A 556,921-nucleotide genomic window follows, 5' to 3' on the forward strand; every position below is an offset into this window, starting at 1 on the left:
TGAGGGCATTATCATGCCATTTTCCCAAGGTGAGCCGATGTATTGCAAAAGCCATAAAACTAGAACAATACAGTAAAAATGAACACACAAAATGTGTTTACAGGACAGTACAACTACATAAACTATAATCACTAATGCTGTTTAAAAGCAATTTGAATAATGTGTCATTGAACTGACCATTTGTACTGCATCATCTGAAGATAAACAGTTGAACATGTGCACAGTCTAGTTTGTAACAATTACATGGGTTCCTCTCTCTTCCTTTAGCTTTCAGTTTAAGTTCTCTCTTAGAGAGACCCAACTTATATATCCAAGTGAAAATAGGTTCCCTTAGTTAAACTTGATCACTGTATCTCTTTCCATAATATCTACCAGATGAAACCTTTTTCTCTTCCAGAACAACTTCTAACACACATTTGTGAAGCAGAAATTCAATATATCAAAAGTTAGTTCAGGATATTCATTAAATAACTCAACAAATACTTATTTGAAGGCCTATTATCAACTAGATATTGTTATAGGCATGAGGAAATAGTAATGAATATGGACACTAAGTCTCTGTGCACATAGAGCTTCATTCTAGAGGGAAATAAAGTGAGTCAATATAACATTGCAATATAAATGAGTATAACACAATATAAATTAGTATGCTGTAATAATATGTAACAAAAGCATATAAAATTGGTATAATATAATATATAACAATACCTATTATGCCATACATGTACTATAATACATTATAACTGAAAGAAGAACCACTGGCAGTGAAGAAGTAGCACAATTTGTGGAGATTGCTCATACCCCAGAAACCAGACTTGAGAAAACTTGTAGTATATACATTTGAGTACTCAAATGAGTATATTTCCTCATTAGTGGACCCAAATTATCCTAAAAATAAATGTTGCTCTAGTTGCACCTAACCAAGATTAAAGGTAATATTTTAAAGAATCAAAATGTTTCCAAGTAATTAAACCACATCTCTGACAAAAGCACAAAAATATATAAAGACATACAAAAAAATAACCACCATGAACTTCATAAAACTAACAATGCTTGTATCAAATAAAATGTTACCAGGCATGTAAAGTAGCATAAAGATGTCACCCATAATAAGAAAAAAAATAAATGAATAGAAACAGACTCAGAAATCAGAAATGACAGAGATAATACAATCAGGAACAAGATTATAAACAAATATTACAAATATGTTTCCTATGTTTAAAAAGAGGAAAGCATGAGTATACTAAGAAGATTGATTAAAAAATAACTGAGGTATACACGAATGGGATGAGCAGCAGATTAGTACTGCAGAAGAAAAGATTAGATGTTGAAGATATAAAATAGAAAACATCCACTAAAGATACAGAGAAAGAAGAATGAAAAAAAAAAACAACCATAGTAGAATGAGCTCTGAAATAATATTGAGTGTACTGCTGTATGTGTAACTCAAAAAGTAATGGTTGAAATTTTTCCAAATTCAATGAATAACAAACCCACAGATCCTAGAAGCTGTACAAACATCAAGGACAAAAACATATTTTTTAAATATAAAGCATATTATTATCAAATAGCTTAAATTAGTCATAAAGAGAAAACCTTGAAAGGAGTTATGGGGATGGGGATGGAGGAGAAAGATCATCAGAAATGTAACTATGTGAGCAATTATAAAATATTTGTTCTCATATGTGTAAAACTTTTTTCATATGTGTAAAACTCTTTAAAATGATTTATTATTTGAAACAAAAATATTAGCAATGTATTGTATCATTGAGTTAACGACATATAAAGAAGTAAAATGTATGACAACAGTAGCATACAAGGCATAAGTGAAATCGAAACAATATTGTTAGCTTTCTATACTATTGTGAAGTGGTATAATAGTATAATATTCCTTTAAATTACACTGTGATTAGAGGTGTATTATATAAACATTAAAGCAATCACACACACAAAAACATAGCTAACAAACCAATATAATAGATAAAATGGATCATAAAAATACCTAATTAGCTCAAAAGAGAGTAAAATAAGGAGGAAAAAATGAGAAAAGAATAGATACACCAAATAGAAAACAAATAGCAAAATGGAAGATTTATACGCAACTATATCAATAATCATATTAAGTATAAATGGTCTAAACCCCTCAATTAAAAAGCAGAGATCACCAGGTTACATTATTAAAAAGTCAGTGCCTATAAGAAACCACTTTAAATATAAAGCCACAAAAAAACATACATAGAGAGATACAACTAAGGAAAAAGTAAAAGAATGCAAATGCAAAACATGAAAAAATGGATGTCACCCAGAATTTGGTGAATCTCAAAATTGCAAACACCAAAATAGAAAGCCAAATGGCTAAGAATATCTAAGATAAGACTTCTATAGCATGTCTACAAAGCAATCAGTTCAAATTATAAGAGGAAACCAGAGAGCTTTGAGAAGACTTCCATTTTGAAGAAGATAGACTCTAAAGAATATATAGAATGAGAAAATATGCTAGAAGCTATAGTATTAGCTATATAATAGTGAAAACAAATGTAATTTCTCCTCTCAGTAAGGGAAAACACAAAGCATCAATAAAATATAAAATCTGTTCAAGAAAGGATTATTTAAACAGAAAAAATAAAATAAAGTATAACATGAGTTTGAGTTTATGTATAAGAAAACAAAACCTAATTAGGAACTTCTCTTTCCACTGGCCTATGGACTAGGACCCTGGAATGGTAGGCAAGGTAATATAATACTAGCACAATTCCAACTTCATCCATGGTGAATATTTGCATGGTGATAATTTAAATTCCACAAATTGGTTTTCAAGCTTTAGATTGTACATTAAATTCCACAAATTGGTTTTCAAACTTTAGATTGTACACGATATTCAGCAGGAGAAAGATCCAAATTTGGTTAAAGAATAGAATATAATGTTTTTAATCTTCATAATGTTGGAAGGAATAGAATAGATAGAATAAAGTACAAAGAAAAATAAAGATGTTAGTAGTAGGAAATCAAGAAATAGAATTCTAGACATTTATAATAATAGAAGTAAATAATAAATTAAATTAACAATGTACATGTAATTAATTGGGAGAGTAATCATGTTAAGTAAAATATACATGTTTGTAGCAGCATGCAGTCAATAGACATTATCACTGATAAAGCTGTCAATAAATCTATAATCACATACAAAGTTATGGAGGTAATATAAAAAGACCTAAAAACCAAAAGAGTAAAAAAGAAGCTTCTGAGGAGTAGAAGTGGAGGAAGATGGTGGAAGAAATGAACACTGAGAGTTTGTCAACAGAAGCTCTTCTGTATTATTATATTTCCCAAAAATGCCTAAATGTTACTTTTATTTACTTTGGCTAACAAAAAAATTAGCAAAATATCTTCCAATATGTCCACTCTATCCCTACACAATGTCTTTTTTTTTTTGGTTTCTATATCTTCATGTAAAGAGTCTGTACCTTTCAAGACAATGAAATATAATATTAATTTTTCTATTCTTACAAACTCCTACAAATAATTGGTTATAAAATAAAATAGATTCTTTCCTTCTGACAATTTTTATTATGGATGTTGCATTTTAAAAAGTGCTTAGCATAAAGAGGAAGAAAAAAGTTGTTTTCAGAATTCAAGGGCCTTTCCATTATGACCCCACTGAATTTTCAACTTTATCTTCCTCTGCATTCCTACATGAACCAATTTTCACTGCCATACTGAAGCCACATACATCGCTCCATCATACACACACACATTGAAAGTATACTGAGAACCTGCCATGTGCCAGTCTCTGCAGGCCATTGGTTATAAGAATATGTAAAACAGAGTCAATCATAGGGCTTACAATAAAGAAGATTCAATATTCAAGAAGGATAACTCATTCAAGGTCCTCTTGATTTCTAAATTGACAAATGCCACCATAGAGAATGAAAAGCTAAAATAAAATGAAGATGGATGTTGGGGTCATTTCAGCTAATCTCTTTCCCTACATCAACTTTAAAATCTACACAATAGAATCTTTCCTCTGCAAAAGTACAAATTCTCATAAAGGAGTCTTTGGGGAGTTGTCCAAAATGAGTAGAAACTGAAAATGTTAAAACAATGAATTTCAAGGGTATACTTCAAGCAGAGCTCTCTTCTTAAATTTCTTTTTCCTGACAACTCCTGCCTGATAGCAATCTCTTTTCAATTCATGAATATTTACTCATATTGCTCATTTAAGTCATACTACCTCCTAGAAGTACCTGTTAATCTCTTCTCTTGTTATTCAGCCTTTCACGTGTGTATGCTCTGTATTTTCAATATGCAGATAGCATTGTGTGTTCTTTGTACCCCATAAAGTGTCCAGAGAAGCAAATCTGTCCACAGAATCAAAGATGAATAGCTAGGTATAAAGGTACTAAATTTATATTAATGACAACAAATTGTTGAAAATGAATAATTAAATAGATTAATTGTTTAATTACTTATTTGAAGCCGTAATGAAAACTGCTAATTGAAGCTTTCAAAATTACTGGCTAGTTACTTGATGCCATATAAACAGTTACCAAACACTTACAGAAATCTTACCTTTTCATTGAATTAATTTTAACAAACAATGAAATTTAAAAAGAGCCTAATAGATATTTTTGCCAATCATATGAGATCTTCTTAATGTTTGATAAGTTATTATATCCATGATATGGATTTAGAAATTATAATCCTAAAAACAGTTATTCTTATGAGGCATAATTTGTATTCTCAGAGATAGGATTTTCTTCACTTTATGAACCTAATACTTGAAAGATGGATGGTAATATTTTATTTCATAAGGCAAATGTTAATATCATCCTTCATTCCTCGCCAATCTTTTTAAGAAAGTAAGTGCCAAGAGCCTCAGGGCATCATGTTGCATCTAATTACAATATTGGAATCCCTACATCAGAGATTTAAACATTAAATATCCACATCTATTATATGCATTATTTGCAATGCTAAAATGGAAAAAGTTATGACTAAATAATCTCTACCTCTTAGAAGCTGTGAATTTAAACCAGGCAGTATTTAAGTTGCCAAATACAAGAGAACACACACTATAAAGAGCATAAAGACACTGAAAGAATGCACATTTCCTTAAGCACAGAACTGGAGGTGCATCTCAGAGAGATGATTAGTGCTTGTAAAGGAGGCAAGGATGTTCAAAGAAAGCACCACTCTGATTCCCAAATCACCCTACAAGAATAATATAATAGTACTTTAAGCAGTTTTAATAGTAATTCAATCAGTTAAATAACAAATGAAAGATTTATTTATTAATACACAACACGGTGGTAGCACAAGGAGAAAAGATATTCTAATAGAAATATGTCCACAACAGCTAAGCCTTTAAGAAGAGGGCTTACAATCTACTGAAAAAAATAACTTAAATCAACTATCAGTTACTATACACCTAGAACCTGGGGGCAACTTAAAGGAAGGTGAAGGAGGTAAAAAAGGTATTGTTCTTGACCTGAAGTGGAAACAGGAATTTGAGGAAATAGGAATAATCCCCAAGGAATCACCAGAATACTACATAAAGGAACTTAAATGGGATATATAGCATTGTTTTAAGTCTATGGGGAAATTCAAAATGACAGAAGATCAATGTAGAAAGGAATTTGCCACAGCAAGTCTCAGGGATCAGATGACTTTTCAGCCATGTGTTAATCATATGCACTTCCCACAACATAGTGAGCAGCTACACTTGGACTTGGTGAGTATCCAAGTTAAGAAGAGCAAGGATAAAGACAGGAAATGAGTCTGTAAGTAGAGAACAGAAAAAGGACAAAAATTTGGATAAATTGGTGAGAAGGCTCAGAAGGACAGTCAGAAAACCATGCTGCTGTCCTTGAAGGACCAAGGAGGTGAGGCAGGACTTAAAGGCAAAATGAAATTGATAAGATGGAAACCCAAAAACAAATAATCCAACAAAGATGTGTGGGGTAAAATCTAATCCACAGAAACTTTCAGCAGAAAAGAGACTATTTATATCATCTTAGCATCTAGGGATAAAAATAAAGACAATTAGGGTCCTAACAAATGAACAGAAGAATCATCCCATTGTGGGGCATTTTCCTACACAACAATCTCCCCACTTTGTAGATCATCCAGTTTCTACCTATATCAGGAAACAGCAACTTGAAGGTCTTATAACCAATGCCCAATGACAACACGTCATTTGAAAAAATTCTCCACACACAGGCTAGATTAGGCAACTGAGCTTTCTGGGAGTCCAGGCAGCATGGTGCAGACACTACTTTTCCCACCGCAGAAAGAGATTAAGGTCACTCATTGTGCCATTTCTCAAAGGAGAGTTTGACAGCATCAAGACACAGGGCATGGGAGAATGTAAATATTCAGTTACCAAGGTAAAGAGCTGTGAGTTGAAAATGAAAGCAGTAGACCTGCTGTGTTTTGTTTAGTCACCCAGAGAAGACCTGCATAAAACACTTATTTATATTTGTTTCCATTGTTAACCCAGGTTAACCAAATCGACAGGTTTTTTAAAAACGTAGACTATTACCTTTATCATTGTTTTACCTTTGTTATTATTTATGTGATTAGTTTTATTATTGGAAATGGATGAAATTAACAAAAATAACCTGACAGTTAAATTCCCCAAGCCATATTTGACTACAGTTATAAAGTTGGTTCCTACTCAGTAACTTAGGAAATTAAAAACACTAAATCTAGGATTTTCTCCACTGGGACCTAATCCAGTCCAATTTAGAAGTTGAGGATTTATAAAGGCTTTTCTGAAAGAAATGGGAAAATGTCAGCTACAATTTCTTGCTAGACTTGAACTGAATCTATTAACCTTGCCCAGAGAATATAATGTTACAGTTATCTCATTTACAATGTTATTGTATATGATTTATGGCCATGGTATCAAGCCTCAAACTAGGTTTCGTAGTTTTAAGTTAAATTTACATGTCTGTAATACAAATGATTTTTTTCTTGTTCAGATAAAAAGATATTAAAAAGTGATTTATAATATTTCAGTTGGATGGAAAATATACAGTATGCCTTAGTCTACTGAAGGGAAAAAAACATTAGTTAGACAGCTATTATGAATATGCACATTCACACTGCTTAATGCTTCCCATCTTTTAATGTATGCCTGGTTATCAACCACTAGACATCTTTTGAATTACATTATATTTAGAATACAATGAGACACAAATCTATATGAAAATCAGATTAAAAAGAATAACCAAAAGGATAAGGAAAAAAATGTATCCATCTATGCAGTTCACCAAAGATCATGAATGCTAAAACTAACTTAGGTACCACTATTTTTGCAGATGTCCTCTACTTACCACCATTGTAATATAATGCTCTTTAAATATGTGACACATTAGCCTCTCTAACATTATCATCATTATTGAAGCTCAAGAGAATTTGTGTTACCATAAACTGTAAGAGTTTGAGATCTGATTTGGGGAGTATTGTATTTTATTGGAAGTGGCTGATGTAATACCATTTGAAAGATATCATGACCTACAACTATAAAGTCAGTACCAGTTACAGACTAAAGATTTAATAACACCTTTACTAGCAAACAACACCCAGTGTCCTGTAAACTTAAATTAAAATTAAAAATCTCTTATGTGTTCTCTATATAGGTCATAAATCATTCACAAATATTTCAAAATTATACAATGATAGATAAATTTCATAATTTAAGAGTACAATTAAAAATAAAAGCCCTGCTGCTCAAGCTCAGTTCATTGACAGTACATAAACATTTATTCCTGCAGAGTGAAACATGTATATAATCAATTTTATTCAAAATCTCTATATAGGGACCCCTGGGTGGCACAGCGGTTTAGCGCCTGCCTTTGGCCCAGGGCGCGATCCTGCGGATCCAGGATCAAATCCCACGTCGGGCTTCCAGTACATGGAGCCTGCTTCTCCCTCTGCCTGTGTCTCTGCCTCTCTCTCTCTCTCTCTGTGACTATCATAAATAAATAAAAGTTTAAAAAAAATCTCTATATAATTACTTAATTGGTGTGTTTGATCAAAGGTGTTTATGTTTGAGAGAACTTTTAAAATCTCCCAATACAGTTGTATTTTTATCAAGTTTCTGTTTTGTATCAGTTAAAATTATATTAAGCTTCTAATAACAGAGAGCTAAAATAACAGAGTTTTGAAAAAGATTGGATTTTCTTTTCCACAAACTTGCTAAGATAGGCAAAATAGTTACAGATATCACTGGGAAACCTAGTACCTTCTATCCTTCTATTCTGCAACCTTTAGTAGATGGCTTTCATCCCCTGAATCACCACATACTCAAAGCTAGCTTGTCATTCTCAGGGTCAGCTCGGAGCCACCTCATTTTCACAAGATAGGTCCTAGAATTCTAGTCATCACATCATCATTCCAGTCAGGAAGAAGGACTAAAGAAATGGGTTTACAGGGTACATGCAATCTAAGTAAGCCCACTCTTAAGAATTTTCCCTGAAACTCTACTTGAGTATCTCCGTTTACATCTGACCAATGCCTTCAAGGGAAATTAGAAAATACAGTTGGTTCAATAGAAGCAATGATCCTGGCAAAACTCCAGGGTGGTTAAAATTTTATGTGTTTAATTGCTTTGTTAGTGGTTATACACAGATTTATGAATGCTACATCCCTTTCAGAAAACATCTTTATCTTATTTAATGCTTTTAAAGTATACCTGACCCGATATTAATATTAATCAATCTGCCTTCTTGGCGTTTTGTTTTCTGAGTTTCTCTTACCCAGTCCTGTATTTTTAACCTTTAAAACTAGTGGCTGGAATTTACATATTTTTATTTTTGGACCCCAAAATGTCAACACAAGGAGTTGGTTTTCCGCTGGATTTTTATTTTCTTTAGAGAAAAATTTCCAGTATCTTGCTCAATAGATAGAAGCCAAAGTGTTGTCCACTCGTAGGACAGAGATGGGTGGCTGGAATTTTATTGCAGTGTCTATAAACTTGCAGTTACTTCCTCTTTTTATCCCTGTGCCTGACCCACACTTCTTGCCGTGACTACCGCCTCTGAGCTCCAATCCTCTTCTTTTTAAATTCTCCAGAGGAGAGTTCTGTATCATCCACAAATCTTCATTTTCCTTATTTGAATTAAGGCAAGAAGTAGCTAGTAGCAAACTTCTCCAGGAATAAGGAACTACTGAATTCACCTCAAGTTATTAAAAATTATGTATTATTACTTACTGCTCTTTAGCAAAAATCTCTTGTATTACTTTGGAAAATAATGTTACATTATTCAAAGTGTACATATATAGGACTATCATTAACTTTATGCAATGGTGTAATTGGGCTGTAAAGTTGCATTGTATCACAAAAATAAGTCAAAATTTGACTAATTGTATAATTTCTTTCCAAAGATAATTTTCATCATTAATGAAAATTTGGATGAATCAAGTATGAAAACTCAGTTTTCCTGGATTACCTTTAACTCTTTTTAAGTGTTTCTTTATGCCTACTTCTAGTAACACAACGGAAACAGTTCTTTGACTTGAACTGGGAAGATAATATTTACATGGATTCTTAGTACTTAAAAAAAAAAGTGTTTGTATGTCAATGCTCATAGCTGGAAAAGTCAACCACTTCCAATTTCATGGTCAAATAGACAAAAGGGTGAGCAGAGATCAATGTCATTTGAAGCTCTGAGTTTGCTAGCTGCCTCTGATTTACCACAATCAATTTTAGTGACTAGGATTTATCCTACCTTGACTAGACAAGTATCCATTTAATCAAAAGGTCATCAAGCTCCAAAAAGGGGGAAGAAAAAGACAACGAATAAGGCTAGGATTACATGTTAATATTTTAATTGTTTTATGAAGCATAGTTCCCTATTACCTTAAAAAATAGGTATTTTTATGTCTTTTTCTCTCTAAATGATTTAAGATGAAGCATCATGCTACAATGTAATGTTTTTTAATTATTAGTATATTTGAATACCAATGATCTTACTATATTTAAATGATAAACCAGTACATGGCTAATAAAAGATAAAGTTCTGTTTTGGATCTAAATGTCCTCTATTCTTTGTGTGCCTCCTAATTGGACAAGCCATTTTAGAGCTTCTTAGGAGAGCTTAGTGCAACTATTCTCCTTCATCCTGCCTAAACCAAATCTGAAGTCAAACTACTTGACATGTTGTCATGTTTACTCTAAGGAAGCATACATGAAAAATGAAAATTGGGGGCAGAAAAGGAAATTGAATCGAGGGAACTACTTTTTAAAACCCTTACTGTTAGGAAAGTGGTTGTGTTATCCCAACTACTGATGTTAGTGAAGTAGTTAGAAATAATATTTAGAAGAATCCCTTTAAAAATTCACTGGACCAAAAAAAGACATACACCATCAAATACAATGGTGAAAATTCCAAAATATATTTTTTAAGATTTTATTTATTTATTCATGAGAGACACACAAAAAGAAGCAGAGACACAGGCAGAGGAAGAAGCAAACTCCATGCAGGGATCCCAATGTGGGACTCGATCCCAGGGCTCTGGGATCATGCCCTGAGCCAAAGGCAGATGCCCAACTGCTGAGCCACCCAGGCGTCCCCCAAAATATTTTTTGTAATTTTTCTACTTATATTTAAGCAAAGAACTATTTTATGATTGCATTTGCTTCCAAATACAAAACTATATTATTATAAAGTTGAAATTTCATGTGGATGACTGAAACAGAGTAATCCCACTAAAGCACAGCCTAATAATTGATACTGAAGATATTAGAGTATAACTTAGCATAATGATTTGCTTCAGATCAATCATTTCTTTGAATCAAATAGAATCATATACTTTTAGGTCAGAAATGTGAATTAAGCTTAGAAATAACAGCAATATTAAAATACTTTCTATGACCAGTGTATTGTGTTAAATAAAACTAACCTCTGCTTCTTAGGAGAAAATGTTTACAAGAAAAGATTAGAGAGGTATAGGAGAAATGATAAATATATAAAGATTTACACTCTGCCAAACACTGTGCTTATGTTATACTGGTTAATACTAACAAGTAATATAAGAAACCCTTTTTGATAAATGGGAATATTGAGGTTTATAAAGTCTATCCAAAAAACAACTAATAATTGGTCGAACCAAGATTAAATAACAGGTTTATCTGATTCCAAAATCCTAGTAAATTTCCCTAGGCATGGAAATGTAACCAGCGAACAGTAAACACAATGTAAAGAGAAAAAAGAAATTCAGGTTATGATTTCAATTCCATTTGGCTGCTTTCTTTGCTATGATTCTTACAAAAGCAGTATCTATATGAAATTCATGCTGTGAATTATCTGAAAAAAAGATCATATAACTGATTGTGATAACTGCATGGGGAACTTTGTGGCAGATCCTGATCAACTACTATAAACTAAGTATTTGCAGTCCTATTTACAATTACCATTTCCTTACATAACTTTAAACCACATCTTTCCTCGTTTTTTAACATGAACAGATTTTTTTTTTTAAATAAATCTTAAGTGCTCATACGGTAAAGGAACAATGTTAAGCACTACCCTTCATACCTCAAGTCCCACTTTCTAAAAATCAATACTTTAACATGTTCAGAATTTTAACTGCTCTTGAATACATTTCTGCAAGTGTTGCTTTGATGTTACCACCTGACATAAAAATTTAGAAATTATAAACTGAATCTCTGCATTGAAAGATGAGTATAAGACTACCAACATCTCCTGTTTCTTTATGCCAATTTTGGTGAGTTGTTATTTGTTTGCCCAATGATTGATATATATAAATAAGTTAATCTCAGTTTATCACTGCATTAACTTTTGAAAGCTGTCTTAAGTATTCCTTAATCCTTATTATATCATATAAAGATATCAAACTTTTTTTTTTTTTTTGAGCATGAGTTAAAGAGAGAGTAGGGGTGGGGGAGGCAGGAGCAGAGGAAGACAGACTCCCAACCAAACTTCGCATTAAGTGCAGAGCCAACGTAGGGTTCAATCTCATGATGACCCTCAGATTACCACCTGAGCCCAATCAAGAGTTGGTCATTCAACTGACTGTGCCATCCAGGCACCCCCTAAAGAAACAAACATTCCCATCTTGCCTCCCACCTCTCCCTTCCTCTTTCTTGTTGCATCTTTTTTCAGGTATACTTCTATTAATACATTGCAAAAGTTAAGAGCATCTTATTCATAACCACGAATTAAAATTTCACTATAAAAAGTTCTAGTTTGATTTTAAAAGTTTAAAACACCCAGTGTTTATGTTTATATAAACATCATATGCAAAAAAAATCAGTTAATAAGCTAGGAAGTAATTTGTCTGTAGGTTGAATATCACAAGTGTTCTATTCAAATGAAAACACTCCTAGTACACAGTTAAAATGTTTTCAACATTACTTATGTTCCATAAATTTTTCAAAATGAAACCATATTTTGAGGAACTTCATATAAAAACAAGATTATATGAGGTTTTTTCCATGAATTTTATGATTGCCTTTCTTTTTTCTTGTAAAGAAAAGAAAAAAAAAAATCCAATCCCCTTTTTCTTTATCATTAACATCATTCAGCATCCTAATTTTATGGAAACCTTTCCATTCAACTACAAGGTAATCTATTTGAAGCCAACTGATTTCTTCTTCAGATTACTTGAATGTCCTTTTATAGGTGTTTATTTTTGTAATATGAAGATATTATGTTTCTACAGAACCTCCATGTCTTCGCTCCTCCCATTCTATCTTCTAATTTATGTTGATTGTATCATTAGTTTTATTTATCCAAGGCTGAATACACTTGTCTTCATTCAGTGATAATGAAAGAATAACATACTTATAACATTTGGAGCTTTATGCTTCAGAATCTGTAATTAACAAAAATATTTGAGTTTTCAGTAGGCCTTTTCCTTGAGGTTAGACAAAATATCCAGGAGGACAAGGTGTTAAATCTCAAGTACTACTTCCAGTACGGCTGTATTTCTACCTAACTTATTCTCAAAGAGATAGCCATTGTAAATTCTAGAAAACATCAAAAAACAGCCACCTGAAGCACTAGAGAGTGGAAAACAAAATCAGACAAATTCTAGAGGGAAGTCAAAACTTGGAAAAAGGTCCATCACGATATGAATACTCTGTTTTTAAGACTTTTAGACTAAAGGCAGGGTATAATTGATGCTATGAATGGGACGTAAAATCCCAATAGAAAACATACAGTCTTTCAGAGAACACAGTGTACGTCAACTGCAGTCCCCGGAATGTGAGGGGGAGGATCTCATAGAAAAAGAGAGTCAAAGAGGGGGAGCCCTAAATTGTTTTGTATAAACTCTGCCCAAATCTCTAACTGATCCTTGATATACACTATGTGTGGCAGACACAAAATGATGCAGCTAAAGCTAAAATAAGTGAACTGATATTTCAGCTGCAGCCCAAGAGAAACAATTTACAGTTTTTGTCTAACCAAGATAATTGCCTCCTAAAACAAACTAGCAAAAAAAAAAACCAACACCCTTCAGAGGGATATAAAAGAATGCAGAATTTCTACAACAAAACATTTAAAATATCCATTAAAATTATTCAAAAACTAATTACACAAAGAAACAGCAACACTGGACCAATTCTTAATAAAAGGATAATCATTTAAAACCCCTCCAAAGATGACCAAGATATTAGAAGGAGCAGACAAGGATTTAAACCAGCTATTTGCAACTTGCTCAATGATGTAAAGAAAATATGTTCGCAATTAATAAAAGATAGGAAATTATAGCAGAGAAATAAAAACTACATAATAAGGGACGCCTGGGTAGCTCAGCTGTGGAGAATCTGCCTTCAGCTCAGGGAGTGATCCCAGGGACCAGCATCGAGCCCCACATCGGGCCTGCTTCTCCCTCTACCTGTGTCTCTGCCTCTCTCTCTCTCTGTGACTCTCATGAATAAATAAATAAAATATATTTTTAAAATAAATAAATAACTATATAATAAGATCTACATGAAAATTCTGTAACTGAAAAATACTATAAAAAGTTTTTTGAACACCTGTTGGGTAAATTTTTCCCCAATTTGGAGAAAGATGTACATTATACAAATGCAAGATGTTCAACAAACTTCATGCAGAATAAATGGCGCATCACATTTAAACTGCTGAAAACAAAGATAAGGTAAAATCTTGTAAGCAATCAAAGAGAAACAACACATTACATACTGGGAACAATGATTAAAAAACACTGACCTCATTAGAAGCAGGTAAGGACAAATGATAGTGGAAAATCATCTATAAAATGCTAAAAGGCAGAACGATCAATCTAGAATTCTATTTCAAGTGAAACCAATTTTTTTAAGAGTAAAGGGCAAATAAAGACATTTCAGAATTAAGAAAACTAAGTGAATTTGTTTGTCAGAAGACTTGTACTATATGAAATACTAAAGGAAGTTATTCATGTGGAAGTAAAATTATACCAGAGGGAAACTCAGATCATAAGGAAGGGATGAACAGCATCAGAAATTTAAATATTCAAATAAATATAAAATGTTCTTCTTATATTTTTTTAAATGCATGAGAGAGGAGGGCTAAAACTGTAACATTGTCTTATGGGTTTTACAGGTATGTAGATATATATAATGTTTGCAGAATAAGTATACGAAATAGGTGCCAAGTGTCTACATTTTATGTCAAGTGGTAGGATGACGACTTTCAGTAGAATGAAAAGTTAAGGATTTATATGGTAATTTCTAGAGAAAGCACTAAAACACTAGTAGAGATAAGTGAAGCTGAAAATCCAATACCAAGAGTAAGATATGCATCATGTAAATATTCAAATAATCCAAATAAAGGCAGAAAAGGAAGAACAGAGGAATGACAACAACAAAACAACAGCAATAAAAAATAGAGGTGACAAAAAACAGTAGAAACCTATATATAATTATATCAGTAATTTTACTAATTGTTCATTTAATAAGTGTATTAATGTATTCAACACTCGAAGTAAGGGGCAAAAGTCTGTTAGAATGAATAAAAGAGCAAAACCAAATTTAAAAAAAATTTTGGCCTGTAAATATAAAGACATAGATAGGCTGAAAGCAAATGGATGAAGAAAAAAATCATATAGAGAGTAGGCATAAGAAGCCTGGGGGAGCTATTTTAACCTCAAGAAAAAAAAGTATTTTAACCTCAAGAAAAAGAAAAAGAAAAAAAGTATTTTAACCTCAAGAAAAAAAAGTATTACTCTAAATAATAGGGGACAATTAATAAAATGATAATAAAATAATAAATGATCAATACAGCAGAAATATAGAACAATCATAAAAGTACTTTAAAATAGAGCTTCAGAATTGGAGACAGAATTAAAGATGAAATAGATAAAATTACATTTTAATATATCTTTTATCAGAACAAAAGATTAGTAAAGACATAGATGATGTAAAAAAAAAACATACTATCAACCATCTTGACCTGACATTTAGAGAATAATACACCCAATTACTTCAGAATACACATTCATTTTTTTAAAGATTTTATTTATTCATGAGAGACACAGAGAGAAAGGCAGAGACACAGGCAGAGGGAGAAGCAGGCTCCATGCAGGGAGCCCAACGTGGGACTCCATCCCAGGACCCCAGAATCACAAACTGAACAAAATGCAGACACTCAACCACTGAGCCACCCAGGTGGCTCCACATTCATTTTATTATACATAGTACATTGTCTAGAAAATAACATATTCTGGGTTCTAAAGTAAGGATCAATTGTTATATAATTTAACATATTATAAATAAATCATCATTGAGTATACAGGAAAGAGGGGAGGGAAGGAGGGAGAGAGCAAAGAAAAAAAGAAGGAAGGAAAGAGATGATTATACATAGATCACTTCTGAGTAGTTTCCCCCACCCCTTTTTTTCATTCTAGCCTTTTCCAATCACTCCACCCTTGTTTTTATTCTGAAATTAATTGTTGAAAACCGCAGACAGCATGATGAGCACTGGGGGGATGTGTGGAATTATTGATTCACTATATTTACAACTGAAACGAATATAACGCTGTATGTATGTTAACTAACCAGAATTTAAATAAAAACTTGGGAAAAAAAGCAGCAGACTGCTTTGTCTTCCTCATTCTAGTTGCTTTTTCTAGAAATAAAGACTCAAGGTTTCTAAATTTTGCACATATAACACCAGACCCCAACCAAGCCATAATGTGTGTTTGCCATATCATTCATATCATTTTTAAGGATATCCAACTCTTCTATGGAGTAAAAAATAAATAAATAACATGGATGAAATGTAGAAGTTCTGCTAAGAATAGTTACAAAATTGCTAACCCATAAAGACAGTTGAACATAGAATAAATATAGTCCATGTATGCTGCACACAGATAAAAATTATGAAACAAATGAGAGCTAATGTGTACATATGCTGAGATGAGAAGACTGCTTAAACCTTAAATATTCATAAATCATGGAACATATTGCTCCCAGTTGCCAGTAATGTGATCCCTACTGTGACACTGTCACCCACTGGTGACACCCATTTTGGTCCCAAGTGACCTCTGCCAGAGACACACAGATAAAATCCATGGCTGCTCAGCAAGTCGTCAGTGATCTACAGCTATTGGCCGGGCATACTTGCCCCTGTGTCTCTCTAATCGAACAAGCAAGTGATAGGTCAGAGGACCTTCTATCTGCTGAGTGCCCTTGCTCAACCTCGACTTTGCTTCTTGTAACTACACTGTCAGAGAGCAGGCTGACGACACAGGAGAGAAAGAGATGAGCATGTGAACATTGTATAACAAAGGACCAGGCAGTGTGTTCTTTGCATTCCAGAGGCATCCCCCTCTTTTTTTAAAAAAAAGTATTTTATATATTTAATTCAGAGAGAGAGAGACGGAGCACAAGCAGGGGGAGGGCCAGAGAGAGAGAGGGAGAAGCGGACTCCCTGTTGACCAGGGAGCCCAATGCAGGACTGGATTCCAGGACCCTGAGATCATGACCTGGGCCGAAGGCAGACACTTAACCAACTGAGCCACCCAGGTGCCCTGCATCTCACTATTTTTAGAATATAAACCAACACCAACATTCTGCTTCTTGCTGCATTTTGGCAATTGATTAAATAAATTTGATTTGATTTTAGCTTTTAATTTAGTATGTGGGTCTCTCTGTTCTGTAAGCTCTGGGACAGCATCTATAAATGCTACTGTTGCCACAGATGATTTTCCACTGCGGCAGGCAGTATGCTCAGGTGACCAATTGTCTAAGAAAGTTAACAGACTCAGACTGTGGTTAAATAGGTGACTGGCAGCTGCTAATTAGACTTAGACTGAAAGGTTGAATTTACTTTAAGCCCTGAGTCCTTAAAAATAAAATATATATTCTCAGTGAAATCTGGGGGTGGGGGGAATCAAAGTTTAGTGACTTAAGCACATTGTGTCCATTTTAAAAAGAGAGCTCAGAATTTCTTAAAGGTTGAATGATTTTAAGTCATCTCAAATAAACTAACAGCAAAAGAAACACACACACCAGCAACAACATCAAAAGATGTTTTCTTTATGCAAAAACAAGTACTGGACAAAGCACTAAACTTGGAGACAGAAAACCCTCAAGTCTGTGATTGACTGATTTCAAATAATTAACTTGACCTGTCTGTTGTTCTGATGATCTCTCTTCTGCACAGAACTGCAGTAGAACTTAAACACTGGAAGCTTCTCAGATCAGAATGATTCAAAGATCCAAAAATATCAGGACATGTTACATTTTTTAAATGAATACATTTTTCCTCAAATATAAACTATTAATCTAAAGTCGGTCAGGTGGTTGGGTTTTTTTGTTTTGTTTGGTTTGGTTAAAATATCTTTGATTTGTCCCATAAAATTTTGTAAGTCAACCATTCTTTCTCTTGACTGCATCAGAACCATATGGGAAGATTTCCCATAAAAGATAAATGAATTTCATGCTAGAGTTTTAAAGTTTTTTTCAATTAAAATGGCCAGGGTTGTGATTCCATATACATATAGAATAAAGTTCTGATAGCCTGAGTTTCCAAATTGGTATAAAATTTGATAGAAAATGCCATCTGGCATTATTAGAATAATACAATAAATGTCAATGGAAATAGTCCATTTGAGGGATTTTTTTAAACATTTTTATTTATTCATGAGAGACACAGAGAGAGGCAGAGACATAGGCAGAGGGAGAAGCAGGCCCCATGCAGGGAGCCCGATGTGTGATTTGGTCCCAGGACCCAGGATCACGATTTGAGCCAAAGGCAGATGCTCAACCACTGAGCCACCCAGGTGCTCCTGAGGGATTTTAAATAGTATTTTAAATACCAGGTACATGAGGAAATTTTAACAAACTTGACTGAAGAACAAACCAGGCTAGCTAACACTGAGTACACAGAATAACTAAAACACAGTCTAGCCAAATGTTGCCAGGTGAAATTCCTTGACACAAAGTAATGAAATGAGTTGATAAATATGATTAATGCTCATAAGCTGGTAATGATAAGATAGCTTATGAAACACCCAAGTTTCTAGAAGGCAGAAACTTGAGTTTCCACTAAGTAGGAATAATTTCAAGTATGTCTCTTAACCTGTCACTGGAGTGCTATTTTCTTTTCTTTTTTTTTTTTTTTTTTTGTCTAAATGTTTTTATTTGAAACAAATAGTTGCACCGAGCAAGAGCTTACTTTCCCCACTCCAAATCAAAACAGAGTGTAATAGGGGCAAACGTCAGGATAGTTCCAGTACGTGAACATCCTTCTACTCACTGTGGCTGGGGCAACTTTATTCATCAGCAGTCATTCTTACACAAAATATTAACCCCAAAGTACTAATGTCACACAAAAGGAAGTGGTCTTAGTTTCATGTGTGGGGCTGTATGTTCTATAAATGCCAAAAGGTAGGAGAAGCACAAACACAACCCACTCTTTAAAAAAAACTAAATAGTTCAAAGAATTTTCCATCCCCCCCTTATTCCCATAATAAAAAGTAGTGCTGGGTTCTGACACCCAGATTTGGTTTTTATCCTGGCCATTTACAAAGTATTTCCCCATCTGACTTGCATCATTAGGGTTATCGATAAAAGTTCATTCACTTTGAAGAGAGGTGCATCTACTCCTTCCTCCTCTTCTTGCCTTCATGCTCATGTTCCTTGGGGCGGCTGCTGTCTGAGGGTCTTTTAGAGCCACCGTGCTGTTTGGCCTCTTCCAAAAACTTGTCCAAACCAAAAGGATCTTCCTCAAACTGAACTGGTCCTTCTCGGCCTCTTTGCCTACGGTCTGAACCAGAAAACTCCTTATCGGGAACAAATCTGTTGGTCTTTATTCTGGCTTCTAGGTCATCACCATACATGTCCTTGTCCAGATTTTTACTGGGCCTGTAAATATTCTGGGCCATATCTTTACCACCTCTCCAGGCTTGATCATAAACGTTGTAAATTTCATCTTCTCCACCTGCAAAACCACTGTCCATTCCCTTCGACTGGTTGAAGAGGCTTTGGTCATACTGAACTTCATTGGACGTCCGCGGATTGGGCACACCAAGAGCAATGACTTCACTGATATCTCGATTTTCATTTCTCTGTAGTTTTGACCGCTTATCAGGAGCTGCCCTGGAAAGATTCCGGTCGTGTTGTCTCTCTTTTCGCCTGTCATGCCGGATTTCATCCCTCTCACGTGCCTCCCCATCCTCTTTTTCCACATGAGTTTTAATCCCAGCTCTTCTCTCTCTAGCTTTCTGGGCCATTTCTCTAAGTTTCTCTTCATGTTTCTCCTTTTCTTTTTGTGCCATCTTTCTCTCTACTTGAGCACGCATTTCTACAGCTTCACGAGCCTTCCGATCAGCAATATAGAGGGCTTCGGCCAGCTTAGCAAAATTCTCATTGATGTGAACTGTCTGCAGGCCTCTTCCATCAGCAGCCAGACGTTTGTCTAATGGAATTGTATACCCCTTTGCATTTTTCCAGTTTGAAATACAAGGAGGAATCTTCCATTCTTGTTGCTCCTTCACAGTCATCTTTCGGCTAGGAGAATGCATGACAGGTGCAGGAGGAGAAGGTGGTCCTTGGGGAATTTTCTTATTAATCTTGAATCTTGGAGGCTCCATTGGATCTTTCTGCATTTCTACCATCCGAATAACTCTCTGTTTAGCTCCAGAGTTGAAAGCCACTCCTTGCTGAGATGGTGTGTATCGAATATACTGAGCAGGAGCCAGTTTATCAGCAGCTCGAACTGGCATGGCTGCAGCAACCTTCTGTGATACAGATTTTTCTAAGGCTACTCTTGTCTTTTCTGTTATCTCTTTAATGGCTTCTTCATCAGGTCTTTGCAGATCTGGATCATCTGCATTCATGACTTCCTTGGGAACCAGGTCAGTATACTTGCTATAAATGACCTTGTCTTTTGACTGTCCTTGCCGAGCAATTGCATCATATTTAATTTTTCCTTCAGCATCCACCTGAATGGCCAGTGCATTTGACATTTTTTTCTTTCGTCCCATATCCAGTGGATACTGGGCCACATGGATCTCTGGAAAAGCACCTCCATCTCCAAAATCCTCTAATAATCGAGGTATCCAGCCTTTCCTGTACCCATATGGGGGAGGTTCTCTTCGGGATGAGACCAGTGAGGTCTGTCTTGATCTCTGGGATCTTGCTTTTTCTTCAGCCTCAAGTTGGTCCTGAGATAGCTGAGTAGGTGCAGGTAAAAAGCTGGTGAGCGCCATCTTCTTCCCTGGAGTGCTATTTTCTGAAGATCTTTCTGGCTAGTAGAATCTTCTGTTACAGTCACTCATTAATAATCATAAACCACCCTGCTGCTCTCTCCTTTTCCTCTTTGTCCCATGGCTCCCCTAAATCCAAAACTGGCAGCATGACAGGAGTCTTTATTGAAACAATTTGGAGCTTTCAGAAAAATCTGTGGGTTTTGAATGGAAAAAGAAAACAACTGTAAAGCAAGAATAGCTTAAGGCAAAATGATGTATCAGTGGACTCCCAGGGAAGATGGGCTGATGCCTCTGTCCTAAAATCTCTACTTGCATCTGTGTGAAATGGTCTTTTCATCCTGCTTTCTGAAATTTCATCTTTTGAAGATTCTCAATTTCACTCTGGGCCAACATTAACCTCATTGTTAGTCACTAACTTGGAATCCTAACGGAGCCTAAATAGGCATTGCCATTGCAATTCCAGACTCAATATCAAAAGGTTTGGCAAATGTGAGACAGATCATGTATGCTTTCCCCACACCGTTTTTTTGCTTCTTCCCAATACCACAATATACAGGTAAATGAGAATTTGCTGAAGAGACAGAATTAAAGTGAAATATAAATGTAGTCCATTGAAAAATAACCTCCATTAGTGAAGAAAAAAAGCATTAAAATGTGAAATCTCTCACAGAAGTTCCCCCTGCATGTACACACATCATAGATTTGTGTCCTTGTCTCAGTCTTGTTCTCATCTCAACAATTCCTCCTTCAAATATCCATCGCATAAAATACATTCCACCTAGGGGACACTACCCATTCATAATAATCCCCCACTCATGGAAGTGCCATCCTTCCCCTTGCAACAACCACACTCCCAGCAATCCACAACACACAATGATCTCAAATAATTCATATCTAATCAGAAAATCAGTCTCTAGTAACATCACTAAGAGGAATGAGGGGCCCACTTGAAAGTAGGACTATCTTCCAGTGAGTAACATCTGTCTCAGTAAACCAATCACTCCTTCTCTCCTGAGTCCTCTGTCTTTCCCTACAACCTCAAGGAAGTATACCTTTTTCCTCTAAGAAACAGTGCAAAAAGAGCAATCACTCACTGCCTGCATTCATTACGGAGAACAGAAGTTTCTTTTTGTTCACTTTCAACAATTCTACATCAAGAGTTGGGAGTGGGGATTCACTTCACTGTTTCCAGTTATGCATATTGTATTTGTATGATTCCAAAATAATAGCATTTTCCAGGATAAACAAAACCACCACATTAAATATACACATTAATAATAAAATGCATTAAAATCCCAAAGGTTAAAATGTGAAACAAATGTGCATTTTAGAATAGAGTTTTTCAAGTATTACACATATAGATATGTATTTGCTAGAAATTCTTAGGCAATCAAATTTTATACACCTTGCCCCAGAATTTGTCTTTTTTTATCCTCAGAAGACACTCAAGGGAATCTTGGAAGTGCATTGCACATAATTATCTAAGCCTCCTAGCTTTCCAAGCACCTGGAGAATGTCACTGAAGATAAAGACTAGCTTTATCAAAACCTCATGTTAACACATCCAACATGGGAAATTTACTTTAATTTTCCATAGACTCAGACCTTATATACCTATCATTGAAGTGCTATTTCAAACATCAGAGCAAGTAAGAAAGTTGCCCCCATACCATGTAAATGTAACTTCAGTCCCTGCCAATTTCAAGAAATCCTGCAACCATGAGTGCTGCTGACAGACTGTACTGTTCCACCCCATGATTCCCAGCTTGCTAGATGCATACCAACTTCATCATAGAGATGGCAGCTTGATTTGTTTGAATGTTGTTCTCTATACTGTCTTCAGATTATTCTTCTTTCATAAGGCTTTTTACTCTTCCCCTCTTTCCAAGTTGTTGGTTTTGGTTTCAGTTTGTTTTTTCACTTTGGGGCAACCTTGAATTACTCCAGCCATCCCACATTGAGAGCCCTCACCCTGTAGTCCATGCCTTTACCAATACAATCATTGTAGAATCTTAGCTACTGCCTCCTATTCAACAATGATTTATAAAGCACCCAAGAGGGGCACCTGGGTGGCCTAGTGGGTTGAGCACTGACTCTTGTTTTTGGCTGGGTCATGATCTCAGGGTCATGGAATCTGGCTCCAAGTTGAGCTTCACTCTCAATGTGGAGTCTGCTGGAGATTCTCCCTCTCCCTCCCCACTGCTCCCTCCAGCCCTGCTCCTGTGCACACTTTCACACACTCTAGATAGATAGATAGATAGATAGATAGATAGATAGATAGATAGATAGAATCTTATAAAGCATCCAAGAACCACTGGAAGTGCTGTTCAGTTATCTATTTGATTTCATATCATAGTTCCAATGCTTCTTTTGTTCTGTCTCTGTCTCTCTCTCCGTGTGTATGTATTTTTGTGTTTAAAAGAATCTCACTGCCACCCTTACCAAGAAGTCCTCACAACGCTCATATCTTTCAAACCCTCTGAAAACAAATTAAGAAAATAATCAAGGCCAAGTAAGGCAATGTTAGCACTTGGGGACTCAGAATCTGAAGGAAGATAAAAGTCAAGAGTTTACAATTAAAAGTGGAAGTGGTTCCCTTACCTGCCAAGTAAAACCAAAAGTGACAAGTCTAGATTTTATTAGCCATTTCAGTAATCTATAGGAGTACAACCACTCTCCCTCCAAAAATGTTTTCTTCTGGGGATCCCTGGGTGGCGCAGCGGTTTGGCGCCTGCCTTTGGCCCAGGGCACGATCCTGGAGACCCAGGATCGAATCCCACGTCGGGCTCCCGGTGCATGGAGCCTGCTTCTCCTTCTGCCTGGGCCTCTGCCTCTCTCACTCTCTCTCTCTCTCTCTCTGTGACTATCATAAATAAATAAAAAATTTTTTTAAAATGTTTTCTTCTGAATTGAAAAAAAGAAGGAAAGGTACTTTCTATTATATTGATTGAGCCTTCCATTCAGGGAAGGGCTCATCATCACCTGTTGCTCAGCATTTAGCACTCTTACACTGGCATGACAGCTAACATCATGATCATGATCTCTTTCACACCATACAGGAAAGTATTCCAATTCCTGCTTGTTCTTTCAGATTTCTTTGACATGGACTACTATTCATGAATATTTGGTTTCCTTTTTTCTGGTTTTGTGTGTACTCTCTCTCTCTCTCTTCCTCTCTTTTTTGTGAAATTTGCTTATTTGAGAGAAAGAACACACAGGAGGGCAGGGAAAAGGGAAAAGGAGAGAGAGAATCTCAAGCAGACTATTGCCTGAGCAGAGCCAGAAATGGGGCTCAGTCTCACAACCCTGAGATCACAACCTGACCCCAAATCAAGAGTTAGACACTCAATCAACTGGGCCATACAGGCGCCCCTCCTCTTTTTAAAGCATATTTCCTAATTCTTTTGAGGGTTCATCTTTACTGATACAACCATGCCAGCATGAGAAAGTTTTTAGTGTTAAGCTTTTACTTATTGCCATATTCAAATATATGGCATCTACATAGCAAGAGTGAATTTATAATCATTTGAATTTCCCATTTTTATCCAGATACTTAGAAACTGTATAGATATAATTTTTACTCCTTGAAGAGGCTACTTAAGAATAATGTTTATGAACGCATATGGAATTTAAGGTAAATATCATGTTGGGGGAGATCTGTTTCTGTCATAACATGACATTTATCTATAAACTAGGTAGCAAAAGATATATTGATCCTCTTTGCATAAAAATATTTCATCAGTAAATATATAAAATTTCTATCTGTATGTGATATACATAGCATACCCTTTATTCACAATGAGAAACTGATTTTCAAATGGTAAATGAGCTTTGTCCAAATAATTTTAACCCTTTAAATTCACTGAACACTAATAATTCAAAAATTGTGATCTGATTTCAGCAAACACTTCTCTTATTCCTGAGAAGTTGGTCAGAAGTTTGCTATTTCTATGCGACTTAGAACAGAGTGAATCTTTTGCATTTCAGTACACTCAATGATGGAGACCAAGCCAAAATTCATAAATGACACTGAATAAGCCAATACCTACAGTTAAGCTTTTGACTATAGTTATTTTTTAGATAAATATATTGATACAATGGAAATTAATAGCTATGCTGGATAAATATGCAATGGAAACACAATAAACAACAATAAGAACATGCTGAACTTTTTCTCTACCAAAGACTGAAGCTGCTTAATTTTGCACAATGGAAAAGTGGTACTGATGCATACTATAAAAATATTCAGAAAAAAAGTCACCAACATCAAATTAACTCTATCTTAATAAAATATTAGGTGATCAGAAGAATTCTTTAATCTGATTAATTGATGTACAACTTCTTAAATAAGACAAATTTCATAAGAAAAATTATTTGTTTATGTTAAGTGACACAGTTGGTAACTCAAGGTTATTTTAGCTGTAAAGGTATTTGTGAAGATTTGACCAAGAAATTTAATTTCATGTTTTGATTTCTATTAAGATATATTCAAACTCAGAAAAATTTATTAACTTATCTAAAAAAAAACAAATTTTATCTTCTATATACTCCTTAGAAGTTTTAAATATTTAAGTTAATCCTCTCTTAGCATCTCCAGTTAAATGCACAAGTACATATTATCTTAAATGTAACCTGGGGACACCTAGGTAGCCCAGTGGTTGAGCATCTACCTTTCACTCAGTTCATAATTCTGGGATTGAGTCCCACATCAGACTCCCCATGGGGAGCCTTCTTCTCTCTCTGCCTATGTTTCTGCCTCTCTCATGAATAAATAAATTGAAATATTTTTAAAAATAGGACAAAAAAGGGTCAACTTATGGCTGTTGAGGTAAAGAAATTATGTTTGGGAAAATGTTGCACAAATAGATGCTAAATTGGTGACAGGAAGAATTACTGAGAATCACTCTTCTGAGTCCTGGACGCTTGGGTGGCTCAGTGGTTGATTGTCCACCTTTGGCTCTGGGCATGATCCCAGGGTCCTGGGATCGAGTCCCACATCAGGCTCTCCACAGGGAGTCTGCTTCTCCCTCTGCCTAGGTCTCTGCCTCTCTCTCTCTCTCTGTCTCTATGAATAAATAAATAAAAAGTGTTTTATTTATTTATTCATGAGAGACACACACAGAAAGAGAGGCAGAGACACAGGCAGAGGGAGAAGCAGGCTCCATGCAGAGAGCCTGAGGTGGGACTCGATCCAGATTCTTCAGGATCACTTCCTGGGCTGCAGGCGGCGCCACCGGGGCTGCCCCTAAATAAAATATTTTTTAAAATTCTAGAAAAAGGGACACTTGAGTGGTTCAATCTGTTGATTGAAATTAATTGAAATATGTATCATTCATATTTAAAAGTTCTTACTATATACCAAGTAGGTACTGTGGTAAATGTGAAGAACATACATCGTTAATTCATTGATGGAACTATAACAACAGAGTTGCAAAACACATGAAGCAAAATCTGACAGAACTGAGAAGAGAAACAGTTAAATCCACAAACATATTCAGACACCTCAACACTCCTCTCTTAGCACTAAATACAGTTAGTAAACAGAAAATCAACACTAATATAGAAGAACTGAGAAAATATCAGGGTGCCTGGTGGCTCAGTAAGTTAAGCTTCCAACTCTTGGTTTCAGCTCAGGTCATGATCTCAGTCTCATGAGATAGAGCCCCATCTCAGGCTCCATGCTGGTCATGCAGCCTGCTTAAATTTCTCTCTCTCTTTCTCCCTCTGTTGCCCATTCCTTGTTGGGTGCGTGCTTGTATGAGCACCCTCACTCAAAAAAAAAAAGAAGAAGAAGAAAGAAGAAAGAAGGAAGAAGGAAGAAGAAGAAGAAGAAATACCATCCACCAACAATATCTAATTGACATTCATAGAACACGACACCCAACTAAAGCAGAAAACACATTCCTTTCAAGTACATCATCAAGATAAATTATGAAACAAACCTTTGGTTTCTTGTTCTAAGTTATAAAACAAACCTTATAAATTTAAAGGAATTAAAATCATGCGAAGTATGTTCCTTTACTCTAATAAAATTAAACTAGACATAACAGAAAAAAAACAGGAAAATACTCAAACACCTAAAAATTAAATATTTTTAAATAATACATGGTCAAAGAAGATGTCTCAAAATAAGTCACAAACTATTTTGAACTGAAATAAATGAAAGTACAACATAACAAAATTTGTGACATACAGCTAATACAGTATTTATGGGAAATTTATAACATTTAATGCTAATATTAGAATGGATTAAAGGTCTTAATTCAAAATTCAAGCTTCTCTTTTCAGAAACCAGAAAACAAATCAAAATAAGCCCAAACCAAGAAGAAGACAAGAAATAATAAAAAGGATCCATCAATAAATTTGAAAAGGAATGAAAATGAAATAAAAAATCTGGTGTTTTGAAAAGATCAATAAAACTGGTAAATCTCTAGAAGGACATAAAAAAGAGAGAGAGAAGACAAAAATTAATTATGAAGAAAGCAAAAGAGATTATTACTATAGAATTCACAGATATTAAGGGGATATTAAGAAAATCTTAGCCACAACTAACCCTATGCACATAAATCTGGCCATTAAGACAATAGTCAAATTCTTCAAACACCATAAGCTATTATTAATATTCACCTATGATGAAGTAGATAAGCTATGTAGTCTTATAACTATTAAAGAAATTTAAGTCATAGCTTAAAACCTTCTAAAAGAGACATTTTCAGACCCAGATTGTTTTACTGGCAAATTCTACAAAATATTTAAGAAGAAATAATATTAATTCTATAGCAAAAATCTCCAGAAAAAAAAAAATCTATGTTTTTCTAAGATTCTTTGGAAGTGATTTCCGCGTGATCACATCAAATGTCAAGATCTCAAAATTACATGAAAACCACACATTCTCATATATAAATGTTGAAACACAGAGAGGACAGGATCATAATGCAGCTGAGTTTTATTTATGAAATATATAAAATGAATTTGAAAACTATTTTCAAATTCAAAGTTGAAATCTTGCTGTGTTGGAATTGATACATAAAATAATTCATAAATTTATTTCAGTAAATCATCCTACATTGCACTGTATGTGCATTTTTTTATGCATCCTGGAGAAGGGGAGGACAAAAACACAATCAATGAGACATACACACAGAAAAAACAGTGTATTTGATTCCTAACCATTCCACTCATTGACACATGCCCAGGAGTGAATATTAGATAGGAAACCTGACTGCTGTTTCTTCAGTTGGCCTCAGTCTTGGGTGTATCCCATAAAGTGAGTAATTCTTTTTATATATGTACTGAATATAATATGTATATTGTCTATGCATATTAAATATGTATATGTAGGGCACCTCTGTGACTCCGTCAGCTAAGTGTCTGCCTTCAGCTCAAGTCATGATCCCAGGATACTGGGATCAAGCCCTGAATTGGGCTCCCTGCTCAGTGGAGAGTCTGCCTCTCTCTCTGCCCCTCACCTCTGCTTGTGATCTCTTTCTCTCTCATGCTCTCTCTCTCTCAAATAAAAAAATTTTTTAAACTATGCATATGTAACAAATACATGCACATACACATATATGTATATAAAATAAACATTTAAGCCAATTAAACTCAATGGATAAATTAACCTGAAGAAACAATAATCTACTCCAAACACACACCAAGTATACTGTATTTTGTGGGTGATTTTAGAAAATTTTCAGAAATAATTTTTATTATAGATGATTTTTTTCTTATGTGTCAACTTAATATCTAACCTGAGCAAAGATTTAACTCTATTTAACATGATTCTGAGAAGTTACACTATCCAAGAAACACTACACACGGGCAGCCCTGGTGGCTCAGCGGTTTAGCGCCTGTCTTCAGCCTGGAGCGTGATCCTCAAGACCTGGGATCGAGTCCCGCGTCAGGCTCCCTGCATGGAGCCTGCTTCTCCCTCTGCTTGTGTCTCTGCCTCTCTCTCCTCTCTCCCTGTATCTCTCATGAATAAATAAGTAAAAATCTAAAAAAAAAAAGAAAGAAAAAAGAAACACTACCCACTTATTTGACTATATAGTCAGAGATAGACACATCTTTAGGAAGTGAAAAATGGCAACATAATGTCTAAGAACTATGAGAAACAGGAGAAATACTAATATGACATTAAAGAATGATTAAGTATACTAGTTATATGATAAGGAATATGGGCTGAGAACACTGAAGAATAAGAAAGGCTTTGGGAAAGAAAACTAAATAGAGTAAGCTGTGTGGAAATAGAAAAGGTGCATACAAGGCAACCCACTGGTGATATGCAACCATGCTGAATGAAAACAAAAAATATTCTCATGATGAAAATTTCAATTCACCCACTATATGAGATTGCTTGTGTATTATACAAACTATCTCAGCAAAGTATGAGAGTGTATGATATTTCCACCAATGGATGTTCTGATTAAATCACTGTTTAAAGTATGTACTACAGCATGTTTCTAAGAGTTCAAAAGTTATACTGATTACTGATTAATCATATAAACATTTTAATCAAGATTTTGTTTACTAAAGGTGCCCAGGTTACAATTTTTGAAGCTATTGCTGTAGGGATTTCACAAAATTGAAGATCACATAGAGGTCCTGAGAATTTTCTTGCCTAATCATACTCTGTTCATTTATTTCCCTTGAAAAACCAATTTGATGTAGTGCATTACTTCTTTCCCCTTGAAAACTCTCCTTTTCATTTACATAAGACTTCAAATTAAATAACATATTGAAAAGTATATTTTTCATCCTAGGGATATTCATAAGCCATAAGTACACAGATTTGAATCAAAAGTACCCTCCAGTTAATGACATAATATTAGTAGAACAGATATGATTCAAAAATTTTTGTGTGCATTTCTTTTATTTTCCCCACTCCCATCCCTATACTTACAAAAGATATTTAATGCCATAAATTAAAGTATACCCTTTTAAACTTCCTTTCATTGTTATATTCTTATATACCTACCAATACATTAAAAATTATATTTGGGGAAAGACTTTGTTCCCAGTTGAGAAAACAAATTATTATGCAAGCTATTATTTCCAAATAAGATCTGAGTTCATAAAGAGGTAGAAAACTTAGTAGATTGAGTAGTAGTATGTATGTAGTTAGCTTACGGGCTTTTTTCTTTGTTCATCTGTCTCTCTGTCAAGCATGGTTTTAGCTCCTGCAACCGGGAGAAATGACTCAATGTAGGATTTTATTTACGTTAAACAACCATTCTATTCCTTTCTTAAACATTAATCTGTATATAAAAACATATCTAATTACTTGCACATGCATGAAAAATATATAAATCCATGCATTTCACAGGATTTTCTCATTGTTTTTAGAAGATTTTATTTTTGTTTATTTATTCATAAGAGACACACACAGAGAGAAGCAGAGACACAGGCAGAGGGAGAAGCAGGCTCCATGGAGGGAGCCTGATGTGGGACTCGATCCCGGGACTCCAGGATCATGCCCTGGGCCAAAGGCAGGCAACTAAATCGCTGAGCCACCCAAGGATCCCCAGGACTTGCTCATTTTATTCAATGTTGTATTTTGGAAGTCCTATCCATGTGGTTAAATGTAGATCTGTTTAATTCTACATATACTCTGTGAAGTACTCTATCATATGACCATCTATTTTGTCTATTCAATAACTGATCATTCTTTAAGAGATGTTGGACTCTTACTATTATGAGTAATGTTTCAATGACATTCAATATACATGGTGCTTTTATAATTCTCAATTTGTCTTATAAGTCAAATACTGAGCTTACCTCTCCTGGTTTCTTGCTTTTCTAATGTCTCATTCCTTTAATTTTTCACTGCTTTATAGCTCTCTGCTGCCTTGAAGGCAATACTGTTTAAGATTTTGTCAAAAACTTTCAGTTACTGTCAATGAAATCAATGTGGCTACCTTCACACTGCTACCTAAAAACCCCTTTATTCATCACACTACCAATTCTTCCCCCTACCTTGTGTTTTATTGTTTAACTGTCTTGCTCCCTCTCAATTTTTCAAGTGCAGACTGAAAATATTAGACATTATATGTGAGGAAACGTGATTCACAAAGCCCTCATTTATTTGCCCTGAGCAAGTCATGAAAAGTATGGCAAAACTTCAGTAGACAACAAGCTCTTAAGTAGTCAGACTTGCTACGGACCCTTTTACCTATAATCCAGACTACAATCCATGATGATCTCTTCTTTCTTTGCCAAATACTGCCCCAGTCTTCTTCCCAAGTGAAACCATCCATACCACAGTTGCTCATCTCATGATAAAATCACTCATTTCATTTGCTCATGTTATTCTGTTTCTCTGCAGTATCTTGCCAACCTGTGCACATTCTCCTGAATTTACTGTAGTTATTACTTTTCTCACAACTTAAACTGACACATTTTCCTCTCTTAATACAACAGATTTCTAATCTCCACTCCCCAGTATTTCACCATTTTCCCATAATTCCTATTTGTCTGCTTTCTACAGCTATCAAAACTTACAGTGGCATTTTGTTTTATTATTTATCTATCTTCCCTACTAGAATGTAAATTCCATGAAGTCAGGAATCATGTCTGCCCAGAGATACCTTTGTATTTCTAGCATTTAAAAAATTATCTGATGACTCTCAGTATTTCCTAAATTATTAAATAACTAGGTTGTTTTCATGTGCCAGTGCTATGGATTACAATGTAAATTTTAAGGTCAATGAAAAAAATAAAACTATACTTATAATAGCCAAGATACAGAAGCAGCCCAAGTGTCCATTAAGTGATAAGTGGATAAAGATGATGGTTTTATGTAATGGAATATTATTCAGCCATAAAAAAGAATGAAATCTTGCCATTTGCAAAGACATGTATAGAGTATAATGCTAAGCAAAGTAAGTCAGTCCGAGAAAGATAAGTACCATATGATTCTATTCATATGTGGAATATTAAAAACAATGCAAATGAGCAAAGAGAAAAAATATGAGAGAGAGAGACAAATTAAGACAGAGACTCTTAATTATAGAGAATAAAGTGATGGTTACCAGAGGGGATAAGGGGATGAGGGGATGGGTGAAATAGGGGGTGAGGATAAAGGAGTATACTAGTTGTTATGAACACAGAGGGATGTATGGAAGTGTTGAACTACTACATTGTACACCTGAAACTAATGTAACACTGTATATTATCTAACTGGAATTAAAATAAAAACTTAAAAACATAAAAAAATTAAAACAAAGCTGAAGAGCCTTTTGATAATATCTCCTATGTAGCAAATACTTAAGGTGTTTTATTAATTTATAGCAAAATCACATAATCTTATGGTATCATGATTCCTGTTTTATAGATGAAGAAATTAAGATGCAGTGAAATTAAAGTAAACTTCCTAAAGTTACGTTACTAATAGCAGAGCTCAATTTTAATCCCATTCCCATCTGATTCTGAATTCAGACCTTTCTACTGTACTACACTGCCTTATAGTAAGCACTTTTCAGATAGCTTCAGATAATCTTCATAAACCCTACAATTAAAATTCTTTGAACTCTAATGTGTTTCCCTGCCTCTTTTCTCCATGTAGTGGAACACACATTCAGGAAACAACCAATTCCTGTCGAATGTACTGCGTTCATATTATTTGTTTCAATTTCCTTGTCACAAAACTGTCTGGAATTACAATTATATATCATTACCCTTAAAGACATCTCATCTCCATTAATCTTAAGCCTGATTATTGGGGTACAACCAGTCGCCAGATGTCACCTTCCATACATATAAAATTAATGTTTTCCTGGATTACTTAGTCATTGAAACTGAGCAGAATATTGCTTCCTAATGTCTGGGGCAAGAACATATGACAAACAGAAAAGCATAACCATGGCATATAATAACAGATGGGACCTACTCTGGTGGAGGGCCAACATGTTTAACAGTCAGAGGTAGGACCTAAGGTCCAAAGAGGTTAAATAATTGGTACAATGCTAAGCAGCTTGCTCATGGCATAGCTGGCAGCATGCTAATCACTTTATAACATACATATTACTTATGAGTTACTGTGCTTGCTAGTGGCATAGCTAGCGGCATGCTAATCACTTTATAACATACATACCATTTATTAGTTACTGTTTCCCAGATGAACAACTCATAAATAATAAATTGTAATGTTTCATCCTAAGAGTTTTATGACCTCTTTGTTCCTGACTTTGTCTAATTCTCTCTTTCCTTAGTTTCAATGCCCATATTCTCATTAGGTGTTTGGTTTTGTAACCCTTTTGCTTTCACTACAACTTTTACTGGTTACACTAATTGGACAATAAATTACCACTCTACAAGGAGCAAATTCTTTCTCATTTCTGTAGCTCTGAAAATGGAAACCCCAAATAAATTTACTGGGTTTTTTATGATAAAATTTGGATTACACAGTTCAGGAATCTTAAGAACACTGATATTTGGTGGTCTCAAATTTACCCCAGCATTTTTGCATGGATTCAACAAAACATTTATCAAGCATCAACCATGCTAACAAGAATTTGTTCATATGAAGATGATTAGTTTACATTCCTTGCCCACAACAAGTTCACTCACAGGTTAGTGGAGTAAACATACACCAAGACCAACCATTAAAATATTACATAATAATATATATATTGTAAGACCTTTGGGCAAAAGTATACAGCCCAAATGATGTGCAGAATTTCTTTTTTTCAGCATTATTGTTATAGACAAAGAAAAATTGTATATATTTAAGGTATACAACTTGATGTTTTGATATAGGTATATGTTAGGAAATAATCACCACAATCAAACTATTTTGAAGAGATAGTTCCTTCCCCACTGTATATTCTTGGCACTCTTGTCAAAGCTCAATTGATCATAAAGTAGTAGACTTATTTCTGGACTCTCTGTTTTGTTCCACTGGTCTACATACATGTCTGTTTTTATACTAGGGCCAGTCTGTTTTGATTACTAAAGCTTTGCAGTACAGTTTGAAATCAGAAAGCATGATGCCTACAGCCCTGTTCTTTTTGCTCAAAATTGCTTTGACTATTTGGAATCTTGTGTTTCTATTTGAATTTTAAGATTTTTTTTTCAAGACACTTAATACGTTTTTTATTGAGCCTTTTAGTTTACAACATGAGGTAAAAGGAAAGTCATTTCACCTTAACTAATATTTTACATAGCTGTAGTAAAATATCTCAAACTTTAAGGAATTATGATGGATTACATATATTAAAAGTTGGGGATTGGGTAAACAATATCTGAGTTCTTGAATTTTCCAGTTGACTCTCCCCTTACAAGAGTAACCAGCTCTAGTTACATAAGTTTTTTCAAGGCCATGTTTTATTGTTGCTAATGTCTTTATATCTGAAGCATTGCTATTTCAATCAATATCCACTAATTCCACTTCAAAAATGAGTTTTGCATTTGGTGGAATTTTGGCATCAGGCTGTCCTTTCTTTCCATAAGCCCATTCTGGTTCAATCTCTAGTCGAGCCTTTTCTCCTTTACTCATAGTTAAGAGTGCTTCATCCCATCCTCGGATAACTTTGCCTATTTCAACCTTAAAACTTAAAGGCTTGGCATTTTTCTTCTTCTTTGAGATGGTTTGAATATTAGTATCAAAAACAGGGATCCCTGGGTGGCGCAGCGGTTTGGCGCCTGCCTTTGGCCCAGGGTGTGATCCTGGAGACCCGGGATGAGTCCCACATCGGGCTCCCAGTGCATGGAGCCTGCTTCTCCCTCTGCCTGTGTCTCTGCCTCTGTCTCTCTCTCTCTCTCTGTGTGACTATCATAAGTAAATAAAAATTAAAAAAAAAAAAAAAACAGTCCCATCTGTAGTGTTCCTGTATACCAGCAGTGAACAACATCTCCCTTTTTGGGAAAGTTGGTTTTATCTCCCTTTTTAAGGACAGATTTTGTATATTTTGGTGGACCCTCATCCAGAGTCTCTTCACACTTGGTTTCTTTGGGTTTATCTTCATTAAGCTTCACGTTTTTCACCTGCTCAGACACTTTACTTATACTTTCAGTACCTTTGAAACGCTTACTTTCAAAAAGATGGTTGTAGGCTGTAACCAAATGGTCCTTGTTAGCTGTCTTGGCCACATTTTTAATGTTTCCTAATAACTTACATTCTGCAAGAAACGAATCTGAACCATGGTCCTGTAGAAACTTGATAATGTCCTTCTTGGGTAGTTGCTCACTGTGCAGCTGCTCCATGGTCCAGGCCTGCTGTGGAACGGCCGCCACCATCTTCCCCCGCTGCCTCTGCTGTACTCTGAATTTTAAGATTTTTTTATATTTATGAAAAGAATGCCTCTGGAATTTTGATAGAGATTGCAATGAACCTACAGATTACATTGGGTAGTAAGGACACTTTAACAATATTAATTCTTCCAATCCATGAACTCAGAGTGTTTTTCCATTTATTCCCATCTTCTTTCATTTCCTTCACTAAACTAATGCTTTATAATTTTCAGTGCACAAGTATTTCACCAATTTGGTTAAGTTTATTCCTTGTTTCAGATATTTGCATCTACCTTCATTATTGAACTTGGCTTTTAATTACCTTTCTCATGTAGGTATTCTTTCATTTGATCAGAGTATACTCATACTGGTCCCATAACAGAATTTTTTTTCTATGTGTATACTCTTGAAGATTTTCAGCAATATTGATAATCATGTTTTTTGGATGGTTGGTAGAAGGCACGTGAAAAACTAGCTTTAATATTTGTTGTAAAACTTCACCCTTTGGGTTACATATCCCTAACAGTTACAGGTTTACTCTTGCTGACTATTTCTCCTTGACTCAATCTTGATACAGCATTTTCCTAAACTTTCATTATTGTTTCAAATTTAATGAAATAGAGTTACTTGTAAAGTTCTCTACATTTTTACTATTTATTTGAATCTCTACTTCCTTTTTCATTCTCGCTTATTGGTGCCATTGTTCTTGGTTTGTTTACTTTAAGTTGATTGATATTGTCAGAGACTTACCACTTTAATGCACTTTTCAACAAGTCACTTATACCCTTTTTGATCCTCTTCATTAGAACTGTTTTCTATTTTATTGATATTTGATCTTTTTCTCCATTACCTTTTCCATTTCCTCTGAATTCATTCCTTCTCATTTTCTGAACTCTTAAGTGCTTACCTCATTAATTTTTAGCCTTTCTTCTCTCTTCCAATGTAAACACTTCAGGATATAAATTGTTCTCAAATAGCATTTTAGTTGTACCCTGCAAGTTTTATATGCAGCATTTCTCATTCAGTTTTATGTATTTTTTACTTCCATTATGATTATTTGACCAATGGATTATTCTTTTTTTTAATTTCAAAATGGATTTTCTTTTTCTTTTTAGTAATGACTATATTGTCAATTCTTATATGCTTTCGAATTTTTATTGGTCTACCACTTCCTGACACTGAGTTCTTCTTCACTGGTCTCTCTGTTTATCTTTTGATTAAGAACTCACAGCAACAACAAAATAAAATCTTTCTTAAGGGTTTCCAAAAGATTGACAACCGAAGGGTAGAAAAGATCCTCAGGAAAAGCTGAGCTTTACAAACAGAAAAACGTGGTTTCACTGCTACTTCATGATGGGAAGAGACAGGAGAAGTATTTACAGATAAGTGCCCCCCACACACAGGAAAAACAGAAATAATTCTCTATAAATACCCAATGAGAGAGTCCCTCCATTGTGTGTATCACAATATTCCTTAAAGAATGGCCTATGGTTGACAATTAGAATGAAGGTCTATAAAACACAATGAGTTTCAGGAATACCATTTTTTATTTTGCATAATCACTACGATAGCTGAGGAATGGTGTGTTGTAAATTTTATGAATGTGATGCTAGTCATAAGATATTATGTATCTTCCTACATTTTGGAACTTTAGAAACACTGGATTAATAGATGCATGAGTACAATTTGGGAGATCATGAAGGATCCACACTAGATCCAGTGGACAGAGGACAGCTCAAACTATAGCTTGCTGAAGAAGGAATTTGGTCATGAATTAGGTACATGGGTGAGTATCCTCTGGGACTACACAAAAGAGAAAAACCAGATAAGGAATATTTTCAGACTTGAACTTTAGTAAACATTTAATTTCTACAAGATGAGTGATTCCATTCGTGGGCTTTAATTTCTTTATGGAAAATTAATAACAGAAAATACTGTATTCATCTTTTTTGAATTGGGGCCTTTTTGAATTGATGGTAACAGGTAAGTAATGTAACACTGTGAACTGCCCACTATGTATCGTGTTCAAATGTGCTAGTTTAGACAGCATAGTTAAGTGTAAAACAGAATGGGAAAGGAAAGGAATATTCAATCAATATATGACGTAACTTTGCAATTAACTTAATGGATATCTTAATAGGACCCATTTTAGAGATTTTATTGTATGACAGCAGACAAGCATCCCTGGTAAGCCTGAACTTCCCAGTTTTTCACCAATCCCTGACAAGTGTGTAAGAGCCACATAACCTAGAAAGCAATTACATATGGGGGGGGGGGGGGAGGAGTCTGATGCTAGGCTCTATCCCAGGACCTGGAGATCATGTCCTGAGCTAAAGCAGATACTTAACTGAGTCACCCAGGTGCCACAAGGGAGGTGAAACACTCTCTGATGCCCTACTGGCCCCCTGCAAAGAGGGACTGGCCTTATCTCTAGTTTCCAACAGGTGTAGCTTTTGGCCTAATTGCTTAAAAGATAAAAAATTACATACACATACCTACATTATCTATCTATCTATTCTCTCTATCTACCTATCTATCATCTATCGACACTTTGGGGAGACAAGTGGGAAAATTCTTCTAAACATCTGTGACATTATAATTTACAATAAAGAATATATGTATTTGATCTTTGTTCCTATCCATTCCTGGTACAGAGTTTCTAAGAACCCTTGGAATTTCCAAAGTGAGGAGAGAGATAAAACTATATTTTGTTATGTTAATAAAATGGTTTTTGGAATGTGACAGTGGAGGCAACCTGGAGATTAAAGGATTGGAACTTTCATTCACCCCAGACCTCCAGGGAAGGGAATGGCTTGAGGTTGAATCAATTGTCAATGGCCAATGAGTTATATCAAACATGTACATACATAAAAAAAAAATGCAAAAGGACAGGATTTGGAGAGCCTCCTGTTTAGTGACCATATGGAGATGTGTGGAGAGTGGTACTCAGAGAGAGGATAGGAGCTCCATAACCCTTCCCAAATACCTTGCACTATGCATCTCTTCCATTTGGCAATCTTGAGTTATATCCTTTTATAATAAACCAGTAATCTGTTAGGTAAAATGTTTCTCTGAGCTCTGTGAGCCATTCCAACAAATTAATTTAACCCAAAGAGAGTGTCCTTGGACTCTCCAACCTATAGCCAGTGAGGAGAAGCATGGGGTATAGCATGTGGCTAGCATGTGAACTGGGGGTGGGAGAGGGCACTCTTGTAGGACTGAACCCTTAAACTGTGGGATCTGACACTATCTCCAAAGAGACAAGGTCTGAGAATTACTTATTGCTCAGAGAAAAAAAAAAATCACCTACATTAGAACTGATACCAAAATTGTGCCACTCTAATTTAACTGTTCCCAAGGGGTGCTACCAATCTAACGAGATCAATTCCCTATCACAAAAAGAACTACACTTAACAAATGGATAGGTTTATAGTCAAAGAAAAAGACAAGTGATAAGTACATGGCTTTCTCTAGCACTTTCTTCTCAGAACATAAGAAAAAAATAAGAGTCAGGTCCTGCCTCATCTGGGTGAGCTCCAGATGATCTCTCTTCCTTCATCTGTCTTCTACGGTAATTTTCTGTCAACTTGGCTAAACTACAGCCCCCTATTATTCAATCAAACATTAAACTACATGTTGCTATGAAGATATTTTAATTAAAGAGCAACATCAGTTTACTTTAAGTAAAGGAAATCATCCCAGATTATCTGGGTAGGCCTCAATCAGTTAAAGGCCTTAACAGTAGAGTCGAGGCTTCTGTAAAGTAAATTCTGCTCATGGGCAGCAGCTGCAGCCCACACCAAAAGTTTCCAGCCTGCCCTTCCTGATAGCCCTGAAGGACTTTAGACTTGCCTTGCCAGCTCTCACAATCATATCAACCTATTCTTTGCAATGAATCTCTTTTCATATATAGGGACTACATATATGGACTATAATCATCCTCATTCACCCATAATCATTCTTTTAAGCCCTATGACTAAAAAGTAGTAAAACTTTAAAATAAGGTTAGAAAGAGGCCCCACTTAGGTTCTAAACTAAACTCATGAGCTCAAGCCCAACTTTCCTGAGAGTTCTGCACTGGGGTAATAGGCTTCTATATAACAAAACAATATTGTATTTCTTGTTTATAACCCTCCTTTATGTTTACATCTCTTTCGGGATGTCCTATGAAGAGGATACACTGGCCAAGGCAGAAAACTGGCATTTCTGGACATATTCCCTATTCCATATATCTTAATATATGAGGTCACCAAAGCCTTACTGAAATCTGAAAATACACACACACACACACACACACACACACACTCATATGCACACATTCCTTCAGCCTACCTCAAGAGTTTACCTGCAGCAACATGGCACAGTTCCCAGCACACACAGCCTTCCCACTGAAAAACTATCTCTGAGATTCTCTGTCTGCAAGCTTCATTCATTGTCACAGGCGCTTGCTCAGCCCTGAACTAGGCATCCTGGAGTGCAATGAGGATTTAATGACCTTAGCATCCTTCAAACAATGGTGGATAGAAGTCGGAGAATAGGCATCCCAGATTTCGCATTACACACTGAAAAAATTCTCCAGAGTTTTCTACATGGTTCCTCACAGGGGTGCAGTCAGGAACAGTTCTCTGACTTGAATTTACTCTGTGGGTAAAGCAAGGTCCCATGCCTTTAGGAATCTGTTTTGTTATCATAAATATTTTTCTTGGAAAAAATGTATTTAAGTAGTATCTGTTAGAGGCCATAGGAAGTCTTTTCATCTCATGGCAAAAAAGCATAGTAAGATTCAGGATGGATAAGAATTGCCTCTCTTTTGTCAAGCAGGGAAAAAGCCCATTGTGGAAAGAGATGGGGAAAAAAAGAACACTCAAAATTTCAGGATTTTCAGGCAATTGAGAAGGAACTATAAGAAAGCCAAGATTTCAACAGAAGAAAAATAGCATTAATAGGCTTGTAAAGAACAAATTCGTCTCCCATTATTCCAGGGCTGGAATTATAAAACCATGTTTAAATATTAGATTCACCACTCACTAGATATTTGATATTAATAAAATGACAAGATATTTCTGAGCCTCACGTTTTCATCTATAAAATGGGAATAATCAATTGCAGTAATGACTAAAAGAAATTATGTAAAATGCCATGAACTTTAAAAATTTATGCAAATGTTTTAGAAATTATTATAAAAGATCTAGCTTTAGACATGCAAGAAAATAATTTGTTTTAAAAATTACAATAATACAAAAAGACTAAATAAGGTCCTAAATCCCCATGTTTAATTAACCCAACATTTCTAAGAAGACAGGATGCTACACCATTGTTAGCAGCAAGTCTGCTCTACAAATCCCATTGTTTGGTTATAAGTTTGCCTATTCAACTTGGCATCACACTTTTATAATCATATAATACATATCAAAGACTTGTTTGTGTTAGCTAAGAGGTCATAGAGAGCACATTCAACAGAAAGATAAAAGCAAAGAAGGAACTGAGCATGAAACAAAATAATTTCTTTGAACAAAGAAACAATAATATTTGCCCTTTATCTGGAAATGATTTCATGTCCAAAGGGTCTTTTTCCTTAAATAAAATGCAGGTGCATTTTATGTTTTTTTTTTTTTATTGGACATTATATACCAGTAAACAAATAAAACAAAGAAATGATGGAGGATTGCAGTGGGGGGTGGAAGGTAGGCACTAAAATAAAAACAAAACAAAAAAAAACAAAACAAAACAATAACAAACCAAGTAGGTTGATTTTCCCTTTTTAGGGGCCTAAAAACATTTACTGTTTGCCCAGAGAGAATCCTCCTCACTTCCTGATCAAAGGCATTAAGAATACGTTGGCTAGCAATCTTGTCTGATTTTAAAACTATTGTATCAAATGAAATTAATAACTACCAATATAACACAGCATGAAAACGAAGGTCAAATGCTATAGTTTGAATGTTAAGTAAGGTTCAGAATATAAGCAGCTTTTAACAGGGCAAATTTTGCTTATTTGAAAGAAATTTACTCTAAAAATATGCTCCTAAACCACATGACAGCTGGCATGTTCTCTCCCACTGTTCAGTAAAAGCGGTTTTCCTGTCATCATCCTGTTTCTTTTCTCCTAGCTGACAATGCTATGGGGTTCAGTACATTGTACTCTATCGTTATGAAATCAATCCTGCAATGACTGCCTTCTCAGCTTCATCCCCCAAAATCCAGCAATGACTTGTTCGCAAGAGGCCAAAATCTTTACCAATGATAAAATTTTCTAGTGCTGGTTCTATGCATGCACCATCAAAGAACCTAGAGTTTTCCTACTAAAAGGTCCCATTCCAAAAGACGACACCTGTGAGATCATTTCTGAATGTTATTCATGTTATAGCGTACTTACTGGGCTCTGTTACAGTTCTACTTCTTAGCTTCATTCTAATTGTGAGAAAGACTGCTGACCTGTGACCCCAAGTACTTTTCCTCATCAACCATCTGGGATTTATAATTCTATCATCAGGGATAATAACGTGTCTGTGCATTGTGGTGGTGGATGACCCTGATTTGAAAGTAAACAGGACAGAATGGCAAAAAAGTCAATCCCTGTTTGCTGTTAACACCTTGTGCTAACACTTGTAAGCTACTTCATCAGATTAGGGAGTAGCGCCTCACTCAACTAGGACATCTTGATTTTGATGGAAGAAGCAGATGAGCTAGGATCTGGAAGAAAAGGCTAGTTCTAGAGGACACAGTTGTGAAGTCTGAGTGGTCAAAAGGCTTTGGACAGATAAGAAATTATCCTTTCCAAATTGCAAAAAGGAAGCGAGAAAAAAAAAAAAACACCACCTTTTAGCTAGGTTCCAGATCATCCCTGAATCTAAGTGTACCCCCGCCCCAACACACACACCTCTGTCTGATACAAGCAGCCTCCTCAGAGCTCAAATATCCCTGCATATTGACACTGCATGGGATCTTAGCAACTGTAACTAAACACTTCTCCCTTGGAGAAGTTGTAAAACCGCCTCATCAAAAGTGTTGAGAAGGAATGGTTCCCACTCTCATAGGATGGAGGGAGGAATGAAAGCCATGTGATACACCCATGCAGGGATCCATGTGTCCAACTCACAAGAGAAGCTAGCCTTTGCTCAAGTAACCTTCCTCTTTTATAGATGAGCCAGATTCATAAAAAGGATAAACAGCAAGCCCAGGATCCTGCTTCTAAAATCTGAGGCCAGTGTCTTTCTCAGGCACCACGCTACCCTCACAGGTTTAGATACTCATCCCAACCTCTTTTCCCTACAAATCCCAACTTAGGCGGAAATGGGAAAACGAGAATTCTGTCAAATGACTTCTACATGCATGACAATGCCTATGTGACTTAAAAGAAATTACTGTCTCTCCAGCCATTTCTAAATATCACGGTGTGCTTCAGATTTACAATACCGAAATAAAAATAGTTGTAATAGCTTGGTGAGTCCTAATACCACCTGCCTCATAAATCAGTATAATAAGGGGAACCTGGGTTAAACCATCATTGTAAGAATGCTTACATTCCTTTGTAGTGTATTTACTCTTTTAGAAAAGGTCACAGCCTTGATGAAAAATAGAATTATACAGCCAGAAGAAACCACAATAAGGCCCTTAATTTACCCCCCCACACACACTCCAATAGACTTCATCCTAGATGTTTTATCTACTGCCTATCATCCATGTCTTTAAAAAAGAAAAAAAAAAAAAAACATCCTCATAAAATTGGCTCCAAAAAAAATTCTTTTATATGACAGCATTTTAAAAAGTATTAAGGCATTGTACGGATGTAAGGGATTATCATTCTTTATGTCAAGGATCAAGAGAGTTCAAAATCTCCATCAGGAAAGACTACAATGTTTCTTTCAGCTTTTTTTTTTTTTTTTTTTTTTTTTTTCACGCAGTCGTTTCTCGTGACCACTCGGAACCGCTCCTGATTCTAGTTACTCCATCTTCCCCCTTCTCGGCATATTTAAATAGACATTGAAAATAGAATGATAGGATCTTAGGTTTGAAAAATACATCTCCCAGCTTATCTTCCGGGTTTCACTAACGAAGGTACTATGAACAGTTGTGGACATAAACATAAATATTGCCTATGTTACTGGACAGTAACACAAATAAGGGAACCCGCTGAGTAAGAAACGTTTCCTGGGCCTCAACAGACAAGCCAGGCAGACAGCATGGTAACTAGGGCAGGCGCAGGCGCAGTGGGAGAGGCGGCCGCGGGGGTGGGGGGTGGGGGAGGCCGGCGGCGCCCAGGACCCGCGGGCCGCCCGAGGCGCAGCAAGTCTCCACCCGCAGTCGCCTGGAAACGCGGTGTGTCGCAAGTCGGCTTACCAAACACCTGAACACCGTATCTTTCCAGGAAAACCTCCTGGCTTTAGAATTGCTGTATTAATTTTTTTTAACTGAAAAACACACGAACAAATAAGTAAGATCAGACACCTACAAGCCTATCCCGAACTTTCCCTGGATGGTCCATGACTCCTCTCAGTGGCCTGATTTTGAATCGAGTCTCAGGCTCGTGGTCGGTTGAGGAGCCTGTAGAGGAGCAGCCTGAGACCACCCCGCCGTCATTCCTCTCCCCCCTCCGCCGCGGGCGGCCTGAGCGGCGGGCGCTCCGTCCTGGCCTCAGGGGCGGCCCGGGGTCGGGCCTCACCGCGGAGCGCTGGGCAGGTGCAGAGGCACCCCGTCTTCACACCTCGGGCGGGGGGGGGCGCCGAGTTGGGGAGCCGGCGCAGTCCCTGCGCCCTGAAGTTCCTCAGGGTCACAGCCTTTTCAAAAGCGACCCGTCTTCCTTCTCAACCTCTCCAGCATCTGCACAGGGGAGGGATCACGTGCCGCGGCCGCCCGGAAGTGGTGCCGCGGCCGCCCGGAAGTGGTGCCGCGGCCGCCCGGAAGTGGTGCCGCGGCCGCCCGGAAGGAAGCCCGCCCGCAAGCCCGCCCGGAAGCCAGCCGGCCGAGCTCCTCTGCGAGCTCCCCTGCGGCTCGGTGCCCTGCCCTGTCGGCGAGCTCCCAGGCGAGTGTGTGTTCCACCGAGCCGTGGTGGCTGGCTTCACGGAAGAGGACTCTGCGAGAGGCTGGTGGTCTGCCCTGGGATCAGGAACCACCGGAGTCGTAGCTCCTGCAAGGCTCCGGAATGAAGCGGCCAATAATAATCATGGCTCTGGTGGCCGCAGCCAATTTCAGCAGAGCTCCCTGGCCGGTTTTCCTGGAGGATATGGCACTGACGTGGCCATCAGCCAGGCTTTGGATGGCAACAATGTCAAAAATCACTGAAAGAGCTCCTCCTCCCGGGGCTTCTGAAGCCTTAGATGTAGATGCCTTGGACCGTTCATTGGGAAGTCAAGATTGGTGCCACCCACCCACCTGGGTTTCTTAAGATTTTTTATTATTTATTCATGATAGTCCGAGAGAGAGGCAGAGACACAGGCAGAGGGAGAAGCAGGCTCCATGCACCGGGAGCCCGACGCGGGACTCGAACCCGGGACTCCAGGATCGCGCCCTGGGCCAAAGGCAGGCGCTAAACCATTGAGCCACCCGGGGATCCCTCCACCTGGGTTTCTGCTGCACGGTGCTCAGGGATGTCGTTCTCCTTCCTCTGCAGGGCATCATGGGCTCTGGGTATTGAAAATCTCCCTTTAAATTACAGTGGAAATTGAGGACAGTCCGGGTGGACCCTGGCACAGAAAGGCTGCCACCTTGTGAAATGAATTCTGTCCTTGGTGTTCACAATATGACCAATCTGTACGTACACTTGGACATTTGGTTTTTTGTCTTATGGAAACTGACTGTAATGTTCCCCTCCACCATCATGCTCCTCTAAACTTCCCCTGGAGTTGAAGGTGGGAGGTTTCTCTTTGGAGGTCTGGGATTAAGGGTACAGATTGGGACAACACAACAGCAGGAAAGAGACTCAAGAGGCAACGGTGTCTGTGATGCTGATTTCTCTAAGACCATACATATCAGAAACATTTAAGATTTTTCACACAAGCGGGTCAGCTTTTAAATCACCTGTCAGATCTCTCTTTTCTAGGCAGAGTACACCAATTAGCCTCCCTTCCCTTATTTGTTTCTGTTTTTCCACCTTTCTGTCGTTTGGTTTATTCTCCTCTGAGTCCTTTCAAGCTTGTTAAATTTGTCAAAACCCGTACTTGACAAAATGCTAGGCTACTGCTAACTCCACAGAATGACTACCAAGCACCTTTTCCTCCTGGAAGGAAATGATATGCTTGCTTAAATATTGATTAAAACAACAACAACAACAACAGTATACTGTGAGCCCTGGCACAGGATTAGGATAGAATGTGGCCTTTAATGGACTTTGATTCTTTGTTCCCTACAAATGGAATGTGCTTCCACTCTCAGAAAACAGAAACTGGGGGAGAAACACACTATCTGCATAGAAATAAAAACAACGCTCTAATATTAAAGAGAAAACACAATGATAGAAAGAGTCAGGAAGCAGCTCCGCGAAGCCATTACCATGCTTATTGCCATTTGAAGGCAGAATGATTGAAGTTATTGTCTTAATGTAAGATTACTAAATAATGCATCCCATAAAGGAAAGACATTGTATTGGCCATAAAACGTGTGTAACTGCAACAGAATTCATACTTATTTAATGACACTTTAGAATCAGATGGTAATTAAAATGAAGTAGGAATTTTTAAAAGGCAAGAGAAATTCAAACACACCAGTACATAAATTGAAACATTCTCTTTGTTTTGCAAGCACATAAAGAAGTAAGTTTCACATGGGTTTTTTGTTTCTTTTTTTTTTTTTTTTTTTTCTTTTTTGGCCCACTGGGAACAACACAATTTTGACTCCTCAGTATTTCCACTTCTAATTGCTAGGAGGGTTCATTATCAGCTGTCTAAAGTGCAATACATCAACCTTGCAAAGCTGAGTTACAAAAGACGTTCACACATTTGATGGGCTGCTGTGCTAAATACATCTTAATTTGTGCTGCATCTGCTGTTTTCTCATTTGTTTGTCACGCTGTGAATGCTGCAGACTTTGTTAGAGCAGCTCCCGGATTTTTTTCTTTAAAAATGCATCAATTCTTCATTAAAAAAAAAAAAATGGCTCTCTTCCATCATTGTTCATCTGTGTCTTGGAATGCCATAAACTCAATTCTGTTATGCACATATATGTATGAAAAAATCCTGAGCCTTTGACTATGTCTATGTATTATATTAGAATAAATGCACATATTTTTGCATGTGCATCAAGCAAAACATTCAGTTTAATCACATAAAGCAAAACAAACTTTCTTCAGCCAGCACTGAATGCACAAGGTGACAAACACTCCAGTCTCATAACTCTGGCAGGGATAAAAGTGCTTCAAGTCACCCAAGTCTAGTTTAGGTTTCCCTGCCATGCAAAAGATGTGCATTAGGGTGATGCTCTCAATTCCTACCAACTAGGCAGCAGCTCAAGTGGTAAACATGAATATGCAATCCAGCACAATCCAGAATAAACCAGTCTCATGTTAGGGAAGTTTCAATTCTATTCGGGAAGGGAAACAAATGCCACCACCTTAGTCTTCACAGGACACAGTGTCCAAGGTAGAGACAGGACCTACTTCCTGGCACACAATAATGCTGGCACACAAAGCCTCATGCTAACAAGAGCCAGGCTAGGTTTGATGATCTGCTGGCACCATTTAGAAGTTTTTAGTGATTAATAAATAAGGGGCCCTGCATCTTCATTGTGTACTAGGCCCACGAATCATGTAACTGGTCTTGGGTGCCGAATGCATTTAAGGAATGCTGGTGGAACAGCTGATGGATTAACTCAGTAGCATTTCAAGCTGTCAGTTCTCTTATCCTTAAGATCACAAAAATGTACCCCTTGAAATGATGAATAAAGGAAGGGCAGAAGGAAAAAAGTGGAGAGAGAAGGAAGAGTGAAAGGAAGGAAAATCAAATAGTATTTACTTTGTATTCATATAGTTTGATGGGCCGTGAGGGATGGAAAGCAGCCATTTCTACGTGATATTTATTCTGAGCACAGAGATTCTTTGAATGAAACTGGTTAAAGGAATAGGCCTTTTGTCATAGGTTTTGGGATCACTAGCCAAAGTAGGCAGTCGAAGTCAGTCTATAACGTGTTTTAAAAAATAAGCTAAATACAATTCTGGTTTTTGGTTTTTGTTTTTTTGACAATTTCCCACCACTCCTCCCTTTACATATTCATACACAAAATCCAAATTGTTTCAGGAAACCCAAAATAAAAGCCAGGGAATACAGGAGAGTTGGAAACCTCAGAGGAAAGCCTGCAGCTCTTTTCATCCTATAGGCCATTTATTTGGAGCAAGGGAGTGGACTGACGGGCAGTGAGAGGCTGGCATCCTTTGTGTCTGTGCTTGGAGATGGGGACGCAGGGAGGCAGGTCTGCGCCCTCTCTTCTCCGGCTGTACACCTCTCCTTCTCCAAGAGGGTGACAAGGACTCCATTTACATAATGCCAATCAGTCTGCCGTGTCAAGTTTTCCCAAGAACACGCAGAAGCGATTACCAAGGCAGGCGTTATGACTGGTGGAGTCCCAGACAAATCAGGGCCTCCATAAAGGAGTATGTTGAATCAATAAGGCGTACTGTTCAACCAGGGCTGAGAAAAACACCTCATAAAGTAACAGCATTTGTAAAGGTTAATCAATTCAGCTAATTGTAAATGCTCTCAATTGTCAGTCCCTAAGCAGTCCCTTCTCTTTGTAGCTAGTAATTCACTGTGGGATGCAGCAGCTCTAAAGCAGGAAGCAGAGAAAGAGGGGAAAGCAGTCAAATTTCTCATTACTTTCTCCATGTTGTGCTCTGTCGGTGTCTGTAAATGTCAATACATTTACCACAGGGAGATCGCCTTTTTTCCCTACTAGCACTACGTTGCCTCCTTCATTATATACAAAACAAAGTAAAGAGCCTAATTATCTTGGTCTAGGCAGATGGAAAGGAAATCAGGGTATTGATCTTTGGGGCAATATCTTAAGGCAATGCATACGACTAATAAGCTGGGCAGTTAAAGGGATGGTTTCTTATTGACGTTGGTAAGAAAAACACATCTTATTCACTGCCCAGAATTGACTCAGGGAAAAAAAAGAAAAAAAAGAAAAAACAAAACACCTCCTTCTGTTTTTTTCCTACCCACTGCCTCCATTTCCCCAGTAAGAACAAAATCAGTGGGGAGGGTTTTTAAATAAGTGTCTGGGAAGATGTGAGAAGTAGAAATGAATCATGTCAGATAGCAAATGATGAGATAATTCTACCCTCAAATTATAACCAATCTCTGGCAGTGAACGCAAACCAAGGACTTTCATGGAAGTAGACAACTCTTGTCTTTCTACAAGGTATCGTGATCAGAGTAGCCACTTCCAGGCCACTAATGGTTGTCCTAGTGGGGACATAGAGTGCAATTTGTTTTAGTAATGCTGCAAGAGTCTTAGAAAATGGTGATATGGGATGAATGATAAATTATCTCAAGGAAAGTCACTTTCTGTTTTCAAGCTTTCAGATACATTCTTTCTGCCCATTACCCTGTATATGTGTATCACATTACATTTCAGAAAGTCTTGTTTCATAGCGGTTAGAGAACTTAATCTCCTATATTTAGAAAATAGAGGAAGATAGCTATTTTCAAGGAATATTTATATAGGCCAAAACTGGAGAAGAGAACTATTTCAAATGTTTTGGTGCATGGTAATATTTATAGCAATGTGTGTAATAATAACTAACACTCACCCATTTATTATACCCTAGAAGCCAATGATGTATATAATTTCCCTTATTGAAACATGAAGTACTAAAGCACGCAGTCAATTTCCTTTTATTTCATCTGCAACTTAGTAAAATGCAAATGTCTTTTCCTTAAAAGTGAGGCTGTGGGGTTTTGCAAAGTTTGGGAGCACACTAAGAATCACAATAAATCTTAAGCCTTTAACAATTTGACAAAAGCAACATCCTCATCTTTTACATATCTCACTTTAATGTTATTAATCAAAGACATCGTATACAAACATAGCTAAACATATGAAAAGCCTCATGTCCCTGTCAAATAGTTTGGTATTTCAGATTGTGTAATGCAGTCGGACAAACCAAGTGACACAGTCAACACGTACCACCATGTTGACCGGAACAGCATTGAACGTAAGCTGGGGAAGACACAGAAGGCAGAGTGTGGGCAGCTGGCACATCACAAGATCTTTTATCCCCCAAACACATGGGATAATGCTAGATCTGTGTAGGAAGGGAGCATGTTTAAAGTCAAATTAAGTGGTGCATTATAATAATAATGGAGGATAGTCAGAAAACAAGATCCAAGTGCTTCTCTAAAGTGAACAGAACCATTGGTTTACAGAAAGAATTCTGTCCTTAATAAAAACAATTCCATTTATGCATGAGTACAATTTAAAATATGCTATGTTTTCCTTTGAAAAATGAGAAATTTACTAGTCAGTAATGTCCCAAAGCTATCCTACCCACAAGTGAGGGGAGACTCTTCCAGTCTCGCACCTGCCCCTCCCCTCCCCTGGCCTCGCCTTCTCTTCTCTTCCCTCTCTCCTCCTCCTCCCTCATTTTCTAAGATATACTTCTTTCATCTCGCAATGCCATTTTCCCACAATTTCAGGAGAAATTTCCTTGACATCCTTGAAAATGCCGAAAATGGAAAGTGAAGTCCTCTAAATGCGATTTTTCACCTTAAAGGAATTGAAATACCTGTTAGAGTTTCAAGAACTATAGCCCCAGGCCAGCAGTGAGCAAAATTAACAAAACAACCCCCTCCCCACCTCAGGACCCTATTATCTCATTTCATTTACTTATTGTTCCTGAGCATTTGGTACCTTCATCCTCATATATATTCATTTGAAGCCTCACCCTTTTATACATAATGTAATTTTCTTTCCAGAGGATAAATTTTTATATCAGTTTAATAATTTCTTGAAGTTATACTGGAGTATCGCTCAACTCGGTTCTAAATTAAAGCACTTATTAAAAAACTTTGAAGCACTCTCACAATTTTAAATCACTGTGCACATAGCAATTTAAAATTATGGGAGCAGTTTTATAAGCACTTGAATTTGGAGGTGATCAGAGACCTGAAAATGTGCAATATAGAGTAATTTAAAATTATTAGAGTACTTCACATTTTTTTATAAGCTCTTCAGCTGGGAAGTGATCGGGTTCTAACATCTCAGCCTATGCAGCGCAAAGTGAAGTACTCCTCAGCCTGAGAAGATTCACTCTATTAAATCAAACTACTTTAATAATTTTAAAGTAATGTACAGTGAGCATGCTCAGATCTCTAAATTCACTTTTAAATTAAAAATATTTTTCACTTCCAACCTACGAAAGACACTTACACGACAAAGCAGCAATTTACCCTTTCAATTTTAGACATCAAACTGCCCTCTCACTTCTACAATAGTCTTCCCTTGGGAAAAACAAACACCAAAATATCAAAAAATATTTGTTCCTTTTCATTTGGGGGGAAAAAACGGAAAGCATCATGCTATGAAAATTCAACAACCTAATTGTATTTGAAAATATTTCCATTTCAAAGTAAACTTTAGTGTACTGTGTTTTGGGATATAACACTTTCCCAGCCAAAAAAATGACAAACTAGTATCTCCATAGGGTTTTTAAAGTTAAACAAATAGCTCATTGTCTTATGGAGGTATGACATCTATCCCACTGAGACATATGGGTGTTTTTTCACAATACGGCAGCTGTCTTGCAACCTGAGAAGATGTATATGGGCCCTACCATGTCTTCTGAAAAAATTGCTGACAAAAGCACATGGTTCCATGACATTCCCCCAATCTACTCTTGAGTTCAAAGAAAGGACAACATAACAGAAGTTTGATATGTACCACACTAAATGTACATTTGGCAAACATGCTTTTCAGGTCATTCAAATCTGTTTATGTGATTGTTTTGTTCTTGTGAATTCTTATATTTTTTATAGCCAAGTTAGATGGCAGAATTTTGGTCTGGATTATTTCTATTAATAAACAAGATTATTAGCCTGTTGAAAGGAATTCTAATCTCATAGCCTAATGATTTAATTTCCATTATTTTATTGAGGTGTAATTAACCTACAGAGTTATATTAGTTTCAGGTGTACAATATAATGATTCAACAATTCTATACATTGCTCAGTGTTCATCAAGATAAATGTACTCATAATCTAATTGATCTATTTCACCCATCCCCCCCACCCACCTCCTCCTCTGGCAACCACCAGTTCATTCTCTGTATTTAAGAGTCTTTTTTTGTTTGTTTCTGTTTTTCTTTCCTTTGTTTGCTTGTTTCTTAAATTCCACATATGAGTAAATGCCTATGGTATTTGACTTTCTCTAACTAATTTATTTCACTTAGCATTACGCCCTCTAGATCTATTTTTGTTGTTGCAAATAGCAAGATTTCATTCCTTTTTATGGCTGAGTAATATCCCATATTCATTATTCATTCTCAGTGGATGGACACTTGGGTTGTTTCTACATCTCGGCTATTGTAAATAATTGCATATTTCTTTTTGAGTTAACGTTTTTATTTTCTTTGAGTAATAAATACCCTGTAGTGGAATGATTGAATCATATGCTAACTCCATTTTTTATTTTTTGAGCAACCTCCATACTTGTGTTCCACAGTGGCTGCACCAGTTTGCATACCCCCTACAGCAGGGCACAAGGGTTGTTTTTTTCTCCACATCCTCACCAATACTTATTCTTACTGGTGTTTTTTATTTTAGCCATTCTGACAGTGGTGAGGTGACACCTCATTGTAGTTCTGCTTTGCTTCTCCCCAATGATGAATGATGTTGAGCATCTTTTCATGTGTCTATCTGGATGTCTTTGCAAAATTGCCAATTCAGATTCTCTGTACTTTCTGGGGCTTTAAATGCAGTTGCTGAGAGACCATTGATATTGGCATCAGGAATGAAAGGGTTGAAAACTTATTATGGCAGTTTACTCACTCCATTTAAAGATAATGACAATTCAAATAAGTAGGCAGACATTTATAAAACCATTTTTGAAAGCTAAAAATTTTTTTTTCCTATTAACTATCAAGTAAGCACTGGCAGGTTACCTTGCCCCCCCCTTTCCCTTCCCTTGCCTCTCCCCCCCCCAACCTCTCCTTTCATCTCTCCCCCTCCTTTTTCTTATTCTCTCTCCTACCTTCTCAAAGGTCCTATTCATATGAATTTTAAGTGTAGTCACATTGCATCTACTAGAAGGTAACCCTTGTTCTTTGATAATTCTTTGAATTGTAACCTATAGGAAAATTGATCCTAACTAATGTGTTTAAAACCCACAAGTGAACTAGAGTGGTTCCCAATAACAATTTGCCACAAGTGGAGAGTATGCTTTAACTGTTTGTTATGGCTCATCGGGGAATAAGGCTACAATATATACAAGTACTGCTCTATTTAAATGTCCTTCTGGCTTGTCACACAAACTTCCAGAGCCACTTCATCTCACTCTTCTGATGCTGCCTGAAAATTAAAGTCTCCTGGAAAGGAGGAGTATTGGGGGGTAAGTAATGTCTTTAAAAGTGCTTTCTCTTGGAGCAGGCTCTTTCATTGAGAGATATGCCAAGGACATCCTTAAGTCAAAGAAGTAGACTTATTTTGAGGGTTGTTGCAATAAGTTTTTAAACTTCATTTCAAAGGCCAGGCACTGAACACTAATTGGGAAATATGGCTCTATAGCCCTTTATAGGAAGAAAATGAGATTCTGGATTTTGGCTTATAACCCAATTATAGAACTCATTGAAGGCAGGGTACACATATTACCCAAACTCTCTAAATCTCCCCACAAAGAAATACATGGATGCAACAAGCATCCAATATTTCAGTGGTGATGACAATAATGAACTCTGGATTTTTCATTTTAAAGCATTCGTGTGTATACTGAAATCAGAAATATTATCTCTATGAAAATATTTCTGAGATTAACCTATGAAATCTTTCTAACTAGTGTATTGAAAACTTCCAGAAGTTATACAATACTTGCTTCCACACAAAAGCATTTTGAATTCTAAGGGATTTTCATTTGCCTTTATATGATACTCAAATTGCCTTGGTTTTCATGTTACATCCAAGAAAAACTATTCTGGAAGAAGACCAAAAGAAAGTTGTCCTTGAAATAGAAATTTCTAGTATTTAGATGGTTTGTAGATACTCAATGGGTTTAAGATACTCAGTTCTTTGTCTATAATGTCCTAAGAGCAAATAACCACCCAAGAATTTAGTAGTAATAACACAAAATCCTTTATCTATTCTTGCCTCAAACTAAAATTGTCTTTCAAGAAGCTAAAGAATCTAAATAAACTATAATTAACCAGAAGTTAGAAAGAGATGATGAATTAATCTAAATAAATTATAATTAACCAGAAGGTAGAAAGAGATGGTGAATTCAGGTATCCCTGAATTGAGGGATAAATTTGAGCATACATGCTAGAAAAAAAATCATAAGAGCACATCTATGGATTCTTGTATGTTGGAAACAGAGAAGATAGCTAAAGGAAGCCCTAAGAATTTTTTTTCTCTTATATATGGGTTAACAGGAAGCCTCTAAATAAAATTTTTACTACAATGAGTAAGTAAAAAGTAAGTCAGGCAATTATGATACAAAGAATTTGAAAATCTATGTGGATATTTCAAAAGCAGTAGCTATTAGAAAGCAAAAATGTACCTGTACATCTAACATAAAACAGGGATTTAGATGAAAATATAATACTAATACACACTTGGACTATGCAAACATAATGAAACATGACATACCTGGAACATTTATCAATGGTTGTGCTTGGGATCTGTCATTACATCTCACTGTAATCACTGCCGCCTAGAATCCTTTTATAAAAGGTGAGAGAAGAAATATTGGATGATGCCAATCTATGAGTCTCTGCTGTGTGCAATATTGACTTTAGGACCAAAACCAGGGAGATAATACTCAAAACCCTTTGTATATACATCGTAAAGATGGATGTCTACTTTTATGATATAACTTTTTAATTCCTTTGCATTTTCCTACAGCAGTACCCTATGTCCACTGATATGAGTGTATTTAGTGTTATTTTCTCAGAAAGCATTGCTAAATACACACAAATTTCTTTAAAACTGTGGCAATTTTAAGTAAATCTTTGCCTAATGATACGCCCTTTAATTCCTAGCGCTGACTGCATGAGTTAATCCATTTAAGTGAGAAAACATGTTTCGTCAGATTGTGTGAGTCTGACAATTTTTTGAACCAAACTAAAGCCTTTTGAGAATTGAATTCCATTTGCTTCAGGGGGAAAAAAGTGACTTTTTGGTTCAAAGGAAAAATGCTTAGAAGCCATATTTGAAAGGCTCATAAGGGGTCTTACACATCAAATAGCTTTTAGAAAACAACATTCTGATGAGTTAAGTGTAAATTAATTAGAAACATACAGATTGCTTTTCCCTGGCTATACACATGGGTTTCAAAGTTGAAGAAAGAGTGTTTGACGAAGAATGTTTGGAGTTTTCATGACCCAAAAAGCATAATAAAGTAGTTCAAGATGTGTCCATGAAACAAAGATCCTTGTTTTCTCACAGTGATCTTTACAAACAAATATCTAATGAGCTCTTATTTAAAAACATTCAGACGCATGCAGGTACTCCATTTTGTGTTCATCAAATATATCTAAAAGAGGATTTTTTATTTTTCCTTGCTAAGAAGCTTATTAAGTCATTATAAATGAATTCCAGCCTTGCAGTGCTTCTGAAAGGGGAAACCTAAGTGAAATAAGCCTGAAGACAGGCTCACTGCAAATCTATTCTGCACTAAGAGTTGTAGTGGGAGACCCTTTATTCGTGGAATCTCTGAGGTGCTCAGACTGCAGACCCAGGAATAGCATTTCCAAGAAGTTCCTCTGCTATCAGATTATGAGAATTTGGTCCAGGAAGTCTGACTATATGTCCAGCTAGTACCTGCATCCAATTAACAGGGAGACTACAACTTGTCAAAGATATTAAAGCAAATGAACAATCATGGAAATGTTTGCAGACAGTAGTTCCCTAGTACCATCGCTAGAAAAAGTACTTTAAAATGTTATCATTAGCAAATATGTATTGTACATCAGTTATGGTGCTGAAACTTAATGCCATGAGAATGCCCAGAATACATATCTTCAAATCCACCACTAAGAAAAAAATAATAATAATAATGGAAAAGAAAGGGGAGAAAAGAGAGACATAAAGTATATAAAACACTACCTTACATGTTTCGGTAAGTGACTTATTTTCTCTTAATACTGTTCCCAATTAGCTAAAATAAAATTAGGATATCCCTTTTAAAGTTGAACACATAAAAAACACCAAGGCCATCCAGGAAGAAGTAACAAACCTCAATTTCTCCAAACCCCTTAAATCTTGCCCTACAATAGGATTAATTAGTTCATATTTTCAATTTACTATAAGTGCTTCTTAAATTATTTTCCCCCAGGATCCTTAGAAACTTAGAAATTTCCCCAATTATAACAAACTTTTGAAGAATTCTGAAGTTAGATTGTATATGAAAGTTATGGTATTACGGGGCTCCTGGGTGGCTTAGTTGGTTGAGCATCCACCTCCTGATTTCTGCTCAGGTCATGATCTCAGAGTCATGTTCTCATTGGGACTCTGCTTGAGATTCTCTCTCTCTCTCCCTCTCCCTCTCTCTCTCTCTCTCCTTCCCCCTCTGGCATGCCCCCACTCTCTAAGTAAATAAATAGATAGATAGATAGATAGATAGATAGATAGATAGATAGATAGATAAATAAAAGATAGATAGATAGACATCTTCTAAAAATGAGGCTATCAAAATTTCAAATAATTGATAGAGCTGCTCAAAAAAAGTCACCACTAAGATAGGTAAACTATTTTGTATAAGTTCTCTGGAGACCCTTGAATAGAAAAGCCTCCAAAAGAGGTTTTATTTAGGTCTAAATTTAAAGCTTATTTTGGAGTGCCATTTCTTTGGTTAACATGTTGGCATACTATGTTTCAGGGGAGACATGGCAGCTCAGATATATTTAAGATGTAATATCAGTTCCATAACCAGGCAACATTTCCACACATCCATTTGCTTGGCATTTAATTGCTCTAAAGTTCCACTTTTGGTTGTGGGAGATTTCAAGAGAGACTAACAATGGACGTTTGCTTTTCTGGGCCCTAGGGGCTATATGTGCTCAAGTGTATATAGTCCATCATACAGCTTTGCCTCAGAAAAATAAATTCAGTGTTTCACAGCCAGATATTTTTTCCAAAAAAATATTTTTTGATGATGATTGCCCCTCTGCAGGACATATATAGGGAGGCTTGCCAGTCGTAATCCAAATTCATTAATGCATTGAATTAGAAAGGTTCCTATGCTTTCATTTTTCTTTTCATCTTACTCCATCCCTTCCTTTGGCTAAAATATTTCTTTGTTCTCAAACATATTTCAAACATACTGATTCTCCAAATCTTGAGTTAAAAAATTAGTACCACCAATTCCCAATTTGCTGGTTAGTTATCTTTTAAGCATTTAATATTAAGGAGATAAATTTGCAGTTTAGAACAAGTTCTCCTCCAACAGTACACAAAATGCATCATACATTTGTGGTGAATTAGTAATGATACTAATTCAGTTGGGCATAGCCATGTGGATAACATAGCTTCTGTCAGAAAATCTATTCTGTCTTCCAGATAAGGGCACAAGATCAACCTCTGCTTAGTGGCACCTAGAATAAGTGGCATGGGAAGAAGAAAGCAAGGTGGGCACTCGTGGACATTAGAAGCATGGTAATCCTCTATAACTACTTAAGAGATGAATATTTCTCTTGGTTTGTATTTTCCAGATATTGTCTTGCCATAACAGAAGCATCCTAGGACTCATTCAAATATGTTATTTCATAAAAGTTTTCTATGGATAATGAACTTGAAGAAATGTTGGACTAAATATAATTAAACAGGTTTCTATCCTCTGGGATTTTCAGGATTTTTAATGGGAGACATCCTCTAGAAATTGCCAAGTTGGGGCTCAACTGTGCAGGATGCCTTTGATTTATGAGATTTTGGAACTTCTGAACAAGGATCTAGGTCTCCCTGAAGCTTTGGTTATTCTTTAAGTATCCTCCACTGGAGGGAGGGGGCAGTTGCCAAGAGGAACTCCCTCCATAGAGAGGAACTCCTCCATAGAGACCTAGTACAGTGACTCCCAACTGGAAGCTCTCCTATCTTTTTATATACCTAAATAATTCATAAACTGTAGACTGACAAGATCCTCTTTTATTAGGCAAAATAATTTATAAAAATATGTCAGCACCTCCTAATGTGGAAACCTATAAGGTAATGCCAAAACAAAACAAAACAAAACTGAAAAGGAAATTACTATTACACAATCTGGCCAATACAGTTCTGTTGGCTTAAAAATAGGGTTAAATCCATTACAGAGAATATTGCCAGCTGTACTGATATCTAGTGCATTAATATTATTCCAAATATATATGACTAGAGACTTGACTAACACATACCAAAGCAATATGCCTTTGAAGACTAACACTGTTGAAAAAAAAAGAAAAATAGTTGAATGGGAAGGGAAAATAAGAAAAACCTGGTTTAGAATATATCTCTGTGTTTATAAGGTGCTTTACACATTTTGTACTAACTTTATAGAGTAGACCATGCAGCGTGGTCACAGGGTACAATGCCAAGGCTCTGGATTGCAGCAACCAGGTATGTGTTAGCAACTTATATATAAGAAGGCTATAGAGTCAATTATTTCTGCAGAGCAGTGCCATTACTGCAGTTCATATATCCCTGGAAGTGATTTCCTTTCTGCCAAAAAGTCAATATTATAAAATCCATCCATTGCTTCCATGCATCTCTTTAGGAGGCAGCAGGAGTTGAGTGAGTTGCATCACAGAGCACATGGAAAGGAGGCAAGTTTGGGCATTTTGCAGATTACACAAATGAAAGGAATGCACTTCATCACCTGAGAAAATAGGGTTTAGATAGATAGAGGAGCTGAACTATTTTTGTATTCACTGTAACATTTCTGTTATGAAGGAGCAACTCTTCCAACACAGATCAAAATGATTCATAAGGAACCTAGAGAGAAGGTGGAAGAAAGACTGACAATGATGCCTTAGAGCCAGCAAAAAAAAAATACAGAAAAACCAAGTCTGACAGTTCTTTAATGAAGAGAGAATCTGAGTATCATTTAAATCAGAGGTTCTCAAACTTTTTAATTTCTTTTTGTATTTCATTTTTTAAAAGATTTTATTTTTAAGTAATCTCTATGCTCAGTGTGGAGCTTGAACTCACAAACCCCAATGTCAAGAGTCACATGCTCTACCAACTGAGCCAGGAGGCACCCTACTTCTCAAACTTTTTAATCTCGGGAATACATCCCCTCTTAAAAATGATTGAAGATCTAAAAAAAAATCTTCATGTGGCTTGTATTTCCTGACATTTACCGTATTAGAAATTAAAAGTAAAATATTTTTTATATGTGTATATATTTAGTGACAAGAATGATATTGTTTTACATTTTTCAACTCCTGATGCTTAGTAAAAGATAGCTAGATCCTCTTATCTGCGTCACCATCCAATCCTCTTTGATGTCATGTGGTCTCTAGAAAATGCTTCTGTACTCACAGAAAATGAATGACAAAGTAAATCAGGTCTTCATACCACTATAAGAGAAGCTCAATCTTATAGACACGTGAAAGATGGACAGGAACCCAGAAGAGCACCCAAATTGTATTTTGCAAACCAATGAGCTAAAAGCATTGTGCGTCCAGCATACTTACAGATATTGACACATAAGGATCTACCGCATATAGAATAAAATTCTCAGGTTAACCACTCACTAACCTGTAGGTAGGTGAATTCATAATGTAAATTCAAACATCCTTAATGTTCATTTCTTCCAATGGTCTAAAGCCTGCAATACACATTGCAATAAAGATAAAATGGCAATAAAGATAAAAAAAAGGATCTCACACCAAACAGAAGCCTAACAAGATGCATTCCTATCAGTGCCAAATATCCTATTTTCACATGTGGTATTATTGTGTCCTAATAATGAGGTAGATGGAATGAGCATTATTCTATTTTATAGATGACAAAAGTGCACAGAGAGGGGGTAAGTGACTTATCCAAGCACCATAACTAATCCGTGACAGAGCTGGGAATGGATCCAGCCCAGGGCTGTTTTGGGCTTATTGCTAGGCCAACACACAATGCCAAAACACATGTTTGGAAGTGAAAATTATTGCTGGGGTGTTGTGTTGCCTGATTTGTTTCTTTATAATTCTTCACTTACTTGGCCAAATAACTGTTCCAGTAGATATGTAGTTGGTGCTTTGGTATTATTTTGCTAAATGTTCCATTTTAATATTTTGAAAATGTATAATTATTTCCTCTGGCCTTAATTTTCCTTACATGTAAAATTTGGACCAAAATACTGCAAAGCCTCCAGCAACAATGACATCTTAATAACTAATAATACAAGGCAGATCAGAATCTACAATTAATTTAAACAAAACAAAACAAAGCAGGCCCCTCAAATTGGGAAAATATGCAAAGACACTTTTGGTTTGCTCTAGGAGAGTGGATGGTATCAGAATTTTTTGGAAGCCAGGCATCAGGGATGCTTGACATCCTGTAATGCTGCAGCGAATACTGCACAATACTTCTTGTCTCACATTCCCACATGAATTTGAAAGGTCCTGTAGACAGCCACATAGGTGATAATGTTGTTTGTAATTTTCTGACCCTGGGTATTAGCTTGTCAATACAAAGTATTTCTGTAGGGTTTTTTTTTTTTAAGTTTTTTAAATTTACTTGAGAGAGAGAGAGCACACAGAGGAGAGGGAGAGAGAGAAGCAGACTCCTCGCTGAGCAGGGAGCATGACACAGGGCTCGATTCCATGACCTAAGCCGAAGGCAGACCCTTAACCAACTGACACTCAGGTGCCCCTATTTCTGAGGAATTTTAATATGCATTGATTTTTCCAAAACTAAAGCTACCATCTAAAGTGAAAGAAGATTGTATTTTGTTTTGTCTGAAAATTTACCAGAAATGGTCCATTGATTCAGAAAAGCATGTTCTGGCACTGATGTCATCACAGGTGCTCAAATTCAGCGTTGTGATACTCACAGTGATCCTACACACTGGTCTGAGCATCTGACTACAAAAACAGATCTACTATAGAGTGACATAAGCAAATACAAACAGACATATTTGACTGTAAGTCACTTTCCAATATTCCTCCTTTATATTAGAATTAAGATGTTTCATCAATATTTTAATTAGGTATATATAGGTAGGTTATATTATTTGTGCTTTTCATTGTTGGATAATAAAGAAGCACTTCCTTTTTTTAAGATTTTATTTATTTATTCATGAGAGACAGAGATAGATAGAGAGGCAGAGACACAGGCAGAGGGAGAAGCAGGCTCCATGCAGGGAGCCCAACGTGGGACTCAATCCCGAGTCTCCAGGATCAGGCCCTGGGCCAAAGGCGGCGCTGAACTGCTGAGCCACCTGGGCTGCCCCACTTCCTTTTTTTAAATAAAATGTTGTCCCTGATAAGATCAAGAATCACTGGATGCATTTTTTTTAATTAATACCATTTTTTTCTGGTCAAAAATTTAGTTTTAGATTCAGTATTAACTTCTCAAATTTTAATCCTTTTTGAAAAAACATTTATGGTTACTCCCTTTGTCTTAATAAAATGGTGTGAAAATAGCTTGCAGTATATCTGGCTAAAGGATTTTGGGGGAGAAAAAGATGATGTTTTGGATTGACTTCACAAGAAGCACTTAAAGGTATATTTGGTTACCTAATTTATGCAAGCTTCTCTACATCCAAAACCCACAACTGCCTCCACAACCACCACCACCAACACCAACACCAAAGACATACATACTTGAGAGAAGACAATGTTCTCTCTGCTTTACCTAGTAACACAGAGAAAAGATGTAGTTCAGAACATTATTGATTAAATTAGGAAGCTACAGGTACTACTTATACTCAAACATTATCCTGAAAAAAATTCCTTGCAATATATATCATAGGTTCAAAGTGAGTCTTCTTTTCAGACATGAATGATCTTCATTTATAATTAAATATTGAAAATCATTTTAGTGACAAATGAATACAATTTACCAAAATTAGAGGATAGTCATTGCAAGTTTCAAAATCCCAATGAAGTTTTGATCAATACATTCTACACAACAAATAATTGTGATATTTATTTTGCTACCTGTACACAAAGTTTTTCCTTGACTGCTTTTCTGAACCACACAATTATGTTAAGATATATTTTCCACGCTTTCTACAGTCTGAGATACATTTTTTGAAAATTGAAAATGAAATGACTTCTTAATCACATCATTTTTCCTCTCTGGAAGACACTGCCTTTTGTACTTACTGTTTTAAAAACTGCCCAAATCAATACAACTTTCATGGTTGGATACTAGCCTACTTGATTATGTTAGGAAAATATGTACAGTGCTGGGAATAGCATTTACTTCTTTGACTCTATTAGTTTTGTAGCAATGGTTCATTAACAGCATACACCATCAATTTAGAATAAGCCCTACACTAATAATGACAATTGATTTCTTTGTTTAATTTCTCTACTACCAACTGATATACTTTCCAATGAACCCCAATTTAAAGTCCTTTGGGAATTTGGATTACATGACATGTTTTAAAAAGTTTATGTTTGGTGACCTAACCCACCTGGTATTTTTCCTCTTTGCAACATTTAAAATATAAAAGTACATTGAATTGAAATAGTTATAATTTGAGTTAACTTTTAGTAAAAAATTAATAAGCATTTCCAAAAAGAAAACTTCTCCACATAAATTTCCCTTTCAATTTGTGCTAACAGCCATTTTATAGTGAACTACAATGTATAGCATATTTCCAGGTTTAAAGACATTATCTCCATCATTCTCTATGACCTAAAAATCAACAGTTTAAGGTGCCAACAACCACAACCTCTCTCTCACTACACTGACCTCGAGCCAGTCAGACATTCTTTTCTGCTTTATTTTCTCAGCTTAGAAACAGATTGACAGTATTTCAAAATACATGTTTTACATACAAACAAGTGTAAGACTTAATTGTCAACCAATCCACCTGACTACTATTGTCACTATTCTATTAAAAAAAAAAAAGCCTTGTTGTCATGAGATGAATCCTGAGTGCAGAATCCCTGAATTCAAGACCTGACTTTGTTGCTTATAAATTAGATCGTGTTAGTCATGTCATTTCAGATTCCTGAAGATCTATTTCTGCACACCTCAGAAGTGATTAATGATACATATTCTAGTTCACTCACAGGGCATTTATGAGCATCAAATAAGAAAACTCATATGATTTTCATATCACAATGATAAGATGATGAATAGAAGGAACAAATACATTTCAAAGACCATGATTTATTTTCTCTTTCTGGAAGCATGTATTTCTAAATAGCCAAAATAGTGTAACCGGAATGGAACGTTACGAACTAAACAAAGTCATATCTATATGACGACTACATTCAAAACAAGGATAAGCTGCATGGTCTAACTAACTATGGTTAAGCCCCAAATTCAATTTCATTCCATTACCCATAAATAAAGCAAGAACCTACCACAATAGGTTTATCACTTAAAATCTAATATTCCGTTGAACTTAGTTTCTTATTTTTAATGCCTAGAATAATCTGTTGGGGAATGGAGGCAAAGGTAGGCCCTGTACCTATGAACATGATATAAACATTAGTCAGAATCATGGTTTGAGTTTTAGGCTATTGGCCAGTCTCCAACATGGGTTTCTAGTCCCGACTTTTACCCAGAGTTACAAATAAACATTGTTTTTCCCTGTGTGCTATGCATCTCAAACTGAACATCCCAAATCAAAGACTTCCATTTTGCATTTAAATGCATTGGTTAGAAACTTTTTGCTTACTTTTTCTGTATACTTCTTAAATAGTTTGTGCAAATACTCTGGAAGCATATATAACAGCAAAAGTGAAATAAAATAATAAATTGATATGTTTCACTAATTCTTAGTAAATGGATGCAGGCATAGAGATGAACTCATACCAAAACTTTCCCTATCTCCTAAACGTCAAGCCTTGACAAGGAAGATATAATTGTAAGGGAATATACTAACACCAGTTCCTCACAAATTGTACACTGAATACAACCCTCATAATCTGAGACAAAGAAAATAAAATGAAATCTACTTTCTAATGACTCCACTCAAATCAGCTTCACCCCCCCACTGAGAAGCCCACTGAGAAATAGTTACACAGCATATTTGCAAAGTCCAAATAGTACTGCAAAGAGATATTGGTCACAAAATGTTTTAATAGTGTGATGTGAATAATTAACAGATGAGAACACTTTTATTCCCTTCTAAGGACAGCAGGAGATTAAGTTAACAGTACACAATGGCATGACTGATTAGCTCCTTTTCCGTATAAAAATGAGCTGCTTAAAATCTAATCCTCACACCAACAGGTAACACGTATAGCTCCCTGAGAAAAGAAGCAACATGTTCATGACAAGTGGCAAAAACAATTAGATTGGCAGCAGTCTCTGATGCCAGCTGTGAAGACTGTCAAGAAAGAGAACAGAATCCAACTCTGACAAGAGTCCAAGTCCTGAGCCACAACGGAGTCAAATTTCATATTATTTTTTCTGACTTACATATTCTCTAACTTTAGAATTATTTAGATGAGATGTTTCTATGAGAACAAAAATGAAAGGGATAAGAAAATCAACAAACTTGGGCATCTGGGTGGCTCAGCAGTTGAGCATCTGCCTTCAGCTCAGGTCCGCAATCCCAGGGTCCTGGGATAGAGTCCCGCATCAGGGTCCCCGCAGGGAGCTGCTTCTCCCTCTGCCTGTGTCTCTGCCTCTCTCTGTGTGTCTCTCATGAAGAAATAAAATCTTAAAAAAAAAAAAGAAAATCAACAAACTTATATTGACTTTGTATGTCTTTGAAAACAAAAATGAAATGACAACTTTTCAATTTTACTTCAGAAAGGAGGACATGATACTGCTTTACAACTCTTAAAACCTTTAGAATGTATTCTCAAAAAGGCACACATGAGTGTTAGACCATAACACGGGATGGCTAAAACTATTTGGGAATCTATGAAAAAAATATATAATGTATTACAATATAAAGGCCATAAACCATATTTTATTTCTTTCAAAAAATAAAATAAGATGTTACAAGCTAAGGGATGCCTTGGTGACTCAGTTGATTAACAGATCAACTCTTGGCTTTGGCTCAGGTCATGATCTCATGGTCATGAGATTGAGCTTCCTGCTCAGCACAGAATCTGCTTGAGATTCCCTCTGCCCCTCCCTACTCATGCTTGCTCTCTAAAATAAAAATAAACAAAAAATTATTTTTAAAAAATTGTTACAAGCTGAAAAATCAACAAATCTCTAGTTATTGTTAATCTTTGGCTATGTCTGCCCTATCTGAAAATACACTGCAGCCAGTCCATCAAGGTGCTAGAAGCATTTGTCAAGCAAGCCTTTTGGTATCATGCAGATAAGATAATCATGCAGATCAAATAGTGAATTTATATATTTCACTAATTCTTAGCCAATGGCCTGGAGGGCAGTTATGACAATGAACTCATGCTGAAATGTATCGATTTCATAAAAAAGGAAAAAAAAAAGTCTTGACAAAAACAAAAGAATTCTTAAAAAATGACTAATACCAGCTTATAGCAAACACCAGGATGCATATCCAGTATAACTCTTTCATTTGAAACAGTTTAATGAATAAAATCTAACTTACTAGTGGTTACTGTGACTTACTTAAATCACCATACACTAAGGGAAAGCCAACTATTGTGTTATGCCATCTACATAGCAACTCACTTCTCTTTCCTTCAAATGCACATCTCAAGATGCTACTTCAGACATACTCCTGGTAGATAAATCTGGTCCTGATCTACATTCTTAGGTCGTGGAGCATGAAATTTCAGTGTCCTCCAATGTGTGTATAAATATGCAAAGGGGGGACACCTGGGTGGCTCAGCGGTTGAGCCTTTGGCTCAGGGCATGATCCCGGGGTCCTGGGATGGAGTCCCACATTGTGCTTCCTGCATGGAGCCAGCTTCCCCCTCTTCCTGTGTCTCTGCCTCTCTTTGTGTGTCTCTCATGAATAAATAATAAAATTTTTAAAATATATATGTGTGTGTATGTATATATATATATATATATATATATATATATATGAAAAGGGAAATAAATATATTCACCTGTATAGGGACAAGAGAGAGTATTTATTGCATTAAAGAGCACAAAAAAGGGGAGGAGGGGGCACCTGAATGGTTCAATCAGTTAAGCATTTGATTTTTAGTTTTGTCTCAGGTCGTTATCCCAGAGCTGTGAGATCCATCCCCATGTCAGGCTCTGTACTCAGTGAAAAGTCTGCTTGGGATGCTTCCTCTATCTCTGCCCCTCCCACTTGTGTGTGCTCTCTCTTTCTGAAAATAAATAAACCTCTTAAAAAGAAAAAAAATAGTGTGCATATTATAAAGTTCTGTGAAACCAATGAATGTCCAAAATTCATTGATATATAGTTGCAAATGTAGGAATGAAGATATGGCATCTAATATTGTGTCCAATAATGAAGCACAGTGGGTTATATATAAGAGTTGGTAATACAGGTTTTAAAAATCACAGTCTATAAATATTCTTTTCTAACCTACACTGAAAGATGTGTGAAGGAAACAAGAGTGTTAACACACAAAAAAAATCATTTGAATTAAAAAACTGTGGCAGCAGCTGAAATTTAATGAGTAACTTATTTCCTTTTGGACCATGAGTCCACCATCCTATGTTAATTGGATTATCTGGCAGTCATAGCCACCAGATGGAAAAAAAACAACATTGTGCGGAAGAGCTACAGACCCTGGCTGTTCGTGGATCATGCAATGTTACTCACTTTGAATATTTTAGGACATGATTGCCCCATGGATTCTCATCGTCTTTTTCATTCCTCTGTCTTATATCTTTAATTACAGAATCACAGATTTTGAGATGTTACAAGGCTCTAGATGAGTCAGCAAAATACACGTTTGCTTATTATGAAGTTCCTGTTTTCAGTAAAATTTCTTGGAAGAAAAAAGTATGAAAATTCCATGTCAAATAAAAAGAATTTTGACTCTGAAAACATATTTTAGAAAATTAGAAATATAGTTAAGAGAAATATAAGAGTAGGTCAGTGTTTTTCTTTGTGAAAGAGCTCATCAGCCTGGGGAAGTCAGGGACTGTCCAGTTAGGCCCTGTCAACTAAAAATATCAGTCTGGTGTGATAAATTTCCATATTCCAGCCAGGCTCAATTACTTTTATTGTAAGGTATTATATTTGTGAAGTGACAATAGCTACTATAACGGATAAACCCTAAAATCTCAGTAGCTTAACACAAATCTCAATGGCTTAACTTAAGTTTATTTTTCACTGATGCAGATTCCAAACACTTTTCTTGTTCAGGGTTGTCTCTCCACCAGAGGTAATTCAACAATTCTCACCATGGAAGAAGAGCATGAATTTTGGCAGACAGCTAGCTATCTCTTCCACAGAAATTGTGTTTTTAGGAAACCTCAATTATCAGGAAAGTCATGAGTCCCTGTCCCCTGACTTGAGAAGTCTCTTTCTTCTCGGTTGTGAGATAGCCACAAAGTAGAATTATAATAAATCATAGAAGAGTTTGAAAAGATTGTCATTCTATAGTCAATGGAGCACCCCAGAAGAGAAGTACCTATGGCATACACAGAATGATAAATGTTAGACACACACCAAAAGCAATTCTGATGGTTTTAGTAATAGAGGTTAGGTAAATTATTCTACAAATGTGTTAATACATGAAACTTATTCTATGATGACCCTAAAGGATCATCTACATACATTTTGCTTATGTTTTCATTTTAACACATGAGAATGAAAAGTTCAACTGTGTATAGTGAAGGACGGCTTCAACAGAACCAAGGACGTTTTTCTGGGTTCTTTATGAAAGTGGCAGCAAAGGTCTGATGCTGAAGCTTCTGCCCTGACTATATCTCTCTACTTGCTCTCACAGATTAGACAATGTGCTGTCTAGTTTATATTTGTTATCCTCTATCCTTTAGATACATACTGGGCTATTGGTCATCGCATATCCTTTTGCCATAAAACATTTCACTATGACTCTAACTGTTAGGTCAAATCTACATAATTCAGGTAGATGGGTGATATATTGACTCTAACACATTTGGTACTGTCATTGCCACAATGTGGTATTAAACCATAAGATTCTAATGCTGATAGGGCAGAGGACTTTGCACAGAAGACTACAGACCTCTGAGGATGAACATCTCTATATTAGGAACAGAAATCACAGTGGTAGGCTGACTCCCCAGTGGTATCATGGCTACTGGATGCTGGCTTTGAGAAATAATGGTGGCAAAGCATTCAAAAGGTTCTCCTCTGAGGAAGGGGTTTCATTCATCTGTAAAAGAATTCCCATGAGAGGCGAATATCAAAAATCTTCAAATTATACCATGAGATCAATCTCTGTCTTCATTATATCTTTCCAGGATGCCAGGTTATCACGAATTTTAAAAAGAAATGTTGGTATATATGTGTGAAACAATACCTTTCTAGTCAGTGCTGCGAAAACAAAAAGGGCTGACTCTCATCCTGATTCTTCCATTTAAACTTACTGCAATTATTCACCATTCCATTTAATCAAAAACTATTTAATTCAGTGTCAACCATGAGCTACATACTGCTCGTTTCTACAGAGATGATATTTAAAAACACACAAAAACTCTAAAATAATGTTTCCTCCTTTATGGAACTTTATGGATCATCTGGCAGAAAGGACAGATAAACAAATATTCCCATAAATATAGAAAGCAAGCCAATAAAAGGCCTAGAAAGAAAATGCATGCAGCTATGAAAACACATCATACTCTAGGGCCAGGGAAGAATCCCTGGAGGTGGTTGGTTTCTTTTTATTTTTTTTTATTTAAATTCAATGAATTAACATGTAATGTATTATTGGTTTCAGAGGCAGAAGTCAGTGATTCATCAGTCTTATATAACACCCAGTGCTCATCATATCACATGTCCTCCTTATTGTCCATCATCCAGTGACTCTAACCCCCCAGGCTCCTCCCCTCCAGCCACCCTATGATTTGTTTCCTATGATTAAGAGTCTTATGGTTTGTCTCCCTCTCAGATTTTGTCTTGTTTTATTTTTCCCTCCCTTCCCTCATGATCCTGTTTTGTTTCTTAAATTCCATATATGAGTGAGATCCTATGATAATTGTCTTTCTCTGAGTGACTTATCTCTCTTAGCATAATATCCTCTAATTGAGTCCACATTGCTGCAACTGACAAGGTGTCAGGTTTTTTGATGGCTGAGTAGTATTCCATTGTATACATATCCCACATCTTCTTTATCTATTCATCTGTCAATGTACATCTGGGCTGTTTCCATAGTTTGGCTATTGTGGACATTGCTGCAGAGATAATTGGTTTCAATATGAGATGGAAGGATACGTCAGAGTGACTTACGCAGTGGCATCTGGAAGTGGAAAGCTGGTGTAGAAAGCAAGACATAAAAAGATGTCAAATTGAATAAAATTATATTATCTGACAGAAGGCTGATCACACAAGGGCTTATAAACCACTTCAGGTATTCCCATCTTTGCACTAAGCCAGCAATGGGAGGACAGAGACTTCTTCGGACTTGTATTTTACCAAGATCACCCTTGACTCCAGGGGATGTAGAAAAACCATATGGGAAGCTATCTCCTTCCATCTAGCAGGTTCCCCTAATTTTCAAGCCAGCTCAACTTAATTATGCAGTGAAAAAAAATTATTTTTTTTAAAAAAGAGTTGAATTGAGGCAGCTGGGTAGCTCAGTGGTTGGTCCTGGTCCTGGGATCAAGTCCTGCATCAAGGTCCCCTCAGGAAGCCTGCTTCTCCCTCTGCCTACGTCTCTACGTCTCTCTCTGTCTCTCATGAATAAATAACATTTTTTAAAAAGTTGAATTTCACATGCCACAAATTTTGCTGATGTTATTAGGCAGCATTACATTACAAACACGGCTTGTACTTTTTTTAAAAAAAAATGTTGATATTCCTCTCTATGTTAAATATCTCATGTACCCAGAATATATCCACAGTCTCTTGGCTGGATGTGCTTCAGGTTAAAGAAAATAAGTCCTCTGTTCCACAGCTTCCCTGTCATTTCTGCTTATTCCCAAGATCAAATTGTCATAAAAAATTCTGTACCACTAATTTTCATCTTCTCTTCCCTTAACTTTGAAATCCTTCTAGCAAGTAAGCATTTGAAATTCGTCATGACAAAGTACATGGTATCACACCCATGAGGGGGAACCCTCAACAATTTTTGAGCCAGAAACTTTCTCTCCATAGGCAAATTACCTCTTATATGAACACTTTATGCATTTTATAAATATTTTAGGAAATATTGACCAGCACTTAGTCTGTCCACTTTTGTAGATTACTTTAATTTCAGAAATTAAAAGAATTCTATCATTATAAGTTCCGACGGTATCAGCAATGTTACAATGCCCGATCCTCTGTTAAACATTTGTGTGAAAATTAAACATGATTTAAATTCTAGCTTCTACAATTTATTTCTCCCTGCTACTATTATACAAAACCACTATTAATATACTGTGAAATGAGACATCTACAGCATCGCTAGTAAAAGCCTTTAAGTGGTAATCCTTCTGAATCCTTTCTTGTAATAGCCGAACATTTGCTGTACAAAACCAATGAAATTCACACATGCTGCTATGGAGTAGTGGAGCGATTATTACAGTATTTTTTTTCCCAAAGTACCTTAGGCTTTAGATGATTAGAGAATAGTCTTATGTTTTAAACTTCCTGCCAACAATGTGGCTTTTAGTTGCATTGGATTGAGGACAAATTGTAGTATAATGTATGTTGACAGTTTAATAACACGGGTTACTATCCTTGGTGTACTTTATGATGTAATACATCCTTATAGGTGTCTCCAGAGAATTGTGCTATGATTTTCAAGGCACAGAAAATTCAATAAACTAAAACAGTCTGAGTAAGATTTCTGACTCTGTATACTTTGGACATTTTCCTAAAAAATAAATAGGTGCTACCCTCCTAAAATATTTTTCTGACATGCCTTTTTTGTTTTTCTTCTCAAGCTGTAGATTTTAAGATTGGAATGGTACAATTCTTATTAAATTATATGTTAAAAATATAAAAGTCTCTTTCTTTATATAATAAACAGTCTTTTCCAGGTCTCAGAGGTAAAGTTCCTTTTCTATAAAAAGCCGTAATTGTGGTTTTCAAAAATCTCATTAAATATTTAGATCCTTTAGAGCACAAGTGTTTTCTGTTGAAGTTTAAACACATTTAAGCTAATTATTTCTAATGTTTTGACCATTGTACAAATACTTAAGAGTATTAAATAGCTAATAGTATAAAACAAAATAGCAAGTCTTACGTGCAGAATTCATATAATTCCTCCTGGATTTTCTTTTCATCAAGATACTTCTGGGTGAAACAAAAATGGCAATACAATGTATTTTTAAAGTGATATGAAACATGAGTATTAAATGAATGCAAGCCTAAATACAGATGTGACTTTATGCAGCCTTATTTCCTCTTTCTTTGCATTTACACAACCATAAACACACAAAAAATATTCAAGCTCTTAAGCACGCTAAACCTACTATGATTTCACAATGGACAGTTGTCTGGTATTTCAGTGATTTGCAGAAAAGAAAACACACTACAATATTCTAAAAGAAATATTCTCCCAATACTACTTCATTAAAAAAAATAAAGAGTAATGTTATGACCTGCCTGTAAGGTGAAGTTACATAAAATGACTATAAATCACTATTTTCCACAACTACCATCCTTTTTATAGTCCTCTGTTTTAAAAAAAAAAAAAAACTAGACAATATGGGAAAACAGAAGAACATAAGGCACATTTCCCATCCTAAAGGTAATATAGTTGTTTTTTAGGAAGTGTTCTCTCTGTGGCAGATAAGGTATAAAATATTTGACATAGATTATTTCCTCTACTGCTCCAAGCTACCCCAGAGGACAGGTTCCTTATTATCTTCATTTTACAGATAAGGAAAGAGCATTCAGAAAGGTCAATAGTCCCAAGATTTTAGAGCACATATATGGTAGAATTAGGATTTTAAGCCAAATATTCAGAATTCAGACCCCGGAACAAATGTCTTCCTCACTGGCCAGGCAATGGATTAAGATTTTTTTTAAAAAAGGCACGTTTGGGTATTTTAAATAAAAACAACACAAGTCAATATGAAGAATACTAAATGGATATAGATAATGGTTTTTGTGTAAGGACTAAGAGACTGAACCGTTTGGGAAATCTGTTCTGAGATCCCTTCATTTCAGAGTGTTCACCCAACAATATTATTGCTCTTGAAACTCATGCTACTTAAATTATCTCACTGTGACTCTTATTATTGCATTTTCTAGTGGCAACTCAGAACCAAACTATCTATGGGTTCAAAGCAAACATATACAAAATAATCGAGGTTTTAGTGAAGCTCCTGAGATGTCACTCAGGTGATGTCAAAAACAAATTGCAGTAGAGTATGAGGCTCAAAGCAGAAAAAAAAAAAAATCATGCCCTTGAATTCTAGCCTACAATGAACTTTTTCAGTTCCAATGTCTTTGTTGCTTTTTCTAATTTTTCTGGCCCAGAGTCTGTGCGCTTTCCTCCTCCCAGGGGTTCCACCAGGCAGGCCTAGTTGGAAGAGGTCCCAGCAGAGAGCAGAGGTCTGAGGATTATTGAAGTGGTTTTCTTTTTAATCACTTATAAAAACAGAGACAAAGCCAATCACCAGCCATATGATTTGCTCCAAGTCTTTGGGTCTCTAAATTCCCTGAAGAAAGCTAGAATCAGCACTTTTCCAGCAGCGTGGTATTTTGAGCTTCCCTCAAGTTTGAGTACCATACTGCTCTGGGAAGGGGGAGGGAGGCAAAGAAAAAAATATTACTTGAACACATTAATAAAATGGAGAACGTAATTAAACCACCATGCCTGAGCACAGAGTGTGTGCCCATGTGTCTCTACTCTTTCCTAGCACTTTGAAAATTTATTCTCGCTTTATTTCCTGGTTGATGAAGCTTAACACAATCTCTATCCCTTCCTCTCATAGCCTCTGATTTTTCTTCCGTGGGGCTTGCAATCAGAAAGTACTCCTTAAAAGCTAAATTAGGAATAGAAGATGAAGAGACTAAGATAAATCTGATTGCATTGGTCCTCACTAAAATGTAATTAACTAGCATTTAAATAAACACTCCCTAGGCAATTGCAGAGAAAGGGGCAGAGCACCAAAAGAAGAGTCACAAATTTAACACCCTGGTGGCCAGGCATTCTTGGGAATGGTCAGCGATTTCACATGAAATCCCCACCACCACCCCCAAACAACAACAACAACAACAACAACAACAACAAACAACAACAATAACAAAGATCCTAAGGATGAGCACAAAGGATTAATTTTATTTTATTGCGTATTTGCAATTTTCAAGACTTTAACCCAGGTGACAGCATTCATTCCCACCCACCTCAACTATCCCACCCCCACTTTAGAAAAGAAGGCAATCTGTAAACTCAAACCAAATGTTTTCCATTTCTTTGCCTCTCTCAGAAACATCAGCAGACTTAGTCAAGCACAGGCAAAGTGCCAGCTGCAGCAAGATTACGCTAACCCTGAGATGTGGGAGTTGGCTGTGTTCCTCTGAGGCTTGCACAGAATGGTATTAAAAGTAATGAACACACAGAGAGACCCTGTAGGGCATGACGTGGTTTGTGTTTATGCCTCATTGGAACACTGTGGGTACTAGCAATTCTTCCAAATCTACATGTGTATGTTGTCCTCTGGTTTTGCACATGTACTGACTCACTTCTCAACATAGTTAGGCTTCTTTCCCTTTCAAGTGCCCACTCCTCACACTCCAAGACTGCATCTGTTCTCCCCCCCTCACATCTCCCACAAACTATACTGTAACCAATTTGCTGGAAGCTTTCTGGCCCCTTTCTAAACATGGTCCCTGTTTCCTTGGAGTAGGTGACGGCTGGAGTTACATTCAGAGGTGATATGGACAACTTGAGAAATTTCAAATTCTGTTGCATATTTAAATTATAGTTATATGTAGGATCTAAAGGTTTATTGTATAAAATGCAGCTTAATGTTGCAAATAATAAGTACCTAATATTTTGGTTGGAATATTTGCAGCTGTTAAGGACATCAAATAAATATTGCATATGTAGTTTTATGCTCAAAAATATATGAATGGGATAGGTTTACTAAGAAAATTTGAAACTAGAGAGAATCAAGAGTCCAACATTTACTATTCACTGAAATTTATGATTTTTATCCAATAATGAAACTGATGTGACTGGTAACTTTATGAGGAAAAGAAACAAAATTAAAATGGCACTGTGGTAATTCACTTGGTCTCTCATCTAGTGCTGTTTTAATTGTACTTCCATTCCGTAGGAGGCCCAGGAAACGCATTATTTTAAATAGCTTGGAAAACAACAAGACAATACAATAACAAGTGTATTAACAGTAAAATGAAAATACAATCCAGAAATCAAGAGCAACACGACACAACTTTCCCTGACACCTGACTCAAATCAACTGAGGGGACCTTCCGAACAAAACTATAATACATGTGCATCTACCAAAGCTTGGCCCATGGCTGAATGCTTTCCAAGTGGAACACAATCTGTTACTGGAAGGAGTCACTAGCAAATCCATGGTCATTACATGGTTAATATTAGTCACCTACTAGCAAGGTTACTTCCCATGGAGTCCAGACTCGATCTCTTTACATATGATAGCGGCATACCAAATAAGGAACTGATTAGATTACAATTAGAAGAGCTATTGCAAAGCCCTAAATATATAATTGGCAGGGTTCCCCCAGGTTGAAAGTGCTGATATCCAATACACATCAACTCTGGCTCGGCTTGTCTTGTTAGGTAAACAAAATGTGTCTTGCCTGTCATTGTCATAAAATATTAATGCACTGGAAGTCTCTAAACCTTGCTAAGCATAAGGCCTATTATCACACTTAAGAGCAAAGCAATCTAATAAATCGCTGGCTGTATAAAAACGAAGTCAGCTGGCAGAGACAGTAATCCCCCTAAGGGATAGTAAGAGCCTCATCTTCAACTACAGCAGCTGCAGTTCCAGAGAAATTATGTTTCTTCTGCTTAGTAAAAATACATTTGTGCTGAATTCTGTTATTTAAACTCTAATGGAATCATTAGGAATATCCATACATTATGAGTAATAGAAAATTAACTAAGAAAATCATCTCCAATGCTGTCATTTAATAGGCATGGTATTTTTATTAGGCTTGAATTTTTAGGCAGCTAAATCTAATGTAAAATCAAGCTGCTTATTTCTAATACCCATTTGCAAAGAGCAGGAACCACCCCCCACACACACACTCATACATAAATAATCATGTGTAAACATGGAGCACTGAACTACTATCTCTAATTGAAAGCAGCTCACTTGTTTTGTCCTGGTAGGAGGCCGTTGGGGCAGTATGTAAACATAAATGCAATATTGTTGCTATATGCTTTAAAAATAGTTATAAAATTGCAGGTACATTGCTATTTTGTGCTACACCTAACCAATCTCTGAAAACTGTAAGAAAGATATCTTTCAGAATTGACCATACCTTTACTTCCCTCTCTCCCATACACACACATACCACAAATTAGTCAGGTCAACATATTTCCAGTAAGAAATAAAAGATAATCCCATAGATTTTTTAAATAGTAATGACAAGTAATAATAAGTGCTTGCACACATATTATTTCATTTTAACTTCATAATACCCAGTAAGGTAAGCACAATCCATCATCATATCCGTGTCAAAAATAAAGAAATGGATCATTGGCCACTAGTCAACTGGTTCACAAGAGACACCATTAGTTCTTAAATGCTACTCAACTGACTTTGAATGCCACACCTCTAAAGGCAGCCCAGTTTTTGTTGTTGCTGTCATTTTATTTTCCACTTACAACTTCATCTTGACAAAGACAGTGCTTCAAATTTTGAAAATCATTTAGCATACGAATATGTAATCTCTACCAAGAGATGATAATCAGAGGTTTCATGATTAATGGATGATGTACATCTTTCCTAGGACATTCAGTAGTAAAATGCTGATGACCTACATGTGTGGAAAAAACGAACTTAAAAACCCCTGCCATACTGACAAGTAATATTAGGAGATGAAAATATGTTTAAATCAAAAGGAAATATACCCTTTATTACATGGTGCAGGGATCACATGCTTCAAACTTACATGGAGACTAATGTGGGCACTTCACAAGCATCCCTTGCTTGTAGGATGTTGGTGCTTCTGGAAAGGAACACAGTCCTCCCCAGCATATTGTTTATGGTGTTAACATTCTCAATAAGGCCATGCCATTTCCTCTAAGTTGACAGTAACCTTTGTGTCAGAGAAAGTAAAGGAAATTATCATTAGAATAAAGTGTGTGTTATTCCCTCACTTAGGAAAATCTAAATCACAATCAATTTGAAGCATAAGTATAGGGCTGTGAAAAGTGGGTCTGAGAGTTACACATTTACTGAATAAATGTTGATAAGGTCACTGGCAGACAGTGAGATCACCTCTCTGAATTCCTCACCCTTATGTCATTTGTTCAGTCAGCCCATAACTGGTGATAACCTATTCTGTGTGTAGCATAATGTGAGCTGCTGAAGTCACAGAGGTGATTAAGATTCAATGGCTGTCCTCAAGGTGTTTCTTTGTTAAGAAAAATTAAATTATGCACTCAGATATGTTAATAATAGGGACCAAAAAAGTGCTCAGTGACACACAAGATGCAAAAAAAATTCTATTTCTTAATTTTCTGAGATCAAATCTAATCTGGACTCCAAGACTTTATTTGCCACTGGTGGCAAGAAGGGCAATAGCAGCCACATTGGCTTCTTTCTTCTTTGCTTTATTTGGTCTCAGGAAAATGGCAGATCACCTTGAGCCTTAGCATATGGTGGCCATTCTCCATGTCATAGTTCATTCTGGGCAATAGGCTGATCAAGCACTGCTCCTTAGAGCTGAGTCTTCTCAGCTCTCCCTCTTCAGATCTCTGTCAAAGTTTCCAGGGAACAACTAACTACCACTTAGTGGCCAGTTTTGAGCACTCTCCACAATGTCTTGTGTTAAGGCATAATACCCAAATGACTTTCCATTTTCTTCCTCCCCCAAACCTGAGACATGATTTATTTGCCTCTCTCCTTTTCTTTATTGAGAATTATCTTCTCACTGGCACTACCTGCTTGACCTTACTGTGTAAAAGATCTGATAGTTCTCCCTTGATTGCTTCCTATAACAGTTGAGTAAAACAGTACAGAGAAGGGCTAAATGACTCATTGTGTCAGTCTCCATACCCTGAAATCAGAAAATACCTGCTTACCTATTCTGAGGCAAAAAGAAAACATAAAAGTCAACTTAAAAAAAAATGTAGTACTACTGTCCTCTTCCCCCAAGGATGAAGCCCATTCCTTTATAGGCGGCAGAAAATAAATAACATGGTTGATTTGGTGCATCCTGCGATTTTAAGCTCTCAGCATATTACCCTGTTACATCTTGACCACAAGCACTCAAAAAGCATATAGATGAATTTTTATCTAAGTTCTTCAACTACACCATGTTCTTTTACAATCCCAATTCCATATTTGTACATGATATTTTCTCCCCTGGAATAAAATGCTGAATTTTCAAAGCTCAGTTCATAAGTCAACATTTCTATTAGTTAATTACTATCTTCTTTAGGCAAAGAGACAATCTCTTCACTCCCATAGCCTTTTAATATTACTACTATAAAATACTTGAGATTATATTATAATTATCTGCTTACTTGACTGTCCCTACCCCCAGATTATTATCTCCTAGAGGATATTCACTATTTCTAGTTAACAAATAATAACTAGAGTCAGAAGCACAAGAGCTCAATTTTGGAACACCTAGGATGACAATAACAGGATGGCAAAGAGAGGATGTGAAGGCAAAAAATAGCCAAGATCAGGACAATAGCTGGGGCCAATATCCCTAAATATTGACTAATTATTTGAGTAATCTATTTTAGTAGAGTGCGTGTTCTCAACAGGAATCACTTGGCGGTAGTGAAACTTGACATTAGGCTAATGGCAGTATTTGGATCTAAAGGGTTCTCATGCATTGAATCTAGACACCAGCTGCTGGCTTATAGTTCAGGGATTGATGTGTAGTGAGGGCAATTAGAGCTCCAGCCAAGTAAACCAGAGGACAGAGTAAGAGAAAAGCTAAAAAAAGAGCTCAGCTCTAGGGCCAAAAGAGTTTTTCCTTTGCATCCCTTTATAACAATAATCATCAGTCATGGTGGTAATGGTAATTAACAATTATAAGTATTATTGCTAATACCAGCAGTAGTAAAAAAATATCTATATCTTTCAAAGTCCCCAACATACTTCCCTTATATCCTATTAGCCAGAATTAGCTAATGAAATAATGTACTCAAATACGTTGACATTGGAAATGAAATGCTCCATGACTCACAAAATGTAAAAGTATTATATTTCTTAATTTTTCTAAAAACATCTAATCTGAACTCCAAGATTCTATTTATCAATGGAGTCATGTTGGCTCCTTCTTTCTTGTTTCCTTTGGTCCCAGGAAAATGGCGGCTTTAATAATTAAGCCTAAGCCTAATGCATGATACTCATTCCCTGAGTCATCTAATCACTCCTAGATGCCCATTGTCAACTGGGCTTTCTGGATTACCTCAAATCAATAATGATACAATCCCTGGGTCTGAGTACACTGTAATACAAACAAGGTTGGCAAGAAAGTAGTGGAAATGGCTGATGGGTAGACCACAAACAGTACTACCATAATCATGACCTAAACGAAACCAATAGTGGGACACTCACTGACTGAGCTACCCAGGTACCCCTAGCACAAGTCCTGATACAAGATAATCACTTTTGAGACCAGCAGAAGAAAATTCACCATATTCAGTGGAAATTAGAAAAATAGGCGAAGTAAGGTGGAGGGGAGGATAAAAAATTTTTTATAAACTGAAAAAACAAAATACATGTCAGAAGTGCCAATACAATAGTAATTAAATGGAAATGACTATGACCACAAATCAAAAATCTCTGGTGGATTTTTTTAAAGATTCATAAATATTAAAGTGCAAAATAAGTTTGCACTTAAGTTTGCAAAACAAGGGAGAGAAAAACTGACTGCAAACAAACATGGACCAAAAGAAAGTCAGAATCAGACAAAATAATTTAAAAATGATCATGAGAAGGGGTTCCTGGGTGGCTCAGTTGGTTAAGCATTCTCTTAGTTTTGGCTCAGATCATGATCTCAGGGTCTTGAGATCAAGTCCTGCATCAGGTTCTACACTTGGCAGGGGGTCTACTTGGGATTCTCTCTCTCCCTCTACCGCTCCCTCTGCTCTCCCTCTCTCTTCTCTCTCTCTAAATAAAATAAATAAATAAAATCTTTTTAAAAACGATCATGAGGGGAAAAATAGAGATATATACTGGCTATGTATAATCATCATGAATCTATTTTCATATAACAGTACAGTTACGGGGTGTCTGGGTGGTTCCATCAATTAAGCATCTGCCTTTGGCTCAGGTCATGATCTCAGGGTCCTGGGATCAAGAACCACATCAGGCTCCCTCTGCTCCCCACCCTGCTTGTGCTCTCTTGTTCTCACTCTCACTCTTGCTTTCTCTCTCAAATAAATAAATAAAATCCTTTAAAAAAAGAAAAAAAAAGTACAGTCGAAAATACTTTATAACAACTTTGATAGACCGAGAGGAGGAAATAAATAAACAATTACAATTGGACATCATTAACTAATTATTGCCAATAAATCAAACAGGCCAAGAAAAAGCAAATATGTTCCTCACTGATTAAAAAAAAGCACTGATTAATAAACTTTACATTAACAGAGACTACACATTTACTTCAAGCAAAATTTAAAAATTTAGAAAACCTAACCTTGTACAAAGACACAAAGTCTTAAAAAATTCCTCCCGGGGATCCCTGGGTGGCGCAGCGGTTTGGCGCCTGCCTTTGGCCCAGGGCACGATCCTGGAGACCCGGGATCGAATCCCACATCAGGCTCCTGGTGCATGGAGCCTGCTTCTCCCTCTGCCTGTGTCTCTGCCTCTCTCTCTCTCTGTGACTATCATAAATAAATAAAAATTAAAAAAAACAAATTCCTCCCAATTGTTATATAGACTTTATGTATAAGGCAATAAAATTATAAATCAGTAGTTAAATTAATGTCTAGAAGAAAATATTTCTCAATAACTCTTGGATTCAAGAAGGGAAATTACGGAAGTCTTAGAGTAGAAAGATAGCGGTAGTACCATTTTTCAAAATTTGACCATCCATATAAAACAGATTTAAAGCTATGTTGGGATTTTAACTGACCATAAACTCAATATGGACCAACAGCTGAAAAAAAAATTGAACAAACAGCAAATGAGATCTAACACTTGTTTTATTGCAAGTACAGAATACAAAACACAAAAAGTCAGAATTCATCCTAAATGTTGTATTCTGTATGAAATGCCACAATATAAGAATTATGAGGAAAAACAGGAAAAACAGGTGTGGGGAGAAGGCGCAGCACCAGGGTGGAAAGATACCTGGGCTCAACACTTTATTCAGATGGTTGGGACTTTAGAATAGTTAAGTAGCACAAACACATTAATCCTCAATACATCAGGAGTTGCCATCTGTATGGTGGTGGAGTGGGTAGATAGATGGTCCATGTTATTCAAAAGGATAAAAGTGACACCAACATCTGGGAATTCCAGTAGGCAGAAATTGAAAGAAGGTAAAAAAAAGAAATTTCTAATAGTAAGAGTTAATTAAAAACAATTGTTCAAAACAACAACTTATGACAAAAGAATATTCAAGTGGAGGTGACTTCCGATGCAGTAAAAGGAAGTCCTACAAAGAACAGGTTATTGGAGAGCAGTACATCTATGTCTCTTGGGACTCAAAAATGTCTGAAGCTCTTTATTTTCACAATAAAAATATCAACTCTTTGAAAAGGAATAAATTCTCTAAATGATATTTGAGTGTGTACGTGCAGAAAGTGATTTCTAATGAAGCACTTTCCTCGTCAAATTTCCTTGTCATGTTCCTCATCAAATTTCCATTAGTACACAGCATTAATGATGTAAAGTAATTTTGTCTAGAATTTACTTCATTTTTTTAGTCCTGATTTACCCGTCTGTATTACAAAAAGAGTGCTGAGAACCCGTGTGTATTGAAAGTTCTATAGGGTTTACCACAACTTTTCATTTGATTAATAATCACATTGGCAAGTATTTCCTTCACAAGAATTAAAGACTTTGAATTTTTGTTTCTATTATAAGCATGGACTACTTATTACCAAATATTAAGAAGAAGAGTTTTTTAAGTTTGCAAAGATGAGGTCAGGTGTCTTTTATTATATTGTCAGAAATACGAGTTTGAGCAGCAAAGGACAATGTATCCCCAACTGAAAAATGGAAGAGAAATTTCCAGTGTTAGTCTTGTAGGATGGCCAAACAGAGGACAATATTTTCATTAATCTGTTAACCAGTTCATTTATTCATGTACTATGTGAGTTACTCTCTGTGTCTCAGTGAAGAGCCTGGGCACTGGAGCCAGGCTACATGGATTCAATTCCTTATGTTCACCAAATGACAAGTATGAAACTCTCAGCAAGTAGCCTGATTTTCTTGTACTTCAATTGCTGCATTTGTAAAGGATGATAACAATGCCTCTTTCCTAGGTGGTTGTGAGAATCAAATGATGATAAGGATGATAGATAGATGAAAGATGGATAGATGGATGGATAAGTAGTTAAGATGGATGGTTGATTCAATGTATGGATGTATGGATGGAAGCTAGAGAGACAGAGGGATGGATGAATGGATGGATGGATGGATGGATAAAGATGGATGGATAAAGATAGATGGATGGATACATAAGAAGATAATAGAGATCGATAATTATAGATGGCAACACACAGGTATATAGCACCTCGAGCAAAGACTGGCCTTTGTGCCATCTAAGTGTTACTATCGCTACTATGTTCCTGGTTCTGGACTGCATGCTGGGGATACAACAGTGAGAAAATGAAAGGTACTTTATATACCTTGTATATAATACAAGATATGATAGGTCAAATTACAGAATTTTACTTAATCCTAAAAATACAGGGAAGTTGTTGAAGGATTTGAAATGGGCAGGCTAAGGTCAGTTTTGCTTGTTTTAAAGATTATTTTGGCTTCACTGAGATGAATGGATTGACCAAGGAAGAAGGGAAGGTTTCCAAAGAATGGACACATGGAAACGAATGAAATGTTATTAAATGCCAAAAGGAAGTGCAAAGGAAGGCTGAAATTTTCTAGTTTTCTTTTCTGAAAATGGGGTGTGCTTGCATTCTTGCGTGCATGTGTATGTCTTCTGGGGGAGGTGAGGCAGTGGTGTGTATGTGCGGTGTGACTAATCATCGGTGAAAGCCACTCTGTCTTTGGAATGGCAGTTAGTAATACTCTGTCACTTACAAAGTTTCTAAACCTCTCTAAGACTTAATTTCCTCTTTCGTAAAACATGGATGCACACAGCATTTTGGAGAGAACTGAATAAGAAACGGTGTGTGAAAGGAATTCTTAACCATAAGGCACAATATAGATGTTGCAGTTGTAATTACTTTGGGGATATGGAGAGAGGAACTAAATCTCAAGGTCTCTTCTAGGATGTTTATTTTACCAAAGGAGAGGCATAAAGATGGAAATGCAGTATCACAAGGCAAGAAAAAGTGGTGATTAATATCTGTGGTTACAAATCAGGATTTCCATATAACAATGTCCCTCCTCTAGAAAGATGTTTCAAGGGGCCTCATCTCTAACCAACTATTCCTAAATGTAACTTCCTGCCTCAGGGTTTTGATTTCCATAATGTTTCCTCCCACTGGCACAGCGATCAGAACATTTTTTGGCTTTCCCTCACTATCTTCATATACTCACTTCCCTTATTAACCCAGCTTAAATTCCATGTTCAATCAATATATCATTCCTGCACACCATACCCACCATACACGCAATGCACCCCTCCTTCATTACTCCCTGGAAAAATCCCAACCGCAGTTAAATTCAATTATACACGTGGGCTACTTCTGCCCCTGGGAGGTGAATACATCAAGGAAAACAAAACCATACCGACCAGACTCATTTTATAGTCATGACCACTAACTATAGTCCTACTACACTTCTCTCATTCTTCTAGACTACTGACCAATGCTCTCCATTTTGCTAAATCCAGTAACCACTTTGCATATTACTTAACTATATAAGCAGCATTTTCCATTTTTATATTTAGCAATCTACTCACCTAGAAAGTTTAGGCTCAGCCCTTTGGGATTTCTTCTCTTACAGTCACCTTGTCATACTGTTCACCCATGAGAAGCAATGACCTCCTTCCAACAGAAACACATACACACGGAGGCACATGGATCCACACAATTGTGCACACATGGACTCATATGGGAGATCTGATCTCCCCTATCCTACTTGATTGTTTTTCTCCATAGCGTATACCATCATTTGTCATAATATATATTTAATCGTTTGTTGATATACATCTAGTACCATTCAAATATAAGTTTCACAAGGACAGGGACTTTGTTTTATTCATCATGAAATCCCCAGAGCTTACAACAGCGTCCAACATTTAGTAGATATTCAACAAGTTTTATTTGGATGAATGAATAAATAAAAGAATGAATATTTAATATTTAAATTATATTCAATATTTAAATTTAGGAAATTTCCTAGAAGATAAAAATAGTTTTTTAATTAGCAATGATAAATCAAACATGTTAACAAGCTATGATATAAATATTCCATATATGTATTTATTAATTATTCAGTAGCATTTATGACTTGCTTGTTCCCAAAGATGATCTGAGGTGACTGATATGTATATAGTATTGCTATTTATAAACTGAGTACAGAATACTGTATCTCTTCTGAAGGAAAAAAATATGGTTTAATCACTTTTATAAAATATGAGTAAACCTTCATTAAAAGGGGAAAGGGAACAGAGTAATAAGGCTTTCTCCCAATAGTAACTAATAGTAATTTGTTTGATTTCTTATATAATTTAAAAAAATAAAAGTGGGCAATGTCAAAGTTATGGGGTATTTGAGTTAATAGAAATGGAGAGGACTTTTTATTTATTTCAAGAGTAAAGATGTCAACCAAGCCTCTTATTTATTTCAAGAGTAAAGATGTCAACCAAGCCTCTACTCTCTTCTTTGATATACCTATGCTTCTTTCCAGTTTTATTACTAACTCAAAAGACAATTCCTCATATGCCAAATATACTATCGAGATTTGCATCCTATTAAAAAAAAAGTCATTTTCAAATATTTACTATTACCATTTGGCCTAAAAACAGGTTTTCCCCAATTGTACAATGTTCAAATTGGTTAAGACATCTTAAACCTCTCTACCTACCTCTAAATGTGTAATATAAGTTTTTACCCCCCCTAAAAAAGGCGTATTTTCATTTCTGTTAAGAAAGTAATTTTCATGATGAAATTGGATAGAGTTTGGAACGAGTTTTCCATAGAAGTGGAGAAGGCTTCGAGGCCATTAAAATAAAACCATACAAAACAGTGGGGAATGTACTATACTAGGAGGGAAAATGCTGTCCAGATCCCTGGAGGCTGCTGCCGAGAGCTGAATAGGCCTTTTCAATCTCCAGCCTTTATGATTCTAGGTAACTATTCTGAGGCTAGATGAAAGGAGTGGGGTTTTTTTTCTATCCATGTTGAGCTCCTATTAGCCTCTTGAGGAAATAGGGGTTTTGCAGAAAGTGTGAGTTTTCTAAGTATTACTAAAATGTCTTTGTTTAATTTCCTTATGAAAAGGTGATCTAATAATAGCTATATCTTCTAAGATTAACAAAGCTGCAAAGTTACACAAGTCAGAATAATTTTCCTCTGCTTGGATGGCAAAATCCTTCAATGTCCTTGTCTCTCTTTTCCCAATGTGCCACCCCCTTTATAGTCTATGTTTGCTCTTTAATATTTTATTTCACATTTGATTCCAGTCATCCTGATACAGCACTGCGGTGGGAAGTGGGCAGATTCAAAGGGGACAGAAGATATGGCTGCCACCCTACCATGAGCAAGTCCACTGAACTGTAAATCTACCCTGCATTTAATTACTCAACTAGACGGTGCACGGATAAGGTCTCCTGAGTGTTGGCTCTCAGGAGTGATTGAGTCAGCTCACAGTAATAAGCTTTGCTACAGCTAAAGCCAAAGGTTAAAATTATACATAGAACTTCAAGGCAAGGATTGTTTTTAAATAGCTGCAAAACTAAAAGAATAACAGAACCTTCTTTTGCATGAATTGCTGTTTCAAAAGCTTAAACTGAAATCGAGGAGTTCTGTGGAAAGGACTGTGTCCCCTCAAGCAAAGTTACAAGTATTTGGGTCAGTAGAGGGAGCGGAGAGCCCACACTCCCCATGCCAAATTTTACCACGTGCGTGGATCATTAGCTCGTGTTCAAATAATGAATAGCAAAGATAATTGCGCTTGTGAGATGAATCAGCAATTCCCCATTAGAGCAGCAAAATCACACTGTTTTCTTTCTGAATCATTGTGGAAGGCAAATGGAAAAGTGACAAATAGACTTTGTTCTCCATCAGTGATGGAAGGGGAATTCGTGTTGGGAGCCAGATTTCCAAAGTAAGGCATACAGGGCTTGCCAGCAAAACTGTTCACACCCCCACAGAGACCACAAACCCTGCAGCTGTAATTTCAGAAACACACGTGTGTATAAATCAAGTAATTGCACACCTAACTATCCACTTGAGCCTGTGTGCCTGGGTTTTTTGCAGGTGCCCGGGGCACTTGTGCTATTTGGCTTTGAAAACAAGGTTTAGTTTAATTGACAGGATATTATCAAATTCAAGCAGACTTGTATGGGCAAATCTCAAAATATGAGGGTGGCGTGCGGAATCCAGCAGCACCTCTGAACGTTGTATATGGGTGTTCTACAATGTCCTTGCAGCTGACTGAATTCTAAACAACAGAAAGAGACAAAATGAAAATGTCAATTTAGTTCTAATTCATGAAAGGATGTTTTCCGAGCATTCAATGAAGCAACATCAATTTGAAATATTCTTGCCATTTACAGAAAGAGAAGGAGAGGAAACATTGGGCAAGTATTACTCTGCTTTATATAATGATGTTTTAAAAGGAGATGAGGGGATGATTTGGGTCTATTGGCCAGAAGAGCAAGCAGATCCATGTTTCCATCTTCCAGCTGGCAGAAACCCGAGCAGACAACCGTGGAGCAGGTTGCTGGATGCCCAGGAAAGCTAAACTCACTGAAACATGGAATCTGCCTGCAGGCTGAGCTTGTGCTCTAATTTTTCCAGGAAAAAATCAGGTTTTTGGGACTTCAGAACAGGTGTAGTTACTACTAGTCCTCTGCAACTGCTTTATGTGTTCCAGTAAAGTAAGATTAACGGGGACCAGTTCATCCAAAAATTCAGCTGCAATGCAACAAAAGGGATTTCTACAATTTTCACCTTGAGAGAAAGAAAACCATGGCATTTATTTCACAAAGATACTCAAACCACCAACTTCTCATTGACCACCCCGCACCAGAAGTTTGCAGATTTACCTTTATTGAGTACACACATATACACATGAGCATGCAACACACACACACACACACACACACACACACACATCATACAACCAGCAAATTCCTAATGGAACAATGCCAAAACTCATGAGCAAATACTAAGATGCTGCAAGATGCTGCAAACAGTGTCTCCCATGATTTAGGCTATTTCTATCTAAAGCACCTAGTGCTACTACTGTCACAACAGGGAATAACGGAGGTTTTTGATGGAGCATGAGAAACTCCATCTCCACATTCTTTGCATCTAGTTCATATTTTACTATTTAAAATAAAGAAACAGAATTGGAGGTAATATGGTAACTACAGGTAAAATCAATCTTATGATAGAATGTCCCATAAGGATGCTCTTTCTTGAGACAAAGTCGGTAGTCAGCCAGAGGAAAGAAAAGAGAACTCTATATAAGAGTTTTTCCCCAAAATGTGTGCAAAGTCCCACTGGTGCATTTGAGCAAAATTTCCAGTAAGTCCTGTTTTCGTATAGTAATTATTAAAGAAACCCATTATATTTGCATGTAACATTAGCCAAGAATAATATTTCAATATGACAACAACAAAATTTAACCCTTTTTTTTAATGACTTACAGATTTTTTTTATTAACACTTTATCAAAGGCCTAGTTTTGAGACTTTTAGAACTGGCATGCTCCTTTTGCTAGTTATCAGGGAACTTGAAAATGTATAAGGTGTTTATGGCCTATTAAAGAACCATTAGGCCATAAAAATAATCTGCCTGTAAAAACAGTGAGGGAAGGTAAAATGTGCAATGTATAAACTACAATCTGATCACTGTATAAAGACTGAGTAGGAAAAGCTATTGATTTCTTTCCCATTGAACAAACACAATAGATTTCAGATGTATTAATAAGCTAAAAATAAACTTCAGCCTTATACAAAGGAAGTAGGAGAAACAATATAAGAAAAAGAATGTCAACAACCTGCTCAACATTTGAAATGATGTCCGTGTATTGTGGCAGGGAGGAGTGTAGGATTACGATCAGCAAACTCTTTGTTTACTTAGAGTCAGCTATTTTCATGAGGACATCTTTTGGATAGCATAAGGATTCATAAGTCAGATTTTTCAAATTCCAACAAACTATTTAGCATTTGTACACCACAAAGTATAATTTCTGAAATTGTAGTTTCTGAGCACCCCATGGGAGAGAGTTTGGAAACAACAGGATACTACACTGAGAATAAGGAGAGGACATGAGATGGGGGTGCTGAGCCTTGGGCAGAGACTCACTACACAGTACTAACCACCTGTGTGATACCCAGGAAGATTCTCACCTGTTCTTTTTCTAAGTCTCCACATCTTCAGAGTGGAGGAGTGTATTAAACTATCAAAATATAAGTATTAAATAAAATAATACATCTAAATACATCTGCTGACACGAAGAAAGTACTTGACATATTTTCTCAATTTTCACTTTACAGTTGCCTGGGTCCTCACAACTGTGATCTTGGGCATGTCCCTTTGCCTCTCTGGCGTGTTTCTTCTGTAATGTTGGGACTGCACTATGACTTTTCCCAATCTTAACCAACTCTAACTGTATAAAATCCTATGCCCTAAGCTGGATCAGACCTTGAAGTTTTTGAGGACCAAATGCCATTCCAATCCCCTATTTCCACTGAGGGCTAATACCTTGTCTGTGTGGGGATGACAGATCCATCCCTGGGAAGGCCTGTAGGTAGGACTATTCACTGTTCAACCATAGTACATCTCCAAAAGTAGTAATTCCCAACTCTGGCATACAAGCTGTGGTCTATTGTCAAGATATGAAGAGAATAACACATTTTTGCACACTAGCAGTTAAATGAAATTAATAATTGCAGTTAAATAATTGTTAATCATAATTGTATTTATCATAATGTAACTATATTGTTACACAATATTATAAACTAGTTTAGTGATGATTACATACTATAGATTTAGAACTTGAAATTAACTTGTTTTAGTTTTTTTTTAAGATTTTATTTATTTATTCATGAAAGACACAGAAAGAAAGGCAGAGACATAGGCAGAGGGAGAAACAGGCTTCTTTCAGACACAGGACTCGATACCAGGACACCAGTATCATGCCTTGAGCTGAAGACAGACACTCAACCACCGAGCCACCCAGGTGTCCCTGACTTGCTTTAAAATAGATACATTGGAGCAGAATCAAGTTTACTCCTATAATAATGTCACTTTATTTAATTTGTATTCTTATAACTTTCTCATGAGAATCTTGGAAAAACCATGAATACTTCGCTCATGTTAATGTATGTATTAAATGTTTTGTGTCAAGGAAACAGGTAGTTCCCAAGAGGAAACGTATGACATTATTTTAATAATTTTAAAGGGCAAATGAATCAATGAGTAGACCTAATAAAATATTGATAGAGTCCATTCAATATGACTGAAAGTTAACTGAAAATGTTTGTCTGCCAAACTGAAGTCATAGAGACAAAATGGAGACATGTTCTAAATTCCTCCAATGTCTCTGCATTCCACGTCCACTAAAACATTCTATTAATATGTTTTATCAATTTTATATTTCAAGATTCTTCTTTAAAAGCCATGGTTTATTTGTAATAAGATTCTAACCCTATTACTCTTCAACTATTTTTCCTGCAAATAATTCACAAGAGTTTCCTAAGTGTCCTTAAAGAACATGTAAAATTATTACCTACCAGAAAATTGTGCCTAGGGAAATAGAAAAGAATTCATGAATGCCCTACACAGTGAGATAAATTTAGAGATAAGCATCCTAATCTCATTATTACTAATTTGCTTTACTCATATTATTCTTTTTATTGTCTAGGCCAGTTCTCTAAGAAAGTCCTGGGAATACCCATCAGCAGTACATTGGGACTTGTTAGAAACACAGTCTTGTGAGGTCCAGAAATCTGTAATTTAACAAGCCTTCCAAGAGCCTTGGATAAATGTTGGCTTGAAAACCACAAGTGAAGACCACAAATTAAATCATAGTATCTTGAAATATTGAACAAAGTAACTCACTAGAATTTAAATTAAAATCAGGAGTAAAATTTTTTTAAATATATTGAACAAAACAGGCAAAAATAATTTTGTAACCTAACTATTTTATCTCTATTGTAAGAAGTTTTTTTAAAGAAGTTTTGATTATTAGTTGTTATACATTATAGTAGCAAAAACAGTGAAGAGCAATGTCATCCCATGTTGTTCAGATTTAAAAAAACAGGCACTCATGTATTTCTGAAGTATGTGTGAAAAGCTTAAAACAATTTTGTAAAGTAGTTTGGAAATCCCACTTTAAACTGTAGTGAAATCAGGGATGTTTGTATACTCAGTGACCTTGACATCATACACGTATAAATCTAAATCTACAGGTAAAGCCTGCTGTAACACGTAAATCCTTTGACCCAGGCATCTCATTTTGGTAAAATCACACTACAAAAATAAGTGTCCGTATGTAAAGCTGTCTGTGTAAACGTATTTATGGCAACATGGTTTGCAGAGGCAAAACCATACTAGGGCAAAAATCATAGCAATCTGAAATCCTAGCAGTAAGGAAATGGTGAAGTAAGTCATGATACAGTCATACTATAGAATATGATTCACTTTCAGAGAAGATGGATAAGCCCTAGCAATACAATTAAGTAAAAAAGAAGAAGAAAGAAAGAAAGAAAGAAAGAAAGAAAGAAAGAAAGAAAGAAAGAAGAAGAAGAAGAAGAAGAAGAAAGAAAGAAAGAAAGAAAGAAAGAAAGAAAGAAAGAAAGAAAGAAAGAAAGAAAGAAAGAAAGAAAGAAAGAGAAGAAATTCACAGAATAATATGTCTAGAGGAACACAGCAAAGGCTTGTTATCTTTCTCACACAAAACCCATGCTGACAAGAGGCCTCCTCCATCTCAACATTATGGCACTCAGAACCTGAAGCCTCTAAGACTGCCACAGCAGGACCTCAGTCCCAAAGTGATACATCTCTTCCCGTTGAACTTCATTGGCCAGCTTATCACATGAACCTGGCTGATGGAAAGGGAGAGGTTGGCAAGTGTAGAGGATATTCAATGAATACTGATTGTCTCTTCCACCGGATGTATTTGCATAGCTTAGTATGAACACATCAAATTGTTAAAATAGTTGCTATTGAAGAGCGATAAAAGAGAGGTAGGAAGATAAAGATTATGAACATTTCCTTATATAATATTTAACTTGTAACAATAAGCTTGTACCACTTTAACCTGTATTGAAATCAGGGATGTTTGTATACTCAATGACCTTGACATCACACACATATAAATCTACAGGTAAAGCCTGCTATAGGACCTTTGAAGAGGGAGAGTTTGAATGTAAGAGCAAGAAAAGGAAAAGTCAGCCACTGTGTTTCAGGTTCCTGGGAGGGTAAGAGGGGATAGGACATAATATACAAACTGAAGAACTGATCTTAATAAAAGAAAAGAAAACTCTTTAATGGTAATAAGAGGAAATAAATATACAAGGGCTACAGTTAGAAGTGAGCTTGCATCTTTGATGTCTATAACATGAGAAGTATCTTTCTCATTGTTCCTGTAGTCTCTGTAAAAGAGAAGCCAAGGTTTTCTGTTGAGTGTTAAGGAATAAAAATGGCTTGTGGGTGAATTATACAGAGTCTGAAATAATGATTGTAGAGGATGGAAATTGAGTTGGTTAGAGAAGCATATTAGTGATATTAATGTAACAAATGTACCTCCCCAAATTTCAACAGCTTTCTTCTTTCAGAACTTACCACTTGCCTCCAAGACAGAGCATCTGAGCTGGCTGTAGCTCACATTGAAACCCAAGGTCAACTCCATAGTTGGTACACCTCATATATTATGTAGTCCATGTGCTTACCCTTCATTTTCTAGATTTGGGTTAAAATAATATACTGCAAGGGTAGGATCTGGCTTCCAGAGCATCCGCCAAGGAATCAGGTGGATAAGCCAAAGTTCAAGTTAATGATCTCTTAAAATGTAAAACCTGACCAATGTGAAACAAGAGATGGGATGGGGTCAGGCAGATGAATCCCACTTCTTTTTTTCTTCCATTTATCATGTGTGGTTCCTATGTGAAGCACATATTAAGAAAACGCCCCTGCTGAGTGTCTCTTTCAAAACATATCAAGTGGAACCCAGTGTGATGGTACCATCACATTTTACTGCTCTGTAGGTATTTCCTTTATTGGCTTTTCTTTTTATTGACCCTTTTATTACCTCAGCTTGACTAGCACACAAAAAATCTGCCTCTTTACCTTTACTTAGGCTCAGCTTTTTATTAAGCCCCAGACTAAAACAATTGGTAGACGTGGCTCCATAAAAGGGATGCTCAGGATGGGAACTTGGTGTTGAACTGTTCATTTGGTAAAACCAACATAGACCCTATTGGTGGGAACTTGGGTGGAACTGAAGCTTTCGTCTGTGATTAATAGGAATGAAGTGTGTAAAAAAGCAAGGTATTGGGAAACCAGAGGCCCATTGCACTGATTCAGTATGGAAAATATGCTAATACAAAAATGTGCATTACAATAACAACCCTAGAGACTGTGCAGGAAGAAATGGTAGGTGTAGTGCTATCCCACCTACTCCTCTCCAAAAAGGAGCATGGTTTAAAAGCCAAATTACCTGAATGGTAGCTGTAAAGGAGACCCTTATCTCTGTATCTGCAGCAGATGGTACTGAGAATTGGTCCCAGGATCTGGTTAAGGGGCGACAGAACTGCAATGGATACTAAATGCACAGCCTTCCGATGCCTTATGTTATAGTCAAGGTAGCACAGAAGAAAGAGTGGGACATTGAGACCTGCAATGGGAAGATTTTGGTGAGTGGATCCAATAATCTCAAAAGTCCAAATAATACTGAATCATCTTTGCTAGAAAAAGGAGCCCCTTCCCTAGAAACTGAATAATGACCTCGCCTGAAGAAGGTGTGTTACATAATGAGGAAGTATATCTCTGAGCACAGACCCAGCATCCCTTTTTGCCAACTCCAAGGACTAGTGCTTTTTTCACTGACCCTCTTTGCTTCATCAACCAGGACATGAAGATGAAACACCGCCTTGGAAATGTCTCTACAGCTGATTGGACTTTTTCATAGAGAAGCCAGGGCATCTCCAGTCTTACACATAAAATATAAGAAACCTGGATTTAATAGAGGATCTAAGAAGTTCATGGTGGTACAAGGGGTAGACGATAGTGTCAAAAAACCTTGTTCCCTTCTGCATCAGTCAGGAGTTCATCAGAAAATAACTGTGAGGTAGTATTTGACATCATGCAATTACGGACAATGGTAAAACACTCTGTAAAACTGTCATCTTCGTGTCTGATGTTGGAACTTGAGGGCAGGCAGTAGAGAAGGAAGATGGATGCAAAGATGGAGAGAGCAGGAAGTGTCTGAAACCCATGAGGACAATCTAAGCCCTAACCTTGATGAAGTAAGTGTCCTTAAGATGTAGCCAGAGCCTTTCATCATGGAACCGAACACACACGTGGCCAGAAGTGAAAGTGAAGGAAAATCCATAGGACACTGGAACTCTTGCAGGCAGTGAGTTGAGCCAGCAGATAAGCAACAACATATGTGAGCTATAAAAGCTCCTGCTCTGACCTTCTGAGTGTAAAATATAAAATGGCTGGCACTTTACTTCTGTCTTTTATATCTCATGTGAAAATATCCTTTGTGGCCCACCTAAAAGGAAATCTAAAGGAAAAGGAATTCTGGGAAATGTATTCAGACGAGCAAAGCTGACACTTTACAATGCCACCATACCCTCCTTAAATTCCTTTAATTATTACTTTTTCAAGAAAGAACTACTTCCCTCCTGTACCATGCCATACCCACCACTGTTGCCTTTGGCGGTTTTCCCAGGGTAAATTCTGAGTACTAGGCCTGTGTGGTTCCCCAACCCACACACTGAGCTATCCATTCTTTATTTTTTTTTTAACATTTTATTTTTTAAAGATTTTATTTATTTATTCATGAGAGACACAGAGAGAGAGAGGCAGAGACACAGGCAGAGGGCAAAGCAAGCTCCATGCAGAGAGCCTGACGTGGGACTCGATCCTGGGTCTCCAGGATCACACTCTGGGCTGAAGGCAGCACTAAACCGTTGAGCCACCCAGGCTGCCCTGAGCTATCCATTCTAAGCCACCTTTCTGCTTCTTGCCTTGAGTCAAATGCCACACCTTAGGGCTTCCTGAACATCCACTGAAGGGCAAGCAAATGCATCTCACAGACTACTCTGAGATACAGATCTTTCGAACCCAACCATGGAAGTTCTCTGCCTGCTGAGTGACAAAACTGTGTCACTACACAGCCTATATGAAGCAGGCCAGCAGCATGATAACTCATCACGTTGTGTTGTTTTACATTTATTTGTGTCTCAACTTCCCAGCTTTTAAATCCTCACCATCCCCCTTAAGAACAGTATATTAATCTTTGAGTCCTAGCTCTGTGCTCTAGAGAATCTCAAAAACAAACAAACAAACAAAACCCAAAAAAACAAACAGGAAATTTGAAGACCCATTTGAGGCTCTGGGTAATGAGTAAAAAACCCTCTACTTTACTTTGGTAATTCCTAAGTTCCACCTTTTTGTGCAAGTATAAACACAGAAAAGAAAAAAAAAATGGTTCATCCAGAGCTGGGTTTTGTCCAACGCCTTGATGAACAGACAAATATGCCACATCTCATACTTGTTATCGGTGAATGATATTTTAGAAAGAATTTTTTTTCTTACCTCCTCTCCAAATGTTCTGTCAGTAAAAACAAGTTTTGATGGAGGAAGAAGAGAAGGATAGTCTAGATTTTCATCAGAATCTAGGGAGCAACACGGACATAATGGACCCTTAGTAAAGAGAAGGAAGCACTATTTGACAGGGTTCTGATGCTGAAATGAAAGGTTATTTTTATTTTTTTAAATTTTTTTTATTTTTTTCTTTATTTATTTATGATAGTCACACAGAGAGAGAGAGAGAGGCAGAGACACAGGCAGAGGGAGAAGCAGGCTCCATGCACCGGGAGCCGATGTGGGATTCGATCCTGGGTCTCCAGGATCGCGCCCTGGGCCAAAGGCAGGCGCCAAACCGCTGCACCACCCAGGGATCCCCTGAAAGGTTATTTTTAAAAAAACTTTCTGCTTCCTCATTGTTTGGCCCAAGGTAGATCTGCATGTTAGCACCAGCATATTATGGACTTTTATTGTTTTCTTAACACTTAACCTACCTTCTGATTATAAACAAAACACTTCTGGAAGATTCATTATGGTATTCAGATCTAAAAATGCCATTGCAATATATAACCGCTATATGAGACAAAGAGGACCTATATACAGACAACAGGAAAAATAGCAAAAGCACTTTTCTCTACATTTTAATTAAACCAACATTTATTGAGCATTCCTTATAGGCACATATAACAGATAGCTCTGTGTATATAAAAAAGGAATTAGGACTGTAATTTCAATACAATGTGATGATGAGGGCTGTGAAAGAGGAGAACATGAAGGGTTATGACATGAAAAGCATCTATTCCTAGGACATCGAGAGGACTTCCAGAAGAAATGACAACTACCTGAGATTTGAAGGGTAATTAGGGGTTACTCGGGCAAAGGAAGGGAGAGGAGTGTTTCACAATGACCTTTGATGTGTAGGGCAGCCCAAGTGGCCCAGGGGTTTAGCACTGCCTTTAGCCCCGGGCATCATCCTGGAGACCCGGGATTGAGTCCACGTCAGGCTCCCTGCATAGAGCCTGCTTCTCTCTCTGCCTGTGTCTCTGCCTGTCTCTCTCTCTCTCTCTCTCTCTCTCTCTCTCTCTCTGTGCCTCTCATGAATAAATAAATAAAATCTTAAAAAAAAATAAAACCTTTGATGTGTGGTTATCATATCACTTACTAAGGAGTTAAATACGCTCTAAGAAAAAGTCTTACGCATCATCTCTCACACCTCATTTCTTTACCTGCTCTACTCCTCAAAACAAAGAGACCAAAGAGAAAAATTCCTTCCTTTGACTTGAGCATAAAGACACTATCGCAAGAGCAAAAAGTAACCAAACTTGAAGCTTTTCAAAACCTGGAATGGATTTTAAATTTAAATAAATGTATTTATATTCTAGTGGGAGCTGCTTTTCTCAGATATAGAGGGTATTTTTTTTTTCAAGTACACTTATTTGTAGCCCAAGTAATTTCGGTAGCTAAATGTGCATCTGGAACATCATGAGGTGGTGTGAAAGACAGAGAGAAACAGTGACAAAGAGTGAATGATTTTCACTTATTTACATATTGAAAAGAGCTTGCTTCAGGATTCCCAGTATATTATCAGCACTAAGTTCTTTTTTTTCCTCTCTCTCAGAAGACTGAGGTCTCCTTCTGAGTCAGACAATAACATCAGCCAGGCTGTTGTTCAAGACAACAAGGCACTTCCCAGAATGCAACTGGGATATTACCTGCTCTGGTACTTCTGTATGGTTAATGACAGAAGACACAAAGAAAGCCAGCCATGTGCTATCATCTGTTCCTGAAAGCTGATTAATATAAGTTATATAAAACCAACTTGGTGAGATATGTCTTTTGTCTATTATTTTTGTCCATTTTCATTTTATTTTCATGTCTTCATTTGAGTCTTGAAGATGAACTATTAACAAACCACATTTTCTAGTCAATTTTGCAATATTTTTTCTAATTCCTACCTAAGCATCTACACAGGCAATTAAATGAATACCTGTTAGCCTTTTTTGAAGTACATCTGAATTATGCAGAAATGTAAAAACAAAACAAAACATAAAACCAAAAAAACAAAAACAAAACCCCAAAACTTTAAACCATAGCAGGTTAAAACCTCAGGGCAAGTCCTTGACCCAGGAAATATTATTTTCATTTCTTTTTTGTGTGATCCACACAGTAGATCATTCCTCTTCCTGCATCTTTCTCCTTATGTTTGGTATATTTTTCCAGTGACTCTTTGAAGCATCTAGTCTAGGAAAAGATGGTAATGGTTACTAGATGCAGGCTACTCTTAGCAGGGCAAGAGGGTAGATAGAGAGTGTGCACTGCATCTTCTCAGATTCCACATCTTTGTGATCAGAAAGCTTTGGGACAGTCCTACCAAACTCCTTCCACACCTCTATACCAAATCCTTTCCACCTTTATACTCATTAGACACTTTAATATTGTTCACATCAAAAATAAGCAACAGCAGCTTAAAACCTATCCCATTAGACTCTCCACTGCCCTTCATTCTTCTGATAACCCCAAGGTCACTCTTCCCATTATCTAAAGATTTTATGTACTGCTCACTGGCACTCTCTGTTATTACCTCATAAGCCACTATGGTCCCAATTTCATTCATTGTCCTCTAGTAATATTTAATAGACCCACATTTCGTTCTTAAAAGTGTTTCCATTTGATCAATAAATTATATAGTCACCTTGGTCATAATTATTGGTGTTTGTGACAGGCAAATAGATGATTCTTTTTTTTAAATATTTTATTTATTTATTCCTGAGAGACACCGAGAGAAAGAGAGAAAGAGGCAGAGACACAGGCAGAGGGAGAAGCAGGCCCCATGCAGGAAGCCCGATGTGGGACTGGATCCTGGGACTCCAGGATCACACCCTGGGCCGAAGGCAGGTGCTAAACCACTGAGCCACCCAGGCATCCCCTAGATGATTCTTTCAATCTCCAAACTCTTTATTTCTTGTTTCTTCTCATTTGATAATTTTGTCCTACAGCCCACCTTGATTATTCATCCCCATGATCCTACCCTAAATCTTGTCATTACCAAACACTAAATCCTCTCCTCCCAAATCTTAATTTCAGTCTTCCCAATCTCTTTCCCAACCTTTCCTATCTTTTCAAGTCACACACATTATTACACCAGCTACAATTCTTTCTCCCCATCATTGCTCACAATTCTTTGCTTCTATGAACTTTTCCTTTTCCCCTCACTCCTGCATGCTCTCATTTCTCAACCTATGCTGCTCACCCTAGTAGGTCCTTAAAAACCCCTCCACTACACGTGCCCTCAGTTCTCTGTTTCACTCATCCTTTATCTCATTCCCTTGGCTAAACCAAAACCTCAGTTTAATCTTAGTTAAATTAAACTTAACCTTAGTTAAGTTCCATTTTCTACCTACTTTACCCTTGTACTGGAGTAGGTAAGTGAGATAAGAAGTTGAGAACAGACACGCACATACATACACATGCCCATACACCTTCACACTTCACTACTATAACCATGATGACTGTACTTCCTTTAATTTGTCATCACTTAAAATGGGCCCCTAGTGCTGTCTGGCAATTATACTCCATTTCTCCAGACTATTCACTCTCTGGCTCACCTATATGATTTCATGCGGTCTCCTCTGCACTCAAATTTTGAAATTCTCCCTTATTCTCTCTCTCAGCTGATGAACTTGCTTCCTATTTCAATGAGAGAAAAGAAGCAATCAGAAATGAACTTCCACAAGTTGTATAGACTCCCTGCATTTGTGTCCAAATGTGATACATTCTCTCTGTCTCTGTCTTTTTTAAATTTTACAAACTCTAGAAAAAGCCAACACTTTCAATTATCTGTTAGATCTCACTCAATGACCAGTAATACCAGACCTCACCTTTTCTCCTAACTAGAGATAAGACAGAGGGGAAAAAAATAACATTTTAAGAAATACAGGGTACACTGAGAGAATGTGACAGAAGTCACAAAAAGCATCTGCGACAGTAGTGATTCCAGCTTTGTCCTCAAAAACTAGAGGATTACACACAAGATGAGTTTGGAATCCAACTGGATCTCCTGTAGGTAGAATCAATCCAAAATAGTAGACTATGGTGGCTACGCTATTGTTTTTTAGTTTGTATTTGTCTAGCTTTCCCATGATCAATTAAGTACTACTAAAGATTCATGTGGTTTAGATTATTTAGTTTACCAGATTGGTTTTGCTCTCTATTATGGTAACTAGCTCTCTTTGCTTTTAATAGTTGAGCTATTAATTTAGCTATTAACTAAATTGCTTCTTGGCCTCTGCCTTCCCCTGGGCATTTCCTTTCCATCAAAATCAGAGAGCCCATTTTAATTGTAATGTTCTCACCAGCATCCCCTAGTAGACAGAAGAGCCAACACAGCTCTTTGTAAAGATATTGGTGCTCTCATTATCTACATACATATCAAGGCTCTTATGCTTGAAATGTTGCAAGACCTACTCAGCAATGAGCAATGATAAATCCACACCAGTAATTCTTTCTTCCACAATATATCAAAGTAGAAGAACAAAGTTTTATGTGGTGTTATAAAGCTAAACTATTAGTCATGTACCAGTTTTATTTTCAAAAATAAAAGTATGCATTATCAGTATATACTAGTTCAATTAATTATCATAGGTCGGGGAGGTCATATTTTGCTGGTTAATTTTCACAAAGTTAATGAGCAAATTTAATCTACATTAGCAGAGGAGTGAAAAAAACATAATTCTTTACAATACATATTTTAACAAATGTAGTTTTTATAAAAATTGAAGTTATTCATAAATTAATAAGTTAGCAGTCCTTGGAAAGTAACCACTAAATCAGTTTCCAAATATTATAGAAAAATTATTTTGCTCTTTTTAGTAAACACGTATAGAAATTCAACTTCATGTCGACTAGAAACAGAATAAGTGTGAATTTAACTCAAGCTTTATAATGAATGGTTGGTAAATAATCTCTAAATTTCTCCCTCACCAAAAGTAATGACTTTTCCATTCTCAAAAGCACTTGTGTCAATTACTTCACTAAATGTTTTTCAGTAAGTATCCTTGAAAAGTGTGAAGTTTTCAATGAGAATTTTAACCACAGCTAAATAAAATGATCTATGGTTTTTAATATTTTATTTTACAAAAATTAATTCCCAACAATTTCCTCTAGTGCAGGGCGCCAGTGTTCCATCAGCCAGCAGAGCAAATGGCTCCTTGAGCTACGTGTTGAGTCACAACTGTGGTATGTGTATACATTGCTAAATTCAACCTGAGCTAAAATGTTTCTTTCTTTGCTGTGAAACTTCAGAATTCAATTTCCCACATATTCCTTAGATTTTTGTTCCTATTCATTACCAGAGCTGTACAATTATTAGTTTCTCACTTCTCCCCAGATTTGGTTTTAGAGTTGGCCCGGTAGGTCCCGTTGGGATCTGACTGTACCTATATATCTGGTTGTTTGGAGGGAAGGAGGCATAAGGAGAACTGAACTGTATTCCTTTTGCAAGGCAACTCCCATAGATGATGGAAGTATAATATCTTCAAGCAAGAGAGGATATCCTTCATCAAACAAGGGGAGAGACGTGCTGAAGTGATCAGCAAAGGCTCAGTGGGGGATGAGAGTCCTTCAATTACTCTAATTGGTCCCCATCTTAATTACTGAGGACTATTCTTACCTAATGAATACTCTAACACTCACATAAGTGACCTGGTGAAGCTGTGCTTCAAATAACAATGTATTTTCAGCAATATGCTGCATAACATTTTTAGCTTGAATTTAGTTACCTTAGCTCTGTAACAGATAAGAAGTTCCTGTTGACAGAGTCATGGTTAATCTCCTTTTTTCAGTGTATCCCTGTGACAAGAACTTGTGGATGCGAGTTTGGTTATTCTAACTGCAGCATTATTGAAAGTAGCTATTGCTGTTTATAATGTAATATGGCAAAATTACCACGACCCCTCCAAACCTTGACCTCAGTAAGCACTCTGCTCAAGGTGACTGCTGATGATAATTTAATTAACTTTTTGGCCGCTGTTGAGAGTGAGCTTCCAGAGTATCACCACTGGATGTTAACAGGATTTTCATGATCTTTACCAAATCCAGAATACATGGCCCATCCTAGATTCCCTCTAGCTTCATTTTCCTGAGGGAATTTCAGCAGAAACCCAATCTTTTATGGCAAAATGTATCCATTCCATGTTCTTGAGTGCAAGGAGAACAACAAACTCTAGTGAATTTAAATAGAAAAGGAATTTGTTATAAGAGGAACAGGTAGGTCATGGGATCAGTGAGATGCCTGGATAGTACAGGCTTAGATGTTGGGCAGTGCAGTGTCTAAGGAAGGCTAGACGGTGGGACAGCCAAGGTGACATACAGAAGAATCACAGCTATGCTTCTGGCAAAACCACGACTTGACACACATCACCATAGTTGCTTGGACTTTGTGCTCAATTCTTTTTTCAGCAAAATTACTAAATATACCATAGGACATGTTTGATGACATTGAACAGTACTAGATAAGCTATTGAGTGAATAAAGCAAACTGCAAAAGAATACATATAGTATAAAATATTGATACTAAAACCATATATAACACAAAAACCATATTTCTGTGTATTCCTTCGTGTAAGATTTTGAGAAACTATTTATTGAATTGATAGAATAAATGCTTCTAAAGAGGACAATGGAACTATATATGATAGTTAAGGGGTACTTCCAATTTATTTCTGATGTTTGAACATTCTTAAAATGTTTATTTATTTATTACCTATAGAATTAAAAATAATACTTAATTTTAAGAGTTCCCCTGCTGGTTTAATTGCAGAAAAATAACAAAATTTATTAATATAATTATACTACAGTCACCAAGTACATCTGCTTTTATACACATAAAGAAATGAGCCATGTATACAAGACTAATTTTCCCAATGAAGCTAAGTAAACTTTTCCCTAATAGTTGAGGGAAAGATTCTCACTTGAAATATGGGATGTGATAATATTTCTTCATTTAATTGATAATGTCAATTGGAGACCATTTCTATCATGCTAAGCAGTTAACTCAAGCAGCAGATATCAACCATCTTTCAGGACAAAAATTCATAATACTTAATATTCATGATAAGATGTCAGATTTTTTTTTTACCAAGACCAAACAAGGCTGCAAATGGCTTCATCTCCCCAAAACCTGCCTTTTCCCATTTAATTATTTTTCTTTATTCATTCAGAAATAAATTTATGATAAATTTTGGACCAAATTTTTTAAATCATATCCAAATTATAACATGGGATGTGCTGAAATACAATGCAGAGTTGAATGCAACCAAAGGTGAGAATAGGTGTCCACCTACTAGGTTTCCACAGAGAAAGATTTGCTGGGGGAGCACTCAGAAGAACTGTGAAGGTATTTTCCAGTAAGAAGTTGCTTTATCATTCCTGTGTTCACATTTGATCCAAATATTCGTAAGCATCTGCTATAACTATCAAACATTTGTTACCATTTCAACGCCCTTCTTTCCATTAAGCTTTCTCAATTTAGCAGAAAGAAAAAGTTAATAAACACCATCCTCATGTGGAATGTGACCTGGAATTTAAGCTCACTATCATCAAGTCCAATAGACAAACTGTGATAAAAAGTTTGGAATACATTATCTCTCTAAATCTGGGGTTGGAAAGTATTTTCTCTTTTCTTTTTAAATTTTTATTTACTATTATTATTTATTTATTTATTCATGAGAGGCACAGAGAGAGAGAGGCAGAGACAAAGGCAGAGGGAGACGAAGGCCCCCTGCGGGGAGCACGATGTGGGATTCAATCCCCAGACAGAGGATCACACCCTGAGCCAAAGGGAGATGCTCAACCTCTGAGCCACCCAGGTATCTCTCCATCATATTGTATTGGCTAAAGTGACGATGGGCCAGTTAAGGTTTTTGTGTCATTGTAGCACAGAAACAGCATTCAGCAGCAACACCTAAATAAATGTGTGTAGCTGTGTTTCAATAATACTTTATTAATGGGCACCAAAATTTGAATTTCCAATAATTTTCATGGGTCATGGAGTAGTACTTGTACTTTTTTGCAGCCATTTAAAAATGTAAAAGGCATTCTCAGCTCTCTTAGCTTGCAGGTCATGTAAAAAAGCAGGTGGCAGGTGGTATTTGGCCTTGGGCCATAGTTTGAGCACCCTTCCCCTAAACTGCAGAAAATGATCACTAAAGTTTAAACCATGATTTACTTCTGTATATTACATTATGACAATAATTTTTAAATTTGTCTAAAATTAGTGGTTCCCGTGTGGGTCAATTAATATATTGCCAGTAAAACACAAAAACAAATGCTGCTTGAATTGTCTGACCTTGGGTGAGTTTAGCTGTAAAAATAGGATAATCACAGTATTTCTCTTCACAGACCTTTATGATGAAGAAATAAGCCAGAGCATTGAAATCACCTAGGACAGGGAGCTGGTACATAGTAAGAGTTCAATAAATGATAGGTTATTAATAGGCTGCATGCAAGTCTCTGACTCCATGAGCAGGCACATCCTTAATGTGAAAACAGACGCAGGTAGTGATAACCAGCAGATTCCTACTATTCCCATTCCATTGGCAAGATCATCCCAATGGTGAGAAGGATGCAATTAAACATTCAATTCATCCAACTCTCCCCCCCCCCGCCGATTCTCATTCGCTACTCATGAGAAAACCTCCTGTAACAATGATGTTAGATGTTCATGTAGTCAATTTTCAGATAATCTCAGGCTCTGCAGTACTATGATAGTATTGCAAATACTCACTTTTGCAACAAGTTATTAGCCTAGTTCATGAAAGAGGATCCCAAAGGTTGAATTCAACCATGGTATTCTAAAAATGAGGTTTCTGTGGTTGAAAGCTGAGGGGCAGCCCCTGAAACTTGGTAAATTCACCAAGGTAATGAGAGACAGTCATGAAGACCTCTTATCATTATCCTAGCATCACCTTCCCCAAGTAGATGCTGAATAAGCTCTTCTGGCTGTATCATCTCCTTCTGGATCTGGGCTCCTTCTGCACTCCAGGTCCTTTGCCTGGGTACTAGAAGTTCCCATGTTAGTGTCTGCAAAAGGTTAGGTGATGAGATATGGAGTGTCTTTTGGTAATCACATATTTTAGGTATTTGGTAGCTAAAACAATATTTTAACTGGAAAGAATGAATTTTTAAAGGGACGATAAAAGAAAATAAGTAGAAGAGAGAGGTATTATCTTTACACCTACATTATGAATTCTGCTTTGGTCAGAAATATTTACTAATATTTACTAAAACACCATTAAACTCCTGCTATTTGAGATTTTTAAAAATACACATTGTATCCCTGTAGATAACAGCAAACTGTTCTGGTGTGTTATTGGTTGGTGGTTGTCAACATGAACCTCAGCTGTCTTTTGGGGGATCATTCTAGACTGTGGGAAATTGTGCTGCACTGACTAATGACCAATTTGTGGTAGTACATGGAAGGCTGTGTCTGCCTCACAGAAATTCTCATTAATGCCTTAATCTTTCTCCTGCAACCTGATTGCATCTGTAAGCCTTCTCATCTAATATACTTCTAACCTAATGAGTGGGCAGTGATAATTTTTGGTTAGGTTTTCATGATAAATGTGTTTCTAATTTATATATATATATAGTTTTTTTTCTTTTTCTATGCAAGACAAATGCATTTAGCTCGCAAAGAGAGCTAAACACTCTCAGGGTAACTGACTCATTTAGCGGTGCTTGGCTTCCTGTGCTTGTCAGCGGCAGGTGACATTTAGCACAGGCTTTATCTCAGTTGTGGTAATTACTGAGCTGACATGAGCTCTCATACACAGCACAGATTGTTTTCAGCAGATGTAACCAAGCAACTCTGCTTTCTCTGGAGCAGTTATCTGGCTTTTAAATTGTGGCATTCCACACAGACACAGACACACACACACACATACATACACACACGCAAATAGTTTAATGTCATTTTTATGGAAATACTCACTCTTTGTTGCTCTGACTATACTGATTTATGCCATGAGGTGGTGGAATGGGATATCCTCATTGTATGCAACTTCTGCATTACACGCTGGCAGCGAATCCTATTAACAGAAAGGTTATTGTTATTGTAATGTATCTCAGCAGTGTACCAAATGCTACTTTAATGATGTAATTAATATGCTTGGATTTACCATTTGATGTTCTTAGGCACCAATTGTGTTACTGATGGGATAGCAATGATTATGTTTTAAAAAAAAATTGGTGCGAACAGCATGTTTTTTCCTTAGAGAAGTTGGAATGGAAAAAAATATTTTAATAAAGGAAATCACGTTCCCTAACCACCCTTAATTATTTGCGTCAGACATAGCTTAATGATGCAGCAAACTTCAAGATAATCCTTAAATTCAAACAACTTAACATTATTTATATTCAATCAAATCACTTATCCTGAGAACCCAGAGAAGAGAAAAATAATAGTCTGGCCTTTTAATATTTTCAGTTTAAATTGATATTCTCATATTACCAGACTCTAAGATTTCTCTGGCCAGTTAGCAATTATATTTTAAAAAAATACATAATTGTCCAGAACCATAACTCAAAACATGTCAGTTACATTAGCTTTGCTATAAACTCTAACTATATAAATGTTCAAACTTTCATTTAGCCGAATTGCGTGACCAGACATCATGCTGTTTAATGGATTGAGACAAGAAGTAGAATTACTAATAATAAATTACTACATTGCAGATCATGAAATATATGCAGGCTTCAGCCCAAGAATTCTGAGCAAAGTGATACAGTGATGGCAGTTATATTTGAAAGAGGCTCAGGTCAGGTCGGGGCTGAGGAGAAATGATGAATGAGAACCTAGCTAGTCAGAGGAGAGTTACCCAGTGCTGCTGTGACAGAGAGAGGGAAAAAGAGAGAGAGAGAGAAAGAGAGAACTTGGGTATATGACTTGTGAAAATTGTTCCTTTTGTTAAAAAAAGAAAAAAGAGGAAAAAACATCTCAGAGGTATTTCTGAGACCTTTAAATGTTATAATAAATGTTGGATGATTTGAGGTTGAGCCAGATTGTAATTATGCAAAATAAAGCTTTCTGTTAAGTAGAATTTCCATAAGAAATTTTAACCTCTGGCATTTAAGCAGGAAGGCAAGGGATGAAGTGCCATCATGAATAAATGTTAAACCTGAGCAAGATACGGACTTATCAAAAAAAAATTGAAAAGAACTTTCTAGCCTGCCCTCCAATTCCATCAAGGGATTAAATGTATTGTATAAAAGTACCTGCCATTTAGTATGCTGATCAGGGATGTGAAGTAAAAATACTGACAGTTAACCTCATAGAGTACTTTTAGTTCATTAAGAGGGAAGCTGTCTTTTGATGGAATTTGCCTACGTTGTACAAGTCACTTTAAATGGCAGCTGTCTTTTAAGTTTGCATTTGCTCATAATATCATTTTTCAAACAAATGAATGTTGATTGGAATTAAAATTCCATTCACTTGATGTGGACTCCGCATCCATGTGTCCAGTAGCAGATTATTTCAAATTCTTGTGTCAGATGATAATTGACCTCATGATTATAAGTGATGCCCTAAGCCTCCCATTTCTATCTCAATGCACATATTCACAATGCACAGAGAGGGAAAACTTTTGTACTCTTTCTGTCAGTATTTCCTCTGCCCACAAAGAAAGGAAATCACAGGGCCAGACAATAAAGAGAGAAAGATTTTGAGTAATAAGAAAACCTAAATTCAGATATTGGCTGGCAGTCTACCACCTTCCCAGATGTGGGCTCCTTCATTCTAGAAAGTCATTGATATTTGCCATTTCCCTCCCCTGCAGAGTGGTTAGCAAATAATCATGCTGATGTGTCTGAAATCTTTACAGGGAAGCCTTGATATTACTATAAAGAGTTATCACTGAAGCTGAATCTCAGCAAATCTCCTAACAACCATTCCCCTTATAAAACATCTACCCTCTTTGAAAAGTGAATTTCAAGCTTAAGCAAAAACCACCATTAAGAACAGGGCTGAAAACTGAATCCTTCCACTTCCTTATAGACCACAAGAGAGAGGCAAACCATGCTGTAAGTATCCTCCCAGTGAGATGAAAGAGAACAGACCCGTTACACAGCATACACCAGGCCACCAACCCATGCGATCAATGCACAGCTGTGGGCTGGCTTTGGAGAGAGACCCTGTCTCACCGCCTGTCACTTAGAGGTCATAATATTTTAGTGGCTCTTCTCTCTGAATAGAATAAAATGTGCAGATAGTTAAAGAGAATGAAAGTTCAGTTTAAAGCAATGGAGTGGAAGGAAGGGTAAAAGGGAGTTGATGAGAACCAAATGTCTCCCATATGGTTCTGCATAGAGCTGCTGGAGGGCCATATAAAAAATTAATCCAACTCATATAATTTTGCTAAAAGCCAAGTATGTACACGTAATGAAAATGCAACTCAAACATGACACATCTGGGTTTTTTGACAACATTGTGGGATGCAGCGTTACTCTGCCTTAATAATTGATTCTTTGGCTTACAATTTATTGTGTTTTATTCCCTTCCATTTTAGGACCTGACATAGTTGGGAATAGAAGAAATGTCTCTTCCTATCTTGGGAAATAAAAGGATTATGAAAATTTACCATCCCTCCAAGTGATATCACTTTCTTATATATGTGTACTCAGTGATGACTACTTTTGCATGTTAAGAGATAAAATGAATTCTTCTAAGAGGTAACAAAGCCTTGTAATCTATTGATGGAACATTCTGGGAAGTTCAAGCTCTGTTTTCTGCCCTTCCTCTTCACCTAAATAGTCGAGATGGCAACATTTTAGAGAGATGCTCTTACAGATAATTTTAGTAAAAACAAATAATGGAGAGCATGGGCTTGAATAATATCAGATGTGGAAGCAGGACCATTCTTAATTGCACACTGATTCCAATTCCATTCGTCTTTCTCTGGAAAACAGACAGAAAGAAATTAATCAAGTTGTAGCATGAACTAAGAGAAAAACTCAAGGCATACATGCCAAACTAGAAGCAACACATAGGCACACACAAAGACACTGATTGGTTTAACAGTAAGGTTTGTGCCAATCAGTTCTACAGATTGGTTTTATTCATCTTTACTTCCTCCCAATGCAGGACAATGTTTAAGACATCGTGGCACTTGATGAGTTAATCCTCCATTTCATGTGCCTACCATTTCAAACTTAGCTCCTAGATATTGGAGATTCAGAAGTGATGAGACCCAAACCCCACCTTATGAGAGCTCAAGTTCAGAGGGGGCATGTCTGGGCCGACAAGCAATTGTAGAACACCAGGTCAGTCCATTTCAAAGGTTCCCATAGGGAACAGGTGTCCAGGCAACAGGGGACATTTGGGACATCTTCTGTTCCTAACTCTCAATAAGCTGATGATAAGTGGATCCCATGACTGAGGTGAGGTAAAAAGAAGCCTTTATTTGGCTCTGTGCTCTGACAAAGCTAGCCCTCTCAAAAGGGCTCAGCAGTGCTACAAGAATTCATGGAACCCTTGAAGAGCTTTACTTCAGAATCAAATTAATTAATAAACAACAAATAAAAAGTGCAGGGGCCTGGGAATGAGAAAAAAAATAGGGAGGAGCATAATCTAGAGATGAGGCTGAGAACACAGTTTCTAAAGGACCCATGAGAGAAGCCCAGGAAGATACAGACCTCATGAGGTAGGGGTATTATAGATGGGGAAACTAAAACAAATTCTCACTGTGGTCTGTAAGCAATGATTACCAGGAAGATGTAAAGTCAAAAAAAAAAAATACAAATAGTTCTAATCAGTCACAGGCTAAGTGGTGAAGATGAGCAAGCAACTTCATGCAGCAGCTTTTGGGTCCCTGCAGACAGCCCCTCATTCACATCCTGCAGAGCTGCATCCTGCCTGAGCCCAGACCTACAGGCAGAGTTCATTCACCCTATTATATAAGCTCTGGTTTGTGATCCTCAGGTATATTTCGGTCTATGTATTGCCATCTATGGAGACTTTTAAAACAATTCTTTTACATGTGTTCTATTCCTGAGGCACAGCCCCTGACATGGGGACAATGAAGAGGATGTATAGACAAGGAGGGCACTGTAGGCTTTGCTGGTGTTGCAATTAGCAGGGCTAGAGAGAGTTCGTTGGTGGAGAGAAGTCAGGGGCAAAGTTGAGGGTGTTTCCATCCTAAGAATGTGTGAGATCTGAGCGGTGACAGGATAGCCAATGGGTCTGTGAGTTCCTATGAGGCAACTGTGGGTGCCCAGAAATAGTTTAGGTACTTTCCAGGGACATGAAATTTGCATTAACCATATACAACAAGAACAGAGTTCCTCATGCCACCGTGGCTTCAGTTTTATAGGAGACTGGCTGATAAGAACTGGTGACATTTGGGTACATTGTAATATCACCAATAATACCTTTATCTGCGGTCATGCTTCTTCATTCCCCTAGAATCTGATTTCCTTCCTTCCTCTCTGACTCTCATTTCCTCCCCCAAAGGTCTTGGGATTTTCATCTATTCTTCGGCTGGTGGGAATTTCACTCCGGTGGATCTATACATTCTGACACACATTTTATTTTAGTCAGATCTCAACTCATTTTTTTCTTTTTAAAACATTTTCATTGTCTTGATTTTTTTTAAATTATCCGATGGATATACACTTATTGTAATGAGTCAAATAATATACTAAAAGATGTAAAAAGTTGGGGATCCCTGGGTGGCTCAGCGGTTTAGCACCTGCCTTCAGCCTGGGGTGTGGTCCTGGAGTCCTGGGATCGAGTCCCGCATCGGGCTCCCTGCATGGAGCCCGCTTCTCCCTCTGCCTGTGTCTCTGCCTCTCTTTTTCTGTGTCTCTCATGAATAAATAAAATCTTCTAAAAAAAAGTTGTAAAACGGTAATGCTAATCATCTTTCTGCTACCCAGGCTCCAAACTTCTAATTCCACTCCATTAACATATATGTACCTTGCAACTTGCTTCCTTCACCTAGCAATGTAATTCGTATACCCTTAAAAATTAGCAGTTATAAATCGCAAATTATTTCTTTAATCTAATCATGCTCCAGAAAGTACATTTTCTATAAATTGCTTCACACCATTTATGGAGAATTTAGAACTATTTTATTGAATATGTATTCAGACAAGCGTTGTTTACCTTTATACGTATTTTCCTCTAATGTATTTTTCTCATAATGAACATATCTATTTCATGTTCACCTACATGAAAAACAGAATACAAATAGCACCCTTAGAAGTTCCTTGCCCCCTCACAATCACTACCCTCCCATCCAATATTTACCAACCTGACTTCTAATGTCACAGCTTTCCTTTTTTTAAAATTTATATAAATGGGGATGACTGTGTGCTCAGGGGTTGAGTATCTGCCTTCAGCTCAGGTCATATACTGGGGTTCTGAGATCAAGTCCCACATCGGTCTCCCCACAAGGAACCTGCTTCTCCCTCTGCCTGTGCCTCTGTCTCTCTTGTGTCTCTCATGGTTAAAAAAATAAAATCTTTTTAAAAAATTATATAAGGAAATCATCAGTATGTATGCTACTGTGTCTGAATTCTTTCATCCAACAGTATGATTGCGAGTCTTGTCCATATTTTTGCATATAATGTGTGTCCATTTTCCTTACTGTAAAGGAGGCTAGTAAACAAATATGACACAATTTGGTTTGTGTTCAGTTTGGGAACTAATATTAATAAGGCTGCTATGGACCTCAAAATAAGGAAGCCTCCCGAAAACTAGTCTCTTATATATCAAAAAAACAAACAAAAGCCTCTCTTTTAAAGTTCTTGTTTCTGCCACTAGTATCAAGAGTGTGATTTGAAATCCGAAGGTGAAGTTTAATTAACTTATTTTTCTCAGCATTTCTGAAATACCAAGGACAGTGTGTGCAGAATATTCTAGCCACCTGACTGAGAGCTAGAGCCTCATATTTCAAGGAAGTGCAAGTGTAGCCAAGTTGAAGCCAATGGAAGACAGTACCAAAACTACCAAGAGCATTCTACAGCAATAATGTCTCAGCAATGAAGAATAACTATTGCTCTGTGTATCAGGATCCAATCTAGAGGCCAGGAAGCCAGTAGAGGTGATAGCCAGAAAGACCTAGAAAGAATTAATGAAGAATTTCAATTTGTTCCATAAAAGATTAAAAAAAAAAAAAAGAATACACAGAGTTGGTAGGAGAGGAAGACAAAGTGTAAGAAGGAAGAATGGAGCAGATAACAAGGGGAGGAAAGATGAAAGGAATGAAATGGTTAACAGATTTTTCAAAAACAGGAATGGATATAGGTGAAGGTGGCCAAAAGGTACAAACCTCCAGTGATAAGTAAATCCTAGGGGTATAATGTACAGCATGCTGACTCCAGTTAACAAGACTGTTGTATATTTGAAAGTTACTAAGAGTAGATCTTACAAGTTTTCATCATAAGAAAAAAAATTTAACTACCTGAGGGGATAGATATTAATTAAACTTCTGGCAATTATTTCATAATACGTACATATATCAAATAATGATGCTGTATGTTTAAAATTCACACAATATGTTAAAAAATAGGAATGCATAAATTGAACTTTAAGTGGTTCCCATTGCTTTGATTATGCTATTTTTCATATCGCTGAATTCAGTTGATCTCTGTAATTCAGAGATTCCATATGTGCCAGTCCCCTACTTGCTAGAACAGATTTGTAACCCCAAAGTGAGCAATGGAGGTGATTTTGCAGTCATTGGTCAACATTCGTGCAGTAATGAAAACCTTGACTAGCATGAAGCACACATTTCCCGGCTGAGGTTGAATGAGGCAATGGCAGTTTTATGTCAGCTCTCATTGTAAACAAGTGTCCTTTCCACCCACTATTTAGTGTCACATTTTCTCATTTTTGTGCCTTTTGCTGAGTCTACTGTTTAAAATGCCTCCCAAGCATAGTGTTCAAGTGCTGTCTAGTGTCCCTAAGCACGCAAAGGCTGTGAAGTGCCTTACAGAGGGAAATGCTGTGTTCGATAAGCTTCATTCGGGCATGAGTTACAGTTCTGTTGGCCATGTTAATGGATCAAAATAGATATTAAATAATATATTTTATGTGTTTTATATAGAGAATATAATATGTATATTATAACATTGTTATATATTAAACAACACATGTGTGTTTCCTTAAACAGAAACTCATATAAAACAAGGTTATGCATTGTCTGTTGGTGAAAATATTACAATCAATCAAAGGCTTACAGGAACCTAACCCTATTATTTCTCCGAGAAGCCATAATTCAGTTTTTGTTAATCCAGGGTTCACAGTGACTGTATACAACTACTGAAAAAAAAAAGAAGGAACAATTGGCTGGATTTCATATTATCTGTTCCATGCAAGGGTCTTAGCAGAGAAATTCTAGACATCTCTGAAGAGAGAAACAGGTATAAATTAGGAAGAGATGGGGTTCTGCATCTAGATCAAACAGGTGCAGCCAGGGATTGCACTCTTTGGCGGCGTGATGCTTCAACATCAGTTCTGTATGTATAGGAAAGCAGAACTTGATACTGACAAGCACTTAAAACATGCTTTTGTGTGCTCAAATAACCTCTTCAGTACGATAACATCTTTATCTAGAAGATGAATGGTGTGCCAGCTATCAATCTTGAAGGAATGTTATCAGCATAAGAGTGACAATATCTAGAAAGTGTTAAGACTGTTTTTTAAAGAATTGTATTTTCATGGACCTGTTCATTATCACCAAATAGAATGCAATAAAATAATATTCAATTAAAGTTAGAACATACCATGTTATATATATATATATGTATATATATGTATATATATATATCCCATCTTTGAAACCAGTTATGTGATTTACATCCATCCATACCCAAGCAATACATAATTAAGAAAAAATGCTTATCTTTTTTACTTTTAAAATGCATAACTGGAAACACAAATAGCCAAGCACACAAAGAGTAGCATTATTTATATCAAGTTCTGCAGAAGCACAGATTCTAGTGATTGTGCCACGAGTTTTATGGCGTCATCAAATATAAAATGAAGGTCAAAAGTGAAATGAAAAGAATGTAATGTATAAATGAAACTTCAGCATATGACCAGTTCTGCCTCTGAAGAACTCATTATATTAGTATGCTCTGATTTTTTTTTGCTTATTTTTGCATTAAAATTGGACTCTAAAAGACACCCACAAAATAATATGCTAAGATACTATTCAAAGGATGACATTGCCCATTGAATACCATTTAGTGCGAATCAGTGGTAGTACTATTAATTTCTCCCATTTTAATGCACACTTTAGCTAGCACATGACCCATACCATGAACATCAGTTACACCCCAGGGACCAGACATTAACAGCATGTGCTACGAGTGGTTTATTTTACAATTGCTGTGAAATAAAAGCTGATGGAAATGAGCCACTGGTGAATTACTTGCTAGCAAAAACAACAATATTTGTATCACTACTGAAAAACTCCCTCTGAAAAGGGGGGCAGGATAGGCAGAGGTTTTATTGTATTGTTCACACAGAAACATAAAGATAGAGGAGTCAGGGGAAGTAAACAGTTAAGAGTCTGAAATTATTTATCTGCAGTTAAACAGAATACATTTTAGTAGCTGAGATCCAGTTAATTAAAGCACAATTTGGACACACAGACACAGAGACAGACAGACATACATAATCACGCAAATAAAGTAATAAAATAATAATTTCCAAATAAACTGTAGTTGGTAAGGTCTTTCCTCTCATAAAAGAAACATTAATAGGACTTCAATCTTTTGATGTAGGTAGGTGATCTTTCCAGAGCTATATGGGGAAAGAAAATTAAAATCTCACAGCAGGTTTTTCACAGAACTAATTTATCCCTGGTTGTGTTGTTGTTGTTGTTGTTGTTGTTGTTGTTGTTTAATTTAAGAACATTGCTTCTTCTTGCATATCATTTTTCTATAAAACTCAGTCAATATCAGAAATATTTATGTTCTCATAGAAGATATGCAAATAGACTCAGACATTTTATTATACTTATAAAATATATAATTCTAACTCGATGTAATCCATACACAAAGACCTTGTCTGCACCGAAAAGATGCACTTGATTTATTTAAATACAATGCTCAAATATAATATCAATTACTCCCAGCTCCTCATTCTAAATTGGATTTAATCTGTTAACCTCTCACCTTCCTTTAAAGAGAGTCAGAATGAAGGATCGACATGAAAGAAGATGGAGTTTGCAAGAATAAAACGGCACAACGGAATACACTAAACACAAGTCGACCTGTTAATTATCCTGCTTACAGGTTTACACACACACACACTTTTGTCTATGATTAACTGGATTGTACAGCTGTTGTTCCTTTTGCTGAAAGCTTTGACCTTTTGCTTAAGTCCAATCTAGCACAAGGAAATCATTATTCATTTCTCTCCCACTCAAAGTCTGGATGCAGATTTGAAAATGTTATTTATTGTCTGCCTGTTAGTCTTTAGCGCGCAGCCGTTATTACTAAACGAGACAGCTGGCTGCATCGACCTATCCTTTACTGCCCCCAAGGCCACGCATCCCTAATTCAAGGATATCAGATAATGGTATGTGGCATGATTTACATGTAGAGAATTCCAAATTCATTGTGAGCCTATTTATAACTACAGCACCTTCGATAGGGAAGATGATTTAATAGAGGTTGTAAGGGTTTTCTGACAAGAGACATTAATATTAGAACCTTTTCCCAAGCACTGCAAACAGTGGTGCGGGGACTGAGCTTGCCTGAGTTATTTTTCATGGGAGACCCTTTTTCTGTTCATTAGCACTTACATTCCTGGGGTTGGAAAGCCACTGTTTAAACTCTAATTTGTATGTAATGAGCATATTCAATGCAAGGAGACTCTCCTTCATTAACAAAGCTGAAAAAAGGCTGGTAACTCTGATGAAAAAGGACATCTAATCTCATGGAAATTTAACCAGTCCAGTTTTGCGGATGGTGTTTGGAAAACCAAGGGTCTGCTCTCTAGAGATGGTCAAGGTGGATGGTAAAGATTCTGTAATGTCTTTTCAAAAGAGTTAGAAACAGGCTGATGTCTTAGCGAATACGCCTCCCTTCAATAAAACTAACTCTAATGGATGAGGCTGCCTCTGGGTATTGCTAAGAACATACAGGCAAGTCTATTTGCTTACACAGACGCTGCACTGCCAATGATTTTAGAAGGCATTTTGCAATGGTTCAAGCATCAAAAACAACAACAAAAACACAAAACAAACATGATGCCCTTTACCTAGAAGTCTTAAGAATTAACCACACATTTGAAAATGCAGTTTAAAGGAGCATGTTATCAAAGAAGTCTTCTTTATTAATAAGACTTCTGGTTCACAATAGATGAAACAAATCAGCACCCTTGGTGGTGTATTATATTTTTAATCTGAAATGTAAAACCAGTGTTCTATTTCAAACAGCAATTTTCACATAAAATATATCTCTAAAGACTGGAATCAGTTGGCATTTACTTTGAAAACCCTATATGCTATTGCTTTAAGGGGCAAGTTTCATTTGGGGATAAAATATTTCCTCTAGATTACTATCAATTCAAATTCAATCTTTAGAAATCTCTAGATGACATAATGAATGGCTTTTATGTACCAGGTTGGATTTTTATTATCTGTTTATTACATTAAAAAAAAAGATCCTGACGCCCAAATTGGAATCAACACCTTATTTTTATTTAGTTTCTCAGATTAATCATTCTAACCTGTCTAGAATTAATTTTATTAATTCATTCATCATTTATAATAAAAATAACATCTTCCAAGAAGTCCCATAATAAAAATAAAAGTAATCAGTGGAAAAATAATATCCCTAGTACACTCATGACTCAAAATCCAAGAACATCCAGCATCATCTCTGTTCATCGTTTGTTTCTTGTTGTTATTGCACTTAATACATATTTGAGGATCCTCATTCAGTTGCCTGGAATTATAATAGTGCAGATAAAGCACAGAACTCAGATTATGCAAACCCTGTTCTCTATGATTTGAAGGGAAATAAGACACTCCCATTTCATTTGGCTCCTAAGAATCGGTGACAATATGCTCTTACTGAAAAACAAGGCTTGGATCTAACTCATGATGTTTTATAAAGTATCCTTTCAGTTGCATGTTTTTTTGAAGTGGCTAGCACGCAAACACAACAAAGACTATCAAAACTAAGGCAGATGGTATGATCCTGTATTCTTGGACTTAGGATAAACCAAATGAAATCAGAATTAAGTTACTTTGAAGGATACAAATCCTATGGTGCAGACGAGTGAGTAGTTTCCTGTTTCCTCTGATTAGCTTGCCATTAATCAAGTTATACTCCATACTCAGGACAGTGCATTCTTTTTTCAAGTTCTGTGGGTGGGGAGAGGATTTGTAATGAACTTAAAAGAGAATTGTCGAAGTGTGCTGAAATTTGTGATGAACATGTCATGAACTGAAAATAGCAACTACTGGGGATCCCTGGGTGGCACAGCGGTTTAGCGCCTGCCTTTGGCCCAGGGCGTGATCCTGGAGACCCGGGATCGAGTCCCACGTCGGGCTCCCGGTACATGGAGTCTGCTTCTCCCTCTGCCTATGTCTCTGCCTCTCTCTCTCTCTCTCACTCTCTCTCTCTCTATGTGACTATCATAAATAAATAAAAATTTTAAAAAAAGAAAATAGCAACTACTGACAGAAATGTAAAGATAAATAACATTGTAACTAAGGGTTTATTTTCATTAGAGGAGAGAAATTTGGAGCATTTTCCTTGATGATTTAAATAAGGTAGCTAGCTAATTAATATTTACTGAGCAACTCTCCTGTGTTCCATGCACGTCCTACACTCATCTCAAATGATATACATGAAGTAATTTAGAAAAACCACATACTACTTTGGAAATATGACACTATTACACTATAGCCTTTTACACAGGTATAGCCATACACCGTAACCTAGGAAGTACTGATTACATTTTTTCCAAATTTAACAAAGAAATGCACCAATCCAAATTACTATTATGGGGGGGGGGGCTGAAATATATACATCCTGAGGCCTAATATAGGGACCAAGGAATAACCCTCTCTGAGCCTCAGAAGGTACATGTTTTCCAAGTAAAATAAGAAGGCAAGCACTCTTCTTGAATGAAGACTTGAAAATATTATTTTCATGATGTTTAGAAAAATGTTTTATGCTTCACATTACAAGAGCCATATTTTTCAATTCTCCAAAAAGATGACAAGTGGGTTTATTCTCCTCAAAGCTTGGCACACTAGTTTGATATGTGCTGTCAAGGAAAAGAATTATTTTCAAAATTTTATTATTTTGTATTTGAAAGACCCAATAGCTATTCAAGGACCAAATATTTAGGAGAGTGGCTATTTCTATTAAAGGATGAAATTACACATGGAGAGAAGCCACTACACTGTTTCTCCAGGCATTAAGATGTATTGGGTGTTGGGGTGCCTGGGCGACTCAGTTGGTTAAGCTTCTGACCCTTGGTTTCGGCTCAGGTTGTGATTACATGGGTCACAATCTCATGGATCATGAGATCCAACCCCATGTGGTCTCCATGCTCAACAGGAAGTCTGCGGGAAGATTCTTTCCCTCTGCCCCACCCCTCACACCCTCTCTTTCTCTCAAATAAATAAAATAAATCTTTATAAAAGCAAGACTTCATATACACAATCTTAGAGCTTCACATATGTCAGGACCCAATAAATGATTATTGACTCTAATCCAGTAGTTCTCATGTGGGGAAAAAGGAGAGGTGCAGGGCAGAAATTTTGCTCCCGATGGACATGTGCCAATATCTGGAGACACTTCTGGTTGTCACAACTTGGGGAGAGGACTTCTACCAGTTGTCACAACTGGGAGTGGTTTCTGCTACCATCTAGAGAGTAGAATCTAGGGGGTAGGGGGTAGGAATTATAAGTATCCAGTAGTCCCAGGGCAGCCTGGGACTGAAAGATCTATTCAGAAAGATCTATTCAGATCTATTCAGACCCTAAATGTCAATAGGGTCAAGATTGAGAAACTCTCCCATAATTGCTTGTACTACACCAAAAATTAAACTTCTAACCTTAACTTTTAATTAACTCTTATAAAATGTAAGCATATATCCCTAAAAATTAATATGTCCCATTTGAGAAAAAAATAGCAACATGAAAATATTTACACTCACCTTTTGAGCAGACACTCCTTTAGGGAATTTTAATAGAAGTGACACTGGCCAGTGCTCACTAGCACTGAGGAAAATGCTATCACTGATGGAGGGAGATACTGGGTAGGCTGGATGAGTAAATGGCAAAGATCTTGAGCCATCACTACTGTATTTAAATTTGAGGTTATAATCAAGTTTAGAGTGGTTAATACATACATGAAGTAAAAACTTCAAAAAATACAAGAGAGTATTCAGTAAAAGCGAATACTCTGTCCCACAGTCATCTTTTCCTTTCTAGAAAAAAACTTCTTAGGTTCTTTTCCCAGCATGTTCTACAATTTATTTGAGGTGCTTCCAGAGTTATTACTCTGCATGTAAGCAGTGAGTACACATAGATCTATAGATACATATCAAAGACAATAGATCATGCACACTGTTCTGAATCATATTTTGCCTTCCAATAAAATATCTTACAGGTCTATTATGCATGCCTTATTTTTTAAATTGCTACATAACATGAATCATGAATAAAAATGATATTAAAATGAAATGGAATATAAAATAAATGGAAATAACCATATGAAAATAACTATTTTAACCAGTTTCCTGTTAAATGCATTTAAATTGTTTTCAATCTTTTGTTATTATCAATATTACTACAATATTGGCACTGTACATAGGTCATCTTTGCTTTTGTGATTATAACCATTATTTCTTTTTTTAAGATTTATTTATTTATTTTAGAGAGAGAGAACCAGGGGAGGGGCAGAGGGAGAGGAAGACAATCCTTAAGCAGACTCCCCACTGAGCATGAAGCCCAATGTGGGGCTTGATGCAGAGTTCAATCCCAGGACCCCAAGATCATGACCTGAGCCAAAATCAAGAGTTGGACACCCAACCGACTGAGCCACCCAGGTGCCTCTAATCATGTTCATTTCCATACAGAAGTAGCCTGGCTTGTTAAAAGGACATATGCATTTTCTATCTTAATAGATACTATCAAATTGCTGATCATATATATATATACATATATAGATGTGGGTGTGTGTGTATATATACACACACACACACACACACACATATATATGAGCCTATTTCTTTACATTCATGTCAATACCGTTTGCTGACAAGCCCTTTGCAAATCTACTAAATAAAAAAAAAATGTAGTTTTATTTGAGGATGTAGGGAAAAGGGAACCTTTGAACACTGATGGTGGGAATGTAAATTGGTGCAGCCACTGTGGAAAACAGTATGGAGTTTCCTAAAAAAATTAAAAATAGAATTACCATACAATCTAATAATTCCTTGACTAGATATTTTTTCAAAGAAAAGAAAAACACTAATTCAAAAAGATATATGCACCCTTATGCTTATTACAACAATATTTACAATAGCCAAGATACAAAAGCAGCCCAAGTATCCATTGATAGATAAATGAATAAAGAAGATGTGGTGTACACACACAGACACACACACACACACACACACACACAGAGAGAGAGAGAGAGAGAGAGAGAAATATTACTCAGCCATAAAAAAGAATGAGATTGTGCATTTGCAACAACACGGATCGACCTAGAGACTATTATGTTAAGTAAAATAAGTCAGACTAAGAAAAATAGATACTATATGATTTCATTTGGATGTGGAATCTAAAAAAATGAATAAACAAATAAACAAAAAAGCAGATTCATACCTACAAATACAGAGAAAAAAACTGATGGTTGCCACAGGGGAAAGAGGTGGAGAGATTGGGCAAAATGGATGATGGGAAGTGGGAGGTACTGACTTCCAGTTATAAAATGAATAAGTCATGGGAATAAAAGACCTAATAGCATAGGAAATACAGCCACTAGTACTGTAATTGCATTGTATCATGAGAGATGGTAGCTACACCTGTGGGGAGCATCGCATAACATATAGAGTTGTTGAATCACTACTTTGTATGCATGAAACTAATGCAACATTGTGTGTCAACTATACTCAAAAAAATGTACTTTTTGTTTTCTTTTATTATGAGGGCAGTTTTATATATTTACATGGTTTAAATATATTTATACTTTTATACCTGATGATAATCTTTGCCCATGTTTCAATTAGGTTATTGGGGTTTTTTTCTGTTAGATGTTGACAAATCTATAAACATTAACAAAACTGTCATTTTCTCTGTAATATGAATTGCAAATTTTCTCCACTTTTCTCTTTGACCATGTTTGTTTTTGATGTAGAGCATTTCTTCAGAATTTGTTTTAACTTATATCAATCTTTTATTTTATGGCTTCAGGATTTAATTTAGAATTAAAATTTTAAAACATGTCATGTTTTCTATTTTGTGATTTTCTGTTTGTTTTTAACCTTTGATCCATTTGAATTTATCCTAGCTTAAAAAGACTAGCTTTATTTTTCTTTAAGATATCTACCCTGTTATGCTAACAATATCCATGTTTTTATCCACAATAATTTAAAATTACATTTCATTTTTGTATTACTTGGTCCTATTGCTGGATTTTTATTTTGTTTCATAGAACTCTTTGTCTAGTCTTAGGCCAACATTACATTGTTTAAATTATTGTAGTATAAAATGTTTTAATATTCAGCAGGAAGCAAACACATTCTTTCAGGACATTTTTTGCCCTTAGATAATTAATACAGGGAAGCTAAGCTAATACATGTGTGTGAGAGATGAGTATGACTGCAAACAGCCTTTCTCCCTTAGGTTAAGAGATTATATTCCCTCTGGAGTTTCTCACTGAAAACTGGGCAACCAGCATATCAAACCTATAAATTTTCACTCCAAAGGAATGCTCTCTCTTTCTACTTTTGTCCTTCAAAGTCAACTTCAAGAATGAACGTGAAGATAAAAGCTAGATAAGAAAATACTTGGCAAAGAATGGAAACCTATTTTCCTCCTCTGTCACATGAATGGGTTGACTTTTCAAAGTCATTCACAGGACTTACTTGCTTATCAGGATGGAGGACGTTGTTGGAAGCAGAAATGGTTGACAATCAAATGTGCTCTTGACGTATGCACATCAGACTCGTGCATTGAGTGAAGTCTTTCCCATCTATGAAGGCAGACACTTGACCCAATCACTGCTTTCTTTGCTGTTGCGTGTGCAAAGAATAAAATCAGTTTAAATCTGCACTTTGTGAACTTATCCACCAATACTCTTTTATGTCAATGGAATGAAAGCATTTGAAAATCAACACAAGAATGTATACCAAAATAATTGCTTAAGTGGCCAAATTCGATTAGACTCAACCTTGTGCTTTGTATTATGTTGTCTGAAACATTTACGACATACTGCCCCGAAGCTTAAAATAATGGAACTTCTGTTATCTTACTATTATTTTTTTAATCTAACTCATAAGGTTTGTAAATATCCCTGATGACCAGATTGACTAAATTTAATTAAATGTAAGCATTTAACTCAACAGGTCACCAGTGCAATGTGGTTCAGGACCCCTTCCTTCAAGTATTCCTAGGGCTTCCACAGGGGGATTTCTCATGTGCTCAAAAACAATCCCCCATCCCCACGCAGCCACACCACCTTACTCAGCACAGCAGTCCCTTGCCTATGGCCACAGTTGGTCCATTGGGCAAAGAGGACAGATTCCCATCTCCATTGTCTTTTCTAGGCCCCTGGATGTATTCCTTTTTATTCCAGTGGGCTCTACAGCCTCCTGCCCCTGTCTCAGCAACTGCTGCTTCTCCTACAGCTCCTCTGGGCACACTCCTCTCTAGTGTCTGGTCTGAGCCCTTAGAATGCAAGGGCCATAGGAAAGTCTGAGACAAAAGAAGAAAGTATATCTCTTGGTCTTGACATTTTACCCTATTTGTGGGCCTGCAGAGGACAACTTGGTCTTCCATATGTTTCGTAGTTCCTTAAAATGCTCTTCTTTTTTACTTTACTCTTACAGTTTTTATTCTTCACTTTAACCTGTTTCTCTCCTCAGAACCTAACCATACTTCTACACAGTTGGCCAGGAGATAGATTAATGTAATAGAACAATGCTGTATCATGGTCTGTACTTGCCTCCAGGAAAGAAAGGATGAGGCACCAAGTCAAGTTCATGTGGCTATATCTTTCTTACATCAGGGTATGTCCTCACCTGGGAATCTCTTCACCTCCCCCTTCAAACATACTTTTGTCAGGTCACCCAATAACTCATCAGTTTTGCCCAGAGTTCTACATTCCAGCATCAGACATGGTGCATTGTCTTTTCTAAAAGGAGGCTTTGCAGCTGACACAAAAAAAGAATCTCCTGAGATTGACTAGTGAGCTGTGGTGTGAAAGATAAGATCAGCTGAAGGTAAGGCTCATCTTTAAGCTTAGGCTCTGAGATGGGTGGTAAGGTCATAAATGTGATAGGAAATTCAATGCAAGTATAAGGATGGAAATAAAGGGGCATTTGTTTGGCATGGTTGTTTGAGCATCAAACCCTTGCTTTTGGCTCAGGTCATGATCTCAGGGTCATGAGATCCAGCCCCACAACAGGCTCCATGCTCAATGTGGAATCTGCCTGAGATTCTCCCTCTCTTTCTCTGAAATAAATAAGCAAATCTTTTTTTTTAAAGATGGAGATAAAAAATTTAAAAAGCATGTTATCTGCATGACATGAACATAAAAAGATTTACTTTCTTCTGAGACAGAAGGGTAGGATTGCTAGATAAAATACAAGATACACAGCTAAAATTGAATTTCAGATAAACAATAAATAACTGTTTAGTGTAAATAGGCTCCCTGCAATGTTTGGGGCATACATAAACTAAAAAATTCCTTGCTGTTTTCCTGAAATTCAGACTTAACTGGGCACTCTGTATTTTTTGCCTGCTAAATCTGCCAATGTCACTCAAGAGAGGGGGCAAAGATTAAAGATGTGTTATTCAAGTATATTTTAAAATTTATATGGAAAGGCAAAGGAACTAGAACAGCTAAACACTACTGAACAAAAAGGATAAAGTGGAAAGAATCACACCACTCAGTTTTAAGACTTACCCTATAGCTACAGTAATCAAGACCATGTGGTATTGGCAGAGAAACAGACACAAGTAGATCGATGGAGCAAAATAGAGAATTCAGAATAGACCCACACAAATGTGTCCAATTGATGTCTGACAAGAATAAAAAAAGCAACCCAGTGGATGAAGGATTGTCTTTTCAACAAATGGTGCTAGCACTATTGAACATCAATAGCCCCCTCCCAAATAAACAACATATCTTTGACTAAAACTTTATACCTTATACAAAAATTAACTTGAAATTGGTCATAGATATAAATGCAGGAAGTAAAACTACAAAACTTTTAGAAGAAAATACAGGAGGAGATCTTTGCAATGGGGTTAGGCAACAAGCTCTTAGATATGACACCATAAGGACTATCCATAAAAAGAAATATTGACAAATTGCATTTCATCAAAATTAAAAGAAAAGACAAAACATTTACTCCTAAAAGACTGTGTCAAGAAATTGAAAAGGTAAGTCACCAACTGGGAGAAAATATTTGCAAGCTGCATACCCATCAGAGGACTCATGTACAGAATATACAAAATAAGAATCCAACGTAAGAAAATAAGCATTCAGTTAGAATATGGACAAGTAAGTTGAACAGTTCACCAAAACAAATATATGAGTGGCAAATAACACATGGAAAACTCTTCAATATTACTAGTCATTAAGGAAAAGTCAGTTTAAAATACGGTATACCACAGCACGTCTATAACATGATAATTAAAATAGTGATCCCAGCAAATGCTAGTGAAGATGTATAGAACTGAATCACTGACATTGCTGATAGGATCTAGCAATAGCACTTCTGGGCATTTATCCTAGAGAAGTGAAAACTTCTATTCACACTAAGCCGATGTATGAATGATCACAGCAGCTTTATTTGTAGTAGCTAAAATCTACCAAATGTCCTTCAACAGGTAAATGATTAAGCAACCTGTGGTACATTCTTATAGTGGACTACTACTCATCAATATAAAAGAAAAAATAAAACTACTGACACACAGGGCAACTTGGGCGGATCTCGAGGACATTCACTGAGTGCAAAATCCAGCAGAAGAAAAAGTTGCATACTTTATAATTCCACTTATATGGAATTTGTGAAATACCAAAATTACACCAATAGAGAGCAGATTTGTAATTACCAAAGGTTAGAGAAGAGGAGGGAGAGCAAGAGTTTAAAGAGGTAGTGGAAGGGAGTTCTTTGCAATGAAGAAATAGTTCTATGTCTTGATTATAATGGCAGTCATATGAATCCGTATGTGGGATAAAGTATGATAAAATTATACACAAAGACATGCAAAAAATAAGCACATGAGAAAAGTGGAATAGTCTCAGTAAGAGCTATAGTCTAATTAATTGTGTTGTGCCATTCGTTTTCCTGGTTTTGATTATGTACGATGCAACCAATGGAGAAGCCGGGTGATGGATACAAGGATTTTCTCTTTAAAATCTTTTTTAAAAAGATTTTTTTTTAAATTATGTTAGTGAGAACATAAGAGTGGATTACTTTATTCCAGGGGGTAGCATTTATGATGAGAAGAGTTCTAAGAGCAGACTCCTGGCAGACATTACACAGAGCCAGCAAAGACATCACAGAGGAAGAAGTCCCATCACAGGAGAGTGGCATGAAAGCCAAAGGAAAGTAGATTTTCACACACACGCACAAGTGTATGCCCACACACACAGGGGCAATCGACAGTGTCAACCGCTGAAGGTGGAGGTATAGGAACCTGGGATGGCAAATCAACACTGAACTAGTACAGGTCCAAAAGGCATTGGAAGTAGCTCATGAACTCTTCCAGGAAATTAAAAGGCAGGAGAAAGAAAAAGTCCCACCAACAGATGAAGGGGACATGAAAAAAGATTAACCTTGACTTAGGGCAAAGAAATACAGAGTACTTCAAAATGAGGAAAAGAGTTTACCTCTTTAAGAAGCGAAGAAAAGCAAATGACACCTAAGAGTACACCTAAAAAGGGCTCAGGAGTTGGGACCAAGTGCTCAGACTGAAGGGTCAGCCTTCTGGAAACAAAGTCTAGTTCTAGTTCACAGGGACATAAGACTAAAGGAAACCAAGGCAGAGACACAAATATTTGAATTTTGAGAAGCATCACAGTATGAATCATTGCTAGTGGGTTTTGTGGGTTTTGTGATTAATAACATACTTTACAAAACAACACAAACCTAGATTTAATGAATCAAAACTAAAACTGGCCATAAGAATTAGGTTTCACCTGAAGGCATGTAATTCTTATTTAGGAATCTGGTGAAGGCAAAGCTCTCCAGGCCATGATGCCACAGGCTTGTTGAACATGTGCTGACTTAAAACCCTAAAGTGAAAGAATGCTATGAAAAATTTTGATTTTCTCTATGTGCTTCATTAGTCTGAAGTTTTTGAATACTTCTATACATAAGAATGTTATGGTAAAACTAATTTTATATGTAAATCACATTAAAAATAAATAGATTATGTATTAGAGTCTCACAAAATTCAGAATCAATTTTTTCTAAGGGAGATACTTCACACTAAGACTTGTTCAATAATTAAGTGACAATAAATTGCACTTATGTACTATGGCAAGCTTGTTGACATTAACCTTGTTTGAAATCCTACATTGGTCACCTACGCTTCTGACATGCCTTAGAGACCAGTGACAATGATGAAACAAAATAGTCTCTAGGGACCAGCAACTGCGTTGTTAGTTGAAGCATCTGAAAGCCATCAAAGTACTCTAAAGCAGTTAACAATATTTTACTGATGAAAGAAAGGGAAGACAAGAAACATGAATAATTGTGGGAGGGGAGGCTTTCTTATTTTTATTTGTTTGGATCATAGCTTTGAACCACATTTTCTCCGAGTGCATCTGGTACCAAAGATACCAGGATCAAGTGGGATATGGTAACAAATACACAGACATGAAAGTTCTAGAGGAGACCCACTAGACTATTGACCATGTTTATCTCTGAGAAAAGATATACATCTTTCTTTTTTTAGAGAGAAAGAAAGAGTGCAGGAGTGGGCATGGGGAGGGGTATAAGGAGGGGTAGAGGGGGAGAGTGATAGAGAGAATCTTTAGTGGGCTCCATGCCCATTGTGCAGTCCAACCTGGGGCTGGATCTCACCACCCTGATATCATAGCCTGAGTCGATCAAGAGTCAGATGCTTAACACACTGAGCCACCCAGGCACCCCAAGATATAAATTTCTATATCAGTTTAGCTTTTTCTCTACTAAGCATGTGTTCATGTTTACTTGTATAATTAAATACAGTTGACCCTTGAGCAATACAGGTTTAAATTACACAGGTCACTTATATGTGGATTTTTTGGACAAATACAGTATAATTCCATAAATGTATTTTCTCTTCCTTATGATTTTCTTAATAATGTTTTCTTTTCCCAAGCTTACTTTGTTGTAAGAATACAGTAAATAAAACACATATGACATACAAAATATATGTTAGTCAACTGTTTATGCTATCAGTAAGGCTTCTAGTCAACAGTTACGCTACTTAGTACTTAAGTTTTTGGGGCATCAAAAGTTATAGGTGAATTTTTGACTGTGTGAAGGTCACCACTCCTAACTCCTCCTGCATTGTTCAAGGGTCAATGATAAATAGATGTATAAAATAAAACTCTAACAAAAACATTTCATGTATTCATAGGTCCTCATCTCAGCATTATAATTACAACTAAGTGAGGTATTATACAATGTAAGTACTCAATGCAAGTTAGCTATTGTTATTGTTTTGCCAAGATACTACAAATGATTTTCTGAAAGGACTATAGCAAATAAAAAAGATGGTTGCAAACTGACACTCTTCTCACTGAGACGTAGAGCTAGTTTCCACTCTTGTTGAAGCTGAACTGGCCCATGGCCACTTTAACCAATAAAATATGATGAAGGGACACCTGAATGGCTCAGTGGTTGAGCATCTGCCTTTGGCTTGGGTCGTGATCCCAGGGCCCTGGGACTGAGTCTCGCATCAGGCTCCCTGCAGGGAGCCTGCTTCTTCCTCTGCCTGTATCTCTGCCTTTCTCTCTGTGTGTCTCCCATAAATAAATAAATAAAATCTTAAAAAAAAAAAATAGGGACGGGCTCAGTGGTTGAGCATTTGCCTTTGACTCAGGGCATGATCCTGGAGTCTTAGGATGGAGTCCTACATAGGACTCCCTGCAGGGAGCCTGCTTCTTCCTCTGCCTATATCTCTGCCTCTCTCCACGTGTCTATTATGAACAAATAAAATATTTAAATAAATAAGAAAATAAATAAATAAATAATGACGAAAGCAGTACCATTCTGGTTCTCAGACCAAACTTTAAGAGAATCTGCAGCCTTTTTTGCAATCTCATGAGCCCTGAGTCACTGAGTAAGAAGATTGCCTCCTTAGGCCACCATATTGTGAGGAACACCAGAGGATAAGACACTGTGGTGAGAAAAACACAGCAAGTCTCACCAGGTATGTGAATGAGGATGCCATCTTGAAAATAATAGCTCATAAAATGGATACAGAGTATTCAACTAAAACATTATCAGACCAACAAAATTGTGAGTAAAACTAAAACGGTTTTTAAACCTCTTAGATTTGAGGTGGTTTGTTACACAGCTACAGATAACCAAAAGAGCATCTCTAATGGGGACTCTACCTGTCTTCCTGTGTGCATTTTCCAATTTTCTAAAGAAATCACGAAATTCCTTGGCTTACAAATAAATTTTAAACTGTAGAAATTCTTTTAGTTTAAATGAAAAGTCAGAGAGAAGATGGAGTAGTTTCCAATGGAAAAGCCCTCTACAAAAACAACTAATAAGGCTGGATCTATCTATATATGTTAAATGACCCCTCGAGTCACTGTGGAAGCAATGAGATTCAGAGAGCTGAAATTTCATTCAGGGGGGAAACTCTCGGTGTTGAGCTAATGAGCTGCAACTGTTTGTCCTGAGGAAATTGTTGACATTCAGCATATGCTAGAGGCTGGCAATCTAGGTTTGGCCCAGATAGAGTGTCACTGCTTGGGGACAGTGAAACCATTAGAGCTTTTGGTGGTACTACGGGAAAGCAATAGTAAAACTACAGGCTTTGAAGGAACTCAACACACAGCAATGTTCCCCCTCAAGCCATTTGCCAAATGTTGAAGCAGATAGAGTAGAGTTGGTTCCTTTGTAGCTATGCTGAAAACGTTTGAATAACAGGAAAATTTTAAGCACTCTGTATACCAAGAGGTATGCAGAAGTAAAAAGCTCACCAAGGTGACAGAGCACAGATACACACCAGTTGAAAACCCTTGGGGAGACAGTGAACAGACTATCTGTAGCTACATTTTCCCTGGAGGTCTTTAGCAATTCTGTGCATAGGACAGAATCTGAGGCTCGAAAACAGAGAAATGGTGGTGGTCTCAATAAAGCTAAAGTAAAAAAAAAAAAAAAAAAAAAAAAAGGAAGACCAGATAACTCCAAGTAAAAGACTAAATTTATCAGGGTGGATAAAAATAAAAAGCAAGCCACCTGCTGCTTATAAGAAAAGTGCCTCACTGAGGGGGACACTTGACAGGATGAGCACTGGGTGTTATTCTGTATGTTGGCAAATTGAACACCAATAAAAATTATTTATTAAAAAAAAAGAAAAGAAAAGTGCCTCAAATATGAGGACAACAAAATGGTAGACCTAAAATGGAAAAATATATCAAGCATGTGCTAAGCAGAAGAAAGCTGGAGCAACCATATCGATGCAGACAGAGTTAACTTCAGCAAAGAAGAATGACTAGAGATACAGAATATTTCACCACAATAATGTGGCCAGCACAACAGTAAGATAATAATTCAAAGTCTGTTGAAAAGTCTGTTGAAAAGCTATTATAAAATAGCTTCAAATATATACAGGGCTGCCTGGGTAGCTCAGGATTTTGGTTCAGGTCATGATCTCATGGGTAATGAGACTGAGTATGGTGTTGGGCTCCCTGCTCAGCAGGGAGTCTGCTTGAGATTCTCTCTGTCCTTCTGCCCCTCCCACTACTCACACTTACTCACTCTTGCTCTGTCTCTCTAAAATAAATAAATATGGCTGTATGGCTCAGTCAGTTAAGCATCTGCCTTCAGCTAGGGTCATGATATTGGGGTCCTGAGATCGAGCTACGTCAGGCTCCTCCTGTTCAAAGGGGAGTCTGCTTCTCCCTCTTCCTCTGCTCTTCCCCCACTGATCATGCTTCTCCTCTCCCTCAAACAAATATATAAAAAATGTTTGAAATAAAAAAGATTTTCTCTCTCTCTCCCTCTACCCCTCCCCACTCACGCACCCTCTCTCTTAAATAAATGAAATCTTTTTAAAAAATAAAAAAGTAAAATAAATCTTTCATATTATATATATATATATATATATATATATATATATATAGGCAAAAACTGACAATATTAAAAAGAGAAATGGGCACATTCACAGCCTGGAGAAGTTAACATACTTCTTGCAAAAGTTGACAGGAAAGGCAAACAAAACAACTCATGGGGACATATGAGTTAGCATTAATGATAATTAACAAAATTGACTTATATATATAACTATAAATAAATAGTGCAGTGAAGTAAAACAAAAGCCAATGGTTATGTGGAAAAGAGGAAAAGAATGGCATTCTAAGTTGTTGGAAAGATAGTACCATGATGGAAATCTTAGACTTCAGTGTTCAGTCCTCATTCTTATCATGGTAATTATGAGCTATAACATCACCAGAAGGAATGGAGTGTTTCTTAATAAACCAATGTCATTCTGCTGGCCTAAAGCTTTCTCCAAAGATACGACTCCTGTACTTCATTCTTCTGGGTAAAACCTATTAATTCTGTTCAGATTCCCCTCTCAGAACCAAACAAACTCAGCGACAACAACAAAAAGTCACGTCTTCTCTTTCTTCCAAAGAAAGGCCCAATCAAATTTGAAGTATAAATTCCGCACCAAAATCCATCCAGTTTTCGTCCTTGCAATACACCCTGACTTCCTCACTTTGATTTATGGGCACATTGGTTTCTCTCAAGAATCTTTAAGGGACAGTTAGTTGGCCCAAAGTCAAATCAGTCACACTGCTTGCCAAATAAAAACAGTCTCCAGTGTGTCTTTTCATGTTTTGATGCATATCTTCTTTTGAATACCTTATAAAATGTATGATTCTTCAAGTCCTGGAAAAATGCCCACCCCTTGCTGCACTGTCCACTTACTCTTCCTCTCTAAAAGATCCTTGGCTTGCCAATTACATCAGTTCATTTCTAAGCCAATTAAATTATATCAATCTGTCAGGGTTTTTTAAAATTAATTAAATTGATTGTTGGGTATCATGTAGGATTGACATAAAATAGGATAAACCCCAAATTATAGGCTCATAAGTAGAAAGTAGCTGATGTAATCAATCATCAGTATGTATCTTCTTATAAAACAATAAAATGCTATGAAGAAGGACTAAATCAGAGACAACTGGTGCTTTTCCCTCAATATCTGGTGCCTCTCCCCATTCTAGATATCTGGATTATACAAAATACTTAGGTATAAACAGTAATTCCTAAAGGAATGATAGCATATTCCCTTTTATAAATTCCCCCACATAAAAACACTAAACAAGCTGCCTATAAAGTGAACTGAGAAACTTATCAATCACAAAGCCACAGTCATTCATCAACATTTTTAAAGGATTTTGTAGCAATAGATAATTCTCAGACTTAGGAGGCTCTCATGTTTTCTCAGAGAAAACTTTAGAATTCTCTTTGCATCAGTGTTTAATAATATGGCTCCCTAAACTGGAGAGTCTAGTTGTAGTACCTGAAATGAAATTAAACATTAACAACTTTCTTTTATTTAAAATGTGTTTCTATTCTAAATAATTAGTCCATATTTGCAAAAAAAAGAGAAGGGAGAAAACAATAGTAAGTCTCTCTGAGTAAGATCCCTATTAATATTTCAACTATAACCTATTTGAAGTCTGAGGCTTTTGTTTCCATTTATTCATTTCATGGTCAAATCAAATAACCATAAGAGTTTTATTTACTCATCGTTGTACAATGCAACTAATTATTAAACTAGAGAACAAAAAGGAACAGATTTTTGACCAACAAAAACCATTATACTAAGGCTTCAGTTAATCATAACCTTGACAGACTCCTTCTCTTCCCCTCCTCCCCCACCACCCAAACCATTCTACATACTGTGCTGGCTCGAGAAAACAACTGGATAAAAAAGCCCTTTCTGTCAGGACGTGAGATAACTTATGACTCACAGTGATCGGTGATAATATATCGCCTTGAATGTTAAGGGAGGCACATGACAGAAATGAAGCAAACAATGTATTTCATAAAACTGCAAAGGCGTAAATTAAGACTTCAGGTAATAGGGACAATAAAAAGTCATCATGCAGGTCTGAAATGTAAGTGTTATGGTTCTTACAAAATGTGCTGTAATATCCAGCAGGGTAGTGACAGATGATGCACTGCACAGTGTCTAGCATGACAGCAATGGGACACCTAGCACACCACACTCCCTGCTACAGCTAGGTAAAAGGCATGTGCCTAACACATCCAGTAAATTAGTGTAATAGACTATGGTCTGCAGTGTCCTTGCTGGAGGGGTCTAGGAAACATGGTGTAGAGCTACTCACCGGTTTGCTGAACTGTTACTGATCTAGGGTAAATGTTCACTTGCTTATGTGTGAGGTGAAGTGCAAACCTTTGTTCAATTCTGAGCATATTTTTCTCAGATATTTCAACTCATTACTCCAAATTCTCCAGCTACAAAAGGCAGGGAGAAAATCAGGATTTGCAGGGCTGTCTTCCCATGCTGCTGAAAGGAAAGATGTGTGGATCACCTTTCTCTGACAGACCTAGAATCTGTGCTGTTTCATTCTCAGAGACACAGAAAATGAAAACTTGGAACACGAGCTTCTCCTATTCTCATTTGCTGCTTATGGTATTGGCAAGTACTCAGATGTCTTATTTGTCCCTCAGAGACACTTTTCAGAGACAAACAAAATACACATAGACATGATAGATAGATAGATAGATAGATAGATAGATAGATAGATAGACCCCTATAGAGAGATAGATTATAGATATAGAGATATATCTGCAGATCTAGATTTCTATATAGCTACAAAATTACTCTCACTATTGCTTTATAATCAGAACCCTAAACTATATCTAACTTAATTCATCCACCAAGTTACCATCTACATTTTTTAAAATTATTCACAACAATCCTCAGTTTCTTCTGATTTGATCTTAAGACTAGAAGGGTCCTAAAAATGATATGGTGTCAGGGACACAGAGGAAGTGCTCGCCTCACTCCTTCCAAAATTCCTCCAGCCAAATGACTGTTCCTTGAAATGCCACGATTAGTAATAACTGCTTCATTTAATGTTTATTTCTCTGTAGTATGTAAGTTGCAAAATAAATAACAGTTAAGCCTTACCAGTCATTTTCAACCTAAGATAAACAGGGTGATAAAAATGTATTCTTAAGCACAGATAAAAAGGAGGGCATAGAAAGGCTACGTGTAACACACTGCTTGGAGGGCACTAGCTTTGAGGAGGAGCAGAGACACCTAAAGGACAGTGTATTTACGTAGGTGGAAGAAATAATGGTAGAGGAATGTGCACCTCATCGATTCTGAACACGGTTTGTCTATGATCCCAAATTCCCTTCTGCAGATCCAATCATTTGTTTCCTGGTTGGAATGCTATGTATTAAGGGCATATGTGATAATTCTGGCAGGCTTCACAAGTGCCTAAAAGAACTAACTTGAGGAACGAGTTTGCCCTTCCAGCAAGACAATACCCAAAGCTAGAGCTCAACAGGAGGAATTTTGTATGTATGTATGTAAACATACATCCATAGGCATAGGTATATGTAAACATATATATTATATAAAATATGTAACACTATGTATTATAATAAAACGTATAACATTATATATTATATATCTATAAAATAACATACAAATATAGTATAATGTTATATATAATGAAGGAGCATATTTCTATTTCGACATAATAACACTAATAGATGAAATCTATAAGGTACACATCCACAGTTCTTCCTCCCAAATCCTCAAATACAGAAGTGTTTGAGCATTATGAATTATTTGGGGATTTTGAAAACATGATATGGCATAGATACCTGATATGCATCCCACCAACAACAACAGGGTGGCTATTCATTACCAAACAGTATAATTTCTACCATGCAACATAGAAATATTCACACAAATTTGGTCTACAAACAAACAAACAAAAGATTATAAATATCCTTACAAGAATTCAGGTCTGATTTTCACCACCAAAGAAGTTTGTCATAATTCTATGAAAAAAAAATTGTTGTTTTTTAGGCCTTTTTTGGCTTAGCAATCAAGGATAATTGATAAACGTTTCTCTCAACAGTTTTGGACTGAGATGATCAAGAATTGCTTCTATAGCATTTTTTGGTAGCACAGCCCCTAGTTTATAATGCATATGTCAAAAGTACCCATGAAGGGAGGAGGTAGTGTGAATGGATGATGTTCAAGGAACTACGGTAAGCCTCATTCAAAGTCTTGTAGCCAAGTGCTCACAAAGCCAGAGTAAAGGAGGCTGGGAAGACAGCTTTTCTTCTACTGCTCTTTTCTGATCAGTATCTCTGCCAGAGTAGCACTGCCCCTAAGTTAAGATACCATCATCATTCAAGTGTGGTCGAGTGAGGAGGCTTGAGAAGGAATGATGGACAGCACCAGCTTGCCACCTTCTGTCTCCACGCTAATTGCCTTCAGGATCCTGCCTTTTTTATGTCCAGATATAATTTTCTTCTTCCCTGCTGTGCACAGACATCATCATCTTTTAAGTCCCTGGGCACGGGAGCTTATGAAGAGAGTAAGAGATCTGCCCACATTCCTTCCCTTCCAGCCTTTTGTTCAGATATCTATTCCCATTTCATTTGACTAGTGATGGAGTTACTGTTTGCACACATCCCACACATCTCTAGCCACACATCCTTAATTTCCTTCTTGATGTTTCTCCTTGGGTAATGCACCCTCATTTCAAACTGCAGCTGAGCTAATAATATTCCCCCTAAAATACACTGCCCTCTGGGCTTCTCTCTCCCACAGCCAACCGGGCTTGAAACCCTGGAGACATTAATGACTCCTACTTTGTCTCCCAAACAGGCGGCAATGAGCAAGGCCAGTCAGTTCTGCATTTGGACAACACCTCCTTGCTTTACCTGCCAATTCGTATCCTTCTCTATCTGTGCCTGATCTATTGCACTCCATTCTATCTTGACCAGGCCAAATAACACATCAGAGTCAAATGAATCTTACTAAAGTAATTGTCCGTTTACCTTTGATGCATTTAAAATATTACAGAATTTCATATACATATGTGTGTATTTATGTATTCAGATATATAGATGATAGATAGATCCTCTTTAATCTGCTTTCAGAGCCCTCTATCATATAAACCCAATCTGCTTTTCCACTTTCATCTTTCAACCCTCTGCTAAAACTTTTCAACAGATACACTAGCCCTGACATATCACATAAACCTGTCAACACCTTTCCCACCCCAACCCTCCAACACATTTTCATGCTGTTCCCGTGATACAACCCTGATTCCACTCACTCATCAAAGCTCAAGCTTTATATGTCCATGAAGGGTTCTTTTACCATCTAGGGCCATAATAATTATGAAACAGACTACTGATCATTCTCCAATATCCATTCTCTCTTTCTTTCACATGACAACAGAACTTCCAGTATTTAACTGAGCACACAAATGCCCAGGTGAAAGACTACATTGCCCAAACTCCCTTGCAGGTAGGTGTGATGTGGGACTAAGATGTGACAGGTGGAATGAGAACAAAAATGATGTATTTAACTTCTGGGTTACATACTTTAGAGAAGGGGCATACCCTTTTGGACCATATGGATGACAGTAAAACCATTAAAATGGCAGAACACAAAAAGAGATGCCTGGACACCTGATGACTTTACAGAGTACAGCTGCCATAGGAGCTTATATAAAAGATTTAAATTTCATCTAGCCCACATGACTATTGTTTTAGACTTCAGTGACAGTAACCAAATCTGTCTACCAACTAATCTTACATCACTTATTATTTTTATGGCTCAACTGCTTATTCCTATGGCCATCCTAAAATTATTAGTTACTTTTGCCTTTACATATATCTCCTTTGCCCACTGCGAAGAGGGACCAGGAGCTTTTCTGCATATAGCTACCTCCAATACAGCACTTTCTCTTCACATCCTGGTCACAGCACACTAAGAATTTAATGAACACAATCATACTCTATCCATGATCAATGGAAAATGAACTTTTGTGTGAGCATATTCACAAAATAAAATAAAAATATACTTTGAACCTCAAAATTATTTAAAAGACCTTCTCTTGCATAAAACATCTAAAAATGTATTTCACTCTTTGCTGGCATATTACACAGAAGGTAATAAGAGTAACTCTATTGATGCTTTATGTCTCAAGATCATAATTATCAGCATTCATCTTGTATTATTCTCTATATATCTCAATAACAACTAAAGGATATATTCCTAAAGATAAACTACCAGGCAGCCTGGATGGCTCAGCGGTTTAGTGCCGCCTTTGGCTCAGGGCCTGATCCTGGGGACCCGGGATCGAGTCCCACATCAGGCTCCCTGCATGGAGCCTGCTTCTCCCTCTGCCTGTCTCTGCATCTCTCTCTCTTTCTCTCTCTGTGTGTGTGTGTGTGTGTGTGTGTGTGTGTCTCATGAATAAATAAATAAAAATTTAAAAAAAAAATAAATAAATAAAGATAAAGTACCTGGGAAGACTTTGGAGAAAACTTTTATAATATCTTTTTTATGGATATAAAAGTAATACCTATTATTGCAGAACATTTAGAAAACTGAGAAAATTCTAAACAGTCTAAATTCTTATGTTGTATTAGCAATATTTTTCTTGTTTATCACCAAAAGAGTATCAATCACTTTTCTCCATTTCCTTCATGCCATTAGTGTGTTGCTATTTCTAATATTCTATGAACTAGAATATCAGATGTTCAAGTGTCCTGGAATTATGTAAAGATCTGTGGGAGAACTAAAATGCTCTGCCCTATGCAAAAAGAACACATTTCTGGTATGAACCTAATACTTCACCCCTGATTTTGGCGTGATAGATATTAAGCCAGTCTTACAATTTTTTCTGGGGATGAAACCTTGAGTTGGGAAAGAGTTGGGTATTTTAAGATTGCTAAACTCTGGGTTCCTTCATACTCCTTGGGTACTAAGAATTCTAAAACAGCCAAGCTAATAGTGAGATGTGCTGCTTACACTCACAGCACTTGGGTCATGCTTAAGTATATATTTTCGACATGGAGATTTTATAAAACATACATTGGTGCAGTGTAGATGACTGGTCACCCTAGTGACCTGCCAGCTTCTTGAGTATCTATGTTAGTGTTTCCTGCTGGCATAGGGGCACAAAGGTAAGAACACCCAAATGTTAAACCATTGCATATCCACTATGAAAAAATAAGTTTGGAAATTACAGTGGGTTATTGTGTAACCTTTATCTGCTAAAATCAAGATGCGACCTGTTTACTAAATCAAAGGAGCACATGCCCTGGAACATGGCAGATAGTTACTGATTTAGAGGGGATGTTGATAAGGGGAGAATAGTACGTGATTATGGCCTTACATCAGGGCTGATCAATTCTCTGGCTTTATGTCATAATTCAGTTGGGAAAAATTCCAACCACCTCACTTTTCAGTGAATATTATATCACTCCACTGTATGGATAGCATCACATTGATAGGACTTGGAGCAATAAGCACTCCAGATATCTTGGATTGACACTTATATTCTGGAATCCAAGGGGTAATTTTAAAGAAAAGTCAAGACCTGCTATCCCTGAAGCTCCTATGTATCCAGAAGTGGTATAGTTTACTAAGTGGCAGAAAATTGAAGGCCCCCTTTGGGTTTTAGAAACAATATATGCCAGATTCAAGTATGCTGTTTGACACTGTTTTCTGAGTAACTCAGAACTGTTAACATGGAGAATATCCTATACTAAGAGAAATCTATCTAGTGCACATAGGTTTGTCAGTTGTTCCTTATGACCATGGAGCACCACTGCTGGCTGCTAATTGTTCTACTGCAGAATGAACACATGCCCACAGGACATGAGCAAGCGGTAGCTTATGATCTGCACTACTCATAATGAACTTGGTACAGTCTGATGCTTCAACCCACAATACTTGGAATGCCCAGCAGTTTCTCATTACCAAGTAGAAGTAACAGACAAGAGATGGGGCTTGAGAAGGTCATGAAGCGATAAATATTTTGCATAACAGATGGATCCATTTCCCATTGTGCCTGTCACACAGCCATCTTTCCCCAAATCCACACACAGGGCCTTGGGGGAAACTCTATGACTAGGGAAGAAAATCATTCAAGCCTTGTTTGCAGATGGCACTTTATTAAGTGTTGGCATCAGCTGGAAATACATTCTTACAATAATTACAGCCCCACTCATGGATAGTCTCAAATGATAGGGAAAAAGGGAAAAACCCCAGTGGATGGAATCCATTTTTAAGTCAACCTTATTAAGGTAGAATTCACAGGCAATGAACTACACAGATTTTAAGTATACAGGTTGATGAGTTTTGATAAATGTCCATGTCACCAACATCTCAATCAAGATACATACCATGCCTATATTCCGAAGAAGTTCTTCATACTTCTTTGTAGCCCATCTCTGCAAAAATCATTCCCCATCACAGAGAACCACTACCATGACTTCTATCACTTTATATTAGTTTGACTTGTTCTAGCACTTCATATAAACAAAATCATACAGTAGAAATTCTTTTCTGTCTGGTTTTATCCCAACATGATGCCTGTGTGGTTCATTCATGTTGCTGTGTGAATCAGCAGTTCTTTCATGTGTGTTACTCGGTAGTATTTCATAGCATGCATTTATCATAATTTGTTTATGTATTCCCTACCAATGCGCAGTGGGTTGTTTCCAGTTTCAGGCTGTTATGAATAAAGTTACTCAAAATACTCATGCACAAATCAGTGTACTGTCACGTGCTCCCATATGTCTTGGGTAGATACTTAGGAGTGGAATTATTAGACCATGTTGTAAGCATATGTTTAACATAGTGAGAAATGAGGGGGCTGGTCTTTGAGCAGTTTTTGGTTGACTTTGCCTGAAAGGAGATGTGGCCTGAAGCAGAAATCTATAGCAACACCTAGAGATACAGTGGCTAACATGTAATGACCAATAGACAGCCTATAAAGAGCCAAAGACTTAGCAAAAACAAAATAGAAAATGGATTAAAGAAGATCTGGAGAAGTATATAGAAGAACCTATAGTACTAGATTACTGATGTTTGCATGTTAATCACTCTTCACTTCCCTCACGAAACAAGATTCCCCTAAGAAACAGGTAGATATGGGCTGACCTTTGTATGGATAGGCCAGAGCTTGCTAAATGTGTTACAAAGTAGCCACGTTGGCAAGTCAGAGTTGGTGTTTGGGATTAGCATCAGAATTTACCCTCATAAAACTAGACCTAGCTAATGTATGTCTCCCTGCCAGTAACAGAAAACAACTGAGCCATAGGCAGCTGCCAGAGGACATACATGGCCAGACGATTACACTGAACCATTTCTGTTATGAAGAGGTAGCAATTTTCCCTATTGGGAATGATTCCTGTTCTGAAATGTGAACAGTAACAGCATTCATGAACTTACCAAATGGTATTTCAAAAACCATTTTTCTTTTGAGCAAAGAACCACTTACTCATTTTACACTGGAAAAAATAAGGGGATCAGTAGACACTCATGAAATCCACTGATCTTTCCATGTTCAACATCACCCACAAGCAAGGAGATAGTATCTTATAAATTTGGGGTGCTAAATATGCTCTGAATTATGTGAAATGCATATTCTACATATATCCATAAACACATGACCATGACTGCTGTTGGCTGAATTTTGTCCACCAAAGTTCCTATATTGAAGCTCTAACCCCCTCTACCTCAGAATGTGACTATTTTTGGAGATAGGATCTTAATGAAGTAATTAAGGTAAAATGTAATTATATGGATGGGCTGTAATCCACTACGGCCAGCATCCTTATAAGAAAAGGTGATTTGTACAGAGATACACACAGAGGGAAGACCATGCAAAGACATAGGGCAATGGTCATCTACCAGCCAAGGAAAGAGGCCTCAGAAGAAAACAATCCCAGTGACGTCTTCATCTTGGACTTCAACCTCCAAAACTGTGAGGAAATAAATTTCTGTTGTTGTTGTTTTTATTTTTTTAAAGATTTTGTTTATTCATTCATGAGAGACACCGAAAGACAGAGGTGGAGACATGAGCAGAAGGAGAAGCAGGCTCCCTATGGGGACCGTGATGGGGACTCGATACCAGGACCCTGGGGTAATGTTCTGAGCCAAAGGCAAACAGTCAACCACTGAGCCACCTAGGCATCCCTAAATTTCTCTTGTTTAAGCCCCCAAGTCTATGGTACTTTGCTATGGAAGCCCTAGTAGACTAAAAATCATGACTTACATGATACGTCACATATCTCTATTGCATTTAATGACTTACAAAAATGTTCTGTCTCCATGACTATTAGCTTTGCTAGTTTTTTTAACTTGAGTACCCAAGGGGTGTTAAAAACCAGGATTCAGGCAATCTCAGGCTCCTGTCCTTCCATAATATGGCATAAATTCCACCTTCTCCCATTGGGGCATCTTGCAGAAGTGTTTGAGAAGGACAAAAGACAGAGAAATCGGAGATACTGGCTGAGATTGATTAAACTATTAGATTCAAACTTAATAATAGATTCCAAATTGTTACATTTATTTTCCTGCTCACCAGCAGGTAGAGGCTGATGAGAAAGATTATTCATTAATACATAAAATAAAAGTTTATATTATCTCTGTGTATATAACTTGTAGCCGGAGTCATTTGCAACTATAATACTATTCATCGGAGCGCACTTAGGAGTGGTGACTTCTGCTTGGGAAGAGTCCATTGCTAACAAAGCAAGTAGAAGAACCTCTGAAAAGATACATGGACCTCTTTTTAAAGAAATCTCTATGCCTAATGGCGGGCTTAAACTCAAAATCCTGAGATCAAGAGTCACATGTTCTACTGACTGAGCCAGCCAGGCCACACCAAATATACATAAATTTTTAACTCAAAATTAACCAATGATTGAACACAATAATACATCATAGGTTCAATGACTGTATATACAACCTTAAAAATTAATCAGAGGGACACCTGGCTGGCTCATGATCTAAGTGTCTGACTCTTGATTTTGGCTCAGGTCATGATCTCAGGGTTGTGAGATTTAGCCCCAAGTGGGGCTTTGCAATGGGCATGGAACTTGCTTAAGATTTTCTTTCTTCCTTTCCCTCCGCCCCTCCCCCTCCTTTCTCTCTCTCTCCCCTCTAAAAAAAAATCAGAGAACTAGAAAAAATTAAAAAGTAATAAAAAAACACTCCTGGTTTTATTTACTATGCCATATTATACCACATATAGTATTATCACTTTTGTGAATGTTACACAACTTGATCAATTCTCTATTATTTTTTTTAATTATAAGTAATATTACCTTATGTTCTCATGCATGATTATTTTTCATATTTCTGGTTGTTTTCTTAGGCTAAATCCTAGAAGTCTGAATATTTCTTCAGGCTTTTGGTATTTCTGGCCTGTCTTCAAAACTACTGTATTAATGTGTACTTCCACCTGGAATATATAGCAGTGTCTATTTAAACCCTAACATATGTTGGATTTTATATTTTTCATCTTAATAATTTGGTATTAAAAAGCTATATTGATATTTCAATTTATTTTATTTTTGTGATTATATAAGTAAAATGGCTTCCATATGAAGGTTGAGCATTCTCACTTTGGTGATTTCAAACACTAGACTTTAATTGAACTGGGCCAAGTCTAGTTTCAGTGACAAAGTCAACATAGATATGCATACTAATGATGAATATCATCCCTTTTAAGTAATTAGATTGAAATATGAGTGAAATTTGCCAAAAATTAATTAATACATAATTAATGTACTGATACATGTGGATTCAGGGCAGATTATCTGCATGACAAACAAACATACACACACACACACACACACACACACTACAACAACAACAACAACAACATCAACAGAGGGGATCCCTGGGTGGCTCAGCAGTTTAGTCCTTGCCTTCGGCCCAGGGCGTGATCCGGGAGTCCCGGGATCGAGTCTCGCATCAGGCTCCCTGCAGGGAGACTGCTTCTCCCTCTGCCTGTGTCTCTGCCTCTCTCAGTCTGTGTCTTTCATGAATAAATAAATAAAATCTTAAAAAAAAAAAAGCACTAAAGTGCCACCCTGACACTTAAATATAATTAAGTTTTGTTTTTTATTGTTTAATTTTTTAACAGCTAAGCCTGACATTCTCTTTGAAATGGAAAATCACATGTTCTCTTAGTCCTTGTTGGGATATTTTTAATATTAGTTAAACATAATCTTCAAAACACTACCATTTTTTTCAGATAAAAAGCAAATGAGTAGCTTGGGAAGAAGACTACAATTTAATTTTCAAAAAAAAAATTTAAAAATTTTCTTGTAATTTTTCTAAGGTTTTCTTTAAATCCCCAAAGGTTAACAATCTGAGATATAGATAAGATTTGCTTCCCATGTCAAAAGCAATTAAAAAGGAAAAACAAGTATTCTTTCCATTTCTTTCTGTAATATGGACCACCTTTTCAATAGTTTAACTACTTTCCTGACTCTGATTCAGCCTTTGGTCACATTCAAGCCTACAGAATCATTATTTAGCATGAATTGTATTCAAATATTACAGAGCTAATCACCAAGCACTTTATTCTAAAGCAGAAGTCATCAAATATATTTGTAGTATTTGACATAGCTGTGTTTGTTTTGCAACCCAGTCTTTGTTTTGACCAAATACGATTTGGGGCAAGTAGGCTCTCAACTACCAAGGTAACGTGTACAAGGTCATATACAGGAATTCATCATAGTCTGCAGAAAAACTCATTAAGCTGTAACTCTACAGGAATTCTGAAACATTGTATCACAATTAGAAACTTTTTATTGATAGAGGATCCATAAGAGCCTTGCTGGGTGTAGCTACACATTTATAAGACTTATCGATACCACAAATAGATATCAGTTTGAAATGTAGACAGGATGGAGTTTAGAGGCCAACTTTAATATTAAATATCCCAGTAAACTCTCACCGAGAAAATCACAGTGCAAATAGCACAAACAGCAATAAGTGCCCAAGGAATTGAATCTTGCTAATTCTACTGCAGAAAAAAAAATTGCCAATGAGTTTAACTTGAGAAACATAATCAACAGGAAGCCTTGGGGCTCTTACGCAAACAAGAAGTCAAAGCAAAAAGAGGTAGGGTTGAGGTTGAGAAAATAATTGGTTTAGGTTCATCAAAATAGATTGCTGCAATACATTGAGGTGAAGTGGACATCTGAAATTGTGAACTCTGGTAGGTAGAGCTAGTAAGTACAAAAGAAGTAAATAAATTTAGCCTTTTGATTGTTTAGTTGGAGATTAAGAACTCTCTGATTTTTGTCTTGGATAGTCATTTGTTGATTTGTCATTCAACAAAATAAGGAATACAGGAAGAGGCACCAGTTTCATAAAGCAGATGAATGGAGATGGAGCTGAGAAATGAGAATCTGTTTCAATCAACCAATGAGACGTGTATGTTGTAAAGCCCCGCAGGCAGGGAGATACAGGGACCTTAAATTCTAAAGTCAATCTCTGGTTAGCAGCAGGCTTTGGTTGCTAACAGAAATCATGTGACAGCTGAAGCTATGGGAACAAGTAAATACATTCAGGAACAGTTTGAAAAATAAGGACATGTGCAGGATAGTGAAAATGCTTGACAAATAACAGTATTACAGACATGGTCCAAGAAAACGTTGTCAATAAAAGATTAAAATGTAACCACAAGAGGACAGGAAGTTAAACAGATAGAAGAGTTGTTACAGAAGCCAAAAGAACAGAAAGAGTTAAAAAGATAAGGGTAATCAGAAGTCCCAGATGTCATTAAGAAGGAAATAAGATAAGCACTAAAATTGCCCAGGGACTTGGTAATAGGAAGCCATTAAACTTGACTGGGGGAAAGGAGAATGCCAGGGAGTGGTAGAGGCAGAAGCCTCAGTGGCACACTGACTGGATCAGTAAACAGAAGCAGAAAAGGAAACAGAACTACATATGTCCTGGTTTCCCTCACCTCCTCAAAAATTCTGTTTCCATAGGTTTTAGCAATGAGAAAATTCACCCATATTTCTCAGGGATGTGCGAAAGGTATCCTTAGAAAACAGTCACAAATAAAACATCTGGGATCACTGCCCACTCGGCTCAGACAACCCTTTTAAAGGGTATTTAGGATGGAGTAGGATTTACTGATAAATCCTACTCCTTTTGTAAACATTTCCAGTGTATTGGACACGTTCCTAAACTCTTTTGATAAATTATCTCACTTAATCCACAACAGCACCTCTAGGTTGGATAACTGTACTTGAAATTCACAAGTCAGGGTTAAGGCTCTTAAATATTAAGTTCTGGAAGTCCACAAAGAGGCAAAGGATGCCTGGGTGGCTCAGTGGTTGAGCATCTGCCTTCGGCTCAGGGCGTGATCCTGGGGTCCTGGGATCAAGTCCCACATTGGACTCCCCGCAAGGAGCCTGCTTCTCCCTTTGCCTGTGTCTCTGCCTCTCTCTGTGTCTCTCATGAATCAATAAATAAAATCTTCAAAAAAAAAAAAAAAAAGAGGCGAAGTGTAAGAGCTGGTCCCAAAGCCTATATACATTAGCCACCATGAACTGCTTCTCAATTTCCACTGAGTCTTTCTGCTATTGCCCAGTGTGCCCACAAATTCACACACTGGCCCTGAGCTGATGTTTTCATATTTTATAAAGGCCATCCTCCCAAAGCTGTCTTTAGGGAAGAACCTCAAATTCCCCTCCTTGAAAAGACTGCATGCAGGTTCTAGAGGATTGGCCAATATTATTTTCCCATTTCCCTTTCCCAAAATTCAGAGGTAAAAATATATCAAATGAGTCATAGGAACACGAAGTAACCTCACAGTTGCAAAAATTACAGCATGCACTCAAATATGGGCACCTGGGTGGCTCCGTGGTTGAGTGTCTGCCTTTGGCTCAGGTCATGATCCCAGGGTCCCAGGATCAAGTCCTATGTTGGGTTCCTCCCAGGGAGTCTGTTTCTCCCTCTGCCTGTGTCTCTGCCTCTCTTTCTGTGTGTCTCATAAATAAATAAATAAATAAATAAATAAATAAATAAATAAATAAATAAAATCTTAAAAAAAATTAATCATTTTTATAGTGGTTTTTACTTGTATTATTAACTTTCTTGTTGCTAAGAATATAGACTTTACATAATGTAACTGCTCACTTTTTATGATCGGCAAATTATATGATCAATGTGGGAAATAGGAAAAGTCTAGTAGAATTCTCTTAATTGACGCCCACTTGACAGACTTGCTAAAGTATTCAACATTCTCCATTTTCTCTTTAAAAAATACTGCCCAGGCCATACCTAATTTGCTTGTGGCTAGTGGGTCTCTGATACACTTGTAACGTCTCCCCTCATGGGCTGATTTGTGTGCTTGCCAGAATAAGATTATTTATTCACAAATTCATTTACACCAGTTGTACCTATTAATGTGTTTATGAAGCATAATTAAATGTCACATAAACCAAGAAAATCTGAGTATGAAAAGAGAGCTATTGAGTCTATAAAAATAATTTGAATTCTTAGGAAAGACTTGATAAAGATAAGTAATTAAAATCTGCTGTTGAATTAAGTGTGGGTATAATAACTTTTTTTAATCATAATAATCTGCACTCAGATTGTTCCCAAAAGCTCTTTAAGTCCTTACTAAAGAAGCCAAAGTGAGGCTGGTTTTATAAAGGGGAAAAAAAAATGTGACATCCAATTAGCAAAACCTTACAAAAAAAACAAAAAACAAAACAAAACAAAAAAACAAAACCCAGTATCCTTCAAGAAAAATCCAGGAAATAAATACTCATTGCTTGAAAGTCTAAATAAAATATTTATGGTATGTATGTATTTTTCTTCTGATTCTCTGCTTCAACAGAGTTTAAATTAACTGATCAACTACTTGTCACAATGATGCTTAGTAACAATCATCCATAACCCTGCCAGCAACAATGTTAATCATGATTATTAACAGTGCAGCAAATTTCCTCTAGACTCATTCCTTCTATCCATTTTACATAGATTAGGGTTAGATCATACCCTCCACAAAAATTTATAGCTCTCTTATTTATTGATATTATATAGCAAGCATTTCCCCATACATAAATCATTTTTCTTTTCCAAATCCACTTTATTTTAGTTTATTGTGCCCTATTATTCTAATGGACTATTTCCTATACAATAAAAATGCACAGCTCAATGACCTTTGCTATTTTTATATACTCATATACTGAAAGTGTAAATCAAAATATAAAATATAACCTTCATCACCCTCAGAAAGTTCCCTTATGCCTGCTTCCACTCAACTACCTCCATCACCACCTCAGAAGTATCAACTTTCCGATTTTTATGACTACAGAACTCTTTTGCCTGAACGTGGATTTTACATAAGTAGAATCTTACAACATGCATTCTTTTGAGTCTAGCTTCCTTAGTTCTATCTAATGTTTTAAAGATTCATTCATGTTGTTGAATATCATAGTTTTTTTCCTTTTATTAATAAAGGCTATTCCCTTGTACTTTCTCCTATTGGTGAATAGGTGGCTGTTTCCAATTTTAAAGATGCTATGAACATTTTTTTAGATTTATTTATTTATTTTAGAGACAAAGAGAGAGCATGCTTGTGTGTTGTGGGGATGGGTAGGGGTAAGGGAGAGGAAGAATCCCAAGCAGGCTCCCTGCAAACCCGGAGCCTGGTGCAGGGCTTGATCCAACAACCCCAAGATCATGACCTGACCTATAACCAAGAGTTGGAAGCTCAACAGACTGAGCCACCCCAGGCTCTGTAGATGCTATGAATATTTTTGTACAAATCTTATTGTGAACATATTTTTTTATTTCTGAATCATTGGGTAAGTGTACATTTAGCTTTACAACAATCTGCCAGTTCTTCAAAGTGCTAATAGCACTCTACAATCCCACCAACAAAAAGCAAGAATTCCAGTTATTTCAGGTCCTCAGTGATATTAGGTATTCTCAACATTTTTTATTTTATCATTCTTTTAGATGTGAAATGGTATCTCGTTATAGTTTGGATTAGTATTTCACTGAAGAGTAATAATGTTATGCCTCTTTTAATGTTCCATAAACATCCTTCCCGTAGCTGAGTTTATTCTATGCTGTAGGTACACAGTTTTCAACTTCTCAGTTAGGTCCTTCCTGCTTATCCTTTCTCCAGAACAGTAACTCTGTGTTATCTTAAATGATATCGTATCTATCTATTTACTTACATGCTTTCATGTTGTTTATAGATTTGTTAGTATGTAAATGCCACAAGATTAGGAATTGAGCCTATCTTATTTACCACTATATATCCCCAGTGCCAAGATCAGTTCTTGACACATAAGCTCAGCACAGGATTTGTTGAATGAATTCTTTAAGCAATAAAATATTATCTGATATTTCCCCTGACATTTCCTGTTGCCTCTTTACACACTTATTCCCATTCTGAATCTTCCTTCCCACATCAATTGGGCCAAATAAACTGCAGCATTTAGTTCCTAGGAAATGAAAGACAAAGCAGAAATGCTGATGAAAATCCTCCTGGCTTTCAGGTTTCAAGCAGGCTTCAAAGTAGATTTTTTTTTTTTTTTAACCTTTGGCAGAGGAAATAGGTTTGAGAGTTTGTCTCTTCATTAGTGTTTTCTTACTGGTATTTATCAAGGACACTTGAAAAACACACAAACATGTATGACTGGCTCCCCAGAAGCAGAGCCAGTGGGCATATTTCTTTGCTGAAATACCAAATTACAATGCTGTCTGTGAATTGCTCTAGGTTATCTGGACCATCTGGGGCTTAGCAGCACAATAGGACTAGAGAGAAGGTCAGAAATAGCAGTGGAGTCAAGCAAGGAACCAGAACAATGAACACAAACAGTGAGTAGAAACCTGATCAGACCTATAAGTATGAATTTCCTGAAATTCCAATTATTTCAGATACCACAGGACTCACAAATACTAGATACCCAGTACTTTCTAACTGTAGCCACCTGAAATTGATACAAACCTAGTCAAACTCCCAAGAAGTGACTCATCAAATTGTTCACTTTCTTTTTATTTTTTAAAGATTTTAATTATTTATTTTAGAGAGAGAGCAAGAACACCAGTGGGGGAAGGGGCAAAGGGAGATGGAGAAGCAGACTCCCCACTGAGCAGAGAGCCCCAATAAAGGTTCCATCCCAGGACCCTGGAATCATGACCTGAGCTGAAGGCAGACACTTAACCGCTAAGCCACCAAGCACCCCAATTGTTTACTTTCTGTTTCTATAAACAGATAATCTTCTGGGTTTTTTTTTTTCATTTTTTCATTTATATCATCATTTGCTCCTCAAATATGTATACCTTAGTCAATTTTATCCATTTCTACTGTTGCCATCAGCCTTTACCACATCTTCTCTTACCCAAACCACCATAATAACCTCGTATTGTGTCTCTCTACTTCTTCTATTACCCCAGTACAATCTGTCCTGCACACACCTGCACCAACGAGTGCAAGATGTCATTCAGATCATGGCACTCCCCTGCTTAAAATCTTTCCAGGGTTTCCCACTGCACTTAGAACAAACTTCAAATTCCTTACTCTCACAGCTCAAGTGTGGACATCAAAAAGACCGACCACCCCTATGAGAAAAATAGGGCTACTTATTCTGGGCTTGCAAGGGAGTCAGTCACCATCACTTGTATTTTGGTAGAGACTCAAACTGGCAGAGGAGTGGGAAAGCTTTATAATGGAAAAAGCCTTATTGCAGACTGTGGGCATGGGGGCACCACAGGCAATCTAACTAGAAGGGAGGCATCTTGTTTAATTGGTTTGGGGTACATGTTTGGCTTTCTCTGGTTCATCCTAAATTGGAAGTAAGAACAAAAATTAGGTAAGCTGCCAGGTATTAATCAAGTCCTGGCCATGTGGGGCAAATTCTTACAGAAGTTATCATTTAGCTTCTGGGATTGTCTCTAGAGATACCAATCTGGCTTTCTGCAAGTCTGATTTGTAGAAGGCTGGCTTCCTGGGGTATTTATTGTAGATAAGGGATTGGTTGTAGAGTCGAGGTTCTATTTTTATATATGATCTGGCCATTGTCCACTTGTATATTCAGCCTCTCAAAATCCTGTGTCATGTATTCCCTACCCTCTACTGTGATCTTATCCTGTTCTTTAATCCCTCTTTGCCTATGTGTACTAGCCAAAACAGCTTCTGAGAAGTCCACTAAATTTTCAAACTCAGCCCTGCCTCCTCCTCACCTTTACATTTGCCTCTCACCTAGCTAACTACTTCCCAATCTTCATATCTCAACTTCAATCAATTTCTTTACAGTCTCTTGCAGATCACTCTATTTAAAAATCAGCTTACACCATCACTACTTTCTAGGTATTAAACATTGTTTGGTTTCTTAATTTCATTTACATGTTGTGGTTATTCTTCCTCATTTTCCAACTTCTACTTCATCTGTCGGCTCCACTGAACTGTAAGTTTTTGGAAGCAGGATCTAATGTTTGCCTTTATGTTTCCAGTACCTATCAGAGTAGAGACCAGGTTAGGCCTTCAATAGAAACTTGTCAAATGAATATTAGTCTGCCACTCTCACTCTTTGTATCTTGCTTTGCAGACCGCCCTAAATTATAAAATTTCACAAATGCTTGGACTTCTGCAAGAATTAAAAATATCATGATAAATAAATTTATTGAATATTATCAAAGCAACAAGTCTAACATTTTAAATTGAAGATATTCTCATCCTTATGTCTGGATAGATCATTATTTTGTTCTTCAAATGCTCTGCCTCCCACAGCATTATAATTTGAATCAATGTTACATGCTGAAATTATTCTTTATAATTTATGTCACTTAATAAACTAATCCAAGATTTCTTATGGAACAAAAACAAGTAATGACAAAAAAACAAAACAAAACAAAACCAAAAACACTATAAAGAAGGAACAAAGAGAAGGCATTAAAATTTAGTTCTGACTCATTACAAGAATGCCACAAATTGATAACAGACCTCAAATAATTTAGTGCTATGCAGTATAAATATGATGGTAAAATACCTAGAGTGTTCAATTCAGAAGGTATGTCAACAACTTCCAGTGATCTCTCTCATGATAGTGGCAGATAGGGTAAGCTCCTGCTTCGTATATATAAGTTTATGGATAGAGAAAGGTGGAGCCGTTTTAATTATTTGGACACTGACCAAATAAAAATATATCTTATCACTTTAGTTAATAATTAGAAACTCAAAAATCATCCTCCCCCTAAATTGTACTTTCACATCAAACTGTCATTCTGACTCAGAGGGGATAAAAAAAAAAAAAAAAAAATACATGAGATTTTCCCCTCGCATACCAATACCAATTAGGATACTGTCCATTCTTAAGTCCAGAAATCAGGACCCTGATTGATGGACCACAGAGGCATTGAAAATGAGAATACCATAGAAATATGTTCCCATCATTTCTTTTTCCTATCAGGATCAACTGTGGACACACAGTAGGGGGGCATATTATCCTTGCCATTATCCAATTGACCCAAGTGACAAGAAATCAAAATGTCTTTTGTAGTCTTTCAAGGGAATGGGGATTAGAGACGGGAGGGGTGAAAGCTGCTGCCTTTATCTTGACACCTTTTAAAACTAGGGAATCCATTTAATGTTGCGTGCATTATTCCAAAATGGTAATTACCCTGAAAATATATGATAAACACATGCTAATGAGATAAGCCAACAAGGGCAAAAAATCCACTTTAATAATGCAATCATAAGAGAAAGAGTTTTAAGTAGATATGGGGAAATTATCATAAATGTCAAGGCTCACAAAATATAATAAAAAGGATTGATGTGTTTTATACATGCTAAATCACTGATGGGGATTTATTATCTACACAAGACTCCCAGCTGACAGAAAAACAGGCTCACCACATAACAATAACTTTTGTAAAACATTACCATTTAATTTTACATTTTTCTCTCCTTTTGCACTGAGCTCATAAGTCAAAAATTTTCCCATGCACTACAAGGATATCAAATCTTTTGAAGGAGGGGTGAAAAGTATTTTGTTACCATTTGCATGAAAAAAGAAACAATTAAAAAAGGTGCTGGTTATTTTCATAAGCATCACATCTATTTCCCTCTCAAGAGCGAGTACCAATATCTCTATTATCAAGACAGCAAGGAAAATGCACATGAAGTCAGTATCTTCCAAGGTAAAATTGCATGTGGGGAAGAAAGGGTTTCAGTTTGTATTAGGAAATGAAAACAAAAATAAAAATAGACATTACTTCAGCTTCCTAAGAAGATGCCAGAAAAAACAATCTCAAGGGAATATAAGAGGGAATTAAACCCTGCAAGTGGAGAGGATTAGTTTGGGAGGAGGACCAGAGTCTGTTAGAGAGTTCACAAATTTCTGGAAGACACAATTGGGGGAAAAGCATGCTGAAAGTGAAAGAAGTGTGGAATGTACCTAGGTACGTTAGGCCTTCTTGCTTCCCTCTAGAGGCTCCAGGCTCAGAAGTAGGCTTAGAAGAAGGAATTAAAACAGGTAAAGAAGTAAAACCTACACAATTTTCCTTCCCTCCCCATATGCAGAGCAACAGCAACCCATGGTGGTAATTTGCAGTCCAGGCAAATATGTTAAAGAGATCTTCTCTAAAAAGATCAAATAAGCTGACTAGGGAAATTATGGTACATTTGAAGCCTGCCTATACACAGAAGGATGGACAACAGGTTGGCTCCAGCTCTTGCAGCCTGGGTAAAGGTGGAGGTTCATTCTGCGGGTTGACACTGTAAAGCTGTGCTTGTCTTTGACAGGTCTTCGCCAGCATGGCACTGTAATATCCATGTGGAGTTAAAGTACTCAGGAAAGAACTAGTTCAAGGATAAAAGTCATCTAGCCTTCAATTGACCAAAACCATCCCAATGGTAACCATCAAAAATAGGACTGCTAAGAGTTCGCCGTGCCACGCCCAGAAATCCCCTCAGTACTCTATCATTTGTAATGTGGTATTTAAATGAGGAGCACAGAGGATCCCAACCATGGTGGATTCTGGCTGGTATAAAAGGAAGTTTTCAAGCAAAGATTAAAAAATTGTTTCATGAACAAATATCCTATTATAAAAAGCAGCTCTTGGGCAATGAATTGGAAGATGTTTTGTTTTAAACGTTCAGAAATACAGAGGTAAAGAAATAGAAGATCCTAAAAGTTTCCATGGTAGAGGCTGGGAGAAGATTGCATACAAAAAACCCAAAAAACAAAAAAACAAAAAAGTAGGGTGACGTTAGACTTCTCACTTAGAAAACTTTATGCTAGAAGACCTGAGGAAAATTATTTTGAACTAGATTTCCAGACAAGCTATATAATCAATCAAATATGAGTGAAATAAAAGACTCATAAGAATTCTTGCCAAGACTGTTTCTGAGTTACTCGAGAACATACCAAAACAAGCAAACTCAGTCAAAATCAAGAAAGGGAAAATAGGAGATCCAAGAAATCCTAGATGTAACATAGAAATGCAGTAAATATAATCTCAAGTCCTTCAAAGTGGAGGAAATACAAAGCACAATTGGTTAAAATTACAGGAAGAAACAGTACTGACAGGAACATGACAGGGATGCCCACGCTCACCACTGTTGTTCAACATAGTTCTAGAAGTCCTAGCTCTAGCAATCAAATGACAAAAAGAAATAAAAGGCATTCAAATTGCCAAAGAAAAAGTCAAACTCTTACTCTTCGTAGATGACATGATACTTTTTGTTGAAAACCCAAAAGTCTCCACTTCAAAATTGCTAGAACTCATACAGCAATTCAGCAGTGTGGGAGGATATAAAATTAATGCACAGAAATCAGTTGCATTTCTATACACTAACAATGAGACAGAAGAAAGGGAAATTAAGGAGTTGATTCCATTTACAATTGCACCAAAAACCCTAACATACCTAGGAATAAACCTAACCAAAGAGGCAAAGGATCCATACTCTAAAAACCAGAGAACACTTATGAAATACATTGAGGAAAACACAAAGAAATGGGAAAGCATTCCATGCTCATGTATTAGAAGAATAAATATTGTTAAAATGTCTATGCTACCCAGAGCCATCTCCACATTCAATAAAATTCCTATCAAAATACCATTGACATTTCTCATGGAGCTGGAAAAATAATCCTAAAATTTATACGGAACCAGAAAAGACCCCAAATAGCTAGAGGAATGTTGAAAAAGAAAACCAAACCTGGTGGCATCACACTTCCAGACTTCAAGCTGTATTACAAAGTTGTAATCATCAAGACAGACTGGTACTAGAACAAAAACAGACACATAGATCAGTGGAACAGAATAGAGAACCCAGAAATGGACCCTCAACTCTAAGTTCAACTCATCTTTGATAAAGCAGGAAAAAATATCCAATGGAAAAAAGACAGTCTCTTCAATAAATGGTGCTGGGAAAACTGGACAGCCACGTGCCTACTCTTACACCATACACAAAGATAGACTCAAAATGAATGAAAGATCTAAATGTGAGACAAGAATCCATCAAAATCCTGGAGGAGAACACAGGCAGCCACCTCTGTGACATTGACCGCAGCAACTTCTTGCTAGACACATCTCCAGAAGCAAGGGAAACAAAAGCAAAAATGAACTATTAGGATGTCATCGAGGTTAAAAACTTCTGCACCACAAAGGAAACATCAACAAAACTAAAAGGAAACCAATGGAATGGGAGAAGATATTTGCAAATTATGTATTAGATAAAGGGCTAGGATCCAAAATTTATAAAGAACTTATCAAACTCAACACCCAAAAAATAAATAATCTAGTCAAGAAATGGGCAGAAGACATGAACAGACATTTCTCCAAAGAAGACATACACATGGCCAACAGACACATGAAAAAATGCTCTCCATCACTTGGCATCAGGGAAATACAAATCAAAACTACAATGAGACCTACCTCATACAGTCAGAGTGTCTAAAATGAACAAGACAGGAAACAACAAATGTTGGCAAGAATACAGAGAAAGGGGAACCCTCTTGCACTGTTGGTGGGAATGCAAGCTGGTGCAGCCACTCTGGAAAACAGTATGGAGGTTCCTTAAGAAGCTAAAAATAGAGCTACCCTCTGACCCAGCAATTGACTAGGTATTTACCCCAAAGGTACAAATGTAGTGACCCAAAAGGGCACCTGCACCTGCTGCTTCAAAGCAGCAATGTCCACAGTAACCAAACTATGGAAAGAGCTGAGATGTCCATCGACAGATGAATAAATAAGGAAGCTGTCGTATATACAATGGAGTACTACTCAGCCATCAGAAAGGATGAGTGCTTACCATTTTCATTGATGTGGATGGAAGTGGAGGAATTATGCTAAGTGAAATAACTCAATCAGAGAAAGACAATTATCATATGGTTTCACTTATATGCAGAATACAAGAAACAGTACAGAAGATAACAGGGTAAGGCAGAGAAAACTGAATGGGAAGTCATCAGAGAGGAAGAATAACCATGAGAGACTCTTAACTGTAGGAAACAAACTGAGGGTTGCTGAACAGGGGGTGCGTGGGGTATGGGATAATTTGGTGATGGGCATTAAGGAACACATGTGATGTGATGAGCACTGGGTGTTATACACAACTGATAAATTATTGAACGCTTGAAATTTAATAAAATAAGAAACTACCTTCCCAGAGGCCCTTACATTAGCCTCAACTGACAAGAAGAACTCAGACCACATCTCTTCTGCATCCCTTGGGTTTTTTTGTTTATTTTTACCATACACGTGCATTAATTTCATTTTAAAATTCTTATGAATATTCTCCTTATCTGTGACAGATTGTGCATCCCTCTCATAATTATCACACACGAAGACGAGTCTTAATTTATCTTCTCTGGTTCATTGACAATTGTTACTATGCACTAAACATTCACTATACGCTTTAAATGATTTCTCCTGTCAAGGAAAATGCTACATTTAGCATCACAGCAGAGAATAACAATAATCATATAAAATTCTAGTCAGTGGAGTATCAAACTGGGAAATACAAAGACAAGAAATACAATTTGAAACTGACAACATTCCCACAATGAGTGAACCTGAGTCCCTTTCTTCCTTTTATAAAAGAGCACAATAATGCTTACTTCCCAGGAAACTGAAGTGAGTTTTTAATGATTTTCAAGTACTTCTTGAGGGCTTGAGAGCTGAGATTTCACAACATATTATATATTTAAACTATTCGCAGTTCTCAAAAGACTGAAGTGAATAAGTGTCCTGAGCAGGGTGTCAGAAGCCATGAATCCTTGATACAGCTCTGCCTGTTTTTATTCTAATATTTAGGCAAGGCATTTCAACCTGCCTAGTTTCAGTTTCCTCATCTTTCAAGTAAAGACAATGTTAGCTCTGCCAAATCTCAGGGTTATTGTTAAAGGTTAATAAGCAATTATGTGCAAAAGCTCTTAGGAAACTATCAAGTACACTGCAAAATCGGGGCACTATTATACCCGTGGGAAGCATATGGCAACAGTTACTAAGTGAGAGAAAACCCTTCATTAGGAGAATGCCCAAATTGGACAGTTTTGAAGCTCAGCCCCCTCGGGTAATGCTGAGATGTTCTAAAGCCAAGTCTGTAAAACAGCTGCCCAGGGCAGCCAGCAAAAGTTCACTCTTGGCTGTCATACTGTTTTGGAAAAAATATGAATCACTTGCTAACACTTAAAATATAAAGAAAATCAACCTAAAAAATCCAAACTTTCAGCTCCTCTGTAAAAGCCAGGAGATGTGGCCTCACCTTGGCTGTGTTCTGGAATGTCACTATTCCTGAAGTGAGCAGGTTCTTTTTCCCCATAGATGGGGTGTGTACCCCCTTATCAGCCACAGTCCCCACCACTTCCTTCTACCTCACACCTGGCCCACTTCACTTCTTTCATTTACCAGTTTGGTCTCTCTAACAGTTGAATTTGAAGCCATTGTTCTAGCATTGGGTACAGAGATAGATAAATGCATCCCAATTACATGAAAAGAAAACTCTGCAAAGTTTCAAAGAAAAAGATGCAAAGCTGAGGACAGATGAGAAGAACATGAGTTCCTGCAAAATGGTTGGATGCCAAAGCTGGAATAAAAGACCAAGAGAATGTCCTGCTACATGGAACACTATAAGGAAAGTCAAGACTCAGCACTACTAATATTAATTTTTCACATTACTTTCTCAACTGTGCTCTTTTCTAGCTTTATTGAGATATAATTGGCAAATAACATATATCTTTAAGGTGTACAATGTGATAACTTTATATGTGTATACCTTGTGAAATGTTTACAACAAGGTGAGTTAACACATCCTTTACCTCACATAATCACCTTTTGGTTATTGTTGTTATGGTAAGAATATTTAAGATCTACTCTTCTGGCAACTTTCAAGTATACAATACCATATTTTTAACTATCGTCACCAGGCTGTATGCTATATCCTGAGAACTTATTCTTCTTATAACTGGACATTTGTACCCTTTACCAACATCTCCCCATTTCCACCATTCCCCAGTCCCTGGTACCCACCACTCTACTCTCTGTTTCTATGACTTTGGATTTTTTTAGATTCCATATGTAAGGGAAAATATACAGTATTTTTTTCCTGTCTCATTTCTCTTAGCAAATACCCTCAAGGTCCATCCATGTTGTCACAATGGCAAGATTTCCTTCTTTTTAAAGGCTGAATAATATCTCTCTGTGGTTGTGTATGTGTGTGTGGTGTGTGTGTACACATACGTATATATACCACAGCTTTATCCATTCTTCTGTTGATGGGCACTTGTATTGTTTCTTATCTTCACTAGCATGTCAACAATGCTACAATGAACACAAGAGTGCAGATATCTCTTTAAGATCCTGATTTCAATGTCCTTTGGAGATATACCCAAAATTGGGTTGCTAAATAGTAGCTCCATTTGTAATTTTTTCAGGAAACTCCACACTGTTTTCCACAGTGGCTGCACCAGTTACATGCCCACCAATAGTGCACAAAGGTTCCCTTTTTTCCAAATCCTTCCCAACATTTTTTTATCTCTTGTCTCTTGATCAAGAGACAAGCTATTAGCTTGTCTAATATCTGTTAGCTATTCTAACAGATGTGAGATGGTATCTCATTCTTGTTTTGATTTGCATTTCTTCTAAGTTGTCCAATTTATTGGAGTGTAATTGTTCATAGTAGTCTCAAGATTCTTAGTATTTCTCTGATTTCAGCTGTATCATCTCCTCTTTCATTTATAATTTTGAGTCTTCTTTCTTTTTTTCTCAGAAAGTCTAGTTAAAATTTTATCAATTTTATTAATCTCTTCGAAAACCAATATAGTTTTGTTGATCTTTTCTATTATTTTCTTATTCTGTATTTCATCTGTTTTGGCCCTAATCTTTACTATCACCTTCTCTCTGCTAACTTTGGGCTTTGTTTAATTATTCTTTTTCTAGTTCCTTGAGGTGTAAAGTTAGGTTGTCTAATTAAGATCTTTCTCTTTTTCTTAATATAGGCATTTATCACTATAAACTTCCCTCTTTGAACTGTTTTTGCTGTATCCCATTAGTTTTGGTATGTTTTGTTTCCATTTTCATTTGTTTCAAATATGTTTTTATTTCTCTTTTGATTTCTTCTCTGACCCATTGTTGTTCAGGAGTGTGTTTTTTAAATTCCCACATATTTTCCACTTTTCCTCCTGTTTTTGATTTCTAGTTTCATACCATTGTGGTTAAAAAATATAATTGGTATGATTTCAACCTTCTTGAATTTGTTATGACTTGTTTTGTGGCCTAACATATGATCTAACTTGGAGAATGTTCTGTACGCACTTGAGAAGAATTTGTATTTTCCTGTTGTCGGATAAAACAGAACTCTAGTTTTTAACTTAGTATGGGGCCACCCAGAAGAAATATTTCCCAGTTATACTTGCAGCCAGTTATGGGCATAGGCCTAATTTTTAGCCAATGAAATTTAAGAAAAGTAATATGTGTACTTTGAGGATGTACCTTTAAAGAGAAGGAAGATAGCTCATTCCTCCTCTCTTCCTCAATCCTGATACCCAGGATGTGGATGTTATAGTGAGTTATCTTCAAGCATGACAATAAAACTAACATTTAATGGATGGTGGAGTCAGAAGATAGAAGGAAACCTGGCCCCTGGATAACTTTGAAGCAAAATCAACATAACACACTCAGGTCATCAGCCTCCAGTTTATTACAAAGAGAGTGAAATAAACTTTTGTAATATTTAGGACACTGTTAATGTGAGTCTCTCTTATACACAACAAAACCTATACCCTAACTAATACATTTTGAAAACCTTCAGTAAAGTCTGGTGGCACCATAGTCTTGACTTGGTGACCATTATGGAAGAATACGATTGAAGACATGCCCAGTGAGACCCTCTGAAGCATATCAGATAGTTTAGCTCTTGCAACAATAAAACCAAGACTGACTGACAGAGATGAGAGAAATGGAAACCTCTTTATTCCAATGCCTGGAGATCCTGGGTCTTCTACTCCCTTTAGATGAATCTGAATCTAAATTACTTAAGAGGTTCAGCATGCAGGATGCATGGGCAATATGAGGGCAGAGCACACCTATATGCTAGGTACACATATATGCACACACATGTACACATGTGCAGGAGTGTTTGTGCACACATAAAATTACATCCATTCATAATAGAAAAAAAAAAAACCTACTTCACAATTGGAACTTCTCAATAGGGAATAGTCTTAGGAAAAAAATTCTGCCCACAAATTACATTACAACTTCCCTATTCAGTGATATTATCTTTAAGAACCCAGCTATCAGGTCACCTGGGTGGTCTGCCTTTGGCTCAGGTGATGATCCCGGGGTCCTGGGGTTGGGTCCTATATGGGGCTCCCTGCATGGAGCCTGCTTCTCCCTCTGCCTATGTCTCTGCCTCTCTCTCTGTCTCTTAGGAATAAATAAATAAATACATACATACATACTAAATACATAAATACATGAATAAATCTTAAAAAGAAAAAACTAAGCTATCATCTGAATTCTATATTGAAATACAACTTTCATGATTTCAAAGCAAAAGGGAGTATTATAGCTCTGGGGACAGAGAATGGTACCTCATTTCTCTTTTTTTTTTTTTTTTTATTGAAGATAATACTCTAGTGACTTTCAAGAGAAAACACTTAAAAATAATAAAGTTCCCTTCATCTTATTTGTTTTGCAAGGACAGTGGGATCAGTTGCATTAAATTATTCATTAAATACATCTTACTTTACTCACTTTGTTTTGTATATATATTATTTCTCAGGATATTATCACTTTAATTATTAAAATATCCCCTGTGAGGCTCATAGTAATTATTATTACCCTGGAATCATTATATAGAATGAAAAAAATTACAGGTAAATAGAAGATGACAATCTTTTCTCTTGTAAGATCAAGATTACAACAGCTCTGTAACAGTAATCAAGATTGGGACATTCTGCTAAAAACCTGGAAAGTTTTTCAAACTATCAAAACCTGCAGGGCCGCCCAGGTGGCTCAGTGGTTTAGAGCTGCCTTCAGCCCAGGGCATGATCCTGGAGACCTGGGATTGAGTCCCACGTTGGGCTCCCTATATGGAGCCTGCTTCTCCCTCTGCCTATGTCTCTGCCTCTCTCTCTCTATCTCTGTGTGTGTGTGTGTGTGTGTGTCCCATGAATAAATAAATAAAATCTTTAAAAATAAAAAAACCCTGCATGATTGGGGTCCTGAGTGACTCAGTCGGTTAAGCGTCTGCCTTAGGCTCAGGTCAGGCCTTCAGCTCAGGTCATAATCTGAGTCTTGGGCTGGAGCCCTGCATCAGGCTTCCTGCTCAGTGAAGAGTCTGCTTTTCTCTCTCCCTTTGCCCCACCCCCTACTTGTGCTCTTTCTCTCAAATAAATATCTTTAAAAAATTTTTTCTAAACTGCATGATGAAATACAATGGAGCTATGATTGGAGCACAAACCAGTTAGCCTATGGACTCTGAAAACCCACGCTTCTTGCTTTATATTCTTTTACTGACACTCCTACTGTCTCTTCACTAGCATGCCATCCACTCTGTCTCCAATACCACTATTTCACAGATATGGGCACATTTTTGACAGTGGAGAGCTAGATTAGTCTAGAGGGCGCAAAAGGAGAGAACCAACAGCTTAGGAGATGTTCTAGGTTTGAAATTCCCATAAGGTATAGACAAAGGGCACCTATGATTTTCATTGCAGTTGCTCTGCCAGAGGCAGAAAGTGAGATGAATTTCTAGAAAATAGTCTACCTAAGACGGCAGAAGAGTTCTTCTGACAAGAACATCCCTTTGCCAAATTTTATGTAATATTGATACGAACATAAATTGCTATAGCTACTATGGAAAAAGTATGTAGGCTTCTCAAAAAAATTGAAAATGTAACTCCCATATGAACCAGCAATCCTACTCCTGGATATATATGCAAAGAAAATGAAATCAAGATTTCAAAGACATATGTGTATTCCCATGTTTATTGCAGCATTAATCACAACAGTCAAGATATGAAAACAATCCAAGTGCCCATCAATGGAAGAACGGATAAAGAAGATGTGGTATATACATAGAGATGTGAGAGAGATATATATAGGCATAATTCTAAGTGAAATAAGTCAGACAGAAAGAAAAAGACTATATGGTATCACTTATATGTGAATCTAAAAATGCTGAACTGGTAGAAATACAAAGTAGAATGGTGATTACCAGGCTAAGGGTGGGGGATAAGGTAAAAATGTTGCTCAAAAGGTATAAACTTGCAGTTAGAGATGAATAAGATCTCAGGAACTAATGCACAGTATTGTGATTTTAGTTAACAGTACCTATTGTATATTTGAAAATTCTAAGAAAGTAAATCTTAAATGTTCTTTTAAAAGAAATGGTGACCTGTGATGTGATGGAGATGTTAGTTAATGCAACAGTGATGAGCATATTGTGATACATCAGCATTTGTAAACCTTAAACTTACACAATGTTGTATGCCAATTACATTTTAACAAAGCTGGGAGATGGGGAGGGGGAGGAACATTCCATTGCCATTTTTCCTTTATGGATATCAATGTTAAATGGAAGACACAAGATCAATAAATCTTAGTGATTCTAGGATTTCCAACACACTACCTCTTTATACCAATCAAGCCTTACCTAAATTCATTTTCTCATCAATGTTACAGTCATTTTAAAACATGAAAACATGAAACATTATACACATTGGGTAAGAAACATGAAACATGAAATTATACACATTGGGTAAGAAACATGAAATTATACACATTGGGTAAGAAACAATTAAATCCTTTAATTGTTATATTGATATTGATAACAAAATATGGTCACATAGGAAAAGAGAGATCCTAAAATACTCCCCAAATAATTTTATACAAAGCTGAAGTGTTGGAAGAATGGTGGCTGCAAGACAGAAAATGTTATTTCCAATTTTCCAACTCTTTCCCTCTATTATGTCTTCAATTTTTTATGTCTAAATAAGCTTTCAAAACTTTTACTTTCATCCAGTCAATTGAATTTCTCAGAGTCAATTCATGTATGATTTCAAAACAAGAAAAAGATTAACATGACAGATTCCATTTTATATCAGCTATGTGTTGTAATTTTAGCTTATCTGCGAAAGAGGCAGTATCTAGATAACCTTACTAATAAATACACATAAAATTTATTAGCTTTTAAATGTGTACACTTTGGGGCACCTGGTTGGTTCAGTCAGTGGATCATGCAACTCTTGATCTCAGGGCTGTAAGTTTGAGCCCCACATTGGACATAGAGATTACTTAAAGTTAAAATCACAAATAAATAAACACATAAACATGTACTGTTTTCTCTTCCTGAAAGGAGCTGATGAACAATTAAGCAACACACGGAAATGGAGCATATGATCAGTTTGGGAGGAACATTAATACTGGGTATCCAAGGATGAGGATTATGTTTCTGACTCAGGGAAAGTGGACACGGGGACTTGACTTGAAACAAATATTAACCCTCTGTGATTCATCTAGTGCATTCATATAGTGAATATAAAATAGGTATAGTCTGAACTCTTCATTATCCTTTTCTTCACCATTCATCTCTGAAATAATATTTTGATATTTTCCTTAATGCTAATTCCCCCCAGAGGGGAATTTTTTAAATAATTATTATTCACATTTAAGTGCTTCTCTGTCCAGAAAGGTGCAAAGGGAAAATGCTATAGGAAAGTGCAGCCTAGACTTTCAGTGAAAGTCACATCTTTTCTTAATTTTCCTTTAGATCATAAATTCCTTGAGAACAGGAATAATGTCTTTTCCATTCCTGTAAAATCCCTCGGGTAATAGCACAATGTCTTTCTCTCAGTGGATACATTTCTTTCAGTTTAGGGACTTTCTCAGAATCTTAAAAATATTTTCTTTTACTACAACTATAAGCATTCCTTCTCTTGAACGTTGAGAAACAAATGTAATTTTAAAGCTTCTTTTACAGGGATTTTAGGAGGAAATAACAGATAACCAATGCAGAAACAGTAAGTATAATACTATGTAGACTCTTTGTGATTCTCAATAGAATTCTAGACTTTTTATTATTTCCTTTCCAAAAAGAAGAAAGAAAGAGAAAGAAAGAAAGAAAGAAAGAAAGAGATAGAAAAAAAAAGAAAAAGAGAAAAGAAAGGGGGAGAGGAAGAGATTGTTTCTACTTATACCTTTTGTGCTTGAGTAATAAGTTCTGATGAACCCAGAAGGAGCACATCTTGTAACTGTTAAGATAATTCTTTCTGAATCTAAAATTTGAGGTGATGCTGTTGAGTCCATTCCTGGGGAGTATATATATATTTCTATGCAACTAAATAATATCCTCAGAGAACAAGTTGAATAAACATTCCCACTTTAAGAAAATGTACACATGAAGAACTATAGCAAAATATTTGAATTATAAATTCAGTAGCATAATTTATTTTGACTTTATCAGCTGAAAATACTACATCATCATGTCAACAATTAACTGATGTATTTTGTAACCAAATCTAGAATTTTAAGTAAGGAAAAAAATAAAACGTATTTTCCTTTTTTTCTATTCATCTGTTGTGTTTGAAAATAATAAGGATTAAAAAGAACTTAATTGATCTAAACCCAAATTCTATTTGAATTTCTCATTTGTATTTATTTTTTTCATTTTTTTCATTTGTATTTAGTGAAATGAGTAGGATATGATAACTCCAAGAACAAAATTTCAAATTATTTGACATGTTACTACATAGCAAACCTAAGATTGCCAAATGAAAAAAAAAGAGCAATATATAAGAAAGATTTCATATCAGAAAAAGCATGCTGAATATAAATGAGATGTAGAAGGACATCTGGCACAGCAAATAGTGATAAAGTACTTAGAAATACACATGCACTTTACCATTAAGTACAGACAATGCAGCCCCCCATATGACAGTCTTCTTGCATCTAGAATCACTCATTAAGCTAAGAAGTAGCTCATTCCGGTCATTAAAATCCTCGAGAGTGGGAACAGTGTCTTTTTCACATTACATAAAATCCCCGAGTAATAACACCAACCTCTGATAATATTATGATTGTTGTCAATAACTTTATGTGAATTCTCTTATTCAATTTTCATAATAACTCCATAAGGTATTACTTAAACCCACTTTAGAGATGAAGAAAAAAAACTTCAAGAGGTTAATAATTACTTTAGGATAACACATAGTAAGTATCAGGGCTGGGATTCAAATAGACATTCTGAGTCATGAACTCCCATTGTCTGAAATAAATGTATTTCGTTTATCAAATAAAGAGGTCTTCTTGGTTTGCAGACTGTTTGCCATCTTCTTGCTTCATCCTCACATTGTGGGAGATGAGGAGAGAGGGAATGAGGAAGAGTCAGAGAGAGAGTGAAACAAAGAGAGAGCTTGTATTTCCTCCTCTTTTTACAAGATATTAATTCCATCATGAAGGCCCCACCCTCATGAACTACTCTAATTCTAAAAACCCTTCCAAGGCGCCACCTGCAAATACCAACACACTGGTTACTGGGGTTTCAACAAATGAATTTTGGATAGATAGTCAATCTATTATATTCTCTTTGCTCATTCCAAATACGAAGAAGGGATCTGATACACGCAGAAAAGGAGTAAGAAAAATGGGTTAAAAGCCACTATTTATTGAACATGTAGGTAGTATACTAAACACTTTACATACATTATCGTTAATCCTCTTCCCAACTCTGAAAGGTAAGCCTTTTTAGCCTATTTTATGGAAGAGGAAACTGAGTTTCTGGGACATTAAACCTTTTGTTAAGGTCTCTCACCAAGCATGGGGATCTGGCGTTCAAATGCAAATCTGACTGATTAACTTCTGGGCTTTCTGGTAGAGATGCCTGTGAGTTAGGTGAGCCTTCGTCAAACTCCTCAAATCCACTACACAGGTTTGGCCCATCCCTCATCCACCTCCCCACACTGAACCTAGGCTGTTTTTTTACTCAAAACAGTAAAAAGTCCTGGTCAGTAGGGAGCTGAGGATCTAGAACCTCATGGTGAGTTACTTGAAACTGCATAAAGAACTTCCATTGTGTGGTAAACACACAACTCCTTAGTGGAACATTTCATGGATTCCAGAGGCCAGTGATTCCACTTCTTTGTAGGATTGCACTGAGATAGCTGACCCTCAAACATGAGCAACTGTCTGTAGAGAGGCTGAACGCTGGGCAGACAAGCCCCAGCCTCACCTACTGTTCCCAAGTTCCATACAGGCACAGTAGCACAGAGCCTCCAGGGCTTGAACACTGCCCTCTAGTGTCAGTGTGAGTCAAAGGTCAGAGGAGACATTCTGAAGAGAACGTATCACTCATTTTCCAGGTATAAATATACTTCTATAGTTGCATCTAAGGGTTAGATTAGTTTAAGGGAAAAAAGAACTTATACATAATCCATTTGTCAGACCCTTCTACACCAGCCACAGTATTCAGTTAACCTGACGGGAAAGTGGTAGGTCTACAAAGCAGAGGATAGCAAGGCTTGCCTAGGCTCTCACTGACTTTCCATGCATTGCTATGTTTTGCAGCTTCTGTACAGCAGTTTATAGATTTATGGGATCTCACATAGGGAATCTTTCCATGTAGTGGAATGAAATGGTTGTGTGACCATCCTTTATTTAATGTTATCTAATGGCAAAGTATTTAAAAGGACTGTCAAATTTAAACATAAATTACATATATATAATTTTTACAAAAAGATACGCATTTCAGATTTGTTTACCTTCCTGTGATAAGTGAATGTCAATACTAAGACACCTGGAAGATTAAACACACACATACACACACACACACACACACACACACACACACCACAAAAAACAAAACAAAACAAAACAAAAAACGGGGCTACTGGATAGTTTACTTAAGCATCCGATTCTGTCTCAGGTCATGATCTCAGGGCTGTGAGATGGAGCCGCACCTCAATCAGCCTGAGATTCTCTCTTCCTCTGCCCCTCATCTCTCTCTCTCTCTCTTTCAAAAAACACCACCCTTATATGTTCCTTCAAGGTAAAGGTGACATTTAAATGTGAGCCTACAATGACTATAGCCTAAAAGAATTTTAAGGTATAGATAGAGCATTTTGAAAACAGATGTTTGGAAATGGAAACATGTGACTTAGCTGCCAAAATTAAATAAGCATGTTATCTCTTATTTTAAAAAGCCTCATTTCTTACACTTTAAAAGACTTAGATATACAATTTTCTAGGCTGTTTTATAATCATCTACACAAAGAGTATCACTGGATTTAAACCTTTCAGTAAAATGTAACAAAGAAATACCTTCATGTTAATGGATAAGAACTATTAACTCAGTGACATCATGGAACATGAAAATGTACCAGATAAATTTCAACGAAACCTTTCTATTATTAGATATAAAAAAAAGTTATAATTTCACAAGTAGAATCAAGTTTTCACTTCATCCATATGAATCTACTTATTCTTATTAGGTATCTTTTTCAGCTTTGTTTTCATTAAAACCAAGTGTGAAATTAAACTGGACTTATGAGCCAACATTTGCATCACCGATAAAATGAATATTTTCAAAACTATAAAGCACACTCGATCAAGTTTTGCTTGCTAATAATTATGAATAACACTATGACAAAGATGTATTCTATTAATATTATAATTTAAATACTTAAAAAATAATAGTTGCAGAAATCTCTATTCTATTTTTGTATGTTTTGTAATAAACATTAATAGAACACCACATGCAGAATTTTTTTAGAGATTGTTTTTCTAAACTATTAGCACCATTGGAATAGAAGTCTATTTCTGGAAGAATGGGTAGTAATTGACTGAGCTTAGATTTCTTGCCATCCTCGTGTGAGGGGGCTCTAGGTCAGATATAATCGGATTTAGAGGGTTACGGAAGAAATTCACATACTTCAATCTGTTACCTCTACTCTGAATAGTTTTCCTTTAACTATTGGAACAGAAATCCACAAATTAAATCCATTCATACTTGAATAATAACAGAAAGTCCTGTCTTCCATGAACCCAGATTAAACCCAGCATACTTTTAATACTATTCTCCCCAACTCCTTGTTTAAAACACCCGAATCTGCCATCTTGCAGAACATGGGGAAGAAAGTGTCTCAAAAATGGTGCAACTCCCATACAATGAACAATCTCCATCATAAAGAGCTGTTTTCATTTTAAAATAAACTTATGAAGAAATTAAAGCTTAACAGTTTAAGGAATGGACTTCTTCACAAGAGGCCAAATATCTTAAGATCAGCCTCCTTTGCAGTATCTCCAAGTGGTCCTTTTGCTCTAAATAAACTTTCCGATTACTCCATCACTTGCCTAGTTCACTGCCTACAGCCACCACCATGTGATATTTCAAAGAAGGTCCTGCCCACCCATCCACCACAGAACGTTAGCCAAAGCTTCACAGAATTACTCACCCACAGTGTCGTTAGCAGAGAAAACTGGGGAAAGAAGAATTTCCTCCCTCTCATCTGCAGATAATCATCTTCTGTCCTAAAGCATAAATTTTGATTACCCAGATTATTTTAGCTTTCAGAGTCACACAGGTTATTAGTGGTAATAAAATCATTCAGCCTTATAAAAATTAAAAAAAAAATTCCAACCACAGATATTTAAGAATCTGACCTCACAGCACATTATCCACCCACTATGGTAAAGTAATTTTCTCTTTGCTGTCAGGGTGATCCTTTTTTCATTTCTCTAGCTACAATTTAAAAAGAAAACAAAGTGATATGACTAAACTCATCAGGGCACAAATATCTGCAGCCAAGGAATGGGGGTTTTTGTTTGGTTTTTCTTTCATTTGTTTTTCTGTATAAAGCTAACTAGCCTACATGGATGCCAAAATCAAGAGCTTATTCACAATCTCCTTAAACCCAACTGAGGGGATCACCTGACAGAGAGGTGAAATCCTTCCAACTCAGGTAACTTTGTCCTCACCACCTTGATGACCATGGGTATTTTGGGTTTTTTTTTAAGATTTTATTTATTTTTTCATGACAGACATACAGAGAGAGAGAGGCAGAGACACAGGCAGAGGGAGAAGCAGGCTCCGTGCAGGGACCCCGACGTGGGACTCGATCCCAGGTCTCCAGGATCACGCTGGGGCTGAAGGTGATGCTAAACCACTGAGCCACCCAGCTGCTGGATGACCCTGGATTTGAGACATCTCTCAAGGATTCTGCCCTCACTGTCTAAGGAACCTTCTAGAAACTTTCCTTCTCTCAATTTTCCCTGCCAAAATGTACGTTAAAGTTTGTTTATTTTTAATACTTGTTCATGTCTAATACCTACACCTTCACAAACCAGTAGGCAAAAGTTACTATTTTCAACAAGCGTCTCACGTGTCTAGGAAAATGCATGTTGGCATAGCTATGAAACAGCAGCATTCTTTGTGGATCATGTCTATCTCTGGGGTGAGGAATCAGGGTTTTCAAAGAGCCCAGTGAGGCATGAAGAAATCCAAGCAAGCACTCAGAAAAGCACTGTGCTCCAAAAAGCTACAGAAGTATATATATAATATAATTGTTTTTTTTTTTTTTAGTTCCACATGCTGAGACTGGAAAATGGGAAACAAAATACTTCTAAGGGTTATGACTAGTAAAATTACTCTCTTACTTTTTTTCTATATGTTCCAATATTTTCCAAAATATCTGCCACAAACTTGCTATTTTTATAATCACATTATTTTAAAGCATAAGTAAAAAAGTCTTTTCTTTCCATTACTGCTGATCTGAAGCACATATTATCTGAATTTTAGAATATTTTGTTATGGGAATGATTCCCTCCAAATAAATCTGTGGTAGATCCAAGAGATCAATTACACATACTTTATATAAAGAGTTCTTTTAATTAACCATATAGCAAATTGCTTGCATTTACTGTCACTAAATCATCACTCTACTTGAATTCCTCTTTTCTTGGTCATACCTAATCAAGTATAAGTATAAACTTATAAATAAGTTTAACAAAACTTATGCTTAACAAAGATTACTATATACCAATTGCTTTGGACATCTTATTCAATAGTCTCTGGGGATCATGACTATTTTTCATAATTAAATAGCTCTATACTTCCTACACACTTGCACCAGATAAGACATTCTGCTGCCGCTGAGAAAAACTGAGTAATGCTAATATGCTTTCTTCAAGTAAATACATTGCGAGTTTTGCAAGAAGGAGCAGGGTGGGAACCAAAAGAAGATAGAGGAAGCTAATCATTGGTTATAGATAGCACATATATCAAGGGCAAAGGGATGAAAAAAACGTTGGTTTGGATAAGAAAAACAAGAAAAAGAAATTTTCAGAAGGTTTTGTTTAAAAAAATAGTCTATTCAACAGCTGAATTTGAAACGGAGTTTACCAGTTGTTACAGTAAATATATTCAAAGTGAATCATATAACCGCTAATTAGGTTTGAATCACTCAAGTGTACATTTGCTGTGACAACAGTTTTCCCTTTACAGATCATCCCTCTATTTATAAAAGAGCTGAAAATTAACATTTCCTGCTTTTGTCACACTGAAGCATCTTTCAATAGTTCCCAGCAAACATCTGAAGGATTCTTGCATCCTGAGATCATCTGGCCATTATGTTTTCAAGTGTTGTCTCTTTTCAAGAACTGGGTGAGATGCACAGAATAAGTGATTGCAGATTCTTTGTAAAATAGCAACAAGAACACAACAAAAATACCCGATTAGAAAAGATCACGGGTTACCATTCACGGCAGATGGGAATCAACGTAAATTGACAGTGGAAGTTTTCATTTTGTTTTGCACATGACTAACCACATGTGAAGCCTGAACCCCAGAGAAATAAAAAAACAAGATTGTGTAGCTCTGTTTTTAATACTGTGATTAGTAGTATATCCAGATTTAAGCAGGTTTTTTTTCCTCCTAATTGAAATAGTTTCTCAAATAACATCATTTTAAGAACATGTGCTCCTCAGATACCAAATACAGCCTAATGCCCACTCATTTCCACAAGTATTCATCTCAAAGGGGGAAAGTTTTCTGGGTAATTTTAATGTGGCATCCCCTAATCAATATTAGCCGTACTGTGAGACACTGCCATCAGGAATGAAGCAGTGTTTTTTCTCCAGGACTGTCAGCTGAAAGTGCTAAATAGAGTCTCATTCTATTGTGGACTTGATGCTCTCTACTCTCTGAAAAATATAAGTGCTGTTCAGGCCCTGAAATTCACTGCATATTAGGGAACATCTAAAGATCTGTAGCATAATCTCAGGTCTTTTTTTTTAATTAATTTATTTATTTATGATAGTCACAGAGAGAGAGAGAGAGGCAGAGACACAGGCAGAGGGAGAAGCAGGCTCCATGCACCGGGAGCCCGACGTGGGACTCGATCCCGGGTCTCCAGGATCGCGCCCTAGGCCAAAGGCAGGCGCTAAACTGCTGCGCCACCCAGGGATCCCCATAATCTCAGGTCTTAAAGGAGTGAATAAAATAATGCTTTGTCATAGGGTTTACCCAATTGCCCAAGTGGTAGACTCACAGGCAACTATATAAAGGTCAATTATATAGAAGATGTTTCCAACTTATTTTTCTGAGCACATTCTTGTCTTCAGCATCTTTCTCTCATTCTTTCAAGTTTTCTTTTCTGTTTTTTTTTCTTGAAGTTTCTACACCTTCTCATGCTCCCCATAAGCTTTCCGTGATTAAATAATTCCTCAGGTTGAATACTTGGCAACACATTATTCTGAAATCCACTCAAAATTGATACACTCGGAGTTCACTTTTTAAGAGATGGATGACCCCACTCTTTTGAATCAACTGCCATAGTCACTCCCTGTCATTCCTAATAATTTTGCCTTCTTCAACACGCTTTGTATCTTCCCATCAAGCCCATGCTGTTCCTCATCTATGAAATGTCTTTCACACACCTGTCTTCAGCCCTCACAGTAAGAATAGCATTAATCCTTCAAGGGCTTGTTCAAATAACACCTTTCCCTTGTGGCTTTCCCCTGAATATTTTATTTATAATTACACTATGCTTTTGCTAATAAATAGCCCTTTCTCACCTAGAAAGTTTTCCTCTTTGACAAGATTCTAAAGACACATGGATAGAGATGTAAAGAAGAATAGAGATATGCACCTAGCTAGCCAAGTCAACTAAGCCAACCTTACTAATCAATAAGATGGTCAATGTCAGAGCTAAAGCACCCTCACAATCAATACCTTTCCCCAGGCACCCATTAGTCAGCATTATACTCTGTAGTTCTGGGGCTGCTCTGTTACCACCATAAGCATCTTGAAGGCTTATTTATATTTGTAACTCAGCATCTGGTCAATATCTACTGCTTACTCAGGGCTTGACAAATGTACACTGCACTGGCTGAATTTTTCAACTCTAGTTTTTCTCGTTTGTTTCTTTTGGGATTTTTTTGGTGGTTTCATTTTGGTTTTGTGTTTGGGCTATTTGGTGCACTTAGGAACATTTCACTGCAAGAATGAATCCAAACAGTAAAACAGCCTTTCAAGAGGGTAGATGAACCTCCTCAATGGAAATTATTTTCAATGGCATTGACCACCAATCATTACTACAAAATTTAAGTAACAACACTGCTAATAAAGGAATTTAATTATGAAAGATTCTTTTTTGACTTGCATAGCAAGAGAAGAATAAGAATGAAGTTTAAGATACTCTACAGATAAAAATTATAAGTTTACAAAAGTAAAAGCAATTTGATATAAAAATTAAACACCAAGCTCTCACAGACTGTGATTGTAAACATCTCTCCACGCCAAGACTTTACATTTCATTTAAGAGATAAGTGTCACGACAATCAGTTTTTCTAGACTGAGGTTCAGAGTTGTGCTTATTAACTGAAAAGCAGCCTGTTTAGGAAATGGTCCTCATTCTGATGTTGCTCTTTGAATAGTCAGTGTGAGCTCATGTTTCACACAGTAGCAACATTCACACAACCAATATTTCTGAGTTTTTTAACCTGCAAATCTGAGAAAAGAATCTTTTCAAATGACAGCTTCTTGATATGTCTTTAGTCAAGCAATCAAACAGACCACCCAAGAAAATGTAGTTTTGTAAAATAAAGCCTGCCCTTCAGAGTTACATTTTTGAATCAAAGCAACTTGAGCACATGAGGAAAAAAAAAGAATAATTTGCCTATAGAAATTATGCATGTGATTTTCCTATTCAATTACCCCTCTTTCTAAGCACTTTTGCATAAACAGTGACATTCATTCATTTGAAAATTAGCTATTGCCCTTACGGGCACTGTGAGTACATACAACTCACAGTGTATGATAATCAAGATAGTCAACCATACAAAATAGCCAAGTTTTGTTCTGGCCTCACTTAAAAAGTTATATTGCTGTATGAATAAAAAAAAGAGAGAGATGAGGAATATGAAAGGAAGAAGAGGAAGAGGAAAAATTATGAAGAGGAGAAAAAGTAAAGAGGAGAAAGAAGAGGACATCTGGGGAGAAGGAGACTCTTGATCTCAAGGTCATGAGTTCAAGCCTTACATAGGAGGAAGAGTTTGCTTTAAAAAAGTTTAAAAACAACAAAATAAAAAGTAAAAAAAAAAAAAAAGATATAAAAAAAGAAAGAGGAGAAGAAAGTATAATATTCCAAAGAAATTATCCATAAAAAAAGAAGTTATCTGTCTTCCTGCTGAGCATCACTGATCATTTGTTTTAGAATTGATTAAAGCAACACAAAATACACCTTTTCCCATAGCTTTGTTAAAACTTATGTAAAACTACAGAAAATCAAAAAGAAGTCAAAGGGAAAATATTACCATTCTTACAGAAGAACAAAGATAAGATTACATCTGATTTGTCCTCAGAAACCTTGCAAGCAAGGAGAGTAGAGTGAAATATTTAAAGTGTTGAGAAAAAAAAAACACCAACCTAGAATTCTATACCCTGAAAAAAATCCTTCAAAAGTAAAAAAAGAATTTCTTAGACAAACAAAAACTGAAGGAATGGCTTTCCATTAGACTGAATATAAAAGTGGAAAGAAGTTTTAAATGTCTCTCAAGAGTTAAATTTCCAATAATATGTGAATAATCAGAAAGCATTATGATTACTGGAAATAGAAAAACACATTAGGGACCTGCTACCCTAATACTCATCTTGGATTTTTTATCTTATTTTGTTGTTGTTGTTCTTGTTGTTGTTGTTGTTGTTGTTTGGCTGGGTACAGTATACTTTATTGATGGTACATGACAAGCTAGGGGTCCCCAAATCCTTCCCCTTCTTCAGAGAGTCTGGAATGAAAACTGTAGAGGTTGGGAGATTCTCAATGTGTTGGGGGATGAATTGGGGCAACGTCTCCCCAGCAGCTGAGGGCCTCTCTCTTCCTCTTGATCTCACTGGGGCTGGTGGTCAAGGGAGCTTTTATTCCTTGCAGGCCATGTGGACCATAAGGCCAAATTCATTCTCATACCAAGAAATGAGCTTGACAAAGTGGTCGTTGAGAGATAGCCAGTCCCAGCATTGAAAGTGGAAGAGTGAGTGTCACTGCTAAAGTCGCAAGTGACAACCTAGTCCTCAGTGTATCCCAGGATGCAGTTGAGGAGGGCTTCTGATGCCTATTTCACTACCTTCTTGATGTCATTGTATTTGGCAGCTTTCTCTAGGGAGCAGGTCAGGTCCATGACTGACACATTGAGGGTAGGGACACAGAGGGCCAAGCCAATGAGTTTCCCATTCAGCTCAGGGATGACCTTGCCTACAGCCTTGATGTCACCAGAAAAAGCATGAATGATGTTCTGGGCAGCCTCTTGGCCATAATGCTAAAGCTTCCCAGAGGGGCTGTCCATGGTCACCTAGAGGTGGCAATGATGATGATGAGTGTTGTAATGAGTCCTTCCATGATGCCAAAGTTGTCATGGATGACCTTGGCCAGAGAGGCCAAGCAATTAGTGATGCAGGAGTCATTGTTGGCAATCTTGAGGGAGTTGTCATACTTCTCAGGATTCACACACATCACAAACATAGGGGCATTAGCAGAGGGTCCAGAAAAGGTGACCCTCTTGGCTTCACCCTTAGGTGAGCTCCAGCCTTCTCCATGGTGGTGAAGACTCTAGTAGACTACTAGAGTACTAGACTATGACTACAACATACTTAACACCAGCATCACTCCATTTGATGTTGGTGGGATCTTGCTTCTACAAGACAGAGATGGCTACCAATTAATAACAAGTTTCTCATTCTCAGCTTTGACTATGTTGTTGAATCTGATGTGGGTAGCATTATACTGGGACATGTAGACCATGTAGCTGAGGTAAATGAGGGGGTCACCAGTGGTAACAATATCCACCTTGCCAGAGTTAAAAGCAGCCCTGGTGACCATTCTGTTGAATGGGGAGAAGCAGAGAGCCCTATTTTGTTGATTACAGTTATAGTGTAATTTAATTACAAATTAGAAACTAAGTCAATGATGCTACTCTACTAAAACAGTGGTTAAATCCTAGTAAAAACCTGAGATTTTAAACAGACTGAAATCTGGTCAACTCTTAGAAGACATCATTTTGAGCTTGCCAAGTAACCTCTGTAAACCTTTTTTCTCCACATCTCTAAATTGAATATAATACCAAGCCTGCCTTGCTATTGCATAAAAATTAAACTAAATAATCCATGTAACAAATATCCAGTAATGACTATATGTGCACAGCACACAGACCAAAAAAAAATCACTCAAATTGCATCAGCTACTCTTATTCTTTGAGAAGAACAAGGTTATTTACAGTTATAAACTTCCAAACTAATAGACTCTTGTGTAAAAATGAATTCACTTTCCTGAGTTATTTATAGTGGCATTTTAAATTTATTTTCAAAAATGAACAAGTACATTTAATTTAAAATTAATAAGACCATTATTGTGTATTCATTAAAATTCATGTGATTATTGGAAGCATTTATAAGGTATGCAGTGGACTCATTATATAGAGAGACAGTAATTAAGCCTTAATAAATGGAATTTGAAATAATCATTTATAAAAAGATATTATTGAATTTGAGACCCCTTATTTTAAAAATCTATCTATAATATCTATTTACTAGAGGCAAAGTAGGAAATTATATGTTTTGTGAATATTTAAACAAATAGAATTAATTTTAGGAATGGATGACAAAGGGTAAGTCTTCCAGTCAGAGACAATCTGTTGCCTGTTAGAAAACCATAATACAATCAGGAGATTCTTATGACTTTCTTCTCTGCATCTTCTCCTTTTTCAATAATCAAGGTTATTACTTAATGATGTCAACAGAGACTCTCCTTTCTTCCTGCAAACACTGACAATAAATGGCAGGCTTGTTCATGTGTTGTCACAAAGGTCAGTGTGTAATTGGCATCACTAATAATACCTGTGTGATTTAATTTGATCTGCAGATAATTTCTCTGGTTTTCTCTTTTTCCCTTGTGATTTTGCAAGGGAAATGGCAATATTTAATTCCACTTCCTTAAAATATTTGGTCACCTGAATAGCTAAATCACAAATTTCAAGAAGTCACCATGAGTATTTTATCTAGAATTTTTTCCCCAGCTGCTTGCACAGTGCCTGGAATTAACCAGGGTAAATTTCATAAAGTTTTCTCAAATAAATGAATGAAAAAAAAATGAATGAACAAATACAGGAAAGAGTGCAAAATGTCTTTAGAAATTACTAGAATTGTTCAGAACAGTGCTTTATGACCTCAGATGTGATCTCCTTTAGTTTTTTTACAGTACTTCTTACAGTTTGAAAATACATGTATATATGTATTTAATTAATTTATTCAAGTAATTAATGACTGCCTCCCCCACCAGATTATTGTACTTACACTAATACTCCTAACTTCTAGGACAGGACCAAGTACATAGTAGGCACTCAGTAAACCCTGGGTAAACTCTAATCAAGGAATAAATGCTTCCTGTTTGGGTAGCTCTGCTAATTAGTAGGCACCAAAGCTCTATTTTAAGATTCTATGCCTCACTTCATTCCATGAAAAAACTCTGCAATTAAAAAGCAAGTCTATTTGATAATATTTATTATATGATGGCATATTCCCCAAGATTTTCAGTTGGCCTTATACATGTGAAATCTTTAGAGATGGAATTTCATCTCACTTTCTCCAAATAACCATGATGTGCAGACCAGAATTTGCATCCACAAGCACTTTTAAAATACATAACATATTTTCCAAAATATACAACATATTTTAAATTGTATTTTAAATGCTTTATTTCTCTCCAGCCAAATGAGTTCCAGTTATTTGTCCAACTGTTTTATCTTAATTTTGAAGGTGGGACTAAGAATATTATAAAACAAAATGTGTATATGGTCAGGTCTCTATGAGCCCCACAAAGTTGTCTGTGATTTGTGGTCCATATTAAGCTAAAATATATTCAGTATATAGCTCTACATATTGTCAATGTAACCTTTGGGTCTCTTTTTATGCTTCAAGGAAAAATGCTATGGAGAACTCCCCATACATGAACTAATAGGCATTTCACATTTTTCCCTCTGTCTTCTCAAAGACAAGATGATTTCAACCTGAATGTGATTTCAATCTGAACATTCAATCTCTTATAAAAACAAAAATTAATACAATACAAAGCAACAGTAGCAATAATAGTAGGATCTATTATTATTATTATTATTATTATTATTATTAACCCCAATTATTAAGGGTCTATTATGTCCCTAGCTAAGCACTAAGAGTAAATGATATTCAAAGTAAACATCAGTCTTATTTTAATATTTTTCTCAAAATCACATAGGTACCAAGGGGGCACAGCTGGTATTTGAACCCAAGTCCATAAGAATACAACAGAGATTCTCAACTTTGACACTATTGACATTTTAGGCCAAATAATTCTTTGGTGTTGAGTGGGCTGTCAAGTGCTCCTACTCAGTGAGTGCCAGAGAAACCCCTCCCGGTTGTGACAACCAAAAATGACTCCAGATACTGTCAAATACCCCATGGTGGGGGGAAGGAGGGCAGGGGTAAAATCTCTCCCACTCCCTGCCTTTCAATGCCACACCTATCTCAACCCATCATCCCCATTCCCATAAAGAACCACTGGAACACAATGTCCAGTTTCTTTACCATTATTCCTTCCTCCATGAAGGAAGAAGCCTAAGAGTCCAGCATTCAAATTTTACCTATTTTTAGTATTTACTAAATTTAGTATTTACTCCCTTTTTTTTAGTATTTACTAAAATTGTAAAAATTGGTTATACATTCATATGTCAATTTAACCAAGCAAACTTCTACCTTAACGAGATATCCCAGATAAACCAAACTTCACAAGGGAAGGTACTAAGTTACTGTGAAACTAAATTTCTCAGGCATTGTTTGGTAGTGCTTAAATATTGGAAAAGCAAAGGGAAAAAAATGGACAAAAACCAGAGTATAGTGACATTTTCATTTGCACGTTGCCTCTCTTTAAGGAATTCACAGAGTTTACTAGAATTAAATCTACGAGTTAAGAATAAGAAACAGAATTTGATTCATGGTTTATTTTCCAGTGATTTTTTTGAAGTGGGGTTTACCCTGAAATAAGAGTCATGAGTGTTGTTTCTTCGGGTGATATATCTTCTACCACTTTTATCTAACATCTGAGGATCACAATTCCAAATGATTTTTCTAATTGAAGAAATTGATTAAAATGACACCTTGGAATTTTGAAAGGTAATTTCCCCACCTTTAATTTTTAAAAAAAATTAACTTGTTTCTCACACACAGAATTATACTGCTGTGTTTTGATTTTGCTTTTGTTTTTGGCATTCCTGATTCCCAACATTTGTATACAGTAAATGAACTTCAAAAATTAAGTATCAATAACAGTGAGACTTTGGCTTCTCACCATGATGAAGGAACTGGTATCCATGAACCCTCCTGCAAAAACAACTCTAAAACTGGACAACATATGGCAAGTATTTTGGGGAAGTGGACAACACACAGGCAGCTAAGAAAAGGAAGACACATGAAATTGCCTCCAGGTACTTTCTGGACAGTGCACAGAAAAGCAGCCCCAAGCACAGAGTGATGAGCTAGACAATCTGAGTTGAGGAGAAGAGGTGAGGTTTGGGTCTGCAGAAATGGCAGACTTTCTAAGATAGAAGAGCAAAAAAAAGAGAAGGAAGTACAAATCCAAGGGCCCAGATATCAATGTGACAGGTTGCCTGATGTCCTCAGCTGAGAGCAAGGCCATGTGTGTAAGCAGTGAGATTGCCCAGATAGAGCGATGCATAGAGAGACTGGAGTGCCAGCCAAGCCACAGGCAGGAATGTCACCATGCACATTTGCCATTCTATGGAGATCCCAAAAGATCCCACCTTACAACTCAGGACCAGGCCCTAGATTGAAGGCCATGACCAAGGACTAAGGACAAAACAGAAATAAGCCTAAAACCAAGCCCAAAAGTATAAGAGGATTCACTAATAACTGCCTGCTGAAAGAAGAAAAAGCAAAAGAAAAACACCAACATTCAAAGGAACACAACATAATCCAGTGGCCAGAGGAGTAAGGAATTCTAAATGTATATAAACATACCAACAAAGTTCAAAAACTCAAAAAGAAAAAATGGAATCAAATCCAAAACATTGGTGGACATGCTTTAACTAATTAATGTATTATGAAATACAGAGTTTAAGTGTTCATTTGAATTTTGATAATTATGTATACCTACCCCCATTACTGCCACACAGGTACACACAAAAAACAGGGTGTAGCACATGTTCATTACCCCCAAAATGTCCTAATACCCTTTTCCAGTCAAATAGCTACCTCGATCCCAAACAACCACTCTGATGTTGTCACCATAGATAAGTTTGTCTCTGGAATTCTTGTAAATATAATCATGTAGCATGTACTCTTTCCATGTTCAGTTCTGTTTGCATAATGTAACAATTAAACATTAAATTCAAACACCTTGGGATCCCTGGGTGGCACAGCTGTTTGGCGCCTGCCTTTGGCCCAGGGCGCGATCCTGGAGACCCGGAATTGAATCCCACATCGGGCTCTCGGTGCATGGAGCCTGCTTCTCCCTCTGCCTGTGTCTCTGCCTCTTTCTCTCTCTCTGTGACTATCATAAAATAAAAATTAAAAAATAAAAAAATAAAAATTCAAACACCTTGTTGCATATATCTATAGCTTTATTGACGTATATGCTTTTCCATGGGTGAACATATCACAGTTTATCCATATTCTTTTTGAAGGACATCTGGGTTGTATCCAGCTTTTGACCATTATGTACAAGGCCACTATAACATTCTCTTACAAGTCTTTCTGTGAACATGTTTTTATTTCTCTTGAAATATACCTAGGAATGAAATTGCTGGGTCATAGGAGATTTATATTTAACTTTATAAGAAACTGACAAATATTGTTCCAAAGTTGTTGTATTGCTTTAAATTCCCATAAAAAAAATGTGGGAAAATTTCAGGAGCTCTGCATGTTCACCAATATTAGGCATTTTTAGATAAAGACATAGTTACAGCCATAGATAAAGATATATAGATATGTTGTTAGATATATAGATATCTCTTCTTTGCTATTCTAATAAATGTGAAACTATGGTTTGAATTTTTTATTTCCTTGGTGAGAAATGATGATAAACATCTTATTATGTGTTTAATGAATGTTCATGTATCATCCTTTGTGAAGTGTGTATTCAAGCAATTTGCTCATTTTTAAAATCTGGGACATTCATATTCCTATTATTAAATTTCAAGTGTTCTTGTATTTTTTTATGCAAGTCAAACATATGTGTTATGACTATTTTTCCCAGTTTTTGGCTTTTAAATTAGGTTTTTTAATATTAGTTTTATATTTATTTCATGATATTTTTCAGTGAAACCTACTTTATCAATAATTTCATTGAAACTTTATGCTTTTTATGCATCAACCAAGAAATCTTTGACTCCACTAAAGTCACAAAGATATTCTCTCTTTTTTTCTTTTTCTAGCAAAAGCTTTATGCTTATATTTTAAATTTTCAGGAAATTAGTCATCACAAATTATTTTATTATTTTATGTTTTTATTGAAATATAATGAACATATTATGTTCATTTCGGGTATACAATATGATGATTCAACAATTCTATACATTGCCCAGTGTTATCGAGATAAGCATACTCTTAATCTCCTTTATCTATTTCACACTTCTCTCACCTACCTCCATTCTGACAACCACCAGTTTGTTCTCTTTATTTAAGAATGTTTCCAAAAAAAAAAAAAAAAGAATGTTTCCTTGTCTCTTTTTTTTCTTTCTTCATTTGAAAGTTTCTTAAATTTCACATGAGTGAAATCATATGGCATTTGTCTTTCTCTGACTGATTTATTTCATTTGGCCTTATACTCTCTAGCTCCATTCATGTTGTTGCAAACAGCAAGATTTCATTCTTCTCTATGGTTCAGTAATATTCCACTGTGTGTGTATATATACCACAACTTCTTTATCCATTCACCTATGAATGGACACTTGGAATGTTTCCACAGCTTGGCTATTATAAATATGCAACAATAAATATAGGGGTGCTTATATTTTTTTGAATTGGTGTTTTCATTGTCTTCGGGTAAATACCCAGTAGTGGAATTACTGGATCCTGTAGCAATTTTACTTTTAATTTTTTGAGGAACCTCCATACTGTTTTCCACATTAGCTGCACCAGTTTACATTCCCAACAGTACACACGGGTTTCTTTTTTTCTGCATCCTTGCCAACACTTGTTATTTCTTGTCCTTTTGATTCACACCATTCTGATAAAGTGATATCTCATTACGGTTTTGATTTGCATTTCTCTATTAGTAATGTTGAGTATATTTTCATGTGTGTGTTGGCCATCTGTATGTCTTTTTGTAAAAAACATCTATTCATATCCTCTGCCCATTTTTTAAACATTTTTTTAAATGTTACTTATTTATTTGAGAGAGAGAGCACAAGTCTGGGGGAGGGGCAGAGGGAGAGGAAAAGGCAGACTTCCCACTGAGCAGGGAGCCTGACACACAGGGCTTGATCCCAGGACCCCAAGATCATGACCTGTGCCAAAGACTGAACCACCCAGGTCCCCCTGCCCATTTTTTAAACAGACTGTTTCATTTTTTGGTATTCAGTTGTAGAAATTATTTTTTTTTAAGATTTATTTATTTATTTGAGAGAGAGAGCACACATGCATGGTTCACAGAGGGTCAGGAGAGGAAGAGAGAGAATCTCAAGCAGACTCCCCACTGAGCAAGGAGCCCAATGTAGGTCTTGATCTCACAACCCATGAGATCATTACCTGAGCCAAAACCATAAGTTATTACCCAAACAACTAAACCACCCAGGAGCCCAAGTTGTTTAAGTTCTTTATATATTTTTCATTAACCCCTTATCAGATAAATCATTCGCAAATATCTTCTCCAATTCAGTAGGTTGTCTTGTCATTCTGTTGATGTGTCCCTTGTTATGCAAAACCTTCTTCTTTTTGCATAGTCCTAATAGTTTACTTTTGCATTTATTTCCCTTGCCTGCGGAGACATATCTAAAAAAATGTTGCTAAAGCTGGTGTCAAAGATGTTACTGCCTGTGTTTTCTTCTAGGAGCTTTATGGTTTCAGGTCTCACATTTAGGTTTTTGATCTATTTTGAGTTTATTTTTATGTATGGTGTCAGAAAGTGGTCCAGTTTTATTCTTTTGCATGTAGCTATCTCACATAAATTATTTTTGCATAAAAATTTGAGATAGAGGTCAAGGTTTCTTTTTCTCATTGATATCCAGGTATTACAGCTATGTTTTTGACAAATACTTTGTTTTTTCATTAATTTAACTAAAAACTTTGATCACATATCAATAGGCTATGTGTGCATTTGCACACACACTCATATGGTTCTATTTCTAGATTTACTTTTCTGTTTCATTGCCTTAATATATTCTATATTCATTTATATAGAAATGTATATTTGTATATATTTATCATACATATATATGGAATTGTGTGTATATATCACATACATATGTCTTCTGGACTCTCTATTCTCTTCCATTAATCTACCATCTGAACACATACTAATGATGCATTGTCTTATCTCCCATAGACTTATAATAAATCTTGAGCCCAAGTGCAATTAAGGTGATTTTGGAATCACCTTATTATTTCTCCAAAATAGCCTGCAGGGATTTTGATAGAAATTAGACCTATAGATCAATTTAGGTACAACAGAGAACTTAACAATATGACCTCTCCAATTCATGAACAAGATATCATATATTTATTTAGGACTTTATTTGAGTGGGGGGGGGACTTTATTTCTTTCAGCTGTGTATCATAGTTTTCCATGTAGGGGTCTTACAAACCTTTCATTAGATCTACTCCTTAGAATTTTATGTTTTTAAACACTATTATTTTTTTTAAATACTATTATTATGGTATTGATCTTTTAACTTAATTTTCAAATGGGTTTTGAAACTGTATAGAAATATAATTGATTTATATATTAATATTATATTCTTGATCTTTCAAAATACACTTTTTAGTGTAATTATTTTTCTTATGAATACCACAGAGTTTTCTGGAACCACAATCATGTTATCCTCAAATAATGACAGTTTTACTTGTTTTTCAATCTGTATTTTGTTTATCTTGTTTTACTGCCCTACTGAATTTGTGTGGACTTCTAGCAAAAGTTGAATAGAAATAGTGAGAATAGATATTTTTGCTTTTTTCCAAAATTTAAGGGAAAAGGATTAATGTTTTAACATTAAGTATGATACTAGCCATAGATTTCTCATAGATGACTTTTATCATATTAAGTCACTTCCCTTCTATTTGATGAGAGGTGATGTTTTTAAACAATATCAAATTTTGTTATATTCTTTTTTGCATATAATGGAAGATTACATGGATTTTTTTTATTGTATTCTGTTAATGAGATGAATTATAATGTATAATATTAAAATGGCAAATCAACCTCACTGATTCTTGGAATGAATTAATTCATCATGTTGTATTATCCTTTTTATGTGTTACTAGATTTGATTTGCTAATTTTTAAGAGAATTTCGTGCCTGCTTTCATAACAGATATTTGTCTGAAATTTTATTTTTTTGTCTTTAAGAAGTTATAGTATTTAGGTTATACTGGCCCTAAAAAAAAAAAACAAAACAAAGAAAATTATTAAACATTCCTCTATTGGCTATTTTTCTAAAAAAGCTTGTATATATTGTAATTATATCTTTTAAAAATATTTGTTAGAATGCCTGGGGAAAGACATCAAGGATGGAGTCACCTGCAAGGAGGAAAGAGGGATTTAGTCATCAAAAATTCAACTTCTTGGGATGCCTGGGTAGCTCAGTTGGTTGAGCGTCTGCTTTCAGCTCAGGTCATGATCCGAGGGTCCTGGGATTGAGCCCCTCATTGGGCTCCCTACTCAGCAAGGAGCCTGCTTCTCCCTCTTCCTCTGCCCTAAAAGAATTCAACTTTTGAAGTAAATATGGCACTATTCATATTTTCTATTTCATTTTGTGTTCATTTTGGTAATATCTGCCTTCCAAGAAACTTGCCCATTAATCCAAATTGTAGAATTTATTGGCATAGAGTTATCCATAATATCTTATTATTTTCATTTTGACATCTATAGTTTATAAACCTAATGATGCCCTCTTTATGATTCCTGATGTTGATAATTTGTGTGCTTTCCTTTCTTTTCCCCTTGACAAGTCTTGCTAAGGATTTAAAATTTTACTACTCTTTTTTAAAAAAACACTTTTTATTTTGTTAGAAAAACAAGGATAAATTAAACTTGAATAAATAGAATGAAGTAAACAGCAAAGACAACAAGTGGAAATCATTGACAAAGATCATATAGAAAACTTTAATAAAGCCAAACGTTAATACTTTGAAATTTTTTAAATGATTAAAAAATACCTAGTAAGACTGATCAAGGAGAAAGGACAAAATTCAAATTGTCAGTATCAGGAATATCACCACATATATTACATATGTTAAAAAGTACCTTTATAATAAAATTGACAGCTAAGGTAAAATGGGCAACTCCTCAAAATACACAAATTACCAAAGGGACATAAGAACAAAGAAAAATTTTAAATAGCCATATGTCTGTTAAAAATTGACTTTTCACTTAAATACTTTCCAGGTCCATATCATTTCATCTGTGAATTCTATCAGACATTTAAGAAGAAAAAAGATTAATTTAAGTGGCTTCTCTAAAGAATTTTGTCAAATATTTGAAAAAAAAATTAATTCTTATACATACTAGAAAAAAATACAGGAGAACATATTTCCTAACATTTTTGTGAGGATGACATAACCATGATACGAAATCTAGTGAAGATATTATTTAAAAATAACTATAGACCAGTATCTCTCATGAACATAAAAACCCTCAAAAAAATATTAGCTGATCATAACTGAAAATCTGTAAAAAGAATAACATAACATTACCAAGTGAGATTTATCCCAGGGATGCAAAATTAATTTGCCATTTGTATAAATTGATGTCATTCATCATATTGACTGAATAAAAGGAAATACATGAATATGTCAACATTGCAGAAGAATTTTTAGCAAAATTTGGCACTCATTCACCAATAAAACAAAAACCCCATTATCAAACCAGAAATATAAAGGAATCACCATAATCTCATAGAGGGCACCTATTTCTTTCTCTTTTTTTTAAGATTTATTTATTTATTCATGATAGACAGAGAGAGAGGCAGAGACACAGGCAGAGGGAGAAGCAGGCAGAGGGAGAAGCAAGCTCCACGCCAAGAGCCCGACACCAGACTCGATCCCAGGACTCCAGGATCGCGCCCTGGGCCAAAGGCAGGTGCCAAACCACTGAGCCACCCAGGGATCCCCGAGGGCTCCTATTTCTTAAAAACATCTACAGCTACCATTATACTTAATAGTGAACCAGTGAATTCTTTCCCCTTAATTTGTGAATAACACTAGGATATTGACTTTTAAGAAGTCTATGTGGCACTGTACTAGAGATCTTAGACAACATGTAAGATCTTAGACAACAACCTAAATGAAATTTATGGAGATTGAAAAAAAAGAAGTAAAATTATACTTGAATCCAATCTTTTGTTGTGGGATGTTGGAGTAGCCAATTATATTGGGGAATACTACCCATCAATAGAAAAACCAAACTGAGTATACATACAACATAAGGAAATCTCAAAAACTTTGTGATGAACCAAGAGAGGCCAAATACAAGAATATGTACTGTACAGTTGCATTTATGTGAATGTCAAGAATTTAATCTAGGGATCCCTGGGTGGCGCAGTGGTTTAGCGCCTGCCTTTGGCCCAGGGTGCGATCCTGGAGACCGGGGATCGAATCCCACGTCAGGCTCCCGGTGCATGGAGCCTGCTTCTCCCTCTGCCTGTGTCTCTGCCTCTCTCTCTCTCTCTCTCTGTGACTATCATAAATAAATAAAAATTTTAAAAATTTTTAAAAAAAAAGAATTTAATCTATAGCAAAAGATTTCAGAGAAGTGGTTTCTCTCAGGAAAAGGGTTGCTTTCTCTTTTTGGCTGGAGAAACAAAAACGAAATCTGGGGTTATTGGAATGTTTTATATTTGATAGAGCTATTGGGTATGTGGTTGTGTGCATTTCCCCAAACTCATTCAACTGTACCATTTAAGATTTATTTCACTAAACATAAGTTATACCTCAACAAAAAATATAAATGCACAAAAAGTTAATAAATCAGGCAAAATGAATTTACTGTGGTAAAAGTCCAGATAGTGGTTATACAGCGTATGGAATTGTGATGTGAGAGAGAAACGAAGCAGCTTATACAGGACTGATAATGTTCTGGGTCTCAATCTGGGTACTGTTCGTGCCGATCTGTTTACTTTGTAAAATTTCAAGTGCATTGATGATACTGGCATTTTTTAGCGTGTTCAATATAATTAGCATTTCAAATTTTTGAGGCTAGTCATCACAAAAGGCCTCTCCATCAATTCCTAGTTAGAAATGCATATACTGTGTCATTGGTACAATGGGATGTAAAGAGGTTGCTAGCTGTACCACCCTATTGTGCATAATAACCTCTGAGTGGAAACGCTTTAACCTGTTACTATGACAGCATGCTTTGACTACGGCATTCACAGAGAATAAATCTTTTCAATTTAATCTGTCCAGTTGCTTTGTTATTAAAGATGACAAGGAAGCAACAGCGAGCATCACTAGAGAAATCACAGCAATATACATCTGTCACATTATAATACAGTGGGATCGGAGATCATTCAGGAGTGTCATAATTGTAATTTCAGAAAACCAAATACTATTTACGCGATAACATCCACCTGTATCTCTTTAACGTGTATTTTCAATTTGCTGCCTGTTTACATCTATTCAAAACTGAAGTGCTGCCTGTCATTAAATACTATGTAAATAAGTCAGGCCTAACTGTGAAGCTAACAGGGAAATTTCAGCATCTGGGGCCAGAAGATTCTATTTTAACAACACGCATATGGTCCTTGAAGCAGAGCTCAAGCATTTGATAGACATGCCAAGATTCAGCAAAGGAGACAGACTTTTGCCACAGATGAAACTATCTCACAGTGAAAGAGAATGGATTAATGGAAGTGTCAAGGTTCTTTGGTTGCAATCTACAGAAACTTGTTCTGGCTAACACATGCAAAAAAAAAAAAAAAAAAGAGAGAGAGAGAGAGAGAATTCATCATAAATAGATCTGAGAATGGCTCATTAGGTGAGGAGGAACAACAAGGTATCCATGAGGCTTTGAAAAGGGGCACTGATGGAAATGTGGCTTAGAGATGACATAGCCCCACTTCACATCCTCTTGGGTCAACTTTTTATTCCAGTCATTGCTATAGAATACAACTACATAGGTATAATGTGACAGCCCCCTCTGTACGGGGGCTTCTCGGCTCCATAGTATGCTCGTGAGAGCCCACTCAGGCACACGCACAAAAATATGGAGATGTGAAGGAATAGCAATTCATGTGGCAAATAATGAGATGTGAACCGCTGAAAAATATGACCCTCTTCTATACCCCAACTGGGTAATTTTGAGCTGCTTCCCACATGGCTCCACATATGGTCCCTAGCAAGATTCAATCTCAGTCGCCTAAGGCAGTGATCTGGAGAAAATGCAGCTCTAACTGAACTCTCCCTCCTTCTGTCCTCTGCAACTTTTGCTGAGAGCCACCTCCCAAAACATACTTTCTGCCCACAAGCCCTGTGCTAGGCTCTACTCTTTCAGGGAAATCTAAGCTAAAACAAAAGTTATATGCAGGGTCCTGTGGCTGCCACAGGAGATAAATTTCAAATCTATTCAGTCATGTTTGTTCCTCTGCTCATGGTTCAAATCTTGAGAGAGAGCACACACTTGGCCAAGCTTGGGTCCCACAGTTCACCCCATACATATGATGTCTAAGGCACAACAGATAGTCCCCTCAGAGAAGAGGTAATTTGTAGGAGAGAGACAAAAGGAGAGAAACGAAGAAGAGAAAATTGCCCTTCATGTATCTTTCTGTGTATCCAAAACGTTGCATTAAAAACCTGAGAAGCAAAATCAGTAGAGTGAAATTATTTAAGTTATATTCCTAAATTACCAGCACATATAATGTCATATTTATAATGAATTTATTTCACTAAGTGTTTGAAATTACAGGTATCTTATACTTATGGTGATTGACAAAAAATTCATCAAGAATCTGAAGATGTTTAGGTTAGAACCTCATAGCCTACTCACTTTTTTACAAAGTAGGATATACACTGCCACCAGAAAGGAACCAAGCCTTCTAGACAAGATGGAGTAAGCACATTCCACAGTGCTAATCTCAGTAATTACAACACAACAGTAGAAACAAAACACACAGAGCAACTATCAGAAGACAGTGAGGGATAGATAAGGCAAACTACCTAAGAACCTGTAGCTTCAAGGAACAATGTGGTGGTGAGTTCCCTCGTTTGGTTTGGTTTGGTTTAGTCTCCTCTATTTCTTGGCCTTGACACTAGAGCAGCCTACACCCCAAAACAACCCAACACAAATGCAAAAGTTAAATAAGAGACTGCTCTTGCTAGCCAAAGCATGGGGAAGAAGGCACCCCTCAGGACAGACCCTTTAACCCATTAACCCTATCTCCCTTACTATAGGCAAACACCACAAAAGAAACTGCCAATACCTCTTCCCACCAGGCATTGCAGAGGCTCTGCGGCAGACCCAAGTCAAACACCCCACATTGCACTGATCCAGCAGAGGCTGCATTGTGTTCTCCTCCCTGCCCCTCCCTGGGTGCTGTGGATACTCTGGAGTAGAGTCTTGCCAACCAACCCTACTACGCAATAACTACAGAAGAGGCTGAGCCCTCTCCCCTGCCTTACCCAATAGCCCATCTTGCTCTACAAGAACATAAACAGACAGCATCACTCCTTCTTCTGCATCAGGCAGTATGAAGTCCCTGCCCTGCACCAAGGAAGGGTCAGCCAAAAGGAGGCTCTCCACCTCCTCCTGATCAGACTGGGGAGATTAGGAGATCAGATTAAGGAGAGAAGCCGGCTGGGGAAAGAGATTCTTCTGTCTCAGCATAAACTCACAGTCACACCCCCAAGCAGCCCATGTGTGAAACTGACTAACATCAATACAGCCAACGCTTTGAAAAGTGAACTGTACAATAGCACTCAGGGGTCCACCTGGCCTCAGCAGCACAAGCAGGATAATCTAAGTAACACTGCAAAAGTCTCAAGACTAAATTGACATTGGAACTACAATCCATCTACAAAAGTAGGCCAAGTCATGCTTTCTGAACCTCAACAGGTCTGTTCCCTGGTAAAATACAAGATTTAAACAGCATCCAGAGCATCACAACCTAATACTTTAAAAGTCCGGAATGCAATCCAAAATTATGTGTCATACCAAAAGCCAATAAATTCTCAGTTCAAGTGAGAAAAGATTATCAACAGATGCCAACATTGAGATAATCCAAATGCTGGAATTATCTGACAAGAATTTTAAAGCAGTTATCACAAAAATGTTCCAACAAAAAATTACAAACACTCTTGAAACAAATGGAAAAATACCGAGCTCCAGCAAAGAAACAGAAGACATAATAAAGAGCCAAATAAAAATTTTAGAACTAAAAATAAAGTAATTGAGGGATGCCTGGGTGGCTCAGTAGTTGAGCATCTGCCTTTGGCTCAGAGCATAATCCTCGGGCCCTGGGATGGAGTCCTATGTCAGGCTCCCCTCAGGGAGCCTGCTTCTCCCGCTGCCTCTCTCTATGTCTCCCATGAATAAATAAATAAAATAAGTAAGTAAGTAAGTAAGTAACTGAAATTGAAAAACTCCCTAAATTGGCTCAGGAGCAGAATGAAGATAACAGAGGGGAGGAACGTCAGTAAACATAAAGATATATCAATAGACATTACCCAATTTGAACCAAGAGAAAATGGATAAAAAATGTAAATTACATAGCCTCAGGAATGGTGGAGCAATAATTAAAGATCTATCACTTGGGTCACTGAGATCCCAGAAGGAAACAAGGAAGAGGTTGGGGCTAAAAAAAATATTTGAAGAAATAGTAGCAGAAATATTCCCAAATTTGAAAAATGACATGAATCTATTTTTTAAAAAAACCATAAACAGAATAAATGCAAAGAAATACATCCTCTGATATATCATAATCAAAATTCTGAAAACTAAAAAAAAGTAGAAAAAAGTGTAAAAACAGCGAGAAAAACAATATGTTACCTCTAAGCAACAATTCAAATCCTCAAATATTTCTAATCAGAAAAAAACAGAAGCTAAAAAGGAGTTGTCCAACATTTTTTTAAGTGTTTAAATAAAAGAACTATCAACCTGGAGTCCTACATCCAGTGAAAATATATAGGGAGTTTCACAAAAAAGGAGAGGAGGAGGAGGAGAAAAGGGAAAAGGAGGGGCAAAGGATGGGAAGAAAGGAAGAAGGAAGGAAGGGTGGGAGGGAAGGAGGGAAGGAGGGAAAGAAAGGGAAAGAGAGAGTAGGGGGAAAGAGGGAGGGAGGGAGGGAAGAAGGAAAGAAGGAAAGAAGGATCATATATTTGACTGCATGAAAAATCTCAATAACTGGTCATTAGGGCCTGAATTCTCACAGTGCAAAACAATGGTCTTGAGGCAGAGAGGCTCCCTTTAGAGGACACATGCATTCCCTATATTCTCTGTTTACCAGAACATCCATCAATAGCCTCTTATCCGGGGACTGTTTCAGCCATCTAGTCTACTTGCCTGACTATTGCAGGCATTAAGTTATGAAATCCAGACTATTAGCTCTAAAGTCTTCTAGAGACTCTATCAAAAGCTATTCATCCTCAGAAAGGAAACCATACAAATAATTTTGCATTTACTTTCAAAGGTCATCAACCCATATGTTCCTAAGATTCTCCAGACTCCACTTTCAGAACCCCGATTTCAGACAGCTCAAGTACTGTTCTACTTGCATACATAATGAGATCATTTCTGGGTTAGTGCTATTTAGAAATGACTCTTATATTGTCATATGTGTTTGCTGCATTATTTAGGGATATTCAATTCTATTATAGAGAGTAAGACAAACAAGCAAGGAACATAAATGAAACTAAATATAAAAGCAAGGTCCTTGTGAAACATATTAGACACAAAAAGGAGTAAAAGGACCAAATAGCTACTAAATACTCATGAGGCATCCAACAGTTTTTGGCATGTAATTTATAGAATGAATGAATGAATGAATGAATGAAGGCTCAGCTTCACAGGCTCAACTTCTCCATCACATGGTACCTCTCCTTCTTCCTCTAATATATTACTATTTTTTCCTTACTCATTAGTGCATCTCTGCCAGGTAATAAATACATTTATTGGAGATAAGAGCCATAAATTATGTTGTGCACATGGCAGCAGTTAATAAGTATCTAAAAGCAGTCTCACACATAAAGCAGTGATTCTTAGACTCAGCAGTATAAGACAGTTACCTTGGAAACTTGTTTAAAAGGCCACTCCCAGAACTTCTGATTCAGTAATTTACAGATGTGATTCAAAATGTGCATTTTTACCCAAACTCCCACTACGCTTAGTGGTAGGGGCTCCATCCACAACATATTGACAGCTATTGAATAGGGAATGTGGAAAAGTTGGGGTACATGGTAGTCTCTACTTTCTCTCATATAGTGAATATCATAAAATAGATTAAAATAAACATCAGAACAGCCTGAAAGACACTGAGGCAAAGGTGGACTCAGCTCCTTCATGTTAGGTGCTGTGATTTGGGAGATGGGAAGGGAGGGATGGAGAATCTTGCTATCTCTATATGAAAGAGAGAGAGAGTGACCACCACAGAGAAAGAGTGCAAGGGGATTTTTCTCCTTTTCCTTATTTTTTTACCAGCTGGCAGAGCTTCTATCCAGCCAGCTGCCTCTTTGTTACCATTGTATGGTCAGAAGAGAGGGAGAAGCAGGACCCACAGCTTCATTCCTGAGGCACTTGCTCCATTTTGTCACCCCAAGGGTTGAACAGTTTTGCCTCTTGTTTGATTTCATACCACTCATCCTTTCAGCAGGCATTTACTGCATGCCTAATTAAAGTTAATAGCAGATGTAAAATTTTAAATTAATATTTAGATTTTTTTAATTTAAATATTACCTTTGGACAGACGCAGATTGAGGATGCACATTAAGATCATCAGAGATTTTTAAGGTGACGCTTGAAAAGGCAGAAAGAATTTTCAAGTTGAGCAGTTACTTTATGTGTGTTCTCAGAGGTAGTTGAAATAAGTAGCCTGTGGATTTTCTTCACTTCTGCTTTACTTTATGAAAATTTTGCGTAGTGCTTTTCAACCCTGCTGCCACCTAACAGTGGGTTTGAATCCACTTATATATTCTAGTCCCTAACCTCTTCAAACATTGCCAATCTAAAATACTCAAGCTTTAATTTCTGGAACACATAATGGTCAATTTGGAATTCTGGATAATATATGTAATAATGCAATGTATCAGTCAATTAGGAAGAACTCTTCTACATATCTAGAAAATGTTTATTTACTGTTGTTGAATCTGCATAAAATTGGATTAGAATTCCAAACTTCTTGAGTCTTTGAAAGGCAAAGAAATCCACAATTAATAGTACCATAAACATTTGTATGCTAAGTAAAGGCAACTGTCATCTTGCACAAGCTCTTGTTTTCCCAAACCAAACAGCAGTTTGCAAAGAAACAGCTAACCTAATGATAAAACAGATGGAGCATTTACTGCCTCCTTACCTGACATGATACGACCCAAAAAATAAAAGCTGAGTTCAGTACTAAGGATCATTAAAACAGTAATAAAAATATACAATAGGTATAATTCTCTATTAACTGACTGGACCTTACTTACATGAATTACATAGGTAATAACTCCAACATTTTGATTTTTCATCCAATAAGACAGTATACAAAAAAGAAAGGTACAAATTATAGTATTATTTAATGCTATACTGAGCCAGACCCAGGCAGCTATACAAAAGACAAATAAACCACTGATCTAATACAATAAATCAGCTTCGGGCTATACTGAGTAATGCAAAGGAAAGGTGCCCCCACCAGGAAATATTACCCTCCCACCTCATAGGAATCATTCAAAGACAATTACACACTGACATGACCCCTTTGAGGTTTAGTCAATGTTTTTACCTTGATTTCATACTACTTTTCTTCTTTTATATTTAGATAAAAGCTAGGGAAAAAATAGTAAGTTTCTTTCAAGTTTGCTACTGATATATGACATAAGAAGCATTTTCCTGATTTCACTATTGATGACTTACTGAATTTACTCTTATCCTCATTGTGCAAGAGTTTTATCCCATGAGAAGGGTTATTTGTCTTTTCAAATGTCTAAAGGCCATAATTTATTAAAAGATTTTTTACTTTGTAAGATATTTTCAGATTATTTTATAGTAAAAGAATTTATATATCACCTTCAGTTACTTAAGGCCTCTCTGACTCTGAGCTGTGAAACATCTGACCAAAACTTTAACAGCACTTTTTAAAAAATGTTGTTCTGTAGAAGGAAATAAAGAGCCTAATGAGAAGACTGGATATTGTAGGATTCTTATCTGGATAAAGTTAACCCTATTAAAGAAAAGATCTCCAGAAAAATACATTTTATCCTCCTCGACAAGACAGCTAGCTACCCCATCATCCTAATAGTGAAGCACACCCAACCACACCAATGGGATCTCTCAAGATTAAGAATTCATGTAAAAGATTTCTATACATGTGAAGGAACCTACATGAAAGTAACCAAGACAGCAAAAAGAACTAAGAGAAAACAGACAAGGTAGGAAGTGATAAAATTCTTTCATGTATCAAGACCAGTGGCCCACCTCACATTATAAAAGTCTATACTCAAATCAGGCTGCACTTAAGGGAAGAATCCATCAAGAAAACCTAACATCCACCAAGCATAGTTCTCTGACTCAGCTCTTGCTAGCTTATCTTACCCTGGAAGATAATACCTGCTAGGCTTATCAGGAAATCCTTGATCTTCTAGCCAATCAGGTCCTGTTTCTACATTGCCTCTGCTAACATTCTATAAAGCTCACTCTTGCCCCAGATCTCTTGGCTCTGCTTGTGAGGCATTTAGTCCCCCAATCCATAGACTATTTTTCCTTAAATAAAGGGGGGCAAACTCATTACTTAGTTGTTTTAATTCTGTCATTGGCAGTTCTGGCAGCCCAGAAGGAAGTGAAAGATAGCTGCTGAAGATTCCAGGGATGGCTCCTAAATACAGGCAAAGGTAGCCCCAGAGCCCTTTTGGTTGGCTGCCTATTCTCATACTTTCCCAGATCTCTGGTGGGCTTCTCTCAGATGGAGATCAGCTTATTTTGTGTTCAAGTTTACCTGCCCTAATCCTTCCGGGTGGAAAATTGGGGTGTAAGAGGCTCCAGATTATTCTGGGTGAGATTCAGTGGACCACAACATGTGCGTCTGTGGCCAACCTCATCTACGAAGTAAACACCATTGGGCAGTCCTGACAGGTGTCAGGAGCTGTACACAGGCAGCCAGAAACAGTATGTCTGGTTGAATTAGGGAGGGCTATTTCAACAAGGGAAAATAACATATAACCCCCAATCTAAGAAAACAATATGACTTACAAAGCCTTAAGGATAGTCCATAGCATAAACAGCTAGGGGACTTGGGGAAATAAAACAAGAAACTTGAACTATTTTGACCAATGGCACATAAAAATCTAAGTAGGCTTTCCTCAGACTATTAAAAGCCATTAGGGAATCTGCCATAATAAAGACATCTTCTCATAAAAGGAATAATAGATCTATTGCTTATGAGACTCTCAGAAACTAAAGTCACAAATTTGGTGGGACGGATCGAGCACTTAAAAGCAGTTAAAGTGCTGGCCACCTATCTCCAAGATACCTATGCTAGGCTAAATTGGTCATGGCATGGGTTAGATTGATACTAGGTCACCCATCCATCTCAAGAAAATTTCTGTGCAATGAGGTACACTGTAAGACACCACAAAATTCTCAACCTACGGGCACATCTCTCTTAGTTATTAATCTGCTTCCAAGAGACCCATGGCTTAGCTAAAGAAATAGAATCCTCAAGTTTCAAAGAATTAAGTATACCACCTTCCCAGCATCTTACTTTATGTCTAAGAACTGTAATCCTGAAGGCTGTAGATTTCTACAAAAATGGCAAAATCTGAGACATCTGGGTGTCTCAGTGGTTGAGCATCTGCCTGTGGCTCAGGTCCCGATCCTTGTGTCCTGGGATCGAATCCCACCATCGGGCTCTCCGCAGGGAGCCTGCTTCTCCTTCTGCCTAGTCTCTGCCTCTCTCTGTGTATCTCTCATGAATAAATAAATAAAATATTTTTTTAAATGGCAAAATCTTACTAAGAAACCTAGAATTACAAGGACCATTATGGGGAATGTTCCAATTTGATAAGATTGGTCATTTAAGTGTACCTGAAAGCAAGTGAACACTTGCTGTGAACACACAGAATAGGGTATCTATTTTCATTGGCATGCAGGAACCTCCAAAAAGCTGCAAAATGTGAAAGTATTTTCATTGAAAGATTCACCACAAAAGACTGATGAAAAATTAAACCGCTATAGGTACCTAAAATAAAAGACGGTAAGACTAATGTGACTCCTATTACTCATGTCTATCCTCCTTTACTCTTACTAAGAGCACTTAGTCTACTGATCTTCTGTTTGAAGTGTCTTTCCACTCTGAAGAGATCACAAGATCATAAACAAAAGTCCACCAGGTTAGTGGACTTACAGACACCCCTATATGAACCTCTCCCAGGACTGGCTCCTGGGAAGAGATAGAAGGATTCTCCAATAAGCTGCTACCAGGTATTCCCTTAAATAGCCAAGGTGAAATTAAAGTTAAAACCTAAGCAAAGTCTGCTAGATACTGGAAATACTCTCTACTTGAAACCTCACTTGCTCAGGGCCCTGCAGATGGGATCCTGGAAAAATTGGCAGAAGCCAGCAAAGGGTGAGGATTCTTGAGAGTCAGTTCTTGCAGATAACTATCCATTATGCCCATTTGAGAGAGGAAGATAAAATGTCACAATGTCCCTTCCTTTCCAAACCCAAGTCCATAGGTTTTTTTTCCAACTTTTTTCTCCCAGGAACAGTAAATGTCTTCTTGTTTATCTCATTTTGAGTTCTGAGAATTTGGTTTGGCAACTGTCAGATTGAGGGCTTTCAAAATATGGCTGGGAAGAAATGTGGGTTGAACCCCAGTTGTGGCTACAGATGGCCAGACTATGTGAGCTCGCATCATAAAAATGAAGCCGTCAGATTAATTAATTTTAAGTGTCCCTTTCATCTCTAAAATTATTTAATCAGATGAATTTGAGTGACTTCCCATAGTCCAATTATTAAGACCAATCCAGCAGTCTAAACTATTGAATTGGACAGAAACTCTAGTTCTAACAAGCTTAAGAAGGGAAAAAAATTATTGATTCACTTAATTGAGAAGGCCAGAAATAATGTTGGCTCCATATATGATTGGATTCAGAGGTCCAGTGATGTCATTAGAACTTGGTTTCTCTCCAGCCCTTGACATTATCTTCCAGTGAGTTGGCTTCTTTCTCTGGCTTTACATAATGGCCCCCTGACAGCTCCAGGATTGTAATCTCCCAGGATTATCTCCAACTGGGCTATTTTGGCTGCCATATATAACCCTGAATCACTGCAGCCTGAGGCTGATGCTCAGCCCTGATTGAATTGTGGCTTGTGCCCCCATTGCAAATGTTCTGTATTTTCAGCTGAGAGTGCTTTAACTAACATAGATTTTAATACCAGGAAATGAGGCACTGCAGAAAACATACTAATTTAATAGAAGATGATAGGTAAAGGACTGAGAAGAAAAAGAAATATATATTTTTTAAAAAAGAAATTTTAAAAAAGAACAGAGAAGACCCTACTATTTACTCTACTCTTACTTTCTGGCAATTTTATCATACCATTTTGAAGGCGTCAGTTAACTATAGTCTCTATTATGTTGAAACCCCGACAATGTGCCTAACAAGTCTATAGCAATGAGGGACTTGGTAAGAAATGTGTTTAGAGTATTTTTTAACATTTCTTGAGGAAATCAATGAAGTCTTACAAGAAAGAGACAAACAGGCTGAATGTGGTCCACTATAAACACAGAAGGAAGAAAAAAAATAGTTTCATTAAGAAAGGCCCTTTCTGTATTCCAAAATCATGGAATTTTGTAGCTTGGAAGAACTGAATTACCTACCTCAAATATAAATCCTTGTAAAGATTGGGAGGTAGGTGATTTGGAAAGATATAAAATTGAAGCACAAGAAAAACATGAGATTCAGACAACTTCTATTGAGTATTCTCTGCCTGATAAAGAATAAAACATACTTGTGTCCGTTAACCCAAAACGAAGGCCTCAAATCTCTTCCAAGGACAAGCCAAACACAGACGGGAGGCATTAAACTAAGATTCTAGGAAACAGAGACTTGTTACTAGGAGTCCAAGATCTCACACTCAAAAACCAGGACCACACTAACATCTCCCGGTATGGTACTGCACAGTGAAAATTACTAAGCTTGCCCATCAAGAGCTACAACTTAAATATTAAATCCCTTCAACACACGCTTATCTGGAGTGAATCACCTAAAGTTGTACAGCCCTACAAAATGTATCATACCCAATGTTTACCTCAGATGAAAGACAAAAGAGGGATCTTCCTGGGGCACAACATGAGGCACAAAACAAGAAGAGAACTGATAAGTGAGTTTATTCGGAGGCTGCTGTATGTAACAAAAGAAGTCACTATACTACCATGTCAGAAAACTCTCATCGCTCCCAATAAGCAGGCTATGTATGGCTTATGCTGGGTACCAGTGAGCTGTGTGTACTACTGCCCTTTTCCAGAAAGAATTTTCATTATGCTTCTCCTGTGCTTTCTCTACTACTTTCTACTGAATGTGAAGACAGGTAATAACTGTGTTTAATATTAATACAATGAGGAGCTACACTTAGATGTGATGGGAAAAACACTGACCCAACCATAGCTCTGGAATCAAAACATTGGAGACTTCGATCTGTCCCATTTTGGGGAAGACTGAATGTATTTCATGCTGGTGTAAGCATTTTCAGGGTGCATATTTATTTGAAAAGGAGCTAATTTTGAATGTTGATCAGTTAAAAGGGAAAACTATATTTCGCATTTGCTTAAATCTTCCACATCCATCCCAATCTTTCCCCACTATATAATAGCAATAGAATTTTATTTTTTACCCTGTTTCAGAAATAATTCCTGAATTGTCCAAGTCAATGAGGGTAATCTCTTCTTGCTTGCTGGTGATTAGTTAAAAACCCAGGGTCAAGCCAATCAGCAAATTCCTCTTATGCCAATGATTTGGGATGAGGGTGTCACCTAAATTGTCTCCATGGAGTGAAGCTAAGATTTATGTTTATGTTGACATTTGTGGGAAAGTTGTTTACTCTCCCACTGGACATGAATAGGAAGTCAACGAGATGAAACCAAAACAGAAGATGATAGAGTAAAAATAGGAAAAGTTCATCAGTTTCCTGTATCCTTCCTGAGCCCTAGAACAACTAGTCTTGGAATCTCTTAGAACTGGAAATCTTGTAATTTCCAATTATACAAGATTAAAAATGTTATTAAGTCATATTTTTCTTGCTTACAGCTCAAAACACCCTAATATGCTATCTCTATGCTAATGACACCCTCTATCAGTAATGAATGTAGTCAGCTACAAGGGACAGATATCTAACACTAGATTAAACACATGAAGGGTTTGGCTTTTCTCTGGAAGTAGGACATCTGGGGATACATAGTCCAGGGTCAATACAATAACTATATTCCAGGCTTGCTCAATCATTTCATTCAGCCTTCTGTAACAGGCACTCTCTACCTTGTTATCAGAAGTTAGCTGTGTTAGTATTTCAATCAGGAAGAATGGAAAAGGCAAATAACCAAAGGCCAATGAATCTGCTGCTCTTTTAAATAGTTTTCATCTAACTAGTTCACAACAATTGCAACATACATTTTATTGGCCAGAACTGTGTCATGTGACCATGCTAGGTGCAAGGAAAAATGGGCAGTACAGTTTTCACAGGTGGACCTATTTCTATTACCAAACAAATAAAAATTATATCCATAAGGTAGAAGGGAAGATTGCCATTAGGTAGGCAAACTAACCATCACCACCACATTCTCAAATTTTTGCCTCCAGCTCAGACCTCACCTCCAATCTCTTGACTCATAATATCAAACATGTAATTTAAAACCCATACTTGTGGATTCCAGATACCTCAAATTGAATATGTCTAAAAACAAAGCAAGGAGGGTCCAAACACAATCTGTTCCTCTATAATGGTTTTTTGTTTGTTTCTTTCTCTTATTTTCTTGATTTTTTTTCATGGGGGAGGCTAACCAGGTTGGTTTTGATCTGATAAATGCACACATCACCCTCCTCCCCACTTTGAGGGGTGTCAGCACCTATCAGCATTAGCTCTTATGATGGTTAATTTTATATGTCAGCTTGATTGGGCCACAGGTGCCCAGACATTTGGTCAAACATTGTTCTGAGTGCTTCTGTGAGAGTATTTCTGGATGAGATTAACGTGTGAACTGATAGACTAAATAAAGCAGGGTATCCCCACTAAGGGAGGTAAGACTTGTCCAAATCATTTGGAGATCAGAATAGAACAAAAAGTCCAAGTAGAAAGGAATTCCTCAGGACATCTGAGTGGCTCAGTAGTTGAGCATCTGCCTTTGCCTTAGGCCGTGATCCTGGGGTCCTGCGATAGAGTTCTGCATCAGGCTCCCCATAGGGAGCCTGCTTCTCCCTCTGCCTATGTCTCTGCCTCTCTCTGTGTGTCTCTCACGAATAAATAAATAAAATCTTAAAAAAAAAAAAAGGAAGGAAGGAAAGAACCCTTCTTGCTGGATGCTTGAGAAGGCCATCAGTCTTCTGCCCTTATACTAGAATTTTAACATCACCAGCTTTCCTTGGTCTCTGGCTTGCTGACTCTAGAACTTGGTACTTCTCATGCTTCATAGTTATATCCATTCCTTAAAATCAATCTCTCCTTTCCTTCCTGCCACCCTCCCTCTCCATTTATATGGTTCTCTGGAGAATCTTCTTCAAGTCATTGCCATCTCAATGAATGGTACCACCTCTTAGTCATTGAATGGCCTGACCAACTACCTAAGTATACCTACAAAAACCTAGAAATCATTCTTCATTCAACTTTTATGCATCCCCTCCATGTACTGAATTTATCATCAGATTGAGTCAGTACTTCTTTCTAGTGTATTTCAAATCAATCCACTTCTCTCCATCTCCAATGCCACCACTTTAGCAAAGCCACTGGACTCTGGAAATTTCTAATTGACTCTCCTGTTTCTACTCAATCCTTTCCAATACAATTTGTATGTAGCTTTTAGAATGATCTTGGAAACCATAAATCAGATGTCATCTCCAGCTTAAAATGCTCCAACAACTTACCATTACAATTTATCATGTGATGGTCCACACGGTCTCATAAAGTAGTTCACCTACACCTCTCCAACTTCATCGCTTTTACCTCTTTGCTTACTTGAAGTCACATCAGTCTTCTCGCTGTTCCTCAGATACGCCAAGCCCTTTTCCCCTTTGCAATTTTGTGCTGTCTAAATGATTGACCTTTCCCTTTCCATGTGGCTAGTTTATTCTCATCACTTAGATCTCCCCATTTGGCTTTGCCATCCCCTCCAGGTAATCATTCATCATTTAATCAAATAACCCTTCATAATGGTTAATCATAATCTATAATCCCAATCTGTAAGTATTTTTCACTTACTGTATCTCATGCCCTATCTAAAATATATGCTCTATCAGGACAAGAAACTAGTCTTTAGAGTTAATTGATACTTCCAGGTTCAAGCACAATATTCAATGCTCAGAATATTTACTGAATGATTTCATTAATTCATTCAACAAATATTTATTGAAGTCTTAAAAGGAATTGTTTGACATACTAGGAATATAGCAGTAAATGAAAGGGCCAGAGTTATCACCTTCATGGCACGTTCCTTCTGGAGGTTGCGGGGAGCCAGAGACGAAACAAGTAGTATATCAGAAGGAGACTATTTTTTTATGAAAAGCCCGTTGGGCATTTGTTCAGAATATTTTCTCTTTCTTAGAACTTAGACAAGAACCAGATGCCAAGAAAACACTAGGAAGTTTGGCATACACTATCCTTTCCAAATAAGCCCTTAGAATGTGCAGATGCTGTCATATACATCCTGGGAAACTGACTTTAGTGTCAGTTACCCTGACATATATACAAGAGGCCATGGCATCCACGGACTTCCTGGGGGGGTGGGGGGGAGAGGAGTGCTAATCGGTTATTGACTGAGATAGTGATCAGACAGGCAAATAGACAATAGCCAAACTCACTGTGAAGATTCACAATCTTAATTATTCCAAGGCCAAAAAAGTCAACAAGATGGAATGTGACGGACTGAATACAAATGCCAAAATGCTAAACCAAAAGGAAGCTGAAGAGAAAAAATAGAATAAATGGGATAGCACATTAGATTACTGCCTGTCAGCAAAGCTCATGACAGCACTGGCTGCCAGCTGTGGAAATGCTGTGAACGAATGGCATGCCATCCCAAACCATCACACCCAGTCTTGCCAAGGCTCCTGTCAACACACAGCTGGGCTTCTCTTGGCATAGTGGTTGATGTTCTCTCTCAATTTATTAACAATTGCTTCATTTTGGTTGATTCTAAGGATGAAATAATTCTAATATTTTTCACAGCTGATGAAATTAATTGCTGAATTCAGACTTTGGGGATTATTTTGCCAATAATTTCTTGCCCAGATTTAAGATAATATCCATTTTCAATGTGACTGCTCACAGACTCTAATGATAACTGTGAGTCACACATTTCAGCCTCAGCGTGTTACATGCTTTAAGAGGTACTACTTGGCACAGGGTGAGTGGAAGCCAATGCAAATGGAGGAAAATCATAGCAAATGTTACAAGTAAACAATAACAATAATGATAATAATGTTTAAAAAACTAACAATTATTAAGCCAGGAACTTTAGTAAGCACTTTATTATGCATTATCCCAGGCAGCCCTCACAACAGTTTTGCAAGATAGGTACAATTATTTTACTTATTTTACAAAAACAGGAAAGGCAAGGAGGAGACACAGCTCTCTGAAGTCTGTACCTCTTGTTTTGGAGGAGGCAGCAAAGCCAAGCATTCACATATTCACAGCATCCTTATGTGAAATTGCGAAAAACTGGAACTCACCCAAATGCCCATCAACACAAGAACATGTATCCCACTGGAGTATAAACATACAATGGAATACTATTCAGTGGTAAAAGATTAGAGATGACTGATGTTATAAACAACATACGTGAAGCAAAATCAACATGCAGGACGAAAGAAGACACAAAAAGAGTACATAAAACACAATTCTATTTATACAAAATTTTAGGAAATTCTGACTATTGTATACTGACAAAAAAGAAAAAAACGATCAGGTACTGCTCGTGAATGGGAGAAGGATTGCCAAGGAGACAAAGAAAATTTTGAAAGTGATGAGTGTGTTTGTTGTCTGGATGGTAGTGGCGGTTTCGCAGGTATGTTCATATACCAAAACATCAAATTGTGCACTAGAAGGTGAGTAGTTTATTATAGGTCTATTATACCTCAATAAAACTGTTCCTTAAAAGTAAGCAAAAATTGCCATGAGATGTCCCCGTGCTTTGTGTTCACATTTCCCTTTGGCTTTGGATGACTCAAGACAAAAGACATGACCCTGTTCTAATATGGCTGGCACCTAGTGACAAGAAATATTGGCAGAGACACTAAAAGGCACAGCATCTCAGCATCAGACTTCACCCAGGAAAGCCATAGAAGAGACTAATGGTATGGAGTACCAATACTAGGCTGAATTGTCCTAAGAGATGCTTTGCTGATATTCTCTGGGTAATTAGCCTTGCCCCTTGCATCCCTCAGATGGTGGAAGTGTGTCTTCATCGATTCTCACTGAATTCACAGTTACCAATTCATTCTGTACCCAGAAAACCACATGAATCTCAATTAAGTGCAAGTTCTTTCATGAGATATGTGGAAAGTCAAATTTTAAGAGTCATAAAATCATCATCTTCTAACTTTATCACACTATAGAGCTCCCTTGATTGCCACTGAATGTGTAAAAAGAAAATCAGGAGATCTGCATCTCGTACCAACTTGCAACGCATTTCCAAAATGGCATATGCTGTGTCACTCTGACACTTAAGGGAAAGAGGGAAGAATGAGCCACAGAGAGGGACCTGAACAGCATTAGGTTTGCTGAGTCAGGGACTGTTGAACAGCAAGTGTTCTGGGACCCATCTGTACACACTACAGGGATTTAGAGTGGGGTTAGCTTGGAGGCATTTTGCAGTAACCAAGTACCTGCTTGTTTAAACCCTGTTCATTACTGTTCTGCTTTTTTTCCTAGGCAATACAGCATAATGAGCCTGAAAGTCAAAGCTTAGAGCCTGGAGGAGCATAGGAGACACACAGAAATTTTGAAATAAGACAGGATTCCTCCAAAGGAGCTGAAGAAAAAAAGATGGTAGCCCTCCCCTTCCCCTCCACAAAGGAAAGCTCACGCAAAGGTTACTTTCCTTGTGATTAAGAGTCTACACAATTAAAATTTTTAAGTGGCTGATTGAAGGATAATGTAGCAGATTTTATTCAGCCAAGTATACCTCAAGGGAAATTCAGCTTTCCTTTATTACTTTTACTGCATGCACACATTTTCCCTTAGAAATAAAAATTAAACCTTTGCACAATTGCTTCCAAATGCAGTTTCTCTTCACTCTAATAATGGTTTTCAGGAAACATCTGTAGCAAATTTAAATGCTCCTTTTTTAAAAAATGCATAGAGTTATCAAGAAACTGATGTAAAATATGAATATATGTAAGACTGAATAAACATCTGTTGCTAACCATCCGTCCTCTAAGTAACAAAATGTGCTCACTCCTCCTTGCTATGTGTTTACCTTTCAGGTGATTACCATTGTCGAAAGCATTCAAGAATGAACATACAGAGGGAGGGGGTATGGTAACCTCCAAGCGAAATTTCTTCTTTCTCTTTTTCACATGCTCACAGTCCCTTACAGTGCTAAGGATAATGAGAAATTAGGATGATTTGCTGAAATCCTTAACTTCCTATCTTTGGAGGAGTTCATTTATTTTTGCAGGCTTTGAAATGCAAAATAGGTAGGAATAAGGAGAGTAGTGAAAGAATGCTGGCCAGTCTGGTTAGACGTAGTACGTACAATAACAATGGCTAACATTTTTTTTAAATTCAAATTCAATTTGTCAACATATAGTATAACACCCAGTGCTCATCCCATCAAGTGCCCTCCTCAGTGCCCATCACCCAGTTACCCCATCCCTCTACCCACTGCCCCTTCCACAACCCTTTGTTTGTTTCCCAGAGTTAGGAGTCTCTAGCGGTTGGTCTCCTGCTCTAATTTTCCCCATTCACCCATCAGAAAAGACGAATACCCACGATTTGCTTCAACGTGGATGGAACTGGAGGGTATTATGCTGAGTGAAATAAGTCAATTGGAAAAGGACAGTCATCATATGGTTTCACTCATATGTGGAATATAATAAATAGTGAAAGGGATTCTAGGGGAAGGGAGGGAACAATGGCTAACATTTGGTGCCTGGCTCCTACTTCCCAGGGAGTTCACCCATTTAATACTGCCCTCCTACCTGCACTTGGCATTTGGTTCTTACCATTTAACCAAAATTGGGGTTCAGCAATGGCAAGCTACTTGCCCACAGCCTATTATTAGTGACACAGTCATGAAGGACAACCAGGTCTTCCTAAAGAAGCTCATGTTATTTTCTAAGTGAGAAAAAAAATACAGAATATTGAACTGAAGCATTCTAACACATTGTCCACTCTTACATAAAAAAATAGCTTGATTTATCTCAGTGAGGCCAACCTGAAAAAAAGAAAACGCCTCTTTAAGAATATTTCTATGCCTCAATTGCATCTAAATTCTGCCAATCTACTTAGGGACAGATCGTCTTTTTCTGCACTATCGAACAGTTAACAAGGAGCCTACTTGTTACTTTCCTTGCCATCATGTCCCTGGAAATCCAATTTGAGAACCTGATTTTAGTCTTTAATGCTGTCCTCTATTCCACTGTGGATCTGAAAAGAATACTTGAAATCTTCAGATTTTGAATAGGAGTATGAAGATCTAATAAGATGTCAGCAAGAAAAAAGCTACTGCAGTATATTTAACAACATACAAAATCTCTTCTGTAGGGGCATCTGGGTGGCTCAGCGGTTGAGCATCTGCCTTTGGCTCAGATCATGATCCTGGAGTCCTGGAATTGAGTCCCACATTGGGCTCTGTGTGGGGAACCTGCTTCTCCCTCTGCCTGTGTCTTTTCCTCACTCTGTGTCTCTCGTGAATAAATAAATAAAATCTTTTTTAAAAAACCCACGTCTTCTATAAAGTTCTGGAACTCCTAAGTCATTATCCTTTTGGGTGGACTTCCTTATCCATCTACACACATTTAATTTTATATCCTCATTGCATAATACATTCTTTTATGTCACATGCCCACTGGACATTATCCCATTCGATGAAAAATATGATACTTTATTGTTTGGCTCTTCTTCAAACTGGATTACTGAAGGATGTTTCAAAGTTAATAACTCTAACTATCTGAAATAAAACCTACTTACTCGCCTAGAGAAAAAAAAATCATACATGCTGCACATACACACTCACTCATAAATTCCCCAACTTTGGATCCCACGTCCTGATATTATCATGAAGAAGAAAGAAGTTACAAGATTAGAAAATTTAAAATCCAAAAAACTATAACCAACATTCAGGAATCATACCACTAATATTATGTCAACTCTAGGCCTAACATTCTTCTGGGTTCTCCAACCTCTGTTATTTCATTTAATCCTCACAAAAATCCAACAAGATAATTCCTTTTACTTTCCCTGTTTTATTGATGATGAAACAGAAGCGCAGGAATTAGCACAAGACTATGTAGGAAATACAGAAACCAGATCTAAACTGAAAGGGACTAGTTTCTGAGTATGAGGCTTTTTTTGTTGTTCCTATAACTGTCTTCCTTTCTCACCCACTAGTACAAATAGAATCTAACACTAGTGAGGGCAGCCAATTTTTTACAATAACTAACATTTTTGATGAAGTGGTCTGTGGCATTCTAAATTACCCACATTCAACTTAGCCTTCCATTATCAGCAGGACCCACTGGAGTGGAATTAGTGAATTAAGACCTCCTACCCAAAGTATAAAAGTATTAAAGACCAAAAAGACATAAAAATCTGTCTCCTTCATGTCTCTGTCTACTCGGTGGATTTCATTTTATTCTTTTGGAAACGTGCACACCTATTGAACCCAAGTATAAAAGGTAATAAGAGAAAATTTCTGCTGTGAATGGAAATGAAATGTGACTATGAAAACATTATTACTAGGAAAGTATTACTTAAGTGGAGAGAAAAAAGAGCATCCTCATGTCAGTCCTTCTGTGTGGCAGGCCACTCGGAAAGGTGGTGAACAATTTCAACATTTATTTGCTCTAGGTCAGCAGAATTCTCTCATAGGTGAAGTATTGCCCGTAGACTCTCACTGAGATCTTGATGTTCTGAGCAAAACCCAATGAATACTTTGCGCTCTAGAAAAGAAACTTGTTATCAGTCTGGAGCCCACATGTGGTAAGGCTGCCTTTAGCTGTAGTTCCTGACCTTTTTTTCTCCCTGAGAAACTATGGCTGTGAAAGGTTCCATCCATAACATTTTTGTCACCTATAATATCTTGCTTCGTTGAAAGCTGTCCCACCTGAAAAGCTTTATTTTCAAAAACGTTGTTACTGCCTTAACCTTACCATAATTAATTCAATAAAAGTTATGAGCACTTGCTTAGATGCAAGGTATTACATTCAACACTTCTAAATGATAACAAGGACAGAGCAAAAAAACACAACTTCTACTGAAGAACCCCCAAATCACGTAATTCAGGAGAAGGGAAATATTTACGTTAAATATTCGAGCTGGGAGTAATTTTTAAAATTTAATCATGGATAAAGAAACAAGTTTAACTAGAGAAGGAAAAAAAGAAACTTGACAGACCAGTGTGCTCTATGCCCAACGCGGTGTTAGCCACAGTGCCGAGTCACTTCAGTCATTCCCAAAGGCACACCCAGGAACTAACTCTTGTTCTTTCCAACTGACAAAGAGAAAGTTACCTGGGTCGCCCCTGGCGCCTGGCTGATCTCAACTTCCAAGGCGGTGGAGGATCTCCCGGCCCCCAGGCCAAGCGACTCTTCACATGCCCTATATTTTGAAGAAATCCGTGGGCCTGGAAAATGAGAGAATAGACACCTGTACCTGAGAAGGACCCTGACAAGACCCAGCGTCCCACAAATAAGAGCTGGTGATCATGACAATAGTGACAGCAGAAACAGAAGCCGACGAAGCCATCATCTGATTCCTCCACTGCACCAGTCAGCCTTTCTCCCACACCCTTCCACTTCCATTTCCACACAAAATGCTGACAGACTTCCCCCTGCCACCTGCCTTTGCATTTGTCCTCCTCTTTCTTATTGTGTTATTTGCATAAAACGATTCTCATCCTTTTCTTCTTTCTACTTTATCTCCTCCCAACCCACCTGATAACCTCTGCCAGCAGCAACCAAGATACTTCTCCAGGGCTTCCACAGTGACAAACTGAACATCTGACAATCACCTAGGGCTGTGGGGTGTTCTGGAACTCGCCTTCACCTCAATTATTTTAAAACTCAGCTCCTGAACAAAGGAGAAAGTTTTAACAACACCAGGTCCACCTCGATGTTATTTCTTCAGTCACACAGAGATTGCTGTAGATGAAGGAAAGAGAAGACAGAGAAAGCGGTTTCCCTTTCTAGTTAAACTTGTTTCTTCTTCTTCTTCTTCTTCTTCTTCTTCTTCTTCTTCTTCTTCTTCTTCTTCTTCTTCTTTTTTACGAAGTCTCCCTGGTAGCTTGGCTGCTGGAAAAAGAAAATAATTTTCATAATAAAGTCTAGCTGTCGTACATATGAAATGCCCCCTACAAAATAACTCCTCTTCTGTAGGATGCTAAAACACAGATTTTCACACCAGAATAATAATTTTAGACTGAAAGGAAGGAATTCTTCCCGCTTTAGCTTTCGTATTCTCTCAAGGTCTGTAATCCAACAAGACAGTATTATCCATTCAAAATGTGATCTGGACCTCTGATGACCGCTAACTTTTACCTCCTTATATAAGCAGGGGATTCAGATCCATGAAGTCAATATATTAAGCAGTGCTCGACCATGGCAGTCCCTGGCAACCACTCAATTCACTGAATGAAGCAATTTGTGTCAGATTCATATGGCTTAGATTTATTTACACAGATTGAACCATTGAGGGTCATTTGATGTTCAAGCCTTATTCTGAAGATGGCACATAATTCAGGAATGCTGAATCAGAAGAGCCTTCCCCAGGGACTAATTCTCAAGAACCAGCATAACATGTATCTGCTTTGTCGATTTCCATTTAAGCAGAATTAAAGGTTACCCTACCAGATGCTCTAGAAGCTAGTAACAAACAGCATTTCCCCCTGTGAGTATTATAATAAATTCAGAAAAGGTCCGGTTCTGACACCCAAAAGGCAGCAACATTATATCACTGACAACATGCTATTAGCAGTCATTTTCACTTATTACTGTTTTTCAGGCTTATACTGGGCTGGCTTATGTTTTGTTTTATTGTATCTTCATAACATTTTCCAATGGAAGCTCGAGAGCTATATTTTTTTGTGTACACACTATAATTTTTCACATAAAGTATAACAATAGCTTCTCGTGGAATCTATGCATTAAAGGACTCAACATCAACTGTATTATCTTCCCAACCAGTTTCTGGACAGAACAGCAATATGCTCAGAGTCTAATGGAATTGAACTTAACCTTCACCCTCTTTTCCAAAGAGCTTCCTCACAAAAAACTACCAACATACCTCTTCATTCCCATGTCACTCTCATGTGTACCCAATGTACACCTGGACAATTCTTTCCAATATTCCCTTGCCCAAGCCTTCCATCCCCAGTTCTGAACTTCTGCATGTGGTGCTTGTGATAAATAACATTTTCTTTAATCATTGTAGATATCCGAGTACATTCTTATCCAGGTAATTCACAGATAACATACTTTGACTTAAGGCTCAAATGTTACAAGTCAGTTGGTAGTAGTTGGTCAAAGAGAAATAACTTTCTGATTTATTTATTCTAAAGACTAATGAAGAAGAAAAGAGAAGGAATGGAAGGAGAGCACAAGGGAGGGAGGGAAGGAGGAGAGGAAAGAGATTATTTCGGTAGAAATTAGAGGTAAGCAAAGAGAAGTGGCTTTAATCATCGGGGAAGGAGGAAGGCAGTACTAACAAGGAAGAGATACACAGTTAAAGCTCTGAGAGAGCTTTAACCTGGGACAGGGTGAAGTCCTGCACTTCGATAGAGAAACTCTCCATCTCAGAACAGAGTATTTGTCTACTAAGCTGCATAAAGATGACATGGCGGATATTTGCAAATTTTCAGAAGCCTTACTTACAGTTGGGAATTCCCAACACCACAAGTCCCAGTAGGAGACAGGACCAAATTCCAGATAAATGTCAAAATTTCTAGAAACTCACTGCTGGGGCTTCTCCAGTAGGTATGGTATGGGCATGTGCCCTGGGCCACAGCCTTTACATTGGAAGACAGTGTGCAAAAATGTAGAAACTGTGGGAATTCCCATGGGTTGGAGAAGGAGTGTGAGCAGACAAGCTCCTTGGGTAACAGTGGCAGTGGGACACAGTGCAGGTCTAATGCAGAGGAAGTGACACCCCTGTTCTTCTGCAAACTTCTGGCTAGGCCTGCTCTGTGACACCATATTGGGCATTTTTGAACCTATCTACAGAGACCCAAACTGGTTTTCAAGCTCTCCTATTGATTCTGTAACTTATCCAATATTGTTTTATGAAATTACTTCTCTGCCCAAAACAGTGAAAGTGAGGGAGTATATAACTTCACACATGATATATATAAAATATATAAAATATGCATGTGAAATTATATATGAAATACATATATATGTATATATACACACATATGAAATTCCCCTCTCTAGAGCAACAGATTTCTGTCAAATTCCCACAATCTTACAACGCAGTAGAAAGGAATAACACCATTACCATTGGTGTACATTGGATGTACACCAATACATCCAATCCCATTATTGACAGATGAGGAAGCCCATACCCAGAAGAGTTAAGGAGATCACCAAAAGCCAATCAATTCAAAAAGCAGAGTGAGGCCTAGAATGATTTCTAATTAAATGCCCTTCTCGCCACACCATGAAAGTACCTTCATTATTGGGTGTGGTATTTCAGTTATAGATTGCCTTCATATGGATTGAGTTACATTTTGTCTTAAGAAAGATCATTCTAGGTTTGTATTTGATTGAGTTGTCTGTATCTGGTTATCTGTTCACCTATTAGTATTGATATAGGTAGATGATGATGGGGACCTCAGAAAAAGGTAGTTAACCTAGAGAAAGGACTCAATGGAGTAAGAATCAGAGGCATGAGGATATGACAAGCAGGTTTCTGCTATAACACTCCCTGGTTTGGAACATATACTTAGTTAGAGCAACATCCTTTTGTGTGGTGCTGCGTAGCTGGTTTTGCTGCTGTAGAGGCCAGATTTTGAACACTGACACATATAACTATAATAGTTAGAATATTTCCTCAACTCTAGACCATATGAGGAAAACAAAAGGATTTGTTGAAAGGAAATGAACTCAATATACAATGAGAACTTTCTACATGCACAATTAGCTTAAACACAATGACACTTAGCAAAGTTTTACCACCACATTCAAGTCTCAATTTCTGATTTCTCAATGTTTTGCAACAGCTTATAGTCTAGCCTCTGGATTGAATCGGTTTGAAACCCTTTCCTTCTGGAATTGTCCAGGGCTGTAGATAGATATTCATATGTATATGTGAATGCACTTTTGTCCCATGCTCCCTTGGCTTTATGTTGCCTTCATATATCAGGACCATGATTTTTTTTATAAAATAAACTCTTCTTCCCTATACCCAGTAATTGCTGAAATTCTTTGTAAAATGTTGATATTCCAACAGGATTCCTCAAGAGATTTGCTTCTCTCCAACACACTTTGCAAAATTCTTGGCACTAATATACCACCTATTTTCTCCAGAACAGCTTCACTGACCTGAGCATTTTGCACACTAACTCATCTATACCTTACATTTCTTATTTGTCATTTTCTGGCATGACAGGAAAATGGAAAGTCTTGCATACTAATCATACTTTGACAAGTAGCCTACCTTTTTCTTGTTAGGATTCAAGTTAAAATCAGATTCACCATTATGCATAAATGTGGACTTCACATACAGACACACACACACACACACACACACACACGTACCAGTTCACACCCAGGATCAAGTGGCTGCAAAACCAAAACAGGGAGCCTACCAGATTGGCACAACCTTTATCCCAAGATACTCTTGAAACTCAATCTTTTCCCTAAGCAGAAGGTATTTACTCCTATCTCCTTGAGAAATCCAATTTTAATGACTTCCCCTTCTCTTCCAAAATGAAGCTGAACTGACAGCTCACTTCTAACATCCTTTAAAATTACTGCAAATTATCTACACTATAAAGGATCCGTTGTATGGGTTATCTAAACTATAAATAATCTAAAAATGACACATCCTAGGTTTTATAATGCATTGCCTTTTTGAAACCAAATTACAGCATTAATTATATTTGGCTTCAGCAAATATTAAAATTTCTTTACATGCCCTAAGCCCAAACATCTAATGAAGAGACTGGAGTATAAGCTAGAATCATGCAGTTCCCCAGAGAAAGCCAAACTTAAAGTTTAAACCACTAACAATAACCTACAGAGAAGTTCATCCCCACAGGGCAGGTCAGCTTTAAGCTAGCATCTGTCCTGTCCTTTCGATACGGCAGGTCTGTCCCTTCCACCTCGACTTAGATGATCCTAGCTCGCCTTGCTGGTGGCATAGTCCTTGATACACAGGGGCACACAAACTGCTTTTAATGATATATTTGTGGCTCTCAAAGTGGATAATCAAGGTCTGGAAATGCTATTATTGTAACAGCTGCAACACTAACCCTCTATGAGAAGTTCACTTTCTAGCTGCCTGATGTCTAAGGTTCCAAATGTTTCAAGTCTGGAAGGTGGGTGTGGGGGTGAAGGGAAGCAAAATGACGATCACAGCAGGACCCCTGAAAACATCAAAACACTGTCTGTTCTTGCCTTTTGTGAAGTCGACCCTTGAGCTATTTGTTCGGGTCTCCCTACCAACTTCATGATGAATGAGGTTTTCCAAGGGCTTTTCCGCACAGCGCTGTTATTTCACTGGGGTTCGGTGAGTACTTTAAACAGATGAAGACAAAGAAAGCCAGCCATATAATTCAGTGTCTGATTGCTTTTCCACATGTCAGTGGTGAAAAGTACAACTCCGCCTTGAGCAGCTCTGAGTGGCTGCTTGATTGAATCCAGTAAAGGCTGATAAATTTTGGAATGCTCTTTCAACACAAGAAAAATAGCATCTAGATGGAATATGGAGCTGCGGTGCTTTGCACCTTACAAGAGAAACCTCAAAGAAATCAGGGCTTTTCACCATGGGGCATGAAGAAAGAGAAGCAAAAAGGCATTTCCCACCCCCCTCTCCCAGTCACATCATCAACATCTGGAGGACAAGAGCTGACCCACTTCTTTTTTTAACCTCAAGTGATTTTTTTTTTTGAAGCACTGAGTGCAATTGCAGCATGTAAGCAATGGGTTATTAATTTAGAAGCAAATTAATTTCAATACTAAGTGTTTCCAGAAACAAAATTTTACAAGATGCAGGGAGAAGTACAGAGAAAGCTTATTCTACTTTTATAATACATTTTCTACTGCCTGGGGAAAGAAAAGTGTCCTCGCTGTACTCCAACAACTTTCCCCAGATGGGTTGAGGAAAGAGACATAGTACTAAGATCCACGGGAGCTATACCTGTGGAGTCTAAGCAGCCCCTTTGTCTCTACAGATAAGAAAATCTGATCATACTGGAGCTAGTTGACCAAAAACAAGGGATAGAGAGCAGGATCAAACCCTAGGATACAATTTAGTGCAAAAGAAGCCCTGGGCTAAGCACAGAGTCACCTCCTTGACTCAGTTGCAGAAACATCACCTCTTGGTGCCTCAAAACCTTCCCTTGAGGGTAATTTTTGCTTATATATTGCTTTGCAAGAGTTGCCATAAAAGGCTTTAAGTAACACATCCTTGAGTAAAAGCTTTCCCTAGGACTCCAGGCACAGTATATTCCATGTAGCTAAATAACAACAGCTCACAGTAAAATTACACATAATCAATAGTCTGTCCACTGATCCAAATGCCCCAGGGGCCCATTTCTGAGGATTTTATTGTATATCTATCCCAGGCGTGCATATGGTGGAGCCTACTGATTCACACACAGCTGTTTTTCTCCTGTTAGTGCATGATTATTTTCAAGTGTTTTACTAGAACAGATGTTTTAAGAGCATGCTGAGTACACGTCTTTCCTCAACTTTTTTATTTACGTACACAGCAGATTGCCATGCTGCTGTCCTTTTGATACTGGAGGGGTGGGGACGTGGTGCAATCAGCAAACAACGTCAATTTTCTTCAACATTCTCGAGCCGAGACACTTCTGGCTAGCTCCATCCCCACAATCCCCGCTAGCAGAGACCCTCTTGGTCTCCATTCCTCTGTCACTTGTTCTTCCCCTGATCCTTCCTCTCATCACACTGTTTGAACTTGGTTTTTCCACACTGAGATTTTTCATGTCAGAGCCAACTGAATACACCAACGTCCTATATAGAATGCAATTTTCTCTGTTGGGTTTGTGCCTGCTCCAAATCGTTGAATTTAGATAACAGCATATTTCCTGAAAGTCACCATGTACTTCTGCTTGAACCTACTGCAAAGTCAATCCTATCCTGGTGCTACAAAAATCTGTTACCATGGAAAATAATATTCTGCCTCACGTTCATCAAAAGAGGCTGCCAACCTTCTCGATTGTGCATCAGCAGAATGTACATAGCCCTAAATGGAAGAGTTTTCCCACCTAAAGAACGTGATTTCAGGTCTTTAAAGCAGAGGCTACAGATGGATTTGTGCCTTCAATAGGATGTTAAGTGATTCTCCAAAATATCTTGGTAGGAAAGTAAAGGTTCTTTTCTGGTGCTCACTCCTTGCCAGTTTATAAACTGTTTCTTTCAGGATTAACACAATTGTTCAAAGCACTTTAGAATATTTCTAAATTTAGAATATTTGAGGAAGCTAAGTGGAGACGGGAAAAGAGTGATGAGCCTTTTCAATACCTCTCTGCCCATCTAGAGAGGGCATTCCCCTTCACAGGACTTAAATTCAGGACAGCTTTATTCTTTCCACAAATGCATCTTCAATTCAGAGCTTTAGGAATTGTCAAATGTCAAAATCAAATGGCCATTTCATGTCAAGCTCCTTTTCACAGCGAACCAATCATCTCATAGTTGATAGTTCTACCAACATTAACAGAGTTCCAGTTATAATCTATGTACTCTACTACATGCTGGGGACCTTGGTGGGAGGACACATGGCCATTTTCTGGTAGAGAAGTAACACGGCACCCCCAGTAATTAGACTCTTGAGCCACAAGAGCCTTGCTCAGAGGACAGTACCAAGGTCACTAGGGAAGTACTCATTTTCTATCCACACAAATGAACTGACTCACTTTGAAGTAGAATTTCTGTAGAAGAGAATTTCTCTTTCCCTCCCTTCCATTCCATTGAATATTTCTGACTGAGAAAGAAGGACTAGCATTGGTGAAAACAAATATTAATTATCAAAGCAGTGTGATAAGATGCTAAATGGAACTTTCCTTGTAATTGTGGCATGTCAGTTGAAGTATCAGGACTGAGGACACCGGATGAAGAGACATTCCTCTTTCTAAGGAGAGATATTAGAGTGGTTTTGTTTTGTTTTTTAGATTTTATTTATTTGGGACACCTGGGTGGCTCAGCAATTGGGTGGCTGCCTTCAGCTCAGGTGATGATCCCAGGATCTGGGATCGAGTCCCACATCAGGCTCCTGCGAAGAGCCTACTTCTCCCTCTGCCTGTGCCTCTGTCTCTGTCTCTCTCTCTCTCTCTCTCTCTCTCTCTGTCTCTCATGAATAAATAAATAAAACTTTAAAAATATTTAGATTTTATTTATTTATTTGAGAGAGAGAGAAAAAGTGAGAGAGTGAAAGCATGAGTGGGGTAGGGGCAGAGAAAGAAGCAGCCTCCTTGCTGAGCAGGGAGCCTGATGTGAGGCTTGATCCCAGGACCCTGAGATCATGATTTGAGCCAAAGGTAGACACTTAACCAACTGAGACACCCAGGCATAAAGAGGCTAGAGTATTCTTGTAAGACCTATTAAAGTCTTACAAGACTTTGGCAGGACTTGCCTGTCAGTATCCATCTCCCACTTACCACCCACATAAGAGAAGGCTAGAGAGTCATTAAGGAGTTTATGTGAAGGGAATTTATAGAAGTGGAAAAGGTGGTGGCATTATGCTCCCCTCTGCCTACCATAGGTACTTGACCTGTAGGAAGGGAAGTAGCTTTTCACAAGCAGATGGTTTCCTGATAACTATATCGGAGGCCAGCCCTAGACTACCACTGAAGTGGAGTGCAAGTAAATTCTTGGGAGAAATTAACACACATTCTTATATTGGGGGAAATTCAATAAGCAGCCTCACGCCTGTAAAAGCATTTATGTAGAAGCATAAATGTAGGGGCCATCTAAAGCATATGGCTATGCCAGAAAAAATCATCACAGGGCAAGAAGGGAGCACAGCATTTGTTCAGACTTGAATAGAAATAAATTTGAAATTTCTGTGGCTGGGCAACACCTTGGAGAGAAACAAGGCATGAAATGCCTGAAGGGGCCTCACTTAAGAAAGCTAACTGTAGCAAAGTGCTCCCAGCAGGAAGTACCCTGTAGGGTCTGGGCTATCTGGGGAAGGGTCACAATGTTCATTAACTCCCATGAAGGAAGAGTAGAGGGTGGTGGAGGGAGCGAGAGGCACTGGTTAAGTCAGCATCTATGCAACAGAAGAGTATAGAGAAGTAGAAAACAACTCAAAACCATTGTAGGGTCTATATTGGTTAGCATGAGCCACCATAACAAAACACCCTACACTGGGTGACTGAAACAACGGAAATTTATTTTTCACCATTCTGGAGGCTAGGAAGCCCAACATCAAAGTGCCAACCAGTTTGGTTACTGGTTAAAGCTCTCTTCCTGGTTTGTAACTGACCATCTGATCACAAGGTCCTCACATGGTGGAAAGAGAGAGGGAGTTCTCTGATATCTCTGTACACAGGCACTAATCCTCTCATTTCAGGGCTCTATCCTTATAACTTCATTTAACCTTAATCACTTCTGCAAAGTCCCTATCTCCAAATCCAGTCACATTGAGGCTTACGGCTTCCACATTTGAATCATGGCAGGAAACAATTCTGGCTACGGCAGTTTCATTTAAAAATAAATAAATAAATAAATAAATAGGCTATGGGAAGGCATCTGATGAAAACAAAATCATAGGCAATCTCTACCCACAAGCAAAATATCTTAAGAGTTGGGAGAAAAAGTGACTGATTTTGTGCTTAAATCTTCTCTGAGGAAAAGAAATGGTAAATGATCTGTAAGTACAAAAACGTGCCAGAAGGGAAATTCATTAGAAAAGCAAATCACAATGAGGAAAAGAGGAAAAAGAAACAGGGAGCATGAGCCTATTGTGTTCACAAGAAACTATATAACTAATTGAATGCATATGGAGTCTTTGGTTGATTTATGGTGGGAAATAAATTTAAATATAAATGCCATGTTAAAAATGATGTAGGATCTTAGACTTTAAAACTTTGAGTTTGTAGAATACATAAGTATGTAGAAAAGTTTAAAATAAAACTGACTTGAAGAAAGAGAAATTATAGAAAGGAAAAATTCAACTCTGCATTTACTGCATTTATAAGAACCTGATTTATAACCAAATATTTGAGGAAAATGTGTTGGCTTGCTTGAAAGAATAAAGGAAAATGTAAATATACTACATAAATGTGTTGGTTATTTATTATAAACTCTAAAATCGTCTATGCTTCCTGTAGGGAAAAGAAACTACAGCAAGATGTGAATTTAAAGTAATAAAGTTCAAGATGGTAGACTCTGCATATGCCTTTGCCTCTTCTCCTTTGAAACTCATTAAAATGGCAGTTAAAAAAGACACAAGGAAGTAAATTCATAAAAGTGCTGAGAACATATGGGACACCAATGGACCAGATATTTTTGCAGATTTCTGGATGACAGAGCAGGGAATAGAATGGTTCTATGTATACATGAAAGCAGAGGGAGCCATCACTCAAACCATGATCAGAAGGGAGGGCTAAGGCAGGAAGTTAATCGTGGAACCTTCCAGAAAGAGCAAGAAGAAAGAGCAGGAGGACCAATTGCCAAAATTTTTAAACGCAATAAAATGTTTGGAAAATAAAGTTGATACATTCTTCAGACAATAGAGCAGAAAGGACGAAGAAATTCAAAATATGAGCAAAAAGATAAGAGACATACAAAATCAATCCGTTGGCCAGCATCTGATTAACAGAAATCCTATAAAAATGAAACACAGGTACAAAGGAAAAGATTCCATTGTACCCTGATGAGTGGCCTGGGGGCATGTAATAGAATCCAGAAGAAAAGAAATGGAATCCTCGCACACTACATGTCTCAGCAGTAAAAAATAATTACATACTTATAGTAATATAAAAGATTGATTATTTTTAGCCTCAAAGGCAACAAACATAGTCAGAAAGCACAGAAAGTATGGTTGTAATTGCAGAACAGACTGTAAATGTTATCAACCTTGACAATATAAAAGCCAAAATTAAATTGAAGGAACGTGGGAAGAAAAAAAAATGTAAAGAAAAGGCAAGGGAGAAGGTAAAAGAAGGGACTAAAGTTTTCATCATAGAGCAAAATCAAGTCAACTGATTAAAGTAAAGGGAACAAGAGATAAGATTATTTATATATTTTGTAAAGTTATGAAAAGGACCAAAAGTAAAACTGAAAATACTAATGTAACCACCAAAGTTAAGGGAAAGGATGAAGGAGCCAAATCATCATCTCTCACAGCAGGGAGTAATAGGAAATTGTACAAGGTCATTGAATTAAGAAATCGGGGTTGATGAATTTTTTTCAATAACTACCAGAATTTCTTTTTAATGCTTAAAAGAGATGCTGGTGGAAATGAACCTGAGAATGTGAGGAATAGGGCAAGAGGGTTTCCCTCCTCTTTATAAGCTCACCTATATCCCCGATGTCTTACCTTGTGTATGTATTACTTGGACAAAAACAAATAAGAACAAATTCACCGGGGGGATCCCTGGGTGGCTCAGCAGTTTGGCACCTGCCTTCTATTCAGGGCATGATCTTGGAGTCCTGGGATGGAGTCCCACATCGAGCTCCCTGCATGGAGCCTGCTTCTGTCTCTGCCTCTCTCTCTCTCTCTCTCTCTCTCTCTCTCTCTCTGTCTCTCTCATTAATAAATAAATAAAATCTTAAAAAAAAAAAAAGAACAAAGTCACCAAAGCTAAAGTATTAAGCCAAAGCCAACTGTCTCCTTTTTCCACATGCTGAGTGAAGTCAGGGCCATGGCCAGGTGTGGAACGCAGATTTTAATCTTGGAAGGAACTGAATGACATTTTAAAATAGTCAATGTAAGTAACTCAGTATATATAGGAACTGAAACCATCCTGTGTCTTTTCTCTCTCTGTGTATCCCTCTCTCTCTCTCTCTCTCTCTCTCTCACACACACACACACACACACACACAAACCACACATGCACACACCCCACAGAATTTGCACATATGATTGTACCCTTTCTCTGTTGAGACACACAACACACTGTAATGACTACTTCTTCACAGAGTCAAATAATAAATCCTTGGATAAAAATTAACTCATTCTAAAAATAAATTCTGTGTTCAAAGACACAAAGTGTGGAATAAAAGGTAAACAACTTTTTACCAGCTTCCCCAAGTAAAATGGTCAAAATAGGCAAAGACCCCAACCAGGCTACTACACTCCTAACACACTTGATTTAACCAAAGTGTGGGTTAGTAACCTCTTTCTATAAAGGATTAGAAAGTAAACATTTTAGGCTTTGTGGATCGTACTCAACTCTGCCACTGTAGCATGGAAGCTGCCATAGACAATATACAATATATGAATGTGAATGCATGTGTTCCAATGAAACTTATTTACAAAACAGACTGTGGACAGTATTTGGCCACAGGATATAGTTTGCCCATCCCTGAACTAAAGGATCAAGGACATTAAGACATTTTCCAATTATTAAAAAGAAAGCACATATTCTAACTTAAATAACTTGTGGCTAAATTATAATAAAAACAATATCCTGGGGCAACCCAGGTGGCTCAGCGGTTTAGCGCTTGCCTTCAGTTCAGGGCCTGATCCTGGAGACCCAGGATCGAGTCCCACGTCAAGCTCCCTGCATGGAACCTGCTTCTCCCTCTTCCTGTGTCTCTGCCTCTCTCTCTCTCTCTCTCTCTCTCTCTCTGTGTGTGTGTGTCTCATAAATAAATGAATAAAATCTTAAAAAAAAACTATATCCTTTCAATTATTGTTATATATAATTCCTGATGTTCAAATGCCTTTTGAATAAGTTCTGGTAAAAAAAAAAAAAAAAAACAAAAAAAAAAAACAAAGCTAAAGCATATTCTCTTTCCTTCCCATAATTCACACATCAATAAAATAAAAAGACCCTTTTAGCTAGCTAACATATTTGATCTCCTCTTTCTCCATCAAAATGAGAAGCCCAATGGTTTCAACTTCGGTTACATTTTAAAATATTGTTAAAGGAAAAACTGTGGCCCTCTCTCAACATCAGTGGACAATGACACCTAGCTTTAGATTGCTACAAGGGATGTTTAATGCCTTCAAATAACCGACATCAGGTAAACATAAAGATGAGCACCTGTCAAGGACATAGATGACTCCCTGAAGCCTGTAACCTTAATCACAATCAAATCACATTTGTTAAGCAACTTGGTGTTCCTGGGGCCAAGTAAATATTCTACTAAGTTTGTTTGTTTGTTTGTTCAATGAATTGGCAGTGTGGATAAAAAGTAAAATTCAAATATCATATCAGCTTTCACATGAAAATCCTGATTATATTTCTGATGGCTGTGAGCAAAGTAGTGTCCTAAATAGAATTCTACAGAGCTTTAATGATAGGATCAAAAAGGATAAAAAATCACAAGTGACAAGGAAAAGCTCATTTGATATGTGACCAAAACAAGGGATATTGAGATATCTTCCAGCCACACAAAGAAATCCTCAAAACTAACTTGGGCAGTTCCTATCAGATCCTACATGATTATAATTATAATGCCAAGTGCAAAGAGGAAAAACACCCAAACCTTACAAATCATGGTGTATCCAAGAATGAAGGAGACTGTCAACAATGGCACGTGTACAAAAAAATTTAATTCTAACTAAAATGAATGTTGTACGACAGTAGAAGACAGGTTTGGGAAACGTGAATTTTGTTTTGTGTCATGTTGTGTTTTGTTTTGTTTTGGCAGCTTTAGAGAAAAAAGAGCTCATGAACATACCCAGTAAATACACACCTGAGTACACACCAGCATGTATACACACAAAGCAAGGGAGGCTATTTGAGATTCAGTAAGATTTTTTAAATGATCAATTCTCTCTGCAGCCACTCCAAATCCTTCATAGACAAAGGATATTTCCCAATTCTAACCAGAAGAAAAATATAAGATCCGCACACAAAGATTATTTGTTCAAATGCCGCCTCAATCTTCACAGATACTTTTTAATCAACATGCAAATGAGGCATGCTTCCCTGCAAAATTACTGGTTCCTTATTTAATTTTAGCATTAAAATAATAATTGGCACCTAAAGACTATTCCTTAGCCCAAAGGCTTTTAACGTTTGAAAACTGTATAAGCACTACTCAGCTGAACATACACATTCATTGTAAGAAATAGGAAAAATCATTGTTATAAATGAAGGCTTCTTTTTCTAGGAAAAAAAATGCAAAGTAAAAGTAGGTCTAAAGGAACACCCAGTCCTCTTTCTTGTCAGTTCTGCCTTTGCTTACTGTGTTTAGATACACACATATCCTATAAAATGACCCAAATTCTTGTTATTTCTTATTCCCTATCTTGTAATCAAAGCTGCCTATTATCCAAGTCTGGGGTGACCAGCTAATGATCTGCAAAAGAATTACAACCAAAGCTATCAGTGACTGGTAAAGAAGAGTATCAGCCCTTCCCAAATAAAAATGCATTTGACAGGAACCCTCCATGCTGTGGGCTAGTGGCATCCTGTGTGTTCTGTGACTGAGTCAACGGGACAAACAGCTCAGGGCCAAGGGGCCTTAAGCATCTGTGGAGTGACACCATCTATTCCATTCTCTAGCTAACCTACACATAGACCAGCAATGTCTACTTAAATAGACTCATCAATGTGGACTCTGGTGACATGGAAATTCACAATAAAAGTCCAGGGAAAAGAGTTCTCCATGACAAAATGCTTCAAATAACCAAAGCAGATAACTCAATCTGTGGAAAGAGTGGTTGAGATCACTGGTGAACTGGCATCTTTAAGCAAGACATCTCTTATACACTGTCAGTTTGAAGTTCATTTTTAAATCTCCATGAGGCTATATGCTGGTGCTTTCTAAAACATACTAAATGAATGTTTAAAAGTTAATATGCTTGGGGCACCTGGTGTCACAATCGGTTAAGTGCCTGACTCTTGGTTTCAGCTTAGGTTGTGATCTCAGGGTCAGGAGATCGAGCCCCACATTGGGCTCCGCACTCTGTGTGGAGATTTTCTCTCTCTCCCTGCTCCTTCCTGCCCACTGTGCATGTGTGTGCCCATGCACACGTGTATTCTCTTTCTTCCAAATAAATAAATCTTTTTTTTTTAAGTAATTATGTTTGAGATATATGAGTGAGATAAATAGATTGATGGTGGATAGATGATGGATACATTTCATACACTTATATATTTATACCATTATATGATAGAGACGAGAACAGAATTAGTATTTCTCAAAATGGATCCAAGAACCACATGTATCTGAATCATCGGCTATTTCTTTTAAAACACATATTCCTGGGCCCCACCACAAAATTTTTGGTATAGAATGTTTAGACAAGCCATTAGATCTACACTTTTAGTAGATTCGCCAAATGACTTTAATGGTGGTATTTCCACAGAATGCTCTATTATATTGCTTCCAGGTCTATTGATGCCCAACTTCATGGCAATATGCGAAATATCTTCAGAAATAAGATAAGAGTTTCAAAATCAACAATCTGAAAACAGTAGTCATCTCCTCCTAGGCCACCAGGATACTTGTCTTGGTGACAATGATAGCACAAGAAATAAATGAATGAAAAGAAATAAATGAAAACATCAAGTCCTCTTTATTGCCTAGGCTGGAATCTGGTATATAGTCACATCTCCCTCATTTTATTGGTCAAAGGAGTCACAGGTCCAAACCCAAAGTCACACAAATAGCACTGTCTGTTTTATAAGGCCGTCTACCTTAAGAATGTGTCAAATATGATCAAGTAAGTGTTGACAGAATAGGCAGAAACAGGGGTGGGGGTTCTGAGCTGAAGGGTAATTAAGTGAGTAAAATAAGAAGGAGCCTTCTACAGTGAAAATAATGTTCAATAAATCAAGTAATGTAACTCAATAATCAAGTAACTCAATATTGTGCAAATGAATTTTGCATGCATTCCCCCCCCCCAAAAAAAAGAAAGAAAAAGAAAACAAACATCTTCCAACTGTTGCAGCAACTTATACAAGTGACTGACTTCTCTAGATGAAGTTACTTACCTACTAATGATGCCTGAGCTCAGGCTAGAAACCATTCCTTTTCCAGTTATGCCTTGTGGATTCCTCTCTAAAATAACATCCACCAGTCCTGCAACCAACACTGAAATTATTACAGTCTATTTTTAAAAGAAGTTAATTTTTATTTAACAAGATATCAACTGAGTGCTTAAAATATTTCCCATTCTTGAGTCTGATCTGATGAGCCTTCAGGAAACTTACTATGGGAATTTAGATATGCAAGATAAGCCAACTATGTAAAATGGAGAAATAACATATCATTCATATTTAGTATAATTCAATTCAACAACTATCCTTTTCTTTCAGCCCAAGTACTAAGCTCTGCAAAGAAAATGAGTCAGGGAAAGGACTCAGAAAGAGATACAAAGTATAAACATTTCAAAGAAAGGAGAGATCACCTTAAGGAAATCAGGAAAGCTTTCATAGGGAAAATGGCACAAATGAGCCTTAAAAGATAGGTAAAATTTCAATTGGTTCAGATCTAGAAAATAAAAAAGGGGGAAAATCCAGGCAGTGAGAGCAACATGAACAAAGATAGACAAGCAGAAGTTAGAAGTAAATTTTGCACATCACAGCACAGAAGTTGAAACCATCAATATATCAAACATCTCACATGAGTTAACTGCCATATCAGGTGCTGGAAATACAAAAATTAACATAAGCCGAGTCTCCCTCTGGAATTCACAGTATGGATAAAAGCTGAGTTATCAGTGGAGAAGCTCAGAGGATAATAAGAATGTGACAGCAGAGCCACAAAGCAAGACTGCACATTGGAAGGAGAAGAAGGAATAGCCAAGGTAAGAAGGTTAAACAGGAAAGACACTTGGAAAAAAAAAAAAAAAACTTGGAACCTTCATTTACATCACATTCAAAGGTCAAATACTCCTCCCAAAGAATTTCTAAAGATTGAGGATAAAAGGATCAGCAATCCAATAGAACATGAGTCAAAGATATGGACAGTTCACAGAAGAGAAAGTGGAAGTAGCCCTTACACATAGGAAAAGATGCTTACCCTGGCTGTTGATAAGAGACGTGTAAGTTAAAGCTATACCAAGATACTATTTCTCACCAGTCAGACTGACAAAAACCTTATGCTTGGCAGTTCAGAGTATTGTTGGCAAGGCTTTAAGGAAATCAGTGCTATCATATGTTGCTGGAGGAGATACAAAAATGATACCCCTCTAGAGGGGAATTTAGCAATATCCAAGATACTTTTTTTAAAGATTTTTTTTTAATCTTAGAGAGAGAAAGAGGGCAAGAGCAGGGGCAGGAGCAGAGGGAGAGAGAGAGAGAAAGAGGGAGAGAGAGAGAGAGAGAATCTCAAGCAGACTCTCACCTGAGTGCAGAGCCTCACGTGGAGCTGGATCCCAGGACCCTGAGTCCATGACCTGAGCCAAAATCAAAGGAGTCAGACACTTGCCAGACTGAGCCTCCCAGGTACCCCAAGAATATAGTAGATTATATATGTGGCTTGCATTCTACTCCACTGGACAGTGCTCCCCTAGATCTAATTACCACTTGACAAAAAATTTGCAGGAGAGAAGGACACATTGAAAACACCCAAGGATACAATTAGCTAGATTCAGCATGATAAAATTCTAACAGACAAATGATTCCTATTCCAAAATAGATGGCATGAACAGGAGAACTGAATTCAGACTGACTCCTGAATAATTCTAAGGAATTATCATTAATGCTTAGATGTGCTAATGCCATCAGGGTTATTTTTTTAAGTTTTTATACATTAGAGAGACACACTGAATTATTTATCATTCAAATAATATGCAGTCTGAGATTCACTTTAATCTCCTTAAAAATAAAGTATGGGGAGATGGGAAAATCAAAGCAGCAAAATGTTGACCATTATTGAAGCTGGCTTATAGGTAAACAGGGATTCGTTATACCACTTTTGCTTCTCCTGTAGATATTTGAAATTTTTCACAGTTGAAAAGTTTTCTAAAAGGGAATTACTGAAATATAACAGTATCCTCTGGAGAGTTCCATGTCTTTGATGCTACCAGGAGGGAAAAAGTGAACATCAGCCTCCAGGACTACAGAGAGATCCAGGAAGAGACCACTCAGTAAAACCACTGGGACTTACTAATTTCCTAGGACAATCACAGTCTCCCAAAAGGTGATAGAAAAACCAGAGTGCAAAGGCCTGAAATGGCAAAAATATATGAGATAATTTTTATAAGGCTTTCAAGCCATTAACGAAAAGAGAGAAATTTGATATAGAATACAACGAAGTATCACAATGATTAATAACTAAATACCTCAGTATCACTGAGTCAACTACATATTTCTGCAAGTCACTAAATCTTTAAAAGTATGGAAATGGCACTAGGTTAGAAATCAGAAGATCTAGATTCTTATTACAAACATTAAGTGTAAGAGCACATCCATCAGTGGGAAAAAAAAAAGTAGTCATTTTAAAGATGTAAAACTATAGGAATGTGGTTTGGGTTCATTGTTCCCTCAAGGTACCTAAGAAGTGGAGAGGGTACAGGCCATAAAAAAAAAAAAAATAGCCAGGAGAGTGAAATTCAATGCCTTTTTCAACCAGTGGGCTCAAGACACAACCATCATCTCTGCTTTGTACATGAGCAGAGAGTTGGAGGGATCCCTCAAACCAGAAACAGAAATAAGTCACCAGGCCCAGACTTGAGTGTGTATCTGCCTTTAGTTAGTGCAAGGAAGTAATTTATTACCATCGGGCTACAGGGAAAGTTGGCGCTGACTTGGTCCACATGTCCCCTACTGTGAACTATCTCCAGATGTGAGCTAGAAATGCTGCACATCATCAGAAAGTTGAGTAAGTCTGAAACATCTCGTGAAAAAGCTCCAGGCAAGTTTGAGGGAAGAGGTCAAGTGTGAGGGCAGGAATTCCTGGGGCCCACAGCTCTAACCTGCTGGCTCTTTCATCTGACTCCAAATAAATAACTTGTAACACAAAGTATATCATCAGTGCATTTATTCAACAAACATTTCTTGAGGCCCCAGTATGGTTCAGACTCCACTCTGGGTGTTAGAGGTGGAAAAGTAAATGTTCTTCACCACAATAGTGTTAACACTAAGGACAGTATCAGGACAGTTTTGAATGCAATGGAGCTTTCCTTACAGGTGAGGAGGACCAGAGAAGAATCAGTATGAGCCAACATGAAAATATCTTCCTGACCCAGAGGAAGCTGATCTGTTTACCCACACCTTGGGAGAGACCAAGGAAGCAGGTTCTATTAGAAAGCGGTGATGAGGGATCCCTGGGTGGCGCAGCGGTTTGGCGCCTGCCTTTGGCCCAGGGCGCGATCCTGGAGACCCGGGATCGAATCCCACATCGGGCTCCCGGTGCATGGAGCCTGCTTCTCCCTCTGCCTATGTCTCTGCCTCTCTCTCTCTCTCTCTCTCTCTCTCTCTGTGTGACTATCATAAATAAATAAAAAAAAAATTAAAAAAATTAAAAAGAAAGCGGTGATGAACAAAGCAACTGCAACCTATAAAGAAATACAGAGAAAATAATTTCACAGAAAACTGAGAGAGAGAGCAGGGTGGAGGAGGTGGGGGATGCATACAGAGAAATACAAAGGGAAACAACTGCAACAAGATAATACACTTTATCAACACTTCCCATTTTGAGTAGATAACAACTTCCACTGGTCATAGCAAGAGCCTCTCTGCATAAGATTCAGAATTTGGAAGTAGTTAAAACACACAACTACTTCAGGCTAGAAGGAACACTGCCAAATTTCATCTGCAACTAGACAGAGCAGAATATCAATCAGAAAATTTCAAGTGTGCTCAATTTTATGCTCTTGTAAGCTCTAGGATACTTTCCCTTGGCTTTTTTCAGAAAGTACACTTTACCTTGAGCACTACAATTTTATCTAGGTCTGTTCTCACCTTGGTCAAAAGTCACAAAGGGAACATAGGATGGGGGTCCTACCTCTTCTCCAAAGTAAGGTCCTGGAACTGGAGTAGCTCAGAGACAGGCAAGAGGTGACACGTTTTACGAAGCAGGAAATTCAAATCAAAGATGGATAAAGTTGGATGCTGCTTCCAAATTATGGAATTTCCTTAGAAATTCACCCTATGAATAACCTGAGTAAGAAGCTCCTTGCTCAACTGCTCCTTGGTCTCCACCGCACAGAACAACTCCATCACACAGGTGCTTAAGTCTTGCCTCCTTCACTAGGGACTCTCGCTGGCTCCACCTTATTTGACAGGATTGGTTTGATGCATAGTTCTTCCACCTGACAGCAGAGGGCAATGTGGAGCTTTTGGCTTGCACGAGTTCCGCCCCTGTTAAGCTCAGTGTTAATAATTGTGAACACAAACGTGCAACTATGTGTTCTCTCATCCAGAAGCACAAAATTAGAAAAAAGTTGGCATATAAAGAAGACAAAGATGGGGAGCACTCATGTAAAAAGGAAAGAAGAAAGAGAAAAAAAAAACCCACACACAGTATCCTGTCTCAATTAATCACATGTTCATGTGCCTCTTGAACTCACTATGACAGTGTCATTGGTCCATCTTTTGTTTATTTCACTTCATGAGCTCCTTGTCATTTAATTAATGTTTTTACATGAAACATGAAATTTCTTTATCAATTCATTTTGAAAATATATTCTGACTTGTTAATCTCTCTCTTCTTTAACCAGAAGATTTCTATAGCTTACATTACAAGAAATGACAAGGGCAATTATCATTAAAAACTGAACAGAACAAAGCTATGGTAATGAGGAGCGCTACAATTCATTCACCAAGACGCTAGGTGATAAAAGGATAAAATGAACCTACCTCTGTCTTTCTGATAACAAAGCAATTACAACTTGTAAAGTAATACGGAGAAAATAATAATTTAATAGAAAACTGAAAGAATGGTAGGCACAGAGAAATACAAAGGAAAACAACTCTGCACAAAAGATAATTCACTTTATCAAAACTTTCCATTATGAGTTGAAAAAAACTTGCCAAAAATGTCAGGATGCACGGCAATATTTTTCCCAGGAAAAATAATTTTCTCTTATTAGTATTCAGAAGGCTGCTAGCAGAGTGATACAATGAAAAAAGTTCAATCTGTCTTTGAAAGTAGTAAGCAATAATGCACAAGGAGAGGTAAAGCAGGGATAGCATAATACACACACACACGCATATACACATACACACACAGACATGCACAGATATATACACACATACACACACACACACACAGATATACATACATATAACACCAACAAACATACAAGGCTTAGGTTGGCATTCTAAGAATCACAGACCAGAGACCCCGGAATTAACATTCTGGACAAACAAATGACATTTGGACAAAGTGAGAGACGGGAGCCCTTGTGACCTTCAAAGATGTGTGGGACACACAGCCAGCTGCCGGGACAGGATGAGCAGTCCCCGTGCAGGGTCACATACGCCCAGGCTGGCAGAAAGCATATCTGTAGACCAGTGCCAGTTAAGACTTGCTGGTTGAAAAGTGTTCATTAAGGAACTTAAGCATAAAATTGACAACCAAGGCATCTAAGCTTCTGTGTGTAGTCCTGAAACTCACTCCTGGAGTCTTAAATCACCCCCATTGTTTCATCTCTAAATTGGGAACGGCACTGCTTACCTGTCAGGGATGCCGTGCAGATCGGGTAATGATTACAAAGTACTCTGGAGCTCAGTATTAAATATTACAAAATACAACACAAGCTAGAATCTGGCCCACACAGCTGACACGGCTCCGTACTGCTCACGTCACAAATCATGTCACTCTCCCTGGTGTCGCTGAGTGCCAGAGAAGAAGCCTGGAAGGCAGGCTTTACTTCCCACATTAGGGAGAGTTGTGTCTTCCCACAGTGGCTGTGATACGGTACTAAAGCAGATATAAAGAATGTGCATCCTTTATGAATGAAGAACAAAAGCTGAAAGCTGGAGTGTTTTCTGCTTCTTACACACAGACTGCATTTCTCTCTCTCCTCCCTCCTCCTTCTCCCATGCTCCTTTTCTCATTTCTGCGTTTTCGTGCTCTTTCACACATACACTTATTCTTAATGGTAGCTTCTTAGCTTTACTATGAAATAAAGTTAATGTCCCATTTATGCATAGCATAACATGTCAGCCCTTCCCAAAGCCACAGTCCCGGAATGGCCCAACACCATGACGACCTGTAAACTTATGGATGAGGAACATGTCGTAGTCTTTTATGTCGTAATTTAGTGCAGTCTTGGGATCCCTGGGTGGCGCAGCGGTTTGGCGCCTGCCTTTGGCCCAGGGCGCGATCCTGGAGACCCGGGATCGAATCCCACGTCGGGGTCCCGGTGCACGGAGCCTGCTTCTCCCTCTGCCTGTGTCTCTGCCTCTCTCTCTCTCTCTCTCTCTCTGTGACTATCATAAATAAATAAAAATTTATTAAAAAAAATTTAGTGCAGTCTCTCATCAGATGCTTGAATCTCTCCATGACATGCTTAACATGCCTCCAGTGATGATGAACTCACTCTATTCACAGCCTGTTGCACTGACAAAAAAATTCTTATTTGACAGTTGTTTTGTACGTTGTTTAATCTGTTTCCCAATCATTTTCATCCTTGGTTTAGTTCTGTCAAAATTCTACAAAGCCTGGCTTGGAATTCTTCAAAGCTTTACCCTTATCAGCATAGACACAGAATACTTGATCTTTGCAAAGGACAGCCCTATTCTGACAGCCACGGGGTCATTTTTTTTTAAAGATTGATTTTAGAGAGAGAAAGAGTGAGCAGGGCAAAGGCCTCTCTCTCTGTCTCTCATGAATAAATAAATCTAAAAAAAAAAAAAGAAAGAAAGAAAGAAAAAAGGAAACAGAGAATCCAAAAGCAGACTCCCTGCTGAGTGTGGAGCACAACGTGGAGCATGATCCCAGGACTATGAGATCATGACCTGAGCCGAAACCAAGAGTTGGCCACTCAACAGACTGAGCCACTCAGGTGCCCCCCACTGCAGGGTCATTTTTAAAGGAATCAAGATCTTACTTCAATATTAAGGGCTTTAGTAATATGTGCTTATTTATAGGGACACAGTCAGATAAGTGAGGAGAACAGAAGTGGGCAGGAGTTTCCAGGGGTATCATGAACAGCAGAGATGCACTGGTCCATGCCACACAGCTAGCCAGCAGGTTTGCTTGGCTTGAGAAGAGAGCCTGCACTGTATGAATAGAGCTGCAGGTTAGTGGGGCAGGAGTGGGATGGATATCAAGGAGAATGCAAAGCTCATGAATGGTTTGAAACTGGTGACATGTGCAATAAGTTACAAATGTCTGCTCTATTTGGTTGTCACTAATTTTCTAAGGTTTGGAGATACTATAAAAGTCATTATTTAAACAAATATTTAAGGAGTGTTTGTTAATCACCTTCTCCAGGCACTGGGAACTCAGTGGTAAAAAAGATAGACCGTTAAAGTCCTTGCCCTCATGGAATTTACATTCTAGCAAAGGATATGGACAGCATACAAGTAAATAAACACAGATTACCACATGGTGCCCTCTAGAAAAAGAAAGCAACTTCCAGCCATATTATCTTCGATCTTTTTAGTCTTTTATCTTTATGCTTATCTCTAAAAGGAGCATAACAGTCTTTAAAACATAATCCTATTTGAAGAATTAAATTAGATAACATAACTAGCACCTGACACAAAGCAGTTGCTCAACTAGTAACGTTGTTTCGTGACTTTGGCCATCTACTTTTTTCCCTGACCCACACAGGGTTTGTTCCCAGCAGTCTTTGGGATGGAAGAAGTTAGGAAGCTACACCTTACCGGCTCTCCAGTTCTGTCCTTCTGCAGCCAGATGAGTTCTTGTACCAAGTAATCCACACCAAGAGACAGGCTGCTACCACCATGACTCTGGAGAAGAGTACGATGGGTATTAATGTTTCCTCCTGCCCTGTATCCACTCTTCGCTCTGACTTTACCTTGGGAAACTACCCTTCCTCACACTCAGCCTATTTGTTTACCATTGAAGTAAGTCTGATGTAGGAGCCAAATCTCTCATCCTCTGTGATTGTTTGGGGGTAAGTCCAATGACCAGGCATGGCCCCCCAGATAAAACCCTGGAACCTGCTATGCAACTATCAAGAAGTGGTACATTTTTTCCACTGAACTTAAAATAGGGTGAATGTGAACTTGGATCTCTGAGAGGTCCTTTGTTCAGACAACACAGTGGGAAGGAGAGCCAAAAGAGGGCAGGAGACTGGATCTGGTGAGACATCTGGGGTCCCTAAAGTCACACTTGAAGCCAATGAATATACAGACCATTAAACTTTTTATTAAGTTTTTTTTTATTTTTTTATTTAAGTTAGTTTGAATTTCAATGGGAGCTTCTGGCACTTGAGGCTGAAATCATGCTTCTTCCATAATGAGCTACAAGCTTATCAAATTTTCCTACAGAAAACATGGCCTGGACTTGGATGGAAGAAAGGTTAAGTGGTTCTTCAGGGACTTTTAGTAACTGTTCCAAAGCCATACAAAGTCCAGGGTCGGGTGGCTCGGGTATTGGGGGGATGTGAGGCACTGGCCTTGGGTCCACTACTTTCCCCTCTCAGTCCCAACCAGGGCAGACCTCCAGGGCTGGGGCATCAAGACAGATGCCCTCCAAATATTCTGTATGCACCATCATCATTCTCTTCCTTCTCTTTTTGCTTCTGTTCTTCCCAGAACCATTCATCGACCCACCTCTCAATGCCAACACTGGAAGTATCCACCCCACTCCTCACTCTTCCTTTCTCAGGATGCTTCACAACTCTCTGTGCCAGGGTTCTTCTCTGCCTTCTTCTTTCCTGCAAGTCTATTACTCCTGGCTTCAAATGTCAGTGGCTTTTCTTGCTTTCTTGAGTTAGTGAAACTCTACAGAAAGTAAGGTTTATCTAGCCCAATATCCACTAAGGAGAGAAGCTACAGCTGCTTTCCCCAGAGGATTTAAAATCTAAAAACATTTGGACTCTGAAACTGAAATCACCTTAAAAGTACAAGCCTACCTTTTTCCATTAGAAATTCCTACTACTATAAGAGGCACTGAGTGGCTCAGTTGGTTAAGCATCAGACTCCTGATCTCAGCTTAGGTTTTGATCTCAGGGTAATGAGTTCAAGCCTCAGGTTGGGCTCCACATTGGATATAGAGCCAAGGAAGGAAGGAAGAAAGGCAGTTACCTGGGTGGCTCAGTGGTTAAGTATCTGCCTTTGGCTCAGGTAATGATCCTGGGATTGAGTCCCAGATCAGGCTTCCTGCAGGAGAGTGTCTCTACCTCTTTCTCTGTGTCTCTCATGAATAAATACATAAAATCTTTGAAAGAAAGAAAGAGAAAGAAAATCCTGTTACTCTTATAAGTTCTACTGCATTCTTTGAAAAGTAATACTTTACAGTCTTATTGTTGTTCTCTTGACCTCTCCCTAACTTTCATCATCAAGCATTCTCCAAGCCAAATTGCTTTTCTCTGACTCTTATAGGGGACAAGGCACAGGTCATCTCTTCACATTAACATTATTAATTTCTCTTTTGCAGCATAGAAATAGTTCACCAGATGTTTCTCTGGACTAAGGGAAGTACTCCTCAAATGGCATAGGGCCCTTTGGTCTGCTACTATGCTCACCTGGCAACCCTTTGCCCCTCCTTCAGATTTCCTGGTTTCTGGGGTGCCCAGAAATGATACATTCTGGTCTCTGGAAAGGAATATCCACCACCGTCAATTAATAAGCTGACCTTATGATTTATACAGCTGCCCCTCATGAGTTTGGACAGTATGAGCTAGTGTCTCAAAAACTATCAGCTTCCGGGCATCTTGTTGGATGAAGTTTTTAGATCAACAAAGCTGGAATCAAGGTTTAGATGTAATAACTCACCAACACACCACCTTGTGCTACTTTCCCCATTATATAGTCCAGCCAGCAGCCCTAGAGGTATCTGTACATTTTAGCTCTCTTTAACTACAAGACATAGTTTTAGGGACCTGTTGTTGGGAGAGGGAGAGAAGAACCAAGGGAAGTGAATGACTGAACACCAATATAAGTACTCACAAATGTCTTAAACCTCTCTGCTGTGATGCTTAGGTGAGCTTTCTTTGGAGATTCCTTTTCACAAGGAACGTTAGACTTCAGTGAGCCCTGATGTCCAGGAAGAAGTGTATACCTGGCATTCATCTCCTTTTGCCTACATCATCTATTCTCAAAACACTCCCACTTGTCTTGCTTCAGTTTTATTTAAGCTCCTTACCTTTGATTTGCCTTTCTTTCATTTTTCCACTTGGATTTAAGGATAGTTGCTCTGGCTGTTGCTCTGGATAAATGTACTCTGATACAATCTGACAGCTACTTAATATAAGACAGCTAAGAAACCACCATCTTGACCTCATCACGGGGAACATCATTCTTGCCCAGTGGGAGGTGTATGTTCACTGGTAACAAAAAGTTGGCTGGACAGAGAAGCCATTCAGTAGTGAAGTAAAATTAGACGAACAGAATGAGCAAAGATAAGAATTAAGACCTGTCCATAGGGTCAATGGGAAGAGAGAGACCAGTGTACTAGTGAGATTTCCCAACCAGTTCAGAGGTTCATTTTTTAATAAGTGGAGATTGTGTCGGATTACTAAGACAAAACAAGATCACAGAAGCTCTACAAGCAGATCGAAATGCATACTCCACCATCATAGACAAGAAGAACCAACTGTGAATTCTTGAGAAAAGAGGCAACAAATTGCAGCTACAAATAGGAATCAGGTAACAATAAACAGGAAAAGTTTGGAAAGAATGGGCCTAAAGAAGAAAAGACACTCTCAGAGCTGCTGCAGGCATCCAGATCTTCTGGCTTCTTGATGGATAAAACAAGTGGTGTGATTTTTTTAAATATTAAAAATAAATAAATGTACAGTGTTTAACTATCTATTAGAAGAAATCAAAGATTATTCTGATGACTTAAACCTAAAACACTACATGAATGACCAGTACCACACACATCTTGCCCTCTACCAGCAAACATCACCAAGGAGGGGATGGTAGAAATTTGCCAGCAAGCTAAACTCAGATATTCAGCAGCTTTTCAGGTTAATCCTTTGTAGCATGTGTGCCCAGGCAAGAATCACAATTAAGATATCTCAGATTCTCTAACCTAGTGTTTTCTATCTTGTGCTCATAAAGAATGTACTCTCAGATGGACATAGATGGTAAGGAAATTAAGGTTGGTTTTTTTTCCTTCTCCATATGTGGACCATTTCATTTTTCTTTTTAAATGACAAACCCACTTAGGGAGAATGAGATCAGTGTATTAGTGCAGCTACAATAAAGTCAATAAAGTCTGTAGGTTCTCTATATAATCACATGGGGCTAAGGATGATTTCAGAACCCAGGTACTATTTAGACATTCTTCCTATGTCATCTCTAGAGCGATTTTTTGGACTAATCTAAGAAAAACTGCTGGAAAAGTAACATTTCACTAAAAGGCACTTTTTTTCTTCCTCTTGTCAAGAGTGTTAAAATAAACACTATACTTTCAGCAGATAAATAATCATTCCAAGAGACAGAAAATACTCTTGACATTTTTACAATAACAGGTTATTAATATAATTCACTGTGGCTGAAAGCAGACAGGATACATTTATAATGCAGGCTGAATAAAGGTGAAGTATATTTTGTGTTTTATTCTGCATCAGACATAAATACCTGTCATACCAAAGCCTAGAGTAGACATAAGAACTTTCTTAGAAATCTATGAATCTCAGAGGAAGATGAGCCATTGAAAAAAATTCCTCTTCTCTAGATGGATCCCATATCCAGTAGACCTAGAAGCCAAGACTAAAACAAGAAAAACAATCGCAATCAATCTCCAAGGTAACGTCTGCAAAGAATCACCCTGGATGTGCCAACAACACAATCCCACCTCAGAATCACATTGCCTTCAGGCTCTTACATCGAATGCCCAAGAACGAGTAATCTGGGAAATCAGGGCCATCTCTTTCCACAAATACACAGCTCTGGGTGTTGTTTTGTTTTGTTTTTTTTCTGGGCAGCTACTTAAGAAGAACACGAACAAAGAATAGTGCACGTCTTGAGAAATACAGACACCTGCCCTGTTCTTCTGAAAATATCTCTTTAGAATTCTCAAGAAGTTGTGATCTTCAATTAAAATGAAACCAGAAAAAAAAATGAAACCAGAGATTATTTTCATCAATGAGCTTTCTAAATAAAAGCAAGATGACGGAGAGATTGGGCCCTCCTACTAAAATATTTACCAGCCAAAGAATTTGAAGGGAAGCAACTCTTGTTTTCCAAAGAACTTATTTGCTCATTGTCGAATCCTAAGTATATATGAATATACATGCCTCCCAGCAGAGTGGCGTACACTTCCCATCCACTAAAGGAGAGATTTACAAAACATATTTGTTTTCCAAAAAGATTCTGTACTTTATAAAAGGATGCACCATAGGTTTCCTTTAAAAAGCATACTCCCTGCTGTGTTTAAAATTAGTCAATTTACAAAAATGTGAATTAGCCACAATTCTCCAGAAATACATTTGTTGTCTCAAACAAGGAGACCTTACTAAAAACTGCAGGCCTGAATATTAGCTCTCAGGAAACACTTGTTTCAAGCTCTTCAGTAAAATAAAACAGCATTTAGAGTTAATAATCACTGACTTGTATTATTAACCTGGCATACGACAAAACAACTCCTGAAATCTTCAATTTTCCTTCTGCATGCACCGACTGCTCCCTGCCATTCACACCCATAATCTGCCTTTTTTGTCTACCCTACAACACAGAAAAGGCAGACCTCCCCTTAACACTAGACTTTTTTTGGCACCTACAACAGGCCATGCATGTCCAGGCCCACCCCACCTCCTGCCAACACCCCCCACCCCAGGACTGTTCCATGCAGCTATGCTGTTCCTCTAAGCTTCTCACACCCCCACTCTTTTCAGCTCTCAGCTCATTTCTTCACAATGCATTCCTTGACACCACCTTAGACTAGATGTCTCTCATATTCTCTCATGGCCACATGTACTTTTTTTTCACAGCCCTTGTCCAGAGTTTGTATTTAAATAACTGGGCTTCTCTGATAAATATCTGTCTTCCCCATTCCCGGTTTCCAGGGGCAGAGACCATCTGTTTTGCTGATCATTTCATCTCACTGCCTGGTGCCAGACATAGCACACAGTGGGCTAAATAAGTGGGTTCTACTCTCTCCTCAATTTTCCTCATGATTTTTTTCTTTTTCTTTTTTTTTTTTTTTAGTATAGTTGACAACATTTTCTTCATTACTTTTATCCCTTACTTTATCAGTAAAACTTTACTAAAAACACACACACACACATTATCAATCACACTTCTTCAAAGAGCTATACCCTACTGTCTATGCTCATTCTTTTCCGCTCTTCTCAATGTCCTTCTGCACCTAGGTCTCCACTGAAACCAGTCTCCCAAGGTTTGCCAACAACCTTCTCCTAATGAACAAATTCAGTGGCCACCTCAAGCTCATCCCCACTCACTTTCCTTCAATAGATGTTGATGTCATGCCCTCTTTCCCTTGATTTCTTACTCCCTATCTCTTTCTCGACACTTTCCTTCTTTGTCTAGGCATTTCCTCAAGATCATCTTCCCTTCCATTCCAGCCTTTCCTTTTGACTGACTTCCCTATCTCTGTTAATGATTTTATCATTCTCCCAGTCCCCACATTCTAGAGCTGGCATTTCCAGATATTCATTTAGTCAATGCCATGGGTTGCCCCACCCCCACCCCCCACTCCAGGAAAGATCCCCACTGCCCAAGTTCCAATTCAGGTTCTCCTTAAGACTCCCAGAGCACTTCACCCTGCCTCCTCACTCTTGTCTGTTCTATGCACCACAATCTTTCTCAAACAGAGCCCAGCAACATCATTCCTCCTTAACATGACATCAAAAACCAAATAACAAAGCCTCAGCTTGACTGTCATGGACAACATTACATTGCCCCCTAGAAAAACTGAATGATTCCTAAGCATGCCTAGCTGTTCTCTACTTTCTCACTTTTGGTCGCCCACAAACTTATAACTACATCTTCCCCATTTACTCCAGGCTAGCTAAGTTTTACCCATATTTTTCTGAGAACATTGTAAATACCTCTTCCTCTGTGGAAGTTTTTCTGATGTTTTTCTTTTTGTAAAGATTTATTTATTTGAGAGAGAATGCACATGAAAGCATGAGCAAAGGGAGATGGAAAAGCAGTCTGCCAACTGAGCAGGGAGCTCAATGCAGGGCTCCACCCCAGGACCCTGAAATCATGACCTGAGCCATCCACGTGCCCCAGTTTTTCTGATGTCTTACATGAATGGGATCTCTCACTCCTTCACCTTTCATAAACCTTGGCTTAGTATCATAATTATTTGTGCCCCCAGAGATACCATCCTCTTATAAAGTTCTTTAAGAATGAGAAGTATGAAAAAAAAAAAGAATGAGAAGTATGTCTTATTTACTTGGAACACTTGAGCACAGTGCCTTGAAATCCCAGATTATACTGGAAATCCTCCTTCAAGGACTGTATTTTCCCTAGTAAAATCATTCTCTGAAGGATTTAAGAATTTATCTTGTTAGGGCTCTTAATTGTACATGTGAATTATTTTGGAGAAATTATTTAAATTGTCAATTGGCATAAATTGAATTTTTCAAGGGTATTTATTTTGATGGCTTCTAAGAGCATGTGATGTTTTTGAAAGTGAAGTAATAATAGTGCAAACAGATGAAGGGGTTCAGAACATGTCACCCCCAAAATATGCCACTTTGGTGGGAAACACTTGTGAAATAGCTGGAGCAGAAAGAGTTCTATGACTACTCCCTTCTACCCAAAAGCAAGTCATAAAATTTCCCATGAGAAAAAATGTCTTCCCTGGATCAGGATGAGAAAAATATTTTCATCACAGACACAGTTGATGCCAAAATGGATCTAAACAAATCTACTAAAATAACCCTTATCTCCATTGGTTTCTTCATCTCACCATCCCATAATGTGCTGTCCTCCATCAAAATTCCTTCGGTCATTTTTCCACAAATGTATCATTTCTTTGCTTAAAAAGAGTATATAAGCTTTTGGTTCTACCCACTTTTTCAAGTCTTCATTTCTCTTATAAGGACTCTTCTGTGCATATAAAACATTAAATAAAATTTGTGTGCCTTCCTCCTGCTAGTTCCACTTCTAGGCCCAGGCACAGAACCTAGGAGGGTAGAAAAATGTTTAATCTTCCTCTCACAGGATAAAAGGATTTAAAGTTTTGAAGTTTTGGTACTGATAAATTGAATACAAGTGCATTAAAAAAAATTTTATAAACCATCAGGACCATCTTTCTTAATTAATAAAGTATAAGCCAAAAGCGTAATGCTCTCATAGGAGAACATTATTTATTCAAAAGAAAGGAACAGTCACTTGAAGAGAATCACTGGAGACCTGATTGTCTATTACTGGAGAACTACTACCAGTCAGGTCTAGGGTCTCGCAAGCTGTAAGTAAATGACAGGAACCTCCCTCTCAATCATTTTTCTACACCTACTATACAGATGAATAGGTAAAAAGTATGTTGTGAGCTGTGCTAAGACCTCCCACATAATCATCGAGGATCATTATTTATAACCAGTGGGTGCAAGCAATAAAGAGTACGTGTGTATGTGTGTGTGTGTGTGTGCACGCACATGGTATTGCTAACCAGTTACACGATACCCAGAAGAAGGAACGCAGAGTTCAATCAAGAAGAATTATGCCTTAAGCCTTCAGTTTGCGGGATCCCTGGGTGGCGCAGCGGTTTGGCGCCTGCCTTTGGCCCAGGGCGCGATCCTGGAGACCTGGGATCGAATCCCACATCAGGCTCCTGGTGCATGAAGCCTGCTTCTCCCTCTGCCTATGTCTCTGCCTCTCTCTCTCTGTGACTATCATAAATTAAAAAAATAAAAATAAATAAAAAAAAAAGCCTTCAGTTTGCAAAAAAAAACTAAAACATTTGCATAGAGTAAAAATAAATATGTTCATTGAATTTTAAAATTTACAAATCATTTGAAAACATCCACAAATTAACAATGAATAATATTCTATTAGTTATAGAAGTTTATGGTGGATCCAAAAACTGAGTTTGATTTATGGCAAAGTTTAGCTATAGGGGTGGTCTAGCATTATTTAAAGTGAAGACTAGAAACAAACTAGGTATACAATAGTAAGGAATTTATTGGGTAAATTATACCCTACCCATACAATGAAATGGACTTGAGGCATTAAAACTGATATTGGAAGTTTATTTCTTAACATAAAAAGCTGATAAAAACAGAAGTGAAGGGATGCCTGGGTGGCTTAGTGGTTGAGTGTCTGCCTTTGGCTCAGGTTGTGATCCCAGGATCCTGGGATCGAGTCCCACATCAGGCTCCCCACAGGAAGCCTGCTTCTCTCTCTGCCTGTGTCTCTGCCTCTCGCGGTCTCTCTCATAAATAAATTAATTAAATCTTCAAAAAAAAAGTTAAAAAGTTCAATATAATCAATTTTGTATTTTCTATGTGATTATATATGTATATATATATAAGTATATATAAGTTCTGTATATATATATCTTATATATATATAAGATATATATATATCTTATATATAACTTTATATATATATAAGTTCTGTAAAATAAAACAAAAATGTAATACTGTCCACTGGGTCATAAAAATTATTATCTTTTTTTCATTTTATTCTCCTTAGCTTACATAAATTTTATATATATTCAATCATTCTACAGTGAACATGTATTTTTTTATCTTTTCTATATTAAAAGGAAATAGTAGGACCAGTACTCTTTAAAAGATGGGAAGGAAGGAGTAAAAGAGACATACATAACATAAAGACTAAAATCACAGCTACAAGACATTCTGTGAGGTAGAAAAAGGAATAATATTTCAAAGGAAAAGTTATCCTTATAATTGTGTAAGTATTTTTTAACTCCCACACACAAGATTTTTTAGTAAGACATTTCAACAGGCTAGCAAAGTACAGAATCAGTGATGAGAGAATAAAGGTAGAAAGCAAGAGGGATTACCTCTAGAAAAGATAATGGTTCACTGCTAACAAATCACTACAATTCCCAAAAACACTTGCTCTTTATTATGATTATTTTGTGAAGTGATTTTTTGGTAAGTGAGGAAAGGTTGTAGTGCTACAATTGACGTATCCAACACACCCAGAATATATTCAGGAAAACAAACAAATTTATTCTAAAGAAAAGAAAATTTGTTTTAATTTTTTATTGGACTATTTCTTGTGGATTTGAAGCTATCAGAAACATTAGCTTTTGCTGTGCCCAACTTTCTTGTGATACTATAACCTTAAAATTATTAACTTTAAGGGAGGGACAGGACATTGCTCCATGCATTTTCCTAAATCAGCTTACTCTCCAGGACAACTGAGATTCCACAGTTATTGTTTAAAGGTAACCACACTGGAACAATGAAAATGGCCTGGAGCCCAGTGTTTACTGTTTGTTACCTACTTGTCTTACTGCAATTGACCAGAATGCCTGAACACAGATCTTTTTTTTTTTTTTCAGCTGAAAGGTCTCACATTTATTACTGAACCAACCTACTGGTATAGAGGCATAGTAACAGAGAACATCATTTCCTTGATAAGACATGTCTATTGGCCAGGTAGGAAGGATGTTTCCATATTGATAGGAGAGGAACATGTGATCTCCATGCAGCTTAAATATGTGTGCCGATTATGTTTGCTATTTCATGATGTGCGATGCTTCCTCATAGACCCAGCTTGGTTCTTCTCCAGTGCCTCCTCTTGGAGTTGTACCTGATTTTATTACTAGGTTTCATCCAAATCCACTGGGGAATGGGACGATTCTGGCCAGAAATCGCTTGATTCTGAAAGTCTTGTGAGAAGACATGGCGATCACAGTCAACCACACGCAACCAGGATGGTGGCGAAAAGGAGAGACCTGAACACAGATCTTAAGGTTGTCTTTCTGGTTTCAGTTGACCAGTTATGTGGGCACTGTTGCTGCTTTAATTCAAGTATTGTCTAATCTAGTACCTGCAGTTCCTTTGATAGTTTGCATGCATTTTTTTTAGAACAATGAAATAATCGTCACAATTATCTCATTTTTCATATGAGCCAATAGTCATTTGCTCAGGCACAGGGGTTCAGAATTAAGAAATAGGTTCTATTTTCCATGTTAGAGTCCACCATCTGAGCATTCCTACCTTTCTGCCTTACAAAATTACAAAAATCAGTCGAATATTTTAGGTGTTCTTTGAAGCTAGTTGACTGTCATTGCTCCAATGTTCTCCAAACATGAAACCTCTGTAGGTAAGGCACAGCTGCATGCATAGTGGTCTCTCTGAGGCAAGGACTCTGAGATTTGGTGATGGGGAGATCCAAATCCCTTCCCTATGGAGCCCTCAAGCTCTCTCTTTCTTCTCTCCAGGCCAGGGGTTCTCAAACTGCCCTGTGATCCACAATCACCAGAAAAGCTGTTACACATCAATCTGCCTAGACCTGACCAGGCCTGTTGAAGTCAACTCAGAGGTGACCTGGTGAGTAATCCCCTCCCCTTTGTCCCTGGAACGGGGCACCTTGAAGAGCTGTGGTTTGGGGAGCCTCTCCAAGGTCAAGAGAAACCCACATTGCTGCTAGTTTCTGAGATTCCAAGTGCATTAAAAAGGGAGAAATCTGAAAATGAGATTTCAAAAATGGTAAGATATTTTTAAAACTATAAACCTGCAAAATATATATATGAGTATATATTCACATATATTATCATATGTATATATTTGTCATATATGTATATATTTGTATATATTTGTCATAATTATATACATGTACACATAATACATGTATATAATTGTGCAACTCATATGACAATTTCAGGATGTATTTATTTTAATTTTTATTTATTTATGATAGTCACACACAGAGAGAGAGAAGCAGAGACATAGGCAGAGGGAGAAGCAGGCTCCATGCACCGGGAGCCCGACGTGGGATTCGATCCCGAGTCTCCAGGATCGCGCCCCGGGCCAAAGGCAGGTGCCAAACCGCTGTGCCACCCAGGGATCTCAATTTCAGGATGTATTAAAAAAAATTCCTTCAGGGGCACCTGGGTGACTCAGTTGGTTAAGCATCTGCCTTGGGATCAGGTCACGATCCTGGGTTCCTGGGATGGAGCCTCACATTGGGCTCCCTGCTCAGCAGGAGTCTGTTTCTCCCTCTCCCTCTGTGGCTCCCCCTGCTGTGTTCTCTCTCTCTCTCTCTCTCTCTCTCTCTGTCTGTCTTGTCAAATAAATAAATAAATAAAATCTTTAAAATAATTCCTCCAAATTGCACTCCAGGCAGTATGGCCTATTAGTGGACCAAATATATAAAATCACATTCTGAGTACATTCTTAGATTCTCCTGGTGTGTCACTGTGCCTGTGAGTACAACCTAAATTGCCCATAACATCAAAACTCAGAATCTGAGATCCTATGAATGAGAGTGAAAGAGGGCTAAATGGTGCCAACTTCTAACACAGGCTTGAACTTAGAGATATTGAACAGAAGGCACCTATTCCAGCACCCAAAACAATAAATGCTGGCTGTTATAATTAGTTCCTACTCATTTTCCACAATGCCATAGGGGTAAATATGCAAATTAAGAGACAAACTCCTGTGTTCATATATAAAAGTCCCAAGGTGATCTCTCCATCCGCCAAATTCTAATAACCATTGTTTTGTTAAATATGAATTTGATTAAATCACTTGCTCAGTGTCTGTTTAGCTATATTTATTCTTGCTTTTTGAGAGTGAAATTCTACAGCAGGAATTTTTAACTTTGTATCATAAATCCCCTAGAGAGATTGTGAATGCCATAAAATTCAATGTAAAATGTTATATGTCTATGTGTGCGTTCTCCTTACTTTGAAAGATATCAGTGGCACCCATAAGATTTTCAAAGGGATTTATGACTGCCCAAATTTAAGTTTTTCAATATAAACTATTGGTACGGCTCACACTCATTTCAAGTTGCACGCACAATGCAGCATCTCAATACCAGATTATTGACATGCTTGATGACGAAGGACAAGCCACGAGCTAAGCCAGAATCTAATCTAGAATGCCTTGGACTAGCAGGTCCCCTTGGACTCTGTATGTATTTTCAGGGCTGCCATGACAAGGTACCACAAACTGGGTGGCTTAAAAAAACAGACTTTTGTCTCTCACAGATCTGGAAGCCAAAAGTCTGAAATTCAAGTGTCAGCAAGAACACACTCCCCACAAAACCTCTCAGGGAGCATTCTTCTTGTCAACTCCAGCTTCTGGTAGCGAGCATCAGGCACTCCTTGTCTACAGGAGCAACTCCAGTCTCTTCTGCAGTCTTCACATGGCCACCTCCTTTGTGTGTCTGCATCCACATTTCCTTCTTCTTATAAGGACATCAGTCATACTGGATTAAAAGTCCACCCTACTCCCATATGACTTCATCTTAACTAATTATATCTGCAACAACCCTACTTCCAAATAAGGTCACACTCTGAAATATAGAGAGTTAGGACTTCAACATGCCTTATGGGAAGTACGGAATTCAACCCATCGCAGGCTCTATTCATCCATTGACTTTGCTGACTGACAAGAAAGAAGGAAGGACAACCAGCAGATATTGAGATCTTCTCTGCCTTCAATCTGTGCTTAATACTTTAATTTTCACACAACCCATTTTTATCAATGAGCTCAATGAGACTCAAGTAAATCAGCTAACTTATTTAGTGATAAGAACTCATAAAAGGCCAAACTTGAAAAAGAATACAAGTTCCTCTGACAATCTAGTGCCATTCAGATGTAGTTTTAGATAAAATTAATGCAATATACAATAACAAATCCAAGAGGCAACTATGCTCTCTGGGAAAATATAATTGTGTTGCATGTTATAATGTTATAACATTAGAACATTTAGAAATAGAATAATATAGTGACATCAATAAATTAAATTAAACATTTATCATCTGGGTGAAAGATAATCATAAGTAGAGCAACAATAAAGTAAAAAAGCTTACCACTAAAAGTCCTACAACTAGTATACTTATTTCTGGTTTATTCAGAATCTATAATATAGCATTTTTTCCAAGTTTTATATTCTACTTTTGGGATATTATGGTGTTCTGTAGCAGAAAATTTGTTATAAAGAAATATACAAGGGGATGCTCTGCTATCTTTTTGTCACTGGGAAAAAAATATGTGTATAACATATTTATATTTTTATAATATATTATATAATGGCCATAAAATGAAACATGGTAAAAGAAGATTCTGTTATATGAAATCAGTATTAGTAGTTTATGATATAACAAAGTATTAAATAGCTAAGCTTTTGAACAGTTCCATAAGCATTAGAAAATTCTTACACATTTATATGTGGAATTTAAGAAACAAAACAAATCAACAAAGGCAAAAAAAGAGAGATACAAACCAAAAAACAGACTATTCTTTTTTAAGAGAGAGTGTATGAGGGGGAGGTGGGAGGAGAGGCAGATGTAGAGGGAGGAAAAGAATCTTAAGCAGGCTCCATGTGCAGCAGAGAGCCCAACATGTTACTATATCTCATGATCCTGAGATCATGATGTGAGCCAAAAATCAAGAGTTGGTCAAACCAACTGAGCCACCCAGGCAACCCTGCACCAAGAAACAGATCCTTTAAAAAAAAAAAAAAAAGAGTTTACTTATTTATATGAGTAAGAGAGAGCACAATCAGGGAAGAGGGGCAAAGGCTAATGGAGAAGCAGATGGAGAAAGAGGTGAAGAAGCAGGCTCCCTGCTGATCAGGGAGCCCAATGTGGGGCTTAATCCCAGGTCCCTGAGATCATGACCTGAGCTGAAAGCAGACACTTAACCAACTGAGCCACCCAGCAACCCCCCAAGAAACAGACTCTTAACTACAGAGAACAAATTGATGGTTACCAGAGGGGAGGTGGGTGGTTCGATAGGTGAAATAGGTGACAGGAATTAAAGAGTACACTTATCATGATGGGCACTGAGTCATGTATAGAATTGTTAAATCACTATATTGTATATCTAAAACTAATATAGCACTGTATGTTAACTATAGTGGAATTAAAATTAAAAACTTAACAAAAAAAAAGAAGAAAAAGAAGGAGTGCCTGGGTGGCTCAGTTGGTTAAGTGTCCAACTCTTGATTTTGGCTCAGGTCACAATCTCAGAATCCTGAGATCAAGCTCCATGTTGGGCTCTACACTCAGCAGGATTCTCTCTCCCTCTGCCCCTCCCCCTACTCTCTCACACACTCTCTCTAAAATAAACAAATATTTTTTTTTAATTTAAAAAGAGAAAGAAATTCTTACACAGTTACTCTTGAAAAAAGCCATTTGATTTTTTACTGGAAGAGAGCATCTGGATGTATTAATTATCTTGATCTTGGTAATCATTCCACAATGCGTATGTATATCAATCATCATGTTGTACACTCTAAATATAAACAATTGTATTTTTCAATTATTCCTTGATAAAGATGGGGGGGAAAAAGAGTATTGCAACACATTAGAAATCAAAATCACATGAGTTTCTCACTTTCCAGACAATGCCCAGAGACAGTGGAATTGTGATCATCAATGATGTCCATGAAAAAGCTAAAATTAAAGGATTTTAATAAAATGTAATTTTACTTTATTACACTTTATGCATAACGTTTTCTTAGTTCAAATTCTACAAAGGCCAGTCCTTCATAATTCATAAAAGAAACTGTGGGCAACAGCAGAAAGGGCATTAATCTGAGTGGAAGGTCGGGCTTGAGCAGTAAGGGGAGCAGAGTAAAGAAAAAAAGAAACCACAACACAGATTAGGAGATGAGCGCACCTGGCCCACACAACCAAAGCTCTCCCTCAAACCTTCACATATTCAGATTCAGTCCTGGGTAAACCATCAGGGGAACAACCAGCACTCAGTTGTTTGATCACAATGAAGACTTGGTTCAAGTCTACTAGACTCCAACCCAAGTTGTCTCCAGAATTCATTCTCAATTGGTTTAAAAGATAAGAAATAATATTTTGGATTGATGCGGATTATAGTAAGCATGTTGATTTCAAATAAGACAAAAAGAATAGTAAGTTTCATCTCCAACGTATATATATTTTTGTGACTGTATGTTCACTTCATAGGACATGTATAGAAGAAGCCCTGTTGTGCCACAGAAAGAGCATAAACCGGGCACCTGTTGAGCGGTTGAGCATCTGCCTTCGACCCAGGGCGTGATCCTGGCCCAGGGATCAAGTCCTACATCAGGCTCCCTGTGAGGACCCCGCTTCTCCCTCTGTCTCTGCCTCTCTCTGTGTGTCTCTCATGAATAAATAAATAAAATCTTTTTAAAAAGAAAGAGCATAAACCTGAGCATAAAAAGCCAAGGTGAGGTCTCCCATCCACCAGATATGTGAACTTGAACACTCATTTCCCCTTGGAGCTGTCTTTCCAATAGGTACTTTTCTACCAACACTTTTGCTTTGTACTCTTCATGACAATTTCACTATTTTAACCTACCTTTTTTCTTAAATTACTAGTACTTTTAAAAAGGTAGGGATGTGAGAAGGCACGGTCAAAAATTATATATTTGATGGGCTCCACACTGGCTGTGCAGCTTACTTAAAATCATATATTCGAAAGTGCAGTTACTAGTCTTTCATCAAAACACGGTGACCCAGCAAATGCAATTAAGACCAAAAAATAAAATACTCTCTCTTAACAAATTCCAACTATCAAATCACTGTAAGTTTATCAAAAATGGAGGCCTACAGAGAAAGCAAAATATTAGCATAAAGTAATCTTTATTTTAAAAGGGCTATTAAGTCATTGTGGCATATAATCAAAGAACTAAACTGGTTCTATGAACAAAAACTGATCAAATTCCAGAAATGTGTTACCTGCCACGCTTAAACATCTCTTTGCTGAAATAGAAAAATGGCATGGGATTTAGAATCAGCTGTATGACCAGTTTGCAATAAATATTGCTTTGAATTAGATGTGATTTAATTTGCCATGACTTCTGCATCTCCAGAAACCCACTAGGAGTTTAGCTGTTAAGATGAACTCAAGCATATAGTTCTTTTGTTAATCATTAATGGCCCTGTTCCACCAAAATTAAATTTCCACAGCTGCCACCACAAAAGTTTGGTTGTCTCCTGAAGGCTGGAGCTAGAGTCTAATCCAATACTGGACACTGTAGCTCATCTTCAGCTATAAACAATCACTCTGTAACCCTTAACCCTGCAGATAAATGGATCAGAACCCATTAACCAGTATAATGTAATCAAGAAAACTACTCACAGTTTTTCTGTTATGGTATCAGATTATCAAACACACTGATTATCTCTAAAGACAATGCAAGAAAAACAGTCTATCTCCCCTGGTCCCCTTACCTCAATCCCAATTCATTCTTTTAATTCAACTTGTAAAACCAGTCAAAATACCAGTCATATTTGATGGATATTATAATAGCATTTATGTAATGCTCTTATGTGTTAGCTGTTTTATAAGTACTATTTTATTTAATCATCACAACATATCCATAAAGGAGGTAGTGAATATTAACTCCATTTTATAGATAAAACTACTGAGGCTTAGTAAGGCTAAGTTCACAGAACCAGAAGAGAGATTTTAATTGGTCAGACTCCAGAACATCTATTATCAACATTAGAAGATCTCATTTATTTCTTTTTTGGTGAAGAAAGAAACTTTTAACAGCAAGATTATATGTTTTTAAATATGTATGTGTGCATAAAATAATCTATATTTACCCATAGAAAAATATCTGAAATGACATAGCAGAGGCATTAATAGTCCTCATTTTTGAAGAACAGAGTCATAAGGGAGAATTCATTCTTTTTTTATCTATATTTTCTATTTCTTTTTAAAGTAGCCACCATGCCCAACATAGGGTTTGAACTCATGACCCTAAGATGAAAACTCATATGTTCTACTGACTGAGCCAGCCAGGTACCCCTGTATTTGCTAATTTTTCTACAATGATTTATATTGCTTTGATAATTTTTTAAAAATAAAGTTATTTTGGTTATAAAAATAACATGCTAGAGTTTACATTATCAGAGAATAAAATCAAAGATTTGACATATTTTAATGATGAGTTTAACAGAAAACAGAAAAACTGAAGGTCTGGATGAAAATTAAATGACTGTAAAATAGCATGAAAAGATGCTCAACATCACTCACCATCAGGGAAATGTAAATCAAATCCACAGTGAGATATCACCTCACATCTGTCACAATGGCTAGTATCAAAAAGATAGGAAATAACAAGGGTTGGTGAGGATGTAGAGGAAAAGGAACCCTTGTGCACTGTTGGTGAGAATGCAAACTGATGCAGCTACTATGGAAAACAGTATGGAGGTTCCTCACAAAATTAAAAATAGAAACACCATGGTTTAGTGCTGCCTTCAGCCTGGGGTGTGATCCTGGAGTCCCGGGATTGAGTCCCAATTGGGATCCCTGCATGGAGCCTGCTTCTCCCTCCTCCTGTGTCTCTGCCTCTCTCTCTCTCTCTCTCTCTCTCTCTCTCTCTCTCATGAATAAATAAATAAATAAAATCTTAAAAAAAAAAGAATGAAATCTTGCCATTTGCAACATGTATGGATCTGGAGGGTACTATGCTAAGTGAAATAAATTAGATGGAAAGACAAATACCATATGATGTTACTTCAATGCCAAATCTAAAAAATGAAACAAATAAGCAAATATAAAAGAAACAGACTCATAGACACAGAGAACTAGTGTTGACCAGAGTGTAGGGGTATAGAGAGATGGGTGAAAAAGGTGAAGGAGATTAAGAGGTACAAACTTCCAGTTAAAAGATAACTAAGTCTCAGGGATGAAAAGTTCAGCATGGGGAATATAATCAATAATATTGTAATAACGTATGGTAAGAGATGGCGACCACATTTATTACAGTGAACACTTAGTAATACACAGAACAGTTGAATCACTATGTTGTACACCTGAAACTAATAACATCATGTGTCAGCTATACTTCAATAATAAAGTTTTTTTGTTTTTTTTTTTTAGTTTTATTTATTTTTTTTTTAATTTATTTTTTATTGGTGTTCAATTTACTAAAAGACTGTGAAATTGGTATGGATTTTAAAAAGTTATATTAGAAAATTCTTATAGTTATTTGATACCACCTGGGGAATCCTGTATTTTCTGAGGAGCATTTTGTGAGTCAATTTCTTTACAAGTCACAAATGAAAAACAAGAAGTATTATTATGCTAGCCATGCTAAGAGGAGACTTCATTCATTCTAACAAGAAATTAACATTCTTGAGCAAAGATGATTATAGGATCTGACCTCTTACCTCCCTCTGGAAGGAAATTATATGTTCCAAATTCCTCTATCTCTGGATAACATAACATTAAATCAAACAGTTGGAAATAGGGAAAGATTTGATATCTCTGATTAGAAACTTTTATGAATCCAACAGTAAATCTCCCCAGTTCCACAAATGCATCAATTTCAAACTATCTTCCTGAATCCTCTATTCTTTTAACTGCTTGATTTTATGACTGATTGAAATTTATATCAGTTATGATCATTATAGCTATTGCATACTGTAATTCATTTGTAATTTTAATAATTCCCAGCCTATGTCATTCCCCACATACAATAACTTCCTAAAATAGAGTAAGGGAGTTAAAAATCAGGGATATCATATTTTTGGTGTAACTGCAGATCTGGGTGCACTACTCATTTTTTTCTGAATATGCCACGTCTCAGAGTGGGCCCTTGCGTGGCTAACCCATGATCCTTTTCCTTTCTGTGTGAGGTCTGAGAAAGTGAGAATACTGTCAGTGTCCATGAGTGAGGGTTTAAAGGTAGAAATCATTCAACATGTCTCACAAGGCAGGAATGTGGTACTAAAGAAAAGAAGGGGTCAGGAACTCAATCATTTCAAAAATCAGTGTAGAAAATTGTGTTAAAAGATAGTTTTTAAACAGGTAAAATCATGATTTTCATACAAATATCAAATGAATACATGTCAAGATTTTATTTAACTCATTATTTAATGAGAGAATCAGTAGGATGTCAAGATGCTTTATTCTGAACATCAAACCTCTATATCACCCAGTAATCTTTGTGCCCAGTTATAAGTACTTCACAATTTTTCCTAACACTAGTATAATCTCGATGTCCCCACGTCCACTCCTCTGGGTTTACATTCTTCCTTAATATCCAATTTAATATCCAAGCCCTGATCCCTACACCTTAGGAAATCCTGCACCCTTCCTGATGTAATTAACAGTTCTCCTTTTGTCACTCCCTAAAGCAGCACTAACAGAAGGCTGGAGGATTTAACAGATTCCTCCCAAGGGCTTGGGAATAACAGAGGGGAAATAAAAATGCAGCATAAAATAAGATTTTAACATTCTTAATTTTTTTAAGGTTTTATTTATTTATTTGAAAGAGAGAGAGAATATGAGCAGAGTGAGGGGGAGATGGAGAGAAAGAATCCTCAAGCAGATTCCTTGCTGAGCATAGAGCCTGACACAGGGCACCATCCCAGGACCTGAGATTATGACCTGAGTAGAAACCAAGAGTCAGAAGCCCAAACAACCGAACAATCCAGGTGCACCAAGATCTCAACATTCTTAAAGTTTACCTGGCTATCTCCACTTGTAGGAATTTCCCCTGGCTGCTTTACTTCATAGATCTCATCCAGTTGTTGAACTTCCAACATACCTTAGTTCCAGGGCATATACTGCAGCAGAAGAACATCAAAATTTCACAGAATTTCACTTTAGCAATTTTCTATTGAGGGCCTTCTGGCTAAGGTTGCAGTGGTGGTAGTTCGGGGAACTCGAGTTTCAGAAGCTAAAAAAAGCCACTGTCAGGTTTTCCTAAATAACTCAGCCTAAATTTCCATCCTCGACAGGGGAAGAATGAGTTTAAAATGACAATTTTCCTTAACACTCTCCAGATCAAATCCTCAGACAGTGTTCCATCCATTGCAAAAGTATACAAGGAAGAAAGAGTAAAATGTATGCGTTCTCCATTTCTTTTTTTAAGATTTTATCTATTTATTCATGAGAGACACACAGAGAGAGGCAGAGACCCAGGCAGAGGGAGAAGCAGGCTCCATGCAGAGAGCCCTACATGGGACTGGATCCCGGGACCCCAGGATCACACCCTGGGCCTAAGGTGGTGCTAAACCGCTGAGCCACCCGGGCTGCCTGTGTTCTCCATTTCTAAGCAAGCTGCATGTGTTATGTGATTTCTGCTCCCTGATAGTACAGGTGGTGTACATAAATTAGACTCTAAGTAGTTTTAAAGTTTAGAGGTAAACTATAAACTATTATGTGTAAATCAAATTTAACATGTTACTAAATTACCAATTAGAGAAATATTTTCTTCTGAATATTTCTAGAAGTTAAAATTACAGATGTTAGAACTTCCTAGATGTAGACAATAATAAAGTAGCTCATTTTAAAATGTATTATGTATACTTCTAGTGAAGAAGCTAAGATGGCTTAAATCAGTGACACCTCTTCAGTGAATGACACAAGTCATCAAAACCTAGGAAGGAAGGACAAAAACAATATAGAAAAGGAAAACAGAAGAAAGGAAATCTCCGTTTTGTTTATTGTAGCTATTACAAAACTCTCTCAAGTATAGCATATGTTGATTTCCATGCCCTCACCTAGAGAAGGTAGGAGCCATGGGAATATTGCCATTTTGTAGACAAAACAACTAAGGCATACGGAGGCTACATGACTTGTCCTCCATACGGAGTTTGAAGCAAGAGGCCCAGGTCTGGAAATCACATCATCTGACTCCAAACCCAAAGCTTATTCTTTTCCACCATGCCACCTTGAGTTTACAGAACATAATTTTAGTTATTGCGATACAGGTGTAGCCAATCACATACTTTTAGAATTGTCTGGCAAATTCAATAATTTTAATACTAAGACTCTAGGTTTCAAATTGATTAGAAATCGTCAATAAGACTTCAATACTCAGCATAAATACCCTAGAACTATAAGACCCACAGCTGATGGAAGCAAATGTTCCCGTAATTGCTACTAGCCCTCTAATCATGGCCCTGACTCCGTAAACCTCCTGCCACCTGGCTGTACTTCTATCCTAAATGATTGGTCTTGAATTACCTAGAGTTGGGGAACCTAAAGTATCTTGTTCAAGGGACTATGACTGCTACATCATCCTTCCCATTCAAATCACAGCACAGAAGAAATGTCGAGGGCAATGATTCAGCCCTCCAGCTACTACCCTGATAATCTGACTGCTAAATTCTTTTAATTTCACTGATCTTCAACACAAGAACTTCCTTACTTCCAGCCAGGCTATCATCCCAGGCCACTTCCCTTTCTAAATTGCTGCTATATTTTCACTACTTGTCTGCCCATACAGGATCAGCTCATAGTAAATCTATGTGCAGTACAGGAAACATCCCACAGATAACGAATTTTACTGATATCAAGAATTATCAATCATCACAGCTCCATTAGCCTCATGCTGACAACATAAAATAAATTAACACTTGCTAGTGTTCTTATAGTATATGCTCTTTGGATACCTTGGTGCTCTTTTTACCATAGTTATTCTTTGGAGATACTTGGTTATTCTGAGAGTGGGAGAAACAGAGAAAGCTCACACTTATCAGCTTCTTCCATGATTAGATCTACCTACCTCACCCAAGATAATATTCTTTTCCTTTATTAAGTAGGCTCCACACCACATGGAGCCAAGTGTGGAGCTTGAACTCATGATCCTGAGATCAAGACCTGAGTTAAGATCAAGAGTCTGACACTTAACCAACTGAGCCACCCAGGTGCCCTCCAAGATAATATTCTCGAAAAAATAATTTTTCCTGAATCATTTGGGGCTTGCTATTGGAAAAAGAATCTATTCTAAAAAGATCTGATACTTAATGCTTTGGAAAGAAATTGTCTTCTTAGAATTTCAAAAGGAAAAAAGAATTTTCTGAAGCATCAGTTCTGTTTAAAAAAATTATTCTTTTTCTAGTGTCACCCACTCAAAAATTGTAGTAAGAAAGTAAATTCAATTTTCACTTAAAGTCAGCATGAAAAACTCATTTTGTATTTCTTCAAACTTCTTTTAAATCTTTCAAAATTACTGAATTCCAAAATCTCATTAAGAGCTGCTTTTATGGGACACCTGGGTAGCTTAGCAGTTGAGTGCCTGCTTTCAGCTCAGGGCATGATCCTGGGGTCCTGGGATCAAGTCCCACATCAGGCCCCCTGCAGGGAGCCTGCTTCTCCCTCTGCCTATGTCTCTGCCTCTCTTTGTGTCTCTCATGAATAAATAAATAAAATCTTACAAAAAAGAGCTGCTTTATTGTCTTGGCATATTTCTTCACATATTGAAATCTCATAGATTTGAGACTGAGATTAGACATATGAATAGAGATCAGTTTTACATCAATTTGTAAAGCATCTTTCTGTGTCTGAGTATATGGAAGCAAGAATAATTTATTTCATGCAATCAAATATCTTCAAAAGTTATTACATTTTAAAACATTTGCATATCTGAACGATGAATCACAAGTAAGGTGCCCTTATGGAGTGTGCCTCAGATTTTCCCAAGCAACTGCTTCCCCAGTGAAAAAGTAGTTAAATAACTACTTAAAAGAGTGAGATTTATGTGTGTCAATTCACCAAAAACATGTTTTTTCAAATGAGATAAGTATTTTGAGTTATTTCCTTTAGAGAATAAAAATATGGTCCATTCTTTCTTTAAAATTTATTAGGAGTAGTATGTGTGTGTGTATATATATATATTATATACAATAAGGGGAAAATAGGCAAAGGTAGAAACAGAGAGGAAGGAACAGAAATTTTGCCAGAAATGTTAGCACACTTGTACTAGGTAGGATTCATCCAGAATGAAAGAAAAACAGACATTTTCCAGAGTGGTTAACACCAGCATTTTGCATGTGGCATGCATTCCCCATAGACATGTATTGAAATAATCAACCTGCTATACTGTAAGCCCTAAATCCCCTTTCTACCAACACACAAGGGATCCAGGACTCAGCTGGGGCCCAACAATTGTTCTTAAGCCATCCCTGGGAAGCATCTTCATTGGGTGTCCAAAGAATGGAAGAGCTAAATCTACAAGCCCAAGTCATGCCCCTAAATGACTTCTGGGCAGGCTGCAAATGAGACAACATAAAGCAAGAGCAGCAAAATCCCTACTCACATAAAGAATGACAGCCAACGGAAATTGGTCTTAGACCTTGTCAGCTCCTGGGCACTCAGCCAAGCCCATCGATGACAGTACACTCTGCTTCAGCCCACTCAGGTTGGAGCCACAGCACTCAGCCTTCTCTCTGCTCTTCTCCACATGGCCAGCTTCACATATGTATTCTCTTTATCTGGTTGCACCAGAAGTCTACTCTCATCGCCTTTCACAAGACCCTGGAGCAACTATTTAGGAAGAGTGTCAAATACCCATGATGTAAGATTGCAATCATAAGCAATACAAAAATGACTCCTGGGGTAACTGGCTGGCTCAGTAGGTAGAACATCCATCTCTTAATCTCAGGATTGTGAGTTCAAGCCCCACGTTGGGTGTGGAGCCTACTTTTAAAAAAATGTCTCCTAATCCAAGGATGGTTGGAGAGTGGGGATGGGGTGCAAGGAGAAATTTGCATGGCTCTGTTGTCAGAAAACATAACAGCATGATTCTTTTCCCCTCTTCCACTTACAGAAAGAATCACAGAGAAAGGTTAAAAACCACTATCGCCAGTGGTTTCTGTTCTAGAAACCAGACTTTCCCAAACATGTGCCAAACTCAGGAGCAACAGTTGAATTCACATTTTCTGTCCACAATTTCAACCTTTTTGCTCTTGATTACAGCAATACGATGATGGAAATTAGTAAGGGGATGGGGAAGTACAGACAGGGAAGTGAAACAAAGGTGAAAAGTACCAGGTTATTGAGCAACAGATGGTGCAGCCACACCTCAAGACTCCAAAGAGAAAAAAAAAAATCTTACTCTTACTCAGAGAGCGGGCAAGCGACAGAGAAGTGGGAGAAGGAGCAGCCAGGGCTCTCTTTGTAAGTGGAAGAAAGCAGCTTTTCACTTTGAAAAGCAGATGAAGGTTAAGCCCCTGGGGAATTCTGACTAATGATTCTCTTTCATGAACCAGCACATCTTAAACACATTTCCCTTGAGAAGTGGCATCATCATTTCATTTCATGGTCAAGGTCACTAAAATGCTCCAAAAATAAGTTTAAGCATGGAGCAAAAGGAAGAAAGAAAAAAAAGAAGAAGAGGAAGAAGAGGAAGAAGAAGAAGAAGAAGAAGAAGAAGAAGAAGAAGAAGAAGAAGAAGAAGAAGAAGAAGAAGAAGAAGAAGAAGAAGAAAGAAAGAAAGAAAGAAAGAAAGAAAGAAAGAAAGAAAGAAAGAAAGAAAGAAAGAAAAGAAAAAACAGCAGCTTTGACAACAAAATGATGATGTGAACAGGTACACTGACTGTGCAGCGGCTCAAGGCTCTCATCCTGTCAGGAGGTCATTTACTCCCGTGGATGTGGCCTCTGCGTCTCTTTCTTCCCCTAATGACTCAGCCTATTTTCAACGGCTGCACATTCCCAGGAAGAACGATGGCAGAGGACATGCACAGTAATCAGAGCAATTAGTTTGGGGAGATCACATAACACTGAGCCTAATACAAGAGGACAGAGTTCAAAGAAAAACTTACAGTCTGACATTTCTTCAGGGTCACTGTTAGAGGCCCCCGACACAGAGGTCACAGCCAGTGTGGACTGTTTCAGGAGTATGGCAGGGATAAATTCAGCATGTTAAATTCATCACATCACCCAAGCCAAGTTTGGGGACTTATTGGATGTTTATTTTTTCAGTCTTTAATCCAGTACCAAGTCCTGTCCTTCTTTTCCTGTAGCCTCACTGATAACTCTTTTTATCCCTTTATTCGATGTCGATCCAGGCTACAGTTCTCTGACACTTCCTGGCTGTCTGCAACAGCTCCCTGTCATCTGGTCACATCCAAACTTCAGTCCAGTCTGCATTCCATTGTCAGGTCCATGTTCTTAAACCACCATTTTCTCTAGTTCTTTCCCACCAATGTAAAACATGCTTTAGTTGCTCTTTCTTCTAACAACAACAAGGATAATAATAATAGTAGATCTCTTAAGCATATGGTCCTCTCCAACCACTACTGAACTCACCTCTTTTCTTTATCATTGTGTATTGGGAAAGCATGCTCTTCACTCAGCAATGTCATGTCCTCAGTCCCCTTCTTCTGCCCATCTTATGCCGCTTTCTAGTCCTTCTACTCCATTCCACGAAGGCTCTGCCCACCAAATCCAACCACATGCTTCCACTTGGGAAAACCAACAGCAAGATCCCATCCTTTTCCTTCAGGATCTTAGTGTAATGTGTAATAATAACCAAGCTCTCAGGGGAACTCCCTTTGCCAGCTTTTAAGATCACACTCTAAAACATTCTTCCTTAGATCTTTCTTTTCTGTCTTCTTTTCCAATCCCCGCCCCCCGCAACTCCCAAACTTCCATGTTCACCAGGTTCCATCCTGAGTGATACTTCCACCTTTCTATTCCAAGTGCCCAATCCAATAGCGCCCCTCGCTCAAACCACCATTCGATTAATGCAGGTTACTGGTTAACAGGCTTTTTTCAGATTGATGGTGTCATTTTTCTATCCCAAAGCTGCCCATTGTATGCCAGGGAAAGGTCAATGTCCTCAGTCTAGAATTAAAAGCTCTCTACTGGGGCACCTGGGTAGCTCAGTGGTTGAGCATCTGCCTTTGGCTCAGGTTGTGATCTCCCTCTGCCTAGGTTTTTAGCTCATTCTCTGTGTCTCTCATGAATAAATAAATAATCTTTTTTAAAAAGAAAAAGAAAGCTCTCTACCATCTATCTTTTCCTCCCTTTATACTTCCCCATTTCCCTTCTCCAACATAAACCTTTCCCCAGAAATCACATCAGACTCCCAAGACTTCACTCAAGTAGTTTCTTTGTCCTGATAGACCCTTAACCTCAACTCTTTTATGCCTACACAAGCCATGTCCATCTTCAATGATCTGGTTCAAATTCTATCTCTTCTCCAAGGGCTGCCTGACCACTCAAAGGAACAGCTATCTTGCCTTCCTCATACGTTCCATCAGTTTTCCTCTATTCTGCACGTGGATGCATGCTTTCATAGTTACTTACTTTTGGGGGATGGGATCTGGGAGGGAGAGAAGGGTGTTATGTGTCTATAGCGGGGATGGTGACTGGAAGTGTGAAGGAGTGTGTGTGCATGTGTGGGCCCTGGGGTAAGCTTTCCTAGGAAGCAGTATATCCATTATTTGCAAATGGAAACTCCTCCTATCAAATACAGCAACAGACCTCTACTTGGGGCTCAATAAATATACTTGGTAAATCGATTTTAAATTGCCAGTCTTTATATGGTCCATCCTGAAAGACCTCATGGTTTATGTCCTCCCCTCAAATTTATATGTTCAAATTCTAACCCCCAATGTTATGGTATTAGGAGATGGGTCTTTGGGACATAATTAAGCCATGAAGGTGAAGTCATCATGAGTAGGATTAACATCCCTATAAAAAGAGACACAAGAGCGCCTGCTTCCTCTCTCTCTGCTCTCCACCACAGGAGGATATGAGAAGCCAGCAGTCTCCAATTCAGAAGAAGTCTCTCACCAGACCCCGTCAGTGCGGGGACCCTAATCACAGACTTCCAGCCCCCAGAACTACGAAAAATAACTTTCTATTGTTTATAAGCCACTGAGTCTGTTATTTTGCAACAGCAGCCCAAGCTGACTAAGACACCATGAACCACTACAAACTCTCCAAAACAAAACCCTGGATATGTATGCAGTATGTGGGGTGAGGTTCCCTGAGGTCTTGGGAAAGGAAATCATCCAATGACTTCCTTCCGAAAAAAAAAAAATGACCCAGGTCCATCAACAGATGAATGGATAAATAAACTGTGATATATACATACAATGGGATATTATTCAGTCATAAAAAGGGACTGAATTTTTACATGTCCTAAAATATGGATGGACCTTGAAAGCACGCTTAGTAAAATAAGCCAGACACAAAAGGACAAACACTCCACGTGTATGAAATGCTGAGGATGGGCAAATTCATGGGGTCAGAAAGAAGAACAGAGGGTGAGGGAGGCTGGAGGAGGGGAAGTGGGATTTGCTGTTTAATGGGCACAGAGTTTTTGTTAAGGAAGATGAAAAAGTTTTGAGTACAGGATGGTTACACAATACTGTAAATGGATTCCATGCCACAGAATCGTACACTTACAAATGGTGAAAATGAGGACTATTGTGCTCTGCATATTTTATTGCTAAAAACAAAAATGTAAGTGAGATGAACAGGTCATCAGGAGATGAGCAGATTCTGGAGAAGGTGGGGAGCCCCACTGGCCTTGCCTGGCAACCACTTTACCTCTTCCCCATGGACTGTGTACACACAGATGACACAAGCCAGCTGAGCATTATCTCAGACCGTGTTGACACTGCCCTTGGCATCTCCATCAGGTGGCAGTTCCTCTCCAAAACAAAATGTACCAGAGAATCCAAACTCCCTGGAGCATCTCAGCTGCTAAGCTTCTCTGCAGGGGGAGGCAAGGATTTAGTCACTGGGAGGCTTTACCTCTCTCTGGAGTAGTACATGTTGAGCAAGAATTTCCTCCCTCTGAGCTTTAGCCTACTAAGGTAGAGTGGAAGAAATAACATCTACCTTGCAGAGCCATTGTGCTATATTGTAGCTCAACAAACCTACGATACCTAAAACACTTGTGATGGTGTCTGGCACCCAGCAGACTCTCAACAATGGTAGGTAATAATAAGAATCATGATTATTATGAGTCTAATATTCTCTTTTATTTACCAGCACTATGCCTCCCAGGACTGCAGCCCAGAGAGTTAACCTTTCAAACATCATCAGGAAAACCAACACTTGTTTTCATTTGCTGAATCCCTGAGAATACGGAATTGTATCTTTCTCAGAGATTTGATGGTTCTGTATCAGAAAGAACATATTGCAAACTACTGACTGGCATTGGCAGTCACAGAGACGGACAAAGAAACAGACCCGGGGAGAAAATGTTTGGGACTATGGAACCTGGAGACTCAGTGAGTGATGAACTTTGCTAGACTCTCCCAGGCTGTGCCTGTCTCAGCATTTCTGAAGAGCACAACCAGCCCTGGTACTGCAATCACTGATGCCACATCTAAATCTAAAATAGCATACCTGACAAATGCCCCCCAGGAAATGAGGATACGCACTTGAGTCTCAGCTCTACAACTTTCCTGTAAAGAGGGGGATTGTGTCCTTCACACACATTCTCTGGCTGAGGTGTGCATGTGAGGTAACTTCAAGCAGAGATAATGATGGAAATTAGGGATGAAAGAATTATTAGGTCAGTAGGCCCACTGGAATATTTAAGAGAAGGTAATTGGATCTTTAAGATGAAAAATGTAAAAGAGGAAGAGTAGATACCACTCCGTGCCGAGCACTCACAGAGGAAAGTCAAGTGATATACACAGTCAATCTTTAGGTTTAGAGGCAGGGACGGAGCCCAGAGCATTTTCCATCCTTTGGAGGAAAGGGCTCCCTGATTTTCCTGCACCGATTTTCAACTCGCTCTTCACCCGCACCACATGTCTATGCTCATGCTCCAAGGCAATGGTTGACCAAGAGAAACACAAGAATCTTGTAGAGATTGGGATAGACAGCATGGCATGTGAAGGAATGGTGAAAAAGAAGCAGTTATTGGAGTCTCCAAGGAACATTGGCAGAAGAGGCAAAAGTGAACAGAGAAGAGGAAAATCACTTTCTTCATAAGGGGAAAGAACAGAGATGTTGTGTTAGGTTCTTTATTGTGTCTTTTGCTCAAACCTGATATCTATATGGAATTGCCACAGAGAATGCTCACACATCATGAATTATATAAACACATCTGGAAGATCCTGGACGGATCATTCCAGCAACTTAAATGGAATCTAGACTAACAAAATACATAAAAATATTTGAGGATAAATGAGAGCAAAGGGGTAAGTGAAAAACCTTGAGAGCATCCAGCTTCGTATATCATCTTTATACAAAGCTTTGATAAAGAGCCCAGTTTAGTATTTTACGTTATTCAACACATATTTGATAATACAGCAATTTTCATATAACCAATGATGGGAATAGGAATAAGACATATGAAAGAATACTGAAGATATTTTAGGTTTATCAATGTCTATTTCTACTACATATTGTTATGCACACATGTATACACATACACACATTAAGGATATACATATACCTATATACTCACATATATCATATCTATACATATACATATACATGTAATAGAAGATAATACTTATCACAAATTCCCTATAAGGCAAACATTTCAAAATTCTTTATTTTTTTAAAGATTTATTTATTTTTAGATAGCACAAGCATGGAGAGAGGGAGAAGGAGATAGAAAAGGAGAATCTCTAGCAGACTCCCCCCTGAGCTCAGAGCCTACCTTGGGGCTCAATCCCATGACCCTGAGATCATGACCTGAGCCAAAACCAAGACTCAGTCACTCAACCGACTGAGCTACCCACGCACCCTCAGAATTCTTTAAATTCATTAATTTACTTAATCCCCACAGCTACCGCATGAAGTAGGTACCATCAGCATCCATATTTATATAGACAAAGAAACTGAAACAAAAGAAGTTTAGTAACTTGGGCAACATTTCCTACAGAGCCCTTTTGGAAGGTAAACAGACTCCAGAATATATGTTCTTAACCCACAAGAAAAATGACACAAACAATCACAAGGTATAGATAGCACTTGGACCTGGGCATTCTCATGTCTAAATTAAGCCCTGAGTGCACCTTTTGTTATTCACCGAACACATTGAAACAATTGCAATAAATGTCCAAACAAACAATTGGAAAAAAAATGTTTGAAATTTAAACTAGTTTGGGAGATCTGGAACAAGATAATCCACTGAGGTTTGAACATATTGTGTTAAAGGTTTTTTTTTTTTTCTTCCTCTTGTCTTTAAAACTGTTTGGAGTTTTCATGAGCTGTAAAGACCCAAGGGAACAAGTCAAAGTATCCTTGCAGAAATTCTGAATACCACTAAACCTAGCTGTCAACCATAAATCAGTATCTAGCTATTTTCCAACCGATTTATAAAAGTGTAGCTGTGAAATACATCTAAAATACAAATCTGAGCACATTTATCTGAGGATGGTACTTTTAGCAACAACCTTTTCAAACAAACAAATGCTGACTGTCTAAAGCAAAATAATTGCTTTGTGTCAAAATGTTGGGGGTGGACTATTTAAGTCACCCGTGAAGCTGGTATGATAAATAGTGGAATTTCACCGGATGGCAGCTTCATTCCAGCTACCCGAGGGCTTAACGCTAGCACCAACCCAGATCTGATTTTTATTGAAAGAAAAAGAAATCTGTCAGAAGCCGACAACATTTCTGGATTTCCAGTGAATAGTCTCAGAGGTACTAACATTTCATGCTCAAGATGAATTCAAGACTCGGCGATTCACTCTAGCATGTGTTCTGTATCATATTCTGAATCAATTTTCTTTTCAGAGGTATTAGTCTATTGTCCTGGAAATTAGACAAATGCCACATTTCCAATGCCCCTTCTATGTTCATTCTCATGACTGCACATTAGCTTTATTCAACAAAATCAACCAGGAAAAAATCAATACAAAAAGAATTTTCAGCCTCTTTGAAGCTCAAGATTTATAGAAAAGTAGATATGTGCCAGGACCATACGAGGTTCTGAACAAATGCAGATGTCACTTACTGGTATTGTTTTATTTGACAACAATTTTTTGATCACTGGTTCATTGTCATATATGTTCAAATGGAAAGCTCTGGGCATTTTGTTTAATTATAGCTGACAACCTGATACACATAGAAAAGTCTGATCTCTGTTATAATTCATAGCTCTTAAGTAGAAACTTGGGATAATCTAAAATATAGATCTCTGAACTGTTTGTAAGGGGGGGGAGCCACATTTTGTTCTAATTTCTAAGTACACAGAAATTCTCTGATTTCTCTACCAACAAGAACACATAGCATTTAAAAACAACAGCATTGCAAGCTCCGCTCAATCATTTAAGCTAAACAAAGTCTGGAATTCAATATATATATATATATAAATTTCTTATTTTATATATAATATAAAATAAGAAATCTAAGGGAGCAAACGTCTTCTTTTAAGAAGACAAAATTTGGGCACCTGGGTGGCTAAGTTAGTTAAGCATCTGAATCTTGGTTTTGGCTCAGGTTGTGATTCTCACACATCATAAGATCAAAACCCCTCATCAGGCTCTGCACTCAGCAGAGAGTCTACTTAAAAATTCTCCCTCTCTGCCCCTCCCTGCACATGCTCTCTCTCTCAAATAAAGAAATAAATCTGGGATCCCTGGGTGGTGCAGCGGTTTAGCGCCTGCCTTTGGCCCAGGGCATGATCCTGGAGACCTGGGATCGAATCCCACGTCGGGCTCCCTGCATGGAGCCTGCTTCTCCCTCTGCCTATGTCTCTGCCTCTTCTCTCTGTGTGACTATCATAAATAAATAAAAATTTAAAAAAAAAAAAGAAAAAAAAAGAAATAAATCTTTTTTTAAAAAACAGCAATTCAATATACACATAGACTGGTAAAGATAACTACTAATTTTGCCACCATGCTATATTTCAAAGGCAAAAAAAGGAAAAATAGCAATTATTTTCTCTTATAAGTGATACCAAAAAAGGTCAAAGGCACACAACTTCATTCTGTGGGTTATGGTTTTATGACACCATGGTTTTTCACAATGCACTTTGTAGAAGTGTGTTAAAGTATAATTCATGAGCTTTTGGGTGCTCAGACTTTGCACACATTGTGTACAGAAGTCCAGAGGGCTTGGCACAAACCGATGTATAATTAGTACTGTCAGGTTCTGTCTACTGAGTCATTCTATCTAATATACTGGATGCTTTGTGTATTGAATGTAATCTTAATAATAACCTTTTCAAATTAACAAGCTAAGGCAAAGAACTTTATACACTTGCCCCAGAGTCACATGATACCACATGAAGAATGTTCGCTGGCCTCAAACTTAGATCTTTCTACGAAGTTGACCTCTTTCTTCTAAATCATTTTCCTCCCTAATGTTAATCCACAGTACCCATCCTACTGCAAATACTCAATACAGCTTGCATCTTCATTTTTAAAAGCCGCAATCAGGTGTAATGAGGATGTTAACTAGACCTATTGCAGTGATCATTTCAAAATATATATAAAGATCAAATCATTACATTGTACACCTGGAAACAAACAGAATGTTACATGTCAATTATAGCTCAATTAAAAAAGTGATAAAATTATAGTATAGGTAATCTCAAATTCCTGGCAAAAGTAATAAATTTAATTTAAAAATAAATAACTTCAAAGAACTATAGAACAGAAAGCAAAGTCTTTTTTTTTTTTTTTTTTTTTTTTTTTTTATTTATGATAGTCACAGAGAGAGAGAGAGAGAGAGAGAGGCAGAGACATAGGCAGAGGGAGAGGGAGAAGCAGGATCCATGCACCGGGAGCCCGACGTGGGACTCGATCCCGGGTCTCCAGGATCACGCCCTGGGCCAAAGGCAGGCGCCAAACCGCTGCGCCACCCAGGGATCCCCAGAAAGCAAAGCCTTATGCTAATGGCTCCCCTTTACCACTACAACTGCCTACCATATTAAATTAATACTGTTTTAGTAAAAATCTCATTTATTTTGGATTCTTTCCTCTTAAATTATCTGAGAATTTCCAGGAAGAGAACTGTATGAAAGAGAGGTGATATGTTTTCTAAAAGTGATACAACTTCCCCTCTGTTAATACAGTCAGCATAACAATCAATTGACTCATTTAAATGATTTATTTATTTTTAAAATGCACAGGCCCTGGAAGGCAGAAAAATACATTTAGTAGATCTACGCAGCAATGTGAAACGTATGTATATGTTTAGAGAGAAGGGTGTCTTTAGACCTATACTTATACCTAATGTAATTTTATAAAGTATACAATCTGAGATTTTAATAATGGAAAATTGTTAATACCCATTAATGTTCATTTTATTCAATATCTGCTCTCAGAAAAAAAAAATCTGCTCTCAGGAAAATGTGAGTTATTGTTCCTCTTGTATAAAATATATACACAATGTATGTGGCATTACTTTGAGATGTTATGAAATGTTCCCCTAAACTCTGACAGTTTCATTATTTTGGATTGTACTTTCTATCTGCATGATTTTATTTCAAATAGTTAACGGCTCATCCACGATGTCTTTTTCACAAAATGTACTGGCAGACCTAGATGAACTATCTGGCTACTTTCTATGACACCTCCCTCTCTCAGACTTTTTTTTTTTTTTTTTTTTTTTTTTGTATGGGACCTGAATAAAACCTGCCTCCTCATCAAAACCACACACTTTGATGAAATTTAGGATTGTGCTCAGAGAAGTGGTTCATGAAACTACTGAGCACCAAATGGAGAATGTTTCCAAAGGCTTAGAAAATCCAAATGAACAATGCATCGCTAAAGACAAGTGTTTGTGCTAAACTCTTGATATTCAAATTAGGGAGTGCTGAAAACTCCCTAAAATTGGTTTGCAGGAGATACTTAGTTTGCTTCTGTGATGTACAAGTTATCAAAATTTTATATTGCATGAAGAATTTATAAACATGATCTACTTATTTAAAAAAAATCCACCTCCCAAAAGGATCTCATGCACAGGATGGAAAGCAGAGGTTTCCATGTCACAGCTGTGATGTTAGCCATGAAGGACCTCCTCTAAGGGAGTGGCAGTAGAGCTACAAGTCACAGGCCTACTATTTAGGAGTGAGCAAAATGCTCAATAAACGGAAAGCCTTTATATTATTATGTTGTTGCGGGTTTCAGATGAGTTTGAGCACTTTCTTTTTATCATTTAAAATAATGACATATTCGTATAATGTGTGCTAGTTGTTGACACTAGCTAGACTACATAGACATTTGGGAAACTGTTTGATATAAAGGGAGACATTCAGATTCAGAGTCAGAAAAATGTGTGTCCACGCCCTACATAGATCTAACTCTAAGCTCATTGGATAGGAAGTCACATGCTTTATACAGAAAAGTTATAGATATTTTATTAAGAAATATCCTTAAAAATTAATTAAAGCTAGCTGATACCTTCCCAATTGTTTTCTTTTCTGTTCTACGTACATTTAGGAAGGCTCATTTGAACATGGGTTTGGCTTTATTTTTTTAAGATTTTATTTATTTCTTCATGAGAGACACAGAGATAGAGGCAGAGACATAGACAGAGGGAGAAGCAGGTTCCCTACGGGGGCCGGATGCAAGATTCAATCCCAGCACTCCGGGATCATGAGCTGAGCCAAAAGCAGACACTCAACCACTGAGCCACCCAGGCACCCCTGAACATGGGTTTTGAATGGTGAGTTTAGTCCATATAAGGGGGCTAAGATTAGGAAGATAGAATCATGGCCAGTTACTCTAAATAATTAAATGTATATAGTTATAATAATCATTTTTTAAAAACTTGCACCACGTGCCATGAACTATTTTAATCCCTTTATATTTATTATTTTATTTAATACTGACACAATCTCTGAAAGGTCATATTCTTATCCCCATTTTACTGGTGAGGAAACTGAGTCTTAATGCAGCGAAATGACTTTCCTAAAAGCATATACTCTTACATGGCAGAGCCAGAATTCAGGCTCAGTTCTCTTTTACTGCAAAGCCCTTGCTCTAGGCACTATAGCTTCTCAAAAATATCCTCAGGTACATCTCATCAAGACCCCACTTTTTTCACCCATATAATACACTTAAATTGAAGGGATTCAGTAGAATTTTACCCAACCTCCAACATCAGCCAGCTTAGGGACTAGAACTTGATCATAGGCTATAAGGCAAATCTGTGATTTAACTTTAAACCATAAATGCCATACAGGAATCCAAATCTTTTCATAGCCTAAACTGAAACCCGGAACTTGCTTTCTTAGAAAAAGTGGCAGGGCTGGGGGGGGTCTCCACCTGTTAGGCAGGAGTAAACAAACCACATGTTGTTATGAACAGCCACTCAGGTAACATTAACCTCAGATATGGAATAGATTTTGAGAAGAAAATGATGCCTGAAGTGAGTATGTGAAGAAACATAGAACTCACGTGGACAAACCTCGTTTCTCTGAGTGGCATCTCCAGAGGAGGACCAATCACTGAGCCTGCCCTTTGGGAGCAACGTGCTCCACTGGTACTAAGGAAACCATAAACCAGGCTTGCACCCAGAAAATTCTGACAGAGGGCAGCAACAGGCTCCACCCAAAAACACCCTTCCCTTCTCTATCCTCCTCGATAAAGTCTCTCTCCTCCTTAGGACCAGCTATAAAATATGGGGGGCCCAGAGCAAAGGGAAAGTTTTCTAGAATGACAGCACAGCACTGAAATATGCGCAGAGCCTGCAAAGCACAGGACTGGGGCAACCACAGAGGTTCCCTTCCCATGAAGCCAGCTCTGTTTCTCCCTAACACACATTCCTACAAACACAGACAAAGGCTGTTGGGCTTGGATGGCTTTTACTCCTTTTCAACACTATATTTGATGTTTCCTTTGTGTTCTTTAACTGGATGATGATGGTGGTGAGCATTGGCCTTCTAAGAGCAAGGCTGGGCCCCACTTAGCAACAGCCCACATGGCTTGGCAGGCTGTCCCTCAACAGTCAAGGCCAAGAGCTCCTTATGACACCACAAGCAATGCGTAACACGTTATTTAGAAGTTGATGATCTGATGTAACTCTCTAAGCTAAGATTTTTCAGACAGAGCCCTTGAAAAGACAACATGGTGCTTCTGAAGGCCCCAACATAACTTTAAACATAGCTAATTCACAAGTACGCCTTTTGTTTGCTTGTTTTCTCAAAACGAAACACATGTGTAACAAAAGGTGTCAGTGCAATGTGTCCATGAATTCTCTTCCTTTCCTAAATTCAAAAAAAAAAAAAAAAGAAGCCACAGCATGTACTTCAACTGTTTAGTCCTCTTTTTATGTTTCAAAGGCTCCCCACCAGTTGAGCGGCATGATCATTTGCACCATCTGTGCAAGGGCGAGAAACACATTATTATCCAAGCCAACGCTAAGGGTATGCTAGCAAGAAAGGCACCAACTCGTCAGAGAAAGGTTATGCAGAAAAGCTCCTGCCAGAAGACTCATGTTTCCTTCTCTTTCTCTCTCTCTCTCATTTGAAATTCATGAAGATGAAGTGCAGCTTTTGTTTCCCATCAATGAGATGAGCCTTAATACACTCTTGCCAAAAGCAAGCTAACACAGAGTAATTGTTTTTCATCTAAATTGCATGTCCAACCTGCTTAGTCTTCAAAGAACATAGATGCTACAGCTTTGATACCCAACTGCAGAATGACAAAGGAGAGGGCACAAGGCACATAGGCACGATGAGAATTTTTAATCACCCCCTATCTATCAGCAAGCCCTGGAACTCTGGGGCAGTAAGAGAGGAGAAAAAAGAGGATATTATTCATAAGGTAGATAAGGTTCCATATTTCATTCGAGACCAACTCCTTTTTTTTTTAAGGGGGAAAAAGTGATTTAGAAGGAATTAAGATTCCCCAAGGTGTTTTTAATCTCTTTTCACTCCAGGGCCAGGTGCTCATGTAGCACTTAAAAGGGTTTCAAAAATGAAAGTAAATGCCTAGAACACAGAAAAGAGATATCCATCTACACAAAGCATCTGCCTTTGTTTAAGAAAAAAGTAGTTTCAGCTTTATGAACTTCACATCCAGACATTTTATAATTTTGATGCTTTAGTTCTTATAGGCTTTTTCTCTGTGTACACTACAGTCAATACATAAAAAGAGGCAAAAATCATCAATATCTAATATTTTTTTATATATCAAACCTCCTTTCTGTCAACGAGTGAGGTCATTTAATTGCACATAACTGTAGAGTGTTTGCAAAGAGGCCTATGTGATGTGAATAAAAACCACCCAAAGAGACGGGAATGCTCCAATCTGCTATCTCTACTGCTTTTAGCAGGTAGAGATGCCATCAAAAAGCTGGGTGGATTTTGTCATTGATCCCCATGCTTTACTGCGTAACCAGGTGCTGAGACAAAAGATTTGATTCTGTTTACTGTGTTTGTTCCAGGTAATTTAATTCTTCTTGCCTGGTTTAAACTTCTATTTTCTAATTACGTTGCTAAGCTGTACCTGGACTGGAGTGCTACTACCTTGCTTGCACTCAGAGAATGTGAGCACAAACTAACTTGCATCTGCAGCTGTCTGTAACTAGAGCTGCTATTCTACATCATGTCAACATGACAAGTTTTTGACCCTAGACAGCCAGTAATAGAAAGCATCTCCCAGTCTACTGCCAGATAAGAGATGGAGTACTAGCAAGTGCATGAGGCTGAGGAAGGCAGAGCAAGGGACAGTGTGGTTAGAGAGGCGGGCATTCATGTCAGCTCTGCACCAAAGGAACTACACAGCATCACCTAAACCCTCTGAGTTCCGGTGTCACCAGCAAACTGAGAGCCTTGGCCAGTCTCTGAAGTGACTCTTCCAGTACTACAAGTCTCTACTTTGAATTGTGGTGCTGTCTTTTCTTACTGGAGAACCCATTTTGGTTTTGGAATAGAAATGGCTTTTGTACCATACAATTATTAAGATGTTATTAAACACTAGAAAGTGCTGGCGTTGTGTAAGGGCTTTGAAAATAAGTTTTGTCAGTTTATGTTTATACTGCAAGTCTGGATTTATCTAGACACAAGCCAGAGATTGAGAGAAATGTTGGAGACATTTACTAGAGACCCATCACTTAGCCTTTTATAACACAGGTAGAAATGCTCTAAGAGATTTCTGTGAAACTATCTTATGATTTAGAAACTGGACCCTATCCCCATCAAGGTCCAGGTACTTCTCAAATACCCAACTCTGCTTATGTATTAGCTAGGAAGTTGAGACTCATAGTTGTGGTTTTCAAAAAAACAAACAAACAAAATGAAACAAAAAAACCCAACTTAAGAAAATAAGGGAATTTGGGGCTCCTTGGTGGTTCAGGTCACAATCTCAGGATTGTAAAATAGAGTCCTGGGTGGGGCTCTGCACTTGTGGCAGCAAGTGCTTGAGATTCTCTCCTTCTTTCTTTGCCCCTCCCCCTGCGTGTACTCTCTCTCTCTCTCTCTCTCTCTCAGATAAGTAAAAATCTGTAAAAAAAAAAAAAAAAAAAAAAAAATAAGGGAATTTATTGATTTGTATAACCTAAATTTTCAGAGATATCACTAGCTTTAGGTATGGCTGGATCCAGACACTGATGTCACTAAGGTTTGGTCTCTCTTTTAATTCCTTGGCTCTGTTTCTTCAAATGCTTCCTGCCTTCTTAGGCAGGCTTTTTGTATATGGTAGCAAACATTCCCCTCCACCCCAGCACCTCAAAGCTTAAATGGAGGCTAGGCAGGAAAAGAACATCCATCAGCTTCAGATCATATCTTAAAATTATAGTTATTCTTCCATGTTTACATTAAATTAGAATAAGTCAAGCCAGTTGGTATTGTGTAGTGATTAGAGACCCAAACTGAAAATTTCCAAAGAAGGCAATGGCACAATGCCTCACAATGGCAGCTCCTTCAGGATAGAATCTCTATTTCATCTCTGCTAAAATAAACTTTTACACCAGGCTCTCTTTGGTTGGATGCAATGGTATCTTTAATGAGCCTGATCACTAAAGTCCTTTGCTTTGCCCCAGTTTACAGAAAGTCAAACACTATGTATTAGAGGTCGATATGTACAATGAAAAGAGAAATCTGGAAGACAAGGATTCTAGTCCTGACCCCAACAGTTTGAAAAGTCCTTTAAACCCTCAGTTTCATGAGCCAAAAAATAAGAGTGCTGAATGAAGTAATTTTAAGGTTGGTTTCAGGTTCTGAAATGTGATGAATCCATGTAGCACAGACCCTGCTGTTATAATGTTGCAGGTTTCATTTTTTGCTTTCTTGATAAGTCTTTCCCTAAACAAGGGAAAGCCTTGGTTCAGAACCCTAAGAAACACTGACCACTAAAGTAGGTCAGTAACGTCCTGCAAGAGATGAAAGCATTTCGGTGGCTCAGCGGTTTAGCACCGCCTTCAGCCCAGGGCCTGATCCTGGAGACCCAGGATTGAGTCCCACATCAGGCTCCCTGCGTGGAGCCTGCTTCTCCCTCTGCCTGTGTCTCTGCCTCTCTCTCTCTCTCTCTCTGTCTCAAATGAATAAATAAATAAAATATTTTTAAAAAGAAAGAAAGCATTCCGAAGTTTTGCAGGAAGTAAATAGATGAGCCAGGGGCCCATTACCCTGAACACAGCCTTCCACAGGAAAATAAGCAAGCAGTTCTAGAAAGCAGTCAACCCAGCCTCAATGCAAGCTGAGTACCCACATATTGATCTTCTGTCTGGCTGGGTCATGGGTTGCTGGTATACATTAAGTAGGGAAAAGATGGAAAATTACATTAATTTGAATGGCTAAATCAATATTTAACAATGCAGTTAGTGGTAGTTGACCTTAAATGCACCTTTAATAAAACAAAGGTGATTCGGGCCAGCCTCCAGCATATGCCATTCAGAAATATGAATTAATGCAGAACAGACATGTAAAAGAGCCCTACTAACACAGACACCTTTGTAGATGAGGCTGACCACAAGAAGGTCGAAGTGGCTCTCTTACCAAAGGCAACATGAATTTTATTCATGTGATGCTGTGTCTTCATTTATCACCTCCCTCCCTTGTCTCAAGGCTTGGACAGCCTTGATCTCAGCTTATTTAAAAGTAGGAAAATGATTTCTACAACTCTTTCCCCAGAAAATTATAAATCTTTAGTTATAGCTTTGTAACCTTGAGCACTCTCTTCGTGAGCAAACATAGATGTTATCAGTTGTTAGGAAGCCTGTCTTACTGTAACATGATTTGCATACATTTGCATATAAACATATCCATGTGTACTCCACTTGCATTAAGGATTACTGAGGTAAGTTTGCTGATATTCAAAGGCTGCAAAAAAAGAAAAAAAAAGAAAGGAAGCAATAGAGGCAATGTCTTCAAGATGTCAGAGAACAATCTCAGATGTTTATTAGCTATCAGGCTCACAGATGTGAGACTTTTTAAAATTGCCTTGCTGCCTGCAAACTACCTTAAGCTATAGAGCATTCTAGTTATCACTACTAAGGACTTGGTGATAACACGCAGGAAAAGGTCAATCTAAGAATCTATTTCAATATACCTTAAGGCAGCAGGAGGCTCTAGGGATTTCCTGCAGGAGCAGAGGCAAGTTTCCCTGATTTTGTGACCTAAAGATGCCAATGCCAGTGGTGCCATTTCCTTCACACTCCGGTTTGGTTGCAAGGACAAATGTGTGATAATTAGAAACCTCTCCTGAGACATTTCCCTTTGATTTGTTGTTTGGTGATGACTACAGTTCCTCTGCAGCCTTGCCTTTCTCAGGTTTGTCTGCTGGTTACCATGGCAATGCGGCTCAGTGCATCCTAGGAGCTAAATCAGCATTCTGCCTCATGCAAGCTGCTGGCAGTGGAACTTCACTAAGAATGGGGCAGTAAGTTTCGTGGTTGAATGTAAAATCAAATGCTGAAAATATGATCACACACTTGAAAGAGTGGAAAAACATTCCACAGAACAAGATCACAGTTTCTTTGTCATCAAGGACAGAGAACAAATATCTGATCACTCATAGGCCTAACCACAAGCCCTCTGGTTGGGGAGGGAAGGCGAGTGCAGGGTGCTGGCCATAATTGTTAGAGTCCCCAGCTAATGCCAAGACACAAACGGAAGTTGCTTGTGACCCCAAGAAAGTCAAGCAATAGCTTACTTAGCTCCTGAGAATTTCCTCTGCTCTGGGCATCCCACATACAAACCACTGGGCACATCCTCCTCTTCCCATAGCTTCTATGTCTAAATATTCACTGCATTTAAGAATATTGTTGGAAACTCATACTGATGAGTGCATAAAGTTCTTGGTGATAAATGCCTAAATCAAGAAATGAGAAAAATCTGGGGATCCCTGAGTGGCTCAGTGGTTTGGCGCCTGCCTTTGGCCAGGGCGCAAGCCTGGAGTCCCGGGATCGAGTCCCGTGTCGAGCTCTGGCATGGAGCCTGCTTCTCCCTCTGCCTGTGTCTCTGCCTCTCTGTGTGTGTGTGTGTGTGTGTCTATCATGAATAAATAAATAAAATCTTTAAAAAAAAAGAAATGAGAAAAATCTCAAATAAGCAACCTAACTTTGCATCTCAAAGAACTAGAAAAAAAAGAATAAACAAAGCCCAAAGTTAGAAGACACAAGAAACAACAAAGATCAGAGTTCAACCAAATGAAATAGAGACTAAAAAGACAATAGAAAAGATCAATGAAACCAAGAGCTGATTTTTTTAACATAACATAATATTGACAAACCTTTAGCTAGACTCAGCAAGAAAAAAGGGGAGAGGACTCAAATAAATAAAATCAGAAATGAAAGAGGAGACATTACAACTGATACCACAGAAATATAAAGGATCCTAAGAGACTACTATATGTAGTTATACCCCAATAAATTGGACAACTTAGAAAAAAATGGATGAATTCCTAGAAACAGGCAACCTGCCAAGACTGAATCATGAAGAAATAGGGAAGCTGAACAGACCAATTACCAGTAAAGAGACTGAATTAATCAAAAACTTCCCAACAGATCCCTGGGTGGTGCAGCGGTTTGGCGCCTGCCTTTGGCCCAGGGCACGATCCTGGAGACCCGGGATCAAATCCCACGTCGGGCTCCCGGTGCATGGCGCCTGCTTCTCCCTCTGCCTGTGTCTCTGCCTCTCTCTCTCTCTCTGTGACTATAATAAATAAATAAATAAATAAATAAATAAATAAATAAATAAATAAATAAAAAAACTTCCCAACAAACCAATGTTCAGGACCACATGGCTTCCCTGGTGAATTCTACCAAACATTTGAAGAATTAATATCAATCCTCAAATTCTTCCAAGAAATGGAATAGAAGGGAACACTTTCAAACTGAATTGATTAGACCAGCATTACCTTGGTACCAAAAACTGACAGGGACACCAAAAGAAAAGAAAATATAAGCCAATATCCCTGATGAACATGGATGTGAAAATCTTAAACAAAATATTAGCAACCCAAGTTCAGTAATATAATCAAAGGATCACATACCATGATCAAGTGACATTTATCCCAGGGATACAGGGATGATTCAACATCTACAGATCAATCAATGCAATATATTACATTAACCACACGAAGGATAAAAATCACAATCATCTCAATCAACAGATACAGAAAAACATTTGACATAATATTAAAATGAGTTATATTTTTTTAAAAAAGGTCTAGATGAAAATTAAACTGAGTATTAAAAACTGAGTATTAAAAACTGAGTATTAAAAAAATTAAACTGAGTATTAAAAAATTAAATGAGTATTAAAAAGATTAGCCTACTTTGTGCTTTTCCCTATAGACTTGTTTATAATTTGACAAGTTAAAACCAAAAAAAACATTGATTGCTGAATTTCTCATCTCCCTGGCAATGATGCCTAAAATAGTGATGAACTCACATTTACCAACAGACTTGGTTAAATATTCAAAGAACTCACAGAGATAACATGGTCATGTAAATTATCCATGCAAATTATGAACTACACATAAATAATTTTTTCCTTTATCAAAACTATGCCAATAACCTGATAACATCTATCAAAGGCCTTATAAGGGAGTCCTTGGTCTCTAGGAAGCTAAGGAGAAATAGATTAATGCAAACCAATCTCATTGAAAAACAACTCAAAATCCAGTCCAAGTCATTTTTACTAGCAAACACACTATTTTTTAAGAACAAGACCTAACATTTGCCAAACAAATATCCGGATCTGAGATTCTGGTTAATCAGAAACAAAACATATGCACTGGTAAAAAACAAAAAACAAAAAACAAAAAAACAAAAAAACTCAGCAGTGTGTAATAGAATAAACATTCTCACTTTTAACCAAATAAACACAGTAAGTCTCATTCAAAGCATGGAATTTCATTCCAGGATGCAACAAAATTTTAGTAGTGTCAAGGAGACTTCCGCTTCTACTGAAGATGTGGAACAAGTGTTGGCCAACTTTTTCTGTAAAAGGCTAGATGATAAATAATTTTTGCTTTACAGGCCATATGGTCTCTGTCATGACTACTCAGTTTTTCGTCACAGAAACTATGTAAACAAAATGAGCATGGCTGTGTTTCAATAATACTGTATTTATGGAAACAGGTGATGGGCAGGATTTGGCCCACAGATCAAAGTTTGTCAACATCTAATATAGAAAGTCACAAGTGAATGTTACTCTCACCCCAACAATGAGAGCAAGCCGAATAATATGCAAAGAATACATTTCAAGCCCATCAGAGAGCCGAAGCCTCTGGGTAAGCTAATGAACTAAAAGCCAGAGTGGCAAGCTCCTCCAAGAAGAGACCAGAACCACTAATTATTCCACCTCTGGCAGAGCAGCAAGAAGAGGAGGAACCTGCCAGGATGTGAATAAGAAAAAAGCTACAAATTTAACAAAATCCTAAAAGCCAAGTAGGGTTGATATAGCAAGTCCCTGGGAGCGCCAGACACATAGGGTCTACACTTACTCATCAACTTTTTCAGAGGTCTAAACCAAGCTGTCCTAAGAAAAAAGCAGAAGAATGGAGAGAGATCTGCTCTGTGGCATAGACATACAGGTCTTGTGTCTGACGGTGGAGCAGGTGAATAAGAGAAACCTTCCAGCACTGGAGATCCTGCACGAATACAAGATACCAGCAGTCTACCACCGAGGAGGGACAGGAATGCTGAGAGATACCCAGGACCAAGACACAGGCTCAATGGACATGTTGAAGTCACAGGGCAGGATATTTGAAGGAAACCTTCTGAGACTCTAGGCCTCAAGCTGAGTAGGAAGCAGAATTGAACCACTGGGACACTTTCAAGCCTGTGGCACACTGATCGTAACACACACAAAAACAAAGCCCCAAATCAACTCTCTATGGACTAGATTGTCCTAACCGACCACATTCATGGCCTGATAGAAGATGAGTTTCTTCCAGAAAAGAAGCATTATGCACCTCAGTCTCCCTGTTCTAATACACTCAAACAAACAAAAACAACATGATAATATGACCCATTATCAAGAAATAAAATAATCAATAAAACCAGATACAGAGATGGCACAGATGTTTATGAGTCATAGACTTTAACACAATTGTCGAAATACTAGAAAGTAACCTTACTTATTTCTGCCATATCTGAAAAACAATCCAATCTTATTTAAAAGAGCAATATAATAGACAGGTATATAATCTTAACACATTACCCATAATTGCTACAAATAATAGATAAGATGCTACTAAAGAGCTCATACTTATAAACATTAAGCTTTTTAGGGAGAGGCTCAATTATGTAGATAATACACATCAAGACTAGGGCAATCTTGAAACAAAAAGGGTACTAAAAATCACTATATAATTTTTTTAAATAACTACTGGCCAAAAGAGGTAATCACATTAATGGTCCTACAAAATATTACTATCAAAAATTATTCTCAAACATAAAATTTCTTTCTAAAAAAATTACACCTGGGGATCCCTGGGTGGCTCAGCGGTTTAGCGTCTGCCTTTGATCCAGGGCACGATCCTGGAGACCCGGGATCAAGTCCCGCGTTGGGCTCCCGGTGCATGGAGCCTGCTTCTCCCTCTGCCTGTCTCTGCCTCTCTCTCTCTCTCTCTCTATGTCTATCATAAATTTTAAAAAAATAAAAATAAAAATAAAAAATTACACTTATGTATATTAAGTTACATTAAGTCAGGTAATACCCACTTTGTTCAACTTCTTGGCTGTTTCTGCTTGAAATACCATGTTACTTTTTTTCTAAAGAGTGTATATGCTAAAGTGAGCTTGTTGGTATTAATTTTTCATAATATTATGAAAAATTATAATTTTTCATTATAATGAAAATCTTTGTTAAATTTGCATTGCTGGCTAATCAATTTAAACTTTCACTGAAAAAATAAAATAAAATAAACTTTTTGACACGTTCAAATGACTCTTCTATATAGACCATAGTATTTTTAAACTAAGACTATATTCTTTCTAAAGAGACTGAGATACCCGATAAGCTGAGAACAAACTCTGTTAAGTGGAAGATAGTCTCAACTCTAAATTTTTTCTCATTGAAATGCTTTCCATAAATATTTTCACAGGTGTTACCTTTTTACCTCCATACAGCGTACACTTTATCTCTTTCTTGTTTCTGATTTTTGTTCTATTTCTGATTCTTTTAAATGCAGCAAAACCTTAGGACTTCTCCATTTTATTTCAGTCCAGTATATAAATTTATCTTACCAAAAACACAGCTGCAGCAAAAGATTCATCCAAAGAATTGAGATATCAACCTCTCTTACAAAACTGCAAAACTAAAATTTGAAACCACTGTATCTGAGTTAAGTCATTTGGTTACGCTCTTGCTTTTTAAGGATAACTTTCAGCGTCTTCTTATTTGTAAGTATTGTTTTCAGTTATTTAAATCTGCTATTTAATCTGCTAAAAACTTAAGTTTTGGTGTGAAGTTCATTAAATTGTTTGCTTGAAGATTTTTAATTGACTTTGAATAATATGCAATAAGATACTGTTTATTTATATAAATAAATTATATAAATTTTAATGTTATTGTAGGACCTTTAGGTTGGCCTAAGGTCAATGTTTGAAGACTCAAACATTTCCACAGCTGATTGATGATGGGCAATAGAAAGTGAAGCAGCTTATTGACATTCTGGTGTCTTATTTTGCTTTGTGTACAGCAGCTTTGCTACAAAACTTGTTATTTTCTAACTATCTTTGTGTGATAACAAAAGCTTTTTTAAAGTTCATTATTTTCATTATTTTCATGTTGAACTCTGTTACTAAATCTTGCAGTATCAATGCCAACAGGATCATTTGTGTCACTTTCAACACAATGAAGCCACAGTAACTTTACTTTAACTCCATAAATTGAAAGAACAAAAATTGAATTACTATTAGAATTACTAATTTCTGTTGGCAGCATCTGATGACACTTGCAAAATAGAGGTGTATCTAACTATTTGCATAGTTCTTCTGCTAATGGAGCCAATGCTATAAGAGCTATTGCTTCACTTTTGTGTGTGCACAGGAAAACTTGAAGTTGAAAATGAGCACAATTAATTTAGAAGAAGACTCATTTGATCTAAAGAAACATCCTACATCACAGAGTAAATGTACCTTCTACAGCCGCACATGTTAAATTGCAGCCTTCAGGCAGAGTCTTTGAAACTACTAATGTTCGAAGTAGTTGTTGGTGGTCCTTCAGTGTCCTCTGGTTTTGTTGTGGTTTTTAATAGACTTTATTTTTTAGAGTAGTTCTAGGTTCACGGGCAAAGTTGAACAGAAGTTGACAGAGATTCCCCATATACTATACCTTCTGCCCCACAAATGCATGACCTCCCCACGACCAACATCCCTGAACAGAGTGCTGCATCTGGTAAAATCAATGAGCCTCCATTGCCACAGCATTACCAAAGTCCATAGTCACATTAGGGTTCACTCTGGGTTTTGTACAATCTACGGGTTTAGATAATGTATCATGACATATATTCACTATTACACTTTAATACAGAGTAGTTTCACTGCCCTAAAAATCCTCTGTGCTCTATTTATCCCTCTTCCTCCTCCATCCCCAGCAACCACTGATCTTTTCACTGTCTTCATAATTTTGCCTTTTCCAAAATGTCAGAGTTGGAATCAACCAGTATATAGCCTATTCATGTTGGCTTCTTTAACTAGTAATATGCATGTAAGTTCCCTCCATGTCTTCTCATGGCTTGATTGCTCATTTCTTTTTAGTGCTGAGTAATAGCCTAGTATCCAGATGTATCACAGTTTATTTACCCATTTACCTACGAAAGGACATCCTGGTGCTTCTAAATTGGAGCAGTTATGAATAAAACTGCTATAAACATGCATTTGCAGGTTTCTGTGGGGAGATAAGTTTTTAACTCCTTTGGGTAAATACCAAGAAACAGGATTGTGGGATCATATAGTAAGAGTATGTTTATATAGTAAAAGTATTTTGTAAGAAACTGCTAAAGGGCTTTCCACAGTGCCTGTGCCATTTTGCATTCCCACCAACAATGAATTAGAGTTCCTGTTGCTCCACATTTACTCAAGCATTTGGTATTATCAATGTTCTGGAGATGTCTGGGTGGCTCAGTGGTTGAGCATCTGCCTTTGGCTCAGGACATGATCCCTGCATCCTGGGATCGAGTCCCACATTGGGCTCCTTACAGGGAGTCTGCTTCTACCTCTGCCTGTGTCTCTGCTTCTCTCTGTGTGTCTCTCATGAATAGATAAATAAATCTTTTTTTTTTTTAATGTTCTTAAGTTTGGCCATTCTAATAGGTATATAGCATTACCTACCATTCTTTTAATTTGCACTTCTGTGTCTTCTGGTTTTCATGTTGTCAGTGGTACCACTATGGTACTCATAGTGAACGGTAAATATTACCCATTCGTTATCTAATTTATTAAGCACATTTTTAGTATTTAACTTTTATTATACTTCTATTTTTTAGATCACTGCAGACTAAAAGGTTTGCTGCAACCCCCAACTAACAATTCTCCAGAGCTATACCCACCCAATTCTCCAAATATACCCTCCAATACTGTGTCCCTTTAATGGAATAATTCCAAATGTGTGTTTTGCACCACTCCTGGAGTTTCTCTGCAGAACTAAGCTCCAGCCATGTACTATGGAAAATGGCATAACTGTGCAGCCTTTACTGGCCTCTTTTATTTCTGATTCCCTATAAATAATAGTGAAAGGGAATATAAGGGAAGGGAGAAGAAATGTGTGGGAAATATCAAAAAGGGAGACAGAACGTAAAGACTGCTAATTCTGGGAAACGAACTAGGGGTGGTAGAAGGGGAGAAGGGCGGGGGGTGGGAGTGAATGGGTGACGGGCACTGGGGGTTATTCTGTATGTTAGTAAATTGGACACCAATATTTCTGATTCCCTTCCACTCTACACAACTGATATTACCTGAACTCCATAAATAAAGTATTTGCACTCTTATTCTTGTCTCAAGTTTGCCAAAACTAAGACATTTGTAGATTTATACCATAAAATGAATAATGAAATCTCTATGTAAGAGCAGTCAGACAATTCTCTTGTGCACTTCTATTTCAGGTCCCATTTCATAAACACCTAACCCATAATTTCCCACTGATTCCACCTTATATCAAACTCCCAGCTTCATGCACTTTAAGCTGAAGCGCTGGCCTCTGTATGAGTGGCTAGTACACCAGGTGACCTGAAGGGGCCGCAGAACCAAATATGTCTACCACTGATCAAAAGTGGATGGAGTTAGGTATCTTATGTCATTACTGACGAAGAACACTTCATTCTTATCACTGAGTACCCTGCATGCTGGTCTTGAAAGGGAGATATTGGTTACATTGCCAACACACTGCACATAGGTCTCACATACTTCTAGACAAGACCACGGAAGAATCCAGAAACACAAAATTGAGGTCTACTTAACACTTCCCAGCTTATTTTAAGGCAACTAACAGTGATAATATTTCATTTTTAAGTGAAAAAAGAAACAGTACAAATGCTAAATTAGATAGGGCACCTGGATATTAGAAATAAACCAGGTCTATCTCAGCAAATAGGGATATACTCTCTCCAACTTAATGAAATTGAAAAGTCACTAGGACAGACACTAAGTACAGACTACACAAAAACCATTCACAGAATCCTTCTCACATCATTCTCTCAACTTCACCATTGGAACATTAGAGTACCTTCTCATGCTCCCTGCACCTATGGGTGGCCTCATGACCCCACTCTAGCCAGGGATTTGTAAGCAGACGCTACAGTTGGGACTTCAGAGAAAGTTTTTGGAAGAGGCAGACTGGCGTGCCCCTTCAGCTCTTGGCCATGTGGCCTTCTCCTTTCCATTTTCTTATATTCAAAAATGATGGTTCAAGATCCAGTAGCCACCTTCCACAGTGAAGAATAAGGAAAGATGGCAAGAAGAATGCCTGAATGCTTGATTATATTGTTGACATCATGGAAGATCTTGCATCAATCTCTGGAACTCTGATTATATACATATAAAATCCTTCTCTGTTCATGTGGCTGCAACAGGGTTTACCTCTATTCACAGTGAAACACTCTTAATCGAAATGCATCCAAGTTCTTTCAACAAAAATACCTTACGCTCATTATACCTGTTGAAGTGCTTCTCTCTCTACTAGTCTTTGTTAACTTTACCTAACTTGCCCTAAAATAGAATGGTGATGACTTATGACTGGTATATGTCAGATCTAAAGTGTCATTTGAATTCAATAATTAAAAAAAAAACACTACCAAACAATCTTAATATACTTTCTTTTTTAATTATTGAGCACTCTTTAGAGGTTGCCTGATATTTAGTTTTTATGAGCTTAAGTCATCACAGCTTTATTGAAAATTGCTTGAAAAAGAAAACTGCTTGAGAGCAGATATAGGATCATACACTTTGGCTGACCTTATGAAATTTATCAATAATTAAATGGAAGCACCCTGCACATCCTTTAAATTTTTCTAGTATCAAGAACTCTTAGAAATATTTTCTTAAAACTTTATGTTTTAAATGTTTTCAAAAGCCCTAAAAACTTTCTGATTCATGTTATCCCAAAAATTAGCTTGAAAAGTAGATTTCCTTCTTTCTTAGATTAGTCTTAGGTAAACTGAATTTTATATTCCCTAAAATTGTTTTGTTGATTGGCAAGAGGCCAGCTTTCAAAACTGCACAAATTAGTCACCTGACTTACTTATAAAAAAAAAAAGCAAATAATTCATTTGAATCCCTCACCCAAAAAAGCTATTTTTTACTTCCCTTAGAGTAGATCTGCCTTTAAATGAGAAGATGATTGTAAATCCCAGTGAATTGCTCTTAGACTGCGTTATATTGTTCCCCAAGATGAACATTAAGAAGCATCTTGTGATTTATGTATTTGTGATCAAAATAAAGGCAGCCTTTTACTGTGGGAGAAATTTGCATTCTATCTTCCATCTTATGTGCTTAGTCAAATGCTAGGTGTACAACTAAGGAAGAAGAATGGGGAAAACAGAAGAATAGTGGGTCTCAGTACTGAGTTTTGTAAGTTTTGTAAGATCTAAACACGGTTCACTTGATGGTCACAAACTATTCAGCGGGTATCCCCGTGATAATTTCTATGTATGGATCAGTCTTTTTCCCCAACTACACTGAGTTACTGGCAGACAGGAAATGTGCCTTTTATGCATCATTTTCTATCTTCACTGCATGACGTGCTCCTGGACACACAGTTGAAATGGAATGAATACCGTTCAAATGATTGTGTGACACCTCATAAATGGATAGCTTTTTTGGGTAACTAAGCCCTTCCAGTGATTACTAAAGAGAGAAAAATAGAGTATCCTTGATTCCCAGTATTTGTAAGCACATATTTAATAAGACAGCTTCTCAAGGGCATTTCTTTCCACTTTGAAAATCACTTGGAAAATATTTAGCACCTGTTCTTAGATTCAGTATTAATGTGAAGGAAATGCTTATAAATTCTTTTCAAGTTATTTCTTATGTGTTCTTCCTTTTCCTTATTGTTTCTCTTATTTCCAAAATCAAACAAACAAAATTTCAGCAATCTGAATTATGTACTAAATTAAGCAAAACTTTACCTTGACTTTAAACCCTCCTAGTTTGCCCTTCTAATTTTATTTGCTACCACAATTATTTGTTGCAGCCAAATTACTGAATTATACAGTTCCCAGATTTAAATAATATTTTCTTGGTTTTACCTTGTCTCGATGATCTCTATACCTAGAACAGTTTCCTACAGCCCTTGCCTGTCCTGATTCTACTCACCTCTGAAGACATCTTCGAAATGTTCCATCCTCCATAATCTTTCCAAAGAGATTATGAGCTCTTCCACCCTTAAGCCTCCTCCGTCTTTTGTAAGGCTTTCTAGGGCTATCATTTGATTTTGTCATATAAAATGATGAGGTGTCCTTTGCATATTTTCATCAGCCTGTTATATGGAACTAGAAAACACCATTTATTCAGTGTGAACTGTGCCTGAAACTGCTAGCTTTCTGCATGTTAGCACAGAATCACCACTCTGACCCATATTATTATCCCCATTTTACAGATGAAGAAAAGTTAAGTGCAGGGTGGGGACTCAGATTTGGGCTTCCATATTGGGTAACAAGCATTCCTGATTTGCTTGGCATGCAGGATTTCCTGAGATGCAGGACTTTTTAGTGCTAAAACTGGGACAGTCCTAGGCAAAATGGGAGGGCTAGTGGTTTTACTTACAGAACCCATGTTCTCTCTTACAGAACCCCTTCAGTGTACTCCAAACACGCGACTGACCAAGTCACTCAATCCCGTCAAGGGAAGTCCTAACAGGTCTCTGGAAACCCCAACTGCTCCAGATCTGCTGACACATCCAATGCTAACAATTCTGTACATCCAGGCAAGTGCAAACAACAACCATTTGACATAAACTGGTCATCCAAGACTATTAAAGGTTCCTATCCTGTCTGCTCACTTGTGAAGACTTTTTTTAAAGATTTTTTATTGATTTGAGAGAGAGAGAGAGCATGAGCAGGGGGAGAGAAAAGCAGGCTCTCCACTAAGGAGGAAGCCCCATGTAGGGTTTGATCCCAGGACTCCAGGATCATGACCTGAGCCAAAGGCAGATGCTTAACTGACTAGGTCACCCAGGCACCTCTCACTTGTGAGTTTTAAACCTCTGGATGACCTGACCTTTCCCCAGACCAATTAAATCAGCAAGTCCAGAGCACTGCACAGGTGAATATAACGTGCAAATGGGATTAAAAGCCATGTGCTCTAGGGCAGTGACTCTTAGAGTGTGTCCCTGGGCTGGCATCACTGGCAGTTTGTTTTTATGCTAACAGGGAAAACTATGCTATAAAACAAATTCTGTGTTTCCCTTGACTCTCATTACAACAATAGAGATGTCTCTATCCCTGGGAAAATGACCCAAGAAGCAGAGCTTGGGCAAGAAGGATTTAATAGCTATCAAGAGATGTTTAACACAGAAATAAGACTGTGATATTTAAGCCACAGGATTTTCACTGGATCCAGCTCTGTCTTTCCTGGTTTGCAAGCATTTTCCCCAAATTTTGAAAATCTCTTGAATGAGCACTCCCAGTCATATTTAGCTTTCCATGATAATCTGGAGAGTTGCCTCTCATAGAGCTATAATGCTCCATCATCCTATCTTAGATGTTTTTATGTCACAACCAAAGTCATGATAGAGCTATTCAGTCTTCAGGTAAGTATCAGCCTCCTGTTTACACACATTAGGACTCTGAAATTTGGTAAAAAAAAATTCAGGACATTGCTTTGTTAATTTCAAATAATTTATAGGGGAAAAAAATATTGGAATGATACTCTGAAAGTGTTGTGGTCCAGATTTTCTAACATTTACTTCCTAAAATTATCTTAATCACAGTAATTATTTTTCTGATGCTACATTAAAAGTGGCAGGTTAAAATGTTGGACAGGAAGAAGATGTAATTTAATGAAGGGCATCTTTCTCCACATTGACATGGATGTTAAATCTTTTTTTTTTTAAGATTCTAATGTGATCTAATTACTTTAATTTAAAATTCTGGGTATGCATGTTTTATTCATGACTTTCTAGATGATTGAGAAAGTTTTTGCAGCTCCTTTGAAGCTCTAACTTTGGAAATATAACAAATAATGAAGCCATCATATTTTCAAAATGCTCAGATAGAGGAGACTTTTGAAAGACAGTGTAATTGTGAATCAAAGCTTAATCAGCTGCTGTGAAATGAGTTTTTAATTATCACATTGCCCCTGATATGCTGGAGTTCAGCAAGGTTAGGAGAATGACCTCACACATATTTCCTCTGAAAGGGTAGAATGTGTTTTCCTTTGCAGCATATCACCTTGAATATTCAGAAACTAAGTTGTTCTGTTTCCCATGAAAATACTTCTCAGAAACAATTCTTCACACTAATGCTTGGTTAATCTCACTCAAAAATTGAAAAGTGTCACTCATTTTCCACTCTGAAATGCATTATCTTTGCAGTGGACATAATGGCTTCTGAGTCAGAATACACACCTACTCCCACTGAAAAATCCACATTTTCCAAAGTAGTTTGTAAGTTCATTAAAGAGGATATAAAAAAGGGTGCTCAAAGCATAAATCTTTAGATTTCAAAATTCTGGATCAAAATAACTGGTTTTATTTCAAGTGTCCAAAGATAATACAGATTTTCCAACCTGGAGAAGTATGGGTTCGCACAAGGATGCTCTCTGGACAGTCAGTGCATGATGTCTCTTGAGGTCAAGTTCAATTCAAATTTCCATTTTTAGCAAGTGGTAATCTGCTTGAGTTGAGAGAGGAAGAAACACTGTGTGCACAACTTCTCAAACATTCTGCCTCCAGTGGTAGATATTTACACCTATATTCTAATTTCTGGTCACTAAATAAAACTGAGAGATCTGAATTTAAACATTTAAAGTTCCCTAAGAATCAAAAGAAAATTAGTACATCACCACATGTCCAGAGCAGAATCAAAAGATTTGACTTCAATTCCATTACCATGTTTTTCCTTTAGATTGTAAACAAAAACAAAAACAAAAACCAGCTTTTACCAGATGAAAATCTAGTTTCTATAAAGAAACCAGCACTCACGACTTGACCTCTTCTAAAGCTCTTTCCAAATGAGTTTGAACTGAACTTCCAGGGACATTTTTAAGGAAGGGCATTTAACTCATTTATTTGAAAGTCAAAAACTCTCCATTTCCTTAAATACATATATTCAATCAAATCAAAGAAACAGGTGTAGATGTTGTATGAAGCATGACTCAGAGTTCCTACTGACAGTTTTCCTTTTTGAGGAATGCAAACAACCTGAGGCTCATTTAACAAGAATAAGTAGGATCCTGAAATAAGTCTTACTTGGAGAAGAGTCGTCATTAAAATGCTGTACAGAGGTCTGATTTGCATAAGATCTGATTACATTTACTAGCTGTTCACGTATCTGTGCTGAATCAATGTCACCTCATCAACACACAGGTTATCTTTTCTGCTCACTTTAGAATAGCCTCAAATTCTAATTGAGAAATGCAGCACTGCACACTCCACATGTCCCTCTGTCACATGCGTTGACTCCACATGTCCCTCTGTCACATGCGTTGTTTGTGATACTTCTTGCCTGAAAAGGGAGATCAGTCAAGTCTTATATGGGATTTCTAACACTAAGCAAAACTGTGGAATTTATTTCTTGAAAATGCCACCTATGAAATTATCTGATCTCTCTGCACTGAAAGTAAGCATGATAAGAGGCAGATTTACTAGAAAATGATAGTTAGCATTTATTGAGCAATTACTAACTGCCAGGTCCTAAGCTAAGTGCTACCCAAGCATTAAATTTATCATTGAACCTGCTGGAAGCTACTGTTAATAATCTCATGTTTATAGGTGAGAAAACCAAGCCTTAAAGAGGTTAATTTGCCCAGTATCATAGGCTCCTCATTGGTGGAGTCAAGACTCGCATTCTGAAGTCCTTGCTTTTAAACATACATTTTCCAGAAGCTGAATAATCAATGTTCTCAAGTGATGCAGATCCAACCAAACTTAAATGGAAGATCTGCTCTATTGCAAATTGAAACTTCAGAAGCAAGTTCACTTCATTGAGACAAAAATCCTTCAGAGGTGTCAGAAAAGCTAAGCTCACTGACCTCTCAATGACACCGAGCCCAGAATAAGACCTGAATTCCCCACCCCTTCACACACACACACACACACACACAACCGTATGTTGATTCTTTACATCTCAGGCACTACCTGACCTTAATTTCCAACCACAAGAAAGGAAAATTGATAGAAGGTCAAAACAATGTTTTCTATAATGCACTGAAGCTTGGTTTCTGTTTAGAATTTCTCTTGTAGACACTGAAAACATGGTCAGGAATTGGTGATGACATTGTAAGCAAGTAACAATAATAGAACTAAATAATAACAGAACTAAAGAATTCCCCCCCAAAATGATTATTAAGCCACCTGTGCAAACTGTACAGATAGTGCTAAACACAGACATGTCTTACCATACACACCGATACACCTATGAATGTCAACATGAAGCTGATGGAGAGCTGTGTAATTAGGTATCCACCAAAATGCAAATGGAGGGCTTCTGTTGCACATGGCTATGGGCCTAGTTCCACCCATGCTTTGTTGGAATACAAGCAAGGCATTTGTGTATAATCTACTTCTCTAAAAAGGACTTTAAAACTCAAATACTGTGAGCCCTAGCCTTTGTCAGAATGCTGAGCCTTCCCTTGCCACAAATACTGAATATGGCAGTAATTTAAATTCCTAGAAGCTGTGCCCTGCTGAAACACACCTGTTAAAACAACAAAAAAATCCAGATTAAAATAAGGGATGATTTCACATAATTAAGAGGTATTTGTCTGGCTGAATTAGAAACACATCAGCTCATAAATAACATATACTATATCCCACAATGAAGACTATCACTTCTGGATATAGTTGCCCAGTCCTAACAATTAAATCAGTAAATATTTACTGAGCACCTACTATGAGCAAGGCACAAGGACAGACATGAGGGAATATAAAATGATTGAGGCATGTGCTAGAGCAGCCCCTGCCCTCTGCACCCACCAAAATCATCAGCATTGATGAAGCAGGACACCGACAGGGAGCACAGCAGGCCGACTCGCCGGAGCCCGGTCAGGACTCAGCTTTCCTCCTCTCGTTTTGTTTATATGGGCTTTTACTTTGCAGCACTGTTCGTGAAGCTGTTAAGAAAGGCCTAGGCACCAGTGTGGCTGGTACTATGTATGGAAGGATTTTAATCAATCAAGTGGAAACTACGTGGTCTGAATACAGGATGCACAGTGCTGTCACTCCTGCAAACAGTCTTTCTTTTCTTCCTAAGGTATGTGAATCAAGAGCTGATGTCTTCCCCAAGAGGTGGCACTTAGGGTTCCAAGGAAATAAATGTATAAGCCTTAGGCACAGACCTGTGTATAAGCAACTTCTGCATAGCATTTTTGGAACTTAAGCAGCTGTACACAAAAGGAGCTCCTATTAGTTAAGCCTGCATCGACAGTTTGAATTTTTTTTTTCACTTGTACATTTGAGACTTTTTCTTGGTTGATTGGTTCAAGAATGAAGTTGCATATGCCAGACGCCTGAGTGGCTTAGTTGAGCATGGGACTCTTGATTTCAGCTCAGATCATGATATCAAGGTCATGAAATTGAGCCCATCGAAGGGCTCCCCACTTAGTGCAGAGTCTACTTGAGATTCCCTCCCTCTCCTTCTGCCCCTCCTCCTGCTCACGTTTTCTCTCTCTCTCTCATAAATAAATAAATCTTTAAAAAAAAACAAGTTGCACATGCTAAGTATGAATGGGGAAAGAAAGCACATAGAAGGTGATTACTATCCAGAGGAAAATATTACTGGATTTGCTTTTAAAACTAAGCCAAATTAGTCACAAACCTACTAAATCCCTGAGAGAAGAAACAAAGCTTCCACATTATTCCATCTCACATGCCCTTCACTGAACTTCCAGAATGCACACAGAAGTAATAATGTGTAACAACAACACCAAAGCAGTGTTTTCCTACTTCAGCCGAAATACCTGGACTCCAGATTAGTCCCCCAGAACATTGCGACTCACCTTTTAGTGTCTCTGAGTAGCTATTGTCCACGTCTTCCCTTTCAGAGAAATCACCAATACGAGTAACCCTTTTACTTAGGACCAGAATTTTACTTACTTTGGCCCGGGGAAGGGAGACATTCGATCAATATTTGGATCAGTTTTAGGCACCTTTTAAAGAACGGAAAGTTGCCATGCACAGTCAAGACAAGCACCTAATGAGCATCAGGTGGATGAGGAGGTTGGCATGAAGACTTCTCTCTGCGCTAGGTCTCGGGTCACCTAGGTGCCTCCTCCCCTCTTGCACACCCACAAATATGGAACACATCCCTTTCTCTCCTCACAAATGCTGTCAGGTCGATGTGAAGATGAAACCAACCCTCCCTCTGCATTCCCACATTCTAATAGGATTCCTGGTTTCTGCTTGTATGGGTTATTGTAAAACCTTTTTACCTGGCACCTGCTCTCCCCCACGCCTCCATCTCTGAACGTCACCCTAAATCACTACCTGATTAATCTTCTCTCTACAGTGATTTTAGTCTCCAGTGACTCATCGCTGTTAGCAGAGTAAAATACAAAACTCTTTAACACAACATTGAAGCCCCTCCAAGGAGCTACATGTCAGCCATGTCCCCATCAAGGTCATTGTGACAATGAAAACATGCCCACATATACTCCCAAACACACGTAGGAAGACAGTGTGTCCCCAGGGACACACAGAGCCTCATGTTGCTATATAGATGGACACAAGCAACCCTGAGTCTGTTTCCTTTTTGTTTTTTGTTTTTTTAAGATTTTATTTATTTATTCATGAGAGACACAGAGAGAGAGGCAGAGACATAGGCAGAAGGAGAAGCAGGCTCCCTACCAGGAGCCTAACTTGGGACTTGATCCCAGGACCCCAGGATCACTACCTGAGCCAAAGGCAGATGACCAACCATGAGCCACCCAGGCATGTCCCCAGGTCTGTTTCTAACCTTTTATACACTTTCCTGGGCAGCATCTCACCTAATGTAAGCTCTGAGACACCTCCGTTAAATACTTTTTTTTTTCCTCAAGATACATAAATTAACAGGAAAAGACACATAAGCGTTAAACAATTTGAAAAATGTCAGGATGACATAGGTTTCCCTAAATTGCTAACAGTTCTGTAGGAGAGGATTCTCATGTGAAAAGTACATTTCTAGTCCTGTTTTCCCCGAAGCCAAAGTAGGAATCATTATTCTACAAAAACATAAGTAGAGCAAGTCCTGGCTCTGCCTTCCTCAAAGTTCCCAAATTTGATTCTCTCTTTTCTATTCTACTCATATCTTTACTGCCCAGATTCTGTGAAAGCTTGAGGATATTTTAGCTTTGGCATTTTTGAAAAATAACAACACTACTTCCTGGAGCGCAATTTAGTATAAGGCACTAAATTTGGAACTCCTTGAGAGTAATTTGGAGCAAAGCCCTTAACCTAACTCAGTCTGAGTTTGTTCACCTGCTAAAGAGAGGTAGTAATACCAGCTGCTTCACAGGATATTGTTATGAAGACTAAATGTGATAATGTATTATAATGTGGTTTGTAAGTGATAAGCACTCCATGATATTAGTTATTATCACTCCCAAGTATCAACCATAAAATGAGTAGAAAATAAGACAAAGCTAAGCAACTGCAAAACAAATATGTCAATCATGGATGACAATGCCAAAATGTGAAAAACATCTTGTCCATCTGAAAGTCTTCCGGTAGCAGATCTCTACAAGAGAGGTGGAAATAAAAGAAGAAAATGCCTTTTAAATGTGGCAAATTGGATTTGGTTTCTGTTCCCTGAATTGAATTGGCCAAATCCAACAATAAGTAGAAACAAAAACTTGTTTTAAAATGATGTGGCTTTTTTTTTTAAAGATTGTATTTATTTATTCATGAGAGACACAGAGACAGAGAAGCAGAGACATAGGCAGAGAGAGAAGCAGGCTTTCTGTGGGAAGCCTGATGTGGGACTCGATACCAGGACCCAGGGATCACGACCCGAGACAAAAGCAGATGCTCAACTGCTGAGCCACCCAGGGGCTCCCAAAGTGATATGGTTTATATGCCAAAGTCATTTGTATTAGACCAAGTTGCCAAATGAAAACAAGTATAAGAGATGGATAGAATACACAAAACAGATATTTGTAGTCCGTAAAGATCAAGTAGGTTAGCCAAACTTGAAGGACTAAATCCCAGAGAGAAACTAAACTGTGTGTGTGCATCAGGGGTAATCTTGACATTACCCTCCATGTTTTCCCCCATACCATTTTCTGACTCATTGCATAAGAGCCAAACTGAAAGCAGAAGCCTGGAACTTGCAGCAATCTCATTGAAGATTGACTGATTGATTGATGACCAAATTTTAGGATTTCACAGACATATTTAATAGGATATTTAAAAAGAACGAAAAAGATCACTGACAAACTGAAAGATAGGTCTGCAAAAATGTCCAGCTTGAATCATGAACAGAAAAATGGGAGAACAACACAGAAAAAAGCATCAGATAGTAACACATGATTAAATGCTCTAACATACATATAATTAGAATCTCAGAAGAAGAGAAAGAACAAGACACAAGTAACATGGAAGGCACAGATCACAATATGGCAAATGAAATGAGAGATGTTCCTACAGATATTACAGAGCCTTAAAAAAGAATAAGAGGATAGTATGAATGACATAATGTTCATGGATTAGAGTCTCAATGTTGCACCGATACCATTTGTCCCCAAATTGATCCAAACAGTCAATGCAATCATAATCAAAATTCCAGAAGGGGCAACTGGATGGCTCAGTGCTTGAGCCTCTGCCTTTGGCTCAGGTTGTGATCCCGGGGTCCTGGGAACCTGCTTCTCCCTCTGCTTATGTCTCTGCCCCTCTCTCCCTCTGTCTCTCTCATGAATAAATAAAATCTTTTTTAAAAAATTCCAGATAAAGGGGAACCTCAGTGGTTCAGTCAGTGAAGCCTCCAACTCTTGGTTTTGGCTCAGGTCATAATCTCAGAGTCATGGGTTCAAGCCCCACACTGAGCATTGAGCTCAACATGGTCTGCTTGAGGTTCTCTCTCTCCCTTTCTCCTTCTGCCCTTCCTCCCACTCTCTCTCTAAAAATAAATAAATCTGTAAAAAGTATCCAGAAAGATATTTTGTAGAAACTTTTTAAAAATATTTTATTTATTTATTCATGAGAGACACAGAGAGAGAGAGAGAGAGAGAGAGAGAGAGAGAAAGGCAGAGACACAGGCAGAGGGAGAAACAGGCCCCATGAAGGGAGCCCGACGTGGGACTTGATCCTGGGACTCTAGGATCAGGCCCGGGGCTGAAGGCAGGCTCTAAATGCTGATCCACTCAGGGATCCCCCATTTTGTAGAAACTCAATAAGATGTTTAAGACATATATAGAAAAACAAGGGAGCAAGAGCAGGAAAACAATTTTAGAAATGAACAACAACATTGGAGGATGAATAGTAGAAGATACAGGATATACAAAGACTAACTATAAAATTTTAACAACTGGGGTGCCTGGCTGGCTCAATCAGCAGAGTATGTGACTCTTGATCTTGAGGTTCTGAGTTCAAGTCCCACAATGGGCATAGAGTTTATTTTTCTAAAAAAAAAAAGGAAAATAATTTTTTAAAAATTTAAATAAGTGGTAAAATTATAAGTATTAAAATAGTGCATTATTGGTACAAAGACAACAGATCAACAAAACTGAGTCCAGAAAGCAATGCATACATATATAGTTATATAAGTATCATCACACTGCAATGCAGTTTTTTTTTTAAACTTTTCCTTGATTCTTTATCCTTTCCTAGCATGTCTATTTCTTTTTTTTAAGATTTTATTTATTTATTCATGAGAGACACAGAGAGAAAGGCAGAGACATAGGCAGAGGGAGAAGCAGGCTCCATGCAGGGAGCCCGACGTGGGATTCGATCCCGGGTCTCCAGGATCGCGCCCTGGGCCAAAGGCAGGCGCTAAACCGCTGCGCCACCCAGGGATCCCTGCAATGCAGTTTAAACAATGTTTGGAATAAATGATGTTGGATCACTGGATATCCATATGGGAAAAAAAATCAAAGCTGACCCCTACCTTATACCACAATACCAAATATATATATATGTATCTCGGTTCCAGTTGGGTCCTAGATCTGGTTATAAAATATAAAAGACAAATAATAAAGCTTCTAGAAGTTACCAAAGAATATATTTAGGATCTCAGTGTAAAGAAAGATTTCTTATATAGGACATAGAAAGAACTTAAAGAAAAACATTGACAAATGGAATTTCATGACAGTTAAGAAAGTCTACACATCAAAAAATACCATTATACAAAAAAAAAAAAAATACCATTATACAAGTAAAAGAAGCAAGCCATCAAGTAGGAAAAGACATTTGCAATATTCATTTCCAAGAACTAATCTCCAGAATATGTAAGAAAATATTACAAGCCTGTCAGAAAAACACAGGAGACCCAATTTTTGCATAGGTATTTTAGAGGGGTGTGTGTGTGCATGTTTATATGTGTTCAAATTGCCTAATAAGTATATGAAAAGATGTTTAGCATAATTCATCATAAGGAAAATGAGATACCACTACTTAATCACATTTTTATGACAATACCAAGTGTTAGTAAAATTTTCAATCATCTGTAACACCAGCAACAGGAGTATTAGCTAGTAAAACCACTTTAGAAAATGTTGTCAGTATCTGCCAAAGCTCAACGTATGAATCCCTATTATCTGACAATTTTACAACATAAAAGCATATATATATATGCACAAAAGACACATATAAGAATGTTCACAGCAGTCTATGCATAAGTTATAAAAGCCAAAACCAACCCAAACATGCATCAGAAATGGATAAAGGGTGGAATAGTCTTTGAATAAAATACTGTGCAGTAAAGGTAAGCAAACTACAGCCTGTGGATCCACCCATGTCCATTTACAGCATCATCTAAGGCTGCAGAGTCCATTAGCTGTAAGATATACCACATGACCTACAAACTTGGAAATGTTGCCAATCAGAACCTTTACAGGAACACCTAGGTGGCTCAGTAGTTGAGTGCCTTTGGCTCAGGTCATGATCTCAGGGTCCTGGGATCGAGTCCCACATCCAGCTCCCCGCAGGGAGCCTGCTTCTCTCTCCCCACAGGGAGCCCTCTGCCTATGTCTCTGCCTCTCTCTGTGTGTCCCTCATGAATAAATAGGTAAAATCTTTAAAAAAAAAGAATCTTTATGGAAGAAGTTCGCCAACCTCTGTTATACATCAATGAAAAGCAATGAGCTACTACTTCTACAGCTATATACAAGACGAACCCCAGAGATGTCACACTGGTGGGGAAAAGCCAGACATGAAAGAATGCATGTTAGGATTCAATTTATATGAAATATAAATTAATAGAAGTCAGAAAAAAGTGACAGAAGCCACAATGCTGGTTACATTTTAGGAAACGTAATGACTTGGTAAAAGAGCAATGGTGCAGCTGGCCACTATCTTAACATGACTCTGTCATTTAAAAGTGAAGATGAAGGGACACCTGGGCTTCTGGCCCAACGCCAGCGGTTGGACATCTGTCTTTGGCCCAGGGCATAATCCTGGGGTCCTGGGATCGAGTCCCGCGTCAGGCTCCCTGTATGGAGCCTGCTTCTCTCTCTGCCTGTGTCTCTGCCTCTCTCTGTGTGTCTCTCATGAATAAATAAATAAAATCTTTAAAAAAAATGAGGATGAAGCAAGAACAGGAGAGAAGTACCCATATCTGACTGCATCTTCCCTGCCACACCATGGAGGCCACTGGCAAATCTCCCAGAGTGTCAGATCCCACGATGGCCTCCCAAGCTGGGAAGACAAAAGGAAGCAAAATCAGTCATTCAACAGCTCCTGGGCAGTTAAGATTAAAACTTGTCACAAATCTCCTCTGATCCCTATAGGTTTTAACTTCTTTGTATTTGAACAGTAGGAAGCACACACACACACACACACACACACACACACACGACAAAAAACAAGAACAAACTAGTGTTTCACTATCTACCAAAAGACTATGTCCACCCTAAATCCACCCCCTCATTCAGATGAGTGAATGAAATTGCCCAAAGCTCGTACGAGTATTGATTTTGGAACAATAATTAAAATCTAATGGAGTTAATCAGTTTCACATAGAACTATAAGTTTCATCTAAAGACATGATAAATCGCTGAATAAGAATATCTGACCACTCATCTACTCAATTTTTAAAAATTCAGATTTCATTTTCTGACAATGTTATTCATTTTAACTGAGAGAAATATTCAGATCATCTGAAGTGCTGGACATTTTATTCTAAGACGAGGAGGGAAAAGGGAATCATTTGATTCTTTATGGGGGTCAAATTATACATCAAATAAAGTATGAAGTTCCTTCACCAGATACATTTCATAAAGTTAAATGGTTCTTTTAAGATTATGCTGACAATAGAGTCTTCAGTCTTTGTTATAATATAGTCTACGACCTCACTAATAAGGATAATAATGTATCATCAAAAAATGCTGTTAATTGAAAACTGCAAGTCTAATTAACCAGGGATGTGACCATGCATAACATATTATTAATAGAATGAAAAGATTGCATTACACCAACTGCTATACAGAGAAAAGCTACAAGGACAGTCCACAGTTCAAAGACTCTTCACATCCATTTTAGCAAAAGTTACTGATGGTATTTTTCCTTTCATTAAACTGCTTCATAGGCTTCATAGCAAAATGACTTAAAACCGGAAGAAGAAAGTCGAGCCAGATTTAAAAGATGGGTCACAGGGCAGCTGCTTGGGATCCAGTCTATAAAGAGTCCCCACACATGGCTGGATGACATCAGAAATATGGTGCTAATTAACTCATGTTTCCATGTGAAACTCTTTACATAATGTGTAAGATGTAAATGGGCCCCGGTCCCAGTGAATCAGTTCCCTCTAAAAAAATATATATATATACTCTGTCTTCGTGTTCACTTCTTTCCATTGAGTATTTTGTGATATACACATGCACATTCACTACTATGGGGATCACAACTATGTCTGGAACCAAACCTGGAAATAGCCTGCTGTTAGTTACCAGAAGTCAGCAGTTACAGGCAATTAAATTTCAACACTAAAAGAACATGTGGTATGGGACTATCTCTAGAGAAAAAAGGATTTATTTTATTAACTAAATTTTAAATTCTATGCCTCTTAGGATATTCCCTTATAACAGGAAAAGCCTTTTTAAAGATCTAACAAGTAAACTGCACTAAGGGAAAACGGAACTCATTTTGCCAACACTAAAAGAGAAGATCCAGATCAAGATGACTTATTGACAGCCTGTTAAAAATCTCCCCCTTCCTGCAACTAGTTCTTAAAATATTAGATTAAATAGGGACGCCTGAGTAGTTCAGTGGTTGAGCGTCTGCTTTCAGCTCAGGTTGAGATCCTGGGGTCCTGGGATCAAGCCCCGCATCAGGCTACCCACAGGGAAACTGCTTCTCCCTCTGCTTATGTCTCTTCCTCTGTGTGTGTGTGTCTCTCATGAATAAATAAATAAAATCTTTATTAAAAAGCTAAATAGCATGGATAAAGATACAGATATGTAAACACATTAATGTGTTGAAGAAACTAAATCCATCAAGGGTTAGAAATAGAGAGGAACTCACTAATTGATATAAAAGACTCATGCCTCAAAGGAATTTGGATGTGAGTTTGGGTTACTGAGACCGGGACCTCAATAGTCTCACCAAATTCTTTCAAATATACCTCATACAAGACAAGCAGCTCACACCAGGCTCTCCTGCTGTTAAAGCTGGGAGCTGCTTGTTTGAAAATACCTCTGCCTACCTATGCACAGATATGGCTGGGCGAAAAGCAGAATCTTCTACAGGAAATAGAACCCAGACCTACTCCCATGTAAGAGCACACAGCCCAAGCTCACCCCAAAAGCAAAAAGCAAGAGCCCACACTAAGCAACCAACAGAAGATCCACCCTACAGGGCTGGGATGGAGGAGTTTTAAGAACCTCCTAAAATCCAAGGTGTCTCTGTTCATTGAGCAAGAGCTAATTATGATTCTTTTGAAATAAAAGTAAATAATTATGAATGAGGCAGAGTTTCCAAATACATGGAAACCACAAGACTAATCCAAATGTAGTTCAGGTGCCCTTTACTCTCTATAATCAATATTTAAACAATAATCAGATATTACCATAGCATTGCATTAGTTTAACCCTCTGTGAGATGTATTTTGGTTTAGATAATAAAGCAGAATCAACCCCCATATCCACATTGCATTTACAGAGAACAGACAAAAAAGTTTTGCCCACAACCAAGAGATGGTTCCAAATTGGGGTCATGTTCTGATTTGTTTTGTAATCTACCCCAGGGTAGTGACAGTTAGTAATAATATTCATGTCCTCATGTGAGCATGGTCAATGAGCATGGGTCTCTCTGTTTCATAGTATGAAAACTAAACAGGAAGCAGATTTTTTCCAAAGAGAGATTTCTTAATGGAAATCCTGAACTCATTACATGTTTCTTGTGCTGCAATATTTTAAAATTTTATTTCTGGTAAAGATGTGTATAAATCTTAGTGTGATTAGCACCAACAAAACAAACAACTATAACAATTGTTCCATCAGATTTCTCCCTATAAGGAAAACATATGGGAAGGGTTAATAGGCTTCAAACCTTTAAACAAAAATTTGACCAAAGATCTTCCTTTTTTTAAGATGTTATTTATTTATTCATGAGAGAGACACAGAGATAGGCAGAGAAATAGGCAGAGGGAGAAGCAAGCTCCCTGCAGGAAGCCCGATGCAGGACTGGATCCCAGGACCCCAGGATCACAACCTGAGCCAAAGGCTCAGGATCAACCACTGAGCCACCCAGGTGCCCCTGACCAAAGATGCTCTAAAACAATCCACTTTTTTATGTGTTTTTGATAAGTTATTTTTTATTTCCTTCAACAAATGAACAAAATTAGGGAATATATATATGTATAGGCAAAATAAAAATAATAGTGGGTGATATGCTGAAAAAAACTTTGAAATAAGCATGTAAGATCTTTAAAGATGGGTAGTAAGGAGGACACTTGTGATGAGCACCAGGTCTTGTATGTGAGCAATAAATCACTGAATTCTACACCTGAAACTAAGATTGCACTGTATGTAAACTAGCATTTAAATAGAATTTAAATAAAAACTTGGGGAGGAAAAAAAAATCTTTAAAGATGTAAAAGATATTATGATTCATAAAATAAAAGCAAGAGATACCTAGAAATGGACATTGTAATCACTGAAATGTAAACATTTAATAAATAGACTATATCATGCATTAGGCACAGCTGAAGAGAAAATTGTACAAGTGGAAGATGGAATTGAGGAAATCTCCCAAAGTATACCATAAGGAAATAAGATATGGACATACAGAAGATAGATATAGAAGTCCCAAAGCACTAAGGAATGCCCAAGGGAGATTATGGTGGTAAAGCAACATTCAAGGAGACCATTGCAGAGAATTATATAAAATTGGAGAAAGACATAGAACCTGAAGTTGAAAAGCTCACTTACGCCACACAAAATAAATTGATTTTTCAAATCCATGTTTAAGCATATTGCTACTAAAAAAAATAGTTTTTTTGAAAGATTTTATTTAGTTATTCATGAGAGACACAGAAAGAGAGAGGCAGAGACACAGGCAGAAGGAAAGGCAGGCTCCATGCAGTGAACCTGACATGGGACTCGATCCGGGTCTCCAGGATCACACCCTGGGCTGAAGGCAGTGCTAAACTGCTGAGCCACCCAGGCTGCCCTAAAACAAAGTGTTTTAAAAAGTAAAATTCTTAAAAGCTTCCAAAGAGAAAGACTCTATCTGCCAAAAGTGTCAGATTGGTGGTACACATCTTGTAATAGTAACATTAGAAAAAAAAAAAAAAACTCATCAACAGAAGTCAATGGACAAATATTTTCAAAGGTATGCAGGAAAATAACTATGAACAAATTGTCATCTTAAAGTGAGAGCAAAAATAACACTGCAGGTTCAGAACTGAGAAAACTATCCATAGACTTCACTGGACTGTGTTACTATTGGCAAAATGGAGAAACTTCTACAAGCAGAAATGGGAAATAAGTACAGTCTGAAAGACATGGAAGAAACATATTGGCAAATTCAAATGTGTCAATTTTTCAAATGTTAGCAACAATATTATGTAATATCATGTAGGGTTTCTTTTAAGTGTTACAACTTAATTCTGTACAATAATCATACAGCATTGTCATCCAGTGGTGTATGGAGGGTAGCCAAAGCTTTTCATTTTGTTCAGCAGTAATTGGAGATACTTACTCATTTTAGAATTTGTTAGAAAAAAAAATACAATTATCACCTAATCCAAATTTAAAACAAAAATAAAGAAGGGAAAGAGGAAAAAGTCATACTGAAAAAGAGGAATACTCCACTATCTGATACAGAAAAAAAGAACTTCCAAATATATCTTGGATCATGCATGTGAGTGTTTTCTACATGTCCAGTTATAAGTATTTCATGGTCATGATGGTAAAGTAGTTTTGAATAAAGTACAATATTATATTTAGTCTACATACCAAATCTCTTATTTTTTAAAGATTGTATTTATTTATTAGAGAGAAGAAAGAAAGAAAGAAAGAAAGAAAGAGAGAGAGAGAGAGAGAGAGAGAGAAGAAAGAAAGAAAGAAAGAAAGAAAGAAAGAAAAGAAAGAAAGACAAGAAAGAAAGAAAGACAAGAAAGAAAGAAAGAAAGAAAGAAAGAAAGAAAGAAAGAAAGAAAGAAAGAAAGAAAGAAAGAAAGAAAGAAAGAAAGAACGAGGGTGGGGAGGAGCAGTGAGAGAAGCAAACTATGCACTGAGCAGAGAGCCAGATGTGGGCTCATCATGACCTGAGCTTAAGGCAGACATTTAACTGACTAAGCCACCCAGGTGCCTCTCAAATCTCTATTTTGAATATTTGGAAATATTTTAAACAATTTTTAATGAAATATAATTTGCCAATATTCTTATTAAAGTATTTCTAAGTACCCTAGGCCCCAGGTGATTCCCTGCTACCAGTTATATTTAGCATCAGTATCACTGAAATCTCTCTACTAAGATGAATGAAAAACACAATTCTCCTTTTTCAATTGTCAGTTAAAATAGTTTTCTTGTTCAGCATAATGAGATGAGATTCATTTTTAGTAAATCCCCCTTTAAAAGTATGTGTAATGAGTTTCCTTTTTAGAAAATACATATAATAAATTTGTATATCAGAATACAGCCATGGAAAAGGGGGGAAAATCTTACTTGATACAGTACAAATTTTCTCAATTAGCAATATCAAGGCTCAATTAGCATTATTGTTGTACTGCTCAAAATGTAAACGCACCGTTAATCTACCTGAACCCCTGTCCCCTTAACCTTCTTACTAAACCTACTTTCTTACTAAATTTACTAAGCTTACAATAGTGTTTAATTTCAAGGCCAGGGGGATCCCTGGGTGGCTCAGCAGTTTAGCACCTGCCTTCAGCCCGAGGTGTGATCCTGGAGTCCCGGGATGGAGTCTCGCATCAGGCTCCCTGCATAGAGCCTGCTTCTCCCTCTGCCTGTGTCTCTGCCTCTCTCAGTCTGTGTCTCTCATGAATAAATAAATAAATTTTTAAAAATCTTTAAAAAAAATCTAAAGGGCAGAGCGCCTGATGATGGGCTACCGAAAATTGTAGTTACTGTGCCCACATATGTACTGTAATACGTAAGAAGAATTCAAAGCTCTTTCAAGTCACAAATATTGCCATTCTCTATTGGGATGCATTTTTCATTCTATAAAACAAAGAAGTGAATGTATGAGAAATAAAATGAATTTCTGAAAAGAAAAATGAATTTCTGTTTCCCACATCACACAGTGAGACAAATAACAAAAGGAAGCTCAAGGCTTTTGCACATTGTCTTCTTATGTTGGACACCATAATAGTACACAGGGATTTCAATATCATATAGAATATTCTAAATAAAACTAAATTTTAAAAACCCACACAGAAAAACAAAGAGGCTTTCCAACTTCTTGTATAAAGCAATGTTAACAGAACAGCTCAGCAAAGACAGTTTTCCACCTTGAAGAGAAAAGTTGTAGTTGTAATTTTTGCTTTTGACTAAAGCTCTTCTACCTATATGGTACATGCTTCAATCTAATTGAAAATGAAAAACCTTCAAGTTGGAGAAACACAGGGACATTCAGAGCCTCAGGCTTGACTCACAAGTAATTCCACCAGTAATATTTTTATGGTTACAGAAAGTGGAAAAACAGATATTTTGGCTTGTAGTATTAAATTTAATTCATAAAGTTTAGTAGCAATACTTCTGAGGACAGAGAAAAGTCAGCTTTCAATATAGTTAGCCCAGAAAAAGAAAGATATATTGCGGGTGCAAAATTGCCTACTCAAAATTTCAAAGTATATGCTTTAGGGTCCTGAAACGGGGGGAGATATAAATAGTTTATTATACATCTCAGATTGCAAAAGTATCAAGAAAATTCCCTTGGGTTAACATAGATACCTAAAATCAAAGAACAAAATATCAGAACAAAGAGTGGAGTTTTTAATTTTTATTAGTTCTCTTGTCATTCATAATAAATTAATAGAATCCTGGTTTTTCTACTTCCCGGGATAGATATTATGAGGACCATATGAAACAGCTTAGAAACTAGCTTATTTTTACAAAGAAATGATACATTTTTAAGCAAATCAAGGGAAGGAAAGTCTTGGTGTGTGAGTATATGCACATATATATCATTTGAGGGACTCCCCAAACATAATAGAAACCACTTAGAAAGGTCAAAATCACATTCTTTCATTGTTATCTGTCCATATATCATTATGCTGACCCATTTGAGACTGTTATGCCCAATGAGTGAGTATAAAAATGAAGAAAATTTCTCCCAAATAGTGCATGCACCATCTTGTTCATTTTAGGATTTTTATCTACGTTAGGAGGGAAAAAATGGCAACAACTTCAAATATTCACATAATGACTTCAACGGGACTTTGCAGTTTGCGTTATAATGTACACCTGTAATAAAATAACAAGGCCCTTTAAAAATACATTAAGAGGGGCAGCTGGATGACTCAGTTGGTTGAGCCTCTGCCTTCGGCTCAGGTCATGATCCTGGAGTCCTGGGATAGAGCCCTGTACTAGGTTCCAGGGAGCTTGCTTCTCCCTCGACTGCTCCTCCTGCCTGCGTGCTCTCTCTCTCTCTCTCTCTGTCTCTCTCTCAAATAAATACATAAATCTTTTTTTTAAATACATAAAGAGAGGAAAATAATTCCATTTATAATTTAAATGAAATTCTGCAATTCTTCATTTTAAAGGAGCTTATTTTCCATCATCTACCTGATTCAAATCTTGTTTCATCGTAAGAAAGAAAAAATGACCCTGTTGCATCTTTTCAGAAGGCCAGCAAACATTTTACTTTATTAACGGTATCTAATTTTCAGTTGACAGAAATAGAACCTACCAGCACATTTTCCCTCACTGTCGCCATCCCCAAAGTCCTTATTTATTCTGGTGCCTTCAGTGAACACAAGATTTGATTAACACCAATTACTAGCATTTTTGTTCTACCAGCTAATTAATATTAAAAACATAATGTGGCTTCATCAAATAAATGTGCAGTGGCACATTTATTAAAGCAATATGGAAAAAATGATCAATAGAACAGAATTTTAAAATCTATAAAAAGACCTAACTATTACTATTCATAGATCATCTGATAAAGGAGCTATTTCTATTAGAAAATGCTAGACCAGAAAAGTATGGGGATAATGTATTAGTTATTTAAAACAAAAAGGGAATTGGAAGCTAGATATGTACTGTTTACTCCAAGATAAGCCCAAATGGATCACACATTTGAAATGCTTTAAAAAAAAGAAAGAAAAAAAAATAAGAGAAATCCATGGATTTAATATAATATTGGAATGAAGAAACCCTTTTCAAACATGTCACAAATCCAAAACCCATAAATAAAAAGATAAATAAATTTGGTCCCCTTTTGATTAAAATAAATTTATACAGAAAAAAAGTTTAATAGACACTTAAAGTCAAAACACAGAGAAAACTTGGAAGAATGATTTGCAGTCCTAGAAGGAAAGCAAATTTTCAATTGCAAAGAGCACTTAAAAATCAACAATGAAAAGGCAAAGAACCTGGGGATCCCTGGGTGGCGCAGCGGTTTGGCACCTGCCTTTGGCCCAGGGCACGATCCTGGAGAACCGGGATCGAATCCCACATCTGGCCCCCGGTGCATGGAGCCTGCTTCTCCTTCTGCCTATGTCTCTGCCTCTCTCTCTCTCTCTGTGACTATCATAAAAAAAAAATAAAATAAAAAAAAAATACAGGCAAAGAACCAGAATGAAAAAGAGGCAAGCATATGACCTACAAATTGCCAAATAGTCACATAAATATTCCACTTGCCACTTAAAGAGATGCAAATTAAAACAAATATCTACCAATATGACAAAAATTTTAAATCCTTAATATTCAGATTTAGTAATATTGTGGGCAAAGGGAGGCATAAATTTATTTACTTTTTGGAGATAACATGTCATATGTATCAAAATGTTTAGGATATAAATCCCTTAACTCAAAAATTATAAATGCAGGAATTTAACCCACAAATATGTCCAAACAAAACTGCAATTATATATAAAACACACAAATACAAACACACAAATTTCTTTATTGAAACATTCATAATAATAAAAATCAAGAAGTATATTACTTATCTATTACAGAAATACATAACAAAATTTCTCAAAATGTAGCTGCTTAAAATCACAGTAAACATTTACTATCTTCCATTGTTTCTACAGGTCCAAATTTTTAAAAAAACTTCAACAGAATAGTTTGTCTCTGGTTCTTCATGGGGCTACAGTCATCTGGAGTCTTCATTAGGGCTGAGGGGCCCACTTCCAAGTAGGCACATTGGTTGTGGCTTTTGGTGAGAGACTAGCTTGTAGTCTCTCAATGCAAACAATGCAAACAAATTTGCATTTGTTTATTTACACATAAAATCAATGGAAGTAGAGCTTCCTCTCCAGAGAATGGCTTGAGTGTCCTTACAACATGGCAGCTGATATCCTGAATAGAACATGATCCAGGATCCAGGGTAAAGCCACAATGTCTATATGACTTTCTCAGAAGTCATATACTACCATTTCTACCATATTCTATTCTTGAGAAATGAATCATCAGGGACGCTTGGGTGACTCAGAGGTTGAGCATCTGCCTTCAGCTCAGGTCGTGATCCCGGGGTCCAGGGATCAAGTCCTGTCTTGAGTTCCCAGCAGGGAGCCTGCTTCTCCCTCTGCCTATGTCTCTGCCTCTCTCTATGTGTCTTTCATGAATAAATAAATAAAATCTTTTACAAAATAGAAATGAATCATCAAATATAGCCCACACTCAAGGGGACAGAAATTAGGCTCCATCTTGGGGAAAAAAAATGTCAAAGAATTTGTGGACATACTTTAAAATCACTATAGTAAAAACCCTTGAATATCTATTAATGAAAGGCTGGTTAAGTGAAATGTGGCCATCATTTCCAAATATTTTTTTACAGCATACTCCTTCAGTTAAAGAAAAGAGAGAGAATTTAAACACACAAATATGATATGAAAACATGAATTATATGTTCCAATTATATATGTAACATGAATTATATTTATGTTCCAATTATATACATATATATTAGATAATTTAGTGTGTATGCTACAAAATAAACACAAAAAATTGACTTTTCAATAAGATAAACATACATGAAAGGCTAATAATATTTTCTTCCTACAACCCAATGAATCACATTGAGGTGAATGTATGTACTTAAGAGACCACTGAAAGATATGTAGTCATTGAAAAACGAAATGATTCTATGAATACAAACATGAAAATGCATCCAAATAAGAAAAGCAAAATGGTAAACATTATGTATCAGTTGATCCCATCTTTGTAAATGAAGAACATACACATGTAGGCTCACACACACACACACACATATAAAATTTTTGCAAAACTATAAAAGAAACTTAAGAGTAGTTATCTCTGGGAAGCAGATATAATCAGACAAGAGATGAGAAAAATGTTTTATTTATCTTTTTACTTCCTCCTACAACTTTTGAACTTAATATGTACATGTGTTCATTTTGATAACTACTTCCAATGTTCAAAGAAAATATATGCAAATTCATATAAAATGAAAGCAATGCAAGAAAAAATGAGTAAAGGACATAATATAATAGTTCTCAGGAAAAAAAAATGCCTCTTAAACATTCTTTTCATGTTCATTTTGACTTAAGAGAAATGTAAATACAAACTACACAGAAATAACACTTTTCCTTTATCAGATTGGCAAATACCCTGAAGTTTGATAACACATTGCCTTGGCAGAGGGGAAAGTCACTTTCATTCAGTGCTGTGAAAACCGTAAATGGATACAACCCCTGTGGAGGGCCATTTGGCAGTATCTGCCAAAATATAAAAAGCACATACCCTTTAACCCAGCAATGCCACGTCTAGGAATTAATCCTACAGACATATGCAAATAACATATGTCCAAGGTTATTTGTTGCAGGATGGTTAATAACAGCAAAAGTTGAGTAATAACCTAAATGTCCATAAACAGGCATCAAGTAAGATAAATTACAGTAAATCCTTTCCATGTAGTATGACACAGCAATTGGAGTAAGATCCTCTACATATATGTATATAAGCTCAAAAATATTATTAAGTAAAATATTTTTACAAAGCACGGGTAGAAGTGCATCAGACTCCTGGTTCTAGCTCAGGTCATGATCTCAGGGCTGTGAGATTGAGCCCTGCATCAGCTCTGCACTCAGCATGGAGTCTGCTTAAGATTCTCTCTTCCTCTCTCTCTCTCTCTCTGCCCCTCTTACTCTTGTGCTCTCTCTCAAATAAATAAATTAATCTTAAAATTAAAAAAAAGCAAGTGCAGAACATGACATATAGTGTGCTACCATTTGTAAAACAAAGTGGGGAAGATATATATTTGCATTTGTTTATTTACACATAAAATCAATGGAAGTAGACAGAAGAAAAATAAATGAAAGTGGGAGAAAAACCTGAAGGGTGGGCAGGCAAGAGTGGGGAAGCAGACTTTTCACCCTCTACACTTTTATACCTTCTGATCTTGGATCCATTAAAATAAATACAATAACATAGTATAGGACAATGAGATTGGCTAACACTTAATAGTCATGTCTTGTGCTAGACAATCTATTGTCTTACATATTATTTTATCTAGTTTGCACATTTTAAAGATGAAGACACTGAAGCCCAGGGAGATGAAGAAGGAGCCAAACACCTACCATTAAGTAGACAGGGGTGGGCCTAGTATATTATCCCAGGAGATTTGGGCTAAATGCTATGCCATCTCTCACAACTAAAATGTGTTAACAGTAGCACTTTGTTAGAAGGCACAGTTTGATGACTCACTCTTCATGCCAGTCAATAATTAACAGTACAGAAGTGACTTTTTTGGTGATGCTATCTTAAGACTTTATGGAGGATATTCAAATGGAGTTACCAGAAATTCACTAGAACAGCAATCAGGAAATGTAAATCTTAGTACAACTCTGCCATAACTTTAATTTCTCTTGGCCTTCATTTCTACATCTAGAAGATGGACTGAGGAAATACCTAAGTGTCCTTTCTTGATCCAAACCATTATGGGACCCAGGTCACCTGAACAATCACAAGTCCTCTACCATTTTGGGAGTCACCCTTTTCTGTAAAGGCACATGAAACGGTTTATGTGCCTACCCCAAGTCATAAGAGAGGCTAACCTCCCCATCTTTTTCCCCTTCCAGCTGTCACATTTCCATTGTATTTAAGGCAACAGGAGTCGTTTCATACCCCAACTGTAAGCCAGACCATAAGGAAGCCTGCTTCCCTGCTGCTGCCATAACCCTGTCCATACTGCAGTCTGCTTCCGCCCCTTTCTCATGGTCAGTGCTGAGAGCGTGGATACTGACACCTCTCTTTATCCCACCACAGCGCCATTCACACAATTACAAACTGTTTCAGGCATTACTGAAAGAATATAAAACAAGACAGAAAACAGCTATAAGTCAATAATGAGGGACTGCCCTATTGTCTATAGAGTATTTGAATCACTGCTGCATGAGGGGCTGAGGGCAAGGTCTACTTCTAATGAGGAAACAGGAGAAGCTCTACTAGTTCCTTCTTTTCTAAATCTACCACTTACACTACAACTCCCTTATGGAAGGTAGAGTAATTTGTAGTTACAAGAGGGAGTTTTAAGCCAGAGAAGTTTGGTTTTAGTCTGGGTTCTATATTTCTCTTTGGGTTCCGAGCAGTGGAATGCCCAAGGAACAACCCACCTGGCGGGGTTCATGAGCTTCCTTGTGTTTAATCACCCATCCTTTGAAGGTCATAAACTTCCTAAGAAGGAGAAAAAAGCTTCCCTGTTTCTACTAATTAAAACATCATTTCTGTAATAGGTGAAAGCAAAGCCTTCAAGTTTCCAAGTGATTTAAAATCCCTTCTATCAACAATGTGACAGAGGACAAGAAAATTTACACACCCTTGGGGCAAGACAGTGAAATATATATTATTGTCCTAGGCTGGTAGGTGCAAATTGCTACTGGTGATTTTTTTAAGTACAGATGTAGGAGTAAATGCACTGGTTAAATCCATTAATAAATATTACAGGGCACACTGTATATCTTTTCCAGAAATAAAATGAACTCAGATCTCATACTAACAATGATAGGAACAATTTCATCATATCAGTGGCAACCTATAGTTAATATCTCAATCATTTAAAATGATTACATGGAGAAGCCAAAAGGCAAAATAAGTGCCTATGTGGCATCTTCCACATCTTTAATAATGCTAGTGGTCTCTCAGATTACCTCCAGAATTCTATTTTTTTGCATTAACTCTCCAGGTTAGGTACCCAAATCATGGTAAGCAGTGAAAGCTGTAGTACTGCCCTTTTAGAATTTCTATCCATAGCTGTTTTAAAAATTACTCAAATCCATTCTTATATGGAAGCTGGCATTCTCCATGACTTTGACAGATGAAAAGATCATTATGTCAGGGAAACTAACGGCTCTGTTTTTCTTACTCCAAAGCATTAGAAGCATCTCTTTTCCTAGGCTCAGCTCCTCACCCTCCAACCCACAAATGAAGATATTCTAGGATATTTCCTTCAGAATTTGCTGGGCTTTCCTGGTAAGTTCCAAGTGGGTCTAAACCTGCATCTAGTAATTTCCAAAAGGAGAACATGCTATATTGTTCCATTCCCAACAGATTTACACCTGGGTATGAAGTCCAGTGTCCTAGCAAGGATGGGCAAGGGCAAGATCCCTTGAAGTCAAGCCTGGAGTTAACAGGTTAAAGCTCTCCCTTATTCCTCACCTCAGGGCCCTGGCAAGACAGCAGTCACCTTGAACTCATTGTTTTGTCGGCAGTAGGAGGCAGCCAGTGGACCTTTCATTAGTTGGGGTCCATGACACTGTGATTGAGCAACCTTTGTGGTAGCAGAGTGTACAGCAAGGCAATCAGAATGCTTTTAGCACAAGAGGTAGAAAGGGGTCCACACTGCCTGCCAGCTGTACTATCTTAATAAAGTGAAGATAATACTTAAATTATGAGTTCTTCTTGAGCAATAAATGAGTTTGTCTATATGAAGTACCTGGAACAGTACTTGGCACAAAGTTACACAATATATCCATTAAATACAAATTAGCTATCAATACATTATTTTTGGTTCTTATAAGTCTGGAGGCCATGCTATAGAACAAGTGTTCTGACTCACACTGACATTCTAGAGGCCCATGAACTCTCTTGGATTAGATGGTATGTATGGTCTTCATTTTGTAGATCTCATTTAAAACAAGCAGTAGGTACGTGGGCATGGAGAATGTAATGATCTATCCATATGAGCCAGGTATGGTACAACAGCCATGCATTTCTTCCTTGGGCAATTGCCTAATTCCATGCCAGATGGTTTTCTAAGAATGGGGATATATGACCATTCTCCTAATTGCAGCTGACCCCCCTTCTTTGCTCCCATCATCCCTGTCAGCAGTTCGGATGGATGGGGAGGGAAAGCAATACCACATACTCCCCACTAAGGCAGCTCATGTTGCAAACGGATGCCTTCTTTCCCTCAATTCTGCTCTTAACTTCCAAAACCTGGCTGGGTAGCACAGTAGGCTGAGCAGCAAAGTCTGGCTGTTCCTTGTAAATCTCTGTGGAACATGAGGCCACCCATAGCCAAATGACTTCAGCTTTGGGCTTCTAGATCAAACTAATGAGAATACTGTTACATTTATACCTGTTTTTGCCTTGTGACTTCTTTACCTCCAAATGTATTTGAAAGCTCCAGGTGCCTGCAAAATGTCAATAAAGCTATACACAATGACACAAAGAGCCACAAAGAGTCCCTTTTGGGGTCAACCAGCAGGGGAAATAGTATAGCATTGAGCATTAAGAATGGCCACTGATCAAATTTAACCAAAGGCAAATTGGCTTGACTCAGAACTTCCCAGAAAGAGTAAACAAGAAATAAAATTGACTCAATTCATTTTGGCAGCCAACAGATAGAATTCGGTTTATTTCCTTCTGTCCTACAGAATAATGAGGGGTTTTTTTAAGCAAAGAAAAAAAAAAAAAAACCTAGATGAAAGGAACATTGGCAAATCCCAGATCAATTTTTAAATAAATTCTCTGCTTCATCCAAAAGCAGTACTGAGTTCACATCAGGCATAAGAAAACTAGGATAAACACTAGACAATTGAAAATTTAATCAATTGTCAATGCCCTTGAAGGCCACAAGGTACTGAGTAACAGCCAGCAGGACTTTGTGAAAAGCAAGCCAAGTCAGAATGCAAACATCCTGTCCTCTAATGGGGACACACATATTTGCTCTGGACATGAGACAGGTTTATTTTATTCTCACACACAAGGTAATAAGGTAGTGATCAAGGCTGCCTCCAGCCTTAGGGTTTAAAATACACCTGAGCTCACACAGTACAATAAGGAGTTGATGATTATCAACCATTATTTTAGAAAACATAATGTCTTATGTCTTGAATGTGGGGTTTATACATTTATCATTTCCTACACCAGATACCCTGACAACTCTCCCCTCTACTGATAATTAAAAGAAATTAAAAATGTCTTATGTGTGCAGCATAATTATCACTTTTACCTTACAAAATACAATTTGCTGCCCACACATTACCATCTTATCTGGCCATTTAACTACAGATAATGATCCTTTATGAATCTAGCCCACAACCTGGAGATTTTCTATCTCATGTTCCTTTGGACCCTTGCAAAAACAATATAGAACGCCTGCAGTGTAAAATTAGGCCTAAACTTAATTATCTTGCAGCCTATTTCCTGAGTTTAATTAACTTTTCTGAGTGGTTTCTACTGCAATGAGAACTAGGCCCATTTCGTATTATTTAGTGTCATAATTTCTCTTCCTTCTCAGTTCCAAGGACACCACAAGCTCCCTCCAGCCCTAATTGCCATGGCAAATGCAGAGATATGAAAACTGAAAAACAGCTATAACCAAAATTAAGAATGCGCTGCTGTGCATACTAATATAGGGATGGAAATCTATGAGTGTGCTATCTATAATCCCTTCTAGCCTCTAAATGAACTGACTTTAAATATTTAATTATCTTGTTAAGTAAATTCTGATTATAGATTCAAATCCTCGTCATTACAGATCATCGGGCTATTTCAGAAGTAGAATAAATTGAAGCCAGACCAATGGCCTTTTATAAACTAGAATATGACACACAGTTTACAATTGAAGCTCCTCTCCTTCTCTATAGCTTTTGTAGGCTCCTTCTCTGGACTCTGAGACTAGACATTGCAAGACAGTTTGCCTCTAGAAAGTGTCTGAACCCTTCCCCATTAGTAGTAGAGTGGCCTTTGGAGCTCAGCAGATTGAAAGCACTGCAGACTGTTCACCATTAGCTCTGTAGCCATTGGCAAATTACACATCTCTAGTAGCCTAGATTGGCCTGCTGTTGAATACAGATAATGGTAAATGTCCCCCTGGTGGGTTTCAATGATTAAAGACATTACTAGTGAGCTTTCCCTACCCTTCTCCCCCATGTAAAATGTTTTAGAGAAGAAAACATTTTCCCTCCCTTAAGATCATGACCTGAGCCAAAGTCAAGAATTGGTTGATTAACTGACTGAACCACCAGGTGCCCCATGTGGGTTGACTTTTAACATGCCAAAATGTTTTGTGAATGGCTGAGAGGAGAAATGAACAGGAAAATAGACTTGAAGGGGGAGGGGCCTCTGTTGGGCAAGTAGGAATAAAAAATTTAAAACTAGAGGAAAAGCTGGACAGACCTAAAGGTAATTTGTAACAAAATTAACAAACAGAAAAGGCAGTACAAGGAGAAAGGAAGGGAAAGAGAACATAAAACAAGGACACGGAAGCATTCCTAGGTCACTCTAGCATCCAACTCATTCCTCCATATTCATCCTAGATTTTGGTATTGCTCTGCCCAGAGCCTCTCTTCACCTTAGCTAGGAAGCTACTGAAGAGTGGGATTGAGAGATACTTTAAACCTTTCTGATGCCACCAGGTTCTTCACGTCTACCCTCCTCTCCACTTACTCACTTATTCTTGCTGCTGGTCCTGTGGTATAACCGAGATTTTCCTTGTTTTATGCTAATTTTACATCCTTGCTTCTATAATGGGAAAGAGTGTCTCACCATTGTCCTGACTCAGGAGGATGCCTTGATGTGGCTGCATTCAGTGGCTCACTGGTCCCTCCTTGACTAGCCTTGGGGACATTCCCTCCCATACTAACATCCATCTTTTAACTCTATAGTCTAGGTACAAAAGGAGGAAAAGTGAAGTATGCTTAAGATTATTCTGAGCCATGAAAAGGGGCATGTCTACAGAAGAGAGAAGAGACACAGATTGATGTCAGTTGTGATGGGCAGGCACTGGTCATGTGAGACCCTCCACATGAAAGCAAAGAAAAGGACCGGATCTTTAGCTCAGGTGACACTCAATGTGACAACTTTGGCTAATACCAACACTAACAGGTGATGCTTGTGGTGATCCGTCCCAAAACTTTCCAGGGTCTTTGTTCAGGCTCTGAAACACTAAGTGTCTCTGGAAACATTCTGTTCCCCTGTCCTCAGTGTCCCACATGTGAGGATGTTGGGGTTGAACTAGACAATGACACAGACTGAGATCCTGGTAGTTTTGTTATTGCTACTGTGCTCTTTTCACAGCCTCTCCCAGATCAGAAAGAAGTCCCCTCCACACATCTTCTTGCTGCTTTCATTCAGAATTTTCAAGCCTACCTTGTCCAGGAAAACAATCCTGAAGAATTAGTCCAATATCTATTTCCATTCTGGAAAAAGAGAGACTCCTGGATAATAGAGGACCTATATTTTTTGCACATTCAGTCCATATCCATGGCCACCAAAGGCCCTCACAACCTGTGTACTAGTTCCTACTTAACTGTAAATTAAAATGCTTTGTCTTGAGATTAGACTGAAGCAGAGAGGATTTGTACCTGCCATGCTCCTGCCTGTGTCTCTTTCCCCAGCCTCCCACACACTCCACTGCACAGGCCTTAAATCATCCTGCACACCCTGCTCTTGTACCTGCCAACATCATCCACTGTCTAAATGCAGCTAGCAGCTGTTTATTTACAATTAGATCTGCCAGCTGGAAAGCAAACATTCCACGTTACCGAATCAATCAATGTTACAGGGAGAGAAAAAATCAGGTACAGCATGAAATGGAGGACAGGAACATTACATTATATTGCAGCTGTCCTTGTCCAATGCCATTAGATGTTCTCAGCACCAAGAATTAATATAACCACAGTCTATGATCAGCTGTCTTCTGGGCACAGATTGGACGCCTAAGAAATACAGCTTACCAGAGGTAAAGATTTGGGCCTTGGGCCCCCATGGCCTTCATCTGATATCCTGAGCAATACTGACATCAAGGGTGGTTCTCTATCATGGAACCAGTGTTTCTGCCCTGCATTATGTTTATCAATTCCATTTCCTCTTTGATTCTAGCAGCAGTTAGAGCTGAATCACACATATTGATATTGGGCCTTAAAAATAATATCATATCACCAGTAGTTGGAGGCACTCTCTCATTTTGGAAATCTCAAAGAATGATGAGTAACTTCTCTTCATCATAAAGTGGATCAGCATAAGTAATCCTCTCATTTTGTATTGATTTATATAGTTACTGATGTTCAAGACCTTGATTTGAATTTGGCTGTTAACTTATCAACTTAACACTTGGTGAATTCACACACTTGCATGGTTCAGTCCTCAAAATTAATCAAGCAAAAGGCAGTTACACTTTAGTAGGAAAACAGCAACAAAAACTTAACAGTATGATTGATGAGGCTCTTCCCTTATCTGTAGAATTTTTGTTTGGTTTGTTGTGCCATTTTTTTTTTAATAGTAATGAGTAGGAATCAAGATGGGGCAGGAAGGAATACTAACTATAAAATTGGAGGGTCACTAAACATGAAATTCCAGTACAAAACCCAGTATTTGTAACCCACAAAAATTCCTTATGAATGCATTCATACTTGTCCACACCCCCCAAAATTCGCTGCAGTTTGTGCTGCATTTCAGATAAACCCTATAAATGTCCTCCTCTGGCCCTGGTATGCTATGAATTTGAGGGTTTCCTTTCTCTGTGCTCTGGCTCCTAATAGGAAACTCTACCACACTTTGTGTAAATACAGAAACATCTGCTATAGCCACTAACAGCTTATTGGAAATGTACAGCCAAGGCTGCTACAGACCCCTTCTGCCCTCATTAGAAAATATGCTGGCAATCAACAGAAATACAATAAAACTCAGAGAGCTTAAGGAATCAGGAAAAGACAGTGAAGGCCTTCGGGACAAAAAATAAAACACTCCCAGCCAAGTAGTGGGATTAGGAGTGTGAGGATTAGCCATTAGCTCATGCAGAGCCTTCATTAAGAGCCTCCCATTTTCTGAATCCAGGCTTGCTTAAAACTGTAGGCCCAGAATCCACCCTTTGCATTTAAAAACCTCAGCCCCAAGGGCAGTAATCTCCTTTTATACAATCTGGTTCACTTAATGCTCCAAAGTAGCCTTATGAACACTGCACTTCCCAGAGTACACAGAAGAGGACATGGTTTCAAATTCTCAGCAAATACTAGTAGATAGTTAAATTGGAGGTACATAGAAATAAATTGTATGAAGGCTCAGAATGAAGGCAAAGCACTTAGACCATCACAGGAGCTCTCTGGGTATGAGGGGCTAAGGACTTGAATTAAAATGAGATCAGTACAAAATAAGAGAATGGTCCCAGGGGTAAGGAGATGGTATCAGCCACAGGGAGCCAAGTATGGGGCAGTAATTTTCTTCCTTATTCCTAGGACCAAATATGAATGTTATAAGTTCAAATGAAGCCTTTTCCTCTCTCAGAACAGCTCATCACATACAAATTTTGTACAATCTACTCAAAGTCACTGTGTTTTTATTTCTTTCAAGATTTTTTAAAATTTATTTAAGTAATCTCTACACCCAATTATGGGGCTTAAACCCACAACCCCAAGACCAAGAGTCAAATGCTCTTCCCCTTGAGCCAGCCAGGCACCTCTCAAACTAACTGTGTTCTTATGAGTTCCTTCATTCTTTTTTTTTTCTTTTGTTTTCCTCCTGGAAGAACACCTCTTCTCCCTCCCACCCTATAAATCCATTCCATCCCTCATGAAATCCAAGTAACAACATCATATATTGGTTTGGAGTATTTGGGTTAATGTAACAAAAATGGGTTCTGACTAACATTAGCAAAAAAAAAAAATTAGCCTTTTGGAAGGAAACAGGACAGTATATGAAACGCAAGGGCAAGATGAGCAATCAGATCTCAGAAAAGGGTGAAAAGCAGGGTAATGCTGGGAAAATAATAAGTGTTCTCTCCAAAATCACCAAAAGAATGAGTCAAATCCAACTATTCCCAGTACTATGTCATTTTTCTCTGGATGCAATGTTGAGATTCCCATAGAAACTGCATAGAAGGTTCCCAATGATGGTACCAAAAGAGGGTAGACTGGACCCCACCCAGGCAGGCATTACCAATGGCTGTTACCAATGGCTGTCTGCCACAGCCATATGCAGAGGTACTTACACATGGGCATACTTGTATACTCAGCAATGGCATGAAGCTTAGAGAAATGACTTATCAGGCTCAGCTCTTGAAAGTTCAAATCCATCCAACTGCTCTTCGTTTTAGGGCAAAGCACATTTTGCTCCACCGTCTGCATTTGACTCATTTTATTCCTTTCTTTATTCCTTTCTTTAACATTTTATTCCTTTCTAAATTTCTTATTCCACTGTCTGAAATAAGAAATTCCCTATCTTTAATTCCTCACTCTTGCCCACTAAGTAAATCTGATTCTCTTTATCACAAAAAAAGCAAAATAAGGCTATAGGAAAGTAGAAGAGGAAGGAGAAGAAGAAGAAGAAGAAGAAGAAGAAGAAGAAGAAGAAGAAGAAGAAGAAGAAGAAGAAGAAGAAGAAGAAGAAGAAGAAGAAGAAGAAGAAGAAGAAGAGAGAAACAAGGAGGAGGAGAAGGGGAAGAGGAAGGAGAAGGAGAAGGGGAAGAAGAAGAAAAGAAGGTGCACTTAGGTGGCTTAGTCTGTTAAGTGTCTGACTCCTGATTTCAGCTCAGGTGATGATCTCATGATCACAGAATCAAGCAGCATCCAGCTCCACACTCACAGGGAATCTGCTGGAAATTCTCTCCTTCCCTCTCCCTCTGCTTCTAACTTGCTAGCATTTCTCTCTCTCTCTCTCTCTCTTTCTCTCTCTCTCTTTCTCTAAATTAAATAAATATTTAAAAAGAAAAGTCATCTTTAACCACATCAACACTGTTCAATAGAACTTTCTATGATATTGAAAATATTCTAAATCTAGGCTATTACAGTTGCTGCTGCCTCATGGGGCTACTGAGCCCTTGAACGTGACCAGTGAGAAACTGAATTGTATATAATTTCCACTAATTTAAATATAAATCTAAATAGACAAATTTGGATAGGATCTACCATATTGAACAGTACAGAATTGATACATAATACTATCAGCAAATACTAGTAGATAGTTAAATTGGAGGTACATAGAAATAAATTGTATGAACTCCTTGTTCTATATATTTGGAGACTATATATGGCTTTTATGTCCTGGTGTACTCATGTGTGCCATAGATGTGGGATGTTAAAAGGTAAATTAAGTATTTTTTCCAAGAAAGTTAAAAGCAACTCTATAACCTTTGTACAAATGTGGCAAGTAAGGTGCCATGTAGGTCAATAACTCAACTGAAATCTAAACCATCCCCAGGTAAATAAATAGAGTTGCAGCAAGTCCCACGCTCCAGCTCTGACTCTCCCTAATTATGTGTCCTTGGGCAAGCGGTTTTTTTTTTTCATTTCTTGAAAAAAAAGAGACCAGACTAGATGTTTTCAGGTCCCTTTTTTGGCACTAACAGCTTTAATTTTTATTTTCTCCCACCAAAATCTAGAAACTCTAGGGCAAGGGCTACAAACATTAAAAGCTACAAAGCCCAGGCTGGTAAATGAGTGAAATTTGCCTGGTGGGACTGGAAGCCAATTGAACAATACACACCCCAGCCAATCCTACAGCTGGGAACATTAGCTTGTCATCTGGAGATTCTGTTTTCCAATAGACCTCAGAATTCCCTTCCCTTTTTATTGTTTGAGTCTAACGCAATTTTTCAGAAAATCTCTGTGGCCTACATAAATCTCCTCATGGACAAGACGTGAAGTGGATTGCTTTGGATACATTATAACTAAAAATCTGGAGCACCTATATTCTATTCCTGTAAGTGACCCCCTCCCTTCAGAATTTTCTGAATTCTGAAGAATTTTCTGACCTCCTCCATCACCCCATATTGTTCTCAGTTTAAATTTATATTTCCAAGATCCCCTTCTAAGCTCCAAACACAATTTAATTAAAACATTAGATCAAGCCATAAGACCACATGGTTGTGAAAGTGGCTTTGTCTCTTAACTAGGACAGAAAAGCTATCATGTGGCAGTGATAACTGACAGAAGCCCCATCTCTCACTTTTCATTTGTGATGCTACGAGGGGAATCCAAGGATTCTCTGATCCATTAAAATTTGTGTTTTACAGGAAATACATTCAAGTTATTCACCAACAAAAACTGCAAATAATTACTGCCTAGAAAAATCTTTTTTTTTTTTTTTTGCCTAGAAAATTCTAACCTTTCTCTGACGCAGTACTTGTCAACTCCACAAATATTGCTGCAGTAAAAGAGCAGAAACACCAGGTGGCAGCATTATATCATTAAAAATTCTTAGTACTTGACATTAAGGTTAATGTTTGTAAAAATTGTCTTGGCATAATTCAAATCAAGCTACGTGACTTTTAGATCTCTTCTTAGCTGACTAATTTCTTTAGAATTTATTTTTAATCAATTATTATTATTCAAAGTAGATTACTATTGTGGCTTACGTCATTTAGCTCAAAATAGGCCTTAAATTTTTAGAATGTTCAGTTACCAATACTTTTGGGGTTAAATGGTATAAAATTGCATAATTTATATGGGAGGGGAGGTGGGTAGGGGATGAGGTAACTGGGTGACGGGTACTAAGGAGGGCACTTGATGGGATGAGCACTGGGTGTTATACTATATGTTGGCAAATTAAATTTAAATTTGAAAAATTTTTAAAGGAAAAAAATAAGAAATAAAAAAATTGCATAAGGGGAATTTTTTTAACAAATGTCCTTGCTTATTATTAACCTATTTGTGTTAGAGGCCCTTGGGAGTGATGAATGCTGCATTTTCTATAAGAAATCCTGGATGGTTAGCATTCATGTTTTAGAGTCCAAGCAGTACCAAACAGTAGTGCAAAAGAGAGTATAGAAAATAAGCAAAGAATCTGTTTTAAAGTCTAGGAATCACTCCTCTATGTGCTCTGGAAATAAAACCCATTTTCAGATCTCTACTGCAGGGCTTAAAAACTTAATCCCCAGCCACTTGAGAATCAAACTGTCCTCTCCCATTCCCCCTTTCACCCACTTATCCTCATCTCTGTTTTCAGTTTACTACTGGACACTGCCATCTCCTTGCAATTCAAAGTGGAACATATAATTTACCACAATAAAAAAGGGTGTGTGTGTGTGTGTGTGTGTGTGTGTGTGCATGTAGATAGATGGATATCCATTATGCTGTAACATCATAAATATCCAGAAATGATTCTTTTTTTTAAAAAAAATATTTTATTTATGTAGAGAGAGAGACAGCAGAGGGAGGGGCAAAGGCAGAGGGAGAGACTCTCAAGCAGACTCCCCAATGAGTGTGGAACCCAAAGGTCTTGGGTAGGGGCGGGGGGTGTTGATCTCATGACCCTGACTGAGATCATGACCTGAGCTGAAACCAAGAATTGGACTGAGCCACCCAGGAACTCCCAGAAAGGATTGTAATAATTTTCAATTATGTCATAAATGTCCTCAACTCCTTAAAAAAAAAAAAACAATGCAGACCTTTTATGATCATAGGCCCTCCCTCTTACACAATTATATCTGGCTAAAATCTGGTGTTTGGAGCTGGGGATCTACTGCTGGGAGGCAGGTTTTTGCCATAAGCTGTTGACCCGGAGGGCTCCCTCTCAAAGTAACCCCTCCTAAAACGGAGGACAAACTCACGCCATCTCCTTTTGTAGAGGAGGCACAGAAGCAAATGCTGGCAATTTCAGAATAGCCCCTTTTAACCCTTAGTTCAGTAATTATGAATTCAAAAATAATATAGCAATTCGCAAAGCACCCTGATATAAGCTTAGCAATATCTTAATTGTAAAGAAAAAGACGTATCTCTCTTTCTTTCCTTCTTTTTTTTTTCTCTTTTCATTTCATGAGACAAGAAGTTAATATAGTGAATCATTCCTTTCCTTAGGACCTTCAGAAAACCTGAAGGAAGTTATGGACACTCTGCAAAAGAAAAGCTTGTATTCACTAATGCTAAAAGGACACGTTTGCAGAGGACTTGGGGATCAGGGACCCCCACTTGGCCCCAGTGTGAAGAATCTTTGGCACTTCCAACCTTCATTGTCTGTGAAAGCCATGCTGTGCCTGGAGGGAAAACCCCAAAACCCACGTAGCCCAAGCAGAATGTGCCTGATAAATCTCTCTCCTCAACCTAAATATCCACTCCCTAACTAGTTTGTTTGCTGCTTGTAAACATTTTAGTTTGTATTGTTTTGCTTTTCCTGCAGAAGGCTTGGAGGGAATCTGTAGTGTGTCTTGTCTGAGAGCCACTGCAAAAAGCCACATCAGTGTAAGTCACAGGGATGAAAGGTACAGCACAGGGAATAGAATCACTGGTATTGTAATAGTGTTATAGGGTGAGAGGCGGTAGCTATACTTGTGGTGAGCACGGCATAACATATAGAGTTGTGGGATCACTGTGTTGTACACCTGAAACTAATTTAAAAGGTTACATTAGTGTGCCAACTGTGTTTCAATTGCAGAGAAATGAAAATAAACAAAGACAAACAAACAAACAAATAAATAGAAGCTGAAGGGAAAAATAAGAAAAGAAAATCGTATCCAGATTTCAAGCAAGCAAGCAAGAAAGCCAAGGCAAAATGGCAGGCTCTGAAGTTTCTCTGGTGAGCAAATAAATTGGGCCACACATTCTACAGGAAAATCTGGTAAGCTCTCAAGTGACTTAAAATTCTGCACATGCCTTGACCTGGCATTCCTACTCCTAAAAATTTATCCTAAGGAAATAATCATGCCTGTGTGGGTGGTACAGCCAAAAGGGTAGTCACCAGAGTGTTGTTTATAATTCAAAAATGAGAAATAAACTGTCTGACAACATTGGAAATGTTAAACCAGCTCTGATATTTCCATTAAACAAAATAATATTCAGCCTTTTATATTGGTTTGATAAAGGTCAGCGAAAATATTGGAATATATTTAATATATGAAGTGGAGAGTCTAAAATAGTTTCTAAATGATTCTATTTTGATAACATAACCTGAAGTACTATACACAAAGTGGCTAACAATAATAATGCCTTGAAGGATTATATAATTATGATTGGTTTTACATTTTGTCCCTTGTTCCCTTTGTTTCTTATTATTTCTCTCTGTATTTTTCTACGATAAATACATATTGCTCATACAATAAAGAAAAATAAGTATGTTCCAAACATGAGTACTGTCTGAGGATCCTCGAGCATTAAGGTTGGTGGCCAAAAAAGAAAGGAAATTTGCAAAGCAAGAGAGGTAAGCACCTGTCAAAAAGAGTATCAACAAGAAAACTGAAACCAAGATACTTGTTCCCACTTAGCAAACCTTCAAGGTAGCAACCAATCCCCAAAAGGAGAAACCCCATGATGCACAGGGTCCATGGCCGGGACCAGAGCCGCTACAGGTTACCAGGTGAGGCCACATTAACACCTACCCAATCCCCTCATTTTCTCCTTCTGCTGAAGCAATTCATGATAGATAAACTCTTTTTCTGTAAAGCTGATAAGGAAATAAATGCAAGTTTCTAGAGCTTTATAAAAAGTGGCTCCAAAAAAAAAAAAAAAAGTGGCTCCAAAAGTCTTAGACTGGCCAAAAGAAAATTTTTTATGTTCTCACGCACATCCCTACACTGGCCCAGAGAAAACTCACATGCCTAGAGGAGAAAACTGTACCCTTTCCTACGTAAAGAAGATTAATAGCAGGCTCCAGCTTTTCGGTCAACGGTGCTTTTTAAAAAGGGTCTTTGTTTCACATAAGAACATTTGAACCTGTTCCTTTGTAAGTGGGAGCACTTTTAACTCAGACACATGTTAAAATCTCAGTATAGGTTCCTTAGATTTGTGGGCCACCATGATTTTTTTTCTACTATTATCTCTGCTTCCAGTCTTGTCTGCCTTTTCACAATGGGCTGAAGTGCTCTAAGATCCCATCTCCAAAGCATGGAATTTTTCAGGGACAGTCCACAAACCCATCAGTGATCATCTTAATTTTCTGTTTTTTGTTTTTTTAATGCAAATTTCCTAGTTGAATGATGTAAAGACTACCCTTTGTGACCGCACCAACTACGACCAAAACCTTGATGTCAAAATTATGGGTAGAGTAATTTGACTTATGTTTGGAGTTCCCGTTTGGCAAAGGAATAAAAAATCAATTTTCATTTATTTGGAATCCCTTCCTTTTCATTGGTTGTATCTAAATTTGGGGGAGTTTATGGAAAGCGAAGGCCTTGAGAAATATGCTCCATGGTTCTTGGATCATCATCCCCCAGGTTATACCCAGCTGCCCCCCAAAGGCTGAGAGGAGTCACACCTCTGTGTGTGTGTGTGTGTGTGTGTGTGTGTGTAAGTTCATCAACTTTGTGCCAATGGTTTTTTTCTCAAACCAAACACCAAGTAGTCTATCCAAATGTGATGAATTCAGTGTGCATTGGCGGTATAGTGGTGAACATGGCTGCCTTCCAAATGTGATGAGTTCAGTGAGTGAGAGACTGTCTAGCTTAGATAGAAAAAAAAATCACTCCACAGATTCTACAACTAGAGACTCATTTTCTTTATCCAAGTATTTTTCCTAGACCTTTTTGTACAAATATTTAAAAAGCTAATTTTAAATCATCTTTATTCAATTCTCTTAAATCTTCCCATTTTTTCACATTTTAATGATTCTAAGTTACATATTCTGGAGTATAATTAATTTAGACTTAGTGTGTACTTAGGTGGCTTTAAGTCATACTGGTATGTATGCCACCTTGCCCAATGGATGTATCATCTGAAGGTTAATACTAGCTTTTCATAGGGCAATATTGTGCCTCTTTTCTCCTGTCAATTCAATTTGTAGTAGGGGTTCAATAAATGCAGGCCATCCTGTATTTCCTTGTGATGATGAAGCATATTGTCAAGAGAGTGCACTCTGAACTATAAGTGCTAGTTTTGAAAACCAGCTCTGCTACTCATTAGCAAGGTAATCTTGACCAAATTACTCATGCTCTCTACATCTTAGTTTCCTCCTCTGTAGAATAGGTAATAATAGTACCTGTCACATGGAGTTGTTTAACAGATTAAATGACTTATTGTACATCAAGAACACAGAAAAGTGGGTGATATGAATACAGGCCATTTTTAAGATTTCCATGAAATCAGGTCATAAATCTCACCATTCTAAAGTGAATCCTGTTTTCTAACACCATTGTCTACAAGAGTACAATGTACTTGTGTCATTTTCTTAAGTTTTCAGTGGGGGTGATGTTCATCCGTTTAGCATCAAATGCCTAGTAGCTAAACCAGAAAAATCTATAGACATGAAAATAAATTATGAAAATGTAGAAAATCTTGTAATTAGACTCAAATTATGATTAGTACCTCGATCAAACCTCTAATTCCGTGGATAAATAAATCTTCATTTTAAGAAATCTCATTACCAACATCCACTCTTACTAGATGGCAATACCTACATATGCCAAGAGTGTCTAAATAGGGGCGCCTGGGTGGTATAGTCAGTTAAGCATCTGACTCTTGATTTCAGCTCAAGTCATGATCTCAGGATCTTGGGACTGAGCCCCACATTGAGCTCTGCGCTCAGCAAGAAGTCTGCTTATTCCTCTGCTCCTCTGCCTGCTTACACTCGCTCTCTCTCAAATAAATAAATAAATAAAGTATTTTAAAAAAAAACAGTGTCTAAAAATAAAAAGATCCATATAAAGGAAAAGTCAAAGAACTGTGCATGCCTTCACTTAACAGCACACTTCCATAGGACAAGCTTCATGTATTTTGCAGAAAGGGCTGGTAAAGAGGGCTTACCCTTTCAACAAAGACTCTAAGGAATTAGAATTTGCAAGATATATTCCTTTGAAACTATGGATATTGACTCTTTCACAAATGCAACATACAATGTTGGGGTTTTATTCTTCTGAAACATCCCATGACAAAGTCACAGATCAAGGACTCCTTAGCCAGGTAGCTAGATGTGTGTTGATTTAAAATCCTTCTGCAGATAACCCTCTCTGCTGTGAAGAGGCCTTCTTAGCCCTGGGTGTTTCATTCATCATCCTTAGCTTTTGCTGAAAAAAAGTTGGCTGTTCACCTCTCTCTAAAGATCAAGTCATCTGTGCTCAAGACAAATTGCTCCTTTTTCGAGCTCTAGAAATCTATGTTTACTTCTAAGTCCTAATGAAGATGTATTACTTCAAAAGCCACAACGGAGAGGTCCCAGATACGCCTTTTGAGTGAATTCCAAAAAAGGTTGTTAGGTTGTGGGCATAAGAGGTTTCTGCTGCCTTGAATCAATTCCTTAAAGTGTTCCTCCAAGTTCTCTGCAGTCCATGCTAACCAGCAGCCCCAGAGTGTCAAAGACGGCCAACTACTGGCAATGACTTGGACCCTGACACAGCCACCGAATGATGAAATGATTTTCTTTCCCTTACAGGAGGATAATCCTCCATTATTTTCATACAATTCGCTCAGAGGGGAAGACCAAAATAGAAACAGAAGATGCTTTCCACAGAAGATGTAATAACGATTTTCTTTCCTGGAGCCCATAGAAGGCAAGCAGTTCAGAGGGTTCTCCCAGACTATGGACACTCAGAGAAACATCAAGGCCCAGATTTCAAACATCCTCTACTCGACTAAGAACAAACGCATGACTTTCAAGGACAGATCCCAGCTACTTCTTTTTCCAGAACCTCGACATGATGCACATTCCAGCCAGAGGTCTTTAGCAGAACTTGAGGGGGAAGTGAGGTATGAGAATCCTGAGTGATTTTCAAAAGAGAGCTCAGCAAGACAGTGGCAGGTCAGGAAAAGTGCTTTCCTGACTCTGATAGCTACATTTCATTTTCTCCAACATAAGAAATGATCCTGGGTGCCTCACTACTAGAGGAATACAAATGTTTCTTGTTAAGAAAACCAGCTGAGGGGCACCCGGGTGGCTCAGTTGGTAAAGCATCTGCCTGTGGCTCAGGTCATGATCTCAGGGTCCTGGGATCAAGACCCTCATTGGGCTCCCTGCTCAGCGGGGAGTCTGCTTCTCCCTCTCCCTCTGCCTACAGCTCACCCTGCTTGTGCTGTCACTCTCTCTCTCTCTGTCAAATAAATAAGTCAAATCTTTAAAAAGAAAAGAAAATCAGCTGAAAATGTAACATGGAAAAGCAAAATATCATCTTCATAGACATCTTTACTGTTCCTAAGATACTCCAGGCTACAATAACCTCTCCAGACTCTGGGAAGCACAGATTCAGGTCCAGATCCAGTGGTTTTTCAAACCTGGCTCCATGGATACCCCTTTGGGGAGCACTTAGGAGAGTAAGAAGAGCCTTTCTACCCCGACTTCAACCAGCAAAGCTCTTAGCTTACCTACCTCAAGGGGTCCATAATTTTTAATGTTTTTAAACAATTAAGGCTAACCCTATATCTTTAAAAATGAAGAAACCAAAGCAAACAGAAGTTAAATAACCAGAAAGAAGTACTATTGAAAGAATGAGTGGTGGAGATGAATATGTAAGTCAACCAACCAAGGTCTGAGATCTAAAGAAGAAAAGGAGGTGAACTTAGACCATCCTAGAACCTGGGAGGATGAGCACTTTCAAGAGATGATTCCTCATGAGCACATATTACAAACCCAAGGTGGGCTTGGTTGACTGACTTAATATTGGTCCCTTTTCCTTTGAACCTCATTTTCTTGTAACAGTGAAATAAAAAAATGGCAGTATGACCACTAACCTCTTTCATCACAAATACATTTAACCCCCTGCAAATTACCTCAGTGATTCTATTCCTTTTCTAAATCTCTCCTCCAGTGCTCACTTCGGCAGCACATATACTAAATCTCTCCTCCTTTCCATAGCTACCTCTTCAAACCCCAACCCTTCTATGAGGTTTTCCTCTGAATCAGCAAAACCAATTCGGCCCCACACAAATGCATGTAAGTTGCCTTATCCAAAAGCATCATTTCTATCAATCTTGCAGCTGTGGGCAATTTTATTTTGTGAAAAACTCAGAAAAAGAATATTTCAAATAAGATGAGGGGTAATAGAAGACTATTAGTCCCCTTCATAGAGTAGTAACAGTGGGACCAGATGACATGAGGAATCCTACAGCTAGAAGAGTCCTTAAACAGGCCATTCAAACCAGCACCACTACCTTCACAGAGCGACATCCTGAGGCTCTGAAGACAAGAAACAATTTGAAAAGCATCCAGAGATAAACTTTGACACGAACTTGAAATAAAATTGTTTGAATGTCTTCTCTTGTCAATTCAATAACCCCACTTCCACATTCTGTTCGCATATTTTTATTTTTATTTTTCTATTCTATTTGTGTCTTTTGACCTTTCTATAACTTCTCTTGGTTTGGTAAATCTCCCTCTCATCCTGAAATGCCAGACTATCCACTAAGTTTCAGTAGGGTCTGAGTAAGAAAAAGAAAACATTTTTCTAAGCTCCTCTATACTATATTCCTTTCTAAAAAAGATTTTATTTATTCATTCATGAGAGACACAGAGAGAGAGGCAGAGACACAGGCAGAGGGAGAAGCAGGTTCCCTGCAGGGAGCCTGATGCAGGACTCAATCCCAGGACCCTGGGATCATGACCTGAGCCAAAGGTAGACATTCAACCACTGAGCCACCCAGGTGCCCTCTATACTATATTCTTAATTGTCATCCAAGTTGCTTTTTCTCAAATTACCCAAAAGCCTACTAGCAAGTAAATATTATGTACATTTTCATGTAGTATATTCTGCGTCTTTTTTCTCTGTAGAGGATGGATGGATCAGTAGGGGACAGGGGAGGGAGGGTTTTCAGAATAGCATTGCTTGTATTTTTGTAAACTTTTTTATTCAACAATATCTTCTGAACATCTTTGTATATCATTAAAATTGATCAACATTACTGTTCTCATGCTCCTACAGTATTGCATCATCTACATGCCATAACTTATTTATTTTTTTAAATTTTTTTATTTATTTATGATAGTCACACACACACAGAGAGAGAGGCAGAGACACAGGCAGAGGGAGAAGCAGGCTCCATGCACCGGGAGCCCGACGTGGGATTCGATCCCGGGTCTCCAGGATCGCGCCCTGGGCCAAAGGCAGGCGCTAAACCGCTGCGCCACCCAGGGATCCCCCATAACTTATTTAAATCCAGGATGAATTCTGCCTTCTGAGAAGTTGCTTTTTTTATTTTTTTTAGGATTTTATTTATTTATTCATCAGAGACACAGAGAGAGAGAGAGAGAGAGAGAGAGAGAGGTAGAGGCACAGGCAGAGGGAGAAGAGGGTCCATGCAGGGAGCCAGATGCAGGACTCGATCCCAGGTCTCCAGGATCACACCCTGGGCTGAAGGCATGCACTAAACTGTTGAGCCACCCAGGGACCTCCCGAGAAGTTGCTTCTTTAGTCTGGTTCAAAGTGTTGATTATTCCAACAGTTTCCAACTGGCCTTCTTATCTGCTTTCCCCTCCATGATGCATTATCCACACGACTGCTGACCTGATCCTCCTAAAACACAGGGAGGATTGTGCTACTCCCCTTTTTACAACCCTTCAACTGCTCTTCAAATAAAACCCAAACTCCTTCCCAGGACATTCAATACTCTCCCAGAAACTAGCCTGGGTTTCCTGCTCCATTCCCAGCACCCCCATCTCTCCCAGCCCATAACATAACAGGCATCTCACCACTTCCTGCTCACTCCGTGGAAAGTCAAGGCTCTGTGCCTTCCTGGAATGTCCTTCCCCACCTTGTCTATATGGCTAATTCCCATTCCTCTTTTGAGATCCTCCCTCATAGCCTTTCTTGCCACCAACAGAATTAGTATTGGCTTTTCTCTGTGTGTGAAGCCATTTCTCTATTTCTACATAATGACACTTACCATACTGTGTTATAATTTTTTATGTAAATATTTATCTCTCCCACAGTTCTGGCTTTATCCCTAATGTTTTGTACGCTAACTTTCCCTCAATAAATGTTTGTTGAGGTGAATTCAACCGCTTAACCTGTGGATCAGGGCAGCTGAAGTTCTGAGTCCCAGGATGAAGTGCATTTCCACTCCCTTATAGCTGGAACCCTGATACATCAGCAGCAATTGAAATTGCTAATCTATTATTTCTTCACTAACTTCCAGCTTGTATGCAACGGATAGAGTCTTAAGGATGGTATCATTGACAGTATTTGAACTCTTTCTACTATAAGGAGGGAATGATAAATTCAGACATTATGTCCAACATTCCATTACAATAAAAAAAACTCCTGGAAGAGGCACCCACTGTGAGAGAGCCGTCAATAGCTAACAGAAAACAATAAAAGTCTGCCAACAATATAAAAGTAACATTTAAATGTGAATATTGACAAACGCGAAATATTTCATTAACTTTTCCCATCTTTGTGATTTCTTTTTCCTTTCCCCTTCCAAGAAATGATACACAACTTTCTGCTGAACAATCATCCACAAAATATCAAATGACATAGTCTTAGATGGTATTTTCAGAAAACAAAAAAAAGAGAGAGAGAGAGGGAAGTGGTCTAGGTAATAGTGGTTTCAGTGATATCAATGTTTACTTTCCAGTTTCTTCTTACATTTTCTAGGCTTAGTGAAGCATGACGATTGTTTTTTTCAATAAAATACATTCCCACAGCACCGCAATACTAATCATGTGGTGTTTTGCTTTGCTTTGTATTGTTCTCGTGCTAATTGCCACTGATTTATTGGATGCTTGACCTCCTAAGTGTGGTTCATATGGACACTGAAATCCAGTGAAATCAAAATCAACACTGCAATAAAGTAGGTCTGAAAAACATATAAATGTTGCCAACATAACAAATTCTTTCCTTAACAAACCACTGGAGATACCCAAACTCTGATTTCTCTTAGGTCAACGAGAAGAACCACATTTCCCTTACTGTTCCACTTTCTAAAAAACTGTAGCAAAGAAATCGAGAAATGCACAAATCCTAAGCACAGGTCGATAAATGTTCGCAAAGGAAGCCCAACAACATAACCAATACCTAAATCATACGCAGCACCCGCAAAGCTGCTCTCACATGCACCCTCCAGCCTACCTACTTAAGTAACCCAGATTCTGGTATATTAGCTTTGCCTGTTTTTGAACTTTACATAAATGGACTCATAGAGTGCATACTCTTATGTCTGGTTTCTTTTGCTCCAAATGATATTGTTGAGACACATCTTTGTTTTTGCGTGTGACAACAGTTTGCTCGTTGTCATTGCTGTATAGAAACCTTTCTTTTGTTTCAGGAGCATCTAAACAAACAAGCCAGCTTCCTGAGGAAAACACTTTGAGACACGTGGAGCTCAGTGTTTAGAATATACAAGCTTTAGTCAAAAGAGGAAACAGTGAATAAGATGACCTTTTGAAATAACCTGAACTCAATTGTTAAGAAGCAGCTGTTTGAGGCAAGAAATGGAATCCCAGAAAGAGCCCTGTGAGATAAGTCAGAAAAAATGGTCTTGGAAAGAAATGCCCAGAACTGAATCGTGTATCTTGGTTCAAAAGAAAATAAAACTGGCCCTTCAGAAAAGATTTTGATTCAAGTTGTCTTTGCTCTCACCTCTTTAGCAAAATCTTCCTTTTTTTTTTTTTTTTTTTTTTTTTTCTGCCTATGCAGTTCTGTAGTTGATCTGAAGGCCACACTTCTGTTAGGGATCAGTTTTTGCCACACCTTTTCTCACACTGTGTGGTATATAACCAAACAATTTCTCACATAAAAAGACATTTTCATTCCATTTCTGCCTCTTCTATTTAAATTTTTTCAAGTATTTTTAAGTAATCTCTACACCCAACGTGGGGCTTGAACCTACAACCCTGAGATTAAGAGTCACACACTCTACCGACAAAATCAGCCAGGCGTCCCCTTTTTCTGCTTCTTTTAAAGACAGGCTATCAAAAGCCTTCTCTGTAAGTTTTTGTTATTTCCATTACCATGATCTATCAATGTCATAAAAATTTATAAAATTAACTCGGCAAAAAGTCTGCTTCTCCCTCCCCCTGCTCTTGTGTTCTTGGTTTGTCCTCTCTCTCATTCTGTCTCAAATAAATGAAGTCCTTAAAAAATAAAAAAATTTAAAAATCCAGATATAAGAGGGCATCCAAAGTTCATTTCATTGGCTACTAAAGTATAGTGTGGTAAATTAAAAGTGGTTTTACATTATTATCTTTCCATCAGGAGAGCGAGTCTACTTCCCCACAAGGGAGTCACCTTGTGTTTGCTTTGACCAACAGAATGAGGCAGATGTGACTAACATGACTCTGAGCTCAGGCTTCAAGAGCCTTGCAACTTCACTGCCACCCCCACCCCTTTCCGGACTTGCTGCCTCCATAGGAGACAGCCTGTGCGAGCCTGCTGAGGGAGGACAGTGTGTGGAACAAACACAAGTTGCTTGTACTGCAGTCCCTGATGGTGATGGGTAGTTTTGGGGTTGACCTGACCAGCCTCATGGATGCCCAGAGAGCTAATAAAACATGTCTTGGTGTGTCTTTGAGGATGCGGAAGAGATTAGCATTTGATTCAGTAGATTGAGTGAAGACATCTGAGCTCACCCATGTAGGCAGGCAGTATCCAATCTGTTGGAACAAAAGGAGGAAGAGAAAGCAACTTCTCTTTCTTTCTGAGCTGGGATATCCATCTTCTCCTGCCCTCAGACATCAGAGCTCCTGGATTCAGCCTTCAGGTTTAGACTGGATTATACTACCAGCTTTCCTGGTTCTCCAGCTTGCAGATGGCAGCCTGTGGGACTTCCCAGCCTCCATAACTACCTTGAGCCAATTCCTATAATAAATCTCCTCATGTATACCTAGATATATCCCACATATATCTATCCCACAGTGACTCCTGATGGATACACTGACCAACAAGCCCACAGAAGACAACTACTTGCATATGCCCCAGGTAAGAGCAGCAAAAGAAACACCTAGCTGAACCCAGCCCAACTTTATGGAGAACAGCAACAACTAATTAATTGCTCATTTAAGCCACTAAATTGGAGGGAGGATTGTGACTCAGCAACAGGTAAATGAGACAGGCACCCAGAGCCCATTTCATTAAGTGACATACCAATTCAGTAAGGAAAACAGGCTAGTACGGTTGGGGTTTCACTATCAGGTCTCCTACTTCAAATTTCTATTGCACTTTTCTGCCTAATTTAGCCCCAATTTATTTCAAATTGGAGAAACTATAATTAACTTCTAGTATCTGTCTCTGCCCCCATTTACTTTCCAAACCAATCCCACTTCCTTGCTACCACCAAAATATCGAAGATGCTGGGCAGCCTGGGTGGTTCAGCGGTTTAGCGCCGCCTTCCACCCAGGGCCTGATCCTGGAGACCCGGGATCGAGTCCCACGTCGGGCACCCTGCATGAAACCTGCTTCTCCCTCTGCCTATGTCTCTGCCTTTCTCTCTCTCTCTCTCTCTCTCTCTCTCTCGTTCTCATGAATAAATAAATAAAATCTTTAAAAAAAAATCGAAGATGCTAATTAAAATTCTCCCTGCCATTCTTCCTTTCAAACCCACTTCTGCCTATGGGATGAAGTCCTGAACCCACCATAAGGCCCTCCCCAAAGCAGAACGGAGAGTATTGATCCACCCCTTCCCCAGTGATTAAGGGTTGCTCCCAGATGTGTTAACCTCCCCTGTGCTTCCAAGCTGGGCATATGTCATAACCTAGAAAGTTCCTTACAGCATCTACAGCACCAAAGGAAATACTGGGGTATTAGGTGAGACACTTGAAGGGAGATCTTATCACCTCTAAATGAGTAGAAGTCTACATGGAACTGTCCAGTGTGGCCACAGCTGAATCTGAGGGCAGCCAAGCACATGTGAATCACTGTGTCAGCTGTACCTGCTATTCTATTCCCAGTCTGAGGTCAAATCAGAAGACCCATTTCCTTGAGACGCCTTATATAAAAGGTCTCCTGAGAAGTACCTGGAGTGCCTGAGGTGGTCATGCAAACCTTGCATCTCCATGAATTACTGGAGCTTCTCCATCCAGACATGGTAACCTCAATTAAGTGGATCTGGGGGGATAGCTGAGTGGCTCGGCGGTGGAGCATCTGCCTTCAGCTCAGGGCGTGATCCTGGGTCTGGGTATTGAGTCCCGCATGGGGCTCCCTACAGGGAGACTGCTTCTCCCTCTGCCTGTGTCTCTGCCTCTCTCTCTATGTCTCAAATAATATAATAATATATATTGAAAGAAGAAGAAGAAAGAAAGAAAAAGAAAGAAAGAAAGAAAGAAAGAAAGAAAGAAAGAAAGAAAGAAAGAAAGAAAGAAAGAAAGAAAGAAAACACCTCCAGAGTCACTTAATGTATGATTATTTTCTTTAAAGAACAAACCAAAAATTGTACAGAATCACCTGGGAAACTCGTTTTCAAAGGGCTCAGGTCCCACATCAAAATCGGAGAATCCTGAAATCTATAGGAGTAGGATATTTGTAAAAGCTCACAGTTTGTTTCTGAGACAGCCAACAGTTGGAGAACAACCAGTTAAGAAAATGAACCGTCTCTAAAACAGGATTCATTCACCACTGGGTGGCGCCAGAATTTCAAAGATGAAAATTTCTACCACAGTATCCATTTCCCCTTGAGAGTGCAGTGTATTTCCCCTTTCTCTCCCCTCCACATCACACCAAAATAAATATTTCACTCTGTATCAGTGTGGCATTTTCTCCTCGAATTTATTTAGGTTATAACCCACTGTCTTGCTCTGGAGAGACCTTGGAGGGTTCTATTTCAGCAATGCCTCCACTGTCCCTGGGCATCTTCCCTTCCCAGTGCAATGTTTGGAAGAAGAAAATCCACTGTGAGTATTGGCCTCAACAGCAAGCAGTGACTGGACAAAAAACAATTATATGACATGTTCCCGAAAGCCATGGTTAGCCATTTGTAGATTTCGATCCCTGCCCTTTTCCAAAAACCATGACTTCAAAAACACACCAGAATCACGTTTATTCTTTCCAAATTCCCACTGCCTCAGTGCAGAAGTGTTGGACAACTTTTTAACGGTTTTGTCCTCTCTTCTTAGTCAGAGTTCCTGCACATTAAAAAATCCCATGCAGATAATAATCTCACTTAAAAATTTCTCTGAATAGTTCACTTGTTTGAAATGTGCTTGAAGATGCTGTATATAGCCTTCCATGTGTTTTTTTTTCCAGATTACATCTTATTTTACTTTTTAAAAACATTTTATTTATTTATTTGACAGGGAGAGAGAGCATGAGCAGCAGGGTGGGGAGGCAGAGGGAGAGGGAGAAGCAGGCTCCCTGCTGAGCAGAGAGCCGGTAGGGGTTTGATCCCAGGACCGAGAAAGCATGACCTGACCCGGAGGCAGCCACCTAACCAACTGAGCCACCCAGGCGCCCTGCATTTAATTATTTTTAAATGTGAACTGAACAGAAATACCTGGAAACATAAACAAAACAAATAACATTTATTTTATCAGTCCTACAAATATCTACTGAGCAATTATATGTACCAGGCACTGTGATACACACTAGCAGGGAGATATGAGTTTGAACACAACAAAAAGATGGAAGCTCTCATGGACTTTTTTTTTTAAGATTTTATTTATTCATGAGAGACACACACAGAGAGAAGCAGAGACATAGGCAGAGGGAGAAGCAGGCTCCGTGCAGGGAGCCCGACGCAGGACTCGATCCCCAGGACTCCAGCATCACGCCCTGAGCTGGAAGGCAGACGCTTAACCACTGAGCCACCCAGGCGTCCCTCTCATGGACTTATATTTCTAGTTGAGAGAACCATGGAGGGGAGGTAGCAAATAAATGAACAGAGTAATGAAAGTGACAACTCTTTTAAAAAGTAAAGCAGAATGATGCGATAGTTTCTGCACAAGGTAGAATTATTTTTGACAAGGTGATCAGGGAAGGAATCCCTGAGAACCAAGAATAAATGTTGATAAGAAGAACCATCTAGGGGCACCTGGGTGGTTCAGTGGTTGAGCATCTGCCTTTGGCTCAGGTCATGATCCTGGGGTCCTGGGATCAAGTCCTGCATCGGGTTCCCCGCAGGAAGCCTGCTTGTCCCTCTGCCTATGTCTCTGCCTCTCTGTTTGTCTCTTATGAATAAATAATTTTTTTAAAACTTAAAAAAAAAAAAGAGCCATCTAGGCAGAGGGCAGGGCAAGTGCAGCAATCTGGGGTTGAATGAGGCTGGTGCACTACAGACCAGGCAGGAAGGCAATGTAAGGAAGCCTGAGCCAAATGAGCTTGGAGACAGGAGCAAAGAAAGACCTTATCAAGGCCAGATACTGCAATTTACGTATATATATTTTTAAGTAAAATGGGAAATCACTAGAAGGCTTTAAGGAAGAAAGTAACATGGTCCTATGTGTTTATTTATTTGCTTGTTTATTTATTTAATATAATAGAACATTTAATTACATCAGTTTCCCATCAACACACTAGTCATTTAATGATGATTATATTGGCTGTTTCCACTGGTTGGCAGGAAGCTCTTCCAGTAAATGCTCCCATGGTTCCCAGTGTATCATTTTTCCTGCCAGACTTAGTTCATTTCCAGCCTGAAATACCACCTCTTCTAGTTGACCACCCTGAAGTTGGTCTTCTAATTTCTTAACATCTGGTTCTACTTTAGCCATACTCAGCTTCTCATTTGTAATCTGTTCTGCATATGTTCTATATGCTGCATTTTTAGGAATTCGCTCAAGAATATCAAGAATCTTTGGGTAACCATTTGCTTCGATGTGGATGGAACTGGAGGGTATTCTGCTGAGTGAAATAAGTCAATCAGAGAAGGACAAATATTATATGGTCTCATTCATTTGGGGAATATAAAAAATAGTGAAAGGGAGTAAAAGGGAAAGGAGAAAAAATGAGTGGGAAATATCAGAAAGGGAGACAGAACATGAGAGACTCCTAACTCTGGAAAACAAACAAGGGGTGGTGGAAAGGGAGGTGGGCAGGGGGTGGAGATGACTGGGTGACAGGCACTGAGGGGGGGCACTTGATGGGATGAGCACTGGGTGTTATGCTATACGTTGAACTCCAATAATAATAAAAAAAAAAGCCAAAAAAAAAAAAAAGAATCTTTGGGTACAATATTGTTAGTCATTCACAAAGACTCTCATGTATAACCAATCCCACAAGGTAGGTAGTCTTCCTTAGCAAACCTACCATGACAGCACCTACATATTTATTTTTTAGATCATCTTGGCTCCTGATTGCAGAGAGGACACAAGTGGAACCATCGCAGTAATTGTCTGCATGAGAGATGATGGTAGCTTGACAAGAAATAAGCTATAGAAATGGAGAGAATTCACATTCTGGATGTGTTCTGGCAGTACAGACTTGCTGATGGACTGCATGTGGGGAATGAGGGCATGAGAGAAATCAGCAACACCTCAATTGCTATTTGATCAACCAGGTAGATGGAGAGGCCAATTACTAAGGGTAAAATGAGGAGGAAAAGTTTAGAGGAAAGTTCTAAATTTAAAATGCTGATTTGGTCACACTAAGTTTGAGATGTTTATTTAATATAGGAACAGAGGGATCCCTGGGTGGCGCAGCGGTTTAGCGCCTGCCTTTGGCCTGGGGCGTGATCCTGGAGACCCGGGATCGAATCCCACATCGGGCTCCCGGTGCATGGAGCCTGCTTCTCCCTCTGCCTATGTCTCTGCCTCTCTCTCTCTCTCTGTGTGACTATCATAAATAAATAAAAATTAAAAAAATAATAATAATAATATAGGAACAGAGGGGAACTATAAGATTTAATAGGTAATAGCATATAATATTTATAGCCTGGATAATATCATATAAACACCATATCATATAACTGTTTTTTCTAAGATTTTATTTATTTATGAGAGACACAGAGAGAAAGGCAGAGACATAGGCAAAGGAGAAGCAGGCTCCTACTGGGAGCCAATGTGGGACTTGATCCCAGGACCCCAGGATCACAACCTGTGCCAAAGGCAGACGCTCAACCACTGAGTCACCAAGGTGCCCCTCATGTAACTATTATTTAAGGGGTGGATAATATCACCTAGAGAATGTGTACAGATAGAGAAGAGTATCTGGGACTGAGCCCACTGACTCTACACTGATGCTGTACTGTTAACTCTCTCAATGAGACTGTAGCAATTATGGGAAATATGATATCATCAAGATCAATATTGATGAGAATAAGAATACTCCACATGGTACTGCAAAAATAAATAAATAAATAAGGGGGTGGTGCCTGGATGGTTCAGTTGGTTATGAAACTGACTCTTGATATTAGCTCAGGTCATGATCATGATCTGGGGGTCATGAGGTAGAGCCCCACATCAGGCTCTGCACTGGGTCTGGAGCCTGCTTCAGATTCTCTCTCTCCCTCTTCCTCTGCCCCTCCTCCTTTCCGCTTCTGTGTGAGATTTCTCTTTCTCAAAAAGAAAGAAAATATGATATTTTTTTCCTGTTTCCTTCCTGGGTAACAAGTGGACTTGGCAGTAAACTGCAATAGAACCAAAATCTTCCTATTAGTTCAGATGTCTTTACAGCCAAAGGAAGTTATGAGAATCATCTGTCTCCACAAACCAAAGAGGTTTCCAAGATCTCTATTAAGCCTGAGTTAATAAAGTTGAATAGATTTCTTGAATGCAGATGTTCACAAATGCTGTATGCAGCATTTCCCAACTTTCACACAGGCTAGAGGAATTGTCCATAGACTACAGTTTAGGAAAGCACTGACTGAATCCACGCACACATTTTATAGATGAGAAAACTGAACACAAGGAGGAATAAAGTCACTGGGCCTGTAGCTCATTATTTTAAAACATACCATTACTACAAAACTGCTTGCCCCAACTTTACCATCTGAGTGCCTATTTCTGCTATTTTCCTAAAAGCTGAGTTAATGAGAGGTCAACAATAGGCTTTCAGGTTGATAAGATGCCCCAAGCTCCTTCTGAGTCTGAAGTGCGCACATGTGGCTTATAAGGAGCTGCTTAAGAATCACTACATTATATATCCACAATATGAAGTGGGAGACAGATTTTTAATTTTTTTTTCTCAAGTACAAACTAGACAATCAAACTATGACTATATTTATGGCTTTTGCCTCCAGTCATGTGTGTGACTTTGGATCCATCCACATCCTGTCAAATCTCTGAACTTCCATTTATCTGCTTGTTAATAATTAGGGCAGTAAAATGAGAGTTAATATTTGCTAAAGTTTTGGCCCATGACACAAAGTTTCAAAACCACCAGAAATGGTCTTTAACAATGATCAAAAGAAGCTTGGACTAATTTTCTGAAAAGCCATATCTGGGCAGCCCCGGTGACTCAGCGATGTAGCACCGCCTTCAGTCCAGGGCCTGAACCTGGAGACCCAGGATCAAGTCCCACATCGGGCACCCTGCATGGAGCCTGCTTCTCCCTCTGCCTGTGTCTCTGCCTATCTCTCTCTCTCTCTCTCATAAAATAAATAAAATCTTTAAAAAAAAAAAAAAAAAGCCACATCTTCCCCATCACCATTCTGCAGGAAAGAAAACTTGAGTACACAAATACTAAACCCTTAATATGTCAGAGGTCATAATGCACGAGGCATGAGGCAGGACTGGAGGCCAGCTTTGATCTGTGCAATGCAAAACCCTCTAGTGTAGCTGATAGACCTCAGTGGTGGGTCCAGCTGTCAGCTGAGCATGGGGGCTAAACAAGGGAGTGGGAGCACTGCACGGGAGTGTGGAGGATGGCTTGGGGATGTCATGGCAACAGTTTGTAGGTCTACCAAGTACGACTTCGAGATATTTAATAGATGTCATTTACCTGAACTTAAAACTATTTTTTTTTAAATTTCTAATGATAATAGGCTTCTTAAGTGTACTGGACTATTATCCCAGGAAGATTCCACTGCACTCCCTAAGTTCCCCATCTTCACTGAAGACACTCTCAAAGTACATTCATTTAGCTCAAACAACCGACAACAGTTAAAATATAATAGCCCTGAGAGGAGATACTACCATCTTATCCTGTTAGTGTTATAAATATAGGAGGTGAAGCAGTTAGCTATGACAGCATAACCATCTCAAAACACAGGGGTTTAAAAAACTATTGTTTTGGGGCACTAGGGTGATGCAGTCAGTTATTTGCCTAACTCAGTTTCTGCTCAGGTTGTGATCTCAGAGCCCTGGAATCGAGCCTAGCTTCAGGTTCTACACTCAGCATGGAGTGTGTTTGAGATTCTCTCTCCCTTTCCCACTCCAACTTCTACTCATAGTCTCTCTCTCACACACACATATAAATGAATACATCTTTAAAAAAAAAAACAACTACTGTTTCTCAGGAAGCTACAGGATGGCAGGTAGTTTTATTGAATTAGTCTAGTCAGATTTTGCATGAGCTCAGTCGATGGTAGATGGTAGACGGCAGGTCAACTGGGAGCAGAATGCTTCATGATAGCAAGAATGACTAAGCTCTTTTTCATGTGGTCTCACATGGAGCATGCCCCAAACTCGGACATGTTTTCATGGTGACCATAGAGAAGCCAGAGATGATGAAGAAACATGCAAGGCTTCTTGAGCTTTAGATTCAGAACTTCACATCATCACTTCTGCCATTTTGTTCCGGCCAAAGCAAATCACAAAACCAGCCCTAGTTAGAGTGGGCAGGAACCACAAGGTTATTGGACAAAGGGTACAGATAAATAGAGGCCATTCAATTAGAGATCATCGATGCTATAAATCTAACAGAGGGTGGAAGGGCCAATTTTGATTCAAGGAGTAGAAAAGGGAAGATAGTGAATAAAAGTTATTTGCAATCTTAATAATCTCAAGCCCGGAAATCAGAAATCTCGTTCTATTATCTAGCCTTGAAATCAAACAAATTGGACTCTTCCTTCTCATTTGCAAATTTCTGTCTGTTTTTCCTATGCAAGTAAATCATCTCCACAGATACAGTTTGTTTTACAATGGTCACAGATTAAAGCTCATTAAATACTTAAAAATATTTTATCACTTCAGTTCAGCCAAATGATTTTACTTAGATTTTTGTTTGACAAAGAGCTAAAAAAAACAAAAACAAAACAAAACACTAAAAAACTTTAATATCTTTTTTTATTCTTCTAGTTAATGAGCAACTTTAGCATTTGCATTAAGTGCTATGGTGGGACACTTAAAAAGAAAGAAGAATTAAAAGATCAACTTCGCTGTGAAATAGCCTTCTCTGGTATGACAGATTTATCAGAAAAAAATTAATAAAATAATAAAAGTATACTCTGATTATAGAAAGCGTAGATGAAGCAGGAGTGCTAAAACATAGATAATATCATTTAACAATGAATATCAATGCTGTTGTGTTGGGCATGTTTAATTTAATGTATAGTCATGCAAATAGGAGGAAGCTGAAGACCATTTAGAGAGAATGTGGGTGGAACCTGTAAGGTGGCACAAAGTCACTATCTTCTTAAGGGAAGAAAGACATCAAGATTGGAATAAGACATAGGTCACCATGAGTAAGGGGTCAGTGTAAGTGACCCCACACCAGCACCAAGATAAGATGAAGTCCTTGAGGCGAGAAGGTAATGTTATCTTAGGTGTCACAAAAAATGTCGCTGTGATCATTTGCTGAACCACACATGTGCGTTTCAGGTGTGGCTGATCACGTCCCTCTGAGCAGAGTCTGAAAGAGAAACCTAGTAAAGCACTTAATATAGTGAGGGGAGAGCAGGCCACTTGGCTGAAAGGGCTGTCATTGGCCAGATCAGGAGTAAACTCAAAGTTCCTTCCTGGTACTCCCCAGAGTTTCTTGAAGATCAGGTGACCTCTAAAGGATGTGGAAAAGGCAGCAGGCCCTGCCAGCACAGAGGAGCATCCAGCAGACCTTTCAAGCACTGATCATGTTCTGCAAGAGGATACTCCAGAAGAAGGAAGTAAAGCCAATGGACCCAGGCCAGGAATTGTAAGTGACAGGTCTCAGACCTGGGGGAAAAAATAGGTGAGAAGGGAGTGTTGCTTCTTTCTATATAAAAGGTCTCTTTAGCATCTCAAGGACAGCAAGCCTCCACATGAAGGAGGTCTGTGGTTGCCCAAATGGGAGCATCTTCCTTCTTTATCATCAAGAGCTTGAGAAAAAACAAGACTGATCCCACAGGCTTTAGGAACTTAAGACATGCTAATCTATGACACAAGCGTATTTTGCATATAAAGTTAATGAATAGAAGAAGTGGCAGGGTTTGAGGGGTTTTGTGTTATTCAAGCTGAAGAAAGAGAACTCAAGCAGAGGGGGACAGTGAGCAATGCTAGAAGAGTCCCGAAAAGTATGGTTGCAATCCAGGACTCAGTTTCAAGAGAACTCAGTATTTTCCAACAAAAGGGAAAATGGAATTGAAAGAAAGAAAGGGAGGGGGATGGATGAAAGCACCAAATCCTAACCACTAGACCACCAGGGAGCACAGGAAGGAAGGAAGGAAGGAAGGAAGGAAGGGGAAAAAATAGCACTAAATAAAGAAAAAGAAAATGGGATAACACACTTGCACAGTCGCACTGGTTGTGCTGACTTTGTAGGTTTTGGTTTTAAGTTTCTTCTAATTGAGAAAGATAAGTTTGGTTTTAGGCTCAATTTCTTTGACTTCCTTGTAAGCAGGCACAGTGGCTTAGGCTTTTGGTCCTTTGTTGCTTTGTTTTCTGCTTTAAATTTAGTAAAACCACTAGCAGAGTACCAATTATATGTAAAGGAATGTAATTTTTAAAAAATTCCTCATGAATTCCAACTATAATTGCTTTAAAATCCTTTAAAGAATCCTGCCTTAAAAAGGAGAATTTCACAGGAAGGTTGTTAGGCTCAGCCCAGACCTAGAGTAATAAAGAGAAAGCCTCCAGAAACTCATTTAAAGGCATCACCATGGGTACACGCAAACACTGTGAAGACAAACACTGTCCATGAGACGTGACGGGAACAGAAAACATACTATAAAATGTAAATTGATTGAACAGACAAGGAACCATGTGCTTTATTTTACTTCCAGGAGACTGTGTGTAATAATGGAAAGATGCAGGGCTTTGGATTCTACAAACGTGCCCTGAATCCCAGCTCTGAGCCCTTTAACTGCACGTGTGACTAGGAAAAGAGACAGTGTCTCTTGACTTTGGTTATCTTACCTCCAAAATGATGAGAAATATACCTATTCCTTAGTGTTATTAAGAGGATTAAATAAGTTTCTATATGTAAAGTGCCAGGCATATAGAAATTTAACAATAATTAAATTATCTTCCAGTCTTGATCCTCTGTCCCTGAAAACTCAACAAAACACTAGAACACAGTTTCACAGATAAATAGCATATGCCTCTCCAGCCATAAAGAGATGGTTCAGTCCAATCGCCAAACTCCACCTTAATCCACAACAGTTTCATGGGTGTGTCAGGCAGAAATAGAATTTAAACTCTGGTTTACCAGAAATCTCAAAATGACATCTGACCTGTCTGGGCTAAATGCTCACTGTGCTTGTGGAGGAGATGGTAAGCAGATGGATCTGTATTGAGCCCCCAAGCTAGGGGGCATGGAATGACTTCATTAAACTGTCTGAGTCTCAACCTTCTCCTTTGTAAAATGAGGCTATTAACTCCCTCACAGACTCACTTCCAGCACTGAACACAAGCAAGTTAGGAAGGCAACCCCCATCACCACAAATGTGGTGGCCTTTAAAAAACTCTGCCCCAAAAACAAAAAACAAAAAAACAAAACAAAAACTCTGCCCATTGGCCACCCAAGTGGCTCCTAGACATTTACCTAAGACCACTGAAAATACATGTGCACACAAAACTTACATACAAATTTCCATAGCAGCATTATTCATCATAGCTAAAAACTGGAAACAATCTAAATATCCATGAGCTGAAAAAAGGATCCTTAAAATGTGGCATATCCATACAATGGAATATTATTTGGTCATAAAAGGGAAGTGCTGATACATCCTACAACATGCGTGAAAATTGAAAACATGCTAGGTGAGCGGCACCTGGCTGGCTCCTGTGGTAAAGCATGCAACTCTTGATCTCAGTATCATGAGTTTAAGCCCCACATTGGGTGTGGAGCCGACTTAAAAAACAAAACAAAAAACAAAAAAAGCAAAGTATGCTAGGTAAGAGAAGCCAGTTACAAAAGATCACATATACAATGATCCCATTTATATGAAATAATCCAGAATAGATACTTGCTGCTGTCTCTATATGAAATGTGTCATCCAGAGACAGGAAACAGTGATTGCCCAAGGCAGAGAAGTAGGGAGGTAGAAGGAGGGAGAGTAACTGCCAACAGGTACAAGGTTTCTTTTTTCTTTTCTTTTTTTAAGATTTTATTCATTTATTTGAGAAGGAGAGAGCACCAGTTGGAGGAGAGGAGCAGAGGGAGAGGGAGAAGCAGACTCCCCACTGAGCAGGGAGCCCAATGTGGGGCTCAATCCCAGGACCCTGGGATCATGACATGAGCCCAGGGCAGACACTTAACCAACCAAGCCACCCAGGCACCCTCAAGTTTTCTTTCTGAGCAATGAAAATATTCTAAAATAAAATGATGGTGGTGGTTGTGTACCTCTGCAAATATACTAAAAATCACTAAGTTATACATATTAAACATGTGGACTTTATGTTATATAAATTATACCTTAGTCTGTTTTTTAAATCTTCAAAAACAGTTACTTTAACTAAGACCTTCTGATTTTTTTCTAAAGATTTTATTTATTTATTCATGAGAGACACAGAGAGAGAGAGAGAGAGAGGCAGAGACACAGGCAGAGGGAGAAGCAGGCTCCATGCAGGGAGCCTGATGTGGGACTAGATCCCAGGTCTCCAGGATCACACACTGGGCTGAAGGCGGTGCTAAACTGCTCAGCTACCTGGGCTGCCCAAGACCTTCTAATTTTATTATAAATGTTGGTAACAATAATTATAACAGCTTACTGAGCACTTGTTATGTGCCAGGCAATATTCAAAATCTTTACAAGTACTAATTCCCTTTCCTGACAAGGCTGTCAGGCAAATACCATTATTATACCCATTTTACAGATTAGAAAACTAAAGCTAGTAAGTTGCATCTTAATAATTCAAACACAGAGAGTCTGTGTTTTTTTTTTAAATAAAATATGCACCTGGCCATTTAATCCAATAGCAAAATATGGAGAGGAAATCCCTGAAATTCAGAGAGTTGGGGAAATTTTAAAATATTATAACAGAGGCACTTAGGCAGCTCAGTCAGTGAAGCATGCAACTCTTGATCTCAGGGCTGTGAGTTCAAACTCCATGTTGGGTATAGAGATAACTGAATAATTTTTTAAATTAAAATCTTTAAAATAAAATGTTATAACAAATGACAGAACCAAAGTAAGTTAATGCCAAAGAGTAAAATAGATTTTTTTTTGGTTACTTCATACAATAGCAGTGGAAAATGAAAGGCTGGAGATGACATAGTCATGTCCCTCTCTTGTCCTGTATGAAAGCAATATTAAACCCAGGCGGGCTGTTGCTGGGAATCCCCAGTATGTTTTCATTCTCCCATGAGTTACAAGAGGAGGGATTCCGTACAGCAGCACGGTAGAAACAGAAGCCAGGCTAGCAGGCTAGAAGCGAAGACCGAGTCAGGAGCGCAGCCCTTCCTCTGGCGCTAATTATTCACATGGCCTTGGGTAGGTCACCTAACCCCTCTGCACAAATGACAGCTCTCTAACATGAAGCATCCGTTTGTTTTCAAATCTCATCATCTAGCACCTAGTTTCTAGACCGGTCTCAAAAAGATCTTCTCCAATGTCATACTTACTGTCAAACAAATCTTCCTCAAATCCAGCTGTGGGGAGGGAACTGAGATGTGTCTCTTTGTTCCTCACTTTTAATGGTAAGGCCCCTTGAAAATAATAAAGGAATATTTAATAAATGTTGGCTGTATTTCTAGTATGACAAAATAATTTTGGCAATCCTTTAGAGTTAAACATAATTTTGGTAATGCTAACAGTGCTCATTGTGATTATCTCTGAAGGATGAAGATTATAGGGGTTTTTCTTAATTTTCTTTTTTATATTTCTTGTATTATATTTTTTAAAGATATTTTTATTTATTTTTTTTAATTTTTATTTATTTATGATAGTCACACAGAGAGAGAGAGAGAGAAAGAGAGAGAGAGGCAGAGACACAGGCAGAGGGAGAAGCAGGCTCCATGCACCGGGAGCTCGACGTGGGATTCGATCCCGGGTCTCCAGGATCACGCCCTGGGCCAAAGGCAGGCGCCAAACCGCTGCGCCACCCAGGGATCCCCTTGTATTATATTTTATAGACAAAAAAGTGTATTTTTAAAAACTACAGCCCAACATTATGAATGTAGCTACTGGCACTAAACTGTGCGCTCTGTAGCAATTAAGATATTATGTATAGTTTACCACAATAAAAATACCCCCAAAAAATCCATTATGGAGACACTAAAAATAATACAAAGTTCATAAATATTTCTCTGGAAATAATGACCAATTTGTATAAAATCAAACAAAGGCAGAATAGACAAAAACTATGCAGTAGTCTGAAGACACTTTTTTAAAATTTTTATTTATTTATTCATGAGAGCTACAGAGAGAGAGGCAGAGACACAGGCAAAGGGAGAAGCAGGCTCCCTGCAGGGAGTCTGATGTGGGACTCGATCCTAGGACCCCAGGATCATGCCCTGAGCCAAAGACAGACGCTTAACCACTGAGCCACCCAGGTGCCCTGATACAGATATTTAAATCAAAGAATATAGTTTCTTAAATCTGTAACTCTGAAGCCAAATTCATACATTTTGCCAAGTACTGCAGCTGGGATGTCTGAATGTCCACAGTGGTGTAGGGAATCTGCTCTTCTACAAGCTCACAAGAGTTAACAGTCAGCATCTCTTCTCAAAGCCATGGTCAATGGCACCATGTTGGTAGCTTAAAACCAGCCATGGGGGCAGCCCGGGTGGCTCAGCGGTTTAGCGCCACTTTCAGCCCAAGGGTATGATCCTGGAGACCTGGGATCGAGTCCCACGACTGGCTCCCTGCGTGGAGCCTGCTTCTCCCTCTGCCTGTGTCTCTGCCTCTCCCTCTCTTTCTCTCTCTGTCTCTCATGAATAAATAAATTGAAAAAAAACAGCCATGGTTGGAGCATTTACACTCTGGAAATTGGCTAATGCTACAAATCAAAGCTCTGTTTTCCCTGGAAAATCAGCTTACCAGCACATCACTGTTTAAGCAATAAATCTGTAAACTGAAAGAAATGTATACTAACAGAATGTCTAAAATCAATGATCTCAACTCATTTTATAAATTTAGAATATAGTTAGGAACAGTGAAAAACATGCCTAAGTGAGTGGCAGGAAAAGGAACCCGAGTTTCCAAATTTCTTTCCCTTACGTCACAAAAACCAAAATGCCCAAAGACAAAGATGCCTTAAGTTTGATATTGCTGTGTTCACGGAACTGCAAGATCAATTTTCTAATCTTTCTGGGGGCAAAACTCCCTCCAAAGCCACCAACCGCTGCAGATAGTAATGGTTTTCTGTCAAAAGCAACATACATCATATCTCTGCATCCTCTCTGAGAAAGGCTTATGACTTCAAAGGACGAATTAACCACTTGTGACCATGGAAACCACAGACAAAAGCAGCTTGAGGAAGTAGCACCGGGCTTGAGATAGGACCCAGTTCACTAGTTAGACTGAGCATTCACCAATGTCAACACCCCACAGGCGCAAACCGTTAATACTTACTTGATCTCTGTTTGGGATGAGGTCTTCCACAAGCCACATGCAGGCGCACGGCCAATGTCACATTCAGAAAAGGAAATTATATCTTTTGGTTATATTTTAATAAGACTCTACTCCACTTTAGTGAAAATATGACCGGCTTAAATCATAACCTTCCTACGCATCATCATCAATAATAGTTTCTGCATGCTGACTACAGTACAGGCTTCATCTTGGAACTGTATATGATAATCCAGTCCTCACCGTAGCCTTTGAGATGGATAGCATTATTATCACCATTTTTCCCGAGGTTTGGAGACGTAAAGAACCCTTCCAATGTAGACAATCTACCCCCCCACCTCAAATCCACATTCTAAATCACTCTAGAAATGTGCATACATTCATGATATACCCAAACACTGGTTTTCCCTAACTAGCTATTCCACGATGAATTCAGAATCTCCAGGTAACTCCACTAGAACACACATTTGCTTGCCCAAATGGCAGCAGCACGTGCTTCGAGTATAAAACTAACTGTGTTCATACTAACCTGAGCACAGTATAATCCATCAGATAAATCTTAAGGCACAAACACTGCAACACTGTTTAATTGGAGAGGAAATTTAGTGTATTTCTAAGTGGAAAATTATGTGCCATGCCTCTGGAAAGCGCAGTTTTGAAGCTCTGTTGTTCTTCTAGTGTTTTCAGTTTGATCTTGTGCATCAACATCCCATTCCCACACCTCTAGGAGGAGGAAGAAGATATATAGGCATGAGTCCTCCAGCCCTTACCGGACTGAGCACCAGCAGACATATCAGGTCTGTATTTGTGGACTTCAGAATGGCTAGACATGGTAACCAAAGATTATCATTATTGCATAAGACTGACTTCTTCGAATTATGAACCTTGTTTCATTGAAGATAGAAAAAAATTCTTACACTGAAACTGCAATGAGTCAGGTTTAAGGAGAAAAAAAGTATAACTAGAGAACACTTGCAACATCATGTAGGGTGAGGCTTTAAAACCCAAAAACCTGTTTTGAGAACCCAGTAAGTCAAAGCAGGCAGAAAGCAGAGAGGTGGACTGAGGAGGGGTTGCAGAGGCAGATTGCAGAGGTCAGCCCCACCACAAGAGGGCGCTACTACTTAGTATGAGCCGACTATTACCACACACCTTCGATTTTCTAGGCAAGGTCAGATAACAATGTTGTATTGTGAAACGGATAAGAAATTTCTAATTATGAAACATGGCAAAGGCCAAACAGAAGATGCCAGCAGGCCAAATCTAGCCTAATATCTTTCCATCCAGTAGAAGGAAAAGAAAGTTCAGAGCTGTTAACTCAACTTACTAAATCAAATAGCCCAAATTCATTTTTCTGTTTTCTACATCAGAACCTCTTTTACAGGGGTTTGGAGAGGTAAAGAACCTTTCCAATGTAGACAACCTACCCCCAAAATCCATTTAAAATCCAATGTATGCACATTCTAAATCACTCCAAAAATGTGCATATGTTCATGATATACCCAAACACTGGTTTTCCCTATCTGGCTAATTCCATGATGAATTCAGAATCTCCAGGTAACCTCTTTTGCAGGGGCACCAGGGTGGCTCAGTGGTTGAGCATCTGCCTTGGGCTCAGGTCATGATCCTGGGATCCTGGGATCCAGGGATTGAGTCCCACATCAATCTCCCCATGGGAAGCCTGCTTCTTTCTCCCTTTGCCTATGTCTCTGCCTCTCTTTCTGTGTCTCTCATGAATAAATAAATAGCGTCTCAAAAAACAAACAAACAAACAAAACCTCTTTTACCATCTCTAAAGATACTACATGTGACTTATTGGAGAGCATCAGCAAAATGAGATATTTGAATCACTGGTGATCTTGCTTCAAACTGCTTGCTAATTGTCAGTTTCTCTCTCGTTTAGTTTCTATAATCTGAGTTTCCAGAAGAGGAGATAATAAGGTCTCTGCTATCTTTATTTTAGTTGTATTCTACTTAACATCATCTTTTTGCCAGCGTCTATGCTCTTTTTATAGCTATATTTACATAAATGTCCTACTCCAGTTTATATTTGATCGCCTGGTCTTTGTTTTAATTTTCACACGCAAAAATGAAAGCTGCAGCAAAGGTTAGGGGTGTCTTGAAGAGAGGCCCTGTCTAAACAGTCAAAGGGGTCAAACAGTGACAGTTCGGTGGATTGCTCATGTGGATTGCTGCCCAGCAATCAACTGCCATTAATCTTAAAAATAAAGCATCAGAAATCACATTTTCTCTCTGTGTGTGCCTTCAAAACCTCATTCCTGTTTGAACATAAGGTCCAAACATAGCTACTAGCAAATTTTGAAACATTTAGGATTGGTAGTTCCCATCAAGAAGTGAAAACTGAGAGGGCAAGCCACAGCTGGATCCCACTCTGGAACAGGTCTAGGTTGCCCATCCCGTGGGCATCTGGCCATTCAAAACTCGAAGGTCCCTGATTTACTAGTAAAGTTGAGCATCTTTTCCTGTGTCTATTGGCCATCTGGATATCTTCTTTAGAAAAGTGTTTGTTCTTGTCTTCTGCCCATTTTTTATTTGGATTATTTGGATTTGGAGTATAGAGTTATATATAAGTTCTTTATACTGGTGATTACCAGAGGTGGGGTAAGGGGTGGAGGGATTAAGGTGAATAGGTGAAGAGGATTAAAAATATACTTATTGTGGGACACCTGGATGGCTCAGTGGTTGAGCATCTGCCTTAGGCCCAGGTCATGATCCTCTGGGGTTCTGGGATCAAGTCCCGCTTTGGGCCCCCTGTGAGGAACCTGCTTCTCCCTCTGCCTGTGTCTCTGCCTCTCTTTCTCTGTGTCTTTCATGAATAAATAAATAATAATTTAATAATTAATTATTTAATTAAATAAATTAAGATTAATATTTTAGTTTTTAATTTATTATTTATTATTTTTTTCATGAAAAATAAATAATAATTTAAAAAATACTTATTGTGATGAGCACTGGGTAAGGTATAAAATCGTTGAATCTCTATATTGTACACCTGAAACTAATACAACACTGTATGTTAGCTACACTGGAATTAAAGAAAAAGAAACAAACAAACACCCAAATGTCTGGGGAGGACACACGCACACTGCCCTTTACTAACACTTTCTGCTAGCTTCCATCCCCACCTCACAGTTTTCCTTACCTCTCTGGCTCTAGAAGATATTTGAGTTAGTGACCCCTGCTCTAGACCTTCAGCCAACCTCATCTTTGACACAATTTCTTATGATTAGGAATTAACTTCAACATCTTACATAAGAGTTCAGTCAATACTGTTTCAATTACTTCAGAGTCGCTTCCCATAGACTGGTAGCTGCTGCCTAAGGGAATAATCATATTATCCGATGATTGTGGTCATTTTCAGCTTTCATAGTATCATGTACATGGCCATAAAATTCAGCATTCATCTGTTTATTCCTATTACCTATAAGATAAAAGCTTGACCTGGCCACTGGCATTCAGGGTCCTTCAGCATTCGGCCTTCAACCTAAGTGTTTGAAGCCTCTACCTTCCTCACCAACACAAAGTCTCTGCCACTCACACAAATCTGGCCCATGCCTACTGATTTGCTCATGGACTCCCCCCTCCCTTCCCTTTCTGCCTTCCAACCTCTCCTCACTCTTCAGAGTTTAGCTCAAACTCCACTTTTTCCTGTAGGCTTTACTAAGTCACCCCAGATTCAAAGGATCTTGCCTCCTTTTAAAGGTAAATAAACAAAGTCTCACTTCCTTTTAACTGCTCAATAAACATTTAGTGAATGAATGAGTGGATTCCAGCATGACCACATTCTTATGGCCACTTAATTATGACCAGGTTGCTTAACCTTTTTCAGATAGTTTCATCACCTGCAAAAATGTGGTTTGGGCAAGAAGTGACTGAGATGTTGTCTTGAAATTATCTAGCAGAGACGCTACAGATACTCAAAAGATATTAGGTAGTACAAAGACTAGAGAAGTATTAGCCTGATTTACTGCCTTCCTATTTGCATTTAGTTAACTTTTCAATTATGTATAGCGTCTCTTCCTAGCGACATTATTGGATCAAGGACTCATTTCTTAACACTCTTTTCTATCATTCACTGTGGCTAGCATGGAGTTTTGCTAATAAAACATTGTTGATGAGTCAATAGCTTCTCTCTTTAAAAATATTTCTGAAGACTGTCTGGTGACACTGGAAATTTCCTCCTTTAGAGATATTCTCTCCTAAATTAAGCACTGCCCCAGCTAATATCCAAACCTGCTGGGAGATAGTAACAAATTATGTTGCATTAGGTATTAATACACCCCTGGTTAGACTTTTTTTGCTTACAAGGAGCAGAAACAAGCTTGCAGATAGTTGCTGTTATATGAAGTATGATACTGGTTTGTTTAATCCAACACTTCGGTAGAATTTACTTTATTTAATGTCTTTGCAATATAATTGCAACATAGAAATAAGGGGGACAAGAGAAATACAGATATTGCCCTATGGAGGAGGACAAGAAGTGCAGTTTGATGCAGTGCACCATCAGAATTGCACCAAGATGGCAGCAGGAAGCAGGGTGACCGACTGTCATGATTAGCCTCACACTAAGAGGTTCCAAAGATACAAGACATTTGTTGCTGAAAGCAGAAAATCCCAGATAAACTGGGATGAGTTGGTCATCCTCAGGAACCACTAAACTCTCACCAAAAGACACACTTCCTCTAACTTCAAAAGTGTGCTTAGACTCAGTACTGCACACGAAGCAACACAAACCTGTCCCTGGCTGGTTATCAGCTGGTTAGAGCAAAGGGCTAATGAGGCCAAGGCTAAAGGTTTGATTTCCCAGGAAACTTTGCTCTCTTCCACAATCAGAGTCTGCTTGCTTCTCTTAAGCCAGCCATTCTCCAATGTCACTGATCAATCACAAGGGGAACAAGGAGAGAGAAAGCACGGCTACTTGGACCAGATCCTCCAAGGCTGCTTGTAACCTGGTGGGGGCACCCTGATGTTCTCCTTGGGCATGAATGCCGAGTGAGTGAATAATGTCATGTAAAGAGACTCACCTGCTGAATTTCCTGCTTAAATGTTTTTTTTTTTTTAAGGTTTTATTTATTTATTTTAGAGAGAGCAACAGAGCAAGAGCAGGGGGGAGGGGCAAGGGGAGAAGCAGACTCCCTGCGGAGCAGGGAGCCTGATGAGAGGCTCATCCCAGGACCCCAGGACCATGACCTGAGCCAAAGGCAGTTGCTTAACTGACTAAGCCACCTAGGTGCCCCTTTAAATGGGTTTTCAATAACAATAGTACATAGCATAGTGGCAAATTTCCACCACATTTTCTCCCAGATTTCATTCTAATACTGTGAGACAGGCCTGGCACACAGCAAACTCAGCAGGTCTGGGATCATCTGTGGTCACAGAGCCAGAAAGCAGGAGATGGAGCTGGAAACTTCCCCTCCAAGGGATTATTTGTCTTTGCGGTGATAGTGGTGGAGGCAGTGACAGAGGTCACAGCTGCCTGTGCTCCAACAAAACACACACAGTCTGAATGTTGAGCTTGACTTTGTACATTTCTCCTTCCATAAGGATTCCAGAACTCTTTGGGACCCAAGAACCACGCAGTGCAGCCCGAAAATTCTCCAGCGTCTTGCGGAACATCAGCTGGGGCATGCTTGTGGGCTGATGGTTTCCTGCGTGCGGAAAGGCCTTATAATGCGCATTCACATTTTCCACCCTGTTGCTCAGGCCCAGAGGATCCAGGGAAGCATCCCCCCTTTTAATGTTTAGATGCTGCCAGTTTCTGCACCTCCCTCTTTCATGTCTTTACCTTCCCCTAGACTTTTCTGCCTAAATCCACAGAGTTGGGTGGCGTTCCTATTAGTAAACTGAAAGGTGAATTTCCCAAACACATTTAATTTTCCTTTAGAAGATATGTGGGTGGGTTGAAAACCACTCTGTGTCATACATACATGTTACTCATTAACTGACTTCAAAAAAAAAAAAAAAAAAACAGCCTCAGCTAGATTAGGAGTCATGTGAAGAAAGCTTCCTGCAGTGTGAGAATTGGGCAAAGCTAAAACGCAGAGTTTTTCACAGGATTGAGGGGATTTGGAAATGAGCCTCTGAACTTATGTCCTGACTTGGGGACTGACGCGTACACCATGGTGAAGAAAAGTCTGTCTTCCAGTGACACGGTATTCCGGTTTGAGACTCCCGGCAGCCCGAGAAAGACAGGCCCTGAGGCCCCGCACAGCTCCACAGACAGCCCCGGCTCTGTGTTTCTCAGGTGGGTACCTCCCGTGTGTCACCTTGGCGGCCTCAGGACCTGACAGGCGTCCCCTGGGGAGCTCTGTCCTCATGCACGGGGGTCGCAATCTGCCAAGGGGAAGGAGATGGTGCAGCCCAGGCATTTGGGCCAGTGGATTAGAAGAGGGGACATAGCAAGGAATGTGACTTGCTGAGCAAATAGAATGATTACCTTATAATCATAATATATATATATGTGATTAATAATATAATAATATATATAATAGGGCAAATAATTGTTGCCCTATTAAGGCAAATAATTGGGCAAATAATTGTTGCCTTTTTTAGTACTCTTTTTGAAGATTTTATTTCTTTATTCGACAGAGAGAGAGAGAGAGAGAGCCCAGCACGGGGAGCAGCAGGCAGAGGGAGAGGGAGCAGCAGGCTCCCCATTGAGCAGAGCGCCAGATGTGGGGCTCAATCTCAGGACCTGAGGACCATGACCTGAGCTGAAGGCAGACTTAACTGAGCCACCCAGGCTCCCTAGGACTTTTTTTAGTAGCCGATGACTGGTTGGCTATGCCGTTCTTTGATTCTTGATCACTTGCAGATTCATAGGAAAGGAAGTCAATTAATTAAGCCAAAAACCTTACTTCAGTGTCAGAATTACCTGTGTCATTATCAAAAAAGTAAATGTGGGGGCTTTCTAAATTAATTATCAAACTAGTATTAGCTGTGCTGTAGGTTCAACTATTTACTATACAGTGATTTAGAGCAGCTTTGGCTTGATTGAGAACACACTCTTTTTAGCTGTAAATATTAATATCTATATAAACATCATTCTGAGAATTACATGTTTTCAATGAGAATTAATGTTATCGCTTCTTTATTCATTTTGGCCTCATAATAATTCTCTAGGAACTTACAAAATGTAGAAATCAAATCGGAAATACAGAAAAAGTTTCTCACCCAATTTTGATGTAAACTTTAAAGTTACTTCCATGTAAACCTCCCAAGTGAGTACAGAGGAATGACCTCCACACTGGAAGTTTACTTTTACACAACACCATAGCTAGAAAGTTGATCATTTGTTTTGTTTTCTCATCACTGTAAATCATTTATACAAAAAGGTCCTGACCAAAATTACAGCTTTTAAAAATCAAATGGAAACCAAGAAATCCTACTTCATTCAACAGCATTTGCATATCAAAATGTCAGGTTACAAAAACAAATGTAATAATTTTCTTTTTTTTAAGACTTTATTTATTTATTTGAGAGAGAGAGAGCACCAGCAGGGAGAGCAGGAGAAGGAGAAGCAAACCCCCCCACTGAGCAGGGAGCCAAACTCAGGGCTCAATCCCAGGACCCTGGGATCATGGCCTGAGCCCAAAGCAGAAGCTTAACTGACTGAGCCACCCAGGTACCCCAAAACAAGTGAAATAATTTTTTAAAAGAAGTTCTGGGGATAAAGAACCTGAATTTATGCAAAATGTTGTATGATACCTCTGCTTTTAGGTTAGCTTAGTTTTTCCATCCATCGTTAAAATGAATCTATCTCACTTGAATTGTCTGAGCAAAAGCACAACTCCTATAACTGAAGATATAAAACCTGAAAATGTAATTTCCATATTTTGCTGAATTTCTAATGTTTTTCAAATTATTTTGTCTGCTTCATCCACCTCTTCTTCTTTTTTTTTTTTTTTAAAGGTTTTATTTATTTATTCATGATAGTCACAGAGAGAGACAGAGAGAGAGGCAGAGACACAGGCAGAGGGAGAAGCAGGCTCCATGCACCAGGAGTCCAACGTGGGATTCGATCCCGGGTCTCCAGGATCGCGCCCTGGGCCAAAGGCAGGCGCCAAACCGCTGCGCCATCCAGGGATCCCCATCCACCTCTTCTGTAGATAATGCCAACTCTTCTAGGAGCTCAAGATCAAATCAGGAAAAATAAAATTAAAATGCAGAAACAAATATTTAAAATATATAATATACAGGAAGTATAATTTAAATAAACATATTATTCAAATAAATTTAAATGAATAGAATAAAAATAAAATTAAAACCTGCCTCAACCTAAACTCATGCCTCTTTCAAATATAGCCCAGGCCTATCTCACCTGCATATTTGAATATTCAAATTCAAATGTTTATATTAGTATCTATATACTAAGTGTTTTTTTTTTTTAATGTGTATTAGAACCCATCTCAAAACATTATATGTATCTCCAAATAGTTTGGGCATTGAAAAACTTTTTAAGTTTGGTTGAAAAAATCTACTCAGTGTATTATATATAAAATCATTCAAAATAATTTGTGGAAGCATTTAAGCACATGTTGGTTAATTACCTGCAGTAAAAAATAAGACCAGGTAAATACTTCCCCTTACCTTCTAATAAATACTAAGAATTTATGACTTATGTGGTATCCCGTTATCATTTCCCGAACAGAAGTAATAAAATGTACTCTGATATCAACAAACTACTTCATACAGGCACAGATACAATTTATGCAGTGCTCCTATTTAATCATTCAACAAAGATTTATTGAGCGACTATCATGCCAGGCTACGCAGAACACACATGGATATGATCATGAGCAAGATAGACCTAATCTCTGCCTTCACAGAGGTTATGAGTTTAATGTCAAAGACAGGCTAAAAAATTATGAATGCATGAATGCATACACCTATACACATGATTCTTATATTAGCAGCACCTGGGTGGCTCCGTGGTTGAGTGTCTGCCTTTGGCCCCGTCATAATCCTGGGGTCCTGGGATCAAGTTCCACATCCATTCCCTGTGTGGAGCCCGCTTCTCCCTCTACCTATGTCTCTGCCTCTCTTTGTCTCTCAGGAATAAATAAATAAAATCTTTAAAAAAAATAATAATTCTCATATTAACATATGTTATCAGAGGAAACAATTACGGGGCTGAGAAAGAGAACAAGATAGGGCAAGCTAACTTAGATGGGATGACAAGTCAAGGACTCTTTAAGGAAGTGATAATTCAGCTGTTTGAGAGAATGAGAAAAGAGCCAACCGTGGACTGACCATGGAAAGGACATGTTGCCCTGACATAGGGAAGATCTTACATCTTGAGGAACCCGGGGACAGTGGCATCTGATGGCATCTGCAGAAGGAGCTCAGAATTCTATTTTAACTGCAGTAGGAAACCAGTTGGTGGTTTAGAATAGAGGAGTATCACAATATGTTGCTCCCTTTAGGAGGGCATTCTGGCCCTTCTATGGGTGATTTCCAGGTTTTTGCTCAAGCAATATTGCATCCTGCCCATGTCTCCCCATGTGTCTGTAATACCCAGCAGAGGTAATACTGGTCACAGATGACAGGCATGACTCACACTGCTCATGATGTCAACTTCTGTTTCAAAGTGTTGTGTCATGTATGCTCCTACCCACAACTATTCTGCTGCCTACACAACATTGGCATTGTCTGACTTTTTAATTTTTTTCTAATCCAAAAGCTGTGAAATGGCATCTCAATGGTTTTAATGTTCGTTTCCCTTATTAATACAAAAGGAGCATCTTTTCAACATGTTTGTTGCTAATTTTAATTTCCTTTTCTATAATATACCTTCTTATAGATTTCTGACCCTTTTGGGCAGGAGGCAGGGGAAAGATGAGCTAATTTTTTCTTATTTTTAGATAGTGGGGTTGTGTGTTTTTTGTGCTATTGAGTTGGAGTTCTTTTTTTTTTTTTTTTTTTTTTTTGATTGCTTGATTGATTTATGAGAGACACAGACAGAGAGAGGGGCAGAGACACAGGCAGAGGGAGAAGCAGGCTCCAAGCAAGGAGACTGACATGGGACTCAATCCAGGGTCTCAAGGATCACACTCTGGGATGAAGGCAGTGCTAAACTGCTGAGCCACCCAGGCTGCCCTGGAGTTCTTTATATATGTTGGATGTTAACCTCTTATCAGATATATCACTTGTGAATATCTTCTCCTACTCAGTAGGTTGCCTTTGCATTTTGTTGGTGGTTTCCTTTGCTGTGTAAAAGCTTTTTAGTTTGATACAGTTCCATTTGTTTATTTTTGCTTTTGTTGACCTTGCCTGTGGAAACGATCCAAAAAAAAAAAAAAAAAATCCAGAAAGATGAGGCAGACTAAGCTGGAATGTGGGACCAGGGTGTGACCAGCCCAGGCCTGCTCAGACTCCCTCAGTGCTCTTGTTTGGAGGTCGCCCCAGGTTACAGTCAACAATGACCACTGTAGGCCCAAGGAAGTGCTGCAGTCACATGCATTATGCCTCCGCCCAGTGGCCCCAATGATTCTGTTTTTGTTCATCTACTGTTCCAGCTGCCACCAGTGAATGGTAAAGGAAATGTTGGTCCTCCTCTCCCCTCCCAATAGCCATGATTTTTCTTAGCCACACCCACTTCTGCTTGTAGGGAAACAACAGGAGCACTTTTTCGTACCTGAAGAAGAGGAACACTGTAGATGTCATATTATGACCCATTTTCACTAGATGAGCCCATGGTTCCAGCTCCTGTTCTCTGGAGCTGTAGAGATAAGGGTTATATTTAGAACCTGGAGGGAGCAGCCTTCTGGGAAGTAGGTTTACTTCTTCAGGAGAAGGGATGAAGAGGTAATAGTCAAAAGAAAGTGAGACTGTGTTAAGAGGATATAGTAGTAGTAGTTGTAGTGTTCTAAGGGTGGAGTATTTCAGTGAATGGCGTACCTCTATTTATAGTGGGTAAGGTTTACCAGCAGGACCTGAGAACTCTGCTGAGCCTCAGAGGAGAGTGAAGGGCCAGTTGTCAGAAAGCAAAGAGATAGTGAAGTATGGCAGGATGTAGTGAAATGCAGCCGTGGAAGTGAGAATGAGCAGGTAAAGTATGCAGGAATAGGCATCTCTTATAGGATGGTTAGAATTTTCCCAGAGAACAGAACTCCCCAGTAGCTAACCTGGCCAGGAGAGAACAGACCTGCAGTCTCTTTCCCAAACATCTCCAGACACTTCCCCACAGTCTACTTATACCAAGCACTCAATATTCTCTCAGTGCACATGTGCTATCCTTGCACCACACTTTTGAACATGCTGGAACACCCCCCCCCCCCGCCCCCGCCAACTGCCTCAAAAATTTCTATTCATCTTTCATTATGTACCTCCAGAAAGGTCTATTCAGATATTTGGGGAGACTTTCTACTTCCACTCCTCAGAAGTAGCTGCCCTTTTTATTTGTTGGTATCATATCCTATGCTAACCACTTATCAGAATGGATTGTCAGAAGGGGTGTATTTATTACAAAGTCAACGAAGCTTAAGCTTCTACCCTCCCTTATATGGGCCCCTTCCAAGGCCCTGGGAGTGTCTGTAGCAAGCTCTTCACAGAGTCATATATTTCTGCAAACCTTTCAGATAATATTTTAACTACAATTATGACTGCTCTCTCCTCACTCCCAATTTTCTGTCACATTTGCCCTCCAGTCTGATGGGCAAGGGCTTTTCTGATGTTATGAGCTAAGGGGAGGTTGTTTGGGATTCGTGGCATTTATTATGTGATTTGCTACGTGTGCATAAGTTGTAGCTAGCCAACCTGGCTTCCTGGAATATCCCCGCTACCAAGGGCAGAGGTGATATCATGACATGAATATGACTTCCAGGAACCGTTTATCAGTATGTAGACAGTGAAAGAAAAACAAGACTGGAAATGTACAGGATTGGAAGCTAGTGTCTGGTAAACTCTTCCAGTCATCAGATGTATAAATTCTAAGTGGTGGACTCTGTTCTTATTTAATGCCAATGCCAAACAGAAGCTCTCTCCTGTTAGGACTATAAACTCAATAATGCAGCTGATATCATTATAAGTACACCAAACTTTTTTTCTTTTTTGGTAGTAATTGCACAATTTATCAGAATTTCTATGTTTATGGGACACAAACCCAAGGTAATACTAGAAAGAGCATTTGCCTTTGTGTCCCATAATAGATCACGTATTAACATGACATTATTAAGAGTGGGTTCGAATCCAAAAGAAAATGTCTAGCCATGAATCAAAATTATGGTTTTTCTAGAGAAAAGACTAAGTTATGTCTTTATTGAAAATATTATAAAATTATTGCCATGTGAAGAGATCAGTGAATATTAGCTAAAAATTGTAAGTATCATGTCTAACAAAAAGTCAGGCAAGTGTACCTCAGTTGCAGATTCTAGAAGTTGCCTCCATGGGTAACTATATGGAGTTTCCAAGAGGGCAAATTGGCTAGCGCTGCCAAGAAGTACAGGAGTGATGAATGAGTGCTTCTTTATAGCCAACAGCACTAAAAAAAACTATTTGCACAGTGACTTACTCATGGGAAATTTTTACAGATGTGACCTTACAAACCTTAGTGGCTTTTTGCTCTGGTAGATGGATAATGGTAGTTACTCTCTACATTGCTTAGATAATGAAGAAAGGAACAGAAAAAGGAAATGAAGTTTTCTATTGTGCTTGTACGGCAAAATTAAGCCAACAAAATTAGTTCAGGTAGTGAAGATACAGCCAGATAGGTGGCCACAATGGCATTACCCAAATTCATTGACCAATTTATTCCCCTGGCATGGCTTTAAATTATTTGGGCTATTTCCAAAATATCAAATCCGTCCACAAGGGTGATTTCATTCAGTTTCTTCAGCCCACTCAGGGTAACTTTTCCAACCCCAGAGGGGACACTGGTTTCAGAAGTAGGCTTTGAAAAAACTTAACTTTGAAAGAAACTTGAAAGAAACTAACTTTGAAAGAACAAAGTTAAGGAGACCTATCTGGGATCTTGATTCTATGCTGATCGATTATGTGATTCGGGTTTCAGTTAAAATTGTTTGTAAAAAGACAAGGGTATTTGTCCTAGGTACTTTCCAGGAGTGGTGAAAGGGAATTACCCACTTCATTTAACAAGCAGTTATGGAATGCTTTCTATAATCTTTGTATAGGAGTATTCTATAGGGAAGACTGCGTGGGGAATTTCAACATTTACTAGTGGTATAAACTCCCTGTGCTTCACCTTCCTTAATGGTAAAATGGGAACAATGACAGAACTGCAGATAATATTCAACAAGACTAATACATAAAGTGCCAGGCCCACAGCAAATGTTCTAACGAGGTTATTATAAGGCAATAGGGATGAACCACAGAGAAATCATGGTATACTTACTCACTGCCTAGAACTCTTAGAGGCCAGCAATAATACATCCTTTCATCTCTACCTCCAGCATCTGGTGTAGAGAATAAACTATCATGAGAAGAGAGCCTTGCAAAGTAAATAAATGGCTGAAAACCCAACTCTTGTTTCCAGAGGGTCCAATTTCTGTTGGTGACAGACACAGCCCCAGGCACAAGGCAAGCAATGTGCATGTACTATGAAAATTAAATTACCAGCCTAACTGTCCAATCTAGAATTTCCCTCAGCGTGTTTACAGCTAATCCCCATGTTTCAAAACTTACATCTAGAAATAAGTGCACGTGTCAAATGTTTAGTGCCACAAAATCAACCTTCCCTAATGTGAAAAACTAATAGCTGTCAGTACTCTCCTGGAAACAAACAAAAAAACTATTTTATTACTTCAATAAACCCAACAGAGCAGAACAATGTGCCATGAATATGTCTCACTCCAAACACACACCTGTGAAAGGAAAATCAACCCAGAAGCAGGAGCAGTGAAGTCATACCGGTGTCTGACTGGTATGAGCCTCCAGACTTGTCCTTTGGACACTGGGAAATGCTGGCTGTGGCCTGGCTGGCTTCCCTGATCCTATGTCTTACTGCAGGAAGCTCACACACGCTGGACCTGCCTTTGCACCTTCTGATCTGCCCCCAACAGTCCAGCGGAGGAAATTCTATGTTGTCCTTCAAAACTGGACCAGATATCCCTGCCTGCAGAAAGCCTCCCTTGACACCCTCTTCTGTGCTACATTGTATCTTGTTTACTTCCATGACAGCATTTATCACATACTGCATTACTCTTGTTGGGTTTGTCTTTCTTCACTTTGCTGCCTTGTTTCTTCTTCTTCTTCTTTTTTTCTTTTCTTTTCTTTTTTTTTTTTTAAGATTGCATTTATTTATTTGAGAGACAGCATCAGAGAGAGAGAGAAATCACAAGCAGTGGGGGAGACATAGAGGGAGAAGACTTGTGGCTGAGCAGGGAGCCTGATGGGGGACTCGATCCCAGAATCCTGGGCTCATGACCTAAGCTGAAGGCAAAGGCAGATGCTTAACTGACTGAGCCACCAAGGTGCCCCTGCTGCCTTATTTCTCACCAACCAGTCAGCATGTCTTGACACAAAATAGACAACAATAAATGTCAGATGGTGGTAGGTGACAGAGCTCCTCTGAGTTGAGAGGCAAAGCTGATCTTTGCTGGGGTGCTGCTGAAGTGGTCTCAAGAAGGCTGAAGCTCAGCAGAGGATCCAGGCACACAAGGGAGGAAGGGGCTCGATGCAGGAGAACAGCCAGAGGCAAAGCCAAATGATGTATCACGCCTTCTGACTCACGGTCCTGGACCCTCTCACTGTTCCACATTGATTTATTATTAGACCTGAACTAGTATTTGCCTCACTGTGGTCCCAAATGTTTTATCCTTGCAATTGGGAAAAGAGAGGGGGAAGTTATAGGGAGCTGTAGAGGCTGAGATTTCTGTTTCCATAAATTGAAGTGCAAACTTAATTTTAATTTATTTTCACATTGAATTCAGTTTAAAAATAAACTCAAGTTACTGTGAAATTGAATTAAACTAGATATAAAAGAAAAAAAAAGGGATGTAATAAAGCATTGGTTTTTAATTTAATGAATAATCCCTCACACACACTACACACTTTCATACCTGCATGCCTCTTCCCCTGCTCTCTCTCTTTGCCTAGAATAACATCTCCTGCCAACAGCACTAAATCAACAAGTATTTCTCAGGCAGTACAGCACTAGAAATCTGGTGGTGAATAAAATAAGGGTGGCCCATTTCTTATGTTGCTCAAATCAGAGGAAGACACACATCAACAGGATTTTGAGCGTCTTGCATAGGGGAGGACTGGGCACAGGTAAGTGGAGCAAAGGGAGTCAGCCCAGCCTCCAAGTGGTAAAGCAAGGCCAGAGGAAAGGCAGTTCACAGCACAAAAAAAGAAATCGTAATTATGTGACCTGATAAAAGTGTTAGCTAACTCTACTGCCTCTATTGCCATAATCATATTGCAATATGTAAATGTCTTGGACCAACAGGTTGCACACTTTCGACTTACACAACATCATATGTCACTTACATCTCAATAAAAATAATAATACTTTTAAAAAGGAATGAAAGAGAAGAGCTGAGTGTGAGGCAAAAGGGCAACAAAGAGAGAAGGAGCTAGAACCCAATGTTGAAGAAATAGCATTTTGCTCTTCTCTGTGGAAGGGAAGAACACATTCCAAACTGGCAAAAGAACCCTGGAGGACACAGAGGGGGAGGAAGAACAAGGAAATGAGGCAGAGGCAGATACACTTTCCTCAAAGAGTAAAAAGGAGAGTCAGAAGCTTAATTTTGTCCCAAGTTGTGAATGAAATAAAACACCATCCAGAAATAACATCATCCTGATTTCTCTTCCTGTCAGAAATAGGATCCAGTTGATGCAAACTCTGAGTTAGTAGTTACTCTCAACATGCCACCTTTGGAGAGCAAAAAGTATTCATTTCTCCTTTGTGGCTGTGCATCACCCTCACCACCCCAGCTCTGCCCACTGAACCTTGCGTGATTCCACACTACCCACCATCCAGAGGCAAATCCAATTCCAAATCAGTCATTTACATGAACATGAAATCAACAAGGAGGCTCACTCCAAAATGAGGAAGAAAGGCCGACAAAGGCTGTATAAGTCACTAAATGCTTCACAGCACGTTGCACCAAAATTTCACCTCTTAAAACCATGCGCATTCACTACCTCACACAGCTATCTGTGGGTTTTGATCTGGAAGTAAAGAACTTTGTGGTTCTAGCTCAGGGACTCCTGTGAGGTTGCAGCCAGCTTTCAACCAAGTCTGCAAACACCCAAAGGCTTGACTGGGGCTGGGGGGTGGGGAGGGAGGTGCATTTATTTCTAAGTGACTCACTCACACACATGGTGGGTTAGCGCTAGTGTCTGCCGGAGGCTTCAGTTCTTCTCCACTTGGATGGAGGCTGTTTACAATGTGGCAGCTGGCTTCTTCCAGAGGGAGTGATTCATGAGTCAGGATCCTGAAAGACACAATGTCCTTTATGACCTATTTCAGAAAATACACCACCATTTTTGCAAGATCTTATGGTTAACAGGTCAGCCCTGTGTGTTCAGTATAGAAGGGGACCCTACAAGGGTGAGAATACCAAGAGAGGGGGAGGGATTATTTGGAGCCATCTTAGAGGCTGGTAACCACAAGAGCTGTGGGGTGACACCAAAGCTGACACCTATTTCTAATCTGAAAGTAGTGTATGCTGAAAGGACAGAAGGCTTAGAGTTGCACGGGCCTGTATGTGATCACAGTGCTGGCACGTTCTGTGTCACCTGAGTCCAGTCACCTGAACTTTCTAAACCTCAGCTCTCTCTTTTGTAGGATGGAAAAGTAGTACCTACATTTGAAGACTGTTTTGAGGATTAGGTATGGATAACATATTGTCCCTGGCGAATACAAGCATTGGAGAATGTTTAACTATTATAGTTACAAAGTAGGTGAAATGTTACCATAGCAACACAGTTGGAAGTCTTTACCCACACAACCCTGTGTCAACTCTAAGGGTTTTTTTTTTTTTTCTTTATCCTCATATATTCTTGTATAACTTATAAATGACTTAAAGCTAAACACAGGGTGGGGGCAGTACATAAACCTAAAATAACACATATTTCTGTTTATATATTTGAACAGATGTAGAAACCATGAAAACTTTAAGATCTAAACTTTAAGTGGTTCCTCCTTACAGCACTGTACTCCAAACAGTTGTCAGGCTATTGCATTTTTCCCATATGGCTGAAGTTCATATTATGATGACCTTAAAGGAACATGAAAATTAGGTAATAAAGGTCAAAAAAGTATTGAGTTCAGGAGTTTTCTCAAAATTACAGTTTTTCTGGGGAAAAAATATGATTAAAAAAAACACAAGTGTAAGTGGTCAAATTGTGCCTCATGTCAAAATGAAACATTTTTTCAACAGGGCGACTGGTTTATCAGGTTAAAGTATGTTCTTTACTCAGGAATTTGAGAATTTGGGCTATGCCTTTGATGCAAATTTTGCTTCTTCCCAAGTAAAATCAGAGTGAAAACACTATGAAAAGAAGCTTCTTCATGTCTGTACTCAGAATATTAACTCTCTAAATTCATGTACCCAAAGGTTAAGCAGAAAGAGCCCAAGCCTGGCTCTGACAGGCTTCTGTGACATGCAACAAATCACTGACCCACTCCTTTTCCTCGTCTCACAAAATGGAGAAATCTACCATTAAGAGGATTTTTCCAGACAATGGAAAAATTAAAGGGAGGGGAAAAAATACAATGATGAGAGATAGATAGATAGGTAGATAGATAGATAGATAGATAGATAGATAGATGATTTTTTTTTTTTAATTATAAGCTTCTTCTGGGAAAAAAGTGAATTCTTTTCAGGGATTACTTTATTCTTATGAAATTTAAAATTTACTTTAGTTACTATCTGAAGTGGTGGATTTACCACAAAGCTAATGAAGCTGAACTTTCAGGCTGATCACTTGAATTAACCTCTTCTAATTCATATTTTCTATCTGCACCTAATTATCAATTTTTTTTCTAAAAGAAGTCTCATATCATATAAACTATAAGGCCTCCAAAACTGAATCTGCCCCAGTAGCTGCTGTTAACAGAAATACACATTTTTCAACCAAGACTAATTCTCAAATATTATCATTGGTGCTTCATCATATCAGGAAATGAGATAATATCCTACTAGAATCTTAACAAATCTATACTGGAAGGTACAGTATGAATGCATACTTCCAAAATGACTGATTCCTAGAATATATGGAAAGAAAACATAACCTCTACATGCATATGTTATTTTTTGGAACATTCATATTGTCATTTATACAGGATGATCACATTACATGAACCGTATAATTCATGAATCATATATAACATTTAATGTAGAATTTAATTTTAGTGTAAAACATAGATAAAGGTGGTATTTTTATTTTCCTTCTTAAAGGAGAAGAAAAATATTATTGAATCTTTTATTTATCTATATTATATCCCACATTTTGGGAGTTTTGAAGAAATACAGATTCCTGAAATTCAAAAGTTGCTGTACCAATAATAATTCCTCTCTGAGCTGAGAAGTACCATAGAACAGTAGTTAAGAACAGCGGCAACATGGGGCACCTGGGAGACTCCACTGGTGAGCAACTGATTCTGGGTTTCAGCTCAGGTCCTGATTTCAGGTCCTAAGATCGAGCCCCGCTTTGGGCTCCTCTGTGTGGAACCAGTTTGTCCCTCTCCTTCCCCGACTTGCACACATGTGCACTTTCTCTTTCTCTCTCTCAAACATATAAATAAATAAAATATTTTAAAAAGAAGAATGAAATAGAGAGATAAAGAAGAAAGAAAGAAAGAAAGAAAGAAAGAACAAAAGAAAGAAGAAAGAAAGAAAGAAAGAAAGAAAGAAAGAAAGAAAGAAGAAAGAAAGAAAGAAAGAAAGAAAGAAAGAAAGAAAGAAAGAAAGAAAAGAAAAAAGAGAGAGAGGAAAGAAAGAAAGAAAGAAAGAAAGAAAGAAAGAAAGAAAGAGAGAAGAAAGAGAGAGAAGAAAGAAAGAAAGAAAGAAAGAAAGAAAGAAAGAAAGAAAGAAAGAAAGAAAGAAAAAGAATAACTAGGCTGACATGGGTCCCATCTCATTGAAGTGGTTTGGCAAGTCTGTACTTCATTTCTGCTTCTCTTAAAGGAGGGGTGAGAGCTCCTATCTCATGAGTTCCCATAGGGATTGAATGAGTTACCCTACTCATGAAGTGTTTGGAAACTGATCTAGCATAGGCGAGCCCTGCATACGTGTTATTTACAACACTTTAGGCTGATTTCTATATTTTACTCCCTGGTCATTCTTCCACTTATGACAATGTTGTGCTTTAGATAACGTACTAAATTGCCTCGTTTCCACTGGAAAAGACAGTGTGATTCATCTCGATATTCCCCAAAGGTATTATATAGCCTTCTGTCCTTTAGCAAGGGTGGGAGTAATCTCTAAGAGTTTTTTTGGATTGAAAATTAATCTAGAAATAGCTAAAACAGGGAACCATTTAGCTGTATTTAAATGTTTCATGGCATAGGTTTACTATGTGTTGTTTTTTTTTCTTTTCCAAAAGGGTTTTAATTATTTGCTGAATTGTCCACAGTAGGAAACCTAATTATGAATTAAAAGGCACAACTCAAAAAAAAAAAAAAAAAAAGGCACAACTCTATTGGAAGGTGCCTCCTTTGTCAGCTTGTAGGAGTAGCTGACTGAGAAGCTGACTTGACTTTGAACTTTCAACAAACTTTCTGGGTTTCCAATAATGAAACAGAGTGTGTTTTATGGTGGCCCTAAACTACTCTGTACATGCAAACACTAAATGATCAGGTCATTAATATGTAAGTTCTGAGGTAATGCCATAAAGCATGGTAAATATTTAATGGAAATATCAAACCACCTTTCTTAATTCTTATACCTGAATGATAGGGAAGTTTTGTTAATTTCCTTGTAATTCTATAAATAGCGCTTAATTAATGATAAGTAAGAAAAAGAACACATTGTGATGAAACATTCACTCACGCTGATACCAGTTTTTGGTCTCTTATTTGGATCCCAAAAAGCAAAAGCATTGTTCATTCTTGAATTAAAAAGAAATAAACACTATGGGAACACTATGGGCCTATTAGATTTTCCCATAGTTCCAGAGGCTATATAACCATAAGCAAAACTGTAATTTTATACAACTTTTGCAGCTCTTCAAAATGCATGGTGAAGAGCAGAGTGATGACATGACAATAGTTCTGTTAGGTAATTCTTGGTATGGGCCAGCCTTGCTTCCACAATCCTGTCATAAAAATGACAACAACTTAACACTTATTATATGCCTCCTCTGTGCCAGGTACAGTACTAAACCCTTTTCACAAATTAGCTAATTCAAACTTCACAATAACCTTATGAAATAGGAACTATTATTACTGCATTTCCCAGTGAGAAAAACTGAGGTTTAAAAAAAATGAAGTACTTAATTCCCAAGATATAAGAGTTGCATCTTAAGACTCTAAATCTCATGTTCTTCCTACTTGACTATGCTCCAGCTCTTGTAATCCTTAATCTCCTTCCATTGTGGAGTAACAGAATTGGGCTAATGGATGTAGACCTTCTAAAGTAAGTGCAGTGCTTGATATCTGATGTGAGAGTTAGATGTGACACCAAAAGCATAAGCTACAAAAGAAATAATAGTAAATTGGTTCTCATCAAAGTTAAACAGAAAAGACACCACTAAGACAATGAAAGACAATCCACAGAATGGACGAGAATATTTGCAAATCATGTAACTGCTGAAGGTCTAGTATCCAGAATATGTAAAAATTTCATATAACTCAATAATGAAAAGATGACACATTTAAAAATAAGCAAAGGTGGGACACCTGGGTGGGTCAGTCAGTTAAGCATCTGACTTTTGATCTCAGTTCAGGTCTTGATCTCATGGTCATGAGTTCAAGCCCCACACTGGGCAGCAAGCTTGGGGTGGAGCCGACCTAAAATTAATTAATCAATTAATTAATTAATTATTTTTTTAAAAAACAAGCAAAGGACATGAATAATTTTTTTTCTCCAAAGGTCTTTAAATGGCCAATAAGATGCAATAGGGTACTCAACATTTGTCATTAGGAAAAAGAAAAGTAAAACCATGAGGAGGTACCTCTTCACACTTACTAGAATGACTATACTCAAACAGACCAAAAAAAATAACATGTTTGGCAATCATGCAGAGGAATTGGAACCTTCCTACAAAGTTGGTGAAAATGTAAAATGGGGGGACTTCTTTGCAAAACAGCTTAGCAGTTCTTCAACAGATTAAACATAGAATTATAATATGACCCAGCAATTCCACTCCTAAATATATGCCCAAGGAATTAAAAACCCACGTCCATGCAAAAACCTGTACGTGAATATCCATAATAGCTATCAAGTGAAAACAGCCCAAATGTCCATCTAGTGACAAATAAAATGTGGCATGACCACAGAATGGAATATTAATTGGATAAAAGAAAAAGAAATGAAGTACTATTCCATGCCACAACATGAATGAAAGAAATTAGTCACAAAAGGCCACATGACTTCATTTAAATAAAATGTCCAGAATAGGCAAACCTACAGAGATAAAAGTAGATTTGTGGTTCCCAGGGGCTAGGAGAAAGTACAATGAGATTGAGTATTAATGGTTACAGGGTCTCTTTTTGTAGTGATGAAAATGATCTGGAATTAATGGTGATAGTTGCACAACTCTGAACTATTAAATTGGAGACCTTGAAAGAGTAAATTTCATGGTATATGAATTGTTTGAACAAAACTTTTATTTAAAAAAAAGCAAAAAAAAAAAAAAAAAAAGCTAATGAAAGACCTCCAAAAATCATCCCTTTAAAAAAAAAAAAAAACTCATGTTCTGTAAGTACATGGCATAAAAATAAATTTTCTATGACCAACAAATTGGTCTCCTGATTTTCAAAAGGAATAACACATTTTTATTAAACTAGATATGATAAATCAGTATTTTCTTTATTTGCCACTTAACTTCTTGAAAACATTGCCCTTTTATCTTTTCACTGAAACTGTGCCAGGTTAAGGTAAAGATGTGGAGAATAAGTACTCCAAGAAAGGGTTTGTGCCAGAGATCCGTAAGACCATCCCACACAGAGATTCAGTAGAAGCACTCACAGAACTCAGCATATGGTAGTACACAAAGCTAAGATTTACTACAGTGACATATTATATTGGGTCATGATGCAGGTAGAACCTGGGGTGAATCCATGTACAGGCTTCCTTATGCCTTTTCTCTCCTATGAAGGGTCGCATAGGATACCCACTTCCCTCAGCAAGAAAAATGTAACAGGTATATAATGTTTCTGACCACAGAAGCCCATTCGAGAGGCAGGATCCATGGTTTTTACTGGAGGCTAGTTACATAGGTACCCTCTGCCCAGACATACTCCAAATTTAACCTCCCAGAAGGAAAGCAGATTTTGAACCTAAATCCTATTGCTTTGAACCTAAATCCTATTGCTTTCACAGCATAGGCCCAATGAGTGATAATGAAACTAGGAAAAGTGGAAACCTCCCCAAAACCTAAGTTCCCAAATATCAGCTTGCAAACACGCCTTTCTAAGAAGACCCGTGTCGGGCTTGCTACAGTAACTCTATTCTGCACAGGGCTGGGAAACCAAGACTTCAGAACTACCATCCAAGGATACACAGATTCTTGAGGGAAAGACAAGGAGGAAGGACTAAGAGGCTGTGGAATAGGCTTTGCAGGGTTTCAAGACCAAGGGAACTGTAAGGTTTGGCTCCTAGATCGAAAGTCTACTGACATCCATGACCCAGGAAAAGTTGATCTGATTCAAGGAATAGCCTCAGGGCCAGTTAGGCCTGATCACTTTGAAGTGATTGCAGGATTTCCAAGCTTCACTCCTAGCTACTACCACCACCATGGTCTTCCACTCCCCAGTCCTCCAGGTGAAGGCACCTCCCTTAGTGCTTTCCTGGAATCAGCTGGCATGTCTTTCGCAGGAGCAATAAAAGGACAGAGATAAAGTGCAAAGGTCCCTGACTTTTACCTTTCACTGGTGGTATTTAAGAAAGAATCCTTAGAGATGTACAGATGTTGAAATGGTTATCACCAAAACAGAGCTCATGACATACCAGTGAAGTGCTTAGTAGCCAAGGTACCCCGTAGCCCAGATGTAAAGATCACAGAAGCCATCCTGAGACTTAAACTCTAAATGGGAGGAACCTCATTTCAGTCTTTTCTCTACTGCCAATGTTTAGTAAGAACTTATCTCATGGAAGACTAGAAGAATCTACTTGCTGTCTCAACTCTTTTGGGAGCCAGTAACTACCACAAATCAACTAGAAGATATTTGAAAAATAAAGTGGAAGGGATGTGCTTTTTTCCTAGAATATGCTTCTGTTACATAAGAATTGTTTAACTTTGACCAGTGACTTAACAAAATCTATCACTACAGGGCAGGACTCAAAGCACATGCCATCCAAGAAAACGATTAAAGCTTCTGTTTTCTCTTCTACTTTCTACTTTCTCTTACCTCTCTCTTTTATCACAGTTCCCCATTTTCCTTTTACTTTTTTTTCACCCATTAGCCTCCTCTCCCTCTCCCCCTTCCCACCACTCCCATCTCCCCCAAACAATTAGAAACTGACTATAATTTCAAAGGGTTAAAATATCTGCAGCTAATTATTTTATTTACAATTTCGTTTCTCTGATGACCCAGATGTAAGAGGGTATCTCTCTAACAGATGATGTCTAATAGAGATGCTCATGTGTTAGCACACGTGTGTACCTGCATCTTCCACATTAAAAGTTCTTTAAATGGTACTTCCGTAAATATTAAAGTTCATGAAAATCAGTAAATCTTTTTTTGCCAAGTTGTACTTTTAGCCCCGTGAATAAATAGATTGCAAGCAAGTTCTTAGTTAGCAGCCGCCTTTCAAAATCTTCAGAGCTCTGGGATCCCTGGGTGGCGCAGCGGTTTGGCGCCTGCCTTTGGCCCAGGGCACGATCCTGGAGACCCGGGATCGAATCCCACATCAGGCTCCCGGTGCATGGAGCCTGCTTCTCCCTCGGCCTATGTCTCTGCCTCTCTCTCTCTCTCTCTCTCTCTCTGTGACTATCATAAATAAATAAAAATTAAAAAAAAAATTAAAAAAAAAAAACAAAATCTTCAGAGCTCTGCCTTAAAGATGAGGCAGCCACATAGGGAAATCAGAGTTTCCCAGAATCAGACTGGGAGCACCAATGATTGGCTCAATGGAGAGGGAAGAGACATTCCTGGCAGAGATCGGTCACCCAGGGAGGGACCCTGTATCTAACTCTCCAGGTTTTATCTTCACAAAGAGTCAAACTGTCTTGAATATAAGAAAGCCAACTTAGATACAAGCCACAACTGATGAACCATTAGCAGGTAAACCTGTCTCCGAGATAATAATAGCCTTCCAAATCATTTGCCTTATATGGAGGCAGAGTTTTACTAGGACTAAAAGAGAAGTTTTCTCTGAAAAGCTGAAAAAATGGCTTCCTTCAAAAAAAATTAAAAAGTTAATTTGGTATCAAGTAGCTTAAGTAGACTTAAGTAACACTCCTATGAGTGTCAGGCCTTCCCTGAACCATCAGGGGTTCTGACAGCATGAGTGAACAGGCAGATCCAGTCAGCTATGCAAGAACTAGAGCTATTAGTCTGTGGAAGAAAGCTCAGAAGCCAGGTCAGGAGAGTAGGGCATAAGAGTCAACTCAGATATTTAAAGATTTGTCATGTGGTAGAGTCAGTATACATGGCCGGAGGGCTAAGAAGGAATAACTAGGAGAGAAGAGATGACATTCCAACCATTATAAAAGAGAACTCGGAACAATCAGAATTCCCAAGAATGAACTGGGCTGCTGTGGATGATAATGAGTTCCCTGTAGCCAGAGGTATTCAAGTCTTTGATAGATTCCATCAACATTCTGCATTCCTTTATCAAGTGTTCACTCTAGAGGCTCAACACTGGCTACACAGAGGTGAATGAAATAGTTATGATTCCTGCTTTTATCCAATTTAGAGTCTGGTGAGGTAGTTGGCTCAGGGGTAGCCTGTTGGGGGAATGGCTAGAGGGGACTCAAACATACAACCAGATAGGACGTGTCAAGTTTTTCCGCATCTCAAGAAACATTCCATGAAACAAACCCATGGATTTTTCTACATTTGCAGAGTCCCAAATATTTTTTCTTGCAAAGAATGAGCCAGCCAGATTAATAACTCTTAGTTATGAAACAGTTTACAACTAGCTAGCTTATAGAATATCTGGGAGACTATTAGGATTAGGGCTTTAAAATTTTAACTGTAGGTCTCCAAAGTACCTTAATGAAAAAGCCTCAAATCCATTTTCCTAAAGTGAGCTCTTAGAATCATCCTTTTACTCTTGGAGACAATTCTTATACCTTAGATGCTTTATAGTTAGAAGATACTTTGCCTTTGGAAAAATGGAATGACAGTGCTTTACAATTAGGAACAGAACATTCGGCTGGTATACACTGAAGAAACATACGAAAAAGGATTCTTTTTAAGGGTTCACATTTATTCTCAGAATTAATCCCTTAACACACAAAGCTGATTAAGTACAATCTATTCTTGCCTATTAGTTATAATTAGTGAAGTTCATCTTCTAATCATCAGCACATTTCAAGATATGATCATTTACCTTAATCTTAATTTCACAACTATGATCTTAGACTGAATCACACAATGATTTGGAAAAATTAACTATTGTAGTTCTAAGGCCCCTTCAAGTTTGCTCACTTGACCAGGGGCAGATGTGAAAAGCTCTGGGAAAATTCTAGGAAGTTCGCTTTAGTGAACCTCCCAGAATAGCTCCAAGCAACACAGAATTCACAAACACGTCTTCATGGAAAATAAACTGGCACTAACAAAAGTTCCTTTCACTTCTACTTTTTTTTTTTTTTTTGTAAGCTTGTTTTAAACACTAAGACTAATCCAAAAAATCTATTAACAAACTACATATTGATCAATACTAGAATGCTAAAAGTTTAAAAAACAAGAAAAAGAACAATGTTAATGACTGAAAAGTCATAAGCAGCAGGACAGAACTTGCTACTCAGTTTCCAGAACAAGAGGGAATGCTTTATAGAAACTTCTAAAATACAGATCTGTTTTACCTAGTACTTAAAGAGAAAGGTTTACCATCAAATAGAACAAGGAGACTTTACATTATTATACAGTTTTCTAACCATATTCTTGAGCAGATCATATCTCTGCTGCCGGTTAGGCTCAGACAATTAAATACTGAGATAATTCTAGGACCCCTAGTCATACACACACACAAGATCAGAAATGTATAAATCACAGAAATAAGATAATAAGGATCATGGGGCTAACAGTAAATTGGCAAGTTTCCAGTTCATTGTTAGGCTTTCAAATTCTAACAAAACACACTGGGTGGCTTACTTAGGAAGGGTCACTATTTCCTAACAGTGGAACCAGTTAGAGAGAAAATCAAAAGTGTAGGTGGGGGTCCTTGAATAGGGAGGGTTTCAGGCCCAACCCTGTCCCAGGAAACCCTGTTTCCTCTGGTGTTTTCTTTTTCTTTTCTTTCTTTTTAAAAGATTTTATTTATTTATTCATGAGAGACACACAGAGAGAGGTAGAGACATAGGCAGAGGGAGAAGCAGGCTCCTTGTAGGGAGCCGGATACGGGACTCAATCCCCTGACCTGGAATCAGGCCCTGAGCCAAAGGCAGACTCTCAACCACTGAGCCACCCAGGCATCCCTTCCTGGATGTTGTTGATTGCATCTTGCTTTTTCCTCTATCTGTGGGGCTTCTGCCAATACCTCCACTGGGGCTCCAGGCATCCAAGTGCCTTCCTATCGCCCCACCCCAAGTGGAAAGAAGTCTCTCCAAGTATGACAGTTCTTTCAGGCAACTCAGAAAGCCTGGCTTCATGAACAAGAAATTTACTAATAAAATGTGCAGCTAATGAACCTAAAAGCTGGCAAAGCCAGGAAGCGCTGGTGAATTGTCACCGGGAAAGATGTCCTCAGCCTTCTGCTCAAAGGAGGCGATTCTCCTCTATCTCCAAGTGGGATCCGTGCTGCTCAAGAACCCATCCAGCGCATTTTGAGACTAGGACCGCCTTCATTGTTTTCTTCTATGAGGCATAATCCTCTATGAGGCACTTCAGGTCCACAATCTCCCACCAGCAAATCTGAGGCAGAAACAGCTCTGAAAACCACACAACTTTTATAACTTTGCTAGTGGAATCTGAACTGAAGTGATGTGAGACTCAAAGCAACAGCTATTTATCCAAAGAGCTCCCTGTATCCAAAACATATCTGGCCCTATGGGTTTTGGATCAAGGCCTGTGAATCTGTAGTAGCTTCAAAATTAATTCCAGAGTTTTCCTTCACCATTTCCCTCAGGAGGCTGAATTAATTATACAGGAGGATATTGCAGCTAAAATTGAAAAAGTCACATACAGAAATTAGAAGTCCTCATAATTTAGTGGGGAATTTAATGGGAGGGGAGTACTTTTACAGAGCCAGGGGTTAGGGTAGAGTCTCACCCAAAGCCCTACAGAAGACAATATTTACCCCTTAGCAGTCTCATCTCTTTGTATACCTTTGGCTAATATTCACCCAGGAAGGAGAGTACATAGAGGGAAATCCATTCCTGAATTCAGTGAGGAGTTCACCATACGGTAAGAACTGCCTTCAGTCTACAAACAGTTTTTAAAATGATGATCTGATTCCCTAAAGAAGCCGAAGAAGTTTGCTGACAGAGTAGCAAAAGCAATAGAATCCATAATATGGGATAAGCTCACTTTTATGAGCCAGTCTTGGAATCTAAATTCTTTTCACATTACTCTTTATATGAATAAATGTATTCCACATACAAAATGCCACATGGAACACAATGCATTTCTAAATTGCACCCTAGCTGTAATATGTGGTGTTCCTCTAAGGGTCATCATTTATTGTCCAAGAAATAGTTATCGGGCACTTATAACAGGTTCTAGGCAGGGAAAGTTCAACAAGAGACAATGAACCAGTCCTCACACTGTTCAGATGCTAGAAGAAAAAGACAACAGGGAAAAAATGTAATACAGATTAAAGTAAACTCCTCTCAACGTAAAATCAAGACTCAATAAAGTTGCAGTTGTAACTCTACATCCAAAGTCTCCTATGATGAGTTTCTTCTTATTTAGAAGCAGCTGCAAATTTTCTGATACAGAGTAGGACAAACCCAAAATTTCACACTGAGCAATATAAAAGTCTCCAAACCTTCACAAGTGTAAGAAGTTTTCCAATTGCATCTATTTACCTGTAAGTTCTATTAGTAAGGAAGAGGCTATCTGGAAAAGAACAAATTACTAAAGTTCTCAGCAGAATAGGCATCATTTTCCCAAAAGTTAGACACAGAACTCTGAATCTTAAAACAGGGAGGCTTGGGTGGCTCAGTGGTTGAGCGTCTGCCTTTGGCTCAGGGCATGATCCCAGGGTCCTGGGATTGAGTCCCCCATCGGGCTCTCTGCAGAGGGCCTGCTTCTCCCTCTGCCTATGTCTCTGCCTCTCTCTGTGTGTCTGTCATGAATAAATAAATAAAATCTTTAAAAAAAAAAGACTCTTAAAACAATAGTGCTGATGTTCATTTAAAAAATTCCCAACTTGGCCAAAAGAAGATGGAATGTTAATGTCTGATCTGATAGGTGAAATCCACATTTTTAGAAAACTTGTCTTAACATTCTACATACCAACCTTTTGAAAACAACAGTCCAGCACTATTAAAATGCCAAGATTAAAATTTCTAAGTGGAAACCAAAGAACAAAAAAAAAAAAAAAGAAAAAAAAGAAAAGAAACCAAAGAACAAGAGCAACCTTCCCTGAAATCAGGAAATCCCAAGTATTCCACAACACAACCCAAGGAAACACAGCCTTGGACTTGCATGCATCCTTTTCAGGAGAGCAGTATTTGGTAGAGAGTCCATGTGAAGGCAAGCAAAAAGACCAAAGGCCTTACTTCTCCACATGGCAGCTCATAAGGGGAGTTGAAGTTACCAGTGTCAGCAGAAATGAGAAGCTGTAGGTAGAAAGCAGATAGAAGAATTACATGCTTGTCATCTTCGCCCAGATTATATCAACCACATGATACCAAGGACAGAAAGACAATCCATGCTTGATGTTAATCCCCTAAAGAAACAATAAAGAAATAACTAAGTCCTGAAATGAATTGGGGGCATATGCCACTCCCCTGTACTTTCAGATTTCTAAATGCAATGAGAAATCTCAGGAGACAGAAATGCCAGCCTGGAAAGCAATAACCAGGATCTTCAAGAGTAGCAGAATAAGGTCTGGGAGGTGTGGATTCTCTCCTTGCTGAGATCATTCACTGGGAAAATTTGGACAATGTGGATAATGTGGAAGGTCATTAACTAGGAAAGTGAAATCAATCCTGTAGGCCTTTGTTCAGTGTGTTGAATTATGAAACACTAATCTTGGCACTAAAGGCAGAATTACAAAGGTGTGCAACACATCACTTCCATCTCATGGAGGAGGTAAGCCTCTACACAAATAACCATGAATTGAGTATTGTGTGGTATAATAACAAAAGCTAATTGTTAACACTGACAAGACATCCATTACATGCCACATCCCATTCTAAAGGGGCTTCCATGTTTTATTTCATTTCATTATCACAACCACTCCATGAGACAGGTACTATGATTCCGCTATATTTTACAGTGAGAAAACTGAAGCTCAGAGAAGTTGAATAACTTACCCAATGTCACAGAGCTCCCTGGTGGTATATCAGGGGTTTAAACCCAGGCTCCCGTGCCCACCACACAGTGTAGCATGCAAAGGATTCTAATTCTGTCTATGGTGAGTTATGGGGGCAGGATGAGGTAGGGAGTTGGGGAGAAGAAAAGAAGCAGCTCCCAGAAGAAAATGGCAATTGAGCTGTGTGGTTTCTAGATGAATGCAATATAATCTTCCACAAAATAATTGGGTCCCCTAGACCTAGTTTCCTTGTCTCTGAGAAAAACTGATGAGTTTATCTCTCATGTCCCTTTGAATCTCTTAATCACTTAAGAATTCAGTATGTCACCTCTTATGACATCACCACAGACAGTATAAAAAGAGCAAGCTTTGGAACAAAACAAGTAACAGCTGTGTGGCATTAGGAGCCTTGCATACCATTTCTGAATCTTAGTTTCTTCATTGATACAATGAGACAATCTTCATAAGGTTGTTGTAGAGATTCAATAATCTATGTGCACTGCCTGGCACATAGGGGGCACTCGATTAAATTTAGTCTCTATTTCCCCCTTCCTTCTTTAATTGCATAAAATCTCAGTTCATGAACTCCCCTAAACCTTAGATGAGTGACTTTGATGTGTGATTGGCTACATATTAGTAGAATACCCTTTGGAGGGAGATGAAAAAAAGAAATATTTGAGGCTATCTAATATTTCCTAAAAATAACTGCAAGGTTTTAATTTGCAATGTTTCCATTTTATATTACAACACCTTGTCCTTCTCTTGATCTCTTTCATCATACAACTCAACTACCTTACTGAACAGTCCCATGATAAACTGGAAACCAAGAGGTGAAGACACATACTATTTATAAGCCATGATTCATATGGCCTAGGAAGCTTCCGACATTCCTTAAGTTAGGCAAAAGTGCAAAGTTAAAAGAATGAAAAGCTTTGTAATGTTATAAACTGAAATAAATGCAAATGGAAGTGGGCAATAAAGCCCTACCCCAAAACACCTGCCATAATTTGAAGTTTTAATATCAAAGATTAAGACAAGATAGAGATCACGAGAGACGCCTGGGTGGCTCAGCGGTTGAGCGTCTGCCTTTGGCTCAGGTCGTGATCCCAGGATCCAGGATTGAGTCCCACGTCAGGCTCCCTGCATGGAGCCTGCTTCTCCCTCTGCCTGTGTCTCTGCCTTTCTCTCTCTCTGTGTCTCTCATGGATAAATAAATAAAATCTTAAAAAAGAGAGAGAGAGAGATCATGAGGCATACTGGTAGAAAAAAATATATTGATATCAAAGATTAAAAAAAAGTTTTTAAGTAGATGTTATGCTTCTTCTTTCATTAACTCAGAACACATTTGTTTTAACCTGTGCTGGCTCAAGAGATTTGAGACTTTTCTTCCCTTTTTACTTATTTTTAACTAAGGTTTAACTTACATATACTAAAGTGCACCAAACTTAAGTGTATACTCTGCTAATATATATGCAAACACCTATGTAACCATCTCCCAGATCAACATAGAGAACATTTCTAGCACCCCTGAACGTTTCTTACTTCCATTTCTGTTACCAAAAGGTAACCTCTATCCACACTTTTAAATACAGCACGTTAACAAGAATAGGCAATGACCAATGAAAAACTAAAGGAGTCCTAAACCTAATTTGTGTCTTCCGCTGTGTGCAACACTTTTTCATTACAAAGACTACTTCGGGGCAATTTAGTAACCAAGAGATATCCAAGGCTCTAAGGAATTCACTCACTGGCTAATAAAATGAAAGCCACAGCTTGAGACGTTCTTATTCTGGAAGAGTCAAAGGACCCATTTCTTAATTCTAGAGCAAACTGATTAAAGAAAGCATTGGGAGAATTAAGCCAGATTGTTTGCAAATTCAGTGTTAATATGAATGACTCCTAAGTGACTCAAATTCTGCTTTGTGGTTAGCCAAGCCAAGATAGGCAATAACCATGAGTCATTTAGAACCAAACTCTTGATTGGATCACAAAGCCATCAGCTGTGCACAGAGATGCCTCTGATTTGACATCAACGGAGCATGAACTTTGAGCTGTTTTCTGTGATAATTTGACATTCTTGCAAATATTTGTTTTGCAATACTTTTTTTTTCCAAATTTTTATTTAAACCCTAGTTAGTTAAACATACAATGCATATTGGTTTCAGGAATAGAATTCAGTGGTTCATCACTTACATATAACACCCAGTGCTCATTATAAGTGCCCTCCTTAATGCCCTTCACTCATTTAACCCATCCTCCTGCCCACCTCCCCTCCAGAAACCCTCAGTTTGTTCTCTATCGTTAACAGTTTCTTATGGTTTGTTTTCCTCTCTCCTTTTTTTCTTTTCCCCCTTCCTAAATATTCATCTGTTTTGTTTCTTAAGTTCCACATATGAGTGAAATCATATGGTATTTGCCTTTCTCTGATGGACTTGTTTCAGTTAACATAATACACTCCACCTCCATCCATGTCATTGCAAATGGCAAGATTTCATTCTTTTTGATGGTTGACTTGTATTCCCTTGTATATACACCACATCTTCTTTATCCATAAGTTGATGGATTTTCATAGTTTGGCTACTGTTGATGAAGCTGCTATAAACATCTGAATGCATGTGCCCCTTCAAATTTGTATTTCTGTATCCTTTAGGTGAAAACCTAGTGGTACAATTGCTGGAATGTAGAGTAGTTCTGCTTTTAACTCTTTGAGGAATCTTCATACTATCTTCCAGAGTGGCTGTACTAGTTTGCATTCCCACCAATAGTGCAAGAGGGTTTCCCTTTCTCCAAATCCTCACCAATATCTGTTGTTTCTTGTGTTAATTTTAGCTATTCTGACAGGTGTGAGGTGATATCTTAATGTGGTCTTGATTTGTATTTCCTTTATGATGAATGATGCTGAGCATCTTTTCACGTGTCTTTTGTTTTCATGTTTCATGTCTTCGGAAAAATGTCTATTCATATCTTCTGCCTGTTTCTTAACTCAATTATTTGGTATTGGAGTATTTAGTTTGATAAGTTCTTTACAGATTCTGGATACTAACTCTTTATTAGATATGTCATTTGCAAATATCTTCTCTCATTCCCTAGGCTGCCCTCTAGTTTTGTTGTTTCCTTCACTGTGCAGAAGCTTTTTATCTTGATGACATCCCAATAGTTCACTTTTGCTTTTGTTTCTTGTGCCTCCAGTGACGTGTCTAGTGAGAAGCTGCTACAGCCAAGGTCAAAGAGGTTGTTACCTGTGTTCTCCTCTAGGGTTTTGATGGTTTTCTGTCTCACATTTGGGTCTTTCATCCATTTTGAGTTTATTTTTGTGTATGGCATAAGAACGAGGTCCAGTTTCATTCTTCTACATGTGGCTGTCCAGTTTTCCCAATACCATTTGTTGAAAAGACTGGCTTTTTCCATTGGCTTTTCTTTCTTGCTTTGTCGAAAATCAGTTGGCCATATAGTTGTGGGTCCATTTCTGGGCTTTATATTCTGTTCCATTGTGTCTGTTCCTCTGTGTCTGTTTTTGTGCCGGTACCATACAGTCTTGATTGCTACAGCTTTGTAACATAGCTGGAAGTCTAGAATCATGATGCCTCCAGCTTTGTTTTTCTTTTTCAGGATTGCTTTGGCTATTTGGAGTCTTTTGTTTTTTGTTTTTTGTTTTTTTTTTTTTAATTTTTTTTTTTAAATTTTTATTTATTTATGATAGTCACACAGAGAGAGAGAGAGAGGGAGGCAGAGACACAGGCAGAGGGAGAAGCAGGCTCCATGCACCGGGAGCCCGACGTGGGATTCGATCCCGGGTCTCCAGGATCGCGCCCTGGGCCAAAGGCAGGCGCCAAACCGCTGCGCCACCCAGGGATCCCTATTTGGAGTCTTTTGAAATGTCATACAAATTTTAGGATTGTTTGTTCTAGGTCTGTGAAAAATGTTGGTAATACTTTGATAGGGATTGCATTAAGTGTAGATTGCTTTGGGTAGTATGGATATTTTAATAATGTTTGTTATTCCAACCCATGAGCATGGGATGCTTTTCCATTTTTTTCATGTCCTCTTCAATTTCTTTTATAAATGTTCTATGGTTTTCACTGTACAGATCTTTTACCTCTTTGGTCAGGTTTATTCCTAGATATCTTACAGTTTTTGGTGCAATTATAAATGGGGTCGATTCCTTCATTTCTTTTTCTGCTGCTTCATTATTGTTGTACAAAATGCTACAGATTTCTGTACATTGATTTTATATAATGTGACTTTACTGAATTCACATATTAGTTCTAACAATGTTTTGGTGGAGTCTTTCAGGTTTTCTGCATAGAGTATCATGTTGTCTGCAGATAGAGTTTAACTTCTACCTTGCAATTTGGATACCTCATCTCTTTTTTTTGTCTGATTGCTGAGGCTAAGACTTCCAGTACTCTGTTAAATAGCAATGGTAATAGTGGATATTCTTGTCTTTCCTGACCTTGATGGAAAGGCTCTCAGTTTTCCCCATTGAGGATGATATTAGCTGTAGGTCTTTCCTATATGGCCTTTATGATGTTGAGGTATGTTTCATCTATCCTTATTTTGTTGAGGGTTTTTATGAAGAATGGATGCTGTATTTTGTCAAACAGTTTTTTGTATCCATTGAGAGGATTTTATGGTTCTTATCCTTTCTTTATTAATGTGGTATATCATGCTGATTGTTTGTGAATACTGAACCACCCAGGAATAAATCCCACTTAACTATGATGAGTAATTCTCTTAATGTGGGATGCTTGGGTGGCTCAGCTTGTAAGTTTCTAGGAATTTGTTCATTTCTTCCAGATTGTACAGTTTGCTGGCGTATAATTTTTCATAATATTCTCTTATAATTATATCCATTTCTGTGGTGTTGGTTGTGATCTCTTCTTTTTCATTCATAATTTTATTTATTTGGGTCCTTTCTCTTTTCTTTTTGATAAGTCTGGCCAGGAGTTTATCAATTTTATTAATTCTTTCAAAGAACCAGCTCTTAGTTTCATTGATCTGTTCTAATTCACTCTTGTTTGTTTCTATGTTGTTTATTTGTGCTCTACTCTTTATTGTTTCCTTTATGCTGGCTTTAGGTTCTTTTTCTAGTTGTTTTCTAACTGTGATAATTTGTAATGTTAGGCTGTTTGAGACTTTTCTTGCTTCTTGAGGTAGACCTGCATTGCAACATACTTTCCTCTTAGCACCACTTTTGCTGTATCCCAAAGGTTTTGGCCCGTCATGTTTTCATTTTTACTTGCTTCCATTTATTTTTTATTTCTTCATTTCCTGGTTCACCCATTCATTGTTTAATAGGATATTCTTTAACCACCATGTATTTGTGGTCTTTCCAAGTTTTTTCTTGTGGTTGACTTCAAGTTTCATAGTGCTATGATCTGAAAATATTTTTTGCATTTATTCTGGTAAATTTCAGGTCATTTAGTAATAGCTGGGAATTCAATGAGTGATGGAGGGTAGTCTGCTGGGCAGCAAGGCAACGAGTCCAAGAGTTTGGTTCATGTTTAATCTAAAAACCTGAGCTAATACACTATAGTCAAACTATAGATTGACTGTCAATAAGTTTTCCAAACAGGGACACCTTTAAAAGGGTACCGTATTGTAAATAAGCCATGATAGTGGGACCAAATTAGGACTCCCTCAAGCAAATGAGAATGTATGGTCACCCTAGTGATCATTAGTCTCCACTCCATCAGAGTTCATATAGATTACCTCTTAATTCCAATGACTTCTTTACTATGAAACTAAAGCTGTTATGGTGGCAAAGACATTTGAGAGAGGAAAAAACCCAGGACACATGAGAGATTACAGATGAGATCTAGTAAGCTAAACATATCAATGTCACTGATCTAAGGATGGAGCCTTAGCTCCTGATACAAAGCTATCAGTTCGAAGGAGGTTGAAGGCTCACAGGGGAATAGACGTTACATCTTCTACAGCTTTAGTAATGCGTTCTAGCAAGTGACATAATACTCTACACAGTGTGGGTTGTTAATAAATAATGAGGGGTGATGAGCTAAGGGAGGGCATTAGCCCATTTGTTAAAATATTATTCTGGCCAATAATAAATGTGATGATGATAATCAATAGTTTAAATGAATTGAGTGCTCACTACATACCTGGCATACTATACTAATTCTTTTACATCCATTAGCTTTTTAAATTCCCCAGTTATCCTATAACATAGATTCTACTGCTATCCCATTCCTCCCACCCCACCCCACCCCCCCACCCCCGCCTCCTCAGATGAAAAAATGGAGGTTTAGAAGACTTAAGCCAGGTGTCTAAGTTAGTCAAGAGCATATTAGGACTCTCAGATCAGTCTGAATCTCACACTTGGCCTCACCTCATCCCCGCCCCTCCCCTGCCAGGACTCTTTTGCCTGAGGACAATTTCCTGAAGGAGCTCCAATAGGGGGGTTGTTTACTGAAAGGACACTGTGGACAACTCCTCAGGCAGAAGGGGCAGAGGAGCACATACTGTAGGACCTCATGAGTAGTGCAACCGAGGGGCCAGGAATCAAGACCCCTGCCACCAGCTCTCATCTCCCATTTCTTTGTCATATCTACTACTAATTTATACATTTTCTCAAAATCTGGAGGCTTGGGATTCTATAGGATCAATCATTTCCAATGTCTGAATCTTCCTCTACTGTGTTTTACTAGACCTTATTATTTGCTTTTTTAGAAAAAGGAAGGATGAACTTTTATTTCTTTACTACTAAAGATAGAAGTTAAATTCTGATTTCAATCAGCTTGTGATCATAACACACAGGGAAACATTCTGCTTTCATCTGGTATGCTTTCCTAGGCAGAAGCCCCCACAAAGAAGCACAAGCCCTATAGGAAGGAGGTAAAGGCACTTCATTTCCCAAGTGAATAGATTTTAATAATTACTCTTGCCTCGTGAAATTTATTTAAAACTGTCATTTCACAACAGGTACTTCCCATATTTCTGTGTAAAAAGGTTTTTCCCCCCTTCACTCTTTTAGTCTCTATAAGACAGAAAGTGATATTTCCTTGAGGCCAGCATTCTGTTACTTCAGTGGTGTACTCCTTTCATAGATGCACACATTCCAGCACAAAGCACAGAGCCTCGACTAGAGCCCAGTTCTCCTGACTTCTAGCCTAGAGCCTTTTCAACAAGTTGTGTGGATGTCAAGGGTAGAGGGTAAGGTGGGGAGTGGGTATGTCTTGTGTGTAACCCAAAACAGAAGAACGTGAAGCATCCCATGGTCATCTCCTGCCCCTTTGTACCATTTGATATCCAAGTGTCTGGTCCAAATGTCTGGTTGTGGTATATTAATGTGATAGTTTTGACTCAAGTTCTGTGTATGTATATTTTGTAAATAGCTATTTACTCAACTCTTCCCCAGTGGACTATGAATTCACTTATAGCATGTAGGTGCTTATTCATTTTTACGTCTCCATCATGCAGAATACAGTTTGGCACATGAAAGGCACCAAAAAGTATTGGTTGGAAGGAAAGAAGAAAGGAAGGCAGGGAGGCAGGGAGGAAGGGCCACAGAATTTACTTCGAATGAAGGGTCTATTTATAAAATTCAAACAAAAGCAAAGTAAAGCTGTGGTTACTTGAGGGAAATAGAAAAACTTTATTTGCCTTAAGTGTTTTCTGCATTCACTCTTCCCCATTCCTCCTGTGTTATCTTTTTTGTTAAATAATTCTTTTAAAAAATATTTTATTATTTATTTATTTATTTATTTATTTATTTATTTATTTATTTATTTATTCATGAGAGACGCAAAGAAAGAGGCAGAGACATAGACAGAGGGAGAAGTAGGCTCCTCGCAGGGAGCCTGATGCAGGACTTGATCCCCGGACCCGGGATCACGCCCTGAGCCAAATGCAGACGCTCAACCACTGAGCCACCTAAGTGTCCCAATTTTTTTCTTTAAAGATTTTTATTTATCAAAAAAAAAAAAAAAACCTTTTTCTAAATTTACCAATTCGACAGAGAGAAAGAGAACACAAGCAGGGGGAGTGGAAGAGGGAGAGGGGGCAGCAGGCTGCCCACTGAGCAGGGAGCGCAATGGGGCTCGATCCTAGGACCGTTGGATCATGACCTGAGCCAAAGGCAGATGCTTAACGGGCTGAGCCCTGTTAAATAATTCTTAAAAAAGAAATACTATTAGAAAACAAATTGGTAGAAAAGATAACAAATTCTAATAGGAATTATCAAAAGGAATAATAAACATGAAAGTATGTAAAAAGGAATGAAAATCCAAAGAAAAAATAAAAAGTGTGCAATAAGTGATATAAAGAAAAAAAATGTAACATGCAGAAACTCCTTCCTAATTCAGTATTAGATGAATAATACTGAATAATTCAGTATTAACTGCTTCAAAACAGTGTATGAATTGCACTGCAGAGACCACATTGTCAGAAAATTTCACAGGGAGGAAAAGAGAGCACGCAAACCAAGGCACAAGGAAAGAGAAGGGCCAGTCCTCATAAGCATGGCAGGATCACTAGCTCTCAAAACAAGGAAAGGAAGTTATTGGATGGATATTTCTCTAGGAAAACATGAAAGATTCCCTATTTAAATCACTGCCTGTGTATTATAAACAGTGATTCTTGGATTTGCTTTGGAGCCAGACCATCTGGGAGTCACGGGACCTCTCTGACCTATTTGAAACACTTGTAGTCAACTAGCAGACAAGTGATAAGTAGAATGAGCTACTTTTCTTTTTTTAGTTGGAGGTCTGAGGCAAGGTGGGGGGAGGGGGGAATTTGAGTTAAATTTCTTTTTCATTCACTCTCTTTTTTCTTTGCAAATTATGAAAGAAAGAAAGAAAGAAAAGAAAGAAAGAAAGAAAGAAAGAAAGAGAGAGAGAGAGAGAGAAAGAGAGAGAGAAAGAGAGAAAGAGAGAAAGAGAGAAAGAAAGAAAGAAAGAAAGAAAGAAAGAAAGAAAGAAAGAAAAGACCAATGCTAGTCAGCTTTAGAACATCTCAGACCACCTAGAGTTCTAGAAGATTATGGTTGAGCAACAATGGTTGGAACAACCACCCAATGATTCCTTCATTAGATATATATTTATTGAGCATCTAATATAAACCAGGTACTATGGACAGAGTGGCAAACAATACACACAAGTCCCTTGTTTTGTGGAAGATTCCCATCTTATGGGAGAGGACAGATAATAAACAAATGGACAGAAAAGATAGTATCTCTCTGAGACCATGTCCTGCAAACCTTCTCTTCCCTCCTTTTATTCCAGGCACAGTAGAGAACAGGGGTCTTCTTGCTGAACGTTCCAAGCTCAGACTTGCCTCGACACCTTTACCCATGCTCTCCCCACTAGCTGCCAAGTTTTATACCCAGACTTCACAGGGCTCCCTCTTTCCCCTCCTTCAAATCTGACATGTCACCTCCCAAAGAAGTTTCCCCCATCTTCCTATGTAAAATAGGCCTCCCTCACTCACCATGGCTTTCTATTTTATTTTGTTTGCATCTCCCATTTGCTGAATCTGTGTTCTTTATGTGCTTATCCTTCTCATTTTCAGTTCCTCCCCTAGGATACGAGAACCATGAACACCATGCGTTTTGTCTGTTTTGTTCACTTGTATATCTCATGCATTTAGAACAGTGCTGTTAGACGTGCTCATTTATTCACATCCACAAAGTATCTAAAGTCAGAGAAACCCATCTATTATCTGCACTGTGGAAGGTGGTCTCCAGAGATGGTCCTCAGTGAACTGTACTCCTGGTATTTACACTTTGAATGTGGGCTGGCCTTGTGGCTCACCCTTGGCCAACAGAAAGCAGTAGAGGTGAAGCCACCTGATTTCCAAGGTTATCATATAAGAAGCCTTGCAGATTCCCTCTTACCATTATAGAACACATGCTCTGCAGGAAGTCAGCCACCAAGGAAAAAGTCTAAGTACACTGAGATGGCCATGCTGTAGGGAAGCCCAAGCTAGCCATGTGGTGGGCCATGGAGGGAAACAAAATGCTCAGCTAGTCCCCACCTGTTCTGGCCATCCCCGCTGAAGCATCAGACATGGGAGTGCACATGTAGCTCAACTGAGTCTCCAAATGGTGCTCCAACCCTGGGTGCCATCTGACAGTGGCTGCATGAGAGACCCATAGTAAGAACCATCCAGCTAAAAGCCCCATCAGGGATCCCTGGGTGGCGCAGCGGTTTAGCGCCTGCCTTTGGCCCAGGGCGCGATCCTGGAGACCCGGGATCAAATCCCACGTCGGGCTCCCGGTGCATGGAGCCTGCTTCTCCCTCTCTCTCTCTCTCTCTCTCTGTGACTATCATAAATAAAAAAAAATAAAAAAATAAAAGCCCCATCAATCCACCGTTCAATGAGCAGAAATAATACATTATTGTTTTAAGCCAGAAGCTTTGAAGTAGTTATGTAGCAATAGATAACTACAAAGTGCAGCCACCAAAAATAGCTCTAGATTCAAACATTTCTTTCCCCACAAACATTATGCATGTGTAAGGGCCCTTGGGCTTTCCCTCATACATTCTCCAGTAAGGTATGCGTCTCTGCCATTCACAAAGTTTCTTTTCCACTGTTCACTCTTCTACGCCCCTACACCCCACAGTGAGAGTCAGGAAAGGTGACTGCATCCTCATGGGATCGCTATAATCTTGGCCAAGTCCCTAAACCCTCTGAAGCTCAGGTTCCTCTCTGAAAAATGACTACAGATTTTAGAAAGAGATAGAGTAGAAGTGGTCTAGCCAAAGCAGGAGAGGCTGTGTATCTGAGTGGTGATAAGAGGTAGGCCAGGGTCAGGAGACCGAAGTGCAAACGCCAGCTCCTCCTCTGTCTAGTTCACAGTGGCCCTACTTCCCCAGAACCTAATGTAAAAACCATGATGCTGGATGGCCTCAGAGGCCTCCTTACTTCGCACGTGATCTGTTAACCATGCAGAAAATAGACATATACTTTAAAACTTCAGGATTGATTTTAATGTATTATTGATGTGGCATCATGTATTTTAATTTTTAAATAATACTGGACTGGGACAGTTTTTTTTTATTGTTTCTGCTTTCTCACAGAACCAGACTTACACTAATGTGTCCCAACTACCATCTACTGCTATACCATTATCATTTGTCCATTTCTCTAACCATGGTGCTAAGCTTCATTTGTGCTTCATCCCTAGAGAGAGGAAGAGGGTACTTCCAATTTCCCCATCTGCAGTATAACCTGAGTTGGGAAATACCGTTTTACAATCATTCTATTTTTTTAAATATTACTTTCAAAGGCCTATAGTAGGAGATTCCATGCCCTACTATAGATTCCCATTGCAATGTTTAATGGCTGTACCCATTAGAAAATTGCCCTTCACATCAGTATCACACAACGCTTCTCAACTTTCATTCTTAAAACTTTTTTTTAGCAGTCTTAAAATCAAACTCTTCGGTGTCACCACATGGCTCACTTCTGAACTCTCTGTGTTTCCCATTTTCTCCTTTGGATGTTGAAGTTAAACTGAAAATAGGAATGGTCTGAAAAAGAAAGAAAGAAAAAGAAAAAAAGAAAGAAAGAAAAAGAGAAAGAGAAAGAGAAGAGAAAGAAAGAGAAAGAAAGAAAGAAAGAGAAAGAGAAAGAGAAAGAGAAAGAGAAAGAGAGAAAGAAGGAAAGAAAGAAAAGAAAAGAAAGAAAGAAAGAAAGAAAGAAAGAAAGAAAGAAAGAAAGAAAGAAAGAAAGAAAGAAAAAGAAAAGAAAAGAAAAGAAAAGAAAGAAAGGGAAAGAAAGAAAACAGGAATGGTCTGATGAGTACTCATGAAATTTTTGACTTATGACACTGATACATTAAATATTATGTATTGTTAAATTATTACAGGTTATACCTTGATAAGAGCTCAACACCTCCATAAACAGATCATCAGACAACAGGCACAAAATCACAGGCATGTGATGATACTTTATGTGTACCTATATTGGCTAATAAATACATAGCCTGCCACGTATTATAAATTAGGTAATTACTTGACCATACATTGCAACATTATCTTCACTCAAATCTCCAAGCTCATATTTGAACTCTGCCCCTGAGACTATGGACAGATGCACAGTATATTTGATCAATGTGAAAAAGAGGCCAACTTTGATCAATATTCCAAACTGTTAAGCAGAAGTCTCCTACCTCCTGGAAGATGATGGATTAGGCATTTTCTACTGGACCTGGTGCAGTAACTGGAAAAAGTAACAGCTAGAACTCTTCCTTGATATTCGAAAGAAGAAATTATGTTCCCAGAGGCTAGGAGGAAGAAAGGTAAAGGGTCTTTTATTAGAGAAAATCAAAGAGCCCCCCCTAAAATATTTTGTAGATATAATCTCATGTCTCTATTTTGTCATACTACAGTGAGATTTCCTGTTTGCCACTGCTGCCTTTTAAATACTGTGTTCCCTTTTACTGTATAACAGCCCCATGAATAAATAATTAGGCAGCTGTTTGACAACAGCTTTTAAATGCAGGCAAATGTCACTATGTAAAGTACTGTAGTTTACTTGCTCTTTCCTAATTCCTCCCCACCCTAGGAAAGGACTATGTGCCACTTTCTTCACCTGCCCCTACACCCATACTCCTCTCCTCCTTTCTGACTTAAGACCATATTATTGTAAGTCCTCATCCCACACACTACAGAACAAGTTCCACGGCACTCATGTGCTCGTTAATTGAGCTGTAAGCCCATGCTGAGGAAGCTTTCAACACTTGGCCTTATTCATGCATCAAAAGAAGCTTAACTGAGGTTTCTCAAAAATGTCAAACATGTAACTACCATCTGACCAGCAATTCCACTCCTAGGTATTTCCTCAAAAGAATTCAAAGCAGGGACTTGAACAGGTATTTGTACATCAATGTTCACAGCAGCATCATTCAAAAGAGCCACAAGGCAGAAATAGCCCAAGTGTTCATCAACAGGTGAACAGATTAATAAATGTGGAATATTATGCAGCCCATAAAAAAAGAATGAAGCACTGAGTATGCTTGCTAGGATGGACCTTGGAAACATTATATGTAGTGATACAAGCCAGACACAGCAGGAAAGATATCATATGACTGCAATTACATGAAGTATCCAGAATAGACAAATTCATAGACACAGAAAGTAGAATGGAGGTTACCAGGGACAGGGAAGAGGGGAAGAGGGGTTATTATTAAATGGATATACAGTTGATATTGGGTATAACAAGAAGTTTTGGGCATAGACAGTCGTAATTGTTACACATATTGTGAGTATATTTAATGCCACTGAATTGTACATTTAACAATGGCTAAAATGATACATATTATCATTATACATATTATGTATATTTTACTGCAATAAAAAAAATACTTAGGGGCAAAAACTGAGCTCTCCTCTGAGCTGCAGCAGGGGCTGTTAAGAAGACACCAGAGATTTAGAGAGAGTCACTATGTAGAGTTTAGGAGGATGATAATGTCATTTATATTTCAGGCCCACACCTATCCACAGTAGGAGGGGTAGCTAGAGAAGGGATCTCGAGGCTGAAGGAGTAACATTCCCCGGAAAAGCCAGCTGTGGACACTGAAGAGACAGCTTGCAACCAGCTGGTCACCCAGAGCCTTCCCCGCCACACTCAGCCAGGCTTCCACAAAGGTCATTGGTCAGGAGCGCCCACCTCAAGTAGGGGGCATACTTGGTTGACCTTCTGACTTTAGGTTTCCCCTCAGGTAGTGATGTTAGGGTGGTGAGATCGAGCCCTGCCTCTGGCTCCATGCATTCCCTGTACTCTGTTTAAGATTCTTTCTCCCTCTTCTGCCCCTCCCATGCCTGCTCTCTCTCTCTCTCTTTCTAAAATATATAATTCTTTTTTATTCCAACTAGCATCTTCTTTTTTAATTTAAAGTTAATCGACATATAGTATATTATTGGTTTTAGAGGTAGAGTTTAGTAACTCATCAGTTGCATATAACACCCAGCTCATTACATCACATGCCCTCCTTAATGCCCATCACCCAGTTACCCCATACCTCCACCACCCCCTCCATCAACCGTCAATTTGTTTCCTAGAGTTAAGAGTCTCTTATGGTTTGTCTCCCTCTCTGATTTTGTCTTATTTTATTTTTCCTTCCCTTCCCCTGTGTTTACCTATGGTCATCTGTTTTGTCTCTTAAATTCCACATATGAGGTAAATCATATGCTATCTATTTTTCTATGACTTATTTCACTTAAAAGCCTCTAGTTCCATCCATGTCATTGCAAATGGCAAGATTTCATTCTTTTTGATGGCTGAGTAGTATTCTGGTATATATATATATATACACACACACACATCTTCTTTACGCATTCATTTATCAGTGGACATCTGGGCTCTTTCCATAGTTTGGCTCTTGTGGACATTGCTGCTATAAACATTGGGATGCAGGGCCCCAATAAAGTAATCTTTAAAAAAATAGAGAAGAGAGAGAGAGAGAGCATGACCAGGCAGCTCTCATGGAATTTACATAAACATTTTTCTTTTACTTTTCAAGCATCAGGAAAATCAATTCTGGAGCAAGTAGGCTACGAAAAGTTGCTTTTGTTCTTTCTGCCTAACCAATATAGCTAATTAATGGAGAGGGAAAAAGAAAACCCTGGAAGGGACTTAATCTGCAAATGTTTGCAGTTGTCTGAAAGGGTAGGTATTTTCTCTTACACACACCATGCATACACACCTATGCATACATAGTCTTTGTAATTATTTGTAATCTTTGTAATTCTTCTGAAATCTAAAAAATAATTTTAGGGCATCTGGTTGGCTCAGTGGTTGACAGTCTGCCTTTGGCTTAGGTCGTGACCCCAGGAGGTCCTGGGATTGGGAGCCTGCTTCTCTCTCTGCCTATGTCTCTGCCTCTCTCTCTGTGTGTCTCTCGGTAATAAATAAATAAATAAATAAATAAATAAATAAATAAATAAATAAAATCTTTTAAAAACAAAAGAAATAAAGTCCATTTTAAAAGAAAAATGAAGGACTTGCAGCCCCAGACAGAGCCCAGAGTTAGTGATTTTTTCCCCCAGTCATGTCACAGGCTACTGTTGCCACTTGTCATTGTTTTAAAGTAAATTTGGGCTCCCAGCAAATAGGTTTTACACTCCTCTTATTCTCAGCTACTCTGCTGAGAGGTAGGAAGCCCCCAACACATACTTTACTCGGTATAATAATGGCAAGTTTCGAACGACGCCGGCAACCTGGTAGCTCTCAGAAATCTGGGCGGTAGACGGAGGATGCTTCAAATGGAAAACTTTAGCCAGACTCGCTGAGTCCGAAAAGCGTGAGGAAGAGGTATGCAGCTCCCGGGCGGGGCGCCGTCAGAGGCGCAGCTGCCAAGCGCATTTTGGGGAGTGCCGCCCCCCCCCCCCACGCGCCCCTCCGCGAACCGGGAAGGGTTAACCGGACAACCGCGTCTCACCACCTCTGCCACTGAACCGACCTATTGTTGTTGAAGCCCCGACGGGAGCAGTCCCCAGTGAGGCAATATCCTGTTTGAATAATTCAGGCCGGGGCCCAGGCCAGCCCACGCGGCGCATCTGTGCGCGAGCGCCTCGCTCCATCCCCACCATTTCCTGTAGCTGCGGCCCGGCGGCTAGTTTTCCTTCCAAGCCCCTGGTGACACCCGGCTAGGGAAGAAGCCCACCTTGCCAGGGGCTGACTAAACCGACGGAGCCTAGTCGGGCAGCCGCTTCACCTGCGCGGCCGGTCGGCCCCCCGCCCCCCGAGCCAGACCAGTTCAACAGGTTTCCCTGCGCGCAGCCCGGGCCTCGCGCGTTGGGGCGGGAGGCGGCCGCGGGCCTCGGGCCCTCCCCGTCCCTCCCCGTCCCTCCCCTTCCCTCCCCGCCCCGCCCCGCCCCGCCGGCGCCGACCAATCGCGGGCGCCCGGACGTGTCCAGGTTGGCGGCCCCGCGGCGGCCCCGGAGGCCTGGATGCGCCGAGCGGCGGGGCGCGGGGAGGGCGCGGGGAGGGCGCGCTGCGCAGGGCCTGCGCCCCGGACGCCGCGAGCCGGGAGGGGACGCCTGAAGGTGCCCTCGGCGCGCGGCCCCGATGACCGAGCTACAGCAAGATGTGGAAGACACGAAGCCCGCCAAAGTGCTCGCGAAGAGGGAGAGCAGAGTTGGCTCCGCGCAGTAAGTGCCCCCGCGGGGACCCAGCCCCGGCGGCCGCGAGCGCGCGGCCCGGGCCTCTGCTCCGAGGGCAGCCAGACCGTGGACCCGCAGCCCTGCGGCTGGAACTCCGTCGGAGGCGCCGGCCCCCCCCCTTCCCTCGGGGGATGCCGTGTCAGAGGAGGCGGCACCGCGGCGCCTTCGGGATGCGCTTGCAGCCTGGCGGGCTTAGAGCGCGGGTAGAGGTTGATCCTCCCCGAGGGGAGGGCGCTGCGCGGCGGGCACGCGGGGCTCCGGGCCAGGTCAGGAAACGGCGCCGACACTGGTTTCTGTAGCCTCGTCCCCAAAGTGTGCGAAGTTGAAGTTGCCTCGGAGGTGTCACCTGCTCATGACCTCCGCAGTGATGTGTCTTGTCATTTGATTCGGATCCCCTGACTGCCCCCCCCCCCCCCCCGAGAGAGGAAAAGGAGTGGGAAACCTGAAATAAGCTTTACCTTTCCCCTCAAAGACTGTCTGATTCTGCTTGGGACCTTGACACAAACTTAAGCTGTTTGTTGGGAGAGAGAAGGTGGAGGAAGCGCAGTGAATATATAGTACTAGCAAACACTTCAGATATTGAGTGCTGACTGTCCTCTTAAAAGATTCATGTTCATAATAGGATTTGCACATTCCTAGGCCTATAAACTCTTCTGGTTTCAGAAAATGAAAACTAATATTTTGATCACAAGGGTTAGCTTACGGTTATAAAACTTATTTATTGCCCCCCCCCCGACTGCTTTTTTTAAAATCCAAAAGTATTATTTCCATGATGTTATTCCCAAACATCCTTTGAAAAAGGAAAAGTGTCTTTGAGTATTCGCTTCTTTTTTTATGTCACTGTAACTGTAAATGATACTAAAATAAATATATAAATAAGATGTTAAGGTAAATAAATAAGCCAGCTTTTTTGGTTGTTACCAACCCGTTGAGGTTACCTAAAAAAAATAGTTAAAATTCTGTCTCCTTCACTATTTCAGGATCTACTCATTTTTTTTTTTTTTTTTATCACACAGCCTGGTTCCACATAAAGACTTGTGTTTATAAAAGCATATTCCATCTGTGTATTGGAGTTTGGGCTAAAGTTGGGAAAGAATCCCTTTTATTAGCTGCTTTGATTTGTTGTTTCAAAGGCTTTGCAGTGTCTGCTTTCCTTGGCCAGCCTTTCTTCTGCCCCTCAAGCTTTGTCAACTTAAACTGATATCTTTTCCTCTGAAGTGATAGTAACAGAGGATTGAGGGAGGTATTTCTTGGTTTATGGAGATTTTTGTTTTGTTTTTTACAAAGTGGTAATTTCCAGGCCTGTCAAAGTCACTTCTGAGTCAATTGAAAACTTGAGGCAATCTCTACTTCTGAGCTTTCGAACTCTTGCTTTGGTAACAGATTAAGAGTAATTTTAAGAGGGAGGTAGACTCGTTATCAGTGTTATATGTGTTGTCATAATGGCGTGTTCGAAAGCATTCGAGGAGCAAAGTTTTTATTCTTAGAAACCCAGTCTAACTTCTCTGTTTTGGACTTTATAACGTAGATTGATTATCAATAAGCTCAGAGTCATTGGAGTCCGTGTGTCCCTATGGACATTTTCTTCTCAAGTGTCAGAATGGCTTGGCTCTTCCCATAGTCCTCATTACCTAGAAGGGGCATTAATTAGGTGGCTAATTAATAATAGCTGGCATTTACTGAGAATGCTCTGTGACAGGCATTGTGCTCAACACTTTGTGTTCAGTTTCATACAGAATGAGGCAGATATTGTCATCTCCATTTTACAAATAAGAATATGGAAGGTCTGAGAAGTTAAGCATCTGTGCAGAGACACAACACAGTTACTAGAGAACAGCTCAAATTTAAGACTTGAACGGCTTACCCTAGAGCCCACACTTGAACACTTTATCCGAACTTCTGTATTCCAGAATCTTTGATGGCCCTCCATGACCTACTCTCTCTCCTCTGCCAAGAATTTCAGACCTTTAATGATCTGAGTACATGTAGACCATTTCAACCTCATTCCTAATACTAGCACGCACATCTTTTATAGCTCAACAATCATGCTAGCAATCCTGTACTTAGGAGGTGATGATGCAGAAGAATAAGGAACAGGTGTGCCAGATGTACTGTCAAGTAAAGCTCCCTTCATGCCTTCTTGCCTCTATTCCTTTGCTCAAGCAATTCCCCCTCTTCTTTGTTTCAGTATACTTCTACAGATGAACTCAAAATGTCCTTCTTCTAAAGCCTATCCTTGTCACTGACCATACTTAGCTCTTTCTTATCTGGGCTCACGTTGCATATATGGGATCAAGCCCAGAGAATTTAGCTGTCCCTATTATTGCTGTTAATTAACAGCTAATGTTTATTGAACATTTATTATGTACAAAGTACTGTTTTAAGTTGTTAACAGATATTAAATTACAGATCAGCCCAGGGTATATTAGTTAACCTTAAGTCGATTGCAAACTCTGATCACATTTTTTCTTACTGAATTTCTCAGAGGGCCCAACGAATAATCTCTTCTGATAATTATCTATTACTGAGCTAGGGAGGCTGAGACCTCAGCCCCCTAATTAAGGTAAATAATATACTTGTAACTGACATTCAGCTTGACTATCTCAGGGGAAATCCTGCCCTTTAAAAAAAATTTTTTTTCCCTTTTAAAATTTTTAAATCAAATTTTCTATCAGTAGCAGTTAGAATTTGTAGGTACGTTAACTTGCCCGAGAGCTGTAGCTTAGTTATCCTTCTTTGTGTTAGCAGTGAGGCTGCATATTTATTCATCACCAAAATGCATATTTGATTTAAAAATGCCCCCTCTCAAAAAAAAAAAAATGCCCCCTCTCTTATCAAGAATTGTTCATTTAGCTGCATTATTTCCTTGAGAGCCTAGTTTTTTCCTTTCAGTACTTTTTTCATTCTGAATGTTATTTTCCTAACATATAGACATTTCTAACCTAACTTCTTTGACACACATTTTATGAGATACACTTATTTCAGAAACTCTTTTGTGGATCTGATTTATTAATGGCTAAGTTATTTTCAATGAATTACAAAAAATATCTAAAACGACTGATATATTCCTGGGCAAAAGTTATCTTGATTCATATTTTAAATAATGAATTATACAGCAGATGTAACATATTTATAATGCAATTTTAATTTTTAACATACTTTAATAATTTGGGACATAAGAATTACAGAGATTTATTCAACTCAATGTACATGGAGAAAGAGAGGATGGATATGGACAACGTAAATATTCACCTTAAATGGAAACTCTTGTATTTTTAGCAAGAAGTAATAATGATTTTAGGGACATATTTGACATTGGTGAATTCAAGTAAAAATAAGTGACCTGCGGTGAAAGCATTTATCATGCAAACAGAATAAGGTTTAAGTTGGGAATTGATCTTGCACTGGAACTAAGAGGAGCGAAGACATAAAATGTGAGGATAGCTTGATTTCTTACTGCTTGCTTAATTCCAAACTTCAGATGCTCATTTAGAAAGAAAATCTCCATATTATATATTACTTACATGTTATCTATCTTTGTGTGTGTGTACACACTTTTCTAAAATTCTAACTTCCAAGTCACCAGCTGACGGGTTACCTGGTGTACTTTTTTTTTTTTTTTTTAAGATTTTATTTATTTATTCATGAGAGACACAGGCAGAGGGAAAGCAAGCTCCATGCAGGGAGCCCGACGTAGGACTCAATCCCGGGTCTCCAGGATCACACCCTGGGCCAAAGGTGGCGCTAAACTGCTGAGCCACCCGGGCTGCCCCTGGTGTACTTTTTAATATAAACTTTGAAATGGGAAGAAAAAATTATAACCTTAGGAACTATTAAAATTTTATTAAACTGAAACAATGGAGGAGTTTGACAGGACAGAGAAAAATTAAACAGTGTGCCTCTCTAAAATGTTTTTGAAAAGGAGTTTAATGAATAAAATTAGTCCTCTGGCTAGAGGGGTACTATCATAGGAAATCACTGATTTATCACAGTAGTTCATGAAGATGTTAAGAATGCAGGCTCTAGGGCGTGTAGGTAGGTAGGTAGCTGGGTCAGTTAAGCATTTGCCTTCAGCTCAGGTCATGATCCCGTGTCACCTCCCTGCTCAGAGGGGAGTCTGCTTCTCCCTCTCCTTCCCCCTGCTCATGCTTTCTCTCTCTCACTCTCTCAAATAAATAAATCTTTAAAAAAAAAAAAAAAAAAAGAATCCTGGGGTGCCTGAGTGGCTCAGCTGGTTAAGCATCTGCCTTCAGCTCAGGTCATGATCCCAGCCAGGGTCCTGGGTTCCTGCTCAACGAAGAGTCTGCTTCTCCCTCTCCCTCTCCTTCTGCCCTTCCCCCTGTTCATGCTCTCTGTCTCCCAAATAAATAAAATCTTTTAAAAAAAATATAATAGGGGCACCTAGGTGGCTCAGTGGTTGGATATTGCCTTTGGCTCAGGTAGTGATCCCGGAGTCCTGGGATCAAGTCCCGCTTCGGGCTCCCTGCAGAGAGCTTATTTCTCCCTCTGCCTATGTCTCTGCCTCTCTCTGAGTGTCTCTAATGATTAAATAAATAAAATCTTTAAAAAATTTTTAAATAAACTTAAAAAGAATCCTAGTGCAATGCACACATATATCACAATTTTTAAAAGAAATTTTAAGTGATTAAAAAAAACAAACACCAGAAGCCCTAGGAAATGATGATTTGAAATCTGACTTCCATGTCTCCTGAAGTGTGATCCTGGCCAGTTACTTAGCACCCTAAATCTCCCTTTCATTATCTGTAAAGGGGAATACTTAAGTCAGCTGTTTTGTAGATGTTTGCTTTCAAGTTTAAATGAGAAAGGTAAGAAATTCAGTTCACCTGGTGTCTGACATTGTGAGCTCTGTCTTCGCTGCTGAGTCTGGGACATGCTTGGGGTAGAGGTGGGAGGATGACATAAAAGGTCATTAAATTAGTCCAGATTCAACAGGCCTAACTCTGACAGTCACATGCCCCTGTATTATATTCAGGGAGCCTCTGTTACATCAGCGGGACCTTGAAGACCCTCGGGATAGCACTGGAGCATTTCCATGAAACCAACATGGAACCTTGATTTTTAGTTTATGCTAAGAGGCTCTCCTCTCATAACTGTCTAGTGACCTACCAGCTTATTTAAGTATTGCTTACTGATTTGGTGTTATCCCATCTGTTGTCCAGTACTGTTATCTATGAGCCATTTATTTTCATATCCTGCTTCCTGGCACTGAACTTTTATCTCGTGGCTTCTCATCTTTATTTATTTTTTTAAAAGATTTTATTTATTTATTCATGAGAGACACAGAAGGAGAGAGAGGCAGAGACACAGGCAGAGGGAGAAGCAGGCTCCATGAAGGGAGCCCGATGTGGGACTCGATCCCGGGTCTCCAGGATCACTCCCCGGGCTGAAGGCGGCTAAACCGCTGAGCCACCCAGGCTGCCCGCTTCTCATCTTTGGACTGCCTGTGGTTTTCCATTTGCTCTCCTCCAGTAGAACTCTCCCTCACCATCTTTCTAATTCTTTAAATGCTCAGCTCTAGGCATCTCACACATTTTCCAGTGGTGTAAAGCAGAGGTTCTAGAGAGAGACCCCTCCACAACCACCCTAATGACTGTTCTTTCTCCTTAAAGGAAAATGGGTGTTTTTATCTCAACCTAAATTTCATTATTTACTCCCATAAGAGAAGTAGAACCAACTTATACTGCATTCGGTAAGGGAAACTAATTCATATGCTGTCATTGGTCACTCCATGTCCCATTTAGAATGGGACATGATGTCTCTAGAGGCAGATTATTTTTAACAGGTTTATTGAGATAGGTATTGCATATCAAAATTTACCCATTCAGTAATTTACAATTCAGTAATTTTACTGAATTTACAATAAGATTCCCTTAGGCCCATTTATATTTAATCCCCATTCCTAACTAGCACTTGTCTACTTTCTGTTTCTACAAATTTGCCTTTTCAGGGCATTTCATATAAATGGGATCATATAATATATGGTTTCTTGTATCTGGCTTCTTTCACTCAACATCACATTTTTGAGGTTCATCTGTGAAGTGACATAGGTCAGCAGTTCGTTCCTTTCTATTGCTGCATAGTATTCCACTATATGGATATACCACATTTTGGTCTTTCTCTTAATTTGTTCATGAGCATTTGGGTTGTCTCCACTTGTTGGTTATGATGAATAATGCTATACATATATGCATGCAAATCTTTGTGTAGACAGATGCTGTTCTCTTGAGTATATACCTACAGGTGGAATTGCTGGGTCATATTGTAATTCTGTGTTTACCTTTTGGAGGAACTGGCAGACTTTTTCCAAAGCCGCTATACCATTTGAGGTTTCTTCGAGCAATGCATGAGGGCCCGTGGTGTATGTAGATTTCAGAGAAAATGCCTTCACAGTGCAGGGAAACAGACTGTAAGCACTGTAAAGGTAGATCAGTGGCTTACACCTGTGACATAATGAATATCTGTTGACTGCCGACTAAGCGACGTTCATACTTAGGACATTGAAAACGCCTCCAAATTGCGACGTTATCAAAGATGTTAACAGATGTTACAATGTTAACAAAGATAACTCCGGATGTCATACTTAGGTACATTTTTTACAGCCTCTTAAAATTTTGCATGTAACGTTTATCTCTGTTTTTTATGACCGAATAATACAAAGAAGACATTTAAAAATTGGACCATAATCTCCCCCATTTGTGTTGACATGTTTTAAAGCAGTATGTGTATAAGGTTAGAAAAATAAAACAATGAAAGCTATGTACAAAATGAAAAGGGAGAGCTTTCTTCCTGTCTCCCACGTGACATTTCCTTTTCTCAAAGGTAACCACTTGCTAAGGTTTTTGTTTTGTTCTTATGCTGTTGTCATGTAAGGCCAGAATCAAGTTGTTTTTTGGTTTGATTTGTCTTAGCATATCCACCTCCCAGTACGCGTCTAAGTAAGTTGGACTTGGTGAAATGAAAGACCACGTGAGGATTAAGTGTGATCATACAGTACTTGGGCTGCCTACCATAGGAGAGCTCAGTGAATGGCAGACGGTGTTCTCATAAAGCACTGTTTTCTCAAACTTCCCTACAAAATAGTTTCCTACCAATAAAGTGGCCTCCTTGGTTTTAGGAATGAAGGATGAATTAACCCATGAGAACACAATTTTCTTATGTGGACCTTAGCAAAGTGGTGTAAAGTGGAGGGTCTGATTTCTGACTGAGCCATCCTCAAGTTATCTACTCCTTTTCTTATCTCTTCTATTTCCCTCTCTTAAATGAAGAACTCTAGACAGGCTTCTGATCAGATGAGGTAGCAATACCTGTGCCACTGTGTAAACAACTGGATGGAGGTTACAGTAGTGATGGGATGTGTTTAAGAAAGAAGAGGTGGAGCAGATGGTGGAGATAATGAAGTAAGGAGATGGGGAGAGAAGAAAGTTAGAAAAACTCAGGAGGGATATTGAGTTATTTTGAAAAAAGAAAGAAAAAATGCTTATTTGCCTTAATGTGTGTGATCTTCCACTTGTGTCCTGGCAGATGTTTCTCCTCTTCTCTCCATATGTTCTTCTGCATCCTGTTGGTGAAGTCTCTGGTGCTGCTAGGGGTAACTGATATTCCTTTTCTTCCCTCATGGAAATCCTGATCTGTATATAAATATTGGTATTCTCTTAAGTCCATATATATCAGGTTTATGATTATATCCATATTTGTTATCTTCTGGGTTTTTCAAATTATATCTTCCATCTTATGCAGTGAGTTGAAAACTGGGAAGAACCTTACAATTATGCTAAAATTTGTGTCATTTATTATTAAGGATTATTACCTGAAGACAGTGATCTTGTGATCCTACAGATTATTTGAAACCCCTTGGGACGCCTGGGTGGCTCAGTGGTTGAGTGCCTGCCTTTGGCCTAGAATGTGATCCTGGAGTCCCGGGAACGAGTCCCACATCAGGCTCCCGGCATGGAGCCTGCTTCTCCCTCTGCCTGTGTCTCTACCTCTCTCTCTCTCTCTCTCTCTCTCTCTCTCTCTCTCTCTCTGTTTCTCATGAATAAATAAATAAATAAAATCTTTAAAAAAATTATTTTGAAACCCCTACTGTGTACTGCTATAAAGGCTGTATTGTGAATTGAGTTGCTGTATATCATCAGTGGTGAAAAACTAATTCATCATGAGAACTTTTATTATCACTATATTGTTTTTATAATTCATTGGAAAATAGCACCTCATTTGATCCTAACAACTTAAATATACTACATAACATATAGTGTGGTCTTCTGAGAGCATATAGGAATCATCAAGAATATTATCCTTTCCTCTCATAATAAAGTATATAAAGTTGGACTAGTTTTGACATGAAATTGATAGATTTCTTACACTTGTTCTTGATTTGATAAGAATCTTTCCAAAAACTTTTGCAAAGAATCATGACACCTTTGTTGAAATCAAATACAAAAATCACAAAACATCAGACCTTTCATCGGTACCTGAAATGAAAGAATAACTAATGGCATATGAGCTAGGAGAAAGGCAATATTTAACAACTGATAATGACCAGAGAGATTTGCTCATGTCCTCCACTGACAATGAGTAAGTAGTTCTGTGTATTGGGCACTGTGTTGGGTGTCATGGCAGTCACTACAATGAAGAACATAAGGCCTTTACCTATAAGGAAAATAAGAACGGAGGAAAGGAATATTGTAAGGTTTGATCTTTTTTCAAAGAAGAGATGAGGTAGCTTCAGAAAATACATTAAAGCTTAGATGAGATGAGGTGATATTGTTTTTTGCTAGACACTATTCAGAGTGCTTTTACATATATAATATAATGAAGTAGGCACCATTATTAATCACATTTTATGCAGAATAGAGACTCAGGGACTTGCCCAAGAACATAATAGCTGTGGAAGTATTGAAGCCAAAATTCGAATGCCCAAGCAGTCTAATCTGAACCAGCAGCCTAAGTTCGTTTATTTACACAGCGTCACTAGATTTAGGGAGAATAAAGATACAGAAGGCAGAGTACCTTCCATGAAGAGTCTGTGCATCTTGTAACTATGGTAAGTCCATTTTCTCAACTATAAATCCAAGATTCCTTTCCATTCAACACTTCTAACGTTGAAAGGATTTCTAATGTTATGCAGAGGACAGAGGGAGCATCTTTAGCTAATTCTTGGGCACTGGGACTTTCTGTGTGGGTGGTCAGACAGGTAGCACTCTGACACCTCTGCTCAGACCTGACCATAGGGACCTTGGTGGTTGCAGTTTCAGCTTTGTACTGTGATGTGTGTAACTTTCATAGATTCCAGTTTTTAAAAACCACAGTGGGGTTCTTTTTGCATAAGCACAGAGTGTTTCTACAAAGTAATGTGACTGCTTTGTTTTAAAAACATGTGAATGTTGTCTCTTTAAAAGTAGTCACCAAAGGAACTCAAGAACTTTTCCAAAAATGCTGCAATTGCACAAAATCTTTTTGAAACTCTTCTTGCAGAGTTACTTTCAAAGCCTGGAGCCCATTCTTTGAATAGTCATAAGGTTGGCAAATCCTTGTCCTTTGAGAATGAGTTCAATTTCTGGAAACAACCTGAAGCCAAATGTGCTGAATAAAGTGGATAAGAATAATTTAAATATGTTTATACTACTTTTGGATAGGATCATTTTTGATCCCAAAACAAGGTGTGACTATAAAATAATAAGACCAAGTTTCTAGTGATACTTAAAACTAGTTTCTACATTTCCAAATTCAAGTTATTACTTTGTAACTTCATTATGAAAACAGGAAAATGTTATAGTTATTATTCTATCCTAAAATCATTTTTCAGTGTTTATAATATATCCAGGTAGGTGTTAGATATATCATAAGCATTGAGAAAATACATTGAGTATGCAGATAATAACATGTGATATCTGTTTGTTGAAGTGTATTCCCAGTGTATTAGGGAAAACAATTTGTGAAAAACTTTGCCTGAGTTTAGACAGTGAAATAAGTGAAGTTCAGCTGTCACAATCTTCCTGTTATTATTATCTCATCCTTTATTACGCATTAAGGAAATTTGTATGCTAATTACATTTTTTTCAAGCCCTATCAGAGCTTTACTCTAGGTGGACTTTTTTCACCCATGCGGCATCACTCCTGTGACTTTTCCATAGGATGGCTATCAATAATCAGCATGAAGCTTTCCATTTTTCTCTAAGTGTCACCTGTTAGTTAATATCTGTGAGATGATGGGTGTACTACCTGTTAAGTCCTAGAGCCTTCTTAAAGACAAGCGTATTTTCTTATTTCTGATTTTTGGTCCAAATGGATTTATTACCATAGCAGTTTTATCTGAGATCTGATATTTATGCTATAGTCTTTGGTAACTTGTATGTGCTATGTCTCTGCTCTTCTATAATCCACTAGAACTCAACAAACATGTCCCTACCACTTATGCTCTGCTGGGCATACAAGGCTAAATGACATGTGTGCCATGCCTGTAGAAGCTCACAGTCTGGGGAGGAGAGAGTGGGGTATGGGCGCACACTCATAACGAATACCATGTGACGAAAATTTCACAGTAGTCATCTGCTGCTAAGGGGAAGAGAGATGTAGACAATTTGTTTTCCTTGAGGTGAGCTGAGGTAAGAAGTGATGTTTAAGTGTGGTTGAGGGGCAAGAAGGAATTTGGCCTCAGATGAAGGGAGAAAACTATTCTAGGCAGAAGGAAGAACAGAGATAGGTTGCTTGAGAGTTCAAAATCATAGTTTTGACACATATATAAAGGGCTCCTGTGGCTCAACTGGCAGGAGCCGGGAGAACTAGGGAGACTGGATTGGGGTCAGACCTGGAGCCCCCATTTAGAATGCGCTTCCTTGCTTCGCTTTCTTCACTTCCGGCTTTGGCTCTCCTACTGATTCTTTGGAACTTTAGGGAAGTCATTCATTCTGGTCTTCACTTCCCTCCTTTGTAAAGAAAGAGGGCTGAATGACCTGATTTGTTAGACTCCTTCCAACCTGAAGAGTAAGAGTCTTTGAAGAAACTGTCCTACTTCTCTACACTCTTCTGTAGCCTTTGTGTAATAAATTCTGTCAGACTGAACAAACCTAGGAAAGCTTTTTGAATACGAATACATTCCTTGCTTTCTGACTTGGTTTTGGCCTGTTATTACAGACTGAACAAACCTAGGAAAGCTTTTTGAATACGAATACATTCTTTGCTTTATGACTTGGTTTTGGCCTGTTATTTTTTTTTCTTTCATTCCCTAGGTAAACTTATGTCTGGTTAAGGCAGTATTGCCACTGGGAACATACCTAAACTGTCATTCATGTTGCATTTGGACATCCCTGCTTTGCCCTTTGGCTGCAGCTGAGAGGGTCACAGTGCTTACTGGACCAGTCATAGTAGAAATATCTACCAAAGGAACTTCATGTCAAACCTATAACACAAATGGAGACCAAACTTCTTGTCAGTAGAATTGCAAGCTTCTGTCCCTAGTTCAGGTCTGAAAATAATGATATATCGCACCCGAAGACAGATGACAATTTAAGGTTCAAAGACTTTTTTGCTCTGAAATGAAGTTGGGGCATATTTGCTGATCACTTCAACTTAATCATTATAGAATTTTAAAGTGCTTTATATTCTTTTTTTTTTTTTTTTTAAGATTTTTAAAATGTATTTATGAGAGACACAGGGAAGCAGAGACATAGGCAGAGGGAGAAGCAGGCTCCCTGTGGGGAACTCAATGTGGGACTTGATCCCAGGACCCCCAGGGATCATGATCTGAGCCAATAACAGACACTCAACACTGAGCCACCCAGGTGCCCCTAAAGCACTTTATATTCTTTAAGGACTCTTAATTACACCAGTAGTTGAACTTAACACACATATTCTGAGGGCTCACTATTGCTAGGTACTATACTGTCTACCCTGCAAGTAAAATAGCCAGTTTTTTAACCATTAGAATGGATTTACTCAGGAACAGCAGAGAAACTGCAATCTGGGACAGGCAAGCTATAGCAAAAGCCGCAGGCAAGTACAGAGAACAAAGGAAAGGAACATTCCTTTACAAAGGAAAAGGGGGAGTTGGGTGGTGCTGTCATAAACAAAAAGGCCATTGGTGTAAACTGGGAATTTGAAATATAGTGGCTTCTCATTGGCTGATTGGTGGCAGGCTCTGATTGATTGAGCTGTTGCCAGGTAAGGAGAAAATCTTCCTTCCTTCCACTGTGATAGTAAAGCAGGCTTTTTCCTTTTGGGAACGCAAGGTCTATCTCTCTCAGTTGGGTCTGCAGAGTGGGGCAACTAGTGGTTCAACTTTGAGTTCCCTGCCTTCTGGCCTCCTGACTTGATTTTCCATGAAGTTTCCTTTATTTGGTTTCAGAGTACCATGTTATAAGGATTTTAGGTTGTATTAGACTTGGATCCTGCCCTCTAGACCAGATTTCACTATAACTTGAACACTATCTTTTTTTTTAATTTTTTATTTATTTATGATAGTCACAGAGAGAGAGAGAGAGAGAGAGAGAGAGAGAGAGAGAGGCAGAGACACAGGCAGAGGGAGAAGCAGGCTGCATGCACCAGGAGCCCGACGTGGGATTCGATCCCGGGTCTCCAGAATCGCGCCCTGGGCCAAAGGCAGGCGCTAAACCGCTGCACCACCCAGGGATCACCACTTGAACACTATCTTAATATAACATTAAATATGAATTTCAATCTGTTGTGATAAATAAGAATATGTACAAGTTATTTTTAAGAGAATAGCAGAGGAGAAAGTAGCTCAGTGTGGACTCTGAGTAAGTAATCATGAGAATGGTTGGGATTTTCCAATGGAGAGAAGAGTAGAATCCCAAAGAGAAAGCCTTAGGAATAATTTTATGTTAGAATGAAGGACAAAAGAAGAGGCCCTAAAGGTGATGGAAAATAAGTGGCATAGCAGAACACAAAACAGTAATAAAATTAAATGCATGGAATAGAATCATGAAAAACATATCAAGAGAAGGAGACTCTCCGAGATAGCAGGAGCATTTAGCAACACAGAGACCCCTGGAGAACTCTGCCAGAGTAATTTTGGTGGAGCATTGGAAATGGAGGTCAGATTGTAGTGATTCGGGTTAATGGGAAATGAAGAAGCAGACACTGCACGGGTAGGCTTTAGCTTCAAGAGTCCACAGAGAAATGAAGGGAAGAGGGGTGCCTGGGTGGCTCAGTTGGTTAAGCATCTGCCTTAAGCTCAGGTCATGATCTCAGGCTCTGAGGATGGAGCCTCACATCGGGCTCCCTGCTCAGTGGTGAACCTGATTCTCCCTCTTCCTCCTTCTCCCTACTCCCCCCACTTGTGCTATCTCAGTTGCGATCTCTGTCTCTCTCAAATAAATAAAATCTTAAAAAGAAGAAAAGAAGTGAAGGAAAGAGAGGGAGGTAACTAGAGGAAGTGAGGTCAAAGGGAGATGTGTTGTTGTTGTTTTTAATTTAAATTCTAGTTAATAGGGATGCCTGGGTGGCTCAGCGGTTGAGCATCTGTCTTTGGCTTGGTGTGAGCCCAGGGTTCCAGGACTGAGTCCCTCATCGGGCTCCCTGTGAGGAGCCTGCTTCTCCCTCTGCCTATGTCTCTGCCTCTCTCTCTGTCTCATATGAATAAACAAGTAAAATCTTTTAAAAAAATAAAAAATAAATAAATTCTAGGTAATATCAGTACAAGGTTTTGGTTGTGTTTTTTTTCCCCCATGCAAAGACATTAGAAATTTATTTTGAAAAAAGTAGAAAGATATTGACCATTCTGGAGCAGTTACACGATCAGAACTGGGTTTTTATCCCCACATCTGTTCATGACTGAAGCTGGACCAAGACTGTCAAAGAATCACTAGATTCAGAAGCAGAGCCTGTGTTTGGGAACTGAGGGCTTAAGGCTGTGTATGGGCTCAGAGATGAGCCTTTCTTTGTCTCAGCTTCATCATGGATGATATGTCCATTTATTCTTTTATTTAAATTCAGTTAATTAACATATAGTTTATTATTAGTTTCACACATAGAGGTCAGTGATTCATTAGTCTTATATAATACCCAGTGCTATGACATCACATGCCCTCCTTAATGTCCATGACCCAGTTGCCCCATCTTCACGCCCCTCCCTTCTAGCAACCCTCAGTTTCCTATGATTAAGAGTCTCAAAAAAAAAAAAAAAAGAGTCTCATAGTTTGTCTCCCTCTCTGATTTTGTCTTGTTTTATTTTTCCCTCCCTTCCCCTGTGATCCTCTGTTTTGTTTCTTAAATTCCACATGAGTGAGATCATATGATAATTGTCTTTCTCTGACTGACTTATTTCACTTAGCATAATACCTTCTAGTTCTATCTATGTCATTCCAAATGGCAAGATTTTGTTCTTTCTGGTGGCTGAGTAGTATTCCATTGTGTGTATATATATATGCCACATCTTCTTTATCCATTCATCTGTCAATGCACATCTGGGCCTTTTCTATAGTTTGGCTATTGTAGACATCGCTGCTGTAAATATTGGGGTGCAGGTGCCCCTTCAGATAACGACATTTGTATCTTTGGGGTAAATACCCAATAATGCAATTGCTGGGTCACAGGGTAGCTCTATTTTCAAGTTTTTGAGGAGCCTCCATAACTCTTTTCCAGAGTGACTGCACTAGCTTGCACTCCCACCAACAGTGTACAAGAGTTCCCCTTTCTCGGCATCCTTGCCAACATCTGCTATTTCCTGACTCATTCATTTTAGACATTCTGATCCAAATGATGTGGTATCTCATTATGGTTTTGATTTATATTTCCCTGATGGCATGTGATGTGGAGGATTTTCTCATGTGTCTATTGGTCTATTTGTATATCTTCTTTGGAGAAATGTCTGTTCATGTTTTCTGCCCATGTCTTGATTGGATTATTTGTCCTTTGGATATTGAGTTCGTTGAGTTCTTTTTTTTGTTGTTGTTTTTTTTTTAAGATTTTATTTATTTATTCATGAGAGACACAGAGAGGCAGAGACACAGACAGAGGGAGAAGCAAGCTCCCATTAAGGAGCCCAAGGCGGGACTCGATCCCAAGACTCAGGGATCATGCCCTGGGCCGAAGGCAGACACTCAATCACTGAGCCACGTAGAGATCCCAGGTTCATTAAGTTCTTTTTTTTTTTTCCCCCCATTAAGTTCTTTATAGACTTTGGATACTAGCCCTTTATCAAATAAGTTACTTGCAAATATCTTCTCTCATTTTGTTGGTTGTCTTTTGGTTTTGTTGACTATTTGCTTTGCTGTGCAAGAGCTTTTTATCTTGATGAATTCCCAGTAGTTCATTTTTGTCTTGGCTTCCCTTACCTTTGGACACGTGTCTAGCAAAAGGTTGCCGTGGCCTGGGTCACAGAAGTTGCTGCCTGTGTTCTCTAGGATCTTGAAAGATTCCTGTGTCATTTTTAGGTCTTTCATCTGTTTGGAGTCTTTTTTAATGTATGGTGTGAGGAAATGGCCCAGTTTCATGCATCTGCATGCATCCAATTTTCCAAACACCCATTTGTTAAAGAGACCCATCTTTTTTCCATTGGATATTCTTTCCCACTTTGTCAAAGATGAGTTGACCATAGAGTTGAGGGTCCATTTCTGGATTCTCTATTCTCTTCCATTGAGCTATGTGTCTGTTTTTTTGTGCCAGTACCAGACTGTCTTGATGATTACAGCTTTGTGATACAGCTTGAAGTCTGTCAGTGTGATGCCACCAGCTTTGGTTTTTCTTTTTCAATATTCCTCTGGCTATTTGGGGTCTTTTCTGATTCCATACAAATTTTAGGATTCTTTGTTCCAGCTCTGTGAAAAAAAGTTGATGGTATTTTGATAAGGATTGCATTGAATGTATAGATTCTTCTAGGTAGAATAGACATTTTAACAATATTTGTTCTTCCATTCCATGAGTGTGAGACATTTTTCCATTTCTTTGTGTCTTCCTCAATTTCTTTCATCCTTCTTTCAAAGGATGTCTTTGGTTAGGTTTATTCCTTTGCCTCTTTGACTCTTTGGTTAGATTTATTCCTATGTATCCTATAGTTTTCGGTGCAATTGTAAATGGGATCAACTCCTTAATTTCTCTTTCTTCTGTCTCATTAGTGTATAGAAATACAACTGATTTCTGTGCATTATTGTTATATCCTGCCACTTTGCTGAATTTCTGTATGAGTTCTAGCAATTTTGAGGTGGAGTCTTTTGGGTTTTACACACAGAGTTTATGTCATCTGCAAAGAGTGAGAGTTTGACTTCTTTCCCTATTTGAATGACTTTTATATCTTTTTGTTGTCTGATTGCTGAAGCTAGGACTTCTAGTACTATGTTGAACAACAGTAGCAAGAGTGGACATCCCTGTCACATTCCTGACGTTAGGGGAAAAGCTCTCAATTTTTCCCATTGAGAAGGATACTTACTGTGGGCTTTTCATATATGGTTTTTATGATACTGAGGTATGTTCTCTCTATCCCTACACCATGAAGAGTTTTAATCAAGAAAGGATGCTGTACTTTGTCAAATGCTTTTTCTGCATCTATTGAGAGGATCATATGGTTCTTGTCCTTTCTTTTATTAATGTAGTGAACCACCCTTGCAGCCCAGGAATGAGTCTCACTTGGTCATGGTGAATAATCCTTTTTAATGTACTGTAGGATTCTAGTGGCTAGTATGTTGGTGAGAATTTTTGCATCCATATTCATCAGGGATATTGGTCTGTAATTCTTTTTGGTGGGGTCTTTGGCTTGGGGAATCAAGGTAATGCTGGCCTCATGGAGTTTGGAAGTTTTCCTTCCATTTATATTTTTTTGAAACAGCTTCAGAAGTATAGGTATTAATTCTTCTTTAAATGTTTGGTAAAGGGGCACCTTGGTGGCTTAGTTAAGTGTCTGCCTTTGGCTCAGGTCATGATCCCAGAGTCCTGGGATCGAGCCTACCATCGGGCTCCCTCCTCAACACAGAGCCTGCTTCTCCCTCTGCTCCTCACCCCACTCGTGTTCTCTCTCTCTCTCTCAAACAAATACAGTCTTTTAAAAAAAAAAAAAAAAGTGTTTGGTAGAATTCCTCTGGGAAGCCATCCAGCCATGGACTCTTGTTTTTTGGGAGTTTTTTTTATTACTCCTTCAACTTCTTTGCTGGTTATGGGTCTGTTTAGATTTTCTATTTCTTTCTGTTTCGGTTTTGGTAGTTATGCGTCTCTAGGAATGCATCTGTTTCTTCCAGATTGCCTAATTAGTTGGCATATAGTTGCTCATAATATGTTCTTAAAATGTTTATATTTTTATATTTCTTCAGTGTTGGTTTTGATCTCTCCTCTTTCATTCATGATTTTATTTATTTGGGTCCTTTTTCTTTTCTTTTTGATAAGTCTGACCAGGGGTTTATTGAACTTATTAATTCTTTCAAAGAACCAACTCCTAGTTTTGTTGACCTGTTCTACTGTTCTTTTGGTTTCTTTCATTGATTCCTGCTCTAATCTTTATTAATTCTCTTTTCCTGCTGGGTTTAGGCTTTATTTGCTGTTCTTTTTCCATCTCCTTTAGGTGTAAAGTCATGTTGTGAATGTGAGACCTTTCTTTTTTCTTGAGAAAGGCTTGTATTGCTATATACTTCGCTCTTAGGGGATCCCTGGGTGGCACAACGGTTTGGTGCCTGCCTTTGGCCCGGGGCGCGATCCTGGAGACCCGGGATCGAATCCCACGTCGGGCTCCTGGTGCATGGAGCCTGCTTCTCCCTCTGCCTGTGTCTCTGCGCCTCTCTCTCTCTCTGTGACTATCATAAATAAATAAAAATTAAAAAAAAAAATACTTTGCTCTTAGGACTGCCTTTGCTGCATCCCAAAGGTTTTGAACAGTTGTGTTTTCATTTCTATTTGTTTCCATGAACTTTTAAAATTCTTCTTTGACCTCCTGGTCGACCCATTCCTTCTTCAGTAGGATGCTCTTTAGCCTACACATATTTGAGTTCAAAGCCCTTGTTTCCTTGATTTTCTGCTCAGATGATCTGCCCATTGCAGTGAGTGGAGGATTAAAGCCCCCTACTATTGTTGTATTATTATTGATGTATTTTTTTAATTCTTTATAATTGTTATTCTGAACTCTAGTTCCGACATCTTACTTATACCCATACTGATTAGGTCCCTGGCAGTCAGTACTGCCTCTTGTTCTCTTTTTTGAGGTGAGTTTTTCCATCTTGTCATTCTTGCAGAAAGTGGTCACTTTTCTATTTGTAGAATTGCAGCAATTCTTTTCTTAGATCTCTGGTTGAGTTCTCATGTCTTCAGAGTGATTTGATAGCTACCTAGCTGAATTCCTGGGACCAGACAAACTAAGGTCTCCTACTCCTCCACCATCTTGCACTCTTCTCAAGGTTTTGGTTTTTAAATGTGATGTTGTCCATAAACTGCAAGAAAGCCAGCAGAGAGGGGAAAGATGAAGATGGAGCACAAAGGTGGAATGCTAGAACAAACCCAGAGATATGGGAAAATAGGCTTGAACATCACTAGAAGAGTGCCCTTGTCTTCTGAAACTGGGAGAACACACAGATGCAGTAGGTACAGATACCATTGTAGGTCAGGGGAACACATATGGGTGTGCTTCTCTGAATACTTCAGTTTTCTGTTTTCTTAGCTAAGTCATGATGTGGGTCTTTTCATCCAGAGGTATAGGTTGTGTATGGCTAGGCACTTGATGGCATGGAGAGTATTTAGAAAGCAGGCTGAGGGAATAGGAGGAGAGGATGGCCAAGGGTTGCTGATAGTCCCATGACAGCAGCATTAATCCACAGTCAGGGCTCATATTCCCCCTTTAGCAGTGCTTACAGCCCAGGGTTGAGAAAGTAAAAAGACTGATGTTGAGCTGAGCTTGGGGTGTTGATGCTGGCAGGAGGACTGGTATATCCAGAAACAGAAAGTGAATCAGTCACAGAGGTGATCTGAGCTGCTTGAGGAAAAAAGTCCAAACGGCATTGATCAGCCTAGGAGAATATGGAATATCAAAGATTGTTATCTGTGTCTGAGGCCAAAAAATACCTGTGGCAGGAGTGGCAGGGGCAGGAGCTAGAATGATAGAAGATTACAGGCAGACAGCTGGAGAGAGCCAAGTGGTTGGATGGCATTCACGTGAACATCGAAAGATCTAAGTTTCAAAGTTCTCAAGAAAGGGAAGAGGTCCGTATGTTGGAGAGTGTAGGCAATAAGGAACATTAAATGCAGCTCTGTCAAGACTAACCCACAGGAGGTTGGACTTCGTATGCTGAGTAGAGCTGAAAATAGACTTTATTTTTTAAACTCCAGGGGACTAACACAATTAAAAATAAGAATAGTTAATAGGTTGGCTGGTCATCAGAAAATATTTTAATCAATTACCTATCTTACCAACAGAAACAAATATAAAAAACAAATTGGAGGAAAAAGTGCAGACAAGCAACAAGAAGTATGAAATAACCAGAAATAAGTTTAAGAGGACTTAAAAACAATATAGCTACTACAGGAGATAATTAATAGAAAAGTTTACCTTGTTTGAAAGGAAAACTTAACATCATAAAGATAGTTGTATTCCTTATATTTTAAGTTCAGACTGAATTTCAGTGACTCTCTCCAACATTACAGACTGAATCTAAAATTCCTCTGAAAGAATAAGCTTGTAGAACATCCAGGCTAAATCTAAATGGTAGAAGGTAGACTCGTGGCTTATGACAGATTCTCAAGCTCTAGGATTTAACTTCAGCACATCTTACCTGTTAACACCCGATCTCATCGCCAACCACCTTATTTAAGTGATTATTTACATTACTCATAATTTTGAAACAAACTCATTCAAAAACTCTATTTAAAGCGTACTTTCCAAGTTATATTCAAATTTATGCATTGTAAAACAGAGATTTTCATGTGAGCCTTGTGTTTAAAACCCCTCTCTAAACATTTACTTGAAATCTGCTCTGGTTTAAGACCTTGAACATAACTGGTGTCCCAAAATCCATTGTTGTCCTTTTTCTTCTCTTTTTAAAATACATTTTAAACAAATTAACATATGTGATTAGAACAAGCTGATGGTAGTAAAACCTTGACCACCACAGATCATAGCAAAAAAATAAAAGAAAAATCACTAGTAATTTTATCTCCCAAAGAAAATTCAAACATGATTTGTATTTTGATTTTCGATAATGCATTTAACTAATATAGAAACTTCATTCCTGAGGGTGGCATTACATATTCATCATTAATGGGGATTATTTTTCTAGAAGTACTGGTTTGTGCTGATAAATATACTCCTCTTTCCCAGCCCACATTAAAGGATCACTGGGTCAAAGAATCAGACATAACTGATTTGCTTCTCACTTGGCCTAATAATCTTTGGCTTCGTTTACATTCACCTCCGTAGTTTAAGTATTTTAGTGGGTATAAAACTGAAATCTTAAAAAGGTTTGAAGTAGGGGCACCTGGGGGGCTCAGTTGGTTAGGCATCCCACTCTTGATTTCGGCTCAGCTCATGATCTCAGGGAGGTAAGACTGAGCCTTAACGGCAGGCTCCCCACTCATGCCTAAGATCCTCTTTCTCCCTCTACCTCTGCCCTCCCTCTCTAAAGAAAAAAGAAAAAAAATGGCATGAAGTAGAATGTTCATTTAAGAATGTTCATTTTTACAGCCCACCCACCATCTCCCAGGTGGTTCTGACATATAAGGTGCTTAGGCCCCACTTTCAGAATCACTAATTTATGGAGTTCACAGACAGATTTTACCAGAAACCATATGGCTCAAGCCTACCTAAAATGGCCTGTTGTGGAAGAGAAGAAAGTGCTTCAGCTTTATTTGTATTCTCTGTCCTGGTTTTGGTAAGTGCTGTTTCAGTCTGTGTGTTCGAGTCTTAAGCCAGGCTCCCATTAATTAGTAAGAAAACCAGGCCCTCCAGGCAAAAACTTGAGGCTGTAGAGCTTGCTCACTCGCACTCTCTTTCCCATCTTCCTCCTCTTTTGTCTCCAAAGACCCCCTTTACCTGGACACCTACTCCCTCCCAACCTCCCCTCCCCCCATGAAACCAGCCTTCTCTCAGCTGTGGTGGGAAGATGCCACCAGTGACTTCATGTGTTGGTATTACATTCATAACAGTAAGACTAGAGACAGATGCCTTCTAGTACCCCCTCCCCGGTTCTAGCTTACCTTTTTATTTTATTTTTATTATTTCTTTTTCTGGCTTACTTTTTTAGAGATTATTCCAAAGAGATGTAGGGGTGCATAATGGGGTGGGGACTGGAGGAGCAAGCAGGAATAGTGGGGAGGAGATTCAGGTCTACTACAAAACAGGCTACCCATTATCTCCCATGATTAGCCAACTTTACTGTGCAAGTAGCTGCTTTTAAAATTAGCTAGCCTTCAGCTTAGAAAATACATTTCCTCAGCATTCTTTCTAGGATAACCTGATAGTTTGGTATGTGAAGCCTTTCAAGGAGAGGGTAGCTCTTTTTCATGAACAGGACTCTAGGGTTTTTGTTCTAAGAATTGGCAAGAACTAACTTCTTGCAAAGATAAAAGGGCAATTGTCATTTGTGGTATATATTTATGATTGACAAAGTCTGAGCACCAAGTACTTTTGAGAGAGAGCTGATCATTGCACCTAGAATGCCGTATTTTGTTTCAAACCCACATACTGCTTGCTTTTTAGATGCTTAACTTTCCATCATTTTTTTGTGCCCAGGAGGGCTGACCTAATCCTACAAATTCTCAAAGACCAATAAGTGCATCTATGGAAAAGCCTAGACAACTCCCAAGTACCAGCACAGCCCAAGGCCTCACTGACAAATGGGACTGATGAGCCAGAGGAAATGGCTCACACCACATGTGTCTGCTGAGCAGCACGTTTCTCTCAAGAACATCCCTTGGGTGTTGAAAGGCAGGGGTTGGGGGATGGTAGAGAGGAGCAGGTGCAGCATGAGCTGCAGGCAGGATATGAATGTGGCACTAATATCCCAACTCCTGTCATGAGGGCTCATCCAATTAGATACATTTTGCTCACAGTGACAACCAGCTTCTTGATGACCTGTGTAATTGCAAGTCTCTTTTCCTTCATCCCCAAGAAGACCTAATTTGGCCCAGGTGTTGGGATTAGGAACTATTTCTGTTTTCCCCAGAGTAGCCAGAGCAACTAGGCCTCCCCAAAAAAGAGAGTCCAGAACATGGAGATATCATAGGGTTACTTGCTATGGCCAAGCCGGCAACAGCCTTATATACTGATGCAGGGAATGTGAACTCTTCCAAATCCCCTGTTGGATAGTCCCAATATCCAGCATGTGCCTAGAGATGATTTATTTCACTCTAACCCTATGTACTGGAAAAATAATTTTCCCTCTACTCCTCTGAGTCTTTAGCTGAGTCTCCCATAATAAAAGGTAGATTCACAAGAACACTATTAACATGTTTACCTTATGTACACGTGGGAGATAGCCAGGGAAGTATGAGTAACTCAAAAAGAGGTGGCTTTAGAAGTTAGTATTAAATACCATCTTTATAGAGAAGGGGGAGGGAGGATGTGAGCCTCTCAGAGGAGAGTAAATGATTTTTAGGAAAGAAGGGCCTGAAGAAGAATAGGCAGGAGATATGACAATTTATGACAGATTGTCGGTGTGGGTGTGAACTTCTAGTCTATTCTTTGGTGATGAGTCAATCCTTTGTGGTTGATGAAACTCCCAGGAAATTCCTTCTGGAGAATCTATCTTTAGGCAGGGAAGGGACGTTCAGAGCAAGCCTGTCTGTGCATTTTCTCTCCTTTATTTATTTATTTTTTTTCTCCTTTAAATGCCTACAGCTCAAAATAGACCACATACCGAAGCAGCATCTTTTGGGGTGATATGGCCTACTACTCTTCAATAATAATAATACACAATGCTAATACTTTCCCTAAACAATGGATTTCACTTTTTAAAAAAGATTTTATTTATTTGTTTGTTTGTTTGTTTGTTTATGAGAGAGCATGAGTAGGGGGAAGGGCACAGGGAGAGGGAGAGGGAGAAGCAGACTCCCCACTGAGCGGGGAGCCCCATGGAGGACTCCATCCCTGGACCCCAAGATCCTGAGTTGAGCCGAAGTCAGACACTTAACTGACTGAGCCACCCAGGTGTCCCTCACTTATTTTTTTAATCAGTGACAGTTGTTAATCCTTTTGGGGTTTGACGTTGATACTGTGTTTATTTTTTTTGTATTCAACTTACAGATGCAGTGATAATATAGGGATTTACTTCAAAATAAGTGGGAGTTGGGAGGAGAGGGAGAGACATAGATGAAACCAGATTAGCCATGAGTAAATAATCATTCTTTTGTCTACTTTGTATATATCATAAAACTTTCATAGTAAGTAGTTGGAATTTTTTTCTAATCATTTATGAAAAGAAGTGGGAACTTTTAATTACCCAGCCAGCTGTGATATAAACTAAGTATTAATCCCCCAAAATAGATCAGCCTGAGTTTTTCTAATGAGATCTAGGACTGATCTTCAAACATTGTCACTATTCTCTTTATGAACACCACCTAGCTTCATTAGTCAAACAGAAAATGCATATACTACCATAAACTTCTTTCCTCCAAATTTTTAAAAATGGAAAAAATATTTTCTAAATTAAAGCATGATAGGACAGAGAGCAGCTCTATGCAGTCCATGTTTGTAGTACATGCTGTGGGAGGGGGGGACCCGGAGTGGAGGCAAGAAAGCTTAGGCTCTCATTCAGACACTGAAATATGATAAACATCCCTTAGGAAGATGCCAGTCCCAGAAACCATGCATTGGGCTGCTCTTAGGAAGCCACAGATCATGTAACAGATTCTTTTCCTTGAGCCTTATCCATTTCAGAGGTGTAAAATGAAGAAAAGCAATCTTGTGTTCTTCCAGTTTCTTGGAATCAGCAATATCTAAGCATTGCCCTTTAGACTCTTAAGAAAATAAAGCCAACTAAGGTGTGATGGCCTCTTCCAACAGCAATGATGAGCCCATATGGGCTTGGTGAGGCTGACGCCACTGCCTTTCACCCAGTTTCCTGGAAAGAAACAGTAAAGCTTCCTCGATGGAAATGTACCTTCTTGACCCACAAATATTTGCTGTATCATTTTGTCAATCTTTGCCTGGAAGAACTGGAAGGGCACACCATTGCCTCACTAAAACCACCCCTGACTAGTTTGGTCCAGGTTTGCCAGAACAGGATCCACCCCCTCTCCCCCAGCAGAAAATTTCTCTGACCTTTCCCGTGCCAGTCTTCCCAGGTCCAGGAATCCCAAGTGAAGTACGTCCCTTCCTGTTGCTATTTATGCTGTCTGGTGTAGCCAGAAAGGGCTCTGGGCTAGAAATCTGAATGCCTGGCCTCTTGAGGGCTGATTTATGGAATGTGAAGTACTTCAGGGAAATGAGGAGAGCACTTAAGGGATACAGAAAACGGTGGACCCTGCCCATCAGGAGCTTATGGCCCAAGGGGGGAAAAGACAAGTAAACTGTAGCTAGTCACAATTTTAAAACAAACCCCTCATTAAAGCATGCGGTTGTCTTGGCAGTCATACCTTATAGGGTGCTGGGAAGGAGCATTTTATTTTATCTTTTAAAATTTTGTTTATTCATGAGAGACACAGAAAGAGAGGCAGAGACATAGGCAGAGGGAGAAGCAGGCTCCCCACGGAGAGCCCAATGCGGGACTCGATCCCAGGACTCCGGGATCATGACCTGAGCCAAAGACAGACGCTCAACCACTGAGCCACCCATGCATCCCAGGAGGAGCATTTTAAAAAGAAGAGTCAGTCCTTAGGGCACACAAGGAACTGGGCAAGGTTCTCTATAGGATGAGGTCCCACCAAAGCTAATCTTGGAAAATAATCAGTGCTTGCCAGGCCCAAGAAAGACGGCTTAGGAAGCCCAAGCACATGATTGGGGCAACATGGCAGGAGGTTAAAATCCAAAGACGGAGGTTCCAAATTGCAGAGGGCCTCCCTAATTCATCTCCAGCTGCATCCTGGAGGCGCTGGAGGTCCGGAAGGGTTTCAGTGGGGTGGGGGTGGGGAGATGATGTGACTGTCATACCATATTGGGGTTTTTTCAAGATCACAGGGTAACGTGATCTTCCATACAGAGGAAGTGAGATGGAGGAAGTGTCTCTCATAGCTCAGATGAGGTAGCAAGGTAGAGTGGGGTCCAGGCAGAGGACATGGAGGACCCCAGTGAAGCCAGAAGAACCAGGAAAGAACAGGCAGGGGCGTAACTGGAAAATATTAAGAAGGTAAATTTCACAGGTTTTGGTGTCTGAATGAGTTTGGTGGGAAACCGATAATCAAGGTGTGGGAGTAATGGGGGTTCTAGGCACTCAGATTATTGTGTAGTCCCTCAGGGCCCTTCCATAGTTTCCTTACTTGTGACATATGGATAATGGGTGTCCTATACCCTCGCCTCGGACAGTTTTCACGAGGGCTGGTATGGACCCATGCACGGCGTGGGTGTGCATGCTCTTTGAGAATCGCAGTGCAAATTTAAATCATTTGGAAAATCCTATATGGGGTAGCAAAGGAGAGGGCGGAGGCAGAGAACAGGTATTTGGTGAAGCAATATATTTTCAGCACAGGTAAAGAAGATGCATATCTGTGGTGGGAGAAATTAAGAACAGGAAATAAGGATGTCAGATACAAGATTTGTTAAAATGTATTTCGGGATCCCTGGGTGGCGCAGCCGTTTGGCCCCTGTCTTTGGCCTAGGGCGTGATCCTGGAGACCCGGGATCGAATCCCACGTCGGGCTCCCGGTGCATGGAGCCTGCTTCTCCCTCTGCCTGTGTCTCTGCCTCTCTCTCTCTCTCTCTCTCTGTGACTATCATAAAAAAATAAAAAATAAAAAATAAAATAAATAAAATAAAATAAAATAAAATAAAATGTATTTCATGGCGCCTGGGTGGCTGAGTCACTTGAGCGTCCGACTCTTGATCTCAGCTCAGGTCTTGATCTCAGGGTTGTGAGTTTTGTTGTTGTTTTTTTTTGTTTTGTTTTGTTTTTATCTATTTAGGCTTACTGCTTCTATTTTCTTGGAAGAGGTACTAATTTTCATGTAAAAATTACACTAGTTCTAATTCTTCTATCCTATGAAAGTTGCGTATCTTAGAAATACTGGGATAAACATTCCTTCTCAATAGCAGTAAGTTACTTGATAATTATTACATATTTTGATACATGTAATAACAATTATTATATATTATGTATTTAATTGTATCATATTAATATGATATATGCTATATTATATCATATGTGATATATTATGATATAAATATCAAATAATTTTCTGACAGTGATACATGTTAAACACAGGGATAGATTCCAGGGGGAGAAAAACACAGATAAGAGACAGTTAATGGGTTTACTTTCATGAGCAGGTTACATTAATAATTTTGAATCTTGAGGGACACCTGGGTGGCTCAACAGTTTGAGTGTCTGCCTTTGGCTCAGGGCGTGATCCTGGGGTCCTGGGATCAAGTCCCACATCAGGCTCCTCGCAGGGAGCCTGCTTCTCCATCTGCCTGTGTCTCTGCCTCTCTCTGTGTCTTTCATGAATAAATAAGTAATATCTTTAAAAAATAATAATAGTTTTGAATCTTGAAACTCAAAATAACCAAAGATGTACTCTTTTTAAGTTTTTTGCCATAAGGTAATATGAACTGTTCTTTGCTTAAGGAGGTATTTAGTTTGGAAGTGTTTTAGTTAAACCAAAGCGTCTTATAGAAATATGGTTTTCTCTAATCTATGGATGTTGCATTTTTTTAAAAGGGAGCCTGGTTGGTGCAGTCAGTCGGTTAAGCATCTAACTCTTGATTTCGGCTCAGGTCATGATCTCAGGGTCCTGAGATTGAGCCCTGCGTTGGGCTCCATGCTTAGCGGTGAGTCTGCTTCTCTCCCTCTCCTCTGCCCCCCCTCCCCTTACTCACATGCTGTCTCTCAAATAAATAACCTTTAAAAAGTAAAATTTAATTTATAAACAAATCAAAATAAGCAACAGTACCTTTTTTTGTCTAGTGGTTGAGCCTCCTTAATTTTCATTACACATAACTCCTGAGTCTTAGTAATATAAAGCATTTAAGCAAAGAGAATTTTCGTGGGCACTGATGACATCCAAAGGGCCCATGCCTATTTTGATCACTGAGGGGGATGTGGACTAATCTGAAGCTGACTTCTGGAAATTCCTTTATGGCAAAGCCCAGTGAACACCCTGAGCTGTCCTCACATACATGCAATTCTGAACCGTGAGATCAGAGTACAGAAGCCCGAGGAAGTAGTACTGCTGAGTTGGAGTGGGGAAAACAAAGGAGAAACAGTTTTCCAGAGCTCTCTCTGGTGCTATTTTGGACTCTTGTGGCAACTTTTAACTCCGCTGGGATGCCCATGGACCTGAGTCTTTTAGCTCTCTGGCTTTTGATCTCCCCCTGCCCCTCCTCCCGCCCCCTATGTAGAACAGAAAGAGTTCCGGGAAATGAAGGGTGTAAGAGGAAAGAAAGCACTTTAGTCATCACAGATGACAGCCAGGGTGGCAGGAGGAAGCTCCTGTCTCCTGTCTCCAGTCTTCAAATCCAATTGCCTCCTCCAGCAGCTGAAGCTCAAAGCAGCACAGCCTGTTTCCACGGACACAGTGGGGGCTCCTCAAAACAAGAACAAACATTGCTCTTCAAGGCAGCTTCCAGTGTCCCTGGCTTGGGGTTTTGTGGGTTTTTTTATTGCTTTTTTTTTTTTTAATGTTACTGTGCTATTAATAGGTAAAATATTTCCTTCTGGTTAAGTACATGTATTTCTGGCACAATACATTCCCTCTCTCTCCCAAATAAAAGTTGCTATCTATCATGCATGGTAACAAGAGAAATGAAACTTAATTCAGGAGGCATTTATATTCACATAAAGACATGTTCTGCCCATGTCCTTGACTAGTGATGTCCTGCTGGGTGGGGGTGGGAGGGAGGTCCCTATGTTTCCCCCTTTTCCTCTTACCACCTGGTCCTTTTCCTTTTCAATGCTGGAAAAGCACCTATAAATACAGACTTCCTCACATTCCTCTTGTTCAGTACCCATGTATCAGAGGACAATTTTCTCAGGAGTATCATTTTTTAAAAAAGATTTCATTTATCTATTTGTGAGAGAAAGAGTGCATGAGTTGGAGGGGCAGAGAGAGGTACAACTCAAGCAGACTCCCCACTGAGCACAGAGCTGGTCTCACAGGGCTCCATCTCACGACCCTGAGATCATGAGCTGAGCTAAAATCAAGAGTGGGATGCTCAGCCAACAAACCCACCCAAGCACCTCTCAGGAGTATCATTTTGAGAAAGTTGTACCTCATTTTAGGGCAGGGCCCTGTTATTTTCTCAAAAACTGAAGGCTTCTCTCCCAGCAGCACATGTAGGCCTCAGCCACTTGATTTTCTATCATTGCACTCACCTCTTCTTAGGTTTTTGCTCTACAGACACCTTCTCTGTGGCAGTCCTAACACCCATGTTAATTGTTCCTTTCTCTTTGCACATGGTAACTTTTTTTTAAAGATTTTATTTATTTATTCATGAGAGACCTAGGCAAAGAGAGAAGCAGGCTCCTTGCCAGGAGCCCGATGCCAGACATGATCCCAGGACCCAGAATCACACCTTGAGCCAAAGGCAGACGCTCAACCACTGAGCCACCTATGTGTCCCGCACACTGTAACTTTTTATGACTTCTGCCTGAAGCCTTTATCCTCACAATTTTGTACTGTCCTTGGTCCTCTTTTCCTTTAAATTGTGGTTCCAAATTGATACTCTGTGATGGAACCACACACCTGCATTATCATCTTTATTCTGGGTTTTAATGGGTTTGATAGAATAGTGGGTTTAGTTTTTTTTTTTTTTAAACGTGTGCCAGTTGTCTTTATTTCAGAAGTAAATCTGTTGAGGAAGGTGACAGTGCTTAAATATTTGTTCTTCCCTTCTTCCTTGCCCGGTTCAGGATGTGGTGGTAGATTCAAAGACTATGCATGTGGCTGTTTACCTTGGATATCACCTCTCTTTTGGTATAGAGGTGTTTAAAGCTCCTTGAAAGAACTTCTTAATTATCCTTAAATTCTCGCATTCCTGTTCTGGGCGATAGGCACATTTGTGAATTTGAACAGTTAAAAGTCCAATTTAGGTAAAACAGCTTTGTTTTTATCATTCAGAATTGCTTGTAATTGCAAATGGCTATTTTATCACATGGCATATTCTTTTTCTGCATTATGTCCCATAAATATATTCCCAGTGATCCAGTTGCTCCCCCATAATCTAGGCTTTAATTTATAGTTACTTCTCAAGTACCTGAGGTACTTTCTGATCTTACTTAATATTCATGATATTTTGAATATTTTCCATAATAGCTAAAGATTTGTTAATATTGTACTTTCTCTAAATTTTCTTCCCTGAATTTCATGCCCTTCTGTATTCCTAACTTTCTGTTTTGCTAAATATTTAATTCTGCTCTTAAAATCTAGTTATTTCCCATATACATCCTTTAGGCCAAAGAGTTAATAAATATCCTCGAAGATATCTTAGGTCCATGAAAGTGGCTTATTCTGACATTTAGCAATTGCTGATAGAAAAACAACTTCAAAAAAAGGGGTGGAGATAGAAATTTTAAAAATTTTAAAGTCTTTGCCCCTGAGAAAATTGTACTCTCAGGGATCCCTGGGTGGTTCAGCAATTAAGTGCCTGCCTTTTCGGCCCAGGGCGTCATCCTGGAGACCCGGATTGAGTCCCACATCGGGCTCCCTGCATGGAGCCTGCTTCTCCCTCTGCCTGTGTCTCTGCCTCTCTCTCTCTCTCTCTCTCTCTCTCTCTCTCTGTGTCTCTCGTGCATAAATAAATAAAATCTTAAAAAAAAAAAAGAAGGAAAATTGTACTCTTGTATAAGGGAGCTATAGTAAACATATTTTTAGAAATTTTTTTTAGCACTGAGCAGTGCAACCTACAAAATACTATCTATATGCCCAGAGTGTAACTCATTGTCCGCAGCATCCATTTGCCTTTCCTGGAAATTGGAAAAGTCACTTGCTGTCTCCTTGATGTATTTCCTTGTCATTTTATTTTATTCTTTTCCATTTGTGCTTGGTCTCACTACTGAGAAGTTACTTAGTTTGATTATAATTTTGCTTGCGATCTTCTCGTCCATCAATGAAGATGGTCTGAATCTCCACAAGGTTTCAAATGATCGCTCACCTAACTAGTGATCGTGTGAGGAATAAGTTTGTACACGGTGCTGATTCAGTGTAAGGGAAAGTGGAAAGACAGCCTTTTTCTCCCTTCTCCCACCTTCAACGTGGGCGTCTTCCAACACAAGTTGTAAATCACACCTGGGAATGAGTTTATGATGTAGCTTGAAACAAAATGTAAACCCAAGCCCTTTTTAAAATGTCGATTGTTGGGGCACCTGGCTGCCTTGGTCCGTAGCTCATGTGCCTCTGGATTTCCGGGTTGGGAGTTGAAGCCTCACATTGGGTATAGAGATTACTTTAAAAAAAAAAAAAAAAAAAGAGTGCTCATTTTTGATCATAGTGCAGATATACTCAAAGTTGTATTTTCAGTAAGTATTCGTTTCTTGTATCCAGACTCGAGAGCTTAAAGAGATGGAGGCCAGTATTAGAAAGGTATATAATTAGATATGGAACAGTGTGTAGTTGTGGGGAGCTGGGAAGGAGCAGAGAGGATGGGCCAGGCTAGAGCCAGCGCGCAGGGAGGATGGAACGGGATGTGAGCGAGGCCTGCGGCAGAAGACCAGCGTGGCTGGGACGGACACCTCTTTCTGAAAAGTAGAGGAAGATGACAGAACTCTGGCAGGTCTTGGCCCTCATCCAGATGCCGCGGTCCGATGCCCAGTGGACACCATTGTGGGCCCTGCAGCAGGGCCATGACGTCACGGAGGCCGGCCCGGGAGGATGACTCAGGCATTGGTGTCCTCAGAGGCTTGCAGAGGGACAACCCGGCAGTCACTGCTGTGCGTTCAGAGGTTGGAGGGAAAAATCTGCAGCTGCGGCTCTTCTGCCCTGGTGACTTCATCCTGAAGCAGTGACAAAAGCCCTTTTGGGTTGTTTTCTTTTTCTTTCTTTTTTCTTTTTCTTTTTTTCCCTTTGTAAGCATGAGCTAGTTGGAGTTGAGTTTCTGTCCCTTCAGAATCAGAATCCTGACTATTATTTTTTTTCTTGTTTCCACTGCATTTATTACTAGTATAAAAAAATGTTGAAAAGAAATTCATTCTCAGTTCTCCAGCGGCTCTCATCCTTCCCTCTTGCCCACACAGCTCCTGACCCATTTCCTCAGGGCCAGTGCAAAACCAAACCTGTTCACTGCCGTTTTCACAGAAAACAGCCAGTGCCAGGGATGTAGGGAAGAAGGTTAGACGAGGGCGACAGTACCGTCCAGGTTCCACCCAAGGTAGGCCAGGTGGAGATTCACAGAATTCAGACGAAAGGGCTGGTGGCCTCACAATGATGTACTCTAACTAACGTGGGCTGGAGAGGAGATAGGGTAGCCTGTAAGAGGCTTTAGAGGACATCTCATGGGCTTGTGTCAAACCCCGAAAAACCGACACCAGGAGAATGGGGAGACCAGGGAGGCAGTCTTGCGGAAAGTTTCACAATTCTCCCATGTTGGGAGGTATGGAAAGTCTAGAAGGCATCAAGAGCTTCACTCATTTTGGCAGAAAAACTTCCTCAAGTGTTGGGAAGTCACAATGAGAATCCTGACAATTAAATGCCTTTTTGGAATTGAGTTGTCTTAGGCCTTGAAAGAAAAGAGTGATTTGGGCAAACAAATTAGGAGAAGGTGGAAAGGTGAGAATGACTCACATGACTGGTCATGGGACAGATACATGTCCATTTTATTTTTATTTATTTATTCATGAGAGACACAGAGAGAAAGAGGCAGAGACACAGGCAGAGGGAGAAGCAGGCTCCCTGCGGGAAGCCTGATGGGGGACTCGATCCCAGGACCCCGGGATCCCGACCTGAGCCAAAGGCAGAAGCTCAACCACTGAGCCACCCAGGTGTCCCATAGTTGTCTATTTTAATGCAAACAGAGGGGAGCTCTTTGGATGGTTTAAAGAGGTGTGTTCGGGCCAGTTGGAGGCCTGTGGTAAGCCATTCCTTGGTGCCTGGTATTGCAATGGAACGCAAGCTGTCACTCTTAGCTTTGGCCATGTGCTTGGGACTCAGCAGAAAGAGTTTCCAGCTGGCAAAACCTCTCCTATGCAGTGAGATACTCTCTTTGCTGTTGTTCTTCTGGGTTCTTTTGGTTTTTTAGAGCTTCCTCACGATAGGTTAGATATCCCTTGCTAACAATAGACATCTGTTAGATCTAAAACTAGATTCACAAAATCCCTCCCACCCAACTCCATTTCCTTTTGTGTTCCCTGCAGTTGTTGGTGGCAGTCCTAGCTCCTCCATCCCCCAGATAACCTTGGGTTATCTTGGATGTTGCTCTGTGTTGCTTGTTCTCTGCTCCCTTCTGGTGTTATATCTGGATTGTTCTCCCAGGCAGTCTCTCCTGCTTCTTGCCTTCGCACTCAGCCCCCACCCCCACTCCATGCTCTGCCACTGATGAAGTTTAATCCTAAATCTGTAGCTCTTCAGGCCCTCACAGTGGAAGTGTGGGAAAAGGTGGGCCCTTAATACCCTACCTTTTGACTCCTTCTGCTTAAAAATATTTGCTTTATCCCTGTTGCCAACCAAATGAAGTCTAAAAGCAGCTGACTCTTATTAGGAATCAAACATTCCAACAACAGAACTGCCACTTGTTACTGCTGCCTGTACTCCAAAGATCAAACTGCTAGATTTCCTGGTGCATGTATGACTTTTCCTTGTCTGCATGTTTTTGCTGCTGCCTTTCCTCATATTTCCTTCCAGTACTTCTACAAGTCTTAGTTATGCTGACCCCACTCAAATATCAATCCTTCCCCGATAATGGTTGCACAAATACGTCTCCTTGGGTAGAGAGGTGGCAGAGATGACTACAGTGTGGTAATGGGCGGGTTTGATTTTCTCCATCCAAAGGAACTGATTTATGTAATTATTTTTATTTATGTATTGATTTACCACACAAATAGAAATACAATGTACACTCCTGGTTTCTGGCCCTGAAATGTATTTCTGACAGTGAAGAGAGAATAGAAATACTGCTCCCCCCATACCTGCACACAGGGTCATACTTATTTTCTCCACAGATCTCCTCTGATTCTCCTCTTCCCATTAGATTTCTGAATTCCCAAGGTGCTGTGTGTATGATAGACATCTGTTATAAGCTGTGTCATGCTTTAGGTGCTAAACCAAAAATCCCAGTAGGAGCTGTCCTTGGATATGGCAGCATCTGGCAGGATGGTTGTTATACAGCGTAGGAACTCGAACATTTGAAAGCAGGATATCCACCTATTTTTATGATATATGCTATATTATACATCTTTTTTTAAAAAAAGGTTTTATTTATTCATGTGAGACAGACAGACAGAGAGAGAGAAAGGCAGAGACACAGGCAGAGGGAGAAGCAGGCTCCATGCAGGGAGCCTGACGTAGGACTCAATCCCGGGTCTCCAGGGTCACTCCCTGGGCTGAAGGCAGCGCTAAACCACTGAGCCACCCGGGCTGCCCTTACATCTTCTTTATAAGGATATTATTATTTTTAAAAATATTCTATTTATTCATGAGAGACACACAGAGAGAGAGAGAGAGAGAGAGGCAGAGACACAGGCAGAGGGAGAAGCAGGTTCCATGCAGAGCCTGACGTGGGACTCGATCCCGGGACTCCAGGATCAGGCCCTGGGCTGAAGGCGGCGCTAAACCGCTGAGCCACCCGGGCTGCCCATATAAGGATATTATTATATTTTCAAGTGTTCAAAGAATAATACAGTGCGTTAAAATTTATAATGAACTCAGCCCTGTCCCATTCTCCGTCTGCCTCCCCAATAGCTTCTTCTAACTGTACCTGATTTTAGTGGCAGTGGTTACTTCATTATCTGTAGAAATGTTTGTATCCTGCTCTTTCTTGCTTATTAATGTTAAACCTTATCTTTTCACTTCCTGTTTTGATGGAACATAGGAGTCCACTCGAACTGCCTCCCTGCCTCCCTCTGCCTACTCCTGATGTTAAGTAGGCATTTTCCTCTTTCTAAGTCCTACTTTCTCTTTTATCTCTTTAAAGAATACATCAACCTACATTTGGTGAAGAGCCAGGGCACAGGTTTTCTCGTGAGAGCTTGGGGCTGTGGTTGGAGGGAGGTGAACGAGGGGGTCAAGAGCTGAGGAGGGGTGAAAAGGGCAGATCACCAAGTGCCTTGTAAGCCGTTGAGGACTTGGGACTCGGAGAATTGAGGAGGCAAGGCAGTTTCCCTCGCCCTAATGCTGTGAGCCGTTTCATGGGTGCCATCCTCTTTCTCAAAGATGCTCATTAGGAGGCTTGGGCGTTTTGTTTCTCTTGTTTGCTTATCTTAAGTTTTCTTCTCTGAATTCAGTTTCCTAAGGAGTTTACTTTCCTCTTGGTTTATCTCGGTCTTTTCATTCAGAATTCAGGCTTTCTTCAGAGCACCTGGGTGGCTCAGTTGGTTAAGCTTCTGCCTTCAGTTCGGGTCATGATCCCAGGGTCCTGGGATCAAGCCCCACGTCAGGCTCCCTCCTCAGTGGGGAGCCTACCTCTGCCTTTTCCTCTGTCCCTCTCCTTTGTTCCTGTGCGCTCTCTTGATCTGCTCCCTTTCTCTCTCAAATAAAAATCTTAAAAGACTTCAGGCTTTCTTCAAGGGTCTGGCAAATCCTCTCGCATTTGCAAAGATCAAAAATTTAACACTAGTCCTCATTAAAATTATTACTTTTACTCTTTGTGCCAGGTATTCCTCTAGGCACTTAGGAAAAAACTTTTTTTTTTTTTTTAGTTTAACCCTTTATTATTAAGAATGTGTAAACACTGCTTTGTCTTGTGAGTATGGGTTACAAAATGTCTAGTGAAGGCAATTTGGCCGTGACTATAAATGTTTTAAATTGTGTGTATTTTGACACAAGTGTTCCATTTCCGGGGAAGGTACCTGTGGATAAACTGACACATAATAAACATTCAGGGACATTTGCTGCAGCTTTATTTGTATTGGTAATAAGACTGAAATCCACCTAAGTGTGGGTCAATAAGGAACTGGTTACATTATAATTCATCCATTTCAGTGGAACTCTAGGCAGTCACTAAAAAGAATGAGGAAGCTCTGTGTGTACTGATAGGGAAAGAACACCAAGATATATAGTAAGTAAAAAGAAAAAAAAAAAAAGCTGTATGACATCATGCTGTCATTTGTGCTTAGAAAGTACATATGCTCATGTACACAGAATCTTGCTCGAAAGACAGGAACTAGGAACAGCGTAATAGGTGACTGACTCTTTGGAGACAAACAAGGATAGAAGGGAGATTTGGGGGGTTTTTTTATTTGTAATTTTTTAATTGAAGTATAGTTGTTGCACAATGTTATGTGAATTGCAGGTGTATCGGCTAATGTCTACTGGTCTAGACATTATGCTGTGATCACCACAGGTGTAGTTACCATACAGTATGACAATACCAGGGACTCTATTCCCTATGCTGTACCTTTCATCCCCCCTGACTAATTCACTCCATAAGTGGAAGCCTGTATCTCCCACCCCTTTAACCCCTACTTTGCCCATCCTCCTATCCCTACCCCTCTGGCAGCTCTCAGTTCTCTGTATTTATGGGTCTCTCTGCTTTTTGTTTGTATTTATTCATTTGTTTTGTTTTTTAGATTCCAAATATAGGTGAAATCATAAGATAATTTGTCTTTCTCTGACTTATTTCACTTAACACAATACCCTGTTTTCATTCTGTGTATATACTGCATCTTCTTTATTCATTCATTTATCAATAGATGCTTGGGTTGCTTCCATAGCTTGGCTGTTGTAAATAATGCTGCAGTAAACATAGGGATGCATATATCTTTTCAGATAGGTATTTTTGGTTTCTTTGGGTAAATACCCAGAAGTGGAATTACTGGGCTGTGTGGTATCTCTCTTTTTAATTTTTTGAGGAACCTCCATACTGTGTTCCACAGTGGGTGTCCCAAATTACATTCCCACCAAAAGTGCATGAAGGTTCCCTTTTCTCCACATCCTCACCAACACTTGCATTTTTCTTATCTTTTTGAGTCTAGCCATTCTGACAGGCTTGACATGGTAGCTCATTGTGGTTTTGATTTGCATTTGCCTGATGACTGCTGATGATTAGGCACATCTTTTCACATATCTTTTGGCCATATGTGTATCTTCTTTGGAAAAATGTCTCATCAGGTCCTCTGCCCATTTTTCAGTCAGATTGTTTTTTGGTGTTATGTGAGTTCTTTATATAGTTTGGTTATTAACCCCCCTTATTGGGTATATAGTTTGCAAATAGTTTCTTGCATTCACTAGATTGCCTTTCTGTTCTGTTGATGGTTTCCTACCTTGTGGAAAGGCTTTTTATTCTGGTGTAGTCCTAATAGTTTATTTTTGCTTTTGTTTCCTCTGCCTAAGGAGACATATCTAGAAGAATGTTGCTAAGATCAATGTCAAAGAGATTACTCACTATGTTTTCTTCTATGAGTCTTATGGTTTCGGGTCTTACATTTAAGTCTTTAATCCATTTTGAGTTTATTTTTGTATATAATGTAAGAAAGTGGTCCAGTTTTTCCAGTACCACTTATTGAAGAGACTGTCTTTCCCCCATTGAACATCCTTGCTTCCTTTGTCATAGATTAATTGAGGATATAAGTGTACGTTTATTTCTTGGCACTCCATTCTGTTCCATTGATCTATGTATCTGTTTTTGTGCCAGTTCCATACTGTCTTGATGACTACAGCTTTGTAGTATTTCTTGAAATCTGGGATCCTGATGCCTCCAGCTTTGTTCTTCTTTGTCAAGGTTGCTTTGGGTATTTGAGGTCTTTTGTGGTTCCATAGAAATTTTAGGATTATTTGTCCTAGTTCTGTGATAAATGCTGTTGGCATTTTGATAGGGATTGCACTGATTGTGTAGATTACTTTGGGTAGTGTGGACATTGTAACAGTACTCTTTCAGTCTTTGAGCACAGGCTGTCTTTCCATTTGTGTCATCTTTGACTTCTTTCAACAAAGCTTTACAGATTTTAGAGTTCCATTTGTAACTTTTGAATTGTGTACTTCTGCTTCTAGTATTTACTCAGAAGTGAATATATAGATAGATAAATAAAATTTAAAGTTTCTAGACAAAGATCTACTATATCAGAATTGTAGATGAAAGACTTTTTCCTGACTTCTAAAAATCTAGCTTGGGAGATTTTTCATTTACTTTGCAGTTGGAGAGGCTGACAGGTCTTAGAGAGGCCTGGTCCCCTGCACCAACTCCTGCACCTTTGCACCCTTTTCTGTGCCCTTCTTTTGGTTACCATAATGTCTCAATTTGTCTTGTGGTTGCTGCCCAGCCACCCCCCAGAGCCCTCCTCTGTCCTTGTGGCCCATAGCTTTGTTCCCACACATTGCCATCTGTGCCTACCAGCCAGCCTTGAAGCCACTAAGCAAGCAGCATATCAAAAACAAGGGTTTGGTGGGACGCCTGGGTGACTCAGTTAGTTAAGCATCTGACCCATGATTTCTGCTCAGGTGTGGGCCCTGTGCTCAATGGGGAGTCTGCTCAAGATTCTCTCTCTCTCTCTCTTCCTCTGCCCCCCCCCCCCACTCTCTCAAATAAATGATCTTTTAAAAAAAATAAATAACAGGGGTTTGGTGCCCCAGGTCTTGGCTTGTCCGGGTGTACCCTAGTTTCCAGTACAGGCTTTTTTTTTTTTTTTTTAATTTATTTATTTATGATAGTCACAGAGAGAGAGAGAGAGAGAGAGAGAGAGGCAGAGACACAGGCAGAGGGAGAAGCAGGCTCCATGCACCGGGAGCCCGACGTGGGATTCGATCCCGGGTCTCCAGGATCACGCCCTGGGCCAAAGGCAGGCGCTAAACCGCTGCACCACCCAGGGATCCCCTCCAGTACAGGCTTTAAAAAAAATAAATAACAGGGGTTTGGTGCCCCAGGTCTTGGCTTGCCCGGGTGTACCCTAGTTTCCAGTACAGTACACTGTACTGTGACAGACCTGGTGGTAATCACAACAGTCTCATTTGTAGGATTTTATCTCTTGGAGATACTCTGGTGAAACATAACCTGTCTTCTAGTCACTTCCAAATCTCATTGGTTAAGACTGTGGTTTCAGTATATGGTGATCAGGGACTTTTTTAAGTGGCAGTGGATTTAAAACTACCCTTACCCATACTACCATAAGGGAGTTGATGACATTTTTTATGCTTTAGCTTACACCGATTTAACTTGAAGGTAGAGTTGAACACAAGGATTCATCACTGTGATTAGAAAAGGAGCACAACTACCTCGACTGAACCATAGGAGGCACTTGTTTTCATTTACCTGAGACGCCACTTAATCACTCACCTGAGGTGCAACTTAGTAGTCATTCTGCCCAGTAGCTACTTACCTTGACTTGCTTGGGATGATGGCTGAGTACAGCTCATTCTCAGCACAAGGGACAAAGGACCTGGGAGATGAAAGTGACAGGAGAAAAGATAGCTGAGTTTACCTTAAACTCAGAGAGACTCTTTCCAGGAAGAATATAAGAATTCTAATTCTGAAAAATTGTGAAATCTGAATCCTCTCATCCTCACTTTAATAAGGTCTGGGAATTGACTCACACTGCACTGTCGATAAGGATTGTCCAACCCGTTTTTTATTTATAGATTGTGTAACAATGTGGGGCAGTGTCTTACTGAAACCAGTACTTCCTATTCTGTAATAAAAATGCATTCCCCAAACAGTAACATCAGGCTTGGTTGGTAGAAGCATGACTGCCTCATTGTTCTGGAATTCCTACTGAGAAGCTTTCAGGGCCGATGAGTGATACTTATACTGGGTTAGAGATGGGAGAAGAAATAACCTGCCAAGGCCGAGTGAAGGTTAATCCTGTACTTCCAGCATCTGTTTCTTCTAAGTATTCCTAAAATTGTCATTCATTCATCTGTGTCCCCTGCCCAGCTCAGCATCCTGCTCTGCCAGCAGGTCCCTTCCAATAAACATTTGAAAGAGGAGGGTTAGAACAAGCTGCCACTAGAACCACATCTAGCGATCCTTGAGAAGTTAAGCACATTTTGCAAATACTGAATACCAATGTTGATTTTTGGGCGGAAAAGAGCCTTTGCCATCACTGCAGTTAAGAGTGTCAGACAAAGGGATCCCTGGGTGGCGCAGCGGTTTGGCGCCTGCCTTTGGCCCAGGGTGCGATCCTGGAGACCCGGGATCGAATCCCACGTTGGGCTCCCGGTGCATGGAGCCTGCTTCTCCCTCTGCCTGTGTCTCTGCCTCTCTCTCTCTCTCTCTGTGACTATCATAAATAAATAAAAATTAAAAAAAAAATTAAAAAAAAAAAAGAGTGTCAGACAAAGACAGGCTCAAGTGGTGTTGTGGAAAGTAAACACTGACCTCACCAGTAGGGCAGGAGAGCTCACTGAGGATGACATGGACCTTTATGCAGAACCCATGCCTGTATAAGATCCCACACTGGTTCTTGAACAGATGAAAGGATATCAGAGATGGAAAAAAATACAGCCAGGTCCTAGCCAATGGTCTGGACAACAAACTCCATGAAGACCTAGAGAGACTGAAGAAGATTTGGTCCCACATAGGGCTGCACCACTTCTGGGGACTTCGTGTCTGAGATCAGCTCACCAGGACCACAGGCTGTTGTGGCCACACCGTGGGAATGCCAAGGACAAAGAAATCTTTAGGCCTTGTCTATTAGAAAAGAGAGAGAGAAAGAGAAGGAGGAAGAAAAAGGAAGCTTGTTCTTTTGGTTTTGTTTTATTTTGTAAAATTTTCTTGCAGTCAATGTCCCTGAAAGGCCCTTTCATCATCATCTTCTTCTTCCTTCTTCCTCCTCCTTTTTCCTCCTCCTCCTCCTCCTCCTTCTTCTTCTTTCTTCTTTTTTTTCTTCTTCCTCTTCTTTTTTTTTTTTTTTTTTTTTTTTAAGATTTTATTTATTCATGAGAGACACAGGCAGAGGGAGAAGCAGGCTCCATGCAGGGAGCCTGATCTCTGGTCTCCAGGATCAGGCCCTGGGCTGAAGGCGGCGCTAAACCGCTGGGCCACTGGGGCTGCCCTATTTTCTTCTTTTTTAAAGAAGAAAAAAAAGGAAAATACTGTGCTTCTTTATTTTCATGATTTAAACAAGACCTGTTATTTCATCTCCCCTTGTCAGTGAGTTCAGCTTTATTGACAGTAACATTATAGTTTCTGAGGGGCCTTGAGGAACCCTTCCATCGTCCTCCCACACTCTGCCAGTCTGCTGTTTGGATTCTACATAGTTCATCCTGCTGCCACAAGACCTCAGGGATGAGGGGTGCTTGTGGGAGTTCTCTCTCCTCTGTTAGGAATTGACTTGCTTAATTTTCCAAATCATCTTTTTATTTTATTTTTTTTTTTTAAACATTTTTTTTTTTTTATTTTTTTAATTTATTTATGATAGGCACACAGTGAGAGAGAGAGAGGCAGAGACACAGGCAGAGGGAGAAGCAGGCTCCATGCACCGGGAGCCCGATGTGGGATTCGATCCCAGGTCTCCAGGATCGCGCCCTGGGTCAAAGGCAGGCGCCAAACCGCTGCGCCACCCAGGGATCCCCCAAATCATCTTTTTAAAAAAGATTGTATTTATTTATTTATTTGTTTGTTTGTTTATTTATTTATTTAAGCACACGCACAAGCAGAGGGAGAGGGAGAAGCAGACTCCCCGCTGAGCAGGGAGCCCAACATAGGGCTGGATCCCAGGACCCTGAGATGACCTGAGATGAAGGCAGATGCTTAACCGACTGAGCCACCCAGGCGCCCCCATAGCATTGTTAAGTCAACAAAACTAAAATTGAATCAGCCCATACATGAATTTCACTTCCTGTTGAGACACTGCCAGATGAATCCCCCATCCATCAACACATATAAATGGCCTCTATGAGCCACATGCTGAGCTGAGTGCTGTGGAAGAATACAGAAGTTCCCTGCTTTTAAGGAATGTTGTCTGGTAGTTGGGTACTTCAGACATTTGCCCAGAGCTGGGGGTACCGTAGCTCGGCAAGGCCATGCAGCAGTAGGGCTACCTCCAGAGGGGCACCTTTATATGAGTGCATCTTGGTGGGAGAGCTCTTTCTCAGGACACAGAGGTGTTGTACAGGATAGCAGTGGCTCCAATTCCTGCATAAAATTCAGTAAATACATAAATAAATGCTGAGTGGATTTTTGAGGGTCCACACACACTCTCCTTACTTAGAGAGGGCCTCTCAAGTGGATCAAGTCTCATGCTTTTGAAGAACAGGAATAATGTATGTGTCTTGGGGAGCACAGATAGGCAGAGAGATGCTCTAAAGCCCCTTAACTATTCTAAAATTATCCACGTCCATAAATTCCACTCGATGCCAAAATTAAATAAAATTTTCTATTTCAAACCAAAGCAGTGTTTTCCTATTAGTATTTCAAAGCCTTCCATGTGCCTTTTGTCACATAATGCAGTTCAATTACAGACTGAGCTCTTTTCATGTATGTAAGTGCTTCTGAGCACTTTGAGAATTGAAGAAGTGGGAGGTTGGGGAATATTTACGCACTTAGGGAAAAAAGAAATGCTGACTGCAGTGTAAGAACATCCACTGTCTATAGGGTCTGTTAATTGGATACTTTGTCAGATTATTTGGTCTTGATTTCGACACTACTGCAGTATTACTGGTATGGGCTAAAATTTTCCTATACTGTGAGAAGTGGTAAGCAAGAAACCACAAAGCTTCACCTAACCAATGATATTTCCTGCCTGTGTGGTCATTTGCAGGTAAAGACATCCAGTGGGTGGTAAATTAGGATTAAAATTAGCCAAACTGTCATAGCAATGCTATCTTCATATGTTTTCCTTTATGTTCCACCACCATGGAGTTTTCACATGTTCAGAAATATCTTGTGAATTCTGTGCTTTGCAGCCTGACACAGGTCTAACCCGTGTAAACACCATGGGTTCTCCTTCTGTGTTCCTTTCTCTCCTCTTTCCCATACTGGAATCAGTGTCCCCAGTCCCTAAGATTGAGGGAACTTGGCACCTGTGTTCACCACACTGGTTACCGCCATCCCTCACTGGTCCAGTGTGCAAACGCTCCTGACTTGCTTTCTCCTCTAGTCCTTCTTTCCCCAAAGTCAGCCCTCATTTTCTAAAAGCCTGTTCATCATGATTATATCCCAGCACATACCTAGACCCTGTGGTCAGTATAAAAATCAATAAGATCCTCACCCCACCCTGGAGCTCTCACACTGGAGAGCTGGTAAGAGATGGAGAGACAAGTGGTTGGGGGTAGGGGTGGGTGGAAGGCAGAGGAAAGAGAGCACATGAGGACGGGTGGGTACCCAGAAGCCTCCTAGAGGGACAGACATGAGCTTGAATCCCAACTCAGATGCTGGTTCTGTGAACCTGGGCAAGATGAATGATATCTGAGAGCCTCAGATTCCAGACTTGTTAAGAGGAGGGTAATAATTCCTACCCAGCCTGGGTGGCTGCGAGAAGCAGATTAGAAACTTTAAACTGCTTAGAGAAGTGCTTGGTTAAAATATCAACAACTCAAAGTGGGACCTATATAACTCCAACAGTGGGTGGTAAATGACACAAGAGAAATGCAAACAAAGGGGTGGGGGCTCCCGGCAGGAAGGCTCACACCTGGCAGAAGGCCACGCGTGAGCGTGTGTGCTGAGCACGTGTGCAGGGGCCCTCCCAGCATCCAGGTGATGTGTCGCCAAGCGTGCAGCTAGCAGGGCAGAGCCGAGCAGTCCCCGCAAAGCCTGCCGTTTACCTGCTGCAGCAGGCATGACCTGGAGCTCATGCCCTTGAGGGGCCAGCCGAGAGGCTGCAGAATGGAGATCTGGAAAGGGCACAGTTGTCCAAGTTGACTTCAGCCTGCTATGGGGATTGAACATCATTCCGTTCTCCAGAAAGCAAGGGGTTTTCCTCATTTTTCCTTCCACCTCCTTCCCCGGATGACTAAGGCCAAGCGTTCTCCTCTCCTCTCCAGCTCCGAGGCTGAGAATGGTGTGGAGGACAAAAAGAAGATCTGCAAGTCGCCAACAGCCCAGTCCCCTAGCCCATCCAATGAGGCCGAGTCCTCAGACCAGAAGAGACTCCTTTCCTTGCGGTGAGTCCTGGCCTTGACACTTTATTCTTTTGGGCCTTTGGGAAGGACAGGTTGCTGGGAGGAGCTCATGTTTCTAGTTTTGGGGTGGCTGTCAAGAGTATGAATCTACTGGAGGCAAATAAGCCCCTGAGAAAGAAGTAGGGTGTTTGATATCCAGGCACCGATGCTTGCCTGCCTTTCTCATCTCTTCCTGGCAGCATTTCCTTCTTTCCTGCCCTAGCCCTACTGCAGAACATCTGCCCCCTTCTTCAGGGGCTGATCTTGCTCCCTGATAAAGCCAGGACAGCCTACTGTCTGGCATAGATTTATGAAGCACCTGGAGAGGCTGGCCGGGGTGCTGGTGAGGCCCGCCCAGGCTGGAGTACCTGCCCCGCCTCTGTGTGTGCACACCTGCTGTCTCACTTTCCTGGCAGCCAAGAAAAAGCAGAAGGGAACCCTGCCTGGGATCCCTGGGTGGGATGCACATGTCTCGTGGAGGAGGGGAGCTGCCTGCTTCCTGGGGACTGGTGCCGGGAGCCAGCATCAGTTTGGTCACGAGCCTGGGAGGGGACAGGTAGTTTCGAGATGATGAGCCACGGTCCCTGGCACACTCAGAGACCCCAGTTACATACTTTCTTTCATTGGAAGGAAGATGTAGGAACTTCAGGTTGCTTTTTTACCCCTGAAAAGAGAATGGTTATACCAGCAGTCAGTTACAGGGAAGTGTGGCCAGGGGTCTGTACCGATCGGTGGCAGTGACTACCCTCTTCCCTGTTACTGAAACTGTCAGAACTGTACCTTCTGGGTCTTCTGGCCCCTGCTAATGGGTAATTAAGTAACTCCTGCCTTTCCCCTTCCTTCCTGGCTACCCAGCCCATTCCTTCTCTCCAAATCCTTACTTCATTCAAGACCAAGCGTAAGTCTTCTCTCTCCCCCAGATTTTTCTTTTCTGTTGCTTCCAGGTCTCTTGTCATCGGTTCTGCATGGCTTTCTTGACACATCTCACTTTTAATCCTTCTTTTTATAGCTGTTTCCTGTCCAAGCATCTTGTCTCACTCACCAAATGAGTCTCTGGGCAGAGACGCAAAGCATGTTGTTTCTTGAATCTTTCACCATTATTGACTGGCTCCCGCGGGTGCTTTAAAAAATGGGTTTGACTCCGCCTCCCCCAGACTTCAGATGAGAATCGTACAGTCATCATGAGAGCATGCTTGTTAAACGGTGTGGGCGTGCCATCTGTGTAGTTGCAAGGAGCCCAGCGCTTGCTTTAATGCTCTGCTCTCGCTGTCTGGAAATTCCTAATTTTTGAATAAGAGGCCATTTTCATTTTGCTCTGGGCTTTCCGCCCTGCTCATAATCACCTGTAAGAAAAGAGAGTAACACAGTTCAGAAGACACGAAGACAGCAGTACTAGGTAAATAAGCAACCCTTCCAGCACTCTGCAGACAAGTCCATTCTGTTGGCACCTCTTGAATTCATCAATGGTACTGCTGCCCTACTTGTCGCATTGGCTTATAGTCCTTCAAAAGCTCATTGCATTGGCAGTTGCTTTAACATTTACTAATATAATCAGTTGAGGTGATTAATTCAGATTAGTGGCTAGTATAAATAGTAGGTAATTTGACATTTGTAAAAATAATTTTATTTTCGAGTACAAATGACTACTCGTAATTTCAAAGAAAAAAAGTAATCCCTAGAATTCAAAGGGAATTTATATCTGTGAATAGGTTCAGTGGGCAGCAGCTAAATGCAAATCTTCACCTGTGGCTAGAGCATCGTTGACTCAAACTACTGGGGCTGGCAGGGGCCCGGAACATAAGATAGCCCATCTTTTCACAGCTGAGAACCAGAGTCTAAAGTCTAACTTGAGTCATTTCTGTCTCTCTGTCATAGCCTCATACCACCTGAATTACTCAAGATCTTTGAATCTGCTTTGACCAAATAGTAGTCTTAACTATGCCTCCTCATAAGGAATCATTATTGTGGAATCATGGATTTCATGTGCAATTTTCCCCAATAATCAAAAAAGCTACATAATTGTACCCAGGGGCACCTGGCTGGCTCAGTCAGTAGAGTGTGTGACTCTTGACCTTAAGGTTGTGAGTTTGAACCCCATGTTGGGTATAGAGATTACTTAAAAATAAAATCTTAAAAAAAAAAAAAAGCTACGTAATTGTATCCTAAAACTTGTTCAGATATAGACCTCTAAAATTCATACGTGCATTCCCCTTTGAAATGATTCTGTTTGCCTGTAGGGATGAAGACATGTGCACATTCACACATCTACTCAAACAGAGAGCCAGGACTAGAATCCCCTGAGACACAAATGCTGGAGCTCTGACCTCTGCTCTTACTAAAATAAAGGAAGACTTGACTTTCAAACATGTTCCTCATTTTTATGCCAATTTCACTTCTCTTTTCTGTCTCTTTTCCTCATACCCAACTCCTGCTCATGCTCTGAAGCCCAGTGTGTTAAACCCACATTGTGCTATTGCTCTCTTCTTCTCTTCCCTCCTGTTGGGTGTAGTGTCTCTGTACCTCCTAATGCCTATCACATGTACTATTTGGTGCTAAGTCTTGTACTGCCTTTTGAAAAAAGATGTCTGATGAATTCACAGGCTTCTTGAGGACAAAGACTGTCGTGTGTGCCTCACAACCTTTAATACAATGCCCTACTCTATCAACACATGTTCAGTATTAATAGAATTCTGAAACAAAAATATTCTTTGATTGAACTGTGGCTATAGTTTTGTTTCATAATTTGCCTATACTATTCCTCTTTTACTGCTTCAAATACTTTAGAGATGGAAATGACCTTCATAATTCAGTTGATATTTTTCCCTTCTACAAACAAGTTCACATTTTTGCAGTTTGAGATTGCAGCCTGGTGAAACCATCCCAGTCTACACACCATATTGTGTCAATGCTCCTAGAGTCTTATGAGTGATCACTGATGTCGAGAAAAGAAAAACGAGTGTCAGGTTTTCTTGTATACCTGTATACCTGTTTTCAGTATTTCTTGTAATACTCCAGACTTATTACAATACAATTAATGAGTAGCATAACAATTTCATCTTACAAGACTCCCTGGATTCTCTTTCCTCAGGTCAAAATCCAGTTTTGAAGGTGCCTCTTTAGGAAGCGATAAGAATGACTGTAAAACAGAGAGCAAAAATGAATCTAAGATGGACAGGAAAAAGTATTCGTCTTCCAGCCAGGTAACTTGGGAAGGCGGTGCATGTCATGTCAGATGGTGGTGGGAGCACTAACGGCAAGGGAAGGAAAGAACCCAAGTGTGCATCTTCCTGCTGGTCGGGACTCATGTAGACAGAGATTGTAGAGAATCTGGGAGAAAAGGATGTAGTTCTTTCTGTTGATTCTTAATCAATATCGCACTTCACCACTGACCTTTCTATGTATCTTGGCCAGTGATGAGTTCCGTGCTGTGACCCCTAACCTTGACAAGCGCCCTAAGAGCAAGGACCCACACAGTCGTGTGCTGGTCTAATAATCAGCCAAGACCAGGAGAGCTGTGATAGCCTTGCATTAACATTAAAGAGCCTGATATGGCCCCTGCAATGAATAGAAGGCTACCCAACTGCACCCAGAGGAGGGAAACTGTGAACAGGGTCATGATTCTCATCCAGGAGTAGTTTAGTTCTGCCCAAAAACACACCCAGATGGGTGTCAAAGCCCAGTTCTGTGTCTTAGAGTGTGGCATACTTACTGGGGTCAATGGTTTAAGGTTGTTACGGACACTTCACCCCTAAATATTTGAATACATGTTTCCTAAGAACTAGAACAACAACAAAAAATCCCCTACTGGTATACACAAGAAATGTAACTAAACAGTAAACATATAAAAATATTACTAATATAAAATCCATTTCAGATCTCTTTAATTGTCTCAGTAGCCTTTGTAAATGTGTTTTGCTCCCTTTCTCTCTCGAATCCAATCCAGAAGCACATACTGCATTTATCTGTCACTTTTTATATAGATCATTCCCACCACCTTTTTTTTTTTTTTGTCTTTTATTACATTCACATTTTTGATGACTCCATGTTTCAAGTTTTTTGTTCTTTTGGATTTTTTTTTTCTTTTTGGCCCATGTTATTTTTAAATCAAGTCATGTAACTGATGTTCACTGTAGCCATTAAAAAAATCAATCAATCTCAGGAAAGCCCCCATGGAATACCAAGCTTTAATCCAAGTAACTTTCTGGATGCAAAATGTGCTTTTAGGAGGCAGTGTGAAATGACCTACTTTACATGAGGTGTTTATAAAATAGCTGACTTGCAGGGACCATCTATCATCTGCATGACCTTGCTAAAGCTCTTCCTTAAAGCAATACTGAGACCAGTGCTGCCATTGAGATGACTCCTAGTTTGGATAATAAAACATGAAGGGGCTGCTTGTACTCTCTCTCTGTTCTGCTCATAAGAGTTTTTTTTTTTTTTTTTAATATCAAAAGCATCCTGTCAGGCAGAGGTCCTGTGAAGGGAGGACCAGTTCTACCTCTTAGCTCTGTGGCGCCAGTTAAGTGATTCAGTTTCCCTGAGGCACCCCGTCCAGACCCATGGAATGGGGACATGAGTTCCCCAGGTAATTTGGGGGATGATATTTGTGAAGGCTCATTACCAAATGTAAATTGCTGGCTGTACATTGTTGTTTTCACAGCTGTGGAAACACATGCTTTCTCCCACCCTAGAGAGTCCTCTCCCCCTGACACTGGCTAAGGAAATACCCTTGCAACAGAAGTAGTGAGAGTGACAATAACAGGTGATGGTGGGTCTTTCAGATGGATTGTCCCATTTAGGCCTTACAGCAGCCCTCTGGGACAGATAGTGTGTTTGCCTGCTGGCACAGAAGAGCAATCTGAGGCTCAGCGAGGCTAACTCACTTGGCCAAAATCACACACCAAAGGAGAGATTTAGCCAAGACTTGAATTCAGGTTTATCTGATCTTTTAGCCACTGCCCTCCTCTAACAGTCCTTGTATCTTTAGTGGCCTGGGATTTTCTGCCCTCCCTGGTGAGATCCCTTGGAGTTTCATGTCATTTTTCATTTGGAACATCCTTGTTGAGCCACCTGGGCAGAACGATGACCACCAGCTGCAGCATGGTCAGATGTCTGTCCGTCTGTCCAACCAGCAAGTCACTAATCTTGTTGGAAAATGAAAGCTTGGTGTCCTGCCTACTTTGAATGGTTGTGTCGAAGATTATAAGATCAAAGAGAAGGAATTCCTAAAGACACTATTAACAAGGGAGGGGATATTTGTTATGTAATTTATTTATTTTAAAGATTTATTTATTAGAGAGAGAGCATGAGCAGGGGGAGGAGCAAAGGGAAAGAGAGAATCTACAAGCAGACTTCACACTGAGCAGGGAGCCCGATGTGAGGCTCGAGCTCAGGACCCTGAGATCACGACCTGAGCTAAAATCAAGAGTCGGGTGCTTAACCGACTGAGCCACCGAGGTGCCCCTTGTTATGTAATCTAAATTGAAGTTAAAATTTGCAATGTTTCACCAAGAAATGCAAGTTGTGACACCTGTGTTGTGTTCTTGTTGTAGTATAAGGCAAATATGCACTTCCACAAGTTGTTTCTTGACGTCCCAACTGAAGAACCACTGAGGCAAAGTAAGTTCTAACCTGTTTGACTTACTTGAAAAGAAGGTTTTCAAGGCTAATTGGTTTGGGGGTAGAAAGTGGGCTCCTATCTGGGGACTGCATCACCAGTGGGAACAGGTTTTGAAAGTCATGATGTAGCAGGGATGCCAGCTTCATTCAGCTTTCACCAAGCACCTTGAAAGGTAAGAGAGTAGAATGGGAATCTGAATCCCTCCAAATGATAGGGAACCCTCCACGATGGTTCCAGAATGATTTCCTCACCTTCTGTATTGACTGTGTATGGGTTGTCCTGAGATTTAAGATAATGAGACTATAAGAGAGGCCATTGGAAGAAGACTGAAAAGAAGCACAGATCCTCATGCATGGATAGGTGTCGATCCCTACACTATGCAGGGTGTGACAATCACACCCAAATGCCCTGCCCAATATACCAGCGAAGACCTACTCTGCTCCTCTTAGGTTCATTAGGACCAGCGTTCCATTCTGGCCTCTCTGTATACAAATGTTAATTAAGCAGAATGCTGGATTCCTGCCATGATGGCCAAACATGTGGATCACATGCTCTTCCCACACTGAGACTATCAATTTCGAAAGGAGTCATTAGTGACAGTCCCAAGAGTGCCATCATTAGCACAAAGTGACACACCTTCCTAAATAGAGATGTTGAAACTCCATTCTTGAACTCCCATTTGTAGTGATAGACTTGCCATTTTATACTGAAGCATATAAGACTTTGAATTAAAAAACAAACTCTCATCCCCATAGCTTTACTCACTAAAGATGACTGATAAAGACATAAAAGATCTTTTGAGTATATTATCTCTGCCAGTCCTGAGGAACAAACATATAATTTTTGTTTCATATGGAAATTTTTAAAAATATTTAATTTATTTATTTGAGAGAGAGAGAGCATGAGCAGGGGGACGGGCAGAGGGAGAAGGAGAAGCAAACTCCCCACTGCACAGAGAGCCCCACTTAGGACTCAATCCCAGGACCCCAGGATCATGACCTGAGCTGAAGGTGGACACTTAACTGACCAAACCCCCCAGATGCCCCTTATATGGAAATTTTAAGTGCTCTTAAACCTGTATTTATTTTCCCAGGTTTTACCTGTGCTCTACAGAAAGAGATACTATACCAGGGGAAGCTCTTTGTATCAGAAAACTGGATTTGTTTTCATTCCAAGGTCTTTGGAAAAGATACTAAGGTTAGTATAATTTTTTAAAAGCAACCTATTCACTTTATTCTATATTGTGAATATCAATAGTTTTAAGCATAGCAATGTTTATAAATATTCACTGTTATTATACCTTTATATCTTTATTTCCTTTGTCATAGTTCTAATTACTACAGGTCCTAAATGCCTCTCAATGACATTAACTTCCCTTTTTCCCTAAAGACCACTCTCAGTTTATTTCCTTATATACGTAGATCTCTCCCACAACCCTATGCTAAACCCTTTCTATCTACCCAGATGTCACCAGAGAACTTTCAAAGCCTCCCATTCAGGGAGTGTGCCATAGTTTGTTTCAAAGAAATATATTAGGGATTCCTGGGTGGTTCAGCGGTTTGGCGCCTGCCTTTGGCCCAGGGCATGATCCTGGAGTCCCGGGATCGAGTCCCACGTCGGGCTCCTGGCATGGAGCCTGCTTCTCCCTCTGCCTGTGTCTCTGCCTCTCTCTCTCTATCTATCTCTCTCTCTCTATGTCTATCATGAATAAATAAATAAGACCTTAAAAAAAAAAGAAATATATTAAACCCAAGACCATTTTCTGAATAAATATCGATGTTGACACTGTGTTCCTATCAGTTACCTCAGAGACACATAGAAACAAATAAGTCAGTTATTAGAACTCACTTTGTACCATCGCCAGCACCAAATGAGCAGGAATTGTAAAATTTAAGGCCTGAGTCACACATCCACATTCCCCAGTGGACAACAGTTGACAACTTTTCATTCTCATGAAACAGATTCGAGGGACCACAGGCCCAAGACACCTGTGCTATTAAAGAGGACTGCCTGAAGGAATTGGCAGTTTTCCCAAGCCGCTGCCTTCTAAAGAAAGGACCTTGGGACTGTGTCATAAGAAGGAAAAAGATAATTCCATCCCACTGACATTCTTACCTTTTGACCTGCAAATGTCACACCACAGTTCACTCAGGCCACTAGAATAAGGAGTCCGAGAAACTCCTTCTTAGGTTTGCGTGACCTTCTGACTCATGATTATGAATAAGCAGCTTCTATATTCATGAAGTCACTGGCTGAAAAGCTTTTGTTTTGAGTGGTAGATAGGTTTTATTTAAATATTCTCCCTAAAGCCCCTGGCAATCTCTTAGATAATGACTGTGTAACAAAGACAATGGAAATTCTTGATGTTGTTGGTGTCAGGTCAGCAGGCTAGCACACTGTTCTGTAGGTCAGACATGTTATTTTAATGTTGTTCTGTAATTTAGGTAGAGTTGTGGTTAGACAAACATATTTTGATAAACAGTATTACCTGAATCAGTACAACGAAAAGCAACATTAAGCAGTATTCCACCATATTTCTAGATTTATCAATTAAAAGGACTTGTTCAGAGTGGGGAAGGGATTGGGTAGCAGGGATCTCCAATTCAGTGTGATAAGATAATTCTCAAGAATTTAGACAGAGCCAATGCCTCTGACCAAAGCAGCAGGGTTGGAGATATTAGTGAACAAAGAATGAGCCTTTGTTAATGGATGGAGGAAGTCTTAAACTCAGTAAGTGCAGTTTGAAGCCAGTATGATCCTAGCGATGGTTTTAAAGTCTAACATCTACCTAAGAGAGACCTGACCGCACAAAAAAAGGAAAAAGGAGTGGTATAACACACTGGTTTTTCAAAGACGCAACATGGCGGAGTTGCTTTTGCATGTGCTATAGCTAATCTTAGAGACAAGAGATTCAAAACTATCAGGGGGTGGGAACATAAGAACCACGGTAGTGACTTACACACTTCTTCCCTTCTGAGGATGGTGCCAAGGAGATTGGAGCTTCAGATCTGTGCCAGAATTGCTGTACTGCCAACAGAACTGGATCCAACAACATCCAGTATGAACTAAAGGCAATCAAACAATTCACTCTAGGAAGGGAAATTTTCTAAACACTGTACCCTCAAAAAATATGAAGCGCAGCCTTAATGTAATCAAGACCTTTTGGTCAACAGCATTTTCAGATGCTAGTCAAATTAAATCTGTGCATGAGATTCCATTTAGTCTCAAACTGAAAAATGATTTATGCTATTTTCACATGTGATCTGTTTGCCATTTTATACTTAGGAAGTAGTTGATTGAAAATTCCTTAAGAGTGTTCTATGCCTTAGATTATGAAAAAAAAATAACAAATTTATAGCACCTAGTCTCTGTGTTTGTGTTGCTGCTCTGAAACAAAATTAGATTCATTTTTATATCTTCATCCATCTTTGTAGACCTTAATTTTCTTTCCCAAAGTTATCCCAGCTTGTAACTTCTGAGTTATCTCCTACACTTCAGGATTTGTGCAGTAGAGTTCATTGGCAAAATAGGTTTTAGGAAATGTCTCATTAAGATTAGCCCCAGGGGCTCAGTGAGCGTCTGCCTTTGGCCCAGGGCGTGATCCTGGGGTCCTGGGATCCAGTCCTGCATTGGGCTCCCTGCAGGGAGCCTGCTTCTCCCTCTGCCTATGTCTCTTGTCTCTCTCGCTGTGTCTCTCATGGATAAATAAAATCTTTTTTAAAAAAAAAAGATTAGCTCCTTGTTCAGGATGCGTGGGTGGCTCAGCAATTGAGCATCTGCCTTTGGCTCAGGGCCTGATCCTGGGGTCCAGGATCGAATCCCGCATCAGGCTTCTTGCAGAGAGCCTGCTTCTCCCTCTGCCTGTGTCTCTGCCTCTCTCTGTCTCTCATGACATTTATTATTTATTTAATTACTAAATTAAAAATCTTAAAAAAAAAAAAAAGATTAGCCCCTCGTTCTTACATAGTCTTCCATTCTGGAACTTTGAGGGGCAGTAGAACATACCCATCTCATAAACCTATATATGGGAATGCAAGTATTCAGAATTAAAAGCTCATCTTTCTTTCCCCAAGCTGGCAGTACTAACCTAAGCCCCTCCTCTTCCCCACTAACCTTGTTGCTCTCTTTTAGAATATGTGAAGCATTTTTACAAAATAGATGTTCAAGTGAGTGTGTGTACCTGTGGAGGGAGTCAGGTTGCTTTACCACGGATGTGTGTGACTGTTTTCCAGGATCAAAGTGATACCATCCATTTCTCTTTGAAACCAAGGAGGGTTAGAGGGATATAACATAAAAGTATTGGAACATCTATTCTTCGTGGTATCTGGTACATGCTTTTAGTACATTGTATGAAAAAGAATCCATATTTTGGATTAGATTGGTTCAAATTTCATCATTGTAACCTTTGACAAGTCACATACCTCTCTAAACAAATGTCCTAATCTCTTAGAATATGTACTTCATAGGGCTGTCCTAATTAAGTGTCATTCTCATTTGCTGTAATTCTCTATTGTTTGGATCAGAAAAGTTAGAGTTCTTTTATTTCACCTATCCTCTTTTTATGAGATGGATGAGGAAACAATTTTTTTAAATATGGAACACTTGATGAATTTGCACTTATCCTTGTGTAGGGGACATGCTAATCTTCTCTGTATCATTCCAGTTTTAGTATATGTGCTGCCAAAGTGAACACAATAAATCACTTTCTTAATGAGTGCTAGGCATTTTCCAAATATTATCTCACTTAATCCACAGAAAATCCTGGGAAGCAGATAAGAGTATCTACACTTTACACATCTAGAAACTGAGGCTTATAAAAGGCAGCTTGTAAGGTTGAGTGGGTCACGCAGATAGAGTGGGCCTTAAAAAGTAAAACAGCCCATTGTTTTATCAGCAAAATGGGTTTATTCAGGGATAGCAGAGAAATTGCAATTTGAGCCATGCAAGCTATGGCAGAGCATAGGCAAGTCTGGAGATCAAGGGAGAAAAATGTTGAATTACAGAGAAAGGGAGGAAGTTGGGAGAGGTTGCTTGGGACAAAAGTCCATTGAAGAGAAGGGAGCATTCAAGCATTCTCATTGGCTGAGCTTGCTGCTGAGAAATCCTGCCCTCCTCCAGCTGGGTTGGGCAGTAAAGTGGGCTTCTCTTCCTTTTGCAGCCTGCAACCGAGGACCAGAGTAGTGCATGAGAGCGCCCCCTTCTGGCCTCCAGACTCCATTTTAATTTTTTTTAATTATTTGTTTTTATTTAAATTCAGTTTGCCTATACTACCCAGTGTCCAGAGTCCCATTTTAAATGAGGTGTCCTTTATTGAGTTTCAGAATAGTAACAGAACTGAGAATTCAGGTCCCAGACTTTTGTCCAGTAGTGGTTTCACTACATCAGTGCTATTCAACGTTTTCCTTGCCCGCATGTGCCTAAGGTTATAGAAGAAGAGCAGGGTATGCAGAGATTAGCCCTAAATGGATGACCACAAGCACATAACTTCTTTAGAGCCTTGGGCCTGTCTTTAAGATGGCTCTGTATTTTGGATTCATTCCCTTGTCTCAAGATAAGAGTTTCTCACCAAGCCCTTGAGTAGGATTGATGATGTAAATTTACCCTCTGGCTTCGTAAACAGAACTTTGAGAAGATGCTCACTTTTCTTCTTGGAGGCTGGAAAGCTTACTGGGGGGGAAGGGGGATGGGGGTTGATTTTTCTCAGTTAAACCATTTAAAATTTTTTTTCCTTCAACATGAAGATTTGAAGTCCTGTTCAGCAAAGCCTGAACCAGTATTAACTGATTCTGTTTCAGATCTCTATTCCAGTCTTCTCAGTCACCCTAATAAAGAAAACCAAAACTGCCCTTCTGGTGCCAAATGCCCTGATTATAGCAACAGTCACAGACCGGGTAAGTACACCTCACAGCGAGGGCACCTTAGCTTTGTCCTGTTTGTATCTTGTTTTCCCCTCATTATAATTGTTGACAGTTTTGAATTTCCTGCTGACTTAATTATACTTGCTTGACTGAGGTCAAAAAAATAAAATTCTGGGGATCCCTGGGGGGCTCAGTGGTTTAGCGCCTGCCTTCAGCCCAGGGCATGATCCTTGAGTCCCGGGATCGAGTCCCATGTCGGGCTCCCTGCGTGGAGCCTGCTTCTCTCTCTGCTCTCTCTCTCTCTCTCTCTCTCTCTCTCTCTCTATCTGTGTGTGTCTCTCATGAATAAATAAAATCTTTAAAAAACAAAATTCTTTCCCAGCTTCCCTTTCCCTAACATCTCTTAGAACAGGCTAAATTGATGAATATATTCCGTTTTAATATTTCAAACAGCCACCACCACCACATTGGTGAGGCTGGGGGATACTGAAGAGTCTCTGGGGTGGGGTAGCCACCCTCCACAGAACCTTCCTTGGTCCCTCTCCAGAGCCATCCCCAAATATATAATACACACATGCTTGCCATGCACGTTCAGCTTTAGGACTAGTTTCTTGGCTTCCAGGTTGCTTTAAGTACTTTTCTTCCATATAGAAATTCTAGAGCTGCTCCAGATTGTTGGGCTGCCACAAACATGTGCAACCAGAAATATTTGCATTGAGAGTGGTGTTTATTTCAATTTGGCCAGAAAGAAGGAATGGAGTAGTTGGTTCTTAACGCATTTTTCACTTGAAATTTTTTAATATTTTGCCTACTATTTCTATGAAAGCATAAAAGCTGCTGTCCATTTCTAACCATACTGAATAAATTGAAGTAGAAAGGAAGGTGGAGGAAAGATAAAAGAGGCTATTCTGATGAGGTAGGAAATAGGTTAATATTTTGAAAAAAAAAATTTTTTTAATACTAATGGCTAACAAGCATCAAGTACTTTTCACCAGGCATATGCTAAATACTTTCCTTCTATTTTCATGTTGATTCAACACTGCCATCTAGGAGGGGTAAGTGTTAAGAAAACCAAGGGGCACCTGGGACACTTCAGTTAATTGAGCATCCAACTCTTGGTTTTGGCTCAGGTCATGATCTCAGGATCATGGGATTGAGCCCCACATCAGCAGGGAGTCTGCTTGAGATTCTCTCTCTCCCTACCCCTCCTACCTCTCTCTCTCTCTCTCTCTCTCTCTGTCAATAAAAAAAATCCTAAAAAAAAAAAAAAAGGAAAATCAAAAGTAAACTGAAGCCAAGAGTGGTTGAATAGTTTGCCCATTGTCACCCACTTCTAAGTATCAGAGTCAGACTTTGCAACTAGGTCTAATGGCAGCACCCACAATGTTAACTACTTTGGAATACGTACTTGCTAGGAAAGCATATCAAGTGATCAAGTGCTCTTGTTGATGAGTGAAAGGGATAATCACAAACTTCTGGAAAGGGATCTGAAAAGATCAAATAGATCAAATAGATCAGAAAGAGTGAGTTCTAATATTTTCTTCATATACTGTTCATGGTAAAATTATTTTTCCTTGTCATTTGTCTCCAAAGTACTTGCCGAGTCTGATTTCACTTCTTTCCCATCGCTTATGTATTTGCATTCACTAGAAAATCTCCATATTTGTACAAGGGACGGTCTGGAAGTAGCTTGAAACAGAACAAGCCTGTGAGAGCCTCTGGGAAATGTTTAGTGGAAATCTAGGTCAGAACAGAGAAAGAGGACCCTTGGGAATTGTTAAATACCTTGAAAGAAAGAGGGTGGTGGTGGTAGGGAATAAGCTTTAAAGAGGTTCTAGCAAATATCACTAGCCTTTTTTTTTTTTTTTTTTTTTTAGTGTCTAGGTCCTTTCCTGCCTGTGCTTGTTTGTTTGGAGCATCAGTGTTAGCATATTGAAGCCTTCATGTTGCTCTCTGTTGCTTTATTACTTAAATGGGGTCTGAGGGTTTTGTTGCTGTTGTGGGGGAATAGGTTTGGTTTATTCCAGAAATGAAATTTAAAAATGTGTGAGTGAATGAGACTGTAGACCAGAAGATAGTCTCCATCATTTGAAAAGGAAAAGAAAAAAATACACATATATAAGATTATATTATATATGCTTAATATATCTATATATAATCTATAATAACTATTCTTTATATTCTACATATACTATTTATATATAAGATATATATTTAAATGTATAAATATATTTATAAATTTTGCACTCTCACTTCTTTTCAGGTAGTATCTGTTAATAATTACTGTTTTGTTTTTCAGTACATATTTGTCTCCTTACTCTCCAGAGATTCTACTTACAAGCTACTAAAATCTGTGTGTGGACACTTAGAAGTGAGTACAACCTCCCTCGGCTCCTTTGCTGTCTCCTCTCTGTATTTCCTGTGGTTTTGTAGTTGATTTGGGTTTTCATTTTGTTTCAATAATTTCAGAATATGAGCGTCGGGAACAGTCCCAACCCATCTTCTCTGGAAAACAGTTTCCGGGCCGACCGCCCTTCCTCTCTGCCTCTGGTGAGCTGCCTATGTAACTATCTAAATGCAACAGAAATGAAATGTGTCCCACAATCATACTTATCTTATACCATGACTGGGGGAGAGACAGAGTAGGACCTTAATATCTGAGGTAAAATGAAGACCCAGGGCATTTCTGTGCTGAAGAATAGGGTGGGAAACGGGGGGAGAGAGGAGGCCATAAACTGTTTTCAAGTAGTTGAAAAGAAAAAATAAATAAATAAAATAAATAAAGTAATTGAAAAGCTGTCCTGCAAAAGGAACGTGATAGTGGGCTGTCTGGTCAAGTGAGTGGTCAGTGGAGGTGTTCGTAAAACTTTGCTGTCTTTCCTTGTCAGTGTTATTTTAGAGGAATTCACCAGTCTCTTAAGGTAGCGGCATGATTCATCCCCACGAATTGCTGTGTTCCAGGCACTGTGCTAGTGTATGCTACAAGGACACTAAGAAAAATCAAAACTAGTTCTTGGCTTCTAAGACTTTATAGCTTAGTAGAAAACATGAGGAATATCCAGAAATAATTGTAAAAGAACTTTATAGTGACTAAGTGAAAGAGATTTTTTTTTTCTTTAGACTTTGTTGACTGTATAGTAAATCTCCAGTGGAAAGTAGTTCCCCCTATTTGTACAAGATTTATACCTATGATGGTATAATGTCATCCGGAAACTCCTAGCCATATTTATTCAGGTGATTATTCCAAATTGATTACTGTTAAATATTGGGATACCCTGGGTACAGTAGTAAGAGCCCATGCTTTAAACATCTGCAGATCTGTTTTGAGAGCTGTTAAAAAATACAGGAATTGAAAACATATAAAAGTTTTACAGGAATGTTCACAGCAGGCACACCTAGGTGGCTTAGTTGGTTTAAGTGTCTGCCTTCAGCTCAGGTTATGATCTCCGGGTCCTGATCGAGCCCCATATCAGGCTCCCTGCTCAGTGGGGAGTCTGCTTCACCCTCTGTTTCTTTTTTTTTTTTTTTTTTAATTTTTATTTATTTATGATAGTCACAGAAAGAGAGAGAGAGAGAGAGAGAGAGGCAGAGACACAGGCAGAGGGAGAAGCAGGCTCCATGCACCGGGAGCCCGACGTGGGATTCGATCTTGGGTCTCCAGGATCGCGCCCTGGGCCAAAGGCAGGCGCCAAACCGCTGCGCCACCCAGGGATCCCCACCCTCTGTTTCTGTATACTTTCTGTCTCTTAGGTGAATGGGTAAAATCTTACAAAAAAAAAAAAAAATGTTCACAACTGCACTGTTCATAATAGCCAAAAAAAAAAAAAAAAAAAAAGTAGAAACAATCCTAATGTCCATCATTTGCAGAATGGGTAAATAAAATGTGATATGTCCATAAAATAGAATATTATTTGACCATATAAAGGAAGGAATACTGACACATGCAACATGGACAAACCTTGGAAACATGATGCTAAGCAAAAGAAGCTAGACACAAAAGGCCACATATGGTACAATTCCATTTATATGAAAAGTCTGAGATAAATCAATAGAGACAGAAAATTAGTGGTTGCCAAGGGATGGGGGAGGGAGAAATTAGGAGTAACTGCTAACAGGTAAAGGGTTTCACTTTGAAGGTAGTGGAAATGTTCTGAAATAAGACAGTGGTGATGGCTGCATGAAAATTGTGATTATTTTAAAAACCACTAAATTGCATGCTTTAAATGATGACTTACATTACATGACTTTTATCTCAATTAAAAAAATACCTTGGGGAACAAAAAAGTAATGGGAAGTCATACAAAATAAAAGACAACACATAGGATTTAGAATCCAACAAACTGAGTTTCAAATCTGGGTTCCACCCAGCTGAGTTATGGTATCAGACAAGCTCTTTACCTGCTGTGACTCAGTTTCTTCATCCAGCAAAATACCAACCCCATGATGTGGCCATGAAGATTAAGTGCAGTTGTCAAGGAGCTTCTGCAAACTGCCTGATACATGATAGGTCTTCAGTCAATAATTATGATATTGAGGAGACTTGAATTCTTCAACTTTCTATCCCCTATAAATTCCTGCATGAAATTGAAATGAGTTGTTGAAATGATCAAAAGATAGCTAGTTTAAGCCAAAGGGTGGTCATTTCCTTACACGAGGAGTCTCTTCATTTGGCAGCTAACTTAACTGAAAATCTCAGCCTACTTGGAACTTCCCCAGAGACACTTTAATGACACCAGTAGTCCCATCAGTTCTTAAGCATTTGGGGGAAACAAGTAGGATATAAAGTGAAAGAGCCCTGCTTTTTCCCTACTGCTCACCCCTCTACCCTCTGTCTCTAATTCAAAAGTGATAGTACAGACTCTTAATTTGGTTGGGGTTTGGGGAAGCTAAAACTTTCCTTTCAGTGTCTCATTTGTTAAACCCATTTTTCCTTTCACTTCCAACACCTTTTTTAAAACTCGGATTTAAAGAATACCTTTGCATGTAGAAAATACCTGTGCATCTGTTTGTTCTCATATAGGTTTCTGTGTCAATCACTTTTTCTCATTACAAAGTGCTAATGAGATTTCTCCAGTTCTACCGTGGAAGGTTTGCAATCATCAGCAGTTCAACTTTTTTTCTAGTTATTTGTTGTTTCCAACAAGTTGGCCACTGTTGACAGAATTCTAACCGCCCAGAAAAATCCGTTTCGGTCACCAGATACCCTGATCTGTTGAGGAAATCCCAGTGGTATGGAGTAATCTTCCCTTCTTTTTCAGTATTTTATAGGTCAGGCCCAAGTGAAAGGGCTGGCAGTTACAGAGTCCTGTCTGTTCAATGAGGGGAATTTAACTCTGTACACTTCATTGTTTCCTTTCAGGATTTCAACGATGAATTCTCAGATCTGGATGGAGTGGTTCGACAAAGGCGGCAAGAGATGGAAGGATACAGCAGTTCTGGCTCTCAGACTCCTGAATCTGAGAACTCCCGAGGTCTGAGACATTTCTTTGTCAACTAAAATAGAATGTTCCACAAAACATCCTCATCTCACCCCTGTCAAACAAAAACAAAACCCAACAAAACCACCTTGTCAACTCATTAAGAAGGGACTAATTATCAATTAATAATTGAGAAGGGACTCTGGAGAAAGGATAGCTTGAAAGTTTAGGTAAAAGGAATTGTTTACATGGTAAATATCCATTTCTCTTTACACACATTCAATATGTGTCTCTTAAATAGACACAATATTAGGGTGGTTGAAAGAGAAAAAAACACAAAATGTTTTTTCTTTTTACCTCTTCCTTCAATCATATTATTCACTGTTATAGCTGAATGGCCCCCATGAGTCAGAGGGCTAAGAACAGACTGTCTTTATATCATTATGTTACTTGCCTAAGCTTTGAATTTCAATACCTATCCAGGGAACCAACTTGTGAGAAGATGTATTTATAGTCTCAGCCTTTATGCATGTTGTGAGATTGATTTGCTTTGTGGTTGATCCTGTGTTTCTAAATGCATTGGGAAGAAACTTAGCCAGCCCCATTTTTGGCTTGATAGATTTCCATGTGACGGAATCCCAGACAGTTCTGAATGTCTCCAAGGGAGAAACAAAACCAGCTCGGGCAGATACCCATGTGAATAGAGTGCCTGAAGGAAAAGCCAAGAGTCTCCCTGTACATGGTAAGGAACAGAAGGTCTTGGATAGGGGACAGTGGCAGACATCTGCTTGTAACTTTTAAAGGGCCTATTTCAGGGGAACCTGGGCAGCTCAGTTGGTTGAGCATCCTACTCTTGGTTTTGGCTCATGTCACGATTTCAGGGTCCTGGGATCATTCCCCATGTCAAGGTCCATGCTCGGTGTAGAGTCTACTTGGGAGTCTCTCTCTCCCTCTTTCTCTGCTCATGAGTGCTCTCTCTCACTCTCTAAAGAAATTAAATCTCAAAAAAAATAAATAAAAGCTCCTCATATTTCACTTTATGACTGCCTTTCATATCCCTCCCCTCCTTTCCTACTGTAGGTCTTTTTTCTTTGCATATTAATTCATGTATTCATTCAACAAACAGTATCCAATTCTCTGCTTTATTATCAGGGATATAAAGGTGAATAGCCTTCCTGGAAGTCCATTATTTTGAAAACTTTGAGATTGTTATTCAAAAATTGATGATAAAACTCAAATTACTGAATTGTTTATTTACTAATTCTAATAACTGTTTACCAATTATACTGGTATGAGAGTTTTGTACACGATTCACTCAAGTGCAATGCTTGACACAGATGATGCTCTCCGTAAATATGTAACATGTTGGAAGGAATTACAAGTACTGGTTAACGTGGAAGGCTTTAGTGAATGTTTTCTCTTGCAAGTACCTCTTCCCCATAGGGACTTTACTGGATAAGGGAGGTGTGTGGTAGTTTTAAACCTGTTCCTCTTTTCCTCCCCCAACAGGTCAGTCAGAAACCATTGGAGTCTTACACAAAGTCAAGTCTCAGACACGTACAACTCTGCACCATATTCTTATATTTTACGCAATTGTGTAAGTAGATGTATTTACTATGAGTGACTTAAAATGGTTCAGTTCTCTAAAAGAAAAATCTCACGCTTCCAAGAATCATTGTAAATCTCAGTTATCTCTAATGTGACCAAAATCTTCCCTTTGACAGTTTTTGTCTCCTAGTCCAACATTTTTTTCCCTTATACTTAGGTCACATCCCCTTACTTAAATAAATAGAAGGGAGGAAGACCACAGTGTACCAATTCCAGCAAAGGACTAACTTCTGAGTGGATACTATTAATAAGAAAACTGTTCTGTGAATGCTGAAGCATCTTTGGCCTTTTACTGTTTATTTTCTCATCTATCCCGTGTCCTCTGGACAGAGGCCAAAACAACTTTAAAATATCTTCATCCCCTCTACTGAAAACTCAGGCAAAGACTTTAAAAAAATTCCCCCTCAGATTCCATTCCTGAACCAGTTGTTTTTCTGAAAATAGGCTGACCCAGTTCTAGGCTGTTCCTTACAACCCAGGAGGATGTGCCCAGTTTGGTTTCCAGATAAAGAAGGGAATTTGTGAGTCACCAGAAAACAAGACTGGGCACTCACTGGCTAGGCCCTCCTAGTACAGGACATAGCACCACTGGGAAAAGGAGCAGAGGCTGGCAATCCCCTGTGGGCATGGCCTTGAGAGACCCTAGAAGGATGGCCATTGTTTGTAAGTTGAGGAACCTGGGCCAGATTTTAAATCCTGTTCTAGCTCTCAAGTTTTGTGACAAGCATCAGCCCATTGAGAAAAGACCTTTCTCTAGTCTCTTTGGCAAGTTAATTTTGGGGAATATGTTGCCTTCGGTGTACAACACTGGCTCTCAGTTGGTTGTTTTATGAATGTGAGTTCATCAACCTATTGAAAATCTCCCTTTCATCCCTTTCCAGGGTCTGCGCACTAATCATCTCCACCTTCTACATGAGATACAGAATTAATACTCTGGAAGAGAGGCTGGGGTCACTAACCTCCATTGTGGACACTCATCACGAGTAAGACGATTCCCTGCAGTGCCATCTGCTTGCTACTGAGACTAGTATAATGTTTGGTGCTTACCATCCTTCTTAGCAAACATAAATTGAGGTTACATTCTGTATGAGACGTTTGGTTAAGGGTCTTTGTTGGAAGTAGTGGGGCAGGTGGGAGAGTCCTAGAAATGAATGCCCTGACTGAACAGTTCTTGAGTTGCTAAAGTGTTGCTAGTTTATCAAGAAACAAGCATACATTATCGTTTCTATTATCCTAAGACTCAGTTGTGACCTTGGCCCATTTATTAAAATATACCAGTTTATCTTAGTAAAATGGCAGTGGGTGAAGACATGAATAGCAAAGAAGCAATTCAAGTAACTCAGCTTATTTAGCGTGTATTAACTCTTTATATTAATTCATATATTTATGAAACTCTTTTTTTTTAATTTATGAAACTCTTGACCACTTTGAAGATCTCTGTAACTAGTAATAGCTGAATGCATCTGTGAAGGTTTTTCCATCACAGTCATGTTTAACATTCCTGACATAATTAAACCTATTCACACACAAAGCTCTTTTCTTTAAATCCATATACATGAGGATTTTGATGAATTACCTAAAAAGTAAAATAAATTAATCCATGTTAGAAAGCATACTTTTAACCCAAGTTCTTTTTCTTTAAACTTTTGGGTTGTGGATTTTTTTTTCATTTATTTATTTAAATAATCTCTTCACCCATTGTGGGCCTCAAACTCATGACCCAGAGATCAAGAGTTGAATGGTCTTCTGACTGAGCCAGCCATGTGCCTAACCAAGTTTTAAAAGTAGAGATACTCATTTACAGAGTTTGTACCACATGCTAGAGACTCCATTAGAATAGATATATACATGCACAAATGCAATTTTCTCTCATTTTATGTTCACCATAACCCTTTAAGATAACTTTTATTCCCATTTTATAGATGAGGAAACTGAGACCTAGAGAAATAATTTAAGGTCTTACAGTTTGTAATAAAATCAGGACACAGATGCAAGTCTGTATGACTACAAGGATAGGCTTTCTAGTCTATCAATGGCTTGGTTGTGATGTACAGCTTAGCAACTGCATCAGGCTAGAGTGTGCTTCAGAATCATCTGGATGGCTTATGAAAACAGACTGCAGGGCTCATCCCCAGAGTTTCTGATGTACTCGATCTGAGGGCCTGAGAATTTGCATTTCTGTCAAATTACCAGATGATGTTGATGGTGCCAGCCTGGGTCTAAACTTGGAGAACGATTATACTATGCCATTCTGTGGCCTCTTTATGCTCAAATAACTACCTTAAAGTCTTGTTCTGTGGCTTACATGTCTATTGGCATTTAGGGTTTTTTTGAACCATATATATATACCTTTGAGCCATTTATACAAAAGCATAAAGAATGGCCTGGAATAGATTTATACTCTGCCCTTATTTCCTCTCTCCCATCTTGTTCAAAATGTTAACATACTTAGTCTACACTAATCTAACATTCCCTCCTAGTTCACTATCATGTACAAGGTTGATTTTTTTTTAAATATACCTCATAATTTTTTAGGAAATGAACCTCCTATTATCATTTTGTTAACTTGGAGATAAAGCGGAAACTCTGCTAACAAGCACAAAAGGAATATTCATTCTACTATTTAAATAATCAACCCAGGAACAAGTACCAGAAATCAAGATTATTTATGACTGATGGGAAAAAGATGTTCATAAGGAACTTTCATAGGACCTAAGCTTCTTTTCCTATCTTTCTTCCTCCAAAGTGATCCAGCCAAAACTGCCCAGTAGGTAGACCCACACTTGTAACTGGATTGGTTAGTTGTCACAGTTCATTCCTTTTACCTGCTTTGTTGGTACATCTGTAGCCTATACACGGTCAGAATTTCATGTTGATCCTTCAGTTCTGTGGGTCTCAGTTCCCTCCTCTAAATACTCAAAGATTCCAATTCAGTTTCCTGTTTGGAATCTTAAGATTTTGATAGTATGGCTCAGGGATAAAGAAAGAACCATTTGTGTTTAGTAGTAGTAAACAGAAAAACATCTGATTGCTTTTTTAATGTTTAGTCGATCATCAGTCATTTACCAAGTACCTGTGTAAAATAATCAGACCCATTATTGCCATATAAAAACCAAATGGCTGGGGTGCCTGGGTAGCTCAGTCGGTTAAGCATCCCACTCTTGTCTTCGGCTCAGGTCATGATCTCAGGGTGGTGAGATTGAGCCCCAGGTTGGACTCCTCCCTCAGCAGGGAGTCAGCATGAGATTCCCTCTGCCCTTCCCCCTGCTCGTATGCTCTCTCTCTCTCTCAAATAAAATCTTTAAAAAAAAAATAAAATGTCATTTATTTATTCATGAGAGGCACAGGCAGAGGGAGAAGCAGGCTTCCTGCAAGGAGCCTGATGTGGAACTTGATCCCGGGATCACATTCTGAGCAGAAGGCAGATGCTCAACTGCTGAACCACCCAGGTGTCCCAATAAATGACATTTTATTTTTTTTTTATTTTTATTTTTTTTTTTTGACATTTTAAAATAAATAAAAACCTAGTGCTGGGATGCCTGGGTGGCTCAGCAGTTGAGCATCTGCTTTCAGCTCAGGTCATAATCCCAAAATTCCAGGATCGAGTCACACATGCAAGGAGCCTGCTTCTCCCTCTGCCTGTGTCTCTGCCTTTTCTTTGTGTCTCTCATGAATAAATAAATAAAATCCTTAAAAGGAAAAAAAAAAAAACCTAATAGCTAAAAATAAATTACAACCAAGAAATAGGGAAAGGGGACACAGACCACAGTTCTTAACCTTAACATGAAAATCTGATAAACAGCTTTAGACCACTCCTCCAGGAGAATGTACCGACAGCTCTGAGTTTCCTAGTTTTAGCTGGCGTAGGACCCCAGTGGGCCCTGGGGGAAGAGCCCATGCCAGAAATAGTTCAAATGGTAAACACTGAATACATCTGTTAGCTTATAAGAACAGTTACATGGGCATAGCAAGTCTCAAAAAAAAAGAACTACAAAAGTCTCACACTTCAGGAACAATTTCATTAAAAGACCTTCCTACACATTCTTGGGACGCCTGGGGTGCTCAGTGGTTGAGGGTCTGCCTTCATCCCAGGACGTAATCCTGGGGTCCTGGGATCGAGTCCTACGTCAGGCTCCCTGCGGGGAGCCTGCTTCTCCCTCTGTCTGTGTCTCTGCCTCTCTCTCTCTCTCTCTGTGTCTCTCATGAGTAAATAAATAAAATCTTTAAAAAAATTTAAAAGACCTTCCTACACATTCTGAAAAGTTCCTATGTGTAAATGGCCCCTCCTCCCATAAAAAAGTCTGTGGCTGAAAAGAGCACCAATTGTTGTAGATTTCTGCTGTGGTGAAGATAGGGCGGGTGTCAGAGGTTACCAAGAGGTCTAAGAAGCCATGTGCTGGAGCAGAATTGCCTGATTTTTATGGGGAAGCCAAGGCACAACACCAACATTTCAACAAAAATAGCTTCAGAGGCTTCCCGCCGAGCTTTCGCGATACATGCATTCTGGAGGGGTGGGGGGGATTCCTGCAGAGCCTTTCTGGTACTAGCAAGTTAAATGCGCGTGCTCTCTCTCTCTCTCTCTCTCTACTATCCTAACGGAGTGTTCTGTTCAAATAAATGTAAAGCATGTTCATTCCACTTCTTTTGTCACCCCTGCCCACAATAAATTTTCTCTTTGTTCCTACAGACAGACAGCACCATCCGGCCTGGGGTCACAAGTACAATTAAATGTGGAAGTCCTCTGCCAGGAGCTCACGGCTAACATAATCAAATTAGAAAAGGTGACTCATTTATTTCCTGTGTTGAGGCAGGAGCCAGAGTGCCTGTGGATTGCCATAGAGCAGGGGTTACACACACAAACACTTTTGGGGTGTAAGGGAGCAGCCTCAGTGACCAAACCCAGCCAGGGGATTTCATGGTACACGTGAAAGAGGTTTGTTTGGTTTTTTTCCCCCCACACCAAGAAATGGGCTTCAATCTCATTCTCCTTGTGGATGGGTCTTTAGCTTTTCCTCCTTAATTAGAAATATTTCTCTCTCCCACAAGGGCCCCATGGCAAGTGACTCAGTGGAGGGACACAGCAGGGAGTGTCCTGACCACAGAGTGAGCCTGGCTCCATCCAGGCCGATTGTTACCATACATGAAATACTGTATTCAGTCTCAGTTATAAGCCCTGCCAGATCGACGTCCCTCTTCTGTCGACATCCCTCTTCTGTCCAACAGAGAAAGAGTCAAAGTTTCAAAGTAACTCACTCTTGAGGAGACACGCAAAGTTGGCAGATCTGGCTCTGACTCCAAAGTTAGGTTTGCTGCTCCTCACCATCTGTCTCCTGAGGCCCTGCCAGTGAAGCCAGTGATGGACCTTTGCCCTCTAAGAGTATCTTCCAGTAGGGCAATTTTAGAGCAGATCTGTCCTTAAGCCTGCGTCATTCTTTGAAGTCAGTAGGAGGGTGAGCAAGAAGGTGGGCTCAGTAGAAACAGCCCAGAGTTAAACCAAATTAACATTTCTTAACTTCTTTCAGTAGTCTATCTCCTGCATCTGGCAGTTTGGTTCAGCCCTAAACCCTAAGGAAAGGTTTAAAGTGAAGGGTTCAGTTCAAACCGCTACCACAAATGCCCAGTATTTGGTGGCTTTCCCTAAGTGCAGTTATGCTTACTTGGTAAGACACGTGAACTACAAATGAGTCCAATTATGTTGGTTTTGCTAGACTAACTGGTATTTAGAATTCAACTACTCGAGTATTGAGAGCAAAGGAATCTCCAGAGTTCAGTTCTAAACCCAAGCATGACATCTAATTCCTATTGAATCTGTGGACGAACTTGGAAACATTTTTTTTTTCTCTTTTTAATCCAAAATCATCCCAGAGAAGGTCTGATGTAGCCACCAGAAGTGTTTTCTTTTCTAAAATGTTAGTTGCTGAGAATTGAGGATAATTTTTTTTTCTTTTAATGAAATGCTTACACGTTTGGCTTCCATGCTAGACTAGAGAAGGGCGTGGTGTTCATTTAATGGGTTGTTCACGCTGGCAAACGGTATTCTTTGGACCAGAAGCACACAGAATCCATCCTACCACTCCCTTGTGCATTTCTTCCCACTCTTGCGCCAGGCCTAGCCTAGGGTACCACATGCTGTAAGGAGGGCCAGAAAACAGGAGAACCTGTCCACAGCAGGCCGACAGCTGGCCACATCTGGTACATCCTGGCTGAGTGTCCAATGGAGGCCAGCTCCTCGACGAGGAGGCTCTGCTGTACCAACAGAAACCTCAGCCCCTGAGCAGAAGCAGTCAAAAGTCGAGTTGGGCCCAAATGCCTGTGTTGAAGTTCTGAAAAGCTATATGTTGCACTCTGCTTCTATACATCTTTGATAACATCCTTAATGACTTACTTCTTTGTGGTCTGGTCATTTTCTGTGATTACACTGTAGCCACCAAAGAAAAATACTCCCTAACATCTGGGGGCCAGGTGGCCTAGTCTATTCCCTTACCTCTGGTTTCCTTACATCTCAGTATTTTGGGAATATCTGTGAGCCTGATCACATAGTCCCGTATCTCTCTCTCCCTACCTGGCCCCACCTGGCCCTTACTCATTGGCATACACATATTAGATCCTTTCCTCTTTGCCAACCCTCTGTGCCTGAGGGAAATCATAGGCTTTTTCTACAAAGTCTGGAGCCCCTGGGTGGCTCAGTCTGTTGAGCATCAAACCCTTGGTTTCAAGCTCAGGTAGTGATCTCAGAGTTGTGAGTTCAAACCCTGCATTGGGCTCCATACTCAGCAGGGAGTCTACTTGAGATTCTCTCTCCCTCTCCCTCTGCCCCTCCCCCAACTCATGCTCACACCGTCAAAAAAAAAAACATATATATATATAATCTTTCTTTTGTTCCATGGAGTTCCTCACTCATCACAGTATTGCTCGTTGAAAATTCCTTGCTCAGAATTCTTTACATTCGTTTACTCAACAAACATCTACTGAGCACATTTTTTTTTCTTTTTCTTTTTTTTTTTTTTTTTTTTTTACTGAGCACATTTTTATTGTCCAACATGGTATCATAGTTTTCAGATCCAAAGATACGTCATGGACCCTGTGCATGTGAAATTCAGTCTTCTGGGAAATGTGTAATATCTAGTAGGAGTGTTAAACATTGATGATTTGAATCAGACACCACATGACACACAGGCTCTGTAAGGATCAGTTTCCCATTATCTCTGCATTTAGGTCACACTTGGTGTTGCCAGGGCTTTTGTTCTTTTTCTTCCATCTGATTTCTCTTGGTCTCTCCTGACATTATCATCTTGGTGCTACTCTGTCTTTTTTAGCCCCCCCCCCCTTTTTTTTTTTTTTCATTTTAAAGTGGATTATCAGCAGAGTTTGATTCCACTAAGAAGCATTTGCCTGATTTAAAACCTGGGGGGTAGCTTTTATTCAAAGAAGAGATGAATCTCGGGCAACCTAGGTGGCTCAGTGGTAGAGCCTTTGCTTTGGGCTCAGGTCATGATCCCAGGCTCCTGGGATTGAGTCCCACATTGGACTCCCTGCAGGGAGCCTGCTTCTCCCTCTGCCTATGTCTCTGCCTCTCTCTGTGTGTCTCTCATGAATAAATAAAATCTTAAAAAAAAAAAAATGTCAAACATTATCTAGGTCATGGCAAACAGGTCCTTGATATACTCCATTCTATTTAATGACAGGAACTTCTCTCTCATTCTTTCAAGATACAAAACAACCTACAGAAGCTGCTTGAGAATGGTGACTGACAGACTGGATGGTTCAGACCAACATGATACCTCGTGCTTCCCTTTGAAGAGAAGGTGCTCCCCTGGACATTGTTGTGGCGCGCTCCCTGCTGGCCAGAGGAGCAATGGGCATCCCCAGCCACGTCTGCACTTGGAGGTCTCCAGCTCAGGAAAGGGGGGAAGGGGGAGGAATTCTGGTTCCTGTGCAATAAACATTGACCCTGACTCTGAGGAGGTTTTCAGTGCTGCTGCCTGAAGAAAACAGACCCATCTCTGGAAGTCTCAGGAAGGGTCTGGTGGACACTCTCTCGGATGATTGTGGTTTCCACAGTCATCATGACTGTGTCAGCAAACACACTCCACTCCATGCATTTTTAGTCCTTTCCATGCTACTTTTCTCTCCTTTACACCCACCCCCGAACCAATCTTCGAACTAAGGGATAGATCTCATGCCAAAAACTGGATACTGTCCTTTCGAGAATTAGCCATGACTCTCCAAAACAGACTTGCCTCTGACAACACCAGCAGCATTTTTTTTTTCTTTCCTGCCCCTTCTGCTGTTCTCTTGTGCTTTAAATCACCCTATGTATCTTCTCAAATGAGTACGGGCAAGAATATCACAGAGCAGATTAAAAATACCCTGTTTATGTTTTGTTGTGTTCCTATAACTAATACTAAATTGGACTGATCATCACACCCACCCCAGATCCAGAATCTGTGACACATGCAACTTAAGTATTAAATTAAACTTACTCTGAAACCAAAACTAATCTTTCTTTAAACCAAAAAGTACAATATGATTTGATACTGGATGAAAAACTGACTTTTTAAGTTTACAGGACTCTTAGTTTTGAGAAACAGGATGCCCATATGGAATGCTGAAACGCCTCTTAGCATGACAAATGCCTGCTTCTCTCTCTTGTTGACTAAAGAAGTAACTGGTGGTCTGCTAACTTGTATTTAACATATCGGTTGGCTGGTTTTTATTAATTATTTAGATACCTTAAATCTGTAATATAAATGATACTGTTTCTATTGGCAATGCATTTTATAATCATTTCTATGAAATGTACTTTGTTTAATCAGATAAGCTAATAAATGAATTGGTTACATCATTTATATTTGTTAGCCTGCTGGACATGAACTGTGCCTGGTGCACCCCCTGGCTTTTAATAAATACTCATTGGTTAAAATGCCCTTCTAATAACACTGTGTTTTGTCCATTTGTAAGCCCTTTTAACTAAGACAACATGCCTTTTTAACTGTTTCTCATCTCCTCCCCACTACTTCCAACTCACTCACCTATGCATCTTTCCTCCCAAGTATTCATTTCAAAACTCAAAAATTACTTAAATTCTGGGGTTGTATTGATACAGGGAAAATAAAATGAATTCTGGGGGCACCTGGGTGGCTCAATGGTTAAGCATCTGCCTGTAATCCCAGGGTCTTGGAATCGAGTCCTGCATCGGGCTCCCCTCCACCCCCCGGGAGCCTGCTTCTCCCTCTGCCTGTGTCTCTGCTTCTCTCTCTCTCTCTCTCTCTCTCTCTGTCTCTCACGAATAAATAAAAATAAAATATTTTTTAAAAAATGAAGTCTGAAATCAAAGGCTTTATTCCTGGGTCCACATTTTATGAGCTGTATGACCTGAGGATTTTTGGCTATTTTTCTCCCATTTTATTTATGTGACAAGAAGTACCCATAGAAATGTTGGGAGGATCAAATGTGTCTCTAGAGCACATACTGTGTCATGCAAGTAGTACGTTCTCATAACAAGGACCATATTCGTTACTTTTAGAAATGTCTTCATGTCTGGCATACCAGTATCATAAAAGTTCCACGCGGGTATAGTCAAAACCCATTAGGGAATCCAGAATGGGTAAGCCACCTATACAGTGAAATTTTCCAGTATATGAAAAGCTTTAAAAGGTTCAAATTTCTCAGTGAAGGAAACAAAACTAAAAGACAACATTCAGAATAGAAGCTTTTGCAAGTTACACATCCAATAAAGTATCTAAAATATAAAAAGTACTTATGTACCCAAAAAACATATAATTAAATGGTCAGAAGACATGAACAGACCTTTCTCCAAAGAACACATCCAGATGGCCAACAGACACATGAAAAGATGCTCAGCATCACTCATCAGGGAAATGCAAATCAAAACTACAATGAGTTATCGCCTCATACCTGTCAGAATGGCTAAAATCAAAAACACTGGAAACAAGTGTTGGTGAGGATGTGGAGAAAAAAAACCCTCCTGCACTGTTGGTGGAAAAGTAAACCGGGATGGCAGGTTGAGCATCTGCCTTCACCTTAGGTCGTGATCCCCAGGTCCTGGGATTGAGTCCCATATCCAGGTCCCTGCAAGGAGGCTGCTTCTCCCTCTGCCTAGGTCTCTGCCTCTCTGTCGCTCATGAATAAATAAATAAAATATTTTTTTAAAAAATGGTGCAGCTACTATGGAAAACAGTATGGAGATTCCTCAAAAAGCTAAAAACACAACTAATGATTCAGGAATCACGTTACTGGGTATTTACCCCCAAAATACAAAAACACTAATTCAAAGGGATACATGCATCCCTATTGTAACTGCATTATTTACAATAGCCAAATTATGGCAGCAACCTAAGTGTTCATTGACAGATGAATGATGAAGTGATAGATATCACACAATGATGTAACAATGGAATATTATTCAGCCATAAAGAATGAAATCTTGCCATTTGCGATGACATGGATGGAGCTAGAGAGTAATTCGTGATGTGAAATAAGTGAGAGAAGGACAAACACCGTGTGATATCACTCATGTGGAATTTAAGAAATAAAGGAGCGAAGAGAAAAAAAAGCAAATCAAGCAAAAGACTCAACGATAGAGAACAAACTTGGGGTACCAGAGGGTAGGGAGGATAGGTGACATAGGTGATGAAGGTTAAAGAGGACACTTTAAAATAAATAAAAAGTCTGATATTTCATGAATTAGTAGTAATCTGCTAAGACTTTATCCCGAAGAAGTAAGCAGAGATCAAGTCTAATATATATATATGCAAGAATATCCTTTGAAGAATTATGACAAATAGTAGAGATTCTAAATATTCAGTAACAGAACAATTAAATGATATAACTAGAACCTGTGTTGTCAAAGGATGGTATAAAAACACCATTAAAAAAAGGAGGCACAGGGATCCCTGGGTAGCTCAGTGGTTTAGCGCCTGCCTTCGGCCCATCAGCCCAGGACATGATCCTGGAGTCCCGGGATCGAGTGCCGCATCAGGCTCCTCCCGGGGAGCCTGCTTCTCCCTCTGCCTGTGTCTCTGCCTCTCTCTGTCTCTCCTGAATGAATGAATAAAATCTTTTAAAAATATAAATAAAATTTTTAAAGGGAGGCACAAAACTATATATAATATCCCAATTTTATGAAAAAATTCCTCCATATGTGTGTATATACACATATACATATGGAAACAAACACTCATTGACCTTTTCTATATTCTCTAAATTTGGTACAATGAGCAGTTACTACCTATTTTTTTTTTTACTACCTATTTTTAATTAGAGAAGTTAATTAAAAATATTAAGTGGCTCTCAGGGAATCACATCCTACAATTGTGTCCACTCTTGCCCAGTAACACTGCCACTAGTTCTGTGCCAGTAGTGACTTTTTAAATAGCTTTTCCAACATCCACTACAGTTTTTCCCAAAGAGAGAGAAAGCACATTATCATTTCTAAATGTAGTGACTATTTTTGCTCTGGGTAAGATTCACTTGTTTTATTTTTTGTTAGTAGCTCCTAAGTCTAAATCTGGTACAAACGGATCTGAATGATGCTGCCCAGGTCATACGCCTGCATATTAACTCCAAAGAAGCATGAGGAAGCAAGCATCTGGGATTTTTCACCCTCTACCACCTAGATAAAAAAGTAGAGAATTCTAAAGTAAGAAGGGGTTTCAGATGTTGAGTGGTTAAAATAACAGCAAATGTCCACCATACATACCCTTTAAAAATTTAGTATTGAGGAATCTGGGTGGCTCAGTGGTTGAGCATCTGCTTTTGGCTCAGGGCGTGATCCTGGGATCCTGGGATCGAGTCCCGCATCAGGCTCCCCACAGGGAACCTGCTTTTCCCTCTGCCTGTGTCTCTGCCTCTCTGTCTTTCATGAATAAATGAATAAAATCTTAAAATAATAAAACCTTAGCATTATCTTTCTAGAATCAGACAGAAAAAACTTAAAAAGAGATTAACTGGTTATAAGTCTATTTCTGTGCATCTTAATATTTCATCTAGAATGAAATATATACTATTTGGATGAATGGAAATCATCAGTCTCACATAAACTAGAAATGCTATTATTATTGACCTCTCAAGCTTTGTGAATATTTAAGATATCTTCCTATAGACTCTGGCATACTCCAAGGCATTTCCCAGGTATTCATTTATGAAATTCTTTGAAACTATCCCAAACTCCTCTTTAAGATTTTAAAGTAATCTCTACACTCAAGGTAGGGCTCAGACTTATGACCCTGAGATCAAGAGTCTCATGCTCCTCTAAGCCAGCCAGACACATTTTATTTTTTGTCTTCCATGACTCATCCTAATTCATAAATTCTTGGGATCAAATTGAAAAATTTCCAACTTAAATGTGAATTTTCTCTTATGTGCTTTTGTTTTATGTATCGTCATAGTGAAATTCAGGTGATGCTCTCTTTGTTTATCTGTTTCTTTCTGGTGATCTAAAGTCATGGACACTAACATGTTGTAGAAACTCCAGGTGGCTTTACTCTCAAACATTTTTTTACGATTTTATTTTTAAGTGAAAATACACCCAGTGTGGGGCCTGAACTCACAACTCTAAGATCAACAATCACATGCTCCACTGACTGAGCCAGACATGCACCCCTCAAGCATTTTTTTAAGGCTTTTATTTATTTATTCATGAGAGACACAGAAAGAGAGAGAGGCAAAGACACAGGCAGAGGGAGAAGCAGGCTCCACACAGGGAGCCCAAAGTGGAACCTGACCCCGGGACCCCAGGATCACGCCCTGGGCTGAAGGCAGGTGCTAAACCGTGAGCCATCCAGGGAGCCCCTCAAGCATTTTTTTTAAGTTAAAATTCCACACACTGGTAATAGTTATGCTGTCATTTGGGATCCATACCTAATCTTCTCACAAAGGAACCCAGTGGTATATTCCTTTTATGTGCTTGTTTTATTTTTTTTTATTTTTAAAAAGATTTTATTTATTTATTCATAGACACAGAGAGAGAGGCAGAGACACAGGCAGAGGGAGAGGGAGAGGGAGAAGCAGGATCCATGCAGGGAGCCCAATGTGGGACTCGATCCGGGTCTCCAGGATCACACCCTAGGCTGCAGGCGGCGCCAAACCGCAGCGCCACCAGGGCTGCCCTATGTGCTTGTTTTATTTATTTATTTTTTAAAAATGTTTATTTATTTATGATGTCACACAGAGAGAGAGAGAGGCAGAGACACAGGCAGAGGGAGAAGCAGGCTCCATGCACCGGGAGCCCGATGTGGGATTTGATCCCGGGTCTCCAGGATCGCGCCCTGGGCCAAAGGCAGGCACCAAACCACTGCGCCACCCAGGGATCCCCTATGTGCTTGTTTTAAACCTACCCCTACTAATAATGATAATATTACCAGTTCTCGGCTAAACCAAAAAATTAGAGACATTAAATGAAGCATCATTGACCACTGAGTTCTTACCATTCTTTGTTTTTTCCAAATGCTAAGCCTTACCAAAGCAATCTATAGATGCAATGCAATCCTCATCAAAATTCCAATGCCATTTTTCACAGAAATAGAACAACCCTAATATTTGCACGGAATCACAAAACAAACTAAATAGCCAAACAAAGCATCCTGAGAAAGAACAAAGATGGAAGCATCATGCTCCTTGATTTCAAACTATATTATGAAACTATAGTAATCAATACAGTATGGTTTGGGAATAAAAACAGACATACAGATGAATGGAAAAGAAAAAAAAAAGAGCCCAGAAATAAACCCATGCATATATGGTCAATTAATCTATGACAAAGGAGCCAAAAATCTATCATCAAAAAAGCACAGTGTTTTCAATAAATGGTATTAGAAAGGCTGGACAGCCACATGCAAAAGAATGGAAATGGACCTCCAGCTTGCACTGTACATGACTGACTGAAGATTTGAATGTAGGACCTGAAGTCATAAAATTTCTAGAAGAAAACATAGTAGTATGCTCCTTGACATTGGTCTTAGTGATGATTTTTAAGATCTGACATCAAAAACAAATACCATAAAAGATAAACAATTGATACCCCATCAAACTAAAAAGCTTCTATACAGCAAAGGAAACCATCAACAAAATGGAAAGGCAACATACTGAATAAGGGAAAATATTTGCAGATCATGTATCTGAGAAGGGATTAATATCCAAAATAAAGAATTGAACAGATATTTTTCCAAAGACATATAGATGACCAACAGGTGAAAAGATTCTCAGTTTCACTAATCATTAGGTAAATGCAAATCAATATTACAATGAGATATCCCCTTCACCTGTTAGAATGGCTACTATCAAAAGGACAAGAAATTGCAAATACTGGCTAGGACATGGAGAAGAGGGAACCCTTCTGCACTGGTGGTGACAGTGTAGACTGGTGCAATCACTATAGAAAAAAATATGAAGGTTCCTCAAAAAATTAAAAAGAGCTACTACAGGATCCAGTAACTCCACTTCTGTATATTTATCCAATAATATGCAAAAACACTAACTCAAAAAAATATATATATGCACTCCCATGTTAATGGGACATTGCAGCATTATTCACAATAGCCAAGATATGTAAACAACCGAATAGAATAAAGAAAATGATAGAGATGAATAGATAAAGAAAATGCAGTGTACATATACAATGAAATATTACTATAGGATATTAAATATCTATTATTCCATTAAATATGTGTATTATTCCATAAAAGATGAATTCTTGGGAGTTCCAATCCAAGAAGGCAGTGGAGGAACACCCTGAACTCATCTCCACCATGGAGGTATAAATCTATACCTATTTATAGATCAGTTTCTCCTGAAGAGCTAAGTGCTGACTGAACAGCTTCCACACATCAAAAGACAGAAAAACCATATAAAGAATGGGAAGAGGGATCCCTGGGTGGCGCAGCGGTTTGGCGCCTGCCTTTGGCCCAGGGCGCGATCCTGGAGACCCGGGATCGAATCCCACATCGGGCTCCCGGTGCATGGAGCCTGCTTCTGCTTCTTCCTCTGCCTCTGTCTCTGTCTCTCTCTCTCTCTCTCTCTCTCTCTCTCTGTGACTATCATAAATTAAAAAAAAAAATTAAAAAAAAAAAAAGAATGGGAAGAGGGATGAGGACACAGTTACAAGGGCAACCCACCCCTGATGATCCTGATGATCCAAACTGCAGTGGGGAGGGATAGTGCTGAGGGACCTGAGCAGATTCACCTGCCTTGGAGGATGGAGAAAAAAGCCACATATTATAAGAGCAACTATAAAAGATCCAGCACTAGGGTACTAGGGTGCCTGTGTGACTCAGTGGTTGAGCGTCTGCCTTCAGCTCAAGTTGTGATCTCAGGGTCCTGGGATGGAGTCCTGCATTGGGCTACCCACAGGAGCCTGATTCTCCCTCTGCCTATATCTCTGCCTCTCTCTGTGTGTCTCTCATGAATAAATAAATAAAATCTTAAAAAAAAAAAAATCCGGCTCTAGAGCCCTACCAAACGGCAGGGGAGGGTCTAGACCTCTCTGTGGGCCAAAGGGACTGGTGAGCACAACAGTTTATGTTCTCTCTCTATCCTGATAACATGAACAGGAGTGGAGGATGGGCACCCTCATCAGCCTGCAGCCTCACTGAGCCCTTGGCTCCTAATGCACACCAGCCCCAGCGTGGTATCAGACAGGACACCTCTGGTCAGTGTGCACTACATCTCCAACATTTTCACCAAGGTGACACAGGTGCAAAGCACCCAGAAGACTCCAGCCCCACACTACTTTGGCTCCAGACCACTCCCAGGAGGCCTGGGGCACCCTAGAATACCCTGGCTTTTACCCAGCTCAACTTCAGCTGGCCTCCCAGGATGCCGTAAGCACAGAGCCTGGATCTAACTCAGCCCACGCCCACTCAGCTTCAGGGGACTTCCAGGGTGCCCTCTAAGCAGAGAGCCCCAGGACCTCCCAGTTTGTACCCGCTTTAGCTTAAGCTGTCCCGCATAGGTGCCCTCTGCACGGAGAGCCCTTGGACTGCCCCAGCCCATGAGCACTTCAGCTCTAGCCATCCCACCAGGACTCCCAGTCCAGACCAGTCTCCACAGGGGATGACCATACATAGGGTCATTCCCTCAAGTGTAGGAGAAGTAGTTGTTCAACCTAATTCATAGAAACAAGGAAATTCAAACAAAATGAGGACAAAGAGGAATGTGCTCCAAATGAAACAAAACAAAACCTCAAAATGAAAAGAAAAAAAAAAAAAACTAAATGAAACACAGATAACCAATCTACCTGATGAAGAGTTCAAGGTAATGGTTTATAAAGATCCTCCCCAGACTAGAGAAAGAGTGGGTGAACTCAAGTGGAAACTGAAACAAAGTACAGCAAAGAACCAGTCAGAATTGAAGAATACAAGTGAAAGGAAAAGTACACTAGAGTGTAACCAACAGTAGATTAGAAGATACAGAACAGATCAGCAAATGGAAGACAGGGTAATGGAAAGGACCCAAGATGAAGAGCAAAAGGAAAAAAGATTTTTTTTTTTTTTTTAATGAGGAAAGGTGATGGGATATCTTGGATAACATCCATATCTTGAATATCGTGGAAAAAAATATCTGCATTATAGCGATCCCACAAGGAAGAGAGAAAGAAAAGTGGGGAAGAAAGCTTCTTGAAAAAACAATCGCTAAAAACTTCCCTAACCAAGGGAAGTATGCAAACATCCAAGTTCAGGAAGCACAAGAAGTTCCAAACAAGTTGAACTCAAGGGCATCCACACCACAATGTAGAATAATTAAATGTCAAAGAGGGGCTCCTGGGCGACTGGGTCAATTAAGTGTCTGACTTCTGATTTCAGTTTAGGGACAAAAAGTCCAAGCACAGGGAATAAAGTCAATGGTATTATAAAGCCCTTGTGTGGTGACAGGTGGCAGCTACACTCGTGATAAGCGCAGCATAATTTGCTATGTCTGCTTTTAATCTCCCTGGTAGGTCTAATTCTACCTTCCAGGGAAATGCATTTCATCAAAGGGTATTTTCTTTCCCCCTCCAAGAACACTTTTTTCCAAGAACATTTTAAAAAGCAGCAAAGAGATGTTTGATGTCAAAACATTTAGTGAAAAAAATCTGAGTGCAAAATTACATGACAACATCTAGCTAAATATATTCAGCCATATGGACAAATCCTTGGAAGGTAATACAAAGTAATGAAAATGCTTGTTTTTGTTAAGGTGTTGAAATTGTCAATTAAAAAACAATTTTTTAAAATATTGCTAATATTTGATAATTAAGATAATTTTTTAAATATTAAGGCTTTTCTTAACTTGATAAAAACAGAGACCTAACTGTTGTCACTAATTCTTGTAGTTTCTCTTATTTGTTTCCAACCACTTTATAGTCTATCTTTACACACACACACACACACACACACACACAGTCTACTATATCAGTAATCCAAGTATGTGGTAATGAAAAATGGGAGGGGAAGATGGCCCTTGCTTGCCATAAACAAAACCACAATCTCAATGGGTCTTGGTGAACCACGGAGCCCATTCTTCTTCAATCTTTTAAAATTCCTCCAAAAGGGAGTGGCCAATGGCCTGCAAAGCAACATGCCTAAGTTTTATCGTGACTACTGTGACACATACCTCACCCATGACTCTCCATCTATGAGAAAGACACACAAAGAGAATGTGAAAAGACTACTATCAGAAACGGATGGAAGAGCAGGCTCAGAGCCTCATCAACAAAACCACTGCTGCATTTCAACAAGATACCTCCTACTCCATTCTCTGCTCCTCCACCTGCAGGGGTGATGATCCCATCTCCCCCAAATCTCCCGAGTCCTCCTCACCCTGTTATGATGCCAGAGCCCCATATGATGGGCCCTCCTTCTCCTCCTCCTCCTGGGATAATCCCAATGGGACCTGCTCCTGGAATGAGGCCACCTGTGGGAGGCCACATGCCAGTGATACCTGGGCCCCCAGTGATGAGACTTCCTGCCCATCCCATGATGGTGCCCACTTGGCCAGGAATGACTTCACCAGACAGATAGGGAGAGACAGGAACCTCTTTATATTCATTTTACATTTACTTATTCTACTTCACCAGGAGGGCATGGTGCTGTGACTCTGGGTGTTTTCTAACAGCATGACAAGGAATGCTTGCTCCCCCTTCCTATCAAAAAGAGAAAATAGTTTTTGCAGGGGAGTAGGGAACCAAAAAAAAAAAAAAAAAAAAGAGGAAATTTTCATTTGTATTGTGAAATGTGAAAATAAAACTGTCAATTGTTTTAAAAAAAAAGTTCCTCCAAAAAAATAAAATAAAAAATAAAAATTCCTCCAGAAAGTCATTTTCACTGTTCTTTCTGGAATTGATTATAAAAAGCCTTCTAGGGAAGCTGGTGGCTCAGCACTTGGCATCTGCCTTTGGCTCAGGGCCTGATCCCAGATTCCCAGGATTGAGTCCCGCATCGGGCTGCTTGCATGGGGCCTGCTTATCCTCCCTCTGCCTGGGTCTCTGCCTCTCTTTCTGGGCCTCTCATGAATAAATAAACAAAATCTTAAAAAAAAAAAAAAAAAAGGCTTCTGAGGGACACCTGGGTGGCTCAGCAGTCGTGAGTCAGCCTTCGGCTCAGGGCATGATCCCAGGATCTGGGATCAAGTCCCGCATTGGGCTCCTTGCAGGGAGCCTGCTTCTCCCTCTGCCTATGTCTCTGCCTCTCTCTGTGCGTCTCTCATGAATGAATAAATAAAATCTTTAAAAAATAAAAATAAAAATAAAAAGCCTTCTGAGACACAAAGTGACAGTATGTCATCCAGGGAAGCATCCCTCTGTCCTTCTGCCCCTGCACTGATCTGGTGACATGTTAGTATGCCTGCTTCTGTCTCCAGAAAGCTACAATTATGCATTTTCCCCATTCTGTTTCTAATTGTCCTTAAGCTACAGGTACATACATTCAACCATCTATTTATTTTCATTTCCCCTCCCCATATGATAATGGGATGATAGAAGACCATTAATCCCTGGACCTAAGTAAGCTATGTAGGCTTTTGCCCTCCCTCACTCTTGTGCCCTGGCCAGGCAGTGATCCCAATACTCCTTTGCAATTTTTCCATTTACAGATTATGAGTGTGGACTCTATTCCTTGTTGTCTGCACATACATGGGCCACAGGAGGAAGTAACAAAATTCTTTCCCAGGACCTAGAGCTGGAGAGACCCTTGCCCTCAGGGTGAGCTACCCTAGTCAGAGTGTAGTCCAAGGTAGTAGAAGCAGGAAATAAACAGGTTTGTTTGCTGCCACAAGGAATGTGGGTGCAGTTTTATCTAACTAGAATCACGGTCACAACACTCCAATTTATTTCTAATTTTTAATACCTTGATTGAGGTATAATTTACATACAGTAAACTATGCATGTTTGAAGTGTAGAATTTAAGTTTTTTTAATTTTTATTTATTTATGATAGTCACAGAGAGAGAGAGAGAGAGAGAGAGAGAGAGGCAGAGACACAGGCAGAGGGAGAAGCAGGCTCCATGCACCGGGAGCCCGACGTGGGATTCGATCCCGGGTCTCCAGGATCGCGCCCTGGGCCAAAGGCAGGCGCTAAACCGCTGTGCCACCCAGGGATCCCAAGAATTTAAGTTTTGACATAAGTATATACTTGTAAAACCATCACAACAATAAAGATAATAGACATATCCATCACCCTTAAAAGTAATTCCTCTGCAATCCCTCTGTTGTGCCCTCTCTACAACACCCATCCCCAAGTACCCACAGATTGGTTTTCTGTCTCAATGTATGTTTGTATTTTCTAGAATTTTATAAGTGAACCATACTGTATGTACTCTTTTGTCTGTATTCTTTCATTCAGAATATTTTAACATTTATCAACTTTTTGCGTGTTTCAATAATCCATTTTTTTAAAAAGATTTTTGTTATTTATTCATGAGACACAGAGAGAGAGAGAGGGAGGCAGAGACACAGGCAGAGGGAGAAGCAGGTTCCATGCAGGGAGCCGGACGTGGGACTCGATCCCGGTACTTCAGGATCAGGTCCTGGGCTAAAGGCGGCCCTAAACCGCTGAGTCACCCGGGCTGCCCAATAATCCATTCTTTTATTGCTGAATAATATCGGTATTATGTATGCACCACCTATTGTTTATTTATCAGCCTGTGGATGGACTATTTGGGTTGTTTCTAGTTTTTGTTTATTACCAACAAAACTGCTATGAATATTCCTGTACCATCCTCTGTATAGACAAATACTTTATTTCTCTTGAGTAAGCACCTGGCAGTGGAATGGCTGGGTCATACAGAAGGTATATGCTTCATTTGTGAAGAAACTGCCAAACTTTTTCCAAAGCATTCTATTTGACATTCCCACCAGCAGCGTATGAAAGGGCCAATTCCTCTACATCCTCACCAACACTTGACATAATCCGTCTTTAAAACTGCAGACTTAGGGCAGCCCAGGTGGCTCAGCGGTTTAACGCCACCTTTAGCCCAGGGCCTGATCCTGGAGACCCCGGATCAAGTCCCACATCAGGCTCCCTGCATGGAGCCTGTTTCTCCCTCTGCCCCGTCTCAGCCTCTCTCTCTCTCTCTCTCTGTCTCTCATGAATAAATAAATAAAATCTTTAAAAATAAATAAAATACATTTAAAAATAAATAAATAAAACTGCAGACTTTCTAATATCAGTGTACTGTGGCACCTCATTGCAGCTCTGATATGCATTCTCCTAATGACAACAGATGTTCATCTTTTCATGTGTTATTTGACACCATCTGTGCATCTTTCTTGGTGAAGAGTCTGTTCAAAACCTTTGTCTGTTTTTATAGAACCATTTTCTTATTGAGTTTTGAAGTATCATTACATATTTTGGATTCAAGTCCTTTATGGGATACATGATTTACAAATACTTTCTTCCAGACTGTGGTTTCTCTTTTGCTTCTCTTAATGTCTTTTAAAGAAAGATTCTCTTGGAGCACCTGGGTGGCTCAGTGGTTGAGTGTCTGCCTCTGGTTCAGGGTGTGATCTCAGGGTCCTGGGATCGAGTCTCACACTGGGCTTCCCAGAGGAAGCCTGCTTCTCCCTCTGCCTGTGTCTCTGCTTCTTTCTCTGTATCTCTCATGAATAAATAAAATCTTTAAAAAGAGAGTCAGATTCTCTTCCCACCAGGGCTCCACTCTGCGAACTCTAGCCCCCTGGGCTGACTCCCAGATCCATTTCGGCAGCTCATTTCTGCCTAGGTTCCCCTCCCTCCACCACAGCCTGAAAACTCTCTCCAGGCAGTCAGCCGGAGCAATTGTAGGACTCACCTGCATTCTCTCCCTTCTCTCAGGCATGACTGTTCTTCATTACCTGATTTCCAGAGTCTTAAAACCATTGTTCATAGGATTTGTCAGCATTATTTGGTTGTTTCAAGTGTTAAAATAAAAAACAAATTGAGACCAGCCCTGAAAATTCCGAGTCAACAAAACCAGTTTAGTCATGCAAGCAATGTTTAACTGAGCTTATTTTGCAAGACTGACTTCACCTGGGTCATTTCTTGGATATGCCTCTGAAAAATCATAAGCAAAACTTGAACTGTTTCCCAAGGTTGGGAAGAGGTGACCACTGACCAATTCCCCTCTCACTTATGAAAACTACTATTACAACCAACCACTGTGAAGAATAAAGCACTCCAGGTTTCCAAACGGCCTTTTTGGTGGATGCACAATAAACTTTTTCTTATAAACACTTTAGTGATTCGTTGGTTTTACTTCGGCTATTGCTCAACTTTTGACACTGATGGGAAGTCAAATCTCATCTCCTCCACTTCTTTGCAAATCTCCATCTTGCACAGAAATGAACGTCCCACACTGCACAACATCCTACCCCGAGGGCTATGAGGCTGGTTGGAAGAACAGTCAACTTGGTAACGGAACATGAAGACAGCACGCGGGTGGCCAACTATGGCTTTGGGGAACGAGAGAAGAGTGGCTGAGAGTGTAAAGCTGGGACGCCCAGGAGGGGCTCCAGGGAGCCAGGGCAGCCAGCCTCCTGAGGAAGGGGCACATGGGGGGCGCTCCTGTCCCAGAGGGGCACAGTCAGGCTGGTCGTGCAAGTGCAAAGTGGATCCCGTGGCTGCTGCAGAAATCACCCGGCACTGTCAGGGTGTGGGCATGAGAACCAGGTGCTCCTGGCATGGTGAGAAGTCAAGGTCTCATATACCACATCTTTTTTTTTTTTTTTTTTAAGATCTATTTATTTATTCAGAGAGAGAGAGGCAGAGACACAGGCAGAGGGAGAAGCAGGCTCCATGCGGGGAGCCCCACATGGGACTCGATCCCGGGTCTCCAGGATCACACCTCGGGCTGCAGGCAGCGCTAAACGGCTGCGCCACCAGGGCTGCCCTGTATCACATCTTCTTTATCCATCATCTTTGGATGGACACCGAGGCTCCCTCCACAGTTTGGCTCTTGTGGCCATTGCTGCTAGAAACATCGGGGTGCAGGTGTCCCGGCATTTCACTGCATCTGTATCTTTGGGGTAAATCCCCAACAGTGCAATTGCTGGGTCGTAGGGCAGGTATATTTTTAACTCTTTGAGGAACCTCCACACAGTTTTCCAGAGTGGCTGCACCAGTTCACATTCCCACCAACAGTGTAAGAGGGTTCCCTTTTCTCCGCATCCTCTCCAGCATTTGTTGTTTCCTGCCTTGTTAATTTTCCCCATTCTCACTGGTGTGAGGTGGTATCTCATTGTGGTTTTGATTTGTATTTCCCTGATGGCCAGTGATGCGGAGCATTTTCCCATGTGCCTGTTGGCCATGTCTGGGTCTTCCTCTGTGAAATATTCCTCAGCCATTAGAAACGACAAACACCCACCATTTGCTCCGACGTGGATGGAACTGGAGGGTATTACGCTGAGTGAAGTCAGTCAATCGGAGAAGGACAAACAGTGTATGGTCTCATGCATTTGGGGAATATAATAAATAGTGAAAGGGAATAAAGGGGAAAGGAGAGAAAATGAGTGGGGAAAATCAGGGAGACAGGACATGAGAGACTCCTAACTCTGGGAAACGAACAAGGGGTGGTGGAAGGGGAGGATGGTGGGGGTGACTGGGTGACGGGCACTAGGGGGGCACTTGGCGGGATGAGCACTGGGTGTTAGGCTGTATGTTGGCAAATTGAACACTCAGGAGCAGGGGCTTCCTCCTTCCAGCCTCGGCGCTCTCGCTAGCGCCCCCTATGGGCGCACTCTCCTGCAGAGAGGCTGGAGGAACAAAAACAGGATTTTTTTGTTTTTGTTTCGCTAAGATTTTTTTTGTATTTATTTGAGAGCGACAGAGAAAGGGAGCACGAGCAGGGGGAGGGAGAGCAGACTCCCCGCCAGGCGCGGAGTCCGCCGCGGGGCTCGACGCCGGGACCCCGAGGCCATGACCCCAGCCAAAGGCGGACGCCCCACGGGCCGAGCACGCAGGCGCCCGCGGACGGCGGGGAACAGGGTGTCCAGGGTCTCAGCACCAGCAGCGCCCCCGCAAGCCGCGGGACGCCGAGGGGGGCGCGGCCGCGGTTCCGCCGCCAGGGCGAGACCGGGCGTCCCGCCTCCAGGCCTCGGGGACCGGGCTGGAAAGGCGGCCCTGCCCTCCTCTTGGTGGGCGCGCGGAGGCGTCCGGCTCCCCTGCCTGGGCCCCGCCTGCCCTCTTGGGTCGCTTCTCCAAGGAAGGCGGCGCAGGCCCCGACCGTCCCCCACCAACCTGGGCCGGCGGCGGCGCGGGCGGAGCCGAGGGGCCGGGGCGGGGCACGTCGGCCTTACACGGCCCGGGGTCGCGGGAGCCGGGGCCGAGCCCCCGAAGCGGCGAGGATGTCGCGCACCTGCGCCTCCCGATTCCCGCCGCGACAGCACCGCGGGGCGCGCCCTGCCGGCCACCGCCTGCCGCCCTCTCCCTGGCGCCCGGCTCCGTCTCCCGGTCTCTTCACTGCGGGGACGGACACACTTCTGCGTGCAAGTGCACCAGGACGGGAGGCTCCTGAATCCAAAGCTCCCTTTAAACAATCAGGAGTTCCTTTTAAATAATGCAAAGTGATTAACAGTGTTTTTATTGATTATTCCTCACCTTTGGTCACAGCCCCATCAGAACAGCCTGTTCCCTAATGACCATATTCTCAAGTTAGCCTCCAATAAAACTGGAATGAAATACTAAAGGAGGAGAGAAAAGAGGAAAACTGAACTATACACACATTTGTGCCAAGACCAGATATGTTCGCAAAGCAAGAAAGCAAATATAACTACTAGTCTTCATTTGTATGACTAATCACAAAGATATTTTTTATGACCTTTCACTACCCATCTCATCTTTGCCCACATAAAGAATCACAGCTGTTCACTGTTCTTTATGTGATCAGGTGATCCAAATCTCTATTCCAGAAGGATCTCAATGCAATTCCCAGAGCCCTTTTTTCTCTTCCTTTTTTGTTGTTGTGTGTTGGTTGCCCGTTAGTTCCATGGTATCAGCAGACCAAAGTGGGTATTTGGCAGTGTTCACCCGGAAACAATGAACAATTTAATGGAAACAGGTGTCCATTGGGAACCACAATCTCCAATCAGCAGAGCTCAACATTGGAGAGATAAAAAAAGCAAGAATTTCATAAGTGGGGATGCCTTGGTGGCTCAACAGTTGGGCATCTGCCTTTGGCTAAGGGCATGATCCTGGTCCCGGGATCGGGTCCCACATCAGGCTCCCTGCAAGGAGCCTGCTTCTCTCTCTGCCTTTATCTGTGCCTCTCTCTGTGTATCTCTCATGAATAAATAAATTAAATCTTTAAAAAAAGAATTCCATAAGTGAGTTCTTAGTTGTAATAATGAAAGGAGCCACTCTTACCTCCAGCCTTGGTTGGGAGGCTAGAAGAGAAACACTCATATATGGATTTCTGCTGCATAGCATCTGCTACATCCTGTAAGACAAAAACCCCATGCTTTCAGGATGTCTCTCCTAACTGGGAGCCTAACAAGGGCCTTCAGTAAGGCCAGGCCATTTCTTATCAAGCCAGCAGCTTCTGACTCATGGAGTATGTGGTTAAATCCAGTGGATTCAAGGAACACTAGGACTTTGCTGAAAGTCTTTTGCTGTGAAGTGAGCTCCTCATTCAGAAGCACTAGGGTGTGGAATTACCATGATGGTGAATAAGGGAGAAACATTAGGGGCAAGGAATACTCAATAGGTCAATATTGAGAACGCCTATCTATTCCAAAGAAGGCAAATCTTTTCGCCCTCTGTGCAGGAAGAGATCCAAGCTAAGAGTTTTACTGGCCTGCAGGGGAGTAAGGCTGTATCTAAGGCTGCTGCCAGGTTAGGCACCCTGCTGTGCCACCCATGGTGAAGGGAAGTCTGTGTGGTTGAGCCCAGAACAAAACTCAATGATAACCAATATTCTCTATTTTTAAAGATCAAAATTTGAATGGGTTATTTTAGATTGAACACAGAGCAAGGATTCTAGCCCTTAGAGCTACCCTTCAAGAAAAAAGTGAGGTACTTACAGGATCCAGTCTGCCTCCCCATCAGCACTGGACTCATTAAAATGCTATTTATTAAGTGAACGCTCAGTTAGAAAGTCAGAACCAGTCAGCTGTCCACAGGGGGAAGGGGTGCAAAGAAATTCCCTAGATGGGGATCCCTGGGTGGCGCCGCGGTTTAGTGCCTGCCTTTGGCCCAGGGCGCGATCCTGGAGACCCGGGATCGAATCCCACGTCGGGCTCCTGGTGCATGGAGCCTGCTTCTCCCTCTGCCTGTGTCTCTGCCTCTCCCCCCCACCCTGTGTGACTATCATAAATAAATAAAAAATTAAAAAAAAAAAAAAGAAATTCCCTAGATGGCTTGGCATTCAATAGTTGTGCTGACTATTCAGGAGAGAAGAGCAGTGAATGAGCAATTGCGTTTCTTCCACCAAACATCCCCCAATTTTTAAGGCTGTGGCAGATTTCCGTTCAAGGGTTAAACTCGCCTACGGGAAATTAAGCCATTTCTGGCTAAACTAAGAACGAAAAGCAACAGTCACATGGTAACGCGGGGGCTCTGACACGGTTGATCTGCGTAACGTTGCGTGGAGGCTGTGATGTGCTGTCAGCTTTACAGACAACCATATTGTGACCCAATTTGTTTGCCAGGCAGTTGTTCCAGAGAGGCAGTTTACTGACAGAAGAAAATTGAAGGCAGAGTACTGACTGCACAATCAAAGCCGAGTGTGTGCCGCACTGAATAAAATGCTGTGTAAACCCAGAAGTCACCCCAGAGTGAAGAAAACTAAATAACTAGGAGGAAGAGAGATTAACTCTCGGTGAAACATGAAGTGGTTTCTACCTGCATCTCCCTATGTAACACTGACCTGGTAAAGTCGTCTCCATCCAGGGGCTCATCAACAAAATCCTACAGGCAATTCTGCTAAAAAAGAAGTCGATAAGCTTTGGGTCAGCATGCATATCCTTTTGCTTGCTGCCTTTTTAACTGTTTAACTCTTGAAGAACCCTCAGATTTTCAATTGCATTTTACATCCTCTTGTATGCCCAGTGAGTAGTGTATGATTTTCGTGCTTTCCTTTATGCTCTGTGATGCTACAGCAGGAGATTCAGCTTAAGGCCAGTCTGTCCTGGGATCCCTGGGTGGCCCAGTGGTTGAGCATCTGCCTTCAGCTCAGGGTATGATCCTGGGGTCCTGGGATGGAATCCCGCATTGGGCTCCCTGGAGGGATCCTGCTTCTCCCTCTGCCTATGTCTCCGCCTTTCTCATGAATAAATAAATAATATCTTAAAAAAAAAAAAAGGCTGGTCTGTCCTGAAGGCTTCTAAGTGTATTGACCCTACTGCACCAATGGACTTTTGAATGAAGTTTCAGAAGAAAATAACATGGACTCTATGGACTCTCTGAGGGGCTTGTGCCCTCTCAAGGCCCCTGAGTTTTTTCCTTGTACTTTCAATGTCAGGAAGAATTCATTTCAAAGAACAAACGATATGAAAGCATGTCTCTAAAAATGAGATGGACTTGATGATCATTTGGAACAACTGTAAACCTTCTCAAGCCATTGAATCATTTCTCCTTTTAAGGGGCAGAATGTTAAATTAGGTGGGAATCCAAATGCCATGTCAGGTTCCAGAAGAGGATTCTTTGAAACATAAACTCCCCCTGACTTAGCCAGGGAAGGAAAGAACTGACTGGTTCAATCAGAACTAGAGTCTCTCCCACCCCCCAGAAAAAAGAACTAGTCTTTTTTTTTTTTTTTTTTTTTTTTTTTACAGAGAACCTAAGTGAAGGTTAAAAGTTCTAAGGAGAGGCACCTGGGTGGTTCAGTGGTTGAGCAACTGCCTTTGGCTCAGGTCGAAGTCCTGGGGTCCTGGGATCAAGTCCCGCCTTGAGGTCCCAGCAGGGAGCCTGCTTCTCCCTCTGCCTAGGTCTCTGCCTCTCTCTGTGTGTCTCTCATGAATAAATAAATAAAATCTTTAAAAAAGAAATTCTAAATACCATCTGTGGAACTGGTGGTGAACAGAAAGTAAGGCACCTGTAAAGCTCTTGAAACTATAAAGTGGCTTGGGACTACAATATGATGATGACATTAAGGGAGCTGCATTAGCTCTGAGATAAGTACCCATAATGGCTTGAATAGGTTTGTGTGAAAGGCTGCCAGCTTTCTGTTTGGTTCTGTTCCAAGTAAATATTCCCATGTTACCACATCTGCTACTGAGGTGTACACAGAGAACCAGGAACAAGATCTTCCTGGAAAAACAGGCGTCTCTATATCTAAATCAATATTTTTACAGTCTTTTGTTTGGGTACCATCAGGCTTTTTACATACGAAAGACTTCCTGACATGTGGGTAAATATTAATAAATCAACCCATGACGTTTATAAAGGACAAAATACGTCACTTCCATCCTCTGCCTCCAACTTCCCCAATAGGACCTCCGACAGTGAGGTTAAATAATTTTCTGGAGGCCAAGCAACCAGAACAAAGCAAAAGGGATGTGTGGTAGATGGTTTGGCTTCCTTTCAAAGAGCTTATCCTGTGAATGTTTTTCATTCACGCCTGTACTAGTTTGAGGAAAGGAATGAGTGTGGAAGTTAGTTCTTTCTCTCAGATATAGGATTTTCATGACTGAATTAGGATCTTATAAACACTTCCTTATTTCATGTTTGATGATATTATTTCTTATATTTGGTACTTGACACCAGTAATGAACATACCTTCAAACAGTATAGCTAGACACTGTAATTCCCTGATGAGACCCTAATTTAATCAGCTAGGACACAAATACTACCCCAGGTTGAAACCCTTGAAGCATTAGCTGCTTATTTTCCCAAGTATGAAGTTTCACCTACCTTTCAGGCTGACACAGGAACCCTGCTCACCTAACTTCGGTCCTGGAGAAAACATGGGCCTGCTTCAATACATCTTCCTGAATGTGATGATGCTGAGACCATAGGCCCCATTCCCAGGAGGAATTTCTTGATTTGGCTGTTCCAAAGTAACAATGAACGGACACCTGGGTGGCCTAGAGGTTTAGCTCCTGCCTTTGTCCCAGGGCATGATGCTGGGGTCCTGGGATGGAGTCCCATATCGGGCTCCCTGCATGGAGCCTGCTTCTCTCTCTGCGTCTCTCTCTCTCTCTGTCTCTCTCATGAATAAATAAATGAAATCTTAAAAAAAAATATATATTAAAAAAAAAGTAACAATGAACCTCCCCAGGGATTAACTCAGTGATTTTAACAGCACTGCCCCCTCCCCGCAACTGAAACAGTGTGGTACCAGGAATGCCTGTAACAGAACCCTTGGGAAGTAGATGTTTGTTGAACAATCCTGAGATCTTTACCAAATTTCCTGAATTAAAATGTCCAGGACTGGGTGTGGAACTCTAGTGCTACTCAGTTACTCCAGAGTAATATATTAAATCCAAATTGACCCTGGTTGTACACCACAAGGTCCTTTAGGAATGTAAAGGAGCATTCAGTGCAAGCAAAATCCAAGTCCATGGGTTCTAAGAAGTAGGAAGCAGCAGCCAACATTGCATTCAGTACAGGTCAGTCCTTGAATTCCTTTAGGCCATCCCACATTCCTTTTTGGCACTGCAGATGTGCCTCAGGACTTGCCTTTAGGGTTATGCAAGACACTGGTTATACCTATTCTTGATTTATTAATGGCAAGACAGACCCTAAATCACCATCGGTACAGATCATGAATAAAAATGTTCATTGAGGGAGATTGGAGCACATTTCAAACCACAAATTACCACTGATGTAAACTCACTAGTGCATGTCGAAAATAAATCATGAGCTGAGAGCATCTCCAGAGGTAAGGAAATGTTTGTGTTCCCAAAGGCAGAGGTCCTTGAAATACCACATTGTTGATTCGGGGAGGCTCTCAGGGCCTAGATAGTGAATCACATCAACTTGTTCTACTTTCTTTTCCTCGGGAAATACAAATAAGGTGGTGGTGAAATGTAAATTTAAATGTGCTCCATCTGCATCAAAGCAATTTCTTGATGGAATTTAAGTGTTAGGAATCCTGAGATGTGTGCTCTTCTGAACAGAAATGAGAATCTATAGAAATAGGCCTCTCTGAGGCCTCATAACAGAGGGGCCTCAGAGAAATAGGACTCAAGCTTTTTTGACCACACTCCATGTGAGGGGACAAAGTCCTCCAAGGCCTACCCACCTCAGCCTTTCCAACTTTTTCATGGGGGGAGAAAAAAGCTTGATAACCAAGAATTAAGAGAGGAACAAATCAGTCAAAATGGTAATAATGGAGCAATTACACAAGACAATCACCAAAAGAAAACCCTAATAATGATTTTACAAATGCATTAATACAAAAATGTCAACATCTCCAGATCACAGCCATCATTCACACCATGAAACTTCTGAGAGTGAAAGGTGGTTTCACCAGGACCGCAGGTGTGAACTGGAACTGGCCCAGGAGTTCCAGGACTTCTGGTCACCCAGGTGATAATAGACCAACAATATATCCTTCCAGAGAAGTGTGGCTATTCCCAGTAGCTAGGTGTGTACTTACCCAGTAAAGACTTTGCAACGTTACTGGTGGTAAAATACAGAAAGCAAGGCCTCAGAATTCTCTAGCAGTAGGCTGATTCCCATGGGCAGACATTCATGACAATTTTGGTTTTCTTGCATCTCGGAGATGTGTCATACTGACTGCAGTCTATGAAAGTCCTTATCTGCAGCTACCTCATCTCTCATGTCATTTGGTTCCAATTATTCTAAATTTTTTTTTAATTTTATTTAATATATTCTAAGGGTTTTTTTCTTCCAGATTTTTAAATTCTAGTTAGTTAATAACACAGAGTGTAATACTGGTTTCTGGAGTACAATTCAGTGATTCGTCACTTACATACAATACCCAATACTCATCACAAGTGCCCTCCTTTATACTTGTCAGCCATCCAGCCCATCCCCCACCCACAGCCTTCCATCAACCCTTGGTTTGTACTCTATCATTGAGAATCTCTTATGGTTTGCCTCCCCCCCTCTTTATCTGTTATGTTTCCTAAATTGCACATAGGAGTGAAATCATACAGTATTTATCTTTCCTCTATATGTGACTTATTTTTAAATCTAAGATTTATTTAGTACTGTTATTTGGTTTCCAACATACGAAATGTTTAAGTTGTTCTTCTGATACTGATTTCTAATTTTATTAACAAGTGTGGTCAGATAACATACTCTGGGTGATATTGTTCATTTTTTAATTTATTAAGGCATCCTATATGGCATAGTATATTAGAATTTTCCATAGAAACAGAAACAATAGGATATATAAAGATATAGAAGTAGACATTTATTACAGGATTTGGCTCACACAATTATGGAGATTGTGAAGTCTCACAATATGCCATCTGCAAGCTGGAAAACCAGAAAAGCCTGTGGTCTGCTTCAGTCTGATTTAAAAGGCCTGGAAATCTGGAGCCCTGAAGGCCGAGAGTAGGAGAAGATGGCTGCCACAGCTCCAAAAGAGACTAAATTTGTTCCTTCTCCACTTTTTTGTTCTACTTGGCCCTCCAGAGTTGGAGTCCACCCACATTGGTGAGGGTGATCTTTTTTTTTTTTTTAAGATTTTTTATTTACTTATTCATGAGTGACACACAGAGAAAGGCAGAGACACAGGCAGAGGGAGAAGCAGGCTCCATGCAGGGAGCTGGATGTGGGACTCGATCCTGGGACTCCAGGATCACACCCTCGGCCAAAGGCAGGCGCTAAAACGCTGAGCCACCCAGGGATCCCCGGTGAGGGTGATCTTTACTTGAATCTACTGATTCAAATGCTCACCTTTTCCCAAGACACCATCACAGACACACCAGGTATCTGGGCAGCTCTTAGCCCATTCAAACTGACACATACAATTGACCATTATATGTATTTGTTGTGTTTTTCTTTTGTTTTTGCTCTAAAAGAATGTATTTTTTTGTTCGATAGGTTTACTGCCCCCATTTCTTACTTGTAGCACTTGTGTCACCAGTTCTGTGTCTGTGGGTGCTGGTGACCTGGACACCATTGTCTTCTTCAGTTTCCTCAAGAGCCTATATAGTTCCTCAATATCCAGATTTACCTGTGATGTGAGAGGCCCAGGAAGAGCATTATCATCTGTCCAGCCTTGGGCTATCACACTGCTCTCCCTCTTGCTGCCTTTAACCACTGAGAGTCTGCCTTTCCCCAAGGTCCTTGCCTTGTTCACACCATGTGAACTTCCAAGAGCATGCACCAGAGAGCAGCCTCTCCAGCCAGCCAGCATGGAGACCAGCATGGAGACCCTCCTTCTGTCCCTGGGGGACTTCTCCATGCACTGCCTCCACAAAGATGAAGGCTTCACTACAAAGGATTTGCTTAGGAGTAGCTGCAAAGGGAGTAAGATTGTCTTCATAGATTGCACTAAGTGACAGTAACTCAAAATACCACATCCTTTTGATAACTGGAGAACTTAGTTCCCAGACAGACTAAAAGAAATTACAATATGCCATCCTAGGGATGCCTGGGTGGCTCAGCAGTTGAATGTCCGCCTTTAGCTCAGGGCGTGATCCTGGAGTCCCAGGATCAAGTCCCACATTGGGCTTCCTACAGGGAGCCTGCTTATCCCTCTGCCTAGGTCTCTGCCTCTGTGTCTTTCATGAATAAATAAAATCTTAAAAAAAAAATGCCATCCTAAAATGTCATTTGGACATAAGAACCATTTTGAGGTGAAGGAATTGGAGTCCCTAAAATCCCTGCTCTACCTAAAATCAGCACTTCCCAATAGAACTCAGTTTGTCATAAATACCCTCCCTGAGAAGATTTCTAAATTATCACACCCAAATAGACATTGTCACAGAACAGCACATCCCTATCTAGTTTCCTATGGGTCTCTTTATCTTTCCAAAAAGTCATTTGTTTTCCCACAACTGCCTTTTCTCCTAAGTTAGGTATGCAAGCCTCCAGTCTAACTGCTTCTTTGGAGTTTTCATTTCTTTTCTGTAAAATCATTCATACATGTAAAATTATCAAGTTCATAAAAATTTGTGTTGTTCATCTAATTAGAATAACAAGAATTTTCCACTTTTAGATCAGACCTACCCCAGCCAAAGTACCTTGATATTCTTGATATTCCCAGGAGTTCTGGGAGAAGAGATGCACTAATGGAGACAATATTACTAAATCTACTGATTTGTGAGCTCAAAGCAAAGTTGTCAAGTGTTGAGAGCATGGATTCTGGATCCCAAATCTGTAGACTAAAAATTTTTTTCTGCTTACTCATCGTGAAGTTTGGCAAAGTTCCCTATCTTTCTAAGCATTAGTCATATCACCTGCAATGGGGATAATGACTCACAATTCTGCAGATTTGTGGGGAGGATTTAATGAGATATGAACACAATGATGCAGTAACAGTATCACCAAGTACTCAGTGCTGCTAAGTTTTTCAGTGTACAAACCTGAAAAGGAAATTAATTCCTCCTCTGGAGTCCGTGCAAACTCTGGGAAAGCACCCAAGCATAAGATGGCCCCTGTCTTGAGCTGCTGTGTTGATGGCATAATGGGAAGAGAGCCTGAGCCTCACCTACCAGGAATGTGGCACACATACTTCACCCTTTTTTTTAAAAAAAAGATTTTATTCATTTATTCATGAGAGAGAGAGAGGCAGAGACACAGGCAGATGGAGAAGCAGGCTCCAAGCTGGAAGACCAACCCTGGGGACTCGACCCTGGGGATTCCAGGATCACGCCCTGGGCTGAAGGCAGGTACCAAACCACTGAGCCACCCAGGGATTCCTCCTTTTTTATTTTTTAGCTTATTTAAGGATCACTTGTGTTGGAGAGGACAACCTCATAATTGAACAGAATTAACGAATCTGCAGTTTCTCTCTATGAGAGACAAATCATATGAACACTCCTCTTTATAGAATAGTAATAGGAACTGGTCACAAAGCCCTTTTATATACAATCTGCCTTTAAGCTAAGAAAAAAAAAACTGGTTAAAAAAACTGATGCACATATTAGTATTACCATTTTACAGATGAGGAAGGCAAAGTCCAAGCTAAGTAACTTGCCCATGGGATTAAATTGCAGGGAAAATCACCTGCATTGGGTATCCTAATTCAGAATCCCAGTCTCTTTTTACCACTCCATGCATGAACTTGTCCTAAATCAAGAGTATAATACTTGGAAAAATCTTATAACTAGTAGGAAAAAAAAAAACCCCACTAATTCCAAAGACTCCTCAAACTAACATTATCATAGGCTATATGTTATATCACAGCTCATTAACCATCAAACATAGCACAGACTTTTGTATGGACAAGATGAATATGATTCTTTAACTCAGTTTGCATTTTTTGTTAAATGTAACAAAAGCCGGGGCCCCTAGCTGGCTCAGTGGTTCAGCATCTTCCTTTGCCTAGGGCATGATCTCAGGGTCCTGGGATCAAGTCTCACATCAGGCTCTCTGCAGGGAGCCTGCTTCTCTTTCTGCCTATGTCTCTGCCTCTCTCTGTGTCTCTTATGAATAGATAATAAAAACCTTTAAAAAAAAGCCGAGGAATTTACATTTGGCCTCAGGTTATGCAAACCTTCCCCAGAAATTTTGAAACATATTTGATTTTGATCTTGTTGGAACAACCTGCCTTTGCTTAAGAGCAGTGTTTTGCTCAAGTGCCTTTCAAAACCCACTTAGCACTATGATCCTAAGGCTATATGTAATAATGAATGAGTTGTATAGACTTTTTTTTTTAAAGATTTTATTAATTTATTTATGAGAGACGGATCGAGTCCTGCACGGGGGTCCCTGTGGGGGCCTGCTTCTTCCTTTGCCCATGTCTCTGCTTCTCTGTGACTCTCATGAATAAATTTTAAAAATCTTTAAAAATAAAAAAAAATTTTAAAAACTCATTTTGCTGGTCTTCCTCCCTTCCCAGGTGACAGAGGACCAAAATAGGTTGCATTTGAAGAGAATCCATTAACAGCAATAGCCTATTTGTGTTAGATTTTTTCTTCCTCGTGATAATTTAGAAAATGACTGCCAACTATAATGGTCCCAAATCTCCTAAATATCAGACTGTCTGAATTTTCAGTGTACTTTGCCCCCTCTCCCACACATACACAAACAATAATCATGTAATGTTCTAGGCACATGGGATGAGAGCTGGAACCAGTCATCACATCTTATATTTGAGTTTTACCAAAAAGTGGATTGAGTGGGGAATTCCAGCTGGGTGGGGGAATGAAGGTGGTTTTTCCCTCAGATTGGGTGTGTGAGGTTGTGGAGGTTGTTTTTTTTACCATTCTTACCAAGCTAAGCTTTTCAGTGTACAAACCTGAAAAGGAAATTCCTCTTCTCTGGACTCCGTGCAAACTCCGGGAAAGCACCCAAGCATAAGATGGCCCCTGTCTTGAGTAAGTGTGTCATCATGTACCGCCAAACATATGCAAACCATGTTTGCTTGTTGTACTTGTCTCTCAAGATACTGTCTTTTTCACTTGAGCCTATGAAGGTGGATCTGTCTGGACCAGATAGGGTGATCTGCGGTGTTGCAACCAAAAACAACTCATGTCCCCCCACTGGCATGTGTCATGCTACCTGTGGCCATTCAGTGACTATCGGGGAAAATACTAATGGTGGCCAAAGTACAGTAATTAAAAACAATCTCTACTCAGCCATTAGAAACAACAGATACCCACCATTTGCTTCAATGTGGATGGACCTGGAGGGTATTATGCTGAGTGAAATAAGTCAATCGGAAAAGGACAAACATTATATGGGGAATATAAAAATTAGTGAAAGGGAATAAAGGGGAAAGGAGAGAAAATGAGTGAAAATATCAGTGAGGGAGATAAAACATGAGAGACACCTAACTCTCGGAAATAAACAAGGGGTAGTGGAAGGGGAGGTGGGAGGTGGGCGGTGGGTTGGGGTGACTGGGTGATGGGCACTGAGGGGTGCACTTGGCAGGATGAGCACTGGGTGTTATGCTTTACGTTGGCAAACTGAACTCCAATATAAAAAAAAATTAAACAAAACAAAACACAGTCTCTCCAAATGCCCCACAGAAGGGCAGAGGAGCATAAGAATTTCTTGGAGAAAAAAAGAGGAAAAAAAAAAAAAGAATTTCTTGGAGAAATCAGAGCACAGCTCTGGTTAAACACCGAGTTTTGTGAGGTTTGGAAGAAATTGAGTAGAGAATGCAATTTTAAGGTGTTACAATTTAATGACTTTAGCACTGTGTACAAATTTGACTTTTCTCCTCTGCCTGGGCTCCAGAGAGGGCAGGAGACAGGTGAGCAACAACAACCAATTTTCCTGGAAGGAAAAGGCCCATTTGTGGGTTTTAATCAGTCCCGGGACCTTGTTTATAGTTGTATATACAAGGAAGTGGCAGTTTTTCCTTTTCCTAATTTATATTATGTCAGTAGGAGAGAGATAGCCTAGCTTTCTCTCACAAAGGCAATGGGAGAGCAAGGAACAGGCAGGGTTACCCAGGTAAGGACACTCGTGCATCTGAGACTATGCACCCAAAATCTAGGTATTGATAATGAAGAAAAACAAGTGATAACATGTACACAGAATTATTCCATTTTTTGTTTCTAAAATTACATGTATAATTAATAAATACATGGAATACAATCCTAGCTCTCTTCCATGCCCTCTGAAAATGTGGCCACAGGTCTTGTCCATGTTCCCTGTCTTACTCTAAGCCAGCCACCTCGGCCTCCTGCTCCTCCTCCTGGCAAGTCTGTCAAATGTGCCAGCCTCCTTCCTGCTGGAGGGGAGGAGAAACTCTTCCTCCACCCTCTCAGGTTCTGTGGCTAGGGCCTAGGAATTGAACTGATGGGAGAAGCATATACATTTTTTTGATGTTAATATTTCTCCAAGGCGTGGGTAGTTTCCTACTCAGAAGTGAAAACCCTGAAGAAGCAGTTAGACTCGAGGGTTTGTATACCACTTGAGCAAAGAGTAATAAATTGTAGAGATCTGACAAGACAACGGAAAGGTGGCTTGGGGTTGAAAGCAGTGAAGTGTGGCAAGGTGCCTAGTATACACATGGGGGAAACACCAAATAAAGGTTTTTTCATGAGGTATTTTTGTGCAGACTCATCTCAGGTTAACTCCCTGTGTGTGGTGATAAAAATGTGTTCCTCAGGGTGCCTGGGAGGCTCAGTTCATTGAGCTCTGCCTTCGGCTCAGGTCATGATCCCAGGGTCCTAGGATAGAGCCCTACATTGGGCTCCTTGCTCAGTAAGGAGTCTGCTTCTCCCTCTCCCTCCTGCTCACCCTACTTGTGCTCTCTCTCTCTCAAATAAATAATAAAATCTAAAAAAAAAAAAAAAAAAAAAAAAAAAAGCTCCTCTTCCCAGTAGGGGAGGGTACCTTTCTTACAGGAAATCTACATTCTACTTTTAGGCACAAAGGGAGAGGTCAGAGAGCCCCTCTTGCATCTGCTGTTTCTCAAGTGCACTTAGCTCTAAATATTCAATATGCCAAAGTAGGCTTTTTTGGGTTGCCATGTTCTGATCCCCCTCACTGCCCTGACTATACCTTTGTCTGGACACTCAGCGATTAATATCACTGACTACTCAATCATTCTCATCTCTGTTGGAATGTCTTCTCAACAAGGCCATTCCTGACCTCCCTGTCTAAATTAGGATAGTCCTCATTCCTCTCTCACTCCAGAATTTTACCCTCTTTTTTTTAATGGCATTTTGTTTCAAATATTTCAATGTGTGGTCATTGTATTTGTTGGTTTACTTGTTTATTGACTTTGGCCTCCTCTAGACTGAGGGCAAAGACTATGTCTGCCTGTTGTCCTAAATACCCCAGCACTTAGTACAGTGCCTGGCACAGAGTGGGTGCCCCACAGATAAATGAGCACAGAGAGACTAAGGACAAACATACAAGGGTTAACAGTGTTTGTCTCCAGTTGGTTAAATCATGGCTGCCAGTTTTTTTTCTCTTCTGCCTATGTGTACTTTTCAGTTTGTTTGTTTGTTTTCCCAATGCCTTGCTTCCATAAGAAAATAATGTATTTGTACATTTTTAAGAGATGGCTCTTAATGTTAACATACTGAAATGCTTTTTTAATTTCAAGTAGCCACATAATTATATAGAAGCTCAAGGCTCTTCAATAGCTCCACAACAAAAGAAGGTTCATTTCTGCAGTGATTATCCGCTTCTAAACTTGACCGAGGAGGTTACTAACACTGAATACAAGTGAAGGAGCAGTGAATATTCAAGAAAAGATCTTAGGTTTCAGGTTCAGCAAGATTCAGGTTCACATAATGACTCCTTCTGGTTCCCAGCTCTACATGCAGACAAATGATCACTGCTCCTTGAGCCTTATTTCCTTATTTATAAATTATTCAATTAAAAAAAATCCATTTTCGGATGTCTGGGTGGCTCAGTAGTTGAGCATCTGCCGTAGGCTCAGGGCGTGATCCTAGGGTCCCAGGATCGAGTCTTGCATTGGGCTCCCTGCCAGGAGCCTGCTTCTTCCTCTGCTTGTGTCTCTGCCTCTCCCTCTCTCTCTCTGTCTCTAATGAATAAATAAAATCTTAAAAAATGAATAAATATATCCATTTTCAGTCATTACTTTATATATATAATATTTTGTTTCTCCTAACATTCATGGTCACAATTCTAAAATGAACTTTCTTTGAAAAAAAAAGAGCATGAAAACTAAAACCTCATCTGGATGTTGACCCAAATAAACTGCCAATAGTTTACCATTTTTTTAACTTAAAAACAAAATGACAGTTTCATAGTATTCAACATAATGGGTGTTTTTTCAACCTGAGGGTTCCACAGGACACCTAACACTTTGGACTGTGCAGTCAGCGGAGGCACTGCCTACACCAATGAAGTTCCCTAAATGGCCCAACCTGATGGGACCTTCTGCTTTTTGACCCCTACTAATTCAAAGGACAGGTACAGTTGAGAGCAAAATGTCTTATTTTACTGCCCTATGACTCCAATGAGAACTTTATCAAGTTCTGGGACACCTGGGTAGCTCAGTGGTTGAGCATCTGCCTTTGGCTCGGGATGTAATCCCGGGGTCCTGGGATTGAGTCCTGCATCAGGCTCCCCACCAGGAGCCTGCTTCTCCTTCTGCCTGTGTCTCTGCCTCTCTCTGTGTCTCTCATGAATAAATAAATAAATAAATAAATCTTAAAAAAAAAAAACCAACCTGTATCAAGTGCCTAATTTCATAATTGCCTAAGCTTAATGAAAATTTCTATAGAAAAACAAAAGTACTATTCACTTACAAATGAAGGCAAAAAATGTTCTCATAAAGCCATGGCTCACACACTTGAGTTACAGCTCATAAACTGCCCCCACCCCACCATCTACACGTCACCCACAGCCACCACTCCTTTGAAAAAGACAGCATTTCCCTGCTCCTTTGTGGTTAAGAAGGTAAGTGAAACAAGGTTTAGACAACCAACACGTATAGGAAAGAACTGGTTTAAGGAATAAACCACTGTCAAGGAAGTGCTTATTCATATGAGGGAAGTTAAACAAGGTAATAAAGAAATTTAAATCCTTTAAAGGAAACAGGAAAAAGAAACTGGCTCCAGTGACATAAAAATAATAGAGGAGGGGTGGTTGGTTGGCTTATGCAACTCTCAGTCATGAGGTTTTGAGTTTAAGCCTCATGTTGAGCATGAAGCCTACTTTAAAAAAATGATCATAGTAGTAATAGGGGAAAATCTTAAAATTATAATTGGTTGCCTTTTCTCTATGTCTAAGAGTAAAAACAAAACAAACCAAGGTGGGCACAGCAAACTTCCTGCTTTGTTATCAGTTGTAGGCACACAGATACTTTCAGCCTACCAGGACATATTGAATATATTAACGTGGGGCTTTTTTGCTTGTTTTTGTTTAAGATTTTATTTATTTTTTTTGTGAGAGAGAGAGTGCACAAGCAGGGTTCAGGGAGAAGACAAGGGAGAGAGGGAAGCAGACCCCCCAGTGAGCAGGGAGCCCCAACACAGGGCTTGATCCCAGGATCCTAGGATCATGACCTGAGCCAAAAGCAGATGCTTTTGAGCCACCCAGGCACCCGTATATCAATGTTTTAATGTACTGATTTGTTAATATTTCTATGTCAGTGTGTAAGACAAGAAGAGTTCTATCCCCAACTCTTTCTAGCTAAGAAAAGAACCTCAGCTAAGGCTTTCATATCATTCTGGACATGGACAATAGTCATACAGGCTAGATTTAGATTTTTAATCCCAATCTCACCCTGGTCCTCAAAAATGCAAATGTTCAATCAACCGATGTATCTGTTATAATTAGGTGTGACTACATGGAACAAACAAATCACCAAAATTACAAAAATATAAACAAGATAGAAGGTTATCTCTGTCTCAGAAAAACCCAAGGGCTGGCAATCCAGAGGTGGTAATCTGCTCCTAAAAGTCCTCAGAAACCCAGTCTATTTTTTACAGGCCACACCTCACAGCAAAGAGCCAGGAAGATGCTGTCTTTATTCTAGGAAGCCACCTACCCACTCTAAGAGGGAAAGAATGAATGGTGGAGTAAGCAATAAGCCTTCTCTACCCAACCAAACTTTACCAAACACACAAAAGAGAATATGCTACCCTCAAATATGCCCCTTGAGCATAAAAAATTATTTGGAGCTGATTGCAACAGAGAAGAAATAGACAGAGGGAAGGCTCTCTGTCTTCCCCCAATCTGCCTAAACGTTTAAACTTCCCTTGTAAAGGTATGTCCCTCTCCTGTACATGGAAGAGAATAAACTTTATCACCAGATGTGGAAAGAGTCCTGAGGTGGGACTACACAAAGTAAATCTTACTAGATAACTTTATCTTCCATTAGTTTCCTCCATATATTCCTTTCCATAATCTACCCACCCCCAAAAGCCCAAACCCCTTTTCCTTTGCCTTGTCATTTTTCTACAATTTACTACCCTTTGTTAAAATATTATGTAGTCCTCAAATTCAATTGCTTCTTTGGGTCTTTACTTCACTTTTTGAAGGCATCTATACACATAAAAATTAAAAGATTAATAATAAATGTAATTTGTATTCCTTTTCTCTTGTCGATCTGTCAGTGTAATCCACAGGTCCCAATTAATGAACCTAAGAAGATAAATATTTTTTCTTCCCCTACGCATACAAAAAAAGCCAAAATATCCATTTATTTGCTTATTCAAAAAACCATTTACTGATTCCTTACTCTGTGCCATGAATCTTGTTAGATGCAGGAGAGCCAGATGCAGACAAGGTCTTGAAAAAGTTAGACAAGGTCTTGACCTCAGAGAGCTTTCGTTTACTGAGGGAAACAGATAGTTGAAAATAAGGATGCAGTGTAACTCAGAGGCAAAAAGAGAGAGAAGTAAATTTGACTTTGGGGTCAAGATGCTCATAAAAATTTTCCATTACCTTCCTTATTGTTAAGGGATACTCACAAGAAAAAAGAAATAACAATGAGCCAGAAGTAGACTTTGTAAGCCCAAGAAGAATCCTAAAGCAAATCTCCTGTAGGGATTATTTGAGTATGAGTCCCAGTGAGCCTGCCACTTTGCTGCTTGATGGTAAACAGAGGTCAGCCAGGGAGTCTTCGCTGGAGGAAGAGCTTTTCCAGTTAGAAAGCCCCTTTTCATTCTGGAAGCTACTAAAAATTCAAGTCCTCCAAGTCATTTAGGCAACTCTGTGGGAACAATTAGGCTTTTGCCCACTTCAGAAAATCATGGTACAGAGAAGCATCTTGTTGGGGGAGACAGGAAATGACACAGTGATGAGGTTATTTATAAAGATGCAAGATGGTGATGACTCGCAGTCACTTTGTCTCAGCCTCATATAAGCCCTGAAATCTCAATGATGGGGCCTCTGCCCTCTTGTGGTGTGGAAGTTCTGGAAGGCCCCAGTGGAGAGAGCTCCCAGGAAGGCCAAACCACCTGCAGCCAGCGTGGCTCTGTGCTCTCTATGAGCAAGAATAAAACGAAATCCCTCAAGGAGGAAAGGAGGTGGTATGATCATGAGAAAGTCATTGTTAAACATGTAGAGGTCAAGAAATACAAATGGGGAAATGAGGCTGGAAGGCCCCCAGCTTACCTGAGCTCACAGAAAAAACTAGAATGATCTGTCATTCACTTGGCAGCTGAGGGAAATGGCAGAGGGAGGCAGAGCTGAAAAAAGTCTTATCTTTATCTGACTCCTTGCACAGAGCAAACTATGAGAATGAAAATTCACTAAGTCATTTGACGCAGAATCTACAGCCCAGAAGCTGTAGAAAATGTCCTGATACTCTTTCTTTAAAGGTTCTTATCCATTTTAAGACATTAAAATCATTTGATCACTCTGCTCTTGGGTATCTGGAGTCAAGATTTAAAACACCAGGGAACAGAGCACCTGGGTGACTTAGCAGTTGAGCATCTGCCTTCGGCACAGGGTGTGATCCCAGGGTCCTGGGATGGAGTCCTGTCATCAGGCACCCTGAAGGGAGCTTGCTTCTCCTTCTGCCTATGTCTCTGCTTCTCTCATGAATAAATAAATAAAATCTTAAATAAATAAAACAAACAAACAAAACACCAGGGAAACACTACAATGATTATGCCTAATTTTCTAAGGTAGAACAGGTCACTGCTTCAAGGCAAGGAAAAAAAAATTAATGCATCATCTTGATTATTTCTAAAATAGCTTATTATCTTTTAAAATTAAAGCTGTTACTACTGAGGGATGTAATATGAAACGAACACCTGATTCTGCAAGCTGCAGTACAAAATATGAGATAGATCCGAGACACGGTCCCTCTTATACTATCCCCAGGAAAGGTAAGGCAGTGCAACACTCAGGCTCTGAAAAGAATGAGGCAAAGCTTCCCTCACATGCACTGCTTGAGCTTCAAGCAAAGCTCACTTACCTTCCTAGCTCACAGCCGAATGTCCTCAGGTTGACAGCACACTCAAATGACACACTATTAAATACAAAATATCTCCTGATTCCCCTCAGGAAATTTTCAGTTGAAAGCCAACCAAGCGAATACAAGTTCACCAGCTCAAAACAAGGTCAAAAGCAGAGACAATCAGTTCTATGGCTACTTGGCCCAGAGCAAGCCAACACCGGACGAGCTCCAGCCACATTCCTTGGGTCCCTGCACTCATCAGAGGTGACTCTGGAGATCCTACCACAACTCCATGGCCCAGCCTCAAATGTTCCTGACTATACACCAGAGATGTGCTCATCTTTTCCCCTTCTCCAGATAAGTACTCTGAAGCCCGGGTCCTGAACCTGACAGACAGGGCCCTAGCCACCCAGACCATGAGCTCTCCCCTAGGCCCTATCTGGTGAAAGAATGACCTTTCAATTAGGGTGACCTCGATGGGTCCAGACCTGCCTGTGATCCCATCTTAACTAAATCCACGCTCCTCCATCAGCCAGGCCTAGAGGAGTTCCACACAGAACGCACAAAGTTCTACTACTTCTATCAATACCATCTTTCTTTTATTAATTTTTTTATAAATTTATTTATGATAGTCACAGAGAGAGAGAGAGGCAGACATAGGCAGAGGGAGAAGCAGGCTCCATGCACCGGGAGCCCGATGTGGGATTCAATCCAGGGTCTCCAGGATCGCGCCCTGGGCCAAAGGCAGGCACCAAACCGCTGCACCACCCAGGGATCCCCAGTACCATCTTTCTATTAGACTTTGCACACCAAATTTTCCTACTTGACATTGCGTGTTTTTTTTTAAGGGAGTGCTGGGAAGAGAAGCAGAGGCAGAAGACCATGGCCAGCTTATAGAGGATTGTGGGTCTCAGAAGAGATGTGGATTTTCCAGCATCCCATGGCCCACAGCTGGGAATAGAATCCAGCCCTTCTGAAAGCCTCAATGCGCCAGATTAAGAATCCACTGAGCCACAGAGCAGAAAATGGAGCAAAGAGGCCACATTGGTGGAAACTCACAACCTGGTTCCTAGGTTCTCTTCTATTTCCCACTTCTCTTTTACCAACACTACCTTCTCCCAGGATTTGTTTTCCACACGGTCTTCCATCCACCTCTGCCAACCGTGCCTCTGCTGTCCCATCTGCCCAAACTTCTCTATTCTATCCCCTACTCTTTCCTAACCAACTTCCAAAGTTCCTTGATCAGCTGCTTTGGGAAGCTTATCACCTCTATTTTTTACTAAGGGAAAAATGATGGAAAGCACTTAGGGATGAAGACAGAATCTAAATACATTCTTAATTGGCAGATTATCCAGACAAAGAAGAAAAATGACACGCAACAGAGGATATTCCAGACAGTGGGCAGAGGGGAGTATTTTTAATAAAATACAGCTATTAATTTTCCAATATCCCTTCTGTCCTCTCAACATAATGCAACACCCAAGTTTGGACTGGATACATGGCTCCCAAGAACAAAAGTGTGGGGATACCTGGGTGTCTGTCAGTAGAGCATGCAACTTTTGATCTCAGGGCTGTAAAGCCCCACATTGTAGCGATCACTTAAAAAAAAAAAAGGAATTGAAGTTTTGTTTCTCAACCTCTCATTGCTCATGCATGCTGTCTGATTAAGTGCCACTTCTGTAATGGGAGCAGAGGTGACATGTGCAATTTGTGGGTTCCACGCCTTAATGGAAGAGTGCCTTCCCGACTACATTCCAGCTGAAATGTGCAGTGGCAATGATCCACCTTCCACTAGATGAAACAAAAAAAGCCTGAAGCCTGGACATCGTGGGTCAGTGACCTACTCCAGAGTGTTTACCCTTTAACTCTTAGACTGAGAGCCAATCTATTTTGTTTAGCTGTTCTTTGTAGTCTCGGTTCGAGCAGCTAAAATATCCTACATAATGCCAGAGTCCCAACTTAAGCTTAAGAACGGTTCCACTCTTGGTAGAAAACCTGTGCTTTGCCAAGAAGGGCTTTTTGAAGTTTGCCTCATTCATTGGAGCTGAAAGAGTAAAGCCACTGAGCCCTTGAGCTGGAAGGCAACGTGTGAAGCTTGGTTCGATCAGAGCTGTGGCCAACCATGGCTAATTAGAGAGGTCCCACCTATGCTGTAAGAAATTTTGATTTTTATAAAAGCTAAATCCCAGGGGCGTCTGGGTGGCTCAGTGCTTGAGTGTCTGCCTTCAGCTCAGGGTGTGATCCCAGAGTCCTGGGATTGAGTCCCACATCGGGCTCCCTGTGGGGAGCCTGCTTCTCCCTCTGCCCATGTCTCTGCCTCTCTCTCTCTCTCTCATGAATAAATAAAATCTTTCTAAAAAAAATTATAAAAGCTAAATCCCTAACAAAACAGGCACCTTGGGATCCCTGGGTGGCGCAGCGGTTTGGCGCCTGCCTTTGGCCCAGGGCGCGATCCTGGAGACTCGGGATCGAATCCCACGTCAGGCTCCCGGTGCATGGAGCCTGCTTCTCCCTCTGCCTCTCTCTCTCTCTGTGACTATCATAAATAAAAAACAAAACAAAACAAAAAAAACAGGCACCTTGGTCAATTTTGGCCCATGGGGCAAATAGCTTTTGACAGATTTGGTTCAAGGCATTCACTTCAAACACAAAAGACTTAGGGCCAGAGAGGTCAGAGGTTTTCTGAGAGCCTTCACCCCACTGGAAATGGAGCTGTGCCTAGGACATGGGCATTCCACCTCCCAAACCCATGCCTCCCTGTAAATCCAGCTGAAGCTCCAGGCATCTCTGCTCCATGGCTGGCAGGCAGGCAGGTGGGGTGGGGGGACACTTAAGAGATCATTTGAAATCTGACTCAAAACTGCCTATGTAAGGAAAGGTCAGGTCCTCTTTGTCTCTATTCCTCAACAGTGTGATCCTAAAGCCGTTAGATGGGTAAGGATGCCCCCACATGGGAGGAGCTGTGTGGATGGGTATCTGAGGCTGAGCTAGGTGAGGAAGATGTCCATGTGGGAGGTGAGACCAGCACCCTGCAAACCAGGATGAGTGTGCAGGGCGTCCTTGGGAGAATGGGAGATGGGTTAAACCAACAAGAACAAGGATTGAGGGTACTGGGAGGCAGGTTTCTGTCTATCAGAGACAAGAGAAGCAAATCATCAAAGGGCAAAAACTGAACAAGCACTGAGATGTTGGACCAGATGTAAAGTTCTGATGTGGCCTCAAGGTTGTCCCTATGGAGAAAAGGTTGTGTGTTGTGTGCATTTCCCAACTCTGTCCACTGTGAGGACCTACCAGCACTGAAATCTCCATGTTGACATGTGTTGGCCTCCAAATAGGATTCTTGACTAACAGGAGTCAGGGCTCTTCACACAAAATGGCTGATTCGAGGACTGGGGCAGATAAGTATAAGAACTTGGAACATCTTGCTCCAAAAAAGGAAGGAAGGGCTCAAAGAAGAATGAGAATGTATCAAAAGAACACAAAAGCCAATTTCATGGGAAATCCTGCTGACCAAATCAGATATCAAATTTTTTTTAAAGATTTTTACTTGAGAGAGAGAGAGTAAGCAGGTGAGAGACAGAGAGAGAGAAAGAGAGAGATAGAACACATGCACAAGCCAGTGAATGGGCAGAGGGAGAGGGAGGAGCAGACCCCCCCTGAAGAGCAAGCCTAACTCGGGGCTCAATCTCAAGATCCTGGGATCATGTCCTAAGCTGAAGGCAGACACTTAACTGCCTGAACCACCCAGGCACCCCCAGACATCGAAATTTATTTTGAACATGTAACTTATTAGCTAAAATAGGAAAACATAAGAACATACAAATATAAATATTAAAAAGTCTAAGGGAGGGGATCCCTGGGTGGCGCAGCGGTTTGGCGCCTGCCTTTGGCCCAGGGCGCGATCCTGGAGACCCGGGATTGAATCCCACATCGGGCTCCCGGTACATGGAGCCTGCTTCTCCCTCTGCCTATGTCTCTGCCTCTCTCTCTCTCTCTCTCTGTGACTATCATAAATTAAAAAAAAAAAAAAAAAAAAAAAAAGGCTAAGGGAAAACAGGCTACAGATTTAGTTTCAAAGTACGTCCCCACTAAAGATTTTGATTTACAAAGGGGAAAAAATGCTTTACAGTGTAGAAAGCCAGCAGACACGACCCTATGACAGCGACATTAATGTCCTCAGGAGTGGACAAATCGCAACCATGCACCTACCTGGTGAGATGCAGTGAGGCAAACACAGCGTCCCTTCTGTGATTATACTGCTTAAAATAAAAAATTTAAGCCTGAATCTACTCATGAGGAAACATCAAGTTCAGGTGCATTCTACCAAGTAAATGGCCTGTGATTTCTAAAGTGTTACGGTCATAAAAGCTAGGAAAAAAACGAAGTAGATAAACCAACACAGCTCCTTTTGGTATAAAGGATATCACTGATACAAGAGGCTTAAATTGAATAGGATCTGAGAATAAGATGTATTGGGATGCCTGGGTGGCTTAGTCAGTTAAGCATCTACCTTCAGCTTGGAACATGATCCTGGAGAGTCCTGGGATGGAGTCCCGAGTCATGCTCCCTGCTCAGTGGAGGAGGGGCTCTGCTTCTCCCTCCCCTTCTGCCCCTACTCCTGTTCTCTCTCTCACTCTTTCAAATAAATGGATGAAATCTTAAAAAGAAAAAAAAGTAACATATCAACAATTCCCTGATTTCAAAGGTATACAACAGTTATGTAGGAAAATGTCCTTGTTTGTGGAAAATACACACTCAAGGATTTTTAGGGTGATGGGAAAGGTCAACAAGGTACTCAAATAGTGAAGGGGAAAGAAGTTCTTTGCACTACTTTCCAATTTTTAAGTTTGTTCTTATATTAAAATAAAAAATAAAGAACATTATAGAAAAAAAATGAAAGGACAGCAATGAAAAGAGAGGTAGGCAGAGGAGAGCACTAATTTTAGGTGACTCATCACCAGAGCACTAACCCTGGAGCCAGACTGCTTGAGTTCAGATGTTAGCCCCATTGTTTATCAGCAGGCTGACTTGGGAAAAGTTACTCAAGCTCTCTGTATCTCAGCTTCCTTGTTAATAAGACGAGAATGATCATATTACCTACTTCACAACTTATTATGAGAATTATGTGGGTTTCTATTTGTTAAGTGCTTTGAGAAGTGCCTGGAATATAGTATCATAAAAGTGTAAGTTAAACAATAAAATATCCCCCGAGGTTGTCCCAAGTGAAGTAACCTCACACATAAGCTCCATGAGGGCTGGGGGGGTGGGGGGGGGTAGGATGGAAAAGAAACAACTTGATAATGTTTCTTAACTTAATAAAACAAAAGACACTCATCCGCAATTACAGCCCAAAGCTAAATAAGTAATCAGCTGAAGCTCAGGTAATCTGTGTAGTTAGCAGCCCAGAGAGGGGAAACGCAGGTTACCAATGGTGCTGGAATGCAAAGCAGCTCATAAATGCAGGGCATCTGTCTGCTGAGCAGAAAACCTTTTCCATGGTGACCTCCTGGATACCACAGTCAACACAACTCCCTTCTCTGCCATACTGAGGCGCTTGCTCTGACCCGCAGTGCCACCTACAGCTCATCACCGTAAGGAGAACTCCGTAACATCTGAATCCTGGCCAAGCTTCACCAGCTCTAGAATTGAAAGGCTAAAAGACCTTGGATCAACCAAGAGCAAATGGAGAGTAGTTACAGGATTGTGCTTCCTTTTTCTTTTTTTCTTTTTAAGATTTATTCATTTGAGAGAGAGCACAAGCAGGAGGAGGAGAAGCAGATTCCCCGCCAGGCAGGAAGGCAGATGCGGGGCTCAATCCCAGGACTCTGGGATCGCGACCTAAGCCAAAGGCAGGCAGACAATCGAAGGCAGACAATCGATTGAGCCACCCAGGTGCCCCAAGTGCTTCCATTTTCAAACCTAATCCACTTTAGAAGGTATACAATCTATGTGATAACTTACACTTAAGGAAGGGTATGATCTCATTTACAACTAAAATCTTAAAATATATAGGAATAAATTTTTCTTAAAGATTTTATTTATTTATTCATGAGAGATACAGAGAGGCAGAGACACAGGCAGAGGAAGAAGCAGGCTCCATGCAGGGAGCCTGATGTGGGACTCGATCCCAGGTCTCCAGGATCGTGACCTGAGCCAAAGGCAGACGCTCAACCACTGAGCCACCCAGACATTCCTATAGGAATAAACTTAAAGGATACTACATGAATTTACAAAATTTTGCTGTAATCATAAATACTTGAACAAATCAACATATATATAACTAGATCAAAAAAAATCTGAGTACTATGAATTAGTTCTTTCCTAATTTATCTATAAATGTAATGCAATGCCAATGAAAATCTCCCACAACTTCCCTTTTCAAAACCTGAAATATGTTTCTACATTTCTTTTAGGAAAATATGGGTAGCACTCTAATAACAATAGTCAGTATCTACTGAGTCCTTACCATGTGCCAGAGTTACTTTTATAATTTTTCTTTTTCTTCTTTACAATTGTGGCAGGTATTATTACCACCCTATCGAGTGGAATGTATTGTTTTGGCAGACCAGCACCCACATTTCTTTCCCAGGATACTATTTCCAAACCCAGGAAATTATGCTCCCTTGATTTCAGCATTAGAGCTATTAATACAGTTGTCCTGCTCTTCCTCAACGCAACAGGCAGGTAAAATAAAAATACCTGACAGGCAAAGGATCCATGCTAGGCCAACTGTCTGCTGCTTCAAGATTTTAATTTTCAGTCAAGAAAATGAAAGGCTTAAAAATAGTTGAAGTTCATTTATTCTAGCAGAACAACCAGATAGTTCATTATTACCTACTTTATAGCTAGGTCTGGAGGATAAGTAATTGGGGAAGGTGAGAAAACTCAGGAAGCATTAACACAACACCATTTGCACTTGGAGAATGAAGGGCAAGGAAACAGAATGGTGTTGGGAGAATCTTGGGTAACCACAGCAGAGAGGACACCTGGCAAGCTCTGTAGTCATAGAAAAAAGATGAAAACCACTGATACTACCAAAGGCTGGCAGGGAGGGAGTGAGGACATGGATACTCTGACCTCTGTGCTTTGATTTCTACCACTGGCTGAACACACTCAAAAACCAGAACACAAAGAGAGCCTGGGTGAAGGAATCCACAGAGGTCAGCCCGGAAAGACACTGGGGAAAATGTGGGAGAACAAATCTGCAGGAGCAAAGGGAGTGTAGCCACCATTCTTTCCAATTTTTGCTAAAGGCCAAATTGTTTTCCTGCAGCTTCCAACAAAGCAGCCAAAGTGGTAGATCCCAAATTATTTATTAGTTAATAAAATAAAGTTCAAATAGGTTAGCTGCTTTCTGGAGGTCACACGGGTAATATATAGAAGACTATAAAAATAAAACAAAAAAATTTAAATAACAGGAATTTAAAGTCTATAGCAAGAATTGGGCACCTGGGTATCTCAGTCGATTAAGTGTTTGTCTTGATTTCAGATCTCAAGGTTGAGATCATGCTTCACCTTGGTCTCTGCACTGGGTGAGGAGCCTGCTTGAGATTCTCTCTCCCTCTCCCTTTGCTCCCCCCCCTTCCACTCTCTCCCCTTCTCAAAGTAAATAAAGGCCACAAGAATTAAATCAGTCCAATACACATGTGTGTATACCTAACCACATATCTGAACCAGAATATACAACCTACAAACAGATCTTAATATCAGCAAGAATGCATTGTGTTATAAAAGGCATCAGTGAGGAAAGGGAAATTTGATCATCAAATCTGGGCTAGGGGGAAGAAAAGAGAGGAGTACTAAATATTTGAAGGGGAAATCAATTTGATCAAATCATAACATATACTCAAGGGACAAATGGTTTAAAGACCATTAAGGCCAATGTCACAAAAAAACTTATGGGCCTTTTTTTTTTTTTTAAGATTTTATTTATTTATTCATGAGAGACACAGAGAGAGGCAAAGACACAGGCAGAGGGAGAAGCAGGCTCCATGCAGGGAGCACAATGTGAGACTTGATCCTGGGACTCCAGAATCTCACCCTGAGCTAAAGGCAGACGCCCAATTGCTGAGCCACCCAGGCAACCCATGGGCCTTTCCAATGGAAAAAAAAAATACTATCTATATTTTAAATCCAGAACCTGACACTGAATCTTCCATTCAAAGTGGGGACAAAGCCCTTTCCTTTAGAAGACACTGCAAAGGGATCCCTGGGTGGCTCAGCAGGTTAGTGCCTGCCTTTGGCCCAGGGCATGATCCTGGAGTCCCGGGGTCGAGTCCCACATTGGGCTCCCTGCATAGAGCCTGCTTCTCCCTCTGCCTGTGTCTCTACCTCTATATCTCTCTCATGAATAAAATCTTAAGAAAAAAATTTAAAAATTAAATTAAAATGAAATTTATGTTATATTTTATCACAATTCAGAAAAAAATATAGATGCAAATTAAGCAATAAGGGTAATTACAAACTCCAGGAAAAAAGAAAAGAAAGCAGTCACGATTTTAAGGCAGTATTTGTTGCCTTTTGCATAGTATTAATTAAGTCATGACTACAGATTTAACGAGATGCTGTGGTATGAACAGATGAGAAGAATGGAGGGAAAGAGGTTTTATGTTTGGAGAAGTGCTAATAAGAAAGTTAATCCTCACCCACCGCAATGAGAACTCTGCAGGCAATATTTAAACTGATATAGTGAAAACAGCAATGGGAGCTTATGACTTAGGACCAAGGTGATCAGCAACAACAGAAAAGGTGAGGTGGTTGCTACAGTAAGTGGCGGGCAGATGAGGAGGAAACAGGAAGTATATTTTAAGCATTCTAGGCCCATTGTATTTTTAACTGTGTACAAGTAGTTCTTTTTTAAAAACTACGCTTTAGGGACCCTGGGTGGCTCAGTGGTTGAGCATCTGTCTTTGGCTCAGGGCATGATCCTGGAGTCCCAGGATCGAGTCCCACATCGGGCTTCCTGCATGGAGCCTGCTTCTCCCTTTGCCTGTGTCTCTGCCTCTGTGTGTCTCTCGTGAATAAATTAAAAAATCTTAAAAAATAAATAAAAACTACGCTTTAAAAAAAAAGCAGAGGAAAAAATTATTATTATTTTTAAAAGATTTTATTTATTTATTCACGAGAGACACAGAGAGAGAGGCAGAGACACAGGCATAGGGAGAAACAGGCTCCTAGCAGGGTGCCTGACGTGGGACTCGATTCCGGGTCTCCAGGATCCCGTCCTGGGCTAAAGGCGGCACTAAACCACTGAGCCACCAGGGCTACCCCAGAGGAAAAAATTATAACCTAACTTCCTAAACTTAAATTGGAAGAACTATAAAATATGAATAGATTTGGGGCACTTAGCTGGCTCAGTCGGTAGAGCATGTGACTCTTGATCTTGTGGTTGTCAAGTTTGACCCCCCCACACTGAGTGTACAGAATATCTGACATCTTAAAAAAAAAAAATCAATATTGGATTGCATGAAAAGTCCAAAAGTTCAGTATATCACATGTATCAACAATTTCTGGGATGAAAAATAATGTCTTGGCACCTAATGTCTTGATAGATTCTCTTAAAAACCTTTAAGGTCAGGGCACCTGGGTAGCTCAGTGATTGAGCATCTGCCTTTGGCTCAGGTCCTGATCCCGGGGTCCTGGGATGGAGTCCTGTATCAGGATCCCTGCAGGGAGCCTGCTTCTTCCTCTGCCTAGGTCTCTGCCTCTCTGTCTCTCATGAATAAATAAAATCTTAAAACAAAAAACCTTTAAGGCCTATAAACATCTCGAATGAAACCAAACATGAGCAATTAGGTACAAGAGGGGAGAAGTATGAAAAGGATAGAAATTGCAGTTACCAGTGCAAATGTTGACAGCAACTAGGCAGATAAAGTTACAGCAAAGGCAACAGGAGAAAGATCTGAAGTACAGAAGAGCAGGGTCGCACAGACTCCCGAGTCCCTTCAGCGTTCCCAGGGACAAAGAATGCCACCAGAACCATCCGTGGTTGCACAGCAGGGAAGAAAGGAGTGGGGGAAAAATTTTTTTAAAGATTTATTTATTCATGAGACACATACAGAACCGAAGGCAGAAGACACTCAACCACTGATCCACCCAGGCATCCCCCAGGAGAGAAAAAACAGCATCCCTATTTCCTTTGAGAAAACTTGCTTCATCTCCATTTGTGAGGTCTTCGTGAGGAGTGCCTGCCTCCCAAAATGAAGGCCAGGACAACCAAGTCTTCTGATGCCTGACTATGGAACTTTAAGAGTCAAGATCCTAGGATCAGCCATTTGGGAAGCTCTCTCCAAGGACAGGAAAATCCCAGCAACATGCTAAGACTCATAGGGTTCACTACAGTGGTGGACATTGGCATGCAAACCACAGCTCTTATCCACAATGGGGGCTGAGAAATGGCAGTACGGCTCCAGTACCAGATGCAAGCAGTCAAGAGGGACAAAATGGAAACAGTAATCACGAAGCAGTACAGGGCTCTTATCACCTTAGAATACATGACCACAACAACAAACACAAATGTACATTTCAAATTCCTTAGTTAAAAATACTAATAAGTGAGACACCTGGGTGTCTCAGTGGTTGAGCATCTGCCTTTGGCTCAGGTGGTGATCCCCAGGGTCCTGGGATTGAGTCCCGATCAGGCTCCGCGCAGGGAACCTACTTCTCCCTCTGCCTATGTCTCTGCCTCTCTCATGAATAAATAAATAAAATCTTAAAAAAAAAAAAATACTAATAATTAGCAACTTTTATTGTGTCACTAAAAAAAACAAAGGACAATTTAAGTGTAAAATTTTTTAATAAGCATTATGACAAAAATATGTGCTCAAAATTGTTAGAAACATATGTAGAAAAATTATGAATTAGTTTCCCCCCCAAAAAATAGCCGCCCTAGCATGCTAGAAAATTGGCCACCGCATCATGGCTTTAGCAGATACACAGGAGGACGGAGAGCCTCCTTAGAAACCTAAATGAGAGAAATTACGAATGTAAAAAAATTTAAGTCAGAATACTGATTTAGAACACTTGTTTAAAAATAATACGCTAGGAAAACCCAGGGTATAGGAAAATATTTCAATAAAAAAATCACCTTGCACATTTTCACAAAATAATAATGGCCTGTCAGTACGTGATTCCTGAAAGAGTTTTAAATTGTGTTTTACTTCTTCAGATCGTAATACAGTCAGTCCCTAAGAGGACTAAAATACTTAAACATTGTGACCTAAAAACAAAAAACAAAACAAAGCCATAGCAAGATTTTAAAAGTTAATGCCCAAATTGCATGATTGTCTTAAGCAACCACTTTAAAAAGTACAAGTACCTCAATACAGCATAATCCAGTCTGTTTTGAATTTTAAAATACAGAGAAAATTTGGTTTTCAGGAGGATCATTTCATGAGCTGTTTCAAGGTTACTTAGGTCCATAAGGAAGATCCAAGTGTGCATGTGTGTGCTGGGTGGAGGGAGGGGATCTAGAAATGCAGGATTCCAAGTACTTCATTCTCCAACATCATTTTCTTTTTTATGAGTTTTAATTTTTATCGGAGTTATACATTCTATTGACCAAAAGAATCAAACAGTTATCTAAGACATGTTCTGAGAAACAGCAATTCCTCTCCTCTCCATACCTGATCTTCCATTTGCCCTGCCCCCCAAGACCATGCTTCTTTGAGCATTTACCTATCTCCATAAACATTTTGTTAACTATTTCTTACTTCTGCACCTTAAGGCATTAGTAATTTTCCACTAGAGAACAGCAACTATCCACCTCTTTGATGTAACCCTGACTTCTTCCTGCCAACATGCTTTCAACAGGTATGTATCATCAGCATTTTGCTTAATTAATACTCAAGGTTGACAACAACATGCCTTGGTAAACACTAGTCCCAACTATGCCATGGGCCATAGTATGAACATCTCTCCCACTGTGATAAATTCTTAATTGCTTAGTTTTCTCATTTGCTTACTTCCATCATAACTCAACCCACTCTTTGCCAGTCATCCAAATCTCCCCATACATCCCAATGTATCAGATTACCTATAAATGTCATCTTCTTGGAAGGCTTCTGCCCAGTTCCAACCCAGCAGGGCATATAGACTGCCAGGAAGAGGCCTTCAAGAGCCAATGGGAGCTCAATAGGAAAGCTTGGGCTGAACCACTCCAAAAGCTGTTTCCCAAGAGGAGGAGGCAGATTCTTCGCCACAAACAAATGAACTTTCCTCCTTTTACCTCAACCACATGCTGCCACACTCATGGTGGTCATTCTCCCAGAACAAATCCAAGTGCAAATGCACAAACATAATAGCTATAAAGAAAATATTCTAAGGTTGCATAAGAAACCCATAGACATAGGCAGAGTCCTTGGCGGGTATAGGTTCTATAGCAGGACCAAAACCCATGTCCACCAGGTCTATCTTTTTTTGTAGTGACTCAAGGCAATGTGGGCAAGAGAAACTGTAATGGTGATAAAGACCCCTAGTCATTCCATACAGAGCAAGCCATCCTACGTGGAGCTGTGCTGTGCTCCTCCACCTGCAAGGAACACAAGCACACTCCCTGCAAACACTATTCTTTCCAATACTAGAGGCTAGTGTGAGTCAACATTCACTATAGCAATCTTACATGCATGTTCCTGCATGTACTGAGAAGACTTCTATTTTCCTATTTCCTAACTATTGCATCTACTATTTTTTTTCTAAATTAAAATAAAAAATCCTTAAACTCACCAACTACTAGTAACATAAAAATTCATCACATCTTTTACTAAATATGGCTATTTGTGACAATTCAGTTTTATTTCTAAAAAGTAAGTCTCTTGATTTAGCTGGGGCCTCAGGGTTAAGAGACTAGTCATTGTCATAATCAAAATGATGCATTTATTCAGGGCAAATCTTAATTTTCTTCTTCTTCTTCAGAACAAAGAACTGCAAGAATGCCTAGAAGACTTGAAGTAATGCTGATTTACCGTCACCTTTATTGAAACTTGATTCCTTGAGCCAGAGGAAGGTCCTTACTGTAGTTGATAGTACTAGAGGGGAAAAGAAATGAACAAATTAAATGAAGGGTAGTACATATATAATATAGAAAAATTTATGCCATTAAGAAAATCTAGCATATCTGTATATATTAACAAGGTAAAATGTCCAAGATACAGGTTGGTGAAGAAGAAAAAATTAAGATACAAAACATGGTTAGTACAGATTCAGTTTCATAAAAGAAAAAAACAAAGGAGAAACATAGAAATCTATAATATGCCTATCAAATGTTATTAATAGTCTTCAAGGCACAAGAATAGGGGGATCTACTCTAGATCTCAAGTACGCAAGAAAAGTAATGTACATGACTTCAAAGAATGGGAACCAGGAAAAAACAAACAAACCCCCACAACAAAGAATGGGAACCAGGAGAACGTGCATGCGTCTGGGACTTAAAGTACGGACAAAAGCACCTCAGAAATTCCTGACAGATATCACTTCACTGAGGCTCTAAGGGACTAAGGCTGAGAATCTACCTGAGGCTATAGGGTTAGTGAGAAGCAATAAATGAGACTAAGATGAGCGTTCTGGGATCTTGGACCTATGTTCTTTCTACAACATCATATCCCATGGGCCTGACTCACATATCGTTTTAATGCACTTGGGTAAATCTCTCTCTGTCTAAGCCAGAGAAGGGGGGAACGTGGGTGGTTCAGTTGGTTAAGCAACCAACTGTTGATTTCGGTGCAGGTTGTGATCTTAGGGTTGGGAGATCGACCCCCGCATTAGGCTCCAGACTCAGCACAGTCTACTGGAGATTCTCTCTCTCTCCATCTCTCTGCCCCTCTCCTAATCATGCACTGCCCCCTCCTCTTTCTCTAAAAATAAGTAAAATCTTTTAAAAAGCATACAAGTAAAAGGAGCAACTCCTAGTAAAATCCTCCCTGAAGCAGGCTCCTGTGGCAGCTAGCCGTGTGCTGGGTGAACATGCTAAAGCACCCTCAAGTATCATGCTCATTATTCTGGCCTGCAGGGGCCCTGCACGTGTCCAGTCTGCTTCTGTCCAGTCTGCTTCTACTCCTACAGCCTGCAAGGGTGTTGGTTGCACCCAATGAGAAAACTACAAGGACAGCTTCCTCTACTTTCTCCTACTGGTTGACCTTCCAATGTCCTGCTCCTCTGGCGTCTCCAGAAACCACCAATGGGACAGTTTCCCAGCTGAGCCCTGGGCACTGGCTGAGGTAGGACAAGAAGGAGGGAGAACTAACAGTACAGAAGGGATGTCCCAGGAGGGGACAGCTGTGCTCATTAAAGAACCAAAATGAAGTATAGCCCTATAAAGACAGGGCATAAGGTAGAACAGTGTAAAAGCCTGTTCCCAATGGTTGGGAAGCTCAATCCCAACCTCCCAAAGCCTTTTCTTACCAAGTGGATCTTCTCATGTACTGTTTCCAGGCATCACTCCCGGACTCCCGACCACCACCAGTGTGCTTTTCTCCTCCTAGAGAAATACACAAGAAGCTCACATCTCGTGAGGAGTTTCTCTGTGCGCAGCTCCTACTTGGCAGCATGAAAAGAAACACACCAAAAGGACATTAGAGCTACCTGACCAATGGATTTACATTTATCTCAGAGTTATCTCCTCTACATACAAAAGACAGAGACCAGATAAACAGGAAAAAAGAACTGAGAAAAAAAGAAAAAAAAAAAAAAAACACATAAGGAATAAAGAGGGAACAAATTTGTCAGAAATAAAAGAAAACCAACCTTACCATGAGACCAGATATTAAGATGGGAAACTTCCAGATGGTGGAAATATAATTTTATTTTCTCATTTAAGCTTAGCTATATATATTTTCAAATAAATATATATATACATACATACTGCTTTTATAATATTCTGAATTTTTATATTAATGTCATTATATCATTAAGAAAGTAATGATTCCATAAAATAAGAAAAGGATACTATGTAGAGGTGTGCCATCAGAGCACAAGAAATGAGACTTGGTAGTGTTTTTGGTAACAGCAGAAAAGAAAACACTTAATAAAAGAGCTAGAAGAATAATCTGAGCAGGTGCCTGGTTGGCTCAGTCATTGAGGTGTGCAACTCCGGATATCTTGGGATCGTGAGTTTAAACCCCACATTGGGGGTAGAGATAACTTAAAAATAAAATCCTAGGGGCACCTGGGTGGCTCAGTCAGTTAAGCATTCGACTCTTGATTTCGGCTCAGGTCATGAACTTAGGGTAGAGAGACTGGGCCCTGTGTTGGGCTCTGTGCTCAGTGGGGAGTCTGCTTGAGATTCTCTCTCACATAGTGTACACACACATTCGCTCTCTCAAATAAACCGATCTTTAAAAAAATTGCAATAAAAAATTGCAATAATGAAAATAAATAAAAATCTTAAAAAAAGGAAATTTCCCATATTCAAAACAAAACAAAACAAATGAAAGAGAACAAAATTAGACAATTCTTCAAGAGATAACACTCAAACAACAGAATAGTTTACTAGAATAGTAATTAAAAAGAAAAATATTGGGGTGCCTGGCTGGCTTAGTTGGCAAAGCATACAACTCTTGATCTCAGGGTTTTAAGTTCAAGCTGCATGTAGGGTGCAGAGATTACTTTAAAATAAAGGGGGGGGGGCACCTGGGTGGCTCAGTAAGTTAAGCTTCTGACTCTTGATTTCAGCTCAGGGCATAATCTCAGGATCTTGAGATCAAGCCCCACCGTGGTCTCAGCATAGAATCTGAGATTCTCACTCTCCCTCTCCATCTCCCCTCCCACCTCTCTAAATAAATAATAAAATCTTAAAAAACAAAACAAAACAAAAAAACAAGCAAGTAGAGAAAAAGTGAAGGAAATAAAATTGTCAAAAAAAACTACCAACACAGAACTAGCAAAAACACCCCAGCATTGAAAATTATGAGTCCCAATACTCTAAAGCTAATCCCTGGCCCACTGTCCAAGAAAAATGTTTACAAAGATCTTTGTTGACATAAATAGCAGACCCCAAATTTTTTGAAATAGGAAAGAAAAGAGAGATCGGAAATCAAAGTGGACTGAACTCTTCAACCACAATACCAGAAACCATAATGTAAGTGAGTAACAACTTCAAAAGTCTGAGGAAAAATTATTGCAAACTGTGCAGCAAAGGCAGCGCAGGTCTGCTTGCAATGCTGCTGCATATGGGCACTCAGGTACTAAGTAGCTCCCCCTACAGGGACATAAAATTTCCCCTACATGATACTTGTTCTCACTGGGCCTCAACTGCTTTTGCACAGTGTGGTTTATGTTAAACACCTCTTTTTTTCAGGGAGTCTGGAGTTTTGGAATAAGCCAGGTGACCAGTCACCCTGGTAGATGACATTCCATGTACATTGTCCCAATCTACCGCTGGAAGAATTTAGCATGTCCTGTGACTTCAAGGGGGAGACACTTAGAAGCTTGGCTGGTTTCTCTGGTTTCCTTTTAACTTCACATAGAGCAGTTAACATCATGCTACACATGTAGAAAGAAGAGGGAGGTTTAAAAAGGTTCAGCTAAGCTAACAGAGAGTCAACAAATAATGTCTAAAATTGAGAAAAGAGTAAGCAGTGAACACCTGGCTGGCTCAGTCAGTGGAACATGTAGCTCTAGACCTCAGGATTATGAGGTCCAGCCCCTTGTTGGATGGAGAGATTATGTAAAACAAATAAATTAAAAAAAAAAAAAAAAAAAAAAAAAACGGGATCCCTGGGTGGCTCAGCCGTATAGCGCCTGCCTTTTGGCCCAGAGCATGATCCTGGAGTCCCGGGATCGAGTCGCACGTCGGGCTCCCTGCATGGAGCCTGCTTCTCCCTCCTCCTGTGTCTCTGCCTCTCTCTCTCTCTCTCATAAATAAATAAATAAATAAATAAATAAATAAATAAATAAACAAACTAAAGTAAATTCAAAGCTAAATTTACTGTTTTTTTCTTAGCTATCTCAAAGTAGTTGCCTCTAGAAATGAAGCCGCAAGAGAAAAGTGGGAGAAGCCACTTTCCCATTTACAAATTAACTTGTGGAGGCTCAAATAAAGACGAGTCAGGCGGACGAAAAAGTATGGGCCAAAAACAAGGACTAAAGGCCCCCGGAGGGGAGAGAGCACACAGGTGCACGCAGGCCACTCAACAGCGGAGGGCAGGGGTGAGCCTGAAGGAAAGGAGGAACCTTTTGTCAAAATCGGCAGATTGAATGCTAAGGGCAGTAAACACTGGTTTATTTTTGATTTTTTTTATTTATTTATGATAGTCACACACACACGCAGAGAGAGAGAGAGAGAGAGAGAGAGAGAGAGAGAGAGAGAGAGGCAGAGACACAGGCAGAGGGAGAAGCAGGCTCCATGCACCGGGAGCCCGATGTGGGATTCGATCCTGGGTCTCCAGGATCACGCCCTGGGCCAAAGGCAGGCGCCAAACCACTGCGCCACCCAGGGATCCCAACACTGGTTTAAAACATTAAAAAATGCCTCTAGGGATCCCTGGGTGGCGCAGTGGTTTGGCGCCTGCCTTTGGCCCAGGGCACGATCCTGGAGACCCGGGATCGAATCCCACATCGGGCTCCAGGTGCATGGAGCCTGCTTCTCCCTCTGCCTGTGTCTCTGCCTCTCTCTCTCTCACTGTGTGCCTATCATAAATAAATAAAATAAAATAAAAAAAATAAAAAAAAATAAAAAATGCCTCTAATTACTTAAACTGTTGGAGGTATTAATGCATGTGTGTTCTCCTCTATACCTACATAAGTATATGAGTATAAACAAGGTAATCTGTTTCTACTATATTTTCACTAATTTTTAGTAGTAATCTTAATACACAATTGTTGGTTGGGATGGCTTTTTTTTTTTTCTTTTAAGATTTTATTTATTTATTCACGAGAGACAGAGAGAGAGAGAGAGACAGAGACAGAGACACAGGCAGAGGGAGAAGCAGGCTCCATGCAGGGAGCCCAATGCGGGACTCGATCCTGGGACTGCAGGATCATGCCCTGGGCGGGAGACAGGCGCTAAACCGCTGAGCCACCCAGGGATCCCAGGATGGCTTTAAAAACAAAAACTATTCCTCAATTTAAGCATTGAGAACTCAAGGCTTATTAAGAGAAAATATAAGCAGAACCCAGTGAAAAAAGCAACTTAGCATTTTATCTAAAAAAGCTAATGTTAAAAAAATAAATAAATAAAAATAAAAATGCTAACGTTTAACACTTATATTCCTTCTGGTTTTAAAAACTAGAATTTTTTGTGACAAAATCTGGCTTATGCCTAAAGCCAGGGGTTTTTAGGGGTACCTGGGTCCTACAGTCCATTAAGCACCCAACTCTTGATTTTGGCTCAGGTTGTGATCTCAGGGTCATGAGATGGAGCTCCAAGTTGGGATCCACGCTCAGCACCAAGTCAGCTTCTGCCTCTGCCCCTCTCCCCACTCGTGCTCACATGTGTTCTCTTTCAGATAAATAAAATCTTTAAAAACAAACCAGAAAACCAGGGGTTCTTAACGTTCTTTGAGTCATGACCCTCTCTACAAAAGAGATGCCACCATTTCAAGGGGTCACATATTTTAGGTCAAGGGCCCCAGCTCCAACATGATGATGCATCTGAGAATAAAAAGTTGGATCTTGAACAGTAACTCTGAATATGGCATATCAAGCTCCTCTCAAGCATGTTAGACCAGGGATCCCTGGGTGGCTCAGCAGTTTAGTGCCTGCCTTCGGCCTAGCGCGTGATCCTAGAGTCTCGGGATCGAATCTCACATCAGGCTCCCTGCATGGAGCCTGCTCCTCCCCCTGCCTGTGTCTCTGTCTCTCTCTCTGTGTCTCTCATAAATAAATAAATAAAGTCTTAAAAAAAAAAAAAAAAAAAAAAAAGCATGTTAGACCAGGTTCTTACCAGGTTATTTCAGGTTCTTGGTCGAACTTTTTCAAAAGCTACTACTGCTTTTATTGTCTGAATTGTGTCCCCTCCCAAAATTCCTATGTTGAAAATCTAACTTCCAATACTTAGGATATGGCTGTATTTGGCAAGAGGACCTTTAAGAAGGTAATTAAAGTTGAACGAGGTCATAAGCCAAAAAAAAAAAAAAAGAAAGAAAGAAAAGAAGCCATAAAGGTGCAGCCTGGTGTCCTCCTAAAAGAGGAAGAGGCACCAGGGATGTACGCATGCACAGAGAGAAAGCCACGGAAGGATTATAAGCCATGAAAAAGAGGCCTCAGGAGAAACCCAACAACTGCCAACACCTTGACCCTGGACTTGCAGCCTCCAGAACTGTGAGGATATAAATTCTTGTTGTTTTAAGCCACCCAATCCATGGTATTTTGTTATGGCAGCCTGACCATCTAACACATTGCCCCCAATGAGGACAAGGATTCTCTACATACCAAATGCACCTCCGATCTCAGCCCCACTCGTTGGGATATTGACATTTACAATGCCACAGTCGGATCCTTTCGGTCTGCATGTAAGATGGGAAACAGAGTTGAGAGCAACATTTAAGAAATTAAGAAAAAAAAAAAAAAACAAAAGAAAATCCAAGCAAAACCTCTAAAACTCTCGATGCTCAAAAGAGGATTTGCAATTATGATGGTTTCATTTTCTTTCTTGTAAGCCCATTCACGGCACAAATCAGGCTTATGTAAATTCTCAAAATAGATAAAGTTATACCCAAGCCAGCGGAAGATTCTGCCCAAATCCTTGGTAAAGATGCTACTTGAAAGTCCTTGTTTTACTTCATTATTCCATGCAAAGACTTCTTCTTCATTCTGAAAGGATAAATGGTGGAAGCTGTTAGATGATGCGGTGTTTGGGTCAAAGTTCATGATGGTACATTTCACGAGATGTACCAGTATAATTTCAGTGCACAAAAGTAAACTAAAAACTCAGAATCTAATTGTTTCTCTAATATACACAGCTTTGTGGAGTTTTCCTTTATTGCACTCTGAAAAACAGATGGTACATGCGTCCATTCGAGGTACTACATTTAAGAGCTAATATTTACTGAACTCCTATTATGTGCAACCCCATGACTTAGGCACTTTGCATGCATTTAAGTATTTAATTCTCATCCAATGATACAGGTTTTTTTTTTTTTTTTCAATGATACAGGTTTTATAGTATCCCCAACTTACAGATTGGTCAAGGTACACTAAATAATTTGCTCAAGAATTCACTCACATACACACAGTACAAAACATGAAATTATCCTCTCTAGTCACATTATGTGTAACAATGATAAGACAATTTAAATCAACATTTTTAAAAAGCATTCATATAGTTGCAAAAGGATGTAATTCTCAGTATTTTTTAACTGCTAATCCTGGCACATCCAAACCTTGATTCTATCACTTAATATTTTCTGATATGGCTAGGGCCTGTCTCACAGTGGGGAAAGAGACCATCTAGCTATTTCTATCTGCTAAAAGCTCCACAGGCTGTCCCCTGATACAGGTTAGAAATGTGTCTTTAGACTGCTCCTGTATCTTCTCATTTATCTGCTGATACTCAGCACTCAGGCGATCAAACTCTGGTGCCTTTTGTGTGGAACGTGACCATATGGGTTGCACAGCTCAGAACAGGTGACATATGAAGGAGAGCCATCCTCCATCAATTCCAGCTCTGGTCCTCAGCCTGTCCTGGTTTCCCCAGCAGCTAGTCTGACATGCTCTGTGGTACAGAGTGTTCAATTCACATCATCATAGTTGATCTTTCACCTTCAAATTCCTACTGTCAGGGACGCTTGGGTGGCTCAGAGGCAGAGCGTCTACCTTTGGCTCAGGGCGTGATCCCAGAATCCTGGGATCAAGTTCCACATCAGGCTCCCTGCATGGAGCCTGCTTCTCCCTCTGCCTGAGTCTCTGATGAATAAATAAAAATCTTAAAAAATGGGGATCCCTGGGTGGCGCAGCGGTTTGGCGCCTGCCTTTGGCCCAGGGAGCGATCCTGGAGACCCGGGATCGAATCCCACGTCAGGCTCCCGGTGCGTGGAGCCTGCTTCTCCCTCTGCCTGTGTCTCTGCCTCTCTCTCCCTCTCTCTGTGACTATCATAAATAAATAAAAATTTAAAAATAAAAAAAAAAAATCTTAAAAAAAAAAAAAAAATCCGTACTGTCAAAGTGACTTTCTAAAACCTCTCTAAGAGCTGAGTGAAATTTCATATACCTTCATTTTCTTTAGTCTTTTCATTTGTTTCAACAGTCAACTAGAGAAAAGGGAAACAATCCATTTTTACCTTGAATTTAAATACATAAAGAATCGGAGCAAAAGTCTCTGTGTGTGCAATGGACGCATTGTGGGCCAGACCTGTCACAACTGTTGGTTCTACGTAATTGCCAGGGCGATCCATGACCTTCAGTAGAAAAATAAAATAAGAATGAAAGCATTTTGTTTTCTGGTACTTTGGGTCAGAGAACACAACCTTTCCCTAAACTTATGAGAAAAAAATAATAATAAACACCATTTAGACAGATGAATTATTTCCCCAAAATAACTTCCCATCATTTACAAAACTTTCTCTGCCTCCTGTTGAAACTTAGTTGGTCAGAGAAAAATAAAAAAACAAGTGAAGGGACAAAAGCTGGGATACTGACACGACCAAGTTACATGGAAAAAACACTGTTACAGGTGGCTTATTAAAAATGTTTATACAATGTAAAAAATGTCATCTCTATTGTCTGTGTTTAAAGACTATATTGTATCCCCTCTACCCTCAGAGTAGTATGGTGAATGAAGCCTTAACCCTCACAGTGTGACTGAACTTGGGGACAGAACCTTTAAGGAAAAATTCAAGTTAAATGAGGTCACACAGGTGGGGCCCAAATCTGATAGAACTCAGGTCTATACAAAAAAGGAATACTGGAAACCTGTTCTCATCACACTCAAAAGCCACACGAAGACACCAAGAAGCTGGCTGTCTGTATGCCAACAACAGAGGCCTCATCACCTAACCCTGCTAGCACTCTGACTTTAGACTCAGTCCCAAGAACTGTGAAAAAAGTACACTTCTATTATTTAAATGACCTAGTGAGTCGTCTGTGTGGCTCAGTAGGTTAAGCATCAGACACCATTTCAGCTCAGGTCAGGGTCTCAGGGTCATAGGAAAGCCCTTCTTTGGGCTCCGCACTCAACATGGACTCTGTTTGTCCCTCTGCCTCCTCCACTGCCCCTCCCCCTGCTCTCTCAAAAATAAAAATAAACAAATTAATACAGGAAAGAATGACCCAGTCTGTGCTATTTTGTTAGGGCAGTCCTAGCAAAGCAATACATATTGTACAAAAATTAAAAAGCCCAAGAATATACTGTACATACTCTCCTAATTAACCTCCATGTAAACAAATCACTGGTTCAAGTCCACTTAAACTAACACCTGCTTCTTCTGTAAAAAAACTCCTGATGCCCATGGCTACCTGCTCTGGCTAGTGGCAGAGTCTCCAATATGCCTGTATCATTTTGACTCTCAGCCTTTGAGCTGTGTGCTTACCAAGAGTCACCTGGATCAACTCTCCCAATCCTGTGTATGGCAGCTGTTATCTATTACCATAATACCACATTGCATTACACAATGTAAGTAAATATTACACAGGGGAAAAAAAAGAACTATTTTAAATATTAACTTGGGCTACTTAGAAAAATTCAATATAAGTAACAAAAATACACAAATATATATACACACCTCTATCCAACTAGATGTGTATGTGTCAGTGTAAAACCAGGGAGAAAAAAAAAAAGAAAACCAGGGAGAAGGATTCTGTTGTCAGACAGCTTTTCAAGAGACTCAGTTCTCAGAATTTTAAAGGAAGTGAAAATAAATTGTAGATAATAATCACTTGTCAAGTCCTACCACAGATGAAAATGCCTTGACTCTATATCAAAAGAAATTGTTTACAGGAAAGGTATTATGGCAAAAATCCTGGACATGAAAAAATATACATACTAAAAACCATTTTTACCACAGAACTAATTGGCTAAATGGTAGTTTTGCCATAAAAGACAAAACCATAAAAAACACAGGAGGGGCACTCACTGAAAACAACAACAGGAAAGATGAACAACAAAATTAAAAAGACTTTATTGCAAAATACAAAATGTTTGAATCCATTTAAAAATGTGTAGGTGAGATGCCTGGGTGGCTCAGTCAGTTAAGCACCTGCCTTCAGCTCAGGTAATGATCTCAGGGTCCTGGGATCAAGCCCCACATAGGGCTTCTTGCTCAGTGGGGAGCCTGCTTCTCCCTTGCCCTCTACCCCTCCCCCTACTAATGCTCCAGTTCTCTCAAATAAATAAAATATAAAATAAAAAACAAAAAACTCACATGTGGTAGGTAAGTCACACTGTGCAAATAACTGATTTAGTGGATTGTACCTAATTACTTGTCTTCAAAATCACTCTTTTATAGAATTATACATTTTCTTGCTTGTTGATTTGTCTGTTCATTTGACATACTTTTCCTTTTTCCTAAAATTTGTTCCTTTGTTTTTTTGTTTTATTTATTTTTTTAATTTTCTTTTTTTTTAATTTCTTCCTTTGTTAAGAATCATATCAGTTTCCAAATACTAGGATGTGTACTTCTAACTGAGCTTTGTATTCTACCCCTGTGGTTTGTGCTTGGCATGTTGCCATGTGCCCATTGACAGATATTTTAAAGTTCTATGGGAAATGCAAAGTTCACAGTTCTGTGGGAAATGGGTTCAAAACTCTGCACCATGGGTGAGACCATGATGAGCACCAAGATTTATATAATATAAAAATGGGAGTACATCAATGGAGAAACAAAACCCAACTGTCAACCCACTGATTACACCAACACACTGGCCAACCAGTTATTTTCATTACCCTTTATGCCAAAATTGCCTTTAGAACCAATTAGTTATGCAACAATGTTTTCGGTGAAAATGCTGGTGGCAAAAATGCCTATTGCAAAACTACTGAGTACCCTGTTTTTGATTCCCTGCCTTTAAAAAGTAATCACTAAGTTCGGATTGTGACCACTGAATACAAAGTCTTGTACTGTCCCAAGAAAAGGAGGTCTCCCTTCCATACAAATTCCTAGGGACTCTGTTCAAAAGCAACCATGGCTTGGAGTTTCCTGTGTGTCCTTCCAGGAGTGTTCCATGCATTTTATGCTGTCCCTCACCAAAAGTTATTTCCCCTTATAAATGGGATAGAGAGAAGACAGTAGTAGGAGACCCTGCACCAATCTGCCCGGAGCCCTACTTGTGCCTAAGAAAAGGAAGCAAAAATCCATCACTAGGGAGCTCAGGTGTCATTACCTTGCCACCATAGACCACAGTGCCACCTTCTTTCTTTGCATCTTCCACTGCTGCAAGAAACATGCTCACTGCCTGTTTGGTGTGGAGTGGCCCATAGAGAACATCAGCTGCAGAGAAAAAGGCATGGTCTTCATCTCACCCTGAATGGCATCATTTTATTGTCTGAACAGCTCTCCTGATGAACACCCCCAACTCTTCATACAGTGTTCCCAGGGTAGAGCAGGAGTCAGCAATCCTTCCCAGTAGGACAGGAAATACTGAATGCTCGGCATTCAGTGAAAATGCTGGTGGCAAGGACTCATCACCTTGAGGGGAGCGATTCATCTCTTCAAGGGGAGCAAAAGGAGCATGGAAACCAGGGGGTGGGGATCCCTGGGTGGTGCAGTGGTTTGGCGCCTGCCTTTGGCCCAGGGCACAATCCTGGAGACTCGGGATCGAATCCCACGTCGGGCTCCCGGTACATGGAGCCTGCTTGTCCCTCTGCCTATGTCTCTGCCTCTCTCTCTCTCTCTCTCTCTCTCTCTGTGACTATCATAAATAAATAAAAATTTAAAAAAGAAAAAAAAAAAAAGAAACCAGGGGGTGGGGCTGTGTCCTGGTAAAGTTGCTCTACATTAATAGGTGGTGGGCCAAATCTGTCAACGCCTGGGTTAAAGGAATAGCTGTCAATCAATCGTGGCACTGTATTAAAAATGTAAAATCTGGAATGCCTGGGGGGCTCAGTGGTTGAGCATCTGCCTTCGGCTCAGGGCATAATCCCGGGGTCCTGAGATGGAGTCCTGCTTTGGGCTCCCCATGGGGAGCCTGCTTCTACTACTGCCTATGTCTCTGCCCTTCTCTCTGTGAATAAATAAATAATATCTTTAAAATAAAAAGTAAGATCCATTTATTCATGACCATGAGATCATTCTCTACAATCTCCACAGGCTCAGGAGCTGGTGTGGAATTTAACAGGAAAAGACAGATGCTGCCCTATATGGCTGCTGGAATCCAGAACCTGAGAGGTGGCTAGGGGACAGTGGAAGAAGGGAGAGTCAGGTATGCCTCACTGAGGACATGGTATCTTAGAGCACCAGTGGTAGGTAAATGGGGAGCCCACTTCTCCCAGGGAGAAGGATTCTGCTCTCAGATAGCTTTTCCTGTCTGGGAAAAGTGGGGTGAAGGGCATTTCCAATGGAAAAGGTAGCAGGATGGAGCCTGGGACACATGGAGCTCTGTGAGAAAGATGGAGAGCTCAGGGAGCAGGGGGTAGCAAGGGGAACACAGGAAGTCAGGGGTGGGTTAAGCAGAGGAGGAAGAGGTCACAGCATGAAAGACTGTGAGCCAGATCCAGAGGGACTGGGAAAGAATCCAGGTCTCCACTTAAGAGCAATTAAGAGTCACTGGAGTGGAGGGAGCAAGAAAGTGAATTATTTTTAATCTAATTACATTAAAAAAAAAATCATCCTGGCTTCTTTGGAAAGCAGAAGTGGAAGCTAGCAAGTCAGGTGACTTGTGCACCCTTCCACAAGGATGGTGATGGCTTACATGAGCATCGTAAAGAGTGAAGAGAGAAAAGCTTGTCAACTCATCCTATTTGAACATCACCTCCTAAGCTCACCCACCAGCTGACATCAGGCACTCAGGATCTTAAGACACTTGGGTGGCTCAGTGGTTGAGCATCTGCCTTTGGCTCAGGGTGTGATCCCAGGGTCCCAGGACTGAGTCCCTCAGGAAGCCTGCTTCTCCCTCTGCCTATGTCTCTGCCTCTCTCTCCATGTCTCTCATGAATACATAAATTAATTCTTTAAAAAAAAAAAAAAAAAGCACTCAGGATCCTAAGCTTAGGAGCAGACCTGATATCCCCAGTGCCCAATAACTCTGCTTCTTATGCCCTCCTGCCTCTCAGGAAATAAAAAACAGAAAGTACAAGATCAGAACATTTTGAAATGAGCCAGATAGATACTCACAGTCCCATGGGTTCCCCACACGGATCTGCGCATAGGCCTTTTTAAGCCTATTTACAACTTCATCATGGATGCTTTCGTGTAAAAACTACATGAAAAAAGAAACATTCAAGGGAAGAGTCAAACATACAAATTTGTAACAATGTGCAATTTTCCTTAATAGTACTGATTTACAACTCTAAATGGTTTTTAAATATTGTGATCTCTGAAAACATAAGCAAACATAAGTATTCTGTAACTTCTAATTTTAATATTAACTACATTAAGATAATAATTTCCACTCGGTGAAGGTTAGAAAAAAATTATAAGCCATGTCTTCATCAAGTTTCTAAGAACCTATCTGGCCAAGCCTCACACATCATTCAGGCCTGTTTTTATTCTAGAGCATTCGACATGTTAGGTACCAGAGAGCCTCAAGTTTCTCTGTCCCAGTCATAGTGAACACACACTGTATGGTCAGCCCAGCGCAGCTGTTTAACAGCAGGCCCTTAGCCTCAGGCCAAGCAGGGTTCCAGAGGGAGGCCTCAACCTCACTCTAGGTAGGATGGTAAGCTCCATGCTACATTCCTGCTGATGCAGATGAACTTGTCAAACCATCCATTCTCTGGGTTGGTCTTCATGTAGCAAATGGACTGACAGTCTTGGAGAGGTCCACCGTACTGGAAAAGATTTTTCTACATGTCACTAATTGTCCCTATGGAAACCAATGTGGGCAGTGGGTAACAGCATCCTCTAACATTTAAGACTAAATATAAAGCATGATTATGTACACTTGCCCCAACATACAAAGGAAAAATAAAACTTGGCTGAATATACAAATGCTTGACTTCCATTTCATTTCAAACTTTACCATGTGATTAAATTATTTTTTGGAATACTGATTTCCTTCTCAGCACTGGCGCAGTAAAAGTTTAAAGCAAACAAATTAATAAGTTATAAATATTCTATGAACATAGTATCTCAGAGTTTTTTGAAAACTTCAACTATGGAAAAACAAAGGAAATACAGATTACCAACTACTGCCAAATACAGGGGTAAAATCAATATGAAAAGTTATAGAAAAAAGAGACTTACTTTACAGATAGATATCTTTTATTCTAATTAATTTACATTATATCAACCTTATAAAGAATTGGTTCCTACTCATTATGGGAGAGAATAAAAATACAAAGCCAACTCCTCTGTAATTAATTGCAAAACTTTTTTTTATTTAAGGAGGAAAACTTAACAAGAGTAATTTTTTAAATGCCAAATGTAGGGGTGCCTAGGTGGCACATTCAGGTAAGCGACTGGACTCTTGATTTTGGCTCAGGTCATAATCTCAGGGTTATGAGGTTGAGCCCCTGGTCGGGCTCCTGCCGGGTGTGGAACTTGCTTAGGTAGATATTCTTACTCCCTCTCTCACTCCTCCTCACTTTGCTCTCTCTCTCTCTCTCTCAGGAAAAAAAGGTAAAATGGAGCCACATCTTGTACCTAATCAAAATTTGTTTGGTTGTAGTATGGTTTTCAGTACCATGAGAGTCATGAAAATCAGGGTTGTATCCTACATAAAACTGAAATCCAGCTCAAATCTAAGTCTGGAGATTAAAATTTTCAAATTCCACACATGGATGCTAAACCACATCTCCCTATATGCACTTAATACTGACCTGTCCTATATATGAGTGTGCCGGCCATATATTCATACAGAGACAACAAATATAAAGTCACTTGCTTTTCAAGAAACCATGCCAGGGCAGCTAAAGTGGCTTAGCAGTTTAGTGCCGCCTTCACACCAGGGCGTGATCCTGGAGGAGACCTGGGATCGAGTCCCGTGTCGGGCTCCCTGCATGGAGCCTGCTTCTCCCTCTGCCTGTGTCTCTGCCTCTCTGTGTGTGTGTGTCTCTCATGAATAAATAATAGAATAAAATAGTTTTTAAAAATTAAAAAATAAAAAAACCATGCCATACCAAGTCTAGATCTAATACCAGACTTACAGGCCCAAAATCAAAATCTTTATAATACTTTACTATTTAAAGTGTTTTTATGAAAAAGCCAAGGCTATCTATCTTTCAGCAAATAATTTTTGAATTCTTCAAACTTTGACCTGATTTTATTCTTTAAGTAACATTGGACTTTGTCTCTATTATTCCAGGTTTAACACTGACAACGGGTCTCATCTCTCAGTCAAACTCCAATCAATTAGCGTGAGTCCACTTTCAGTTTGGGGTGGAGAGTGATGCAGAGTCCCTGGCTGATCAGCACCATCTGCTTCGAGCAAGGAAGAGACTAACAGGAGTACAGATGTGCCAACCACGTCTACAGAATACATTTTTCTAGCTGTACTTCTACACCACTTCCTAACAGTACAACTTGTTACTAAGCAGGGTTTGAAGACAAATTCATGGAATGTCATGCGCCCACGCAGACACACTCACCAGGCGCCTCGCCGTGGTACACCTCTGGCCAGCTGTCCCCACAGCTGCGAAGAGGACTGATGGAACAACTAAGCTGAGGTCCGCATCCTCAAAAGCTTAGAAAAACAAAACAGATACCCATCAGTGTCGCCAAACAGATAAGCTAACTGGTACTAAGTGATGCTGTCAGAAAGCTCAGTCAGAGGAATAGCAGCATTAACCCCATACAAGCATGCTTCACATCAGAAGCCAACTTTCTTTCCAGGAAGGATGGCCTAAGAGCAGAATGATGAGCTCTATGGTCTTTACCCCAAGAAAGAGTCAAATGAGATTAATAATCGTATGTACCTCATGGGATTACTGTAGGAATTAAAGGAAATAACCCATATGAAACAGCTGAGCACAGTATCTGTGAATACCCAGTGCTCACTAAACGCTAATTGTATCTTTAAATCAATGCTCTTTAACTAGAGGAGTTCAACCAAAATAAACCCATCACCACACTTTTTAAATTTCTGATGTACGCCATAAATATACAGGCATTTACACAGGAGGAGAATGATGGCAATATACAAATTACCAAATTTTGCTTTTTTAGCACAAAATTCATGCTTCTATCAAGCCTCATCCTACTGATGTTCATTATCCAAAAAGGGCTGGTAGCCTATTTCCTTTTGCACCCAACAACCAAAAAAGAAAATCAAGTCAACTCCAAGCCTACAGGTAAATGATCAAATGCTTTAAAAGCTCCTTCCCAATATAAAAGCACTCAGCATTTCAGAATGGATAGGCTAACTTTTTTGAAATATAAAGGAATCAGCAGGTCATCTAAGAGTAAGTTATTTAGGGGTGCCTAAGTGGCTCAACCAGTAAGTGTCCTCCTTTGGCTCAGGTCGTGATCCTGGAGTCCTGGGATGGGGTCCTGCATGGGACCCCTGCTCAGCGGGGAGTCTACCTCTCTTGCTCTATCTTTTCCTTCTGCTCCTCCCCCTGCTTGTGCTGTCTTGCTCACTATCACTCTCAAATAAATAAAATCTTTAAAAAAAAAAAAAAAAAAAGCGAGTTATTTACTCCAGAGAAATTTGTGGCCAGTTTTCAGAAAGCAGAAGGAAAAATAAGAAATCATGCCACACTAGGAAGCCTCAGACATGGGCTCTAAGCCCCAGGTAGCATTTCCCAACAGGAACACCTGTCCTTTCTAGTCATCTCTGCCTTCAAACCTTTGTGTCCTGTCTCACAAGTAAATCCTGAAAGCTAAGATTATGTCTTAGACACACACAGCAGAGGAGGGAGGAGTGTCTATGTGAATTCTGTAGGTTCCCTGTGGCTACCAAAACTATTCTGAGCAGAAAACAAATGAAGTGCAGCCTTACCAATAATGGCGTTGTTTCCTCCAAGTTCTAACAAGCTTCTCCCTTTAAAAACACATAAACACACATTAATGCCCATGTCAGTATTTAATGCACATTGCAAGACACAGCCTCAAATCACAGCCCACTTCAATTATTTTAAATTAATTTTATTTTCAGATTCAAAATGTAGCATGAACATTCCATCAATGTCAAACTTCTTGATTTTCATAACTATACCATAGTTATATGGCCCAATGTCCTAATTCTGAAGAAACAGACCAAGATATTTAATGTTAAAGAAACACAGCGTCTTCAACATTTCTTCGAAGGTTAAAAAACCAATATGCACTCACTGTTTATGTACATGCGTGCATGTTGCTAGGGAGAGAAAATGATGAATGGGGCAACATGTAAGCAATTAGGTGAATTTCATTAAAGGATATATAGAAATTCCTTCTGTTAGTCTCACTAACTTTTCTCTCACCATGATGTTATACCTCCTGAAACTCTTTAACTGTGGGAAATTGTGTCACCTGCCAAGACATTAAACATAGAATCACCATATAATCTAGCAATCCACTTCTGGGTACTTAACCAATAGCTAAAAGGTGGAAGCAATCCAAGGTCCATCAATAAATGAACAAATAAACACAATACTATCCATCTCTAAAATGGACGAAGATTCCAACATATGCCACAACCCTTATAACATGCTATGTAAAGTAAGCCAGTCACAAAAGCACAAATCACTACTCACTGATGACACTACTCATTGGAGGTTCTTAGACTAGTCAAATCCACAAAGAAAGAAAGGAGAGGGCAGCCCAGGTGGCTCAGCGGTTTAGCGCCACCTTCAGCCCAGGGTGTGATCCTGGAGACCTGGGATCGAGTCTCACATCGGGCTCCCTGCATGGAGCCTGCTTCTCCCTCTTCCTGTGTCTCTGCCCCCTCTCTCTCTCCTCTCTGTGTTTCTCATGAATAAATAAATAAAACCTTTAAAAAAAAAAAAAAAAGAAAGAAAGAAAGGAGAATATGGTTGCCAAGGGCTGGAGGATGGCAGAAATGGGGAGTTCGTGTTTAATGGGGATAAAATTGGGAAAACAAAAAAGTTCTAGAGAGGGATGATGGTGATGGTTGCACAACAATGAAAATGCAGGGATACCTGGGTGGTTCAGCGGTTGAGCATCTGCCTTTGACTCAGGGCCTGATCCCAGGTCCAAGATCAAGTCCCACATCAGGCTCCTGTGGAGAGCCTGCTTCTCCCTCTGCCTGTGTCTGCCTCTTTCTCTCTCTGTCTCCCATGAATAAATAAATAAAATCTTAAAAAAGAAAAAATGTACTTAATCCCACAGAAGTGTAAACTTAAAATGGTTAAAAGAATAAATTTTGTTACTCTTATATATATATATATATATATATATATATATATATACACACACACATTTCTTTTACCACAACAAAAAAAAGTTAAGAAATTATGTGCTCATTGTAGAAAAAATATATTTTTTATTTTTTATTTATTATTATTTTTTAATTCATTTATGATAGTCACAGAGAGAGAGAGAGGCAGAGACACAGGCAGAGGGAGAAGCAGGCTCCATGCACCGGAGCCCGATGTGGGACTCGATCCCAGGTCACCAGGATCGCACCCTGGGCCAAAGGCAGGCGCCAAACCGCTGCGCCACCCAGGGATCCTGAAAAAAAACATTTTTTAAATCAGAAATTATCAAACAGGCAAAAAGCTACAGCTCATAAGTCACCATGAAATCTCTCCTTATAATTTGATACAGCACCTTCAAATCTCTTTGCTGTTCCTTTATATTTACTTGACATCATAGGAACTAATTTGCTCTTAACACCTTTTCCGTAAGTTAAGAGCTATTAAAAAAAAATCACTCAAAGACAAATCATGAGAGACTCTTGCCTCTAGGAAACAAATTGAGAGTTGTTGAGGGAGGTAGGGGCAGGGAGAGGGTAACTGGGTGATGAACATTAGGGAGGGCATATGATGTGATGAGCACTGGATGTTACATTGTATGTTGGCAAATTGAATTTAAATTAAAAAAAAGTCACTGTATATAACTATTTCAACATGATGATCTATCAAATTTTACTTACCTACTCTCTAGTGTTGGATTTATTGGTTACTGATCATCTATCTACCTCGATTATCTATTTCAGTAGGGCCATAGGGTAGCTCTTGCTATACACCACCAACCTGCATTCCAGGAAAGTTACACAGAGGCTATGAACACCACTCTTATTTTACACACCTTAGCAGAAAGAGCAGAGATTTGTCTCAATTTTATTTTTATTTTTATTTTTTTGTCTCAATTTTAGAGCTTGTGTTTACTTTGGACCTTTTGAATATTTTTCCTTAAATGCCCTTTAAAATCAGCTTCTACATGAATAAATTTTTTTATTTGTGATATCAGGAGAACATGTGACAGCAGGGAGAATATGTTTTCTCTCCAATGCTCTGAAACAGTGAAAGATCCAGGGGACATTATAAGGAGATGGGGCTGTTATTACCAGAAGTCACTGCTACTATCAGTTGTAGTCTTTGCTACTACAGGCATTTAAGCCAGCTTGCTGGCTTCAGCAGAAGAAGCTGCTCTTCTCTTCTCTATGCTAAGAAAAGGAATAGAGCAGCAGATTCTACACCGAACATGGGCTCCTGCTGCCTGGCTTCCAGGGACACACCGCAGAGAAGGGACTTATATATTTCATAACCTTCTAATTCTCTATGTGCACCCTAACTATACTCATAACCACCAACCTTCTCCAAGAACCTGTAACTGAAAGATGGATACGTGTTTCTAAAGACTGTAATCCTGCTACAAAACAGTACTACTTCAGTGAGAATAACAAACTACAGCTTTGAGTAAGAAGGGGAAAAGACAAGGAAGAGATGAACCTGCTTGTGGAGACAGCAGTACTAATGACCTAGAGCACCCTGGCACATGCTTCCTGGGCCAGCTGTGGATCTTCAAAGGAACTATCTATTCACAAACTTTGCCCATTTTTTAATGGGGCTTTTTTTCTGTTGTTGAATTTTTAAGAATTATTTATTCTAGAGACGAATGTCTCCTCAGATAAAGGATCTGCAAATACTTTCTCCCATTCTGTATGTTGTTCTATCTATTTTTTGGTAAGTATTTGTGGAAGCACAAAAATTTTTATTTGATGAACCCTACTGTATCTTTTGTTGCCTGTGTCATATCTAAGACACCACTGCCTAATCCAAGGTCACAAAAACCTATCCCTGTTTTCTTCTATGAGTTTGATAGTTCTGGCTCTTATATTCAGGTCTTCAGAACATTATATTTGGGGTATAGGAGGAAGTAGGGATCTTTTCATACCTATGTCCATAGATTTATCTAGTTGTCCCAGTACCCTTTGTTGAAAAGATGACTCTTTCTCCATTGAAATGTCCTAGCACCCTTACTAAAAATCAAATGACCATGGGACAGCTGGGTGGCTCAGCAGTTGAGTGTAGGCCTTCAGCTCAGGGTGTGACCCTGGAGTCCTAGGATTGAGTCCCACATTGGGCTCCCTGCATGGAGCCTGCTTCTCCCTCTGCCTCTTGGTGTCTCTCATGAATAAATAAATATTTTTTAAAAAATCAAATGACCATAACCATGGATTTATTTCTGGACTCTCACTGTTCTTCCAATGATCTTTGTCCTTATGCCAGGACATTGTCTCAATTACTGAATTTTTGTATTAAGTTGTGACATCAGGAAGTATGGGTCCTCCAAATTTATTCTTTTTGAAAATGTTTTCAGCTGCTTGAGGTCCTTCACATTTCATCTAATTTCTGTGAATTTCTGCAAAGAAGCTAGCTGACATTTTAAAAGGGACTGCAATGAATCCGTAGATTATCTAAGCGGTATTGCTCTTAGGCTATAACAATATTAAGTTTTTCAAAAACTAAAAATGGGATGCTGCCTTCAGCCCAGAGACTGATCCTAGAGACCTGGGATCGAGTCCTATGTCGGGCTCCATGCATGGAGCCTGTTTCTCCCTCTGCCTGTGTCTCTGCCTTTCTCTCTCTGTCTCTCATGAATAAATAAAATCTTAAAAAAAATAAATTAATTAATTAAATAAAATAAATAAAATTAAATAAAACAAACAAATAAATGCATGCAACACCTTTATAGCCAAACAGCTGGAAGATTTAGAAGTCAAGCTTCATCTTATGCTAGGGTTAAACTTCAGCACAAGAACCAAAATTTGACGGTGAATATTATTCCTGAAAACCTCTTTAGTAAGCCATAGAGTGGAGCACACAAAGCTGTGTGCATACAATCCTTGCCAGTTTTACATATATAAAATGTAAAAGGAGATGAGCATATTTAAGCATTCCATTCCATACTCACTCTAGGTCTTATCAATCCCTGGTCCTGCTTAAAGTGTGAGTTTTCTGTTTTTCATTTGTCAAACACTTCTGATAGAAATAAAGAAATGCAATTGAAAGGATTTCACTTTGGTCATTCATGGGGAAAATGGCATCCTTTTCCAAATTATGCTACTAAATTTGCAATCTCCCTATTATTAATAACTATACCTCTCCTTTTTCACTGGGATAGTCAAATAAACAACATGGCTGGTGTATCCGCAGAAAGGATCAAGGGGGAAAAAAAGGCAACTTTTAGATTTCATAGCCACACCTGAGGGAAGGGTGATCCTCATGAGCAAGTCAACACTTACCAAACCTCTCCTGCACCATAAGGGCCACCTGTCTTCCCACTTGCGTGCTCCCAGTGAAGGACAGCAGGTTCACCCGCTCATCTTTGGCCATTGCTGTGCTGCAGGGGAACAATCAGCGTCACCCAAGGCAGAGAAACCCAGCAAGTGGTAGCAGCTACTGGAACATGATTCCTCATCATAGACAAGCACTTAGTCAGAAACAAAAAAAGTCTGTCCCAACAGTGCAAGGGAAGGTCTTCATGAAAATGAACTAGATTTTCAGGACACCTGAGTGGCTCAGTGATCGACTATCTGCCTTTGGCTCAGGTCAGGATCCCAGGATCAAGTCCCATATTAGGCTCCCTACAGGGAGCCTTCTCCCTCTGCCCATGTCTCTGTCTCTCTGTGTCTCTCATGAAAAAATAAATAACATCTTAAGAATAAAAAAAAAAATTTAAAAGCAAAGAAAAAAGAAATGTGGGCTCAGCAGTTTTGCGCCACCTTCAGCCCGGGGCCTGATCCTGGAGACCCGGGATCGAGTCCCACATCAGGCTCTCCGCATGGAGCCTGCTTCTCCCTCTGCCTGTGTCTCCGCCCCTCTCTCTCTGTGTCTCTCATGAATAAATAAATAAAATCTTAAAAAAAAAAAAAAAAGAAATGTCTCAAACAGGCACATCTCTGGAGATGAGTAGATGAATGGCTGGAGATGAGTAGATGAGAAGGGAATGGATGCTAAGTGCTGATGGGTATGAAAGTTCCCTTTTGGTGTAATGAAAATATTCTTGAAACAATAATGGTGATGGTTGCACAACACTATGAATATTCTAAGAACCATTCAACTATACTTTTTTAAGAAGAGAATTTTATGGTATGTGAGTTATGCAGCAATTTTCTAAAAACAATACATTTTTAAAAAGAGGCTGTATTCCCAGAGGTCCCCTTTTTGTTCAGCTGAAGAGCCTAGATAATAGGATGGGGAGCAGAGGGAGACACCAAACTGTAATTCTACTTGCTTTATATATTTATACAGTGGTTTCTTATTTTAGGCTATCAACACCTCATAAAAGTAGCTCTGGACAATTAAAAAGACAATTCTTACTCATCTTCCAACAAAGGCTATGTAGTCATAAAGGCAAAGCCCAATGAAATAAAAAATAATAATGATTAACAAAAACCACTCTCACCTCCTCAGCTATATAGGGTTTCATTATTCTAATAAGTAAGATTCTAGGGGTGCCTGAGTGGCTCAAGTGATTAAAGCATCTGCCTTCAGCTCAGGTCATGATCCCAGGGTCCTGGGATTGAGTCCCACATCAAGCTCCTGCTCAGCAGGAAGCCTGCTTCTCCCTCATGCTCTCCCTATCTCTCTCCTCTCAGATAAATTAATTAAAAAAAAAAAAGATTCTAATCAATCAATCTGGAGTCTTTCAACAGAGAGCTACTCTGGGCCCACTGACCTACCCAATGTCTGCTCCACCACAGGTCAAGGAACAAATAGCACCAGGCAGCTTGTTGTCCTCCAGAACCTTGGCTATTATTCTACAAAGGAAAAAAGCAATTATTAAAAAGGGAACAATTTAATTTCTAAGAGGTTTTTTGTTTGTTTGTTTGTTTGTTTGTTTTTTTAAAACTAGGAATAATTTCCAACCACTTGACTTTCCTTTTTCAATTCTCTCCCCCAACCTCCACTCACCACCCCAAACAGGCAGGCCGGGATTCCAACCTCACATATTAAGAGATAAGATTTCCCAACACTTAAAAGCACAATTATTTCCTTAAAATCTTAAGGAGAAAAATACATGGGGCTCCTGGATGGCTCAGTCAGTTGAGCGTCTAACTCTTGATTTTAGCTCAGCTCATGACTTCAGAGTCGTGAGATACAGCGCTACATCAGGCTCTGCACTGGGTGTAGAGCCTACTTAAGATTCACCTCTCTCTCTCAAAAGAAAAAAAAAAAGAAAAATACTTGCAAAAATAAAAGACACAACACACTGGTCAGGTAGTTCAAGTGTTCATTGTTTTCAAAGATTTTCTGCCAAACTATGAACACCAGGCTGGGTTCAAGATGACAGACTAATCACAGAGCATTTTTTTGGGTCTCTTGCCACAAATCCATTAAAATGAGGGTAAGAAATAAAAAGGAATAAAATCTAGAAAAATGAAGAAAAGGAAAGGTAGTCTCCATCAGCAAATGAGTAGTTTCAACACATCTCTGCAAAGAGACACCAGCCAGGGACGTGGTCAAGGATGAAACAGGAAACTGGCCCCTAAGTTACAGTAGTTGCTGAGCAGCTAGAGCAAAGGGAGCTGGACCTGCCAGCAGAACCTAAGCGTGTTCAAGACCAGTGTCCAAAAAAAAAAAAAAAAAAGAGACCAGTGTCCACTGGCTTTGCACCAAATTCTTTAGTCCACAAATTGATGGTTGCCCAGGTTGGGGATGGGAGGATGGGTAAAATGGGTGAAGGGGAGTGGGAGTACAGGCTTCCAGTTATGGAGCAAGTAAGTGATGAGAATAAAAGGCACAGCGTAAGGAATATAGTCAATGACATTGTAATAGCATTGTATGGTGACAGTCGGGAGCTACACTTGTGGTGAGCACAGCATAATGTACATATTTGTCCAATAATTATTTTATACATTTGAAACTAATGTAACATTACATGTCTACCATACTCAAAAAATTTTTTAAAAATACTGTTGTTTTTTTAAAAAAGAAAAAATTTTATTTAGTCCAGAAGTATCAGCGCCCTCCGGGCTACATCACTGTGGGCAAGCAGAGCTGCTTCTTCAATGTTATCCTATGACTTATGCTACTTGAGTTATAATGATAAATACAGTTCAAGGCCACTTAAATCTGATAGTTGTACAAAACGGCTTCAGTAATTCTGGCTTCTCTGACACAGGGTTCTTTCATTCATTCTGACCTTCCTGAGGCACTTGGACCTAAATAGAGCCAAGGCTCTTTTCATCAATCTTCTAACCCTCTAGCTACTCTAATGCAACTTAAATTTCAAAAAATAATCCAAACCCTAAACACAATTCCATAAAAAAAGATACCATTGCTATATGTAAATTCTCCAACTGTCCCCCAAACACGTCGTTTATAGTGCTGTTCTTTTTTTTCAGGCCATGAAGGATCACATGTGCCACTGTCATGTCTGAGACCAGACGTCAGGCAGTCCAATTTCTCCCAGGGACTCAGGGTATATATACTGTCTGCACAAGGAGATGGATTGTTCTTCAAGGGTGGGAATTTTGCTTTGTGCCTTAGGTTTGCAAAACCCTTTTCCATACTGCATGGAGCTTCTGACTTTGGGTTAGCTCTGTTGTTTTGCTGCCCTAGTTACCTGGTATGTGTTAGAAAGTCAACAGTGCTACACAGACACAACAGGACTTCTGCTAGAAATGACCCCTGAACTGGTTGACTCCACCTAGACCAGGGTAACATCGTGAGGATTATAAATGGGAAGCTCAGGCTTTCTGGTCTTCCCTGAGCACAGGGACTCTGGTAACTTCATGTCCCTTGTGGGTAGCTAAAAGCTCTGCTGATAGAATTGTTCCAAGACATTCCGGTTCCTATGGGTCAGCAGGCTTTTATACCAGGGCAACTGCTACAATTGTCCAAAGCAGATCTCATCTCCCTGCTCTTGCATGAATTGCTACGAAGACATAGAAGAAGAGAAATACTGGATGCTCTCCTCCTCCCAAAATACAACCTTTTCTACATCCTGCTGACTAGAAATAGGTGCAGTGTGTGGCCTGTCGTCATCTACAAATCTGAACATTTAGCTGAATTTAAGAACTGCTGGGCAAGAAGAGGGCACCCTTGGTTAATTCCAGCAAAATCTAGCATCATTTTGCTTATTGTCTTCTGTAATAAAATCAGATAACATTCTCAATTATCTAAAGAACCAGCCATGTTCCCATGTGAACATTTCAAATCCTTCAAACTGTTTAGAACAAATACATAAATAAGCTCAAAGCAGCAATCACTTAGAACATCTGAAACTATTATCAAAGTACATATTTTAAACCAGCTGCTTAATAACAACTGCCAAGTCTGTTCACTATATCGACAGTAACTGTTTTAGGGTTTTTGTTTTTTAAACTGCCTGGGAATCTCATCATTTTTATAGATGTGTTCTGTCTCATGTGTTTTGTAGATTACAGGTGTCGGTAATAACTATAAGTATAATCATAAATTTTAATTATTATAGGTCAATAATTATTTAATTATCCAATTTAATTATCTTGCCTTGGAGGATAAAGTTTCCTCAATAGCACATAGTCCCTTCAAGTAAATACTAACCCACACTACTCTGTTTTAGCCTATGTTGCAATTGCTAAGCCACTGTCCCTAAGTTTCTTAACATTAAGGACCCTCTTCCACAGAGACTCCACATGCTTTCTACTAGCAATTCTTCAGAGAATGTAGATCATGCGACCAATGGAACATCAAGGAAGGTCAGCACACATCCCTGTACATGGAAAGACATCCTCTTTCTATACAGATTCCAAATTCCAATGACACATCAGGAACACAAATTTCATGACCTAAACAGCGTTGTCAAGTTCTCAAAAATGAATTAAAAAAATTCCATAACCAAAAAATGAAATACATTTTAGACATTGCTAGAATCAGTAGAACAGTATAATAAACATTTCCTTCTGTTTTTCCAACCACCTATTAAATGAAAGCAATGAAAGTAGAAATCAAAACCATGAACATGTTCAGCAATTACTAAATACAACCCCTAAACTGCACAATTTCCTTTCCACTGGATTTTTCTTTCCCAGGTGAAATAAAGGTTTATAAGAGCTCAATTTCAACATGTTAATCAATACTAGAATGTTTCCAAAGAGTTCAATGATACGGCTCTGAAAGAACTCCATATACTGTAAAATGATTATCAAAATGTTATTACAATCAAAGGAGAAAGAGGTTATCCAAGTTCCATGCTTAAGTAAATATGACCCTTCCACACAGGATTACAAATCAGTGCCTATCAATCACCCTCTGAGATTATTCAAGACTCAAGAAAAAGAAAGCCACATACTTACTTTGTGACAGCTACACTAATGAGGGAAGTTGTTGGAGCTCCTTTCCTTAAGAGGGTTAAAAAAAAAAAAGGGCAACTTAATTTGGTAGAAATCATAAATACCTTTTCCTGTCAAGAAAAAGCAAAACTCTTTGTGATGAGTTCTGTCCAATTAGACCACAAAACCTAGTAACTGAAATCAAAATCTGTCCTTCTAAAGCTTTGTGTCTGGGACCCAAGGGACTACAAAACTTTGCAAAACATAAAAATGACACCAAACAGGGGAGCCTGGGTGACTCAGTCAGTTAAGTGTCTGCCTTTGTCTCAGGTTATAATCTCAAGGTCCTGGGAGGAGTCCAGCATCCCCTGCATCCCCATATCATCATATCTTTGGGCTCAGTGGGGAGCCTGCTTCTCCCTCTGCCTCTGCCCCTGCTCTAGCTTTCTCTCTCTCTCAAATAAATAAAATCTTAAAAAAAAAAAAAAAAAAGAAAGAAAATTACACTGAACAATTTTGAACCTGCTTCCCAGACTAAACACAGGAACCATTACATTAACCTTTGTCAATTACGGAAATGGAAATCTATCAATGTGAACTTCAGAAGTTCCTCAGAAGGCTCAGAGGGCTGAGAAAAACCATATGACCCATCTTTATGAATTAAAACACTGGAAAGCATGGGGCCCTCTGGCAACATGGTGCCAATCATTCATCTCCCAACGATGCCAGGCTTTTATAGACAGTCTTTGAATATACTCAATTGAACACAACATTACGGTTAAGTGAAGAGCCAGTGGGACAGATGCCAAATGGGCAAAGACAGTTCTCCTGGCTTTCCTGATCTCACTTCCTCCACTCACCATGGAAGCTAAAAACAAGCAAGTGTTTTGTCATCTATGAAATAGACATTTTCCTAATCAACTTCTATTATGCATTTTATGAAGGTGTTAAAGTTGGGATGTCTGGGTGGCTCAGTGGTTGAGCATCTGCATTCAGCCCAGGTCATGATCCCAAGGTCCTGGGATCGAGTCTCACATCAGGCTCCCTAAGGGGAGCCTGCTTCTCCCTCTGCCTATGTCTCTGCCTCTCTCTCTCTCTCTCTCTCTCTCTCTTGCGGTCTCTCATTAATAAATAAATAAAGTCTTAAAAAAAAAAGACGTTAAAATTAATATATTTAACCACAGCCAAGGGCTGCAGAATCAATAACTTGGGAATTCACAATGAAATTTTTATTGAAGGTAGGGGGGAGTCAAATTTCACAAAGAAGGTTGTAACTCTTCCCAAGTTCTTTTTTTCTAACTTTTAAACTGAGTTTTGAATGAAGAGTGTGGCATAAAGAATACACCTGGGTTTTTGTTCCCAGTTTCTTTTCTTTTTTTTTTTTTTAAGACTTTATTTATTTATTCATGAGAGACACAGAGAGAGAGAGCAGAAGCAGGCTCCATGCAGGGAGCCCGACATGGGACTCAATCCCGGGACTCCAGGATCGAGCCCTGGGCCAAAGGCAGGCGCCAAACCGCTGAGCCACCCAGGGATCCCCTTGTTCCCAGTTTCTGAAATAATAGAAACCCCTTGGAATTTCCTGAGGGATAGAAGTGTCTCTGTTATGCTAACAAGGTGACCTGTGCCAGGAGAGTTTGCTTGACTGCTGCAGGATCCGGGCTGGTCACTGATCTCCATAAAAACCAACAGTGTGATTAGAGGGTTGGAACTCCACCTATGTCCCCCCACTCCATCTACTTACCGGGAATGGAGTATGGCTGAGAGTCCAATCACCTGTTCAATGATTTCATCAACTGTGACTTTTTAAGGAAACTCCAATAAAAACTGTACTCAGCAAAGCTGAGTATAGCCTCCTGGTAGGTGGGGTGATATGCCCCAACTAAACTGGGAAAAGGCATAGAAGCTCTGCATCTGGGACCTTCTACCCCTTACCCTATGCGTATCCTTTAAAATAGAACTGTAATCAAGTGCCTGACTGGCTCAGCTGGTAGAGTATAAGACTTTTAAAATAAAACTGTAATCATTAAATAAAGCACTTTCTTGAGTTCTGTGAGTCATTCTAGTGAATTACTCAAACTGAGGCCTCATGGGGACCTCCTAATTGATAGATGGCGGGCCAGAACTGCAGATGTCCTGGTGACCTGGGGATGCTCTTGGCCGACATCTGAAGAGTAAACAACCTTGTGAAGGGTTAAGCCCTTACATCTGCAGAGCCAACACCAACTCTTGCAGTATACCCACTTGGGGTGGAAAGAGCTGGAAACCAGAGTAAGGCCAAGCCTTTGTCAAAAAAAAAAATAAGGCAAAAAAATTAATTATACCAATAGCATAATACGTAGTAACAAAAAATCAGCACTCTACAACTAGCAGTGTGACTTATATGTTCAAACAAGATGAAATCAGAAAGGGAGAGACTCTTAATCATAGGAAACAAACTGAGGGTAGCTGGAGGGGACGGAGTTGGAGGGACGGGGTTAACTGGGTGATGGACATTAAGGAGGGCATGTGATGTAATGGGCACTGGGTGTTATATAAGACTGATGAGGGCAGCCCGGGTGGCTTAGCAGTTTAGCGCCACCTTCAGCTCAGGGTGTGATCCTGGAGACCCAGGATCAAGTCCCGAGTCAGGCTCCCTGCATGGAGCCTGCTTCTCCCTCTGCCTGTGTCTGTGCCTGTCTCTCTCTCTCTCTCTCTCTCATGAATAAATAAAATCTTTTTTTTTTTAATTTTTTTTTTTTAATTTATTTATGATAGTCACAGAGAGAGAGAGAGAGAGAGAGAGGCAGAGACACAGGCAGAGGGAAAAGCAGGCTCCATGCACCGGGAGCCCAATGTGGGATTCGATCCCGGGTCTCCAGGATCGCGCCCTGGGCCAAAGGCAGGCGCCAAACCACTGCGCCACCCAGGGATCCCTAAAATCTTTATTAAAAAAAAAAAGACTGATGAGTCACTGATCTGTACCTCTGAAACTAATAATGCATTGTTAATTAATTCAATTAAAATTAAAAAATAAAGTGTAGGATATTAGAAAACATTTCAATACATTGAAAATACTTTTAGTAAAAAAGAAAGAAAGAAAGAAAGAAAGAAAGAAAGAAAGAAAGAAAGAAAGAAAGAAAGAAAGAAAGAAAGAAAGAAAATACTTTTAGTAATACCTGAAAATGGCTACTTTTATCATCTTAACACTGAGTAAGAAAGGGAGTTCTTACCAAAGGCATACGTTCCCACAGATCATTGCGATGGCATTGTTCCAGCCATACACAGCCACAGGGAAGTTGAACGCAGTGATGATGCCAACCAGGCCCACAGGATTCCACTGCTCAATGAGCGCATGGCCAGGTCCTGAGGACAGGGGAAGGTATGGAACGTGCTTAAACAAGTATCTTAATGCATTTGATGGTAATCATTACAGTCTGACATCATTCATTTTGAGAACAAAGGTGCATCAGGCTAAGTGGGAATCCAGATGTCTTGCATTGGATCATTTTACACAGCTGCTGGATAGTGGTGTATTAATTAGTACACAATGAAGCTGTTATTACTATACTAGGTTATACACTGTCCTGATACCATCACACCTCTGATCCTGCTTGTGATCTGGGCAGCATCAGCACCATCTGGGAGACAAGGAAACTTCAAAGAGGTGAGGAGAGGTGCCCTGGATGATGTGACTGCAAAGGGCACAACACAGGACCTGTGACACCTGTTCTTTTACAATGCCTGTAAAGCCCTTGGCCAACTTCTCCAAAGTGAAGCCAAGATGGCTCATGTGAAGGAAAAAAAGAACAGCTATAAGAATTACATATATGTTAAATGAACTGCACAAGACTTTATATTTATATTGGAAAATGAGAAATACAAAGAAAAATATGTAACTTATATATAAATTTTAAATGTAACGTCACCCACCATCCTACAGGGGTGTATTTTAATTGAAGGCAGCTGGAGCAAGGAAGGTGACCACTCAAACCAAGTTAAAACCACAGACCAGGGCAGCCCGGGTGGCTTAGCAGTTTAGCACCACCTTCAGTCCAGGGCGTGATCCTAGAGACCCAGGATCGAGTCCCACGTCAGCCTCCCCGCATGGAGCCTGTTTCTCCCTCTGTCTGTGTCTCTGCCTCTCTCTCTCTCTCTTTCTCTCTCTGTGTGTCTCTCATGAATAAATAAATAAGGGCAGCCCTGGTGGCGCAGCGGTTTAGTGCCGCCTGCAGCCAAGGGCATGATCCTGGAGACCCTGGATCGAGTCCCACGTCTGCTCTCTGCGTGGAGCCTGCTTCTCCCTCTGCCTGTGTCTCTGCCTCTCTCTCTCTCTCTCTCTGCATCTCTATGAATAAATAAATAAAATCTTAAAAAAAAAAGAATAAATAAATAAAATATTAAAAAAAAGAAAAACCATAGACCACCTGGGAAGGTGGAGCTCCCAGGTGTCCATCTGTCTGTCCACACTCAGGCTGTGGGGACAGGGAACCCATTGGGAGCTACCCCCATTCCCAGGCCCCTGGAGATGATGTGCTGACACAGCCTCTTCCTGGCAGGCCTGCCTCCTCCTCTCCTGCCCTCCCCTTGTTGTCCTCCCCAGGGTGGCCAGCGCAGTTTAATGACCTCTGTCCCTGGCTTACCACTCTGTGGACTCTGGTGTCTGGATCGCTACTGGATCACTACTGTGATGCCCTCAGGACAAAGTCTGAGTTCCTTGCCAGGGCTCCATTTTCACCTTGTGTCTCCCCTCTGCCCTCAAGCTATGCTAAAGCAAGGCAGTTGCCTAAATAAGCGGTGTTTTCCCACCTTAAATCACACAAGCTTCTTCTCGGTGACCAAGCACCTCACCCTCTCCTTCCTTAAGGCCTGACCTTGGATTACTGTCTCCTAGGGGTGTCTCCTGACTGCCTCACAAGGCTGGCTCAGGGTCACCACCCTGCCCTGTGCCCCAAGTACTTACCATACTGTTACTATTGTCCTATTACATGTCTCTCACTTCCCTCCCACTCTAAAACATAATGAATCTTTAAGCTTATAAATTCCTTCAGGACAGCCACCTGGATGACTCAGTGGTTGAGTATCTACCTCTGGCTCAGGTCGTGATCCCGGCATCCTGGGATCGAGTCCCACATTGGGCTCCCTCCAAGGAGCCTGCTTCTCCCTCTGCCTATGTCTCTGCCTCTCTCTGTGCCTCTCATGAATAAATAAATAAAATCTTTAAAAAAAAAATTATCTCCCTCTCCCATCTCCCCACCCCACTCGTATGCATGCTTGTGCTCTCTCAATGAATGAATGAATCAATCTATCAATTAATTAATTCTTTCAGGATGGGGATAATTCCTTACTGATCAAGTACCACCTACTAGTTCTCCTGGCATCTGGTACACAGTAAGCATTTATTATATTAATGAAATCAAAGTTATCCACAAAGGCTCTGCATAAACGAATAACCTACTCTTCTAAAGAATGTGCAAGCAACTGAGACAGATTTTAATTGGTGAGGCAGACATCACAATAGGTGTAATCAAAGAAGTTCCTTGTATGCACACGTACACTTCGCCAAACTGGCAATTTACTTTTTTAACTAGAAAAGCCTATTGAAAATGATCAGTAACATAAAAATAATCTTGAATAATAGGAATCACTATTACATACCTAATTAAGGACATTAACTGTAGTTTAAAAAACAAAAAATCCCAATTCTTTCCTAAAGTAAATGCATCAAATATGCCCTCCCCCCAAAAAAAACAACCCCAAAAACAAAAACAAAAAAACAAAACAAAAAACACAGAACGCCTGGGTGGCTCAGCGACTGAGCGTCTGCCTTTGGCCCAGGGCATGATCCTGGGATCCGGGATTGAGTCCCGCATCAGGCTCCCTGCATGGAGCCCGTTTCTCCCCGTCTCTGCCTCTCTCTCTCTCTCTCTCTCTCTGTCTCTCATGAATAAAATTTTATTATTTTATTTTTATTTATTTTTATTTATTATTTTATTTTTTTATTTTTTATTTTTATTTTTTAAATTTAAATATTTTTTATTTTTAATTATTTTTTATTTTATTTATTTATCTTATTTTTATATTATTTAATTTATTCTTTATTTTTTTTATTTATTTATTTATTTATTTTTATTTATTATAAAATTTTATTATTTGGGATCCCTGGGTGGCGCAGCGGTTTGGTGCCTGCCTTTGGCCCAGGGTGCGATCCTGGAGACCTGGGATCGAATCCCACGTCGGGCTCCTGGTGCATGGGGCCTGCTTCTCCCTCTGCCTGTGTCTCTGCCTCTCTCTCTCTCTCTCTCTCTCTCTCTCTCTCTGTGTGTGTGACTATCATAAATAAAAATAAAATAATAAAATAAAATAATTATTTTATTAAAATTTTATTTCTCATGAAATAAAAATTGTTTAAAAAAAAAACCGGAAAAATGTGATCTTTAAAAAAAAAAAAATTATTCCTTTCCTGGTTATAAATGTAACAGAATCCCAATCATGGAAATTTTAGAAAATAGAGAAAAACAGATTAATAACCATCAATAATTCTGCCACATACAGACAACCACTATTACTGCTTTGGCTGACTTCCACTACTTGGTATTCTTTTTTTTTTTTTAAGATTTTATTTATTTATTCATAGACACAGAGAGAGAGAGGCAGAGACACAGACAGAGGGAGAAGCAGGCTCCATGCAGGGAGCCCGATGTGGGACTCGATCCCGGGTCTCCAGGATCATACCCCAGGCTGCAGGCGGCGCCAAACCGCTGCGCCACCAGGGCTGCCCTACTTGGTACTTTATATGCAGGCATTCAGTCACCTATTTTGCTCCATTAACACTACAAACATTACAAATCATATAAACCCGTATCCTCACTTTTGAAACCTCTGCCAAGTACAAAGTCAGCCCTTGCAACATTAAGTAACAGCAAAAAAAATTGGAAATACCCTACATATTTATCACTTGGGAACTGGCTAAAAAAATTAGTGTCCTGGGGCACTTGCGTGGCTCAGTGGTTGAGTGTCTATCTGCCTTAGACTCAGGTCGTGATCCCAGAGTCCTGGGATGGAGTTCTGCATCAGGCTCCCTGCAGGGAGCCCGCTTCTCCCTCTGCTTAGGTCTCTGCCTCTCTGTGTCTCTCATGAATAAATAAAATCTAAAAAAAAAAAAAAAAAATTAGTGTCCTGACACCCAAAGGCAACTATAAAAAAAAGATGAAGGAAGCCCCTTGCTGAAATAATAAGTGACAGTGTCTTTTTACACATTAAGTAAAAAGAACAGAACATTTAGCTTGCTAATGTTTGTGTTCCTAAAAGACATATTTGCCTGCACAAGACAAAAGTTCTAAAAAAATAAAGAAGAAACCAAGAAACATTCTCTACTTCTATGGGAATACTTAGGGAGTATCCAGGGAGGTAGGAAGGAAACTTTTTTTATCCTTTACCCCTTCATTCCTTTTCAATTTCGTGATACAAATTTATCACCTCTTAAAAACAAAAACATTAAAATAATTTAAAAGTAAATACAACTTTTCTGTAAGTGTGGGTTTAGGAGAAACAAATTTTCCTAAGTATGAGTTTTAATATATGCTAATAGACTACCAAAATGAGCTTAACATTTGTCATATAAAGCATTTAGGTCATTTCAAATGTGTCCTATTGATACTATAAGGAATAGCTTTTTTTTCCCCTTTTGGTTAAATTATTATTTTTTTAAAGATTCCATCCATCTATTCATCAGAGACAGAGAGAGAGGGGCACAGACATAGGCAGAGGGGGAAGCAGGCTCCTCGAGGGAAGCCTGATGTGGGATTCGATCCCGGGACACCAGGACCACGCCCTGAGCGGAAGGCAGAGACACTCCTCTGCTGAGCCACCCAGGGGTGCCAAGGAACAGCTTTACATATAAACCTTTTTCACATTTCAAGAGTATTTACTTGAATTAGATTCTTGAAATTGGTATTAAACATTTCTGGCCCTTTGGATTTATTTTCTGATTGTTATCCTGATGGATTGGTGATACACATTACCAAAAAAGTTCACATAAAAGAGTGGCTATCTCACCAATGGACTTGACAAAACAGAGTTTTATTGTTATTTCTTAAATAAATTATTTATTTTTTAAAAGGTTTTGTTTATTTGAGAGAATCAAAGAGAGAGCACGAGTAGGGTGAGAAGCAGACTCCCCACTGAGCAGAACCTGATGTAGGACTCAATCCCAGGACCCTGAGATCATGACCTGAGTCAAAGGCAGACACTTAACCGACTCAGCCACCCAGGCATCTCCTGGAGTATTATCTTTAAAAATAGAAAAATTTGGGACACCTGGGTGGCTCAGTGGTTGAGTGTCTGCCTTCGGCTCAGGGCGTGATCCTGGAGTCCCAGGATCGAATCCCACATCGGCCTCCCTGCATGGAGCCTGCTTTTCCCTCTGCCTATGTCTGCCTCTTCTCTCTCTAATGAATAAATAAATAAAATCTTTTAAAATAAATAAATAAAAATTAAAAATTAAAAATTAAAAAAAATAGAAAAATTTAAGAAGTACTTTGATCTAAAAAAAAGTACTTTGATCTGACGTTTTTACCTATTTGAATTTATATTCGTTGGTACAGACATGAAAGACATTTTTGTATATTTACATGCTACATGCAGTTGCTCTTCTGCCAACTAATTCACAGCTACAGCATTTTTTTGAGCTCTGCCTAAGAGCACAAAATTCTTAGCTTAACTGACTTCATTGCTTACTTTCAGAAGGCAAGATGGGTCCCCCAATCATCCGTGATAAGCCAACAGCATAATCACAAACATCCACGTACTCTTGAACTTCTCCCACACCTTCCACTAAGATTTTCCCCATCTCCAAAGACACCTAAAAAAGCACAAAAAAACAAGAAGCATTTTTGCAACGCAATTCATATTTTAAATACTAAGTTTATGGGGCAGGGTGGGGACCAAACAGTATTTCATGTTAATTTTGTGAAGGGGTAAATTTCAGAGAGTCTGTTATATTAATTTAAAAACCCAAGATTTAAAAAAAATAAAAAATAAAAAAATAAAAAAAAAACCCAAGATTTGTCTTTACTTTTCCCTGTTCATCTTTCCTCTAAAGAGATGTTTTTTATAAATATTATGACTGTTCTCCTTAAGCATCACAATCTTACAATCTTAAACACAAATGCACAACAAGCCTTATTCCCCACTCAAAGGAACGTGTATTTACTATCGAAATACGTTACCAAATTTCCTAGTATTTGGATCTTCTCCCGCAAAGCATCCCCAATCTGCCTCACTACTTCTCCTCGCTTCGGAGCAGGAACCTAAGAAGAAAATGGAATCTCAATGTCTAATTCAAAGCGTAAACATGTCTGTAACACAACAGTAGACAATCGTGCTCTAAGAGAATTAAGTCCCAGCCCATCAGATGATTTTTTGATCACATCAAGACTGTGATTATAGCACGTCCCTAAAACCAATACCAGAGACCCAGGAAACATCATCCAGATGACAGGTTCTTGGAAAGCAAGGGTCTGTGCCAAAGACAGAGAGAAATTCAGAGAATGAACACAATCTTTGCAAGGACTCTAGAAAAAGCTTAAGATACCTTAAATATCTGTAAACCTTTAAGACTTCCAGTGATGTTTTCTTATGTGTCAAAATGACTGCATGCCCAAATACTAGTCAGCTGATGAAATGGCATTCCATAAGCCATTCAAATTAGGATTTTTTTTTTTTCAAATTATGATTTACTCACTATTTTCTGAGCACCTAGTATGTAACAGGAATAATGCCAGGCACCTGGGCTAAAATAAGGGAAGCATTCATGGAGCTAATAATCTTACTGAATCTTATTCTAAGCGCAATGGGAAGTCTTTAATGGTTTTCAAGGGGAAAATTATTTGCTTTACCTTCCCTCCCCAAAAAAACCTTTTTTAATTAAGTAAGCTTTATGCCAACAAAGTGGGGCTTGAACTCAAGACCCCAAGATCAAGAGTCACATACTCTCCTGAGCGAGCCATGCAGGTGCCCCGCTTTGCCTTTTTAAGATCGCTGTTAGGGGGTACCTGGGTGGCTCAGTGGGTTGATTATCTGAGTCTGACTCCTTTTTTTTTTTTTTTTTTTAAGATTTTATTTATTCATTCGTTAGAGACACACAGAGAGAGGCAGAGACATAGGCAGAGGGAGAAGCAGGCTCCCCCCGGAGAGCCTGATGCAGGACTTGATCCCAGGACTCTGGGATCACAACCTGAGCCAGAGGAAGATGCTCAACCATTGAGCCACCCAGGTGCCCCGGAGTCTCTCAATTCCCACTCAGGTCATGATCTCAGTGGGACTGAGCCCTAAGTCAGGCTCCACACTCAGCACAGAATCTGCTTGTCCCTCTCCCTCTGCTCCCCAACCCCTCTCTTTCTCTCTTTAAATAAAAATTTTAAAAAGAAAAATCAATGTGGGATAGATGGAACAGATACAGGAGGGGAAAAGTAGAAGATCAATTAAGAACACACTCTAGTAGCCTAGGCCAAAGATTATACTAACTTGATAGTAAAACCGGGGGCAGCCTGGGTGGCTCAGCAGTTTAACGCCGCCTTCAGCCCAGGGCCTGATCCTGGAGACCTGGGATCAAGTCCCAGGTCAGGCTCCCTGCATGGAGCCTGCTTCTCTCTCTGCCTCTCTCTCCCCCCTCCCTCCCTCTCTCTCTCTCTCTCTCTGTATCTCCAATAAGTAAATAAAATCTTAAAAAAAAACAAAAACATAAAACTGAAGCAAGGGAGACATAAAGTAGATCCAGGATTATTTAGGAAATAGAACGGACAGGACACACTAATGGAATAGGTGTGGGAAATGAGGGACGTAGAACCATGGATGATGCCCAGATCTCTGGCTTGAACAGCTAGGTAGATGGAAGTACAATTCCCCAGATGAAGAAGACTCAGAAGTATCAAAGGTTGGGACACTTGGGTGGCTCAGTCAGTTGAGTGCCTCTGACTCAGGTCATGGTTCCAGAATCCTGGGATCAATCCCTGCTGAGAGAGGAGTCGGCTTCTCCCTCTCCCTTTACTCCTCCCCCCCAGCTCGTGTTGGCTCACTCTCAAATAAATAAATAAATCTCTAAAAAAAAAATAAGTGTCGGGTTTGTGAAGGTAAACAGTACAGGCTGGGCCACGTGAAGTTTGAGACATGATTCACATATGGAGACATGACTTCCTCAATGTGACCATCACTCCTTCCCTTCCCCCAGCTCTTCCCAATTAACTCTGGCTCTCCTTCAAAGGCACCTAAAAGGACCATTTCCCCCAGGCTGGCCCCAGTACTCCACTGGCTCCTCAGAGTGTGCTATCAAAGCTCTGCTCCAGGGTGGCTTCCCAGAGCCTGACCCAGAACTCAGGGCTCATCCTCACTCTCTTCTTTCCAAATAGATGGTGTTGTGATAGAGCTTTTCTGGAAAGTAACCCGGCATACTGTAACATTTAACCCATTCCTTCTCTTTGACTAGGTAATTCCATTTCTGAATATCAAGCAAATACCTACATCACAGACATACAGGTACAACACTTACTGCAGTGCTGTTTCTGGTGGAGAAAAACAAACCATCTTTATGTCTATCAACACAGGACTGGTTAATTACACGAAAGCTGTAAGACGGGGTTATTTACACTCTACAAGGTAGACTTACAAGCAAAAACTTTCCAGAGTTGTAACAGAAAATAGCAAAATACGCATACAATAACTAAATTTTTGCTTATGTTTGAAGAAATACACAAGATGTTAAGAATGGTCATTTCTGGGGAATGGGATTTTTTTGGGTGGTGGGATGGAATTATAAGACTTTCGTTCCGGGATCCCTGAGTGGCGCAGCGGTTTGGCGCCTGCCTTTGGCCCAGGGCACGATCCTGGAGACCCGGGATCGAATCCCACGTCGGGCTCCCGGTGCATGGAGCCCGCTTCTCCCTCTGCCTTTGTCTCTGCCTCTCTCTCTCTCTGTGTGACTATCATAAATAAATAAAAATTAAAAAAAAAAAAAAAAAAGACTTTCGTTCCTCACATTTAATAAGTCTACAATATTTGCCATTTTTACAATACATGCATTCTTTTGAAAATATCAAAAACTGATTGTTACATGAATCAGCACAGATCCTATACATTTCCTAAGCATGGAATGAGTTTACCACTGTTCCAAATGAATTTAGCCCACAGGTTTGTAAGTTTAGCAAACTGGTTAATTTCAACTCAGAATGTCCAATACACATAGCCCTTTACATCATATCCTTGTATATATTATTCAGTCTCTAACCAGTAATTATTGCACACTTCCTATAGTGCCAGATATTCTGTTCTTCCCCAGGGATACTAGAGAAGACAACTACAATTCAAGCCCACCAGAACCAACACTCCAGGAGTGGTGAAGACAAGAAATAGGTGATTTCAGTCTCATGTGCTAAGTGCCAGGCTGGAGAAGCCAGACTGTATAAGGGGAGCAGCTAGCCGTGTTAATTTAGTATTACTTGGGGTTAAGCAAGTAGGGAGGAAGGAGGCTTTCTGAAGAAGTTTAAAATTGAGACTGAAGACCTCAAGTATGATTGGTGTTTGCCAGGTAAAGAGGTAGAGAAGGTAGACAGAAATTATGGGCAACAGGACAGAGAATGTGCAAAGGCCAAAAAACAAAAGAGAATATGGGGACTTTGAAAAATTTAAAGGGGTTAAAAGAGGCAGGGGAGAAAATCTGGGGTCACAGTGCAAAGGACCCTATAAAGAATCCTCCAAAAAATAGTGTGGAGGGCGCCTGAGTGGCTCAGGTGTCCTGGGATCAAGTCCCGCATCGGGCTCCCTGCTCCAGTGCAGAACCTGCTTCTCCCTCTCTCTCTACTGCTCCCCCTGCTTGTGCTCTCTCTGTCAAATAAATAAATAAATAAATAAATAAATAAATAAATAAATAAATAAATATCTTAAAAAAAATAGTGGGAAAATCACTAGAGGGTATTAAATGGTAGGGGGAAAATCACAGTGCATTGTAAAATACCACTCCAGGGGCACCTGGCTGGCTCAGTCTACACAGCATGTAACTCTTGATCTTGGGGTTAGAGCTCACTTAAAACAATTGTATTAAAAAAACAAAAAAAACAAAAAAAACCTCCAGGTGTGGTCTGGGAAATAGAACAGAGTGAGACAAGATTCACATAGGAAGACCATTAGGCAAGAAAAAGATGGTGACTTGTCTCAATTACAGAAATAGCAACAGAGATAACTGCAATTTAAAATATTCAAGACTGGGCAGCCCGGGTGGCTCAGCGGTTTAGCGCCGCCTTCCGCCCAGGGTGGGATCCTGGAGACCTGGGATCAAGTCCCACGTCTGGCTCCCTGCATGGAGCCTGCTTCTCCCTCTGCCTGTGTCTCTGCCTCTCTCTCATTCTGTCCCTCACGGATAAATAAATAAAACCTTTAAAAAAAATAAAAAATAAAAAAAATAAAATAAAATAAAATATTCAAGACTTGGTAACTGACAATTGGTAATTGACAGATCCTCAACCCTGGGTATATAGCAAAATCATCACCCATGAAACCTTTGAGCTGGATTCCATCCAAGACCATTCAAATGTGGCCTCTTCATTTTTGTTCTAGCCTCCCAATGATGGGATAGAGTAGCAAGAATTGAGAAAGCAGGATTGGGTCTGGGGAGAGGGAAATGGGGGCAGAGTGGGCAACATGATAACCCATCTCCCAGGTGAGCTTGACTGATCTCAACACGACAGGCCATTTGTAACCTCATGTCCTCCTGAGGTGGACAACAGGAGACCTCATCCCTGCACACTGTATCTGTGAAGTCATACTTAAAACGAGCATCCCCAACAGCCACAAGAAGGAATTATCAGCACTGAGGGAATTATTAGCTGAGCTTTTGGGGTAATAATACAAGGAAACCTGTGTTAAACTGCTACCATGTTAAATATTTTTAAAAATTTATTCATGAAAGACAAAGGCAGAGACCTAGGCAGAGGGAAAAGCAGGCTCCCTGACGGGAAGCCCAATGTAGGACTTGATCCCAGGACCCCGGGATCATGACCTGAGCCAAAGGCAGACGCTCAACCACTGAGCCACCCAGGTGCCATTAGATGGATGGCTCTTATTTATTCTGGGTTCATGTGCTACCTCCTCAGAGATTCCTTCCCTGATCACCAAAGAGCTACCATATATTATAGAGCTTCCATGTAAATGTTATTCCTTTATTCGGTTAGAGATGGTGCCTGTCATCACTCTAGCTCTTCCTCCCCAGGGATGGACAGGGGGAAAATGAAGACACACAGCGGATGCAAAGGAGCATAAACAGGTGGCATTCTGGGCTGAAACCAGTTCCTGAGAGAGAGCAGCAGAGACAGTAATCCCGACCAGGTTCTCTGTGCTCAGGTTTAGTTAGAAGAAAGAAATCAGCTATATATTTTTCACATAGGAAGCTTCCTATATTTTTATACTTTTTCCTTAAAGAAAAATGTCCCACCCACCCCCTAAAAAAATGTTCCCTTTGAAAAATTTCAGGCCTCACGCAAAAGAAGTCAATGAAACGATGGTTTGTCCTAACACAGGCGAGGCCAGCCAAAACTATCAAGGGGAAGCAGAAGAAGCCCCACTTGAGTTAAGGACCCAGGAGGGTTAAGAGTGTAGACCAGGAGGGGATGAGCTTTGCTCTCTCCTTGTGTGAGGCACCAGCAGCCTCTAAGTGACTGCCCCGTTGGCAGGAGCCCCAGATGCAGTTAGGAAAGGCTCTGCCGCTACCCTCAACTTTGAACTCAATTGCTTAACTCAAATTCTAACAAGTGGGATCCCCAACCATCACCCAGGACAACAACCTGCTCCCACTTAGCAATATCACTCTACTGGGAGATCTGAGCAGTCTGGGAAGTAGAAGCAAGCATGTTAGGTGCAGGGGCGGGCACTGTTCACTGAGAGAGGATGGCCATGTGAAATCCTAAACATGAAAATAGCAGTAACAAGAAGAGTACTGCACACTATTAAGGAAAGGTATCAGTGTCAGCTGCCAGCCCCTAGGGCACAGCCAAGACTGATTGATTATCTTATTTATTCATGAGAGACACAGGGAGGCAGAGACACAGACAGAGGGAGCAGCAGGATCCCTGCAGGGCAAGACAAGACTGATTTAAAAGCCAGTTAAAAAAAAAAAAAAAAAAAAAAAAGCCAGTTTAGGGGGATCCTTGGATGGCTCAGCGGTTTAGCATCTGCCTTCAGCCCAGGGCACTGATCCTGGAGTCCCGAGATCCAGACCCACATCAGGCTCCCTGCATGAAGCCTGCTTCTTCCTCTGTGTCTCTGCCTCTCTGTGTGTGTGTCTCTCATGAATAAATAAATAAAATCTTAAAAAAAAAAAAAAAAAAGCCAGTTTAGGAGTTTAGGAAAGACCTCGAATCACACACACCTGGGTAAATGCACACACATACATGCCTTTCTTTTTTTTTTTTTTTTATTCATGAGACACACAGAGAGAAAGAGCAGAGACACAGTCAGAGGGAGAAGCAGGCTCCCTGCGGGGAGCCCGACATGGGACTTGATCCTGGGACTCCAAGATCATGCCCTGGGCCAAAGGCAGGCGCCAAACCGCTGAGCCACCCAGGCATCCCCACATACATGTTTCTAATCACGTTTCACTGGCATTCAAAACCCTATATGCAAACAGTGAATCCTAATGCAAATTATGGGCTTTAGTTAATAATAGTTGATCAGCATTGGCTCTCCAATTGTAAGCAATGTAGGGCACCAAAGTAAGACGGTGGTTAAGGAAACGTGCAAAGTGTGATAAGAAGGACGGGATTCCCTGTTTTCCACTCATCTCTCTGCTGAAAGGACTCAGACTAAGCCAGAACGTGCCACTTGGGCATAAGGATCATTCTGAGCTGAAGGCAACCGAGGCCCAACAGACTCAGGAAAAGCTTTTTACCTCTCCCTTACTGCCTGAAAGAAGGGGATCTGTGCCAAGAAGCGAGTTCTTACCAGAGATCGCTTTTATAAGGACGACCTACTGGCATGGCAGGGAACACATTTGTGTACCAAACATTTGCTCCTCTCACCTTCCTGTGAACTGCCTTCCTCTCCAAGAAGCCCCAGAGCTCTGTATGCATACAAGCTTAGATGTCTGGCTGCCCTTGGGTCTTGGATCTTTCCTCACTGCCACTCTTCCGTGCCCCACATGAGAAATTCAAATGTTTTTCTCCTGTTCATCTGTTTTATGTCAATTATTAAACCAGCCACAGAACTCGGAAGTGAAAAGCAAAAATTTTTTCCTCTCCTATAAACCTGAAACTACTCTAAAAAATTAAGTCTAATTTTTTTGTGAATAGCTTATATATAGGAGAACAATTTTAAAATTACGCAACTTGGGATCCCTGGGTGGCGCAGCGGTTTGGCGCCTGCCTTTGGCCCAGGGCGCGATCCTGGAGACCCAGGATGTTGGGGGGGGGGGGGGGGAAGGAGGGAAATGCGGGTTCCCCCATTTCTTCCCTCTCTTCTCTTCCCGATGCATGGAGCCTGCTTCTCCCTCTGCCTATGTCTCTGCCTCTCTCTCTATCATAAATAAATAAAAATTTTTAAAAAATAATAAATAAAATAAAATCACGCAACTTTAGGCTGGTAGGCAATGCCACGATGGGTGTCAAAATTTTACACATGCCACGTATAATAACCACAACTATAAAACACAAAAGACTGGAAGGAAATGCACAAACTCCAACTCTAATAACCATTCTCTATAAAAGAAGATGAGGTAAGGGGATCCAATGTGATTATATTAGTGTCTCATCCAATTCTTATTAAAGAATATACATTACTCTTGGGTGGCTCAGCGTTTTAGTGCCTGCCTTCGGCCCAGGGCATGATCGTGGAGTCCTGGGATCGAGTCCCACATCAGGCTCCCTGCATGGAGCCTGCTTCTCCCTCTGCCTGTGTGTCTCTCTCTCTCTGTCTCTGTCTCTCTCTGTGTCTCTCATGAATAAATAAATATTTTTTAAAAAAGAGTATATATTAATCTTTCTTAAAGATTTTATTTGAGAGAGAGTGAGAGAGAGAGCGCGCATGAGCAGGCGGGAGGGGCAGAGGGAGAAGTAGGTTCACCGCTGAGCAGGGATTCCCAATGCCTAGGACCCTGAGATCATGACATGAGCCAAAGGCAGACACCTAACCAACTGAGCTACCCAGGCACCCTGTGTTAATTTTTTTAAAGGTTTTATATATTTATTTGAGAGAGTGCATGATGGGGTGGTGGGAGAAACAGAGGAAGCAGCAGATCCCTGCTAAGCAGGGAGCCAACCCCGAGATCATGACCTGAGATCACAACCCGAGCAGAAGGTAGCCACTTAACTGAGGGAGCCACCCAGGTACCCCAAATATGTATTACTTTTAGGATCAAAAAGAAAACAAAAATTATTTTGCAAACAATAAATGACACTGCTTTGGACACTTTTCTCTACGTAGAGTGAACTTTACTTATTATACCATATACTTTTGGAAGTGGTGTTTTAACACTCAAGGATATTTTCCATTGTGCATAATGGAACCCTACACCAACAATCAGGCTTAAAGTACAGGAAAGATGTTCCTCCTGCTTTGCACAGAGGCGGTCCCTCAGCTGACAACTAAGGTACATTCAACTCAGGGCTCTCTGGGAGAGCCTGCCTCTGTCCAAGTCACCCTAGCATTCTTTGATTCAGAAAAAAACACTGACTCAGCAGTCTGGAAACCAGTAACACGTGGTTCTGTAGCCCTGGTAAGATGTCTGCAAAGGCCAGGTTCTGCAGCTAGCAATTCCAGGATTAATTCATTTAATGCTCACCATAACCCCAGGAGGCAGGCAGGCCATCTCCTCTATTTACAAGACAGAGCACACAGAAGGGAAGTAATTTACCCAAGGGTAGAGCTGGGTTAAATAGTCCAAGATGTTCCTCTAGCCTCAGGCCTACAATCTTCAGTGATAGAATAGAATATTCAGAGTGGGGGAGGGAAGGAGGGAAATGCGGGCTACTCCATTTCTTCCCTCTCTTCTCTTCCAGAGCCTGGCCCTCACCTAGTGACAGCTCCCTGTGGCCCAGTTCAGCTCCAGTCACAGCTCCTATAGAGGATCACATTACCCCAGGTGGAGACAGAAGAAGGAGGCACCACCCACTCTAACGCCAGATCAGACTGCAGGAACTCAAGCCCCTGCCCTTTGTTTTGTTTTTGTTTTTGTTTTTGTTTTTGTTTTTGTTTTAAGCCCCTGCCCTTTGAACTAGGGCTATCCACCTACTGCTGAGATGCTCCCACCCCTCACCCCTGCATACAGTTGGCTAGAAGGAGACGGGAGAAGCAGCAAAATGGGGTTTCTAGCATACACAGTCCTTTCTTTTAGTCCAATTAGAAACTTACTTCAACTAGAAAATAGTGTTCAGAGCTGAGGTTTATGCTTCTTCAGTAAAGACTTTTAATCCACTTAAAATCTCCCATTAATTGAAAGCCAAATATGGAAAAGGCACTATCCTAGGGCTACGGCTCAGAGATTATCATAGCTCCCAAGCACTCCCCTTGCAGGGAGCACTGACTGCTCTAGTAAAATTTTTCTCTATCTCCCTTGCAATTACCATAGGTCATCATGCCGTGACCTTCGCACTCACCTCTGCCCAGACTTTCCAGGCTTCCCTGGCTTTCTTCACTGTTTCTTCATAGTCAGCCACACTGGCCTAAAGTAGGAATTAGACCGGAGACAATGAAAAATAAAGGGAAGGGATGATCCCCTCTGAGAACAAACGAGATTTGTGGAAAAGAATCGGAGTATCTCTAGGTGACCCTCGGATTCGTAGTTTCTAGAATGATTTTCACAGCCTATGCCTTCATAGACTGTGAACTAGGTAAGACAGCTTAGAATCCAGCTGTGCTTCTTAAACGTTGCTTCTAGAAGCAAGCTCCATCAGCCTCATCTGGGGACAATACCTGAGATGTTAGAAAATCAGAACCCTGGGCTCCAACCCGGACTTCAGAGGTTAGAATCTTCTTTCAAAAACAGGTGATATGGCCTTAAATGGAGCCCCCTTCCCAATGACTTTTCTGTCACCTTTTTTAGAGCACCCAAACCCAAAGACTGGGCAGTCTCTGAGACATTCTTAAATGTCACATGAAAACGAAATACTTTATTCTTGGACTGTGAGACTCCATACTGCTTTTCATCACTGGCACAAGTGGGCAGTTTGTATTAACAAAACAAAAAAACTTACCTGTCGGACTCTTGCTATCGGTTCATTGTTAGCCGGACAATAGGTCGTGATAACCTTCAAACAAAAAGAAAATGCCAGTCTATAGAAAATGTAATCCCTTCCAAACAGGGGGAACAGACCAAAAAACAGGGGACGGTAAAGGAGGAAGAAAAAAAAAAACTTAAGATACCATATCCAAACTTGGAATTTTTACATTAGCTTCTATTACAAATAGGTCACTTAGAGAGAGGTCTTTCATTTCTGACCTAAACATTCAGAACCACTTTTTGCAAAACCCAGTCTTGCCATCTAAATATGGGGTGTGGGAGCAAAAGTCTAATTAATATAACCCATTACGTCGCCTCTTTCTCCATTCATAAGAGACTAAACTGAAGAGTGTCACTTAGTCTTCTCTTACTCTGTCCTAGTCAGAAAGGTGAAGAAGAGTGGACAACTCTGTATCTCGACACAAGCTGCAGAGATTAGAAAGGAAAAAAATCAAGGCGTCGCTAAAAAAATTTTCAGGAGGAAGTATTTTATCCAGGACCCTAATGATAAAATGCCACAGGAAAAACAGGATCAAACTGCCCAAGAGAAGGGGAGGGTAATTTGGAGAATAACTGCAAACACCTACATCTCCTACAGTCAGCAATAACCTGGAGGAACAAGTGTTTCCTCTAACAAGGCAAGTTCGGTGTATGCAACAAACTTTGTGGCATGTTATGTAACATTTTCTTTTTTTGTATGTAACATCCTCTTATAAAAGCTTTCTGATTCATGCAGCTCCCACCAAAACCTTACCTTTCCATCCTATTCCCTAATAAAACGTTGCACTGAGCTTTCTCTGCGTGCCAGTCACGCTGTCTGGCTCTGGAAATAAACGCTGAAAATCCTGTCCTCAAGGAAGCTCAGAGCCCAACAGATTTAACCGGATGTCAGCAAGTCCCAGCTTGCGAACTCCAACAACAGCAAAGACAGTATAAAACTAAGAACATTACCTGACATCAGAGGAGCCGGAGTCAAGCACAAAACCGAGGTAATTTCCCGAGGCTAAGCCTGCAGCCTGTCTCCCTACCCACCGCACCACGCCGCCGTAAGGCTGTAAGCGCGTGCGGGAAGTTCAAGCCCCACCAGCTCCAAAACGTCGCTGATTGTCCAGAACACACAAAGACCTAACAATCTGAGCCTATTTTGCAAGGCCCCCTTCACATGCGCACGTCTACTCGGGGCTTCAGACCTGCCCACCCGGTAGCACGGTCCCAGCAGCGGGAGGGGGCCGGGCAGCGCCCGCGCGGCCTCCGGGGGCGCACGGAGCCCGCACGGATTTCCAGGGCGCCCGCATACCTCTCCGCGGCCTCCCCAGCTGCCATTATACACGCCCTCGTTTTCCTCCGCGGAGCCCCAGCTCCTTCAGCCAAGCATACTGGGCCTGATTGATGAGCAGAGTGGACATGAAGGCAGCGGGTCTGTGGCGAGGGCCCGAGAGCTTGCCTCCCCTTGCAACGCGCACACACAGCTGGCGGGGAACGCGCCACATACCGGGCCCGGGGCACGCGCGGCGCGCCCGCGCCCCGGGAGCTGCAGAAATAGCGCCCCGCCCCCCGTCCGGGAGAGCCCATTGGGCAGGCCGGGCCCCGCCCCCGGGCACGCCCCCCGGGACTCCCCCGTCCGGCCCGCCCGCGCCCGGGTCTTCCGGGGACGCGCCGAGCTCGCCCTCGCCGGGAGCAGGGCGCGTGCGGCTGGGAGCGCGGGGAGGGCCGCCGCCGAGTGCTGAAGGCCGCCGCCAACCGCGGCTCCAGCTGGAAGCTCTTTGCGGCCCAACATCGCCTCTGAAGTACCCAGGCTCAGAGCAGGGTCCCGGGCGGCCTCGCGCAAGGAGTCACTTTTTTTTTTTTTAATTTTTTTTATTTATGATAGTCACACGCACAGAGAGAGAGGCAGAGACACAGGCAGAGGGAGAGGGAGAAGCAGGCTCCATGCACCGGGAGCCCGACGTGGGATTCGATCCCGGGTCTCCAGGATCGCGCCCTGGGCCAAAGGCAGGTGCCAAACCGCTGCGCCACCCAGGGATCCCAGGAGTCACTTTTCCGTCGCTCCATCGCGTTAGACACACGTTCTGATTCGGTGGCTCCGGCCTGGCGTCTGAGAATGGCCCTTTACAACCAGCTCCCAAGTGATGATGACGCGGCTCTTTAACAAGGAGTAGCCAAAGGCCGCTTCCTGGTGGCGGGGGGGGGGGGGGGGGGGGGCGGGGGGGATAGGGTTGTTTTCAGGGCTTTGTTAAGTTACGATTTCGAGGAGATGCCCGGGTGGCTCAGCGGTTGAGCGGCGGCCTTTGGCCCAGGGCGCGGTCCCGGGATCCAGCCCCGCATCAGGTTCCTTGCAGGGCGCCTGCTTCTCCCTCCGCCTGTGTCTCTGCCTCTCTCTCTCTCTGTGTGTGTCTCTCATGAATAAATAAATAAAATCTTTTTAAAGAATTACAATTTTGAGTTTTCTAATTAATGAAAAATGTTAAATGATGATACTTCCTTCTAAATTTCCTGCCAGAGTATATTCTTGCTTTTGAAGAATAAATACAGTCTTGATCAATTCCCTTCATTTTCCATGTCTTTGACATTTCCTGCCATAGCATTTTCACTCCCTCCCCCCTCACCACCGCCACCAGGCGTAACCATCCCGTCTTCCATCCTGTTCCACGGTAACTAGGCCCTACACTATATAAGGGAAATATTAACATCGCTAGCAGAATGATTTGGACGGAAGTTAAAAATATATATGCACTCTCGGGGGCACCTGGGTGGTTAAGTATCCTACTCTTGATTTCAGCTCAGGTCTTCAGCTCAGGGACCTGAAATCCAGCTCTGCCTTGGGCTCCCCTGCTCAGTATGAAGTCTTCTGACATTCTCTCCCTCTGCCCCTCTCCCTACTCTTTCTCTTCATCAAAATAAATAAATAAATAAGTAAATTATGTATATATACACACACACTCTTGCAGTGCCTGAGTGGCTCAGTCAGTTGAGCATCCAACTCTCCATTTTGCCTAAGTTCTCTGAGCCCTGAGATCTACCCCCATGTGGGGCTGCCCACTGTGTGTGTGTTGGGGGGGTGGATAGGGAGTCCGCTTTGATTTTCTCTCTCCCTCTGCCTCTGCCCACCATGTGCACAAGTGTGCGCTCTCTCCCTTTCTCTCAAATAAATAAATCTTTAAAAATATATATGTATCACACTCTTGGGACTCCTGGGTGGCACAGTTGGTTGAGCCTCAGACTCTTGGTTTTGGGATCCAGAACTGTGGGGCGGATCCCCATGTCTGGCTCTGCACATAGTGTGAGGTCTGCTTGAGACTCACTCTCCCTCTCCCTCTGCCTCTCCTCAGCCCCCTCAAATAAATAAATCTTCAAAAAAATACATATATACGCCACTTTCGAAGCAACTGAGTTCATAGGTCTCTCAGTGATTTCCAGCATACTTTCTGAAAATGTTTCTCCTGCTAGTGGCCTTCCACAATGCAGCCAGACATACTAAGTTACTTTGTCTATGCAAAGCCTGTTTTCTTCCCACTGTGTTTTTGCCCTTTGTTATTCTATCCACCTGTGAAACTCTTCCTTCCACCTCTGCATTCAAGTTAAAGCTTTATCTGTTCCATCTTTATGGCTCAAATGATTTAACAAATACTCTGGCATGTATCAAACACCTACCAGAAACTATAGTAAGTGCTGGATATACAGGAACGATGCTTTTGTTTATAAATATTAAATTTTCACCTGTTCATCTTTGCATAGCTCCACAATTACCAGCATTGTAGCAGGCTCATGTGACATGAATGAATGAATAAAAAACCTGTGAACACACCTTAGGAGCAGTACACATGGATACTTTGTCCAGCACTGGTAATCTATCAACAGCCCAGCTACTATCTTCATCTACTCCTAGGACTGAAGCACTAATTTCCTTTGTTCTAATTCTCGACAGTTTTTTTTTTTTTTCCCCCTCAGACATTTAACCGAGAATTTAATTCTTCTCCCTTTCTGGCCGCTAGCAAGATTCCTTATACATGTATCTTAACACCAGTCTTCTTTCTCCTCTTTTCCATTTAATTCAGAAGACATTTACAGATACACTGAATTTTAGAAGCAATGCATAGTGCTCTTGAGGAATGTTAGATTCTTTCTCTTCACTATGTCAACTAGAGAAGTTCAGGGCTGTCTCTCTAAACTAGTTCTAGGAAAATAGACATGAGTAATTGCCTACATTGAGTGGAGATTACATCTCACTCTTCTACCTCCGTTTTTCAAAACTGACTTAGCCCTGCCCAATAGGAGGTCAGGAAAAATTATAAGCAATGAATTTTGACAGGGCAGAGCAGGAAGAGATAGAATTAAATGATTCATGAGAGCACATTTCATATATGAAAGAGAATTGAATGAATCATACATAAAAGCGTATATAAAAACTGCAAAGCCCTATAGAAATGTACTCGGGGCACCTTGAAAGTATTCTGTATTAGAAGTGGCAGAGTCTGCAAATAGCCAATCTTGCTTCCAAATGGCTTATCAAAGGCACAGTAGCATGGTGATTAAAGCAAGGACTCTGGAGTCACAGCATTGTAACAAATGAATAGTGCTTATGATGTGATGTCCTCAGTGAACGCTAGAAGTCTTCATTCTTCAAAGATAGCTAGCCAGAAGGCAGAAGATGTGACCTGAACATGCATGCTTGCCCCAAGGCAGCAATAAATTAGAGAAATCACCACCACCCAGGATACATTTTCATTTTTGCAAATGCAAAACCTGATTTGTCAGAGCTTGGGTGAGTGACACTATTGCTCTGGGCAAACTCATTAATCAAGCTCACAAAGAAATGATGCCACAACTACAATGCTGGCATATCATTTAATAGGGAAAATTGTCTTCAGAAAGGACCAACAATTCACATCCTATAATCACTGTATTCTCTCCCAGGATACAAACTACCTATCTGGTTGTTTAATGAGCCCAGAATCAGAAGAGTTATTAATAAACAATATATGGTTCTAGCTTTTATTTTTTTTAATTTTCTTAGAAGATTTTATTTATTTGAGAGAGAGAGAGAGAAGGGACAGAGGGAGAGTAAGAATCCCAAACTGACTCCACACTGAGCACAGAACCCGCCTTCGGGCTTGAGCCCACAACCCTGAGATTCTGACCTGCGCTGAAACCAAGAGTTGGTTTCTCAACTAACTGAGCTACCAGAGAGCCTCCTATTCCAGCTTTTAATACCATCAGGCTAAGAGATAGTCTCCCAGTGTCTGAAATAAATGATAGATTCAATGCAATCCCAATCAAACACCAGAATTAGCTAGCAGTTCTAAAGTTTAAATGGAAATGCAAAGGATCTAGAATAGCGAAAACAATTTTGGGGAAAAGGAACAAATTTACATTACCTTATTTTAACAATTATTATTATTTTTTAAAGTAACTAGTTATTTTTTTAACAATTATTATACAATTGTACAATAATTATAAACCTAAGTAATTGGATAGTATCACATTGGTATAAAGACATAAACATTAGAATATAGAACCCAGAAATACTCTTACATGCATAGTCAATTTTCAATAAAGGTGTAAAAGAAATTCAGAGTAAAGTATGGTCTTTTTGATGAAGTTTTGTACCTATAATTCCATTAGCAGGAAGAGCGGCTGCCCCAGGCCTGTGAGGGGTCACTGATTATACCTGGGAGCCGGGAGGGGTTTGGGGATAGCGCACTCTCTAAGGAATTTTGGAAGCAAGGTTTCCAGGACCTTTAGGGGGCTAGCTATTGCTGGGAAAAGGTCACTTATGACGGTCTAATAAAACCTGAGTCATGAAACCCTTCAGATGTCTATCAGTGGGCCATGCGCTTGGGGGATGATTGCCAACACATATCTTGGGGGTCTAGAGCTAAAAGAAATTTTCTAAAGGAATTTTTATATGTTAAAGTAGGCTTACAGGCTCCTGAGAGTCAGGCTAAGATTGCCTTTTGCCCTTAGCAAAGTATGAACATCGAGGCAGTTGAGTCTGTAGAGGAATGTCACTCTCCCTGTTTCAAGGATTTGTCAATGTGCTTTGTCCTCAGCTACTCCTCTGTTCCCCCATCATTTTCAACAAAGGGTACTAGACTATTGGATAATCAAGCCCCTAAAAATGAACTTGACCTTCACTTCATATTATCTACAATAATGAACTGGAAATGGACCAAGGACCTAAAAGTAAGAACAAAACTCTAAAAGTTCTAGAGGAAAACAATGGAGAAATTCTTGAGGTTGGGGAGCTGTTCTCTGCATTTTGTAATATTTGGTTGCATCCAACGTAGTCAAATGTTAATTATACCATGAAATTTTACTCCTACCTCACACCACACATGATAAAGTCCAGGGGGATTGTAAGTCTATGTAGGAAAGATAAAACAATAAAGTTGTCTAAGAGTTAGGAGACCTGGAGTCTTTCAAATACTTGAGCTGTGTAATCTCTTTTCATTGTCAAAAAAGGACTGGACTAGGTCTTTTTTTTTTTTTTAAGATTTTATTTATTTATTCATGAGAGACACAGAGAGGAAGAGAGGCAGAGGGAGAAGCAGGCTCCATGCAGGGAGCCAGACATGGGACTCGATCCCAGGCCTCCAGGATCACACCCTGGTCTGAGGGCGGCGCTAAACCGCTGAGCCACCCTGGCTGCCCTGGACTAGGTCTTAGATCTTACACTCACATTTCAAAAATCTATATTCATTCATTTTTATGCAGTCTAGAAACTTTTTTTTAATTTTTATTTATTTATGATAGTCACAGAGAGAGAGAGAGGCAGAGACATAGGCAAAGGGAGAAGCAGGCTCCATGCACCGGGAGCCCGATGTGGGATTCGATCCCGAGTCTCCAGGATCGCGCCCTGGGCCAAAGGCAGGCGCCAAACCGCTGCGCCACCCAGGGACCCCTGCAGTCTAGAAACTTATCACAAGAAAATAACAAAGCAAATTTGTAAAACAAAAAAAAAACAACAAACAAAACACGTGTTAACTGCAAAATTGGCTACACCCTAAATGGACACTATCAGAGACTAAATAAATGACGGTACGACTATGCAACTGAATGCGAGGTAGTCATAAAAAAGAAGCTAGATCTTTCTATTTTGTTTTGTTTTTGTTTTTTTGTTTTTTTTTTTTAAAGATTTTATTTATTTATTCATGAGAGACACAGAGAGAGAGGCAGAGACACAGGCAGAGGGAGAAGCAGGCTCCTCGCAGGCAGCCCGATGTGGGACTCAATCCTGGAACCGGGATCATGCCCTGATCCAAAGGCAGACGCTCAACCGCTGAGCCATCCAGGCGTCCCTAGATCTTTCTATTTTGGTACAGA

At 39.1% G+C, this 556,921-nt stretch overlaps 4 protein-coding genes, 3 long non-coding RNA genes, 1 other non-coding gene and 1 pseudogene across 23 annotated transcripts; 2 read left to right on the plus strand and 7 right to left on the minus strand.

Moving 5' to 3' along the window:
• Positions 1-18,574: 18,574 nt before the first annotated feature.
• On the minus strand, positions 18,575-20,714 carry LOC140641258 (SNW domain-containing protein 1 pseudogene; annotated as a pseudogene).
• A 13,038-nt stretch (positions 20,715-33,752) lies between these two features.
• Positions 33,753-34,934, minus strand: LOC140641259 (peptidyl-prolyl cis-trans isomerase FKBP3-like). Its single transcript, XM_072840810.1, has 2 exons — positions 34,500-34,934; positions 33,753-34,305 (listed from the first exon to the last, which is right to left on the minus strand). The coding sequence occupies exons 1-2, from the start codon at positions 34,917-34,919 to the stop codon at positions 34,048-34,050; spliced, it is 678 nt and encodes a 225-aa protein (XP_072696911.1). The 5' UTR covers positions 34,920-34,934; the 3' UTR covers positions 33,753-34,047.
• Positions 34,935-63,306: 28,372 nt separating this feature from the next.
• On the minus strand, positions 63,307-386,304 carry LOC140641264 (uncharacterized). Of its 7 annotated transcripts, XR_012037805.1 has the most exons (9): positions 385,937-386,304; positions 382,646-382,759; positions 357,073-357,192; positions 204,695-205,051; positions 204,272-204,384; positions 164,905-164,980; positions 119,599-119,745; positions 103,462-103,558; positions 63,307-63,865 (listed from the first exon to the last, which is right to left on the minus strand). It is a non-coding gene; the product is annotated as an uncharacterized lncRNA (long non-coding RNA). The 7 variants fall into 7 exon arrangements; XR_012037808.1 differs by lacking the exons at positions 63,307-63,865; positions 103,462-103,558 and adding an exon at positions 114,721-114,853; XR_012037807.1 differs by lacking the exons at positions 63,307-63,865; positions 103,462-103,558; positions 119,599-119,745; positions 164,905-164,980 and adding an exon at positions 203,366-203,701.
• LOC140641265 (uncharacterized) lies at positions 162,559-200,989 on the plus strand. Of its 2 annotated transcripts, XR_012037813.1 has the most exons (4): positions 162,559-162,813; positions 165,491-165,731; positions 174,983-175,145; positions 200,469-200,989. It is a non-coding gene; the product is annotated as an uncharacterized lncRNA (long non-coding RNA). The 2 variants fall into 2 exon arrangements; XR_012037814.1 differs by lacking the exon at positions 174,983-175,145 and having other exon boundaries at positions 162,560-162,813; positions 200,469-200,988.
• On the minus strand, positions 329,502-330,219 carry LOC140640873 (NADH dehydrogenase [ubiquinone] 1 alpha subcomplex subunit 5-like). Of its 2 annotated transcripts, none has more exons than XM_072840282.1 (2): positions 330,165-330,219; positions 329,502-329,668 (listed from the first exon to the last, which is right to left on the minus strand). In XM_072840282.1, exons 1-2 carry the CDS (start codon positions 330,217-330,219, stop codon positions 329,502-329,504), a joined length of 222 nt encoding a protein of 73 aa, XP_072696383.1. The 2 variants fall into 2 exon arrangements, with proteins under 2 accessions (XP_072696383.1, XP_072696382.1); XM_072840281.1 differs by having other exon boundaries at positions 329,502-329,779; positions 330,159-330,219.
• On the plus strand, positions 346,783-457,677 carry GRAMD2B (GRAM domain containing 2B). Of its 8 annotated transcripts, XM_072840820.1 has the most exons (15): positions 386,425-386,627; positions 429,735-429,854; positions 430,707-430,749; positions 432,940-433,051; positions 435,404-435,470; positions 436,565-436,668; positions 441,267-441,362; positions 443,629-443,700; positions 443,799-443,879; positions 446,689-446,800; positions 447,366-447,488; positions 448,256-448,343; positions 449,236-449,337; positions 453,042-453,135; positions 456,064-457,677. In XM_072840820.1, exons 1-15 carry the CDS (start codon positions 386,564-386,566, stop codon positions 456,103-456,105), a joined length of 1,320 nt encoding a protein of 439 aa, XP_072696921.1. In that variant the 5' UTR covers positions 386,425-386,563; the 3' UTR covers positions 456,106-457,677. The 8 variants fall into 8 exon arrangements, with proteins under 8 accessions (XP_072696915.1, XP_072696920.1, XP_072696918.1 ...); XM_072840819.1 differs by lacking the exons at positions 386,425-386,627; positions 430,707-430,749 and adding an exon at positions 346,785-347,039; XM_072840817.1 differs by lacking the exons at positions 386,425-386,627; positions 453,042-453,135 and adding an exon at positions 346,898-347,039.
• On the minus strand, positions 440,059-440,164 carry LOC140642097 (U6 spliceosomal RNA). Its single transcript, XR_012038664.1, has one exon. It is a non-coding gene; the product is annotated as a U6 spliceosomal RNA (small nuclear RNA).
• Positions 444,839-470,543, minus strand: LOC140641266 (uncharacterized). Its single transcript, XR_012037816.1, has 2 exons — positions 469,636-470,543; positions 444,839-445,903 (listed from the first exon to the last, which is right to left on the minus strand). It is a non-coding gene; the product is annotated as an uncharacterized lncRNA (long non-coding RNA).
• Positions 470,544-503,460: 32,917 nt separating this feature from the next.
• ALDH7A1 (aldehyde dehydrogenase 7 family member A1) lies at positions 503,461-551,135 on the minus strand. The gene is given in 19 exon segments (XM_072840822.1): positions 503,461-503,714; positions 505,087-505,162; positions 510,055-510,128; positions 510,338-510,435; positions 511,902-512,018; positions 514,939-515,045; positions 516,888-516,972; positions 519,302-519,396; positions 520,654-520,695; positions 525,346-525,443; positions 526,786-526,863; positions 530,386-530,430; positions 533,574-533,706; positions 539,080-539,203; positions 539,571-539,651; positions 548,976-549,041; positions 549,573-549,626; positions 550,896-550,943; positions 550,945-551,135. Coding segments are annotated over 19 exon segments (1,620 nt in total). The 5' UTR covers positions 551,089-551,135; the 3' UTR covers positions 503,461-503,659.
• Between the last annotated feature and the right edge of the window lie 5,786 nt (positions 551,136-556,921).

Source organism: Canis lupus, chromosome 10 (assembly GCF_048164855.1).
Source record: "Canis lupus baileyi chromosome 10, mCanLup2.hap1, whole genome shotgun sequence".
NCBI lineage: Eukaryota > Metazoa > Chordata > Mammalia > Carnivora > Canidae > Canis > Canis lupus.

Bases quoted from the DNA above. Each gene is read 5' to 3' on its own strand.
- GRAMD2B (XM_072840814.1), top strand. From the start codon at position 346,915: ATGGTGAAGAAAAGTCTGTCTTCCAGTGACACGGTATTCCGGTTTGAG. The intron at 347,040-429,734 runs GTGGGTACCTCC...TCTCCTCTCCAG, and splicing joins CCCGGCTCTGTGTTTCTCAG to CTCCGAGGCTGAGAATGGTG. The intron at 449,338-456,063 runs GTAAGACGATTC...CATTCTTTCAAG, and splicing joins ATTGTGGACACTCATCACGA to ATACAAAACAACCTACAGAA.
- LOC140641259 (XM_072840810.1), bottom strand. From the start codon at position 34,919: ATGGTGGCGGCCGTTCCACAGCAGGCCTGGACCATGGAGCAGCTGCAC. The intron at 34,306-34,499 runs ATGGGACTGTTT...CCGCTGCGCCAC, and splicing joins GGTATACAGGAACACTACAG to CCAGGGATCCCTGTTTTTGA.
- LOC140640873 (XM_072840281.1), bottom strand. From the start codon at position 330,219: ATGGTAGGTTTGCTAAGGAAGACTACCTACCTTGTGGGATTGGTTATA. The intron at 329,780-330,158 runs GTGAATGACTAA...TCCACATCGAAG, and splicing joins GGTTATACATGAGAGTCTTT to CAAATGGTTACCCAAAGATT.